Source organism: Schistocerca serialis, chromosome 3, assembly GCF_023864345.2.
Source record: "Schistocerca serialis cubense isolate TAMUIC-IGC-003099 chromosome 3, iqSchSeri2.2, whole genome shotgun sequence".
In the NCBI taxonomy this organism is placed as follows: Eukaryota; Metazoa; Arthropoda; class Insecta; order Orthoptera; family Acrididae; genus Schistocerca; species Schistocerca serialis.
Window position 1 is genome coordinate 56,645,317 of NC_064640.1, and position 576,716 is coordinate 57,222,032.

Consider the following 576,716-nt stretch of genomic DNA (forward strand, 5'->3'; position numbering starts at 1 on the left):
GACATGCCCACTGTGCTGGCCTATCAATGCCTCCAGCTGCCCTCTAAAGCCAGCAGTGCAGCAGATCTGCACGATTTCTCTGCACTACTATACTGATCTCTCTACACATTGTTGTCATGGTTCCGAATTCTCTACGTCTTGATCTCAGTTTACTTGCTGGACTTTTTATTCTGCAACGCTGTCTCCATTGTTTGTCATCCTCTCATTATTGCTGTCCATCTGTTTCCTCTCAGGCATCTTGCTGTGATGCCCTTGGGTGGTCGGCATGTCCTACTGGTTCTCGAGTCATTCCCATCTTCTCTGATTCTGGTCACTATACCAAGGACTACAAAGTGGGACAGTGTGAATCTCAAATGCCTGCCACTATAGGTGTGCTACACAGTCACCATTGATAACATACAGCAGACAGCAGCATTACGACTCTTATATCAGATGTAAACATTCCACCTCACAATTCAGTGTAACATTACAACTGCAATGGCGCAAAGTTTAAAGACAGTGTTTGTGCCACCTTTTTTTGGTGCTAAAACTAAGTGTTAAATGTAGAAACATCTTCACACATTTTCATGCCCCCCTTGGAAAGATGGTTCCATAAATATTCTGATTTTGATAGATGATACTAAATAATAAATGTTACAAAATTTCTATAATGTCATAAAGATATACCAGAATACAGGTCATTTAATTATACTAGCATTGGTTTCTCTTAGTTGTAATTTACTTACACAATGACATATTACCATAAAACAATCAGTTTTAGTTTACCAAGACATTAACATTGCAAATTTGGAGAGTATCCTCACATTGTTGAGCATAGGATATAACGACATCTGACAAAAAATTAGTCAACCCTTAGGATACATCACCATAATGCCATGTAACACCACCTCTTGCTTTGATAATGGCCTCAGTTCGATGAGAAAAGGAGTCCACAAGTTTCTTCAGGTATGCTGAAGACACTCATTCGTAATTAGATCACTTAGATCTACTAAATTGCGGACGTGTTCATTGCTAGAATCACTCATTTTTTGAAAGAGTCCCTCACATTTTCCATGAGATTAAGAGCACGTCATTTAGCTGTGCAACTGAGAGGCAATAGAGTACCTGAGTTTTTACCAAATCAAGAAAGTACGTGATGCAAGATGCATCCAAGCAGATGCAGTGTTGTCATCTTGGAAAACATGAGTGTCCATGACATGTCCACCAAGAAAGTGTAGAAGAAATAACAACACTTGGTCATGACGAGCGTTTAAATAAACATCCTAGTCAATGTTCACTATAACCTGAATGAATTGGTCCAAGTCATAGTAACAAAAACACCCCAAAAATATCACAGAATCACGTCTGGCCTCAACTAAACCATCCACACAGAGCACAAGTTAAAAACGTCTTTGTGCCAGTAGTGCACTTGAAGCCTTGTCTCATTTGAAAAGCCGGCCGATGTGGCCGAGCGGTTCTAGGCGCTACAGTCTGGAACCGCGCGACCGCTATGGTCGCAGGTTCGAATCCTGCCTCGGGCATGGATGTGTGTGATGTCCTTAGGTTCGTTAGGTTTAAGTAGTTCCAAGTTCTAGGGGACTGATGACCTCAGATGTTGAGTCCCATAGTGTTCAGAGCCATCTGAACCATCTCATTTGAAAAGATGCAAAACCCCGACTAGTCAGACCACACTGCATGCCTCCATTTTTTGTGTTTTTATTTAGCACATGGAAATGAACAAATATCTCTTGCAGTGTAATCGATTCCAAATGTCCACTGCATGGGATCGATAGACCTCTTGGCTGATCCTGCGGTGAGGGCTCAACAAGAGGAATGTTTATGGTAAGTAATCCACAGAGACAGCACTTCAGAGCAATTTTCGAATTAAAAGCCTGCACTGGAGCATTGAAGTTGTATTATTTAATTGTGTAGCATTTTACTATACAATTTAGGATTTAGTGAATGGAGGAGGTAAAAACGCGAATAGAACTAAAACCATGAAAGTAGCCAATTTTTAACATCGCCAGGAACATCTAGATCAGGAGGGGCTAAAATTGCACATTTTTGGTTCTACTAATTTTTTTAGCTTACTGCAATATTACATTAGTTATGCATGCAAAACCTAGTTCGACAGGGGGCACTGTGTAAATGTTTCATTGTAACCCAATTATTACTAGAGGAGTAAGAAAAGTTTTCCTAAATATAATTTTGTGTACTCTTACCTATTGCTGTGGAGTAAGAGTACTCCAACTGAAGAAAACGCAAAGAATTGCAAATAAATACGCTGCATGTAAAAACAAATTGGTACTTCTTTATTTTTGAAAAGTCACATGACCGTATAGCAACAGCCTTTTATGTATTACAGTTATACAAACTACAAGTAGTTGACTAGCAAGGGCTAATGGGTCTAACTTTGAATATTGACACAAGGACAGCGAAACAAAATAAAACTTGCCCTAATATAACAATGGAAATGAACAGGAAAGAGTCATTTTGAAATAAAGTTACTTGAACACCATTAAATAAAAATGAGGAAGATGGAAAGAACAGAGGTTACCTATCCAAACATACTTTTTAACGATAGTTATAGTAAATTGATAAGCTGGACAAATATTCTGAGAAGCTAATACTCTGAAGAGCCAAACAAACTGGTACACCTGCATAATATCGTGTAGGGCCCTCACGAGCATGCATAAGTGCCGCAACACATGTGGCATGCACTCAACTAATGTCTGGAGTAGCGCTGGAGGGAATTGACAGCATGAATCATGCACAGTTGTCCACAAATCCGTAAGAGTATGAGGGGGTGGAGATCTCTTCTGAGCAGCACATTGCAAGGCATCCCACATATGCTCAATAATGTTCATGTCTGGGGAGTTTGGTGGCCAGCAGAAGTGTTTAAACTCAGAAGAGTGTTGCTGGAACCACCCTGTAGCAATTCTGGACGTGTGGTGCGGTGTAACGACGTATTTAGGTTTCGTTTGATATATGTATGACCATGTGCAGACTTCGTCACCTACGTCAGTTACAACCCACTTCAAAAATGATTCATATTCTTTTTAAATTTTCATAGAATGGTTCTTGAACGAAACTGTAAAACATCCGTTGAGTCGTATGCAAAGAATTACATCACTTGGGCCAATTGGTTTTCGTAACTTTTTCCCAATTTAAATTTCGTTTGTTTTTCCTCAGAAAATTATATCGACACACGTTATCTTGATCTAATCGATATCAGAATCACACATTAAATAAACTTTTTAGATTCAAAGTTTCGGCCAACGCTGTCTGAATCAATAATCTTGTCAAATATATTATTAATCCGTTCACATAACTCTTCATAAATAAATCTTCACGACACGTGTTTCAACTTTAGTAGCATACACTATTTTTATTAGCTTACTACACATACAGATGTGAACTTGAGCGTTGACAGACAGTGACTAACATTTCAATAAGACTAAGCTCATTATGACGTCATTGTTGTACAAAAAAGAGTATAAAAATTCATTTTTAATTTTTAGAAACACGACGCAACAACTCGGTTCCAGGATCTTCTGTTGCTCCTTGGCTGTCGACCCGCGACGTATAGCGGCCAGCAATTTCCTCTCTGGTCGCGGCAACGAAGATGCTGTCCCCGTTCGTTGCGCCGATCTCTCCGTACATGAAACACATAAAAAAATACAAAACTTTTAGATAATTCGCATTTATTACAAATAATAAGAAAACACATAAACAAAAACTAAATTAAACTTATAGTCACCTGCAAACTGGGCTGACTTGGTGGATGGGTGACGTTTAATTTCGTCCCACTACATACCCCACCCACAAGCTCAGTTTGTCAGGTTTTAACCGAAATTAAAACTGTTCAATATACAATATTTAACTGTTAATACATTTTCCTCACATTTTACGTAACCTAGAGTCCTTGCTATTAGAGAGATTTAATCCTTTTAATACGATATCGTTGTGACTATTTGTCATTTACTCTTAATTGTGCTTTTATGGTAATTCGTAACCGAATATAGGGAGATTGCTCCTCTTCAGTTAATAGTTGCTAATAAATACTAATTTAGTACGTTCTTTAACGTTGTACCTTAGGACAGAGCGTTCAAATTGTGATAGATTAGTTTCAGCTTCATTTATTTACTAGAGTTATTCTTTTCAAGAATGTATATTACTAATACGTTTCTCACAATAACTAATAGTACTATTTACTTTACGTCATTCTCTTCCCTAATGCCTTATTTATGCCTGAGGTCAAGAAGAAATCAAGCAAAACTCTCTTTAGAATCTCGGCACGGCTTTCTTTACCTTCGGACACCTTGTTGGGTAATGGCCATTTATTTATGAGAAACAAGCGAGAGAGCCCCGTTTGGTGTGTTCTATATTAACACTATTGCAAACCTCTATTAAAGGCACTCTGCTATGTTCTCGTGAGCCATATAGCTCTGGACGCCCATGGTCCCTAAAACTATTAACCATCCCCTTTGGTTCCTACTATCCGAGTAAATTTAAAATATGCAAAATTCCTTTTGACCTAAGAGCAAAGTTTCTTCCATATAAATCCCCCTTTGGGTTATCTTTCTCTTTTTGAAGTACCAGTAGATTATTGTAGAACACATGTTTAAGCTTTCTGTCATTTATTTAAAATAACACGTAACTATCACGAAAAACTTCACATGAATAAACTATGAACGCTCTTCCGTGTATAACATATACTAAATATTAACTTATTTAGGAATGAAGGGTTTCATTTGATCAACACTATATAATCCTTTAATTACACCTGATGAAGGTTCCATAAGAAGTAATGCTTTGGGATGTACAATCTTATGTACAACATATGGACCTTCAAAGATAAAGAAGAATTTTCTACATTCCTTATCGATCTTAGAACTTTTAGGATGAGATCGTACTAGCACAAGATCTCCTACCTGAAATGAGGGTTCTACAGCCTGTTGATTATAACTTTTAATTCTCCGTTCGGCATTTTTTACAATCTGTTCGCAAACTTTTTCGTCTGGAATATCTTGTTGTATCTCATTTACTGGTGGCCAAGGTAAAGCAGCTAGTAAAGGCTCACCTATAATTCGTTTGCCTAAAATTTCTATAGGTGATAATCCCGTCGTTAGGTGAGGCAATTCATTTAATATCTTTTCGAATTCAGGCATTAGTTTGGCCCACCGAGTATGTTTATGTGCACAATAAGTTCTACATAATCGTCCTAATTCTTTCATGACTCTTTCTACTAAATTACTTTGAGGGTGATATTTCGAAATTAAGATATGTTTGATTCCATATTGTCTTATCATGTCTTGAAATCTTTGACTAATAAAGGCACTACCGTTGTCAGACATAAGTCGTTTAGGAATGCCCCAGTTAACAAAGTAATTTCGGGTGAGGCAGCGTATAACGCTTGCTGTATTCGCTCGTTTCAAAGTATATAGTTTCACATGTTTGGACCAACATTCCATTACAACAAACACATAAGTTAATCCTCCTGAACTCCGAGGCAGAGGGCCGAAAAAATCTAATGACATTAGATCCCACAAACCTCGAGGAATTACAGCATATAATTTATAACGCTTGGATTTGTTATTAACTTTAACCTTTTGACAGGTTTCACAAGCCCTAATAATACTTCTCACAATACGGGACATATTTTTGAAATAATAATACTTCATTAGATGTTTAATACATTTATGAATTCCGAAATGCCCGTAACCTTCATGAATATAAGTAATTAACTCGTCCACAACAGTTTTCGGAATGCAGATTTTCCATCTCTGGTGTTCCCTCTGTGCTTTCCAATACAACAAGTCGTTAAAATATAACCACACACCCCGGGTGTTAACTGTTTCGTCCCCATTATTAAGGTTTTGTATAAGGTCCCTATATTGATCGTCATTTCTTTGATTGCATCTAACAGCAGTTACTATCCGTTTAACCTTACGTTCATTCTCCTTAGTTAAAAGGAAATAAACATGGTAATTTGTTCCTGGTTCTTCTGCAATATTAATATTCTCCATTCCTACGGGAAGCCTTGACAAAGCATCTGAAACTACATTCTGAGATCCTTTTATATACCTAATTTCGTACTGAAATTCTTGCAAGTATAATACCCAACGTAATAGCCTACGGTGAAGTAACCGGCAATTGTTCAAAAAGATTAAAGCCTGATGATCAGTATATACAATTGTTTTTCTTCCCATTAATAATCCTCTAAATCGTTGAAAACCCCATACCACTGCGAGAGCTTCCTTCTCGGATACAAAATAATTTCTTTCATGTTTATTTAAAGTTCGACTAGCGAATCCAATAGGCCGATATAATCCCTCTTCATTGGTCAGATCACCTTGGAATATTACACAAGACACACCATAATCAGAGGCATCCGTACACATACAAAAGTCCTGATTGAAATCTGGGTGGTATAACATTTTGGCTTTGGTTAACGCTCCTTTTATCTTATTAAAAACTTCCTCTTCCTTTTGTCCCCAGAGCCATACTGACTTCTCTTTCAATAAATCTAGTAATGTAGGATTAACAATATCCTGCCCTGGAAGAAATCTTCTCAGAAATCCTACCATTCCTAAGAATGATTTCAATTGTTTCCGATTTCTAGGACTCGGGCATCGAGCAATAGCTTCAATACGTGCTGGGTCTGGCCTAATACCTTTACTGTCCACTATATGCCCCAAAAATCTCACTTCCTCCTTTCCGAAGTAAGACTTAGATAATTTTAAGGTAATTCCTCTGTCAATTAAACGGTTAAACAATTCCCGTAATATCGTTACGTGTTCTTCCCACGTTTTAGTAGCTACCAAAATATCATCTACATATAAAATAATCTTTTGTAACAATTGCTGACCCAAAGCAGAATCTAATGCCCTAATGAAAGTTGACACTGATATATTAAGTCCAAAAGGTAAAACTTGGAACTGATATGATCTGCCTTCAAAAAGAAAAGCCGTATATTGCCGTGAATCCGGGTGTAATGTTACTTGATGGTAGCCGGCGGTTAAATCCATTGTACTCATATAACGAGAACCAGCAATCTTAAGAAGTACGTCCTCCATAGGAATAGGTCTGTCTCTTTCCATCTCTATAATTTTATTTAATTCACGGGCATCCAGAACTAGTCGTACCCCACCAGTGGCTTTCTTAACTACCCACAACGGACTGTTAAAAGCGCTACATGATCGTTCGATAATGTTTTGCTCTAGCATCTTATTTATTTCTCTACTAGCCGCTTCTTTGAATTGTACTGGAATAGGATAAGGTTTCTTAAAGAATGGTTTCTTATCTTTAATCTTAAGTTTACAAACGTAATCTTTAATTCTCCCCGGTTCATCTGAGAAGACGGCTCTAAATTCTAACATCAAAGATTCCAACTCTTCCTTTTCTTGCTCGGATAGACAATTCGTAGATAAACATTTTTCTTTCACTTCGGTTTCGATACTATTACTAGCCTGACATTGGTATACTGCATACCCAAGATCACTAAAATCTGTTAATAGATTCATGGTCGGTGCGTACTTAATCTGTAAGGACTCGTAGCAATTTTCAGGTACTTGACTGTTAGAGAACCTCACCTTAAAAGTACATGCCTCCTTATGGGTGGCTAAGGAAGAATCTTTAAAATCTAATATAGCTTTATATTTACACAGCCAATCTATACCTAAAATTATGGCCACATTTAAGTTGGCTACGACGAGTACAGAGTGAGCAATTAATTGTTTAGCAATTTCAAAAGTTACATAAACTTCCTCAGTAATATTTTGACTTCTTTTACCAGTAACTCCTATAATTTTCACCCCAGTTACAGGTAAAGTCGGGAAATTCCAATATTTCCTTTTAAGCTGAAATAATTCTTTGAATAAAATACTCACTTCACTACCCGAATCAACTATAATATTTACTTCGGTATCTTTAATATAACCTTTAATAACGGGTTTATATGTTACATTCTCCCTTATCTGATTGTCTTCCTGAAGTAAATCTTGTTGCCAGTCATCGTCCTTTTGGCAGCTTAATGATAAATTGCAATTGGGTCTTGGATAATCTTGACCAATAGTTCCCTTTAGTTGACCCGTACTAAAGGACTTTACTAGTTTTCCGAACGTTCTATGATGACGTCACCTACCACTTGACCTTCATTAATTACTTGAGGATGCTTTATCTCATGATCGTTACTGTGTAATTTCCGCACTTTAGGGTTATTACCACGATTTTGTTGGCTCTCTTTATCTTTCGATTGACGTTTTATATAACAGAACCGGCTATGATTGTTGTTATTAGCTTTTCGTGGTTCTGAATTATTATTATTATTATTACGAGGATTGTCATTTCTACCAAATCTAAACTTCTCGTCTTCCCTTTCTCTATTAAGTATATCTAACTGCTCTAAATATCCTAACAATTCGCACGGCTGTGACCATTCTCTTTCTATCATTCTTTCCTTTACGTAATACGGTAACCTACTAATTAGTACTCGTATTAAATGACTTTCAATAATTGGTTCTTCAATTAATTTAGCACGGTTTAAATGCCATTCAAAATAATTCCTATAACCTCCCCACCGTTTAGAATATGGAGGAGGGTCTAACAACTCTAAAGTTAAGTGTTGTTGTTTTCCTCTTGACCAATAATTTTGTTTAAATTGCTTAACAAAATCATCCCAATCCCTGAATTCATTTCTATGCAGTACTGCCCATTCCGCAGCTTCTGCTTCTAAATGTCCTATTACAAATTGAATGCGTTTTTCATTACTCCATTTAGGAGATAATGATGTTTCAAAAGCTTTTATAAAGATTATAGGGTGCAGTTCGCCTCCTGGTTTGAATACAGGAAATCGACTTGCTACATTTGAATTTGTTGTTATGTCATCCAGACATTCTGCGAGAGAAATAGTCGGATTTTGTTTAGCTGGCAGAGATGGAGTTGCATCGGATTGGCTTGCCGTGACTGCCTTATTCATATTGTTGTCGTCCGAGCTAGCAAATTCGATGCGACTGTTGTCTCTGATTATGTTATTACCTCTGCTACCTGAAAGGTTCTCGTTATTATCTAATTCCGATAACCGTTTAGTAATTTCCTGTATCCGCAGTTCTGTATTGGATACGCGATTAGCTAATATCGATTCTTCACTGTGTTCACGATGTGAACGCTCTGTACCTTCATCAATGTTATTATCTTTGGCAGTCTCAAGGTTACTGCATATCTCAGTAATTAAAGATTTCATGTTTTCGATTTCGGTATGGTCCTTTTCTACTTGATGAGTTAATGTTTCTAATTCTACATTATCTATTGAAGAAATCTCTACAGGTTTGGTAGAGACCTCTTTAATAGATTTCAATAATTCTCTGCGAACAGTTTCTGTTTGCATAGAAAATTCATCTCGTAACATATCGTTATTTTTCTGTATTTCATTTACAACTAAGATATTGACACTATCTAGTCTCTCGGATAAGTCAGTAATATCGTTTCGCATGCGAGCTTTTTCCTCGCGCGATTCCTGGATATGTTCTTCTAACCTTTTACAATTATCAGCAATCTTATTACTAAGTCCTACTAGTTTTTCCTGCATTTCAACTTTAGAAGACTCTATTTTATCACTTAATTCTCGACTGGTTTCATTAAGATGTTCCTGTAACCTGTCTGTCGATTTTGTTAGCTCCCCTTTAAGTCTAGCAGTAGATTCCTCGTTAGACTGTTTTAATCTAGCCATAGATTCTTCGTTAGACTGTTTTAATTCCTCTTTTAATCTAGCAGTAGATTCCTCATTAGACTGTTTTAATCTAGCCATAGATTCTTCGTTAGACTGTTTTAATTCCTGTTTTAGTTCCTCTTTTAATCTAGCAGTAGATTCCTCGTTAGATTGTTTTAATTTAGCGATCGCCCTAAAAAGGGCTCTCATGCTCCTATCGGACATAGATTGCTCTTCGTCTGACATTTCACTTCCCGACATTATTGTAAGATATTAACTATTTACACACGCAGACTTGTAATCAACAATCCTGTAAAAGCACACTCCCTATGTACAACACTCCACTTCCAACTTGAAACAAACTCACCGGACACTAATATTGTAATTTGTAGTTCTCGATGATCAGTGTGCTGCTATGGGCTGCAGATGTAACAGCTGTCGATGCAGCCGCTGAGATGCTGCGACCCCGCTTCCGCACCCGGCAGGACGCTGAGTCGAACACCGGAAACGTCGCTGGCTGCAACCACGCCCGGCACCGCCGTAGACAGGCGAAGCCCTCAGCAACACCTCTAATACCAGCCGGAGGAACGCCCCGCAGCTGACGTACTGGGCCTACTAGTTTAGGGAGAAAAAAGGTTGTCGGGGTTTGCAGCGTTCAGCTGCTGCCCAACAGACGCGCCTTCTCGTGGAACAACTGCGTGACCGTACTGCTTGGCTGCGCTCCGTCAGATGCCCACACCCGCGAAGTCGCCGCTGGCTGGTGAAGGCTCCACGAAAACTCGCGTTGACTTCCGAAGGACTCTTGATGTTTTGTTTCGTACCTGTGTGCCTTAGTTGCACACAAGTCCTGTTTCTAAGGTCGCCACGGTGCGGTGTAACGACGTATTTAGGTTTCGTTTGATATATGTATGACCATGTGCAGACTTCGTCACCTACGTCAGTTACAACCCACTTCAAAAATGATTCATATTCTTTTTAAATTTTCATAGAATGGTTCTTGAACGAAACTGTAAAACATCCGTTGAGTCGTATGCAAAGAATTACATCACTTGGGCCAATTGGTTTTCGTAACTTTTTCCCAATTTAAATTTCGTTTGTTTTTCCTCAGAAAATTATATCGACACACGTTATCTTGATCTAATCGATATCAGAATCACACATTAAATAAACTTTTTAGATTCAAAGTTTCGGCCAACGCTGTCTGAATCAATAATCTTGTCAAATATATTATTAATCCGTTCACATAACTCTTCATAAATAAATCTTCACGACACGTGTTTCAACTTTAGTAGCATACACTATTTTTATTAGCTTACTACACATACAGATGTGAACTTGAGCGTTGACAGACAGTGACTAACATTTCAATAAGACTAAGCTCATTATGACGTCATTGTTGTACAAAAAAGAGTATAAAAATTCATTTTTAATTTTTAGAAACACGACGCAACAACTCGGTTCCAGGATCTTCTGTTGCTCCTTGGCTGTCGACCCGCGACGTATAGCGGCCAGCAATTTCCTCTCTGGTCGCGGCAACGAAGATGCTGTCCCCGTTCGTTGCGCCGATCTCTCCGTACATGAAACACATAAAAAAATACAAAACTTTTAGATAATTCGCATTTATTACAAATAATAAGAAAACACATAAACAAAAACTAAATTAAACTTATAGTCACCTGCAAACTGGGCTGACTTGGTGGATGGGTGACGTTTAATTTCGTCCCACTACAGTGGGGTGTCACATTATCCTGCTGGAATGGCCCAAGTCTGTCAGAATGCACAATGAACCTGAATGGATGCAGGTGATCAGACAGGATGCTTATGTACATGTCACCTGTCAGAGTCATATCAAGACGAATCAGGAGTCTCATATCACTCCAACCACACATCACTCACACCATTGCTGAGCCTCCACCAGTTTGAACAGTCCCCTGCTAACATGCAGGGTCCATGAATTCATGAGGTTGTCTCCATACCTGTAGAAGCCCATCCGCTCAATACAATTTGAAATGATACTCGTCTGACCAGGCAACATGTTCCCAATCATCAACAGTCCAATGTCAGTGTTGATGGGCCCAAGCGAGGGAAGCATAAAACTTTGTGTGGCGCAGTCATCAAGGGTACACGAGTGGGCATTTGGTTCAAAAAGCCCATATTGATGATGTTTCATTGAACAGCTCACACACTGCCACTTGTTGATTGTTGATGGCCCAACACTGAAATCTACAGCAACTTGCAGAAGGGTTGCACTTCTGTCATGTTCAACGATTCTTTTCAATCTACATCTACATCTACATCTACATTTATACTCCGCAAGCCACCCAACGGTGTGTGGCGGAGGGCACTTTATGTGCCACTGTCATTACCTCCCTTTCCTGTTCCAGTCGCGTATGGTTCGCGGGAAGAACGACTGTCTGAAAGCCTCCGTGCGCGCTCTAATCTCTCTAATTTTACATTCGTGATCTCCTCGGGAGGTATAAGTAGGGGGAAGCAATATATTCGATACCTCATCCAGAAACGCACCCTCTCGAAACCTGGCGAGCAAGCTACACCGCGATGCAGAGCGCCTCTCTTGCAGAGTCTGCCACTTGAGTTTATTAAACATCTCCGTAACGCTATCACGGTTACCAAATAACCCTGTGACGAAACGCGCCGCTCTTCTTTGGATCTTCTCTATCTCCTCCGTCAAACCGATCTGGTACGGATCCCACACTGATGAGCAATACTCAAGTATAGGTCGAATGAGTGTTTTGTAAGCCACCTCCTTTGTTGATGGACTACATTTTCTAAGCACTCTCCCAATGAATCTCAACCTGGTACCCGCCTTACCAACAATTAATTTTATATGATCATTCCACTTCAAATCGTTCTGCACGCATACTCCCAGATATTTTACAGAAGTAACTGCTACCAGTGTTTGTTCCGCTATCATATAATCATACAATAAAGGATCCTTCATCGTTGGGCCCATTCTTGCAGGCCGCAGCGATGTCAGAGATTTGATGTTTTACCGGATTCCTGGTATTCATGGTACACTCGTGGAATGGACGTGTGGGGCAATACCCACTTCATCGTTACCTCAGAGATGATGTGTCCCATCGATCGTGCGCTGACTATAACACCACGTTCACAACTCACTTAAATCTTGATAACCTGCCATTGTAGCAGCAGTAACCGCTCTAACAACTGTTCCAGACACTTGTTGTCTTATATAGGCATTGCCGACCACAGTGCCGTATCCTGCCTGGTTACGTCTCTCTGCATTTGAATATGCATGCCTATACCAGTTTCTTTGGCGCTTGTGTAGTACTGACAAACCATTTAGAGGATCTGTAAATTTAATTTGATAATTTTTTAAGAGGTCTTTATTTTAGATGTAACCTTCCTCATTTTTCCTGAAATTTCGAAGTTTCTGGGAGATGCTTGTAAAAGTCTTCATCTTAGCCTAGATAGAATGAATGAACCACTTCAAACAGGTTAGTGGAAGTAGCTGAATTGACCTATTTTCCCGCCAAACTTTGAACTACCCTCTATGACATCACTGCAGTGTTGCTACATCTATCGTCATCATCTATGATCCGACATCTTGACGAAATTTGGTAACAATGCAGAGTGGGGCCATGTCCTTGTTGCCCTACTACTTACTGCTTCCTGAAAAACCAAGTATATTAACGACACTTTATTAGAAATACACTCTGTGATACCTCTCATGCTGTTAATTTTAACTTAGCAACGCCAAACATAATAAGTATTGATTCACTGACAATGCTGCTGTCGATGGCAGCAATATGAGGACAGGACGATCTGTAATTAGCATCAGCTGCCCTTTGACATACACTCTAAGACAAAGAAAATGACGCACCACGAAGGAATTATTCGAATGTGGCGGAATTCGGCAGATGTGATGTACATATACAGACAAATAGATGATTGCAATTTCATAAAAATTGAATGATCTGTTCAACAGAAATTGGGTCACAAATTTAGTAAATCAAGACACCTTTGGTCCACCCCTGGCCCTTATTCAAGCAGTTATTCGGCTTGGCACTGATTGACAGAGCTGCTAGATGTCCTGAGAGGTATCGTATAAATTCAGTCCATCTGGCATGTTACATCGCCAGAATCCCGAGCTGTTCGGAGGGCCCTGCTCATAATACTTCAAACGTTTTCTGTTGGGGAGAGATCAGGCGACCTTGCAGGATAAAGCAAAGTTTGGCACACACAAAGACAAGTTGTAGAGACTCTAGCCGTATGTGGGCGGACATTATTTTTCTGAAATATAAGCCCAGGATGGCTTGTCATGGAGGGCAACAGAAAGGGGCATAGAATATTGTCGACATACCGCTGTGGTGTAATGATGCCGCAGATGTCACCCCAGACTATCACCCCGGATTGTCTGGACATATGGCAAGCGACAATCGGGTTGGTATCCCACCGCTGTCCAGGGCGTCCCCAGACACGTCTTCGCTGGTCACTGGGGCTCAATTGGAAGCAGGACTCATCACTGAAGACAATTATACTCCAGTTAATAAGATTTCAAGCCGAATGTTGTTGACACCACTGAAAATTGGCTTATTGGTGTACAGAGGTCAATTTTAGTCAGTGCAATGGGTGCCATGAGCTCAACCCTCTAGCTGCCTATTAATGGTCCTTGTGGTGGCTGAAGCACTAGTTGCACATTGGATCCTTGATAATGATGAATCTAGGACTCTGAGTGCCTCTGTGACAACTGCTCAGTCCTTACGTTTTGTAGTCTCTCTAGGTCTATTACTGCCTTCTTGATGCTGTGTTTGGCCATGGATCACCCATTCCTGCCATTATTGTCAAAGAGTGACATAGCTGTTATTCTCATATCGAGCAATTCGCCAATTACTCCAACCAGCTACTTTGAACCCAACAACACATCTTTTCTCAAATGCTGACATCTGTCTATATTGTTCACATGTCTGTCTGTGACGTATAGTTACTGTCCAGCTGAGTACACAGGCTCAAATTCCAAAGACTCATGCCCTGATATTGATATGACCCCTGCTTACTATCCTTGTGAGCTGCATGGTGAAACTCCACTGCAGCATCACACATTCATTCTTGAGCCGTCAAAGTTTACAGTTTTACACTTTCTGTCGATACTTGTATTAATATCAATTTGTGACCAATTTGCGAAGGTCCTTCGTGGTGCATCATTTACTATTTGTCTTAGAGTTTATGTCAGTTTGCCACACAACTTCTCCAACTGCATTTAAACAAGCCTCAGCTTCATACCTTACCATACATTCTCAGTTTCCACTATAACTTTGAGGTCATTGTCAGTTACTACCCCAACACTAACCCACATAGACCTTTTGGTGGCTAAATGATATGTACAGGTGAACCATAAAATCAGTTCATTAGCTCAATACTATCACTGTCTACCAATCATGTGAGTCCACATCTGTTCACATTACATGACTGATCAATGGCGCAAACATACCAGTGGGTGCTGCGAGGGTGTTACAGGTTGTTATACTCCATTCGAATATGTAAAGGAAAAAAAGCACTACAGAGGACAAAGTATTTCTCTGAAACACATAAGGGTGTATTAAGCTATGTATGGAGGTATAGAGACAATCAGTTTTTACTCGATCAGTGCGTGAGAGTGGAATGGAAGCATAATCGATAGTACTGGTGTGGCATACCATCCACCACGCACTGTACAGCAGCTCGTTTTTGATGTAGGATGTTTGCAGGTGATAGACCTGTCTACAAGCTAGCAGGAAGTACTGTCGTGGGCTGGTAGTTGATCTGAACGTAAGTAAACCTGTTGCATGTTAATAGGGCTATAAATCTTCTACACTGTCACTGGAAGCATTATCTGCAGTAAAATGCCTAGCAGTAAGCATCTGGAGCGAGTTGAAGAAGAATGCTTATGTCGGGCTCAGATTCATTTGCTGCAAGTGTAGAGTAGTAAGCCAAACACTGAGACATGACTCTTCGACTTACGAGTGGCAAGCAAGCAGCCGCAAATCCCATCCAGATGTCACCTACGGACTCTAACATTACAACTTGGACCGTCGTGCGGGCACTGGTCGGTTTGTATCTAAAAGAAAAAAATAAGTACAACTACACATATGCACGCTGGGCACTGCTGTAGCCGGAATACGATACTATGATCAGTCCACTGTCGAATATCAGTTGCATGGAAAAAATGAACAATGGTATGATTAAACCGTAAATATTTCCCTATTCTTAGAGTAGCTCTCAATTATGCGTGGTTGTAACTGATCTGTGTAGCAGTAGCATCAATGTAAATTATTCAATGGCTAGTGTGCGTTGAAAACTCTTTGACACTTTCAGCAACAAATTATGTCGGTATATCTCATTTGAAGAAACACAATGTGTTTCTCAGGAAACGCTATGCTGCCGCCATCGTATAGCTAGCTTAATGATCATAGGAATACGATAAACGAGTCTGGTCTGGGACACATACAGGGACATATTTATAGACAATTATTTCATACCCTCGAACTGCGGGCGTTGTGCATGAGATCCTTCAGTATACGATCCTTGTATACTGAAGGTGCTGCAGTAAGGCTTCTTTGGCAGCTGCAATTGAGGACTATTCCTCTACATCCTTTCCACTGAAAACCTGTATCTGACGTAAAAATCACAGAAGAGATTAGCATATGTACGGAGGCGTATAGACAGTTATTTTACTCCATCGTTACCTGTGTGAGTGGAATAGAAACGAAAAAACCGATGATACTTTTATGACATAGCCCACACTACGCTCTGTACAGGGGTATGAAGAATATGAGTTTAGATGTAGGCTCTTATCTATAGCACTGCAACAGAGTCGGCTACAGTAATTTGCAGAGAACTGACGATTAGTGGAAGTTGGATCTGAATGTAGATAAATCTAACTATTGAATCTAAAATTGCCAGAGACCTGCTGCTGTTCTATTGTACCACTGACTACAAATTTCTAGAAACAGCACAAGTTGTATGGCATCTGGATGTAAGCGACTGCATCACTGTGAATTTCTTACTGTATGTTATCGTGCTATCTTTCCCCACTGTGATAGCTCTCCACGTAGCCAGTGATGTGTAGAGGCCAGAACAGCCTGATAACTAATGGTCAGTGCTGTCCCAGTGTGATTGGGTTTTGAGAGAATTAGTGGGACTGTGTGACTTGGTTGGGGAAATCTAGAGCTAGCCTTACTTGTCCAAATCAGGCAGATACAAATGCCATATAGCGAAGATTGGAAGATTCGTGAATGGTGAAAATATGGGAGGCTGAGATGTGGTCTCTTCACCGGTTCTTGTAAGTGTCATGAGCTAACATATTATTCCCTCCTACATAGTCTCAGGAAGTGGCTGTATCGAGACAATATGGGCTACTACGAAGGTTTTAACTGAGAAACATTCAGTAGCTGAAGTTCTGTCTGTTGTTTTCTCAATTAACATATTAGGGAGGGAAAAGAAAGAAAGAAAGGCGATATTACTACTGCGATGTGCATCTATATATCGATGGTTGAAGGTTTAGTGGAGGAATTGTTAAAGACAAGAATATGGAAGGGAAGGTGGTGTTGTCCACGAAGGAGCAGCCATCGTACACTCCTGGAAATTGAAATAAGAACACCGTGAATTCATTGTCCCAGGAAGGGGAAACTTTATTGACACATTCCTGGGGTCAGATACATCACATGATCACACTGACAGAACCACAGGCACATAGACACAGGCAACAGAGCATGCACAATGTCGGCACTAGTACAGTGTATATCCACCTTTCGCAGCAATGCAGGCTGCTATTCTCCCATGGAGACGATCGTAGAGATGCTGGATGTAGTCCTGTGGAACGGCTTGCCATGCCATTTCCACCTGGCGCCTCAGTTGGACCAGCGTTCGTGCTGGACGTGCAGACCGCGTGAGACGACGCTTCATCCAGTCCCAAACATGCTCAATGGGGGACAGATCCGGAGATCTTGCTGGCCAGGGTAGTTGACGTACACCTTCTAGAGCACGTTGGGTGGCACGGGATACATGCGGACGTGCATTGTCCTGTTGGAACAGCAAGTTCCCTTGCCGGTCTAGGAATGGTAGAACGATGGGTTCGATGACGGTTTGGATGTACCGTGCACTATTCAGTGTCCCCTCGACGATCACCAGTGGTGTACGGCCAGTGTAGGAGATCGCTCCCCACACCGTGATGCCGGGTGTTGGCCCTGTGTGCCTCGGTCGTATGCAGTCCTGATTGTGGCGCTCACCTGCACGGCGCCAAACACGCTTACGACCATCATTGGCACCAAGGCAGAAGCGACTCTCATCGCTGAAGACGACACGTCTCCATTCGTCCCTCCATTCACGCCTGTCGCGACACCACTGGAGGCGGGCTGCACGATGTTGGGGCGTGAGCGGAAGACGGCCTAACGGTGTGCGGGACCGTAGCCCAGCTTCATGGAGACGGTTGCGAATGGTCCTCGCCGATACCCCAGGAGCAACAGTGTCCCTAATTTGCTGGGAAGTGGCGGTGCGGTCCCCTACGGCACTGCGTAGGATCCTACGGTCTTGGCGTGCATCCGTGCGTCGCTGCGGTCCGGTCCCAGGTCGACGGGCACGTGCACCTTCCGCCGACCACTGGCGACAACATCGATGTACTGTGGAGACCTCACGCCCCACGTGTTGAGCAATTCGGCGGTACGTCCACCCGGCCTCCCGCATGCCCACTATATGCCCTCGCTCAAAGTCCGTCAACTGCACATACGGTTCACGTCCACGCTGTCGCGGCATGCTACCAGTGTTAAAGACTGCGATGGAGCTCCGTATGCCACGGCAAACTGGCTGACACTGACGGCGGCGGTGCACAAATGCTGCGCAGCTAGCGCCATTCGACGGCCAACACCGCGGTTCCTGGTGTGTCCGCTGTGCCGTGCGTGTGATCATTGCTTGTACAGCCCTCTCGCAGTGTCCGGAGCAAGTATGGTGGGTCTGACACACCGGTGTCAATGTGTTCTTTTTTCCATTTCCAGGAGTGTATATTGAGGATGGTCGGTGGTCCACCTCCTATCAAACTACACTGTGAAGGAATCGAATAAAAAATAAATGTTCTTTTAATATATCTTTATTTTATTTTTCATAAAAATTTACGACTGATTTAGTACAACCTGGTTGTAATGAAGGGGCCACTCCCTTTTCTCTCCATTTCCAAGTACATTACTTACTGTGCTAAAGCAGCTGCACATCTGTAGGTCCTGAGAATAAGGTGGTAATCGTGCAGCAAGGGACAACATTCTTCTGTGAGTTTTGTATGTCTATAAATGGATGGACTGATAGCTTAATGGGCAAAGTTAATCTACATTGTTGACTCATAGATGATACACAGTGAATAAGATTATGGAATTAGTCTGCAGCTCAAAACGTTTGGCTGACGTTCTTTCCACATGTCATTCACGAATGGTACTATCTGTTGACGATACACTGTACATACACTGTATATCTGACCTCTACAACAGTGAAACTTAAAACAAAGCCTGTTGGATTGGGAGCCTCAGTTCATGTGTGTTCCAGTCATCAACGATCATTCGATCAGAATGATGGGAAAAATTACTAGAATTGTCAAACAGTAAACGAACATGAATTTCAGTAAAATAGAGTCACATACCTCTGGAAATATACAGCGTGTTACAAAAAGGTACGGCCAAACTTTCAGGAAACATTCCTCACACATAATAAAGAAAAGATGTTATGTGGACATGTGTCCGGAAACGCTTAATTTCCATGTTAGAGCTCATTATAGTTTCATCAGTATGTACTGTACTTCCTCGATTCACCGCCAGTTGACTTCGGTGCTTGTGTTGACATGTGACTGAACGTTTGGGCAGGCATTGTTGGTGATGTCTTGATTGGGCCCCATGTTCTTCCACCTACGCTCAACGGAGCACGTTATCATGAATTCATACGGGATACTCTACCTGTGCTGCTAGAACATGTGCCTTTACAAGTACGACACAACATGTGGTTCATGCACGATGGAGCTCCTGCACATTTCAGTCGAAGTGTTCGTACGCTTCTCAACAACAGATTCGGTGACCGATGGATTGGTAGAGGCGGACCAATTCCATGGCCTCCACGCTCTCCTGACCTCAACCCTCTTGACTTTCATTTATGGGGGCATTTGAAAGCTCTTGTCTGCGTAACCACGGTACCAAATGTAGAGATTCTTCGTGCTCGTATTGTGGACGGCTGTGATACAATACGCCATTCTCCAAGGCTGCATCAGTTCATCAGGGATTCCATGCGACGGAGAGTGGATGCATGTATCCTCGCTAACGGAGGACATTTTGAACATTTCCTGTAACAAAGTGTTTGAAGTCACGCTGGTACGTTCTGTTGCTGTGTGTTTCCATTCCATGATTAATGTGATTTGAAGAGAAGTAATAAAATGAGCTCTAACATGGAAAGTAAGCGTTTCCGGACGCATGTCCACATAACATATTTTCTTTCTTTGTGTGTGAGGAATGTTTCCTGAAAGTCTGGCTGTACCTTTTTGTAACAACCTGTATACAAGTTTTGTGTCACGTAGAACTGATGTTTCATTCAGCATAAATGGTACAGCAACATGCTGTTAAGATGTATGCTGTGCACTGCTACAATGATATTGGCAGTACAGACGACTTAACAAATCCTACTATGTCTTGATATGGAGAAAAAACGTGTCAGTGTGATGAGGTATTCATAAAGTCTCACATTAAATTAAAAAAAGTTCCTAGGGAGTGTGCGAGTATTGAAGACTGAAGGCTGTGGTTGGCTGATCGGCCGTGCTGTGCAGCAGTATACCAGCGACCCACAGGAGTAGAGGTGGGCGGGGTGTACGATGGGGCAGCGACACATTCACGTGCTGAACCTGCAGACGCATGGCAGAAGGTTCCGGTTTTTTTTTTTTAATCATACTACAAGCGGCTAGGAGGGATGCAACTTCGTGCATGTGATCTGCTTCAGTACACAGAGCTGTCACTGTTAAATCATTTTTGATAATCGAGATACGTATTGACAGATGTCCCCCATAGAGGCTGGTTGCAGGGCAGGATGGACGCTGCATTGTCGCATTCACATATCTCCCCCTGGGTGGTGGGCAAGTGAGTGGCATGGGGGAGGGATGGGGCACAGAACCCAGCTGCGGCTCAAGACAACTCGAACTCCGTTCTCTTCCTGTTCTGTTTACCAACGCGCGCTAGTACTGGCGGCATAGCATGCGGGCTTCAACAAGCACTACAGCGTCAGCACTCCAGTCGGCGGCCGTAGTGGTAGCGTGCGGAGGGACCGGGACAGGTCATGCCACACTGTGTGGAGTACATACCATTCACTGTAGAAACCTTCCAGCTGTTACTTTTTACATGTCCATAAAATCGTATAGTGTTAGGGGTGCTGATGGTTACGTGACACACTAAAAGTGCAGTTGATAAGTTCGTTTTAATCAAAATGTAGGCCTGCTGTGTATTTCTTGTTGTGGTGTGCCTTCCTGAAAGAAAGTGGATATTTGCGGACCAAATGGGCATAATTTTGATGTTGTTGTTGTTGTTGTGGTCTTCAGTTCTGAGACTGGTTTGATGCCGCTCTCCATGCTACTCTATCCTGTGCAAGCTTCTTCATCTCCCAGTACCTACTGCAAACTACATCCTTCTGAATCTAATTAGTGTATTCATCTCTTGGTCTCCCTCTACGATTTTTACCATCCACGCTGCCCTCCAATACTAAATTGGTGATCCCTCGATGACTCAGAATATGTCCTACCAACCGATCCCTTCTTCTAGTCAAGTTGTGCCACAAGCTCCTCTTCTCCCCAATTCTATTCAATATTTCCTCATTAGTTATGTGATCTACCCATCTAATCTTCATCATTCTTCTGTAGCACCACCTTTCGGAAGCTCCTATTCTCTTCTTGTCTAAACTATTTATCGTCCACGTTTCACTTCCATACACTCCATACAAAAACTTTCAGAAACGACTTCCTGACATTTAAATCTATACTCGATGTTAAAAAAATTTTCTTCTTCAGAAACGCTTTCCTTGCCATTGCCAGTCTACATTTTATATCCCCCCTACTTCGACCATCATCAGTTATTTTGCTCCCCAAATAGCAAAACTCCTTTACTACTTTAAGTGTCTCATTTCCTAATGTAATTCTCTCAGCGTTTTTTCCTTAATGTGGGGAAATCAGAAAATGGCAATGAAACGTGTGTCTTCTTAAAAAAATCTGTAAAAATTAGCCACGAAACCGTAACTATCGTCGTATGCTGCGGAAAATACTGTGTATGCCGAACATTCACAAACACTAGGACAATACCACTGGGTGTTGTACTATGCAGGAAATTTGCAACATCACTTGACTTTAATGCCACTGCTGTTGTTGGTTGAGTAAGATCCAGATGAAGACTGACAGTCTGAAGATGCTTGTCACTCTAAGAAACGATGGGGATATTGGTGAAGTCATGGCCAATAGGAGCACAGTAATGGTGGGGGTGATGATGGGCAGAAGGGCCAATAGGAGCACAGTGTGGAAGGCGCCATTTTATTGGGTCCTAAATTACAATCATTAAAATGAAAGTTATCACTTTCCGCTATAAGCATTCACATACCTGGTTAAACATGAACCCTAGTCCCCTACTAGGTTGCTATTTAGATTATAAATAGATTATAAATTACGACAATTATCAAGGCAATTACTGATCATAATTGCTATTATCAGTACAATGATTAGCCCGCCGGGGTGGCCGAGCGGTTCTAGGCGCTACAGTCTGGAACCGCGCGACCGCTATGGTCGCGGGTTCGAATCCTGCCTCGGGCATGGATGTGTGTGATGTCCTTAGGTCAGTTAGGTTTAGTTAGTTTTAAGTTCCAGGGGGCTGATGACCTCAGAAGTTAATTCCCATAGTGCTGAGAGCCATTTGAACCATTTTTTGAACTACAATGATTGACCATATTTGGATTCACAGCTGTAGAAAGCTACTGGTTCAGATATAAGGATGCTAGCCTACGTTTAATGTGCATTTTGGTCCTAAAAGCTTTCTTGATGGTTGTACGGTATGGAGCGAGAACCATAAACTTTTGAGGGCGCAAGAATAAGTGCAGTAGGGATTGCTTTCCAGCCAGGCTTCTGGGTAGGTTCACTGGTGAAATCAGAACAGTGCAGTAGGCGTTGTTGTCCAGTAGCACCACTTGATGCAGTTTCCTCGATCATTTTTCTTACTATATGACGATCGCAGTGCATCTCAGTTGTTAGCAATAGATGATAACTGTGACGGACACACAGACAGGATGCAGTTCGTAAAACCATCTGTGTGCCACCAGATGCAATAAATTACATTTTATGGACTTACATTGCCCTTTTGATTGAGATATACGTTTGTCAGGGCCAGACAGAATTTTTTTTGTGAAGTTAACCACGGTAGATCAACTCCTCGTTTACCCCTCATAATTTAAGGTTTCTTTATTTCTTTAAATCGATTAAAGCAAATGTTGGGCTATTTCCTCTGTAAGGGCGCAGTCGATTACCTGCCAAATCCTTCCCAATGCTGACTTCTGGTTCGTCTCGAATGACCTCGACGTCTAATCAATGCTTAAACCCTAATCATCCTTTGTTCCTTTTGCCCCCACCATTGCCCACCGAATGCATGTGTCTCACGAAAGTTAAATGGTTGCGATTCATTACATACGCCAGTAGTCGGGTAGACCGTAGTGATAAACCATAATAATGCCGTTCATCAAAGCCAGTTTGTTTTCTTTAAAGTGTAAACGATCGCACTTGAAAGGGGAACACTAATCTCTATCGTAATTTCTTCGATGCACTTACTCCATATACGGTGCAAATATTTCCAGCTGCCACCATCACATTTTACTTTTTAATACATCCAAAGAGAACAGAACTTCTCAAATGTTGGACCTTTTTTCGATCATGCTCCGTTTCCTAACGTATTAACAAAGATTCCTCAGAACCTTCAACTATGTCACATTCAGTAATTCACTAAAAGAATGTTTCTAGAAACTCAAATTGAAAATGACGATCGAAAAATGTACTTGTAGCAACCTGCGTGATAAAACATCAAACAAAATTCCCATCTACTTACACAGAGGGGCCACTATGAGTTCTGCGGACAACACTGCAGATTGTGAGCTTCATTGAAAGTCTGTGAGCAAGACTAGTCTTTCCAGCCTTCTCTTCAAGTCGATGGAATATGCATATGACCTCAGAGCAAAGATGACAGGTATTATTTGTTCCAGCACGCTGCACAACCTGCAATTGGTTGCACCCTGTTCCTTCAGTGGGTGCCAAACAACCTCTTGCTCAAGTTGAATGTGACTTCCAGGCATACAGATTGAGTGCACAGCATGTTTCTTCCGACCCCTTGCTGAGATTTCGCTAGAGGGTAGTATTATATATCTTACATTTGCACTATCAACGATTAACAGACTCTCTCTACTTGAAAACTTCTCCCCTAAGAATTTTTCCTGATTCTTCATTAAAAAAGTAAACTGTGGATAGCTAAGAGAATTAAAATCTCATGTAAGGGGAAGAGGGAAGTTTATATAAAGACCAGAATAAGTCAAGATCCATTATTACTTCCACACTACAAAACGTACTGCAACATTTGAAGGAAAGTCATTAAAATTCAAGATGTATCTACATCCAAACAGAAATTACTAATGTGAATAATAAGATTAAAACTATAGGGGATACTGTCAGATGGAAGATGGGACAGTCAGTCAGTTCACAACATGCCATAACAATTCAACTACACTCCTGGAAATGGAAAAAAGAACACATTGACACCGGTGTGTCAGACCCACCATACTTGCTCCGGACACTGCGAGAGGGCTGTACAAGCAATGATCACACGCACGGCACAGCGGACACACCAGGAACCGCGGTGTTGGCCGTCGAAGGGCGCTAGCTGCGCAGCATTTGTGCACCGCCGCCGCATACGACCGAGGCAAACAGGGCCAACACCCGGCATCATGGTGTGGGGAGCGATCTCCTACACTGGCCGTACACCACTGGTGATCGTCGAGGGGACACTGAATAGTGCACGGTACATCCAAACCGTCATCGAACCCATCGTTCTACCATTCCTAGACCGGCAAGGGAACTTGCTGTTCCAACAGGACAATGCACGTCCGCATGTATCCCGTGCCACCCAACGTGCTCTAGAAGGTGTACGTCAACTACCCTGGCCAGCAAGATCTCCGGATCTGTCCCCCATTGAGCATGTTTGGGACTGGATGAAGCGTCGTCTCACGCGGTCTGCACGTCCAGCACGAACGCTGGTCCAACTGAGGCGCCAGGTGGAAATGGCATGGCAAGGCGTTCCACAGGACTACATCCAGCATCTCTACGATCGTCTCCATGGGAGAATAGCAGCCTGCATTGCTGCGAAAGGTGGATATACATTGTACTAGTGCCGACATTGTGCATGCTCTGTTGCCTGTGTCTATGTGCCTGTGGTTCTGTCAGTGTGATCATGTGATGTATCTGACCCCAGGAATGTGTCAATAAAGTTTCCCCTTCCTGGGACAATGAATTCACGGTGTTCTTATTTCAATTTCCAGGAGTGTAAATGACGACATTGTAACTGATCATTCACAAGTTGTGAGTACTTTTAGCAATCACTTTCTAAATTTATCACAAAAAATACAATGAAATGGTTTAATTAAAGAAGCAGGAGAAAATATTAAAAATGTCATTCTGCAAAACTTAAAGCAATTAGAAGTAGCTCCAGCATTCCTCATTGAAATTAATAGAATCCTAAAAATTCTAAAAAACGAAAGATCATATGATGTTGATGGAATTTCAAACAGAAGTCTGAAAAATTGTCCCTCCTTAATAAGTCATGCCATTAGCAGTATATGTAATGTTGCCACAAGCACTTTTTCCAGACCTGTTAAATTATGCAATTGTTAAACCTCTTCATAAGAAAGATGACAAGAAAAACTTAAATATTTATCATCCAGTTTCCTTACTGACATATTATTCAAAAATATTCGAAAAAGTAATGAACTCAAGAGTAGTCTCTTACATAAGCAGAAACAATTCACTAAGCAAATTAAATTTGATAACATTTTTCTGGGTTTGTGACTGCATTGTCAATATATGTAAAACTAACGACGTTTTGGTCCCTGTTGCAAGCGACCTTCTTCAGGGTGTTTCTGTCAAAACATGGTCGCTTGGAACAGGGACTGTAACGTCGATAGTTTTATATACAGGGTGAAGCGAAATTCATGCACTCGGGCTTCGCGGTGTGACTCCTCACATGCCAGCGATAAAAAAGTGTCTGTCACAAAATTTCGTCCGGCGGGTACACCTAGCAGAAAAAGGTCGTTAAAGAGTGGCATCTGGCAACACTATAACCACATGTATGGTAACTACCTCTGCAAGCACTTTTTACCTGTGCTGTGGAGTTAGTGCAGTGGATACAGTTACGTGTATGCATGCAGGAAGTCGAGGGTTCGATACTGGGTTGGTGCGTTTGTCTTTTTTTTTTTATTTGCCAATTTCATTCTGACATTTCATACTGTAATATCACCGTTTCTTACGTCTCATGTGTCCTAAATTTACAACATTTTGTAATGCTGAACATAACAAATACGTAGTTAGACAAAGAAGAAATAGGCAGCTGAAACAAATGATCTGTCATAGGACAGAATAACTACAAAAACAATATCAATTTCGAGATGGTAAGGATGATAGCACAGTACAATAACACAACATCTACTTGTCATTTATGCTACATGTAATATAAGCGCTCAGATGACGCACATTATCAACCAGTGCCAATAATGTGGTATCGATAGTTCCGATGCCACAGCGTAGGTGCACGCTCTTAGGTTGGCACTACGAGAGCGGACGAACTACACCGACCACAACGCCCTCTAGCCGACGCTGTGGAGCTCAACGAGCGCAGCTATGCTCTCTGCTATTTTCATCAAGAGCAGACGGCCTGGAAACATCACTTCGACTACCAAGAAGACTACGGCTTCACACCTACGTGCTCATGATCGCAAAGTTACGTAACCATTTATTAACTTGTTTTTGCCTATAGTAAACATCTTTAAATTTACACGCAGTACCGAAGTGCTTTACGTCTCCTGCTCCTACTCACTTCCTTCATTCGGCCTATTTTGCCGGTCACAGGAGCAGACCCACGCGCCGCCTTCCAGGCGGCATACAAAAAATAATAATGTCCATATTAATGACTGAATGACCTTCACAACAGAATACACTGTCCTCAGAACACCAGACGCTTAAAGCGACCTCCCTGCACATCCAAACATTGTGCAACCCACCGAATCATACAGCTCTGTACCCTTCGCAGCAAAGCTGCGTCCACAGTAACAAGAGCAGCGTGAACATGCGCTACCAATTCTTCCGCATTTGTCGGAGGAGTATAGTACATGTGCTCCTTCAGTTGTCCCCACAGGAAGAAATCCAAGGGATTTAGGTCAGGTGAATGCAGTGACCATACAACTGGACCTCCACATCCGAGCCATTTCCCTGGAAATGTTCTGTCCAAATACTGTCACACATTAATTCCAGAGTGTGGAGGTGCACCATCATGTTGGAACCATATCCTCTGCCAAACATGTAGTTGAACTTTTCCAACGCATCAGGCAGATAGTTTGAGAGGAATGCTTGATACCTTTGTGCAGTCAATCGGTCAGCCAACATATAAGGGCTCAAGCACCTGTCACCCAATATTCTGGTCCAGACAGTGACACGAAAGCAAACTTGATATCCACAGTCGCGGGTGACGTGCGGGTTAACCTCACACCAATGGTGGACATTGTGCATATTGAAGATACGGTCACAAGTGAATGCTGCTTCACCTGACTGTATTATGGTGTTCATTAAGTCATCCTTGGATTCCTGTTGTTGTTGGAACCATTCACAGAATTGTATCTGCTGATGGCGACCTGCAAAATACAGATGTTGCATGAAAGCATTATGATAGGGATGCAGCCCATGCTCGTGCAGCACGTTAGCGACTGTGCATTCTTGGATGCGCAGCTGTCTTGGTATGCTACGTGTACTTCGCTGAGGTTCTTGGTGTATGACCTCCAGAATAGCTTTCTCAGTAGCTGGAGTACAGCGAGTCTGTAGACGACCTCTGTCACGCAATGGTGGAAAGAGAGAACCTGATTCTCAAAGGCGCAGCTCCAGATGACGAAATACATTTTTATCTGGATGGCGTTGACAAGGATATCAAGCAGCATATTCACAAATGGCAACACCAGATGCACCAAGGACCAGAAGCATATCCACATTTTCATCGTTTCTGTATGCCATACGCCTGCAACACTGGTTTAGAGATTTAAATGAGAAAATACATGTCCGCATGTACATTGGAATCTATTACGGGCGCGTTACTCCATTTGCAACTAACCCCTGTCTGGTGGACAGCACATACAGTATAAACATGCTGTCACTCCTGCGCACTGTTCCACCTAATGCGCATTACCACTCTGACAGATATAGTTCTGCATGATTCATCCCAACACCGTTTATTGTGAGATGTTCAGTTAAAAATTACACTGTTTCCCTAATGGTAACAGACGTGATATTTCTAAAATCCCATCGATAGAATAATAATATTAATAATGCATTGAGATACATACTAAACAGTATGCGGTTACTGGACTCAGTGTTGAAAGGCATAATTAGTGGGACCGTGGTGATAACACATACAAATAGTAACCAAGTTTGGACATTATTTGCAAAGCATGTTGCTAGTTCTACTGGAAACATAAGGCCCTAATGAAATGTAATAGACCTGAACGAGGCAAGAATAATAGTTGATACTAATCTATGGGACCATTGGAGAAAGGTACAAGGAAAACAGGTTTTGCATCTAGTAGACGAGATGATATGAATGAATTCTCGCCCACGACGTGGAAAGGGCTTCTTTCAAAGCTGACCAATCTTCCATTTCTACGATTGTAGTACGTAAGTGCAAATGTTTTCTAGAGGGCCCACTGCAATCGTTGTTCACGATTAAGATGCTAGATAATATATATATATATATATATATATATATATATATATATATATATATATATATATATAATCTTTTACTTAATAGTCAAAAAACAGAATTAGTACTTGAATGAAGTTTTCACTCTGCAGTGGAGTATGCATGTATGTGAAACTTTCTGACAGATTAAAACTGTGGGCTGGACTGAGACTCGAAATTGAGAACTTTGCCTTTCTCAAGCATGTGCCCTACCGACTGAGCTACTCAAGCATGATTCCCAAGCCGTCCTCACAGCTGTTCTTCCACCAGTAGCTCGTCTCCTGCCTTCCAAACTTCACAAGAGCTCTCCTGAAGAATTTGCAAGCACGACTCACGCCCCGTCCTCACAGCTTTACTTCTGCCAGTAGCTCGTCTCCTACCTCCCAAGCCGGCCGCGGTGGTCTAGCGGTTCTAGGTGCTCAGTCCGGAGCCGCGCGACCGCTACGGTCGCAGGTTCGAATCCTGCCTCGGGCATGGATGTGTGTCATGTCCTTAGGTTAGTTAGGTTTAAGTAGTTCTAAGTTCTACGGGACTGATGACCACAGATGTTAAGTCCCATAGTGCTCAGAGCCATTTGAACCATTTGAACCTGCCTCCCAAAATTTACAGAAGCTCTTCTGCGAACTTTGCAGAACTAGCACTCCTGAAAGAAATGCTATTGCTGAGACATGGTTTAGCCACAGCCATGGGGTATGTTCCCAGAATGTAATTTTCGCTCTGTAGCAGAGTGTGTGCTAATGTGAAACTTCCTGGTAGGAGAAATTCTGTAAGGTTTGGAAGGTAGGAGACGAGATACTGGCGGAAGTGAAGCTGTGAGGATAGGTTGTGAGTCATATTTGGGTAGCTCAGTCAGCAGAGCACTTGGCCATGAAAGGCAAAGGACTCGAGTTCGAGTCTCAGTCCTGAACACAGTTTTAATTTGCCAGGAAGTTTCAGGATTAGTACTTTTTGCAGACAATACTAGTGTTATACTAAACCTCATCAGAGAGAAAGCAATGGAAGAAATTATTAATCATGTTTTCAAAGAATTATCAAGTGATTTTCTGAAAAAATACTCCTCTGTAATTCTGAGAAAACTCACTATACACAGTTCTGTACAAAAACAGTCGTACCAACAACTGATGTGGCACTTGAATAGGAGTCCATAAATAGAGTAGAATGCCCCAAATTTTCGGGTGTACATATTGATGAAAATTCGAACTGAAAGAAGAGTATTATTCAGTTTCTCAAACAATTAAGTTCAGCTACTTTTGCTTTTCGTATAACTGCTAATCTTGGAAACAAACGTATCAACCTCCTGGCATATTCCGAATATTTCCATTCAATAATGTCGTATGGAATAATTTTTTCGTGTAAGTCACTAGTTAGGAAGAAAATAATGAGTGCACAAAAGCAGACAGCAAGAATAATATGTGGTATTCGCCTACAGATATCATGTAGGTACCTCCTCAAGAAACTAGGCATTTTAACTGTGCTGTCACAATACATACATTTATTAATGAAATTCGTCATAAATAATCCATCACAATTTAAGAAGAACAGTGAGGTCCAAACCTGCAACAGCAGAGGGGAAAATGCCCTTTATTGTGTATTATTAAAGCTGACAGTGACTCAGAAAAGAGTTCAATATGCATCAACAAAACCCTTTGATTTTTTGCCCAATGACAAAATGTCTGACAGGTAGCAAAGCAAATTTTAAATTTAATTTAGAATTATTTCTCCTGGACAACTCCTTCCAATTCATGGACGAATTTCCATTAAACAACTGGTAGCCTGTAAAAAAAGAGTAAGTGGTGTAGCACAAGTAGGCTTACGCATTGTATTCTCATTAATATTAACATGATTCATGTATAAATATTCTGTAAAATGACTCATTGTTCCACATCATTTTGATAAAAGATCGTTCAAATAAAGCGGCTTTGTGGCAAGTTGTTGACTTGTCAAGCTGCACAGGTTGCTTTGCACAGCCAGAGATACCTCTGCCCCACCACCACCTCCATCGCCAAACGTTCTCAACTTATAGCTGCACTCAAATATCATTAGCGACATTACAATCTTTTGTTTGCTTTTAATGGATTCAAGAAATTAAAGTAACAACCTATTTTTTGAAGCTATAAAATGAAAACAACATTTAGCATCGATCGTTACTTTTCTACTGTGTCTCTACACTGAAGCGCCAAAGAAACTGGTATAGGCATGCGTATTCAAATACAGAGATATGTAAACAGGTAGAACGTGGAGCTGCGGTCTTAAATGCCTATGTAAGACAACAAGTGTCTGGTGCAGTTGTTAGGTCGGTTACTGCTGCTACAATGGCAGGTTATCAAGATTTAAGTGAGTCTGAACGTGGTGTTATATTCGGCTCACGAGCGGTGGGACACAGCATCTCCGAGGTAGCGATGAAGTGGAGATTTTCCTATACGACCATTTCACGCGTGTACCGTGAATATCAGGAATCTGGTAAAACATCAAATCTCCGAAATAGCTGCGGCCAGAGAAATATCCTGCAAGAACGGGACCAACGACGACTGAAGAGAATCGTTCGACGTGACTGAAGTGCAACACTCCCGCAAATTGCTGCAGATTTCAATGTCGGACCATCAACAAGTGTCAGAGTGTGAACCATTCCACGAAAAATTATCGATATGCGCTTTCGGAGCTAAGCTCCACTTGTGCACCCTTGATCACTGCACGACACAAAACTTTATACCTAACCTGAGACCGTCACCACTGACATTGAACTGTTGATGACTGTAGACATGCTGCCTGGTCAGAGGAGTCTCGTTTCAAATTGTATCGAGCAGATGGACGTGTACGAGTATGGAGACAACCTCATGAATCCATGGACCCTGCATGTCAGCAAGGGAATGTTCAAGCTGGTGGAGGCTCTGTTATAGTGTGGGGCGTGTGCAGTTGGAGTGATATGGAATCCTTGATACGTCTAGATACGACTTGGGCAGGTTACATATACATAAGCATCCTGTCTGAGCACCTGCATCCATTCATGTCCATTGTGCATTTCGAAGATCTAGGGCAATTCCAGCAGAACAGTGCGACGCCCCACAAGTCCAGAATTGCTACAGAGTGGCTTCAGGACCGCTCTCCTGAGTTTAAACACTTCTGCGGCCAATAAAATTCCCCAGACATGAACATTATTGAACATATCTGGGACACCTTGCAACGTGATGTTCAGAAGAGAGCTCCGCCTCCTGGTACTCTTATGGATTTATGGACAGCGGTGCACGATTCATGATGTCAGTTCCTTCCAGCACTACTTCAAATATTAGTTAAATCCATGCCATGTCGTGCTGTGGCACTTCTGCGGCTCGTGGGGGTCCTACATGATATTCGGTAGGTGTACCAGTTTCTTTGGCTCTTCAGTGTACATTAGTAAAGTAAAAATACAATACACTGAAACTGTCATTGTCTTGTTAGCAGGTGAGATACAACCTAGAAACGATTGCTTGCCTTAACCTGAACCTCGAACCTACTGATGTAGATTTATTACTGTAATTGTAAACAGATTATCTAACAGAGAATATGAGGAATTCCTCTGTAAACGTGAGTATTTTAGAGCTGACAAAAAATCGTATTCAGTAACTTTAATATACATTTTCTGAAATTCTCAAATTACAGAGATTGCCCACAAAAAATCTTCTTATTACTCCCCACAGTAGATACGCCAGCAAGAAACCCTAGGGATAGTAAAACTACATTAGACCAGATTTTTATTCAAAAAAATATAGTCAATAAATTTTTTCTAGGTTTGTGACCACATTGTCAATATGTAAAATTACCGATGTTTCGGTTACTGTTGCAAGTTACTTTCTTCAGAGTAAACAAAAACACCCTGAAGAAGGTCACTTGCAACAGTGACTGAAACATAGTTTTACATATTGACAACACAGTCACAAACCAAGAAAATTTTTATTGACTGTGACAATGGCCATGGAAATCCACATTTATACAAAAAATATTCTCCCTATACAACACTAAGATACTTAATATAGGGTGTAGTGAGCACAGCACTCTTCTGCTAACAGCAGGACCATGTTCAGAAAAAGTCTACTGGCCAAAAACAGTGAGTGCAGGGACCTCAGTGATGGCAATCTTACAAACGTATACTATCTACTAAGCTGGTATACTTGGGATGGAGTGTTCACTAAGACATATATAAATAGCACCTTCAATAACTGTCATGAAATGTATAAATCTTATTTTGATTAGCCTTCCGATTTACGCAATGTGGATTAAAGCCAGCTGGAAATAAAAGTTGGTTTTCAAATGGCATAAAAATCTCTAGTGCAAAGAAAATATTTCTGCATTCATATAAAAAAACTGTATACTGTGTCAATACAAATACAGAATAATAGCAGGCAATACAATACAACAAAATTAAAGATGAAAAAAAGTGGCAATGATGAATACATCTCCAAATGAAAAGACAAGGCATATGCCACATGGATTACCATCTCATCAGAAATACACACAAAACCAATGGCAAAAAGTATTAGTCTAAACCTGGAAAATGCAAGTATCTCATACCAACCCCATAGGTACTATTTTTTAAGAATGCTTTGGAAAAATAACAAATGACTTTGTCCTAATACCTACAGAATGCGTAATATACATCATTCTGGAAACGGCAACCCCTCAGACGGCCATTTCTCAAGCAGATCACACCAGATAATCTAATATTGACAATGATCTCATTAAAGAAGTTTTCGTATAGTTATTACATAGTTCCGCATTGTATCATATAATCTTCACTAATTTAGATTGTAGAAACTCTAAAACATATAGGCCTGTGGCAGAACTTATTGGATTCTCAAATAAATTCGTAAGACTATTTTTATAATAGATTGCAATGGTCTATAAGCTAAAAGAACTATTGTTATCAAATAATTTGCGCAGCTCGAGTCACTCTAGATCCAGAACCATAGATGGAAAGGAAATGACTATCAGGATATTTTGATGTTATAGATCATGGTAACCAACTAAATAAAATGGATAAAATGGAATTAGTCACGTTATAAATGAATTAATTATATAATATATTGCTAACTGGCTATAAATCATTATTCAGAAACAAGACATAAGCACTGAAAATATAAGATTAACATCACATTCCAAAATCAAATATCATCTACCACAAAGTTCCATACTAAATCCATTCTTCTGTCTCTTATATAAAGAATGATCCGCAGAATTACGTCATATTACCTTAAAATAATGTGTTAATGCTGTCATTCATATTTAATTTTAATTGTACGTCATAAAGTGCATTTTTTTTTTTTTTTTTTTTTTTTTTTTTTTTTTTTTTTTTTTTTTGCTGTGTGGATACATGACTGTGTTGGTAAATGACCAGTGCCGTTTTATTTATTTATTTAGCGCCCATTGTATCGCATTCATGATATTGGACTTTTCAAAGTATAAAACAGTATAAAATTTTACATTTATGTAGAAAATAGAGTCATATATAACTAGTAATATTTTATCAAGGCTATGTGCTTTCTTATCAACACATCTTCACGACAGTAGTAATATAAACAGTTTTCTACTTAACTAGACATAAGAAAATAAAATTTTGTTCATACCCATAGAGAAAATAGACATATTGCTGAAAAGTTACTGTAACATCTTGGTTGAATTAACTAAAGTATTAAATATTGTAGTTACATAGGCATAATAGCACGCAGAATTTCCTATCTGCATATATGGCACAAAAGGTAGTACATAATTAGACATATGATTACATTAGTGAATGGAGTTAAGTTTTACCTAGGGATACCTAGATAATAATGAATTTTTATTTCGAGAGAGTATGAGGCAAAACCTACAGATATTCCAGATATTCACGAATACTGTAGAAGCTGCTGTTTATTAGTATTGGTTTTTTTATTTTTTAAAAAATGTATTAATGTTTGGTATGATTGATGTTATCTGGAAATACACTGAGGAGGATTTTTGGTTGGAAAATTACATTGTCCTCACGTATTGATTTCCTGTGTACATCTCTATGACAGTCTTTCCTATTCTTTGTTTCATAATTGTGGATCTCACTGTTCAACCCTGGAAAGTATCTATAGCTCTCAAAGAAGCCAATATTTTCAAATATAAATATAGATGGAAGGGTAATGATTTTTAATTCCTTAAAAATACGTCTACTTGTGGCTCTGTAAGCGACATCCTTGATTAAGCTAACAGCTTTCTTTTGAAGTTTAAAGGACTGCTTTGCAAAAGTGGTTTTTCCCCGAATAATATGCTATACCTTAGCAAACTATACATGTAGGTGTAATAAGCACTTAGCACTGTTTCAGCATTGCAACAATCTTTAAGCATTCTTAATGCTGTGTAACAGTACTTGCTTAATCTTTGTTAAGCATTTCTACGTATCTGTCACATCTTAGATGTCCATTCACCCATAATCCTAAAAATTGTATGTGATTCTTCTGCTTAATTTGGCCATCCCCTAATGTAAACTTTACATTGGTCCTGTTTTCGTTTTCTTCTATGGTTGACGTTAATCCATACAGTTTTCTTGTCATTAACAACTAGAAATGAAAGAGGAAGCCGCCTGGTAGAATTTTGCACAGAGCACAACATAATCATAACTAACACTTGGTTTAAGAATCATGAAAGAAGGTTGTATACCTGGAAGAACCCTGGAGATACTAAAAGGTATCAGATAGATTATATAATGGTAAGACAGAGATTTAGGAACCAGGTTTTAAATTGTAAGACATTTCCAGGGGCAGATGTGGACTCTGACCACAATCTATTGGTTATGACCTGCAGATTAAAACTGAAGAAACTGCAAAAAGGTGGGAATTTAAGGAAATGGGACCTGGATAAACTAAAAGAACCAGAGGTTGTACAGAGATTCAGGGAGAGCATAAGGGAGCAATTGACAGGAATGGGGGAAATAAATACAGTAGAAGAAGAATGGGTAGCTTTGAGGGATGAAGTAGTGAAGGCAGCAGAGGATCAAGTAGGTAAAAAGACGAGGGCTAGTAGAAATCCTTAGGTAACAGAAGAAATATTGAATTTAATTGATGAAAGGAGAAAATATAAAAATGCAGTAAGTGAAACAGGCAAAAAGGAATACAAACGTCTCAAAAATGAGATCGGCAGGAAGTGCAAAATGGCTAAGCAGGGATGGCTAGAGGACAAATGTAAGGATGTAGAGGCCTATCTCACTAGGGGTAAGATAGATACCGCCTACAGGAAAATTAAAGAGACCTTTGGAGATAAGAGAACGACTTGTATGAATATCAAGAGCTCAGATGGAAATCCAGTTCTAAGCAAAGAAGGGAAAGCAGAAAGGTGGAAGGAGTATATAGAGGGTCTATACAAGGGCGATGTACTTGAGGACAATATTATGGAAATGGAAGAGGATGTAGATGAAGATGAAATGGGAGATACGATACTGCGTGAAGAGTTTGACAGAGCAATGAAAGACCTGAGTCGAAACAAGGCCCCCGGAGTAGACAATATTCCATTGGAACTACTGACGGCCGTGGGAGAGCCAGTCCTGACAAAACTCTACCATCTGGTGAGCAAGATGTATGAAACAGGCGAAATACCCTCAGACTTCAAGAAGAATATAATAATTCCAATCCCAAAGAAAGCAGGTGTTGACAGATGTGAAAATTACCGACCTATCAGCTTAATAAGTCACAGCTGCAAAATACTAACACGAATTCTTTACAGACGAATGGAAAAACTAGTAGAAGCCAACCTTGGGGAAGATCAGTTTGGATTCCGTAGAAACACTGGAACACGTGAGGCAATACTGACCTTACGACTTATCTTAGAAGAAAGATTAAGGAAAGGCAAACCTACGTTTCTAGCATTTGTAGACTTAGAGAAAGCTTTTGACAATGTTGACTGGAACACTCTCTTTCAAATTCTAAAGGTGGCAGGGGTAAAATACAGGGAGCGAAAGGCTATTTACAATTTGTACAGAAACCAGATGGCAGTTATAAGAGTCGAGGGACATGAAAGGGAAGCAGTGGTTGGGAAGGGAGTAAGACAGGGTTGTAGCCTCTCCCTGATGTTGTTCAATCTGTAAATTGAGCAAGCAGTAAAGGAAACAAAAGAAAAATTCGGAGTAGGTATTAAAATTCATGGAGAAGAAATAAAAACTTTGAGGTTCGCCGATGACATTGTAATTCTGTCAGAGACAGCAAAGGACTTGGAAGAGCAGTTGAACGGAATGGACAGTGTCTTGAAAGGAGGATATAAGATGAAGATCAACAAAAGCAAAACAAGGATAATGGAATGTAGCCTAATTAAGTCGGGTGATGCTGAGGGAATTAGATTAGGAAATGAGGCACTTAAAGTAGTAAAGGAGTTTTGCTATTTGGGGAGCAAAATAACTGATGATGGTCGAAGTAGAGAGGATATAAAATGTAGGCTGGCAATGGCAAGGAAAGCGTTTCTGAAGAAGAGAAATTTGTTAACATCCAGTATTGATTTAAGTGTCAGGAAGTCATTTCTGAAAGTATTCGTATGGAGTGTAGCCATGTATGGAAGTGAAACATGGACGATAAATAGTTTGGACAAGAAGAGAATAGAAGCTTTCGAAATGTGGTGCTACAGAAGAATGCTGAAGATTAGATGGGTAGATCACATAACTAATGAGGAAGTGTTGAATAGGATTGGGGAGAAGAGAAGTTTGTGGCACAACTTGAGCAGAAGAAGGGATCGGTTGGTAGGACATGTTCTGAGGCATCAAGGGATCACCAATTTAGTATTGGAGGGCAGCGTGGAGGGTAAAAATCGTAGAGGGAGACCAAGAGATGAATACACTAAGCAGATTCAGAAGGATGTAGGTTGCAGTAGGTACTGGGAGATGAAAAAGCTTGCACAGGATAGAGTAGCATGGAGAGCTGCATCAAACCAGTCTCAGGACTGAAGACCACAACAACAACAACAACAACTAGACAGTTACCTTTAAACCATTTTCCCGCAACTTCATATGTTCTGTCAATTTTCTGCTCCGGTTCATACTCGTTCTCTCCTTTTATAAAAGAGTTGTGATCATCAGCAAATAATATAGTACCGACTGTTGAAAACTGTTGCGGTAGGTCACCAGTAAAAACCAAGAACAAGAAGCCCAGTACCAACCCAATTCATCTATTGTGTTCCATATAAATGACCACAAACCATATATACGAAAATTGAGAGTCCGAAGTACATGTGCAGGCTACCAATGTGACAGTGCCACATGTGGATTACTATGAAGTCATTTCTTCCGATATGTGGACAGTGACAGCACTGTGACGCGTCAGTGATTTTAATACACAGAAGTGCTTCACGGGCATGCGCACGAGTTGCCCATATGTGGCGACAGTATGATGTGATGGCTATGGTTTGTGAAGCGAACTTTATGAGTGACTTCGTACAATGTCACTTTTCTCTGTTTAATTATAATTAATCGTCTGTGAGTTACGTTCGTATTAAATAATTCCGTTAGATGAAAGCAAACGCTTGTTGATCGCTATTGATTTTTTGTCCGGTTCTCGCAGCAGTACCTGCAGTATTTCGTCCTTAACGCCACTGATTAAATAGTTACAGTATTGTTGAAACTATAAAGTGACATCGATTTTATTATAGCCTGTGATGTTTTGTAAATACGAAAGATTATGGCTCGAACTGTCAAACGCAATTCAACGGTAAGATGACATCGGATCATCTCTGTAATTTCCAGCGAATAAGCAGTTTGTTATGATGCTCACCGGCTGTAGGAAATGTGCGTTGTGTTTGTATTTGGGAGATTGCACAAAGAGACTTCCGCACGGTTGGGGCTATGCACCTTATTTAGAAGGGCTCTTAACGTTATTTTTACTTTGATGTGAATGTAATTTAGAACGTAGTGTAAGTATTTCCGCAAAATTTAGGCAGTTCTTGTTGTATTGCCCCAGAAGCTGTCACTGAACTGAGGAACAGAAAATAACAAGTCCAGACGAATTTTTGGATTAGACCGGAACAGATAAAAGGTTATGAAAAATGAAATAGTAATGCCAGCATCCCCCACGAAAATTATGCCAGAATGTTGCTTGAGAATGACTCAGTTGAAGCTTGTAGCAGCAGTAGCTTTCACGCGTTATATTATATGGAATTTCAATCACGACGCACCGGACGCCGGAACTGCTGAGGGACTTTGTGGTGAGTGTGTAAGTTTCAGTTTTTTGGTAGAAATGTCAGCACAGTAGGGCTATTAGCAAAGACATGAGAACCGGGAGAAAAATTTAGTATGTGCACGGTCAAAATTGACCAGTTTGCGAGTATTATGAAATGTGGTCACCGAATTCTAGTATAGAGCCCGAACAATTTCGTAACTTGTAACTAGAGCTACCGCACAAGTAGTAATGCTTATGTATCATTAGCTTCAGCAGCTGTTTACACCATTCTTCACAACTAGTGTTCATCAGTGTAGTTATCATAAGAACCGTGCAATGTTTGTTCCCTATCAATTCATAAAATGAGACATGGAGCATTTCACATGGAAAAAGGTATCTCCGATCATTATTCATAACTAAGGCGATTCCTTTGTAAGGAATTAGAACTTATGCCTCTAACCTGCGATCTTTGAGAGGCAAGCTTGTTTTATGTAGTGGATCATGTGCTCTTCCCCCCCCCCCCCCCTTTTTTTTTTTTCTTTCTTTGTAACGACTTTTGTAATTTGTTCTGAATCAACCGACTTGGTAATGGATTATTGTGCTCCTTGCCTGATTGAGCGGATTTGAATCCTCCAACGCAGACATGTATACAAGAATTTTCGCTTTTATAATGTCACAACTGAGGCCTTTGTCAGTTGTAAACTGTCTATGGTATATGAAACTGCAACCTCGTTGTTTTAACTGAGAGTTTATGTGTTTCATTTTCGTATATGACTCTGGACTGCAATCCTTGAAGTGAATTTACTTCGTGTTGTAATTAATAGGAAGTCTTGGATGGATTGTGCACAGTGAGAGGACAGGCTAATAAGCACTTCTTGGTTAGGCTTTGAATGTCTTGTTGCTCTTCAGAGTATTACATTATATATATGCAGTTTTTTGTTGTTGGATATTTCTGTCATGTAAGCAAGTGATCAGAATAGTACATGACATTAATTGACACAGGTTTATGCCAAATTTCGTGGAAAGTGAAATGTTGTCACAGAGAGTGTATTCCAGTGTGGTATATCTCAATTCAACGAACTTGCATGAAAGACTGAGCAATATAGTATAAATAAAAATTAGAAAAGTGCATGTAACTATCTGCATTTGTATTATATTTTCTTAGCTTCAGGGTACAAAACACTAAACTAACCCTTGGTCTCCATTTTAAGTGCTGGTAAGCTTCCAAGAAAAAGTCAAAGCAGCAGATGACAAACACGAGCTATTCTGATATGACTCGAGTGTGTTCCACAGCTCATACTCCTATAAGAGCTGGAGTGAATTAGTTCTTTCTGTCACTATAATTTATTACAGTAATGACTTGTATTCTGTATTATCTCCACTAGTTTTTTCTCTAGGCAACTGTAACACATCTTAATATAATATGTTTGAATTAGGGCCTATGGCGAATAAAAATTAAATTACAATTATGTGGTTGACAACATCAGAGATTGCAGTGCACAGGTCTGTTTTGCTAGATTTTTGGTAAATTTATAATCTCTTCATAGTATTGTTTATAATAAGGGCAGTTAACATGTATTTTTGTGTTGGAATGGAAAGTACAGTCTGACAGCCATGTTCTTGCTCTTTGGCAGGACTTCTCTATGCACCAGTGCCAGACATATTTCCCTAACTTTTCTTTAATTCTGTTTTCCATAAAATAAAAATTATTAATAGTAACAGATTTTCTGTAGCTTATCTTAAATGTTTAATACAATTCATTTCAAAGACTATGATCCATTTCTTTTCTTATCCTTGTGCAATCTGAACAGACTAATGACCCTTGTCTGTGATGAGGCATTAAACCCAGCCTCCCTTATTTTCTAAAAGTAGTGCACTTTTCTTTTTGTGTTACAATAAATTTCAAATTCTGTAAGAACAGTGCTCTCAGCTTTGGGTCGACAGAAGCGTCCGATCCAACGTGTCGGCTTTGACCCGTGACGTAAGGGTGTTGTGTGTGACGTCATGACGGCATGGAGTTTGGTTTGAGTGTGGCTGTCTCCAGTTCTGTTTTATCTTATTTTATTTACTTTTCTGATCTGTTCGTTCTATCTCGTGAGATTTTTTTTTTTTAATTTAAAAACACTTATTACTTATTTTAATTATCTGTTTCCTCGAATTTCTGTTTTAGTTTATTATATTTATCTTTCTGACCTGTTCGTTCTACCCCGTGAGATTTTTTTTTTAAAAACACTAATCAGCTACTGAAGCATCTTTATCTTCTATGGGTTGCAGGGGTTACGACCCCTGGGGAGGTGGGTGGGTATTCACGCATGGCTGTCTTCACTTACACGTTGTAGCTACGCAAGGCGTCTAAATTTGTTTATATTTAGTTTGCCCCCCACCCAAAACACCTCATTTCCCGCGCTTGTCCCGTTAGTGTCATTAGACTTCTTGTGGAAAGTGTGTGTGTGTGTTTTTGTTTCTGCCATATTTGTGACGTCATGGGTCAAAGCAGACGGGTGGGATCGGACGCTTCCGTATTTCCTCAGCTTTAATTACTTGCACTACTTGGTTGACAGTTGACAGTTGACAGACACATGAATTTTGTGAAGTGATACACATGGGGAAGAAATAATGAGACGTGTATGTATGACTAAATGCCGTACAAAAGGAATTTTTTAGTTGAAGTGGTTGTTCTCCATATTGTGTAAATGCTGCTGTGAGGATCTTCGGTTTTACTCTCAATTCACAGGACAAAGCAGACATGGGGTTTCAGTAAGTTAAATTAATTCCACTTCCCCTCTCAATAATTGTCCTTGACAGATGAAAAGCTTTGTGTTTGTAATCAACGTTAAGACTTTGAATCACTTATAAAATGCAGCACTGCTTAAAAATACTTTACAAATAGCATACTGAACCTGGGAACAGATAGAGGTCTGTCATGTAGTGTTTTCTCACTTGCAAATGAAATAATGACAAGGGAATGGGGATGGGTTTACACCGTAGTACTAATAGCAATAATAATAATAATAATGTGTGGAATAAATTGTATGTAATTTGTGGTAAGAGTTGGAGCCGAAAGCATTACTATAACATTTGTTATAGTTGCAATCATAAAAAGGCACAATAACAAATACAAAATGTGAAATTAAATTAAGTGAAACCCCTAAAGCTTTTTGAGATCAAACCAGGTGTGAGACAAGGAGATGGATTGTCCCCATTACTGTCAAATAGAGTTAAAAAAAAAGTCGTGGACTGGAAGAAAAGCACAATAATTTATTTATTTTTCAGCCTTGGATCATTTTTGGTAGTGATATTGGACACATCAAGATATACACAGGTGTGTTACAAAGTATTTGGTATTTACATAAAAGCACAGACATATAAAACTGTTTGATATTTGTAAGAGAGATTAGGAGTTTACACCATACCAAATAAAATTACACATATCGGACTGAGTTAAAAAGAATATATACAATTATGCATACATACAGTGAAAGGACACTGCCTCTATATATTTTTTACTCGGAGTTTGAAGATGAATCTCTAAGTTAAGAATTTTGTATACTTGCATCTAAGAAACTCATTGACACTGTTAAACTTGCCTCTAAGAACTCCTTTATACTGTAACAACAAGCTGAGACCAGGTGTGACTTTAGTTTTTGCTTGAAAGCCGACAGTGTTTTTAAGTTCTTGATACTGCTTGGAAGTTTGTTATATAATATACATCCAGCTATTTTAAGTCTACTTGAACACATGTGACAGTTATCCTTACACCTAGTGCCATATTTATGTATACTTTCGTTCGTCAAAGCTGTACAGTTTATTTTTAGGTACATAATTGCTTCATATACATACAGAGCAGGCACTGTCGATATTTGCAGTTTATTTCTACATGACTGTCTTGGAGACAGATTTCCAGTGCACCTAATCACTTTGTTTTGGAGTTTAAGTGGTATACATATGTCTGTATTAGCTGCACTACCCCACAGAGGTATACAATAACTGATATGTGGTTAAGTTAGACCATAATACATGAATTAAAAAAAAAAAAAATCATAATTGGAAGAAAAGGGGTAAGCTGAGAATTGTTGGCTTGGCTTTTGCAGTCGGTCTTGTCATCTTAAGTTGAATCTGTAGACGATACAACAATAAAGATAAATCTCACAGGATACAGCTTCAAAAGCAGGCGTATATGCATCTTTTGAGAGAAAAAAGAAAAGAATATTGCGACACGAAGGAGGCACTGAAATATATGGAAATTAGTTATAGAAGTATAGAAAAGGCTACAATATTTAAATGATTAGGCCAAATAAAACAACAAACAACTTAGACAAGTAAGCTAACGTGGTAAGGACAAGGACAGTGAAAGTTGATTTTCTATTAACAAAAACCTTTTACAATAAGAAATCTTTATCAGTAACAAAACTCCAGGACTAAAACACTGTCATTAGATCAGAACGCTATTTGTTAAATGCAGCCGATTACTTAGCTGATACAGAAAATAAAAAAAGGGAAATAGTCAGGAAAATCTTTGGACAATAACACTACAATGTGAAATGAGAATTTATAAGTAATAAATAAGTTAATGAAAGAATAGATCAAATATTAGACTCAATGTGGAAGAGATGAGTTGTATTCAATGCGCACCTAAAAAGGTTACATAAAGTAACAACAAAAAGATTGACTTTTTGACAGGAACCTAAAACATGAATTGTGTAGGTCTCAGAAATTAATGCAGACATAAGCAAAATGAAATTAATGGAGGAAGAAATAGAAAAAAGAGAGAAATTCATAGCAATTATTTTTTTTCTTCAAAGTTTCCAGGAGCAAACGAAGAAAATACAGGTGTAAATCAAACAATGGAAGATCCAGGGTGGCTTGTAACAATACCAGAGAGAGAAAGTTGCTAGCGGAGATGCTGAGTCGTGATAGGCACAATAAAAAACTTCACACACTCATAGCTTTCGGCCATTAAGGCCTTTGTCAGCAGTACACACACACACACACACACACACACACACCAGTGCATGATGAGATTGGCAACTGGGTGGGGGTAAGGAGGAGGCTGGGGCAAGGAGGGGGAGGGATAGTATGGTGGGAGTGGCAGACAGTGAAGTGTTGCAGTTTAGACAGAGGGCAGGAGAGAAGGGGGAGGGGGTAAGTAGCGTAAAGGAGAGAATTAAAAATAAGAAGACTGGCTGTGGCACTGAAATGACGGCTGTGTAGTGCTGGAATGGGAACAGGGAGGGACTGGATTGGTGAGGACAGTGACTAACGAAGGTTGAGGCCAGGAGGGTTACGGGAATGTAGGATGTATTGCAGGGAAAGTTCCCATCTGTGCAATTCGGAAAAGCTGGTGTTGGTGGGAAGGATCCATATGGCACAGGCTGTGAAGCAGTCGTTGAGATGAGGGGTATCTTGTTTGGCAGCGTGTTCAGCAACAGGATGGCCCACTTGTTTATTGGCCACAGTGGCCGTTCATGCGGTCAGAGAGCTTGTTGGTTGTCATGCCTGCATAGAATGCAGCACAGTGGTTGCAGCTTAGCTTGTAAATCACATGACTGCTTTCACAGGTAGCCCTGCCTTTCATGGGATAGGTGGTGATAGTGACCGGACTGGAGTAGGTGGTGGTAGGAGGATGTATGGAACAGGTCTTGCATCTAGGTCTATTACAAGGGTATGAGCCTTGAGGTAATGGATTGGGAGCAGGAGTTGTGTAAGGATGGACGGGTATATTGTGTAGGTTTGGTGGATGGCAGAATACCACGGTAGGAGGGGTGGGAAGGATAGTGGGTGGGACATTTCTCATTTCAGGGTACGACGACAGGTAATAGAAACCCTTGCGGAGAATATAATTCAGTTGCTCCAGTCCCGGATGGTACTGAGTTATGAGGGGAATGCTCCTGTGTGGCCAGACTGTGGGACTTTGGGAGGTGGTGGGAGACTGGAAAGATAAGACACGGGAGATTTGTTTTTGTACAAGGATGGGAGGATAATTATGATCAGTGAAGGCTTCAGTGAGACCATAGGTGTATTTAGAGAAGGACTGCTCGTCACTGCAGATGCAACGACCACGGGTGTCTAGGCTGTACGGAAGGGACTTTTTGGTATGGAATGGGTGGCAGCTGTCGAAGTGGAGGTATTGCTGGTGGTTAGTAGGTTTGATATGGACGGAGGTGCTGATGTAGCCATCTCTGAGGTGGAGGACAACATCTAAGAAGGTGGTTTGTTGGGTTGAGTAGGACCAGACGAAGCAAATGGAGGAAAAGTTGTTGAGGTTCTGGAGGATGTGAATAAGGTCTCGTCACCTTCAATCCGGATAGCAAAGATGTCATCAATGAATCTGAACCAGGTGTAGTATAGAAAGAGGAAATAAAAGAACAACATATGGAAAGAATGGACAGACTACTGGAAAGAAGACACTAATTATTTCATGTGACCCTCAATAGGCCAAACCAATAAGACTAATGTTGCCATTATCCCATTACAGCAACAGACAATGTCAGACATTATTAATTAAATTAATAAATACAAATATGCAAAGGTTTAGTTATCAGAAATTACTTCATTATATTAAAATAAGTGAATCCATTCATCTCACTGACTGGGTGACAAACCAGTCATGCTATAAGACGACAATAAAAATTTGAGTTTAAAAATGCTGTAGAAAATTAACCCCTGCCCAGAATGGTATCAAATTTGGACATATTATTGACGGAGGAGAAAACATTATGGAAACAAAAAATTTGTTCACTAGATGGCACAGTGTCATAATGTAAATATGTTTGGCTACAAATGATGGATGAATTGTGATATGACGGCTATGGTGAGAGTTGCACATAAAATAATTGGTACTGTGCAATTGCACAGTACCAATTATTTTATGTGCAACTCACACCACATCCATCATAATTCTGAAGGTGGCAGGGGTAAAATACAGGGAGCAAAAGGCTATTTACAATTTGTACAGAAACCAGATGGCAGTTGTAAGACACGAGGGACATGAAAGGGAAGCAGTGGTTGGGAAGGGAGTGAGACAGGGTTGTAGCCTCTCCCCGGTGTTACTCAGTCTGTATATTGAGCAAGCAGTGAAGGAAACAAAAGAAAAATTTGGAGTAGGTATCAAAATCCATGGAGAAGAAATAAAAACTTTGAGGTTCGCCGATGACATTGTAATTCTGTCAGTGACAGCAAAGGACTTAGAAGAGCAGTTGAATGCAATGGATAGTGTCTTGAAAGGAGGATATAAGATGAACATCGTTGTTGTTGTTGTGGTCGTCAGTCCTGAGACTGGTTTGATGCAGCTCTCCATGCTACTCTATCCTGTGCAAGCTCCTTCATCTCCCAGTACCTGCTGCAACCTACATCCTTCTGAATCTGCTTAGTGTATTCACCTCTTGGTCTCCCTCTATGATTCTTACCCTCCACGCTGCCCTCCAATGCTAAATTTGTGATCCCTTGATGCCTAAGGACATGTCCTACCAACCGATCCCTTCTTCTAGTCAAGTTGTGCCACAAACTTCTCTTTTCCCCAATTCTATTCAATACCTCCTCATTAGTTACGTGATCTACCCACCTAATCTTCAACATTCTTCTGTAGCACCACATTTTGAAAGCTTGAAAGATGAACATCAACAAAAGCAAAACGAGGATAATGGAATGTAGTCGAATTAAGTCTGGTGATGCTGAAGGAATTAGATTAGGAAATGAGACTCTTACAGTAGTAAAGGAGTTTTGCTATTTGGGGAGCAAAATAACTGATGATGGTCGAAGTAGAGAGGGTATAAAATGTAGACTGGCAATGGCAAGGAAAGCGTTTTTGAAGAAGAGAAATTTGTTAGCATCGAGTATAGATTTAAGTGTCAGAGAGTCGTTTCTGAAAGTATTTGTATGGAGTGTAGCCATGTATGGAAGTGAAACATGGAAGATAACTAGTTTGGACAAGAAGAGAATAGAAGCTTTCGAAATGTGGTGCTACAGAAGAATGCTGAAGATTAGATGGGTAGATCGTATAACTAATGAGGAGGTATTGAATAGGATTGGGGAGAAGAGAAGTTTGTGGCACAACTTGACTAGAAGAAGGGATCGGTTCGTAGGACATGTTCAGAGGCGTCAAGGGATCACCAGTTTGGTATTGGAGGGCAGCGTGGAGGGTAAAAATCGTAGAAGGAGACAAAGAGATGAATACACTAAACAGATACAGAAGGATGTAGGTTGCAGTAGGTACTGGGAGATGAAGAAGCTTGCACAGGATAGAGTGGCATGGAGAGCTGCATCAAACCAGTCTCAGGACTGAAGACCACAACAACAACAACAACTACTACTGTGCAATGTGGCACTGTTAGTTAGGCAGGTCCAGCCACCACAGCAAGGTCGTACCACATTGGTTGGAAGAAGTATGTTTTTAATTGTCCTGGGGCCAAAAACCATATAACAAGAAACATGACATAATTTTTAATTGCCTTGCGCCAAAAATGCATAAAAAGCAAATTGATGCCAGTTTCTAATTGCCATGAGACTGGAGCAAGACATGCTCAATATACTGTCAATCATTTTCTGGCTCAAGCTGAATTCGAGAAACAGCACATCCTACAGCAGATCGGAGACATGTTCAGAATATGTTGCACAGTGTGTGCCTTCAATTCTGCTTCTTTTGTAATTGGAGCACTGAACACAGCATCTTTCAGAGGACCTCACAGCCAGAAGTCTCCAGATTAAGATCAGGTGATTTTCACAGCCAGGCTGTAGGGAAATGATGGCTGCTAAGTCTAGTATTTCCAGAATGCTCCTGCATCAGCTGCTCCACTGGCTGTACAATGTGTGGAGGAGCACTATCTTGCATAAAATGATCCTACCCACACATCCACGCTGTTGAAGGATTGGAATGATGTTGGTGAGCAAAAGACTATAATAGCGTTTACCAGTGACTGTACGGGTCACAGGACCCATCTCCTCGAGGGGGGGGGGGGGTGATGACGACTTGTATTCAACATATTAACTCATTTGTGAAGTAATCGGGTGTTTGAAGTTGTTTTATACATGGGAGTTTGAGTCTTTAAAGAATTTGGGATTTACTGGTGTCATTTTATTCATTCATTTACAAGCAAACCATATTCTCCAGATTTTGTGGGGACAGGGGTTGTGGGGGGGGGGGGGGGGGGAGAGAGGGAGAGAGAGAGAGAGAGAGAGAGAGAGAGAGAGTGTGTGTGTGTGTCTGCCTGCCTGCCTGCCTGCCTGCCTGCCTGTCTGTCTGTCTGTCTGTCTGTCTGTCTTACAGTGACCATCTTCATACACTGGGACGGCAGGAGGGTCATAGTGGAAGAGTGAGTCAAGTTTGAGCAGCCGTGTCCAAGCTACCTTGTGGATAACATGCCAAGGAGGCTCCAAGAATATTACAGCATGTGGGAATAGGCAGCACATATTGAATGTTACACAGCAGCAAATTTTGATTTGTGACAAGTGTGTATTTTCAAACATACTGTTTTTATTTTTGTTATTGTTTAATTTTTATTTCACAATAAAATTGTTTTAATTTATTCTTTTCCTCCCTTTCCTTTTCTAGTTTTTCTACAGAATCACCATGGTTATATGGGTTTTTGACAATGTTAGTGACAAGTGGTGGCAGGGTTCCCTCCCAGACACCACCACTCCCCCCCACCCCCCACCATTGGGACAGAATCTGTGTACCCATGTGTCGGCGTCCAGATAAGATCTCATGTTGAGGTTTATGTTTCCTACATATTTGTGATGTGAGTATCTGAGGCGGGGTTGGTTTTAATTTCATAAGTGTTATTCTTTCATTACCTGTTCCTCTTTAATCAAAGACGTAGGTGGTGCAAAACGTTTTGACCTATTTATTTTCACTTCTCACTGTCCCTCAAAGTTGAGCCACTGTACACTCTGGCTTTATAATTTTAGCAAAGAGTCAAATATCCACTTCCACATGAAGAGAGGATTTTTAATATGACATTGTGAAGTCTGATTTCTGTTTTTCTCTCTGTGTGTGTCAGGCTTGGAACTTGTGAAACATGTCTATCTAAATATATAAAGCTTTTTACCTCCTTTATAATTTTATTCTTCAGTGCAGTTTTTACTCTTGAAAGACTTTCTGGTTGCAGAATCGCCTTTGTTACAGTTGTTGAAATTTTCGTATTATACTTTGTGAGAACGTTTTATAGTATATATGCAAATCTTTGTAAATCCTCTTTTCCATCAGCCATAAGTATCTGGTCATCTGTGAGTACTAACATTAATAACTTGATGTTTTTGTCAGTTTTTACACATGTGGATTAATCTTGATAATCTTATTCCGCATACTTGGTTCTTGTTAATATTAACAAGAACCACACAGCTGTGTTAAGGTGCAGTCATTATGTCATTACCATTTTTCTTCAGTGAACATCATCAGGTGGCACTGCCAATCGTCGACATAACAAATTCCCACAGAATTGTGCTGATATCATGATTCGAGGGGTCTAATAGTCTTTTGTAATATTGAAGGAACATTTTGGAAAACGACTGACACAGACACTAGTGTAGTTTGCATACCACGTTATCTTCCCTGCACACATTGTTCATTGTGCTAGTCCCAGGAAGTTCGTGGGGTGTTTGTGTGCTTGTCACATCCCACAATATGCCATCAATATTATGTAAGACGATGAGACGTGAGAATTTGTTGTAAAGACTGTTGACAGTGTCACCTAATGATGATTGTTGCATGAAACCAGTTGTCATATAATAAGTCTACTGTAATACATATGTGGTGATTTGTATTGATATTTCCGTACTCTGTTTCGCCCATCTGAATAGTAAATGATAGTAGTGATAGACTACATCCTTACCTTAGTCCCTAATTTCTATGGTTCCTGTATATTTTTCATGGTTGTAAAAACTTTTTTTGGATTGTCTAAACTATTTGGGACTTTGTTGTTTTCTCATATTTGCTACAACATAAGTATTTTGACTTCGTCATAATTTGTTTCGAGAGCTAAAAATAGTATCTTTTGGGATGGTTAAATTTCTTTATCTACGCTACTAATTGTGTAACCATAAATGTGGGATCTATGCTACAGTGTTACTTTCTAATTCTGCAGGACTTTTCATTGAGCTTCCATTCCACTATATTTTGCTTGCTCTTGTCTGTGAGAGTCCCTCTGATATTTGCAGATAGTCGTCTCCATTTTTCTGTGTAGTTTTCTAGTCATTGGATATTGTTCCATCAGCCCAACTAACATTAAAATAGTTGAACTAATCCAAGATGTAATCATTGTCTTATATTTCCATAACTCCATCAGTACTACACCAGCATTTTCGTTTTTCATGTTCTTTAATTTCGCCATAACCTGATACACTGTGATGACATTGTATTGCTTGTCTACTTTGTGTAATAACAATAATAGGTTGTAATTGTGAAGCTTGTCTTGATCATGTTTGTGTAATATTTTTTCAGCTAACAGAGCTGCGTGTTGATAGTCATTGAAGGTGATGTCCTGTACTTTGTTGATGCTTTTGTTGTAGATATAGTAAATGTACAGGGTGTTACAAAAAGGTACGGCCAAACTTTCAGGAAACATTCCTCACACACAAATAAATAAAAGATGTTAGGTGGACATGTGTCCGGAAACGCTTAATTTCTATGTTAGAGCTCATTTTAGTTTCATCAGTATGTTCTTCCACCTACGCTCAATGGAGCACATTATCATGATTTCATAGGGGATAGTCTAACCTGTGCTGCTAGAACATGTGCCTTTACAAGTACGACACAACATGTGGTTCATGCACGATGGAGCTCCTGCACATTTCAGTCGAAGAGTTCGTACGCTTCTCAACAACAGAGTCGGTGACCGATGGATTGGTAGAGGCGGATCAGTTCCATGGCCTCCACGCTATCCTGACCTCAACCCTCTTGACTTTCATTTATGGGGGCATTTGAAAGCCCTTGTCTACGCAACCACGGTACCAAATGTAGAGACTCTTCGTGATCTTATTGTGGACGGCTGTGATAAAATACGCCATTCTCCAGGGCTGCATCAGCGCATAAGGGATTCCGTGTGACGGAGGGTGGGTGCATGTATCCTCGCTAACGGAGGACATTTTGAACATTTCCGGTAACAAAGTGTTTGAAGTCACGCTTGTACGTTCTGTTGCTGTGTGTTTCCATTCCATGATTAATGTGATTTGAAGAGAAGTAATAAAATGAGCTCTATCATGGGAAGTAAGCATTTCCGGACACATGTCCACATAACATAATTTTCTTTCTTTGTGTGTGAGGAATGTTTCCTGAAAGTTTGGCTCTACCTTTTTGTAACACCCTGTAGATTGACTAGTGGTACTGACATTTTGACTTCTGTCAAAGTTTGTTTGGAATCCATTAAATCATGAATCGCTGTCTACTCACCTTCATAATTTATGAAAGAGAAAGCTTACAAAATCTTCGCTGTACTGATAAAGGAGCAAATGCCTTCAACCTGGGACCAGGTAGGATCGATAGACTGAACAGAGAAGAGCGGCATCTATTGTCATGAGTTGGTTTAGTATATGCAAGTGTCTCAGGAAGATGCATATGGAACTCCAGAGGAAGACACTACAAGAGAGGTATTGTTCCTCACAGTCTGATTTATTGTAAGAATTCCATTTATAAAAGTGTTAGCCAACATTTTACCACCTCCTACATATATATTGCAAAAAGGTCTTGAAGGGAAAACTACAGAGATTTGAGTTCACATTGAGGTGTACCACCAGTCATTCTTTTTGCAAACCATTTCTGACTGAAACAGGAAAGGTGGGAAGTTACTGTGTTAAATAAATTACCATCCTCCATTCACTGTAATGTCACTCACAAAGTGTAGGTACAGATGTAAATGTAATTAAGCCGAGATAACTTTGTGGAAATTGTGACTTCAGGGAAGCAGTTTGACCATGGTTACAGAATAAATTTTCATCTTAAGAACTTGTCCAAGAACACTGTGTTCCCTCAGGGGGTTCACAACTCTTTTGTGAATATGTGCTCAGCTACCATGGGTCCCCAGCCTTTGCAGCATTACTATCTTTCTTTACTGCAAGCTGATACTTCCACTAACCCTTACCTCCTCTGCCTCTCCATCAGATGGTCTGCTTCATGCAGATACTGTTTGGACGTGGTTTATGATTGGGACTCAAATTTCCATGTCCAGTGTATTCTAAGACTTTTCATTAAATAAACATATGGTCCCCATTGATGAACCCGACATGCTACCAATTTTCAAAATCCTCCAGAAGTGCAGATTGTGCAGGGAAGGTCGCCCAGTGTGATGTATGCTCTGTCTTTGTGACTTCCCATCTTTACACCTTTCCTTTCAATAAACAAATATACCCAAATTGCAGCACGGTAGCCATCACATTGTAGGGCAGGGTTGTCAAGCACCCGCATGATGCTAACCTCTGGGCCACCAGCACAACGCAGGGGTCACACTGTTGGTGCCTGAGCTGAAAACTCCTCATGCATGCCAAGAAGTATGTGCTCGTTGTGACTGGGGCATGGGGACTCTGAGCAATGGATTACTGGCCAGGTAGCTGTTGCTGAGGCAGGGTGGTGCCCATGGGGAGGGCCCACATTTAGAGTGGATGGCACAATGGCAGACGAGCCACAAATGAAGTGGATGAAGTTATCTTCTGTTAGTGGCTATACGACCCCAGCCGTCTGTATGAAAGGACAGTACTCCTTTAATGCAGAGAGATACAACCCTAAAATGTTCTCTTCCCTGCCTATGTCGTGGGAGGAACATAGGGCTGAGTAGCACGCAGAGCAATACTCCCCACAGTACTTGGTTTGTACAAAGACTGATGGCGATTCCTTCTTGGCCACAAAGTCTTATTCTCTGTAGAGAACTAAGAAGATAAACTTTGGGAAGTGGTAGCCATCTCTGAAATGAAAAGTAGGTCAATTTTGATCAAAACAGCATCCCCTGCCCAGTCACTGGCTCGTGTGTAACAAGCTGAGTGGCGTACCAGTGACTGTCACTCCCCATAATAGTTGAAATTTTGTTCAGGGCATCATTTTCCTTGGAGACCTGCTGTTAGTCTGATAATGAGATACACGTGAACTCTTAGTGTCAGGTTGTACACTTTGTCTATCATGTACATAGTGGGCCAAAGGGTAATAGGGTTGCTACAGGTGCCTTCATGTTGGCCTTTGAGAGCGATTCATTGCCTGGAAAGGTCAAGGTGACGGAATACAGGGTGTACATAAAGTTTGGGAACACTTTCAATTATTTACTGCAGAATAACCAAACATTATACAGATGTCATACATATGTCATTTTGAAGAGAAACCCTGAATGGGTTTTTTCATGTATACTGCCACAGCGTAGTATGGTAATTTGCTGATAGTCAGTGCTAGTCACAAACATTGAGAGTTCAGGTGCGGAGCGAGCTTTCTGTGTGTTGGAGTTCAACAAAAACAAGTGTGCTACAGCTGTTCAACAGATGTTTAGAACCAAGTACAGTAAGAAGCCACCAACAAGGAAGGCCATTTACCACTGGCACAACAAATTCATTACGATGGGTTGCTTGTGTGCAGTAAAGAGAAGCGGACATCCCGGTGTGGGTGAAATGAATGTGGAGCACGTATGAGAGACATTAATAAGGAGTCCAAAGAAATTGGTGTGTCGTGCATCCCGTGAACTCGAAATGGCTCCAGTGAAGCTGTCTATGAAACCATTCTAATTGAAGTTAGTAAAGAAGCTCAATGATGACAACAAAGACAGGCATTTCGATTTTTGTTCACAGTTGCAACACTTGAATGAGGATGGGGATGGCATTGTTGATCGCTTAATTTTTAGCAACAAAGCCACTTTTCACACTAATGGGAAAGTGAAGAGGCATAATTGTCGACTCTGGGGTACAAAGCATCCACACGAATGCATTGAATTTGAGCATGATTCCCCAAAGGTAAATGTTTTGTGTGCATTGTCATGTCGAAAACTGTATGGGCCATTCTTCTTTGCAGAGAACACTGTCACTGGATATTCCTACTTGGACATGTTGCAGCAATGGCTGATGCCTCAAATGTAGTTGGACACTCCATTCATCTTTCAGCAGGATGGGGCTCCACCCCATTTTCATGGTCAAGTGCTTGGGTACCTGAACATGGAGCTGCCACATCGATGGATCAGCCATGCCAGAGAAGGGGACAGCTGTTTCATGAAATGACCTCCCAGATCACCAGATCTCACTCTGTGTGACTTTTTTCTATGGGGACACATTAAAGATCTCATGTGTGTACCGCCTCTACCAGCCGTAGTCGACAATGCCATGCTGGGACGGGTATGGCAAGAATTCAATTACCGTATTGATGTCTGCCGGGCCGCTCATGGTTTGCATATCAAATGTTTGGAAAAAAAAAACCCTTTCAGGGTTTCTCTTCAAAATTCAATATGTATGACATATGTACAATGTTTAGTTCTTTTGCAATAAATAATTGAGTGTTCCCGGAGTTCATGTACACCCTGTACTGATGCGATGTGAAACTGTATGTCCCCTCCCCCCCCACATGTGGTGCTTAAAGTGTCTGAAATTTGGGCACATGACTTCATGTTGCAACACTAGCCCCATATGCAGAGATTGCAGATGACAGCTGCATGCGAATGCTCCTTGTGCCCCTTCTTCCGTCTGTGTCAACCGAGGAAAGCACTATTCTCCCTGGTCACCAGATTGCACTGTTTTCCATAGAGCAGAAAATACAAGAGTGTAAGACTGTGGATTTATCAAGAGGCCAAGAAAAGTACGAGCACCCAGCATGTAAAACAATGTCATATGTCACAGCTATGATGATGTTGCCCTTTTTGGTGACTGTACACCTGGCCGTTGCACCCCCTGCAGTAGGCCCTCAGAGCTGCTTAACCATGCCTGCCCCCTGATGGTTGAGGGCTCCCCTCTTGCTGCTTCCCCCACACTTACTTTGGGATCAATGGCTTCCCACCCACCAGGGACATTGGTCCCCTCCTCCCAGTCAGAGACAAATCACCTTCCTCCGGCTTCTCCCACAAGGAAGTGGTCTCTCAGGACACTTGCCTCCAAGATTTCTGCTGGTCTACAGACACCAGCCAGTGGCTGGAGGAGCTATAGGCTGCTGGTCGCAGGGCTTCACGATCCTCATCTTTACCTGAAACTGATTTAGGGAAGCACTCCAAATTATTTAAAGAGAGAAAATTGAGGAAAAGTCCTTTCAGAAGGAGGACAGTCAGGTGGCCCCCCACACCACCAGATCTAGCCTGTTCCACTTCTGTGGCTGAGGCAGAGATTCTGGCAGCACCACACAATGGAATCCAAAACCTATGTATATTGATGCCACAACACCTCAGCCAGTGGAAACAAGTGATCGTAAGGCATAACCTGCCTCCTTGGGCTGTTGATGGCCTTACTGTACATCGGCAGCATTATTCTCCAGTGGAATTGGAGCACCTTTTTTTTGTCATCTGACTGAGCTACGACATCTTTTAAGCACTTCCCCTGCCTTCTGCACTGTTCTTCAGCAGGCATGGTTTCCAGCTACATTGGCCCCGGCCCTCTGCAGATACCGGGGATATTGTAAGAATCATGCTACCAATGACAAGGTGTCATATAGAGTTTGGATATACGTTCTATATGCACTCTATGTAGTGAGCTTCTGCCTCTTACTACACCTTTGGAGGCTGCAGCTGTTTGGGTAATGGCATTTCAGGATATTGCGATCTGCAATGTTTACCACCCTCCTGATGGTGAACTGTCTCAGAACATATTATTTGCATTGGTTTCTCAGCTCCCCCCACCTTTCCTGACCTTAGGTGCTTTCGATGCCCATAACCATTTGTGGAGTAGAATCATGATCACTGGCTGGGGTAAAGCAGTTGAATTTTTACTAGCACAACTTGACCTTTGCCTCTTGAATACTGGTACCCCCACATACTTCATTGTTGTGCGCAGAACTATCTCAGTCTTTGACCTTTCCATTTGCAGTCCTTGTCTTCTCCCCCCCCCCCTGTGGGGTAGTGATCACCTCTCAATCTTCCTGTCCCTCCCTCAGCATCACTCCCCTCGTCACCTCCCCAGATGGGCTCTCAACAGTGCTGAATGGGGTTCTTTCGCCTATGCTGTCAGCCTTGGCTCTCTCTCCCTCCCCCCTGCGGGTCCGGGGTAAGAATAGGCCCGAGGTATTCCTGCCTGTCGTACGAGGCGACTAAAAGGAGTTTCAACTGTTTCGGCCCTCCATGTCATGGTCCCCCTTGGGGTTTGACCTCCATTTTTCAAAATTCTACAGAAGTACGAGCCTTTTGGGGAAGGACACCTTACATGGTGTACCACTGGTCCTAAGTGCACTAAGACCTTGGCACTCAGCATTGCACTGGCGTTGTAACCATACCCACTATTCCTCAAATTGGGCCTAAACGCCTGATGGGTCGTCCCAGTTACGCCCATAGTGCATCTCCATCTGCACCAGCGATCATGATGGACTTTCCATGGCACCAGAAATCCAGCACGGTAGCCAGCCCGTTGTGGTGGGGTCGTCATGTACCCTCTAGGTTGTAGCCCCCTGACAACACAGGGATCGTACTGCTGATACCTGAGCTGCACCCTCCCCACGTCGGCCAAGGAGTAGATGCCCGTCTCCTTGGGGCATCAGGACTCCCGGCAATGGTCATCCTGCTAGGTGGCCCTTGCTGCGGCTGGGTGGCACCCGTGGGGAGAGCCCCTGGTCGGAGTGGGTGGTATCGGGGCGGACGTTTCGCAGATGAAACGTCAACATGTATCAGGTCGCCCTGCGGCCAAGTCTTTCAAAAGAAAAGGTACCGTTTCTAGTTCTGGTTCTCCTGCCCTTTCTCCCTTGGCCACTCCATGGGAGGAGGGACAGGCCCGCCGGCTTGGGGCGAAGTACTTCCCCCGCTATTTGGTCTGTTCTCGAACCGATGGGGGGACGTTCGCCACCTCCAAGCCCATGTTTTTTGTTCATCACATTGAGGACGTCTTCGGGGAAATTGAGGCTCTCAGCAAGATGCGTTCAGGGTCCGTTCTTATCAAGACCACCTCCGCCACACAGTCGGTGGCGCTCCAGGCGTGCGACCGCCTAGGGGACATCCCAGTATCCATTGTCCCACATCTGGCACTAAATAGGACGCAGGGGGTCATATTTCATCGTGACCTCCTGCTACAATCTGATGAGGAGCTCAGGGCCAACCTGGAGCGCCAAGGCGTGCATTTCGTCCGGCGAGTCCAGCGCGGCCCCAAAAACCGTCGCGTCGACACCGGGGCCTTTATCCTCGCCTTCGAGGGGGACGTTCTCCCGGAGAAGGTAAAGGTGATGTGCTACCGGTGTGACGTGCGACCTTACGTCCCGCCTCCTATGCGCTGTTTTAGGTGTTTGCGCTTTGGGCACATGTCGTCACGGTGTGAGGCTGAGCCCCTTTGTGGCGATTGCGGACGTCCTCTTCGTGAGGAACATACATGCACCCCACCACCTCGGTGCGTTAATTGTCCTGGCGTCCATTCGCCTAGATCCTCAGACTGCCCCGCATATCAGAAGGAGAAGAAGATACAAGAAATCAAAACTTTGGATCGGCTCTCTTATTCTGAGGCCCGGAAGAAGTACGACCGCCTCCATCCCGTGCCATTGACCACTTCGTTTGCCTCCGTTGTGTCCACTCCTTCCGCGGTATCCTCACCCCTATCCTGTCCCCCCTCCGCCTATCAGGGGGCTCTGCCTATGCCTCCCAAATCCCTCCCTTCCAAATCCTCCTCCCCCGTGGCCCCCACCCCCTCTGCCCCAGGGACCACCCTTCCTCCTCCTCCTCCTCCCCCCACGCCGCCTGAGAAGCGATCCTCTTCTCAGGCGTCCATCGGGGAAACGTTCCGGACCCCAGCTTCTGAGGTCCGGCGTTCCAAAACGGACCCTGCGCGTGAGGACCTTCTTCGGGTCCAGCCCACCATCCCTGTGCCTCTTCGGTCTTCCAAGAAGGCCTCCAAGAAGAAGTCTCTATCCCCCTCTCCACCCCGGCGCGTTTCGTCTGACGCTCCATCCGCAAGTCGCTGCTCCCGGCCGTCCTCAGTTTCGCCGGGACACTCTGCTGCCAGGCGCTCCGCCGGCCTTTCGTCGGCAAACAATGCGGCCCCTCCTACACAACCAGGGACAGCGGCCGCGGCTGGCGACGAGTTGATGGAACCGGATCCGCCTCCCGTCGGTTGTAGCGTTGTTCCCTCGCAACCTGGCCCTCCGCGGCCGTCGAGGTGACCAGCTCTTCCCCTGTCTCGTTCCCCCAACCTTTTGACTAGCGATGGCGTTGTTTCATTGGAACATAAGAGGTATTCGATCTAATCGGGAGGAATTACAACTGCTCCTCCGCCTGCACTGTCCGCTCGTCCTTGGTCTCCAGGAAACCAAGTTGCGCCCGACTGACCGTATTGCCTTTACCCACTATACCTCGGAGCGGTATGACCTCACCCCTGTGGACGGTATCCCAGCTCATGGTGGGGTCATGTTGCTCGTTCGGGACGATGTTTATTACCATCCCATCCCATTGACCACCCCACTCCAAGCAATAGCTGTCCGCATTATTCTTTCTGCTTTTACTTTTTCAGTTTGTACCATCTACACTCCACCGTCTTATGCTGTCAGTCGGGCTGACATGATGCACCTGATCGTTCAGCTTCCCCCGCCATTCTTATTGTTTGGCGACTTCAATGCCCATCATCCCCTTTGGGGCTCTCCTGCATCCTGTCCAAGAGGCTCACTCTTGGCGGATGTCTTCAACCATCTCAATCTTGTCTGCCTCAATACCGGCGCCCCGGCTTTCCTCTCGGACTCTACTCATACCTACTCCCACTTGGACCTCTCGATCTGTTCTCCCACTCTTGCCCGTCGGTTCGAGTGGTATGTCCTTTCTGACACCTATTCGAGCAACCACTTCCCTTGTGTCGTTCGTCTCCTGCACTACACCCCATCCCCATGTCCTTCGAGCTGGAACATACTGAAAGCTGACTGGGGACTTTACTCCTCCCTGGCGACCTTTCCGGACCACGATTTTCCCAGTTGTGACAGTCAGGTCGAATACCTCACGGCTGTTATCATCAATGCTGCCGAACGTTCCATTCCTCGTACTACTTCTTCTTCACGTCGCGTTTCCGTCCCCTGGTGGAACGAGGCTTGTAGGGACGCTATCCGTGCTCGACGACGCGCTTTACGCACCTTTCGCCGCCATCCTACGTTGGCGAATTGTATTGAATACAAACGACTCCGAGCGCAATGCCGTAGAGTCATCAAAGACAGCAAAAAAACTTGTTGGGCCTCTTTCACCAGCTCCTTTAACAGTTTTACTCCCTCTCCCGTCGTTTGGGGTAGCCTGCGCCGGCTGTCGAGCATTAAGACCCACTCCTCAGTACCTGGCCTGAAGTCAGGTAATGCGGTCCTTGTTGATCCTGTGGCTGTCTCCAACGCCTTTGGCCGCTTTTTCGCGGAGGTTTCAAGCTCAGCCCATTACCATCCTGCCTTCCTTCCCAGGAAAGAGGCAGAAGAGGCTCGGCGACCTTCCTTCCACTCGCTGAATCTGGAAACTTATAATGCCCCCTTTACTATGCGGGAACTCGAACGTGCGCTTGCACTGTCCCGGTCCTCTGCTCCGGGGCCAGATGTACCTACAATCGCGTCTGGATCGAAGGTCAAGTCCCCATGCGTTGGCGTGACGCCGTTGTTGTTCCTATACCCAAACCCGGGAAGGATAGACACCTTCCTTCTAGTTACCGCCCCATTTCTCTTACAAGCTGTGTCTGTAAGGTGATGGAGCGCATGGTTAATGCTCGGTTAGTCTGGATTCTTGAATCTCGACGACTACTTACTAATGTCCAATGCGGCTTTCGTCGCCGCCGCTCTGCTGTTGACCACCTTGTGACCTTGTCGACATTCATCATGAACAACTTTTTGCGAAGGCGCCAAACGGTAGCCGTGTTCTTCGACTTGGAGAAGGCTTATGATACCTGTTGGAGAGGAGGTATCCTCCGCACTATGCACAGGTGGGGCCTACGCGGTCGCCTGCCCCTTTTTATTGATTCCTTTTTAACGGATCGAAAGTTTAGGGTACGTGTGGGTTCCGTATTGTCCGACGTCTTCCTCCAGGAGAACGGAGTGCCTCAGGGCTCCGTCTTGAGCGTAGCCCTTTTTGCCATCGCGATCAATCCAATTATGGATTGCATTCCACCTAATGTCTCAGGCTCTCTCTTTGTCAATGACTTCGCGATCTACTGCAGTGCCCAGAGAACATGCCTCCTGGAGCGCTGCCTTCAGCGTTGTCTAGACAGCCTCTACTCCTGGAGCGTGGCAAATGGCTTCCGGTTCTCTGAAGAGAAGACGGTTTGTATCAACTTTTGGCGATATAAAGCGTTCCTTCCGTCATCCTTACATCTCGGTCCCGTTGTTCTCCCATTCGTGGACACAACTAAGTTTCTAGGGCTCACGTTGGACAGGAAACTGTGTTGGTCTCCACATGTCTCTTATTTGGCGGCCCGTTGTACACGTTCCCTTAATGTCCTCAGAGTTCTTAGCGGTTCATCTTGGGGAGCGGATCGCACTGTCCTGCTTCGTTTGTATCGGTCCATAGTCCGATCGAAGCTGGATTATGGGAGCTTCGTCTACTCGTCCGCTCGGCCATCCCTCTTACGCCGGCTCAACTCCATCCACCATCGGGGGATACGTCTTGCGACCGGAGCCTTCTACACTAGTCCTGTCGAGAGTCTTTATGCTGAAGCTGCCGAGTTACCATTGACCTACCGGCGCGACGTTCTGCTGTGTCGGTATGCCTGCCGGCTGTTGTCTATGCCCGACCACCCCTCTTACTAGTCCTTCTTCGCCGATTCTCTCGACCGTCAGTACGGGTTGTATGTGTCTGCCCTGCTGCCCCCCGGAGTCCGCTTCCGTCGCCTGCTTCGACAATTGGATTTTGCCCTCCCTACCACCTTCAGAGAGGGTGAGAGCCCGACACCACCTTGGCTCCAGGCTCCGGTTCCTATTTATCTCGACCTCAGCTCACTCCTGAAGGAGGGTACTCCGGCTGCAGTGTATTGCTCACGGTTTGTCGAACTTCGTGCTCGACTTGCCGGTCACACCTTTATTTACACCGATGGCTCCAAAACTGACGACGGTGTCGGCTGTGCCTTTGTCGTCGGGGCCGCCACCTTTAAATACCGGCTCCTCGACCAATGTTCCAGCGTTTACGGCCGAGCTTTTTGCTCTCCATCAGGCCGTTCAGTATGCCCGCCGCCACCGCCATTCATCGTATGTACTCTGCTCTGACTCACTCAGTGCTCTTCAGAGCCTTGGAGCTCCCTATCCGGTCCATCCCTTGATTCAACGGATACAGCAGTCCCTCCATTCTTTCGCTGATAATGGTGGTTCTGTCAGCTTTCTGTGGGTTCCCGGACATGTAGGAGTGCCTGGGAATGAGGCTGCGGATGCTGCAGCCAAGGCTGCAGTCCTCCTGCCTCGGCCAGCCTCCCATTGTGTCCCGTCGTCTGACGTTCGTGGGGATGTATGTAAGAGGCTTGTGTCATTGTGGTGGGATGCTTGGTCATCCCTCCAAGGAAACAAGCTCCGGGCAGTAAAACCGCTCCCAACTGCTTGGACAACATCCTCCCGACCATCTTGGCGCGAGGAGGTCCTTCTGACCAGGTTGCGGATTGGGCATTGCCGGTTTAGCCACCGCTACCTGCTCTCCGGTGACCCAGCCCCGCAGTGCCCTTGTGGTCAGGCATTCACAGTGCGCCATGTTTTATTGTCGTGTCCCCGTTTTAGTCAATTTCGTGTTATCCTGTCCCTGCCATCTACTTTACCGGATGTTTTAGCTGATGACGCTCGAGCGGCTGCTTGTGTTCTGCGTTTTATAGCTTTGACTGGCTTGTCCAAAGACATTTAACCTTTTTACTTATTTTATCTGCATCTTTGTCAGGTCCTTCTGATGTCCCCCCATCCCCTTGAGTTTTAGCAGATTCCATGTGCTCTAACACCAGTGACTGGGCGCTAATGACCTCAGCAGTTGAGCGCCCTTAAACCCTACAAAAAAAAAAGAGCCTTGGCCCTCCGCTGCTTGGAGATATCAATGAGGCAGTCCAGAAAAAAAACAAATGTTCTTTCCACGGCTGATTTAGCTATCCCTTTTTCCTCGGGCCCACCCCGATGGAAGACAATACCTTGGTGGTCATCAGAAATTGTAGAGTCCATTAGAGTTCATAGGTGGTCTCTCCAACACCATAAGTGGCACCCATCAATGGAGCACCTCATTGGCTTTAAGTGGCTCTGTGCCCAGGCCGACCACCTAATAAAAGGACAGTAGCAAGAATGCTGGGAATGGAACATTTCAACCATCGGACCACAAACCTCTCCTTCACAGGTTTGGGCTAAGATCAGGTGTCTGCAGATACCAGACACTTGCATGTGTACCTCGCATTATCCTGAATGGCACTGTCTACACTGACCCAGACGACGTTGCTAAACATTTTGCTCTGCATTATGGTCGAGCCTAGGCATCTGGGAATTATCTACCTGCCTTTTGTGTTCTGTAACAGTGGGCAGAGCAAAAGTAATTATCTTTTACTACACACCACCTGAAGCCATATAATGGTCCATTCTGTAAGTGGGAATTCATCAGTGTCTTAGACCACTGACCTGATGTAGCCCCAGGTCCGGACTGCATCCGCAACCAAATGATCAAGCACTTACCAGTGGATTGTGAGCATAATTTCCTTGCCATCTTTAACCACGTCTGGAGTGAGGGCAAGTTCCCTTGCAGTGACAAGAAAGCATTATTGTCCCAGTACTGAAACCAGGTGAGCACCCTCTATAGATTGACAGTTATCACCTAATAAGTCTCACGAATGTTCTCTGTAAATTTCTTGAACACGTGGCAAGCCAGTGGCTGTGTTGGCTCCATGAGTCTCAGGGTCTTCTGGCTCTGTCCCAAGATGGTTTTGGCCAAGGCCATTTCATTGCTGATAATCTGGTTACCTGCAGTTTGCCATCTGAACAGCTCTTGCCCGATGCCAACACCTTATAGGCATTACCTTTGAACTGCAAAAAGCTTACGGCACCACATCCTTGCTCCCTTACATGAGTGGGGTCCCTCAACACCTTATAGCCATCACCTTTGAACTGCAAAAAGCTTATGGCACCACATCCTTGCTACCTTACATGAGTGGGGTCCCTGGGGTCTGCTCCCAATTCTCATCCACAACTTCCTTTTGCACCATATGTCTTGGGTTTGAGTTGTTTCCCATTGTACCCCCTCATATCAAAGAGGATTGTGTCTGTCAGGGCTCTGTACTGATAGCCCTCTCTTTCTAGTAGCCATCAGTGGTGCAGCAGCAGCAGCAGCTGTCTTCAGTGTCACCCTTGTTGCATGCTTAGTTTTGCCTCTGCTATAGCTCCTCTATTATGGATGTCACTGAATGTTGACCGCGAGGTGCCATATGAAAGGCACAGGCATGGGCCCTCTCCCATGACTTTCCGTTTCCAGCCACAAGGACTCAAGTCATGCACTTCTGTTGACAGCATACTGTTCATCCACAACCAGAATTTCACCTTGATGACCAACTTCTCATTGTGTTGGAGACTTTTTGGACTGGTCTTTGGTTCTCGGTTGATGTGGATTCCCCATCACTGCCAGTTTAATACACTTGGCTGCATGAGTAATACCAGCTGGAGTGCAGATCGCACTACCCTTCTGCAACTTTACAAACCTCTGATACAATGCTGTCTTGATGATGGGAGTCACGCATACGGTTTGGCATCACCCTCAGCATTCAGATACTGGATCTGATACACCACTGTGGGATTTGACGTGTGACAGGTGCCTTTTGAACTAACTCTGTGAACAGCATATTAGTGGAGGCTGGGGTTCCTCCATTGTGGATCAGGGGCCAACAACAGCTTGTCAATTTTGCTACCCATGTCCGCAGCTCTCATAAGCATCCGAACTACCATCTCCTCTTCCCACACACAGTAATCCATATCCCACAATGGCAGCCCAAATAAGAGATTACGATCACAGTCCGCGTCTAGTCTATCCCCTCTGAACTTCAGTTGTTTCCTCTTCCACTTCTCTTCTGGACCCTCTCATGTACATCTCCATGGTACATCCTTCGGCCACAGCTTTGTCTTGGCCTATCACAAGGTTCGAAGAACTCGTGAAGCCTTCAGTTGTGAATTATTCTCAATCCTTGGTGCACCCTGTGGTTCAGAAGTAATCTGGTGGCTGGTCATGTAAGCTTTGCTTATACTCACACAGGACTTACTGAACTGTGCTCCTTGCCTGATGGCTGTAGTTTTTTCACTGCAGAGTTGGTAGCCATCTCTTGTGCTTTTGAGCATATCTGTTCCTGCACCAGTGAGTCCTTTATCATCTGCAGCAACTCCTTGAGCAGTTTGCAAGTTCTCAACCTGTGTTACCCTTGCCATCCCTTGATCATTGCTATCCAGGATCCCCTGTATGCCCTGAACAGTATGGGTGTTCAGTGACCTTCGTCTGGATCCTGGGCCATGTCAGAATCCTGGGAACGAACTCGCTGATAGCCTGGCCACACTGGCTGTCTGTAGGCTGACTCTTGAGATTGGTATTCTGGATACAAACCTCCAGCCAGTATTGCAATGTCAAGTTTTGGAGATCTAGAATACAGAATGGCTCACTCCGACTTCGCCAAACTAAATATGGGTGATAAAGAAGACTATCAATCTGTGGAGGTCCTCTGAGCAGGCCTCTCACAAGGACTCTGTATGTGCCATATTTGGTTGACTCATGGTCATCTACCCATGGTGAGGACCCACCCCACTGTCATTGTGGCTCCTGTTTGACGGTAGTCCAGTTTTTGTTGGACTGTCCCAACTGAGCCATCCTGTGGTGGACTATTACTCTCCCTGATTCACCACCCCACTGTCATTGTGGCTCCTGTTTGACGGTAGTCCAGTTTTTGTTGGACTGTCCCAACTGAGCCATCCTGTGGTGGACTATTACTCTCCCTGACTCACTACTGCTGGTGTTAGGAGACAATGCCTCAGCGGCTGACTTAGTTTTAGGTTTTATTTGTTAAGGGGCTTTTACCACTCTTTAAGGATAGGCCACTTAACTTTATCGGCCTGTTAAGGAACTGACAGAACAATCTGTTGCCTCCTCTGTTCAGAGTGGACTGCAGCTGTCTGGACTTGGTGGTCCACCCCATCCCTCACCCTACCTGCTCGTTTACTCTTCCTCCCCCGTGGTCTGTACTACTTCGTCTTTTGTGTATCTAAGCTTCTCTTGCCTTGTCTGAGTTGCTAGTCATTCCTAAGCAATTTCTCAGAGGGGTATCTGTGGGAAGTGGCAGAGAGTGGGGTATGTATGTCTCCTCATAGCAGTGACTTCAGGCTGCTCCCTAGACAGTGCCCCTCATCTGCCTTTCATCCTGTTTCCCCTTCTCTTTTGTCTCATATCAAGCCTTCAGTGCCCTTTGCTAGACCTTGGAGTTTTCATCCACAATGCTTTGTGCATTAGACCATCTCTGATTTACAGTCATGTAGACTTGTCTGTTCGAGGGAAAAAGGGATTGCTGTCCTAGTAGTTTGGCCTCTTTAATCATCGAACCAACCAACTAAGAAGGCTGTACTAAAGTACTAGATTAAATTCCAGGTTGGTAGAATTAGGAGGAAGGCTATCAGACATTTTTGGTAGTGATGTATTGATTGGAAATTTTGGTTTCAGTGGTGACTTCAGTACTTTTATAGAGCAGTCAACTGCATACCAGCAAGATTTTTAAACTTCTTTTTTATTCAATACTTCTCCGTACACACAAAAAACATTGGACAGTCACTTGTCACAAACATACCCATATTACCTTCATGCAAGTGACACATTGTCTACAGGACACAGAAATTCACCATCTCCACTGAGACCTTACCAAGGAGCCTGTTTTGAATTTTACATTGCTTCTAGCACTATCCTTACTTTGAAAAATGTTCACCATCTATTTTAGTTAGTAATGTAGTTGTTACTGATTGATGATGATTGTGTGTTTAAAGGGACTAAACTGCTGGGTCATCAGTCCCTCCATTTCATGAGAGAAACATGTAAAAAGGTAAAAAGTGGGCACTTGGATGCTCCAGCTACATTAAGCAAAAGCATGGTAGTTGTTGTAACACAGTAGGTAAAAGAAAATTGAAATAAGCCAGACAGGCTTATGCACAAAAGGGTCTAAAGGCACAAGAAGGTGAGGGGGAAGGAAGTAAACTGCACTCACATGGGGCATATCCACCACAGGGGGAGGCCCCCCCCCCACACACACACACTCAAAAACCACCTCTAACACTGGAAGCTGGGATGTGTTACAGTCTAGTGTAAAATCCGCTCCCTCTCAGGAAATGAAAAACTTTGGTAGAGCCTGTCTTGTTATCCACAAGCATCTGAGGTAGTAAAGTAAGCAAACTGAGTGTGCTGCAGATCGGCCAGTAGGCCACGCTCCACAAAAAGAACTGCTATCATCAGTTGACTACCGCAGCTGCAGTGTGGAGAATCTTCCTGACACAGAAGGAACACATGAGTGAGTCTCCTGTGGCCAATGCATAGTCAGCACAACACAGTGACTTCTTTCCGAGAGGCCTGGAAAGATGTATGCCACACCTTAGTGGACTCCTTAATTGCTCTTAGCTTATTCTGGGTCATAGCAGCCTGCCATTGTAATTTCTAGAGCCTCAAAGTATTGCATCGAAGTTGCAATCTTCAGTCTGTGCCCAGTATTCCATCATCAAGATGATCTCCTATAGCAGTGTCATTGGCTAGACAGTTGGCGGGTTCATTTCCTGGAATGCCTATGTGGCTCTGTGTCCAGATGAAGGTCACAGACTTTCCAGAGCTGTATCTGTCAACCAGTAGGTCCTGGATGTTTGTGACAAAAATATTTTTGGGATAACACAAGGATATGTCTTTTAAGCAACTCAGGGAATTGCCACAGATCAGAAAGTTTGCCATGGTCAGGGTTTTGACATACTGCAAAGCCTGAGATACGGCAACAAACTCTGCAGTGTATACACTACAGGCACCTGGCAGAATGTGCTTCTCATGTCTCCTTGCATGTGCAAAGGCAGAACTAGCCCTGTCACTGCCTTTCAATCCATCCATGTAGATGCATACAGAATTAGAATAATTATGATGAATCGAACGAAACAGGATTCAGAGAAGGGCCATATCAGCATCCTCCTTGCCACAAAAGAGGTCCATCTGTATCTCAGGATAGGGTGCAGACAAGGAGGGGGGGGGGGGGGGCGGCGGTCGAGGGGAAGTCCTAGGAACACAGACTAATGGAGGCTATTGGAGGTCCTCCAGAAGAATATATATAGTCGAATCCCAGCTGGTCTACCCAGTTTTGGGCAATGCGATAGTCTGAACTGTTGGTTATAGAACAGAGTGAAGTGACATGGGTGAGTAGGCATCTGACAGGTTGCGACCATGTAATTAGCCAGAAGCTGCTGTCGTCTAACCCACAGCAGTGGGACACTGGCTTCCTCCAGGAGGCTGTCAACGGGGCTCATAAGGAAGGCCCCCATAGCTAACCACATGCCCGTGTGCTCAACAGGGTCCAGCAAGCTCAGTATGGATGGTGCTGCCGACCTATAAGTAACATATTGATAATCCAAACAGCCTAACACCAGTGCTTTGTAAAATCTCAGAACAACTATACAGACTCCACCCTATGTGGAATTACTAAGAAAACGGAGAGCATTTAGCTTCTTCAGGCAAATTGCCTTGAGCCAGCAGACATGTGGCAGCCAAGTTACCTTGCTGTCAGATAAAATACCTAAGAATTGAAAAGTTGCAACTACTTCAAGTGCATATCCTGAGATAAATTTCTGGGGGCAGGTGCACAGTCCGAAGTTGGCAAAAATGCACAAATCATGGTTTTGCAGGAGAAAATTGATAGCCATGATTCAGGGCCCAGTCATGTACTCTCCAGACAGCCCTCTGAAGTTGGTACTCAATGGTTCGCAGTGATGTGGAGGCATAGTACAGGCAAAGATCATCCACATACAGCAACACAGAGACTGGGACCCACTGCATTTATGATACCATTGATGACGATAGCGAAAAACATTACGCTCAGAACCAATCCCTGATGGACTCCTGTTTCCTGTATATATTGGTTGCTGAGAGTCGAATCCATCTGGATCCAGAAAAGACAGGGAGATAGGAAATTCTAGATAAAAATGGATAAACTACCCCAGAAACCCCACTTGTGCATTGTAAATAGTATGTGATGTCGCCTGGTGGTATTGTATGCCTTCTGTAGGTCAAAGAACACAGCAATCAGAAGATGACAATGCGCAAAAGCATCACACACTGGAGATTCCAGACAAACCGGATGATCTGTGACGGACTGAAAAGCCTGAAAGCCACTTTGGAATCATGATATATACCCTTCGGCTGCAAGGCACCAACAAAGACAGGTTGACCGTACATTTTGAATAGCTTACACAGTCCATTTGTCAGAGATTGGCTGGTAGTTAGTGAAAATATGTGGGTTCTTTCCCAGTTTCAGGACAGGAATAAAATAGCTTCCCACCATCAAGAGGAAAACTCTGGTTCCTCTCAAATAAGATTAAAAAGCCCGAGGATATGTTTCATACTGTCGGCAAGGAGATGTTTCAGCATTTGGTTGTGGATTTTGTTGGGTCTGGGGGCCGTGTTTTGACACACTGCCAAAGCGCTGTGAAACTATCATCCGCTAAAAGAGACACTGTGTGGCAGATAACCATGTGCGTGGAATGATAGTGGGCGGCATTTGGTGAGGTGTTTCTGTGTCAGGAAATGAGAATGGTAATTACTGCAAGTGAACACTTTAGTGAAGAGTGTTGCAAAACAATCAGCAAGTACCATGGGACCGATGCATATGTTCCCATTGACAAGGATGCCAGGAACTGAAGTGGGTGGTGGATATGCTACAAATGTGGCAGAGTTTAGTTCATACTTGGGATTATGGTGTGTGGGATCGAATAGATGATACATATTGCTCCCAAGACTCATACTTCCTTATCTTTATTAAAAACCGTGTTGCTGGGAGTTTCTTGAATGAATGCTAGTAGATTATCCATAGAGGGATGACACTTGTTTTGTTGAAGTGCCCTGTGACATTGCCTGATAGCTTTGACTATATCGTCAGACCACCATGGCATCATTGGTCGTCTGAGTGAGCTGGAGGAATAGGGTATTGTTGCTGTGGCAGCAGGAATAATAGTGTCAGTACTATCCTGTACCATGTTGTTTACATCTATCGCATGAATGGCTGTGAAAGTGGCTGTGGAGGAGAAAGCCTGCCGGTCAGTTTCCCGAAGTGTCCTAAGTGGAACATATTTAAGATGTCTGAGTGGAGGAGGAGGGAACACTAGGCAGATGGCCACTGTCACAAAGATTGCCATCTGTGTGCCACTGAATCAGGGGTAGGATACTTGGGCTGGAAACTGTGAGACCAGTAGTTGAGAATTTTCTGCAGGCTGCACTGAAATGTGTTGCAACTCTAGTGTTGAATAGGCAGACATCCAGTTCTGGAAGGTGGTTTTCTAGTACCTAGCCCCTGTGAGAGATAGTGTCACCACCCCACAGAGAATTATGGGCTTTAAAGGCCCCCTGTAAGAGGATGGGGCAGGGGGGAGGGGGGAGAAGTAGCTGTTCCACTAACAGCTCTTGATAATGGAAAGGTCCATCTGGGGGTAAATAAACATTACGTATTGTCACCTAAATTGACAGGTAGACACTAATGGCCACGGCTTCTAGTGCAGAGGTAAGGGCCACCTGCTCACTGAAAATATCCCCACAGTATGCTCTCTCAAACAAAGCGATTGGTACAGTAGGATTTGTAGTTTTTCAGAGCAGGGAGATACACTGCACTAAATCGTGTTTCATGAAGTGCTATGCCAATTATGGAATAAGTAGCCAGTAAATGATGAAGTTCGGTCAGATGACGATAGTAGCCATTACAGTTCTATTAAAGGAATGTTGTAGTCAGGTCTGAGAAAGTGGCAAATGGAAAAGATTGGTGTGATTATTTCACTACCAGGTCACAGTCTGCCTGATTGTGTGATACATTGTCCCTTTGTGTGGGTGGGGAGTGGAACATCTGAAGCCTCAGAAAGTAGTTTATCTTTCTGATTATAGTTCTTATCCTGGTGAGACTGATTTCTGTCAAGATTTCCAAATTTTATCATCTGCAAGCAAAGAGGACCGTACTTTTCTTCAGCCTGTGGCTGCTGGCCATTGTCTTGATAGGGAGGCATCTTAACAGGTGTCCTTGCCCCAGTGACACCAAAGGATGACCAGACATCTCAGGTGTGGAAACCAGTGGTGCTACAGGGGTAAGGGGTGAGGGAGCTGGCATTTCGTTCCCGTGGAGCAGGCTCTGGAATACGACCAGGGCCAGGGGGTGTTGTGAGAGATCTTGTCATTGTGAGGTATGGACTGTGACACAACAGTTGCAAAATTTGAGACCATACCAGTTGGCTAAAGTCTTTCAAACATTTTCTTTGCCTCTTGATAAGACAGTTGGTGAAGTGTTGTATACTCTTGAATTTTTTTCTCCCACTTAAACACCGAGCATTGTGGTGACTGAGGAGGATGCGGTTCCGGATAGTTGGCACATTGAGGTGGTTGGTCACAAGGCTTGCCCTCATGGGATGCCTGTCCATGTGTCCAAATCTCTGGTACTTAAAATATCTTATCGGGGGAGGAAAATGAGGCCTGACATCACACCAATAAACCATTACCTTAACCTTCTCAGGCAAAATGTTGATGTCAAAGGCCAGGATAAAAGCTCCAGTGTCAACTCTTATCTTTGGGTCACTTCTGGACACGGCCACACCATATCAGTACTCTTCTTCACTTTGTAGCTTTAGGTCCCAATGGAAGGTAACACCTTAAACTCTACTGAGCTTGTTATGAGGAGAAGTGGTGACTGGTATATCTCCTATTTGTACACAGGCCTGAAGTGCTCGTGAGTGGTTGGCGTACAATGTTTTGGTCAGCAAAGATTGATTCCTCACCTATTATAATGCTGCAACCTCCCCAAACCCGTCTTCAATATTTTCAATGAAAAACAGTGGCTTTGTTGTTGCGAAAGATCTACCATCAGTTGAAAGAAATCAAAAACTCACGAAACTGTCCACTTCCATTTCTCCTTATCCTGGCTCTAGTCTTGGGGTATAGTCAAAGATGGAAATGCCATAGGATTGTAAACCTGTGCGTTAAAATTGCTGTTCCTGACTGTTGGCATGGCCACCATTAAGTTTGATGTATTTCATTACAGACCATCTGCCCTGATGCCACCCACTCCGATCTGGGTCTCTCTCTGTGGGTGCCACCCCACCAAGGCAAAGGCCACCTAGCACAGTAACCATTGTCTGGACTTCCAGTACCCCAAAGTTGAAAGGCATCTACTCCTTGGCAGATATGTGGATTTTATGGCTTGTACATTCGCATTGTGATTCCTCCTTCATCAGGGGGCTACCACCGAAAGGGTAGAGAACAAACCCATCATGATGGACTGGCTACTGTGCTGGATTTTGGGTGCAGAGGTAGAGCCACTTGATTGGTAGGTACAAAAGATAACAGCACTCAGTGGAGAGTTAATGTATCACAGTAAGATGTCCTCCCCCTAATGACCCGCACTTCTGTAAAATATGGGAAGTGGGGGTCAAATCCAAAATGGGGATCATAATTTACAAAGCCCAAAAAGGTGAGGGAAATGGCATAAAAAATGAAAAGAGTGAAAATCTTCAGAAGTCCAGAGTATAGTCAAAATACCAAGGTGAAAATGTGGCCAAACAAAAAGAGTCATATTAGTCATCTCTTACAACATGCAAGGAAGGTCCACAGTTCTATTGTAGGCCCCGACACTGCAGGAGGGGTGTAGTTGTTACTGTCAAATGACCAATTTTGGACTTGAAACTTAAACACTTCTGAAACTAATAAAATTAATATAAAAGTTCATTTATAGCATGGGTTATTCAGCTGTAGTAATAAAAATTGTCTTTATGAACTTTTGCTCTAACAGATTATAATTTTTCTAAAAAGCTGCATTTTTGTTATGTAATAATTGTCAATTTTTTATGATACTAGAATGACTTTAATTTTTCTGAAACTTTTTCAGAGCAACATGCAAAGTAAGTTTAAGGACAAATAATGTGGTCACATATTTGATTCATGAAATTCCAAGTAAACACACACCCATCTTCTTTAGCACTAAAAACTGGCTGATCACCTCGTGTTTTACCATGATGACCACAAACCCTGTTTATCAGAGATCCTTTAGAAATTTTATACCCTTGGCTAACCCCAATATTGCTTATTTTTCCATTTAAAATTTCTTTGATAGACACTTCCAAAACATCCATACTATATTTCTTCAATTCAAGTGATTTAGTACATTGGTGTACACATGGAGTTTTCACACTGACAACTCTTTCGATCTCAACTGTATGTTGCAATAAACTGAATTGCAACCTACATGACATATTCATAAGTTAACATACAGACACTTGCAACAATGATTTACTCACTCCACCACCAGACTGTTAGACAATTATTGCTGCACCCACTGTGTCACATTGTTGCTGCACTCATTAGGTCACATTGTTGCTGTATTTATGAATGTATGTTCATAAATGAGCCACTCGAGAAAATGTGTCAACTTCACTCTGATTCCATCAAGAATTTGCCAAGTTTTATTTGTGTATCTATAAACAGGTAACTTTAATAGATTAACTTACGTTACTGCTCTAGTTGTCATTGTGGAGAGTCAATGCATGGCATAAATAAGACCTAGACACATGGGTTGTTTTATGCTAGTCACATGAGCAAAAATTATACTCATTAAAAAAGTAAAAAAATCAGTTCATCTGAAAAAGATTCAGGTAGAGGTTTGGAGTTATGTGCATTTAGCCATTGCCACAAATTAAGAACTTTCAAACAGTAAATATAATAGCTAAAATAAAAGAATTTTCAACATCAACATATAATTATTTAACATAAAATGTTTTTTGAACTTTATGGTCAACTTCATACCAGCAGTTGACATCACCTCTGGCAATACTTAAGTTGGGGAGTCAGGATGATGTGCTATAAGCTCATGTATGTAATCATTGTCGAAACCTTAATTGACTTAGGGTAAGTTTTGGTAAAGATAATTTGTGCACAATGTGGGCATCAGCGAAGAAAACAAAGCCCTATGGAGCACAATTTCTTGCATTTTATGAATGCAGTGGCCAGTATTTAGGTATAGTCGTCAGGATTGCTGCAGTATTCTCATTTCATTAAACTGAACTCATCAGATAACCACTGAACCAAATTTGAATTCTGCCCTAAATACATTGCCAAGTTTTGTCTTAATAAGAGAAAGTAATAGATGATCTTAGTCATTTTTGTTGGATCAGGTAGTGTATACAATCCAAATGGTGTGATGTACCTGACCTTTAAAGTGTATTACCATTACATTCAGGGACTTTCATTAGGCATCCACAGTAGTTTTACTTTTTTTGGAAATATGTACGAAGACTTAAAATAATGTAGTATCTGGGGAGGGGGCCTTCTGTTGTGATGTAACACAGCTAGACATATTGACTACTCCATTTCTATACATTACTGAAGTACATGACCAATATGATCAGTCTAGGATCAAGTTTCTGGAGGGATGTTGAAAACCCTTCTAACAGTGTTTTTGCTTTCAGTAAGACTTAGGAACAGGTGGTCAGTTTTTAATAGATCAGCAGTCATCTGAACCACAAATAAAGAAAGCCAAAGAGTGGTACTTTCTGTGGAAAGAGTTGTGCACTAAATGGCATAATCAGCACTAGGAGTATAATTTATTGTTTATGGTGCATTATCAGCTGTACTTCTGGCTGTAATCTTTGCAAACTGAATTCTCTCTGTGCCTCATCAGACTGACTTACCAGTTCCATACCACTTTGAAGAGAGCCATAACATGTGATGAATATTGACTAGTTGTAAATGTACCTAAAGCCATTAGAACTGTTTCGTCATTGACCATGGAACCAACATGAGTTGTGTTGCCTCCTCCACCACCGCACTCAGATCATGGGAAGACTCTGGTTAAGTTACTGAAACATTCTGCATTTAAAATAGATCCACAAACCAGATGGACTCAAGACAAATCTTCTGAAATAGTGTTACTTAGAGAGACTTCCATATTAGTCCATAATCGACTCTGTATGTACTGTTACTTGATTTAGCAACTCTATTTAAGGTGATATTTTAGTAAGTATCTACATTACTTCCTGTTACATTAAATACATTAGCTTGCATATGTTGGTTGATTTTATGCTGAAAGAATCACTGCAGGACATTTTTGGTGTTCTGATCACACTCTTGTAATGATCTTTATATTTCCTAAAATATGAACAAAAATCATGAGTGTTGTCAAAGTTCGCACTGCTGATTATCTGCAGTTATCTATCTTGATCTATCGACCGTCTTGAAAGAAATTCTTTGGTCAAGCAGTTTTGGAACGTTGTAAATGAATGAGGGTTTGGTTTTCGACACATGATAAAATACTTCCAGCAGATACAGCCTGTTTGAAATAGTCATCAGTACATTAAAAATAAAACTGGATTTTTCATAAGATTCACCAAGAAAGTGGCTTTTTAAGAGCCATACTTTTTTAACACTCTATTATTGTCCCTGTGTGTATTTCAATAGGAAGAAATGAAAGTTCACTCAAAGTGTATATTTAAAATATGGCAGTTTAACAAGTGCCTTGGTATTGTTTACATTTAGAATTTGCAGGGTATGCCAGTGAAATATCATTTTGGCACCCTGCTTCTCATTCACGGGAAGTACCTACACAAACATAGCAAATAATGAGACCTTCCTGTGCATAACCAGATAATGGCTAAGCAGTGTAACTTTTGAAGATTTATGTTATTATGTAAGATATCATGGCTATTGTACTAGCATATTCTGGTACTAGTCTGGAGCTGTGCCACACCTGAATGCTGAAGCAGAAATACTTCACAGGGTAGTATGAATGCTGCAAAGCCTAATGGTGCCCATGGCCAAATGCAATGAGAAACTAGGTTCACACAGGCCAGTACACAGTCATTGTTGTGGACAGGCACTTTGTGTATTGTGACTGAACTTTTCCTGTTCGTGCACTGGCAGTGAATTTATATTTTTTATGTGCTGCAGTACTGAACAGTCACTGTGATTGTGGGGCTTCTGATGCACATGATGACGAAAGAGTGGAGTGGACTGACATTAAAATTCTTCATCATCATCATCATCATCATCATCATCCTCCTGCTACTTTGAGGGCTCCCAGGCTTGGAGCTGGTCATTGCTACAAGTTCTCTATAACCATAAACTATGAATTTTGGCAACCACTATTAATCATGCAACCTCAAGGTTAGCTGATTGCAAATGATGTGGGTAACTGTTGAGGCAAGAAGAGTCATTAGTGGGCAACTTCTGAGACATCTTATGCACTTCTGTGTATTAGGCTTGTTGAGATATGTAAGGGCTCTGCATGGATCAACATGCATGTGTACTGTCTAAAAAGAATTTTTTTAGTGGAATATTAATGCGACACAGTTTTTTTGACTTGACTGTCCTTACACTACCCCAAGTTACTATCAATCGATCAACTCAGTGACAGTGGGTGTGTAATTTTCTGTGGATGTGGCAATGTGCTCCATAAGAAAATTTAAACTATTGCTTGTCTCAAGATGAGACTCTTAACTCAAATTCCATGCATTGCTAGAACTCTATGAAGTTCATATCATTCAAATTGCATGTCAAGGCATAGTAACTCACAAAAAATATGGATCTACTCAGCCAGAGACACCTAGCTCTGCCTTACCAATTTTATCAAGTTCTTTGACCACAACCTGCTATGGAATAAAGCTGTCCACACCAATAAAACCATTACATTCTTCAAACTCAATTTTATTATTAGCTAAACTTTTTACAGTTGCTAGCCAGCTATTGAAAATGTATGTTCCTGAATAATGGACTTCGTGGACCAAAGTAAGTCACCTTACATTTTTATGAACATTATTCTAGTACTGATTTCATGAACTGTGTTGTTGGTTTGAAAGAGAGGTAAAGTGTGTGTGGAAAATTTCATTACAAAATAAATATCAGCCTATTGGGCTCCAGGTGTTACTACCCCTAGTTTCTTGAACAGGCCTATGCAGGGCATTGTAGAGTGCACATCATAAATAAGTTATGTTACATCCTTTCGGACTCTGATAACTTAAGTTTGGCTCAGACGAGTTTCACAAAAAATGTTCCATGTATGATGTTGAATAAAAGAGTAATGTATGCTAGCTTTTTTTTTTATATCTTCTATGTTGGACAAATCCACATTGTTAATGAAGATTTGTTCAGGTGCTCACCGCAGTTGAGTTTATTATTAAATTGTAATCCTAATCTCCTGCATACTATCCAATCACAGCACATACTATCAAACACAGGATCCACACCTGATTGAAAAGCAATAGGGCTTTGCAGATTTGAGTTTCAAAGCTTCTACCTCATCTTGAATTGTAATGTGTTCAAGGCACTGGAAAAGTTTTGTCACGGCGATTGTATTCAAAAACATGCTCCTGCTTGGGTATCCTGTACTATTCACATAAAAACAAGAATTATTCTGTTTTCATTGAACCAAGAAAGGTGGGGTGACTAACAGTAATGTGATGAATATCATACTAGTGCTAAGAGAGCAACACACACTGTGACCCATTACTTTAAAAATTTGTCTTACCTCCGCATAAGAGCTGATAGTTCCTTATCTTAGTTCATCAGCTTGGAGGCTGCAGAGTCTGACATAGAAAATACCAGTGTAGTTATCAAACAGAAGCTTTAGTTGCATAGTTGCACATTGATTTATTGCTGCAGTTCTGACATAACTATTTGTCATCAGATTTAGTGAAAGCTGTACTTTTAATAAATCTCTTCAGAATTACTGACCTCCTACAATACATATTTTTAAAGATATAATGACATCAGTGACCCTATTCTGCAACATACAAACTAAAGTTAAAATTTTTCATGGAACCTGATGATTAATGATTATTCAAAAACAGTTTGTGACAAGAAATAAGGTTGATTTGAAGCTGCTGTTTATTTAGTATGTAATTCTAAAGTTACAAAAAAATCCTTGTCTCATAGTAATCGCAAACAAAGCAGTTACAATGATATTGTCCAGAGGCAAACACAACTCTGATAAGAGGATTGCTCATTTGAATGAATTTCCTCATACCTATGAAAAGCTTAATTACCTTGCGATACTGCTGCCTGAAACTTGTCACGTGTGCTGTATAGTATAGAGACCATCCTCAAACAATGGTCAGTATTCCCAATCTGTGCAAATGTTCACTTACTGTTGTTCATCTGGCGGCACACTGCACCAAATGGAGCGTTCTCTTTGTAGTAATATGGTGTTCTCAGAAACACGGAAATACACTGGTCAGCAAGGGGCAGGCGAGGGCAGCTGCCCGCCCCTACACCCTACGCTGCTAGAAAAAAAAAAAAAAATCTTTCCAAACCAAACTCAACCTTTACATACGCGCGCGTCTACACATGGTCCAAGGAATAATGTTCCTGTAACATCTGATGAGCCTGCAGCAGCTGGAAAATTACTGGTGAAATAAATTTCATCAAATTCAAAGATTTACTAGTTGCATACAGCCTACATAAACCGCCAATTTAAATCCGTCAGAGCTCGTACAATGAACTCTGTATCTTTGAAGAAAGCCTCAACATACTGACAAGTAGCATATGTATCCAGAGCCATTTGTCATGAAATCTCAAAACTCTTGTCATTCACCGCGTTGCTAATGTGAGTTCCCCTCCTCCCCCATAGTCCTTTTCGACGCAGTGACACACTCAGAAATGGATGTGAAGAGTTAGTTTCTGCTGCCATCTAGGTGGATATAATTTACTGCAGTCCGTATACAAACTCATCTGTTCTCGCTAACGTCTAAAAGGCAACACCGTCTGCATCAACAGCTAACCTTCATTAGATGATGATGATGATGATGATGATGATGATGATGATTTATAGTGGAGGGTGTCCTCCATTAGAGAACACAGCCAACCTCAGGGAGAGGATGACTATTACCTATAGAACCAACGGAAGTCACGCCATAAGCGTCCATGCTGAGCTACACACACTCAAGAGTTTTGTAGACATCCTGATGCACCTCGACAAGAGAGGCGGGAGTAATTCGCCAGGAAAGGGCGACGAAAAGATGAGATGAGAGGAGTTTTGCTACAGCTCTATCTATTGGAAGTAAAAAATTACTCCTGTCCAGTAAGGAGTAAATGCGAGCTCTTCAATTTTTTCCGAGGGAGGTAGTTCTCGATGAGACTTGGGTACAATAAGCGTCTGCAACTGGAAAACGCTTCTCAGCTCCCAGATGCAACCTGCAACAGAGCACTGCTGTGTTGCCGTCAATTATGGCCATTATTTTAGTGAATGTAGCCTCTGCTTGATGTCATGCTCAAGTCGGCCTTCACAGACGAATAGGGGCAGTGCGAGCCTTTGGTAACTGCGGTGGTAATTCATATACCTGAAGGTTCCGCCGCCGGGGCGACCACCCACTTACACCAATGACAAGTTTTATGTTTCACACTCGACACCATATTCAGTTATCATAACACGTTTATAACTTTGTTTTAAATAGTGTAACGAGGCAGATAAGACGAGGAGGATAAGTGCAGGCCGGCCGGTGTGGCCGTGCGGTTCTAGGCGCTTCAGTCTGGAACTGCGTGACTGCTACGGTCGCAGGTTCGAATCCTGCCTCGGGCATGGATGTGTGTGATGTCCTTAGGTTAGTTAGGTTTAAGTAGTTCTAAGTTCTAGGGGACTGATGGCCACATATGTTAAGTCCCATAGTGCTCAGAGCCATTTGAACCATTTTTTGATAATAAGTGCAGTCATTCATCAACAAGGTATCAAGTATTCTGCTAACACCTGTTAATATTAAAGATAAGCAGAGAGTACATCCGATTTGAAAAAAAAAAGTATCTGTCGAAAGGCATTTGCGTTGTCATCTGGCAGCAGTGCATTCGGAACCTAAGTACGAGCATACTCTCATAAACGATTATGAAAATGTAAACCCAGTACCGCAAAGCATTTATATAGACAAATCTATAGTACACCAGCATTATGGAATACATTTCAACAAATATTCATGATCAGCTCGCCGAGTATTTGAGAAAGATGCGCTATCAGGTATCTTTCAATAACGTTTTCAAGAAATATTACAGAAACACGGTGGCCATATCAAAATGACAGACAACATGAAATGTTGTGTGTCTTAATAGACCCTTCTTGACGTCAGAAAGGTCCCAGCACAATCTGAAAATGCTATTTGTGAAGCTAAAAACCCATGAGTGCCTGTGACAACCCAGTATTGAATGACATTGTATCTTAGAGGTCGCCAGCACAACATAATGAATGGTATACCAAAAGACAAAGTGAAAAGGCATAACAGTGGTCTTCGATTATCAGTTCTGAGATTGTTCGTATTTTTCCACTATGTTTATGTACAAATTTCTTTACCCTATTAGTTCAGTTACTGCAGTGAGTGAGGTGGGACAGTGATTAAGCACAGGACTCATATAAAGGAGGTTTGGAGTTCAACCCCACCTCTCTCTCCCCCCCCCCCCCCCCAGATCCATTTAGATTTGTGTATATATTATTTTCTTAAATCACGTATCAAAAATCATTGATGGGGTAGCTGCTCCGAAAAGGCCGTGGCCATTATTCTTCCCCGAAAAACACAGTCGTGTGAAAACCAGCTCGCGCTATTCGTCCACGAGAGTCAGAGGGCCATAGACACTAGAGATGGGGGATCCGCTCCTGAACTGATTCATAGAGTTGAATCTTTAAAGGAGTGAACAATCAGTGATTCAGAAAAAAAGAACGGTAGCTCCAAACGTTTCCCACAGCAGAGAGAGAGAGAGAGAGAGAGAGAGAGAGAGAGAGAGAGAGAGGGAGAGAGGAGCATATCAGCGGGGCCTCTGCTGGTCGGAGCACACTACACTCCACACAACACAGCCAGCGCCGGCCTCTGCCCTGCTTCTGCCTTGGCTGCCTGCATTGTGCAGTGCCCCATTGGATTTTGTGTTTCACATATGCCGTGCCGTCTCTGTGCTTCCTCTGCCGCGTGCAGTGTCTGGCGCAGCTTAACTTAGCATCGCACTACGTCGGCGATCGTTTCAGTCGCACGTCCTGCCCTCTGGGCAGCTGATGCGAGCAACAGGACAGAGAGCCTCGTAGCGGAGAACATAAGAACTACTTGCAACAACCTGCTCGCAAGAGAACGGACGATTTGTCTCGGAGCGAGTGACTGATTGCCGTTCGCCGCTCCCCCCACCCTCGGAACTCGCCCGCTCAACTCTCATCCCACCGTTCTCGACTCTAGCCAGAGCGTTGAGCAAAGCAACTCAGGTGTCACTCTGGTCTCTGCGGTCTTAGCTCACGCAGTAATACAGTTCGCGGCTCGACCTGCTTGACTCAGCGCCTCTGCATCGGAGTTCGTCTCTACTGGATATTGTTCTTCGTAGTAATACCGCTATGTATATTACATTATTATGTTATGTATACATCATTTGTTTTTATTTTATTTTTATTTGTTTAAACTGATCAGATTAGGTTCCTGACGACTCCTCTTACTATAGGATTTTTACTATGGACACTCGAGTTTACACTTTAATTACGAGCGAACCGATAAACGTATCGCAAAATGCGATACACCAATATTTTCCTTGTTTTATTCTGCGTAAGGCTATATGCAGCAATTTAGTCTTACAGTCAAATTTATATATTTTTTTTTCTTATTCTGGTATGGATTTTGCGATTTTAGGCGTCTTCGGAAGGAAACGTTCACTTTAAAAATATACGGCTTGCGATGTATTTAGACGAGGTTAATGAAATTTTAATACATTACAGCCAAATATATTGTTAATGTAAATCTCAAGTTACAACATTTTCCGATCACCCAAAAAACCACGATAGTGCAAAATAAATCAATAATCAAAAACTTTGTCATATTGTGGAAATTTCAATAAACAATACAAAATTCTTACTCATTATCTGTGTTACTTCAAAATAGGATCAAATAAGATCAAAATACAGGTATAGTACTGGAATAAACCAAGTTTAAAGGGCAATGTGCCTTCCATTTATTTTCTATTGTGAATGAGTGGTGAGTCATGAAAAAGATCTAGTTCATTTCAGGGAGTGAACAGTTCTGAACCGATCTCTGAAAAGAACAGTTTTGCCCATCTCTAATAGACATGGGTTCACAGGTAGATGCCGTGTTTCTTGACTTCCGCAAGGCGTTCAATACAGTTCCCCACAGTCGTTTGATGAACAAAGTAAGAGCATATGGACTATCAGACCAATTGTCCGATTGGATTGAAGAGTTCCTAGATAACAGAACGCAGCATGTCTTTCTCAATGGAGAGAAGTCTTCCGAAGTAAGGTGTGCCGCAGGGGAGTGTCGTAGGACCGTTGCTATTCACAATATACATAAATGACCTTGTGGATGACATCAGAAGTTCACTGAGGCTTTTTGCGGATGATGCTGTGGTATACCGAGAGGTTGTAACAATGGAAAATTGTACTGAAATGCAGGAGGATCTGCAGCGAATTAACGCATGGTACAGGGAATGGCAATTGAATCTCAGTGTAGACAAGTGTAATGTGCTGCGAATACATAGAAAGAAAGATCCTTTATCATTTAGCTACAAAATAGCAGGTCAGCAACTGAAAGCAGTTAATTCCATAAATTATCTGTGAGTACGTATTAGGAGTGATTTAAAATGGAATAATCATAAAAAGTTGATAGTTGGTAAAGCAGATGCCAGACTGAGATTCATTGGAAGAATCCTAAGGAAATGCAATCCGAAAACAAAGGAAGTAGGTTACAGTACGCTTGTTTGCCCACTGCTTGAATACTGCTCAGCAGTGTGGGATCCGTACCAGATAGGGTTGATAGAAGAGATAGAGAAGATCCAACAGAGAGCAGTGCGCTTCGTTACAGGAACATTTAGTAATCGCAAAAGCGTTACGGAGATGATAGATAAACTCCAGTGGAGGGCTCTGCAGGAGAGACGCTCAGTAGCTCGGTACGGGGTTTTGTTAAAGTTTCGAGAACATACCTTCACCGAAGAGTCAAGCAGTATATTGCTCCCTCCTACGTATATCTCGCGAAGAGACCATGAGGATAAAATCAGAGAGATTAGAGCCCACACAGAAGCATACTGACAATCCTTCTTTCCACGAACAATACGAGACTGGAATAGAAGGGAGAACCGATAGAGGTATTCAATGTACCCTCCGCCACACACAGTCAGGTGGCTTGCGGAGTATGGATGTAGATGTAGATCCTCGTCCAGTCCGTGCTAAACCCAGTGTCTGATGACTTCGTCATTGTCGGGATAGTAAATCGTGAACTTTATTTTTTTAAAAAAATCTTTTTACAGACGACCTTCATTTGTAACCAGAACTAATACTTCAGTTTGGAACGCAGTGCATGCTGAACTGAAAATTCTACTGCACCAGGCAGAAATGTGAACGCAGACCCTTGCCTTGCATGTGTAACACGATTATCAAATCAGGTGCGCAGATCCAACTTACAGTATATTCAAATAGATATGCTGTGCAGATTTAGGCGTGATTTTCTGGTGTGCAGCCGTCATTGACGGCATAATTGATGAGTCATGGGACTTCCCCACCTCATTTGACGAGGTCAATTGCCCTATGTAGCCTATAAAATGGCGGGAAATTAAAATTTTGGCAGGAAATTCAAAAAGTAGCCCAATAGCACTAGTGTGTTTCATATTGAAGGAGGATTGTTGACGTTAGCATAAATTGGGAGAAATAAAAATTGCAAGATGGCGACCAGTGCGTACTAGGCAAAGCTCCATAACGTCAAAATCCAGCCAGACTTGTTCGGCTATTCATAACAGTGTAGATGACTGGTATACTCCCACAGAGCTGGAATATTGGCCCTCGCCCCATGACTTCACAATCGTAGACTGAATACTGGTTCAGCTTTAGTATGACGTCAGGATCCTAGACTTGGACTATTGGATCAGGCTCTTTGACGTCACAATCCAGTTCATACCGGTTACGCTATTTATAGGAGTGTAGATTTCTGGTATACTGCTTCAGAACAGGAATACTGGCACTGGCGCTATGACGTCACAATCCAGCTCAGACCTGTCGGGCTCTTTATAACTGTGTAGAATTCTGACACACTGGCCCAAATTCGAGTCATACTATAACGTAAGCATTTAAGCGATTCTGATAGTAAGTAAGTTTGGAATGTTACACAGCATAGTCCTGTCTGCTGACCTACTTGACATTCACCCCTCTACAGCAGCTGACATAATTTCAAAATGTTGAGAAAATCCACGTACTCCCAGTTTAAAATGATGGGAAGTCTGCGGACTCTCACATTCAAGAGCGCTCGTCCTAACTTTAAAACTGATTATCCCAGTGATGCAGCCTATATGGTAATGCTTGCACAGCGTACGGTGTACCGCTACAGACAAGAGCAGCAGGCACCAAGTCATACAGTGAGGAATTGCGAGAGAGAGAGAGAGAGAGAGAGAGAGAGAGAGAGAGAGAGAGAGAGAGAGCGCCTCTGGCTCCTGTAGACTTGTCACTCGGAGCTCGCTCTCAATGCCATCATAATTCCCGTGTAAACATCCCGTATTTGTCTCATGTTGTAACATCTCCGAATTGTATTTAACACTTTGAAATCAGCTAATATACTACAATACCAATTTTCCACGTAAATCTGAGAACTGCTGCTTAAAATCTGACTCCCCCTACTGTTGACATCAAGGAATCAATGTATTACTCGCCCAGGAAATGACATGACAGGAACAACGTAAAAATTTTCATATCTAAGAGCCCATTTCCCTGTTTTGCAGTGTATTCTTAACATCAGACGTCTCCATAAGATTTCTAAATGGCGACAGGTGGCATACATACAGCAAGTCACTGAATTTTGATGACAATTAACGGTGAAATCAACGAATAACGTATCGAAATAGATTATATGTCCAGCTAAAGAAGATGCAGTCTTACGCTTTTACAACAAATTTGATATCGACAACACTGAATTTTACGTTGAAAACGGTAAATATCCATTGAATTACATTGTAAGATGTACGTGTGGGAGAGGACAAAGAATTGTGGTACAGATGTGTTTGGTGTTTTGTTTCGAAGCATGCTGCATGTACTGGAGAAGAAATTCTCGAAGACTATGTTTATGGTGACTCAATTCAAAAGTGTGTGGCCGTTCATTTTGTGAAACGTTGTGGAACAACTTTGCAGAACCTACAGCTGAGGCAGACAACAGAACGATCCACATCTCGCGTAAGGATCTTGCTAACAGTTCTGAACAATGCTGTCTTTCAGCAATCATAAGTTGCAGCTGAGAATAACACAGCCAACCGGTTGCAAATAATTTTTCAATACATTCACCTAGGTTTCGACACCTTTACAGGTGTCTTCATCAGAATGAAAATTTAAAAGCCCTATAATACACATATAAAAATAAGTTTAAGAGAAACATTAACTAAGATGGAAAAATTCGTAACATAGAAAGGTTACTTATGTAAAGTTGCAGTGCAGTACGCAATAGTCAAAGTTTAGAGTAGTCACGCTCAAGTCAAAAATTTAAAACGTTCACGCCTTCGGTACATACGCCTTGCCATAAATAACTAAGAGCTACCTTTACTGAAATGCCCATTACGTAAAGTATAGAGTATTGGGTAATAATTACACAAACTGCTGCACAATCGAAAAACGTCTGCATGAAGGAAACTTTAGTAGTGTACGTCGATATGTGATTGATTCCTCAAACAAAGTGTTTTGCGTTGTACATCAGACATATGTCTTCAGAAGATGTAGCATCCAGGGTTACTACCCACGAAGAGTGGAGTCTCTGCTATGAATGTCTAGCATATTAGAAACATCTGACATTCCAACACAGTAAACCACTGAGCTAGGTAATGCTATTTCAGTGATGTCATCCTGCAGGTACTACCTATTCCCACCACTCATACACAGGATTACTAATTATCAGGCGAACACACCACAAGCGCTTTGTAATCCATTGTGGAAGGCCAATCATCATCGTGATGAAGCCTCATCAAACATACCTTCTCTAGACGCAGTTCAATAGCTCCCTGTTGCAGGCAAAGCAGTTCATGATGCATTTGATGAGAAGCAGCAGCAGTAGAATATATCAAGCCAGAATGCAGACATGCTCCCTGATGCAGCTCCCAACATGTTGGAGTGGAAATCAAGTTCATTTGAGCAGAAGCAGAAATCATGTCTGCATGCACACTAGCTCCCTGATGCAGATCCCAACGCGCTGAAGTGGAAATAGTCAGCATGACGAACTGTTTCCAGTCTTTGAGTTTCCACTGTATCCATCACCGACACCACTAAGTCAGCATGCAGACAAGCTCTCTGATGCAGTGCCTAATGTATCGGAGCAGGGCACCAAACTGGTTCCAGACTCCTATGCCTGTGCCACTCACCAAGGCTAGCTAAGTCATTACAGAGTGCCGTTGTTCAACACTACTTATGAATTGAACACCAACAAATCGAAGTGTGTTGATGTTGCTTTACAATGTGACACAGACTTCGGAGTTATAGTGGAAACAGATAATGTCCGGTGGGGTTCAAAAGGGTGTAGTTCAGTGATAAGAGTCGGATAAAGTGTGCAGCAAGCTGAAATACATCGAGGATTGCGTGACAACCTAGTACAAAACATTCACCTAACATATCAATAACTTTATCAGCACCAACAACATGGCTATCAACAACCTGTTTCGGAGTAATATTACAAAGTTAACATCTCAAGGACCAGCACATTGTGTATATTTAATGTGCTCAAGTGTCACAGTCCTGTTTGGCCTGTAAGATGCAAAATTAGATCACAGAGATACTCAGTCTATGGCGAAGGTACGTTAAACCACTCTATGATGATATTGCCAAGTATCTATTAAAGCATTAAGTGCACATTGGGGATGAGGCGTTAAGCATGTGTATAGGCGCACGCACTGTCTGCTCGTATTACTCATATAAACAGAAATTCCACACCAGCAGAGTTTACAGATGTCTTACCTTAGTCTACTAGTGCTGCAATTGATTTGTGTGAAATGCATGCTGAACATCAAGCATATAAAAAACAATTATTTCGAAACTACTGCAGAATGGTGAATAGGGTTGGTGTAGAAAAAAGAAAATGACTTTTTTTAAAAAACTGTGGTTATTTATTCTCCACAGTTCACAAAGTATGAAGCGTACACTGATCAGCCAGAACATTATGACCATCTATCTAATAGCTCGTATGTCCACATTTGACACAGATGACAGCAGTGATGTGTCATGGCATGGAAGCAATGAGGCCTTCGTAGGTCGCTGAATGGACACACACACAAACATACACACACACACGCGCGCGGGCGCGGGAAAGGTGTCGAAGAACTCTGACGCCACATTCAGTCATGTCCCAGATGTGTTCGATCAGGTTTAGATCCTGTGAGTGGGCGGTCAGCACATGAGTTATAACTCGCCACCGTATTGCTTGAACGAGTCCATCACATTCCTAGCTTTGTGACACAGCACTTTATCTTGTTGAAAAATGCCACTGCCATCGGAAAATATGATCATGAAGGGGTACATTGTCTGCAAGCAGTGTACAATACTTCTTGGCCATCATGGTGCCTTACACAAACTCCACTGGACCCATGGGTGCCCATGTGAATGTTCCCCAGACCACAATGGAGCCACCACCATCCTGTCTCTGTCCCACAGTACACATGTCAAGGAGCTGTTTGCCTGGAAGACGATGGATTCATGCTCTCGCATCAGCATGGCGAGGAAGATATCTGGATTCATCAGATCATGCACCACTTTGCCACGACACCAACGTCCAGTGCCGATGGTCATGTATCTATTTCAGTGGTAGTTGCCAATGTAATGGTGTTAAAATTGGCACATGAATGGGTTGTCAGCTGTGAAGAGTGTTTGGTGCACTGTGTGTTCAGGCGCAATTGTCCTATGCCTAGCATTAAAGTCTGACGTTAGTTTTGCCACAGTTTGCTCCTTGTCCTGTATTACTAATTTGTCCAGCCTACAAAAACCGACATTTGTAATGAGGGGTTGCCGCCCAACCCAGCGATGTCTGGATGTGGTTTCACCACGTATTGAAGACAATCACCACAGAACTCCTTGAACACCCAAGTCTTGCAGCTACCAAAATGCTCGTGCCAAGCATCCAGATAATTACAATCTGCTGTTGGACAAACTTAGATGGATGGCACGCCTTCGCCATTCTACATATGGAGAGCACACTCACTGATACTACATGCATAGTGTGTGTGTGTGTGTGTGTGTGTGTGTGTGTGTGTGTGTGTGTGTGTGTGTGTGTGTGTGTGTGTGTGTGTGTGACTAGGAAACATTTCTTGCCAGGTGATGCTGCTATTGGGTGGATGGGTATATACTGATTGTAGGTCAGTTGTCATAGGCTGACCTGTGTGTATTAACAGTGTATAAAAGTATTGTATAATAAATAATATTTTTATAAGTTGTATTATTTTTTATTTCATCAAACTGAAAGGCCTAAGAGTTATATTTTCTGGTTCAGCTTCTCACAGTTTCCTCCATGTGACCATTACCAAATATCTTCCTACCACATTCCTACAGCAGTGGGAAGAGTCTCTGATGCACTAAACTGTCAGGGGGGTAGATTTCCTTTTAGGTGATGAATAGATGTTTGAAATTCTAAGGAAATGAGCATAGCCCACAGGAAAAATAATTTGAATAGAACAAGTAGAAGAACCTATTGGAATGTAAGTTCAAGACTGAGATGGTTGGGTAAGACAAACGTATAGTTGATCTTGTACACTGAAGAAGAATTGACAGCTGCTGCGGTATTCCGGGCAGTTGTTCTGTCAGAGCACCAATTTTAACGTCTGCCAACCCCACCTTACAGGGTTTGCTCATAGTCTTTTAGATGCTTTCTTGCTTATTTTACCCAGTATTCCTCCTGCTATCACGTTGTCATCCCCATGTAGTAGATGTGGTTTTCTCAGCCTTGACAGAGATGAACTCGAGAAACTGTTCAAAGTGCAACACTTTTTTTGATAGTGTTCGTCATTTGGACTCATCATCTTACCAAGATGTTGAAGTATACATGACGAATCACAGATCTACTAGTGTCCCAAATTAAAGCAACAAACTGATAATTTGCAAGGTAGCGTTTATTTAGCACAGAACAGTATAAAGGTGATAGTAAAGTAGAAACAATGTAAAGAATACAGAATGTAATAAACTGCAACATGCATAACGTTAGAAAAAATGTTCTTCCTTTTTTTTCCTTCAACTTAGCGGATTTGCACACACATTTTGACAACTGGTTAATGTACTCAGTATGGGGTGTGACCAACTCTGGCATCAATACAGGCCTGACAGTGACAGGACATGCTGTGAATATCATCAATCTCATGTTGAGGCAATAACGCCCATTCTTCATGTAGAGCTGTTCACAAGTCTTGGAGGGTGGTTGGTGGATGCTGATTTGATGCAACTCATCTCCCTAGTGCATCCCAGACATACTCTATAGGATTCAAATTGGGAGAGCGAGCAGGCCACACCATGCATGCAACATCTTCCATTTCCAAAAAAGCGTCAACCACCTGTGCTCTATGAGGTCGAGTATTATCATCCATCAATACGAAGTCTAGGCCCACAGCATCTCGCAACAACCTCCCACGAGATCCCAGGACCTCATCATGGTACGTGACAGCAATTAAATCTTGCTGATTTACCCATACAATTTCATGAAGTGATGTTCGCGTGGTCAACATAATCCCTGCCCACACAATTAGGGATCCTGCTCGATATCAATCTCTTTCCACGATGTTATGTTTGGGTCCCAAAATCGTGTTCCACGTGCCCCCACCCCCTTTGAGAATCACTCTCCAGACCAAATCAGGACTCATCTTTGAGAAGAACATTGGCCCACCGTTCGACCGCCCAGGTGGCATGTTGATGGCTCCACTCTAGACGTTCCCTTCTGTGAAGACACGCAATAGGTAAGCAGACAGCACGTCTCCAACAACGAAGGTCACTCTGCTGAACCCAGCTGTACACCGTTTACCTCGCTACGACACGTCCAGGTAATGCTACGACGTAGATGCCAGCTACAGAGCAGTAGTAACGCAGTACTGCCGTGCCCTTACAGCCAAATAACGGTCCACTCCTTCTGACGTCACACGTGGTCGGCCGTGACCTGGTCTCTGGGATACAGTTTCTGTCTCTATTAACTGTTGCCTCATCCAAGAAACAACAGAACGATTAACATTAAACCATAGGGCCGCAGTAGTTTGCTACTCACCTACTACCATTCTTCCTATGGCCCTCCACAGCAGAATGTCTGTAGGCGTCTTCTCTGTGCCTTACTGCACTGTCTGTACTGTGTACATAGCGATTGTGGATGTGGGCTACCCTGCAAACACTACCGCAATTGATAGGCGCCCTGACGTCATTTCTGGCGTGGTTGTCCATTGATAGGAATGCTATCTTCCATGCAGAACACAGTCGTAATGACATCTGTTGACAGTTTGTATGATTATATCGTGAATTAGACAGAGGACGAGGAAATAGCTGTTTGTTGCTTTAATTTTGGATGGCAGTGTATGTATATGTATTGAAAAAGTGGACCACAAGATGTTTGTCAGAGGAGCAGACTGCCTCTCGCAAGTGTCGTCCCTACTTTTGTGTGGTAAACCACAGTACCCGGGCGTGGTTTTGGATAGGGCAATACAGTGCATTAGGCAGACGGTATAATATGGTGTTGTATGCGAATGCGGTTTTGGCTGTGATAGTTGAGCGCATTTGGCAGATGGTATAATATGGCACTGTACTTATACACTGTTTTGGACAGGGTGGTGCAGCACATCAGCCCATAGCTGTAGTGTAGCACTGTACCTGAACACGGTTATCGGATTATGTGGCCCTGGATAGAGTGACACTTTCGAGGGACAGTCTCCCCAGTCACAAACACCTTGTGTGGTTCACCTGTTCAGTACGTGTTTGTGATTTGTCATATGTGCTTCAGCTTCTTGGTAGGATGATGAGTCTGACAAACATTTTCAAATTATGTGTGGTAGTTGTAACACTTTCTCAGGTTCATCTCTGTCAAGGCTGAAAAGCTGTATCTTGTACATAGGGATGAAAATGTGATAACAGTAGGAATACTGGGCAAAATCAGCAAGAAAGCATCTAAAAGACCTGTGAACAAACTGTATAAGTTGCGGTTGGCTGATGTTAAAATTGGTGCTCTGATAGAACAACTGTAAGTTTTTCTATGGTGTTTTGTCTTGCTCATTGTCAATCCAACCATCCTGCTCTTGAACTTACATTCCAATAGGTTCTTCTACATGTTGTTTTATAGCAATTCTTTGTCCTGCAACTTATAGTTTTTTTTCTTAGAATTTCAAACGTATAGTAACCACTTCAAAGGAAATATACCTTCCTGACAGTTGAATCTGTTACAGACTCTTCCCACTGTTGTAGGAGTGTGAAAGGAAGATCCTTGATAATGGTCATATGTTGGAAGAAACTGTGAATGGCTGTGCCAGAAAATATAGCTCTCAGACCTTTCAGGGTAAAAACCACATCTAATGTTGAATGTGCTAAGTCTGTGGAACACCAACATCGACTGGACTGGACTGGACTGACTCTCTCTGACATTGCAACTTTATGAAATACTAAAGTTCTCTCTTAAACCTCTGACCTGTTAAGTCTCATGGAATGTATTATGATGGAATAAATCACCGTGCAACTTGTAAAAATACTACTTAAAACTTTTTATGTAGAATTTTTATATACTGTTAATGCACATTATGTACTCCGTGAACTGTGGAAAATAAATAACTGTTGTTAAAAAATATTGTCATTCTCTTTTTTTCTACATCATCCCTATTCATCACTCTGCAATACTTTCCAAATAACTCTTTTTATATATTTTAAGGGGACATTGTACGTGAAATTCGTTGAAATTTGACATTTTCTGTTTTCTACCCCATAATGTATTTTGGACTTCGTGAACATTTTGGTATATAATACATTAAAATCAGACAATTGTGAGACCTTTTTTAATGTTGACGTGTAACTGTCAAATTTCGGGGCTATGCGTATACTGCCACAGTTGAGCAGTCATATCTCGGGAACTACACAGTTTAGAAGGCTGTGAATTGCCTTGTTTTGTGCCTACTGCTTCGTCCCAGAAGTTGACATTACGAATAAACAAATCAGTCCTTTGTTTCTGATTCTAATTTCCGTTGAAACTAGTGTGATTATAGGCTATTTTTGTAGTAAGGTAACTTCTATTGCTTTTCTTACGTAAATAATGACTAAGCCTAAAAGTAACTTCAAGAAACAGATATGTGAAACCTGCATTTTCTTCTGAAGTACTACATGTGTGCTAGCAGTGGAGGAAATCACGATAATGTTTCTGAAGTGACCACGCCCCCTAGTCCACCGAATAGAAAGTAACTTCAGAAATGGGTGACAGTGGTGAAAGTAATGATATTATGGACAACGTTATTATTGATCTGCAAATACTTGCACAAGTTCTTACTGAAACTGTCTCTTGCTGTCTTTGTGGTGGTGAAGTTAAACTTTATGAGGATATTGGAACTAGAATAGGTGTTGTGTCCAAATTAATTATTAAATGTCAGAAGCGCAAAATCGAAAAAGCATTTCCTACTTCATCAAAGTGTTCAGGTAATGAACTGTATGAAACTAATATGAGATAGTTCTATGGCCTTAGAGGCATTGGTAAAGGTGCAAGGGCTGGTAATATTCTCTGCACTGCGTTGAATGTGCCAAAACAACCTTCTAGGTATACGAAATATGTAACAGCAATTGGGAACACTGTAAATGTTGTCGCTGCAGATTCAATGGTTGCTGCTACATCAGAAGCTGCTGAACAAAATGAGTGTGACAGACATCAGCATTGCTGTAGATGAGTCCTGGCAAAGCGTGGGTTTAGTTCTAAAATGGTTTTACAGCTGCAATAAGTATTGACACTGGAAAAGTTGTGGATTTTGAAGTTTCCAGTAAGTACTGTCAAAGTTAAGAACAGATTACTTCGTAAGCAGCAGTGTATAAAAAATTATGATGGCACAAGGGGTGGAATGGAGGTAAAAGGAGTAGTTAACATTTTCCAGCATTCGCAGATGGAGAGAGGTGTCAGATACGTAAATTACTTAGGTGATGGAGACAGCAAGACTTTCATTGCAGTACAAAACAGTGTCACATAATGTTCCTATACAAAAACTGGAGTGTGTAGAATATGTCAAGAAAAGGATGGGAACACGTCTGTGTAACCTAAAAACCAAGCTGGGTAACACAAAACTGTCTGATGGCAAGACAATAAAATGTACTGGAAGACTAACAGACAAAGTAATTGATGAATTACAGGAATATTATGGGAAGTCCATTAGAGATAACTGTGACAATTTAGATGAGATGAAAAGAGCTATGTAGAGCACTTTCTTTCATTGAATATCAACTGATGAAAAGCCATGTCATGCTTTGTGTCCACCTCCACCAAACACTTGATGTAAATATAGGCAAGCTGAATTTTCTGGCACTCTGCATGAATTTACACAAAAACATTCTCTTCCTTCGGCAGTAATGGATGCAATCAAACCTATTTACAGTAATTTGGCGAATCCTGGGCTATTAAAGAAGTCTTTACATGGGAAGACCCAGAATGTGAACAAGTCTTTCAATAATGTTGTGTGGTGCCGTGTGCCTAAAAATGTATTAGCTGGCCTTACGTGCCCAAAAATTTAGCAGCGTCTGATGCTGTAATAACTTTTAATGGTGGGAGCTATGAAAGACTTAAGGTTCTGGAGAAGGTACGGGCAAGATTTGGATGGAACACAGCTAAAGGACTGCGGGAACTGGATGAGCTTCATGTACATGAAGCAGAGTTAGCTGCTCAGCAAATGACAAAAGAAGCAAGAAAGAAAAGGAGGCGGCAAGCACTGGGCTGTTGTGACACTGAAGAAGACAGAGACTATGAGCCTGGGCAATTCTAGTGCATAAAACATGCAGAAATGTAAGTCTGTATAAGAATTTGTAATAAAAAAGTTTTAAATCTCAATCTATCTGAACTACATTTTTTGCAATAAATGATCCATTTTCTAAAAAAGTACTGAGAGTAGAGACACGAAATTTTCGCAGCATGCCAAGTGTGAGAGTCAACACATATGGAACTAGAATAATTAATATATCCCAAGTTGTTTTGTTTTATGTTCATTTATTTACAAAATTCTGTCAAAAAATGGAGTGTTAGAAAAAAAGATAACATGTCCTGCAATACAACTTTAGTAATAATTCTAGTTCAGTGTATTCAGAAAGGTGCATTCAATAATTATGGAAAATTAAAGTTGGTGTCTTAAAAAGTTTCCAAGATAATGGGTCACAAAATTCGTTAATTTAACATTGGCTTCATAGGACATACAATGTCCCATTAAACTCATCATGTATTTCATGCAAACCAACTGGACCACTAATAGACTTAGGAGTACCGTCTGTAAACTCGACTGGTATGGAATGTCTGTTTATAGGAATAATACTAGCAGACTTGGTTATAGTGTGCAATCCCCCCCACACACACACGCAACTCCTCATCCTCTTTGTGAACTTCATGTCCCAATAGATAGCCGAAAATATCATTGAAGAGTCATTTAACATATCTTTTCCCTGTTATCCAGTTTTGTGTCATACAGGCCACACAGATTTATGACACTTGGACATATTAAATATACCCATTTTGTTGGTCTTCAGAAGTTAACTTCATCTTAAATTGAATCACCCCCAAACATGTTGTCATTGGACGCATTGTTGCTGCCAGATGTAGTGATGTGTCATGTCAATGGTTTGCACTTAGTTGTCATGCAATACTCGATGTATTTCAACTTCCTGCACAGTTTATCCCACTCTTTATCACTGAACTGTACCTTTGTACCCTGCTCGACATTATTTATTTCCACCATAACTTCGAAGTCTGTGTTAGGTGCTAAAAGAACATCAACACACTTTGATCCATCGGGGTTCAGTTGATAAGTAGTGTTGAGCAACAGCACTCTGTAGCGACTTAACTGAGGCTTGATGAATGGTGCAGGCACTGAAAACAGTGGGAAGTCAGCCAGTGCTTGGAAACAGTTCTGTGTCCTGCTCTGATAGATTGGGTGTTGCATAAGTTAGTTTGCCTGCATGCTGCCCTAGTGGCACTGGTGATGCTTCATCATGGTGATTACTGGCCTTTCACTATGAGGTACAGAGCGCATGTGGGGGGTTCACTGAGGGATAGTAAGCCCATGCTAATGATTAGTGGCAGGGGTAGACGACTGCAGCGCCGCGGAAAAGGGAACAACTATTTGGAAGTGTGTTCATATCTCTGAGTCAGCCATCTTGGATTCTGATGTCATCAAAGACGTTATGGATCGACACCTTGGATTCTAAACTTAGAACCATGCAGGTTAGTACTGGCAGGATGACAACATTGAAATAACGTTACCGTGTTCAGTGGTATACTATGTTGGAATGTCAGCTGTGAATAATACGCTAGAAATTCATAGAAGAGACTTCATTCTTCACGTGTAGTAAGCCTGGGCGCCACAGGTGAGTAGAGAATAGAAATCTATTGAATGTTCTATGTGCAACATAAAATAGTTACAATTTTTGTAAGGAATCACTTATAACTGCTGTGCCACTCTGGAAAGTAGATCACATGCTGTTTATAGGGAGGATAGTTGGAGTTTAACATTTCGTATACGTCGATATCAAATTGCCATCTCACTAAGGTGTGTCTACAGCGAAAATCGGTGTTAGTTACAAAGTTATACTGCCATACATCAAAATAGTGTGCGTGTCACTGTGGTACAGTTTTCTGAGAATCCCACAGTTAGTCGGGAACCTACTGCAATCTGAATTCGCTGTGGGGCCTACTGTTCGAATCTACTGAATGTTTTAGTATTACTGCTAGCACTAGTATGGTACTATACAGACTGAGCCAAAGTGACACCACACGTCTATATGAACTATTATGACACATTTTCCTGTGTAAGCATCCGTACAATTTATCAGAAATGAGAAGTGTGTTTTGTGTGTGGTGTTAAGAATTTGGTGCTGTTTCTCCTAAACCTAAAGCCTTAGAAAGACGAATATGTATATTCTGCAATCTCGCGCACAGCACATTGTGTGGAAAATATCTTATGTCACTGCTAGTCAGTTCCTTTTGCTGTTGCCGGCCGAAGTGGCCGTGCGGTTAAAGGCGCTGCAGTCTGGAACCGCAAGACCGCTACGGTCGCAGGTTCGAATCCTGCCTCGGGCATGGATGTTTGTGATGTCCTTAGGTTAGTTAGGTTTAACTAGTTCTAAGTTCTAGGGGACTAATGACCTCAGCAGTTGAATCCCATAGTGCTCAGAGCCTTTTGCTGTTTCGTGGGAATATGGAGCAATGGGAGAACGAGTATGTGCCTTTGTCAAGTAACTTCAAGCACTCAATTGCGAACCTGTGCGACCTCTACTCTGTAATATGGATCACTATGGAGAGACCCAATCAACAGTTGATATATCTTAAACTGCTATTCGATTATGTTGTCCAGTGTGTGTTGGAATATAAAGTTAAGGTTCCTGTCTTCTGGTCGGTGTTAACTACACTACTGGCCATTAAAATTGCTACACCTAGAAGAAATGCAGATGATAAACGGGTATTCATTGGACAAATATATTATACTAGAACGGACATGTGATTACATTTTCACGCAATTTGGGTGCATAGATCTTGAGAAATCAGTACCCAGAACAACCACCTCTGGCCGTGATAACGGCCTTGATACGCCTGGGCATTGAGTCAAACAGAGCTTGGATGGCGTGTACAGGTACAGCTACCCATGCAGCTTCAACACGATACCACAGTTTATCAAGAGTAGTGACTGGCGTATTGTGACGAGCCAGTTGCTCGGCCACCATTGACCAGACGTTTTCAGTTGGTGAGAGATCTGGAGAATGTGCTGGCCAGGGCAGCAGTCGAACCATTTTCTGTATCCAGAAAGGCCCGTACAGGACCTGCAACATGCGGTCGTGCATTATCCTACTGGAATGTAGGTTTTCGCAGGACTTGAATGGAGGGTAGAGCCACGGGTCGTAACACATCTGAAATGTAACGTCCATTGTTCTAAGTGCTGTCAATGCGAACAAGAAGTGACCGAGACGTGTAACCAATGGCACCCCATACCATCACGCCGGGTGATACGCCAGTATGGCGATGACGAATACACGCTTCCAATGTGCGTTCACTGCGATGTCGCCAAACACAGATGCGACCCTCATGATGCTGTAAACACAACCTGGATTCATCCGAAAAAATAACGTTTTGCCATTCGTGCACCCAGTTTCGTCGTGAGTACACCATCGCAGGCGCTCCTGTCGTATGCAGCGTCAAGGGTAACCGCAGTCATGGTCTCCGAGCTGATAGTCCATTCTGCTGCAAACGTCGTCGATAAGAAAAGCTTGTTCCCAAGAAATAAGTGGGATTCTTAACCACATATGTAATAGCTCTCTGAAGCAGGGCATTTTCCCAGGTAGACTGAAGTATGCCATTGTTAAACCACTGCTTAAAAAAGGGGATACGAGTGATGTCAACAACTACCGCCCAATCTCTCTTCTGACTGCCTTATCCAAAATTCTTGAAAAAGTAATGTATTGTAGAGTAGCGTCACACCTTTGTAAAAATAAAGTTTTAACAAAATGTCAGTTTGGTTTCTAGAAGGATTTCTCAACGGAAAATGCTATATATACTTTCACTAATGAAATATTAAATGCTCTGAGTAACTGGATGTCACCCGTTGGGATTTTTTGTGATCTATCAAAGGCTTTTGATTGTGTAAATCATGGAATACTTCGAGATAAGCTCAAGTACTGTGTTATGAATGGGACAGTGCTCAAATTGTTTAAATCATACCTAACTGGAAGAGTGCAGAAAGTTGAAATAAACAGCTCACATAATATGCAAAAAACTGGTGATTTCTCAAACTGGGGAACAATCAAGAATGGGGTGCCACAAGGTTCTGTCTTGGGTCCTCTGCTGTTCTTAACATATATTAATGACTTGCCATTCTATATTCACAAAGATGCAAAGCTGGTACTTTTTGCCGATGTTACAAGTATAGCTATCACACCCGATAGACAAGAATTAACTGGTGAAACTGTAAACGATGTTTTTCAGAAAATCATTAAGTGGTTCTCTGCAAATGGGCTCTCATTAAACTTTGACAAAACACAGTAGGCCTATATACAGTTCCATACAGTAAATGGAATGACCCCATTAATAAATATAGACTACGATCAGAAATCGGTAGCTAAGGTAGAATATTCAAAATTTCTAGGTGTATGCATTGATGAGGGGTTGAAGTGGAAAAAACAGACTGAGGATCTGCTGAAACGTTTGAGTTCAGCTACTTATGCTATTAGGGTGATTGCAAATTTTGGCGATATACATCTGAGTAAATTAGCTTACCACGCCTATTTTCATTCTCTGCTTTCGTATGGAATCATATTCTGGGGTAAATCATAATTGAGTTCATTGCACAAAAGCGTGTAATCAGAATAATTGCTGGAGCTCATCCAAGATCATCCCGCCGACAGTTATTTAAAGAGCTAGAAATCTTCACTGTAGCCTCACAATATATATATTCACTTATGAAATTTGTCATTAACAATCCGAACGAATTCAAAAGTAATAGCAATGTACATGTCTACAACACTAGGAGAAAGGATGATCTTCACTACTCAAGGTTAAATCTAACTTTGGCTCAGAAGGGAGTAAATTATGCTGCCACAAAAGTCTTTGGTCACTTACCTAATAGCATCAAAAGTCTGACAGATAGCCATATAGCATTTAAAAGGAAATTAAAAGAATTTCTTAATGGCAACTCCTTCTACTCATTAGATGAATTTTTGGATATAGTAAGTGATTAATTTCCCAACCCCCCCCCCCCAAAAAAAATAAAAATAAAAAAATTAAAAATATTGAGTGTCATGTAATATTTTGTCTAATGTAATATCTTGTATAGACACCTTTTATTAACCTGAGACGTTCCACATCATTACGAAGTGTCGTATTCATGATCTATGGAACAAGTACTAATCTAATCTAATCTGTTCGTACAGATGGTTGTTGTCTTGCAAACGTCCCTATCTGTTGACTCAGGGATCAAGACGTGGCTGCACGATCCGTTACAGCCATGCGGATAAGATGCCTGTCATCCCGACTGCTAGTGATACGCGGCCGTTGGGATCCAGCACGGCGTTCCGTATTACCCTCCTGAACCCACCGACTCCATATTCTGCTAACAGTCATTGGATCTCGATCAACGCGAGCAGCAATGTCGCGATACGATAAACCGCAATCGCGAAAGGCTACAATCCGACCTTTATCAAAGTCGGAAACGTGATGGTACGCATTTCTCCTCCTTACACGAGGCATCACAACAACGTTTCACCAGGCAACGCCGGTCGACTGCTGTTTGTGTATGAGAAATCGGCTGGAAACTTTCCTCATGTCAGCACGTTGTAGGTGTCGCCACCGGCGACAACCTTATGTGAATGCTCTGAAAACCTAATCATTTGCATATCACAGCATCTTGTTCCTGTCGGTTAAATTTCGCGTCTGTAGCACGTCATCTTCGTGGTGTAGCAATTTTAATGGCCAGTAGTGTAAATACGTATGTGTGCTGAAGTCTTGTGTCTGACAAAGGCTGAGACAGATAGCAGAACGATGCACATCTCACATGAGCACCTCACAAAAGTATCGTTGCTCATTGATGGGGATGATGATGATGTGGTTACTGAGCGCCAAACACAATGCTCCCAAACTGTAAGAGAATGAAACTGCTTCTTTTTACATCAAATAAAACATCGATTCTGTCTGACGAACCATTTATACGTTTCTGGAGGTGTATTAGATCAACTGTTAACGAAATTGATCGTTGTGCTGCCTGTAAGTCCTGCAAAGCTGTGCCATGATGTTTTACAATATGAAAGTCCACACATCTTTGAATTGAGTCACCATCAACATAGTCTTGGGGAATTTCGTGTCCAGTACATGCAGCGTGATTCGAAACAGAACACTAAACACACCTGTACCTCAATTCCTTGTCATCCCCTACAGGTACATCTTACATTGTAATTCAATGGATATTTACCGTTTTCAACGTAAAATTCAGTATTGTCGATACAATATTCGTTTTAAAAGCATGAGACTACATATTCTTTACGTGTTAATTTAATCTATTTCGATGTCTTATTCTTTGATTTCGCCGTCAAAATTCATTGTCTAGCTGTCGCCATTTAGGAGTCTTGTGCAGTTGAGTGATGTTAAGAATGCATTGTAAAGCACATAGTGAGATGGACTCTTAAGTGTAAAATTCTGTTAAGTTTTTGCTGTCGTATATCATATCCTGAGTGAGTAATAACATTTGACTCTTTGATTCAAACGTCCAACCATAGTGCGGAGATAGATTGGACCCAGAAATTCTCAGATTTACGTGGAAAATTGGTAGTTTTGTAGCATATTCGCTGATTTTAAGGTGCTAAATACAGTTCTGCAGTGTTACAACATCAGCAAAATACAGAATATTTACACGGGAATTATGACTGAACTGACGAGTTCCCAGCAGTGGATATTCCCCGTTTTTTACGCAAAATTAAGTCTTTGAACCGTATGATGGGCTGTCAGATGGTCTAGACTCGCCGCATCTACACTCCTGGAAATGGAAAAAAGAACACATTGACACCGGTGTGTCAGACCCACCATACTTGCTCCGGACACTGCGAGAGGGCTGTACAAGCAATGATCACACGCACGGCACAGCGGACACACCAGGAACCGCGGTGTTGGCCGTCGAATGGCGCTAGCTGCGCAGCATTTGTGCACCGCCGCCGTCAGTGTCAGCCAGTTTGCCGTAGCATACGGAGCTCCATCGCAGTCTTTAACACTGGTAGCATGCCGCGACAGCGTGGACGTGAACCGTATGTGCAGCTGGCGGACTTTGAGCGAGGGCGTATAGTGGGCATGCGGGAGGCCGGCTGGACGTACCGCCGAATTGCTCAACACGTGGGGCGTGAGGTCTCCACAGTACATCGATGTTGTCGCCAGTGGTCGGCGGAAGGTGCACGTGCCCGTCGACCTGGGACCGGACCGCAGCGACGCACGGATGCACGCCAAGACCGTAGGATCCTACGCAGTGCCGTAGGGGACCGCACCGCCACTTCCCAGCAAATTAGGGACACTGTTGCTCCTGGGGTATCGGCGAGGACCATTCGCAACCGTCTCCATGAAGCTGGGCTACGGTCCCGCACACCGTTAGGCCGTCTTCCGCTCACGCCCCAACATCGTGCAGCCCGCCTCCAGTGGTGTTGCGACAGGCGTGAATGGAGGGACGAATGGAGACGTGTCGTCTTCAGCGATGAGAGTCGCTTCTGCCTTGGTGCCAATGATGGTCGTATGCGTGTTTGGCGCCGTGCAGGTGAGCGCCACAATCAGGACTGCATACGACCGAGGCACACAGGGCCAACACCCGGCATCATGGTGTGGGGAGCGGTCTCCTACACTGGCCGTACACCACTGGTGATCGTCAAGGGGACACTGAATAGTGCACGGTACATCCAAACTGTCATCGAACCCATCGTTCTACCATTCCTAGACCGGCAAGGGAACTTGCTGTTCCAACAGGACAATGCACGTCCGCATGTATCCCGTGCCACCCAACGTGCTCTAGAAGGTGTACGTCAACTACCCTGGCCAGCAAGATCTCCGGATCTGTCCCCCATTGAGCATGTTTGGGACTGGATGAAGCGTCGTCTCACGCGGTCTGCACGTCCAGCACGAACGCTGGTCCAACTGAGGCGCCAGGTGGAAATGGCATGGCAAGCCGTTCCACAGGACTACATCCAGCATCTCTACGATCGTCTCCATGGGAGAATAGCAGCCTGCATTGCTGCGAAAGGTGGATATACACTGTACTAGTGCCGACATTGTGCATGCTCTGTTGCCTGTGTCTATGTGCCTGTGGTTCTGTCAGTGTGATCATGTGATGTATCTGACCCCAGGAATGTGTCAATAAAGTTTCCCCTTCCTGGGACAATGAATTCACGGTGTTCTTATTTCAATTTCCAGGAGTGTAGATGAAAATGGGCGCATGATGGTTTGTTGCGTACGTGGAACCGTGTGACGTGACGCAGAGAACGGCGAACTCGGAGTGAGCAGTCTGCATGACCATGTAGGGGAGGGAGATGCTCTCTTGCATTCCTCACTGCATGACGTGGTGCCTACTCTGCTCTATACTTGTAAGTGTAAGTTGGTAAGACTGTATTGTATACCATACAACATTCGGTGTCAGGTTTCTCAACTGTTTGAAGGTGTTTATAAGTGAATTTTCTCAACTTGTTGAACTTACGGTAGCTGCTGTGGATGGATGGAACTCAAGTAGGTCAGCAGACAAGCCTATGCAATGTGACATTCAAAATTTAAACTTACGATGACAATTTTTTAAATTCTTACGTTATAGTAGAACTGAGCCAGTATACTGAGTCTGGGCCAGTATGCCAGAATTCCCCACAGCTATGAATAGCCCGAGAGGTCTGAACTGGATTGTGACGTCAAAGAACCTGTCCCAGTATTCTAAGTCTTGGATTCTGACATTATACTATGGCCGCGCCAGTATTCAGTCTCGTATTGTGACGTCATTGGGAGAGGGCCTGTATTCCAGCTCTGCGGGGGTGTACCAGAATTCTACTCTATTTTGATGGCAGCTCAAGTTAGGAGCGAGCTGTTTCATGAAATGGCTTTCCCGATCACCAATCTCACTCCGTATGACTTTTTTCTGTGGGAACACATTAAAAACTGGTGTATGTACCGCCTCTACCACGTGATGTAGCAGAGCTCCGGGAGAGAATACGGGAAGCGACTGCCGCAGTCGATGATGCCATGCTGGGGCGGGTATGGCAAGAATTTGATTACTGTATTGACGTCTGCCGGGGAACTCGTGGTTTTCATATCGAATGTTTGTAAAAAAACTTTCAGAGTTTCTCTTCAAAATGCAATATGTATGACATCTGTGCAATGTTTAGTTGTTGTGCAACAAATAATTGGAAGTGTTCCCGGGCTTTATGTACACCCTGTATATTTAGGGAAAAGCTGTCCCAGACCACAATGCTTTACCCTAAAGGGATGAGACAACTCCAACATCCCAGTACAGTGTACAAACTGCAATCATTTCCAGCAGCTTGATCTCACATAAAATTTCAGTGGAAGCTACATAACTGACATCTGTTTCTATGATCACATTGTTTCATACAGAGAAATATCTTGATCATATATTCAAATCTTATGTTCCTTCCTCGTGATTTACTGCCTGGAGATAGGATTAACAACTGCATGGTTTATGAAACTTCCTGGCAGAATAAAACTGTGTGCCGGATCGAGACTCGAACTCGGGACCTTTGCCTTTCGCGGGCAAGTGCTCTATCAACTGAGCTACCCAAGCACAACTCACGCCCCGTCCTCACAGCTTTACTTCTGCCAGCACCTCGCCTCCTACCTTCCAAACTTTACAGAAGCTCTCCTGCGAACCTTGCAGAACTAGCACTCCTGAAAGAAAGGATATTGCGGAGACATGGCTTAGCCACAGCCTGGGGGATGTTTCCAGAATGGGATTTTCAGCGCACACTCCACTGCAGGGTGAAAATCCCATTCTGAAAACATCCCCCAGGCTGTGGCTAAGCCATGTCTCCGCAATATCCTTTCTTTCAGGAGTGCTACTTCTGCAAGGTTCGCAGGAGAGCTTCTGTAAAGTTTGGAAGGTAGGAGGCGAGGTACTGGCAGAAGTAAAGCTGTGAGGACGGGGTGTGATTCGTGCTTGGGTAGCTCAGTTGGTAGAACACTTGCCCGCGAAAGGCAAAGGTCCCGAGTTCGAGTCTCGGTCCGGCACACAGTTTTAATCTGCCAGGAAGTTTCATATCAGCGCACACTCCGCTGCAGAGTGAAAATCCCATTCTGCATGGTTTATGTTACCAGACTTGCAGCAAGCTACCAGTAGATTATTTTTACTCAAATTTCTGCATTACAGTGGCTGGCTCTGAACACAATGGGACATAACATCTGAGGTCATCAGTCCCCTGGAACTTAGAAGTACTTAAACCTAACTAACCTAAGGACATCACACACATCCATGCCCGAGGCAGGATTCGAACCTGCGACCGTAGCGGTCTCGCGGTTCCAGACTGAAGCGCCTAGAATCGCACGGCCACAACGGCCGGCCCTGCATTACAGTCACTTACTTACCCTTTCCACATAGCACATTTTGACACTGTGTAGAGCTTTTCTGGCATTTCCGACAGTGGGCTAACTGAAAACATATTACTCAGTCGAATGGTTGTTGTTTGTACATTATTGTATCCCGTGCAAGCCTCATCATGTCTACATAACTGCTGCAACATTCATCTGTTTGAGTTTGCTTACTGTATATTGTTTACGTGGCTAGTATAACAACCAATGCCATCATCTAGAAATATTCCTCCATCATTATGTTATAAAATTTCAGTTCTTACAAGTCCATCGTCAGGTGTAATTTGATTCTTACGTTATTTCTCATGCTTTTTAGCATAACGAGTCAAAGGAATTGAAATAAAAAAACACTAAAAATGGAAAGTGTCAGGACCCTACCAGAGGAACAGGGGGAACATTTCCTGACGTTATACTGTCATTTAATATTGGCAACTGTACTTCATAGTATCACACCATGTGCTCACCAAAATAGCTCGCAAATGATGCATTTTCTTCCCGGAATTATTCACTACGATGCACTATACTTCATCTGGGCACACGCCAGACATCTTGCGGTGAGCCGTCGAATACTGACATCATGTAGTCACGTCACAATTTATTAGTGTGCTGTATGCATTTCGGGCATTTTTGATGATCGTAATTGCAAAAGCGCTCATAATGCCAGAGGGCAGTGACTGCAATGGCGGAAATGCGAAACTCAGCTATGTGTCAGGTTACCACTCACTGTGCCTTTGGGACATTCTACAGGGTGAAGATAGCTGCCGCACTTGGAGGTTGGCATGTGATTCCTCATCCAGATTCAAGACCAAAGTTTATCTAGCAAAACCAGACTGGGTGGATTTTGAAAACACATCTTTGAGAATGAGGAACTGGCAACACTCTCACATTCTGCAGTGTATTGGAATGTGCAACGGAATATGTATTACCCCACACAACAGTACTAGCTCATTGAAAAGACTGCCTAGACATCAAACTCTCATCCACCAAGGAGCTATGGTTTGAATCCTTCTCAGGTTCCTTTTTAATTTTTTAGACGTCATTTCACTAGTTCTCGTCATTTATAAGCAGGACATCATTTTCTCACATGACAGTGGTAGCCCCTAGTTCTCGTCATTTATAAGCAGGACATCATTTTCTCACATGACAGTGGTAGCCACTGAATGTATGTATCTACTAACTGTGCAGTGCACAATCATAACTGGTCCTGTCAAGTTCATTTACGACAGCTTCACGATGGAGTAAACAAATGATCAATTATCAGTGTGCTTTGAGTGCTGGGTACATGCGATAACAAAGCTGCTGTGCTTGCTGCTGCTGCTGCTGCTCATGCACATGCACATGCTGCATGTTACTATCAGAGGCGGTATCCCAATAAGAATATTTTTAATCGCCTGAAGCAATGCCTTCAGGAAATTGGTAATTTTCATCCACAAGTAATGGACAGAGGTCGTCCAAGTACTAGATGGACTCCTCAAATAGAGGTCACGATTCTTGAAACCGTTCACCAGTCATCTCGGTGAAGTACTTGTGATGCTGCAAGGCAGTTCCAGTTATCTCAAAGAGTGGTTGTAGAAATGTCGCACGATGAAGAACTGCATCCATAGCATCACATGTTAACTCAACACCAGGGGCCAGAAGATTTCATTCGATGAGTGCAGTTTTGTGAATGGCTTTTGCACCAACTGGAAGGAAACGAACATTCTGTAGATAACGTGATATTGACTGACGAATCTACCTTCCCTCATGGAGGTATTTTCGACATTCACAAGAGCTGTTATTGGTTGGAACACAAACCACATGCAACCTGTGAGTGTGGCTTTCATGCACGCTTTGGCATAAACCTGTGAAAAGTGTGGACTTGAATCGTGGGGGCAGGGGGAATGCTTTTGGGTCTTGACCTATAGCTGGAAAAGTGAATTGCGACCCTGAATCGGACGTTTCTTTTCAATACTTTGCCTGACCCATTAGAAAACTTTCCACTTGGTGTTTGGACGTAGCTATGGTTTCAATATGATGGTGCACCACCACAATTTGGAGTAAATGTGTGTAACTGTTTAAATGAAGCACCTCCAGTGTAATGGACTGGTCGTGGATGTCCGATGCCCTGGCCTCCATGTTCGCCGAACCTTAATCCACAAGATTTTTATTTGTGGGGACACTTAAAGGAACATGTTTATAGCGCTCCACCCGTGGATGTACACGACCTAATAGCTCACAGACATGCCGTTTCGGCAATTGTGGATGCAGGTGTGTTTGTGTTGGGTCAAGCAAAGTATGATCCAGTGAGTTGCGAGGTGTTTGCAAATGGAAGGTGGTCGCTTTGAATATCTTTTCTGAAGTGAACATCGTTCGTACATGGACGTACCGGCTCCTTGAAAATAAGGTTGGACATCAAATGTACAGAATGGAATATCTGTGTGTATCATAATGTGCAATCTAATGTACCCTGCTTGTTGTGTTTCTCGTACCTCACTAGATACAGACAGGCTATGTTATTGTATCCACTATTATTTTCTTTGAGCATTACTGGTGTCATGGACAAAACAAAGTGGGCGTTTTCATCTGTAACATGAACGTTACGCCTTAATATTTAAATAAAGGTAACAGTAATAGAAAGAAATACTTATGATACTACATTGTGGAGGTGTTAACTGGATATAATTTGATGCTTTATCTGAAAGAAAAAAATTAGTGCGAACGAGACTCGAACGTCAGCAATTCTGGATATTTGTTCTTGATGGCATTGCCTCGTCTCACTGAGCTAGTGGGACAGCTCCAGCGCAGCATAGAGTTCATATTATCTGTTCTTGGCCACGCTGCATGCCGTTACAGTGTTACCAGATCCTTGTTCTTTAAATCGCATCTCTGTTAAATCTACTGGCGAGACTAGGGTTTGCTAGATACACTTTTCTCTTGAACTGGGATGAGGAGGGATTGCGCCAAGTGAGACTGCTGTTTTCTTCACCCTGTATGTCGTCTTCTCTGAGATCTATTTATGTAAATAATCAGATTCCTTACATTATCATACTAACAGATGCTCTTTTGGTTGACTGCTGCATTCTTAGTAGTGGATGATTTACTGAAAGGCCAGTCCAGGTCCAGGGTTTTGGGCGTGAGATTCTGCTGTGGCCACCGACGGCCACCGTGTTAAAAAACTTTTTCACCATGTGCGTCTCTGCAGACTGTTTCGATAATTTAATCCCAAAAATAAATACTAACCAAAAGTGTTGTTTTGTTGTACTCCATTGAATCCCCCATGGATTGTAGTGCTCAAAATGGCTGACTTCGTCAGCTGCAAAAGGGTATTTCAGCGTTGGTGTTCTATGCGACATTCTTTTGTGTGGTCTTACCAATACAAGCCATACCACACTGGCAAGATATTTTATATACTCCAGCCTTTAACAATAATAAATCGTCCTTTAGCGATCCAAGGTTGTGGACAAAACAGTCCATAACTTGGAGCTTTCTATCTTGAACGAGACATTGCCAACATATGGAAGAAAATCTGTAGGCAGTATTCTTGTCTTTTTTTTTTTTTTAGCTTATGCCCTGTTGATCTGCCAGGTGGTCCATTTTTCGTGACGTTGCCCTTAGATCGGTGAGCTATTTAGGCGTCAGGCAAACTCTCAGAATCGGAAACTGTGTGTGCTCTATGTGCAGATGTCGGAAGCACACTCATAGTTTGTGATGGATGATGACAACTCAAAGACTTAAGTACAAATCCATGTAAATGGGCTTGTAGTAAACTGAGTGATGCAAGAGTGCTATTAATCTTTCATCTAACCAGAACATCCAAGAATGGAGGCAACCTGTTGTTCTTTCTCCACAGAGAACTAGGTCTTAGTGTGATTGGTGTTGAGATGGTGTAGAAACTCCATGCGGCTACTCTATGGAAAGTGTCATCAGCACATGGTGCCACTGCATGTTTCTCCAGAAAATTCCTGGTTAATTATAAAACAGAATTAGGAAATAGTATATTGAAATGATGACACATCCGCTTCAAATTGGCTGCCGATCAGTGCCCAAGACTACTGTGAATGAGACCATTGTAAAAAGTGGGACGACATCAAAACTAAGTGATCTGATTTGTTTAGACAAAGTACTCCAAGTCGGTTGATGAAATCTACTCAGACTGTAATCGTAACTGTACTTTGCTGGCCCATAAATCATTTGCAATACAAGAGGTACCATGTGATATAGGACAAATTCGCTGTGATAGTATGGTTTATGCAAGATGATATGATATGAAAAGTATTGTGGATTAATGCACTGATTTTGTAAAGCCATAACTACGGGAAAAAAGTCATAACACATTATAATGCAGACGCAATTACAGAAATAATTCAAGAAGATACATCCCCAGTTTGATAATAAAATTCGTGTGAAGAGTGAATATTTTTCTACAAATGTTCTCAATAAGTGAGAAAGATCTTTAGCTAAATCAAATGTAGGAGCATCACTGCCCCTGTCAGCCATAAAGGTAAACTCCCTTTATGAATGTTCCAGACAGACTGTATGACTTTCCAAAAAATTATGTTAGACCAGTCTTAAAAAAAATAGCTTTCCTGTATCAACGCCAACGACAGAATTCTCAGCACTGAAATGTTTACATGTAGTCTTACATTGCAAAAACTAGACTGTGGGCTTCCCTGTATCAAAAATTTTCATAAATTGCAGATTTTCTCACTTTCAGAAATAAAACTTTATTTCTCAAACTAACAGTAACTCAACCCGTTTTATTTCTGGATCTAACAATACCTAAACCTTTACTGTGCATGTGTGCTGTGAAACCTAATTCACGCAGGATACATACTCAAATAAAATAAAGAAGTAAATATTGTGGGAGGTTACTAATTCAGTCAGGGCAGTGCTATAGTCGTGACCATAGAAGAGAGTTATGTGGGCCATTGCTTCGACCAGCACTGGAGATGGAGCTTGAAATGCGCTAACACTGCCTGTTGCTAGTCTGTTCATGCCCTACACAGGCTGTCTAGTGTCTGCTAATATTGAAACACACTGCATGTTATTGTTGATTTATGTTTATCATACTAGGACTAAATGCCGTTCTTTATATAAGGTTTGTGTGCTGTGTCCCCAAACTTATACTGGAGATAGCTTTGGAACTTTAATATTTCTCACTCGCAAAGACCTTATTCTGCTTTATCAGTCTAATTAATATATGTCTGTGTCCCTTATTTTCGTAACTGTGAAAAAATGTTTTTTAATATGGCCCCAAAGCTTCTGTAAACTCGTTGAATGATGACGTCTTGCTTTTAGCTGTTAGATTTTATTTCACGGTTGCAGTTTTGGCATTGAGACATTTTCAAGCATCTAAAAAACATAATACAGTATAATGAAGACAGTGTAAGGTGGGATTAACAATAAGTGTAACCAGTTAGGCCTATGTACTTTGTTGATATTCATATACTTACACGATTTAGACACTGGTTTACGCTAGGCAGAGATAACAACGTAATATGCACATCAAACAACAACTAGCTTGTGATTCTAGGTAATATTCTACTTTTATAAATCAAACGTGGTGAATGTGAAAATTTGTTTGTGTAGCAAACAGGTAGATGTTTCGCCACCAGATTCATACAGCACAAAAACACAAATGTGAACAGTAAATCTTCATTTAATGCACATCTACGAAACTACAGTCATAACACCAACAGCATCGAGGAATCTTCAAAGGTATTACATAGAGTAAATTAACGCAGATTAACGGACGCTCTAAAAGAAATTGAAATTTATAGCGCCTTGAAAGAACAACCACAACACACACTAAATGAACAAGCAGACCTCATAAATAAAAAATTTCATGGTTGTTTTAGACATTTACTCTAATGTATTGTAATTGCACACCTTTAGGTGAGTTAAGTATACAATCCATTCAAAATTGCAGTACATAAAATGGAATATTAACTAGTGTCACTGATTAGTTATTCTTTGAAGCTGATATTACATTGTTATCGCTGCCTAACGTTAACCTAAATGTTAAAATCCTGTAAGTATGTGAATATGAACAAACTACAAAATTGGTTAAATGTACTGTTAATCCCACTTTGCATTGTCCTTGTTACGTTGTATTATGTTTTTTAGATGTTTGAAAAAGGCTTAATGCCAAAACTGCAATCGTACAATAGCCAGCAGCTACGTTTTTGGAGCAGCAAGAGGAACGACATCAGCAGCAGCCACAATGGATTAACATGTAAGTATACATCAAAGCACCATTTCTGGTGCTACACCAAAGCACCAAAATCTCAGTTTAGCGTGGTGCGACATCATTAACGGCGTCCGGAATGGAGGCCAGAAAAAACTGATTCCACTTAGGTGTAAATGTAATGATGCAGCCCATGTATAATGATTAATACCTCCACGTTGTGACTGTGGTGGACTATTCAGTGCAAACTGGCTGCCGTGTAATCTTGTGTGAATCGCACTATTTTGAGGTGGTATGGAGGGCCATCGGGTCAGCACATCACTTTCCTGGCTATAACAGTATAATGAATATTGTTCCCCATCAATATTATGTCAATATCTTATGTCATTATGGTGTTGCAGTTATAGTGACAAACTATGTAAATTTGCACAGGTAAAAAGTTAATTTTATACTGAATTACCTGTAATAACTGGCAGTGGGTTACATTCATATTGCGTTAGTAACAAATTCAACTGAGAAATATGTCTTGTCCTAAAATCAAGTTGCTTTTTATCAAAACTGACATTCACTTTGTAATGTGTGCTCTGACTTGAAGGATTCAGGCTCGCAATACGAGTCCCAGACAACGTTATTGCTGACAAAAAGAAAGTTCTGTAATGAAGGGGTGTAACAAGATATTGGCACGGTTGTCTATATGGCTCCATATGAACTCTAATTTCTCGTATCTTATCTTCATGGTCCTCGTGGGCAATGCACGTTGGAGGCAACATAATCATCCAGCAGTCAGCTTCAAATGACGGTTCTCTAAATTTTCTCAGTAGTGTTCCTCGAAAAGAATGGCGCCTTCCCTCCAGGGATTCCCATTTGATTTTCCGAAGCATCTCCATAACACTTACCTTCCAACAAAAAATCTAGCATCCCGCCTCCGAATTACTTCGATGTCTTCCTTTAACCCGACTTCGTTCCTTTAATCTGATTTGGTGCGGATCGTATAAACTTGAACAGTTCTCAACAATGCGTTGCACTAGTGTTCTATATACAGTCTCCTTTACAGATGAACCACACTTAACGTAAAATTCTCCCAGTGAGACAAAGATGACCATTCGCCGTCCCTCCACAATCTTTACAAGCTCATTCCATTTCATTCTGCTTTAACACGTTACGCCTATATATTTAATCGACATAACTGTATACATTTTTCTACGTGTAGAGGTAGCTGCCATTCATGACACCATCTAGAAATTTTATTTAAGCCATCTTGTATCCTCTTACAGTCAATCAACGACGGCACCTTCCCATACTCCACAGCATCATCAGCAAACAGCTGCAGACTGCTGCTGCAGATTGAAGTAAGGGAAAACCCAAGGCCTAGTAGGAATCGTTGTATAACATACTTTTATTGAATTAAACTGAAGAAAGCAGGAGAAGTAAAATGGAGCAGAAAAACTGAATACTGATGGTTAAAAAATTACATTGACAGAAAGTTCAAAATGGCAAAGCAGGAATGTGTAGAGAAGAAATGCAAAGCTGTTGAGGCATGCATGACTACAGGTAAGACACATGTCACATATAGGAAAATTGAAGATATTTGCAAAAAAAAAAAGGAGTAGCACCTGTATGAATGTTAAGTGCTCAGATGACATGGCTGTACTAAACAAAAATGGAAAAGTTGAGAAGAGTATGTGGAAAGTCTTTACAGCAGAAATGAACTTTAAAAAAATGTTGTGGAATTGGAAGAGGAAGAAGATGATATGGGAAGTATGATACTGTGAGAAGAATTTGACAGAACATTGAAAGATGTTAGTTGAAACAAAACCCCTGAAGTTGACGAAATTCCCACAGAACTTCCGATATCCTTGGGAGAGCCAGCCATGACAAAACTTTTCCACGTGGTGTGCAAGTTATATGAGATGAGCGAAATGCCATCAAACATCAAGAATAATGTAATAATTCTGACCCCAATGAGATAGGTACTGACAACAGTATTGCTGAACCATCATTTTTGAAGTCATGGTTCAAAATGCTTACCCAAATTATTTAAAGAAGAGTGGAAAAACTCGCCGTCATGGAACATCTGTTTCTGTAACATTTGAAGCAAAATTGATGCTACAACTTACCTTGGAAAATAGGTTGAAGAAAGGGAAATCTATGTTTCCAAGCATTTGTAGATTAAGTGAACACTTTTGACAGCGTTGATTGGAATATTTACTTTGATATTCTGAAGGTAGCGAAGGTAAAATACAGGGAGGGAAATGTTAATCACAACATTTACAGAAAACCGACGGCAGTTCTGATAATTGTACATCATCATAGGGAAGAATTAGTTGAGAAGGAAGTGAGCCATGGTTGTAGCATAACCTCCAATGTCATTCAATCTGTGTATTGAGCAAGCTGTGAAGGAAAACAAAGAGAAATTAGGAAAGGGAGTTGAAGTTCTGGGAGAAATAAAATTTTTTAGGTTTGCTGATAAATCGTAATTCTATCAGATGGCAAAGGACTTCGGTTATCAGTTGAATGGAATGGATAGGTTCTTGAAAAGAAGTTGCAAAATGAACTTTAACAAAAGTAAAACAAGCCTAATTAGTCCTTTCTCATGAAGTGTATTTAAGAACTGAGACACTAAAAGTTGTAGATGAGTTTTTTTTTTTAATTTAGGCAGAAAAAGTATCTGGAAATGGCTGAAATGTAAGGGGTATAAAACGTAGCTTGATAGTAGTGAGAAAAACATTTATGCAAAAGAGAAATTTGTTAACATTGAAGCATGAAGAAATCGTCAGTTTTGTCCGCAGCTCGTGGTCGTGCCGTAGCGTTCTCGCTTCCCGCGCCCGGGTTCCCGGGTTCGATTCCCGGCGGGATCAGGGATTTTCTCTGCCTCGTGATGACTGGGTGTTGTGTGCTGTCCTTAGGTTAGTTCGGTTTAAGTAGTTCTAAGTTCTAGGGGACTGATGACAATAGATGTTAAGTCCCATAGTGCTCAGAGCCATTTGAAGCCAAATCGTCAGTTTTGTAATGGAGAGAAGTCTGAAGGGTAAAAACAGAAGATGGAGACCAATGTTTTTGATTTCAGTAAGCAAGTTCAAATGCATGTAGGTTCGAGTAGCTATGAAGAGGCTTACACGGGATAGACCAGTGTGGGGAACCGCATCAAACCAGTCTTCGGACTGAAGATCGTAACAATAACAACCACCCCCTCGATTATCGTAATTCATTTTCAATATTACCCGTTGACGATTATTCCAGTCTTAAACGTCCACTGTGTGGACAAGGTAAGTAAGTAATAAGTGATGCAGATATTTCAGTAGAAGTAAGACGCTGGTAGCATGCTGAATGCATTGAGGTTCTTGGCCAGCTCTCATTTAGATTTTTCTTCATTGCCTGAGTAACAACAGTCAAATGTCGGACTGGTCCCTTAAATGTAGTTGCAGATAATTTATTCGTGCGTTCTTGTTAAAATAAATCTATAATCGTAACACCGAGAAAAGAACTAAATGTCAGAAGGTATTAAACCAGACAGAATTCAGTCGAAACACGTCATTTTAAAAGCAGATTTGACCACAGCAGCCAGCTACATATGAGTATTATGATGTTTGCACAGAGATACCACATATACTATGATGTTACACAGAGATACCACATGATGAATAGAGAACTCTCTCCCTTCATATACCATGCTTATACTCAAAGTACGAAGTCGTATTTTCCTTTTTGGAGCACCTGAACTATGTGAGCAGTAGCACCACACCTGTGTACATTTTTGTAGGTGACAATATTGAGGACTGGTCCATGCTGTTTGGGTTCTGATTTTACTGAGAGATGAAAGTATAAGCTACTGTTCAGCAATGTTTATGTATATTTTAAGTGTCAATGAACATAACCTTCTTTGGAAATTTGCACAAAACCATTAACTTGGCTTTGATAAATGATAAGAGTACCAAATTTGTAGTAAAATTGCTAGCCAGCCATAGCTGTGAATGCATAATAAACCATATTTTTCAGTATTGGTTCTATATAAAGTAGCTGAATCAGTAACATGGCTCATGAATTGATATCAGGCATGTAGCAGCTCAACAATGAATTCGACCAATAGATAGTCTACAAAACAACTGTCAGTAATGTGTGTGTGTAATCGATTTCCACGTTAAAGAATTAAAATTATAGGCATACAGTGCTTAGTTTTATAAACCATTATCGATCGTGGTCGCTTTTTTAAAGTAGAATGTCGAGGTATAGGATAGTGACATTACCGAATATTCCATTAAAACTAGTCTTCCATAATATTTACACATCCATCTAAAATATAACACTTACATATTCTAATTTTAGGAGTCATGAAAGGGAAAGATCACATTATCAACATACAATGAGGCGCCAAATAAACTGGTATAGGCATGTGTATTCAAATGCAGAGATATGTAAACAGGCAGAATACGGCGCTGCGATTGACAATGCCTATATAAGACAACAAGTGTCCGGCGCAGTTATGAGATCGGTTACTAATGCTACGATGGCAGGTTACCAAGATGTGAGTTTGAACGTGGTGTTATAGTCGGCGATCGAGCGATGGGTCACAGCATCTCCGTGGTAGCTATGATGAAGTGGGGATTTTCCCATACGACCATTTCACGAGTGTACCGTCAATGTAAGGAAGCCGGTAAAACGTCAAATCTCCGACATCGCTGCAGCCGGAAAAAGATCCTGCAAGAATGGGACCAATGACGACTGAAGAGAATCGTTGACCGTGACAAAAGTGCAACCCTTATGAAAATTGTTGCAGGTTTCAATTCTGAGCCATCAACAAGAGTCAGCGTGCGAACCATTCAACGATACATCATCGATATGGGCTATCGGAGCCGAAGGCCCACTAGTGTACCCTTAATGTGTAATGGTCTAAGTCTGCTTGACACATTTCCCTTTACGCCTCGCCTAGGCCCGTGAACACCGACATTGGACTGTTGATGACTAGAAACATGCTGCCTAGTCAGACGAGTCTCGTTTCAAATTGTATCGAACAGGTGGATGTGCACGGGTGTGTAGACATCCACATGAATCCATGGACCTTGCATGTCAGCAGGAGGGATTGTTCAAGCTCCGGGCTTTGTATTGGTGTGGGCGTGTGCAGTTGCAGTGATGTGGGTCCCCTGATACGTCTAGATGCGACTCTGACAGGTGACATGTACGTAAGCACCCTGCCTGATCACCTGCATCCTTTCATGTCGATTGTGCGTTCCGACGGACATGGGCAATTCCTGCAGGACAATGCGACACCCTACACGCCCAGAATTTCTACAGAGTGGCTCGAGGAACACTCTTCTGAGTTTAGACACTTCCGCTGGCCACCAAACTTCCCAGACATGAACATTATTGAGCATACCTGGGACACCTTGCAACGTGCTGTTCAAAAGAGATCTCCACCTCCTCGTACTCCGACAGATTTGTGGACACCCCTGCAGGATTCATGGTGTCAGTGCGCTCCAGCACTACTTCAGACATTAGTCGAGTCCATGCCACGTCATGTTGCAGCAGTTCTTCGTGTTCGTGATGGCCCTACACGATAATAGGCAGGTGTACCAGTTTCTTTGGCTCTTCAGTGTATAGGCTCGTCTTCCTTGCCAGTAGACAAAATTGCAGAGCGACTTTAGGACGACATATAAGAAAATTTTAATGTGTAATGGTCTAAGTCTGCTTGACACATTTCCCTTTTTATTTTCCCATGTATTAGGAAGGTATAATTCGTTCTACATCTTTGCCAGCAAGACAATCAGGTACTCTGGACCTATATAGCTGTTCTTTGCATTCTCTGAGTAACTATTGCTATAAGTGCCCATATTTGTAACACTAGCAAGAAACCTCAGGGGAGGCATTGTATCCCATAGTGATTTTGAAATGTTATTTATTTACAACCAATAGACGTCATCGAGATGTACAATATAGAATACCACCAAGATGTAGTCTACGGTAAAAGTGTTAGCATCACTGGTTGGTGGTTCATGTTGTCGAATTCCGGTTTAAATAATTAAAACTAGAGGCGTACGGAGCATAGTTTTACAACCAATTATCGGTTCTAATAACCTGGAATGTGTGTACATCCACACAAGTCAACAGTAATTGCTTTACTTCCCCGGAAGGTGCTTGTTGAGATCCTGTTTCAATCTGTCAGTTTTCGCAAATCTGTGGGACAAACAGTGGAATATGTTTTAGACCAGCAGTATGTTCAGAATTACTACAAATAGCCGATGATGCTTATTCGTATTAGCCATGACAACACTTCCAATCATGTGATCTGGTCATACTTTCTAAACGTGTTTGGACTTGCAATCCAATTACACTGTTTTGCATGTGCTGCAACGTGGATGACCCGTGGCCATATGGTGGGGCTTGGGTCCAGCAACGACAAGCAACATGTATGTGTTTTGTTTGTATGCATAGTGCTACTTTGCACACCAAAAACGCATACATAGTAGTACACATTTATTAAAGTATCGGCCCTGTTGTCTCATGATAATGTTACCCTTTTGCATTAAACCCCCACCTGTCAAACACTGTCGTGTCGGTAGCAAAAAGCTATGATTAATGACTCAAGGTGGCAGCACTTTCGGTCATACCCTCTGAGTGTGGATGTAATTACACTGTTTTATGTCCGTGCTGCAACATAGACTCCAAGGGCCAGGGGTAGGGTGGATGTGATTTTTTCTGTTTACAGATAGTGCTTATCACGCCAATGTAGGAAATTCATTTTGAAATTACCCAGGCCCACTTTATCGCAAGTATATAATTGCTTATTTAAATAATAATAGTGTATGATGGTAAAATGTTATACATTAAAGCCATAGGATGGTGACGGCAGGTCGTAGGCTGGCAGATAGAGCTATCGGGCGACACTTGCAATTCAATTGCGAGGAACGAAATGTTCTGTGGAATATGAAGCGCCAGTTAAGATGGCAGCATCTCCGGACTCCTCTCTCCCCAGTATGTGTTAATCTCCCCAAACCAGACGATTTTATAAGTTTTGAAATTACTGTACATCCCAGAATTGATACTGCTAGAGAGAAAAATCGAAAAAAATTGTTAAGAGCAAGTTTAGTGGTTAAAAAATTAGACAAACGGCGAGCAATAGTATTAGGGCATAATGTCAGTCATGTAGATAAAATTGATGCTGTCCATGCTGCGAACAGAACCCTTTTATCTTCTATCAGCAAACTACTTGTGATTTCATCTGTCAGTATGTGATCCATATGTATCGCTTTTCACTGCACCCAAATACTTTTACGATTCCAAATACTTTTACAGTTCCAAATACATATGACTTGCAATTCGCATGTATTGGGAGAGAATACCACAGTATTCAGGAAAACAACACACAGTTAGCGTAAATTTACGTGTGTGTGTGTGTGTGTGTGTGTGTGTGTGTGTGTGTGTGTGTTTTAGCGTTGTCTGTGGCACTTATGCTATGTATTGCATTTGGAAGAAGCATAGTGTGTAGATACTGGGGCTGGGTTGGAACTCTGTATCACAATTGGATGGTAAAAATTGTAACTCACACCTGGAAATATAAATAAAAAGAACATATACAGGTATACACTTGTACATATACATATAGAATATAGAAAAAAGTAGTCGAATTTTTTTGTGACATAAGCGATAGATCAAAGTTTCCAGGGAACTCTGTGACTTTCCTATAAAGAAAGCTACAGGTCTGCATCAAAGGAGAAAACTATTAGAATCACAGCACCATCTGCTACCAAAATAACTAAAAGATCTACACTAAAAGTTGAGAGAGCTCGCAGACACCTTGGAAAAAATATATCGAGTTTATGTAAAACATCTCGGTTTTTTGCCGCGTCAATTCGGGATAAAATCTCAAGCTTTCGACGTTAGCTTCCATCGTCATCGCCAGTTGCTCCTGACGAAAGCTTGAGATTTTATCCCGAATTGATGCGGCAAGAAAACCAACAATGTTTTACATATAAGTGCCGTCGCGAAAGATTTCGTTCTTATATCGAGTTTGTTATTTATACGGAGGGAGAGAGAGACATGGAATCACACGTGCACATAGAAATAAAAAAGCATTATACAGATGGAGTAATCGAGAGAGAAGGGCTGTAGATCCTTAATGTAACGACGCCACATATGCTTTAATTGTGGAAAGACGGTGCATTCTAGAGAGACATAGTTCTGTGTGAATGAGGCAACGGTATTTTTTTTTATTTTTTTCGGAATGCTGTGGTATTCTCTTCCAATAGATGCAAGTTGCAAAACATATAGATACTGACATTGCTACAGATGAAATCACAAGAAGTGTGTTGATAGAAGATAAAAGAGCTCTGTGCACAACATGGATAGCATCAATTTTATGTACATGACTAATATTACCTCCTAATACTATTGCTTGCCTGTTTGTCTAATTTTTTAAACAATTAATCTTGCTTTTAATAATTTTTTCGATCTTTCTCTCTAGCATTATCAATTCTGGGATATATACAAGGGCAGTTCAATAAGTAATGCAACACATTTTTTTTCTGAAACAGGGGTTGTTTTATTCAGCATTGAAATACACCAGGTTATTCCCCAATCTTTTAGCTACACAACACTATTTTTCAACGTAATCTCCATTCAATGCTACGGCCTTACGCCACCTTGAAATGAGGGCCTGTATGCCTGCACGGTACCATTCCACTGGTCGATGTCGGAGCCAACGTCGTACTGCATCAATAACTTCTTCATCATCCGCGTAGTGCCTCCCACGGATTGTGTCCTTCATTGGGCCAAACATATGGAAATTCGACGGTGCGAGATCGGGGCTGTAGGGTGCATGAGGAAGAACAGTCCACTGAAGTTTTGTGAGCTCCTCTCAGGTGCGAAGACTTGTGTGAGGTCTTGCGTTGTCATGAAGAAGGAGAAGTTCGTTCAGATTTTTGTGCCTACGAACACGCTGAAGTCGTTTCTTCAATTTCTGAAGAGTAGCACAATACACTTCAGAGTTGATCGTTTGACCATGGGGAAGGACATCGAACAGAATAACCCCTTCAGCGTCCCAGAAGACTGTAACCATGACTTTACCGGCTGAGGGTATGGCTTTAAACTTTTTCTTGGTAGGGGAGTGGGTGTGGCGCCACTCCATTGATTGCCGTTTTGTTTCAGGTTCGAAGTGATGAACCCATGTTTCATCGCCTGTAACAATCTTTGACAAGAAATTGTCACCCTCAGCCACATGACGAGCAAGCAATTCCGCACAGATGGTTCTCCTTTGCTCTTTATGGTGTTCGGTTAGACAACGAGGGACCCAGCGGGAACAAACCTTTGAATATCCCAACTGGTGAACAATTGTGACAGCACTACCAACAGAGATGTCAAGTTGCGCACTAAGTTGTTTGATGGTGATCCGTCGATCATCTCGAACGAGTGTGTTCGCATGCTCCGCCATTGCAGGAGTCACAGCTGTGCACGGCCGGCTCGCACGCGGGAGATCAGACAGTCTTGCATGACCTTGCGGCGATGATGACACACGCTTTGCCCAACGACTCACCGTGCTTTTGTCCACTGCCAGATCACCTTAGACATTCTGCAAGCGCCTATGAATATCTGAGATGCCCTGGTTTTCCGCCAAAAGAAACTCGATCACTGCCTGTTGTTTGCAACGCACATCCGTTACAGACGCCATTTTAACAGCTCCGTACAGCGCTGCCACCTGTCGGAAGTCAATGAAACTATACGAGACGAAGCGTGAATGTTTGAAAATATTCCACAAGAAATTTCCGGTTTTTTCAACCAAAATTGGCCGAGAAAAAAAATGTGTTGCATTACTTATTGAACTGCCCTCGTACTTATTTTGACACTTATAAAATCGTCTGTTTTGGAGAGAATAAACGCACAGTGGAGAGAGAGGAGCCCAGAAATGGAGTGAGCTCGATTGATGTTTCATATCTCACCGTTACGGTGCAGTACGTTACGTCTTTCACAGCGGAATTGCCAGCGTCGCCTGCCAGACTGCAACCTACTGTCGCCATCCTTTGATTTCAATATTTAAGATTTTACCGTTATACATTGCTATTATTATTATTAGTATTATTATCTAAATAAATAATAACACTCTTGCTGTAAAATGGATCTGGGTGACTTCTAAGTCAATGTTCTTCATTAGTATGCATTTCGGTTTGTTGAGCAGCACCATGCATACAGAAAGAAAAATCACCTCCACCCTTCCCTGGCCCTGAGGTATCCACATTGCAGTACACCCACACTTAGAGAGTATGACCGAAAGTGCTGCCATCTTGGGTCTTTAATCATCGGGTTTTGCTGCCGATACAATCAACTGAACTATAATGGGCAGATGAGGTCTAATGTAAAATATTATCTGTGTGTGTACAAGATTAATTATTTATCGTGGAAATCGATTACACAGACTTGTGCTCTTGGTGTACACGTATAAAATAATGTATTCTGAGACGTTTACTACTACTACTGCTGCTACTACTACTACCACCACCACTACTACTACTGTTACTACTGCAGAGAGCGCATAAGCACAGGTTTAAGTGAGGAATGAGTATCAAAAGCTATTTCATCAAAAAAATACACATCTTAGTTCTACTTAAAACGGTCAAAGTCATCCATAAATTATGACGACCCTCTGCGCAAGGGTAACATTATCACACTCTCCCGTACGGTTGTCGGGCTTGGGAGTGACATGTCGCATTTTGTATAGACATTGAGGCGGAGACTTTGATATATACACACCGGCAAGTATGCGTTTTTAGTGTGTAGAGTGGAATTATGCACATAAACAAAACATATGCATGTTGTCTGACGTTGCTGGACCCTCACCTACTGCCCTGGGATATCCTCGTCGCAGCACACACAAAATAGTGTAGTTGTATTGAAAGTCCAGTCATATTTGGAAGGTATGGCCAGACGATCACATGAGTGAAAGCGTTGTCATCATGACCTTTACCCAAAGGTTTTTGTTACTAGTATGAATAATCATTACTTCTTAAGTAACAGAACCCAATATGTTATCCTCGATGTTCAGCGTTCGTCGACAGGGTGAGCAGCAATTTACGGGTTTGCTGATGACGCCAAACTCCCAGCAATACGGAGCTTACCCTCAGTGGCTATCAGGGCTATGTTAAGAATCGCACTGACTGTGAAACAGGGTCGGGCAGTTTTTGTATGTATGTTGTGGACACTGTCTACAGCAAACACATGCCGCTTGTTACGTCTTTGGACTGTGGTTGCTCATGCGAGGATGTTTCTGGAATTTACCATCTGTAATGTTATCTTCCTTGCAACAATGAAGTTACTAAACACAGCCTTCCGAAATGGCTTCACAAAAGAAGACGAAGTAAATATTTCAGAATTCCAATCGAAAACAGCTGCCAACATGAGTAACGTAGAAGTAACTATCCACGGAGTAGTGAAGCAACTTAAATCACTTAATAAAAGCAAGTCTTCTAGTCCAGACTGTATATCAATTAGGTTCCTTTCGGAGTATGCTGATGCATTAGCTCCATACGTAACAATCACATACAACCGTTAGCTCGACGAAAGAACCGTACCCAAAGACTGGAAAGTTGCACATGTCACAGCGATACTCAAGAAAGGTAGTTGGAGTAATCCACTAAATCACAGGCCCATATCGTTAACGTCGATATGCAGCAGGTTTTTGGAACATATATTGTGTTCGAACATTATGAATTACCTCGAAGAAAACGGTATATTGACACACAGTCAACATGGGTTTAGAAAACATCGTTCCTGTCAAACACAACTGGCTCTTTATTCACATGAAATGTTGAGTGCTATTGACAAGGGATTTCAGATCGATTCCGTATTTCTGGATATCCGGAAGGCTTTTGACACTGTACCACACAAGCGGCTCAGAATGAAATTGCGTGCTTATGGAATATCGTCTTAGTTATGTGACTGGTTTTGTGATTTCCCGTCAGAGAGGTCACAGTTCGTACTCACAAGCTGCGACATTGCCCCGAGAAAACAGTGACCTGTATATGTAATAAGTTTCCTTTAATTTACGTCTATGGTCACAAACTTTTTGTTAACAGAGTACCGGTTTCGGTCTTTAATGACCATCATCAGATCTGCAGCAAAAATGGGAAAAACATAAATACATTCGCAAACTGTCTCCAATTTAAGAACAATACATAGACCATAATGAAAAGTAGTAATGACAAAATTTACATTTGTGCGCCTTACATATGAAGAGACATACCTGTGCCATAAAAACAAAGTCCTAATGTAATTATGGAAAATTAGTGTATGCCGACATTAGCGACATCTGGTGAACTTACAACACAAACATCTTGTGGCTACTGTACGGCAGCTTGTTTTAAACAGTAGTACTACTGACAACATGGTTCATGCATGTGATGTTATTCATATGGATTTGACGATGCTTCTGCTGATTCCTCATTTTACATTTGACGATGCCACTATGGCTGCAGTACATTAGCACTTTGTTTTTATGAAACAGGTATGCCTGTTCATATTTAAAGCACACAAATGTAAATTTTCTCAGTACTACTTTTCATTATGATCTATGTATTGTTCTTAAGCTGGAGACAGTTTGCGAGTGTATTTATGTTTTTCCTTTTTTTGCTGCAGATCTGATGATGGTCATTAAAGACCAAAACTGGTAATCTGTTAACAAAAAGTTTGTGACCATAGACGTAAATTAAAGGAAACTTATTACAGTTCGTATTAATTGACGGAAAGTCATCGAGTAAAACGGAAGTGATTTCTGGCGTTCCCCAAGGTAGTGTTATAGGCCCTTTGCTGTTCCTTATCTATATAATTGATTTGGGAGATAATCTGAGCAGTCGTCTTAGGTTGTTTGCAGATGACGCTGTCGTTTATCGACTAATAAAGTCATCAGAAGATCAAAACAAATTGCAAAACGATTTACAAAAGATATCTTAATGGTGTGAAAATTGGCAGTTGATCCTAAATAACGAAAAGTGTGAGGTCATCCACACGAGTGCTAAAAGGAATTCGTTAAACTACGGTTACACGATAAATCAGTCTTATCTAAAAGCCGTAAGTTCAACTAAATACCTAGGTATTACAATTACGAACAACTTAAATTGGCAGGAACACATAGAAAACGTTGTGGGGAAGGCTGACCAAAGACTGCGTTTTATTGGCAGGACACTTAAAAAATGTAACAGATCTACTAAGGAGACTGCCTACACAACGCTTGTCCGTCCACTTTTAGAATACTGCTGCGCGGTGTGGGATCCTTACCGGATAGGACTGACGTAGTACATCGAAAACGTTCAAAGAAAGGCAGCACGTTTTGTATTATCGCGAAATATGGGAGAGAGTTTCACAGATATGATACAGGATTTGGGCTGGACATCATTAAAAGAAAGGCGTTTTTCGTTGCGACTGACTCTTCTTACGAAATTCTAATCACCAACTGTGTCCTCCGAATGCGAAAATAGTTTTTGGCGCCGAACTACATAGGGAGAAACGATCACCACGATAAAATAACGGAAGTCAGAGCTCGTACGGAAAGATATAGGTGTTCGTTCTTTACGCGCGCTATACGAGAATGGAATAATAGAGAATTGTGACGGTAGTTCGATGAACCCTCTGCCAGGCACTTAAATGTGATTTGCAGCGTATCGATGTAGATGTAGATGCAGATGTAGAAGTGTCCCAGAATGCGTTGTCAGCACTATTTTCGTTGTCAGTACTATTTTCTAAGTTCCGCCAACACCCTAAATTGGATGACATCAATGCCCATAACCCTTCGTGGGGTGGAACTACGACCACTCGCCGCAGTAAAGCTGTCGAAAACTTGCTCACAGAGCTCGATCTTTGTCTCTTGATTACTGGTGTTCTCATACGTACAGGTCTTATTCGACAGTTGATCTTTTCAGTTGCAGCCCATCATTGGAGAGTCCATGACAACCTGTATGACAATGAACATTTTTCTGATTGTTTTGATCCTTCCTTGGCATCACTCTCCTGGATTTCCACATAGATCGGCTCTGAACAAAGCTGACTGGAATGCCTTCGCCTCTGCCATCGCCCTTTGTACCCATCTACTACAGCCCAGATATCCGCTATTCCTCTGGACCTCCCAATGGGAACAGTACTTTGGTTGACATCCAAAATCATCAAAGCCATTAGAGATCGCAGACAGGCTCTCCATCGCGATAAGCAACATCTGTCAATGGAGCACCTAACTGTCTTTAAAAAGCTCTGGGCCCGGGTCTGCCACCTCATAAAACGACAGAAACGAGAATGCTGGGAACGGTATGTATTACTAGAGACCGGATTATAAGCATCATAAAAAACCTTGAAATGTGCATGCAAATATGCATGAAAAATGCTTAAAATGCATGAAAAGTGTCGAAATATGCAAGATCAAATAATAAAAAACATGGTAGTTACTGTGTGCATTGTATGTCAAAGTGCATATCAGTTACGAGGAAGAGCGCCGGCCACGCGAAAAATCGGCACATTTTGAACGCTATCATTTTCTAAATACTTTCTGGTAGAGGTTAGGAAAGGGCTTTTCTGATATTCTTGTATAAAAGTTTGCAAAATGGGGCCGGCCGGTGTTGCCGAGCGGTTCTAGGCGCTTCAGTTTGGAACCGCGCGACCGCTACGGTCGCAGGTTCGAATCCTGCCTCGGGCATGGATGTGTGTGATGTCCTTAGGTTAGTTAGGTTTAAGTAGTTCTAAGTTCTAGGGGACTGATGACCTTAGATGTTGAGTCCCATAGTGCTCAGAGCCATTTTTTTGCAAAATGGAGACGCATACTGTGTTTCAAGAATTGCTCCTTCTTTGATATTGTTGTCGGTAACAAGAGGATGCAATGCAAGTGAGTCGCTGTGAAACAATCGATATGTAGGGGATCGACTTCTAGATATATCGCACGCAGAGGGGCATGCTCAAAAACTCAGTAATATTTTATTTAAAAAACAACATAAAATCATGAATTTTTTTAATAGCACTTACTTTCAATTAATACTATTGGACCAAAGCATCATTTACAATTTCTTTTACATTTTTCTACTATTGTAAACATAAACGACCAAGTACTGTTCCAAATGTTTGGTAGTAAGATTGTGTCTTCGATCACTCAAAACATTTTTATAAGCAGTAAAAGACCGTTCTACATCAACTGAGGTAACTGGCACTATTCGAATTTGGGTGCTACGTCGGCACTTATTGTTTCTAATAAAAGTTAACACGTCTCATTAATAAAACTTTCAATTTGGCGCAAGGGTTCAAAGCCTGGGTTCTTGTTTAAAATGTTTTCAAACTTTTCTTTAAGCTTTCTTAGGGATACCTCCGGCAATGAGGAGTTCACTAGAATAATTTTATTCGTTAACTGAATAGATTCATTCAACGCCAAACCTTGAGTTTCAAACTTTTTAATACTTGTAGGTATATGGGAAAAATGAGTGCTAATAACAGCAATCTCTTTTTTAATACCGGAATCATTAAAAGCTCCCTTGCACTGGCAAACTGTCGAAACCTCTCCCACTATCGAAGTCGTTTACTACTCCTCTAAAATGGTTCAAATGGCTCTGAGCACTATGGGACTTAACATCTATGGTCATCAGTCCCCTAGAACTTAGAACTACTTAAACCTAACTAACCTTAGGACATCACACAACACCCAGTCATCACGAGGCAGAGAAAATCCCTGACCCCGCCGGGAATCGAACCCGGGAACCCGGTCGTGGGAAGCGAGAACGCTACCGCACGACCACGAGCTGCGGACTACTACTCCTCTAATGGCCACTAAATGTTCATTGTAAAACAACACAGCTTCGACCCACGTACGCCAACGAGTTATCACTGGTTTTGGAGGTAACGGCACATTTGGTAGTTTTTCTTTGTAGCCTTTAGAAACACTTTCTTTGTGGATGAAATCAGTTTATTTACATTCGCAAACGTGGAACGTTCTTCTTCAGCAAGGCGATGTACCCCATGACCAAAGCACGTCACATAAATAAAATTTGTGTCAAAGACTCGGAGGGCTTTTCCTGCTTTGATCATGTGTGGAGCAGCCTCTGCAATAAACACAAACACCCTTTCATCTGCAGAAGGTCCTGGAAATATTTTTCTAGTGCCATCATTCATAAATTTGACTATCGTAGAATGATTTACTTTTTTAAGTTCTTTGTAGGCCGCTAAATAGGAAGAAGGCACTTGTTAGTACCAACAATTAAATTTGCAATGTAACGGCCTCAATTGTCCGTAGTTTCGTCAACTGAAATCCATATAATGGTGTACTTGAGTTCATTGCGTATCTCTTCCAGAACATTTACGTTAATTGTCGGCATGTAATTTTTACGCAATGTTGATTCATCTGGTATATTGTGATTTAAGCAGTATTTGCGCAGGAGGCCTTTGGGGGGTAGGGTTTGTAAGTTTGTGAAAATGAATATTGCTTGCAATGAATGCTTCACATAGATCCATGTTAAACCGACTTTTTTGGTTACCTTTGGACAAATCCCTGCTACTGCCACTTGCTGTTGTCAGAAGTTGTTGTCGTGGTCCTTTCTTCTTCACTCCTGCGATATGAAGACTTGTCTCGACATGTTGGTCTATTTTTTACTTTTTTTTGCACTAAACGTTTGTCTCGCAAATTCGACAATATAAAATAAGTCCGTCATATGTAAATGTTCCAGGATGATCAGCTATCCGCAAAACAACGTTTCTTCTTTAGGGCGGCATGGCGCACAACACGTTACACGCTACACCTCGTAAACACGTTCAACTGTGTACAAGTAAATAGAAAACTAAACTGAAACAATGGACGTTCGACTAAAAGATTGCGCAGTTTAATTTTTGCCGACGCGTGCGGTATGACAGCGTAGGGGATTAACCAGGGGCGCGGGCGCAGGAGCATTGAGTCTGTCTGCCTGTTCCTTCTCTGTAATGATTTCCCTAGGCAGTGGCAGTGACCTGTCGGTTAGCGAATGCACGCAGTTCTAGGTCGCGGTCAATCTTTGAGACATCAAAAGTAGATCGAGCTAGAGACCGCCCATCTAAATTTTTAAAATATTGTAAACATAGAGCGAAAACATGCATCGTCAATAGTTTTTAGTTAAAATATGCAATAACTGGTGAAAAGGAACCAAATATGTAAATGCATATGCATCATGCAAATGCACATAATCCGGTCTCTAGTTATTACAGTTGGACTGTGTACCCCTCACCTGCAGGCTTGGGCAAAAATTCAATGCCCCTATGGACATCAGTCCACCACTGGTGTACTTGGTATCTCTCTCAGTGGTGTTGTCTACACTGACACTGTATGCTGACGATTTCTACATTTACTATTGCTCGTCAACTGCATGGTGCCCTATGCGAAGTGGAGTCCTAGGTTGTCATCCATGGGCGTTTTGCTCTTCTGTCAGTGTCGTACTGTCCATCCATACCCAAAGGTCTACCAAGTCTGATCTCTTTTTGGAACTGGTCTTTGATGCCCGATTGACGTGGCTTCCCCGACTGGGGTGCAAACCACTCTGTACTCTTGCAGTTCTGCAAAGTTCTGTTTTTGTCCTGACTCGATTATGGGCGTGCGGCATATGGCTTGGCATCACCATCAGCATTGCGATGCACCATTGTGGGGCCAGACTTGCAACATGTGCCTTTCAGACCAAACCTGTGAACAGCCTACTAATGAAGACTGGGTCCCCCCTCTACAGATCAGATACCAACAACTGCTGCTGACGCATGCTTTACACCTTCGCTGCTCTCCTGAGCATCCACTACTACCTTGTCCTTTTTCCTGGTAGAGAGATCCAATTCCTAATACAGAAGATCAGGGCTGGAATAGCGATCACAGCACAGAGGACAAGGGCTGGAATAGTGATCATAGCTTGCATTCAGAGTGTCTGCTCTGAACTGCAACTATCCCCAGTGTCACCTTTTAGTAGAGAGCAGTTGTGTATGCCTCCATGGTATGTATTCCATCCTCGGATCTGTCTCGATCTGTACCGAAAGACTGTTGATCCCATGTTTTTCGGCACCTGCTCCTGGCCATCCTTGATGCATTTCCAGGTTCAGAAATGGTATAAACTGAAGGCTGTATGGTCGACAGACGAACCGGTTTTGCCTACATACATACAGGGTGCAGTGAACTGCACAGCTGCTAAATAGATACAATGTATTCACTGCAGAATTGGTGACCATCACTCGAGCCCACAGCCACGTTCGTTCTTGCAGCAGCGAGACGTTTTTAATCGGCAGTAACTTTCTTAGAAATAGTTCACAGGTGAACGGCAAGATGTTGGTATCCAATAGGAACTGTATTTCTGCAAACGACCGCGTCGCCATTATCAGGTGCGCTGATGAACTGACTGATGGGCGGCTGGCGCTGCGCTTTTAACTGCTCCCCCTCCCCCTCTCCCTCTGATCGGTCGCTCCATCGGCCGTCTACGCTCAGCATCCCTAACCCTGCTATTCCCGCCGACCCAGTGTTCCGTTCTAGGTTTGCGCCCAGGCGCGATAGACCATGCCAATGTGGTAAGACTTAACATCTGTCAGACGGTGCGTACTGTCAAATATCGTCGCTGATAACACCAACGCCATACCAGATTGCAGCCGTCTAACAAGTCGGCAGTTAAGCCATCGGCACACGGACCGTGCATCCGAACGTTGAGCGTTGAGCGTGCGGAGTTTCTGACGTCATAGTGCGGAACAGCACGTTCGGGAGTCTTTCCGAACGTGCAGAGCATTATCTAGCACGTCAGATATTCTCAGCGTGCCACTGAGCGTTGACCAATCAGACGGCACAAGGCCACCTACGTCACACGCACGCCATGTCCCTCCAACACAGAGCTGTGAGGCGCCATATTGGCATTCAGTTCAAGCCTATACGTATATATTATGCCGTTTCTGAGCACCAGCAAATTGAGAATCACAAGGAAACGCATTGTTAATTGTATGATTCGTTACAATAAAATAATGAGAAGTCATATTCGTGGCAAAAGAATTATTTTAACTTGCGTATTATGAGAGTATGTCATTGGAAGGTAGAGACACACTAAGGATCCACCAAAAATCCATTGTTCTTGGTACAATTTATTATAATTAAATTACAGATAGTAACATAGCTCCGATTAAAGCATTTAGCATGTGGTAACGGGTTAGATTTGGTCATTAATGAACTGTTATCACATTAACAATAAATAAATAAATAAATAAATAAATAAAGCGTAGTGAGTAGCGTCAATGATCCACGACCAGCTGGGTGGTAAAACTATGCTTCGTGTCTCGCGAAGTCTCAAAATTTTTTTTCCGAACATTCGCGTATTTAATAGGTTCTGATGCTTTATTAGTAGTTTAATGTAGGTATATACTACATATTTGATGTTACGTAAATATAAGTTCACTTTTTTATGAGGAGTGAGTTTATTCGATTGGCTTAATCTACAGGACAGCTTGCGCAACTTGAATAAAGATATTTTGTTCCTTTTTCCTTTGAGTTTTGCCGGCGGTTCTAGGCGCTACAGTCTGGAAACGCGCGACCGCTACGGTCGCAGGTTCGAATCCTGCCTCAGGCATGGATGTGTGTGATGTCCTTAGGTTAGTTAGGTTTAAGTAGTTCTAAGTTCTAGGGGACTGATGACCTCAGAAGTTAAGTCCCATAGTGCTCAGAGCCATTTTTGAACCTTTGAGTTTCGTAATTCACGTCTTTTAAAGATTCTGCTACTGGGTAGGAACAGTGATCAAGTAAGAATGACCTTAGGGTTTTTTTTTACCAAAGTGTGGGAAAGATCAAATAACGTTTATCTTATGTGGAGAACTATTGCAAATTTGTGTCACACTGTTTGTAATGGAACTTTTATAAGCCTATGTCCTTGTTGATTGTACATGGTACTTCCCTTTCTGTCTTTAAACATGTACATCGATATTGAAGTTTTTGTGTATATTACGTAGAGAACAACGCGACTAGGATATGGAAAATCGAGGAAACGTGCGTTTTAATAGGGCTAACATGGGTATTTTACGCGCGCCCGTTGAGTAAACAGTGTGATTTATGAACAGTAACATCCCACAACTGCCGCTGGAGTGCGTCGCGATCGCGTGTACCACGTTGGGGGCCCACGTACCGTATGCACAAGTCGCATCGTTCCTGAGCGTTCAGCAGCGCGTTGAACTTGGCACGCTCAACGTTGACGTTCGACAGCACGGTCCGTGTGCCGACGGCTTTACAGAACATTGCCTCACTGAATTGCATGAAATGGACAGTAACCACACCAAGGTTCGGACACAGACGTCCACATTCTGGGATTGTGCCATTAAGGAATCTTTTGAGATTCGAGTGAGGGAACTGCTGATAAATCCCGATAGCAGGTACGTACTTAGTAAGGGATGGGGCACCACTATTAGAATGGTCAAGAAGATGAATGGAGGGGCAGGTGGAGGAACGGCAGAGGTGCCGCCAGCGCGTGTACCTGGCGCGAACCTAGGACGGAACACTGTGTAGGCGGGAGCAGTTGCGCTAGGGATGCTGAGCGCAGGCGGCTGATGGAGCAGCCGACCATAGGGCGAGGTGGAGGAGATAAAAACGCGGCACCAGCTTTCAGCACTCAGTTCATCAGCACACCAGATGCTGCAACACAGTCGTTTACCGAAACATTGTGCCTGTTGGACACCGACATGTGGCAGTTCACGCGTGAACTGTTTCAACATGTAGTATGCCAGGAGATGCTGCAGAATCACATCTTCTTTAGAAGTTCTCATGCTATCGACCAATGCAAAGGAGAGGTCTGACTGACTGCTGACGAGATATGGAACAAATTATGCCATCCTGATATGTGAAGGATGCAATGTGTAAAGCATATTTAGACCATTACCTAGTAAAATTTTCGTATGTGTAGTCCTAATGTCGTTCTGCAATTTTGTCTACTGGGAAATGATATGAGCTTATGAAACTTCCTGGCAGATTAAAACTGTGTGCCGGACCGAGACTCGAACTCGGGACCTTTGGAAAGTAGGAGACGAGGTACTGGCAGAAGTAAAGCTGTGAGGACGGGGTGTGAGTGGTGCTTGGGTAGCTCAGTTGATAGAGCACTTGCCCGCGAAAGGCAAAGGTCCCGAGTTCGAGTCTCGGTCCGGCACACAGTTTTAATCTGCCAAGAAGTTTCATATCAGCGCACACTCCGCTGCAGAGTGAAAATCTCATTCTGGAAATATGAGCTTATGCTGATCATGTGATCATGACGTATTTCCTGTTATGGCAACCAAAATTAGAATACGTAAGTATTTTATTTTAGGTGGATGTGTAGGTGTTATAGAAGACTGTATTTTTAATGGAGTATTCAGTAATGATGCAATACCATACCTCGATATTCTACTCAAAAAAAGACGACCAGGGCTGATATGGATTATAAAACTGTGCACTGTATGCCCATAATTTTAATAATTTAACGTGGAAATCGCTTATAAAAACAGCGTACTGACAGACTACCTTTTATTGGAATTTAATGGATGACGGAAATCAGTTTGTCAGCCATGTTACTGGAGTCAGCTACTTCATATGGAGCCAAGACTGAGAAACATGCTTTATGAGGCACTTGCAACTGTAGCTGGCAGAGACAGTTTCTCACATGTACTGCTAACCTAATGCTTTAACGCTACAAGTAGCTGCGTATGTGATAATGTGTTATTACAGGACCACGCAGCGCTAATGTAGTTATGGTCTCATAAATAAATACCTTCGATTACCCATTGAACCTAAAATTAGCTATCACATGACAAACATGTTTAGGATATTAATGGTGTTACGAAAAATATGGGATTTGCTCATTTAGTCTGAAACACCAGATTGGATTAATAAATGTGGGCTACTATTATCACGAGAACTGTACTGTAGCTCTTCCACAGAAGTCTGTTTTACTGCCAGTCCAGTGTTTACATACATATATATATATATATATATATATATATATATATATATATATATATATATATATATATATCCGAATAAATATTAGACAAACGCTTGTGCACAAATTCATCGCGTTATTAGTTCTTGTTCGAACTCCAGGGCGTCTATTGCTTCTAAGAGAATCACACGGTCATGACATCTCTTTCTAAATTTTTTTAGAACACACACATCCTCCGTACCTTTTGCCACTCTCAAAAATGGAGCTAGATAGGAAATCGTCTGTCTGTTCAGTGTCCTAATTTCTCTTATGTTACACAAAATGTATGGTAGCTGCCAATGTCAGTTCTCAATAGTGTTTTCACGAAAAAGCGTTCTCCAGTTTGAGTTCACGTAATACTAGCGTGTTTATCGAACCTACTGATAACAGTTCCAACATTTCGTTATAGGTTTTGGGAAAAGTCTTCTACTTAGTGAGGGGCATGTTACAGCATTTCTGCAACTACGAAGTGCGTCCAGCAACCTTATAAACCATACGGATTGACTGCAAGCTTTTTTATTTCGATCTTCAGCATCTTGCCATGCTGCATTATGTGGGCACTCCTTGGCTCCCGTTTCGTTCACCGGTCTCTGAGTGACCTCTTTCTTCTGGACATTTGCGGGAAGGGGCATGGTAGGGAAAGAAATTTGTTGACCGTTACCCCTAGTGACATACAGGCAAGTGATTCCCCGCCTTTTATCAATTTTGCATTGGACGTTCTCTGGCAGTTACCGTCAACTCATGTCCACGTGTTGAGGCTGTAGCAATTCTTGCCCAGAGCTAATCGTTGCAGAGGTGTTGGTAGCTCACCGTCAGTATTCCCAGAGCTGGCTGAGGCTCACAGCGCCGGAGGCACTGACGTCGGGGTGGCGGCGACACGAGGGCGACATCGGAGATGGCACAAGAGGCAGGTGGCAGCTGTGTCTGCCGTGCCAACGGTAACTCCTGTGGAGATCCGCAGCACCTTATCTTTAATTATTCAAAGGCTTATCAATAAACAGCAAATGAATGCTGCAGCTCTCTACGACATCATTTTATCATATAGCACCAGAGGCGTCATGACCTTTGTGAGTTCATCTACATCTACATTTATACTCCGCAAGCCACCCAACGGTGTGTGGCGGAGGGCACTTTACGTGCCACTGTCATTACCTCCCTTTCCTGTTCCGGTCGCGTATGGTTCGCGGGAAGACCGACTGCCGGAAAGCCTCCGTGCGCGCTCGAATCTCTCTAATTTTACATTCGTGATCTCCTCGGGAGGTATAGGTAGGGGGAAGCAATATATTCGATACCTCATCCAGAAACGCACCCTCTCGAAACCTGGACAGCAAGCTACACCGCGTTGCAGAGCGCCTTTCTTGCAGAGTCTGCCACTTGAGTTTGCTAAACATCTCTGTAACGCTATCACGCTTACCAAATAACCCTGTGATGAAACGCGCCGCTCTTCTTTGGATCTTCTCTATCTCCTCCGTCAACCCGACCTAGTACGGATCCCACACTGATGAGCAATACTCAAGTATAGGTCGAACGAGAGTTTTGTAAGCCACCTCCTTTGTTGATGGACTACATTTTCTAAGGACTCTCCCAATGAATCTCAACCTGGTACCCGCCTTACCAACAATTAATTTTATATGATCATTCCACTTCAAATCGTTCCGCACGCATACTCGCAGATATTTTAGAGAAGTAACTGCTACCAGTGTTTGTTCCGCTATCATATAATCATACAATAAAGGATTCTTCTTTCTACGTATTCGCAATACATTACATTTGTCTATGTTAAGGGTCAGTTGCCACTCCCTGCGCCAAGTGCCTATCCGCTGCAGATCTTCCTGCATTTCGCTGCAATTTTCTAATGCTGCAGCTTCTCTGTATACTGCAGCATCAACCGCGAAAAGCCGCATGGAAGTTCCGACACTGTCTACTAGGTCATTTATATATATTGTGACTTGGTAAGTAGAAATAGTTTATGTTTTTGTTGCACCATATTACAGCAGAGTCCTGCTAATCCGAACCCCGGTAATCCGAACGTTCAGTTATCCAGACATGAAAAATGTTCGTCTAAGTATGGAAAACTGTGTGGTAAACTGCTGTACATACACGGTATTTTAATTTACACAGTATAGTAAACATGTATTAGAAGAAAAATGGTTCAAATGGCTCTGAGCACTATGGGACTTTCACTTCTGAGGTCATCAGTCCCCTAGAACTTAGAACTACTTAATCCTAACTAACCTAAGGACATCACACACATCCATGCCCGAGTCAGGATTCGAACCTGCGACCGTAGCGGTCATGTATTAGAAGAAATGACAAGAAAACATTAGGTTTAAACAATGCATAACAATGAAAGAAAAGCTGTCAAACTTACTAAAGTACAGCAGACATTTATCCCTACTTTTTAGATGACAAAAACTCAGTCATTGTTTTTTAGCGTAATGAAGACAGTCTGTTATAACACATAGTTGCGCCATCGTCTCATACACATCAAATCAGCAGGTGGAGCAGTGGACTGTTGCTCCAAATAACGTAGCGCGAGGTCAAGGGCTTCTGCTGCGTCACAGTGTGGCACCAACTCTCCTTTGTCGCTTTCAGACCCATCGTCACTTCCGTCACAACAGTCCACTACTTCCCGGTCTTGAGTCACAGCAGCAACTAAATCGGCGTCGGTAAGGTTCTCCACACACGCCCCATGCGCTACCATCTACTCATCTACGTCTCCATCACTAGCTTCTTCACGTCCAAGAATTGTCTGTATCATTTGTAGTAGATTTTCCTCTTCAATTTTTAACTAGGTTGTCCTGAAATTCAAGAGATGTCCACAGTTTTCTCCACGATTTTCTCAGAGTATTTTCTGAAATATTCTGCCATGCCTCAGCGGCCCAATAAACAACATCCTTCACAATGGTCTTTTTATTTTGTCCACTAAAGGAATGCTGTCATCTTGGATCAGCATTCTTAAAAAATGTTTTCTGTAAATCAGTTTTAATGTTTGCAATGCACCCTGGTCCATTGGCTGTAGAAGTGGTGTAACGTTCGGCGGCAAAAACTTCGCCAAAGTTCTCCATCACATAATTCCTCAGCGCTGGGGTGAGATGGCGCGTTATCAATCAAAAGGATTGCTCGGGGAGACAAATGATTTTCCTTAGAAAAACGTCGAACAGAGGGAACAAACTGGCCGTGAAACCATTCTTTGAACAGCTTGCCATCCATCCATGCTTTTTTCTGGTTGCGATAATATACGGGCAGGGACTTAATGTTGCAGTTTTTAAAAGCTCTGGGCAAGCAGATTTGCCGATCAGCATCAAAGGCAACTTGTGATAACCAGCAGCGTTGCTGCACGCTAATAAAGTCACACGATATTTTCACATATTAAAAATATTAGCATGGTATTCTGCATTTGATGCCAGGATTTTTGTTGGCAATGCCCTAAAATTAAGGCCAGTCTCGTCAGCGTTATAAATTTGTTTGGGATAATACTTTCCCTCTCTTATCATTTTTTCAAGCTCACCCAAGTATTCCTTCGCTGCATCACGGTCAGAAGAAAGCTTCTATCCAGTAATTGTTAGCTGGCAGATTCCATGACGTTTCTTGAATCTGTCCAACCAACCCGTACTCGCACTAAAAGACTCATCACCATTCATTAACATGTTCAGGTAAACAGCCTTCTCCTGAACCAGCGCTGCACTCAAGGGAGTTCCTCTTTCTCTTTCCTGCGTAAACCAAAGGAAAAGAGCTTCATCCACTTTATCGCACTGGGACTATTTCAAAGTCTGCCGAATTTCGAATGTTTTCCCCGAAGACGTTGCACAGGACTGTTCAAGCTTCACTCGGTTCTTCTTCCAATCACAAATGGTTGCTTTACCAACACCCAGTTCCGTTGCCAGTTTAGATACATTCTCACCATTGTTTATCCGCTTCAAAGCAATCAGTTTTTCTTTGAGAGTTAGCGTTGTATGTTTCCGTTTACTCATGAGGAAAATACGTACAACACTACACCTGAACAAATACAATACAACTGTTACGGATGCCAGCGATCGATAACTAGCATAACCAAGCGTTTTGCGGGCCAACTGGCTGTGCACCGACCTCAGACACTACAAAGGCCTCAACAGTGCACAACAACAAGGGCAGGGAGTGAGAGTGAGCTATTGTTCCCACACTTGTTCGCATTTGTTACCGTGCTGTACCTACTTATCTGCTTGGTATAGCCCGCATCTCGTCGTCGTGCGGTAGCGTTCTCGCTTCCCACGCCCGGGTTCCCGGGTTCGATTCCCGGCGGGGTCAGGGATTTTCTCTGCCTCGTGATGGCTGGGTGTTGTGTGCTGTCCTTAGGTTAGTTAGGTTTAAGTAGTTCTAAGTTCTAGGGGACTGATAACCATAGATGTTAAGTCCCATAGTGCTCAGAGCCATTTGAACCATTTTTTTGCTTGGTATACTTCATTCTAGAAACTCGTCGCCGTAATTCCGGCTAATCCGAACAAATCGGTAATCCGGACAAGGTCCGGTCCCAATTAGTTCGGATTAACGGGACTCTACTGTTTTTTTTAAGTCTTACAGTGGCATCGGACATTCATATTACAAGAGTTTCTTTGGTGTTACATGTCTATTTAGTCCGCCTGGAAGCACAGGCAGGTCTCAAACACCATCATTGTGCTTGCAGGATTGTATTTGTCGCTAAATATTTCTTGATTAATGCAGTATGTCCCATTTGTAGGGATGAATATAGCAGTTTCGTCCCACTGTGCCACTCCTGGCTGCATTGGAAGGCCCGCATCTTGTGGTCGTGCGGTAGCGTTCTCGCTTCCCACGCCCGGGTACCCGGGTTCGATTCCCGGCGGGGTCAGGGATTTTCTCTGCCTCGTGATGGCTGGGTGTTGTGTGCTGTCCTTAGGTTAGTTAGGTTTAAGTAGTTCTAAGTTCTAGGGGACTGATGACCATCGATGTTAAGTCCCATAGTGCTCAGAGCCATTTGAACCATTTTTTGCATTGGAAGGGAACTCCAGACCAATCTTATCAATGAAATGCACGCACCAGGATTGGTAACTCTCCTGTTCGAATTTTTGTGTCTCTCCTAGCAACGTCACACACCAACTAATATCAATGCATTAGTTTATATCGTGTTACATGGGTATTTGTTCTGTCTGGGAGCTCTGGCTGGCTGAGACTGACGCCATCCGCACATAAGGGCTAGTTTTGAAAGTTGATGGTTTGGTGGCTTGATTATGATTGGTTCAGAGAGAGAAAGGAGGAAGAGTGCCCCCCCTCCCCACGCACACACACGCGCGCTCTAATAACGTTCTGATGACTTAGCAATGATAAATAATTGGGACACTTTTAGGCAGATGCTGTATTGTGATCTCTGAGAGCACCTTGACGTCAACACAACATTGATGTTATGTCAAGATCAGTGGCACGTAACATGCATGTTTGGATAATATATGTTAAAAATTTTGAAAAATTGTAAAAATGCGGAAAATGTGTAAAATTGCGGAAAAGATAGAAAAATACCAAGAATTATAATAAATGGGAAAAAATACATAAAGTTGTGAAAAATGTGGAGAAATGAGAGTACTTACATATCTGTGTGGGTGTAGAGTCTGTTGGTACCTCGAATGACTGAAATCACGTAATATTAAATTTAATTTGTTATTAACATTCGGAACTTGAGTGATGTGACTTAAAATAATTACAATACCCTTAATTTATTATTAACAAATAGACCCACCCTGATACTCTTATCTATGGTGCACAACTCCAGAGTGAACCATCCTAATCAAGTTTTTATTTGTATAAGATGAGGGAGAGGGTTTCTTGACCCTTATTGGTCCAGGTGGGGAGGGGAGATGGTGAGGGGAGGGGTGGGGGTGATCTTGATCACTTTCTGGCAGCCCCCCAGTGGCAGACGAATGGAGAATGACCGTGAACGTAAGTCGCCAAAGTGTGTAACTTGACAGCGAAAGTGACCGTGAGAGAAGACTGTTATCTGAGCTCATTCACTCCTTGATAACCTGCTTCCACAATTTCGTCCATTCCCTGTAATTAACAGACTGCCTGACACAAATCCGCCAGTGTCCACAGCAGAGTACCACTGATACTCACGCCTGGCTCGTTACTATGCATGCGGCAGTCAATGTAACCTGTTTGTGATTTGCCCAAGAACCACAAGACAACTATTATGGAGAATGACTGTGGCAATTCATGCTGGCCTTACCCTATGAACGAACATGTGGTAGTTGTTTAGTTGGGTCTGGAGAGGCACATGCGAGGGGATGGGGGTCGTTAGTTACTGATCAGGAACTCCAGTGTCAGTATGAAAGCACTGTTGTCGAGATACTGGAGTGGTGCTCAAGTTTTTGTGGTCGAGCGTCATTTATGATCGGTTGGAGTAAACAAGATTTTAAAGAAAACTAACTTAGTGGTGTTAAAGATAGAACAGGGCATACGTGATATAACCTGGGTGTTAATGCATTTAATTTACAAGCTCTTTCTATCTAGAAACTCGGAATTGGCTGTTATGACTACAGCAGTCCATGAAAGAGCTAATCTCACCAAAACTACAGTAAAACAAACAACTAAATTGGATCATCTCGTGCAGGAATATGTATGGGCAATACCTAGCGACATGATGATAATTTTGTGTGGCTCAAGGGATGAGTGCAGATCTTTCAATTTAATGCCACTTCTATGACTTGCATGTCCCTAATACACCTTAGTTATCCAGCCATCGAAAGGAGACCTAAGTCTAACGTGAAATCCAAAGCATCTGTGATTCTTGCCTCCTCATATCATTGACAAGTGAAGTATAGATAAAAGTAAGCTGAAAATTTACGTGGTCTGGCTGGGATTCGATCCAGTGACCTCTCGGTATCCAGACACATCACTAGACCACCATGCCCAACAGCCTAGCGAGATAGAGCATTTTTTCATTAACTTTCCAAACAAGAATAAGTATTGGCATGTTTCTTTTCGATTGTGTCTGAAGGCAGGTTCCTGGAATATTTACGAGTGAATTTTTTCGTGATGCGGAACGCGTTTATTGCATTGTTTCCCATTTTATTTTATTTAATTAATTTATTTTGGATTTGTGTGAGGTTGCTATACTAGCTACACAAACCCAAGAAGAATAGGTCAGTGTTCTTTGAAACTTTTCTTCCTTATCTGGAGAAACTCCGCTGGTGTCCAAAATTAAGGACGAAAGTAAATTTCCCATGATGTGTCACAGCCAAGTAACGAAGCTTGATGAAACTTGGACCACACATACAAAGAACTTCTACGTACAAAGGATAACTGAAAGAAATACGCGATGAGACGAATGGAAATGACACTTTTATTCGAAAACAATAGTTATACCAAAGTCAGCACGACTTATGATGGTACACTGGGCATTACAACTGGCGAGATATGATTCTGAATAGGGCGTGAGAGCAACACGGCTGGTAATGCATGCTCTGCAACGTGCTTCCATGCTGGCCACATATTTGGTATTGATTTCTTGTAGGGTGTACCATTCCTTCACCAGCGAGTGTGACAACTGCTGGATGGTCGTTGCTGCATGTGCACGTACTGCAATACGTCTTCCCAACGCATCCCACATGTGCTTCATGCGATTTAAGTCGGGAAAACGGGCAGGCCAGTCCATTCGCCAGATGTCCTCTCGTTCCAAGAGCACCTCCACCTGCAATATTCGATGCGGTCGCCCATTGTCAGCCATAAAAATGAAGTCAGGGCTGACTGCAACCTCGAAATTCACGCACACAGAGAAAGGGTACAGTACAATAACGTTGGCCAGTAAGTGTACCATGTTCAAATTGTTTGGAGGTCATTACTGTCAAAAGGTGTTCAAATGGTTCAAATGGCTCTGAGCACTATGGGACTTAACTTCTGTGGTCATCAGTCCCATAGAACTTAGAACTACTTAAACCTAACTAACCTAAGGACATCACACACATCCATGCCCGAGGCAGGATTCGAACCTGCGACCGTAGCGGTCGCGCGGTTCCAGACTGTAGCGCCTAGAACCGCTCGGCCACTCCGGCCGTCGTCAAAAGGTGTCAAAATATCTAACGTTTTGTAGAGATCTCTTCAGGATATTCTAGGAAAACACCAGATGTATTTTTCGCAACCTGCAGATGATGCTGTCATTTACCGTCTTGTAAAGTTATCAGATGATCAAAACGACTTGCAAAATGATTTAGATAAGATGTCTGTATGGTGCGAAAAGTGACAATTGACCCTGAATAAAGAAAAGTGCGTAGTTATTCACATGACTACTGAAAGAAATCAGCTAAATTTCGATTACGCGGCCGGCCGGAGTGGCCGAGCGGTTCTAGGCGCTACAGTCTGGAACCGCGCGACCGCTACGGTCGCAGGTTCGAATCCTGCCTCGGGCATAGATGTATGTGCTGTCTTTAGGTTAATTAGGTTTAAATAGTTCTAAGTTATAGGGGACTGATGACCTCAGATGTTAAGTCCCATAGTGCTCAGAGCCATTTGAACCATTTTTGACTTAAAGATTACAATTACAAATAACCTAAATCGGAACGATCACATAGATAATACTGTGGGTAGAGCAAACCAAAGACTACGATTCATTGGCAGAACATTTAGAAGGTGCAACAGGTCTACCAAAGAGACTGCTTACACTACGCTTGTCCGCCCTATTCTGGAGTACTGCTGTGCGGTGTGGGATCCGCACCAGGTGGGACTGACAGATGACATCGAAAAAGTGCAAAGAAGGGCAGCTCGTTTTGTATTATCGCGAAATAGGGGAGACAGTGTCACAGACATGATACGTGCATTGGAGTGGCAATCATTAAAACAAAGGCGTTTTTCGTTGCGACGGGATCTTCTCATGAAATTTCAATCACCAGTTTTCTCCTCCGATTGCGAAAACATTCTGTTGGCGCCCATCTACATAGGGAGAAATGATCATCACGATAAAATAAGAGAAATCAGGGCTCGCACGGAAAAATTTAATCCTCGTTTTTCCCGCGTGCCGTTTGAGAATGGAACGGTAGAGAGACAGCATGAAGGTGGTTCATTGAACCCTCTGCCAGGCACTTTATTGTGAATAGCAGAGTAATTATTTAAATGTATATGTAATCTATAAATGTTATCTCTATAAGTCGAGTTACCAAAAACAAATTGTCTAATTGACGGACGAATGGAAATATCCAGTATGAACTAAGCTGCTCTTTAATTGCTTATAGCTGTAGTCGTACTTACTGCAAATATGGATGAACTACAGTGCTTTATTAAGTCTAGGAAATGAGTTTAAGAACAAAGGACGCAAGAAACCAGCCTGTGATGGACCGACTGCTATGTGTAAGTTGCTCTGTGTATTTGGTGTCTTAATTGTTTCTGATTGGGTTTTTGAGGTGGAGCCCAGCATAAGGCTAGACAGTTGTGGGAAATACCACATTCGTACGAATGCCGATCTGCTAGACCAGCGCTGGTTAATCCGGCACTGGATTCGAAAGAAGGAAAGAAGACTCGGATTTCACGACCCGTCGATGACTAAACCATTAAAGGCGTTGCAGCACGTCACATTGGGGAGGATAGAGAAAGAAATTGGACTTCTCATTTTCAAAGGAAACATTAAGAGACACGATCACGCTTGTTCTGAATAAAACGAAGGAAGATTACGCTTTAACGTTCCAAGATGAGGCCACTGGAGACGATTGTGCTGAACGTGAGCGACGAAAGGCTGTGTGCGTGTGTTGTGCTCTGTTGTTTTACCTCCCTTGAAGAAGAATGTATCCATAAAAGGTAACTTTTTATTTGTAATGAATATGGTGTGAGCGATGAAAATTTATTTTCGCTCGTGAATTTCGTGCTTATCGTGAGACCACTCGAAATCAACTCGCACTTTTATCGTCACTGATGTTTCCAACCATGTTTTCAAAACACACTGATTTTCAGCTCTGGCACAAATTTTTAGTGGTCACGAAATAATCATTATATTGCAGGCTCAGCATATCTGATCGATTTGTACTGATGCAGCTTCATGTTTACACGTTTTCATCGATCGATTCATTTCACTTCAGTCCATTTAATTTACTTCACACATGTTATTTTCCTTTCCTGTTTTTAAGTCCCTTGTTAAACTTTTAAATTGTTTAGCTAAGTCCGAATAATCAGCCGAAGATGGTAAGTTACTCAGAATAACACTCAGTACTAGTGAAATAAATATACAGTTAACTTGTGAAGACGAGAAACTTCTTCAGTCTTTAATGACGAAGTCCTCCAGCCGTTATGCAGAGAAGGCACGCAATATCTAAATCGAGATGAAAGGCGCGGTATTTCAGGGAATCGGCCGTGACCTTGTTGGAGCCGTCGTGGCGGGATTCGACTCAAGTTATTTAAGGAAACCACGCAAAACCTACATAACGATTATTGGACGGGCATCCCCGCTGCACTGGAAGCCTGGTTCAGTATCCTGACTGCGCCATCTCGTTCGATAGAAGGTAGAGGGGAACTGCAAAGCCGGCCGGTGTGGCCGTGCGGTTAAAGGCGCTGCAGTCTGGAACCGCAAGACCGCTACGGTCGCAGGTTCGAATCCTGCCTCGGGCATGGATGTTTGTGATGTCCTTAGGTTAGTTAGGTTTAACTAGTTCTAAGTTCTAGGGGACTAATGACCTCAGCAGTTGAGTCCCATAGTGCTCAGAGCCATTTGAACCATTTGGAACTGCAAATCTTTTGGGATAGCAACCACTTCGACAAGGAATATAGCAAAAAAATAGTTAAGAGAGATATCGTAAGACCTGCTTGGTGAACAGACACGTATCCAGGAATGGATACTGTGTGTGGGGGGGAGGGGGAGGGCACAATTTTTTATTTTCTCCTCCTCTATGCATAATTTGCTCTCACTCCAGTTTTAACGTACCGTAGTTGCCTAGGAGGTAATAATAATAACGATATACTATATAAAATGTTTTAATGCAATATAATAATTTGCTCTCGTTAATGTTCAGTATATCGCTTTAGCACAACTTACAAGAATAATAATTTATGGGACATAGAATCGAAGTGTACGCTCAGCATCATCAGTATTTCACGTAGCACTACGATCGTGAGTACTAATCTCCAGACTATGGATATGCGGGCGTGTAAATGACAGAAATGCTCTTCCTTTCTGTCGTTCCCGACTGCGCCAGCATAGTTCTTTCGTTATTTTTATTCCTTGTGGAGGGTCTCACCCTCTCAGTCTAGCATTGCTAAACTTCCTGTTCTTTTTCGGTTCTACCTGTAGTCTCACGAACCGTGTCAGATTTGTTATTGATAGCGGGTATGGCCAGTAAGTGTACGGGCACCTTTAACTGACTAGAATTTTCCCTGTAGGCGGTCAGGACACAATGCGGGTAGTCCTCAAGGGAGCGACTGAAAAGTATCCTGTGTTAAACATACCTTGTAATTTGCTACAATTCCTTCCTACTTTTAGACTGTTTCCATGCTACTTTGTTTTCTGATAATTGTCTAGGGAAAACCGAGGTTGATATATGCATACGGGGCGGTCAAATGAAAACGAGACACATGGAAAAAAGTACGTAAACTCTTTGTTGTTTCAAAAGTTCAAATGGCTCTGAGCACTATGGGACTTAACATCTATGGTCATCAGTCCCCTAGAACTTAGAACTACTTAAACCTAACTAACCTAAGGACATCACACAACACCTAGTCATCACGAGGCAGAGAAAATCCCTGACCCCGCCGGGAATCGAACCCGGGAACCCGGGCGTGGGAAGCGAGAGCGCTACCGCACGACCACGAGCTGTGGACATTTCAAAAGTAACCGCCATAACTGTTAATACATTTATTCCACTGTGAGACAAGATGGCCAGCGCTTTCATGGAAAATTGTTTGCGGTTGCCTACAGAACCATGATTGTACCCATGCGTGCACATCTTTGTCCAAAGTAAATCGACGGTCGTGGATGTCTTTCTCCAGGGCTCCAAAAATATGGAAATCACATTGGGAAAGATTCGACCTGTGTGTAAGATTTGCAAGGGCTTCCCAGCTATACTTCTCCAGTGTACTCGAGACAAACTTGGCACATGTGGGTTTGCCCACATGCTTAGACTACGCTGCAGAAGTTTCGCTGGGAAGCCCCTACACATACTACATCTACATGGATACTCTGGAAATCACATTTAAGTGCCTGGCAGAGGGTTCATCGAACCACCTTTAGAATTCTCTATTATTCCAATCTCGTATAGCGCGTGGAAAGAATGAACACCTATATCTTTCCGTATGCGCTCTGATTTCCCTCATTTTATCGTGGTGATCGTTTCTCCCTATGTAGGTCAGTGTCAACAAAATATTTTCGCATTCGGAGGAGAAAGTTGGTGATTGGAATTTCGTGAGAAGATTCCGTCGCAACGAAAAACGCCTTTCTTTTAATGATGTCCAGCCCAAATCCTGTATCATTTCTGTGACACTCTCTCCCATATTACCCGATAATACAAAACGTGCTGCACTTCTTTGAACTTTTTCGATGTACTCCGTCAGTCCTATCTGGTAAGGATCCCACACCTTGCAGCAGTATTTTAAAAGCGGACGGACAAGCGTAGTGTAGGCAGTCTCTTTAGTAGATCGGTTACATTTTCTAAGTGTCCTACCAATAAAACGCAGTCTTTGGTTAACCTTACCCAAAACGTTTTCTATGTGTTCCTTCCAATTTAAGTTGTTCGTAATTGTAATACCTAGGTATTTAGTTGAATTTACGGCTTTTAGTTTAGACTGATTTATCGTGTTACCAAAGTTTAATGAGTTCCTTTTAGCACTCATGTGGATGACCTCACACTTTTCGTTATTTAGGGTCAACTGCCAATTTTCTCACCATTAAGATATCTTTTCTGAATCGTTTTGCAATTTGTTTTGATCTTCTGATGACTTTATTGGTCGATAAACGGCAGCGTCATCTGAAAACAACCTAAGAGGACTGCTCAGATTGTCTCCCAAATCGTTTATATAGATAAGGAACAGCAAACGGCCTATAACACTACCTTGGGGAACGCCAGAAATCACTTCTGTTGTACTCGATGACTTTCCATCAGTTACTACGAACTGTGACCTCTCTGGGAAATCACAAATCCAGTCACATAACTGAGACGATATTCCATAAGCACGCAATTTCACTACAAGCCGCTTGTGTGGCTATATAAATGACCTAGTAGATAGTGTCGGAAGTTCCATGCGGCTTTTCGCGGATGATGCTGTAGTATACAGAGAAGTTGCAGCATTAGAAAATTGTAGCGAAATGCAGGAAGATCTGCAGCGGATAGGCACTTGGTGCAGGGAGTGGCAACTGTCCCTTAACATAGACAAATGTAATGTATTGCGAATACATAGAAAGAAGGATCCTTTATTGTATGATTATATGATAGCGGAACAAACACTGGTAGCAGTTACTTCTGTAAAATACCTGGGAGTATGCGTGCGGAACGATTTGAAGTGGAATGATCATATAAAATTAATTGTTGGTAAGGCGGGTACCAGGTTGAGATTCATTGGGAGAGTGCTTAGAAAATGTAGTCCATCAACAAAGGAGGTGGCTTACAAAACTCTCGTTCGACCTATACTTGAGTATTGCTCATCAGTGTGGGATCCGTACCAGATCGGTTTGACGGAGGAGATAGAGAAGATCCAAAGAAGAGCGGCGCGTTTCGTCACAGGGTTATTTGGTAACCGTGATAGCGTTACGGAGATGTTTAATAAACTCAAGTGGCAGACTCTGCAAGAGAGGCGCTCTGCATCGCGGTGTAGATTGCTCGCCAGGTTTCCGGAGGGTGCGTTTCTGGATGAGGTATCGAATATATTGCTTCACCCTACTTATACCTCCCGAGGAGATCACGAATGTAAAATTAGAGAGATTAGAGCGCGCACGGAGGCTTTCAGACAGTCGTTCTTCCCGCGAACCATACGCGACTGGAACAGGAAAGGGAGGTAATGACAGTGGCACGTAAAATGCCCTCCGCCACACACATTTGGGTGGCTTCCGGAGTATAAATGTAGATGTAGATGTAGATGTACAGTGTCAATAGCCTTCCGGAAATCCAAAAATACGGAATCGATCTGAAATCCCTTGTCAATAGCACTTAACACTTCATGTGAATAAAGAGCTAGTTGTGTTTCACAGGAACGCTGTTTTCTAAACCCATGTTGACTGTGTGTCAATAGACCGTTTTCTTCGATCTAATTCATAATGTTCGAACACAATATATGCTCCAAAATCCTGTTGCATATCGACGTTAACAATATGGGCATGTATTTTAGTGGATTACTCCTACTACCTTTCTTGAATATTGGTGTGACATGTGCGACTTTCCAGTCTTTGGGTACGGTTCTTTCGTCGATCGAACGGTTGTATGTGATTGTTACGTATGGAGCTAAGGCATCAGCTTACTCCGAAAGGAACCTAATTGGTATACAGTCTGGACCAGAAGACTTGCCATTATTAAGTGGCTTAAGTTGCTTCACTACTACGTGGATATTTACTTCTACGTTACTCATGCTGGCAGCTGTACTCGATTCGAATTCTGGAATATTTACTACGAGAGTCTTTCCGAAAGTTATGCCTCCTCTTGTTTTGTGGTGACTTCGAATGTCTGCGACAGATGTCGGTGGTGTAGTGTAATGTTTGAACTTCCTCTTTCATTTTCAAGTGGTTCCGTTGTTCTGTGGTAGTTGGCGTCAGCAGAAGAGTGTTCCAAAATGGAGTCTGATGTGGACGCGCTTATAGAACAGCGATGTGTGATGTGGCTTATAGAACAGCGATGTGGCCGGCCGGAGTGGCCGAGCGGTTCTAGGCGCTTCAGTCTGGAACCGCGCGACCGCTACGGCCGCAGGTTCGAATCCTGCGTCGAGCATGGATGTGTGTGACGTCCTTAAATTAGTTAGGTTTAAGTAGTTCTAAGTTCTAGAGGACTGATGACCTCAGAAGTTAAGTCCCATAGTGCTCAGAGCCATTTGAACAATTTTTTTGTGATTCAATTCCTCATTGCTGAAGCAAAGGTGTATGGAGACGATGCAATATACGTGAGCAATGTGAGGCGATGGGTACAACATTTTCAAGGTGGTGAAAAGGGTGTGCATGACAAGCCACGGGCTGGTCGACCGTGCACAGCTTTTATCCTTCTCATTGAAGAGCGTCTTGATCAACTCATCAGTGATAGGCGGATAACGAACAGAGAATTGTGTACAAAGCTGAATGTCGGCTGTAATGCCTTGGAAACAATATTGGAACATCTCGGTTATCGCAAAGCCTGTGCGACATGGGTCCTGCTCGGTTATCGCAAAGCCTGTGCGACATGGGTCCCGCAGATGTTTACAGAAGAAGTTTGTCGGGACCTGTTGGACCAATATGAAGCTGAAGGTGATAATTTTCTAAATAGCATTGTCACTGGAGATGAGACGTGACGTCGCCACTACGAGACGGTATCCCCAAAGACAACCCATGGAATGGCGACATGCGAATTCTCCGCCAAAGAAGAAATTCAAGACACAGCCGTTTGCAGGCAAAGTGACGTGCACAGTATTTTGGGATAGCCAGGGCGTGGTTCTTTTGGATGTCCTGGAGCCTGGTGAAACTGTCAATCCAGCACGCTACAAGACGACACTGACTAAGCTGAAAATCCGAATTTTTAGGGTATGGCCAGAGATAAACACCAACTTTCGCCTGCAACATGATAACAACTGGCTCCACACCAGTTTTGCGACCACGCAACTCACTGCAAAATTCTGCCGACTGTTTTACCATATCCACCTTACAGTCCCGATTTAGCGTCTTCAGACTTCCATCTGTTTGTGCCTCTGAAAGAGGGACTACGTGGCGAACATTTTCAAGACTCGGATGCTGTTGTCAAAGCTGTAAGGAAGTGATTATTCTCAGCTGGTTCCGATTTTTACAAGCGAGGCACACAGGCTGTGGTTCATCGTTGGCAAAAGTGCATGGAAAAATGACAGTCTCTAGTTGAAATATTGCTCTGTTTAGCTGTGGTGTTGTGGTTTATGTTTCTCCTGTAGTTTCCGTGAATAAAAATAGGAGGAATTACTTTCGTAACGACCCTCGTACATATAGCCCCGATCTTTCTACATGCGATTTCCATATTTTTGGAGCCCTGAAGAAAGACATTCGTGACCAACTGCAAACATTTTTTCATGAAGGCAATGACCATCTTGTCTCACAGAGACGTTAATGTACTGGCAGTTACGACGATTACTTTTTTCTATGTGTCTCTTTTTCGTTTGACTGCCCCTTGTATGTAGAAACATAAACGCTTTTAGTAAAATGTTGTTTCGCGGAGAGGGGGAGGGGCGGGGGGGGGGGGGGTTCAGATCTGTGCCTGTTAGTGAGTTCGAAGCGAAAATGAAATGAGGGAAGAAACGAGATACCAGCACTGCAACGGCGAGAGGCACTAAATAAAAGTGTGAAATGTGCAGAAACGTGTCGGCGACAAGCTGCAACCGTGCATCAGCAGTGCATTCCCAGCCGGCGTTGCTCCCCTCGGTGACATCACGAAGCGGCGACTAGGACGAGTAACGGTCTCCCGGGGGTCACGGCGAGTAGCGATCATCCGCAAGCGCGCTACCTAAAGGAAACGGAGATTAGAATTTACCGTATCGTCGACGACATCCCAAGACCACGACTAAAAAAGTAAGGGTAACTGAGCAACAACTCTTGGGTAAAGAAGTGGTTTAGGCCACTGAGCTGTTACTCAGGAGAAGTGGAGTACAGATTGCCCGTCCCCAATTTCTGTTCCCTGCAGGCCTCTAACTCCCTTCAGGAGAATGCCGGCATGGTGCTTCTGCACTGCGGGTACCACTTTATATCCTAATATTTTTCCGTATGAGTTAGTGCTCTGTCTTGAACGAACGGAATGTTGACGAGACTCTAACCGCCGTTCATCCGTCCGCTGCTCACCGACTGTATCTCAGTAAACTCCGAAAAATTTGTATCTTCAATTATATACGTACTAAAACTCCTTCGACAGTTATTTTAGGGTCTTACTTACACGGAACAACTGGTTTTCGCGGCAGTACTCGATAATCATATAGTAATTACGTAAGGTATATAAAATTCGTCTATACAACTACTAAGAATTTCTGTTTCTTACCATACATCTTTCGTTTTGCTGAAGTAAAACGTCGTCAGTAGCCTGGAATCAAATATATTTACAATTTTGATTTAGTATTAGATCTAAACACAGTTCTTTTCATAAGCTACTGAAGTGTGATTTTTTACTTAAGTATGGACAGATTTGAAATACCTTAGTAATTATACAACAGCTATGGACGCCGTGGTCACACAAATGAAGAACCAGATAGTAACTTGTCTGTAATTCAATTGCATGCCCCTGGAGGGAGTCCTACTTTGGCTCCAACGGCACTGACTCTGACCTCTGGGCTGCCCTGAATCTAGTTTGAATGTGTCTTGGTGTAACTTTTGGAGTATGAAGAACACCTTTTTGGTCAAGTGGACTGGCGTTTCCCGCATACTCCAAGCTCTACAACAGAGGGTATATATGGCGAGGACCAAGACAGGGCCCGCCTCCTCTCTAATCCCTACCCCCATCCCACCCATACTCCAGGGAAAAATCTTGGAAAAGTGAACTTGCATCCTGTTTCCGCCAAATAGACAGACATATCAAATTCAGTATCGATATGAAGAAAGCCAGAATGTGCAGTGAATGCTTATTAGTAACGAGTGTACATAGAGACATTTGCCATGAAATCTCAAAACTATTTCGTTATTCACCGTGAAACTAACACGAGTTGCGGTAAATCGATCTCGGAAGGAGACACATCAAAAGTGACGAAGGGGTTGGAAACTTTGATACGTCTCAGCAAGGAACGGAAGGATATGGCTCATACTCTTCCACAAAACGTTGGAATGATTGAAGTGCATAAGGTACCGGTATGTTCATGTGTATATATTAAGCAACGTAATGTAAAGAAACTAATTAACCAGAAAGCTGCTCTAGTATATGATAGAAGTTTAAGATCTTCTTCGTCTTATTCATTCAGTTTCAAAAAAGAGTTTCGTATGTGCTGAAAAATGTGACTCAGAGGCTGAAAAAAAAATCCAAAAAAGTCGTGGAAAGTTTGAAGGTCGTCGATTAACTCTTTAAACACACACTGCTTGAGAAATCAGAAAAACGCGATGACAATTTCAGTAGAAAAGGTTTCCAAACGCATCAAGGGTGTTTTGTACTCAGTACTTGCAGAAGCCGGATATCATCAAACTTGCTATGCTAAACTAGTGTCGAGCCCCTCTTCCTTTCGAAAACGAGACCGCCCTCATATCAACTTTGATGCTGTTTTCCAAGAAGTATGCAGCTTTGTAGATTCTTCAGAGGAATGTCAAGTTTCACTGCTCGATTTATTGCAGAATACCAATGAACGTCTTGAAGAAGGAGATATAGTGACCAAAAAAACTTTCAAAAACAAACTGACTGAGCACTACGGCAATGGGGTCCTGTTTGCTGCCAAAAAAAAAAAAAAAAAAAAATCGTTATTTGTGGCCCACAAACCATCATAAATCGCGGTGACTCCAGTGTAATTATTGTCTGTGAATAAAAGTGTATGTCTGTTAGTCTCTTTGCGTATTTTTTTCAGTTGCCTTCTTTACTATATTGTAGCAATTTTTTCTATGTATGATCCAAATTTCGCCATGCTATATTGCAGCAGGTAGGCTAGGACAATTCGGGACCAAAGGATTCGGGACCTCTTCCCAATATACGACTTCGTAAATGACATCATGTGCTGTTGCCGAACTTCTCCCAGTAGCCCAGATTACCCTATGTGCAAAATAGTGGGCAATTCAAAAGTCGGTGGGAAATTAAAAATAGCTTGATTATGCTTGTGGGGTTCCCCCCCCCCCCCCCCCCCCCTCCATACTCATATGATATCAATGTAGAAGTGGGGCTGTTGCCTTAAGTATAAGTTGGTGAAAAATCCAAGATGGTGCATTGCCATATTGATTGAAGTGCTATGAACGACTTCAGGTCCGATTTACAACTGGTGGAAGTAACTCACTTGTGGTAAGTATAGAATTCAAGATGGCCTCTGTGTCCCCCCCCCCCCTCCCCCTCTGATGTCATACACACTGCTTCTCGTGAGCTAAAGTCCAGTTACCCTAATTTTGGATATGTTCATTTGTGCTACGCTTGGGAAGGATAGGGTTGTTTGTGTATTTATTTTAAACAAATACCACACTGGGAAGAGCCCTCTTCTCTGCTCGTGCTGTTCTGCACCGTTGCCGGAGAAAGCAGGCCGGACCACAGCCACTGCAGCATCAGCTGCAGTCGCCAGCTTGGGCGCAGAGCTAGCGCTAGATCACGGTGTCTGACTGACACTTTTAATGAAGCGTAAATGGTCCCTCCTTATAGAAAGGCTACGTGCAATCCAGATGTGTGCCTGCCTACTGTAAAATTGAATTTAAATATTCTTATAGAAAAAGACGTGTGCAGTACAGATGTAACAGCATGTTGTAAATAGTTATGTATATGGCACGGTAGAATGAAAGAAAACGAATGATTACACTTTATCAAACTATATTTACTTGTTTTATCTTTTTTTCGTCCAAATATATTTCAGATACTATGTTTTCTTAAAAAAATATGTATGTCTGGCATCTTGGATCATACATAATATTTTAAACAGAAAAAAAACAAGGTGCAAAAAGCAGTCTATACAATATTTTTAAAAAATAATAATTTAACAATGTACAGTATATATACAACAAATGTCTCACAGGTTAATATGTTTTTGATGCACTTTTGTGTTTTTATTCTTCCAACAGCTTAGGACAGCAGTAGCATAGTGTATAATGTTTTAGTACAGATGACAGGCTTATTCATTTATTTTGAGTTGATAAGCTTTAACTACATTGCACATTTTGTACACTCTCCCTGTGAGACATAACATTAAACTAAATACGATCTCTTCTGGTATTGCTAGCAACAGTGAAACTTAACCTACTACGCAGGCAATATATACAAGAAAAGACATGCAAGATGTGACATACTGAAAATATTATAGACAGGGTGTAACGGCTACAAATGCAGATATTTTTATAAGTGGGGCCTTGATACGTACACACATCAGTGTGTTGATTGTCTTTCCTCTGCATCGAACAGTCTTCCCACAAAAATGTCACAAACTACGCCTACACCTGTGCATAAAGACTAACCATTTTGCGTCCACATGTCCACGTTTTAACACCTGATCTTCCGCCCGGGGGAAAAACATTAATGGCATGCTCTTGCCATTTCTACAAACATTTATTTTTGTTAACTGTACGTATGATGGGTTCCTTTTTGTTTTGGAATAATGTAAATACGTAATGTTTAAGTGTTAATACAAAGAAATGTGCTGAAGTGATAAATGGATGTTTCGTTATGTTTCCTAATAACTGTATTGCGTCACGCCTAATTCAACTCCTCAAGCAGAAGTGAGTTAAACATCTGAATTGAAGTTGTCGTAGAACGGAAACGGACGTTTCCGGACATGGATTTCTATTCAAAATATTATTTACTGATTCCCCTCTACAAGTCCTAGAAAATTATAACGGGAATTTCCGAACACTTTGTATATCGTGAACAGTAATGGCCCGCAACACTCACTTGGAAACAGAGTACTCCTGAAGTTACTGTAAACCTGACGGGCACTGTCTGATAGACATCAACGAAAACCAGAGTAACTTCACAGTAAGGGGGGAGGTACATTCACACAACACAAGAAATAAACATTACATTGTCAGGCCCAGGTAAGGCTAAAGAAAACCCAAAACTGCCATAATTACATGGGGATTAAGCTATTCAACAAACTGCCTATAACACTGAGGGAAATGCCAGTACAGCAACTAGGGAAGAAACTAAAAAATTGGCTGATTCTGAATACAACCTACAACATTCTGGAATTCGAAGAAAACTTGAGACGCCTCCAGAATGAATGATGATTATAGCATGTAGTGAAAATATAGGCGGTATCATATTCTGTGACAAATTTGATCCAATGAGATGTATAAGTGTAAATACTTTTCTTTTCTGTATATTTTTTAAAAACTAGTTGTTACCTTGAAAAAACCTGTATGTATGTATTGTATTGTGTTTTGGTACCTTTCCTTGTATTTTTTGACGCTGTCTATTTCAACACTAAGTTGTTTAACGACAATAAAATTTAATTTGATTTGATTTTATTCCACTTCGCTCAGAACGACATATTGAGTTCTATGAGTTAAGAAGTCCTGCACCCAATCACAAAACTGGTCCGATATTCCGTAAATTCACATTTTTCTCACTAGACGACTGTGAAGAACTTCTGGAATTTCTTCAAGGAGTCAAGAAACGCGGCATCCAACAGAGATTTCGTATCCTAAATGATAAAATAGGTCTTTCTCAGATAACTAGTCGATGTCTCGCTGTCGACCAATGGTAAATGTTGAATAATGATAATAATAATAATAATGACAAAGAAATGCGCACTCTGAGTATTCCTGCAGGTACGTTTGCTCACTTATTGAGGACCTGACGCGTCGTCACACTCCGTCGCATCTATGGAAAAAACCTGCATGTGTTATCGCTGTTGGTGCCATTATTACTGATGGGACGACAGAATGACCCTAGCGGGCACGGATGCGGTCGCAACAGTTGCTCCCACCACGCTTCTTGCTTGGCGACCGCGGCTGCAGTCAGGTAACGGGAACGCGTTGCTCTCGCTAGTTGGAGCAGACCAGTCTTCGCAGAGATTGCGGCGCGCTCTCTTTCCGTTTCATCCGAGAAGTCGATTCGAATGGAAATGCGTCCAGAGGTAAGGCAGTTTACAGTAATCCGATGAAATTGTGACAGTTCTTCTGTATCTTCGGGCTTATCAGGCGCGTTGCTGCGACTCATTCACGTTTGTGGCGCATTATGAAGTCCCATTAGCAAAGCCGGACGGATGATCGACATTTAGGTAAGATGGAATGTGAGAGCCCTGTTGCGCTTACTTTGTGCCGGTAATAATAGTACTGACGCTGCTGTAAATTGCATCAAATAGAATCGATATCGGTACTTAACAATCGTCAATACAAATGAAGCATTTGCCTCCACGTCTGAAAGAAAGAACGCTATTGACGATTAAATACTAAAAAATGTAATTCGCTGACTGCGAATTTATTGACATCAGCTGTATTAGGTATAGATTCGCTACCCAACTCTGACATGTAAACATTTGTGTCGGATCGGCATTCGAACACGGATTTCCCGCTTTCCCGCCTTAAATACTTGGGCTATTCATGCCGACCCAATACGTCCATGTGTCACACTGTCTACGTCCTTATGTCATAGTTCCCTAAATTCATCACCTAATGCTCGCAACAGTACTTGGATTGTCGCAATAGGCAGAATGAAGCAAGGAAATCGAGATCAATGTTGCTATTGTTGTGTGCCAGCCCAGGCTTGTAATATATACATCTGAAAGAAAAGACAGTGTTGATGATCCACAGCTATATGATATACTTGGAAATTAATTCGCAGATTACGAATGTCTTGATACCAGCCGTATTAGGTATAGATCTGCTACCCAATAGTGGCGTGTGAAAATTTGTGACAAACAGGGACTTGAACCCAGATTTTCTGGTTTTCGCAAGCGGTCACCTTAACCACTTCGATCATTCGTGTAAGTTCCTCGGACTGACCCACGGATAGCTGGAACGGTTCAGGCGACCGCTCGCAATAAGAAGGAACCCCGAGTTCGAGTCCCGGTTCAGCACAAGTTTTCATATATATATATATATATATGTCAAGAAATTCGCAGTCAGTTAATTAATTTTGAACAAATGAAGCAATAAACCAGCAAGGATTTTAATTTCAACACGAAGTTCACAAGTTCATCTCCGTCATTTGCTCTTAGAAAGTGTGGTGTGTTACAGGCCCTGACAACTAAGACTAACAAATATGAAATTAAATAAAAAAGGTAAATCAGAAAGTTCTTCTGATCAGAAAAATATCATTCCACACCTCACAGAAGGTCTCCTGTGCACCCTGCGTTTCCTAGCACTCCTGGAAAAAGGATATCACAGGTCAATGGCACAGTCACAGCCTTGAGGGATGTTTCCAGAATTAGTCCTTTGCTCAGTGCACATTCTGCTGCAGATTGAAAGATTTATTTTACATATTATGTGATATTTATTTGTAACCCTCACATAATTTTTATGTTTTCTAAATTCTTTGGTTCCTTTTCTTTATAATTTTTCTCATTATCATTCTGTAATTGGATACTGACATTCTGTGACCAAGAAAGCTTTGCGCCGCATGGTCTCATGAAACCAAATACACAAATAAAATAAAACATAAATAACTATATTTTGCTTATGAAATTATGCTCTCATGTAACTACTTATATGAGAGAGAGAGAGAGAGAGAGAGAGAGAGAGAGAGAGAGAGAGAGAGAGAGAGAGATTATTTTAGTGAATTGTTCTGAAAGTGACTGTATATCATCACCACCATCATCAGTCATCATCATCTTTGTGGGTTTGACATTCATACTTCTGGATAAAGTCCTCCTTTAGACTTTTTAGCTATATACATCTGTGCTGCTGCTGCTCGCTAACCCACCTTCTGTTAAATGATGTTTCAACTTTTTCTTATCTCTAGCAATCCAACGAAGATCTTCAATGGCCCATCTGCCATGTGTTTACCTGAATAGATTCCCTGCACACTTCCATGTCATTTTTATTATATCTTTCCCTCCAACTTGTTCGCTGATCCATTTGTTTGTGTTCACATCTTTCCTAATAATTCGTAACATGTACTTTTCTATTGGTTGTTAAGCAACCTTCATTTTTTAATGATCTTTGCATTAAAATTATGTATATTAATACCACAAGTTAAACCTGAGAGTACACTCTAATTTTAAACTTTAGTTTTCAATTGCATAGCAAGTTTACTTTTGAAAATCTTGTCAGTTAACCAAAACCATTCCAAACCATTTTCAGTTTTCTTTTTATGCTGCTCATCTTGTTTTTTGTCTTCAGCTGTCCTACTGATTCTGTGACTTCATTGTTAATTTGAACATTTTGTTTTCTATGTGTTAATTATGCATTATTTTAGTCTTATTGTAAATAATTATAGGTGTAGGCTTACTTTCAAAATTGCCGTATCCAGTTCATCCTCTTGTTCATATTTTTCTACACTAGAAGCAAACAGTGCAATGTCATCAACAAAAGGTTGATCTGATATAGTCCATTAACACATATTTCTCCATCACCCTCACAGTTTAAACATACTAAAATTTCCTGTAGGGCTGCAGGGAATAGTTTCGTAGACATGATATCTCCTTGCCTGGCTCCTCCTTCATTTCATTCCTGAATTTCTCACTACCTGGATGAAGTGTAATGGAAGCAGTAGCATTGTTATATACAGGGTGTTTCACAGTTCCTATTACAGGCTTCTGGTGGTTGTAGAGGGGGCTTAGTAAATAAAGCTTTCCTAAGGAACCCACATCTGGAAATGTACCATTTGGATGTAAAATAAGTTTGAAGAGTGGTTCAAACTTGAGAGTCTGGTGCATCCATCAAGAATCACACTCAACCCTTTTATTTATGAATGTACCAGGTTCTCACAGCCATTGTTGTAGCTGGACGACAGCACTATTTAATGTTATAATTATGACAGAGACTGATGTCAACATCTCCATCTCAGTTTGTGTGCATACCGTGAAGCAGGCCATTTGAAAGTGTCTGATTTTCAGACTTATTTGATACCCAAATAAATCTGTGAATCCCAGGACAAGTGATATTAATACTCGTAGCCCATTTTGTGACTTTCTTCATGACGTTGTTTAGTATCTACTTCTTAAGCCAGCTTGTTTATTCCATGAATAGGATTAATGTTTTTCTACGCAGTTGTTAATAAATTTAACTATTTTTAAAAAAATCTGAGTTGAATGCCAAACAGCCATAATGAATATATTGTGCATTACAGAGAGGAATCTAAGAAATCTATAGTCTTGTCAGTTCCTTTGGTTGTGAAATAGAGTACTTACAGTGTGATTCCAGTTTTTGGGTCTTGTCTTCTTCTAGAGGCATCCTGTAAACAGTTTTGTGAGCTTCTTTTCTATTGCTTTGGCTCTAGCTTTAACAAAGTCTATTCAGACATGATCATCTCCAGGTAGCTTTCTTACCTTCATATCTAGGATGGCTCAGTATACACACCATCTGACATTACTTCTGAAACATCATTATTTTTAAATTAAATATCTGTATTTCTTATACATTTCTTGAATTGTTTAAATATTTAAAGAAACCTTGGGATGCTTGTACTATTTTCTGCCTGTTATTAGCTACCATGTCATCTGTCATATTTACTGATGGAATGTGGCATCCACCTAACAAATGTTTCTGGTTTCTGTTCTTTTTACTCTTATTGTTATTAATAAATAATTCAGGAGTAAAGGTAATAAGTCACCAAATAGTGCCCCCCCTCCCCAACCCTACACACACACACACACACACACACACACACACACACACACACACACACACACACACACACACACACACACACTTGTTCAGTTACATTATGCCAACTGAATAAACAATGCCTAAGACTGTGGTTTTGCCAGGGTTGTGTCAGATGGAGAGGGAAAGGACAGCAAAAAGGTTGGAGGAATGGAGAAGAATGGTTGATGGTTTGACAGGGGCGAATACTGATGAGTTCGTACGTCGCACAATGACGATGACATGGGGGGTGGATTGGGAATGGGTGACATAACAGAGGAAAGGTGGACTCCCATACCGTCTGGCCACTCATGGATGGTGCATCTGCAGTGATGAGAATTCCTTTGTTCAGTATGCTTAAGATCTCACTAAGGCCTTCACAGACAGGCACTGTCTCCCAAACCTAGTCTGCAGACAGAATTCCCCTGCCATATCCTCACACACCCCTAATCCTCACATGACCCCCAAGAACCATTTTCAAAGAATCAAACATCTCAAACTGGAACAATTGAACCATGTTCTTCGCCAAGACTCTGACTATCGTCTGCCCCGAAATGCGGATCATTGTACACATAATCCCTCCCACCCCTTCTACAGCCGTATTCTGCCATCCACTCAATCTACACAGTATCCTAATCCACCCTATACAATACTCACTTCCAGCCCTTTCCACATGGGTCATATCCCTCTGGAAGAACCAGACGCAAGATATGGCCCAGCACAGCCTACTCTGTTCCGTCACAGGCTTACCCTATCCTATCAGAGGCAGAGCCACCTGTGAAAGCATTTGTGTCATATAACAGTTCTCTTGTAATTTCTGTACAGAATTTTATGTGGACATGACCACAAACCAATTGTCCACCTGAACAAATAGCCACCACCAAACTGTGGACAAGGCCAGAGTTGACAACCCAGTGGCAGAACATGCAACTTAGCACAAAATGCTCTATTTTAATGGCTGCTTCACAAACTGTGCTATCTGTAGCCTTCCTTCCAGCATCAGCTCTTCTGAACTACATTGATGGGAGATATCCTTACAGGGCATCCTTTGTTCCTATAATCCTCCTGGCCTCAATCTCTAGTAACACTTTATCACACACCCACCTCCACCTTGCCTCAGGACACTAATTTCATTTATCTTTCACCCACAGATCCTTCTCAATGGTTTCTCTTCCTCTGTTCTGTTAGTCCCATTCAATCCACTCTCTTGTGTCATCTTCATTTTGCACTTCATGAACTTACTGGTGCAGGTGCCTGTGTGTCAAATTCCTATTTCATGCACCTGCTGCCTACCCTTCCTGCATTCCTATCCTGTACATCTGCTGCCTCCTTCTGAGCCATCAGCCATCCTTCCCTAATCCTCTCTCCTGCTCCCTGCTTCCTTTTTCCTCAAACCCACTACACCTGACACAACAGTCCAACAAAATGAGATAGAGTCATACCAAATTTTCATTGCATCTTCTTCCCACACCTTCTCGAAGACACTTCTTCAGTTTTATTTAATACAGCATGTTGTATCATGTTCCTATTATTATATGCTCGATATTCTCATCCATTCTTTAATAGCTGTGTTTTACCATTTGAGATTTTCTTTTCTAACTTTGGTTTCTGCCACTTTTTCTGTCTGCATAAATACCTATACTGAATAATTGCTATATGCATCTAAACCTTTACATACTTCTTTTTTTTATGATACTGAACTTGTCACTTAATATAGCCTGGTATCCCTCCTGAAATTTTAGTACATTCTCATAATCTATATTTTTGAGTTCCTGTCTGAGTCTGTTTCTTTCTGTTTTTTTTTTTTTTATCTACTTTTATTCTGGACTTATGAGTTTATCACTTGCAATCTGAAAGTGGCGTAGAACTGCTACATCCTATACAATTTCTTTCTTCTTGGGTAACATATTGTCAATTCAGTTTCAACTTGGGTCATTGGTGATATTAAATCTGAATTTTTCCAATGAGAAATTCTTCTTTCATTTTTGCCCTAATTTCACATGATTTTATATATTATAGTGATAAATGACTGGTAGTGTGTTTTCTAAGGTTACTGTGAGATTTAAATAGGCTCAATAAACATCCTGCAGCTTTAACTTTCATTGCAGGGTACACATATGTAGTTTTAGGTATTCTGTTGCGTTATGGAGTTTTGGCACACAGTTTTGTTGTTGGAAATTATTTACCTACCATTCTTCTCCCCTTGCCAATGAAGTACTGATGATGGAAATTTTCATCCCCTTCTAGAATTAGCCATAGCTGCTTTTGAGTTGATCACACATTAATAACTTCAGGTACAGAGGCAGATTCATTGACCTCTGACTCACACACTGCTTTAATTTATTTCCAAAATGAGTGTTTTCTGTAGTGATAGCTCATATTTGTGGCCTAATTGATAACATCCCTAAAGATCTTACAACCTTTCTTGCTCGTGTGGCTTAATTGTAGTAAAAGTTTGAGTACATGTCTAACTTGTATTTGTGTTGTTCTGGCTTTCCCAAATGTTGCTATCTTTCACCAGTGCAGCTGCACTTTTTGTTTCTTTGAAAGTAGCTCCCAATTAAAATATGAAAAATCAACCAAAAAATTGTATGTTTACACCGTGTAAACAAGTGTAAATTTTATGTGTACACCATGTAAGCCAGTGTATATTAAATGAAAACCTCTGACACTAATGAAACAAAGTACTTTTACAAGAAAACTAACATGTCTCCATCAGTCCATGAATGTGGACTGCTTCTCTCAGTTTTGTTGAAGTTATGATTGTACTGGAGAGAATTAAACAAGACTGAAGTGTTAATAGAGATAAATAAAGACATCTACTGTTCAAGGCTGCTGGTCCTGAATGTTTAAGGTTTGTCACTAATAGCCTTTTAACATTACGACATAAAACTGAAATTTATCTTTCAGAATACAGAGTGGTATTTGACCAACAGATAAAATTGTGTTGTCAACCTTGAAATAATTTCTTTTCTCATGTATTTACAGAATGACTGCAGGGTTACTTTAAAAAACCACTAGATGTTATTAACAACCAACACAATTAGAGAGTGACTGTATCCTGAGTGTACAACAAGAATTCTTTCTGTAGTTATTCATTATGCCTTTGACTTAAATTACTGACTTATGGGCTCGTTCACCATTTTTTCTATTGTCTTGCACAGTTCATGTTTCAGTGTAAATGTCTATCATTGTTAATGCCTGTATCTCATGAAATAGCAACCCACTGGTAACACATTTCACAGAGTGCCTATCAGCTGAGGAAAAACCTGTGAAAATGTTATATGTAATATGCAGCTGCTTACGTGCAAGTGAAATGGGTGACTGATAGAAATAAAGTTAAATGGAAAAAGAGGAAGTTGTCCAGTATAGCCGGCCACTGTAGCCGAGCGGTTCTAGGTGCTTCAGTCCGGTACCACACTGCCACTACAGTCGCAGGTTCAGCACCTGGCACCTCTGTTGTTCCATATCTGTTGTTCCCCAGATCCAGCTTGGACTCTACGCAAATGTGTGTGCCCACATCAAGGCATCCACACAGAATGGTGTGGCTGTATCTGCTTTGTGCTTTAGGGGTAGTTATAGGTCCAGAGGCATCTGGTGAGAGTGCTGATGAAGAAGTTCCACTCTACTTTGATCCTGACAGATATGTACCTGTAAGAATCTAGGAAGGAGTTTGTCACTGGAGCCAAGTTATCAGACCACAAAGCTTTCTGAATTTGCACCTTAAAACTTCATATGGACTGTTCTGCCAGCCTATTTGAGGCAGGAGGGAAATGTGGTATGCTTAGATGTATAGTAACACTGCCAGTGCAAAACCTTTTGAAGTCACCTGCATTTCGAGGATCCCACCATGACTGCTATTGTTGTCAGCTGGAGGCAGACAGCACCCAGGAAGTGGGAGGAGGAGTCCATGATGGTTAACCTCATAGACCCCAGAAAAGTGCTTACAAAATTCGCATGAACTTGGTCCTATGGCTATGTTGGTGCAGGTGAGAATGACTGGAGTGAGGCTTGTTCATGTGCCCAGCAAATGGTACGCTGTCACACCACCCATGTAACATTGTCATCCATATAAGGCCAGTAGACATAGCGACATGCTGATTGCCTCATCCTAAAAATCCCCCAGTGGGATTGATGAATGAGCTGAAACACCCAGTGCCACAGAGACGATGGTACCACTGCATGGCACTGTTTTTCATCTTCTGCTGAACCTGAAGTTGTTGCTGCCCATGAAAAAAAAAAAAACAATGAAATATGGTGGATTTGCACTGGAGAGCTAGGGAGGCCAATCTGATCAGACATACTGCAGGATTCATAGCAATGTCCCAGGAATTTATAGAGAAGTCATCAAGCTATTGCTCTAGATGACTGTCTACCTGTAAACAAACTATTTCCCTGCAAGTCTTTAATGAATTTAGGCACAGGTATATTCTGAATAGCCAGTACATATTTTGCAGTAGACCAAAGACTGAGGATATAATCTAAATAAGGGACAGATGGTTCGAAGAAGGTACATCTGGAAAAGTTACACTTCAGGCCTTTCTGTACAAACGCCACAAAAACCAGATGTAGGCTGTGCAAAGGTTGTCTGCTGTACAGCCAGTAACCAGAATATCATCAAGGTAATTTATGCAAAAGATAAATTAAAACAATTATCTGTATCAGTCGTTTTTATTTTCTCTCATAATGCTTTTCAGGGGTTTACATCCTCATCTTCAGGTGGCTCAGTGGATCACAAAATGTTTTTGTTCACTGGATATAGCAAGTTGTCTGCCTGAACATAATTTCAATAAAAATAAGGTAGAAATTGTTATCATAATATGGCACTGGAATTATAAATTTTAAATGTTGTAAACAGTTGCAGTTTCTGAACCACAGTCCAACATGAGTGACAAGGTAATTCACACAATGTAATTCTTGCAATAGTCTTTTCAAGAAACCTTTGGAATGTATCAGGGGCATTAGCCATGCTGAAAGGTAGCCTGTTATATAGATATAGTCCAAATGCCATGTTCATGATTGAACTCTTCTGTGGGTGTTCATCGAGAGGCAACTGAAAATATGGCTCTGCAAGATCTGTTTTAGAGAATAATATACCTCCTGGAATTTACTTAAGTCTCCACACACCAAAGGAAGCCCCCATTTTCTCTGACTGTCACTGATGGCAAAGCCCACACCCTGTAGGACACAGGGGATAAAACTTGTTGTTCTTTAGTTAATATTTTTAAATCTTAACCTAATCCTTAATGGTAAATGGAATTGAGTGAGCTTTGCAAAATCTGAGGCTTACTGTCAGCTTTAAGGCAATGAGTGCCTGAAAGTCGACTGATTTCCCTAAACCAAGTTCAAACAGTGGCACAAATTGCATACAAAGCATTTTAATGGAAACACACAGTACTGACAAGCTGAAGGAGTATACAGCGGAATATAATGAAACTCCAAAAGAGTGATATGTGTCAAGGTCAAATATATTCTTGACTGACAGATTTGTCACAGCCAAAAATTACTAGTCTGCAACACCTGATTATAGGTGACCATCAGTTGCACACAACCAAGCGGAACCTCACATTGAGCTTACACTCCTAACTTTGACTGCACTTCATTTAGTGAGGGAGTGCCTACACTAAAATATGTGTATTAGTTCATAACTGAGAATGATTCACTGCTACCAAAAGGAAAAGTCATCAGAATGTCTTGCAGTGTTGCCTGTAACAAAATTTTACACCTTGCCAGTACTTGACCACTATCTGAAATAGCAATAATTTGCATCAGAAGGGGCAGGTACCTGGTGCTTGTTGAACTGTGATGTACTTCAACAGTGTGACCTTTATGTAAAGGTACAACATACATATTTTGGAAAAAAGCTCAGACAATAAAGAGAATATGTTAGAGAATTGCTCCACTGATGCTTGGAACAACAGGGTTAATTTTTGAACCAAGGAATATAACCCAGTAATAGCAGACAGCAAAAAGGCCCATTGGCAATCGAGGAATTTAACCTTGCATTCCTGAAAATACAATGCAAGCCATATTTGATATACAACAGCTGTTCAAAAAGTATCCAACTTTTATTTATAAAATCAATCTTTATTCAGATACCATTGTTTGATGCCAATCACCTTCAGGGTAGTCCCCTTCAGCCTCTACACACCTCTCCCAATGCTGCTGCCACTGCTGGAAGCATCACTGGATAGCCTAATTTGATATGGTGTGTAGCTACCCCATTGAATTCTGCATAATGTCTTCCTTGTTCTGAAGTCTGGTCCCTTTCAGAGTCTTTTCAGTTTAGAGAAAAGCCAGAAGAGACTTAGTGCTGGGTCAGAGGAATACGGAGGGTGACAAACCACATCCAATTTGTGTTTGGCAAACAACTCAGGATCAATTGAGAATGTTGAATTGGTGTGTTATCATTATGAAGGTGCCAACTGCTCGCTGCCCAAAAATCTGGCCATTTGCATCTCACTGCTTTACAAAGGCAACACAGACCCTCTTGGTGGTACTCCTTCTACACATTAGTACCTTCTGGGGCATACTTGTGATGGACCATGACATTGTAGTAAAAAAAGATGGTCAGCAGGACTACCACGTTGCTGTGGACCTGTCTTGTTATTTTGGGTGTTGGGGATGAGGGATGCTTCCATTGCCATGACTGGAACTTTGTTTCTCAGTTGTACCCAGAAACCCAGGACTCATGGCCAGTGATCACTGTGTTAAGAAACTTGGGATTACTGTTCATCCTGCATTTCCTGCACCATCTTCAAATGAATTTGCTTCGCTCAATTGTTAGCAACTGTGGCACAAATTTTGCTGAGATTCTCGTGAGGTCCAAATGTTTCCTTAAAATGGTATGAATGAATCCTATACTAATTTTAATCTTGTCTGCAAGTTCTCCAATTGTGATTCATTTACCCTGCATCACCAGGCTCTTACATGACCAAAAACAATCTCATTTGCAGATATTGAAGGCCTGCATGAACATACTTCACTCTTCACTGATGAGTGCTTATCTTTGAAGCAGTTGTACTACTCATTTATCTATGTGATACCCATTACTTCATCCCCAAACACTTGTCAAATCTTGCAGATTGTTTCAACTTGCGAATCGCCAAGCGTAAAACAAAATTTGATGCAATAACGTTGTTTCACTTTTTCTATCATTTTGCCCACAACACAAAATCCAATGACTATGATTTATGCATGTTCATATGTAAATGGGTAACAAGCAACTGGTTGTTTCCACGGCTGTGAAAACAGTAAGACATATGCACTATATATGCCTACAAACATAGTGAATGTGCATGGCCTAATACCATTCTTGGTTTCTACCATCAAAAATAAGGTCAGATACTTTTTGAACAGTGCTTGTGCTTCCCAGCTAATTGTTTGTTTATTTATCGATTCATTCATCCGGCCATCCAATAAATCTTTCCATATTTTGGGACACAGAACAAACATGAGACAAAACATTAACACAACACAATAAAAATACACCATTATTTCAGTAGATACATAAATTTTAGCTTTATCCACAAAAGAGCTTGCACTATTTGGAGTAATTGCACTGTCTTGTGTCAAGTCTCCTGTACCTCAAATGTTCTAAGAATTCTGCTACTGAATAGAAGAAATGATCTAATAAGAATGTCCTTAGGGCTTTACAAAAGAGTGTGGATGATGATAAGATTTTTACCTTATGTGGAAGACTATTGGAAATTTGTATACCACTGTTTATTGTGAAAGTTTTGTACCCTGATTTCCTTACTGACTGGACATTAAATTTTTCCTTTTGTGTTGTATCATGCTAGTGGATATTAAAAGTTTCTTTTTTTTTTTCAAATTCATTGTAACATACATACAGATTTCTAGTATGTACATACAGAGAAATGGAAGGATCTATGACTTTTAAAGAGGGGTTTGCAAGAACCTGTCTGTCAGGCATGTTGCATTGCTCTTATAGTTCTTTGTTAGGTTAAGAAAATGAGTGAACTAGGTGCTGTATTACCCAGAATATAATTCAATACAATACGATGCTGTGAAATCGAACTAAGAAGGTAGTTTCGACAGTGCTAGAACTTACTTCACCAGAGAGTAATCATAGACTATAACATTTTTATTCAATGTTCCATTTATTTTGTTTATATGTGCATGCCGTTTGATCTTATTTTGAAGCTAAATGCCTAAATGCTTTTTATAGAGAAGATGAAATTTTGTTGAAGTTTATCATCACAATGGTGTTGCATGCATCACCTTTTCAACAGAAATTTAGGAATGTTGATTTCTCAGTGGTTGTCAGTAGTTTATTCCCCTCAAATCATCTGTTTAGCTGTGCTGTAGTTTTATTTATAGCTGCTTGTAGCTGACTTGGGGTATTTCCTGTAATAAGTTTGTTTGTGACTCAATATTTAGGTATAAATTGTTTATATACAGGAGAAAGAGGATTGGGCCAAGAAGGGATTCCTGGGGGACTCTATTCTTCTTCTTCTTCTTCTTCTTCTTCTTTTTTTTTTTTAAAAAAAAAAAATAATAATTTCACTGAAGAGCCAAAGAAACTGGTACACCTGCCTAATATCGTGTAGGGCCCCTGCGAGCATGCGGAAGTGCCACAACATTATGTGGCATGGCCACAACTAATGTCTGTAGTAGTGCTAGAAGGAATTGACACCATGAATCTTGCAGGTCTGTCCATAAATCCATAAGGATATGAGGGGTTGGAGATCTCTTTTGAACAGCATGTTTCAAGGCATCCTAGATATGCTCAATAATGTTCATGCCTAGTGAGTTTGGTGGCCAGCGGAAGTGTTTAAATTCAGAAGAAGGTTCTTGAAGCCACTCTGTAGCAATTCTAGATATGTGGGTTGTTGCATTGTCCTGCTGGAATTGCCCAAGTCTGACAGAAAGCACAATGGACATGAATGGATGCAGTTGACGAGACAGGATGCTTACATACGTGTCACCTGTCAGAGTCGTATCTACACACATTATTGGTCCCATATCACTCCAACTGCACATGCCCCACACCATTAAAGAGCCTCCACCAGCTTGAACAGTCCTCTGCTGACATGCAGGGTCCATGGATTCATGAGGTTGTCTCCATACCCGTACACGTCTATCCGCTCGATTCAATTTGGAATGAGACTCGTCCAACCAGGCAATGTGTTTCCAGTCATTAACAGTCCAATGTCAGTGATGACTGGCCCAGGAAAGGTGTAAAGCTTTGTGTCATGCAGTCATCAATGGTACTTGAGTGGGCCTTTGGCTCCAAAAGGCAATATCGATGATGTTTCGTTGAATGGTTCGCACACTGACACTTGTTGATGGCCCAGCATTGAAATCTACAGCAATTTGCAGAAGAGTTGCACTTCTGTCATGTTGAACAATTCTCTTCAGTCATCATTGGTCCTGTTCTTGCAGAATCTTTCTCCGGCCGCAGCGATGTCGGAGGTTTGATGTTTTATTGGATTCCTGATATCCACAGTACACTTGTGAAATGGTTGTATGGGAAAATCCCCATTTTCACTACCTCAGAGATGCTGTGTCCCATTGCTCATGTGCCAACTATAACACCATGTTCAAACTCACTTAAATCTTGATAACTTGCCATTGCAGTAACCGATCTAACAACTGTGCCAGACACTTGTTGTCTTATATAGGCACTGCCGACCTCTTGTGCCAGGTTCTTCCTTTTTATATACACTATGTGATCAAAAGTATTCAGACACCTGGCTGAAAATGACTTACAAGTTTGTGGCACCCTCCCACCGGTAATGCTGGAACTCAATATGTTGTTGGCCCACCCTTACCCTTGATGACAGCTTCCACTCTCGCAGGCATATGTTCAGTGAAGTGCTGGAAGGTTTCTTGGGGAATGGTGGTCCATTCTTCACAGAGTCCTGCACTGAGGAGAGGTATAGATGTTGCTCAGTGAGGCCTGGCATGAAGTCGGCTTTCCAAAACATCCCAGAGGTGTTCTATAGGATTCTGGTGAGGACTCTGTGCAGGCCAGTCCATGACAGGGCTGTTACTGTCGTGTAACCACTCCACCATAGACCGTGCATTATGAACAGGTGCTCGATCATGTTGAAAGATGCAATTGCCATCCTGAAATTGCTCTTCAACAGTGGGAAGTGGGAATCAAGAAGGTGCTCAATGTAGGCCTGTGCTGTGATAGTGCCATGCAAAACAACAAGGGGTGCCAGAGCCCTCCATGAAAAACACGACCACACCATAACACCACCGCCTCCGAATTTTACTGTTGGCACTACACAAACTGGCAGATTATGTTCACCGTGCATTCGCCATACCCATACCCTGCCATCAGATCGTCACATTCTGTACCTGATTCGTCACTCCACACAATGTTTTTCCACTGCTGAGTTGTCCAATGTTTAAGCTCTTTACACCAAGTGAGGTGTCGTTTGGCATTTACCGGCAAGCATTAAAAATGCATGTTCTTGGGTGTGTTCGGATACTTTTGATCACATAGTATATCTCTGTGTTTGAATATGTATGCCTATACCAGCTTCTTTGGTGTTTCAGTGTAATTTCCTATAGTTCATGTTTTATTTGTATTTTCTGTTTCCTGTTTGTCAAGCAGGTCACAAAAACTGACAATGGCTGGGAGAGCAGTGTGCTGATCACATGCCCCTCTGTATCCACATCCGGTGATGCCTAAGGGCTGAGGATGATATGGTGGCTGGTCAGTACTGTTGGGCCTTCAAGGTCTGTTCGAACAGTGTTTGTTTGTTTGTTTGTTTGTCAAGTATGATGTGAACCATTTTAGCACAGTGCCTCCAATGCCATATACTTGGAGCTTGTCCAGCAATATGTTGTGGTCCACTATGGGAAAGGCTTTATTAAGTCTAAAAAGATGCCTGTGTTTGATTTTTGTCCATTGTTTGAAGGGAATTGTGTATAAAATCATAGATAGCACTAGTTGTTGTTTATTTTCCTGAATCCATGCTGAGTATCAGTGAGAATTTTGGTTTTCTCAAAAAATTTCATTAACCTATTATGCATTACTTTTTCTATGATTTCACTAAAGCATGATAATGAGGCTGTTATTACATAGTTTTCTGTATTTGATTTGTCTCCTTTCTTGTAAACAGGGACCAATTTTGCAATTTTTAAACAGCCTGGGATTGTCCCTGACAGAAAAGATGTATTGGCTATATCTGCATGAGGCAGTGAAGTGTTTCTAACACATTGCTTTATGATGCAGTCAGGAATACCATTAATTCCTGATGACATTTTCTTAAGAGTTAACGCAACATGGATGATCTCATCTGGAGAGGAACATGACTGCACTTTGTTTTTCTCTTTCTTTCTAGTATATGTTTTGTCACTGACTATTAAATTATTTGTGATATCTGCATAGTAACACCTGAAATTTTTTTCGATGTGTTGCAGATCAGCTACACTCATGTTCTCATGGTTCAGAGTGAGATTTTCCATTTTAGGGGAAACTTAATTTGTTTCCTTCTTTATTATTTTCCATAGTGCTTGGCTTTTATTTGCTGATTGTTATTAACTTATCATTGGTCAGTTTTTTGCCTCACTTATCAATTTTATGTAGATTTGAATGTATTTCTGAATATAGCTGTTCAGCAGTGGGGGGTATGTTACTGTTTTTCCTATATCTGAGTATTTGTCTTTTCCTCACATTTGAGGTTCTGATACCTGTTGTTATACGTCTCTTTGCTTTTGAAGTTGTGACTCTTATTACTTGTGTTTTGAAAGGGAATGATTTTAAAGCAATCACTGAAGATGATAGAGAATTTCTCGAACCTGTTGTTGTTTTCAAGAGCAATCCGTCATTTGCAGCACTTATCACTTTGTTAACACATGATCATGGAGATTGGTCATATTGGTGTGGAATAGTCATTTGTAAAATTTCTTCCTGCCTTTCTCCTGATAATAGGGAATTGAATGTTCCTGTATTATGTGTATTGAAACTTCTTGCTGTTACAGTTCTTTTGTAGTTCTGGGAAGGCAGCAAGTTGCTTTCGAAGGTAACAGCTTGAGCTTATACATTTTGCAGTATAGTTTGTATTCACGAATATCTGATGCAGGGCAGTGGCAGTAGTTTTTATGATTCTTGTTTGGATTGTTTTAAGTTGAAAGTATATCTGACATTGAGTGGTAGCTCTTTCTTTTGCTGGTTCCAAGAAAATCAGTGTTGAAGTCCCCCGACAGCACTATTGATTTCTTGTATATATGAAGCCTGTTTAGTACATATTCAAGCTTATTTAGTAATGACCAAAAATTTCCATTTGGGAGCAATATATGCAGGCTAAAACTGTATTTGCCTCATTGACTTCAATAAGTGCCAGCTGAAAATCCTTTTCCACACTGAGATGCTGAAACTTATTAATAGATTTATATTTTAAACCTAGCTTTATGAAAATTACAGTACCTCCATTTTTATAACTGTTTCTACAGAAATAATTTGTATTATGTACTGCAGTGTAGAAAAGGAGACAATTTGGTCAACATTTAGCCAGTACCCTGTAGTGCACAAAACACTGATAGAGCGGACTTCCGTATTTAGTAAAATCTCTAAATCTAAAATTTTGTTTGTTGTTGACTGAATGTTTTGATGACAAACAGAAAGACCTATGCTACTGCAATTTATTTGATTACCAGTACTGATTTTTACATTAACATTAAGTTCCCTAAGGGCATTTTTATTAACCCACTAACCTCATTCTTGCTTGGTAAGAATTTGTCCATAAAAAAATCATGTGTGTGGGAGCGTGAAGTCTTTTTCTGAGTTGTTGGAGTCCAAATCTTTTCTTACAATGAACTGTGGATCACTTGTGCATAAGAGGGAGATGATTGATGTTTTGATGAATGGAGAAGATGTGAAGATGGATCTGTTTTCTTTGATACTATATGTCTTATCTCCGATTTCTTGACAATACATCTGCTTATTTTTTCCACCACAAGCTAATTCTCTAGCCCCTTTAAGTGTAGTCCATGTGTAGTGTGGAATCTATGTCCTGTAGCACTGAGATCAACAGCTTCTATGTTTTCATACTGTGTGCATACTTTCGAGAGCAATCCATTGTTTGCAGCACTCATTACTTTGTTAACACATGATCATGGAGAGTGGTCATATTGGTGTGGAATGGTCATTAATTGGACATTTGTGTGACAAAGTGTCCTAAACATTTTTTTTTTAGTTTGGCACTGGCTTAGAGGTTTCATGTTTCATTTTTAAATACATCATTTGCTCCTTCAAACAGCACAACAAAGTCATTATCAGTTAAATTGCTGATGTCAGGCAAGTGGATGAGTTTTCCAGTTTCAGACGTGGGAGCACCAGGCTTAAAAATGCTATTGCTTTTCTAACTATTGTCTCATTGATCCAAGTAGCAATAATACGACCAAGACTGTGTGCAAGAAAAAATAAACTTTCTGTTTCTTTTTCGTATTCTGACATGCTGGGGCTGTACAACGTTATGATTTTCACTGTGAATCTTCATTAAAAATTGGAGAACTGCATTTTTGTATGTCTTTTTTGTGTTATTTTTGAAGCTTAATAAGTTTTGTAGCACTGGTTAAGACCTCCTGTTTTCTTTTTCCTCATTGCTGTATGTCTGACTTGTTGGTCTTATTGGAGCTACTTTCAAGATTAGTAATGGTAAGGTTCATCTGTTGAAATTACACTACAGTTTGTTGTGCTTTCCTGGTGAATAGTGTGCATTTTGGACAGTTGCAACTTTTTGTATTTGTCTTTACACATTTGTGCATCTTTAGTTAGTACAGAAATGATTTCTTCTTTGCTTCTTTCTTGTAGGTTTAATTTTGGGATGGAAAACTTCGAACACAGCCACATTTTTCCTTTGGGTCTGCTATTGTTCAGCTACTGTGAAACACTGTTTTACATTTTACATGCAATTCCTTTGATAGTTGACATTTTGCAGTAACATTCATTTGTGTCTCTCCATACTTTGAACATTTTCTGTAGATGACATTGGGGGTATACTTTTGCACACTCTGACTCTCTTATCTGTCTTATATTTTTCAGTCAGTTCAGTAATGGTATAACACAAAATGCATTTTTGATTGTCATACACAGTCCTAGTTTTACAAATCTGACACATCTCTGTACTGTTATTAGTAAAATTTCTAGAACCAAGAATCTCACTGTTCGCATTCAGTTTAGACCACATGGTTATTGTGTTCCATAAATGTGTCCCATCCTCCTGCAGTTGATAAATTCTTGTACTGAGACTATGATTGAGCTGAAATGCTGGGGTGACTGACAATGCCTGTAACTGCTACATTGGGGAATCAGTTAAGTGCTTGATCAAGTCTTGATACTGTAGATGCCTCTGCTGCTGCTGTTGTTCATGTGAACAGGTTAAATGCTTGATCAAGACCTTAACTGTTGCTGCTGCTGTGACAGCTGTTGCTGTCAAAGATTAAGAAATGTGGCATCCATGGTAGCACTAGGTGAAGCAAAACCACAACCTCCTTGTCACCAAGGGTGTACCCCTTATTTCAGGCCACAGTGTTTATAGAGCATAAATAGCTTCTGTAACAACAACGTGAACTGCCAGCTAGTCCATGAACCAAACAGTAATAGTCATTGGCAAAGTATTCACTTAAGCCACAAATAGAATTCATTATGAAGTCATTTGTGAGTAGCAGAATGAAGTCAAAGTATGACTTAACTGGATAACATTTACCTCATAATCAAAGTTTTATATAGCCTAGAGGTGGTGGATACCACAAGTTTAGGATTCATAACACCATACACACAGTAAAAAATCATTGCATTGTGGAGTCCACAGGCATAGGTGGGACAAATAAGAGTAACTGAGGCAGAGACTACTTTATATTTGGCTTTATCAGTTTTCATGTGACCAGCCTATGATACTGGCCTGCGATATCAGCCTTTGTTCCTGCTGCAGGCACCATCACTGGACATGTGCACCATTAGACATATCAATAAGTCTTGGTCGCCCATCTGCCTGTCTGGCAAGGTTAGTAAACAACACATTCCAAAGACTGATATTGTCACACAAATATCATTAGTATCTTTTTCTGACTGTTGTTGGCTCAATTAAGATGTCATTTTATTTTGTAGTTCCCACTTGTGTGTAGTTTTGGCTGCATAGCCATTTTAGGTGAGTGTAGTATTACCCATCAAATGGATGTACTTATATCACAATCTAAATGTTTCTCTAGTCATACATTTATAAAATGTAGGTGTTGCTTTAATATAATGTATCCATTCTCAAGACCATCTACAAAATCACCTCTCCCTTGAGCAGTTCTCGGGAACAGTTGAGCAACTCTGGGTAAATTCATACACTAATCAGCTGCTGAAAACCTCACAGCCTTTTGGGTAGAATAGATTAGATTAGGTTTACTTTCATTCCAATTGATCCAGGATGTGGAACATGTCAGAAAAACAACAATACGTGACAAATATTTACAACTCAAACAAATAAGCTAATGTACAATTCCTCAGGTCCCAAGTGGAATGATCATCATTTTTTAATGAACACTATATGAAAGAATCATTTTACAAATGCTAATGCACTGAATTTAAAATAAAATTTTTTTTATTTAGTTATAAGGTAATAAATGTGTAATACAACTACTATAATACTTATTTACAATGAGCACATTACTGCACTGAAATGGTGCAGAAGTTATATATACACACACACACACACACACAAATCAGTTGGTTCTACTGAGAAATTCATCAATGGAGTAGAAGGAGTTGGCCACCAATAAATCCTTTGGGCTTCTCTTAAACTGAATTTCATTGGTTGTTAAGCTTTTTATGGCTGCTGGCAAGTTATTGAAAATGTGTTTTCCTGAATAATGCACACCTTTTTGTACAAGACTAAGTGACTTCAAATCCTTCTGAAGATTATTCTTATATCTAGTCTTGATTCCATGAATTGAGCTGTTGGTTTGAAAAAGTGATATATTTTTAATGACAAATTTCATTAAAGAATAAATATATTGGGAAGCAGTAGTTAGTATCCCTAGTTCCCTAAACAGGCTTCTGCAGGATGTTCTTGAGTTCACACCACATATAACACTTACTGCACATTTTTGTGCCCAGAAAACTTTAGCTTGGCTTGATGAATTACCCCAAAAAATAATCTCATATCACATTATGGAATGAAAGTAAGCATAGTATGCCAGCTTTTTCATTTTTATATCCCCCATGTCTGACACAATTCGCATTGCAAATAGAGATTTGTTAAGACGCTTCAGCAGTTCTGTGGTGTGCTTTTCCCAGTTGAATTTATTATCAAGCTGTAATCCCAGGAATTTAACACTGTCCGCTTCTTCTGTCTGCTTGTCATCATATGTTAGGCATATACTCGTGGGACACCCCTTCCAAGTTCTGAACTGCATGTAGCGCGTTTTATCAAAGTTTAGTGACAAGGAATTGGCTAGGAACCAGTGATTAATGTCCAAAAATATTTTATTAGCTGATCTTTCTAAGACTACACTTGATTTGCTATTTATTGCAATGTTTGTATCATCGGCAAACAAAACGAACCTGGCATCTGGTAATGTTACTGATGAAAGGTCATTGATATACACAAGAAAAAGTAAGGGCCCTAAAATGGAACCTTGTGGGACCTCACATGTAATTAGTTCCCAGTTGGATGATGCCTGATAACTTGATACATGTCTCTTTCCTAATAACACCCTTTGTTTCCTGCCAGAGATATGAGATTTGAACCATTTTGCAGCATTTCCTGTTACACTACAATATTCTAATTTACTTAAAAGGATATTGTGATTTACACAGTCAAATGCCTTTGACAGATCACAAAGTATACCAGTTGCCTGCAATTTTTTATCTAATGAATTAAGCACATTTTCACTGTAAGTGTAGATAGCCTTCTCAATATCACAACCCTTTAGAAATCCGAACTGTGACTTTGACAGTATGTTATTCGAGATAAGATGGTTATAAAGCCGATTGTACATTACTTTTTCTAAAATTTTTGAGAATGCTGGCAAAAGTGAAATTGGATAGAAATTTGATGCTATTTCTTTATCTCCCTTCTTAAACAGTGGCTTAACTTCAGCATATTTTAACCATTCAGGAAATATTCCACTGATAAACGACTGGTTACACAGATAGCTTAATATGTTACTTAACTCAGAATCACATTCTTTAATTAGCTTTGTTGGTATTTCATCATACCTACTAGATGTTTTTGATTTTAAAGATTTTATGATGGACACTATTTCTGCTGGGGTAGTGAGGGTCAAATTCATATTATGGAAGTTACTTGAAATGTCTGGTCTGAGGTATTCCATAGCAGCATCTACAGAACCTGACAACTCCATCTTTTCAGTAACAGTTATGAAATGTTTGTTAAAAAGTTCTGCAACACTATACACACCCGTCACCAATGTATCATTTACTCTTAATGCTATTTGTCCCTCTTCATGTCTGGTTCTACTGGTCTGCTCCTTCACTATATCCCATATTGTCTTTATTTTGTTATCTGATATGACTATCTTTTCCTTGTAATATATTTGGTTTGATGTCCGTATTACAGTCTTTAATATTTTGCAGTATTTCTTGTAATGTGCTATAGTATCAACATCAGAACTGTTTTGGATTGACAGATACAGTTTTCTTTTTGTTTTACAAGATACCAAGTCATTATAAAAAGTAAAGGGATATCATGGAGTGTACCTGTTTCAAAACCTGGAAAAGACTGACCTAGACCATGTGGTTATCATAGTCTGTTCTTCACAAGCTGCATAGCAAAGACCTTAGAATGTATTATGAAATACCATTTCGCCTGGATTCTGAATCCAGACAGTTCCTTATTCACCTCCAAAGTGGGCCACAGGACATATTCTACTACTGCTAGTTTGGGCATGCTGGATGTTGAGGCCCTGTGATACCACTTAGAAATATAATGTCCATGAACACTTTTGTCAGTGGGGGTTCTGAGAACAGCTCCTAACTTTATACAGTACTTTGTTTCTTGGCAATAGAGGAAGTCTTATGAGGCATCTTTGAGCAAGAGGATAATGTCTTTGAGCATTACCATGATTTTCATCTCAAGTGACAATATAATGAGCATGATAAGGGGACCAGTTAATGATCCATATACAGTGATGATTTTATGATATTTTACTGCTCCACAAAGCCTGCAACAGCATTACACCAATTGAAACTGAAGACCTGCAGACTGTAGAAGTGAAAAAATGCACAGGTGTCAAGTTTTCTGCAGATGAAACCCTGTACATTCATTTTCATCACTCACATGGCATTTATCACCCATTTGTATTGAAAATTACAAACAAAATTGTGAGTGTTAAATTTTTTTTATTTCTCAGCCTAACCTGTTGATGGAAGACGCTCTTTGTTGACAACCACAATAGGCTAAAGACTAGGTTCCTCCAGGCAGTTAACATCATTAAGTGTCTTGCCTCAGCTCTGGGGAGCACACCAGCTCCAGTATTATAAAGAATCTGTGCAGTTCTTAATCAACTATGGATGCCAGTTGCATGTATATGCAAATCTCATGTGTGTCTAAAAATTCTGGACACTGTCACTCTGAGAGGATTTGGCTAGGCGTAGAAGTGCTATTGCCAGCTCTTCTGCTAAGCTTCCATACTCTACTACCTGAGGACCCCTTTCCTTTGTGAAGACAGCTTGAGTCCTTTATGAGAAGCTCCATCACCCATTCATACATGTAGAGGAAATCAGTAAATCTGAAACTAATATGATCACAGAAACAGTGCTCTCTCTCTCTCTCTCTCTCTCTCTCTCTCTCTCTCTCTCTCTCTCTCTCTCTCTCTCACACACACACACACACACACACACACACACACACACACATTGAGAGAGAGAGAGAGAGAGAGAGAGAGAGAGAGAGAGATTTGATGGGAGGATTTGAAACTGCTATGAACAAAGTCACACAATAATTAATGCAAAAGTAAATCATTGGACTACAGTGAATTTACCAACGAAGAACTGTGACTGCACAGAGAAATCCCAGTAGAAGGGTGAAATCTAGCTCTCTGATGAGATACATGCTGGAAACATTCAACTTTCAAGTAAAGTGTACTATCTAAAATAAAAAAAATCTAGCCATGCTATGAACAAATAAACAAAATTAAACAGAACTCACAGTTACTCTAAATTTGATAAGCAATTGTGCAAATGAAATTAAGAAACACTAGACTGATGTTGAAAAGGATGAAAATATTTATTTATTGATTATCTTCTTTTGTACTCTCTGTGCTTTCCTCACTCAATTTCAGGCAAATTATATAATTTTGAAGACCAGAAATGTCTGTTGGGGGCATTTTTGTTGTTGTTGAGATATTAGTGTTAGAGTATTACTAGAAATACATTATTAGTGTTACCATTATAATTGTTGTTGTTCATTTGAGTAGCAGTAGTAGTAGTAGTAGTAGTAGTGGTGGTGGTAGGAACAGCAGCAGCCCTGGCTTCAGATGTTACATGACTACATTTTGACATATGAGGTCTCGACAGTAATTCCATTGCACTGTTGCCGGTTACGTGAATGATACATGATCAGACAAATCATGAAACTGGGGAAGAAGAGGAAGTGGGGTAACATGGATTATTCAGTTCTCACATAATTTCATCAGGAAATTATGCAAGCTTCATAAAGTATAGCCTTGACAAGTTTATGTTGAATTCTATCTGATGACATTGCCATATAGAAATGTGATGATTTCAGAATTATAGGGTGACCCAGAAGTCCATTAAAATTTGAAAATTAAATACTTCACAGAATAATGTAGGTAGAGAGCTACAAGTTAACCCACTTGCTTGAAATGACATGGAGTTCTATTGAAAGCAAAAAAAGAGGACAAAATTACCAGCAGATGGTGCTTCATATGATACAAAAGCAATAATTAGCTTGCAAATTGATTTTTATCACAGACAATGTTCTTTATAACAAATGCTCAGCACATTGGCTGTCATTCATCAACAATACCAGTAGTTGAGGGACAATATTGTGAACAGCACTTTACAGCATATCAGTAGGTATGGTGGGAAATTGTCATCAGATGTTGTCTTTTAGCGTCCCTAGTGAGGTCAGAGGATCATGGCAAACTTGTGACTTCAGGTAACCCCACAACTAAAAATGAGATGAACTGAGGTTCAGGGACCTGGGAGGCCAGGCATGACAGAATTGGCTGCTCAGGCATATGAACCTCATGAAACCATGTGCACAAGAGATGTTTCACACATGTAGCAATATGAGGTGGAGTGCCATCCTGCATAAAAGTCGTACGTTCCAGCAGGTGTTTGTCAGCCAGGCTAGAGATGATGTAATTCTGTAACATTTCGTGTACCTCGCACCCATCACACTGACTGTTTGAAAAGCAGCACACCACTGTCCAGTGCCATTTTTTGGCTGCATTTTACTCTCATTTTTGGTTTTAATAAACCCCCACATTATTTCAGGCATTTGTGAACACACACACACACACACACACACACACACACACACACACACACAAACACATACACACATAAATCATAATATTATAGAACTTTCAGCATTTAAGGAGAACTGCACAAAAATATGTTAAAGGAACCTTATATATTTTTAAAAAGATTTTGTTTGTAATGAGAAAACTATCTGTTTATTTTTCAGAATTTCATGTACCACTTTTATTCTACAATAAGTAATGATGAAGACTAAGCCACTAGATGAACCACTGCAGCTGAACTTGTATAATTTTGATGATAATTCTGCCAGAAACTGTCCCTACGTACTGACCAGCCCACGCTCACTGGAAGCGTGCCGCAAAGCTGGCTGTAAGGTAATTTTTGTGTGTAAACCCACATTTAGATAATGGATCTCATTGTGAAAACTGTGAATTGTATCTGGAAAAGAAAGATTATTTATGTACAACATTAACTGAAAATCATTCCATAAATTTTTAAAATTTTGTCTACTAAAATCTGTGTTGAAAACAATATTATGATTAGCAATTGCTGATTAAATTATGATATATTGATAGAGTTCTACGATATCTTAGGAATATTTCCACAAAAAGAGTAATGGTATGATGCATAAAAGATATTAGAGGGCAATCTTATTTGTACGGGGTACATAGTGCCCTCTAAATGATCACTTTAAATGACTGTAAAGGGCAGTTGTGAATTATTGTCTGTTTAAGTGATGATCTATGAGTGATTACTGTATCATCAATGCCTAGGGTGCTATATATTCAAGTTATGAAGTTTGAATACAGTTGACTGTTTGGATTTATTGTTTGACATATCATGAGCATGCAGACTACAAGAAAGTAGCGACACTATCACAATGATGTGTGGGGAAGGGAGCATGGGTGTGCGTGTGTGCATATGCATGTAGTATTTGGGCTGAAGAGAAACATATGAGTTTTAAATGTGATAGTGGACTACAAAATGTGCCATCAGGATGGAGAAACAGACCTTCAGCCACATAATGTTTGACCATCGATGTACGTGAGTCATTACCTGACAGTTTGCCAGCATGTCATCCATATCTGCATTCCTTTCAGCATTATACTCTTATTAAAATATGCATCTAGCTACTGTTGACCTATAAATATAAGCAGTTGCATGTTATTTATACTAATCAACCTTCCCAATGGGTGAACATTGTTTCCCTGAGTGCAGAGACTGATGCCATTCTGGATGAAAGTCTGATATGATAGTCCAAGTCACCATTGGGTATGGTCTCTGTTATTCTGAATTGTAGGTTTTCTCAACAAGGTCTGCTACATAAGGGAAGTTGAAGAATCATAAGTGACACTCTTCCTTCAGCACCTTCCTGTAGCTGCATACAATAGGACAAGGCTTATCCACATACTGGATGAACCATTCAAGACAGCTTCTCTTCAGAACCACATACTACAGCTTCTTCCTTGGCTTCCCCATTCACTTGACTTAATGCAAGTTGGTCACACCTAGGATTCATTAGTTTGTGTGTGATGCTCATCCAATACCCCATACAGTTGAAATCAGGATTTGGACAGAAGTCATGTGGAAAGATCTTCCTTTGAGAAATTTTTCTGTGCATTAATAATTTATTTGTATGATTATATATCATACACAGGTTAATTTTTTATAAATCCTTCATGGCCATACAGTTTTCACAAGCATTAGCATACATTTAACTCAGTCAACAAAGACCAAAAAAGGTTGATGTGGGAAAAATGTTCATGTAGTCACAAACTTTTGGACAGTGTTACGGGGAGTCTCATGAACAACATACTAAAAATCCTGACTGGTGGTGTATGTGCATATGTAAGAGTGGTGTTTAATAGTCACTGTTTTATATTTTTCATGGAAATCTAAAAAACAATGGCTTCTACCAAAAATGTTTCCCAGTACAAAATTAAACTGCAGTAAATTTTCTGCAAAAGAGGTACCATTCATTTTTTCACTACAACTAATATTTTCTGTTGCAGGGGATGGAAAAATTTCAGATTATTAAGAATAGTGTTTTAATGGTATAAAATTTATGTTTATTGTTTAATGAAATTGGTTAAGAAGAAATATTAAATGTCTGTACCACATCCAAATGCAGGATAACTGCATTAAGAGATAAATTGTGTTCTGGTGGTGTAACAAGGTGAGTGGGGGGTGAGGGTTGAGGTTAAAAGCATGAAGGAAGAAAGGTTGCAGGATTGTGGTGCACTTCCCTCCTTCATAGGTCTGCAAATTGAAGGGTGAGAAGCCAATTCCCGTTCTCTCTTCTCCACTACATCACAGAAAGAAACCACAGGGTGTTTCACAAAAGTTATACTGACCCTTGCTCAGCTTGCCCCATGAATGACTGGTGAAACAGTGTGCACACATGTCTGGGGTAGTTTGTTTTCCACACAGTGCATTAACACAACATGGACTACAGATATGAATTGCTAATAATACTAGTACAAGAAATGTGTAAGGGTAGAATCTATGTAAATCTCTACACTCTGTTCTACACTGCTAGAGGGGGAAATTGATCCTTAGTTATCCTGTATAGCAGTGGCAGCATTCTTCCAGAAAAGGCAACTTCCTCCATCACAAGTACTGCTTGCTTTTCAGTCTACAGACAAACTGTACCTTCCCAGCATTTCCTGTCAAACAGTTCTCAATGTAGGTAGATAAAATAACTTTCTTGAGCTCTTGTTTATATAGTCAAGTTATTTTCAGTTTATTAAGTAAGTACTTATTTGAATTGTTGTGTGAGCTTTCATGTAAAGTAAGTGTGATATTATCAGCCACCTATGTAGTTTTGATGGGGAAGTGATTCTGTTGGTAAATGTGACATCTTGCTTCTGTCTGTTACTCACTGTATGTTAATAAAGCTCTGTAACTGTGTTGTGGTCACTTGGTGGTGAATTAATTAATGATCAGAATGTTACTACACTTCTCTCACAATTAATTGTGTTATTGATGTTGTTGTTGTTGTTGTGGTCTTCAGTCCTGAGGCTGGTTTGATGCAGCTCTCCATGCTACTCTATCCTGTGCAAGCTCCTTCATCTCCCAGTACCTACTGCATCCTACATCCTTCTGAATCTGCTTAGTGTATTCATCTCTTGGTCTCCCTCTATGATTTTTACCCTCCACGCTGCCCTCCAATGCTAAATTTGTGATCCCTTGATGCCTCAGAACATGTCCTACCAACCGATCCCTTCTTCTAGTCAACTTGTGCCACAAACTTCTCTTCTCCCTAATCCTATTGAATACCTCCTCATTAGTTATGTGATCTACCCACCTAATCTTCAACATTCTTCTGTAGCACCACATTTCGAAAGCTTCTATTCTCTTCTTGTCCAAACTATTTATCATCCATGTTTCACTTCCATACATGGCTACTCTCCATACAAATACTTTCAGAAACGACTTCCTGACACTTAAATCTATACTCGATGTTAACAAATTTCTCTTCTTCAGAAACACTTTCCTTGCCATTGCCAGTCTACATTTTATATCCTCTCTACTTCGACCATCATCAGTTATTTTGGTCCCCAAATAGCAAAACTCCTTTACTACTTTAAGTGTCTCATTTCCTAATCTAATTCCCTCAACATCACCTGACTTAATTCGACTACATTCCATTATCCCCATTTTGCTTTTGTTGATGTTCATCTTATATCCTCCTTTCAAGACACTGTCCATTCCGTTCAACTGCTCTTCCAAGTGCTTTGCTGTCTCTGACAGAAATACAATGTCATCGGCGAACCTCAAAGTTTTTATTTCTTCTCCATGGATTTTAATACCTACTCTTTTGTTTCCTTTACTGCTTGCTCAATATACAGATTGAATAACATCGGGGAGAGGCTACAACCCTGTCTCACTCCCTTCCCAACCACTGCTTCCCTTTCATGCCCCTCGACCCTTATAACTGCCATCTGGTTTCTGTACAAATTGTAAATAGCCTTTCGCTCCTTGTATTTTACCCCTGCCACCTTTAGAATTTGAAAGAGAGTATTCCAGTCAACATTGTCAAAAGCTTTCTCTAAATCTACAAATGCTAGAAATGTAGGTTTGCCTTTCCTTAATCTTTCTTCTAAGATAAGTCGTAAGGTCAGTATTGCCTCACGTGTTCCAACATTTCTATGGAATCCAAACTGAACTTCCCCCGAGGTCGGCTTCTACCAGTTTTTCCATTTGTCTGTAAAGAATTTGTGTTAGTATTTTGCTGCTGTGACTTATTAAACTGATAGTTCGGTAATTTTCACATCTGCCAACACCTGCTTTCTTTGGGATTGGAATTATTATATTCTTCTTGAAGTCTGAGGGTATTTCGCCTGTCTTGTATATCTTGCTCACCAGATGGTAGAGTTTTGTCAGGGCTGGCTCTTCCAAGGCCGTCAGTAGTTCTAATGGAATGTTGTCTACTTCCGGGGCCTTGTTTCGACTCAGGTCTTTCAGTGCTCTGTCAAACATATTATGTAAAAAAGTTCTACAGCTGGAGCTATCAACTGTCTGCCATGCCAAAGAGCCTGTCCTATGTGTAACATGCTGGTGAAATGTATTTGACAATGTTTATTTCATTGTCTCCACTATCAATGGTTGGAATACTTTTCCCAGCATGAGGGGTACTGAATGTATCACCCCAGCCTCACTCTCCTAACATCTGAAGAGGTCCAGAGGCTTCAGTTGGCTCCCTCTGTAATAAAATGAGGTCAACACAAACCCCATGAAGTCTACTCATAGGAGAGAACTGGACTGGAAATGGTGGGAATGTATAGTCTGTAAACTGAAAAGGAGCAGTAATTGTGGTGCCCCCACCTGATTCTGCTGCGATAGTTCTATAGTCATTAGAAAAAAGCCTACAGTCAGTAGCATGTACATACCCAGATCATGCAATGCTAGTTGGAGGTGCCTTTAATGTACTGTATTTTATGGACTATAAGACGCACTTTTTTCTTATAAAAATTGCCTCCAAATTTCAGGTGTATCTTATACTCAAAATTAATATAAAAATGTCCAGTGTTTGATTTAAAATTCCTGCCAGTCTTAAAAATGGCCATATATTCGATGCCATAGGAAGCCTATTTCTATCTGGCAACACTGAATTCAACTGGCAGCATCAGTGCACTGATGCAACAAACATGAGTTGCGGGCATTCACAAGCTTGCACTGTCTCCCTCCTGTCCCACCATCCCAAATCCAGAACACTGTCTAGCCTATGATGTGTCATTGCAGTCTACAGTGCTAGTAAAGCTGAATTTAAAGTGATTTGTGCTATCAGTAACAGTTCAATATCTTTGTTTGTAGCTAGTTTTGTAATGGAAAAAAGTAAAAGGTATTCATATGACATGGGCTGTAAATTGAAAGTCATAGCATATACAGAAGAACATGGAAACAGAGCAGCTGAGCAGCATTTTGGCCCTCCACCAACAGAAAGAAAAGCATTTATGATTGGTGGGCTAGTAAAGAGCTGAAAAAAAAAGAGAAAGACTAAATGTGCAAATAGAGGACTGATTGCATAATGGCCAAAACTAGAAGATGACATATTGAAATGGATTCAAGGACACCATCAAAACGGCATTGGAATTAATACAAAAATGATTCAAATACACGCTTGTAGCAGACTTTAAGGGTGGACCAAGCGAGATGGCACAGTGGTTTGCACACTGGACTCGCATTCGGGAGGACAACAGTTCAAACCTGTGTCCAGCCATCCTGATTTAAGTTCTTTTCTGATTTCTCTAAATTGCTTCAGGCAAATGCCAGAATGGTTCCTTTGAAAGGGCATGGCTTTCCATCATTTTATTATTCAACATTGAAACAAAATCAGTGTGGAACTAAGTCAAATAGCAAATATGGACGAACTCCTCTGACATTTGATATGCTGAGTAACAGAACTGTTGCCATTAGAGGTGCTAAAACTGTAACTACACTCCTGGAAATGGAAAAAAGAACACATTGACACCGGTGTGTCAGACCCACCATACTTGCTCCGGACACTGCGAGAGGGCTGTACAAGCAATGATCACACGCACGGCACAGCGGACACACCAGGAACCGCGGTGTTGGCCGTCGAATGGCGCTAGCTGCGCAGCATTTGTGCACCGCCGCCGTCAGTGTCAGCCAGTTTGCCGTGGCATACGGAGCTCCATCGCAGTCTTTAACACTGGTAGCATGCCGCGACAGCGTGGACGTGAACCGTATGTGCAGTTGACGGACTTTGAGCGAGGGCGTATAGTGGGCATGCGGGAGGCCGGGTGGACGTACCGCCGAATTACTCAACACGTGGGGCGTGACGTCTCCACAGTACATCGATGTTGTCGCCAGTGGTCGGCGGAAGGTGCACGTGCCCGTTGACCTGGGACCGGACCGCAGCGACGCACGGATGCACGCCAAGACCGTAGGATCCTACGGAGTGCCGTAGGGGACCGCACCGCCACTTCCCAGCAAATTAGGGACACTGTTGCTCCTGGGGTATCGGCGAGGACTATTCGCAACCGTCTCCATGAAGCTGGGCTACGGTCCCGCACACTGTTAGGCCGTCTTCCGCTCACGCCCCAACATCGTGCAGCCCGCCTCCAGTGGTGTCGCGACAGGCGTGAATGGAGGGACGAATGGAGACGTGTCATCTTCAGCGATGAGAGTCGCTTCTGCCTTGGTGCCAATGATGGTCGTATGCGTGTTTGGCGCCGTGCAGGTGAGCGCCACAATCAGGACTGCATACGACCGAGGCACACAGGGCCAACACCCGGCATCATGGTGTGGGGAGCGATCTCCTACACTGGCCATACACCACTGGTGATCGTCGAGGGGACACTGAATAGTGCACGGTACATCCAAACCGTCCTCGAACCCATCGTTCTACCATTCCTAGACCGGCAAGGGAACTTGCTGTTCCAACAGGACAATGCACGTCCGCATGTATCCCGTGCCACCCAACGTGCTCTAGAAGGTGTAAGTCAACTACCCTGGCCAGCAAGATCTCCGGATCTGTCCCCCATTGAGCATGTTTGGGACTGGATGAAGCGTCGTCTCACGCGGTCTGCACGTCCAGCACGAACGCTGGTCCAACTGAGGCGCCAGGTGGAAATGGCATGGCAAACCGTTCCACAGGACTACATCCAGCATCTCTACGATCGTCTCCATGGGAGAATAGCAGCCTGCATTGCTGCGAAAGGTGGATATACACTGTACTAGTGCCGACATTGTGCATGCTCTGTTGCCTGTGTCTATGTGCCTGTGGTTCTGTCAGTGTGATCATGTGATGTATCTGACCCCAGGAATGTGTCAATAAAGTTTCCCCTTCCTGGGACAATGAATTCACGGTGTTCTTATTTCAATTTCCAGGAGTGTATAAAAACAAGTGGACATGAAAAAATGTGCTACACTGTTGTCCTTTCATGTTGTGCTGATGGTACTAAACTTAATCCAGTGCACATTTTCAAGCACAAAATAATGACAAAACCTTCTGAAACACCACCAGATGTTGTTGTTCACATACATGACAAGGGTTGGGTGGACGATGCTGGTATAAAATTGTGAATTAACAGATTGTGGAAGAGAAGGAAAGGTGCTTTATTGAAGAAGGGGTCTCTTATTGTGCTTGCTCAGATTTCCAGAAAGTGTTTGACATGGTGCCCCATTGCAGGCTGTTAAAGAAGGAATGAATATATGCAATAAGTTCACAGATATGTGAGTGGCTCAAAGACTGCTTAAGTTATAGAACCCAGTGTGTTGTCATCAACGGTAAGTATTCATCAGAGATAAGGGTATGATCAGTAATGCCCCAGGAAAGTGTGATAAGGCTGCTATTATTTTCTGTATACGTAAATGATTTGGCAGATAGGGTGGACAGCAATCTGTGTTTGTTTGCTGATGATGCTGTGGTGAATGGTAAGGTGTCAGGGTTGAGCAACTATAGGAGGATACAAGACGACTTAGAAAAAATTTCTAGTTGCTGTGATGAATGACAGTTGGCTCTAAATGTAGGGAAATGTAAGTTAATGTGGATGAGTAGCAGAAAAAAAACCTGTAAAGTTCAGATATAGCATTAACAGTGTTGTGCAGTCATGTCATTTAAATATCTGGCCATAATGTTGCAAAGCAGTATGAAATGGAACAAGCATGTGAGGATTATGATAGGGAAGGCAAATTGTCACGTGCAGTTTATTGGGAGAATTCTAGGAAAGTGTGGTTCATTTGTCAAGGAGACAACATGTAGGGTGCTAGTATGACTTATTCTTGAGCACTGCTCAAGTGTTTGGGATCCACACTAGGTCAGATTGAAGGAAGACGTCAAAGCAATTCAGAGGCAGGCTACTAAATCTGTTACTGGTAGGTTTGAACAGCACACAAGTGTTACGGACATGCTTCAGGAACTCAGGTGGGAATCCCTGGAGGATAGGCAACTTTCTTTCCGAAGTATGCTTTTGAGAAAATTTAGGGAACTTGCACTTGAAGCTGTCTACAGAACAATTCTACTGCAGCCAATGTACATTGTGCATAAGGACCATGTGGACAAGAGATAAGAAATTAAGGCTCATACAGAGGCATACAGTCAGTCATTTTCTCCTTTCCCTACCTGCAAGTTTAACAGGAGAGGAAGTGACTAGTAGTGGTATGGGCTTCCCTCTGCCACTCACAGTGCAGTGGATTATGGAGTATCTATGTAGAAGTAGATGTAGATGGGGGAAGTAGCCTTTTCCAGAAGAACACTGCAGTTGCTGTACAGGATGACTACGAATCAATTTCGCCTCTAGCAGCATAGAACAGTTGAAATTTATGTAGATCATGTTGATATGTATTTCTTGTATTAGTATTATTAGTAATTTGTATCCATATTCTATGTACTGTTAATGCGCTTGTCGAAAAAGAATACCCCTAGGCATGTCTGCACACCGCATCACCAGTAAGGCAAACTATGGAATGGTCTCCATACCTTAAACCTTGTAGTTGCTTTTTGTGATGTAGTGGAGTTGATAGAATGGGGAATCGACTGCTCTATAATCTGCAGACCTATGAAAGAGAGAAGTGCATGACCAAAATTCACCTATCTTCGTTCACACTTCTAACCTCTGCCCCCTTCTTTTCACCTTGTTACACCCCAAGACCATAATTTATCCCTTAGTATGTTTATCCTGCACTTAGGGACAGTAAAGACATTTTATATTAGTTTTTAACCCACTTTATTTAACAATAAACATCACTTTCATACCATTAAAAACTATTTTCAATAATCTGTGATTTTTCCATCCCCTGCAGTGTGGAAGCTATTAGTTGCAGAAAAAATGAATGTGCCTTTTTTTGGTAGGAAATTTAATGCAGTTTAATTTTGTACTGGCAAACCTTTTCGCTAGAAGCTGTCGTTTTTGGTATGTTGGTCATTTCATTCCCAATTACCGCTGTACAAAAATTTGCGACTACACGAATTTTTCCCCCGATTTTCTTTTGTTGACTGGACTGATTTTTTGGTTTTGAAGTGTGATGATTTCATACCATAAATGTGAATGACCAATACAACAATAATTGTCATTTTAAAATTTCAGCTTTAGTCCTTATTCTCCTGAATTAAAAAAAAAAGAAAATTTACCATGATGTCTCTTCATATAATATCAAATTAAGGTATGCAAGTTGTTCAGGGGCCGTTTTCTCTTTATTCATCTTAGGACGATTTTAGTAAATAGTTGTAGGTGAGTCTTAAATGGGGTTAAAGATTTGGATGAGTGTTTGTATTGGAAGGTTTGTATGTATTGCCACAGTCAGTAGCACATAAAAGAAAATACCATTTACCTGAATGAAACATGATAATTTTCTGCAGTTGTCTGTGATTGTATCCTTAGCACTTTGAGTTAAGTTATTGGCATAAATCCATGATTTCAATTCTTCCTTCACACTGAGTTGATAAGTTTTATCCAATGTAGATAATGACTATAAAATGTCTATAAAACTTTTAGTCATCATTAATATAATGACTTTTAGTTCAATTTAATGTCTTGCAAGCAAGATTCTTTTACTACAAGGCATAATAGTAATTTTGTTCATAGCATTTCATAAGCTACATATGGATCCTGGGTGTCACTAAATGCCGAGCACCTCAGGGAGTTTGGATTTGGCATACCTGTGACTACTGAGCTGAACACTGCTCATTAGCAGCATCAGGAGTAGTGACAAGAGACCCTAAATTAATTAAAAGGCTTTGTAATTACACTTTTATAATTGAAATGTCAAGCAGTAAGTAGAATTCTGATTGAAATTTCAAAGAGCTGAATTAATATATATTGTCCTTCAGTCAATAGAACTGTAGAATTGTAGAAGGAATGGGTGTTATAGAGGTGTGAAATGTAATGAAAATATGGAATGGCGAGCTGCCCAACTTTTTTTTGTATTGCAGTATCAGTATGTCAGTGCAGGCTTCCTTTGTCTTAAAATGTGGTCATATATTCCAAATCCCATGTGCTATTGTAAATTACACTGTTTTGGCCACACCACTATGATGTCTAAAGAAGTGGCAAGAAGTGGATATGTCATTCAAGAACCAGGGCTTACATGCTCTTTGTAGCCATACTGCATGAATTTCCAAAATCATGGTGATCCAGGGAGTTGTGGATGCCCTGTATTTCTTGAACAAAACAGATTAGGACGGAATATTTATTCACCTTTAAACATATTTTTATGCAGACAGTGTCATCGTATAAAGTTTATATACATTTACAGTTATAAAATTACCGTATTCTAACATGGCTCCTTGCCTAATTTAATTATATTTACATTATGACAAGGCATTTACCTCAGTTACTACTTTATTAATGCACATTGTTATGCAAGCTGACCTTTGTTTGCAAATTTAGCATAGTACACCAAAATGAACCAACATATCACATTAATCACTTCTTTAAATATTGCAGTTTATAATTTTGTATTCTCCAGAGATAGAACTCCAAGTCATCTACTGTACATTCTGTAGATTCCTTCACTGTATACTGTGATTTACTTTTTACCCATTTTGTTATGTTTTTGAATTTATTCAAAGACACTAGTGGTCATTTTTAGATAGTTTGTGAAAACATGTGAGACCAGGATATTTATGACTGTTATGGATATTCACTTGTCAGGCATATAGCTTGTCAATTGCATTTCCATTTTTTACATTATGGTGATGTATTAACACTGTGAAGTCAAAGTTATTCAGATTTTCTTTGGCATATACTAGGCAGCTATAAACATTCAAGTTAGTGACTGTCATAATATTCATTCTCATGAAGTAGAGTGTGCCTTATTCTCATGGTGTTAATCCTGGGGGGGGGGGGGGGGGGGGGGGGGTAGGACTGTCTCTCAACTTATGTTGTAGACAAACCACACTTGAGAGTCCAGTGCACAATTTATCAGTTTGTATATACGTGCTAAGACTTTGGTCAGTATGAAAGCCAAGAAGTTTCGCTGATTTAATTTCCTGCTTGAGGGTGCTTAAGTGAAATACAGTGTTACCTGTTTTGCCTTTATTTGTGTGTAATGCGTTAGTCTGAAAACAGGAAGTACACCTATCTGTTGGTACTGCTACATTCTCTTTTAGCTCATGTAGGATGGTATTCTGAGCAATTAGGATGTTGTCTGCATACAGTACTGACTCACAGGGCAATATGGAGGGCAAATTATATATATAGAAAGGGTCTAAGAACAGAGGCCTAGCAGCACCCCTTTTTTTAACAGTTAAAGAATCTAATGTATAATTATTTACTCACTCTAACTGTTTCTCTGACTGATTTTGACAAGTCCTGTATAATGAATGTGATAAAATGGGCATCAGATAAAATAAATAAATAGGTATGTCTGCAATGGAGGAGGGCATTCTTCCCTGTTCTGTTGCACTTATAGCTTTCTTACAAGTACACTGTGTCAAAGGCTTTCCTTAGATCCTGTAGCACTGCACAGGTTGTTGACTTATTCTCAAAGCAGTCATATACTTCTGTTGTAGTGCTGTCAACTACTTTCACAGTAGAGAGGGTAGACCTATAATCGTACTGTTCAGAACAGATTAGGTTATTATATTCAAAATATTGGTTCCTCTGTTGCTTTAGAAATTATTGTGACAAGAGAAGTTGGTCAGTAACTGTCTTATAGAAAAGCTTGATTATGGATAGTTTAGGTGTTCTAGATAGACAGCACCATTCACATATTTTGTTTATTTTTTGTTAAAGTTGTTATTATATATTTTTGAAGTGTTTATTAACAAAATTAGAAAAGCCATAGTGACGTTCTGTTTGGGAATTACTGAGCTTGACTATTGTTTCACTGACTTTTCTACAAGTTACATGATTCCATCTAAAACTGTTAGTTACTTTATTATGTAATGGCAGCATTAGTGCATCTGTCTTGCTCACATCATCCTCAATGTTAGTTTCTGAGATAGGATTGGCAAAGTATGTATTTAACACGTCAGGAGGAATTGTAATGCAGCAGTCTTTCTTTTGACGATTTATCCAAGAGATGAAGGTGACAAAATGTATTGCATAGAAAGCTTACAAAGTGTTACAACCAGTCATGTTTGTGTCAGATTGACAGTACAAATACAATTAACAAAACTGCTCTTTCCACTCAGATACCAGAAAATGAGTCCAATATGTATACTTGTGCCTGAAAATGCACTTGCTGAAAGGCCCACAATAAAAGATGTGGAGAATGTTGACATAGTAATGAAAAGAGTACCAAAGAAGGAAACAAGTAGTGAGCAAAGAGCATCACTAACCTTACTAGCAAAAGGCAAATGTTTAACATAAAATCAAAGGGAAAAGACAAAAGCTCCAAATCCATCAGAAAATTGGACAGTGATCATGTCTGAATAGTCTGAGAAGAAAGGCCTGTGAAATTTTCAGTACACCAAAGTTCTCAGTCCTTATCACACCAATCCCTTCTGCCATTGGAGTGGCATTTTAAGGTACCAGAGGAAATAAAACATGCTACTCATCCAATATTTAAAGCTAAACTAAAGGCATTTCTAATAAAGCATTGTTTCTATTCTGCCAGAGAATTTCTGAATATGTAACAAAATGAATTGTAATAGGTACCTATTTTTATTTGCCTACTATTTTGCGAATACTATGTATTATTCTAATTTATCTTTGACCTGTCCAATATCAATTGTACAATTTGTGCTGTATGATAAAACTGGACCAATGAAAAATCAAATCAAAGAATTGTTAGTGAGCAACAAATTCTTTAGGGATATGCGCAAAATTTCATGCTGCAAGTACCAATGTTATACATTATGGTTAGTGCAGAAGACTACCTTGGGTCATGAGGATACCCATAATAATTTTATATCTCATTATTTTTAAAAACAAAACACCCTTATTACAGTTTTTAAATCGTTATTTTATAGCATATTAAATAAGTCTTTCCGTTTTTTGGCAGTATATGCTGATGGGTCAAAGCCAGGCACCAGCCTTGGCTGATCTGTAGTTTTACCTGGCTTTGCCATTAGGATTCACTTACCAGTAACATTCACACTACACAGTATGAAACTGTATACATTCATGAGTCACTGGAGCAGATGGAGTGTGAGTGAGAGGAATTTATGGTCTGCTCAAATTCACTATATACCTTTGAAGAAGCTCAGTGGAAGTACCTATTAGAAAAAAAATATTCAGCTGAAATGAGACTCCTGTCTACTGCCACAAGCACAAGGGAAGGTGTCAGGTCCTGCTGGGAATCAGAGAAATAAGCATTCAGACATAGCAGCCACAACAACTTGTCACAGAAAAGTTTTATATTTTTAGTTGGGTCTCTAGTTTGTAGTGCATGCAGATGATTAATGATTCCACAGATTGTTTGACAATGTACATATATTGCAGCCTCACCACAGAAAAGTAAAGTTCCACATAAGACAGTAATAACAGATATGATAAATTCAAAATCAAGGGCAAAGCAGTGTCAGTCCAGTAATCACTGTAACACAACTACACCATAGCACTGGGCTCCAGGAAGAGTGCTAGTGGCAGATGGGCAGCATAGCAGAGCAATGCAGCATGGTGCAGAGTTGGCTGAAGCTACAACAAATGGGATGCCTTTGGTGACCGACACAGGTGGCTTGAAGCAGAGCTGTGATTGCAACTGGCTGCTGGAGGTTGCACCATGGCTTAAGTATAGTGTGGCAGAGGAATATATGCAGCTCCTGTTGACCTCGTGACCCGCAGGTACAAACTAGTCACCCGCAGCAGCACCGCCGTTGTCGCTGAACACGCAGCCTATGAGCACTGGTGGTGACCCCTGGTGGTGCCTGTGAACACAATGTTTACAATCAGCAACAAATCCAAAAATGTAATGTACTGATGAGGCACATAAACTGTCTCCAAAGGAGCACCTGTGAGCCAGGGGCCAGCGACCTACCAGACACAGACATCATGCTGGAAACAGGAGTGACCAACTATGCAGGGGTGCATCTGCATAGCACAGGGATAAAAATATCTGAGGACCTGCAGTGATCCATGATCATTCAACATCTACCCACAACACACAGATATTGGGTGATTTTTTAAGGCATGTGGGAATCTTCCTGTTTGTGGTTGATTGACTGATTGATTCATTCATTCATTATAGATCCCAACAAGAAGGAGAACCTACAAGTGATGTGGAATGAGTCAAAATATACATTAACATTAGACAAAGACGCCCTAGAAACTTAATCTGTATACTGCATAGCCGGCCGCTGTGGTCTAGCGGTTCTAGGCACGCAGTCCGGAACTGCGCGACTGCTACGGTCGCAGGTTCGACTCCTGCCTCGGGCATGGATGTGTGTGCTGTCCTTAGGTTAGTTAGGTTTAAGTAGTTCTAAGTTCTAGGGGACTGATGACCACAGTAGTTAAGACCCATAGTGCTCAGAGCCATTTGAACCATTTTTTGTATACTGCATAAACAATAAACTATCACTATATTGCTTATATATGATGCCATCTAAATTTAATATGCAAATTAGTGAGGAAGCTGCTACTTTGAAAACAACTGCTGAATCCTCAGTTTTACTATATAGCTGCTGAGTATTTGCTGCTAGTAGCTCAATATTTACTTGATTACAATGGTATTTTTCAAAGAGAATATTTTATACAGCCATAAATGCTGAGTATTATTTATGGTACGCAACAGACTTTGAAGTCAGGCCGCCACAGCCTGGATATATCGTTTTGAAAAGATAAGACCACTTTAGCGTAAAGTTCTTTACTTATGGGCATGACCAGTTTTGCATCATTTTAGTTGCATCATCAGGTGCAATAAAATTAAGTCATGTTTAGGTTGGAAATAGAGAATGGAATGACCCAGTGTTCATAGTCAGCAAATTGTCACGAAGTAGAGAATGTTATGTTATTTTATTTTTGATGCCCACTACTTAGCAAACATTTGCTGACTATGAATGCTGGGTCATCTCATTCTCTTTTTCCATTGTGAGCATGACTTGATTTTATTGCACCTGATGATGTTGTTAAAATGCTGTGAAATCTGTCAAGCCTATAAACAAAGGACTTGCAGCTGAATTGGTCTTATCTTTTCAGAAAACTGTTTGTAACATATTTCTTGCAGCTTTGTATCAAACATTGTTACTTCCCATGTGGCTAACAGAACATTTCAGACCTCAAATCTAGGTATATGGATAATTTGTTGAAAGAGTAGGTAATTAGGTATGTTTTTAATTTGCTGTAGAATTGGTATGGATTCCCAGTTTCATACTTAATGTTAACAGGAGCTTACTGAGTATGTTACCAGCAAAATACATAACTCCATTCTAAACCCTGAACAAGAAGGCAAAATCTACATGAAAATTATTTTTATATTTTATACTGCGACTGTTCATTGAAACTGATTTTCATTATCAGCAATAAAAACCATTAAGCAGTAAATATATTGGGAAGGGAGTGTGAGAATTCCTAGAGCCTTAAGAAGATTTCTGCAATATGTACAGTTATGTATGTTACACAATATTCTTACTGCTTGTTTCTGCTGGACTAACACTGCAATTGCTGTAAGTGTACTGCCCCAGAAGATAATTCCATGAAACAACAGGGAGTGGGGGGAAAAACCACGCTCTTGTCTTTAGGTCAACACAGTTAGAAATGTTTCCAAGGGCATAACATGCTGAATTTAGCTTCTTGATTAGTTTACCCATGTATTGACTCTATTTTAACTCGTTATCAGCTGAATCACAAGGAATGTTTCTCACTGTGCTTCATTCAGTGTATGATCATTCATGTCTCTTGTTTGAAACTGCATAATATGAGCCATTGTGAGATTACTACTTAAACTGTTAGATGTGAGCCACTTGTAGACCTGTTCACCTGTCATCTGAACTGTGTCTGCCACAGTTGAATTTGGACCCTGGATTATTATGCTTGTCTGGTGTGATTGAGTTTGGTCATGTGATTCAGAACTGACAAAATAGTATTATGGATGGCCAAAAAGTTTCCATTTGATGGCATTGCTGCAATGTATATGCAACATAGCACAACTTCTATGTGGATATGTAAGGACTGACATGTAGGCAAGGGATTAGTGTGGCATTTGTGTCTTTCCGACATGTGTGTGGTAAATGTGGAAATGTGAACTATGGCAACATTATTACCAAATGCATCCAAACAGGACCAACATATTGTTATTCTTTTCTTGGCTGTTGCATGACAAACACCAGTAGATATCCACCAGAGAATGAAGAATTTTTATGGGGCGGCATGTCTGAAGGCAAAATGTCTGGGAAAGCTGCAACAAGATGTGCATGATAATGCACGTCCCCATACTGTAAATGTCGTAACCCAAAACTTACGCCAACTCAAGTGGGAAACACTCAAGCACCTGTCTGTAGTCCTCATGTCACCCAATGTGATTATCGTGCCTTGGTCTCTTGAAAAAGGCCTTGAAGTGTCGATGATTCCTGTTGGATGAGGATGTGCAGCAGGCAGTTACATACAACAGGAGAAAGTGTTTTACCAGTCAGGTATCTTCAATGTGGAGCATCAGTGGGATGATTACCACCATGGTCATGACAATTTTGTCTGATAGACATAGTGATTCTGGACTGTAAAGCCTTACACAGTGTTTTTCTGGACTTTAAGATCTCCAGCAGAATGTTGGAGATGTACTCCATCTGTCAGCAGCTCCCTGTATGATTTATTTGCCAGGAATGAAGGCAGATATATCATTCATTCTGTTTCATCCTACATACACATTTCATCCCTTGTGAGAACACCAGCATCATTCTGAAATGTATCTCACTGGAAAGAGGGATCCATCATCACATGTGCTTTTTAATACATTAATATAAATATGTGCTATATATTATCAGTTGAGATGCCTTGCATCCATACTGTGAGAATCCAGTGACTTTCCTCCTGCACCACTTTTAATGTCTCAGACAGCAGAGGTAGTTGTATGGGATGGAGGTTTCTGTGACAAAGCAAAGATGGAGTTTTCTGGGTGGCAACAGACAATAGACAGGTGATTCATTACACTGTTCCCCACTGATCATCTTTTATCATCCAAATTAGCTAATGACAGCTCTTGTCATTAACACATTTTTGACCAAAGCAGTTGAACCTGGTGTCAGTAGATTTGGCCAATTAGAGACATTCAAAATCAATCATTGAAATAGTGATCCATGAAAAGTACAGTTCCTGCAAAATGTACAACTTGAAAATCTACCTCTAATTCAATTGCTCATTAGTGTATTTTAATTTATAGTTATATCTAAAAACAAAGATGATGTGACTTACCAAACAAAAGTGCTGGCAGGTCAATAGACACACAAACAAGCTTGAATTTTGTGTGTATGTTTGTGTTTGTTTGTGTGTCTATCGACCTGCCAGCACTTTCATTTGGTAAGTCACGTCATCTTTGTTTTTAGATATATTTTTCCCACATGGAATGTTTCCCTCTATTATATTAATTTATAGTTATCTGGACTCTGCATTTTACATCAGTAGAATACTCTGTTTTATTGCTTCTTCAGTCTGAAAACTAGTTTAATGCAGCTCACCATGCTAGTCTATCCTGTGCAAGCCTCTTCATCTCTGTGTTATCACTACAAACTACATCCATTTCAGCCTGCTTACTATATTCCAGCCTTGGTCTCCCTCTCTAATTTTTACCCCCCACACTTCCCTGTGTTACTCAACTAATGGTTCCTTAATGCATAAGGATGTATCCTGTCAACCAGTCCTTCGTGTTAGTCAAGTTGTGCCATAACTTTCTTTTTTCCTGAATTTGATTCATTATGTCCTTGTTAGTTACTTGACCTATCCATCCAATCCTAAGCATTCTTCTCTAGGCCTGCAATTCAAAAGCATCTGTTCTGTTCTTGTTTGAACTGTTTATTGCCCATGTTTCACTTCCACATAAGGCTACATTCCAGATAAATACCTTCAGAGCAGATTTCCTAACACTTAAATTTATATTTAATGCTAGTAAATTTATCATTTTCAGAAATACTTTTCTTGTTATTGACACTCTGCATTTTATGTATCTCCTGCGGTGGCTGATGAGTAAACACTGTGGGTGTTAACAAATGTTTAGATTCAGAGTGTGAAATTAATAGCATCTGCTGTATAACAGTTATGCTTATCAACAAGTTTATACAACTGCAGCCACTGCCAATAATAACAACATTATTATTATTTTTATTATTATAAAAATAATAAGATGCATAACTTATCTGAAAAAAGAAAGAAATGTTTTTGTGGAATTTTGTTGTTTTGTACATAAATAAATACAATTTAGGGCAATAATGAAATAATGTGTAAGCTTTTGCAGCTCTCGGGTTTCGCATTTTTGTGTAAATGTGAGTTTTCGTGGTTTTCCATTTTTTCAGACAAATGTACAAGATCCCTAACAGATTTATTAGTTCATGAATTTACTTCTGGGTTGAAAATAATATATTCTTACTCTGCACTCACACAACAACTTATGCTAACTGTACACTTCCTTGTTAAATGTTCACTTATAGTCATGTTTATTTGATTTTGTCAGTCACTCAATCTGTTCTTGAAGATCCTAGTTCCTTTGCACCTAACTTTTCATGGTAATTTACTTTTCTGTTCCCACAATGAGATTTTCATTCTGTAGCGGAGTGTGCACTGATATGAAACTTCCTGGCAGATTAAAGCTGTGTGCCAGGCCGAGACTAGAACTTGCTTTTTGCGGGCAAGTGCTCTACAGACTGAGCTACCCAAGCATGAGTCATGACCCGTTCTCCCAGATTTACTTTTCTGTTAGCATTTAAAATAGATTCAACATAGTTCATGTTTACACTGCACATGAAAGCCGATTCCCACACAGTAAGCAACCAACTCCAAACACAAACTGCCATTTGTGGAAATGATTAAACTCTTGTAGTAATGTCTACTAACATGGTCACTTGACTAGGATACAAATGAGGCACTGAAAGGGCCGAAAGCACACTGCCATTGAGTGAATACCAGAGAAGCCAGTGATACAGATTTTCATGAATTTCCAAATATAGAATATGGGCCTACAGCACAGATAAACCCGACTCGCCATAAGACAAATAGATTTCAGAAGCATGAACAAATGCTACAATCTCACAATAGACAGTGATGTGCTTCAGGCTCTTATGATTCTCAGCACCTCAAATGGATTACTGTATGATAAAATGCATAACTCAATATACTGTAACTAATTCAGAAATGCACAAAATAGGTTTACTGTCATTATGTCTTAACATATACTGAATGTCTGATCTAATTTTAGTATGTAGTGAGTGAATTAGCATATCTGAGCAGTATGCTATCATATAGCAGGATTTATGCCAAGTGAAAGGGGATAAAAGTCTGCCGCAGTGTGCTACCATCTGGTGGAACTGACGTAAACTTCTAGTTGAGTGGCAAGAGCCACCTGTGCTTATTGTGAACGTGCACATTGTTCATCAAATCCATGCATATTTAGCCTGTAAGGCAGTTACATCACGTGAGTTTTAAATGCGCGAAAGCTCCTTAAAACATGCACAACTGAAGGTGTGCTCACGACCCTGTTGGCAAGTTTCACGGAGTCTAGAGGAGTAGTAGCATGGTAGATAACATGCCATATCTGTCAGATTGCAGCATCTATGTTACGTTTAACAACATTCAAAGGAAAATAACCAATAAATCTGTCAGGTGTAATTTCCTCATAAGCACCTGGTTTAATTAGGCAATACTCCGTGACCATTGTTTTATTTTTGTTGATATTTATGTAATAACTTCTTTTCAAAACACTAAGAATTTCTTTCAACTCCTCATCCATATTCTTTGCACCTCTGACACAATTATGTCATTAATAAAGTTTTAGTTTCATGTTCCTGAATTTTTATTCACTTTCCAAATTTTTACTTGGTTCCCTATACTGCTTGCTCAGTGTAGATATTTAAAGTCATCAGAGATTGGCTACAACTCTGTTTCACTGCCTTCTCAACTGCTGTTGCAAATGTAATCTGCTTTGCGTACAAGCTGCAGATAACTTACTGCTGCCTGTATCATATCCTCACTTCCTTCAGAACTTCAGAGTGTATTCCAGTCAGCAGTGTGAAAAGCTTTCTCCAAATCTGCAAATACTATTTTTTGTGTCCATGGCCAAAGGGTGCTATTGGCTACCAGTGAACGTGCAAGTGCCACAGCAACTGTTTATTATCACTGTAGGAAACGGAACTCGAATACCATGTGTATGGATGATTGTCCACACTATTAAGTACAAACAGAAATGTCATTCCTAAACATTGCATGGGATGTGTCTACATGACAAGTTCATAAGATGTTGCAGGCAGCAGTGGAGAATGGTGCCTAAGATGAGGCTTCCAGGATGTTGGGCGTCAGTGGATGTCAGAGTTGCTGCCCAGATGATGATGCTTCTGGGACGTCGGGCTTCAGCAGATGTCAAAACCAATGGCTCGATGATGGTGTCCACTGTTTGGATGACATATAGTGAGGTGTGGCACCTGGGAGCAGCACACTGCAGTCCTGCATAGTGTCAGTGGCTGGTGCTCAAGGTGAGGGTAATGTGGGCTGCTGGTGCAGCCAGCATGAAGCCCAGAGTGTGTACTGGCTGCAGCATGTTCTGGCAGAGGCCTAAATGCTCTCTAGTGGAAGGATACCAGTCTGGCATTGACTTGGTAAAAGAAAGTTCTGCTCTGACTGCAGTACTCTCTAACCTGATAGGCATTCTGTCTATAGATGAGGTGGGCACCGCCAGATGCGGTGGAGACTGTGTGAAGCTACAACATAAACAACCTGAGCTGTATGAGGCTAAACATGTAAACAGCTTGGTGAGTTATGTTCATGTGAGCTGTTTAGTCGCATCCTATAGGAGAAGCAAAAGCCTACAACACATGCCTGGTCTACAGAGCAGAAATTGTATTCCCCCCCCCCCCCCCCCCCCACATTCCTTAAAAGAGGTTATGGTGCCATCTCAAAGGTGAAGTGCCTGCTGCCAGGAGGACATGCCTCAGAAATGGAGACCCAGCAACAGCATTAGCAGGTGATGGTGGCTGATGAGAGCGATGCTTGATCTGCGGCAGCCATTTGGTTTGGAAGGCGTTGATGCTGACAGGCCGGTGAGGCATCTGATGCAGCCAACAAAAGGCCACCCTGACTGGGGTCCTGAAAAACCTTAGACAGACAGAGTCAACATAGTGAAAGACCATCTGATTGCTGGAAGTGGGGCAGGGGGGTAGGGTAGTGCCTGGCATCGTCTGAGGTTTGCAGCAAAATTTCACAGACACTAAAACTAGAGTGCAGTGACTGACTGGAGCAATGCACAGCCATTACAAGCAAAGGAGGGAGCAGAAAAAAATGGAGGGAAGACCCTGGAGAGTGTGTGCACAGAGGTCCCAAGAGGCACAGGAAACAAGGTGTGGGATGAAACTGAAGGTGCCCGAGGAATGGGATGACAAGACAGGTTGCCTGGCTGGCTGTGGTGGAATTGGCTGCGGTGGCAGGATTGGTTGCAGGGCCTGAGGCAGTGGGAATGATGGCAGCCAAACAGGTGGTGATGGTGGCAGTAAGGCCAGCCATGATAGGGCTGGCAGTGACCAGGCCAACGCTGGGAGATCTGCCACCAGTGGTGACAGGGCTGGTCAGAACAGGGCCAGCACCAACGGGATTGATGATAAGAGGGCCAGTGGTGCAGGAGGCAGGTGGAAAGGTGTTGACACCTGTGGCCATTGTCGGGGGCAGCAGAGGAGAAGGGATCTCCACAATCGCCCAGGCTGACTTTAGTATATTGACATGTGTCAGAGTCTGTGTGATGGGTCCTGGGCTGACAGATAATGCCAAGGGTCCTGGAAATGAAACTGACAAAGTGCAGCATAGTAGGCTGTAAGCTGGTCCCACAGATGCTCTTAGGAAACCCCAGGGATTGACCCTAGAATTAAGAGATTGAAGGACACTGTATGCTGAATCTCTGGACCATAAGAGGAGAAGTGATGGATGATGAGAGCCTTTATGGAACATGGAGGCCTTGAAATATTGTTCCAACCAGACAAGGGAAGCCATTCATGGCTGTACGTCATTGCTGAAGGCCCGTAGTGGCAGGTGATTGTGTGGGCACAGCCGGAGTGGGGCAGAGGTTGGACAAAGGAGCCACTGCAGAGAGAAACTTGGCGGTGTTCTGCATTGACTGTAACAGTGGCAACTATAAAAGCAATGCACAAAAATTTGTGACACCCTATCATCAGACACATGGTTACTGAAACCGTGTAAAAAACAAAAGAAAATAAACTCTGCTCCAACAAACAAACAACTACTATCAGCCCATGCAATGAACAGTCATGACATGGGACAGTAACAGTAGACATTTTGTCTTTAAATGCACTTTAACACACATGAGAAACAGACTCATCACAAGTTTTGTGTCCGTGGCCGAGGGGTGCTTTGGACAACCAATCATATTTACAAGTACCACAACTACTTATTATTGCTATAAGAAACAGAACTCTAGTACAGTGTCCATGTATGGATGTCCATACTATTAAGTACAAACAGAAATGTCATTCTTAGATGTTGCCTAGGAGGTGCCCACACAACAGAGTCCATGAGTCATTGTAGGTGTCAGAGAGAAACGGTGCAGGGGATGGTCAACCATAGGATCCAGCCTGGCATGTGAGATCCTGCCCTTGAGAACAATGATACGTTCAGGATGTCAGGCATTGGTGAATGTTAGAGGTAGTGACTTGATGACAAAAGCTGCTAGAGGGATTATCATGCTTTTGGGATATTGGGAGTTGGTGAAGGTAGGAAACAATGGCTCAACAATGGCAGCTGTTGGTGGAATGATGTGTGGTGAGGCATGACACCTGGGAGTGGTGAATGGTGTCCTGCTTAGGGCTCATCATAGGTGCCACGGTGAGGGCAATGTCTCTGATTGATGGGTTGCTGGTGCGGCCAACATGAAGCTCAGAGTGTGTACTGGCCACAGCATGGTTTGGTGGTCGCCGTTATTCTCTTCAGTAGAGCGATACCAGTGTGTTGTTGAGTGGACATGTGATGTGACACAGGAAAGTGGTGCCCTGACTACAATGCTCTCTACTGTGATAGGCACCCTGACTATCGACAAGGTAGGTGCTGCCAGGTGCCATGGAGACTTTGTGAAGCTATGATGTAAGCAGCCCAAGCTGTGTGAGGCTAGGCTTGTAAACAGCTTGGCGAGTTATGTTGATGTGAGCTGTTATTCGCATCCTCCAGGGGAGGGGCAGCCCATAATAAATGCCTGGTATGTGGAGCATTATAGTCCCAGGTGGATACTATAGTGATAAACATAGATTTGCCTTTGTTTAACTGTACAGCATATTATTTTATGAATTTTATACTTCAGTCAACTCAATGAAATGTCACCTATGCTCCTTTATAAAAGTACCATTCTGAGATCTGAAATGGAATCAATGTAAACTCACATTGAGATTCTTGATATTTTTAATTGCATACATAATCTGTTGAGTGTACACCCAGCTCTACCTCCTTCATTTGTTCAATTGTTAACTGGAGGTGTGTAAATGATATTTACAAAGACTGCTATTACTGCACAAGATTTTGATCACACGTGTGAGTACTACATATTTTGTGTTTGCGAGTGTTGTAGATGCAGGCCACAGGTATGGCAAAATATTTGTTGAAGAGGTGAAAGGCTGAGGCTGTTGATGTACAAGTATTATAGTAGAGCAAATCAATGTGGCTAAAAAGGGAGACAATTATTCACACTGATGTTTAGTACAGAGAATTAAAAGTATTTGGCTACTGTATTTGTGATTGGAATTGTTGTTGTTGTGGTCTTCAGTCCTGAGACTGGTTTGATGCAGCTCTCCATGCTACTCTATCCCGTGCAAGCTTCTTCATCTCCCAGTACCTACCGCAAGCTACATCCTTCTGAATCTGCTTAGTGTATTCATCTCTTGGTCTCCCTCTACGATTTTTACCCTCCACGCCACCCTCCAATGCTAAATTTGTGATCCCTTGATGCCTCAGAACTTCTAGTCAAGTTGTGCCACAAACTTCTCTTCTCCCTAATCCTATTGAATACCTCCTCATTAGTTATGTGATCTACCCACCTAATCTTCAACATTCTTCTGTAGCACCACATTTCAAAAGCTTCTATTCTCTTCTTGTCCAAACTATTTATCGTCCATGTTTCACTTCCATACATGACTACTCTCCATACAAATACTTTCAAAAATGATTTCCTGACACTTAAATCTATACTCGATGTTAACAAATTTCTCTTCTTCAGAAACGCTTTCCTTGCCATTGCCAGTCTACATTTTATATCCTCCCTACTTCGACCATCATCAGTTATTTTGGTCCCCAAATAGCTAAACTCCTTTACTACTTTAAGTGTCGCATTTCCTAATCTAATTCCCTCAGCATCACCCGATTTAATTCGACTACATTCCATTATCCTCGATTTGCTTTTGTTGATGTTCATCTTATATCCTCCTTTCAAGACATTATCCATTCCGTTCAACTGCTCTTCCAAGTCCTTTGCTGTCTCTGACAGAATTACAATGTCATCGGCGAACCTCAAAGTTTTTATTTCTTCTCCATGGATTTTAATACCTACTCCAAATTTTTCTTTTGGTACCTTCACTGCTTGCTCAATATACAGATTGAATAAAATCGGGGAGAGACTACAACCCTATCTCACTCCCTTCCCAACCACTGCTTCCCTTTCATGCCCCTCGACTCTTATAACTGCCATCTGCTTTCTATACAAATTGTAAATAGCCTTTCGCTCCCTGTATTTTACCACTGCCACCTTCAGAATTTGAAAGAGAGTATTCCAGTCAACATTTTCAAAAGCTTTCTTAAGTCTAAAAATACTAGAAATGTAGGTTTGCCTTTCCTTAATCTAGCTTCTAAGATAAGTCATAGGGTAAGTATTGCCTCACGTGTTCCAACATTTCTATGGAATCCAAACTGATCTTCCCCGAGGTTGGCTTCTAGTAGTTTTCCCATTCGTCTGTAAAGAATTCGCATTAGTATTTTGCAGCTGTGACTTATTAAACTGATAGTTCGGTAATTTTCACATCTGTCAATGCCCGCTTTCTGCGGGATTGGAATTATTATATTCTTCTTAAAGTCTGAGGGTATTTCACCTGTCTCATATATCTTGCTCACCAGATGGTAGAGTTTTGTCAGGACTGGCTGTCCCAAGGCCGTCAGTAGTTCTAATGGAATGTTGTCTACTCCGGGGGCCTTGTTTCGATTCAGGTCTTTCAGTGCTCTGTCAAACTCTTCATGCAGTATCTTATCTCCCATTTCATCTTCATCTACATCCTCTTCCATTTCCATAATATTGTCCTCAAGTACATCGCCCTTGTATAGACCCTCTATATACTCCTTCCACCTTTCTGCTTTCCCTTCTTTGCTTAGAACTGGGTTTCCATCTGAGCTCTTGACGTTCATGCAAGAGGTTCTCTTATCTCCAAAGGTCTCTTTAATTTTCCTGTAGGCAGTATCTATCTTACCCCTAGTGATACTCGCTTCTACATCCTTACATTTGTCCTCTAGCCATCCCTGCTTAGCCATTTTGCACTTCCTGTTGATCTCATTTTTGAGACGTTTGTATTCCTTTTTGCCTGCTTCATTTACTGCATTTTTATATTTTCTCCTTTCATCAATTAAATTCAATATTTCTTCTATTACCCAAGGATTTCTACTAGCCCTCATCTTTTTACCTATTTGATCCTCTGCTGCCTTCACTATTTCTTCTTCTACTGTATTTCTTTCCCCCATTCCTGTCAACTGTTCACTTATGCTCTCCCTGAATCTCTGTACAACCTCTGGTTTAGTCAGTTTATCGAGGTCCCATCTCCTTAAATTCCCACCTTTTTGCAGTTTCTTCAGTTTTAATCGACAGATCATAACCAATAGATTGTGGTCAGAGTCCACGTCTGCTCCTGGAAATGTCTTACAATTTAAAACCTGGTTCCTAAATCTCTGTCTTACCATTATATAACCTATCTGATACCTTTTAGTATCTCCAGGATTCTTCCATGTATACAACCTTCTTTTGTGATTCTTGAACCAAGTGTTAGCTGTGATTAACTTATGCTCTGTGCAAAATTCTACAAGGCGGCTTCCTCTTTCATTTCTTAGCCCCAATCCATATTCACCTACTACATTTCCTTCTCTCCCTTTTCCTACTACCGAATTCCAGTCACCCATGACTATTAAATTTTCGTCACCCTTCACTATCTGAATAATTTCTTTTATTTCATCATACATTTCTTCAATTTCTTCATCATCTGCAGAGCTAGTTGGCATATAAACTTGCACTACTGTGGTAGGCATGGGCTTTGTATCTATCTTTGCCACAATAATGCATTCAGTATGCTGTTTGTAGTAGCTTACCCGCATTCCTATTTTCCTATTCATTATTAAACCTACTCCTGCATTACCCCTATTTGATTTTGTGTTTATAACCCTGTAGTCACCTGACCAGAAGTCTTGTTCCTCCTGCCACCGAACTTCACTAATTCCCACTATATCTAACTTTAACCTATCCATTTCCCTTTTTAAAGTTTCTAACCTACCTGCCTGATTAAGGGATCTGACATTCCACGCTCCGATCCATAGAACGCCAGTTTTCTTTCTCCTGATAACGACATCCTCTTGAGTAGTCCCCGCCCGGAGATCCGAATGGGGGACTTTTTTACCTCCGGAATATTTTACTGAAGAGGACGCCATCATCATTTAACCATACAGTAAAGCTGCATGCCCTCGGGAAAAATTATGGCTGTAGTTTCCCCTTGCTTTCAGCTGTTCGCAGTACCAGCATAGCAAGGCCATTTTGGTTAGTGTTACAAGGCCAGATCACTCAATCATCCAGACTGTTGCCCTGGCAACTACTGAAAAGGCTGCTGCCCCTCTTCAGGAACCACACTTCTGTCTGGCCTCTCAACAGATACCCCTCCATTGTGGTTGCACCTACGGTACGGCTATCTGTATCGCTGAGGCACGCAAGCCTCCCCACCAACGGCAAGGTCCATGGTTCATGGGGGGGATTGGAGTTAATGCCAGTGAAATCTCTGGCCTAGGTAAGGCCTCAAGCATTTGTCAGCTGCAGTCCTAAACATTTAGCTTCCCTGGTCATGATGATGGTGAAGACTCATTTTACTATATGAACCTTATGTAAACATAAAAAATAAGTCATAATATGGATTGTAATTCATAGTGAACTGCGGTGATGGTGTGGTCTTTGGGAAAGACTTGGTTTACTTATGAAAAGGAAATCTTGCTAAAGACTTTGAAGTATATTGTTGGTGAAGTAGGTTCTTATTCTGATTCTTCTGATTCTGTGGGACCTTTGGCCCATGCTGGATTGAGATAAGTGTTTGGTGTGAAAAGTTGTTTAAAATTATCATTCTGAGGGACTGGTGTGGACTAGGAGTGAATCAAGAGATTTAGGGTACTATCTTACACATAAATTCAGTTTGAGGAGAGCAAGCTGGGTGTGGTAATCATCTGTGAGTTTAAGTAATTATTAGTTATCAAATTTTCTCAGGGATTATTGAGGAATTAAAATACTTATGTATATTTTAGTAAAAGTAAGTCTTAAAGTTTGTACTTTTTGTATTTATGTTGGGTTATAAAAAGTTTTGGTATTACCATTGGAAGGAAATGCTCAGGTCTAGTGTGTGTATACTTTCAGAGTCTTTCTGAAAATTTTATAGTAGAGATGTGTAAACTGAATTACTAGAACATTCTTGTTAATCTGCCCTACATCACATTCACATGTTTATAAGCTCATCAGACAACACTCTCTTAACAGAGTGCACTGGTTGCTTTGGAGCACTGTAGGTGGTGCACAACTAGTTCCAGGCACTCCTATGATACTCCACAACTAATATAAGTCATGACAGTGAAGTGTAGTGCATATGCCAGTTGTATGGAATCATGACATGGAAACATGACAAATGGCAGAAAGGAGCTATCAAATCTGATTGTCCATCATCATATTGTGAATGAAGTTGTCTGATTTATTGGTGTATCAACACAGACTGTCCAACATGTCCACAAGGAACGGTATACCACTCGCAAATCCTGTAATATGGTCTAAGAACACTGGACATAAAAAGATCCTGTTGAGAGTGATCAGAGGCAAGTGTACACCTTGTCAATGGTAATCTGTCTCAAACCTGACAGGAACTGCTTCTTCAGTGGATGCAGTTCCAACTCAATCAATTTCTGAGTGAACATTCTGGAATGAATTGCATGCAGTGGTCAGTTGGGGACAGGAACTTAGCAAAATGCCATTGCTTACAGTAACAAATAAAACTGGACACATTCAGTGGACCAGACAACACAGGGACTGGACAATAACTGGCTATAGGCACATAGTGTAGTTTGATGAGTCATGATTTTGCCTCTTTTCAAATGTGAGGTGTCGAATGCACTGATGGCTGAATGAAGCATTTAACTCACAGTGTGTAGAGTGTATAATTTAGGCCAGAGTTGGTTCTGTGACACGTTTGTGAAGTTTTTCATCACTTGTTTGATGTCCATGCATGATGACAGTGCTATGCCAACAAAGGACATAGAACCAATGGTGCTGGTAGCCAGCAAACTGGTTATGGTGGCTGCTGACAGGGCACACCAACACCTTGTATATTGGAAAAAGCCTCTGGTTTCTGAGATGCAAAGTTAAGGTGGCTGCTGACTGAAGTCAGTCGTGTGTTTTGCTAGCTTAGAAGCCTGGCCTGCTGATATTCTACCACACTTAGATGTTTGCTTGTTATGGGATATCTCTTTCTCAGTTTGCTTTCTTGGCATATTAAGTGTGCTCTTGATGTTCCTGGCTTTTATACAGTTTTGAATGGTTTAGCTCTTCAGACATTAGAACTCTCACTGTTGACAACTTGGTTTGGCTTGGACACAATGCAATCTGGTGCCTGGAGTTAAATCAGTGCCAAATGTGAGTTAATGAGTTGCACACAGAATGGATACTGAATTTATAAGATTTGTCTTTGGATTGTAAGTTTCATTGTAGTGAGCGTGCCATATCTTATACATACTCGATTATCTTTAATGTAATTATTTGAGTAGCTCCAGGTAAGTCATTTCAAGCAAAGGTGTTAGAGTCATCTGACCCATCTCGAGCTGATGTGGCACAGTTAGTATGGTTGTATTAGCTGTCTGCAGTGTCCCAGGAAGGCTTTGTTGATGAGTGTCACATAGTGGAAGAGGGTTGTGGTTTTTCCTGTAATATGTCGTCAGATAACACAAAAGGATCCTGTTTCCTAGGGTCCGATGTGCCTGGGTTACTCTTAGTTGTTAAAAAGCAGTCTTTTCACTGCTCTGTTAAACAGATTAATAAGACAGATACCAGGAATCAGTTTCCATTGCCATTGGACTGGCTTTCACACAAACGGCACTGTGGTCCTCGCAATTTCTGATATGGTATGGCAAACAGTAATGGCTGTCCTCCCTTGGAATCGTTTAGTTCCTTAGATTACAGGACTTTTGCTAGTTGTCATAATCAGTGTAAGTGTCAGAAACGTCCATATGTAAATAAAGTTTGTTTGAAGTACAACCGCAGGAGCCACATCACTGCTGTCTGTGCTAAGCTGTCTGTTAACCTGCTTTCTGCACCGAGCTCACATATTTGACAAACAGCTCACCAGTGTGTGCTGCAGCTATCTATTTTGGGATGCACAATTGAGTTTTGGCTTGACATTGTGGCTTTGGACTTGTTGATCAATTTGGCTATGTATCATGAACTGGGTAGCCCTCTGTACAAGCAGTTACCAAAACAGTGGTTCTCCTTAGTCCTCAACAAATTACATTGCGGGGTCAACTGGTTTCGTAAGCAAAATATAAGAATGTAGAGCCCCAAGTAACAGTATTAGTGGTCGATTGCACCTTGTCACTGAATATTTTTTGGTTGGATGCTTTTACCACATTTGATTTCCAAGTTGTTGATCACATTAATGTAGTGTCTCCAGTCATTTCTTTTCGTGACCTTGAGTCACTTTTGCAGTCCCATAAATGGTTTAGGAGCCAATGTTGGGTAATGCAAGGGATTATCTGTCTCACATTCAACTTAAGCTGTCTGTGACAAGTTTCATAGTGCTTGTCCTTTGCCATTTGCTACAAGAGCTATAGTTACATCTGTATTAGACAGACTTCAGGAATACTGGTTATTTTACCTTAGCATCAAGTTAGTGGGCAATGATGTTGGGAGGGGGGGGGATAAAAGCTCAATGGGACAATTTGGCTCTATGACAATTTTAAATCCACAGTGAGATGGAAGTTTACCCAATCCCTCACACAAAAAAGTTATTGGTGCAGTTTGCTGGTGGACACTATTTATTGAAGATTGATTTGCAAGATGGTCATCAAGCAGAGAGTTCATCATTTTCTGAAGTGTGCAAGTTACCTGGATCATTTAATTGTCACAGTTGCCACCCGGAAAGAATATTTGCGTGACTTACAGGCAGTCTCTCAGATACTGGAGGACAGTGGTCTACATTGTAATCTGGAAAAAGTGTAGTTTTTTTTGCATCCAGTGTCAAGTATTTAGGGCATGTCTTAAGTATGGAGGGCATTAAACCACTCAATGACCACATCACAGCAATTGATAAGTTGCCTGTCCCTTAGAAATTGGAGATGCAGTCATTCCTTCGCACAGTAAACTACACTAATGGAAAAAACTGTAACACCAAAAAATAATTAATGTAGTGTAATGGAATTTTGGGAATACATTTGTCTATGCAATATATTTAAGTGATTAACATTGCAAGATCACAGGTTTATGTAAGTGGGAGGTAAACCATTGAAACGTGAAAAGCTGGTATGTTAATAAACTGTTTACCTGCCAGAATTTTGAATGCAAGCATGCAAAAGTGCATGCACTGTGTTGTACAGGTGCCTGATGTCAGTTTGTGGGATGGAGTTCCATGACTGTTGCACTTAGTTGATCCATACAGGGATGATTAACGCTTTTTGTGGATTATGGTGGAATTGTTATTCGATGATGTCCCACATGTGCTCGATTGGAGACACATCTGGTGATCAAGCAGGCCAAGGCAACATGTCGACACTCTGTAGAGCATGTTGAGTTACAACAGAGGTATGTGGGTGAGCGTTGTCCTTCTGGAAAACACTTCCTGGAATGCTGTTCATGAATGGCAGCTCAACAGGTTGAATCACCAGATCGACGTATAGATTTGCAGTCAGGGTGCATGAGATAATCACAAAAGTGCTCCAGCTGTCATACGAAGCCATACCCCAGACTTCTGCTCCAGGTGTAGGTCTAGTGTGTCTAGCACACAGACATGTTGGTTGCAGGCCTTGAACTGGGGCCTCCTTCTAACCAACACATGACCATCACCGGCATTCAGGGAGAACCAGCTTTCATCAGAAAACACAACACAACTCCACCCTGCCCTCCAGTGAACTCACATGTGACACCACTGAAGTTGTACGTGGCAGTGGTTTGGGGTTAGTGGAATGCATGCTACAGGGCTTTGGAACTGTCCTTGAAGTAACCAATTTGTAACAATTTTTTGTGTCATTGTGGTGTCATCTGCTGCTTAAGTTGTTGCTACAGCTGCAGTATAATACCCAAGAGCCATACACTAAATATGATGGTCTTCCCTCTTGGTAGTGTCCTATGGCCATCAAGAGACCAGTGTTCTTGAGACAGTACATTCTTATGACCACCACTGCCAGAAATCGTGTACAGTGGCCACATTCCTGCAAGTCTTTCTGCAGTATCCAGATGGATTAGAACTATTGATTGCTTTCTTACCTAAGACCCTCTCACCCATTGCATGCCTAGAATAATTACTCCCAGATAGAGAAAGAGGTGCTGGTCTGTGGTGTTAAAAAGTTTCACGATTTCCTGTATGGCTCCAAATTTCACTTAATCCAGGATCACAAACAGTTGGTGTTATTATGTAATCACAGGACCAGATTTCCTGACAAGACAGCTCAGAGATTACAGCACTGGGCGTTATTTCTTAGCAATTATTTGTATGATATCCATTTTCATCCCACCACACAGTATGCAAACGCTGATGCATTGTCTAGGTTGCCCATGATTCCCAACATGGAGTTTGATAAGGGAGGAGACAGTCTGTTTTGCAACTGATGATGTGTTAGATACAATGCTACTAGACCTTCTCATCACAGCCAAAGAAGTAGCAGTAGCAACAAGTCATGACCAAGAGTTGCAGTGTTGTTGCAGTGTTTCAATTGTGATGGCCTGTGCACCTTCCTAAGGATGCCCATGCTGATTTTCGACCTTACTTTGTATGAAAGAGTGGCTCAGTGTACATCAGGGAGTGTTGGTGCTTACAAAATATGATGACAAGTGTCACATTGTAGTTCCATCTTCATTCCATCCACTCGGCCTACAGTTGCTGCATTACTCTCACTATGGGCTGCCTCAGATCAAAGCGTTTGCCTCAATTGGCTCAGCTGTGGTATAGAGTACACACAGATTGTTCTGGCTCTTTTCTTGGGGAAATGTAGTTGATATTGATGGATGCTCTGCCCAACTTCCCCTATATAGCACAGATGCCCACCGCAACAGCAAGATACACTTCAGGGCACTATTATTATATTTGCAATAGAGGGTGCACCAGCCAGGACGGTCTTTGAAAATATCCCCCAGTTTACGGGGTCAGAATTTCAGGTGTTCTGTCACCGCAATGGTATCCAGAACCTGACCACTGCTCCCTTCCATCCCACATCCAACCCTAAGCTGGAGAAAATGATCAGGAGATTTAAGACCCAAATGAGGAAGGTGGTGCAAACTACACTAGTATATGAGGCTTTTTCACACTTTCTAGCCACATACTGCACCACACTGGTAAATAGGCATAGTCTGCTGGAGCTTCTGTTTGAATGACAGCCCCAAACATTGTTGTATTTCTTGCACCCTATCCCCGACCCTCAGCAGTCACGTTTTACACCCTGTTTCTGGTAGGGTGTTTTGGTTTGTATCTACACGTTCAGGCATTGATCGGGGTGGGCAGAAGGGGTATTAGTCCAGCACAGAGGTCGACAACTTTTTGAGGTCGCAATTGGGGACAGTAGGTGCACAAGACACAGAAACCAATTAACGCCACAATATGTGCATAGCCAACTGCCATCTCAGGAGCCAACTCCAGAGCCTTTAACCCATATGGATGACGCCAGTATTTCCCATCTGCATATAAGGCAATGGGACTCACCACCCCTAACCACAATTATTACTTAATATTATGGGGATGTTCATCTTCTCATATGTACAATGTGGGGAGAGCAACCAATGGAGGTGAGCTGCTCCCTCCAACTGCACCTCAGCAGCTTGTTGAACCTGGCAAAGAAGAGTTGCCATACTTTGAGCTGCCCTTGGCTTCTGCAGCCACACTTAAGGATACTGACATACAGATGAAACCACTGGCTGGGTGTCTGGCATCTTTCTCTTCCCTCCCTAGATGTTTCAGATGTAAACTTGGGCACTTTTGACCTTAAGTGACCATTAAAGTGGGGAGGTATTTGGTATCTACCCCTGTCAAAAATGCCATGGAAACAAAGGCTGCAGAACTAATAGTGCTGGCAGGCAGAAAACTGGTTATGGTGGCTGCTGACAGGGCATACCTGTGCTGTGTGCACTGAAGTGAGCCTCTGGTGAGGTGCGAAGTTAAGGCAGCCACCAACTCAAGTCATATGTGTGTTTTGCTAGCTTAGAAGCCTGACCTGCTGATTTTCTGCCACACTTAGGTGTTTTCTTGTTCTGGGATATCTCTTTCTCTGTTTTCTTTCTTGTTACATTAACTGAACTGTAGATGTTTCTGGCTGTGAAAAGTGTTGATTGGTTTAGCCCTTCAGATGTTAGAACTCTCACACTTGGCAAGTTGGTTTGGTTTGAACACAGTGTGGTTTTTTCCTCACAGTTGGTGAATGCATCCTTTTCAACTCATACCCCAGGAATGAGTTGCTAAAACTTGACTCATTTATTCAGGTTACTATGATCATGAACTAGTATGTTTATTACAGCATCATTGGTGATCTTTCTTCTACAAGTTGATGATGAGTATGCTGTGGACACTCCTGTCTTCTAAGGCGAATGAACACAGCGATACAGGGCCGCATGCTTGCAGTATTAGTAGCGAATGGAAAAATAATAAGTGGATCATGTACGTTAAAGAGATAAACAATTTTAATATGTACAGCACTCAACATTTCCAGTATTCTTTTTCTAAGACATGGGACAGAAGGAACCCAAGGTAAATGATTTGATGCAAATTCAAATGACTGCCATTTCTAGCAACACTTGTACAAACTAATCTACTGTTGTTAACAAACTTAAGGACCCTTCCAGACCAATTCAACTGAGAATGATGCCAGTGCATCCTAAAACTATAAGTACCTACTAACTAATATTATCAGGTGCAACTACAGCAACAACAATCACATCAAATGCCATGTACTTCCTACTGCTCTTCTTCTCAGAGGCAAAAATTTGTAGAGAAAAGTGAAAATAAAGATAAGGAATTGGAATGACAATACAAAAACAACTCAAGTCTACATGAATATACCCACAGTATGATATTACAGCTACTGCTGCACAATAGTAAAGCTTTATCTAGACATATAGATATAGGGAAGTGGGAGAGATTGTTCTTAAAAAGCTGGATAATTTATCACAAGTTTATTTAGTCCAAGTGAGAATGCCACAGAGAGAGGATGGAAAATGAAGGCTTAACATCCCATTGGCAATGATGTCATTAGAGGTGGGAGAATGCTATAGTTATGCCTCATGATCACCAGAGGAAAATGTTAAATAATTGTGCATTGTGCGAAGGATAGCAGTCAGAAAGCCAAGATTTCACTTTCTGAGGATAATCAAGGAACAAGTGTATTATTAAATTCAAGAAATATATCATGTGGTTCACTTACGAGTGAAATAAAGTGGGGGAATAATGATTCTCCCACATTTTGTACCCTCCACCACATTGTGTTCATAGTCTTGCAGGGTGTAGATGAAGAAATATTTGAATCAAGAGATTGTGACACTGATAGCTCAGAGAGAAGGTAGTGGCCTGTCCAAGACTGTCATACACTGTATTTGGAGTTAGCTTAATGCATTATGAATAGTAGCTATATACATAGATAGTTGGGACTTTACACTTAGACCAATTTTGGCTTGAACAACTGACTATTAATTTTAAGGAAGGCCTACATTGGCTTTGCACATGTTGCTATTGCTATTATGTGGGAGCACACAAAGTGTGACAAACACTTGAATAGGAGCAGGTGAGACAGGTTAGGAAAATTCATACCAGAAACAAAGGATAGCCACAGCCAAATATGGAAAAACTCATGTTGTTACTGGGATCAGAGGTGTACTTTTCTAGGTTACATTTTTCATTAAGACAGGCAGTACTGAACAAGGTCAAGTGAAATAAACTTAAAAGAAACTGAAAACAGACAACCTGAAAAATAAATCATGCTTAATATATCAGAATGTTACATATTTAAAAGTGTAAGTACATATATTCTTTATATTTGCTTGAATGAAATAGCAAGTTGCAAGTCAGATTGTGTGCAACAGATTAAATACAAATTTAACAGGTAGGCTACTCCCAGATAATATGTTGCCATTGGTCAGTCTCTCCTGATGTCACTGGGGAGACATCAGCATCATTGACTTCAATTCGCACTTGCACTAAGCAGTAACCGTGATGTTTCTGGATTATTTCTTGTACCAATAATAAACAATTATATTTTTTGCTGTGGTACATTTTAAGACAACTACTTTTCTAACAAGTCAAGCTGAATGTGAGTTACTGATGTTTACAATTAAAATAATTATCATATCATTATAAATATGTTTTTCACTATAATAGTATATGTTATGGGGGGAAAAACCACATTGGTATTACATGAAATGACATTAGCCCACAATGTTTAATAAATGACTATTACAAAAACACACAATCTAAAGCTAGTTTCTTCTTTTGCATTCTTCTTGATAGCCACCCCTTTAACCTACCTGTTTAGATGTCTTACCTGTTTTATACACAACATTCTGAGCTTTGCAAGCAATATCATTACAATGAGCAATGGCACAATATTACACCTATTCTTATTTATGAGGTGCTATCCAAAATACTCAAGAATTTCACTTTACTGGTCAAAACAGTAGCAGCACAACGTTCTGGCACTAGATGTCTTGAGGTACACGTTTTAGCTACTGTGGCACCAAGCTACATCAACTTTAGTGCGTGTAATTGTGATTATAGTGGTGTTTGTCAGGATGTGTTTCAGATATTCTGTGAATTTTGAAGTCAATAACATGAAAGAGCAATGAATTTGCATCAAATTCTGTTTCAAGTTGAAGAAAACTGGAGCAGAAACCAGTGGCGAATACAGAAAAACCTTAAGGAGGGGCACTAAAGATATCTTGAGCTACCTTCACTTTTACCGTAATAAAAAATAATTAAGGCACTTGCAAAGTTTAAGAAAGTTTTATTAAAACTCATTATACACATATACAAGACAATGCTATCTTATGATTTAAAAATGTTGCAATTGTGATTCTCTTCCTTAAATGATGAATTCTATGTGCCTATTCTTCCTGGAAAATTGGTTAATCAATGTCAGGGTGAGTGTTCAACAGAGTTAAGCCATTAAGTCGATCCTTCTTCATTGTCAACCTCAGCCATGTCTTTGTACTTTTTTACTGTCACAAACAGTCTTGATCACAAATTATTTATTCCAGTGACCAGTTTCGACCACAACTGTGGTCATCTACAGACCAATGAGTAAGAACCTCCTTCTGGTGGTAAATAACTAGTAGTGATTTACCACCAGAAGAAGGTTCTTACTCATTGGTCTGAAGATGACCACAGTTGTGGTCAAAACCGGTCACTGGAATAAATAATTTGTGATCAAGGCTGTTTTTGATAGTAAATATTTGTAACAACATTGATCACTGTTCACTCCCACAATGTATTCAAAAGTAATTAATGTCTTTGTACGCTGCAATGTTGAAAAACTACACTAGTATACTTAACATTAAAACACACATGGTCACACTCCACGTATTTCTAATATCACTAAGCACAACACTGACTGAAATCCATGATAATAGCCAATAATCACAGTTGTTCACTTTTTACACTTTGAAGTTATCGGGACGATTGTAACTTTCAAACTGGCTACCTGGCAGCGACTCTCTTCCCTTATATATATATGGCTTGGTTGTTTTGAGAACATTCGCTGCCAGAATATTCGCTTCCAGACTTTTATGGAGTGTGAACAAATGCCTACTGTGAAGGCGACAAACCAATATGTACCTTACAACACATAATATTAGGGCATGTTTCCAATGCTGATGTCAACCAGCAGTTTATGTGTGTGGAACTTTCATTGTCGATTCCATTCCTTTCTAGTGCGTTTAAGAGGGCCTATATAGTAACAATGCATTTTCAGGAATCTTCTCGATAGTCACTATTACCGGAGATATATGCATCAATAGTTTCCCATACCTAACTTGTATTACGTTATTAGTAAAAATATTGCTTTACTGAGAAATTACTATGTATTACAATCAACTGATCATTCTCACTCTTGACTAATCTTCACACTTGCACTTGCTATAACTAGGACTTTTTACTTATTCATTCTTCAGTATTAATATTTCTGCTTCTGAATGTAAACTAGCTTCCTATTCAGTGAATAGTCCATATCTATAATGCTATGTATCGAAGGTTCTCTGTACAAGAAAACAGTAGAATATTTGCGACTTTTCTCGAACAAATACCAGACACAATAATGTATTGAGATTACGAGAATAGTCGCGACTTTTCTCATAGGTATGTGTTAGATATCTATGTGCCAGACAGAAATGTATAAAATATGACGATGTGGATGTGTGTGCTAAGTAGGAAAGTACAACTACTCAATAACTCGATGCAGAAATTTATAAAATATGACGATGTGGATGTGTGTGCTAAGTAGGAAAGTACAACTACTCAATAACTCGATGCAGTCAAATCGACTGATGAAAGAAATGAATGAATAGTGTGCGAGCTGACTGACGGGGGTGGCATGAGTGGCATTGTGAGCAGTTCCGCAGGGGGGGGGGGGGTGCATGCCCTGCGCAACCCCCATATATATCTGCCACTGGCTGAAACACCCTGCATGCTGACAGAGGCATTTGGTGAGAGTCCACTGAATTAAGCAAGAACATTTGAATGGTTCAAGTGTTTCAAGGAAGGTCAAAAATTTGTGAAAGATGATGAACATTCTGGTTGAACTGAACATGAACAACACTGGAAATGATTATGTATGTGCGTGAAGTGATTCACAAAGACCGAAGACAGACAAATCTCGATCTTTGTAACAGACTTGTGATGTTGTATGGTACGCGTCAATGGGATCTGACCAATTAATTGAACATGAGACAAATTGCAGCAAAGTTTGTGCCTCACCTTCTCAGCATTGACCAATGAAACCTCAGAATTCAGACATGCATTGAGCTGCAAGAAAACGTTCAGGGAGTGTCCAAAATTCTTATTGAGTGCCATAATAGCTGATGAATCTCGGGTATATGTATATAACCCTGAAATGAAGAAGCAATCATCACAATGGAAAACACCATCTTCTTCAAGGCTAACAAATGCTTGACAAGTTTGCAGCAACATGAAGTCAATGCTGATTTTTTTTTATATATATATATATATATATATATATATATATATATATATATATATATATATATATATATATATATATATATATATTTTCTCCAGCATTTGGGGAATAGTGCATAAGGAGTTTGTTACATCTGGTCAGACTGTCAATGGGCAGTTTTACTGTAAAATTTTGAGGCAACTGAGGGGAAATGTTTGGCCAGAGTTGTAGAGACTGTTTGGTGCACGATGACAACACACCCATGAACACCTCGCTCATTGTGAAGGAATTCTGGGGCAAAAACAACATAGCAACAGTCCCCCAATCTTGCCACACGAAGCCCTGTGTGATTTCTGCCTGTTCCCAAAGATGAAAATCATGTTGAAAGGGTGACATTTTGACTTGATTAAAGACATCCAAGTGGAATTGTAATGTGTCCTGAACACCCTTCACCCTGCAGACTTCCAGGAGTGCTTCTAAAAATGAGAACAACACTGGGATCATTTTAAACATGCCCAGGGTAACTATTTTGAAGGTGATAGAGGACATGAGGATGTAAGTATAGTTTTCCCATTTTTACATTGAAATTCTCAGACATTTTGGGTAGCACCTCATATTACTTTGAGAGATCAGTATGGAAAGATAGGAATCACAATACGAATCACTACAATACCAAAACACAAACCAATACTACTTGGAGAATGCAACTAGCACTCATGACCAGTTTACCAATGTGTCTCCACAGTGACGTAGCTGCAGGTAGCTCTGGATGACAGAGCTTTGCATGGAAATCCAGAATATAACCCCACTCCCCTGGCACCACCACCCTGCCATGCAATCTGAACAGCCTTGAAAGACATGAATACAACTATTAAATTTAATAACATAGTTTATCAGTTTGCGTTTGTGGAGATTATGTAGAGAAGAAAAACCTTTCACATCTTTGTGAAAAGGAAGGAGGATTAGAGTGTAATTTCCATCAGTGACATGTGAAAAAGTTCAAAATTGTAGGTATAATTAAATATTGTTTATAAAAAAATATGTAGAAACTTGTGGTTCACATGAACTGATACTTATTAGCAGTATACTCCTAATGAATAATCCTTAATAATCCAGCAAATATTTATGGATCATTTTTAAGGAAAATAAATAATTTGTTTACCAACTAAATACTCCAGAACATCTACACTTTTGTGCTTTTCATTTATAACCATAAAGTTGTTGTATTAAATAGTTATAGAAGAATGAATCAATATGCCGGAACTTGGCTAATAGTGGTCTCATTACTAATCTTTTGATAGATCAAGAGCTAAACATGGTGTAAATATTACACAAAACACATAATTTGACATTAATTGCAGAATTTATCATTGGAATTGTACTTCATAGTAATACCTTAGTTTATATCATTTTTATGTGTCATGACAATGAAATTACATCTATTAAATTATAAAACAACTGTTTGTTTAGCCTTAATGGACTACTTGACATATACACTTTATTATTTATTTATTTACTTGTTTGATATTTACAAGGAGAATATTGAAAAAGAGATTACAACATAAAATACATAATTTTAGATTTTACACAATAGAATTGCTTTGGCCATGAGTTTAAGTATGTCTCCAGGTTCATCACAAAAGCCATGCACAGTGCTCTTGATCAGGTGGTGCATCCATTGATTGAGTCTACACTTGTACTGAGGGTCATTTGAGAGGCCCCATGCAGTCATCATTTCCCTGCGTCATGTTCTGATGCCTATCCTCACATGGTTCAGCGTAGTCCAGACTCTTCTTGTAAGATTATATGCCTCTATTGGTATGTTTGGATCAGCAACCAGGCTTCTATTCTTGACCTTGCTTCTACTCCACAATCGTTTCCATTCCTTTGCTGGATCACAGGAAATCCTATTTGCCATAGGGGTGACCTAGATTTCAAGTGGTTTTTTGGTGTCACATCCTGATGTATAGGAAGATTTGGGTTCAACAGTAACTATGTACACTTAAGCACTAACAAAGAAAACCATTTGTCTCAATAGATTTCTTTAAGGGAACCTTGCAGAGCTGACTAGCTTGATATTTCAGACATCAGTTCCAAATTTGATACATTTCTGCATAAATATTCGTCTGTGTATGATGGCTACACTGCAAAGAACAAGAAATGAATAAAATGTGACACCAGTGCAAAACTAAAGAAATCATTGATCACAAAATGGTTGGAATATAGTATAGAAAGGAAGGGAACTGTGCAAAATGGTCTGGAATAAGAAAAGTTGAATAATGAACTTCATATTATTTATATTACTAAGTGACTCCAAGAATTTGGTACCAGTTGCAAGTTGCCTTGCTAATGGCTTCCAGAGGCAACAAAAATTTAATTTTCAGTATTTCTTGTAATTATTTAAAATGTTGTCATAATCAACATATGTTAAAACTTTAACTCCTTAATACCAGTATTACAGTTAGAAACTGTGTGCTTGTCTTGAGGCAGCTTAACTGATATTTGCATAAATACCCAGACTTAATTCATTCATTGTTTTATAATGATGGCACTTAGTGACTTCCAACAAACTTTAGAGATACTTTCAAACATTATCTAATTTTTTTCTAGCCTTCATGCTTAAAGTGAAATATTTCACACATTAACTCATTTATAAAGTAATAAGATGTTAGTTAGTTAGTTGCGTTTTCCACTGATCAGTTGCATGGTACGGAAGCTGCTATGATATATATATATATATATATATAATGGGGGAAACATTCCACGTGGGAAAAATATATCTAAAAACAAAGATGATGTGACTTACCGAACGAAAGCGCTGGCAGGTCGATAGACACACAAACAAACACAAACACACACACAAAATTCAAGCTTTCGCAACAAACTGTTGCCTCATCACATCCTTTCGTCTTTCCCTCTCCTTCCCTCTTTCCTGATGAGGCAACAGTTTGTTGCGAAAGCTTGAATTTTGTGTGTGTGTTTGTGTTTGTTTGTGTGTCTATCGACCTGCCAGCGCTTTCGTTCGGTAAGTCAGATCATCTTTGTTTTTTATATATATATATATATATATATATATATATATATATATATATATATATATATATATATATATATATATTACAATGTAAAAGGTTAATATTTCTATTATTTACCCCATTCCCTTAAATGGCACAACATGCCTATACTATATTAATCTATCCATATCTGAATCCTGCTCCAGCTACTGCCGGGTCTGGGTGCTGATGAGTCATCTCCATTTGGCTCCGTCCTCCCACCATTTTTCTTCCTTCACTTGCTGCCAAGTCACACATCTCCTTTCTACAGATATTCTCACCCCCATTTTCCACCGCGTTCTTGGGTGCCCTCTAGGTCTTTTCCCATCCATCTTTAGTTCTTCCATAATTTTGGGGAGTCTCTGCCCATGCATCCTCTTAACATGCCCATACCATCTTAACCTCCTTCTTTCAATTCAACTATATTAATAGATTTATTTATTCCTATTCAAGAATTCATCTATGGTATAGAAGGAGTTGTCAAGGAGATATGATTTCGATTTATTTTTGAAGCTATTACTACTGTCTGTCAGACATTTTATTTCATCTGGTAATTTGTCAAAAATTTTTATAGCCGCATATTTTACACCTTTCTGTGTCAAAGATAAGTTAAGTATTATAATCATGGTATTATAATCATGAATGTCACTGTTGTTTTTAAACTGGTCGGTGTTGTTGTGAACAAATTTCATTAGTGAGTAAATGTACTGCGAGACTATTGTAAGAATTCCAAATCTTTTAAAAAGATGCCTACAAGATGTGTGATTAAGACCCCCCACAAATTATTCTAACCAATTTCTTTTGAGCAGTGAATACTTTTTGTCTAAGTGTTGAGTTACCCCATAATATTGTTCCTTATGACATCAGAGAGTAAAAGTATGCAAAGTATGTTAGCTTAATAATTTCTATATCCTCAAAATTGGAAATTATTTTGATTGCAAAAGTTTCTGAATCTAGTCGCTTTAGAAGATCCAAAATATGAATTTTCCAATTAAGATTCTCATCTATATGTACACCCAAAAACTTAGTATGCTCTACCCTGTCTACTGACTTCTGTTGATGTGTTATATTTATTGAAGAAACTGTACTTTTTGCAGCAGAAAATTGGATGTACTGTGTTATTTTGAAGTTTAGAGCAAGCCCATTCACAGAAAACCAATTAATACTTTTCCAAAGACCTTATTTGTATTATTTTCAATTGGAGTTTCTTTTACTAGATTAATAATGATGCTTGTATCATCAGCAAACAGTGTCAGTTCAGCTTGTTGTTTCAGATAAGAAGGAAGGCCACTCATATATGTCAAGCATAGAAGGGGACCCATGATTGAACCCTGTGGAACACCTAATGTTATTTCACACCAATTAGATACAGTGGCAAACTTTTTTACATCACTTGAACCATATAAAGAAACTTTTTGTTTCCTGTTCTGTAGGTATAACTTAAACCACTCATGTGCTATCCAATTTATACCAAAGAATTGTAATTTCTGTAACATAATGTCATGGTTCACACAATCAAATGCTTTGGACAAGTCACAGAAAATTCCTATTGGTGACATTTTACTAATTAAAGACTCTTTTATGTGGACAGTGAAATTGTATATTGCTGTCTCACTGGAACAACATTTTTCTAAATCTGAACTATGATTTTTCAAGTATCCCATTACTGTTGAGATGGCTAACCATTCTTGAGTACATTATTTTCTCGAAGATTTTTGAAAATGCTGTAAGCAAGGATACTGTCCAATAATTATTGACATAGCCAGCCGGAGTGGCCGTGCGGTTCTAGGCGCTACAGTCTGGAACCAAGCGACCGCTACGGTCGCAGGGTCGAATCCTGCCTCGGGCATGGATGTGTGTGATGTCCTTAGTTTAGTTAGGTTTAGTTAGTCCTAAGTTCTAGGCGACTGATGTCCTCAGAAGTTAAGTCGCATAGTGCCCAGAGCCAGAGCCAATTATTGACATCTGTGGTGTCCTCCTTTTTGTAGAGAGGCCTGACAATGGCATATTTTAACCTGTCTGGGAAAATACCTTGAGTTAGTGATGCATTTCATATGTGACTCAGAACATCAGCTGTAATCACTCCACAGTGTTTTAATATCTTATTAGAGATGTCATCTACTCCAACAGAACATTTATTTTTCAAAGATTTAATAATTTTACTTATCTCACAAGAGGTTGTTAGATGAAACTTAATATGACTAAAATTTTTCAAAACTGGCTCTTCCATGTACTGCCTGGCCTTTTTCTTTTGAACTATTCTCACCAATTTTTTCTCCTACATGTAAGAAATGGTTGTTATTACATTAGCTACTTGTGTACTGTTGGTTAGGATGGTCTCATTCTCTTTAATAGTAATACTACCTACCCCAGTGGTTACTTTTCCTGTCTCCCTTCTAACAACATTCCATATTGATTTGATTTTATTGCCGGAGTTGTTAATTTCTTCTCTAACATACATATTTCTTGATTTCCTTACAACTTTTCTCAGTAAGTTACAATAATTTTTATAGTGAAAAACTACTTCTGGATGTTTACTAGGTCTTGCTGTCTCATACAGTTTTCTTTTTCTTTCTGAAGACACATTAATACCTGTAGTAATCCAAGGTTTCTTTGAAAAGTGTGTGGTGTTACATTTAGTAATTTTCTTTTGGAAACAATGTTTGAAATATGTTGCATCTATCATTAGCATTTGGCTCATTATATACATCTCCTCAATTAACATTTCTTAAACTTTCTCTGTAGTGCTCTATAGATACCAGGTTGAGCAACCTCACACTTTTATTTAATGGTTTCTGAACTGTACACCCTGTTAGGTTTTGTAAGTGAATCAGTTGTGCATCATGGTCTGACAATCCATTTACCACAGGGAAAGCATGTGTTTGTTTTACATCCTCTTTCTGTACAAATACTTTATCTATTGGAGTGCTACTGTCATGAGCTATACATGTAGGGACATTGACCACTGATTTTAAGTTATATGTTGTTAATAACATTTCTAGTTCACTTTTTCTATCAGAATTACTTAGAAAGCTTACACTGAAATCACCACAGATTAATAACTTCTTCTTTTTGTCTGACAGACAGCATAATAGGGAATCAAACTTTTTTATGAATAGCTCCCAGTCTCCTAATGGGGACCTGTACACTGTTGCTAATATCAGTACTACATTATCTAACTGAAGTTCACATGCACAAACCTCAAAGTGCTTATCAACACAAAATTTGCTTACTTCTACAGTTTTGTATTTATACCCTTGTTTTATGAAAATGTTAGCTCCTCCTATATCCATCCTAGCTCTACAAGTGTAAGATGCGAAATTATACCCATTTATACTGACACTATCCATCCCCGCAGTTACATGGTGTTCAGACAGACAGAGTATATCAATCTCATTTTTACTTTTGAGATCACCTAAACACACTAATAGCTCATCTACTTTATTTTTTTTTTATTCCCCTCATATTTTGATGGACTAAGTTGATACTACCTTTAGCTTTGCCCCAATTTACTGTACATGAAGTGTCTTTTATTCTATTTATCTTGATTTCTGTCTGTCTGGACTTTGGCTTTAACCTAAAAAACCTGTCTGCCTGGACCCATTAACCACTGGGATCACCCTTTGTGTGACTGTGCGCCCCCCTCCCCCCTTACAGTTTCTGCTACTGGAGAAATTAACTTATTTTTCCCCTTCCTATTCAGGTACAGGCTGTGTGTAGTGTATCCCCACCTACCAATAGCATTAACTGGAACAACACTTATGTGAGATTTTGCCAGTGTCTGGAGCATCCTGTTCAGCTCGGTGTTAACATGCCTTACTGCAGTGTTTACCGAGGGCTGTTCATGGCTCTGAAAGACCTCCACAAACCTCACATTTGTGTGCCCAGTTTCTGCTCCTATTTTGCCCAGGTCACTCTTAATACTGTATCTTGGATTCATAGCCGGGCTGTTTCCTGCTCCCCCAGATATAATCACCTGATCTTCCTTCTCAAAGTCCCTGCATAGCTGACTTAAGTTTTCTGTCACCTAATTTCTCCTGAAGCTGCTGGCCCACACCCCTCCCATGACTGCTGCCTATAAGCAGAATTCTTCTTCTCCTATTCTGGTTTGATCCTGCCCTGTCTTTTTTTCTCTAAGCTAATATTCTGCTTCAACCTACTTTCAACTACATCTGGATGAGGCCCTTCCTCCACTTCAGATAGCAAGCCAAACTGATTTACTATTTGAATTTCTGAAGTTTTTGCAAGTGTTTCCCTTTTTCGCCGCTTTGCTTGCTACCTTTCCCAGTTCTCCGTCTCTTTTTCCTCCATTAACCTACATAATTCCAAGTTTCCATTAGCTAATTCAGCCTTAAGGATACAAATTTTTGCCTCCTGTTCAGAAATTTTTCTGTCCTTTCTACATAACCTACACTGCCATGGAAAATTCTCATTTTCTACCCTTGCTTCCTCACCGCTACATTCGTCCCAATGAAACCATAATTTACAGTCTACACAGAACACCCCCTCTTTCAAATTTCTATAGCAGCCACCACATTTGTCACACATGGTTTGACAGACAAACTTAACACAAAAGCAGAGAATAAGTTGGTACAAAACCACAGTAGTTTCATAACCTGTACTAATCCGTAAATAAACACTAATGTAAACAAACTTTTAAACTTACTTCTGAAAGTTTTAACTCCCTAAACTCTGTATGACAGACATGAATTAATTTGACTTTGAAGCGATAACTCTAGTCAAAAACGAAAATGTACACTCGTGTGAAATTTACACCTGAAAACGTAAACAAAACTAGTGACTACCAGCCTTTACGAAATACTTCCTTTTCGGTCTAAATACGGTCATGAAAGCGAAACCTTCAATAGATAGCCTAGAGAAGAAGTAAATACTCTAGGCTAAAATTTAACATTAACTAAATTAGCTCTTATTTCAATATTAATCACTTAACTTCGTATACGCGCGTCTGCCTAGCTGCAGGGGTGCCAACCAATCTGCTCTTTTATACAAGAGTTTTATTCTTTAAGGAATTGGGGGCTTACTGGTAGTAATTAATGTCCTATGTAAAGAAGTATTATTAAAAACTCTCAGTTGACTGTTATGTCTGAAGCTCTTATTTAAATAATTATGTCAAATCAGCATGGGATAGCCTGAAGAAAAACTGGCAGATCAGTCAAGGAACAGAAGGGTTCAGCTATGATGGAAAATAATCATGTGATAAGTGGCAATACACAAACATCAAACATTTTTAAATAATCTGAACCTAAAAACTATAGTAACATAGATATGGAAAGCTTATGGTAACTTTTTCTGAAGGAATCAAAAAGAGAATTAACTCCCTAGCATCAAAATCTGCTGTGGGGCTGGTAATAGTTTACCTATAGCATTAAAAACTTACTAACCCAAGTAAATATTGTACTCAAGCATATATTAGGCATTGGCATTTATGTAAATGATTAAGTGTTCAATTTTTTTTCACTCTCCTATTACTATTACATTACTCGTTGGTCCCTGTTTTCCTGTCACACTGCAATTTTTTTCCACATGTCTTGTTAGTTACATACAATCTGTCAATCTGTTTCAATTACTTCACACAATTTCATAGATAACTTTTTTCTAAATATATTGGTATTGAGCAACCAGAACTTTAGTTCTCTCTGCATTGATGTTCCTACATAAAATTTTCAACGGACTCTATATCTACAATTAGGGTGTACTATGTTTATTCCATTCTTTCATACCTTACTGCCAGTGTTTTTTCTCCATAAGAGAATCAATCCTTCTCTACACTGATGTGTTTCCACGCAGTGCAGTTGCTTAAGTGCTCCTTTTTTCACACAGGGGAATCACTTGATCTGAAAACATATAAAAATACATTTATCAGCTCCAAAATGCTGCACCTAGAATAGAATGTTTGATAAGGGCACCCATTTGTTTGGTGGCATACAAATGTAAGAATGTCTTAATATTGTGTCTAAATGTTGGATGTGGTACAATGGATAGAGTCCCTACTCAGTAACAGTAAGCAGTGAGGAATATAGTGTATGCTGCACAATATTGGCTCTTACTGGTTGGTGCAGTAGTCCTCCTCACACGTCATTCAACATTTCAGTGGTAATTTTCGGTAATTGTTAGTATGGAACAAGAAAAGTTTCTTTGACCAATATGTGAGTTGTGATATGTCAGTGCATGGAGTTGCTTTATTTCTACTAAATGTGGTAATGCATAAGGGCATAGACGTAGACTTATGGTTGTGACAAACAATTTATGTCAGCTGACAGGTTACTCTGTGGTGTTGTGGATGAATCTCAATGATCTGCTGTCATATCACACATGTCATTTCATAATTTTGGCTGTATTTTTTAATATTAAGATTGGTGTTTCAACTGAATGATCCGTTCTCACACAATATAACTGTTTAGCCCGTAGAACTCCTCCGTAAGAGTGTTGAAGAATACAGAGAAGAACTGGGCCTCTCATCAGATGAAGTCTATAAATTATATATTGTGCAAGAGAGGGAAAGATTAAGTGAGTAATACTCTGTTATCTGTTTATTAATACTTCTGTATCATTTTGTCAGCAATGGAAACTATTTTACACAAGAGCTAATTCTTTGTGAATACTGTGTCATATTTGTACCAACTCTTCAATGAAATTAAAGTATTATCCTTTATACGTTGTTGATGATTTTGATTTTGAGTGGGGTTCTAAAAAACAAAATGTATTATTCATTGCATTTGTGTCTTTTCCTCTCTTTCTTCTGCTGAGGATATCAATTAGTATGTCATTATTAAAATATTAATAGTATTCAAAAAACATGCAGAAGTAACTATTACCGTAAGTAGGAACAAGGGTCATGATTTTCAAAGTGAAATAATAACTATTATAAATAATTAATAAGTTTGTTACATAGAGATTCTAAATAAGACTTGCAAAGTCACAAGGAAGATGTGGGGGCAGAAAAGTATTGTGAAAAGACAACATATAGTGTAAGAGTAAGGGAAGAACACCAGATGAAAATCAGTGTATGGAACTCAATTGAAGAAAAGTCTTAAAGATATATCAGTCTACTGAATATCAATCTTGAATTTTACAAGTGTTTTACATATTTAGAATAATTTTCATGTATCTGCAAAATTATCAAATTTGGTCCAAAGGAAGCTTTAAAAAATTATTTAAAAGAAACTTTCACTGAGAAGTGAGCAAGAAGATAGTATGCTGTAGCAAGTTTGGGGAAAAAGCTCTCTGATGTGGGAGATTAAATTTGACCTTATGTATCAAAGAGAAACCACAGAAAACAATATGTTTTTCAGGATTGATTTTTATTGTCCTATTTAAAAAACATGATTAGTGAGACGGGATGATCTTCATACATGGAGATGAATAGGACTGCTGAAGAGAGGAAGCTGTGGCTGCAGAGACAAGGCTTAGCCTTTTGAAAAAAGAAGAAGAGAAAGAAGAGCAAAGAAGTTAATAGTATTGGAAATTTTAAAGACATGTAAAAGATAGAATGAAAAGATGAACTGAAAATTAAGTTTAAAAAATGTCTAGTAGAAGTAGAGAACTTAAACTGGGGTTTCCAAATTAACATGTACTATGGAGCTCAGAGCAAATTTCAAATATTCCGCATTGAACGGAGGAGATGAAGCTATTTTGGGAGAGAAAATACTCATACTAGTTTTATAAAACTGAGTGAGGTGGTGCAGTGGTTAGCACACTGGACTTGCAGTTGGGTGGACAACAGTTCAAATGTACGTCTGGACACCCTGATTTAGGTTTTCCATGATTTCTCTAAATCCCTTCAAAATTTCTGCAGACTCTCTGAAAATCAAAATGTGATGAATAACTTGAAAACCCACCTTTTTCTCCACTCCACAGAAGTATCTACATTGTAGGTCTGTATTGTCATACTTGAAAGTTAAAGGATAAAATATGGAAGAAAATTGCACGACCTTCATTAGAGAAGCATGTGCATTGTGCATGTTTAAATGGTATAATTATAGCTAAATGTTAAAAATATATTTGAGTATTGTCATATATCATGTTTAACACTGAAAATGATTGAAATATTCAGTCATTATTATATAACCTTCAGAACAGAAAACTTCATTATTGAGTGATGTAATCACACTTGAAATGCAAACCTGAATCACAAACAAGCCGTTGTCAAATTTTTAAGGCTGTTCTCTTATTCCGTGCAAGTATATGTACCTTCCTTGTTGCATAGGTGAATAAAATATGCCCCTCAACTTTTGATTTACAGATAAGCTGGAGATATGCAGAGCAATTCGAAACTCATTGTTAATGTGTTCCAATAGGGGCCAAATGAAAGAGAACTATCCTCCTTTTGATGTATCGTCTGACATCTCAAGGATTCCAGAAGGATCTCCGAAGGAAGTGCAGCTGAACAAAGAAACCAATTCAAAAGCAAGAAAACAAGGTACCTATTTTTAATCCTGTGAAATCACATTCATAAGCTTGATGTCTTTATTTCACTGTAGCTCAGTACAGTTTCTTCTTTTTCTCTGACTGGAGGTAAGTGGAAATTTTCCATATCATCATTCAAGGAAAGGAATGAACAATAAACTCATTGTAGGTTGGATTATTCAACAAAAACAAAAAAGTAACATGAATGGTATGAATGTGGCAAATCTGCAGACATTGTACAGGATGAGGGAGCATTGTCCACATCTTAGAAAAATTATTGCATTACATTTGACATTCTGAATGGAGTTTAAACATCCATCACTGAAGGTGGTAAGTTTGAGTGTGCTTGTAGCATTACTTGAGCAGCTTACGTTGCCAGATAAAGATGGCTGTAAACCCATTTGAAAACTGTACCAGGAAAGTTGGAAGAATCCTAACAAATCTGTGATGTTTGCTGGTGATGCAAGATATTTTCCAACAAATATTTACGGTGTATGGCTATGTTATTAGTGTTGACCTTCCTTTTTCATTTCCTGTACCTTATCAGTAACCAAAGCACTGAAATGTGTAGCATTCAAAGCATTACATCTTGTCTGTTCACTGATTTTGCTGTTAGACTCAACTATTAACTATTTTCCATATGGTTTGCATCTTATTTTCAAATGGAAGAATTATTGCATCATTCTTCCATAAATATAGTTTCTTTTCAGGCCTGGCTGAAACTATTTTTCACCTATGAACATTTTCTTTGTTACATTAGAGCCTGTACGTCTATGCCAATCATAATACTCTTTTAATCTTCAGTACATTTTCATCATACACCTTATAAAATCCATTTGTATTTTTTCACTAATTTTTTTAGGGGGAAGGACATAGTAACAATTCTGGAGAGAGTGACTAGAAGAATATTAACTTTCTTGCAGAATACTTCTTGGAAAATCAGCTGAGTAGTATCTTCATTCCAAAATGACATTTCAACTCGTTTCTTATATTTCATCTTCAGGCATCACTCCAAAATGAAGATATTACTTGGCTAATTTCCTGAGAAGAATTCATCTTTATAATTTGCTAAGAAACTTGCATTCACAAATATGAATTTTCTTATCTATGGAATTTTCTCCACCATATTTTTAACCAGTTACCACTATCTAAAGGAAACTTAAATGTGTTCAGGGTCTGCTCATTTACCACATGAATATTTCCCTTGACAAATATATTGCGTTAGTATTACTATTTCTTGTAATACTAGTTCTAACAATACCTCTATTTTGGCATCTGCCACCTATTCCGCACCAAGAAGTTCCTTCCATACACCTTAGCGACTCATGGTTGTTGCATCTGCAGTGATGACAGATCCCGTTCCAAATATGCCAAGGGTCTCACTAAGGCCTTCACAGACTGAAATTACACCCCACACCTTGAACAGGGACAGGTCTCCCCTGTCACCTCCCTACCAACCCTCAAATAATCACTGAGAAATATCCTCTCCACCTCTTCTACAGCAGTATTTTGCTGCCCACCCAACATCGACAGTATTATTATCTGCCTCTATTCAACACTAGCTCCTAACCCTTTGCCCTATGGCTCATATCCCTGTGAAATTCCTACATGAAAGACCTGTACTGTATTGTCCCACTGGCACCTACTCCAGTCCTGTCACAATTATTTCCTATCCTATCAATGGCAAGCCACCTGTGCAAGTAGCTATGTGGTCTACTAACTTAGCTGCAACCACTATGTGGCATTTTATGTGGGACTGACCAATAACAAGCTGTCTGTCAACTTGAATGGCCACCATCAAACTGTAGTCAAGAGATAGCTGGACCACCCATTTGCTGAGCATCCTGCACTATACGATGTGTTCCACTCTAACTAGTGCTACTCAGCCTGTGTCTTCTGGATTCTTCCTACCAACTTCTGTATCCAGAAAGGCCGGTACAGGACCTGCAACATGCGATCGTGCATTATCCTCCTGAAATGTAGGGTTTCCCAGGGGTCGAATGAAGGGTAGAGCCACAGGTCGTAACACATCTGAAAGGTAACATCCACTGTTCAAAGTGCCATCAATGTGAACAAGAGGTGACCGAGATGTGTAACCAGTGGCACCCCGTACCATCACGCCGGGTGATACGACAGTATGGCAATGATGAATACACACTTCCAATGTGCGTTCACCGTGATGTCGCCAAACATGGATGCAACCATGCTTTAAACAGAACCTGGATTCATCCGAAAAAATGACGTTTTGTCATTCGTGCACCCAGGTTCGTCATTGAGTACACTATCGCAGGCGCTCCTGTCAGTGATGCAGCGTCAACAGTAACTGCAGCCATGGTCTCCGAGCTGATAGTCCATGCTGCTGCAAACATCATCAAACGGTTCGTGCAGATGGTTGTTGTCATGCAAACGTCCCCATCTGTTGACTCAGGGATCGAGACATCGCTGCACGATCAGAAAAAAATAAAATGCAAAATCCTCAGAAACGTTTCTGGAGCAATACACAGGGATAGTAAATGGATGAAGAAATCAAAGAATTATACAAACACACTGTCACACTCACAAACATGATAATAAAATGCTGACTAACATGCTATGGGTACACGAACAGCAACAGAATACCAATTGGCCTCAAGAAGTAGAAGATGACCTAAAACAAGCAGTAATCAGTAGGGGAATGATGAGTGAAAGAGACAAATTCAGAAACAAAATTATGAACACCAAATTTGAAGTAAAAGAAAGGAAGGAAGAAAATAGGGAAAATATGGACAGACCAAAAACACAGCCAAAGAATGAAATGATTTTGGAAAGAGAAAAAAAAGAAGGAAACACAAAAGAGTGAATAATAATGTAACATTAAAAGTTGCAAACATAGCATTGAGGGCAAAAATGTGTGATAATAATAACAAAAATAACATATAAAACATTGTCTTTTAGTTGAAAAAAGTTACCTTATTGTGATGTTTCAACCTTGTATATTGACTATGATGTCTCAGTTGCTTCAGAATGCTTTTCCAAGAAAGTGTCTGCTCTCATATCAGGCTTTGCAAGATTAGTTCGCAAAAGCTATTGCCAACAAAACTTATTATGTCACTGCAAATAAGAGGTGGTGCTGACTTCCAATAAACATTATTAATGCGAGTTATAATTCAAACTGGGAAACCAAATGCAACAACCTGAATCAAGAAGACAGCTGATAAAGTCAATTTAGTAGAAAGATTGATATGGAAAGAGGTGGAGAATTTAAGCAATTTTATGTTTTAGCCAAAAGTGTCTGAATCAAACTATATTACACAAAAATTTAGGGCATGGTGTACATAGAGCATTTATTCTTAAGCAGTCAGTTTTATTTGAGTTCTTGCAATTGATTTTTGATTTGCAAAAAACAGCAGATGGTTCAGTAGAGTTATACTGCGATGTTATAACTTATAAGCATGATAAAGCAGGGTTGTCAGTGAAGTACAGCACTTAGCACTGAAAGCACATTTAGTATTTACACAAATGTGCAGACAGAAAAGAAATGCCTCTTGGATGAAGAGTGTTGCTATTTATGCAAACATCAAATATTCCAGAATATACAAGCAATACAAACATAAGAAATATTAAAAACCTCCCAGAAATGATAAATATTAAATAAAAAATATTTGCTGGTAATTGGATTTGAACTGGCAACTCACAGCAGATCGGCGAGCAATACTAACCACTACTACACACTTCATGCAGCACAGATAGTAGCATTTCTTCCTCTCCTGTGCCATTTCAGATGTTCTCATTGAAGCCAGTTACAGCATCCGAGGTCTACATCTTGTCAGTGGTGCACTTAGGGCAGTGCTGGAGGATTTTCCCATTTGAGTCATGTTGTCACGTTATCTTCGCTGTGATGAGCAATGAAGTTAGTCCTTTCCATGAAAGCTTTACGTTCATTGAGCAGGCCTTCAGTTTCCTTTAACAAGAAGCCCCAATCATCAATTTGTTTCACAAAATTGTAGGAGAACTTCATACAGAGGACATGGATGATGTATCTGTACTTTTGTCTCCTCGATGAAGAGCCGTAACCCTTAATTTCGTATATGATGTCCGAAAAGCAATGAAGGATACAATAATGATGATGTCTCTGTGCTTTTGACTCCTTGATGAAAGGTCCTAACCCTTAATTTCATATATAATGTCACAAGAGTGACGAAGGATACAATAAGGCCCAAAGTCACGTTTCAGTAAGTTTACCAATAGTCCCACTTCCCACACGGGCATAAAAATCCATAGAAAGTCTCCTGGGCTCTACCTCACTTGCCAGTGCTCGGTGGTACGGCACTCTCAATCCTTCTCCTGGATGTCAGGGACCATATAGAAGCCAGCTGTCTTGCTTCATCAGTCCTGGTAGTGAGGTGTTTCATGTAGTCATCATATCATCTGGCTGGAAAAGGAATGTCGTATCCATTGTCATTCTGGCCTCACAATCTTGGGAAAAAAAATAACAGTCTGAAACCTGTAGTGCCCTGCTTCACTGTGTTATTTGGCAATGCCACAATGGCACTATTGTATCTCAATCTCACTGTTCAACATCAATGTGCATCGAGAGCATATCCACCAACATCTTACTGAAGCATTCTGGGATGCCATTCATCTGAGGGTGGTAGAGTGTTGTCACCTTGGGGTGATGTCACAATGTGAAATTACCTCTGATACTAGTTGCAACTGGAAAACACTGATATTAGTCGCAACTAGAAAACTCTTCCACTATTAGAGACCATCACATGGGTTGCTCTTTGCTTCAAAATGATGTCTTCTTCAAGGGACCTTACAACTTCTGGAGCTTTGGCAATCAGATCAGCACTGATGACAGCGTAGCTGTTGAGGTAGCCAGAGCAAACAGTTATCCATTGATTACTATTTGTTGATTTTGGGAACCTCCACAAGAGGTAAATTCCAATCCAGTGGAATGGCACTGTTGCAGTCGGAATTGGTGTCAGATGCCCCAGAGGTAATGACAACATGTACTTTGTCATTGGCATTCATTATAGTGGCTCACATAGTGCCTAGCAGATTGGTAGAGACTTGGGCAGTGATACCTGTGTCTAATATTTTGAAGAATCAGCCTCAGTTGCACAAATTTTCTGGTCTTTACCAGGTTTTGGCTAAATTAACCTAGCCTTCTTTAGAAGCATAAAATTACTATAACATGCCAGAGTAAAGCACAGTCAACATTAAAACTAAAACCTATAGTACCGTGGTACCACGTCGAATTAAAGCTACTTAACTGAAGTCCAGCCCTGGTATCTCTTCACCACGAGGTCAGTTGGCAGCGGCAACTATGTTGGCACTGACCGTTGCACATGGAATTGCACTGAGCACATCATTGCATCTAATTTTCATAAAAATTGGATCATACCTCTGTGTATGCAATTTTCTCTTTGTTAATTAGGACTTGCCTTTGGTTGGTTCCTCTATTCTATGGTTTGCAGCAATGTTAGATCTTCCCTCAATTCAGCAGTAATGATATTTAATGCAGTGATGACTGAGATTTTGTCCATGTTTCTGACTCCTGCCAGAGGATTTCTTGAAAAGCAATTGACATCCTTGTGTTTGTATCCATTTTTGGGTACCACTGTGATGATGTATTCTTGGTCCCACAGTATCCATCTCACCAGTCAAACTGATGGATCCTTCAGGCTAGCCAGCCAGCGGAATGGTAGTCCATCACAATGGTGAATGGTTTGCCAAATAAATATGGCCAGAACTTGTTGATGGGCCAGACAACTGCAAGGCACTGTTTCTCAGTTGCAGAGTAGTTCATGACAGACTTGGACGCTACTCTGGAAGCTTTTTCAGCACCTTCCTGAGTTTGTTCTAGAACTGCACCTATCCAGTGACAAGTGGTGTGGGTACAAAGTTCTGCCTCAACATTCTCTTCATACAATGCTAAGACTGGAGAATATATTAGTGCCTTCTTAAAGAAAAGGAAATATCTTTCTTGCATTTTATTCCAGGAACATTTGTCATCTTCTGCAGTAGTTCTTGCATGGGATGTACTTTGATACAGAAGTCCTTTATGAATCGCTGGTTGTGAGAACACATTCTGAGAAGACTTTTCACATCACGAGTGTGCTCAGGAGTCAAACAATCTGTCATTGCTTTTATTTTCTAAGTATTGAGGTGGATTCCATAGCTATTAACTAGGTACCCCAAAGTTTTTATTTCGTGGGCAGCAAAAAGGCACGTTTTCATATTCAGTGGAGGCCTGCACTCTGAACACACTTCAACATGATGATCAGGTGGCTTAGATGTTCTTCAAATTTTTTTAAGAAGATGTTATCCAGATAGAAAAGACATGTTGTCAATTTGAGGTGCTGAAGCAGCTTCACTATCATATGCTGAAAGGTAGCTTGAGCATTACATAGTTCAAATGGTGTAACTTTGAGCTGGTAGAAGCTGTCAGGTGTTGTGAAGACAGTGTTTTCCTAATTTCAACCTCATTTCCCAGTAACCTGTCTGCATGTCCATAATTGCAAATTACTTCACTCCTGTCAAGCAGTCTACGGTGTTATCAATGCCCGGCAGTGGGTAGACATCTTTTTTTGTGATTTTGTCAATGTGAAGCTCTGATCTTTCACAGTCTATGACTGCTTGTAATGCCTGCAGGACATCCCATCAAAGAACAACATTATGACTATATTCTGATAAAATGCTACATTTGAAGGGCTGTTGTTAATAGTTATTCTTTCAATAAATATTCCTGCCACTTGGACATATTTCCCTTTTCCAAAGTACAGCACAATCACTTTCATTATCACGGAAGATAGTCTTCTCTAGTTGGCAATGACAGGTATTCAACATTAGTGAAAAAGCAGTCCCTGACCCAGCTAGCTCTGACACAGGTTGACTGTTAATGATGATGTCAATGAGATTTCTTGATACATTGTTCATTTTTCCCATGAAGGATTTGCATATGTGACAGCCACATCTTCATAGATGGTCATCTCACATACATTTCCTGAATTCAGTGGCTAGCCAAAAGGCAGGTACCTCTGTGCAACAATGAGAAGTGGCTGTGGCATGATGAGGAGTGACCTGATCCAGTGTATGGCAATGGCTTCATACCACAGCTAGACCTTAATCATTTGCAGTTGATTAGCAAGGACAGGAATTTAGTGACGGTTGATGTCTTGCGGGGTTACAGTCGATGAACACTCATTACCATTCTGTGGAATAGCATTCAGTGTATCCTGGATGTCCACAATGGAAATATAGTGGTGTGTTGTCATCTGCTCTCCAAATGGATGTTCATTTCCAGCGCTTTATACATAGCAGGGGAGTTGATTGTAGAAGGCCTATTTGGAAAGTAAGGTCCAATCAGCCACAAAATGGAAACCACCGTGAAAATCAAAAATGTTTTTTTTGCAACAGTTACCTACTTCTTCCAGCTACTTCTCTACATAGTTGCTGCTCCGATTTAGACATTTGTGTAGTGTTGTATCAACTTTTTATAGAAGGCAGCCACCTGTGCTTCCTGCCAATTCTCTCTGCTGGCCTACAGCTTGTTGTCTGTGCCAGAACATTGTCTTCATAGCCAGTGGTTAATGTCAGCAGAGATGAAACTCAGGAAGAGTCAATTATTGGCTCCATTGTGGGTGATCAAACAGTTCCCATCGAAAACACCCCAGGAGGATCTTCACTGCCCTTGCAGAGTGCGGCCAAGAATTGTCGTGAAGAAGGAAATGCCTGACAGCTATGTTATGTGGGCTGCATCACATCAGGTGAAATCTCACACCAGGCCCTCATACTTGGCAGGAGACACTGTTGTTATAAGCATCTTTACATGCTCACCAAGTGCTCAGAACTGAAATGAGCGAAGTGACGTGATTGACAGGCATACTAGAGGCACTGCCCAATGCATCTGTGAAAAGATCAGATTTTCACTGTGGTTTCCACTTTGCATCAGAACAGACCTTACTTTCCGAATAACCCTCATACCTGCATTGGTCAGATGCTGTGTTATTGTTTGGCAACTGTAGCATAAGTCCAACTTGGCCGAGTCTATTCTTCTGGCACATTCAACTAGTAGTGGGAATTGGTGCTAAAGAAACATTCTTTGTTACCTTCTGATGTATGGGGTCGACATTGGTGATTTATATCTCTTGTGTACTTGGACTGACAGTTCTGGTGGTCATAAACTTCTGTACTGTTGTCTTACTACCTGGTGTATGAGAGGTATTTCTTCTCTTAGTACCTGACGTATGAGAGAGAAAATGTCATTGTGGTCTTCCACAACTGCCATAGGGACTACATTCAGGAGTCGGTCATACCTCTTTCTTCTGACTCTCCTTTGTTGCATTTCCTTGAAGTGCTGGCACTAGTTCATGAATTCCTCAGTTGTGACTTTCCTTACCTTTCATCAAGTGTGAGATTTTGTTGGCTTCTGTCATATTTGATTGCACAGTGTGGCCTAGAGCCAAAGTATTCTGTATGTAAGACTTTGTCATTTCCTCATGACATTGGGTGCTGTTCTTCAGTTAGTCTTCCACTAAGCAGACTTGTTGCCAATAGTCGCCAAATGTTTTCTTTAATTTAGAGTTTGCCCCAACTATCAACTTTCCCTTCATCATTACTGAACCACTGCTGAACTGTGCCATCCAACTAAAATTACATCTTTGCCAATGACATCATGTTGTCCCACCTATCGTATCTGGCAACTCCATCAAATCCATCCAGAATTTTCGTTAGCTGCTGACAAGCATCTCTGGAAAACACTGATGGATGTCTAATGTTTAGCTGACTTACTGCTGTTTTGGAATCCACTGGTCTCTCTAATATACAGAACTGGGGATGGTGTACTACTTGTATGGCTTTTGTGTTGCCTACTTGGAGCCACAGTGATGTAGATGTTTTAAGTACCTGGCGTCTTCACCAAACAATGTCATGTCATACCCATCAAATCTGAAAGCAGAATTGTCAGTGAAGTACAACATTCGGCATTGAAAGCACGTTTAGGATGGATGCCAGCCTAGAGAGAGAACAGACCTGCATCCTAGATGTGAGTGCTGCTATTTATACAAACATTGAGTATGCCAGAATGTGCAAACATTATAAGAATAAAATATTTCAGGCGTAATTGATAAATGATAAATGCTAAAAAACAAATACTTGCTGGTGATTTGATTTGAACTGGTGACTGGCAGCACACCACCTTGTGATACTAACTACTATGCCTCACTGTATGCATCACAGCTCACAGCAGTATCATGCAATCAATTAATGTAGATGATCCATCTGTGATCTGTAGAGGCCAACTACTATTAAGCTGCTCTTGATTGTCTTTATTGTTATTACTATTGATTCAAAGGCCATCTCCATAGCTTTGTTTTATTATATTCTTTTCATTTCAAATGTTATTTGTAAAATAAATGGCTACATGAACAACCTCATATATTTTGTGCAAAACTTAGAACTACAAGTTTCTTCAATCTTGCATCAAAGTTGATTCACACTACATAAGCACAGGGCATAGTCTTGCAGAAATGCACCAGTTCGTTCGGTTCACTTGGCAACATACTGAATATTCTGGAACCACCTGTAGTGATACTGTCAACATTCATACCTTCATGTATGCTGTAGGCTGATTTGCAGTAAAAAAAGGGGGGGGGACTGCAATCTCAATGGCAAAAAGCCATTTTGTTAGAGAAGACTATTCAGTTAAATATTTTCTTTCTTTACTTTATTTAACTTTCTCACAAGAAATGCATACCCTTGTAGTTGAAATGTAATCCATGTTTCATTTGCAGACTTAAATCAGCTTGCCAGTTGGCATTTTATATAATCTGCAACAAATATTTTAAGCTTTGCATTTGTTTTTCTTTTTTTTGTTAATAGATAAACTGTTAATTAAACTGGGTTGATGAGTAATGGTAACAATAATAATATTTTTCAATTTTTTTAGTTCTAAAAACTTTGTGAAATCTCAAAACAAACATCAGCTTTGTTATGTGCCTCAATATCTGCAACATTTGCACAGACAATGAAATAAATTTCATACAACATTTTGCCTTCTAAATCTAGATTTTTCATGATTTTTTGTTATTGCTCTGGGCTTTACAATGCTGCTAACTTGGCTATTATAGTTTATCAAGTAACATTCTTATGTGGCTGTCTTCAAGCAAGCATATGTTGCACTTTGTTGTTGTAGATTTTCAAATGCAGTTGTCATTCTATGCATGATTTTTGTATTTCATTGTTGATATTGATGCACTCAAGAGACATTCTATTACTGTCCATCTTAAGGTCCAGAGGTAGCAGTTGTTAAGGTAATTGTTATAAATATTTTAGCAGGCAACCAATAATATTAGTAACATAGTCCACAACAATGTGTTTTGGGAGTCAAGCTCCCATCATCTGGCTATCTAAGCTAATCCTACACATAACGCACTTCAAAAGCACTCAGAGTCAAAATATAAAAACAAATACAGTTATTTGGACATGGAGCAAGACCACACCAATGGTTGTCTGTGCCAAATGATTCACATTTACTGTACTAATAAGGCATTACCATTCTTGCCTGTTTGTTTATTAAGTGAATTATCAAGCTTAACTCAGTGGATTGCTATTTCAAGTTCCTCAGACAGATTGAGTTTCTTTACTTCCTTATATACATGTGCCATCTCTAAGACACTTGTGCTTTTAGGGGATGACTAGTTTCATGTGTATGCTAGGCAACCACCTGTCCGTTACAGTTGCCCAGTCTGAAAACATCTACATGTTACCTATATCCTGTCAAATACCACATTAACATATTTAAGACAAATTTCACAGAACCTGTCAAACATTTTTTGGCCATACAACATCCAGTTGCCATTCATAGCAAAAAATTTAATGAGATATAATTTAAAGTATGAAGTTGGCAACAGGATGAGTAAATTTGAACAGGCAGGTGTTTATAAAATACAAAGCATATCATGTGAAGCAAAATTGATAGGACAAAAAGGTAGGAATTTTTTGACAATGTATAGGGAGCATGCAGACTAGTCACTCTCTGGAAGGCATAGAAGTGGACCTAGAGTTTAAACGTGTAGATAAGAAAGGAAAGAAACTCGACCTGCTTGAGCAACTTGAAATAGTAAGACACTGTGTTAAGTTTAGTAATGTGCTTGATAAACAAACTGGCAAGAATGGTAGTGCCTTCTTCAATGGTTTTTTAGACCTTTTTTAAGGTTGGTGTTGGTACAAAAAGTATGAGTCACTTGGCACAGACAGCCATTGGCCTGGTCCTCCCCATGCCCTTTGTAACATTTTTGGAAACTTATGGAATGACTGAGAGCTCAGTACTGTCTGTCGGAGCTGAACACATGTTTACAAACTAGCAGTGCACAGAGTGGCAGCTGATGTGACCAGTGTTTACTGCCTTGTGGTAGGAACGCTTTGGTGGGTGTGCAGTAACACGGATAAGCAGAGCATAGAAACTGTTATTATTTTTAAAGTAAAACGAGAAATTCATGCCCAAATAGTTGTATCTGTTTTTATATTTTGACCTTGAGTGCTTCTGAAGTGCATTTTATGTAGGATTAGCTTAGACAGCAATATGATGGGAGCTTGACTCCCAAAATGCGCTGCTGTGGATTATATTCCTAATATTACTGGTTGTTGCTAAAATATTTCCTTAGTAACCATTGACACTTACAGTGGAATGGGTTTGATCATTAAATATGCATATTGCATTTTGGCTTTTGTCTTGGGACCTTCAGCCAATATTTGTTTATTGATTTTCCTGACTTTTTTTCCGGCATGAGTGGCTGACATTGTCAAAGGTTCAACCACCATTGCTGTTGGCAGGGTTGGACTCCAAGACAGAAGCCAACAGCCAATATATCAATTAGTAGCCATGAAAGCCTTAACAATTTTGCATTAAATATGTGATTGATAAAATGGTTACTTTCACAGAAAAATCTTAAAATTTAGTTCTACTACTTTACCAATATACTTAAAAGCTGCCCCTGACATTGTTGATTTAAAAAGGTCTGTTACCTGGATGTTCCAATAAACAGTCATAAAACTTAAATTGTTATATTACAAGAACCAAGCAGAATTTAGGTTTATTAAGAAATTTAATGTTTGTTGTTTTGTGTGAGTTTTTGGTCTTTGTCAGTCTGTCTCAGTATGTAAAAGTCCAGCTTGCCTTTAGTGTTGAGACTGTGTATTTTTTTCGCTGGTGTTAAACCCACTTTAGCTACTTTTGACATAATGCTGTATAAATATATAGGTTTATAAGTGTCAGTGTCTCTGGCTTTATAAAGAAGAAATGGCAGTGTTCCTTAGTGTTCACTTTGCTCATTAGGCTGAGTACCCATATTATTATTATTATCTCCTTCACTTTCTCAGACGTTAAGTCCGGTTAAAAATGGAGTGACGCGGACCATGATCAAGTGTCACTTCCTTTTAACTGTACGGTATATGTTATATTGCATTTAGGAACTTTCAGGTAATTGAACATGTATCAATAATTACGGATTTCTGTAGTTGTATATATATGTTTGGATGTAGCTGTATTGCATTGATGTACTGGTGGATATTGTGTGGTATGACTCCTGTAGTTGATAGTATAATTGGTATGATGTCAACTTTATCCTGATGCCACATGTCTTTGACTTCCTCAGCCAGTTGGATGTATTTTTCAATTTTTTCTCCTGTTTTCTTTTGTATATTTGTTGTGTTGGGTATGGATATTTCGATTAGTTGTGTTAATTTCTTCTTTTTATTGGTGAGTATGATGTCAGGTTTGTTATGTGGCGTTGTTTTATCTGTTATAATGGTTCTGTTCCAGTATAATTTGTATTCATCATTCTCCAGTACATTTTGTGGTGTATACTTGTATGTAGGAACGTGTTGTTTTAAAAGTTTATGTTGTAAGGCAAGCTGTTGATGTATTATTTTTGCGACATTGTCATGTCTTCTGGGGTATTCTGTATTTGCTAGTATTGTACATCCGCTTGTGATGTGATCTACTGTTTCTATTTGTTGTTTACAAAGTCTGCATTTATCCATTGTGGTATTGGGATCTTTAATAATATGCTTGCTGTAATACCTGGTGTTTATTGTTTGATCCTGTATTGCAATCATGAATCCTTCTGTCTCACTGTATATATTGCCTTTTCTTAGCCATGTGTTGGATGCGTCTTGATCGATGTGTGGCCGTGTTAGATGATACGGGTGCTTGCCATGAAGTGTTTTCTTTTTCCAATTTACTTTCTTCGTATCTGTTGATGTTATGTGATCTAAAGGGTTGTAGAAGTGGTTATGAAATTGCAGTGGTATAGCCGATGTATTTATATGAGTGATTGCCTTGTGTATTTTGCTAGTTTCTGCTCGTTCTAGAAAGAATTTTCTTAAATTGTCTACCTGTCCATAATGTAGGTTTTTTATGTCGATAAATCCCCTTCCTCCTTCCTTTCTGCTTAATGTGAATCTTTCTGTTGCTGAATGTATATGATGTATTCTATATTTGTGGCATTGTGATCGTGTAAGTGTATTGAGTGCTTCTAGGTCTGTGTTACTCCATTTCACTACTCCAAATGAGTAGGTCAATATTGGTATGGCATAAGTATTTATAGCTTTTGTCTTGTTTCTTGCTGTCAGTTCTGTTTTCAGTATTTTTGTTAGTCTTTGTCTATATTTTTCTTTTAGTTCTTCTTTAATATTTGTATTATCTATTCCTATTTTTTGTCTGTATCCTAGATATTTATAGGCATCCGTTTTTTCCATCGCTTCTATGCAGTCGCTGTGGTTATCCAATATGTAATCTTCTTGTTTAGTGTGTTTTCCCTTGACTATGCTATTTTTCTTACATTTGTCTGTTCCAAAAGCCATACTTATATCATTGCTGAATCCTTCTGTTATCTTTAGTAATTGGTTGAGTTGTTGATTTGTTGCTGCCAGTAGTTTTAGATCATCCATGTATAGCAAATGTGTGATTTTGTGTGGGTATGTTCCAGTAATATTGTATCCATAATTTGTATTATTTAGCATGTTGGATAGTGGGTTCAGAGCAAGGCAGAACCAGAAAGGACTTAATGAGTCTCCTTGGTATATTCCACGCTTAATCTGTATTGGCTGTGATGTGATATTATTTGAATTTGTTTGGATATTAAGTGTGGTTTTCCAATTTTTCATTACTATGTTTAGGAACTGTATCAATTTAGGATCTACTTTGTATATTTCCAATATTTGTAGTAACCACGAGTGGGGTACACTACGACCTTTGTTTAGTTTTAGCTTGATATGTCACCTCTGCATCTATTATCAGTTGCTCTTTACATCCTCGTGCTCCTTTGCAACAGCCTTTTTGTTCTTTATTTATAATTTTGTTCTGTGTTGTATGTGTCATTAATTTCTGTTTAATGACTGAAGTTAATATTTTGTATATTGTTGGTAGGCATGTTATGGGGCGATATTTAGCTGGGTTCGCTGTGTCTGCTTGATCTTTAGGTTTCAGATATGTTATTCTGTGTGTAAGTGTATCAGGGAATGTGTATGGGTCTGCAATGTAACTGTTAAATAATTTAGTTAGATGTGAATGTGTTGAGGTGAACTTCTTTAACCAGAAATTTGCTATTTTATCATTTCCAGGGGCTTTCCAATTGTGAGTAGAATTAATTGCTTGGGTGACTTCATGTTGCAAAATTATCACTTCAGGCATTTGTGGTATCATCTTGTATGTGTCTGTTTCTGCTTGTACCCACCGTGCATGCCTGTTATGTTGTACCGGGTTTGACCATATGTTGCTCCAAAAGTGTTCCATGTCTGTTATGTTTGGTGGATTGTTTATTTTAATGTGTGTGTTATCTATTGTCTGGTAAAATTTCTTTTGGTTTGTGTTGAATGTTTGGTTTTGTTTCCTTCTATTTTCACTTTTTTTGTATCTTCTGAGTCGTTTGGCTAATGCTTGTAATTTCTGCTTCTTTTCGTCTAATTGCTCTGTCGCTTCTTGTTGTGAGATTTTACCTAACCTTTTTCGTTTTTTTTCCGAGATTTCATTTCTTATAAATTGTGTTAGCTGTCCGATGTCTTTTCTCAGTTTTTCTATTTTGATCTGTAGCCTGTGTTGCCATGCTGGTTTTGTGGGTTTCTTCTGTGTGTTGGTTGGTTCTGATCTCTGCCTAGTGTGTATATTTAGTGTAGTGAGTGCTCCTATATAAACCAGTAGTTGTAACTCTTCCATAGTTGTGTTTTCATTTATTTTGTTGTGTATGATTGTGTTGATAGTTTTTATTGTTGTTTCGACTTGTGGGTTATTTGGTGGTCTATGCAAGAATGGTCTAATGTCTGTATTTGTGTCTTTGTATTCTATATATGTTATCTGAAATTTTTCTTCTATATCTAACATGTTGTCACTTCGTGTTCTATTTGTGCTTGTTCTGGTGGCTGTCTTAAGATTTCGTTTTCCTCTGATTGTTTAATTGGTGCGTGTTGTTCTTTGTTTGTTTGCTCTGGGATGTTTGAGTCCATTACTGTATTTTCTTCTTCTTCTGATTGCGCATTATTTTGTTCCAATATTTGTTGTACTTGTTGTTTGATGTTTTCTAATTCTGACTGGAGTATCCTGTTATTTTTTATTATTACACGGATCTGATAAGCTAGTCGTTGTTCTGTTAAAAATTTTAATTCTGGGCATCTGGTAATAAATGTTGTGTATAATTGTGATCTGTATCCAGTTGTGTTGGTTCCTAGGTTTGTTGCTTGGTAATAACAGAACATGAGGTGTCGATTAACTTCATCTGACCATCTCATCCTCTGTCTTTGTTTTCCTTCTAGGGTGGTTGCAGGAAGCATATCCTGCAAAACACCTCTATTTGGATTTAAATCATTTTCCAGTTGGCTAGCAGTGTCGTTACCATTGTGGGCGGGCATAGGGTTCAAGCGTCGTCCCCGACCATGACGGCGCTTGTCCGAGGCTTCTTTAGTTCTGTCCTGAACCAACTAATCACACTAAAAGGGGGGGTTAGCCCTATTAGTGGTTTGTTCTTTTCGTCGCCTTTTACGACTGGCAGAACATTATTATTATTATTATTATTATTATAATTATTTTCAGAATTTCGCAGATATAATAGGAATGACCCCTATCAGTATGCAGTAGTAAATGTGTGGCTCTAAAAGACCAGACTACACAATTCAGATACTAATTATTGACTCCATCTGTCAGTTTCCACCTGAGATGGTGCAGTTGAGCTGTTTTCTTGCAGACATAGACAATATGGTGCTCCCAGCTTAAGTTGGAGTCAGTGTGAAATCCTAACAGTTTAACTGATTTATGTTGTACATCATTAGTTAATCATAAAATTTGTTCCTGTATTTTATCAAGATGATATGGCTAAAGCAGGGATTACTACTGGAGCAGGTAGCAAAGAAAAAAAAATCTTCTTGAACTAAGAAGGTTACAGGTATTCAGTGTTGACACATCATGGAGGAAGATGGGAATGCAGGAGTGCCACAGCATGATGTGGCATGGACTCAACTAATGCCTGAAGTAGTGCTGGAGGGAACTGACACCATAAGTCCTGCAGGGCTGTCCATAGTTCCATAAGAGTGTGAGGGAGTGGAGATCTCTTCTGAACAGCAGGTTGCAAGGCATCCCAGATATGCTCAATAATGTTCATGCATGGGGAGTTCGGTGGCCAGCAGAAATATTTAAACTCAGAAGAGTGTTCCTTGAGCTACTCTGTAGTGATTCTGGACGTGTGAGGTGTTGCATTGTCCTGTTGAAATTGCCCAAGTCCGTCGGAACGCACAGTGGACATGAATGGCTGCAGGTGATCAGACAGGATGCTGACAAATGTGCCATCTGCCAGAGTCATATCTAAACATATCAGGGGTCCATTGATTTATGAGGTTGCCTACATACCTGTACACATCCATCTGCTCGATACAGTTTGAAATGAGACTCGCCCAACCAGGCAACATTTTTCCAGTCATCATCAGTCCAATGTTGGTGTTGACAGACCCAGGCAATGCTTGAAGCTTTGTGTTGTGTAGTCATCAAGGGTACACGAGTGGGCCTTTGGCTCCAAAAGCCCATGTCAATGATGTTTTGTTGAATGGTTCACATGCTGACATTTGTTGGTGGCCCAGCATTGAAATTTGCAGCAATCTGTGGAAGGCTTGCACTTCTGCCACATTGAATGATACTCTTCATTCGTCGTCGTTCCTGTTCTTGCAAGATCTCTTTCCGGCCACACCCTGACATTCACAGTACACTCGTGAAATGGTCATATCGGAAAATTCCCACTTCATCACTACCTCAGAGATGCTGTGTCCCATCACTCATGTGCCGACTATAACACTACGCTCAAACTCACTTAAATCTTGATAACCTGTCATTGTAGCAGCAGTAACCAATCTAACAACTGTGCCAGACACTTGTTGTCTTATATAGGCATTGCCAACCGCAGTGCCGTATTCTGCCTGTTTACATATCTCTGTATTTCAATAAGCATGCCTATATCAGTTTCTTTGGTGCTTCAGTGTATAAGGCAGCTAACTGAAATGACACTGCCAGCAGTAGATGCTGCTAGTCCCAGGGGACTGAGAGGGGCAAGTGATCAATCATGCCAGCTGCCCCCTGAGATACTGGAAACCATAACACAAAGATATAGAGCCTTCCAAGAATGGCACTTAATGAGACACCCCACCACAAAACACCACCTCAGTCAACTGGAGTGTGAGATAAAGGTGGCAGTGGAAAACCACAGAAATAAGGATTGGGCAGGCAAGGTAGCCACACTTCACATTAACAATGACACTGTCTGGAGAACTATAAAGCAATTCCTTAGGAAAGAGCAATGGATTCCTCTCCTGCAAGTTGGCAGAGAAGTTGTCTGTGAACCTGATCCCAAGGCTAGCATCTTGGCTGACACATTTGCAGACAGCTTCAAGCCGACACAGTCATATTGTGTGGCACAGATTAGCTCTATTTCTCATGGATGAGGCGGCAGGTAATACCACAAATGCTATTTCTGAGGAGGAAGTGGGAATCCAACTTTGTAATCTAAACCTGAGGAAGGGTGGAGGCTGTGACTTAGTGGAATTTGCTGTGCTTAAGTAGGTGGCATCTGGCACCCTCCATCCCATCACTGAACTTTTCAATCATATCTTAAGGACTGTTGACTACTCTACTACCTGAAAACATACAGAGGTAGTTGCCATTCCTAAACATGGAAATGATGTTAGACTCCTGCAAAACTAGCAACCTATAATACTACTTCTCACCGTTTCAGAAGCCTTTGAGTATCTATATGTTCAAAGGAGCACATTAGTAGCAAGATGTTTATACCACCTGAAAAGTTTTGGTTTCTGGTGGTCACAGTGCACAGCAACAACTTCTGCATCTTGTTGATGACACGATGGGAGCCTTGGTGCGTCCAGCGTACTCTGGGGCAGTACTTCTCAACATCTCCAAGGCCTTTGACTGTGTGTGACATGAGGGCTTCCTCTAAAAACTCTTTGTATTGAGGGTACCAATGCCACACATTAGGCTCATAATGTCGTACCTGCATAATCACATATTCAGTGTCCACTTCAGAAGTGGCATCTTCACAGTGAGGCCTGTGCTAGTGGGAATGCACCAGATGTCTGTCCTTGACCCCCAAATGTACTCTCTGTGTGCTTCAGACATCCCAAATATGGATAGTGTGTCACTGGCATGTTTCACAGATGATACCACACACTATACTTGGTGCCTAAAAGTTGATGTCTTGCATCATTGTTCCCAGGCAGTATGCTATGTGCTAGGTGCCTGGGCCACTACGTGGCATTTGAAATTCAATGCTGTGAAAAGCAAGCCCATAACAATTATATGGTGCAGACAGCCATTGGACTTTCAGCCAGTGCGTGTTATGGGAGGCCTTGTCTCATGGTCTTGCCGAGCAAAGTATCTGGGGGTGACCCTGGACAGGCACCTCATCTTAGGGCTGCATGTTGGAGAGGTTAGGAGGAGGGCACTTGGCTGTCTACAAGTGGTTTACCCTCTGAGTCAGTACTGCTAGCACACTGCAAATTATGTTATATCTAACACTGATCTGACCAGTAATAGAACACGTGACCATAGTGTGGGGTAATGCAGCTGGCAGCAATCTCCATCAGCTGTAAGGCCTGTGAGGCAGAACCGTAAGGCTTGCTGTGCACATTCCATCGGATTTCCTGACAAACGAACTGCACAAGTTTACTGGTACCCAATGTTGTGAGACTGGTTCAAACTGACTGCTCGACAGTTTTATGAAACATCATAGCAGTTAGGAAATTGGGCTGTTGTGAACTTGGGCAACCAGCAGTATAGGAGGGGACCACGCACTGGCCTGACCTGCTTCAGCAGTAAATCAACTGTAAAAGCAAATCTGCATCAAACAGTTCATGTAAACTGCTTCAGAACATATAGGCCAAACACCAAAAGATAGGAAAACAAACATGAAAATTAATTAGGAAAATGAGGAATAGTGATATTACTTAGACTGCACTGTGAAGTGACGTTTATGAATGTTTTATGTCTGTAGTGTTTGTGTATTTCAGAATATTTGATGTTTGTATAAATAGTGGTACTCTGTTCAGGAAGTCAGTTCTTTTCTGTTATAACTGCACATTGGTGTTCGTAATAAACACGCTTGCAGTGCTAAGTGCTATACTTCATTGATGGCCTTGCTTTCGGATTCAGACTTAGTTCTGTTTCCAACATGATAATATTGGAAGAATGGATGGGTTAACAGGAAGTGTACTAAAGGATTCACAAGTACTTACCTTGGCACTGGAAGAAGCAGCAGAAGGAGGAGAAATGTAGAAGCAGTGAATGATATGTAACACAAATTATGAATTTGAAATTGAATATTTCTTTGTCATGTCAATGCAGTAAGAGGTATTGGGTTTCTTGCAGTGTCTGTTCATGAATTAGGTAGTTGACACAATAAGAAATACAAGAAGATTTTATTACAAATTATGGAGGTTGTTTGATGTTGTAAGTAAGCAGAAACAAAAAGGTTGGCTCAAGCTAGGAACAAATGGAGAAAAACACAGACTCTTGCAGAGCAATGTACTTTTGCTAGAAAATGTAATAATTACAGTTTTTAATGATTGGCAGCAGGTATACTATTTATAAGCCACATGCATATTAGAGCACTCCCTTGTATTTAGTGTCATTGTCTCAAATGAAAAGCATTTTATTGTCTTCAGAGACTAAGATAATACATATTGTGTTATATATTTGGCACTGGGATCAATAAGATTGTAGTCAGACAGGAAAATATAATTATTCTTATATGAATAGACTTGAAGCAATCTACCCTAAATGAGAGTCAACCCATGTGGTTACAATTGGACAATTTTGCATTTATTATTCAATTTACAGTTGTCACCCCAACAGTATTTCAGAATATGCTGTGTTTGAATTTGTACTTTTTGTGCAGAAGGGTTTCCCAGTTATAATCACAATAATGCTCTTAACTCTTCTACAAAACTATTGTCTTATTCTCTGTTATTTTCACTTCATTTGAAAATGTTTTACAGGTGGGCCTAAGGAATCTATGAATTATCCAATTATAGGCATGGAGTAAACCCAGTACTGCAATGGCTAATATATAGCTATTTCTGTAACAAGATTTCAGGAGTAGTAATTTTGTTTTTTTTTCCCCTACCTGTGATGACACTTACTTACTAGTACAAAAGTAATAGTGAAAAAACTGTATTTTGTTTGTGTGCCATGATCTGTATCAATGCATTGAAATTGGTTTGTGAAATTAAAATCTGAAATTTTGTTTGGAGAGTTTTAGTTATAACAATTTACCTCAACTTTTATTATTTTTTGCAGCTTCAGAAGTACGACACAACAAGAAACAGAGTAACAAAATTAAGAGTGTGCAGTCAAAAACTCACAGTTATCAGAATCATATTAAACATAGAGTTTCTCATGGAGTAACAACTTCTGCAGAAGATAGATATGGAAGCTCAGCTGCAACATCAACTGCACCTTCACCAACTGTATCTGTAAGAAAGAGGCATACTTACTTGACTGCTGGCGGCCTTTGTGGCAATCATTTGTCCAGATATGTAGTGACAAATGACAGGTCAGTTGGAAGCTTTCAAGAAGCTCTGGTGTATATTGTAATGGCTATTAGAAATGCACACAGTGAAAGGAGCAAGACTTCCTTTTATTATTAATTAATCTGTAAAAGTCTTGTATTTCAAGTCTTTCAAGATATTAACCTGCAATGTGATGTTCATCATTATTATGTAACACTTTGATGTAATAATGTCAGAGCTTACATATGGAAGGGGTTGCTTCAAAACATCTGCATATTTATGGAAAAAAGGGGGGGAGGCATTGCATGAGCCAACAGGAAAAATCACTGAATAAATAGAGAGTAATGGTGCATCTTGGGGGCTATAATTAGTGAAACCAAAGTAATAGAGAACATGTTACAGATTTACAGATACAAGAAATAAAGCATTACCTATTACTAATTGATTGATAAGAACTGAGATGATAGATCTGTCATATGAAAAAAGTAGAAGGGACTTTAAAGCTTGTTAGTGTCTTATAGTCAACATAAATGGCCACCTTTGTTGAGTTTAATGAAAGTCACACAAGTCATGTCATTTTTTAGTCAGCCACCTCTCGTGTCATACGAACAAGAAATCTCCCTGGGTACAAAATCTAGATACTCCAAAATGCAAGTAGAATGGCTACAACTTGGTTTATAGTTGATTTATTTATTTCATTTGTAAGGAATTCTTCAAAATCAGTGCTGGGAAAAGAGTGAAACAAATTAAAGTGAAGTAGTGGCTGGTGTTCAACAAGTAAGTGACTAAATAAAATGACAGAACAAAATATTTATGTAATATATGTGTTTATATTTACCAGCCACACAAAAAATAACCTGCTTCAGTTGGTGTGTCAGTGCTTGAATAAGTGGTTTGTGACTTAATACCTACTTTGTAAGTTGTATTACTGAAATAATATTTGATCCCTTGTTATACAATGTGTAATTGTTATTTTAGAGGAAGATAAAAAATCATGTACATAAAATTAGTGGCTTCTTGAAAACAGTGGACTGTTTTCATAATTCCATGAGATGTGAGTTCTGTGACTTGAGACAAGCAGTGAACTTACTTTCTTCTGTAGAAGACTTTTTAAATATCTGTGCTTATAAGTGATGATAAACGTACAAATGTATGGGGGAAGGGGGGAGGGGAAGGTGGACAAAAATATGGACACACCATAAACGTGACACATTACCATCCTTAATACAATGTAAGAAAACTGGCATTCAAAACAGCTTCTGGGTGTAGGAAAACGGGCATCCTAAACAGCTTCCAGTCATCTCTGAATAGATAAATACAGGGTGTTACAAAAAGGTACGGCCAAACTTTCAGGAAACATTCCTCACACACAAAGAAAGAAAATATGTTATGTGGACATGTGTCTGGAAATGCTTACTTTCCATGTTACAGCTCATTTTATTACTTCTCTTCAAATCACATTAATCATGGAATGGAAACACACAGCAACAGAATGTACCAGCATGACTTCAAACACTTTGTTAGAGGAAATGTTCAAAATGTCCTCCGTTAGCGAGGATACATGCATCCACCCTCCGTCGCATGGAATCCCTGATGCGCTGATGCAACTCTGGTGAATGGCGTATTGTATCACAGCCGTCCACAATACGAGCACTATGAGTCTCTACATTTGGGAGGAGGAGGAGATTAGTGTTTAACGTCCCATCGACAACGAGGTCATTAGAGACAGAGCGCAAGCTCGGGTGAGGGAAGGATGGGGAAGGAAATCGGCCGTGCCCTTTCAAAGGAACCATCCCGGCATTTACCTGAAGCGATTTAGGGAAATCACGGAAAACCTAAATCAGGATGGCCGGAGACGGGATTGAACCGTCGTCCTCCCGAATGCGAGGCCAGTGTGCTAACCACTGCGCCACTTCGCTCGGTCTACATTTGGTACCGGGGTTGCGTAGACAAGAGCTTTCAAATGCCCCCATAAATGAAAGTCAAGAGGGTTGAGGTCAGGAGAATGTGGAGGCCATGGAATTGGTCCGCCTCTACCAATCCATCGGTGACCGAATCTGTTGTTGAGAAGCGTATGAACACTTCGACTGAAATGTGCAGGAGCTCCATTGTGCATGAACCACATGTTGTGTCGTACTTATAAAGACACATGTTCTAGCAGCACAGGTAGAGTATCCCGTATGAAATCATGATAACATGCTCCATTGAGCGTAGGTGGAAGAACATGGGGCCCAATCAAGACATCACCAACAATGCCTGCCCAAACGTTCACAGAAAATCTGTGTTGATGACGTGATTGCACAATTGCGTGCGGATTCTCTTCAGCCCACACATGTTCATTGTGAAAATTTACAATTTGATCACTTTGGAATGAAGCCTCATCTGTAAAGAGAACATTTGCACTGAAATGAGGATTGACACATTGTTGGATGAACCATTCGCAGAAGTGTACCCGTGGAGGCCAATCAGCTGCTGATAGTGCCTGCACACGCTGTACATGGTACGGAAACAACTGGTTCTCCCTTAGCACTCTCCATACAGTGACATGGTCAACGTTACCTTGTACAGCAGCAACTTCTCTGACGCTGACATTAGGGTTATCATCAACTGCACGAGGAATTGCCTCATCCATTGCAGGTGTCCTTTTTGTTCTAGGTCTTCCCCAGCCGCGAGTCATAGGCTGGAATGTTCCGTGCTCCCTAAGACGTCGATCAATTGCTTTGAACATCTTCCTGTCGGGACACCTTCGTTCGCGAAATCTGTCTCGATACAAACATACCGCGCCACGGCTATTGCCCCGTGCTAATCCTTACATCAAATGGGCATCTGCCAACTCCGCATTTGTAAACATTGCACTGACTGCAAAACCATGTTCGTGATGAACACTAACCTGTTGATGCTACGTACTGATGTGCTTGATGCTAGTACTGTAGAGCAATGAGTCGCATGTCAACACAAGCACCGAAGTCAACATTACATTCCTTCAATTGGGCCAACTGGCAGCGAATCGAGGAAGTACAGTACATACTGACGAAACTAAAATGAGCTCTAACATGGAAATTAAGCATTTCCAGACACTTGTCCACATAACATCTTTTCTTTCTTTGTGTGTGAGGAATGTTTCCTGAAAGTTTGGCCGTACCTTTTTGTAACACCCTGTATAGGTCCCATATGACTTTTAAGGGAATCTCATACCATTCTTCCTGCAAAATAGTGGCAAGTTCAGGTAATGATGTTGAAGGTGGATAATGATCATGCACCCTTCTCTCCACAGTAGACCACAAAGACTCAGTATTGAGATATGGTGATTGTGGTGGCCAGGAGAGATGCAACAGTTCATCCTGGTGCTCAAAAAACCAATCCTGGCGGCGTGTGTAGATATCCGCGATTTTACTCCAAAAATAAGTTACAGTGAAGCCGTTAAAAATTCGTGTGTAAGGTGCAAAAGTGAATTATTAAAGTATAATGAGCGTTTTACAATGTGTAATCAGCAGTCTAAGAATAGAAATCGACAGCCTGAAGTCCAAAAATATGGAACTGAAGTCGAAGCGAAACATGGATCCATTGCTTCAAGACAGACAGAAGGACATAAACTTTCGCCAGAACATGGCTACATTGGTGCAAAATGACGCTGATAAATCATCAGAATGGAAGGTAGTACACAACAAGCGTCAAACAATCGGCACTAAAACTTCGTCTACAGCAAATGTTTCGAGGTTCAAGAATGTAAACAATTTTGATGTACTTTGTTCTAGTAATAGTCTCACAGAAAGTGAAAACCATTGTAAGAAGAGTGTACCAATAAACTATCGGAAAAAGGTTAGGTTTGATATTCCAAAGCCACAACGTTCAGTTAACAGCAATGAAAGTGGCAGTGGTGTGATCCAGTCTGCTGTGAGAGAAACATCAACAAATCGTTTTCACAACATTCCAGAGAGACATGACTTAATTCCACAGTCCTGTGTAAATGAGGCTATCTCACAAACGAACTCTAAGTTAGCAAAGTTGTGTAAGCGTTTTAAAAATACTTGTGTTGTAGATATAAGCAGTTTTGGACGAGAATTATTTACAAGACATGGTATGCACTTGAACAGATCAGGAAAAAAAGCATTAGGTACCCTCTTAAAAACAAAAATATTGGAAGAAGTCCACAAATGTACCCCAAAGTTGGAACCAATCTCACTTAAATGGCTCCAGCCATCAAGTCAGACTTGGCTTCAAACTCAAATGTTTCAGGAAATTGTTAGTAATGAACGTACTGTGTCTGTAGCTACAGATAATTTTTTAGGCAAAAGTTTACATCTGTCTCTAATTCCAAAGAAATGGCGATTTTTCACCAAAATGTGGGAGGATTTGGTAATAAAGTAAATGACATTACTGTTCTGTTAGAGGAACCACAAGGAATAAAAGATACTTATGTATTATGTTTTAGTGAACATCATGTGAAAGATATTGAAAGGTTACAGCTAAGTGGTTACTGTCAGGCAGCGCATTACTCTAGAACCATCATGGAAAAAGGTGGAGTGGTAATTTATGTAGAAAACAACATATCTTACAATGCATTAGATTTAAAGAGCCATTGTATAGAGCAACAAATTGAAGTATGTGGTGTTGAGATTACTGTAAATGACTTCACGGCTGTAGTGTTAGCACTGTATAGATCTCCCTCAGGGAATTTGAATGTATTTCTTAAGCACTTAGATTCTTTATTATCCATACTGTACTCAAAGTCCAAGGACTTGATAATTACTAGTGACTTTTATGTTGATTTCCTAAATGAGAGCAATAGTAAAGCTGATTTTGTACATTTAATGGAGTCTTATAATCTACATCTACATTTATACTCCGCAAGCCACCCAATGGTGTGTGGTGGAGGGCACTTTACGTGCCACTGTCATTACCTCCCTTTCCTGTTCCAGTCGCGTATGGTTCGCGGGAAGAACGACTGTCTGAAAGCCTCCGTGCGCGCTCTAATCTCTCTAATTTTACATTCGTGATCTCCTCGGGAGGTATAAGTAGGGGGAAGCAATATATTCGATACCTCATCCAGAAACGCACCCTCTCGAAACCTGGCGAGCAATCTACACCGCGATGCAGAGCGCCTCTCTTGCAGAGTATGCCACTTGAGTTTATTAAACATCTCCGTAACGCTATCACGGTTACCAAATAACCCTGTGACGAAACGTGCCGCTCTTCTTTGGATCTTCTCTATCTCCTCCGTCAAACCGATCTGGTACGGATCCCACACTGATGAGTAGTACTCAAGTATAGGCCGAACGAGTGTTTTGTAAGCCACCTCCTTTGTTGATGGACTACATTTTCTAAGCACTCTCCCAATGAATCTCAACCTGGTACCCATCTTACCAACAATTAATTTTATATGATCATTCCACTTCAAATCGTTCCACACGCATACTCCCAGATATTTTACAGAAGTAACTGCTACCAGTGTTTGTTCCGCTATCATATAATCATACAATAAAGGATCCTTCTTTCTATGTATTGGCAATACATTACATTTGTCTATGTTAAGGGACAGTTGCCACTCCCTGCACCAAGTGCCTATCCGCTGCAGATCTTCCTGCATTTCACTACAATTTTCTAATGCTGCAACTTCTCTGTATACTACAGCATCATCCGCAAAAAGCCGCATGGAACTTCCGACACTATCTACTAGGTCATTTATATATATTGTGAAAAGCAATGGTCCCATAACACTCCCCTGTGGCACGCCAGAGGTTACTTTAACGTCTGTAGACGTCCCTCCATTGATAACAACATGCTGTGTTCTGTTTGCTAAAAACTCTTCAATCCAGCCACACAGCTGGTCTGATATTCCGTAGGCTCTTACTTTGTTTATCAGGTGACAGTGCGGAACTGTATCGAACGCCTTCCGGAAGTCAAGAAAAATAGCATCTACTTGGGAGCCTGTATCTAATATTTTCTGGGTCTCATGAACAAATAAAGCGAGTTGGGTCTCACACGATCGCTGTTTCCGGAATCCATGTTGATTCCTACATAGTAGATTCTGGGTTTCCAAAAATGACATGATACGCGAGCAAAAAACATGTTCTAAAATTCTACAACAGATCGACGTCAGAGATATAGGTCTATAGTTTTGCGCATCTGCTCCACGACCCTTCTTGAAGACTGGGACTACCTGTGCTCTTTTCCAATCATTTGGAACCCTCCGTTCCTCTAGAGACTTGCGGTACACGGCTGTTAGAAGGGGGGCAAGTTCTTTGGCGTACTCTGTGTAGAATCGAATTGGTATCCCGTCAGGTCTAGTGGACTGTCCTCTATTGAGTGATTCCAGTTGCTTTTCTATTCCTTGGACACTTATTTCGATGTCAGCCATTTTTTCGTTTGTGCGAGGATTTAGAGAGGAAACTGCAGTGCGGTCTTCCTCTGTGAAACAGCTTTGGAAAAAGGTGTTTAGTATTTCAGCTTTACGTGTGTCATCCTCTGTTTTAATACCATCATCATCCCGGAGTGTCTGGATATGCTGTTTCAAGCCACTTACTGATTTAACGTAAGACCAGAACTTCCTAGGATTTCCTGTCAAGTCGGTACATAGAATTTTACTTTCGAATTCACTGAACGCTTTTGCATAGCCCTCCTTACGCTAACTTTGACATCGTTTAGCTTCTGTTTATCTGAGAGGTTTTGGCTGCGTTTAAACTTGGAGTGAAGCTCTCTTTGCTTTCGCAGTAGTTTCCTAACTTTGTTGTTGTACCACGGTGGGTTTTTCCCGTTCCTCACAGTTTTACTCGGCACGTACCTGTCTAAAACGCATTTTACGATTGCCTTGAACTTTTTCCATAAACACTCAACATTGTCAGTGTCAGAACAGAAATTTTCATTTTGATCTGTTAGGTAGTCTGAAATCTGCCTTCTATTACTCTTGCTAAACAGATAAACCTTCCTCCCTTTTTTTTATATTCCTATTACCTTCCATATTCAGGGATGCTGCAACGGCCTTATGATCACTGATTCCCTGTTCTGCATTTAAAGATTCGAAAAGTTCGGGTCTGTTTGTTATCAGTAGGTCCAAGATGTTGTCTCCACGAGTCGGTTCTCTGTTTAATTGCTCGAGGTAATTTTCGGATAGTGCACTTACTATAATGTCACTCGATGCTCTGTCCCTACCACCCGTCCTAAACATCTGAGTGTCCCAGTCTATATCTGGTAAATTGAAATCTGCACCTAAGACTATAACATGCTGAGAAAATTTATGTGAAATGTATTCCAAATTTTCTCTCAGTTGTTCTGCCACTAATGCTGCTGAGTCGGGAGGTCGGTAAAAGGAGCCAATTATTAACCTAGCTCGGTTTTTGAGTGTAACCTCCACCCATAATAATTCACAGGAACTATCCACTTCTACTTCACTACAGGATAAACTACTACTAACAACGACGAACACTCCACCACCGTTTGCATGCAATCTATCCTTTCTAAACACTGTCTGTACCTTTGTAAAAATTTCGGCAGAATTTATCTCTGGCTTAAGCCAGCTTTCTGTACCTATAACGATTTCAGCTTCGGTGCTTTCTATCAGCGCTTAAAGTTCTGGTACTTTACCAACGCAGCTTCAACAGTTGACAATTACAATACTGATTGCTGCTTGGTCCCCGCATGTCCTGACTTTGCCCCGCAAAGTAGATGGCAATAGTAGATTTCCCAACTAGGGTTACTGTTAACAGTAAAAGTCTGATAGATAATATATTTATAGATAAGTCTAAATGCAATGAGATCACTGTGCATCCAATCCTTGGCCTTTCTGATCATGGTGGTCAATTGCTTAGGCTCAATTACATCAGTGTGTGCAACAGTTCCGAGGATTCTTGGAAATCTTTTAGGATAATAAATAAACAGGGCCTTAAAAAATTCAATGATAGCCTATAGGGAAACAGATGTAAACAAAAAGTACAATTCATTTTTAAATGAATTCATGTCTGTATTTGAGTCCATCTTTCTCAAAAAAGTAGTTAGAAATAGTCATATAGGCAATGCCAAGAAGTCTTGGATCACTACAGGGATAATAACATCTTGTAGAACAAAGAGGATGTTATACAGTTCTCTCAGGACTTGTAATGATCCAAAGAAATGACAACACTACAAACTTTACTGTAGCATTCTCAAGAAGGTTATAAATAAATCTAAAAGTATGTGCATAAAATCAGAAATTGAAAGCTCAGAAAATAAAATTAAAACTATATGGAATGTAATAAAGAGGGAAACTGGCAGGACAACAGGGAACATGTCTCAGGTAGAGATTAAAACTGGGGACAGTATCATAAAGAAACCTGAGTTGGTTGCAGAAATATTTAATAACCACTTTTTGAGAGCAGCAGAGAAGACAGGCTGTAATGGTTCTATGGAAGAATCATTGTGCCTCCTACAGAAAGCTATTAGCAACAGAATCCCACAGTTATCCTTACCTCCAGTTACTGTTAGCGAAGTCATAAGAGTAATTAGATCATTAAAAAATAAAAATTCTGCTGGTGTGGACAATATTTCTAGTAAAATACTGAAACACTGTTATAAATTTGTTAGTCCCGTCTTATGCAATATATACAATGCATCCCTACAAGATGGGATTGTCCCTGACAGACTTAAGTTGGCTGTAGTGATTCCTCTCTTTAAAAAAGGTGATAGAAGCATTGTTACAAATTATCGCCCAATACCCCTATTAACTATCTCCTCAAAAATTCTAGAAAAACTCATGCACAGGAGGATTGTAGACCATCTCAACTTCCACAGAATCTTAAGCAAAAATCAGTTTGGTTTTCGTGCCGGTCTTTGTACTGAACAGGCAATATTCTCTTTCAGCAACCAAGTTTTGGAAGCCATTAACAAAAAAATGTCTCCAGTGGGTATTTTTTGTGATCTTACGAAGGCCTTTGACTGTGTAAACCACCAAATTCTTTGGAAAAAGGCAGAATACTGTAGTTTAAGTGGTACTGTTGGCTTGTGGTTACAATCATATCTACAGGATCGGAAGCAGACTGTAATGCTAAATGGCTCTTCTGGAGAACCTGCCTCGTCTGAATGGGGCACGATAACATGTGGTAGGCCTCAAGGCTCCATTTTGGGCCCACTGCTTTTCCTCATCTTTATTAATGATCTTCCTCTTTGTTCTGAGACAAACAGCAAATTTACCCTGTTTGCCGATGATACCACAATTCTAATTGACGATTTGATTGATCATGATCTTGAACAAACTACAAATACTGTTTTTAATGACATCTTAAATTGGTTCTCCTCAAATGGTCTCTCACTCAATGCAGTTAAAACTCATTATATGAGATTCCATACATCACAAAGTAATCCCGATGAAATTGACATAAAATGTAGAGATCAACCAATACAGAAAGTTGAAGATACAAAATTCCTGGGTGCTTACATAGACAGTAAATGTAATTGGTCAGTTCACATTCTTCATCTATGTAAAAAACTTAGCTCGGCAACATTTGCATTACGAGTAATTTCTTCAGTGGCTGAAGTTGACACTATTAAGGTTGCCTACTTTGGCTACTTCCACTCATTGATGTCATATGCTATCATATTCTGGGGGAACCAACCACTTGCAAAAAAAGTTTTCACCATCCAAAAAAAAGCAATCAGAATAATGTGTGGGGTCCATCAAAGACACTCTTGCAGGCACTTGTTTCGGAAGATAGGTATCCTAACAACTGCCTCACAGTATATTTTTTCCTTGCCGACCTTTGTGTGCAAAAATTATTCTATCTACCAGGACAACAGTAAATTCCATGGTTATAACACCAGAAACAAAGACAATCTACATTTCGAAAAGAAACGTCTCACTCTGGTACAAAAAGGAGTTTACTACTCCAGCATTAAGCTGTTCAATGCTCTACCACTACATATCAAATGTGTTCACACAGAACTGCCAAAATTTAAACAAGTTCTCAAAGATTACCTGACAGAGAAATCTTATTATACTGTGGATGAATATCTAAAAGAAAATGTATACCATCACTAAACTTATTGTGTCTGGAAGTAGTTCAATTGATTTTATTGTGCATTTGGGCATTAGCACACTTTTTGTAACAGCAGATTGGCTGTACATGTATTTACTCTTGTAGGCCTAATATCTGATTAACTTTGTGCTCTTATATTTAACCTTTATTTGAAACTCCTTTTTCTGTTAAATGGTTGTTATGTTATCTAGCTGACATTGTATCTGTTACTGTATTTATAGTATGTCTTACTTAAAATATGTACAATTTGCCATTGAATTGCCCTTGTATTTATTGTAAGTTTAAATTGAAACCTGTACAATTTGACACGTTCCATATCCTTGTGATTGACTCACTAACTGGATCTATGGAACAAGAAATAAATTAATAAATAAATGCAAGATGTGGAACATGGCATCACCATTGGGTGACGAACATTGTACCATGGGGTGGACTTACTCAGCCAAAATGGTCACGTAATCCTTGGCAGCAATGCAACATTGCAGAGTAACAATGGAGCCCAAGGAAGATCACGATATAGCTGGATAAATCATATCTGAACCCCCATGACATTTCACTCTTGGCTGCAAGCTGTCTGCATTGTAGTCTTGGCATTTCAGAAGCTGGAAACAGTATGAAACAAGACTCATCTGACAACTAACTTTCTTCCATTGCTCCATAACCCAGGGTTATGGCTTTGGTCCCTTTTATGGGTATTTGCATCACTGATGTGTGGTTTTGGAATTCCAGCTTCCCCTGCAATTCCAAGATTATGCACCACCCTTCATGTTGTTTTGGTGCTGACAGGGTTTGTGAGTGCAAAGTTCAGTTCCGTAGTGACTTTGTCAGCTGTTGTCCCCTTACTTTTTGTCGCAATTCACATCAATGACCATCTGTCATGATCACTGAACACACTCTTTTGTCTGCATTATGACTCAGTGAAAAGAATAGTTTGGAGTAGGTATTAAAATCCATGGAGAAGAAATAAAAACTTTGAGGTTCACCGATGACATTGTAATTCTATCAGAGACAGCAAAGGACTTGGAAGAGCAGTTGAGCGGAATGGACAGTGTCTTGAAAGGAGGGTATAAGATGAACATCAACAAAAGCAAAATGAGGATAATGGAATGTAGTCGAATTAAGTCGGGTGATGCTGAGGGAATTAGATTAGGAAATGAGACACTTAAAGTAGTAAAGGAGTTTTGCTATTTGGGGTGCAAAATAACTGATGATGGTCAAAGTAGAGAGGATATAAAATGTAGAGTGGCAATGGCAAGGAAAGCGTTTCTGGAGAAGAGAAATTTGTTAACATCAAGTATAGATTTAAGTGTCAGGAAGTCGTTTCTGAAAGTATTTGTATGGAAGTGAAACATGGACGATAAATAGTTTAGACAAGAAGAGAATAGAAGCTTTTGAAATGTGGTGCTACAGAAGAATGCTGAAGATTAGACGGGTAGACCACATAACTAATGAGGAAGTATTAAATAGAATTGGGGAGAAGAGAAATTTGTGGCACAACTTGACTTGAAGAAGGGATCAGTTGGTAGGACATGTTCTGAGGCATCAAGGGATCACCAATTTAGTACTGGAGGGCAGCGTGGAGGGTAAAAATCGTAGAGGGAGACCAAGAGATGAATACACTAAGCAGATTCAGAAGGATGTAGGCTGCAGTAGGTACTCGGAGATGAAGAAGCTTGCACAGGATAGAGTAGCATGGAGAGCTGCATCAAACCAGTCTCAGGACTGAAGACCACAACAACAACAACAACATGACTCAGTGGATGATGTTTTTCCATTTTCCCTTCATGTGGTCTAAATCTTTGATACAGTGCCTCTTGAAACACCAAACATTTCAGCTACCTTGGCTACTGAAGCACCAACAATTTTCTGATGTTTGAATTCTCTTAAGCCGGCCACTATGGCCAAGTGGTTCTAGGTGCTTCAGTTTAAGTAGTTCTAAGTCTAGGGGACTGATGACCTCAGATTTTAAGCCCCATAGTGCTTAGAGAAATTTGATTTGAATTCTCTTATCTCCAACATAATGCACTCTCAACTACACAGAACACTGTTCTGACCATAACTGACACTTGTAACATATTGAGGGCATTGCACAAGTGCCGTTCATAGACAAATACAACAGCACCACCTACAGGCTTAACTTACATTTGCATTTATGTTCAAGCACGCACTTCTGGTGGTGTTTCAATACTCTTGTCCTACCCCTGTATCTACTACATGTAGGAACAAACCAGAGAAAAAGATTTTGCTATAAGAAATAAATAGCACAGACCACAGTTGTTTCATTTTAAATGGTGCGGAAAGAAGTAGTATACAAATTAAATCCACAGTATTTGTTAGTAAGTACATTTGTATGCAGTAGACAACTTAAGATCATTCTTGCCTTGAAAGTCCAGCAGATTATATGAGATAAATTGCAAGTGGTTAAAATAACGATTTTGTGCATTTGTCATTGGTAGACACTCATAGTATACATTACTAGTGGAAGTATAGATGTGACTTCAGTTCAAACAAAAATAATTAGAATGTTTTAATATACTACAGAAGTAAATATAATGTAATATTAAATATGTCTTTGCTATTTACAAAGTCTGTCACTCTTTAAAATTTTTAATATTTAGGTCAGGGCCAGAAATATACCAGCCTTCTTCAACTGAAACTTCAGCATCTTCCATATCTAGTGGAGATTCACCAACGGTTTCTGGGAAAAGAACAAAACATTGTGGGAGTAATAGACATAGAAGTCCATGTGGAAAGACGAAACAGAAATTATGCTGGCCTGTACCATCTCCTTATTCTGATAAAGAACAAACAAAATCCTTATCTCAGATATGGAATTCTGAGGATAAAAACCAAGGTCTGTGCTGTAAACTTAGATCCAGCTATGATTCCAACAACAACAGTAGTGGAGACACAAACATTTCAACATTAGCGTGCTACTCTAACCCATGGAAGATTGATAGTTTCAGGTAAATTGTAAGTTAAAAAATTACATGCATGTTGGTACTCTCATAATAATGAAGTGACAAACTCTACAAAATACATTTACATTGAATGTATCATAAACCACTTATAAGTCTTTTCTTTCTTCAGCTCTGAAAATCTTCACATACCTGAACACGATCGACGGATCCTGATGTCAATGGCATTCAAGAAAGAAATGGAACGTGCGAGCGATCAATTTGCTCACCAAGCACATTTGCTGTGGGAACGTGATCGAGAAGAAAGAGAGCAGGTAGAGAATTTGTGGTCCACTTTCAAAACTAAGACTTTTTTAAGCTGCGACAAAAGTGTCTTGAGTTCAAGAAACTCATTAAATTTGTACCAGTTTTTGTTTTCATTGTCTGGATCCTAAAGATTATTTTATTATGACTGGCTTCAGTTCTCTTCAAGAAGCATCATCACATCTTGTAGCCCACGTTTCATGTAAAGTTAAACTCTACCCACCTCCATAGCTGACATCACTAATGCATACCTGGGGCACACATGGGAGGTGGTGTACAACTCAGAGGTAGCCAGTTTGAATACTGAGGATGGAAGAAATTTATTTGACCAGCAAGGAGAGGAGGCATAAAGTTCCTCATTGTCAATGTTCTGGATTAAATTCCAAACCTCTCCACAGTGTCTTATGGAGTGAGTGCATGTGACACTGCTGGATGTAATTTGATAGGATTACTAAGCTCAGTGGCCCACTTGATACTAATTGAAATGAGTAGGCTGTGTCCTAACCTTGTGGGTCTCCCACCCAACCTTGCTATGTGATAATCTATCAAAAGTTTTATTAAAGGACAAAAACAAAGTTACTTTACTAGTTAAACTCTACAGTTAAACTGTTATACCTAAAAGTGGCTGCTATGTCTAACATACAGCAGTGACTGTGTGGACATTCGTATGTAGCAGCACAATGATAGTTAATGCTTCTCACATGTTATATTTTAAAGTAACAAGCATACACTCTCAGATAACTCAATATCAGAAAGTATCCTGCCCTGGTAACTATAGTGTCTTAAAATGGTGTTACCACAGTTGAAAATGCTCCTATAGTTGCTGTGTCATAGGGCAGAGTCCACTTACACATGAAGTATCCAATTGAAAATTTATGTTATCATACACACACATCTATACTTCCGAGCAATTGTTTATCGTTTCAATTGGAAGGGAATTGTTAGTACTTTAGTAACTTTTTTTTAATGTATGCCCCACTGTAGTGTCATCTATCCTAATTTTGAGGAATTTAGTGTTTTAGTGGTTACCACTTGGTTTATAGGCATGTTTTCAAATCTGGTATCATCTGACCTTAATGTAAGTGAAAATTTATGTACTGGTGTATTCTGTAACAGTTTGTTCCTGTTTAATGAATTTTCCAGTTGGAGTTTGTATTAGAAACTGTGTTTTGGAGTTAATTAACATAGTGATATGAATACAGTATATTGGTGTCATCAGCTAACATTACTGGTAGACCTTTCTGAATGCACTGGGGCAGATCATTGATAAATATAATAAATGGAAGTGGACCAAGTGTGGAGTTTGGCCTCTTGCAGCTAATGATGTCATGCATTCTGTGTAAAATACACATGTGTAAAGACACTACTACCCACTGGAGCTGAATAAGTATAGCCTTATCATCTCTCTCTCTCTCTCTCTCTCTCTCTCTCTCTCTCTCTCTCTCTCTCTCTCTCTTGCTCTTTCTCTCTCTCTCTCTCTCTCTCTCTCTCTCTCTCTCCTGGTGGAAGAGTTTCCCCAGAAGGTTAGTCCACAGTCAAGAAATCAATTCATAATGTGAATCACTGCTGATGTGCTTCACTGTGAATTAGACATAAATAGGATAAAAAGCTTTTGAAAGCTTTGTTTGAAGAGCTTTCACATGACAATTCTATTTTAAGTTGCTTTGTAGCCACATTCCTTGGACTTTAATTTCACAAACTGACTGTAATGCTCATCCAAGACTTGGTACTGTGTGAAATCTTGTAAAAGTGGGGAGAAGTGGAACAAAATTCATGAACCCAGTTTGTGTTATTTATTATTATCCTGTTACACTGAAACAGTGAGAGACAATGATGTATCTACTGATGTTTAAAAGATGGCTCCTTTTTTTACATTTTCATGTATGTAAATAATATAATTAATAAAAAAATATCTTTCTGACTGATTGCAGCTATGTTTAGAGGTGACATATAGGCAAATCTTCATGATTCGTTGGCAATCAACTATCTTTTAAACCATTCAGTCATGCCTTGTAATCCAACTGAAAGATTCAGTTTTCCAGATACTCTCATTTGCTACACCAAAGTTCACAGGAAATGTATTCTGTTTGACTTATGCCCTAACTACATGCTCAGTATGTGTGGGTAAATATAAGATATTGGCTTCTTGCAACTGATAATGTAATACATTGTGTGCAAGTGTGGAAAGACGAATCCACCTTCTTCAGTGCAGATGCACAATCTCTAAGTAGCAAGCATGGAGGACACGGAAAGGGACTGTTGAGAGGTGGTGCTAGGTGGGGGTGTGGGTCAGTGGAGAGGTGTACCAAGGTAGTCTATGCAACTGTGATAAATGCTATGTCTGGGTGGTGCAGTGGTTAATGCAACTATCTAGTAAGCAGGAGATCCCGGGTTCGAGTCCCGGTCTAGCACACATTATCACTTATCATTGTTGATTCCACATAATGTCCCAATGCAACTAATATCAATATTTCCTTTTCTTTCCTTTCCTTTCTCCCTCCTCCCCCTCCCATCTTTAATTTACATATGATGTGTCACAGCTGCGGATTTTGCATTGTGTCTGTTCTTGTGGATATGTCCAAAAGAACAGATGCCTTGAATTCATATAATCGATTTCCTTCAATGGGCAATGAATCCACCTTCTTCAGTGAGGATGCACATTTACATCTGACATCCTGAGGGAATCCTTAAGTAGCAAGTTAGGAGGACATGGGCAGGTACTGCTTGATGTGAGTGTGGGACAGCCAAGTGGCATACCAAGATAGTTGGTGCTGTTACAATAAACACCATGTCTGTGTGGCACAGTGGTTAATGCAACTGCCTAGTAAGCAGGAGATCCTGGGTTCGAGTCCTGATCCGGTACACATTTTCACTCATCACCACTGATTCTGCATAACTTCCTGATGGAGCTGACATCAGTAGTCCATTTCCTTTCCTTTCTCCCCCCTCCACCTTCAATTTACATGTCATATGGAAAGGATAGATTACTACTCACCACATAGAGCAGGAACTGAGTTGTAGGCAGGCACAATGAAAAGAGTGCTAAACATTACAGCTTTCAGATAAAAAAGTTCTCCTTCCAAAATAGAATGTGCACACACACACACACACACACACACACACCCGCATCTACCTCGGTGTGCATGCACAGCTACTGTCTCTGGCCATTGGTCGGGCCCCAGTAGTCAGGGACATTAGCCATGTGTGTTGGGTTGTGATTGTGTGTGTTTGTGTTTTCTATTTTGAAGGAATGGCTTTTTTGTCTGAGAACCTAAATGTTTAGCAGTTTCTTCATTGTGCCTGTCTGCAGCTCAACACCTCCTCTATATGGTGAGTAGCAACCTGTCCTTTTCGTATAGTTATTATTCTATCCTGGACTTTCCATTATTTGATTTTCCACAAAGACATAGTGTCATTTAAGATGAATGTTGTCTATGCAGTCTTAGAAGATAAGCTCTACTGATCATTATTTTCTTTGAAGAGCCAACTCTGTCATTGAAAGAATTGTGTAAAAATGTTGAAAATTGACTAATACCAAAATTGAATGAAGTGAAGATCATGATAATGTTTAAAAAGATGTCATTTTGTCTCACCATCACAAACATCTGAGAGAGATTGTTGATCAGAATGTGCACAGGACCAGAATATATGTTAAGGTGGTTGCCACTTCTGTGATATCATACCACTATAGTGTTGGTTGAATTTGCTAATGGGTGTGGGGTAAAATGAATTATGTAATAGAAGTTTATGTTTGTGTGTGTGTGTGTGTGTGTGTGTGTGTGTGTGTGTGTGTGTGTGTGTGAGCGCACACTCACATGTGCTTGTGCCTGTGTGTGTATGGGGAGGGGGGGAAGGAGGGGGATAGAGAGAGACAGAGAGAGAGAGAGGGAGGGAGGGGGGGGGGGGCTTTTGTGAACCTAGAATTACTCTACTAAAGTGCTTACTATAGCTTCTTGTACTACAATTTATACTGTAATATATGTTTATTATATCAGAAGCATTTAAATGTGTAATTTTAATATCAAATAGGACAGGCTGCTACTCACCACATAGAAGAGGCAGTCAGGCACCTAGAAAGGTAGACTGTTAGATATTGTAGGGGCAGGGGCAGAGGAGAGAAGCAGATATGGGAAAATGACTATGCAGATGTGCTGGAGGTGTTGGTGGAAGGGGGTGGGGGGTGCAGAAGGTAGGTATAGGGCTGGAATGGGAGCAGGGAAGGGGATAGAAGTAGCTAGAGGAAAGGATATTACAGATTGAGACCAGGCACATTACGGAATGAAGTAACATGTTGGAGGGAGGGTTACCACCTGTGCAATTCAAGAAAGCTGCTGGTGGTGGGAAGAATCCAGATGGCATCGTCTTTGAAGCAGTCATTGAAGTCAAACACAACATGTTGGATGAGATGCTCAGCAACTAGATGGTTCAGCTATCATTTGGCCACAGTTTGGCAGTGACCAGTCATGTAGACAGACATCTTGTCAATGATCATAGTCACATAGAATGGCGTACAGTGGTTTCAGGTAAGTTGGTAGACCACATGGCTGTTTTCACAGGTGGCCTGCCTTTGATAGGGAAAGACACACCTGTGAAAAGAGTGGAGCAGATGGTACCAGGAATATGTATGGGGTAGGTTTTGCATATAGGTCTATTGCAGAGATGTGAACCATGGGAGCAAGGGGTTGAGAGAGGTGGGGAGGATATTTCTCATTTTGGAGTGTGGTGAGAGGTAGTCAAAACTCTGTTGGAGAACATGATTCAGTTGCTGGGTGGTAACAAGTCATGAGTGGGGTGATGCTTTCCAGACAGTCAGTGGATATGTAGAGTATGGTACATAACTGGTGACGGGGGAAACAAGGCATTAGAGATCTGCTGCTGGACAAGATGAGGAGGGTAATTTTGGACTGTGAAGGCCTCAGCAAGACCCTCAGTATATTTGGAAAGGGACTACTCATCACTGCTGATGCAATGACTGCATGTGGCTACACTTATGGAAGGGATTTCTTGGTGTGGAATGGGTGGCAGTTGTCAAAATGGATATATTGTCGGTGGTTTGTAGGTTACATATGGATGGAGGCATAAGGTGATGCCATGCAGGTGCCCATGGCTGTACCACAGATTTATTTATAGGTGATGCCATAAAAGGAGAAGTAATTTTGGGTGAGGATATCATTGATTGTGGTGATCTGAAAATAGATTGTAGGTTTGGAGTCAGTTGGGCACAGTGAAAGGTAGGATTCAGTGGCAGTAAGGTCATGGACACCAATCTCTATTCCCATCCTAGCACGCATTCCAGCCTCATGCATGCCTTCTGTACCCCACCTCCCTCAGTGCACCTACATAGTCCTCCCCCTTCTCTGCTTCTCTCCTCTCCCTCCCTCCCCCCTGCCTCCCTCCCTCCATCCAACTCCCACCCCCCATCCAACTCCCACCCCCCTTCCCCCTACCAATAGCTGTTAATATCTATCTAACAGTCTACTTTCAATGTGCCTGTCTGACACTTGCCTCCTCTATGTAGTGAGTAGCAATTTATCCTTTTTCATATTGCTGTTATTTAATCCCAGATTTTCCAATGAATGTGTAATATATTTTTCATTATAGCATTACCGAACTTCTGGACTAAAAGTCAATATTTACACTGTCCAGTCACATTAATATGGCCACCTGTCAAAAGCCCGGACAACCACCTTTTGCAGTCCGAGCCACTGCGAGACATGCAGGAAGAGAATCAGTGACATTCTGAAAGGTACCAACAGGGATATGGAGCCATGTCAACTCCAGTGCCACAGTCAGCTGTGCTAGGTTCCTTGGTCGAGGATTCATGGCACGAACAGCCCAGTTGATGGGGTCCCACAGATTCTTGATTGAGTTCGGTGGCCAGAGGAGTACAGTAAACTCATCCAGGTGCTCTTCGTCCCACACATATGCACTAGGAGCTGTGCAACACATTGCATTGTCCTGCTGGTAGCTGCCATTGTGCTGAGGAAAAACAAACAACATGTAGAGGTATACATAGTCCCTAAAGATATATGCAAACTCATGTTGATCCATTGTGTCTCCCAGAATGACAAGATCACCCAGGGAATTCCATGAAAACATACCCCTGACCATAATGTACCCTCGATTGTTGCAGGGTGTCTGCTTCCAAACATTTCATGCTGTACATGTCAACATCCATCTGTCTGGTGGAGCATAAAATGTGTTTCATCTGAAAAGGCTACCTGTTGCCACTCAGTGGATGTCCAGTTGTGTTATTGGCATGCAAATTCCAACCTTCATTGCTGACGAACAGCAGTCAGCATGAGTGCACAAACCAGACAACCTTCTGTGGAGGGCGGTACGCAGCAATATTCACTGAATAGTCATTGAGGGGAGAATGTTGGTAGCTCCTCGATTCATCTGCGTCGTCACTTGCTCAACAGTTGCACTTCTATTTGCCCATTGTCTCTGCAGCCACTATTTGCTCCTGTCATCTGTGACCTATGGTGCACCACAGTGCTGGTTTGGATAGTGCCATTTTGCAATGCACAGTATACTTTAACCACAGCAGCAGGTGAACAGTTTACAAACTGAGCTGTTTCAGAAATATGTATACCCTTGGTCCAAAAGCCAATGATCATGCCCTTTTAGAAATCACTCTGTTTCCACATTATGACCACTACTGCACTGTTTTCCACATCTGCATCCCTGCCATTGGCCATCCCATCTGTGAGTGGTTTTTGCAAGTTGATGTTGAACATAAGCAGTAGTCACATTAATATGATTGGACATGTGTAATAGCTTATCAGATATAATCAGATAAAGTTATCTGCCCTGTTGATGCTCTATGATAGTTATCTATGATACATCCAGGAGCTCTTTAGGCAGCCCTGACTGGGGTCCCATATTGTGGTGATGGATATGGTGCCAATGACGATACAGGAGGATGACATTGGGACAAAGTAATTCATCAGTTCTTCAGCAGTGAAGAAGTTGTAGGTGAACATTGTACAGGTTTCATCACATTTAGTTCTTACACTTAAGCCAGTATTTTTATGTTTAACTCACTCAAGATCATCACTTACTGTGCAGCACTGAACACAACACTAAGCATCTCATTAAGTTATGCTTTCTGTCATAGTTACTCAAAACTATAAATAGAATACTGTAACTTTATAGAGCTCCATGTCTCTGACAGTGTGGTGCAAATTACAGGTAAGAGAAATATTCTGTGCCATGATCACCTACCTATGGTAGCTGAACACAGTTTTCTTTGTGGTTGCCCTACCCCTGCACTCATACATATCACTTTATCTCGTGTTTATATGATGTGGGTGTTTATAAGACCTGTACTCTGCTGCAAAATGAACAATGGTGTGACAGTGGCTAATATACTTTTTGCTAAGGTACTCTCTAACTTTGAGGAAGTTTGAGTCCTGAAGTTTGTATTCCATTTACCACAATTTTTCACTCCTTCTTTCCTTATTCTGTTTGGTGTGAATGTTCTTATATTTTCTAAATTGGATGTTCACAACCAGTGTGATACTTCAAGATATCTGAGATAGCTACCGTGTGATTCTTCAAAATCCCAGAAGAGCCTCTACTGGAGTCACACTCGGAAACTCCAGTCACCCAGATGAGCACCCCGTATCATATTCACCAAAAGGTCACACTGTACTATTCATAAGAAAGTTGTAAAGCCAGTGATGAAGATAAAGGTATCACCATGATAGGCCTCCATAGCATTCAGGCCAATTTATATTCTGAGTAACATGCATGTGTATTGCTTTGTGTGTCACTTTTATGTGTGCTGTGGCAAATGCACATTTTTGCCTAGATGTATACCTAATAATCTGTCAATGTAGCTTCATCTCTTTCTCCTCCCCCCCCCCCCCCCCCCCACCCTACCCCTAGGTTGAATTTTATGTTCTGTACACCTTGCGACTGGATGTGCAGAAGACACCACATAATCTGGCCTCCATTGTAGCTCTGGAGTCTGCAGCTACAACTTGTAGATCATCTGCATGGCTCACAAACCCTTCCCACACCCTAACCATTTCCACTTGTACTAGAAGAGGCTTCAACACAGTGTTACAAAATACATGCCCACATGTCAACAGCAGAGGGTGTACGTTGGCAGTCTTCTTAATTACCATATAATTCTGAAATCAAACTTCCTGGCAGATTAGAACTGTGTGCTGGGCCGAGACTTGAACTTGGGATATTTGCCTATTGTTGGCACGTGCTATATCAGCTGAGCTACCCAAGCACAACTCAGAACCTGTCCTCACAGCAGCTTTACTTCCTCCAGTACCTCATCTTCTACCTTCCCAACTTCCCAACATTCTGGATACGAGTTACAGTTATTCAAGACCCATTGGTGTGATCTTCAGGTGTATCTTCACCAAATGAGTTACGTTGTTCTGGTTTATGCTTTACATTTTATTTTTTACTTGTTTTGCATATGTTCCAAAGACATGTACAGTGAAAAGCTCACAATGAATGTGTGATCTTGTAGTCCCACTAGACATATTCATGAATCAATCAATATAATTAAGTATACTTCCAGTGAGAACACCAGGCTAGAGTCAAGTAATACATCTGCCAGCACCAGGTCATGTGGGTAAACAAAATCCGCAGATTAATGACTGCAATGAACTGTCTTGGCCTTACTTGTCTCAGCCTCCTGATGTGTACTATAAACCTATAAGAACTTTGGGAGATTTAAGATTTTGAACAAAAGAAAATTTGCATTTTAGATAACTACAGCCAGAGGAGAGCACTAGTACTGAGGTGAATTATGTGATCAGCATCATAAATCCAATAGCTTAAAAGTCATTAACTGAAACGATTTCAGATATCAAGATTTGTGCCTGACAAGAAAATGCAAAGGGGAATTCAATGTGTAGAAATAAAATCCGTACTTAAAGTCCAGATAAAATGTGCAAAAGGTTGTAGAGTGTGTTATCAGAAACCTCTTAGCATAATGATGTAAATAACACAATGTTGTGTGAAAGTCGTAATAAAAGATGCAAAAATTAATATAGGATATATTAACAGAAAAAACAGAAAGCTTTTCAACATGACAAAGCAAATTAAAGATGACTTCTGGTAAAATATATTTAAAGAAACAATAATCGTTTTATTAAAAGTCACATGCTGTATCAACTGAGCTACACAAGCACAACTTTTTTGTGCAAACTAAAACATAGTATGTGTAAAAATTATCTTTTGTTCACAAAACAATGGTTTACAGTGTTAAGATACTTTTTGGATACACAATCCATAAGACACCTTAACATACAAATTACTCTTGAAAGCTTACCACTAATATATTGTACATGTTGACTCCAAGATAACTTATCATCTAAATATGCCACCAAAAATGTAACATAACTAGGATCATCTGACAGAAACTTGCCTTTCAGACTAAAAACCATGTGCTGTGTTTTATTGTCATTCAATAAAAAGCCATTTGCTTTAAACCAGTTGGAAGCTTGGTGCATTGTCTTTGCAACACAACTTTGAAGGCTACTGAGGTCATTACTACAATGAAGAAAGATTGTATCATCTGCATATAGAACTGTACTAGACTTTATAAATGATGGTAGACCATTGATCATTATTAGGAACAAGAAAAGGCCCAATACAGATCCTTGTTCTATTTTTGACATTTCCTTGCCAACACAGACAATTTGTCTATGGTTCTGTAGATGCAATTTTACACTGAATAGCCAAAGAAACTGGTACACCTGCCTAATAACATTTAGGACCCCCAGAAGCACACAGAAGTGCCACAACACGATATGGCATGTACTCAACCAATGTCGGAAGTAGTGCTGGAGGGTAATGACAGCATGAATCCTGCAGGGCTGTCCATAAATCTGTAAGAGTATGAGGGGATGGAGATCTCTTCTGAACAGCATGTTGCAAGGCATCCCAGACATACTGAATAATGTTTGTTTCTGGGGAGTCTGGTGACCAACAGAAGCGTTTAAACTCAGAAGAATGTTCCTGGAGCCACACTGTAGCAATTCTGGTTGTGAGGTGTCACATTGTCCTGCTGGCATTTCCCAAGTCCATCGGAATGCACAATTGATATGAATGGATGCAGGTGATGATTCGGGATGTTTACATACATGTTACCTGTCAGAGCTGTATCTAGACATATCAGGAGTCCCATGTCACTCCAATGGCACATCCCCACACCATTATAGAGCCTCCACCAGCTTGAAAAGTCCCCTGCTGACTTGCAGGGTCCGTAGATTCATGAGGTTGTCTCCATATCTGTACACGTCCATCTGCTTGATACAATTTGAAATGAGACTCGTCTGACCAGGCAACATGTTTCCAGTTATCACCAGTCTAATGTCAGTGTTGATGGACCCAGGTAAGGTGTAAAGTTTTGTGTCATGCAGTCATCAAGGGCATACGAGTGGGCCTTCAGCTCCAAAAGCCCATCTTGATGATGTTTCATTGAATGGTTCACACACTGACACTTGCTGATGACCCAGCATTGAAATCTGCAGCAATGTGTGAAAGGGTTGCGCTTCTGTCATGTTGAATGATTCTCTTCAGTTGTCATTGGTCTTGTTCTTGCAGGATCTTTTTCCAGCCACAGCAATGTCAGAGGTTTGATTCTACTGGATTCGTAATACCTGTGATACACTTGCGAAATGGTCGTCCAGGAAAATCCCCACTTCATCGCTACTTCAGAGATGCTGCATCCCATCGCACATGCACTGACTATAACACCATGTTCAAATTCACTTAAATCTTGATAACCTGCCATTGTAGCAGTAGTAACTGATCTAACAACTGCACCAGACACTTGTTGTCTCATATAGGTTTTGCTGACCGCAGCACTATATTCTGTCTGTTTACATATCTCTGTATTTGAATACGCATGCCTATACCAGTTTCTTTGGTGCTTCAGTATAATAATTTAAGGCTGTTACCTTCAGTGCCATATAATTCTATTTTTTCCAGAAGTGGTGTGTGCTCTACACAGTCAAAAGCCTTACTTAGATTGCAAAATGTGGCTTGAGGAAAGCCTTTATCCTCAAACTCTTGATGTATACATTTTACTACAAAGTCTATAGCATCAACCGTTGACAAATGTTTCCTATAACCATACTGTGATTCACTAATTATTCCTAGATTTTCAAAGTAAACATATAATTGTTGGTAAATTACACATTACAGTACTTTAGAAAAAGCCAGGACTATAGAAATTGGCTTCTAGCTCATTAGGAAAATATCCCTCAGGTATGCATTTGTTTATACAATTAGTTAAGGGATACACAGTACAATCTATTATTTTATTTAGTATGTTAGAAGATATGCCATGTACATCTACACTGTCTGATGGTTCCAGCTGTTTTGCTATTCTTAGTACGAGAATAGGAGGACCTCGGAGAAGGTAGACATGCATGTATTAGCTGGTGGTTTACAAACATTTTTTGAAAGGTTCTCTGATGAACTAATATCAGGTTTGATAACAGAATTTCCTACTTCCTCAACTGATTTAATAAAGTAATCATTGAATTTTTGGGACATATATTAATTTTCTTGTTTCTTTCATTTTTAGCAATAATATTTATTAGATTCCATGTGGCTTTGCACTTGTTAGTGAAATACTCAATATTTCTGCAGTTGTGTGCTTTTTTGCTTCCACAATGGCTTTTTTGTAATAATTCCTATATTTAAGATAGTCTGATCTGGCATGGTCAGCCTTCAGACTTTTATGTACATTGTGCAACAGCATAACTTGATTTTTCAGATTTGTTAATTCCTCACTATACCATGGATTTTGTTTATGTGTGGCCTTGCTTTTGAAGCCTTTGTCAATTATTTTGCACTTCTTTATGGGAATGCTATCATTAAATTGTGTCAAAGAGCCTTTCAAATGTTAGCTTTGCTGACAAATCCTTACACAACGTATAATGTGTGTCACCATAACACTGGCCAAACCAGTCTCTGTCTGGAAGGGACTTATGAAACCAGACAGCTTTATCATTTGTGACATGTCTCATGATTACGACTTTTGGGAAGGCCTTCCAATATTACTCTTGTCAGCAGAGAACCTAATTTTACAATTTAAGGATACAGAATCATGATCTGAGAATGGAAATACTGTCACATCACATGATTCTTCTGTAGCTTCAAAATTGACAAAAATGTTGTCAAGATATGCTTCATCTCTTGTGGATATATTATTGATAAAGTGTAAACTGCACTGTCATAGAAGATTTTTCAGCTCAATGGCACTACATTTGTGTGTCATTACATCAAAATCTGAATTCAGATCTCCACTTATTACAATGTCATAATGCAACCATTTTGACTCTCCAAATATATGTAACAGCATGTCCAGTTTTTCTAGAAATACACTGGTGACCTTAGGTGATCTGTACAAGGATAATATTATTAATTTAAAACTATTAGTGACTATATCAGCAGCTTCAAAACTTTGTTCGTCAGGCAAATACTCTAGATCCAACCTATTAAAGGAGCAACTGAGTGACTGGTTAATATAGATTGCTACAGAACTTCTTCTATGCACTTTACTGCAGTAACTATAAGGGGCATTCAAATGAAACCCAGTCAGTAGTGTAAAGTAACGGTAATAATTTTACTAACTCAAAAATGTAATTATACGCAGTACACATACTCAAAAATAGTCACCAAAACTGTTGACCCGTTTCTCCCATTGCGACCGTAGCCAGTCTATTCCATCCTTAAAGAAGCTAGTAGGCTGCTGTCAGATCCAGGCGTGGACGGGGGTGGAGACCCACACTGATATCCACTAACTGATGGATCTCGTCCACAGTGATTCTGCGGTTGTCCAAGACTAAAGCATTCTCTTCCGCAACAATTTCCTGTGTGATGAAACAATGAGCCTGTCCCGGACGAGCATTGTCTTTCAGTGACTCGTGCCCCTCAAGGAATCATTTGCATCATTCCACAACGCTTGAATGACTTGGACTGTACTCACCATTCACATCCTTCATCTGTCGATACATTTCATGGCCTCCAACTCCCTCTGCCGCCAAAAATCGAATCACTTCTCGTTGTTTCTGCTTACTTGCCTGCATGTTCAGTAGTGGACGCTAACTTGTGTGACCACCCTCTCTTCAGCGCGAAGCCACACTGACACTATGCAACATCAAACAGTGTGCCCACAACAGTCTCTCTACCAATAGATGGTGCCACCATACCCGCAGTTATGTGGCGCCACCTTGTGTGTAAGGCAAAGGTAGATGCACAGACCAGTTTTCATTTGAATGAACCTCATATTTGCTATATTATAGTTGTCAAGTATCACAACTGTAAGTTCACCATCAGTACCCCAGTATTCACTCAATCAAAAAGTATGAAATTTATTATCTATGCCAAAAGTATTCACAAAAAATTCTTTACGTTTTATTCCTTGAATGTTCAGGTGGAAAATTTTAATATCAGAATTGTTATTCCCTTCAGACTGAACCTTTTGGTGAGAAGCTATAGTATCTTTTACACTCCTTACCTTATGGGCTTCTTCATCTTACTGCATTCCACTAAAAAGTCATTTAGACTGGGGTATGATAGTAACATAGTCACAAACCTGAACAACAAAATTAAAAGAAAATTAAAAGCAGAAAGTAAAAAACCATTAACAACATTACAACAGAACCAAAGACAATCACAATCACTCAGTACCATAACTACTACATTGGAAATGTGGTACAAATCACTCCACATTTGCAGAACACATAAGAGAACATAATCTAAACCAACTACTAGAGAAGAAGACATGAAAATAATTAGGAAACCAAAGCACAAAAGAAAACGATGTTGAATGATCAAATACATATACCAAACAACTCATTGTTTACACTAATAGATAAAATAATAGAATAACACAACAATAGAGTACTGTTATCATAATAATAATAATAATAGCACCTAACCCCCTTTCCACACACTTGTCCGTGAATCTCTCCACTAAATATTTAAACCAAAACTCAAATGGAAAAAAAAATCCATGCACACACACACACACACACACACACACACACACACACACACACACACACAAAGGCGCGTGCGTGCAAGATAGAAACATAACAGAAATAAACAGACATTAGTTTTCAGCATATACTTCGTTAGGTTGGCGACATGTATGTGTAGGTAAACAAACCAAACAGGATGAGATACACAATGAACTAAAAGTAATTATGTGTATATTGGTGTTATGTCTATATTAGTGACAGATGACTGGTAGTGCGTCACAATAAGAAAGATAAACAAAATGAAAAGTGGGAAGAAAACTGTTCAAAACACAAAAACATGCTTATGTTTCGTAAATAGAGCAGTAGTGCAACCTCCATGTGACCAGATGAGAGATAACACTACTGCCGACTGAAAACAGGAAGAACTGTAAGTAATCACTTATTTGCATAAAAAGCAAGAAGTGAACTGTTTTATAATCTACAAATAATACATATCAAAACAAATGTGCATCATTATAGATCCCACTGATGATGCCTTAAAGTGAAAAAAAGGCGAAATGTGTCTGGGAAAATAAAATACAGTGCAACAAGAAAAGCTGTGTTTGCTGTGGAGCATGGCCACACAAACAAACTCATTACCTACAGCGAGGCTACAAGATGGATCCAGCTGGAGGCTGCTCTGAATGTACTATTGGCTGTCAAGGCTTTTAATTAAATATTAATTTCTTTAACTATATTTTCACAGGAGATCATGCTTAATTTGCTTTGTCATGCTGAAAGGTTTTTTTTATTAACCAATCCTGTATTACTTTTTACATCTTTCATTCTGACTTTTATGCATCATTGTGTTATTTACATTGTTATGTTAAAAACAATTAATAGACTCGTTGTTACATTTAAAAAATTTTATTCAGATTTTAAGTATGGACGTTATTTCTGCACATTGTATTTTGTTTTAAGTTTTATTCTCAGGCACACATTTTGCCATATGAAATTGTTTTAGTTGTGAGTATGCAAAAATTTAGCTAATGAGTTCATGATGCTGATCATTTATGTACCTCAGCACTAGAGCCCTCTACTGACTATAGTTGCATTCATATAAGTACTGGACAACCACAGGCTGTCACCAGTACTTGCTATGTACCTATGTGTACAGACTGTTACATGATGATACTTGTATCAGGACACTTTTAATATTATACATTAGCTATTCAACCCATACCACATGGTTCTTCCTTACCTGACCCTGTTCTTCCAGACGTGTGGTCATTGCAAGTTGAAACCAAGGTCGAATCTAGTACAGATGTGGAGAATGCAAGCTCTGATTTCAATTATGAAGAAATGATGCCACATTTTCTGACACAAAATGATCTGAATAACTCATTAGGAACCTGAATCTTTCTTAGGCAAATAGCTGAACTTTTGGGTTTGCGTCTGAAACAGTGCAATTTGCTAGATGAGGATGCTAAGGTTTGTTTCTTCTGGCATCATCAGGCTGCCTTTACATTGCCCTTTAACATGGAAGACTCACTCTGTTACTGCAATGATGTGAATGGTCTGTTTAATGCTATGGGAGTGAAACATGTATGAGCAGAATTGTGACCATTTGTTGATGGCTCCAAAACTAGCATCAAAGTGATGTTCCTTCACAACAGCAACATACATCCTCCTGTTCCCAGCAATATGGAAGTTTTGTTGAATAAAATTCAGTGTAACAGCCACTAGTGGCAAATCCACATAGACTTCAAAGTAATTGGGATACTTGCAGGATTACAGTCTGGGTATACAAAGCATTGCTGTTTTCTTTGTGAATGAGATAGCTGTGATTGGAAGAGTCATTATAACAGACAGATATGGCCTACCCATACACAAATAGAACATGGTTGGAAGAATGTAGAAAACGTTCCATTGGTGAATTTGTCACCACCACTTCACATAAAACTTGGACTTATGAAGTCATTTGTTGTTGCAATCGACAAAGGTGGACCTGGTTTTATATGCGTATGTCAGAAATTCCCTGCATTGTGTGAAGCCAAAGTGAAAGCACAGTGTTTGTTGGCCCTCAAATTAGACAACTTGTTCATGATCTTGATTTTATCACAGATTTTAGCCATCTTGAAATGGACTGCTGGAATTCTTTCAAAAAACTGTGTTCTGATTTCTTTGGAAACAAGAGAGCAGACAATAGTGACATGCTAGTCAATGAACCACTACAGTTTTGCTGCAATCTCAGTTGCAACATGTCATTAAAACTGCATATTCTTCACACTTTGACTCTTTTCCTGCTGGTGCTCTTGGACAAGTCTCTGACGAACGTGGGGAAAGATTTCATTGGACCTTATATACATTGGAGCAACACTATCAGGGGCAATGTGCAACAAATATGATGACTGACTACTGTTGGGTACTACTGCTGTATAGTAGTGACATACATAAGAGGCACAGCAAACATCCAAAAATAATTCAGGAATGTATGAAAACATATTTCATTAGCATTTCATGCTCTCTGTGTCGATAAATTATGCAAGTCTCACAGTTTGATAAATTGAGCACAGAGCTGCACCGATGTCAACAGTGGCCATTTCCAGCACTTTCTGTGACGTTTGTCAACAAGAGACAATCCTGCGTCAGTATCACTGTAAATATTTTCTGGGCCAGTTTCATTTTGCCCACCCTGTGTTATGCATACACAGTGACATCTTTGTGTACAGGAAATCAAATGATGTACAGATAACACCAAAAGGTATCAAAAAATTACATATCATTTTTCAAGCAAACCAGTATGTACAGAAGTATTGCTACTTTTCTGTAGATCACAACTAAAAAGTTGAAAGAATGTAATACTAACCAATTCACATGTCAAATAATCACATTATTATGATTTCATGGAGCTACTTCATCTAAACAAAGCTACTAATAACAAAATGCACAAAGTATTTCAGTAGTGAACTGAGCAAAAGAGAGGACCAATTTTGGAAATGCCATATTTCATTCGTGCTGAGCTAGAGGCTGCTCTTGCCAAATATCAGTGAGTGATAATGACATACTTGAGGGAGGGATACTTGTTAGTCTTTCTATCCTTGCCCTTCACCCTGTTATTTTAACCATGCAGAAATAGCAGTCATCTACGTGATTGGCAGTTTCCCTCCAGAGCATCAGAATAGCAAAAGGCATTGCAACTTTACCTTTTTATTCACCCAACCTTTAAGATGAGGTGAACAGTTCGCACGAACAATATGTGGTGCCAATTTTTGCTCCTGATCACCTAAATTGCACCCAAAATAAAGATCGTACAATTTCTTTGCTATGGGTGTCACATGTCATCTGCATGATTTAATAGTGTACCACCCACAGATGTAGCAAACATTATTTGGGTGATTTAAAGATACACATGACATTGTACAAATGCGGACAGAAAATGCACCACTAAAACAAAACAAAATATTCAGCACAAGGTATATTTATACTGCACTATTCACACATGTGAATTCACAGCCAAACAAAGGAAGGATGTCCTCATGACTCATAAGAACATGGTCTTCAGGAGCAACAGACCGTGAGTCACATGCACTTTTGACATGTTGTAAAAGATTAATTATAAGAAAAGTTTCTGGTAGTCGCGTCAAGAGCGTGGCAATAATAGGTTTCATTTCTTAAGAAATCTATTTATTTGATTTTTATAATCAGTCTTGTGTAATTAAGTATTTTTAAAACTGAGGGTGCTACAAAAACAAAATAACATATTATATATATGAATACTGTAATTGTTCTTGAAAGAACAGATACTGTTGATGACCTTGCAGCTTTTACCTGAAAAAAAATGATGACTAACAGAAACCCTCAGCTGCCGTCAGGTGTTGTTGATATACATCGATGTGGACAGCAGAAAATGTGTGTCCCGACCGGGACTCGAACCCGGGATCTCCTGCTTACATGGCAGATGCTCTATCCATCTGAGCCACTGAGGACACAGATGAATAGCGCGACTGCAGGGACTTATCCCTTGCACGCTTCCCGTGAGACTCACATTCACAACTGTCCACAATTTTACGTATGTAAAGTACCTTATAGACATTTGCCCATCCACTCATTACTCGCGCACACTTTGGCGTAAGAGTTTGGGCAACCTGTGCGCATTCGCACAGACGAAGGTCAATGGCTGGGTAGCCTTTAACTATATATATGAAGACAGTAACTGTTCTTGAAAGAACAGATACTGTTGATGACCGTGCAGCTTTTTCCTGAAATAAATGATAGAGCGTCTGCCATGTAAGCAGGAGATCCCGGGTTCGAGTCCCGGTCGGGGCACACATTTTCAGCTGTCCACATCGAGGTATATCAACAACACCTGTCGGCAGCTGAGGGTTTCAGTTAGTCATCAAATAACATATTCATGATCCGTGTGTGTGTGTGTGGGGGGGGGGGGGGGGGGTGACGGTCAAAATGTGTAAGAAACATATCCATTTCCGTTACTGAAAAATTTTTTGTTAATCAGTGTTATTTGAGTACACCTGGCTGTTTTGCCTCACAGGTAAAAATCACAAGGAGAGAAGTGAAGTAGTTGAGGTGGCTAGGAGATTGCACTGCCTCTGCTGATTGTCCTGTCCTCATTGAACAACTTTTGGCCTTGTGACAAGGTTGTTGAGGCAGCGCTCTTGCTCCATTCTGCTGAAAACAACCATAAAGTCATTCAACTTCTGTGAGTTGTTTGTCATGGGGATAAAACGTTTTCTGAACATACCAATTAGCATTAACAGTTTGGTAAAAAAAAAAATCATTTTGTGACATGGACACAGACATGTTGCACCAAACACTAACTTTGAGATTGTGCAATGGCTCTTCAGAGTACTGACGAGGATTTTCTGGTGCATAATGGTGCATGTTCTGTCAGTTCAGTACCCTAACAAGATGAACCAGGCACCACAATAAGAAATGAAAAACTGAGGATTCAGAAGTTCTGATGCCACTTCACTCAAAATCCATCAGTAGAACTCAAGATGCAAAAGTTGCCTGGATACGTTAACTTGTGTACAACTGTAGGTTTGTAAGGATATAGATGCAGGTCCTTTTTGACAATATTTCAACATGATGATTTCTTAATTCCAACTTGCACAGAAAAATGGCATTGAGATTTCATCAGATTTTGTTGCATGGTTTCCTCCATTCGAGTAATGTTTTCAGCTATTTGATCTCTTTTCAGATGGTAATGGTTTTTATTCACTACAGAGCCCACTTCACATTATTTTGACACATGTTTTGCACTGCAGACTTTACTGGAGATTTTTACAAAACATTTTCAGTCTTAAACTCTTGTACAAACAGTTCCGCACATCTATTCCCCCCCCCCCCCCCCCTTCCCCCACAAATTGTGGCTCACATAAAACTCAACAATGTACATGTGTTTTTTGATCATGAGCACCATTTTGTATTGCATTCAACAAGCACTACACACGTCTGCTCCGCTCACTCACTCAAACATAATGACACACCAAAGTACTTGCGACAGAGCGTGCAGGAGATACACATGCATAGACATGTGGCAGCAACCGACTGTTGCATAAAAAATTTTCTGTGAGGTGAAGTTCACCTATTCATTAACAAGGGTCATGCCCTTATTAGTATTTAAATATTTTATGGGCAGAAAGTGGCCATTCCCACAGGTAGTCATGCACAGGCATCATCAGTTGCAACAAATGATACAGTAGCAGACTGTAGTGGAGTAAGGGCTACTTTTCCTCATCATAAGAGCTGTTGGAGCTAGTAGTAAGGTGGTGGAATTAGCTTGCAGTTTGAACAGCAGAAGGAAAAACCAAATTGAGCAAAAGGATAAATCATCTTAGAAATTTCCTTTATTAATTCTGCTTTTAATTACCTTAAAAGTAAAACTTTTGTGAAACAAATTCAGGTGTGTTGCCTAGTCAGAAGCAGCTGAAGTTGATATGAAGGTTGTCAAAAATCTAATACTGAAATTTAATGTGCTAAGAAGTCAGTCCTGGTGTGGGTTTCATGCGGGACACTTTGTGTCACCTATGATCAACTTATGAGCACACTTTGAGTAAAGATACTATGTAATTATGCCACATTACAAGGGAATTTCATATCACATATGTAACTGAAGTGATGATCAGTATAGATGAAGGAAAGAGAGTTTAGTACAAATTTTTCAGTGCAGGAGGACAGCACAATTAGCTGCCTTGAAAAATATCAGTCAGTGAAATCTCTTTTTATTATTCAGGATGATAACGGCATAACCCATTAGTTACCTATATGCTAAGAATGTTATTTTCATCCAATAAGTGGAACATCTACAAGGGACGTGGAGTAAGAAATTGAGTGCTATGTATGTCACTAAAAGCAGACCAATGTCAGCACAAGGGATAGTACAAGTAAGTACTTTATTCAAATAGCAGTTCCTTGTGTGACATATCTGCCAGAGCAATTCTCAGGTGGCATCAATACAACCTATTGATGAAATGTCAGGGGAAATTTATGACCAATCACAGAGGTAGTTCACAAGTTTCCCTGTAAAATAGTTTCCTAGGACTTGATGGAGTGTACACAAAAAAATAGACTGCCTTAAAAGTATGTATAAAGCAAAAACAGCCAAGTTCATCTTGACAGACTGAAGTATGTGATGTTTGAAGTGTATTTTAAATGAAGACCCAGAACCTTAATAAAAGTTTGTAATTGCTGGTAACTTTTATGTCACCACAAACTCCTTTGAATCTTCATGGCTAAACCAAAACTGAATGAAACTGGTTTTTCTTAGGTTGTCAGAAAGGGAGTATAGCTTTGGGTAGATTTCTTGCACAAGCAACATTTTTAATAACCTCATTGATTGTTTTTATAGAAGATACCAGTACATTGTTAACATTATTGTTACTATGTTGTTTTCTGTTGTTACTGTGACCTTTGCATGTGGCAATGCTTCACAAATATAAAAAATTCAAGTTTCATCATACTTCAGTCACTGTGTTGAAGTGTAGATCTTGCCTATAACGATTTGTCAGATTGGAGGAGGTGAAGGATTTACCGGTTCCATTAGGACTGTGCTTAACAAAGAAGCATGGAGTACCAACCAAGCTTTGTGGTGATGACAGCTTTAATTTTTTATGTGAATAATCTTTTAGGGGGAAAACACAGGTTTGTGTGCTCAAAAATAAATGAATTTTAAATGTTACATGAATAAATTGGGAGGTATGAAATGTAAATTTTAAGAATATATCTTTTTGATTGGTGTAAAAGTGATCTAAATCCTAAGAATATTGATGTAAAATCCACAAAAATGTATAAAGCTTGAGCTGAATGAAATAATTTTTTTTCTTCCATATAAAATCATCAGTATTAGCTGCACAGTAATGCTTTTTGCTGTAGGTATTCTTTAAGATGTGTTACTATTGTTTCAGTATACAAATGAGCAAGCTCAGTTCCAGAAAGAGTTATTGGCTGAAAAACGGCGCATTGAAAGTGCTGAAAATGCTAGAAAGTTGGAAGAAACAAAGCTCAGTCTTCGCAAATCACAATTACGGCTTGAGAGGAGCATTATGGAAAAAGAGGAGAGGGCAGCCATGCGAAAGAAAATCGCTGAAGAAAGAAAGGTATTCTACTAAATGTGATGGGTTCATTTTGCAACTATTTGTCCTATTTGTGTATTCAGTTCATGCACAGTGCAGTTACTGGACTGTTTATATCTCAGTTCACAGAAATATGTGTCCAGATACTCTGGACAGTAACCATCTAATTACTATGTATGCTGATGATACATTTTGTACCTTCTCGGCAGACAGTGCTGCTAGTTTAAGTAGATATGTACAGAATTTTGTTGACAACATAAATACCCATTTTGAGAACAATAATTTAAGAATTAATACAGACAGAAAAAATGTAATTCCCATGAAGTCATGAGCATAAAATAAAATTCATTTTATCAATCAGGATGTTCTTGTAAAAGCATACTTTGTAAGTCAGTTTTTAAGTATATACTATTTCACACTAAAAAAGTGACTTTGTTTGCATTTCTATTGAACTGTTTGTCATGGTGTGTTAGCATTTAACTGTCCTTGTGCTGTAATATGTTAATCAAGTCAGTGGCAGTGAATTAGCAGTTTGCAACAAATATTTCATTTTGCTCCACTGGAAAATTTTGTGTATGGGGACTTACTCATAAGAAATGAGAGTAAAGCTTCTGATTTATGTACTTACCAAATACATAAAATTAAAGGTGGTCACCCTCAAACCAGGAACCATCTGAGTCCACAAACATCTGCATTTGTTTCTTTTGCTGTTCTAACCATTTCTGAATGTTGTTTTAAGAGAACAACTGTAGTGTGCCGCTACACAGCATACCATGTGGCCAGTGCATTGCCACGACATGAGCACCACTTGTGAGTGGTTGCAGAGTGCTGGCCCTGGAGAGGTTGAGGCAGTCAGTCAGTGTGAGCCTGTAAACAATTACTGGCTTGAGAAAACAGTTACTGCCACCTGTGGTTGGCTAGTTTGTCCAACAGATAGCTGAAGTGGTGGACTCAGAATCTGAGATGAAATCTACTGGGTGTTCTGTTTCATGGTGGCATTGGAATTTGGATTTATGACCAGCTTGAATGGATTGCATTTGCTGACAGCACAAGTGAGCCTGTAAACAATTACTGGCTTGAGAAAACAGTTACTGCCACCTGTGGTTGGCTAGTTTGTCCAACAGATAGCTGAAGTGGTGGACTCAGAATCTGAGATGAAATCTACTGGGTGTTCTGTTTCATGGTGGCATTGGAATTTGGATTTATGACCAGCTTGAATGGATTGCATTTACTGACAGCACAAGGGAAACTAAAGAGAAAAGTTGTTTCTGCAACATGTGAGTGGCACTTGGATGGCATATGGTAATATGGTTCCTCTGAGGGGTGTATAGATGGCACCTTTTCATTGGTAAGCTTAGTGCCCATTGCATTTGCTGTTTGAGTATTCTGGCCTGTACTTGTGGTCAGGGACAGTACTGTAAGTGGTTATACATTACTCTAATGCCATAGGTTGTAGTACAGTTTTACTTCCATGAGTTTTTTTGGCCTGTCAATGTTTTGTAATATTGCTGGATTCATTGGATGCCTAGTGTGAAACTGAATAATTGCATAAGAATAGTTTTTGCAGTTATTAATTCAATTAGTTGCCTTAAATTTCTTAGTTAAGTGATTTTAAATTAAGTGCTGAGCTCTAAACTGAGTTTTGTTATGAAGAGTATGCACCATTGTGTAAAGAGTACCTTGTGTAATAAGGTTGTCATTTATTTAAGGTAATTGGGGCATGTACATTCAGGTTTACCTAAGAGTCCTACTTTGGGTCACCATACAGCAAGGAAGTGTTCATTTCAGTGAATTGGTTTGAGGCTGTGTAATTTGCCATGTTCGTAAAGGCTAATATTGTTCTATTTTTCAGATAAGCAGAATGTACTGATATATAACTTGTATTTATTGGCCAATCTGAAACTAAAGTGATATTCTGTGGTTGCAACTGCATCACTCCAAACCATTGTTTATACATTTACTAAGTTACCTAGTGGAAATTGTCTGTGACATCTTGTCAGCAAATCAGCCACTCACCTATGATAAGAAATTTTCTTTAAATGTATGGATGTCTAATTTAACTTAATAATTGATTGCAAGTAATCATTCAGATGAATAGGTAGAAGAATGTTATGAGACAACGGAAAACTTAACAGAGAGAGAGGAAAGAAATGCAGGTATTGTTATGATGGGTGATTGGAATTCGGTAGTTGGCGAAGGACCACAAGGAAAAGCTCTGAGAAAATTTGGACTGAGAGAAAGAAATGAGAGAGGGCAAAGATTGTTGGAATACTGCAATGAAAATTTCATGGTAGTTGGAAATACTCTATTTGATAACCACAAAAGACGACAGTATACTTGGATATCTCGAGTTGACAACAAAAGGTATCAAATTGATTACATAATGATACAACAAAGATACCAAAACTGCCCAAAGAGTGTCAAAAGCTATCCAGGGGCAGGTATTTATTTAGATCATCTATTAGTAATAGCTGAGGTTCTAGTTAAATTGAAAAGAACCTGGAAAGGACAGAAGAGAGAGCACATTAACTTTGAAAAACTGAAAGACAAAGGATTGTGAAAAACTGGAGAATGCATATTGTGAAATCATGATGCAAGGAGGAAATGGAATGCACAGAAGGAAGATGGGATCATTTTAAAAATGGGATCAAAAAGGCAGCTTGGAGTCAAGGAGAGAAAAAAGTAAAGAAAGAATGGGTAACACCAGATATGATAATGACAGGGTGTATACGACCCAGGACAACTAGGAGATCCAGGAAAAACCCGGGAATTTTTTCATCTGGGAGAAAACCGGGAAAAATTCCGGAATTTTTTAGTATTCAGGGAATTTTTCATTGTTTTAGTTTTCAGTTAATTTTGTAATTTTGACTGGTAAGAACCGATACTCTAACAAAGGATATTACTGTATCCCACTACTGCAGAATAATACTGCAGCAATAAAACATGAACTAGAGGGAAAAAAAAGAAATAAAACTTGAATTACAAAGGAAATGCGCCATATACAACAACAAAACACAGTGCTTATACAAACGTCTGCCAACAGCAAAATGTGTAAAAGACTTTAGAGAGAGTATGCAATGCTTCATAACAACAAATTGCCTCCCATGAGCATGACGTCACAACTGTTTACATTTAGATTCGTTTTAAATGTTATGAGTGGGCTCATGCGCATGCGCAGTTGAGTCGATGAGTAGTACTTTCTCCCACTTCTGGCTACAGAAATGTGGTTGTTGGCTGTTGGCAGTCGCAGCAAGCAGCTAGATGCAACTGGGAACAATTTTACTCCTGCTCCCAACCTGACAGATTCATGCATGTGCATCAGGTCCGGATGTAGGTGGTGAGGTGAGGAGGGGGGGCAGGGGGGGACAATTCATATTCTTGAGGAAGAAACCCCTGTTTCACAAAGCACCTAACATCCATCGCACTTTGGTACTCATATGATTTTGAAACGCATCCCTGTTGGTTTTTGAACAAATACTAAGCTGATTTCTGAATGAATCATAACTTGATTTTTGAATGCGTGTGCATAGTATAGGTGATGTCTATGTCAAAAGCGTTGTTATAACTGCTTGCGAAATCCATAGGTTCACACTACTGGAGTGGAAATAAGCGACTAACAGGAATAACAGGTAATAAAGATTACGTATTATCTCCTCGGTGTATCTAAGAAAATGAAATTTTGACAGAAAATTTTTGGTCAAATCGCTACACTAGGAAGGGCTAGTTGCACAGTCCCCGGTTAGCAGTCGCTCAAGTTCTATTCTGGAAGTAGTTTGGAAGATGCATTGTAAGAACATGTGAAAATACCTAACTGGAGAATAATCGCATGATTCTGGCAGGGTTAGTGAAGTTAACAGGCGAATAAGTTTTGACAGTGGCAGGAATAGTTCCGGAATTAGTGATGACATTATTGTTTGTTAGAATGAGGAAGGAGAAGAAACAGGGATATCACACAAATTATGGATGAATATAACAATTCCAAATTTATATAAAAAATTTAGTTTTACTGCTACGTTTCAATCTCATGCTTGAGAAACTGGGGCGTATGAATGAAATGTGAAACTAACATAAAGCTTTTTTGCTTGTAGTAGGCCTAATAGGCATTTGATATTGGTACTTCATGAATTATATTCCGTCGTGTTATAAAAATGACCATTTGTGCCAAAAGAGCCTGGTTCATTTGATGTGTGTTACAATTGCTGCAATATTAGAAAGCCTATTTTGTTTTATCTAGCAGACAGTGACAAAATAGACGTAATCAGTTCGAGAAACCACACCAGTCTTGGGTAGTATTTGTATTAAGAATTTTGCAGTATTAGACTACGACATTTCGATTTTTCATGTAGCAAAACGTTTGACGAACTGAAACTTCCTGGCAGATTAAAACTGTGTGCCGGACCGAGACTCGAACTCGGGACCTTTGCCTTTCGCGGGCAAGTGCTCTACCACTTGCACTTGCCCGCTCTACCACTTGCACTTGCCCGCGAAATGCAAAGGTCCTGAGTTCGAGTCTTGGTCCAGCACAGTTTTAATCTGCCAGGAAGTTTCATATCAGCGCACACTCCGCTGCAGAGTGAAAATCTCATTCTGGAAACATCCCCCAGGCTGTGGCTAAGCCATGTCTCCGCAATATCCTTTCTTTCAGGAGTGCTAGTTCTGCAGGGTTCGCAGGAGAGCTTCTGTAAAGTTTGGAAGGTAGGAGTCGAGATACTGGCAGAAGTAAAGCTGTGAGGACGGGGCGTGAGTCGTGCTTGGGTAGCTCAGTGGTAGAGCACTTGCCCACGAAAGGCAAAGGTCCCGAGGTTGGGTCTCGGTTTGGCGCACAGTTTTAATCTGCCAGGAAGTTTCATATCAGCGCACACTCCGCTACAGAGTGAAAATCTCATTCTGGTTTGACGAACTGTGTTAAGGTAATAAATTCTTTCACAGAAAGGAAAGCACGCCATGTAAAGCTGTAGCAAGATTAGAGAGAAAAAATGCTAGGAGCTAAGGATTGAAGGAAAGTGTACCGTCTTGCTTGTGTCTTGTACTTACTGATTTTATGTATCCTCCATCTAGTTTTATGTCAAGCAAAAGAGGAAGTTATTGCCTAATAGTCAATAAAGAGCTCTTATTCTACAGATTACAAATAATGCCATCAACTAAGGATGTCAAACCGGCCGACTGAGAGCAGGAGATGCACCACAGGACATTTTAATTTCCACTGTCCTGAATATAGTTTGATGGCATCCATTACAAAATATACGCGTTTAAATTCCACAGGGCGAAATACAGTGACGTGCGATAGAAGAATGCTGTGTGAAGAGGCAGGGAACTGCACTTTGGCACACTGAAGACCAAGTAACATGCCTTACATTTCCTCGAGCACATATGTTCTATGTATCAGACTTCAGAAAGATGTGCACTACAAATGAACAAATTTTTGAAAATTCGATTTTTTTCTTTTAATTTTTGACATCTTATCTCAAACTCTCGATGGAGGAGGGCGGGGGGATGGGCACCACTATCTAGTATTGCCCAGGTGCAGAAATATCGTAGATCTGGAGCTGATGCACAGAACAGTCTGAATTATAGTGGGGAAGTGTGTAGTCTCCACATGACCCGTGTTTACATTTAGTGATTTTGCTGTTTCTTCTTTGTTTACTGCTCTCTCGTCAAATGAAAACAAAGCGGATTTCTGTGGCCGGGATCTGTCGAGTGAATTAAAATACATTACATAATTACGGAAGACTAAAATATGTTATTAGTTTCAGATTTTATTTTATTTCCATTTTTCTGACAGTCAAGCATTAATCACGTTGGAGAACAATGAAGTTATTTTTGTTGGTTTGCTAAAGAAATTTGGCTTTCATTAATCTTTCCCGCTGAGGCACTCAATGTATTTGAAACGAAGTGTTTAATTCCACACTATTGGCTTGTTTTAACTGCATACTGCATTTCAGGTGCTCGTTTTCATCTTCTAGCACGTATGGCATTATGCCATAATAAAGAACCAAACAGGAGACAATACAGTACTGGTACTCCCAGAAAATTTACATCCCGAAAACCACACTGAAAAGCTTAATATCAGGTCAAGACCTACTTCATTGAGAATCTGGACATACGAATGTGCACTTTAAGTATGCAATTTAAATGTGCACATTTTAGAATGGTTCACGAAATTCCAATGCATTTGGAGTATGCTCTGATGTCTTATTTCTTTTATGACATAATGTAAGATCTTTTAATGTTTGACACGTACGAAAATATGGGCTTCCTGCATCATCGTAGCTGAGCAAGCACGGTGGCACCTGTTATCTAGCGCTCTCTGACAACTACTGGAATGAACCTGTTCCTAACATGTCGCAGGAAAATATTGCGAATGGTGGTTTGAAAAGCGTTACTTTAAAAATAAATTTCCTTTTACGCAAGTTGGACTATATGCAAAAATGTACAAAAAAATTTCTTAAATCACAGAGCGTTTGATTCTCATTTAAAAATCAACTCTTTGATGACGAGCCATTTAGAGGAATTTCGAACCCATAAGATCAGACATCTATGTCGTTATTATGAGCAAATTGATGTAGTACTATGGGATGCCCTATTTCCTTTCTGGTAACTAATTTATTTGTGGAAAATTTCGAGGACAAGTCACTGGACTCGGCTAAAAATTTTGCTGGAATATTTATGTGATGTATCCTAAAGTGTAACAAGCGCAAAAAAGATCAACAGTATACATTATATATGAAAGATTTGCTTTTCTAGTAGCAACAGTACGTATATTAATTTAAAACATTAACTTTCCTGTTCGTGTATTCGCGCTACTTAACAGTGATGTTGCTATTGGCTGAGAACATCGCGTGATCTATGGTTTGAATGTCCACTGTCATCAGCTGGTGAAATCACGTGACTTGAGCTGTGACTGGCTTACAGAAGCGCATTGCCATCTTGTTTTCAATGATTTGGAAAGTAACATGCGGTGTTTGGTGGAATTTGAATCAAAGATCTTTCCAAAACATGTTTTTCCCTGTGTTTCATTTTCTAACGTGCTGGGAAATTCTACGCCCATGTATAAAAACACAATCATACAAGGGATTGGTAAGTTTTACAATTCCTAAGGAAAATCTACTGTCATTTAACATGGAAAAAGTGTGTTTTCACCCGGGAGAAACTGTATTTTTAACCGGGGAAAATCCGGGAATTTTTTTTCTTGTCTGTGTATACACCCTGTAATGAAGATGGATGATTGCAGGAAATGGAAAACTGTAAAGGGAAGCACAATTACAGGAGGTTAAATAATGAATTAAGGAGGGAGACAGAAAAAGCAAAGTAGAAATGGATGACAGAAAAGTGTGACAAGACAGAGAAATTAGAGAAAGAAGGAAAATATGATTTGATGTACAAAGAAGCAATGGATTTGACATTCATGGAAAAAGAAACAACAATGGACTAAAGGAAGCAGAGGCAGCAGACAGTAAAATGGTGAATGAACCCCAAGAAATAATGAGAAGATGGGAAGAATATATAGAATGGCTATACGCTGCAGACAGCCGAGCAAGTGAAGGAGACCTTGGGACTGAAGAAGAAGATAAAGTTGCAGATGATGACAAAGGAAATACCATACTAACTAGTGAGATTGAAGAATCTATGAAGGAGATGAAAAATGGAAAGGCAATGGGGATTGATGAGATTCCTACGAAACTGTTAAAGTCATTGGAGAAAGAAGGGAAAAGGGAGTTGATTGAATCGTGAAAGTTGCAGATGATGACAAAGGAAATACAATACTAACTAGTGAGATTGAAGAATCTATGAAGGAGATGAAAAATGGAAAGGCAATGGGGATTGATGAGATTCCTACGAAATTGTTAAAGTCATTGGAGAAAGAAGGGAAAAGGGAGTTGATTGAATCGTGTAATGAAATATACATGACAGGAAAATGGCCAAAGGACTTTACAGAAAGTATCTTAATACATATAGAAAAGAAAAAGAACAGCAAAAAGTGTGAGGAACATAGAACAGTGAGCCTGATATCGCATGCAGCCAAAGTCTTGCTGAGGATGCTCAGCAGAAGGCTATATGGAAAGCCGAATTGCGTAATACGAGATGAACAATTTGGTTTCAGGCGAGGAGTGGGAACTAGAGATGCCATTGGACTACTGAGAGTGATAGGGGAGAGATATATGGAGAAGGAAAGGAAGGTGTGTCTTGTGTTCATTGATCTTGAGAAGCCTTTTGACTGTGTCAGATGGGACAAACTGATGAAAATCCTAAGGAAACAGGGAGTTGACTGGAGGGACAGACGGCTAATTAGAAATTAATATTTGAACCAGAGAGCAAGAGTAAGGATAGGAGATGTGATGAGTGAAGAAATGGAACTAGGAAGAGGTGTAAGACAAGGTTGTTGTTTATCACCAATACTGTTCAATATATATCTGGAGAAAATTATTAGTGAAAGTATTGATGGAAGGAGAGGAGTTTGTATAGGGGTCGGAGAGAGGAGTGTATAAGATTTGCAGATGACATGGTTGTGATGGCAGAGAGTGCATAAGAGATGGAACAAATGTTAGATGGTCTAAACACAAAATTAGAATAATATGGAATGAAGATTAACAAGAAGAAAACGAAAAGCATCGTTATTGGAGGAAGGGGAGAAAATGCCATACAAAAATAGGGGGAGAGGAAAAAAAGCAAATGAATAACCTCTATTTCTTGGGAAGTATAATAATGGATGATATGTATTGCTCAACAGAAATTAGGAAAAGAATTGCAATGGCTAAAGAAGGATTCAAGGGGAAACAGAAATTACTTTGTGGACCACTAAACAAAGATCTGAGGAAAAGACTTGCCAAATGTTACATCTGGTGCATTGCACTATATGGTGCAGAGACCTGGACATTGAGGAAGGAAGATGACAGAAGATTGGAGGCACTAGAGATGTGGATATGGAAAAAGTGAAATTTGAAGACCGAGTAAGGAATGAAGAAGTATTAAGAGTTGGAGAAGAAAGAAACATGCTGAAAGTCATCAGAAAGAGAAAACGGAACTGGATTGGACATTGTTTGAGGAGGGACTGTATATTGAAGGAAGGAATAGAAGGAATGGTGGAGGGAAAAAGGGGAAGAGGAAAAAGAAGATATCAAATGCTGGACAATATCAAAGGAGACAAATATTCAGAAATGAAAAGACTGGCTATGGACAGACAAAAGTGGAAGAGGCTTAACCCATGACAAGACCTGCCATAAGGCAGAATACCATACTACTACTAATTGATTTCATGCTTAAAAGTATCGTTTCACAATTTCACCTTTTTTGTCTGTTGTATAAATGTAATTAATAAATGTTTGAAAGTGTGACCCTGCACTCTTTTATCCCAGAACTCACTCCACACCACCCTGCAGTACAGTAGCAAACTGCTCATCTATTATGACTGTATTGCTCGGTTCTGATTGAACTTTCCACAGTGTAATGATGTATTTCAAGGTACTCTATGTCAAAGGAGCAAATTTTTACAATCCTATATAAAATTAAACCCCCTGTGGTGTTGGGGACTAGAATAGGCCTACAGCCATTCCTTGCCTGTCGTAAGATGTGACTAATGGAGGTATTTTGATTATTCTTTGGACTTTTGAAGGTTTTTGCTCTTTTTGCATTGTTAAAATTTTTTTCCTCACCTTTTTTGGCTTTTTAAATTCTAGTCCTCATTTTGAGTTTGACCTCCACTTTTCAGATTTTACAGAAGTGCAAGCTGTTTTGGGATGGACACCTTACTGTGGTGCATTAACTTTCCACTGTGCACTGTTATCTTTTGCACCTATCAATCAAGTGGATATATCTTTGCACCTGAAATGCAGCGCAGTACCTGATCTATCATGATGGGGTTGTAGTGTACCCTCTCAATGGTAGCCTCCTGACAACACAGAGATCGCACTGCCGATACCTGAGCTGTAGCCCCCTGTCAGCCAAGGAGCACCAGGACTCCAGGCAATGGTTACTATGCCAGGTGGCCTTTGCCTTAGTGGAGTGATGCCCACAGGGAGTGATGGGCATTGGAGCAGATGATCTACAATGAAACGGATCAAACATAATGGTCTTCGTGTCAACATGGCTGTCTCAGCAGTCAGGAACAGTGATTTTAATGCAGAGGTTTACAATCCTATGGCATTTCTATCTCTGACCATGCATCAAGATGAGAGCCAGGTAAGGAGAAATGGAAGTGGACAGTTTGCCAAATTCTTGGTTTGTTCCCAAACCGATGGCAGATCTTTCACTACAATGAAGCCACTATTTTTTGTTGGAAATATTGAAAATTGGTTTGTGAAGGTTGCTGCAACAGAGAAGCTGAGAACTGCATCTTTGCTGATAGAAACATCACATGTCAATCAATCGTGGGCACTTCAGGCCATGTCAAGAAGGGAGACATACCAGTCACCATTTCTCCTCATAACAAGCTCAGTATAATTTGAGCTGTTATCTTCGATTGGGACCTAATGCTGCAAACTGATGAAGAGCTGTGTACTAATCTGTCATGGAGTCCATTTTGTTCACCACAACCAAAGGGGACTCAAGCATAATAGAGTGGACACTCTGGTAATGAAATAATCACACCAATCTTTTCCATTTGCCACTTTCTCAGACCTGCCTCGAACTCTCCTTTAATGGAACTGTAACAGCTTCTATTGCCATCTGACCAAACTCCATCATTTAATGGCTACTTCCTCCATAATTGGCATAGCACTTCAGGAAACACAGTTTACAGCAACACACCTCCCTGCCGTGAAAAACTACAAACCCCACTGTACCAATCACATTAATGTTGAGAGAATGTCTGGTGGGATCTATACACTCATACACTCTGATACTTCCAGTGAACACGTGCCCCTTACCCCTGCACTAGAAGCCATGGCCATTAGTGTCTACCTGTCAGTCCAGATGACAATGAGTAATGTTTATCTGCCCACAGATGGACCTTTCCTTTATCATGAACTGTTAGTTATTGGAGGACTTTAATGCCCATTATCCTCAGTGGGGGCGGTAACACTATATCTCACAGAGGCCGAGTACTAGAACATCTCCTTTCAGAATTGGACGTCTCCCTACTCAGCACTGAGGCTGCAAGACATTTCATTGCAGCCCACAGAACATACTCAGCTATTGATCTCACAGTTCACACCCCTGATTCAGTGGCAAGTTCATGGCGATCTTTGTGACAGCAACCATTCTCCTATCATTCTCTTCCTCTTCACTCATAGATATCTGGAACATGTTCCACATTGGTTGCTTCAGAAAGCTGAGTGGGAAGCATTCTCCTCTGCAGCCAGTCATGTGGTGAATATTGAAAAAGTGTTACAGGATGCTATTGATACTATTATTCATGCTGCAGCAGCAACAATACCCTACTCCTCTGGCTCATCCTGGTGACTGCTGGTGCCACGGTGGTCTGAAGATATAACCACAGTTATCAGAGAATGCTGCAGGCTGCTTTAACAGTCCAAGCACTTCCCCTCTATGGATAATTTAATAACATTCGAGGTACTCCAGGTGAAAACATGCTTTTTAATAAAGAAGGGGAACTAGGAGTGTTGGGAACAATATGTATCATCTATGCAATCCCACATCCTGTTGTGCCAAGTATGGACTAAACTCCGCTGCATTTTTGCCATCTGCCATCCGTGGCAGTTCTTGGCGCCCTTGTGAATGGTAACATCTGCACTGATCCTGTGGTATTTGCTGAATGTTTTGTGGCACACTTCGCTGAAATGTCTGCTTGCAGTAATTATCATCCTCATTTCCTGACCCAGAAACTTCTTGCCAAGCACTACCTGCTATTTTTCCATGCACACGGTTCTCTGCCATACAGTGTCTCTTTTAGTGAATGGGAGTTTCGCAGCACTTTGAATGTGTGTCGAGATACGATGTCTGGACCCGACAAAATCCACAACCAAATGTTGAAACATCTTCTTGCCAACAGCATGAAACATATCCTTGAGATTTGTAATTGCATTTGATGGGAAGGAGAGTTTCCCTCTCAATGGCAGGAAGGTATTATTATTATTATCTTCACTTTCTCAGACGTTAAGTCCGGTTAAAAATGGAGTGACGCGGACCTTGATCAAGCGTCACTTCCTTTTAACTGTACAGTATGTGTTATATTGCATTTAGGAACTTTCGGGTAATTGAACATGTATCAATAATTACGGATTTCTGTAGTTTATATATATGTTTGGATGTAGCTGTATTGCATTGATGTACTGGTGGATATTGTGTGGTATGACTCCTGTAGTTGATAGTATAATTGGTATAATGTCAACTTTATCCTGATGCCACATGTCTTTGACTTCCTCAGCCAGTTGGATGTATTTTTCAATTTTTTCTCCTGTTTTCTTTTGTATATTTGTTGTATTGGGTATGGATATTTCGATTAGTTGTGTTAATTTCTTCTTTTTATTGGTGAGTATGATGTCAGGTTTGTTATGTGGCGTTGTTTTATCTGTTATAATGGTTCTGTTCCAGTATAATTTGTATTCATCATTCTCCAGTACATTTTGTGGTGTATACTTGTATGTAGGAACGTGTTGTTTCAAAAGTTTATGTTGTAAGGCAAGCTGTTGATGTATTATTTTTGCGACATTGTCATGTCTTCTGGGGTAGTCTGTATTTGCTAGTATTGTACATCCGCTTGTGATGTGATCTACTGTTTCTATTTGTTATTTACAAAGTCTGCATTTATCCGTTGTGGTATTGGGATCTTTAATAATATGCTTGCTGTAATACCCGGTGTTTATTGTTTGATCCTGTATTGCAATCATGAATCCTTCTGTCTCACTGTATATATTGCCTTTTCTTAGCCATGTGTTGGATGCGTCTTGATCGATGTGTGGCTGTGTTAGATGATACGGGTGCTTGCCATGAAGTGTTTTCTTTTTCCAATTTACTTTCTTCGTATCTGTTGATGTTATGTGATCTAAAGGGTTGTAGAAGTGGTTATGAAATTGCAGTGGTGTAGCTGATGTATTTATATGAGTGATTGCCTTGTGTATTTTGCTAGCTTCTGCTCGTTCTAGAAAGAATTTTCTTAAATTGTCTACCTGTCCATAATGTAGGTTTTTTATGTCGATAAATCTCCTTCCTCCTTCCTTTCTGCTTAATGTGAATCTTTCTGTTGCTGAATGTATGTGATGTATTCTATATTTGTGGCATTGTGATCGTGTAAGTGTATTGAGTGCTTGTAGGTCTGTGTTACTCCATTTCACTACTCCAAATGAGTAGGTCAATATTGGTATGGCATAAGTATTTATAGCTTTTGTCTTGTTTCTTGCTGTCAATTCTGTTTTCAGTATTTTTGTTAGTCTTTGTCTATATCTTTCTTTTAGTTCTTCTTTAATATTTGTATTATCTATTCCTATTTTTTGTCTGTATCCTAGATATTTATAGGCATCCGTTTTTTCCATCGCTTCTATGCAGTCGCTGTGGTTATCCAATATGTAATCTTTTTGTTTAGTGTGTTTTCCCTTGACTATGCTATTTTTCTTACATTTGTCTGTTCCAAAAGCCATACTTATATCATTGCTGAATCCTTCTGTTATCTTTAGTAATTGGTTGAGTTGTTGATTTGTTGCTGCCAGTAGTTTTAGATCATCCATGTATAGCAAATGTGTGATTTTGTGTGGGTATGTTCCAGTAATATTGTATCCATAATTTGTATTATTTAGCATGTTGGATAGTGGGTTCAGAGCAAGGCAGAACCAGAAAGGACTTAACGAGTCTCCTTGGTATAGTCCACGCTTAACCATTATTACCATTATTATTATTATTATTATTATTACTATTATTATTCCTGGGAAAGGATACTCACATCTCCTGTATTTGTTGGTGCCTTGAACCTGAAGGGCATATATCATGAATTGGGAAATTTGTGGTAAGGTCTTATGGGACCGAACTGCTGAGGTCATCGGTCTCTAAGCCGACACACTACTTAATCTAACTTTAACTTATGCTATGGGCAACACACACACCCATACCCGAGGGAGGACTCGAATCTCCAATGGGGGCAGCCACACAGACCATGACAAGGTGCCGCAGACCGCGCGGCTACTCCACGCAGCATTCCAAAGCAGCTTTTGGGCTTTCTAGTCAACCACATATCATCTGGTTTGTCTGAAATCTGCAGTGCGCAATGCTTTTGCACATTTTCAACATCTGATTGCTGTGTTCTTTGAACTACAGAAGGCATACAACACCACCTGGTAACATCACATACTACTTGTATCTATACTGCATGAGTGGGATTTCTGGGGCAGTTTACCCATTTTTATCCAGAATTTCCTATCTCTCAGACTTTTTTGGGTCCAGATAGGTTTGGATCTCAGCAAGAAATATATATGGGAAACTGGAGACCCTCAGGGATCAGTTCTGAGGATAATGTTGTTTGCTATTACCATCAATGGTAACGTAAATGCAGTGAGCCCCAGTCTCTGCATCGCAGTATGCGGATGATCTTTGCCTGTACTATGCCTCTGCATCATTGTGCACTCTGATTGCCAACTTGTGCCAACTCCAGAGGACTGTCTGGAGAGTACATGACTGGGCCCTGAATCAAGGCTATCAATTTTCTCCTGCAAAATCATGAGTTCTACATTTTTGCGGACTCTGGGCTGTGCACCTATCTCCAGAAATTTGTCTTGGTGATAGGTACTTGAAGTCGTTGAAACTTTTCAGTTCTTAGGTATTTTATTTGACAATAAGGTAACTTGGCTGCCACATGTCCACTGGCTCAAGGCAACTTGCATGAAGAAGCTAAATGCTCTCCATTTTCTGAGTAAGTCCTCATGGGGCATGGACCGCATAGTTCTTGTGAGGATTTACAAAGCGCTAATTTTATCCCATTTGGACTACCAACGTGTTGTTTATAGGTCGGTAACACAATTTGTACTGAGCTTGCTGGCCCCTGTTCACCACACTGACGTGCAGTTGGCAATGGGGGCTTTCTGTACGAGCTCTGTTGACAGCTTCCTTGTGGAAACCAGTGTCCCACCACTGCAGGTTGGATGTCAGCAGCTTCTGGCAAATTATGCAGTCACAATCTGTCAGATGCCTACTCACCCATGTCACTCAAACTCTGTTCCACAACTAACAGTCAGATTGTTTGCGCATCACCCAAAATTGGGTAGACGAGATGGGATCTGACTCGATACTCTACTGGAGGACCTCGAACAGCCTCCTTTAATCTGTGTTCCTAGAGCTCCCTCTCAACACTGCGTATGGTCTGTACCATCTGCTGTGATACAGATGGATCTCTTTTGTGCCCCCAAGAAGGATGCTGATCCTACCCTTCTCTGACACCTGTTTTGTTTGATCCTCCACCATTATTCTAATTCGGTGTGTATCTACATGAATGGATCAAAAGTCAATAACAGAGTTTGTTATGCTTTTGCACATGCAAGGGGGACATGCGACCCACTCTCTGCCAATTGCCTGCAGTGTTGGCTGCCATATCTCAGGCTTTGAGGTATGTCATATCCCTGGCCACAACAAACTTTCTGATCTGTAGTGATTTCATGACTTGCTTAAGAGGCATATCTCTGTTCTGTCCCAAAAATCGTTTGGTTGCCAACATCCAGGACCTACTTGTGGATCTTTACAGCTCTGGCAAGAAAATGACCTACATCTGGACACTGAGCCACATAGGCATTCCAGGAAACGAACTTGCTGACCATCTAGCTAAAGATGCAAGTACAGTTGATCAACTTGATGTCAGAATACCGGGCACTGACTTACAGTAACAATTGCAACAAAATATTTTGAGACTCTGGGAATTGGAATGGCAGGCTACTACAATCAAAAACAAGTTGAGAGCTATTAAAGGGTCTGCTGATGTGTGGCATAACTACCAAAGTGTTGCATTTCCTTAGGAAGGGTGGATTTTACACTAATAATACCCCTCCACTTTCAGTATGAGGGGTGGTGTGGGGAGAAGAACCTCCACCTGCGGCAGGTACCCCCCATACGACTGCAGGTTACTTTCTCCCCCTGACCTTGTTGTGCCTTTAGACCCTCTTGTGCTAGATGCTGCATGGGTTATCTCTATTTTCTTTTACTTATCATTCTACAACTACTGCCATGCCCTTTTTGAAACTCTTTGATTTCCTTATATAATTATAGTTGGAGCAGCCAAGTCCCCCCCCCCCCCCCCACCCCCGCCCCCACCCCTTTTTCACTTTTTACCTTTTTAAGTGTTTCCCTCATGAAATGGTGGGACTGATGACCCAGTACAGGGTTATTGTAAATGATGGACCCGTTTTCAAAAATTCATATGTATTCAAGTACAAATACAATGGGAGGAAGCTTTATACCAATGAAAAGAAGAAGTTTCAAAGTTTTTGGTGGGCGGCGGCAGGCGGGCAGGCAGTGATGGTTTCAGAAGCGGCTGGTGGAGTTCACGCAACAATAAGTCTGTCATTCCATTTCACTGTCATTTGTGAGTGAGATGGTGGCTGTTGAGCACAAGGTTTTCTGCATAATTGAGTTCGCAAAAAATGAGTTGCAAATTGCAGTGCAGCGGGCATTTCATACCCAATTTGGTATTCAACCACCAACTGGCAAAAGCATTAGCCATTGGTTTAAACAATTTAAACAGACTGAGAGTGTGTGCAAAGAAAAAAGAACAGGCTGACCGCGTGTGTCAGAGGATGATGTCCAACAGATTCAAGAAAGTTTTGTGCGCATTCCCAATAAGTCTACCAATAGAGCCAGTCAAGAACTTGGAATACCCCAACCAACTGTATGCAATGTTCTGAGATGGTGTTTGCTGTACAAGCCATACAAATTACAAATTGTGCAGGCTCTCAACCCCAAAGACAAAGAGAAGCATCTTACATCGTGTGGTTATGTGTTAGCAAAGATGGAAGATGGCCCATTTCTACAGTATGTAATTTTTAGTGATGAAGCTATGTTCCACCTTAGTGGAAAAGTCAACAGACACAATGTTTGCATATGGAGTTTGGAAAATCCATATTCACCATTGCAACGTGAAAGAGACTCACCAAAGATCAACATGTTCTGAGCCATATCCTGTACAAAGGTTTATGGACCATTTTTCTTTGTGGAAAGAACTGTAACGGGAATCATGTACCTGGACATGTTGGAACAATCGCTGTTCCCTCAAGTTATGGAAGATTCCCAGGACTTCATTTTCTGAAAGAATGGAGCCCTGCCCCATTGGCACCATGATGTATGAGAATTTTTGAATGACTCCCCTCCTCAGCACTGGATCGGTCTCCAGGGACTCAAGGACCTAGCTCTGCACTTCTGGCCATTGAGATCTCCTGATCTCACACCCTGTGACTATTTCTTAAGGGATTATGTGAAGGAAGCTGTTTACATCCTGCCTCTACCAACCACTCTGAATGATATGTGGAACCGGATCACTGCTACCGTGTACTCAGTAACAGCAGATATGCTTTCATGTGTGTGGGGCGAGTTTGGCTATGATGTTTGCCGTACAGTGGCCACATTGAACATTTATAACATTTATCCTTATTAAATAATTATTAAAAACTAATTAATTACAAATTATTAAATTTATTAAATTGATACCAAACATTATGAAAAAAACTTTGAAACTTCCTCTTTTCATTGGTACAAAGATTGTTCATTTTGGATTTGTACTTGAATAAATACAAAATTTTGAAAATGGGTCCATCATTTAGAATAACTCTGTGGTTTAGTCCTGTACACATAATCATCATCATCATAATCTAACATTAACTGATAATGTTTACTAGCAAAACTTTTCAAAAGCAGCTTAAGCAGTGGCTTATGATGACATGGCCATTACCTTAGAACTGTCATGAAGAGAAACTCCAACTAATTCTCTAAATGTTATGAGTATGTTTTACAAGCACAAAAGAATAAAGAGTGTCTACAATGTAAATGAAAATTGTCATGAAAATTTATTAAATTATGTAAATCAACACAAAACAACTGTTTGGATACAAAACTAATGTGTATTTGTTTGTGTTTAAAGATGAGTGGAATAAGTGAAAGAAGTTTAAGTGCTGCAAGACACCGTTCTGAGATTGAGGCTGCACATCGACAGATGGAAACTGAAATGCTCATTTGGCAGCAAACACTTGACCAGAAACAGAAGGAAAGGTTGCAGAAAGCTGAAGACACTAGGCTGCATCATCGTGAGACTTATCGTAGGGTATGTTCCACCATTTGGTTCTACCATTAAAGAAAATGATCTGAATATATGTAAGCTGATGTAAGTAGCTAGGAGGGTAAATATTAACTGCTCATTCAGGTATGGATTATTTTATCCCATCAGAACTATACTGTTTCTGATAGGCATCAATTCCAGTCTGTAAACTGATGATAAATTTATTAAATCTGCTGTACCTAAAATACACAGTAATTTTTGTGATAATGCAGTGTCCTTTTAGGAATGACAGAGAAGAAAAAACTAACAAAATAACTAACCTGTATCCAGAAAAGTTCAGGGCCCATAATTAGATGTCAAAATAGTTGGAGCAGCCAGTAGCTAGTAACAATATTCGTCACTCAATAACTAGCAAAATAGGTAACTGTGTTTAGATAATTACAATGGAAGGGTAGTAAAAATGAGCAGCACCAGGTGCATCAACCAATGTTCTGATGTTAAGGTAATAACCGTATGTTACTCTACATTGTGGAATTAGCACTATCATACAATATGAGAAGTGAAGTGGACTACAGTCTTGACGACTTAATGACAAGATATTTGTATATAGATGAGTTTATGGAAGAAATAAGGAAGTTGAAATGTTGAGGAAACACAATCATCCCTGTAGAAACTTGCTTCTGCAGTTGAGGTTACACATCAGTGTGACAGCACATTACTTGATGACAGCTGATTCAAATCATGGTGGTCAAAGACATTTCTGTTACCAGCTTTAGGATGGTGATGGGAGGGAGACTGGTGACACATGGTTTCTTATCACCAGACTTTGTGCCAATGCTGTGGATGAAATTCTGATCCTCTCTGCATTGTGTCATGTAATGAGTGACTTTGACAATGCAGATAATGTTGTATTTATAGGATGGCAATGCTAACTTTGGCAGCCCCCTTGGTTCTATATGAGAGGAGTATGCTATATGCTACCACCTGCACACACACATTTCACATTCAACACACTGCTCTGAAGGAAATCAAATGATCTTAGTATCAGTGTGTCACATAGTTAGCAATAAAAATGTATCATTGTGCTTGGGTTTAAACTGATGACTGACCATCCATATGGGCTATACCCAAAGTGTACCAAATTTTGCTAGACTTCATTAATATTTCTGAGAAACCTAGAAATTGCATCTCCAATGCCTTGAAAGAAGAGCAAGAGATAGGGAAGGGGTCACGAGTGTGCAGAAATAGCACTTGAATGAGTGGATGACAGCTGCCAACATGCACCTGATCATTTGCATGTGAAATGGATGTGCCCAACTGAATTGTAAGAAAAGCAGAAACACCTCAACAGTCCACAGGGTGTCTATATCATACCTTAAATCCAGCTGGCTTTGGGCCAGATGTTATACAAAGTCAGTGTTTGACACACAAATACATTGCACAATCTCAATTTCATACCTGCTTCTATAGAGATGAGGCACTTGACAATTGCAACAGTTGCAGAGGAACTGATTTATTTTATTTATTTATTTATTTATTGTTCCATGGGACCAAATTAAGGAGAAGTCTCCATGGTCATGGAATGAGTCAATACATGAAATTATAACACGATATTAGAAACAGGTAAAATGAAATATAAAAAAAACATATTCAGGTGACAAGTCGTAAGTTTAAATAAAGAAAATCAACAATGTAACACTGGAATTTGCTTAATTTTTTAGCTGTTCCAGGAGCTCCTTGACAGAATAGAAGGAGTGAGGCATGAGAAAACTCTTCAGTTTAGACTTAAAAGAGTTTGGGCTACTGCTAAGATTTTTGAGTTCTTGTGGTAGCTTATTGAAAATGGATGCAGCAGAATACTGCACTCCTTTCTGCACAAGAGTCAAGGAAGTGCATTCCACATGCAGATTGGATTTCTGCCTAGTATTAACTGAGTGAAAGCTGCTAACTCTTGGGAATAGGCTAATATTGCTAACAACAAATGACATTAAAGAAAATATATACTGTGAGGGCAATGTCAGAATTCCCAGACTATTGAATAGGGATTGACAAGAGGTTCTCGAACTTACACCACATATAGCTCGAACAGCCCGTTTTTGAGCCAAAAATACCCTTTTTGAATAAGAAGAATTAGCCCCAAAAATAATACCATACGACATAAGCGTATGAAAATATGTGAAGTAGACTACTTTTCGTGTTGAAGTGTCACTTATTTCAGATACTGTTCTAATGGTAAATAAAGCAGCATTTAGTTTCTGAACAAGATCCTGGACATGGGCTTTCCACAACAGCTTACTATCTATCCGAACACCTAGGAACTTGAACTGTTCCATCTCGCTTATAATATGACCATTCTGTCTGATCAAAATATCGGTTCTTGTTGAATTGTGAGTTAGAAACTGTAAAAACTGAGTCTTACTGTGATTTAGCATCAAATTATTTTCCACAAGCCACAAACTTATTTCATGAACTACATTATTTGATACTGTTTCAATGGCACAGTTGTGAGGATTCATCAGTGGAGGTTTGCTGTAGCTAAATGGGCAGATCAATTAACAGGAAAGGTGTAACCTGAATTTGTGAATGACATGAATTCTGAGTTATAGGGAGGTGGTTCCTTTCCTGTTTATTGACACATGTTGGTTCCACAAAGAGAGCTTCTCCTCAATTTGTACATGATGCTCATATTTTCTGGACTCATCATAAAAACAGAACAAGAGGAGAACGTTCTATTCTTTGACCAGTGTTTTTACCTCTGTATCTTCATTTGATTTACACTGAGGTAACAAAAGTCATGGGATAGTGATAGGCACATATACAGATGGTGGTAGTGTCATGTACACAAGCTATAACAGGGCAGTGCATTGGCAGAGCTGTCATTTGAACTCAGGTGATACATGTGAAAAAGGTTTCCAATGTGATTATGGTCATATGACAAGAATTAACAGACACTGAATGTGGAACGATAGGTGGAGCTAGATGCATGGGACACTCCATTTCAGAAATTGTTAGGAAATCAGTATTCTGTGATCCACAGTGTCAAGTGTTTGCTGAGAATACCAAATTTCAGGCATTATCTCTCACCACAGACAACGCAGTGTCTGATGACCTTACTTGACGACTGCGAGGAACAGCGTTTGCATAGAGTTGTCAGTGCTAATAGACAAGCAACACTGTCTGAAATAACCCTAGAAATCAATGTGGTATGTACAACAAACATATCTATTTGGACAGTGTGGCAAAATTTTGTGTTAATGGGCTATGGCAGCAGATGACCAATGCAAGTTCCTTTGCCAACAGCATGACATCGTCTGCAGCACCTCTCCTGGGCTCATGACCATATTGGTTGGATCCTAGGTGACTTGAACACCGTGACCTGGTCAGTTGAGTACTGATTTCAGGTGGTAAGAGCTGATGGTAGGGTTGGATTGCGATGCATATTGTGCAAAGCAATGGACCCAAGTTGTCAACAAGGCACTGGGCAACCTGGTCGCGCCTCCATGATCTTGTAGGCTGTGTTTACATAGACTGGACTGGGTCCTCTGGTTCAACTGAACCAATCATTGACTGGAAATGGTTATGTTTGGCTACTTGGAGACCATTTGCAGCCATTCATCAACTTAATGTTCCCAAACAATGATGGAATTTTTATGGATGACGATTCACCAAGTCACTTGGCCACAGTTGTTTGCAATTGGTTTCAAAGAACATTCTAGACAATTTGAGCAAGTGGTTTGGTCACACAGATCACCCGACATGAATCCCATTGAACATTTATTGGACATAGTCAAGAGGTCAGTTTGTGCACAAAATCCTGCACCAACAACACTTATGCAATTATGGATGGCTATAGAGGCAGCATGGCTCAGTATTTCTGCAAGCGACTTGCAACAACTTGTCCATGCCATGTCGAGTTGCTGCACTACATCAGATAAAAAGAAGTCCAACTTGATATTGGGAGGTATCTCATGCCTTTGTCATCTCAGTATAATCTTCTATATGGGAAGTATCTTGTCTATGAGACACATACATACTTGCAAAGAGCGGTTGCTTTTGATGTTGTTCATGTAAACCCAGCATGGTTGGAACATATAACAGAACTTATTACTGTCATGCCTGCACTTGAACTAGAGTTAGTGAGGCAAGGTCAAGTGGAATAGGAGGCAGCTAATTTGAACACTTACTGTAAGTGCATTCTGGCTGTTGAAAACTATTTTGGCTAACAGATTTTGACTGGAATATTTGTAGATAAGGTTTCGGTATCTGATAATGTACTGTAACTTTTGTAGTTATTCATCACACCTGAAGGTTTGTTTCATAACCATGGTAACTCTGTGCCAATAATTTATTATTCACTTAGTAAAGATTTACTTTGTGTGTGTGTGTGTTTTTTTTTTTTTTTTAAGTTCCTGAAGTTCCGTCAGCTTCCCATTCATCCCTACCACTTTTTCACTATGTATAAAATAATACTCAATCCCACTTTACCTATATCTAATTTGATAGTGACATGGAGGCAGATTATTTTTTGTACTTCATCTGTTTTTTTAAAACTTGGTTAAATACCCAGCGAACAATGAAAAACCTAATTTGTGATGTGCTCCACCAATTGGGGCACTTTCTGCTACCACCACAGTTGTATTCAGCAGTAATTTATCATTCCATTCCTTGATTAAAATTCAACTGTTTCATATCATATAGTTGTGTACATATTCATGACACTGCTTTTGCCTTACCACATACACTGAAGAGCCAAAGAAACTGGTACACTTGCCCAATATCGTGTAAGGCCCCTGCAAGCACGCAGAAGTGCCACAACACAACATGGCATGGATTCGACTAATGTCTGGAATACTGTTGGAAGGAAATGACACCACGAATCCTGCAGGGCTGTCCATAAATCTGTAAGAGTATGAGGAGGTGGAGATCTCTCCTGAACATCACGTTGCAAAGCATCCCAGATAGTCCCAATAAAGTTCATGTCTGCGAAGTGTAGTGGCCAGCAAAAGTGTTTAAACTCAGAAGAGTGTTCCTGGAACCTCTCTGTAGCAATTCTGGATGTGTAGGGTGTCGCATTGTCCTGCTGGAGTGTCCCAAGTCCATCAGAATGCGCAATGGACATGAATGGATGCTGATGATGAGACAGGATGCTTACATACATGTGCCCTATCAGAGTCACATCTACAGGTATCAGGGGTCCCATATGACTCCAATTGCACACACCCCTCACCCTTACAGAGCCTCCACCAGCTTGAAAAGTCCCCTGCTTACATGCAGGGTCCATGGATTCATGAGGTTGTCTCCATACCCTTACACATCCCTCTCCTCGATACAATTTGAAGTTCTGTTGAATGGTTTGCATGCTGACACTTGTTGATGGCCAAGCATTGAAATCTGCAGCAATTTTCAGAAGGGTTGCACTTCTGTCACATTGAATGATTCTCTTCAGCCATCGTTGGTCCTGTTCTAGCAGGATCCTTTTCTGGCCACAGCGATGTCGGAGATTTGATGTTTTACCGGATTCCTGATACTCATGGTATACTCATGAAATGGTCATATGGAAAAATCCCCACTTCGGCACAACCTCGGAGATGCTGTGTCCCATCACTTGTGGGCCAACTATAAGGCCACGTTCAAACTCACTTAAATCTTGATAACCTGCCATTGTAGCAGCAGTAACTGATGTAACAACTGCACCAGACACTTGTTGTCTTATATAGGTTTTGCTGACCGCAGCACTGTATTCTGCCTGTGTACACATCTCTGTTTTTTTTTTTTTTTTTAAATACCTGGGACCAAACTGCTGAGGTCATTGGTCCCACTCTGTATTTGAATATACATGCCTATACCAGTTTCTTTGCCACTTCAGTGTACAGAAAGCATGTAGTAGAATACATGTGCAGACTGTAGCTATCAAAGCACCTAAAGATTGATTGCATGATATTTGTGCCATTTGACTGTACAACTTCTTTATTTCATATTACTATCATGGCTATGGCCTTAAGCCTTAAATGATTATGGCCTTAACCCTTGAGTGAATAAATAGAAGAGTTGAAAAGATTATCACCTATAGACTGTTACTTGTGTTCCACAAACTTATTATGTGATAGAAAATGAAATTATTTGTAACTGAATGCAAAATTTGTGTGTCTTTTCAATTTAAAAAATGAAAGAAAAATAAACACTTGTTTTAGAATATGTTTTTAAATCTCTCTTTGTGTGTCTAGAGAGTGGCAAGTGCAAATAGAGTTGAGGAACTGCGGCACCAGGAGAGGTGGCAACAAGTGCGTGAAGAAACAGAAGCTGCTTTGAGAGAATTACGCCAGCACTGTCGTGCACGTGAACAGAGAGCTCAAGAGAAATATGATAAGATGTTACAAGAAAGAGATCGTCAGATAAAGGGACAAAGGTATGAAACTTTTTTTTTTCTTTCTTTCTTTCATCATGAATTATGTATTTTAAGATGAAAACTGAATATATACTTAAAGCTGCATCTCTTAGAGTGATTATCTTACCATTCCCCACTCAATATTACTTTCATATAGTGCATGTGATATTGCTTATTGATGGTTCTATGCAGATGCTAACTGCCATAGGAAAGAGGATTTGTTTTAAGCATACAAAGTAAGCTGTGCCATTAGCATATAGCCTTTCAAAATGTGGTTTAATGGTAGGCCTCTCTGTGGTAGCCACATTTTGCATGTTACACATCTCCTTTGCACAGAGGCAAATGCCAAGTTGTCTGACAGATTATCAACATTAGCTGCCTTTAGATATGAGAAGCTTGATATTTCACTCTGGCAGGTAGTTAGTGTCACTAATCTTCTAATTAGTCCCAGTGTGTCTTTAAGCCAAACCACTTGGTTGAACAGGAAATAATGCTTTCATTTCTAGCATTACACAACATATTTTGTGCATGTCAGGGAAATCAGCTGGACTTGCTGCGAGTTCACTATTACCATAAACTGTGGTTAAGTTCATTGACAGAGAAATTGTATGTGTTGTATGAGGGTGATGATGGTGATTGAGCCCTGCATCAAGAAAGATGGATCAGGTCCCACCAATACTAATATGTACAATTATCCTGCCTCATTTATTTTTAGTAAAAGACTTCTGCTACTGTGTTTTTTACTTCTTTGTTGATTTTCTACACTTTATTTTATTGTTATAACATTTACCAGAAACATTACTACTCACATAATAAATCTAAATTACAATAAAAATTGCAAGTTCTATATTTTTGCCATAGTTCTTATTTCACAAATTTCTGAATTTAATTGGTGGGTTCTTCACGGATGCAGTTGGGACAAAGGAAGGTCGCATGCTCAGAGAGACAGAAGCACTGACTGCAGGCTTTGCATTGAGAGTTGATCTCTTTGTCTTTTTTGTGGCCACATGCCTCACACTTTGGACTCTTCTTCACTTTTTTACCAGAGGAAGAATCACATCTTGGCTGCAGAACTAGGAACAAAGACCTTGAGGGACTGCTGCAGAAGAAACTTGGATGCCTCCTGCCACTTGTGGAGTTAACATTTAATAAGGTTAAGGGCAAGGATTTTTAGGAATTGTGGATGTGTCAAGGCTACCCCATGCAAGTTACAGAACTAGATCATTTGTGCATTGATTTCAGCTATGTTGAGGAGCCTTAAGAAGATCCAGAGTCACCCTCTTCTGCAGGTTCAGCTCACATCAAAAGTGCAACACAGCTGATGGATAGTGTCGACACCACACCACCTTTGGTCTTACTGTAGTGGGTAATTACCTCAGGCTCCTTCTTGTCCCTAGTCAATTTGTTAATATGATCATCACAGAGAAAGTTGGAGAGAAGAATCACAACCATCTTCTTTTTGGAATGTAGGACACGTGGATAATCCTGTTACTGAACGCAAAGATGCTGCTGCAGACTGGGTAGCCAGTGGTCTCAGTGAATTCCTTAGATAGGTCCTTTTTGTTTCTCCAGATTGCTCCAACCAGGATAATACTGTGCTTGTGTAGGAGTGCAATCACCAGTGGCATGCTGGTGTAATAGTTGCCTGTTGTTAGGTGTCATCCTGATATGAAAATCTTGGTTATGAGCCATTCAACCACATTAGCTGGGGAGTTCCTTCTGGAAAGCAATCTCAGGTTCCTTCCCGATGTACTGATGTACACCTCCATACTGGAGGTGTATATGCTCCAGTAGAAGTGAAGACACAAGTAAAAATGTGTTTTTCCAGCCCCTGGTGTATAGGCTGTCCTCCACAACAGGCATGTTGTGTGGGACAATATTAGCCTGCCAAATAAGCTTGCTTTGCTGGGCAGCCTACACATCAGTGGCAAGAAATGGTTTTCCAGGCCCCACATGTAGGTTGCTGTTTATGACAGATGTGCTGTGTTGGAGTAGTGTCTGCCTGCTTTATCAACTGGCTTTGCATGGCGACCTTTACATCAGGGGAAAATCAATGATTTTCAAACCCTTGAGGTGTAGTCTGCCATGCATGACAGTCTTGTTATGGGAATTGTATCATCCTGCTTTATTGAATTGTACTGCAGGAGCCACAAGTGCCAATGATCATGGCTGGGGACAGGTTGACATTGAGAGAGCAGGGAATGGACAGAGGGAGGAAGTGAACAGAAAGAGGGGAGGAGGGGGAGATGCATGAGGCAGATGGAAGAAGTAAAAGGGTGGTGGACAGATGGAAAAGGAAGAGGAGGTGGTGGAAATGGAAAGGCTGAGGGGGAGGAGAATATGGTCAGAGGGAGGAAATGGATAAAGAGAGGCAAGGAGGAGATGAAGAGACAGAGAGAGTGGGAAGAAGGTTATAGACAGATAGAGATTGGGGGGGGGGGGGGGGGAGGGGTGGTGATGTGGACAGATGGGAAGATCAAGAGGAAGAGGTGGACACAGATAGGGAGATGTGGTTTTTCACTGCTGCTATGCCAGTCATGAGTGACAGATGCTTTTTATACCTGTACTACTCTTACCATTATATATTATTACAATTTCACATGTAAATAACAGTTGTTTTATACCTGGGCTACTGTTGTGTGTGTGTGTGTGTGTGTGTGTGTGTGTGTGTGTGTGTGTGTGTGTGTGTGTGTGTGCGCGTGTGTGCGCGTGTGTGCGTGCGCGTCTGTGTGCATGTCTGTGTGTGCGAGCGCGCACGTGCACGCGCTTGTGTATGTGCGTGCCTGTGTGTCTGTCATCAGTTTTCGAACATGCCTGTGAGAACAGTGCATAAAATTCTACAAAACATGTTGCATTGATATCCACACAAAGGTACCCCTACTATGGAGTTGCTTCATGCTGACCTGCCAGTAAGCCAAACATTTGCTCTGGAGTTTCTTGCTCACACGGAAATAGACAGTGAATGGCCATGGGATTTTCTGTGGACAGACAATGCCCATTTCTGTCCCCAAGAACATGATAATACACAGAATATGGGCAACAGAAAATCCGCTAGCTCATCAACTAGTACCGTTTCACTCTGGTGTGGGTTAACAGTATTGTTTATTGTAGGGCCATATTTTTTTGAGGAAATGGGTACTGTGGGTCCTGTTATCTGTACCATCACTGGAAAATGCTGCGAGAGTCTTTTTCAGACAAGCATCATTTCAATCCTTCAACAGTGTGGATGTGTGGGTAAGATAATTTTTATGCGAGATGGCGGTCCCCTGTGCATTGCACAACCAGTGAAGCAGCTGCTGCAAAGGTATTTTTGAAATGGTAGAATTATTAGCTTTCATTTCCCCATGGCCTGGCCATACAGATCACCTGATATTAAACTGTGTGACTTCTGACTGTGGCATTTTATGAAAGATGCTGTGTTCAGGGCTCCGATTACAAACGTAACTAAATTGAATGCATGAAATGCACAAAGCATACTGAACGTGACCCCTGAGAAAGTCTGATCTGTTGTGGAATATGCCGCTTCTCGATTTCAACATGTGGCAGAAAACAGTGGATGGCATACTGAATATGTCTTGTGTCAATCTCATGAAAATTAAAAATCAGTTTAACTGCTGCTTTTTATGTGGTTTTTGGCCTCAGGACAACTGCAAACCAATTTTTCCCATCTGATCTTGTATGACCTTGCAGTGGTGGATGTGGTAAACTATCTAACAGTGCCACAAATTTGTTCAGTCATGTACATTGCACAGTACAAGTGGTTTAATGTGCAACCCACACCATACCCATCCTATTGCTATTAATCTGTCATTTGTAGCCGAACTTATTTAAGTTATGATGCATGCAGTGCCATCTAATGGGAAAATTTCTGTTAAATTCTTGTTTTCCGCAATGTTTCCTGCTTCTTCAATAATATTCCATTCAAATTGGATGTCATTCTGTGGAGCAGTTCCTTTTTTACAGTGTTTTGAAACTGGAACTTTAATTATAATCACCCTTATATGAGTCAGGCCAGTACATAAGTCAGAGCAGATGAGAGAGGTATCCCAGGGTTCATCTGTTGCGAGAGAAATCCCACACACATCAGACCCTTGTCAATCCAGTTAAGGGCAAAGAGAGTTACAGCGTAAAGAATGCCTTCTAGCCAGGATATTTGTTATCATAAAAGTAAGACGGCTAAAAAATGTAATGGATACAAGTTGGATTGGCAATAATAAAATAAGGTTAGAGAACCTACAATCTGTTATAGTCAAACTGTTAAAGAGGGCAACAGTACCCACTATTTGCCAGAGTGGTAACCCTAAAATAGAAAATAGGGTGCAGCAGAAAAATGGGCTAACAACATCTAATCACATTTAAAACTGATTAAAAGAGAAATGACCAAGTCAGGTGGCAAAATAAGTAGGGTCGGGGATCCCCCCAGACCCAGCATGCAGTAGGAAATGCCCCAGTGCCAACCACATTGCCCCTTCCCTGGAAGTGCTTTAAAACATTATAGCTGAGAATGCAAACAACTTTCATGGAGAAAACTGAGAACAATTCACCAAATGATTTGGAGCCCTTTCTTCCACAAATTTATTATTATTATTATTATTATTATTATTATTATTTCTTTCTTTTCTCAGACGTTATGTCTGGTCAAAAATGGAAAGTGACGCGGACCTTGATCAAGCGTGACTTCCTTTTAACTGTACGGTATATGTTATATTGCATTTAGGAACTTTCGGGTAATTGAACATGTATCAATAATTATGGATTTCTGTAGTTGTATATATAAGTTTGGATGTAGCTGTATTGCATTCATGTACTGGTGGATATTGTGTGGTATAATTGGTATAATGTCAACTTTACCCTGAATTATTATTATTATTATTTTCATTTTGAGACAAAAAATTCAGCAGATCTCCAAAATCTAGAACGGAATCTTATCTTTTATTGTGGTATATGACTTACTTTCTAGCAATATATTACAACTGTACTTCCAGGAAAATGCATTAAACTGTTATGCAACACACTTCTTATATTGTTACAACATTAACTGCTTTGGAAACTACATGTAATCATCACAACTTACAAGACAAGTTGTTACAAACTTTTCTTTGTCAAGTGACTGGTGAACTTGCTAACTGTGATCACACACACTGCAAGTATTGACTAGGCATCAGATTGTTGCTGTGTATTTAATCTCTCGTGTAATAACAGAGATATTATACCCTGTGCTAGCATCTGTACTGTCTTCTTGATCACATGTGGTATGAACTATCTGTAGTGTTTTACATACAGTGTTATTGTACCATATACTGTGTACATATTATAACAATTTCTAATTTGTCCCGCATCATGTTAAGGTTTATGCATTAAAATAAATTAGTTAGCAGACTTAAAAAAATGAAAATAATGGAATAAATCAACATTTTATGATCATTTTTGTTCCTCTGATTATCTTTAAGAATTGCAAAATGAAAATAGTCTTTTTCTTTTACAGTTTAGAAAGAGCTATAAAATTCCAACAAGTTCGTCAGTTGCACGATGACTTGGAACGTGGATTTGAAAAGTGGCAGAAACAAGTGAAGACACTGCAGTGTGAAGCAACTCAAAAGGCTGAACACAGGGCAACAAGACAAGTTGAGAGCAAGAGACAGCGGGTTGAAACAGAGAATCGTGCTAGGCAGCGCCATCACACACGACTCATGGAAAGGTACCAATTGACTGAAAGAATAGATGAATATGTTATATAATTACTATTTAAATATTACACAAAAAAAGACACACACAGATTTTAGTTACTGTCATTTCTTTAGTTCAGGAATTTGTTGAGAGGCTGCTGTTTCTTGTTATTACCAAGTGAAGAGGTGTAATGGTTCAGATTAACCACTAGCTTCACATTTGAGAGGAGCCGTGTTCAAATCTCCATCTGACCAGATGTAGGTTTTCTGTGGTTGCCTACAATTAATTTTGGCAATTTCTTCCCACACCCTTGCACAATCTGAGTTTCTGCTCTGTCTCTATGACCTTCTTGTCAGTGGGACATTTAACTCTACTTGTGCTTTACTTTTTGTTTTGTGTTATTAATTTTAGAACACTCATATTTTTTTCTGGATTTGATGTTCCTGTAGGTGAATATATTTTGGACTTAACATACATCTGTTCCTCTCATTAGCATTGAGAAAAGAGGATGGTGTTAATTTTATTAAACATCTAAATAGACCAAGTCTTTTGTTATTACCACACACATATTTTATACTAGTGCTATATGAAATTAAGTAATTGATAAGAAATCAAATTATTATTATTGTTGTTATTATTGAAAATCTTTGCTGTGCTTTGTCCTGCCTCTCCCATTATGTGTCTGAAGCTGTATTAAAACCAAAGGCTGGGACTGCAAGCAATACTGGCTGTGCTTAGTCAGAATTCACATGCAAAAAATAAAACTAGATAAGATCATATTGAACATAACTGTATTAAGTTCCCTGGATTTGGAATTTGACCATTTATGACTGAAATCCATTTAACTTTTATTCCTATGGCTTTTTAACACAGCTCCATCATTTGCTATTTCTTATAGCTACATTAGAGTTCCTATTCTCAAAAACCATAGCTTCAAACTTTGATTAAAATGATTAATTTATTTATTGCCTTGTTCTACTGATAATGTCATTTATCTACAGTCGTATTATTATTTTTATTATTATTTTACAGAATTAACCGTGAGGATGAAGCAAGAATACAGTACATACGTGAAGTAATAGCCCGAAAGGAAGCAAAAATGAAACAGATGGCTGAGGAACGTGATCTGGCTATCAGAGAATCCAGGCGTCAGGCTCAGGCTACAGCAGATTTAAGGGAGCATTTACGGTAACTGTGTCCCAATATTCAATTTGAATGACTTTATATAATGTGTTTTGCCATGCAAGGTACACAAGAAATGGTGCTCTAATACCTTTAAAAGGATACTCATATCACTGTGCAGTACTTGCAGTATACACTTTCTGATTGAAAGTATCTAGACACTTTAATGTAATTCAGAACTGACCACCATAGTTGAGTCAGAGGAGAAAGATCCTTGACAGTTCCAATGGGCTGGGAGTGGCCGTTTTGTAGGCCTGCATCAACCAGGGATGTAACACAATTTTGTAAATGTCTCTCTTTTAATGCATCATTACTGCCGGAGCTCTGTAGACAGCTATTGTTTTTGCATGCAGCCATTTGCAGTTTACAACAGAAAGCTGGCAACAGTGCTGCCAGCTGTCAGCAATTGTCTTCTTAGGCAATCTTAGGTGGATCCACCAGTACAATGGAATAACTGGTCAGTCAGGAAAGCTCAGTGACTTTGAATGTGGACTAGTCATTGGATTCACCTGAGTAACATATCCATTAGGGGCATTTGAACCCTTGTAAATCTGCATAAATTAAGTGTTGGTGATAAGATTGTTAAGTGACACTCTTCCACTCTCTCGCCCATTGTTAACAGTTATTCTTCTTCTTCTTCTTCTTCTACCTCTTTTTTGTTTAGTGTGTTTGGACAGGGTAAAAAAATTGAAACATATTTTCTTCTTCACTTCCCTTATGCTATCAAGCATTGGTGTAGCCTTGCTCTATACATTTCAGCCATTCCACTTTATTCTCATACTATCTCTTCATTTCCATAATTGTTTTTCCACACCTTTGTTCCAGTTTCTCAACCCTGTCCTCCCACATGATGCAGTGGTCATCTTCCTTATCCAGCTCCTCCCTGTATACGTATTTCAAGTACTTGTTTAGCTTTTCCATCCTTTTGCATTCTCATAACATGCCCATACCATCTCAACTGATGCTCCTCAACCACCACACTAATTACTTTTTTCTGCCCAGCCTTTTCTCATATTTTTTTCATTTATAACTCTGTCTTTTCCATTCTTCCCTACTGCTTTCCTTATGAACTTAATTTCTGTATCAGTAATCCTACTTAGGTGTTTCTCTTGTAGTGCCAAACTCTCCATACCATATGCTGCAATTGGCACCATAATTGCTTTGTAAGTTTGCATTTTAGTTTTCATACCTATCTGTTTGTTCCATAATTTGTGTTAGTCATCCGATAGTACACTGAGAGACTGCTTTCTTAGTTCTGTTTAGCACTTCTTGTTCTATTCTTTTATCACTACTTAGTAAATACTGGGCTATGACATAATATTTCCCCCTACAGGAGCGTGCAGTAAGAATATTACATAAAGTTGATTACTGAATGCCTTGCAGAGGACTCTTGAGATACTTAGTGGCTCTTACGTTTACACTCCAATACATATACTTCACAATGGTATTTATTGTTAATAACAGGATAAAATTTATAATTAACACCCATAATACTAGATGGATTGTAAATAGGACTCAGTATTTACAGTTGTGAATAACTGTTTTCTTTGAAAAACTACCACTGCAAGTAAATACTAAACTACCAATAGAAGATAAGCAGTAGCACTTTATTATAATTGAGGAAGCATAAGCTTTTTCCAATGTAGCCACTTTCTTTCTTCTACAAATTTTCTTTCTACACTTTGATTGTCTTTTATTAAAGTGCCTCTTTACTTATTCCACAAAACAAAAGGTTCTGTGTGATGGGACCTATGGAGGAGAGTGAATGTATCAGGGTTGATCAAAAAGTTTCTATTCAAAGGCCATACATTCCAAAATTAGCATGCCAGTCAGATAAAGACAGCGTGAGCCAATAGTGCGGCCGACACACCAGGTTGAAGATACTCATTTGGTAAAACACTGTGTCCTATTGCATGAAGAAGTCCATAAATGCCTGCTGTGCATCCTCATCCAACAGAAATCATCAAACCTTCTAGGCTTTATTTGAGGGACCAAAGGTGTGATAATCACGTGGGGAGAGATCAGGTCTATAATGCAGGTGATGAAGTTTCTCCCACTTGAGTTGGCATAACTTCTGTATTGTGATATTTGCGATATGCATTATCATGAAGCAGCAGCACCCATTTTCAAAGTTTTCCTGGATGTTTCACCTTATTTTGCATGCCATACTCTCCAGTATTGCACAGTACCATTCCCCACTGATGGAGACGCCAGATTCCTTGAAATCAATAAGCAGTGGGCCCTGATAATTAAAGAACAGAGTGAGTATCACTTTTACAGCAGATGGCTAGCTCTTGAATTTCTTGGGACAAGGCAACAATGGATAACACCAATGCTTTGTCGATGCTTTCCACTCCAGTTCCCAGTAGTGGCACCACTGCAACAATGGACTCAAGAAATGTGCCTTAAACATTGAAATGCCTCAGATGCTTCAGGCAAACAGCCATCTATTTGGTTTTTGTCAGGCATTCAACACTCAGGGTCTCCACTGGATGCAGACCTTATGGTAGCTTAACTCTTGCTGGATAATGTGTTGACACTACCAAAGCTGATGTTGAGATTCTTTGCACTGCACCGAATGGTTATGCACTGGTCTGCCCCAGTCCCATCATCAACCACATGCTTGTTGTTGTCTGTAACAGGTGAGGCTTGTCTCCCCCCCCCCCCCTCCCCCTCAGATATTGACTGGTGTCTTGTGTCAAACTGCAACGAGCATGGAACTTGGTACACCATTCCACAGTGGTGGTTTTTGACAGACATGCTGCCCCATACACGGTCTTCATTATCCAGTGAATGCCTATCGATGTTTGTCCTTTGACACCCAAGAAAAGAATAACAGCAGGCTGGTTCTGTTTGGACACATTTGGTAATAATGTCACCATATTTCATGTTTCTGTATTTACTGCATGCACACCAGAAATATACAAAAGCCACACTAATCCCTGCCCTACTTGTTGGCGCTATATACCTGTATCACAGTTGCGCTACATTGCACATATGCTGCAGCAACCCTCTCAAATAGAAACGTTTTTATTGCCCCTCACATTGTAAGTTAAATAAACTGGCAATATTGGAAATAATAATTATAAGGCAATTATTGATGTGCTAAAATAAGATAGACACCTAGAAATTAAGCAGTAATGTTGAAATACACTACTTGACAAAAAAGAAGCACCCAGAAATTGAGGAGGAAATGAAATGAAACTTCACGGGTTGAGAGGGTATGTATGGTTATTTCAGTGATCACAATATCGAGTTAAAAGCTTTGCAGTATGACCCAACTTATGATAACATTGCTCCCACTCTGGCCTGGACACTTGCACTGATTCAGTTGGGAAATGTGTCATCAAGCCATTGTATTATCTCCTGAGGCAAGCTGGCTCACAACTGTTGTGACTGGTCCTTGATTTCCTGGATACTGGCAGTGAGACGGAGTTGCAATCTGAACTGGTCCCATAGATGTTCTATTGGAGACAGATCTGGGCATCTTGCTGGCCGCAGGAGTACCTCAGCATCATGCAGACAGTTTGTAGAGACACATGACATATGTGGATGAGCATTATCCTGTTGGAAAATGACACCATGATATTGTCGTATGAGAGGTAGATATAAGGACACAGATTGGGCTTCCCAGTAATAGCACCACTCCAAACACAGCCATTTGTGTAGTGACATAGACGGCAGTCTACACATGGGATGGTAATTCTCTAGTCTAGCTGCTGCTGGTCTCTGACCGATGGTGAGAGATGACATAGAATGTTGCAGGGAGTCCATTATTTGTTCTCAGACACCAGACACAGATCTGAAGTGGTTACTATGTGCCCAATGCACAATACTGTGATCCTCCCATATGGTAGTCAAATGTGGTGAACCAGAATCTTGACAATGAGTACGCCTGCCCTCATGTTCCATGCAGGCTAACACTGGGCCACTGCCACATCTGAATGCCCCAAAAATCTGAGTATTGCACAATTTGACCAGCTGGCTAAACTCTGTCAGTTGTTGATAACTCACACTCACTTGACACACTGTACCTCCATGTCCTTCAGAGTGATAATTCAATGTTTGCACTCCTTATATACTCACACCCCTTATATACTCTACCAAGCTTGGTAACAACACTAAACATGAGAAGCACTAATTCTACCTGTCACAGAGAATTGCAACTCTTTGCATAATTGCCATTGGTGTCTATGCATATCAAGTTATATTGGCATATGCCCATGTGTTCTGGGTGCATCAAAGAGAGAAGAGGAATAATATTCAGTATTCTGTGGTTTCTATATCTATCTCATTTAGCAGTTTGTAGATCTCTGTGTAAATTTGAGTTGGTGGTTGTTGTAACTTGCCGATCTTTCAAAGAGCCGCCGCGCAGTTACCTGCATCCTTTACATGCGGCACTGTCTGCCAGCCATGCAGCAGCAGCGCCACCTAAGCGGCCAGCCAGCCAGTGGCCACTAGACTCGGACTCAGATATGATTTGACTGTTAAAGTGAACACACGTCTTACTCTGTTTACTTGATCTGTGACTTTCATGTATTGCGTCTTCCTCAAAATTTATTTGTTCAACTTGAAGTTATAACAATTGGCGACGAGGATGGGAGTTTTCTTTTCCATCATTGACCCACATGTTTCCATGGCTACTTTAGAGCAACTATTGCAAGGTCTCATAGAACAGAAAATGCTTCTCACAAATGTGATTTGTGATTTCGTCGCAGCATCAAACACGGGGCGTCTCTCGTCTTTGTCTCTACCTACTTTTACTCCTTACGACGAGACGATGGAAGACTGGTCTGATTACGAAAAATATCTTCGACAGCACTTCTTGGCATTTCATGTCGCGGTCGAACAAACATGTAAGTCTCTGTTCCTTTCATGGATTTCACCTCAAATGTATCGGTTGTTGTCGCAATTAGCTCCTTTGAAAGATCCTGCATCTTTGTCCTTTGCTGAAATGTGCTCACTTTTGTCCGTCTATTTTCAAAAGCAAACACATGTGGTAGCCTCTCATGTTGCCTTTTATCATTGTCAAAAACAACTGAATCAATCCTATCGCACTTAGACTGCTGAACTTCACGGCCTCAATAGAAAGTGTCAATTTGTTACTGAAGTTCACAAAAAATCCTACATCGATTCCATGGTACGGGATGCTATTATCCGATCGGCGCCCGACAAAGAAGTTAGGCAACATGCCCTTCAGTTGGCAAATCCGACTCTAGATGAAGTCCTATCCATTGCTCAGTCTTTTGAAATTTCTCGCGCCGCTGGAGCGCAAATAGAGACATGCGGTGACGTCGGGCAAATACAACCTCTGTACGATGTTGAGGAAGCATGTGGCGTGTCCCCGCTGGCCGACGTGGCCGCAGTACGCTCCCAAGTGCAGCCTCGGCCTAACCATAAACAAACCTCTATGAAACTGCAGCAAAACCCACAACAACTTCCTTCAGGTCCGCGGTGTTTTATGAAACATTCACGAGAAGATTGTCCACAACGTTGGGTCGTGTGTCACAAATGCAAAAAAAAGGGTCATGTGTCATCCATTTGCAAATCCAACCGCATACATGATGTTCATGAACATGACGCTGATTGTGATTCTGTGTTGTCTGTCAATTGTACTTCTTCCCTTTCAGGGAAGTTATTCCTCACTGTCCAAATACTTGGTCGAGATGTTCGCATGCAGGTGGACACTGGTTCTGCTGCCACTATCATCAATTCTCAGACGTATCTTCAGTTGGGTTCTCCAATCCTGCCACATGTCACTAAGCAATTACGGACTTACAATAAGCAGAAGATTTCTCTATTGGGACAATTTGATGCTGAGGTATCTTACAAATCTGTCGTTCGCACTGTTCCCATATTTGTGGTCGACCATAGTAATGCGGAGAATCTTTTTGGTTTCGATGCCTTTCGTGTTTTTGGGCTCTCCATAGATGACTCTGTCAATATCGTCTCTGATGCTATTCCTTATGCTCAATTGGATTCCTTGTCGATGACATTTTCATCCCTTTTTTTCTCCTGGGTTAGGCCATGCAAACGACTTTGAAGCTCGTATCATGCTCAAACCCACTGCTCGGCCTAAGTTTATTCAGGCTTGGCCCGTTCCTGTGGCCCTTCGTGATCAGGTCAAACAGGAGCTGGATCGTCTCACTGCTTCAGGGGTCTTGCTTCCTGTCACTTCCAGTGAGTGGTCCTCTTCTGTCGTTATTGTTGCTAAGCCAAATGGTGATATTCGTCTCTGTGGTGATTTCAAAGCCACTGTAAATGCTCAATGCCTTATCAACACTTACCCTATGCCTCAACCTGAAGAATTGTTCGCTAAACTTGCTGGAGGCCAGTATTTTTCTCAACTGACCTGTCAGAAGCTTATCATCAACTTCCTCTCGACACTGCTTCCCGGCAGTTTCTGGTCCTTAACACGCCTTTTGGCCTCTATCAATACCAATGATTGCCATTCGGGGTTGCCAGCACCCCTCCTCTCTTTCAGCCATTCTTGGAACAATTATTGCTCACTGTCCCTGGGTGTATAAATTACCAGGACGACATTGTTGTCACTGGCTCCACCTCTGACAAACATCTTCAAAATCTCCGCACACTTTTTCATGTCTTACAGACTGCCGGTCTTAAGTGTAATCTTCAGAAATCAACATTTTTTCAGGCATCTATCACGTACTTGGGGTTTCAACTCTCCCTGGGTCACATGGGATTAGCCGAGCGGTCTTAGGTGCTGCAGTCATGGATTGTGCGGCTGGTCCCGTCGGAGGTTCGAGTCCTCCCTCGGGCATGGGTGTGTGTGTTTGTGCTTAGGATAATTTAGGTTAAGTAGTGTGTAAGCTTAGGGACTGATGACCTTAGCAGTTAAGTCCCATAAGATTTCACACACATTTAACTCTCCCCGGATGGTATTCATCTGCTTCAGCAAACTGTCGCTGTGATCGGTGCCCTTCCTCACCCTACATCTGTTAAGGAACTGCAGGCCTTCTTGGGGAAAATAGCATACTATCACAAGTTTTTACTGTCTGCTGCTTTGGTGGCTCAGCCGTTGCATCGCCTAATGCATAAAAACGTGCCTTTTCACTGGTCCGCGTCATGCGATGCTGCTTTCAAGAAATTGAAGACTATGCTGAAACAGGCCCTGTGCCTGGCTCCTTATCGACCTGGCCAACATCTTGTTCTTGCCACGGATGCCTCTCAATAAGGGGTCGGTGCAGTCCTTGCGCACCGTTTTTCTGATGGTTCTGAACAACCCATTGCTTATGCCTCCGAAATGCTCACGGATGCCCAACAAAAGTATTCTCAAATTGAAAAAGAAGCTTTGGCCATTATTTATGCTCTTCATAAGTTTGGTGTTTTTCTCTATGGATCCAAATTTCATCTTGTTATGGATCACAAAGCACTTGTTTCCTTGTTTCATCCATCAACATCACTTCCCGACAAAGCTGCACACCGCCTCCAGCTTTGGGCTCTTTACTTGTCTCGTTTCAATTATGAGATTCATTTCCGGCCGACGGCTCAACATGCGAATGCTGATGCACTGTCTTGCCTTCCCATGGGTCCTGATCTGGCATTCGATAGGTACGAACTTTTGTGTTTCCACCTGGATGTTGCTGAGCACCGGGTTGTGGACGGGTTCCCCATCACAGGGGACTGGCTGGCGGCTGCTACGGGTTCTGACCCTACCCTCTTCCAGGATTTATGCTGTATTCAGAAGGATTGGCCAGATCGTCTGTCTGCTAAGACTTCTGATCCGTTGCGGAACTACTACGCTTTGCATTACCGCCTCACGGCTAGGGATGGTGTTATCCTACTTTCCACCAAAAATGCTTCGCTGCGTGTTGTGGTACCTGCGTCTTTGCATGCTTCGGTCTTGCGCCTCCTTCACCAAGGGCACTGGGGTGTCTCTCGCACAAAATCTCTGGCGCGCCGTCATGTGTACTGGCCCGGCATCGACTCTGAAATCGCACACATGGTCGCTGCCTGCGGCCCTTGTGCGTCACAGACCGCCACCCCGAAGTCATCTTTGTCACCGTGGCCTTCGCCTGAGCAGCCCTGGGAGCGTATTCATGCTGACTTCGCGGGACCTTTTTTAGGTACTTATTGGCTTCTCGTTATTGACACTTACTCTGAATTTCCTTTCATTGTCCACCACGGCAACCACCAATGCTCTAGCTCGCATTTTCTCTTTGGAAGGCCTTCCCTCTACTCTTATTACTGATAATGGTCCACAATTTGCCTCTTCTGATTTTGGGGATTTTTGTGCCTGTCACGGCGTCTTGCATGTCACAGCCCCTCCGTTCCATCCACAGTCAAACGGTGAGGCTGAACGACCGGTCCGTACATTTAAGGCTCAGATGAGGAAACTCCTGACTTCTTCTGCTGCTGATGATGATGCGGTTCTCCAATTTCTGGCTTACCGTTTCACCCCCATGGACGACCACAGCCCGGCTGAGTTCTTACATGGCCGACAGCCCCGCACGCTACTTCATCTTCTGCGGCCTTCCACCTCACGGCCGTAAATGCCTTCGCTTGGCCGGTTCACTGACGCCGACCTTGTATGGGTACGGGGATATGGCAGGTGGCCAAAATGGAGTCCTGGCCGCATCTTACGACACCATGGCCAAAGCCTGTATGAAATCCAGATGGACACGGGTGTTGCAGTGCGTCATTCGGACCAGCTTCAGCCTCGTGTGCCAGTAACGCCTGTTCTGGATGCCACTACACCACCTTCGGCTCTACCTGACACTCGGGATACTGGAATCTCTCATTACTCACAATGCAGTCCTCTCACCATCATATCAGTGCCAGCACAAGAACATTCACCACGAGGAGACGTTCCCATGCAGGAACCAGATGACCATCATCTGTCGGAGCAAATCTACTCGCCTCCTTCTCCTACAGATGCAGACACATCGCCCATGTCTCCTGTTATAACAACCGGACTTGCTGCAATGGGCAGATTGGTGCACGGGGCCCTAGCAGATTCGACCCCCACGTCTCCTGTCATCTCGACCCGTTATCATTGGGGACACTTCCGTCCTTATGGGAAGCCTCCTCCTCGAGACTTTACGGCCAGTCAAACAAAACCTATGGACGTTAGTAATCTACAGGCCACCTCCATCAAGACCTGTGCAAAAACTTCAAAGGGGGGAAAAGTGTCGTGACTCGCCGATCTTTCAAAGTGCCACCGCGCAGTTACCCATGTCCTTCACATGCAGCGCTGTCTGCCAGCCATGCAGCAGCAGCACCACCTAAGCGGCCAGCCAGCCAGCGGCTGCTAGACTCGGACTCAGTTATGATTTGACTGTTTAAGTGTACACACGTCTTAGTCTGCTTACTTGATCTGTGGCTTTCATGTATTGCGTCTTCCTTGAAATATAACAGTGGTCATGATGGAAACTTGGCTCTTTACCCACTGTTGAATAGGTCACTAAAATAATTATTCACTTTGCAGTTCAGAAGTGAATTATTAACATGTTTTGGGCTCTGCACATCCTCAGAAATATCTGCCAAGGAATGATGAAGTCATAACCTCAATTGTAAGTGAATTAATTTAGAAAAGGTGTCACATAAAGTACAGGAGTAGACACGTCAAAATAAGAACAAAATCTTCATACAGAGTATGGGAGTCATATGTGTCAGCCATCAGTACCAGAACTCAGCTGATGGGAGAATGGCATTACAAAGCTTAACTGATAACATTTTACACCAGGTGGCATGCTGGTATAGGACAGTGGTACTCTACTGTGACCATGGAAATAGTTGAACCACCTTATATTAAAACTAAAAATAATAAAAGAAAAAATTTAATTGTAAATGTAAAAATACGATAAGATCATAATGTATATAACAATGCATACAGTATACAATAAACAGATTTACAAAAAACAGCTGACAGAAGCTGTCACCAGGTGGTAAGACCGAGCTGAGAAATATAATTTGTGTAAAACCCTTGTCAAAGCCCTTACACTGTGGCAGGTTTTCTGATATGGCCCGTGCAGCTTTAGCTCATAAATTTATATATCTACTTTGACCCTACAACATGAGGATTTGTAAATAAAAATAGTAATGCCCATTGTCCACAGATTTCTCTATTCTGTTTTAAGGTAGCTAAGTTTGTTTTACTATATTTTATATATGTAAATTTCTTTTCACACACTCCAATTCACTGAAGTCTCTGTAATAAGGAACAGTATTGCATTTATATTTGAACTAACTGAGGTGTGTATTTATTCCAATTCTATTAGTCCATCTCCTCCTTCCCCCTTACCCTGTCCATCTCATCCATCCCCTCTCCATCCATATCCTTCTCTCCTCTCTGTCTAACTCCTCCATCTCCCAATCGCTGTCCATCTCCTCCTGCCCCTCTTTCTGTCCATCTGCTGCTCCCCTCAGTCCATCTCTTCCTGCTTCCTCTATCTCCACCTCAGCCCCTTTATCGCATCCTACACCTCTCTCTGTTCATCAAATCCTCCCCTTCTCTCTGTCCATCTACTCCGCCCTTTCTCTGTCCATTTCCCCCTCCCCATCTCTCTGTCCATCTCCTCCTTCCCCCTTTCTGTCTGTCAATATCTTGCTCTCCCCTTCTCTCTCCACATTATCACCACCACCCACTAATAGGAGTTTACTGCTTCCTACGCCCACAGTGTTTCATTCTAGATAGTAAGTCGCGTGTGTACCAAATTTAGTTGAAATTGATCCAGGGGTTTAGGAGTTCTTTACCTGTGGCTTTTCCCGCATATGCATATGTTTCACTTCACATATATTTGTACACATGTTTCACCTGTATCTCTAGCGAAGTTTGCCATGCAGTTTTGTTTTCACACAACTCAATATTTATGATATATTTCTTGAATTATGTGTAGGTACATTCATTAGCATATTTGGATACTTTCTGCGAAATGTGTTGAGAATATAGTTAGTCGCAAAGAAGTAATAAATTTAAAAATAGTTTCTGATGTGGCAGTTTTTCACATATCTCAGTGTTTATGACATCATGTCTTCTGAACTAGGATTTGTACAATGAGATAATTTTGCAGGCACTTTCAGTGCAGTATGTGAAAACGGTCTACAAAATATGTCATGAATACATAATAAATTAAAATGTCATGCCTGGTGCAGCAGTTTCACTGAATGAACAGCAAAAACATAGTAAGTGATAAACTTTTTTTTTGTGTGGTGGGGGGTGTGGACAGTGAGAAAAGGTTTAGTATAGGTTTGAAATTATGTGTAAAGTTTGTTGCCAATCACTAAGTGCTCCATTCTCAAATATTGCATGAATAAAATTTGGGTCTTTTGTCTTTCACACCCAAACCCACCCCTTTGATAGGAAAGTGATTCTTACCACCACAGTGATTCTTTCCTGACAGTAAGTGATATGTGTACACAGTTTGTTTGGAATCAGTCAGGTGGTTTAGGAGGAGATGTGGAACATACATACATACATGCATACATACACTACGTGATCAAAAGCATCCGGACACCCACAAAAACATACGTTTTTCATATTAGGTGCATTGTGCTGCCACCTGCTGCCAGGTCTCCATATCAGCGACCTTAGTAGTCATTAGACATCGTGAGAGAGCAGAACTGGGTGCTCCATGGAACTCATGGACTTTGAACGTGGTCAGGTGATTGGGTACCACTTGTGTCGTTTCCACTCTTCTAAACATCCCTAGGTCCACTGTTTCCAATGTGAGAGTGAAGTGGAAATGTGAAGGGACACATACAGCACAAAAGTGTACTGGCTGACCTCGACTGTTGACTGACAGAGACTGCCGACAGTTGAAGAGGGTCATAATGTGTAATAGGCAGACATCTATTCAGACCATCACACAGTAATTGCATATTGTATCAGGATCCACTGCAGATACTATGACACTTAGGTGGGAGGTGAGAAAACTTAAATTTCATGGTCAAGCGGCTGCTCACAAGCCACACATCATGGCGGTCAGTGCCAAACAACGCCTCGCTTGGTGTAAGGAGCGTAAACATTGGACAATTGAACAGTGGAAAAACGTTGTGTGTAGTGATGAATCATGGTACACAATGTGGCGATCCGATGGCAGGGTGTGGGTATGGCGAATGCCCGGTGAACATCATCTGCCAGTGTGTGTAGTGCCAACAGTAAAATTCGGAGGCAGTGGTGTTATGGTGTGGTCGTGTTTTTCATGGAGGGGGCTTGCACCCCTTGTTGTTTTGCATGGTACTATCATAGCACAGGCCTACATTGATGTTATAAGCACCTTCTTCCTCCCTACTGTTGACGAGCAATTCTGGGATAGCGATTGCAACTTTCTACACGGTCAAGCACCTGTTCATAATGCACGGCCTGTGGTGGAGTGGTTACATGACAATACCATCCCTGCAATGGACACCTGCAGAGAGTCCTGACCTGACTCCTATAGAACACCTTTGGGATGTTTTGGAACGCCGACTTCATGCCAGGCCTCACTGGCCAACATCAATACCTCTCCTCAGTACAGCACTCTGTGAAGAATGGGCTGCCATTCCCCAAGAAACCTTCCAGCACTTGATTGAATGTATGCCTGTGAGAGTGGAAGCTTTCATCAAGGCTAAGGGAGGGCCAACACCATATTGAATTCCAGCATTACTGATGGAGGGTACCATGAACTTGTAAGTCATTTTCAGCCAGGTGTCCAGATACTTTTGATCACATAGTGTACATACCCTCCCCCCATGAACCATAGACCTTGCCGTTGGTGGGGAGGCTTGCGTGCCTCAGCGATACAGATAGCCGTACCGTAGGTGCAATCACAATGGAGGGGTATCTGTTGAGAGGCCAGGCAAATTTAAAACAGGAAATGGATAGGTTAAAGTTGGATGTAGTGGGAATTAATGAAGTTCAGTGGCAGGAGGAACAAGACTTTTGGTCAGTGAATACAGGGTTATAAATACAAAATCAAATAGGAGTAATGCAGGAGTAGGTTTAATAATGAATAAAACAATAGGAATGTGGGTAAGCTACTACAAACAGCACAGCGACTGCATTGTTGTGGCCAAGACAGACACCAAGCCCACGTCTATGACAGTAGTACAAGTCTATATGCCAACTAGCTCTGCAGATGACGAAGAAATTGAAGAAATGTATGATGAGATAAAAGAAATTATTCAGATAGTGAAGGGAGACGAAAATTTAATAGTTATGGGTGACTGGAATTCGATAGTAGGAAAAGGAAGAGAAGGAAATGTAGTAGGTGAATATGGATTGGGGGTAAGAAATGAAAGAGGAAGCCGCCTTGTAGAATTTTGCACAGAGCATAAGTTAATCATAGCTAACTCTTGGTTCAAGAATCATAAAAGAAGGTTGTATACATGGAAGAATCCTGGAGATACTAAAAGGTATGAGATAGATTATATAATGATAAGACAGAGATTTAGGAACCAGGTTTTAAACTGTAAGACATTTCCAGGGGCAGATGTGGACTCTGACCACAATCTATTGGTTATGAACTGTAGATTAAAACTGAAGAAACTGCAAAAAGGTGGGAATTTAAGGAGATGGGACCTGGATAAACTGACTAAACCAGAGGTTGTACAGAGTTTCAGGGACAGCATAAGGGAACAATTGACAAGCTTGGGGGAAAGAAATACAGTAGAAGAAGAATGGGTAGCTTTGAGGGATGAAGTAGTGAAGGCAGCAGAGGTTCAAGTAGGTAAAAAGACGAGGGCTAGTAGAAATCCTTGGGTAACAGAAGAAATATTGAATTTAATTGATGAAAGGAGAAAATATAAAAATGCAGTAAATGAAGCAGGCAGAAAGGAATACAAACGTCTCAAAAATGAGATCGACAGAAAGTGCAAAATGGCTAAGCAGGCATGGCTAGAGAACAAATGTAAGGATGTAGAGGCTTATCTCACTAGGGGTAAGATAGATACTGCCTACAGGGAAATTAAGGAGACCTTTGGAGAAAAGAGAACCACTTGTATGAATATCAAGAGATCAGATGGAAACCCAGTTCTAAGCAAAGAAGGGAAAGCAGAAAGGTGGAAGGAGTATATAGAGGTTCTATACAAGGGCGATGTACTTGAGGACAATATTATGGAAATGGAAGAAGATGTAGATGAAGATGAAATGGGAGATATGATACTGCGTGAAGAGTTTGATAGAGCACTGAAAGACCTAAGTCAAAACAAGGCCCATAGACATCATTCCAGTAGAACTACTGACAGCCTTGGGAGAGCCAGTCCTGACAAAACTCTACCATCTGGTGAGCAAAATGTATGATACAGGTGAAATACCCTCAGACTTCAAGAAGAATATAATAATTCCAATCCCAAAGAAAGCAGATGTTGACAGATGTGAAAATTACCGAACTATCAGTTTAATAAGTCACGGCTGCAAAATACTAACGCAAATTCTTTATAGACGAATGGAAAATCTGGTAGAAGCCGACCTCGGGTAAGGTCAGTTTGGATTCCGTAGAAATATGGAAACACGTGAGGAAATAGTGACCCTACGACTTATTTAGAAGCTAGATTAAGAGACTTAGAGAAAGCTTTTGACAATGCTGACTGGAATACTCTCTTCCAAATTCTGAAGGTGGCAGTGGTAAAATACAGGGAACGAAAGGCTAATTACAATTTGTACAGAAACCATGTGGCAGTTATAAGATTCGAGGGACATGAAAGGGAAGCAATGGTTGGGAAGGGAGTGAAACAGGGTTGTAGCCTCTCCCCGGTGTTGTTCAATCTGTATATTGAGCAAGCAGTAAAGGAAACGAAAGAAAAATTTGGAGTAGGTATTAAAATCCATGGAGAAGAAATAAAAACTTTTAGGTTAGCCGATGACATTGTAATTCTGTCAGAGACAGCAAAGGACTTCGAAGAGCAGTTGAACGGAATGTACAGTGTCTTGAAAGGAGGATATAAGAAGAACATCAACAAAAGCAAAATGAGAATAATGGAATGTAGTCGAATTAAGTCAGGTGATGCTGAGGGAATTAGATTAGGAAATGAGACACTTAAAGTAGTAAAGGAGTTTTGCTATTTGGGGAGCAAAATAACAGATGATGGTCAAAGTAGAGAAGATATAAAATGTGGACTGGCAATGGCAAGGAAAGCGTTTCTGAAGAAGAGAAATTTGTTAACATCGAGTATAGATTTAAGTGTCAGGAAATCATTTCTGAAAGTATTTGTATGGAGTGTAGCCATGTATGGAAGTGAAACATGGATGATAAATAGTTTGGACAAGAAGAGAATAGAAGCTTTCGAAATGTGGTGCTACAGAAGAATGCTGAAGATTAGATGGGTAGATCACATAACTAATGAGGAGGTACTGAATAGGATTGGGGAGAAGTGGAGTTTGTGGCACAACTTGACTAGAAGAAGGGATTGGTTGGTAGGACATGTTCTGAGGCATCAAGGGATCACCAATTTAGTATTGGAGGACAGTGTGGAGGGTAAAAATCATAGAGGGAGACCAAGAGATTATATTTATGCCAGGAAGATGGGGGGGGGCAGCAAGTTACCTCAGGTTTAGGCCAGGAAGGTTATGGAAGTGAAGGATGTGCTGTAAGAGCTCTCCCATATGTGCAGCTCATAAAAGCTGGTGGTGGTTGGGAGGATCCAGATGGCATGGGTTGTGAAGTCTTCAAGGTTGTGCTCTGCTGCATGTCATGCCACTGAGTGTTCCTCCTTGGTTTTGGCAACAGTTTGGCAGTGGCCATTCATTCAAGTTGACAGCTGGTTGGTTGTTATACCAATGTAAAACACAGTGCAGTGGTTACAGCAGAGCTGTTATATAACATGTCTGCCTTCATAGGTGGCATGGCCCTTGATGAGGTAGAGGATAAGCCTGTGATGAGACTAGAGTAGTTGGTGCTGGGTGGGTGGATAGGGCAAATCTTGCATCTGTGTCTTCCACAGGGGTATGATCCTGTAGCAGGGGATTGGACGTGGGAGTGGCCTAGGGATGGGCTAGGATACTGTGGAGGTTGGTAGATGGCAGAAGGGAGTAGTATCTTGGGTAGGATGTCCCTCATTTGAGGACATGATGATAGATAATGAAAGCCCTGCCAGAGGATGCAGTTCTGTCATCCAGTTCAGATGGTATTGGATGACAAGTGGGCACTTCTTTGTGATTGATTCTTGGGATGTATGTGAGGATCAGGTGTGTGTGAAGATCAGCATGGGAGATCTCTTTATGAATCAGGTCTGCCTGTCAGTTAAGGCCTTTGTGAATCTTTCAGCATATTGCAGGAGGGAGTTGTCATCACTGCAAATGCATCTGCCCGGCATGGCCAGGCTATATGGAAGGGATTTTTTGGTGTGGAAGAGGTGGCAGCTGTCAAAGTGCAGGTATGATGTGGACTGAGGTGTGGACAGAGCCATCTGAGAGGAGATCAACATTTAGGAAGGTGGTACGATGAGTGGAGGAGGGCCAGGTGAAGTCGATGGGAGAGAAGGTGCTCAGGTTGTGGAGGAATGAGGAGAAGGTATCTGGACCTTGGGTCCAGATTATAAAGATGTCATCAATAAACCTGAACCAGGCCAAGGGTTTGGGGTTTTGATTGGTTGGTTGGTTGATTTGGGGGGAGGGGACCAAACAGCAAGGTCATTGGTCCCATCTGACTTGGGAGGGATGGAGAAAGAAGTCAGCCATGCACTTTTGAAGGAACCATCCCAGCATTTGCCTGAAGAAACTTATCTAAATCACAGAAAACCTAAATCAGGATTGCCTGATGCAAGTTTGAACTTTCGTCCTCCCAAAAGTGAGTACAGCATGCTAACCAGTGCATCACTTTGCTCGGTGGGGTTTTGTGAAACTAGGAATGTTTCCTGTAGGAGCCCCATGAAGAAGTTAGCATAGGAGGGTGCCCATGGCTGTGCCATGAATTTGTTTGTATACCTTCCCCTCAAAGTTGAAGTAGTTATGGGTTAGTATGTAGCTGGTTAGGTGTATTGGCATGAAGTGCTGGGTCTGGAATCTGCAGGGCAATGGGAAAGATAGTGTTCAATCCCAGAAATGCTATGGACATGAGGGATATTGGCGTATAGGTAGGTTGCATCAACAAGTGACAAGTAGGGATCTGGGAGGTAAGGGTGTTGGGGATGGTGGAGAACCAGTGCAGGAAGTGTTTGGTATCTTTAATGTGGGAGGCTAGGTTTTGTCCAAAGTGCAGAAAGTGGTTGGTATCTTTAATGTGGGAGGCTATGTTTTGTTCAAAATGTACCCTCCCACATTAAAGATACCAATCACTTTCTGCACTGGCCATCCCAACAACCTTACCTCCTGGATCCCTAATCGTCACTGTTGATGAAACCTTCCTATACACCAGCATCCCTCATGCCCATGGCCTTGCCTTGATTGAACACCACCTACCCCATCACTGCAGATTCCTGACCCACTACATCATTCCTTGTACATGTAACCAACTACATCCTAGCCCATAACTACTCCACCTTTGAAGGGAAGCATACAAACAAATTCATTGTACAGCCATGGGCACCCGCATGACACCTCCTATGCCAACCTCTACATGGGCCTCCTACAGGAAACATTCCTAGCTTCCCAAAACCCAAACCCCTGGTCTGGTTCAGGTTTATGGATGACATCTTTATAATCTGGACCCAAGGCCTGGATACCTTATCCTCATTCCTCCAGTACCTCAACACCTTCTTTCTCATTCACTCCACCTGGTCCTCCTCCACCCATTGTGCCATTTTCCTAAATGTTGATCTTCTCCTCTCAGATGACATTGTCCACACCTTGGTTCACATCATTCCCACCAATCACCAAGAGTACCTGCACTTTGACAGCTGCCACCCCTTCCACACTAAAAAATCCCTTTCATGCAGCCTGGCCACTCCTGGTAGATGAATCTGCAGTGATGAGAACTCACAAACACAGTAGGCTGAAGGTTTCAAAAAGGCCTTAACAGACATGCAATACCCTCCAGTTCTGATTCAAAACATATCTCCCACACCATATCCTCACACACACCTGATCCTCACATACATCCCAAGAATCAATTGCAAAGAAGTGCTCCCTTGTCATCCATTACTACCCCGGACTCGAATGACTGAACCACATCGTCTGTCAGGACTTTCATAATCTATCATTATGCCCTGAAATGAGGGACATCCTACCCAAGACACTTCCAATCCCTCCCAAAGTGGTGTTCTGCCATCCACCCAATCTCCACAATATCTTAGTCCATCCCTATGCTACTCCCACCCCAAATCCCCTGCCACAGCGATCACATCCCTGTGGAAGACTCAGATGCAAGATTTGCCCAATCCACCCACCCAGCACCAACTACTCTAGTCCCCTCACAAGCTCATCATACCCAATCAGGGACCTGGCCCCCCTGTGAAAGCAGACATGTTATATACCAGCTGTGCTGCAACAATTGCACTGTGTTTCAGATTGGTATGACCACCAACCAGCTGTCAACTTGAATAAATGGCTACACCGCCAAACTGTTGCCAAAAACAAGGTGGACCACCCAGTGGCACGACGTGCAGCAGAGCACAACATTGGAGATTTCATTGGGTGCTTCACAACCCATGCCATCTGGATCCTCCCAACCACCATGAGCTTATGGGAGCTATCACCCTTACAGCACATCCTTTGCTCCCATAACCTTCCTGGCCTAAACCTGAGGTAACTTGCTGCCCCCATCCCCCCACCTAATAGTGTGTGTGTGTGTGTGTGTGTGTGTGTGTGTGTGTGTGTGTTTTTGTACACCATCCCCTGCCCCAGGAGCCCCGTCCAATATGTCTCTCGCATCAGCTAGTTGTGTGCTCGTATCTCGTAGCCTACTCTAAAAATCCCGTGCCCGACTGTCTGCCACCTGCCCCCATACCTGCACCCACTCTCCCACAAGCCACTTTCCCCCAACCGCCCCCCTTGCCTCCTGCCGCCTGCCTCTCTCCATCCCTCACCCCACACCCCCATCTCACCCCCCTTAATGTCTGTAAAGAATCACTATGGTGGTAAGCATCACCTTCCTATCAAAGCGGTGGTTGTGGGTGTGAAAAAGAAGTGTATTGCAACAAACTTTAGACATAATTACAAATCTATATGAAACCTTTTCTCGCTGACAACCCCCCCACCCCTCCCTCCCCGCCCACAAAAAAGTTAACAACTTACGACATTCTCGCCGTTCATGCAGTGAAACTGCTGCATATGATATGATGTTTTAATTTAGTACTTCTTTACTACTAAGTGTATTCATGACATATTTTGTAGACAGTTTTCACATATAGCACTGAAAGTACCAGCAAAATTGTCATTGTAGGAAACATAGTTCAGAAGACACCAGCCCTGCCCAGGACCCTTGCCCAGTTTGTGTTCCCACATCAGCTAGTTGTGTGCTGTTATGTCATACCCTAGTCTACGAAATCGTGTGCCCTGCCACCTGCAACCTGACTTCTCTATCTGCACCCCTAACTAGCCCACAGACAGCTCCCCACTGTCCCACGAGCAGGTACACACTTGCCCCCAACCCCCTCCCTGCCTTCTGCCTCTCTCTGTCCTTCACCACACAGCCCCATCTCAACCCATTACACTCGCCATGGGCCAGAAAAGAGCTGGCAGTCAACTGAGCATAATGTAGGGAGACGTGTGTGTGTGTGTGTGTGTGTGTGTGTGTGTGTGTGTGTGTGTGTGTGTGTGTGTGTGTGTGTGCGCGCGCGCGCGTGCGCATGAGTATGTTTTTCGTACACGTTTGAAAATTGAAATGCATTCCAAAAGCTAGTCGAGCTCTGTACCTTGTGTTTGTGTACCTATCAATGACGCAGTGCTTCTTCATTTCAATGAATCATCTCCTTTACTCCTAAATAATTTGTAATACATACTTTTTTGTAACATGTATGGATTCACCATGTGGCTGTCTTTAACAAGCACATGTTCAATAATTTTCCTCATACAGTATGTGACGTCAGACAGTGATACAAACGTTTATCTATGTATAATGAATATTTTAAGTCCTAAATATCTATGCTTTTTTGATACGTTATCTACTTCGTTCAGCTGAACCAGCTCTCAGTTTAAGCTCGCACTTTTTTACGTAGAGGGCCTATTTTACTTAACCGATGTTTATTTAAGAAAACGGCAGGTTCTGTCCTTTCCATTGTAGCCGTATTCTTCTCATAAAGGTGCGTTTCTTTTTCAAGATGGTAGTAATTTATAAAGAGTAAAAATGAAAAAGTCATCTTCAGAAATATTCTTCACTCATTGTTTAACTATGTTAGCTGTACTCTTACCACTGTACTACTGCTTGGTTGTAACACATACCAAGTGTGCCTGCAAGTCCTAGTGCCCTTACATGGGACAAAACATTGTATTTTTTGTGCACTCTTTCCCACTTTTTTGGTAACTTCTAACCCTTGGTTTTCCTTGAGAATGTTTTAATACTATCAGCCCTTTGTTAGATTTCCTGTCATTGCTTTATACATTGTACTTTTACCCCCCCCCCCCCCCCTCCCCCCCGAACTACTCATTCATTCAGATTAACTGTTGTTTTTATGTGAACAATGCATTGCAAATAGTTTGTATTTTACCATCTACTACTAATGTTGCACAAATTCCATTTCTCAACTGAATCTTGCCATCTGGCGACAGGCTCCATCAGCTATTTTTTCTGAAGCTGTTTATTGTAACCTGAACACTGGACGCACCGTGGTGTATATTCTTTTCTTATCATATTTTTAGGTTTACATTTAAATTTTTCTTTTATTATTTATATTTTAGAATAAGTCTGTTCAACTGTTTCCATTGTCTCAATAAAGTGATACTGTCCTCTGATGGCAAATGTTATCAGTTAAGCTTTGTAACATGACTCTGCTATCAGATAAGTTCTGGTAGTGACGAGTGATGCACATAGTTCCACACTCTACACAGAGGCTTTGTTCATGTTTTGGTATGTCTGTTCCTGCATTTTATGTAACACCTTTTGTAAAATTTATTCCGAGTGATATGCTGTTAATTATACAGGGTGATTATAGTTAAAGTTAAACTTTCAAACCGCTGTGGAAATAACACCACTTGTCAGAATGACGTCAAATTGCAATGGAATGTTACTGGAGTAGGGGGAAAATGTACGGCAGAAGAAAAATAAATAGTTACAAAATGTAGCAATAGATGGCGCTGTAAGCATCATAATTTAATAGTGGTCGACTACAGATGACAAATGAATCGTAAAACAATGCCTAATGTGTACGTTTGATGTTAAACAAACTGTACTACTCAGTGTGCACGGGTGTACACGTGTGATACTGTTAGTTACATAAGCCCATTCACCACAGAAAGGTCATATCACATTGAGTGGGAAAAATTGGTTTTTAATTGTCCTGAGGCCAAAAACCACATAAAAAGCATAACTCACATCAGTTTTTAACTGTCCTGAAGCCAAAAACCGCATAAAAATCATCAATCAAAAGCAAATCGGATTATTAATTTCTATGTGACTGACACAAAATATGTTCAATATGCTGTCCACCGTTTTCTGCAGCAAGTTGTAATCGAGAAACAGCATGTTCCACAACTGATCGAAGTGTTTCCAGGGTCACATTCAGAATGTGTTGTGTAATGCATGCTTTCAATGCAGCTAAGTTTGCAATCAGAACACTGAACACAATACCTTCCAGTCATGCGGATTAAGATCAGGTAATCAGGATGGCCAGGCTGTAAGGAAATGGTGGCTGATAATTCTCGTATTTCTGGAATGGCACTTCAGCAGCCGCTTAACTGGATTTGCAATGTGCGTAGGTACGCTATCTTATCTTGCATAAAAATTATCCCATCCACATATCCACTCTGTTGGAAAGCTGGAATGATGTGGTTATGCAAAAGACACTTGTAGCGCTTACCAGTGACGGTACAAGTGACAGGACCGGAAGCATCTGTCTCTTCGAAAAAATATGGCCCAATGATAAATGATACCGTAAACCCGCACCACACAGTGACTTTTTCAGGATGAAGTGGTACTGGTTGATTTGCATGTGGATTTTCCGTTGCCTACATTTGACAGTTCTGTGTATTGGCATATCCTGTCGGATGGAAGTGGGCTTTGTCTGTCCACAAAATCTTCCACGGCCAATCGTTGTTCACTTTCATGGGAGCACGAAAGTCTAAAGCAAAGGTCTCTCTTGCTGGCAGGTCAACAGGAAGCAACTTGTGCACATGGGTAATTTTGAATGGATAGCAAAGAAGGATGTTTCCTAGGATTTTATGCACCGTGCTCACAGGTATGTCCAATGTTTGGGCAATTCTCTGTGCATTACAATTTTCCACAGCACCACTCGTCTCCTCCTGCACTGCTGTGGCCATTGCTTCCACTGACGTCAAATCAATTCGTTTCCTCCCTCTACCAGGTTGCTCACCAAAAGAGCCTGTCGTTTTGAATTTCTGAATCATTTTCTCCAGACCCACAGCAGTCATAGGACTAACACCTTTTTTCAAACCCTTCCATGTCCAGAACTTCTGTAGAATGATGTGCACACTTTCATCATTCTTGTAATACAGCTTTACAAGCAGAGCGTGATCCTTCATGGAGACAGTCATGGCAAACATCGCAGACGTGAAAGGAAGAAAAGCCATGAACCCGGTGCGTTTATAACAACTTCAATGAGTTGTGTTGTGTGGCGGCGGGTGGAAATTAAGTTATTATAAATGTAGCATGTAATGTAGAAACACTGCATTTCCCGGCCAATGCACCATATGTGGGGCGGCTGGTGGAAATTTAATGTTGTATAAATGTTCCTATTATTTACGCTGTTGTTTTGCCATTCTCAACACTGGCTCTCTAACTACAATTTTGGCAACCAGAAAGTGATTAGCAAAACATGAAGCCTGTAATTAGAATTCCTAGTGCCCACTTCATCTGAAAAATACTCTTATAGCTACAGCTTAAAGCTCTGAGGAGTTAGGAGATTGTCTGGGATTCATAATCAAAAACAATCGTGGAAAAAACTTTCTCTATATTCTGAAAGTCACAGATCAAAAAAAAAAAAAAAAAAATCCACACAATCTGACTAACAGAGCAGTTCAGAGTCTAATGCGCTGATGCAACTATAACTGTCCAAATTAAATGTTTAAGTGAATGCTCGCCATAATTTGATGATAATGTTCATCAAACGCCACGCTAAATAATGGTAGAATGTCCGTTCCGCGACGGCACGTGAAAATACGACATACGCAAACTGAAGATAGATAATTAAAGTCATCCCATAATTAACATTTTACTCGAAAATGATTTCATGGTTACACGATCCCGAGTAACTTAATACGGCATCCGAGGCTGTTTATAGCAATGATACCGACGCAACGTGACTCCCGACACAGATGGTGTGCTATTCAGCGTCTGGAGAGAACTGGGGCCTTACTTTCTCCGTACCGTGTGACTCACGTGCAATTCCCTGCATGATTTAAAGCAGGTTAAGCAGGTCAACTGCTGTTCCTGCGTCTTGGAATCTCTAGATAGATGTGGTCCTCACTTTGTTGTAGGTCTTCTCGTATTCACAAATGTTGGTCGTCCTCTCTGGCTGCATGGAATTATTCCAGCAACCGGTCTGGCCATCTGGTCGCTGGACTCCAGTGGAGTTGGTTTCCCAGTCCACTGACCAGCGGGTTCCTGGATGTCCTCGCTGACTCGTAGAAGTTCCGTGCGAGCGCGCGGAAACAGCGCTTCAGCATCGGAACTCCCGCGATGTCGTGAAGCATACGGGTGTCGTAGTCCCTTGGTAGGTGGAGCGCCAGCCGAAGGGCTTTGTTCTGCACCCGTTGCAGCGTCTGGACGTGTGTGTCGGCGGCATTTCCCCACACCACGGCCGCGTACTCCAGCACTGGCCTGATTAGTGCTAGGTAGAGCGTGAGGCCGCAGTGGAGGAGCAGTGTCGTCGTGGGGTTGAGGAGGGGGTAGAGCGAGCGCATCCGTCCAAGCGCCCGGCCCCTCAGCTTCCTGATGTGTGGACCCAGGTCAGGCGTCGATCCAAAGTGACGCCGAGGTACTTTCCAGTACGCGACCACGGGATGGGGCGTCCCACGATCCGCACTTGCGGCAGCGCGTCGGGTATGCGGCGGCGAGTAAACACCACCGCCTGGCTCTTCCCGGCGTTGAACTTGAGCCGCCATTTGGTGGCCCAGGCTCCAATCTCATTGCAGGCGAGCTGCAGGCGGCGGCGCATCAGTTGCGCGCTCATGCTGCGCGTGTACAGCGCGGTGTCATCGGCGTAGAGCGCCAGATGAACCCTCGGCGTCGTCTTCGGGACGTCGGCAGTGAAGAGGGAGTACAGCAGGGGGCCAAGGACGGACCCCTGCGGCACTCCGGCACGTATGTGGCGCGCCGTTGACATGCCGCCGTCTGCACGCACATGGAACGTGCGCCCTCGCAGGTAGGACTGGAGAAGGCGGACGTACGACACGGGTACCCCCTGTACCAGCAGCTTATACAGGAGGCCATCGTGCCACACGCTATCAAAGGCCTTGGAGACGTCGAGGAGTACCGCCCCAAGGTACTCGCGACACTCCAGGGCCCCCATCTCCTGCTCCACCAGTCGCAGTAGTTGGTGCTGCGTCGAATGCCCACTGCAAAAGCCAAACTGCTCGTCAGGAAGCAGGCCTTCTTCTCTGACGTGACGCTGTAGCCGTTTGGCGAGTATCCTCTCGAAGGTATTCGAGAGGGAGGGCAATAGGCCTATCGGGCGATAGTTCTGCGCCAGCCTGGGGTCCTTGCCAGCCTTCGGAATGGCGACCACCTCTGCGTGTTTTCACGCGTCGGGGTATGTGCCGGTGCGGAGGATGGCGTTGAAGATCGCTGTGACGATACGCACTGCTTCCGGTGGCAGCTTCTTCAGCAGTGCGTTGTCGATCTTGTCGCAACCCCCCGCCTTCCTGGGCTGTAGGAAGTCGAGGTGGTGTTGCACTTCCTCTGCAGTGGTTGGCTCGATGACGTCGTCCGCCTCCTGATGGGTCAGGTACAGCGGAAGGCGCTCTTGCACCTCCAGGATGGTCTCTTCGTCGACCACATCGTCCACAGTGGAGAAGTTCTCGGTGAAGGTGTCCGCGAGCACGCTGGCCTTCATGTCCGGCTCTGCGGCGACTTCGCGGCCAACTTGAAGCGGCGGGATGCGCTGCCCCTTGCGCAGAAAGCTCCTGGTCACGGCCCAGGCACTTCCGTCATCGATCCTGAGCGTGGCTATTTTGCCAGCCCAGACCCGATTACGGTGGTGGCCGACGGCCGCCGAAATCTCCCGCCGCAAGCGGTTTAGCAGCCGCTTGGTGGCGGGGTTTCTCGTGATCTGCCACTCACGAAAAACCCGGTTCTTCTCCCTGATCAACGCCAAGATATCCGGCGGAAGCTGTTTGGAGTTGTCCTTCGGCTTCCGCGGTCCTCACGGCGCTGCTGCATCTGCCGCCGCAAGTGTGTAGTGGGTGAATGCTGCTAGTGCTGCATACACCCCTCCTCGTCAGGATCAGGTGTGGCTGCGACCGTCTCCGCCAGGTGCTGCTGGAAGTGCACCCAGTCGGTGTTGAGGCGGGCGCTGCGGTGCTCAGGAGGCGCCATACCGTCTGTGTCCAGGTCGAAGATCACTGGCAGGTGATCGGAAGATAGGGCACAGCGAGTGCTCGCGATCGCGTTGTGTGCTCCCCCTTTCACAATCGCGATGTCGAGCACGTCGGCACGGCCGCGCGTCGGGTAGTGCGTCAGGTCGAAGGGACCCAGCACCACGGCGTCGTGGTCATTAACGACCCGGAGAAGCCGTCTGCCGCTGATGGTGGTGACCCTGGAGTTCCACTCCGGGTCGTTCTTATATATAAAGCCGCGGTGCGGACGGCGAAGGGAACGCCTGATCAAATCGGCTCTCCCAACTAGCCGCTGGGCTAGTAAAGCACCACTTCAGGTTCCGAATAAATCATAGCTTCTTTTGCTGATGGCAGGTGAAGCTCTCAGTTTAAATGCGCAATCAGCACACAGGTAAGTAATCATAATAAAAGTCTGACGTGGCTAAGTCAAATATTTTGGGCGAGAGAATTAATTTAATTACACTACACGCAGTAGACGAGCTCTGAACTTGCCCTTTGGAGATACGCTATCGCTATAGTTTTATAGTTATTCAATTGAAACTTCTCACATCTTTATGATTATAGCGGATCTCCATTCTACTTAAATTTAAACATCCTAGCCTTATTTATTCTCCTACTTAATCTATCTTGCTTCCTTAAGTTTTAAGACAAAAACCAGAAAATCATGAATTTTCACTAAAATTTTAATTTGTGAAATCCAAAGTACTGTTTCTATTAAATTATTATGAAAAAGGAATCTAAATACAAATTTTTAAGTCTCTAGCTCTTTTCTGTTGCGCCAATAATTTTTACAGAAAAACGTCCAAATTTCGAAAATGGTTAAAGTTATCGAACTGATATTCAACACATATTAATTTAGTATTACTCCTGACATGCTAGAACCGTTTCATGTTATTTGCTTGATTTTAAAAGTATTGCGCAACATTTATGACGTCAGAGCTAGTTACATCGGACTAGGCTGGCACACAATGCAAAGACTGATGTGAATTCATTACGGCGTGAGTAGGCTGCTTCCCTTCAGTGTGCATGACAGGTGTTTTCGTTTATGTATTCTGACACATACAGTGCCTTATATTGATCAGTTTTCACACTATTTTTTTCTTCTGCCATATGTTTTCTCCCGTCTTCGATAATATTACTTTGCAATTTGATGTCATTATGACCAGTGGTATTTTATCTACAGCGTTTTGAAAGTTTAACTTTAATTATAATCATCATATAGTTGGGGTTATGACTTTCCATTCTTCCTCAATAGGTATTTCTGATGATGAGCACAGCCCAAAACATTTCAATAGATCACTTCTGAGCAGCAAAGTGAATACTTATTTTAGTGACCTATTCAGCAGTGGCTAACGATTCATGTTTACATAATGTTCTCATGGCTCCTACTCGACTTCATGTTGCATCTTACGTAAACGTGATGCAAACATCAGCTGTATTCAGTATCTTAATGGGACATGCATTCCAAAGTACTATTTACTATAGAGCGAACATTGTATTTGGTACTATTGACTGATCAACATGCTTGTGTATGTTGCAGGTGTACATTGTCTCCAGAAACATTTGACAGGAAAGTAGCTCGAGTAACACTGGAAGCTCGTGTGACTGCCAGACCACCAACAGCTAGTCCACCTCTCACACGCTCACATATATTCCTTGGATGATATTTGTTGTGTAGTTTTATTGATCTGTTGTCAAATTGCAACCAGAGCTTTTTACATGCTGTATGCAAATGGCTTAATTAAAATGTGCTACATTTACATGAAATATGCATGTATGTGTTGTAAGTGCAGAAGTTTAATATTATATCTATACGTACATCAGAAGAAGAAATCTGATTTTCATCTACTGCTACAAATATTGCTCCAGACATAAAAATTGTATGTACAAGTATCTTCCACTGTCTCATTAACAAAACTGGTATATTACTGTTTCTTAGCTTAACAAAAGATTACTAAGTGTATACAAGACGATAATATAAGTAGTCCATGCAGGTGTTTCACAATTGTCAAAAAATTATGGTTGCTTAACAGGTTTATTCTAACAGTAAGCTTTTTATCCTGCCTTGCAGGATATGTTTATTGAGAGTTGACAAAAAACTTCATGCCACTACACAGGATCTATCTTAAGGAAAGCATCACTTATATTAAATCTGTTCAAAAGTGCTTTTATTTTATTAGAAACAAGACTCTTCAGTTATTAATATTTTCTGGGAGTTTATCGATTCATACTTGAATTCTTTCAATACTTTTGCCTGATGGTTTTGCATCACAATTTGATGCATTGACTATTTCCATTTTTTAATTCAGGACACCAATTAGGATGAAAGAGTGCCAATGACAGGACAGGAGACAGAATCAATAAATGATTTTTAATTTGTAAAGCAATGTGAGAGAAATCCTGATCGACACCTTGATATTTACAAAATTTGGAACAAATACTGTAATCTATATACTTTGGTTCGGCTCCAGAAGAGGCACAAATGCTTCATAAGGACCTTCATCAAACAATGTGACAAGAAAAATACAAAATATAACAAACTGCATTATCTTCTCATGGTTCATGGTCATAATTCAAGTTCATCACAAACATTCTCAAACAATCAATACATTTTGCTGTTCACCTTGCATTTTGGATAGCCTTTTGGAGCACAGAAATATAGCCCACAAGATAGTGTTCCAACAAGAGACATCAAATCTAATTTCCTCAGAAACACTTGTGAGCATATTTGATGCTTGGAAGATAAGTACAAGAGGTCTTTTTTGCAAAAACTTTCCAAATAAAACAAACACACATCTAAAATTGATCACCAAGCTCTTTTTTCCTTTTCTTTTTTTTTTCACTACATGCCAGTGTGGGACAGTGTCAAAAGCCATAATCCATGATAATCTTGAGAGAGATTTCGGTTCTCCAAAAATGTCATAATATGTAAGCATAAAACAGGTTCCATAATTCTATAACAGATTGACAGCAGTAATATAGGCTTATAATTATATGCAGCTTTCCTATGACCCTTCTTGAAAATGAATGACCTAAATTTTTTCCAGTCACTAGGTATCCTTCATTGCTCCAGCAACTTGTAATAGACTGTTGCTAGTAGAGGAGCAAGTTTTTTCTCATAATCTCCTTAGAATCTTACAGGTACCTCACCTCGTCCTGATGCCTTTCCAATACTAAGTAATTATAGTTGCGTTTCTATCCCATGATCACTTACCTCAGTATCTGCCATTTCAATGTTTTTACAGTGACATATTCAGTCAAAATGTTTTTCAAGGGTTAAGGGTACCGTTTCCATTTATCCTCCCTGAGATCAGATTTCACACAGCTCATTTTTGTATGGAATGTAACCAAACTGGAAGCTAGTCTAAGAAAAACTGCCATGATGAGTATGTTATGATTAGTTCTGTTATCAAAGATGACAACTGCCATGTTCACAGGGCTTCACACATACATTTCTGGTTTGACCAAAAGACAATGTAAAGACAAATGTCCCATCTACATTGTAGACTGGTCCACAAACTCTCAACAGAAATGCAACAGCTGTCAAAGCTAGACAGTGATGGTGGAGGAGGGGGAGAGGGGGAGGGGTGGGTGAGAGGGGGGGGGGGAGAGATAGGGGGGGAGGGGTGGGTGAGAGGGGGGGGAGAGAGATAGGGGTGGGGGAGGGGGGCAGGAAGCAGACATTCTTCAGTCAAGAGGATAAAAGAAATATGGTAAGCTGCAAGAGAAAAGTATCATCAGGCCATTGCACTTGCCTACAACTATGCTTAGGCAATGCAAAAGTGAGCTTTCTAAGTGTGAATTGTTGGAACAGCCACCCTGTTTGAAAGATTTTTAACTTTACCTTGATTTCCATCTGTTCTCATATTTAAACAAATTTATGACTGGAAAACATTTTATGTCTAGTGAATAGGTAATGGCAAGCATAGATGAATATTTTGAATACCTTTCAGAATTGCTCTTCAAAGATGGAATCTACTCATTGGGAAAAAATGTTGGGCAAAAAAGAGACACTAAAATGTAAACTTTCACGGCCGGAAATATCATGTCCATTATAATTATCCGGGCTGTTATGCCGTGGTCGGTTGATGAATTCTGTGGTGATTCCCAATGTTTCGTCTCCGACTGCGGGAGACATCTTCAAGGGGGTCCGTAGCTTGATGGAAGGTCCAACACACACACTGGCTCGCTACTGACTGCCGCTAAATTCCGTGTCCGCGCGCCCCCGCGCCGCGGCGTGACGTCACGTGTTTTGAAAACGTCAGTGCAACTGGCCGCTGTCCGTCGCCGTCGATCGCCGTTGCCATCACCCAGTAGTGGACGAGTGGTACACATCTTCTTTAACACCGGCATCCATATACCGTTTAATTTGACGCCCTCCTCCTTTCGGTTGAAATTATTTGGGTGTTCAGCGATTTCGATTGCCTCCCTGTAGAGCCTTTCGTAGTATCCGCTCGTGGCCGCTAGTACTTGCGTCTCCTCGAAACGAATATTGTGGTTCCCTGGCTGGAAAGCATGCTCCGCAACAGCTGATCGTTCCGTTTCTCCTCTTCTACAATTTCCCTTGTGCTCTTCCAAGCGTTTAGAAACAGTTCTTTTGGTGGTACCCACATAAACATCACCACAGCTGCATGGGATCCTATACACTCCAGATTTTTCCAATGGTTCGCGAGCGTCCCTGGCAGGCTTAAGGTATTCCTGTATCTTCCTGGTGGGCTTGTAAATCACGGTAATATTCCGCTTCGTCAAGATCCTCCCTATTCTTTCCGTTACATTTTTAACAAACGGCAGGAAAACCTTAGATTTTGCTGTAGCCTGTACGTCAGTATGATATCTGCGTGGCTGCCTCAACGCACGTTTTATTTCGGCGGACGAATATCCGTTCTTCGTTAGTGCATTCTCTCACCCACCGTTATCAATTTGTCCAAACGTTCGTTATCTGACGATGGGACATCTGTGCTTGCCAAGGGAGGAAATTTTGCTGTTAGTCCGCGTTTTGTGCCCACGGAAGAAATTATAGCCAATGTAGAAGCAGGAATTCGCAGTGTAGATTCTGTAGCAGCTGAAGAAATCCGTATAGAAACAGTGAGAATATTAGCCAATGCAAAACCGCCGAAAAGTAATATAACTGTGGGTGAGAGAAGAGCTTTAAAACTCCTGAATGACGACGATAGTATTTTGGTTCTCCCAGCTGACAAAGGAAGCGCAACGGTGGTTATGGATGTGGCCGACTATCAGAGAAAAATTACGGATCTACTGGATCCGCAAGCATATAGGAAGCTGAATAAGGACCCCACTAACAACGTTCTCAGAACTGTGTCGCGGTTAATAAAAAAGTCCTCCATTGAAGATAGTGTACAGAAAGGTCTCTGCAGTTCGGTTGCGCTACCACCGAGGCTTTATGGATTGCCCAAAATTCATAAAGAAAATGTTCCGTTAAGACTGATATTAAGTGCCATTGGTTCGCCCACCTACTCGTTAGCCAAGTTTTTGACTACGCTGTTAAAACCACATGTGGGCCGTTCGGACTCGTGTATAAAGAATTCGACACATTTCATCAGCAGATTGAATGGCATAGTGGTCCAGCCGGAGGACATATTCCACTTAATGATGTATTGGAACAGCTGGATCGAATTTTTCCTGCCGATATTTTAGAGCTGTTTAAGTGTTGTTTGACGACCACATACTTCAAGTGGAATGAACAGTTTTATGAGCAAACGGATGGCGTGGCTATGGGAAGCCCCCTAAGTCCCGTAATTGCAAACTTCTTTATGGAGAAATTCGAAGAACAGGCCTTAGGTACTGCCAGCAAGAAACCAAATGTATGGTTCCGATACGCGGACGACACGTTTGTGTTGTGGAGACATGGTAGGGAGGAACTAAGCCGGTTCCACGAACATCTGAACAGTATGAACTCAGGAATTCAGTTTACAATGGAGGAGGAGGTAGACGGCAAACTACATTTCCTCGATGTGCATGTGTTTAGAAACGAAAATGGTAGTTTGGGCCACTCAGTGTACCGCAAACCCACGCACACGGACCGTTATTTGCACCGGGATTCGAACCACCACCCACAACAGAAGCTGGGTGTTATCAAGACGTTAGCGGACAGAGCTAGAAATATTTGTGAACCTGAGTTGCTCGACGCTGAGATGGAACATCTCCACAATGCACTAACGAAGAACGGATATTCGTCCGCCGAAATAAAACGTGCGTTGAGGCAGCCACGCAGATATCATACTGACGTACAGGCTACAGCAAAATCTAAGGTTTTCCTGCCGTTTGTTAAAAATGTAACGGAAAGAATAGGGAGGATCTTGACGAAGCGGAATATTACCGTAATTTACAAGCCCACCAGGAAGATACAGGAATACCTTAGGCCTGCCAAGGACGCTCGCAAACCATTGGAAAAATCTGGAGTGTATAGGATCCCATGCAGCTGTGGTGATGTTTATGTGGGTACCACCAAAAGAACTGTTTCTAAACGCTTGGAAGAGCACAAGGGAAATTGTAGAAGAGGAGAAACGGAACGATCAGCTGTTGCGGAGCATGCTTTCCAGCCAGGGAACCACAATATTCGTTTCGAGGAGACGCAAGTACTAGCGGCCACGAGCGGATACTACGAAAGGCTCTACAGGGAGGCAATCGAAATCGCTGAACACCCAAATAATTTCAACCGAAAGGAGGAGGGCGTCAAATTAAACGGTATATGGATGCCGGTGTTAAAGAAGATGTGTACCACTCGTCCACTACTGGGTGATGGCAACGGCGATCGACGGCGACGGACAGCGGCCAATTGCACTGACGTTTTTAAAACACGTGACGTCACGCCGCGGCGCGGGGGCGCGCGGACACGGAATTTAGCGGCAGTCAGTAGCGAGCCAGTGTGTGTGTTGGACCTTCCATCAAGCTACGGACCCCCTTGAAGATGTCTCCCGCAGTCGGAGACGAAACGTTGGGAATCACCACAGAATTCATCAACCGACCACGGCATAACAGCCCGGATAATTATAATGGACAAAAAAGAGACAGCATCAAAATGCATTTTAACCTTAGAAACACAGTCTTTCACTAACATGCCAAGGACTTTTCATCACCCCCCCCCCCCGCCCCCCCCCTCCCCCACACACGAAATGTCATCACATTTGCACAGATTTTGCTTTAACATGAGAGGTAGTTTGGCAGTCTCAGAACTGACCATAGCATTTGGTATAACGTATTTTCTCTTTTCGATCTGAGAAAGGGATACTCAGGGATGCTAGTTAAGATGAGTGCCACTTTGGCTTCCTTGAACATTTTTTTTTTTTTTTTTAACATGGCCTTATTCAGGATTAGAGGGATAAATCGTGTGGTCATAAATGTTTGCACAGTTAGAGGAGTGCATGTTCTGAACAACATGCTAAAAATACTGCCTGGTGGGGTATGAACATTGGGGTGGAGGCATTTGGATGTCAATTTTTTATGTTTTTCGTCTCAAATAACGCAAAAATTGCAGGCTCCTATCAAAAATGTTTCACAGTACAAAATTAAACGAAATTAAATTTCCTACAAAAAAGGTCCCATTAATTTTTGTCTCTGACTAATTGTTTCCACATTGCAGGGTATGAAAATGTCACAGATTATAAAAAATATTATCCTAATGGTTTAAAATTAACATTAATCTTTAAATGAAGTGGACAAAAAATGAATATTAAATGTGTGTACCACATCTAAGTCAGAACCTATGGCAGTAGAGTTGTATTAAGGGATAAATTGCGTTCCAGGGTTGGGGAAGGAAGGATATGTGTTGATAGAAGTTCACGGGAAAGTAGGTTGCCAGATTACGTTCGTGCACTTCCCTCCTCCATAGGTCTGCAAACTGAAGGCCAAACAGGTGATTCCCACTATCTACCCCACTACATCACAAGAAGCAGCTATATGGCGTTTCACAAAGTTATACCTATTGTCCACAGCTCACCTTAGGAATCACTAGTGATGCAGTGCACATACAAGCCCAGGACTGTTATTTTTCATAAAATGCATAAATGCTATGAGGAAAGCAAGTACGAGTTACTACTAACACTAGCACATGAAATGCATGTGAACAGAATCTACATTAATATCTGCACACTATTCTATACTGCAAGAGGGGAAATTGATTCTTAGTCATCCTGTATAGCAGTGGCAGCATTCTTCCAGAAAAGGCAACTTCCCCACCACGAATGCTGCTCACATTTCAGTTTACAGACTGACTATACCTTCCAAACATTTCCAGTTGAGCAGTTCTGTTATGTAAACAGACAAAATAACTTCACTGAGATCATGTTTATGTAGGGGAGTTATTTTCAGTTTATTGAGTACTTCTTTGCAGTTCTTAATTGAGCTCTTATGTAAAAAAGTTCAACAATTGGAGCTGTCAACTGTCTACCACACTGAAGAGCCTTTTCCATGTGTAATGTGCTGTCAATTTGTATTTAAAAATGTCGATTTCATTGTCTGCACTATCACTGTCTGGAATAGTTTCCACAGCATGAGGGGTATCAAACGCATCACCGCAGCCTCAGCTCTCCCAAAATCTGAAGAGGCTTGGAGACATAAATTGTCTCCATCTCTAACATAAGTAGGTCACCTAGGTGTTTTGGATCTTCAGATTTTTCAACACTAGTCAAGCAATACATTACAGCAGATTAATGTTCTAGACTTGGACATGAGCAGTTCAATTCCATCAGACGTATTCACACCCACCTTGGAAGATATACTGTGGTTGTGTGGTAAGTGATCCCACTTAATTCAGCCCACTCCACAAGTGCCCCAGCAACTGCTGAATGGAAGAGATTTATGTTGTCTACCAGTAACACAATTAATGGCGTGAGAAGTGCAGTCTTTTTGTTTTGTCATTCTTTGATTCACCACCAAGTGACTAAAACATAACTACGTCGCTTTACGATACTCCGATAGTAGGAAGGTGCCACATTTACCAATCCAATCCCCTTCCCACGAACACTACAGGTTACTGACATCATCACACAAAAACACGGGAACATATTTTATATAAAAGTTTACTTCACAACTGCAAATAAGTAGCCACTCAATTAAATGAAAATAATTCCACCGTATAAGCACATGCTCAATGACGTTATTCTGTCTATTCGTGTAAGAGAACTGGGCAGGAAGTTCTGGGGATGCCTAGTCCTTCTGAAAACTGGAAATCAAGCAGCACTAATTGTTGGGGAAGATGCCTTTCCTGAAAGATTACTACGGCTGCCATAAAGGATGATTAAGAATCAATTTCCCTTCTAGTAGTATAAAATAATGTATAGAGATTAGCTCACATTCTGTCCTTGTGTGTTTCTTGCGTTAGTGTTATTAGTAACTCATATCTGTTCTACCTGTAGCAGTAATGCATTTTGTGGAAAACAAATAGTCCCTGGGCATATATGTGCAATGCAACACAAGTGATTCGTAAGGTATGCTGTAGAGGTCAGGTATAACTTTGTGAAACACCGTAAGTTGCTTCTTGTGATGTAGTGGGATAGATAGAGTGGGTAATTGCCTGAATCTTCAGTTTGAAGACCTATGAAGGAGGGAAGTACATGAAAACAATGCAGTGACCTACCTTCCCTCACACTTCTATCCCACACATCTCCTCCCTCCGCCCTGTTACACCCCCCAGAACAAAATTTATTCCTTAATATGACTCTACTGGCATATATTCTGACTTAGATCTGGTATACACATTTCATATTTGTTTTTAATCCACATCATTGTGACATAAACATTAATTTTATACAGTTAGAATAATAGTTTTAATAATTTGCAATTTTTCATCACCTGTAATGCAAAAAATATTAGTCCTACAGAAAAAATGAATAGCAAACTTTTTTTGTACGAAATTGAATGTAGTTCAGCTTTGTGCTGGGAAACATTTTCACGAAATGCTGCAGTTTCCAAGTTATTTGAGGAAAACAAACAAGTGAACTTTAAATGCCCCACTACACCAACACTCACACCCCACCAGTCAGAAATTTTAGAATGTTGTTCAGGATACAGCCACCTATCACTGTACAAAAATTTGTGACTACATGATTTTTTCCCCCCTAACAGACCTGATTTGCTTTTCGTTGGCTGGGCTAACTAACATTACTAAGTCCATCAATGCAGGACAGCCTACAGAACTCATTCCAGTTAAATGTATGCAAGAGTTATTTTCTACTTTCCAACTGTAGTCAGTGAGACATAATGAAGGAGGTGGCAACTTTTTTTGGTGAAAGTAACTTTCAGTTATAAGAGAGTTCTCTTTGAACTGTAAACAATTAGTATTGTAGTTGAGTCATTGATTCACACGGTCTGTCATAACACAAAAGTGAAAAAAATTTTATACCCAGCTTTCATTATTTGATTATGGTCAATATAAATCTTGTCTTATAATTCCAAGCCTAGATCTTTGTGTGTTTGCAATAAGGTGCATCCAGCAGCCTTGTCTTTCTGTAATAGGTAGGATGGCTTATGCCCAAACAACCCCATTCTAGTATCCCACCACACCAGCAATATGGAGATAGACTCAGAGAGTGATGACACTATTACTTGTGTGGCAAGTACAAGAGTTGGGCAAAAATGTGAAAACACCACCAGAAATGCATGCTTGAACATAAATGTAGATGCTTGCCAAGCCTGCAGGTTGTGCTGCTGTATTTGACCATGAATGGCACCTCTGCAATGTCCTCAATACGTTGGTCAGAACACTGTTCTGTGTAGCTAAGAGTGCACTCTGTCGAAGCTCAGTGAATTCAAATGCAGGCAAATTGTTTGGGCTCATATGGTGGGTGCTCCTATAAGCAAAGTTGCCTAAGTGTTTGCACCTTAAAATTGCTACTCTAATCACATCACACAGAGGACAGGTCCCCAATTTCAATTTGCCACTGCTTTCTTTTCAGAATATAAAATGCATAATGATTAAATGTTGCAAATGGTGATTCATAGGTCACAGGTACCACAGACTGGGAACAGTGGAAGGGTCCTCACACCAGGATATCAAACTATGGGCCATGTACAATTCAGACTTCATCCCTTCAGTTAGATTAGGATCAGATATGCCATCACTAGTTTTGGTTTCACTGATAGCACCCATTATTGTCCCTCACTGACGAACCACTCCTCCCTCTATTGTTACATGGCTTTTTAGCTAAGTAAGGAAATGGCAGCCTGCAGGGAAATGGCAAACTTTTTTTTCCACACAGGGATCCCTGCAGCCTCCTGGGCTGCTATATCTGGTATGCCATTTCCTTGAATACCTATATACCCCATGACCCAGTGAATCATGCATGATTCTTCTCTTGTGGTGCAAGAAGGGAGTCATATATGTTCCATATTATATCCTCTACTGGGTACATTATTAGTAGTGCTTGTAGAACAGTGAAGACAAACTAAGCAGATGAGAGAACTCCTCCCTTGAAGTCTCATCTGTTCCAGTGGCCTTCAGGAGTAGTGCATACAGCACAGCAATTAACACTGTAAACTTGTTGGGAAGATGAAACTGAGCAGTCCAGGGCATCCTACTGTTTCATGCTATTTATATGAACTTAAATAAAATTGTAATGCTTATTTAAAATATAAAACAGACTTCAAATAATCCTCGGTCTCTCTAAGAAGTCAAGGCGTGTTTTTACTCCACTCTTAGCATAAAATATTAATCACATATTCCAAAATGACTCATCGCTTGCTGATGCTTACTAAAGATTTGTTAGAAAGATTAGGGAGCAGTGGAGTGGTATGCAGGTGAATGGGGATAGAGTGCATTTTCTGTAATTTGTTTGATTGGTTAGTTTGACAGTTAAAGGGAGCGAACTATGAGCTCATTGGTCCCCATTTTCTGTAAGTCTGCAGCCTTTTGTAGCCATCTTCACTGAAAGTAAAATGCTTCTAGGCTGTTAGGTGGCATCATTTTCTTCTTCAGTTTCTCGTTAAACAATCAATGTGTTGATCCTTCTGCTAGTATCTGCTTCAGAATCTTCTGTTTCCTGAACACTGTCAAGAAAGTGACAATTTTCAAAGCTGCATTCTTTTCTTTATAATATTGAAATCCCATTCTGACAACTAGCCTATGTTCTGTTGTTCATACTTCAACAGATCTTTAAAGTATTTTCTTTCAGAACTGGTTACGCGAGTCCTCTTATTAGGTTGGGCGTTGATACAGCAAGTGGTACACCCATCCCTTAGGAGTTGAAGAGTTTTAAGGTTTTATTTTAGTCCCACTCAGACAGATCTTCACTTGACTGAGTAACCCTTACACAACTTGGATGTGGCAGCTGCCTCACATTCCCCCCCCCCCCCCCCCCCCCCCCCCCCCCCCCAATTACTGTTTTGTCTCAACAGCCATTCACCAAAACAGCTTACTTTTTTTTTAGCTAATCCAAGAGCCCTGCTCCTTGCGACACACGACAAACATGTTCCACCACCGTGCTGCAGATTGGTCACTGAATAACGAACAGGACAGGGTTCTCATCAGTCTCTCACTTGTACCCATCCAAAAACCCGAGTTCCCCCAAGATGAATGTATCCCTGAACTTGTTTCGAAATATTATTCTTCATGGTTCATATCTGTTAAATATTTTTGATGTACTGCCTTTTCTGACGCAAATACCAATCAAACAAAGCTTTTAGACTCACATTGTGAAAAATATTGTAAAATTACTTCTGTGATCACAAAGATGTTTTAGGACTGTGGGGAAAGAGATATAAATGATGTATTTAATGAACCTAAAGAGGAAACTACATAGTTAAATCTGCTTAAAGAAGTTTTACAAAACTACGTCTCAATTTGCAGCATGGAATAGCACACACATATCTTGGAGTTCATGGGTTATGAAGATCCAAAAAAACATTTATGGTGATAATATGATGGGACCACATAGAATTATGTAACACATGACAATGGCACAATACTACTTGGTGGGTTTGCTATAGTCCGTATGGGCAGAAGTCTTTAGTACATCATTCAGGCTATGTTAAGTCACGAGGAAAGGGGACGGTGCAGCAAATGCATTTTAGTGACATTAAGAGATGGAAAATTTGAATCCAGTCACCGTCAGTGTATGATGAATGTCTTCTTCATTTCATACCTGTAAAGAAGTTTCCAGGACAGAGGAAACATTCAGTAGCAGTACAGATAAGGGTTGAACATTTACAAAAATATAGCCCTGAGTGCCCAAAGATGTCCCATCACAACATTCGTGTCAGCATCTAGGTTACACATATCTTGTCAGACAGTATCATCAGCTTCCACGAGGCTGCTATACATATGCTTGCAGATCCACAAGAAGCATTACCCTCACAATGTTGCAACTGCATGGTTCAGTCATATGGTGTCCTTCCATTGTGAATAGACCCACAAAATGTGGTATTTTCCCATTTGTGAACGAGTGGTGATGTTGCCTGCAGAGTAATTGTTGCTACATGTTCATTTTGCGTATGCTCATGACATATTAGAACCCTGTTAATATTGTGGAAAGGGACAGATATGACAGATGGTTGGAGGGGACTGCCGTTTAGGTGCGCATACGTCACTGTAAACATTTCCTGAAGTACTGAGATGGCAGGGGCATGTAGGGATAAAATCCTGCAACTCTTAAGTTCACAGTTTTGATGGTGAATTTACCTGATGGATGATGGTACATGACCAAACAGGATGAACCTGATTGACGAACATGGGATCTCGTGGTTCTTGACTGGCCAGCTAACACTCAAGACTTAAATCCAATCTTTCTTAAATAGTACAGTCTAGGTTGAAGGTTTACAGCTGTAAAACCACCACCATAGGCTATTAACAACCTTCACAGAGCAGTTTTCCAGCAAAGGGAGGCATTTCCCCAAGCCTTACCTGGACAGCCTTATCCAATATATGGGAAGCTTGTTACAAATTCTGCATTGTCATACAAAGCTATCACACCTTGTACTGACACACTGCATGCCATTAAATGAAGTTATACATAATAAGCACCTACAAAGGCAGTTTTTACAAAATTCCTTGTATTTACACTGTCCAGTCACATTAATGTGACCACCTGTCAAAAGCCTGAATAACCACCTTTTGCAGTATGAGATAAGCAGGAAGAGAGTCAATGAGGATGTCAAACACCTTTCAGCCATCTAGTTTCCAAACTTATTTTATTTGTCTACTAGTTTCAGTGATTTACTACACCATCTACATGCCTCTGACCGAAGTCTTGGAAGATTTCACCTCTGTTCTGGTCAAAACAGGGGCCAGCATTCGAAGACTGGTATCTAGATTTCTGTTGGTTATACCGATCGCTTCAGCCATGAGATGATGGTTGATGTGATTGGTATAGCAAGCAGAAATCTACAGATACCAGTATTCGAATACTGACCCCGTTTTGACCAGAACAAAGGTGAAATCTTCCTACACGTTGGTCAAAGGCCTGCAGATGGCATAATAAATCACCGAAACTGGTAGACAAATAAAGTAAGTTTGGAAACTGGATGGCTGAAAGGAGTTTGATTTGACATCTTATATCGAACAGCTGAGTCCCGCAACCATCTCTGAAAAGATGGACATACAGAGAGAGTCAATGAGGTCCTGGAAGGTACTGGCAGGGATTTGGAGCTGTGCTGACTCCAGCTGTGCTAGATTTCTCACTTGAGGACCTATGGTACATACAGCCCGATTGAGGTGGTCCCACAGATTCTCCACTGGGTTTAAATGCGAGAAGTTTGGTGGCCATTGGAGTACTGGAAACTCATAATGGTGCTCTTCGAACCATGCACATACAGTGCGAGCTGTGTGACACGTTGCATTGTCCTGCAGGTAGATGCCATAATGCTGACAAGGGAACCTCCCCATCGCACCCCCCTCAGATTTAGTTATAAGTTGGCACAGTGGATAGGCCTTGAAAAACTGAACACAGATGAATCGAGAAAACAGGAAGAAGTTGTGTGGAACTATGAAAAAAATGAGCAAAATATACGAACTGAGTAGTCCATGTGCAACATATGTAACTTCCAAGGGTAACGTACTGTTGGGAGCGCCGTGGTCTTGTGGTTAGCGTGAGCAGCTGTGGAGTGAGAGGTCCTTGGTTCAAGTCTTCCCTCGACTGAATATTTTAATTTTTTGTGTCCAGACAATTATTATCTGTCCGTCTGTCCGTCCGATGTGATCACTTTTTTGGGAGTGATAATCACATCCACAAGAAAACCTAAATCGGGCAAGGTAGAAGAATCTTTTTACCCATTCGCCAAGTGTACAAGTTAGGTGGGTCGACAACATATTACTGTCATGTGACGCACATGCCGTCAACAGTATAGTATAGAATATATCAGATGTGTTTTCCTGTGGAGGAATCGGTTGACCTATGACCTTGCGATGAAATTTTTTCAGTTTCCATTGGAGAGGCACGTCCTTTCGTCTACTAATCGCACGGTTTTGCGGTGTGGTCGCAAAACACAGACACTAAAATTATTACAGTGAACAGAGACGTCAATGAACGAACGGACAGATCATAACTTTGCGAAAATAAAGAAAGTAAAATTTTCACTCGGAGGAGGACTTTAACCATGGACCTCTCATTCCGCAGCTGCTCACGCAAACCACAGGACCACGGCGCTTCTGGCTGCACATCACCCTTGAAGTTGCATATGTTGCACGTGGACTACTCAGTTCGTATATTTTGCTAATTTTTTTCATAGTTCCACACAACTTCTTCCTGTTTTCTCGATTGATCTGTGTTCAGTTTTTCAAGGCCTATCCACTGTTCCAACTTATAGCTAAATCAGAGGGGGGTGCGATGGGGAGGTTCCCTTGTGAGGAAAAACAAACTGCATGTAGTGGTTGACACAAACCCCAACGGACAGATACCTAATTGTGTTGATTCACTGTGCCTTCCACAGTGATGAGATCATCCAAGGTTTGCCATGAAAACGCCCCCCAGACCACAACACTCCTTACTGGTAGCAGGATGTTTGTTTCCAGACATATCACACTGTATACACCAACATCCACCTATTCAATAGAGCATAAAACATTATTCATTTGAAAAGGTCGCCTGTTGCCACTCTAGACATCCAGCTGTGGTACTGGCATGCTAATTCCAACCTTCATTGCTGATGAACAGCAGTCAGCACGAGTGCCTAAACCAGGTGCCTGCTGTGGATGTCCATATGCAGTAATGTTTTGTGAATAGTAGTTGAGGAGGCACTGTTGGTAGCCTTGCTGTTCATCTGGGCACTCAGTTAAACCTTTATTCACACATACACATCTCTCCAGCTGTCAATCATCCCTGTGTCAGCTATGGCCCGTGGCGCACCACACTTGCCTGGGTGCCAATTTTGGATGGCACCATTTTGCCATGCACGATATGCTCCAACCGTGGTTGCACGCAAACGGTTTACGAACTTACCTGTTTTGGAAATGCTCCTGTCCTTGGTCCAAAAGCCCATAATCATACCTGTTTGGAAGTCCGATAAATCTGTTTCTGCATTATGGCAATGACTGCACTGTTTTTCGCACCCCTCCTACGCTGTTTATATACCCTCCACTGCTAGTGCTGCTGCCTGCCTTCTGAATGGGTGACTGGGCCACATATGTTATTGCACCATGTTCCACAATGTTACCAAAGCATTTATTTTCACACACATTAAAATCACGTGGTCTTCTTAAAATCCCTTAACTGTATATGTGAGTATACAGTTGAGGAGTACTGACACACACACACACACACACACACACACACACACACACACACACACACACACACACACACTTTTTTTATTGGTAAATGCTACACAGTTTACATCTAAACAATCTAAACTGTCAGCAGAGGAGGAGAAAAAAAAAATTGATAACTTTTGAAAGTTATATATTTCATTGTGCACAACATATATCATGTGTTCATTATAACTTTTGCAATAAAAGAAAAGTGATGCCCATATCGGTATTAAAATCCCTTTACATGGAAAGGTACATTTTCACAACATACTGATAAAGACCAAGGTGAAAAAGTCAACATTCAAATCATATAATAATGAAATAGATTCTACATGCAGTTTTTGTCAACACAAACACTTCAATTTAAGTAGCTGCTTTGAAGTAAGAAATCCTCATGTCGTTTACCTAATAGTGAATGCGGTGGAAAACTACCTTGGTAACTGTTTGCTTTCCTTTGGTTACCACCCCTGATTTTTTTCCTAGACTAATGCATGGAACAACAAGAAAGCCTAAAGCAGGAGGGCCATATAAGGATTTCACTTACATATTTACTGAGAGCACAGCAGTTTTTTCGCACATATCATTTTAACTGATCTGGAAATAAACTCAGGAAACGAAGTGTATCTGGAAACTAAAAAGATACATCCTGTACCAAGAGTACATGTTTAATGCATGTAATGGTCACTACTGACTTTTCATCTTTACCACTTCCCTTTCTTTTTGCTTAATTGAGCAGTGATCTGTCATCTGTTTCACCAGTGAAATATGTCAGAAATTTGTAAATCCTGTCTGTAAGCCTCTAGGTGTGTGTGTGTGTGTGTGTGTGTGTGTGTGTGTGTGTGTGTGTGTGTGTGTGTGTGTGGGGGGGGGGGGGGGGGGGGTCAAAAATTTACACGTTTATTTGAAAAATGTAACTAACATATGCGATGAATAAATTAATTATATGGCTCTGGAATCTTAACATATCTTTGTTGTGTAACTTGTCTACACACATGTGCAATTTGATACATTTCTATTACAGAGTGGCATATCATCATTCACAACTCATCTAGTATTGGGGTTCAAGAAACCTACAACTCAAAACTTAAACAGATAAAAAAATTGAGTATGCAATGACTACATATAGTATTAGTGGAGAAATACAAAACAAAGCAAATGGATTTCAAATGTTATTTTTATATATGCCATGCAGAAAGTGTTTAATTTTTCACGTTTCTGTAATGGGAGATTAAATTTAGGATGAAACCACTCATCACTTCATATACACTACAGAAGTAAAAATTAAAAACAAAGAAAAAAAAGTCAGTTTCTGACCTGAACACACCATTTCTTATGGTTCCTGACATTGCTTCTGTGTATTTTAAGACAACCTCTAAATAATTTCTGAATTAGCCCATAGATAGTCTGCTGAATAAAAATGTGAAATAATACTGAGTAACACTTAGTCTGGTTCGAGACAATACTCACATCCACAGAAACTTGTTGAGAATGTTTGGTTGAATGATAAAATGGTTGCTCTCTGTTCTTAAAGCATTTAATTTTTAAAAAACCTCCTTCCTTTTAGCAGTACAATATCATGCTCTACATTTTGTGAACAATGACTCATAAGAATCAGTCTTAATTTTCTGGTTTTTATATTCACTTGGTCTAGCATCCCATATTGCAAGAAATGATTTGTACATTTCAATGCACTCTAACATGAATGATCTGTCTTCTTGTTTTGAACTCCTTTTAGTAGATAAACACAACAGCGAAGACTAAGAAGTTCAACAAAGCATGTGATACTGTTAATATTACCTGCAGACAGCACAAAGTTTCTCACATAGTGCAACGTTTTGATCTGCTCAATATTACTGCACAACTCTTAACTTGAACAACACACATTTAATAGTACTGCACAAATATTGAGCAATAATATAATAGGACCATTTTGTAATCCTTGAGAAACAGAGGTGGTAAAAATAATGACAATGTACTGGTAATGTACCTGCAAATGAGATTTTCTTCAGGGAAACACTATGTTGAAGAGTATTGGGTATTATAGCCTGATAGAAAGCTTTAAAATCTCCTCACGGTAACCACTCTTGCTCCCATTAGCGACTGAACATCACACTAAAACTACAGACTGGATTGAATGTTACCAAGTGCTGCGAACAATGTGGTACAAACTCGTACAACTCTCTAATTTCACAATAATCCCTTGTCATGTATTATTTCAGAGTATTATCATGACATCATGGACTTAGATGAGCCTGAAGACTTAATATAGCTCCAGCAACTGATAAAGATCAGATTTTTAAAGTTTTTGTACTTCCACTGACGAGTGTTTGCAGTTAATAAGCTACTTAAGAAACTTACCATACTTAACAACTGGTACCAAAAACGCATGCATATGCTCAACACTACTACCATACAACCATTTAGGCTTACTTCTGTGGCGACAGGAAGGGCATCCAGCCAACCTCTGACACTAACATCGCCAACTCCATAGTAACAAGGCCAACTCTGTGTTGCAGTGGGACAAAGACCCAAAGGAAATGATGATTTAGGCTTACTTCTCATAACCAACAAATTGCTTTGCCCAATTTTGACAGACTACCTTTTCACAGAAGTCTGATTAAAGGTCCTGCCAGACTTTTGTGCTTCACAGCTACCACATTTCCCACGAACAGTCTACAGAATACCAACCAGACCCAATTCTCTCTCTTTCCAACCCACACTCCTGTAATCCCATAGTTACATCCAAAATCATACCAAAATAAACAGTTGGCTACCACCACAACTTCTAAATACTTTGTTCTGAAAGTAGCAACACACGATTGTCCTATGTTTCTTCAGTTAGTAGCTTTTCTTGTAGCATTTTACCTGTGGTGACAATCTGAACAGCTCTTAACACGAAATATGTACCATGAATTTGATGCGAGATGCTCACACTTGGGTCACATGCCCAAAAAAATCTAAGGGAATTATGTTAGCCTTTAGGCAATTATTCCCTATGCAAACTCTACTGTCCAGCATACTTGACAAGTATGTGGAAGCATCAGACTTACGATCATCACAATGGAAATACTCCATTTGCCAGTGATAGACCCCATCCTGGATATTAATATGTAATTTTTAAACATTAGCACCGAGTAAATTTATGTGAGCACCACTATGTTCCACTAACTGAACAAAGCATGTGACCCCAAGATTTTTACACAATTCTTTGCATAGGTTACTCAGAGATAGTTGTTTTACTAAACAAAAATATCAATGAAGGAACAGAGGAAAATTTTTAAATCATATCAATAGTTTTATTTAAAAAAATATATTCATATCAAGTGCAAATTATATAAACAGTAATGTGAAATACTGAACACATTAATAAATAGTCTCCAGAAGACTAATTATACTGCTCTGCTAATGGATATCAGCTGCAACTTATGCCATCTTATGAGTAGCTGCCATTTTATATGCATTTCAGCCATCACAATGAAACCAATACCGAAAGACTGTTTTACTGTTTTTAATAACTGAATAATATAGTCATATTTTATAATAATTTTCACTGGTCTCATACACCACACAATTCCATATGCTGTAGCATTTTATAATCATTAGTCCTTGACAAGGATACATTTAACACATACAGTGACTGTACATGAGAAACTGATCTCTACTTCACAAATGAAATCTATACAACTCCAGTAGCTTCCTGTTACAATCATTTCACAACCAAAACTGGCTTCACCAAAAACAGTAATTTAACAAAAAACCTCCATTTTCTGTGGAAGTATCAGAATATGATTGCAAAAATTTATTACTACCATAAAATTTCATTTGGTTATAATACACAGTTTAAATTAAATGTTCATGTTTTACAGCCATATATCACAAAACGTAGACTTTCACATTCTTCTGTTCTAATAACACAGTAATATTTTATATTCAGTTCAGTACAATAAACACTCAATTACATAAAAAACATGGACACACATGAACAAATTCGCACAAGCATGTGTGCGCAGGTGTACACACACACACACACACACACACACACACACACACAAGGAGGGGGGAGACAACAAATCCAATTCTTGGTCTTGTGGTACACCCACATAGCACTGATACAATGCCTGATAGGGTTTCACTTTGTAAGCTGTACTCCACAGGCACAAGCACTGCACTGATCGTTTTAATTAAAGGTTTCAGATTTGCAATCCAGTTCTGTGATGAATATTGTTATAACAGTGCATTCAATTACATTGCATACTTTGTATCATTTGGAGCTCCAGTCCTTTCACTGCATCTAATTACGAAAGCACAGCCATGCACACTCCTGAAATCAAAGAAGCATAATTCTGTAAGTAATGCACAAAGACTGGAGTATGTACATCAAAATCTCACCTTATTTTGTAATGAGCATCCACTAACAGTCACAGGGGAAGTGATGCTATGGGAGGCGAAGGAAAAAGAGGAAATAGGAGTCTGGAAGGGAGGGGGGGGGGGTGTACTTAAAATGACAATTCTGCTTCTACATGTTCATTACAGACAAGCAACCATTGCTGTCAAATGATAAAATGGATATAAACTTCCAACAACAATACCCCATATATTTTAATCTACTAGATCCAGCTTTCTAAAAATGAAAGACGTGACAATATGTACTTCTAAGCATAATATGCCTTAACGAACAATAAGAGGAGGTTGAGCTGGACAAATGGTTGATGCATAGCACCTGGATAAAAATTATATTACTTACATATATATGGTGTTTGTTCTTTCAGACATGTGCGAAAGAACAGACCCGACATATAAATAAATAAGGCGAGGATGGCCAAAAATTTCTTCTGAGCAGGTGCACACCAGGCTCAGACTTTTACGGGAATTGGTGAACTGCCATGAGTAAAGAGGATAATGGTCAAAGGGCACTACATCAGAAGTGTGTAAATTAATTGAAAATTTGGGTCTGATGGGAGGGGTGCTGGGTAGTCCATGTATCTGGGATGAACACTGTGTCCAGATGGCACACTGGTCAGTGCATTTGCCTAGTGAGCAGGAGACCTAGGTACGAATCTCGGTCCAGCACAAATTTTCAACTTTCCCCATCAATTTAAATCAGCGTCAGCTCTCAGCCAATTTCTGTAATTCCTTTGTGTCTAAATTATGCTACTGTTTCATTACAATTCTGCAGTCTTTGCTAGTAATTAGTTTGAACTGAAGTTGACTTTACGGCAATGTGTCAGTCTCAAACAGTCATTTGCTGTAATGTGTGAAATGGTGGTTAAGTTTTGAATGCTGTTAGTAAGCTGGTAAAAGTTTTACCTTTCAGAGTATACAATATTAATTACAATATTAATTACAATCTTGTAAGTATCTGAGATGAGCTTCTCAAATTAAATAGAAGGCACACTGTCTGCCTGACACACATATTTAACTTTTTTATTTTACACAACTGATCTGCACAGAGTACAGGGTTATTACAAATGATTGAAGCGATTTCACAGCTCTACAATAACTTTATTATTTGAGATATTTTCACAATACTTTGCACACACATACAAAAACTCAATAAGTTTTTTTAGGCATTCACAAATGTTCGATATGTGCCCCTTTAGTGATTCGGCAGACATCAAGCCGATAATCAAGTTCCTCACACACTCGGCGCAGCATGTCCCCATCAATGAGTTCGAAAGCATCGTTGATGCGAGCTCGCAGTTCTGGCAAGTTTCTTGGTAGAGGAGGTTTAAACACTGAATCTTTCGCATAACCCCACAGAAAGAAATTGGATGGGGTTAAGTCAGGAGAGCGTGGAGGCCATGACATGAATCGCTGATCATGATATCCACCACGACCAATCCATCGGTTTTCCAATCTCCTGTTCAAGAAATGCCAAACATCATGATGGAAGTGCGGTGGAGCACCATCCTGTGGTACGTTTAGCTCCCTGCTTGCTTTATTCGTCGACTTCCGCGGGCTACGCGTGAAACTTATCCGCACGCGTTCAACCGTTTCTTCGCTCACTGCAGGCCGACCCGTTGATTTCCCCTTACAGAGGCATCCAGAAGCTTTAAACTGCGCATACCATCGCCGAATGGAGTTAGCAGTTGGTGGATCTATGTTGAACTTCGTCCTGAAGTGTCGTTGCACTGTTATGACTGACTGATGTGAGTGCATTTCAAGCACGACATACGCATTCTCGGCTCCTGTCGCCATTTTGTCTCGCTGCGCTCTTGAGCGCTCTGGCGGCAGAAACCTGAAGTGCGGCTTCAGCCGAACAAAACTTTATGAGTTTTTCTACGTATCTGTAGTGTGTCGTGACCATATGTCAATGAATGGAGCTACAGTGAATTTATGAAATCACTTCAATCATTTGTAATAGCCCTGTATAAGGTAACTACCTCATCTACGCTGCCAACTCTTATCACCTCAGCACGAACATTTTTGCCAGAGGACAGTCTGACAAACAGGTAGCGAATAATATACAAGTAGGATTTGAACTATACCAAGAACAGTTTTTGCGAAGTATGGTTCTGCTGTGGCTCAGGTGTTAAGAACAACTAGCAAATGTTATCTGTCAGTCTAGAAGAAATGAAACTAGTCCACTTGTATAAAAATGAGAAATTGCAAAAGTAATTTTATGTCTAACACTTTATGATTGACACTAATTATATATTAAGCACTGATTTTACATACCACATTATTGATGGGGTTAATCAGCAGCAGTAGTAGCAGAAGCAGCAACAGCAGCGGGAGCAGTTACTGTACCATTGCCAACTAAATTCTGGTTTTTTGAGCCAACCTGACTGTCATGATCCATGTCTTCAGACAGGCTGTCATCACTAGATGAACTTCGAATGTCACCCTCCATCTGTGGCAACATTAAGACATATACAGTGATAATACCTTTGTGCAACAGAACTGTATCTCCGTGTGTGTGTGTGTTTTCATGCTTTTCTTACCTGACCAGCTTGTAAAGACTTAAATGCTATCTTCAATATGAAATAAGTCCATATGCAATGTAGACCCAGAAGCAAAATCAGCAATGAATTGAATATATAATAGGCTGGGAACAAAGCAACTATAACTGGAGCATCATGGGTGATGCTGAAAAGACAGACAATGATTTAAGGTGATTTGTTTACATATCTACACACAAAATAGAATCACTATGTTTATAGTTTTACAATATTTCTTCACCTATTATGGTGACATGTTGTTACTATCAACACCACCAAAATAATGAAATATAAGAGTCAGAACATGTTAAAAAGTAAAAAAAAAAAATTAACAGTAATCTGTTAAATAACGAAAGTTTTCTGCTTGTGACAAGCAAGATGTGTGCAGTATGAAATAAAATTTCATATTAACATTTCATGGAACATCATCCAAAGTGCACTTTTAAAAAGGTAGACTTACCTCCTTATTACCCAAAATGGATATACACCCAAGCGTGAAACAATCCAAGTAATTGTAAAAATAATGAAGAGGCCATCACAAAGTTTCTGGTAGTTTGCATATTTAGCCAATTTTGCAGCCTAGAGCAGGAAGACACACAAAGATAATTACTCAGTCACCAGGGGAAAACAAGTCATATACACTTTTAACAACATAAAAATTTTATCTATTGCTTAGACAGAACTGGTATTATATAAAACTATTACTTATTTTGTTCTGTGAATATTCTGTACTACAACAATTGCGGGTAGCAGCAACCGAAATCCCAACTTCAATACATAAGAACATATGTTTGTGTCAGAAGGTATTTTACCATGTATGAGGATGCACAAGGTATAAAAAATTCTCATGAAGGTGCAGACTTGGAAAAATTAAAACGAAAACTGGAGGTTTATCAGAAAACAGCTTCTGATGAAGTACCATTTCACCCACACACTGTGGCCCACCTTAGTAGATTTTACTGTCAGTCTCTCAGCATAAAGTGTGTCCTTTGGCCTATCAAGTACCTCCTAATATTAGAAAGGCTAAATACCGCAACAGATGAGAAATACTGGAACTTTTGACTAGCACAGTAAAACCTATTACTCCAGATCTGATACAAATTGAGGTAATGGGAAATACAGATTTTTAAATCTGAAAACAGTTCCCTGATGTACAAAATAGTTTGAAAATAAGCTGCAGATCCAAAAAGAGCTAAGCAATTGGCAGGAGATACTGCCCTGAAAAAGGGTACTCTGAAGAAAATTTATAGAGGCAATGTATTTCATGTCCAAATGTGGAATATTAGATTCTGAAGTGTGGACCAGCCACCAGTAAACCGGAACTGAACATTGGCAAAGCTGAGGTTTTCATAAACAGAACAATTCAAAGACAGCAGACTTTTTTTAACAAGCAAATATACATATGTATATTCAAACAACTACTACTACTACTACTACTACTACCTCTAGGATGGCACGAGACTGAATAATGTAGTTGTTTGCACACTAATTAGACAAATTATTTCCCATCAGTATTACTGCATTCCATTCACTGAAATGCTAAAAGATACTGGCTGAAAATTGGGTTCTGTACAAGAACATCCCATTTCAAATTGTAACATACAGATTTTCACATACAATGAAAATCAATATTTCTTATCTCAGACATGAAAAACCTGAACAAAGTACTTATCTTACAGTAAGTACACACCTTCACTAGTTTCAAAATTTTTATTCACTTTAATATTTTTGGTCCATGCTTCTGAGAACTCAAAAATACTACTTCTGGGTATCTTCATAGGAGCTGCACAATGGTTCCAAGGCATCAAAATAGTGAGTTTATGATTCCTGCCATATTACCCTTAGCAGCTGCCTACATGTGGACTGCTACCGCTGTTTAACAGACCAGTAATTTCAAACCAATTTTGAAATACTTCAGATTTGATTTTCACACTCAACTGCAATTTTTCAGATGCAGTTCCGTAATAGAATACTAAAACCTATCGGAAACAGTTCGTGCTAACCTAATGGCCATCAAACATTCATCTCTTATTGCATGCCCAGTTCGAGGAGTTTGCTTCACCTTTTTAAATAAAATTCATTTTTCTTAGTTGTACCTCTTCCATATAGCTTGTGCTGAACATGTTTAAAAAACAAACAAAAATTAGCGAAGTATCCCTACATAGTAAATATTGTGCACATACCAAGGACATAACTGCAATCAGTACCTAAAGCACTCTACTACATCTGATTTTTTTATTAATTATAAATGAAAAGCACAGTATTGTGTATGTTCTACAAACTAACTGTAAGTCTGACAGTGGCCTTTTAAGCTGAAAATTAGTTAACTTAATAAATTAATACTGCTGAACATACACAATTACTATGCTTTTCATTAATAATTATGAAGTTGTTCTTTCAAGAACCAACTGATGAATCAGTTAACATACATATTTATTACTTAATGATACAGCCTAATCTCCATTATGCATTTAAGAAATGTGAAAGTGTTTCATCTGGAACATTTTTCACTGTTAACAACACTACAAAGTATTTGAAGCAATTGTACAAAGATGTGTACCAACTCAAATGTGTGTACTTTTCTTTTTTTCCAGTTTAACATCATACTAAATGAGGTCGTATGATAGACAGGATGACCAAAAAACATTTTTACATACATTTGGGGTCAGGGTCCTTAACCACATAAGAAAAAGGTTCATATGAACATATAAGCAAACATTATTCATTAAACGTTACAATCACAAATCAGTTACATATTGTCAGCCTGAAAGTGTTATGAACTCTGAGACTAGTAATGAATGTTCCAATATCCTCCTCTTGCTCCCACACAAGCATGAATGCACTTGTCGAATAGGGGACTGCAATGCACTTTCAAACAACTCCAAATGTCTCAAATCGTTTCACAGGCTTCCACAAGATGCTGATGAGTTTCTGTATCAGTGTTGTCTGAAGCATAGACCAATTGTTTAAGGTGACTCTCCTCTCCCCCTCCCCCCCCCCCCCCCCAAAAAAAGAGTCAACTTATCAATCTGTCATAGCAGATACCAGCCAGTGCATTTCTAACAGTGAGACTAAAATGTGGTAGAGCCCCAAAACACACAAACCACATGTTTCTTCTTTGTTTGTTGGGAAGTGTTTCTAATAAATCTTAAGGAAGATTCCGAATAAAATCAGTCTAGACAGCGTCTGTTGTACCATGACTTCCCTTAGTCCAGCTGAAGAGTCTCGTTGCCAACTTAGCAGAAAAATGTCACGGCAGGGTGTCTGGAGAGTGTGCAGGGACAGGGGCCAGTATGTGCTCTTGCACAAGAAGCCAGACTCAGACTATGCTGATATTACAAAAGTAGCCAACCAAGTCTCCTGAAAAGTAAAGTAACTACAGTGTCATGGCACAGCCAGTGCTGTGATTCCACTGACACTACAGAAAGAGTGACATTGAGGCAACAATGTCATGATTGCCCAACATCCACACCTTACACCTCGGGTCTTCTGTGAGGTATGGGAGGGAAAGTGTTGCAGTTTCAGAAATAGTGGAAGGCAAAGATCATGTAAACTTTGCCCATTTTACACAAGCAGTATTAGTCACCACCATAAGCCAGCTGCAAGAAGTCCATGCCTGTCAACGTCCGAAAATGGATCACCACTAGCTGTGGGTAAACCAGCCATACCTAAGTCCAAATGCTATTGACTTGGTGCCTTCCAGCCAGAGGACCAACTGCCGGCTAACTTCCACCAGCTGCTGGTCCTGAACCTTTGAGTCCTTGGTTTATGCCTGAGTCTGCTTAGTTACCTTGTGCGGACAGATTTCACTGGTGCTCATTGAATTGTGTGAGCACACTCCTCAGCTGCCAGGACTAACACAGCCGCCCATACTATGGTCCATGGTTCAACTCTCTGTGCTTTGGCAGATCTAGCACAGAGTCTGCACACATGACATGACCAGCTTTGTGCAGTCTGCCATAACAGTGCACCAACTGACTGCCTGCTGGGTGAAACGAGGCCACATGCTGGTGGTGACAGCATGCTGCTTGCTGATCTAAGCACATTTCAGCAACTGAGAGCAGTCTGAGTCTTCGGTGCAATGTGTGCCTTCTGTCAACACTACGACAACTGTATCTTTTGCTCTGGATAATTGTATCTATGTAATTACTGTTTTTATGGCTGGATGTGCGATATCCTTCTGGTATCTACCCATCATCTTGCTGCAATCACACTCAAGGGCTCAGACTGGAGAGCTCAATGTCATCTGTTCACTTGACGTACTGTTCTGCCACCCACCCTGGAGATCATTCACCACCCCACCCCACCCCACCCCACCCCGACCTCCACATCTGGTATCAGGAATGGTCACTGCAACATCAACAACCACTGTTCATGGATTAAGAAGCAGTAGACGTACATTTGGCACCAGTAATTCTGCTGTGTCTACACTGGGTCACATTAGCAGTTTCTTCCACCTCTACAGTTACGTTGAGGGCATTGGCAGCCGAAACATGCAAATATCATCATCACCACAGCAGGGTCAGTGCAGAGTTTTTTTGTTTGGTTTTTGCTTGCAAGTGTTAGGATGAATGGGTTGGTCTTCTACCAGATGTTTAATTCTGTTTTTATATTTGAGTTGGGGCATTAGGTTCAAACAATGTTCCGAGGGTATGTAAAAATGTGTTTCTTGTGCCAGTGAGTATGGGCAATGTAACTTCAGCCACTCTTGTGGAGAAGTACAGTTACAGCAAGACATGTTACAATACTGTTACATTTAAGTGTCCTTTTTGACATCCTATTTTGTTCTACTGTCTAGTTTATTGTGTGTTACATGAGAGTTTCACAGTGTCAGTGTTAGAAACACAGAGCTGTAGTGGTTCAATTAGCTCAGTTTGGACCAAGTAATTCAGGTATGAATAAGCAATTTCAGCCTATAAGAGGGGACAGGGCCTTTCCAATTTATTGGCTCCTGCAATAGGTTCAACTACTGTTGGCCTAGTTAAGACTGTTGATTGTTGTACAGAGAGGAGGCAGAAAAGAAACAAAGAGAGGTCAACAAGATGCACAAGCAGCCTGTTGATCCGTGGATAAATTACTGCAGGCATACGGAGATGGAAAAATAAGAAAAGGGATAGTATTTCTGCACAAGCAGACAGTTGCAAGAAAGGAGTTAATATTAACTGTTAATATTAACAGTTTAATTGCTGTGGAAGGTAGTAAGATTGTGGAAGTTAGAGACAATGTAGGATTAGTAGTTATAATACCTTGCAAGAACTCAGGTTCTGAAGTGGTTGTAGTGACAGTAGTTTAGGTAGTGACAGTAATTTAGGTGCAGTGGTATCTACTCCACTGGAGGTAGATTTATGTTATACAGGGTGCCACATTCTTTTTCACTAAAATTGAAGTAGGTGATATCAGTTTCACGACTTTTCATATTGAGATAGGGAACCAATGGTCAGAAATGCATATTTACTGTGTCGTGGACATACACTCAGTACACTGCATACCAACAACATAGCTCATAGTAATTGTTCAAAGTGAAGACTGCCAGTCTCAATGCATTTACTGCAAGGGCACATGCAGTTCTGCTGCACTCTTGCAAAGATCCCGGTATCTGTTGTACAGCGAGTGACGAACAATGTACATCTCTGACCATCAGACAGACATACTGTACACAACTTAGCTCATAGCACATGTGTCATGTGACAACTGCATGCATTATACTGGTACATTACCCAGTGACACACACACTTCACTATCCCTGGTGTCAGTTGCCTACCACAACAGACAGCTTGTCATTATGGGTCTATGGTAAGATGTGTTACTGCATATAGTGCATGACGTGTAGTCAAAGCTGGAATGTTACTCATCACAAAGAGTTGGCAGACATGCATTTCATGTACAGTGCAACAGGATGTAGGGCCTGGAAAGCAGCATGAATGTACAGAGAATGCTTTCCCAACAGGCACCATCCTAAATGGAAGAAGTTTATCTCCATGGATACCAACTTACGAGAGACGGCATCCTTCATGGGAGAGAGAGCCAGCCAAGGTTCCTGCCAAAGACGTGTCAGAACACCAAACTAAACTCTGAGGAGATGGACTGTCTGGCCAACCACCCAGCAATAAGCACCCATCAACCTGCCTGTGAATCACACACTTCGAAGGATACAATGGGAGGGGTTGGGGGGGGGGGGGGGGGGGAGGAGGTGGTTACTGGTGGAACACGTATTATACCCCTATCATAAGGAATGCGTGCAAGCACTCGGACCAACAGATTTTGAGCCCCGCATTCGCTTCTGTCAATGGATTATCCACCACAGTGCTGTAGTGCTGAACTTTTGTAGTTTTTTTGTTCATAGACGAGGCCTTATTCACCCATGATGGTGTTTCCAACAGCCACAACAGCAATGTCTCTGGATTGAGGACAATCCCCACACCACCTACATCAGTAGCCACAAGCAACGTTCTCTGTGAACGTATGGGTGGTCACCTAATAGCAACTTATTTGCTGCCTCCTCACTAGACTTGTCCATATTACCTGGTGTTCCTGCAAGATGTACTGCCACATTTCTTTGAGACCGTGAAAGGACGTGGTTTCAACATGACAGTACACTGGCCCACTTTGATGTTAATGTCAGTGAGCACCTGAACAACATGTACCCTCATCAATGGACTGGACCAACTATCACCTGTTTCAATTTTACCCATAAGGTTTGAGACACACTGTATACAGGCTGTAGCACATGAGTGAGGTGTAACCCTGTATACAGGCCTTGGTGCCTGGGTGAGGTGTATTTCTGGATGGGAACATACAGGGATGTGCATATGCCAATGATTTTTGTGTCACACAGGGTGTAGCTGCAGATGGCAATTTTATTGTAGACACTGCAAATAATGCACTGGAAGCTATTGGTGATGTTAATTATGTTGCAAATGTAGTCAATAATAGGTGGTACAGACATTATTTCTAGAGGATACGGATTTGTTGCCACCAGTGACAGCACCACTCCTTAAGACAAGGAGGGCGAGGGGGGGTAAGAGAAGAAAGGGGGAAAATGCTTGTAATGCTAGTGACTAAGCAGACAAGGCTAAATCATTTCAGGAATGGTGGTACCTGAAGACTGGGACATTAAGGAGATTGACAGTAATTGCAGAGTGATGTTTTCTGGGATAAGGATAAGCATTATGCAAAATTTGATCTTTGACAATGCACAGTGGAACTCAGCAGGGCATTCTTCCAACAGGGGGAACCTGTTGCCAGTAACACACTGTTGCAAGGGTCGTCTGCCATCAAAGACAGGCCAATTAAACTGTGCACAAAGTCACTGAGGCCAAATTCTCCTGATGTGGTGCCACTAGGTACAAGGAAGCATAACACTGTAGGAAGGAGTCAATCTGTAATTAGCACTGAAGTATGGGAATTGAGTAAGACTATTGTAGTGGGTACTGGTAGTATTGTAAATGGGTTATATGACAGTATAGTTTTAGGGATACACTTCCTGGAAAAAGATAGGGCAAACTTTTGCTACAAAGACAGAGCACCACAGGATGCAGAAGATGCACCTAAACAGCAAGTTAAGAAACCACTGGATCAAGAGGAAGAAATCCGAAGCATAAGAGATCAATTGAGTATGACTATTCTTCTGTTACAAGCTGATTTGTTAACGGAATTTGTTAAGAGAAAAGAATTTTTCAATATTAATTTTAGTTTGTTCTGTATCTTTGTTACCTAATAATTCAATGAGGGAAGTTCAGTGAGTTAATAGCAACTCAGAATAGATGCTTTAGTGCACAGCAAATGTTCCAGCACATAAAATAGTATCATAGTAGCTGACACCATAGAGTCGTCATAATGAGTGTGTCAATTTTGGGTACCACTCTAGTCCGACTACTTTGTACAGACTGATCTATCTGAAGCAAAAAACAACCCATCCACTTGAGCTCCCTTAAAACCAGTTACCTGTCAACTGGATCAGTCTTAAGAAGTAAAAGTTAGTTACCTGCTCAGCCAATGAACATTGTGGTTCAAGCTGAATTTCAAAGGGGAAAATCCAAATATGGCATACGTATATGTTAGGTGTAAGATGTGTGCTAGGACCTCTCCCAGAAACATGGACAGTCTGTGATCTGATGGACCGAATATTTCCAAGAGGGGATGCGGGTTGCGCCATGGCTTCACTTAACCCAGCAGAATAATCACATAGCTGACTTAGCAGAAAAACACCATGGCAGGGTGTCTTAAGAAACTGCAGGGGTTGGAGCCAGTACGTGTTCCTGCACAAGCAGCTGTACTGACTATGCTGATATTGCAGAATTCACCATTCAGGTCTCCTGGAAAACAAAGTTGTTCATTGGCATGGCACAGCCATGACTGATACTACTGACATAGACAAAAAAAATTGTGACACTGAGGCAATGATGTCAATGACTGCCCAACAACCATGCCTCGCACCTTGGCTCTCCTGTGGCTTGCAGGAGGGAAAGTGGTGCAGTTTCAGAAATTGTGGCAGATCAAGCTAACACAAATAATGCTCATTTCATACACAGTTACTGCCAGGAGCTATGAGGGGAAGACTATGTTGGTCAATGTTCCGAAATGGGCCATCAAGCTGCTGCAGCTAGATGCTGCTGTGGCTAGATGGTGCCTTTGCTAGCTGCATGTATATCAGCCACACCCAAATCTGAATGCTGCTGACTGGTGCCTTCCAGCAAGAGGTCTGATGGTCAGCTTGCTTACACCAGCTGCAGGTCTCAAAATTGGGGCTCCCAGATTCATGTCCGTCCCTGTCCAGCTGTATTAGTTGCCTTGTGCAGGCAAACTCTACTGCTGCTCATTGCCCTGTGCAAGTACACGCCTTGGACGCCAGCACTGATGCGGCCATCCGGACCAGGATCCACGGTTAGATTTCGCTGCCGTATCGTCACCAGCAAAAAATGACTTAGTCTGCTTCATTGCGGGTCATCCGCCCTGATGCCACCCACTCCAATCAGGGGCTCTCCCCATGGGCACCACCCAGCCACAGCAAAGGCCAACTGGCACAATGGCTGTTGCAGGAAGTCCTGATGCCCCAAGAAGACAGTACGTGTCTTGGCATATGTGGGGAGTTTATAGCTCAGGCATCAGCAGTGTGATCCCTGTGTTGTCAGGTGGCTACCACCAAATGGGTACACGATGGCCCCACCACAATGGACTGGCTACCGAGCCGCATATTGGGCACAGATAAATCAAATATTGTCATGGGGGCGAAAGAAGAGAGGAGACAACAGAAGAAGACGACATACCCCGGAAAGTGTCCTTGCCCAAATAGTTTAATCACAAGTGCAGATGCAAAGCCATGACGAGAGATTCAGGAGATCGAATCTAAGGGCACTATGGATAACCCGTGCGCCACGTAAGGCATCCTTCCCCATATGGCCCACACTTCTATAGAATTTTGAAAGTGGCTGATCAGACCATAGAATGGGACCTGAACTCATAGGGCCAAAAAGTGAGACACACCTTTTAGTCGTCTCGAACGACAGGCAGGAATACCTCGAGCCTATTCTAACCCCCCGGACCCATAGGGGGATTACGAAGAGGGAATGCTGGCAGACAGTGGTCTGACACTGAGGCCTGAGCAAAATGCTCAGTGACAAGAGTCTGGACTGGTGTGGTACCACCAGTCAGGAAAATTCCCAAAACACCTATAAGCTGCCAAAAGGAAGGCGTTAGTCAAACTCTGTACAGACTCACCACTGCCATCATGAGGAGAAATGGGTGAGATGGCGGCTGAGGAAAAGACATACCAATCTGCATTAGTAACCTGGGAGGACATCACGGTGAGTGGTGCTGGAGGAAAGGTAAGGTGATCGGAAAACGATTGCTGCCACATGAATCGTCATGAGCTCCCCACTGAACAGAGGGGAAGAATCCAGGGCTACAGATTGAAATATCAATGGCCAAGAAATTGCTGCATGCCACACTGTGTGTGGGGCTCTATTGTTGAAGAGGCAGAGATCAAGCAAGACCTGCCAGCAGGTCTTCACCAATCCTGTCCTGGTCAGTGGTCACAGTACCATCCCAGACAGGGTTATGGGCATCAAAAACCCCAAGCAGAAGGAATGGGGAACCGGGCTGCCCAAGGAAGGCAAGAAGAACAGGAAGCGTAGGAGGCCAGTCTGGAAGGAGAAAAAGATTGTGTGTCATTATTGCAGAGTCTCAACGGATCCAAACGGCCACTGCTTCCAGCGCAGTATGAAGAGGGACCCAACAACTAACCATGTCCATGTGGACCAATGCACAGACACCACCGGAGTCTCGTTACGGGCTGACCCAGTTCTGGCAGAGGGCTTGGAAACCATGAAGAGTCAGCGAACAAGCATCAACAAAAGGAGATTCCTGTAATACAGAACAAGCTGCGGAGTACAGAGGAAGAAGGGGTTACAATTCCAGAAGATGATGATAGTAATCACCACAATTCCATTGGAGAACAACAATGCAAGAGGCCGGATGGATGTCGAACGGGTCAGAATCGGTCATAGCGCTGGGTCAGTGTCTGTCACTAGCAAGGATGGAGTGACATCCACGAATGTATGGTCAGACCCTGACTGAGAAGGAGGGTGTGACGTGCCCACCGATGTTGGAGGGACTTATGCATCCCCTCCTCCTCCTCCTCCTCCTCCTCTGGAGGGCAACAGGAGGTGTAGTCGTGAAGAGAGTAAGACATAGCGATATCAGGATCTGAAAGCAAATTAGTGGCCTTGAGGCCCATAGAGCACGGGACTCACATCCGACTAAGTAACTGGCTTCTTGTCCTGGAGGCACCAGGGAAAAGTGTTCCTGGAGGATGCCCCATCCCCGGCAGATGCCAGAGAAGAGTGTTTCTTCTCTGGCTGAGGAGGAGGAGTGATTCTCTGCAAGGAGGGGATGGGAACTGCCATGGAGGAGGAAATGGAAGGGGGACAGGGCAGAAGTAAGGACGAGGTGGTGGGGGAGGTGGGGGGGGGGGGAGGCAGGGGGAGGAGGAAAGAAGCAAAGGTACAAGTCAGAGATGTCGGGTGGAGGTGGTCGAATTTCTGTTGGGCCTCAGAGTGGGATAGTCATGAGGTTTTAATTCCTGAATCTTCCTTTTCTCTTTATAGATCGTCACTCTATTGGCACAGACAATGTGGGCTAGAACAGTTGATGCATTTGGGCGGTGGGGTGTAAGAACTCCCCGCATGGAGAGGGCAGCCTCAGTCACTGAAAATAGGACTCACCTCACATCGTTAAGACGTTTGATCAAAATGGAGACACTGGAAACAGAGCATGGGAGGTGCAATTTAGGGCTTCATATCACAATGACTTTTTCAGGGATGGTTTCCCCCTCAAAAGCCAGGATGAAAGCACTGGTATCAACACAATTGTCCATAGGGCCTCTCTGGACTTGCCAGATGAAATTAATGAACAAACCAAGTAACATGGAAAGTGTTTCTCTCCAAGCCGTCGTACCTGGGTCTTATCCTAGGGAGAGGAAGGGCGTGGAAGCAAAAGTAGGAGGAGAGAGGGAACTGTTTCTGTCTGAAGAGACAGCCATGGAAAAGCAGGCAGAAGCATGGAGCTTAGCACACTTCATGTGCAGAACATCTGCCCCCAATCGAGGGCTCACTTTGTGGGCACAACCCAGTCACAGCAAGAGCGCTGCTCTGATAACTGGTAGCTATATAAGTGACATTTCTGGTAAGACAGCATCAGTCGTCGAGCAGCCGCATGTGCAACACAGACTATTTATACCACGTTATTTTAGGAGGAGAAGACGTTCGCACCTTACTGTGTATAAAGCTACTGATAAAATATCTATTACTACAAAGAGCAGAGTAGGTGCGCAAGTTATTCTTCATCTCAGCCAGATGCATACATAACAGCTCCACTGACTGGCCACATGTGCTGGTGATCTTGGTGTGGGGTGTACAGTGGGGGAAGGAGGAACTCACACTGGAGATGCTAGGGAGGAAGATCTTTCCAAAATAGCTCACACTTAAGAAACGGAATTTAGAAAGGGAGGTCAAACTCCAAGAGGGACCATAAGAAGCCAGGAAGAGTAGAAACACAAGATACAAGATCGAAAAGGAATAGTGTTACAAGGAGCGGATATGAGGAAGGGAATGCAGCCAGAGACAGAAGAAAGGCAGCAATAGCGTGGAGCCTACGTGTGCCACTCGCATACCCTTCAAAGAGCTGTGGCGGACCTGGGGTAGAGAGGGTGGCTGGGTGGGTGGGTGGGTGCGTGAAGGAAGTGGTGGTGATTCCACAGGTATGTGAGCAATGAGAAAAGAGATTAGGAGTTAGTGTGCTGTAAGGATGAACAAAGATATTGCGTAAACTGGGTGGGCAGTGGAATTCCACTTTGGGAGAGGGTGGGAAATATTATGGTTAGACGTTCATTTGTGGACACAATGAAAAATAGCCGAAACCCTGGGAAAGGATATGGTTATGTTGTTCCAGAACATGATGATACTGATTGATTGGGAGGGAATGGGGTGCTCCTTTACAACTGGTTCTTGGAGAGGGTGGAAATTTAAAGGGATTGTGAGGATAAGGCACAATAAATTGTCTGTGGACTATGTCTGGGGGTTAGTGCATGTGCTTTTTTTGTGTAGTAGCTATCAGAATGAATGTACTGTTGATCGTCAGTGTGCTTGGTATGGATGGAGCCACCAGAGAGGTGCAGATCAATGTCCAATAACATGGCACATTGAGCTGACAAGAGCCATCTGAAGCACTAGGTCCATTAACTTTAACAACACAAAGGGTTACAGGTGACTAGGGTGGTTTCCTGTAAATGGCTCATACACCAGATGGCATAAGAGGGTGCCACGAAGGCACCCATGGTTATGGCACAGATTTGTTTGAATGTTTCCCTCTGAAAGGAGAAGTAGTTATGTGTGAAGATTTAATTAGTTTTAATGTATCAGGAATGAGATGGCGAGGTTGGAGTCACAAGGATGTTGGTGTATAAGGGTATGGCATCAATAAAGACTGGTAGTGAGGGATCCAGTCCTAACTGTTCTTGCTGTAAGTGTTCAGATTTGTTTATTATATTATTTTTGTGATGAAGCAAATGTGGCACTGGTAATCAGAAACTATTAGTTATTGTGTGGTGTATGCTGGAAAGCAATCTTAATACTCACAGGGACCAGTTGCTTCAATGAAAATCAGTTTATCTTGATATTACAAAGCAGTTTCAGTATTTTTAAGTTAAATGCTTCAGCTAGAAAATAAACAAGAACAACTTAAATCTCCCATCCTAATGAACTCATTAGAAATGGATTACCTTCACTCAAATGTAATGATGCTACTTTGATGGAATCCACCATTTCCCACAATCTAACACACTGACATGTGGAAAAGCAATGATTACACTTAAATCAGAAATATAAAGCTATGAAATGATTTTGTTTGTGGCACAGGCAAGGAAAACATGTCTCTGGTAGGAGTATGGAAGTAATCTTTCCTTTACAGCCTTATGATTAGTCTTGTGTTAACACTCTTCTGCATCACACATCACTGTTGCATTTTGCTATGCAAACCTCTATTTTTTCCAGCTATAATATGACAATTACTTTACAAAAAAGACTTACCTCTAGCAGGTTATCAGCACAGTCGTGTACCAATAATACCAAAGTACCAATACGGTGCAAGTTACACATCCATGAGAAAGACATCAGACTTATAGTAGCAATGTGATGGATGAACATTTGCCAAAAGTCTTTACGCTTTATGTCAAAGAACTGTGATACAGCCAATGACCAATAAAATGCCAGTGAAGACATGTAATACCACCAACAATCAGTCGTCACCTTCTGGAAAGAAGGGCATTTATTAATAAATATTCTGCACTTAATCTTATCGGCAACAACAACTTTATATAGCAAAATAATACTAGGAATAAAATGTTGGATGCTCTAAAGCTACCGCTCTCCTTTACGAATATGCGAAGCTCTAAGCTCATTCCCATGTGCAAGGTAAAATAAACAACACATTGTTTTGCAAATTAGTTGCCTCATTTTTTAATTGATTATCTGATCTCTTAACAATCTTAGAAGTCTATAACTGTTCTGTGTTTTTAAAAATTTTGGAGGTCACACAAATACAGAGTAATCTCTTGCAATACAGTCAAACCGCAATTTCTGTAGGCCAAGTAGAATACATTACAGGACAAACAACACTACATGAACAACATTGCATTTATTATCACATTTTCCATGCAGATAACATAAATAATGTTTGGAATTTACCAAAATTTATCATCTGCAGCCACACTTTCTCTTACTAGGACTACTACTGAACAGCAAAGGAGTGGAATAGGATTGCAGCATGTATATGATCTTGGGATTTTTCAAGCACAAAAGGAGTGTGTTTTGACTTTGGGCATATGCAAGATGGATAAACAGCATTTGCAGGTGATAGAGATGTGTGAAACTCGTACATATGAAAACTCACACAGCAAGACCCTTTGTTCGACATACTAACATGAGCAATGTTGTTATGACTGTGGAAGACTGCACGCTCCACATTTTATGATGAATGTTATTGTGTGTATAGTGTGTGCTTACTGGTATGCTAATAATTAAATGAGTCATGTTTTTCTTTATTCACACTATTGTCTAGCATCAGACTTTGAATGAAGGGCCAGAACATTAAATCCATCAGTAAATGTGTTCTTTCTGATAAAATGGTAGGATGTCTTGACCCATAAGCACAGAAGGGAAAAGGGAACAGAACAAGACGAAAACTATAAGAAGAAATTTTCATGTGCATAACGCCATCTGCTGTGGTGTAGCTGCTACAGTCTCTGTCTGGCAGCGTTGGTCATTCGTTAATTCCTGCCATCTGCAATTATTTATCATTTGACATTTGTGATTTCTAGGAGGTTCTGGAATTTCTTTATTTATGGAATACAGTACTTTATAGAACATTCTACGTACAGAAGCGTACACTGCAGAGAGAGGCAGTTCAGACCCACCTACACTCTCTCGTGTGTTTAATGAATGTGCTTCCAGTGCAAAGTAATAATTTTTACTGATTACTCTAACTTCATAACTCATACTTAATTTCGTATTTCCATATCCTACACAACACTGTTTGGGGGGGATGCTGGCTATTTGGACATCACCACTGCAGTTGCTCCAATAAGGCTACACAAAAGTAATCGCCTTCACAGACAGGAATTAGAAAAACAAACAATACAGTCTTCTTATGGCCTCAGTCATGAAAGTATCAACCAAAAGAAAATAATCTATCATGAGTCTGGCATCCAGCAGTGTTTCTGGGAGATACTGGATAGGATCCAACAAGATGTCTAAATAGATTCAACCATGTTGCTAATTACAACAGGTGGGATGGCAAGTGATGTTTCTTGCCAATGTATATATTTACTTTGATGGTACAACTTGCTAGTGGTTTGAGAACAATGAGGAAAAGCTGAAGAAGTGGGATACACTCCAGACATATAAAATAACTACCAACAGCAGGTCAATATAGCCAAGGCACAACTGAAGAACAGAACCCAATGCCAGAGTATTATACAGTGCTTTTTGGCACTGAGTCACATAGTTAACCCGAATATTTTGGAAGCCAGCAATATTCCACAGTTAATGAAGGGCACGGCAGACGATTTGCATCAATCACTTCTTTTGAACGGTGCTACCACAACAGATGATTACTTCAAGTGGTGTCAGCACCTGCAGGCAATGCATCAGAGAATAATATGCCGAAATACATTAGACAGACTTCCAACTGTAGTGCCAATGGCAATCGTGGAATACCATCAGCACCTCTGATCACTTAAACAGAAAACGGAGAGATAAGAGGTGTTACAACATCTGTTAATGTCAAACCCCGACAATCAGGTGTAGCAGTGTTGACTGTCAAACCAAGTATGATGAGGCATCATCATTAACTAAAAATGGCACCAACCTCTAAAAGATAAATCTGAAGGGAGGAATGGAGTCAGAAACCCAATGCTTTTGGTGCAACCATCAGGCAATATCCGAGATTCTCGATTAGACAGAAATAACCCACCAATTCAATCGCTGCACAGAAAAATGGTCACTGCGAATGGAGGGAAAACAGAGCTATGTGTTTCTTTGGTGACACCCTGGGTACACAGTACACCGATATAGAGGAAAGGTGAGTGTTTGACATCTATTACACCACAAGATATCAAAACTGGGCTATTCTATACACACTAGGCAACTGAAAATGACTACAGCTGATCTGCGGGATGAAGCTCATCGCAGTATCCTTGTATCTCAAATGTTTCTCAGGCTTTCCGTCAACATGCAAAGGTCCCAACTGCTCTTCCAGCCTACAAAAATCATGGAAACTAAATTATGTTACCATTTGTGGATGTGAACCTACCACTGTGAAATCTTCCATGAACAACCTTTGCTAAGATGCCAAGAAATCACATCAGCGAGCTACCTAAACACTCTGCAGTGTTTATTTCCATGATATCAGATGCTCATCAATGGCAGTTGAGGATTATGTTCTGAATTTCAAATACCATTTTGGTGAAGGTTGCAAATAGGAAATATGTCCAGGCAAAAGGAATCTGTTTCACGAGAATAGCTTTCTATTACAGAACACAGCCCATGAAATTTGTAGTTTGATCAGAATGCACTCATAATGTTATCCTTGGCTAACTTCTTCCAAGCATCACAAGCAATCCAACTAGAAGACTGGAAGTACAAATAGAGGACACTGGTCCAACATGTTTACACAACGACTGCTATGGACATCTGTTTACTGCTGGGGATACTCTTACCCCACTGTGATCAACAAGATAAGTTTTACTTAACAGTTTTGTTGCTCAGTTAAACTGTGAAACTCTAGCTGAATACAGAAAGTCACTCAGCCTCAGAAAAGAAATCTGTATGTTAGTGCCAATCAAAACCAACGCAAGTCGATATGGAGTTCTCAGGGTCACCAATTGCCATGAAGAGCTGCAATTCATTCCTCAGAGTGTGCGTACAGGGATAGCCAAACTAGTTCGGGAGGGTCAGCTTGATAATGTTGATAGACAACCACGTTACATTACCATTCCGAACAAGCGAGTGGAGGAACATAGTACCTAGCCACCAACAGCTATTGGCTTGATGAAGATACATTGTTGAGAAGTGTTACCTACTCCACACCAATTTTTGGGAATGTTAAAGCCAGGAGCAAAGTCAAATCTGAGCAAATGAACCAATGCAAAAACCATATCAACAAAGGGAACATCTTCCAATCAGTCGGCACTCATATAGGCCACTTTCAGCTGCATTAAAGATCATTCAGCTGTAAACGTCCATGGGCCTCCCGTGAGGTCCTCCTGAATAAGAATGACGACACACGACAGTCAATTACCGGCAGCTGAATTAAATCATCAAAACGGATGTATACCCATAGCCACAAATTTATGGCACCTTTGACTGTCTAACACCAGCGACATACATCTCCACTATGGATGTGCAGATTGACTAATGATAGATCGAGGTTGATTAGATTGAGTGGGGGAAAAAACTACTTACATAACACCTCTGTGAGTTCCAAGCAATGCAGTTTAGTCTGTGCAACAGATGAATACATTAAGTGCAACTTGCTTCGACATCTTGAGTGGACAACTTCTCTTTGCTACTTGGATAATGACGTATTCTCAAATACAACTGAAGATCATCTAAGCCACTTGACAACTGTGCTGAAGTGTTTTCATGAAACAGGTATTCTCTTCACTTTCCAAGAAATAAAATCTTGAGGGTGCACTGTTTCTGTTAACTGAGTTCTCTTGGTAAAAAAAAAAAAAAAAAGAAGTTGGAGCCACAACAAATATTCCAACTCCTTGGAATATTTGTGTTGTGAGATGTTGCCAAAGAATGTGCTCTTACTACACACGATTCATAAAGGATTTAAATAGCAAGGCACTACCACTACAAAAACTGCTGTACAGGACACAAAATTTCCTTGGAACAATGAGCAAGAAATGTCTTTTAAATCCTTAAGGAGGCCCTGATACCTTCAGCAGCTCTGGCAGTTTTTGACCAGAAGGCCGAGATGGAACTACACCTGATGCAAGCGATTACAAAACAGGTGCAGTTACAGAGCAACTCTATGAGGGTGTTAAAAATGTCTGCACAGTACTTTGCTTGCTGCACAGTTTTTTGAGCAGTAGACCATTCACTGTTATGATTGGCCACCATTCTTTATGCTGGTTGACAAACTTTGAAGGCCAAACAGGATTACTGGTAAGATGGGTGCTGGAGTCTCAGGAATACATCATCACAGTAGAACAGAAAAATGAAAACTGCCTTTCACAGAATCCATGGCAAGATGATTACAGAGTTGTTGATATCGCACACATTGCTACACTAACAAAAGCTGCAACCAAAGATCAAGCATTACTGCCACTGAAGGCCGTGGAGATTTTACAGAAGGAAAAAAAACTGTTAAATGAGAGTTCAGACTAATAGATGGATCATTATGTCATTATGATCCAATGGGACAGAAATGGTTGCTAGTCATTTCAGCTCATTTATGGTCAAGCCCAACTTCACGTCATCTGTAATTTGTGAAGACCTTTGACACAATCACAACCACGTACCACTGTCCTTGTATCTTCTAATCTTATAGACATTATGTAAGCTATTGTAGGGAATGCAAATGATAGAAACATGTACCTCAGTTATCTCTAGGGCACTTCATGCAAATTCCTCCTGCAGCTGCTTCATTTCGCCAGACTGGAATTGATGTTTCAGGGAGATTTCCAAAGTCGACAAAAGTTGATATATTGATGATTGTAGTAGTATGTAATGATTACTGTCATATCAACCAGGACTGTCACTTAGTATGTAAAAAGTGCTGAAGGTCCAGAAATTGCCAGGTTTCTTTTAGAAGACTTTTTGGAGCACGGTGCATGATCACGGAAAAGTTTTTTGTGCAGACTAGTGTCAGAAGTTATTTCACATTGCAACATCATCGACAGACACCCCCACAGAATGTTTAAGTAAGACACTGGTGAATTTACTTTCTCTTAATATTGATGTCAACAGAGGTACTGACATTCCCTTCTTTCCCCCTAAGGTAAGTCTTTCCGCTCCCGGGATTGGAATGACTCCTTACCCTCTCCCTTAAAACCCACATCCTTTCGTCTTTCCCTCTCCTTCCCTCTTTCCTGATGAAGCAACCGTTTGTTGCGAAAGCTTGAATTTTGTGTGTATGTTTGTGTGTATCGACCTGCCAGCGCTTTTGTTTGGTAAGTCTATATATATAATGACGTCCATATATGCTCAGAGAAGTACTGTTTTACACCCTACAGATTATGCAAACTGATTGAAATATCTGTTGTGAAAGTGTACTATTCACAGTCCTTGGATGAATAATTCCACAAGCTGAAAGTTACAATATAGGTTGGCCCTTAAATATAAAACACTACAAGAGACTAAGATTTTAAGATTGCAGAACTTTAATATCTAAATCGCTACAAGAGTTTTTTTAAAAAAATATGTATACATACAGTGTTGCGGTATCTGTACTGAATTAAGCAAAAGTCATAAAATATAAATGACTTCTTTGCATAAAAATCTGACATTACTGAATTAAATGGATTAAATGGATTTCATATGTATTGTTGAGGAATCACCAGAAAAATAATGCTGCTTGCAAATTTATATTCTGTCTTCTACTCACATGGAAGCGGTGAACTAAAAGACACACAGAGCAACAAAAACTGGTACAGTACTGTAGTCACTCAAGAGTTTTAATTCTGTTGCCTGTAAAAATAACTGTCAGTACATTCCACCTGGCAACATATAAAAACGATAATCATCGCATTAACATTAGGAATTTCACAGAAATTTGAGTAATTGCACTACTACAGTGTAACAGCAACAGTGAAAGTTATTTTATGGTGAAAATCAGTGCACGATTCAGGTATAAATAAGAAAAACTGTCAGCTCCACTCTGTGCGTGTAATAACAGAAATTCTGAAGGAAGTAAGATTGGGTTAACATCCAGTCTATACAGACATCATGAGAGAGCGAGCCCAAGCTTGGATTGTGTCAAGGATGAGGAAGGAAATCAGATGTGCCCTTTCAAGGGAACCATCCCGACAACTGGCTGGAGCGATTTAGGGAAATCTCGGAAAACCTAAATCCGGATGGTCGGATGTGGGTTTGAGCCATCGTTCTCACAAATGCGAGTCCAGTGTGCTAACCCCACTGCACCATCTCGCTTGGTACAGAAATTCTGCTTACTGGCCCAAATCACATGACTTGGGTACTACTCATAGATTCAAACCTCAACACTACAGAGATACAGGCGACCACGGCCTATATTGTTTATAATCTATGCATGCAACTTAAGTGCAGTCACGGTTCGTCACGTACTGCAGTGGCACCGTGAGCTACTGTTCACACAGAACGCTACAAATTCTACCGAGTAGCAAAGTTCTCAATATTATGTCAAATGATGATTCAGGAGGGTACCTGTATTGATATTATAGTCTAGGTTATGGCATTAGAACTGAGGCAAGAGTTACATACAAGAAAAAGAAAACCCAAATGTTGGGTCTGCTGGGTTGGTTTGCTTGGAGGAGGAGGAGGAGGAGGAGGAGGAGGAGGAGGAGGAGGAGGAGGAGGAGGAGGAGGGCGGGGGGAGGGGGGAGGGGAGCAAACTGCTAGGTCATCAGCCCCTCATTCTGATGAAAATAATTCCACGAGGGTGGGAATAAAATAATCGAGGCACACAAAAAACAGCTGGAAAAAGGAAAAAACCACAAGAATGACAGAAGGGCAACAAACACTAAAATGGACAAAATCGGATGAGAAAACCACAGACAGATGCAAGGAACACGAAGAAGAGATCAAAACAAGAGAGCAAAATACCATGGCTGGCTGACCATGAGAATAGAACTCTGCAACACATTAAAACTTCCATCCTAAAAGTAATGGCATGGAGGACACAGAGGAACAAAGGACATGCGCTAAAACTTAGATCAAATGATAAGACACGCTCTCATGAATAAAACAAACTAAAACTGCTTTTGAGGCATTGTCGCCCAACACCGAAGGTAGCGTGCTGGTAAAGTTAAAAGTGCGCAGGAAAGTTAAAAGTCCACTGCAGAGTGGCTGAAAGTGGGCAGTCCAGCAGGTGGATGACCGTCATTTGTGGGCCACAGTGACGTCAGGTGGGTCCTTGCGACGGAGGAGGTAACCATACGTTAGCCACATATGGCCATTGTGGAGCTGGCAGACGACAACTGATTCCCTGCAAGAGGACCACATGGAAGACTTCCACACATTCGTAACCTCCTTAATGACACACAGTTTGTTGTACATACTGTTATGCCATTCCATCTCCCAAAGCAGAAAAACACTGTGGCATAAAAATGCAGGTTAGTTTTGGAGATACATATCTCTCCCAATACTCTTGTTTCTGTCATTTGATAAGCCGGCGAACATTGGCACGGAGCCGTTTAAAGGCTATGATGTGCTACATGGAAGGGCGCCGCTTATATCACTGTAGAGCTCGCCGACATTCCTTAATTGCTTCAGCGACTTCTAGCGACTGCCAAGGGACTGCCTTTCACTGGGGGCACCCTAACGAATGAGGGATCACATTTTCTGCCTCAAAAACGATCACTGCAGTGACCTGCTCAACGACAATATGGATGGCACCATGTGGGGGAGGTTCAGCAGTGACAGCAGAGGTGAAGGCTCCCAGGATGCCTTGCTTAAAGCCCATCTGGGTACACGTCCATGAGCATGACACTGGGGGAGTGACAGGAAGATGGGAAAGTGGTCACTACCACACACATCGTCATGTGCTCTCCAGTGGATAGATGGGAGAAGGCCAAGATTGCAAAATGAGATATCAACGTCTGAAAATGTGCCACGTGCCACACTGAAATGCGTGGGGCCACCTATATTTAAGAGGCAGACGTCGAGTTGTGACAGTAAATCTTCGACATCACTGCCTCAGGGATACTGCACCATGTGCAGGAAGATATATTTTGCACACAGTTATTTCCTGCGTCGTCCATATCCTGACAGCCATTGGTTCAAGAAGGGTTTGAAGGGGCACAGGTTCACAGCATACTGAGTTCAGGACAGACACAAACTCCACCTGACACACTATAATAGTCACCACAGTTCTTGTAATATCCCCTACAGCTGTGGAGGGCAGGGGTTCACATTTCCGAGAACTAGGTTTTCTGAAGGGCAATGCAGAAACCAGGTGTAAAGCTTAAGAGTTGCCGTAGCTCAGCCAGGTGGTGGAAAAAATTGCCGCAATTCCACTGGAGGATGACGCTATCGTGAGGCTGGGAATGCATGAAGTGCACAAGGAGGCAGGTTATGCCTCAGGGTCGTCAGCTGCTGCCACTGATCGAGTCTTTGTAGCCATTTCTATGGTGGATGAGGCATCAGTGTGATCCAGGTATGCAGGGGATGCTAAGATCTCCACCACATCCTCAGATGCAGAATTGATAGGGAGTGGTGGTGTCGTGGCCACTAGAGGATCCTGTTTCTTAGCAGACTACTACTTAGTTTGCTTGCTCTCCCGCTACTCTTTAGCGGCTTGATGGGAAGATTTCCCTAAAGCAGCTTTAGGCGTGGAGGAAGACCGTGAAGCTCTTTGTCCAGCAGCTTTTGGCTCCTTGAGCCACTGGCAAGTGTCCGCCATGGCATTAGTGGAGACCTTGGGAGAGAGGACCCCAAGGGACCACTTCCACACGAGACGAGCCAGAGGAGGCTGTTGCTTCTCCGGCAGGGGGGAGGGGACAATGTCCCCTTCATTTGGGGGGGCCTCGCTCCCGAACTAGGTGCTTTGGGAGCAATGGAGGAAGATTTGACCCCGACCACCAACAGGGCAGATGTATCCTGGTAGACCAGAGGGCCCACTGTTCGTGGCACAAAGTGAGGAACCACTGGCACTTGGGTCGGCGATGCTGACGTAGCAGCAGCATGTTGACATCAACTGAATGGGGTGTAATCTTTCGAATTTACATTTAGCCTCTGTGTAAGTCAACCAGTCCAGAGTCTTGTACTGCACGGTTTTCCGCTCCTTTTGGAGTACTGGGCAGTCTGGCGAGCAGGGGGAGTGGTACTCTCCACAGTTGATGCAAGTGGGAAGTGGCGCACATGGGGTATCTGGGTGCAGTGGACGTCCACTGTCTTGACATGTGGTGCTGGAAGTGCAGCGGGAAGACATGTGCCCAAACTTCCAGCACTTAAACACCGCATAGGGGGAGGGACGTACGGTTTAATGTCACAGCGGTAAGCCATTACTGAACTCATAGGGCCAAAAAGTGTGAGACTCCTTTTAGTCACATCTTACGACAGGCAGGAATACCTCGGGCCTATTCTAACTCCCAGAATCGTAGTGGGAGACTACCGAGGGCCTGTCTTTCGCCGGGGGCACCATAAAGAATGAGGGAACGCGTTTTTTGCCTCTGAATCTATTGTTGTTGTGACCTGCTCAACGACAACATCGATGGCACCGTGTGGGGGAGATTAAGCGGTGACAGCAGAGGTGAAGGCTTTCCAGTCTGCCTTGTTTAAAGCCCATCTGGGTAGACGTCCATGAGCATTACGCCGTGGGAGTGACAGGAAGATGGGGAAGTGGTCACTAACACATAAGTCGTCATGTGCTCTCCAGTGGATGGATAGGAGATGACCAGGACTGTAAACCGAGAGATCAATGGCCGAATATGTGCCATGTGCCACACTGAAATGTGTGGGGGCACCTGCATTTACGGGGCAGAGGTCGAGTTTTGACAGATGCAAACTCAACCTGACACTTTTATAGTCGCTACAGTTCCTGTTATATCCCTTATAGCTGCGGTGGAGGGCAGGGGTCCGCACTGCCGGGAACCAAGTTTCCTGGAGGGCAATGCAGAAAGCAGTTGTAAAGCGTAAAAGTTGCAGTAGCTCAGCCAGGTGGTGGAAAAAACCGACGCAATTCCACTGAAAGATTACGTGATCATGAGACTGGGAAGGCGTGAGACACACAACGAGACAGTCTACACCTCAAGGTCACCTGGTGTCATCGTGCGATCAACATCCATTGTGTCTGAGGGCTCAGCGAGCTCTAAGTCCTCAGCGGACGCCAGAATCTCCGTCTCATCTTCAGACACAGAGCTTGTAGGTAGTCATTGTGTGGTTGCCACCACAGTGCCTTGGTTCTTTGGCGTCTTTTCTTTTTAGGTTTTTCTCGCTGCTCCTTAGCTTGGTCCAGCTGGGAGGGCTTCACTGATTCAGTCTCAGGGAATGAGAATGACCGTGAAGCCCTACAACCAGCAACCTGTGGTTGCTTCAGCCACTGGCAGGTGTCAGCTTTGCCACTGGTAGGAACCTGGGAAGGGAGTGACCCAATGGATCCCTTTGTGGGCTGAGGAGCCAAAGAAGACTTACGCTTCTCCGGCTGAGAAGTGGGGACTGATGTCCCCGACGGTTGGGGAGGGGGGGGGGGGGTGTTGCTCCTGAGTAGGTTGTGTACGACCAACAGGGAAGGAAGTGCCTCCCACCATCAAGGGAGCAGCTGGAGTCTGACGGCTCAGAGCCAACTGTATGCAGCAGAACGGAAGATGGTAGGATCGTTGTCATAGTGGCGGCGTAGGTTGACGTCATATGCACAAGACATAGTGTCTCATTTTCTCTTAGCCTCAATGTAGCCTCAGTCCAGTGTCTTGTATTCCATTATTTGTCTTTCTTTCTGGAGAATCCTGCAGTCTGGCGAGAAAGGTGAATGGTGCTCTCCACAGTTGATACAGATAAGAGGCAGGACACAGGGAGTATTGGGATGTGAAGGACATCCACAATCCCGAAATGTGAAGCTGGAAGTACAGCGAGAAGACATATGTCCAAACTTCCAGTACTCAAAGCACTGCATTGGGGGGCGGGGGATGATGATGATTGTTTTGTGGGGCGCTCAACTGCGCGGTTATCAGCACCCATACAAATTCCCAACCTTCACTCAGTCCAATCCGCATTGTGGGAGGAATATATGACTGTAGGTCACAGTGGTAGATCATCACCTTGACCTTCTTGGGTAATGTGTCACCCTTTAAGTTAAAGATGAAGGCACCGGTGGCAACCTGATTATCCCTTGGATGCTGGTGGACGCGCCGGACGAAATGGACACCTTGCCGCTCTAAATCGGCGTGCAGCTCATCGTCAGACTGCAAAAGAAGGTCACTGTGAAATATGATACCCTGGACCATATTTAAGCTCTTCTGGGGCGTCATGGAAACAGAAAGGTCACCTAGTTTGTCACAGGCGGGTAGTGCCCGTGACTGGGCAGAGGATGCCATTTTGATCAAGACCGACCCTAATCCCATTTTGGACAAGCCCTCCACCTCCCCAAACTTGTCCTCCAGATGCTACACAAAAAATGAGGTTTCACTGACAAGAAATATTCCCCATCAACTCTTGTATGTATGAGGTACTGGGGGCCATTTGTGGTCGTATTTCTTGGCATTAAAGTTAGATCGTAACTGCTTAGAGACTGCTGGTGTTTGACCGCCAGCATGAGATGATGTACTACGCTTCATGGCATGTCATCAGCCTTGATGCCACCCACTCCCACCAGGGGCCCTCCCCACGGGCGCCACCCAGCCGCAGCAAAGGCTACATGACAGGATGGCCATTGCTGGGAGTCCCGATGCCCCAGGGTGACGGCCATCTACTCCTTGACACACGTGGGGAGTTAATGGCGCAGGCATCAGCAGAGTGATCCCTGTGTGGTCAGGGCGCTACAACCAACAGGGTACATGGCGGCCCCACCACAATGGACTGGCTACCGTGCTGGATATGAAGTGCAAACGAGCTAAGAAGTTCATCATCGTTGACAGTGCAGAAAGAGATACTGCACAGAGGATGGAGGAAAACGCACCCAGGAGGGTGACCTTGCCGAACAGCTGGAGAATGATCCGAAGTGCAGATCCACGTCGACGAAGGATGCCAGAGGTCTCAGCGCATGATGGACACTATGCGACATGTAAGGCGTCCTTCCCCAATTGGCTCGCTCTTCGCGAAAATTTTCAGAAATGGAGGTCAAACCCTACAGGGGAACATCACATAAAGGCCGAAACGTGAGAGACTCCTTTTAGTCTCCTCTTACGATAGGCAGGAATACCTTGGGCCTATTCTAACTCCCGGACTCGCAGGGGGCGTTGGATCCGAAAATTGATTTCGCGCAGGAATAAAATGGAGACAATAAATGTACTCATAAAAGAAATAACACTCAAAAGACGAAAATGCTGTCTGCTGTGGCAAACAAACCAAAATCTGGCTCGTAAATGTCTTGTGCAGACACACCACTCTTCTGAGATTTTAGAACTTTATTTTAAACGATAATGCAAGCAATTCGAACGCTTCTAATTTTTACTTTCACAAATGTCACATCATACTCTGGCTATTTGCCACATACAATCCACAAGCCCTCGTGTTTAATGTTGAATTTAGTTGCAATTCCGCGCGCACATTTAAAAAGACCATTTTATTCGGATGCATTTACCACTGCGTATGTCACGTGTTCAACAAATGGTAATGTGAACCAGAGTCTGGGACGAAATTATCTCCAGGAAGACGATTTTGAGGTCGTTGGCACTTCGCGTAACCAAGCACTCTTGTGCCAACAACTTACAGCTACCTGCAAGCTATTTAGTGAGTGCCCCTAAAAAGCAGCTAACTGTGAAGCGGAGAGATTGTGGCGAAAGCAGCGAGCGGGACGAAAGACAGTGCAGCCAACGACTTAAATGAGAACGTACAAACCTGGTAAGGGTAGGTGTACCAGCACTCGTTTATGTCCCACAGCCATGGCTTATCCCACAGGCAGTAGATTCCATAGATAAAGGAATATGTATAGTACAGCCAGCGCCAACTAGAAAAAAAAAGAGAACTTTAGTTACTTCCACTCTTACACACAACAAACACTGAGTCTTCTATGATCAAGCACTGCGCACCGAATTCAATGTAAGATCTTCAGCAGAAAATACCAGAGATGTGAAACTAATCTAGGACTGGACATTAGACAGGGACGCAGAGAAGGGGAGGGGAAGGGGGCCACGAAGGGCCGCCAGAATTTCACGGTGGAATCTGTGGTCCAATTTAGATGCTTTGCCCACAAGAATCTTACTGTCCCGTGTACATCAACGTTGAAGTACGCTTCCAGCTGCCACGCCACTGGAATCGCACACTGTGATGCACCTGTTCATCTGTACTGCAGCAGCTCTGTGTCTGCAGGGAACCGGGAATTTGTTCTCTCTTGTGACTATTCGCCAGTATTGTTGCGCAATGGTCTTAGCGTGAGGCTACATCTGTAACTTATTTTCTGAAGTTCTTATGTACATTAAACATGGCCACATAAGATGTCGCACACCTTGTATCTTGCGAATCAGCGAGTCCAGCCAGTTATAGGCTAACTTTAGTTTTAACGAGAAGTGTTTGGTATTGCGCTTCAGCTACGACGAAGTTTTGCCATATGGAAAATCATGTATAGAATCATCAACACACATGACTGAGCTGGGAATAAATTAGCCCCTTGGATTACTAACATGACGACTGACAACGCTACACTTTTACTAATCTCAAGACCACAGAGAGAGCATTTGCTTCTTTTTGAAATCAATTACTCAACACACACAGTAAATACCGCACCACCCTCGTGATCAATCCACAACCCGTTACAATTTTTTTTCCGTTTTGCGTTTCTGGCAAAAATATAACTACAACGAAACGTGAGGTCTGTATGGTAGTTCTGCTTACGTAAGTCTCGCACTATTCCCTGGATATGGTCACTTGGTCGGTAGAGTACGCTTGATATTTACCAAAGTTTTTTTAAAAAAATATTTAAATGTGATGAAAAATGCTCATAAATGAAACCTCCCGTCTGAAAAAACAAACTTTACATCAAATTTGGGCAGCGAGAATACCAAAATAATCGTAGTTAAGGATCAGGAGTCAAGTCCCAAAAGGCACCTCCACCAGGAATGCAGTCACCCTCACGAAATACTAGAAACCATCACGATAGCTAGTTGAAACCCAAGATGGAACGAGTGATAACTTTCCGCGACACGTGGAACGTGTATCAGAAAGTACAATCGGATTCACCAAGACGTGCAAGTAGAATCATTACGAGGGGCGAGAGGTTAACTGGAATTTGTTGATATATTAATAACTTATTTCCAAAAAATTACAAAATATGAAGTTATTTCAGTTTGTCTAGTATCGACTAGAACTACTAAGCACACGATGCCGAGCAAAATACACTAACATTTGGGAAAATTTTAACAGCAAAGAAAGATGGCCCGAATGATTATTATATGAGCTATTTATTGCTCACGCTTCAATTCCGTACAAGGTTAAGGCTACATTACAGGCGCACACTTTTAGGGCTTCGCAACACTTACATTTATATTAGATGCTATCAAATTCCTCTGTTTCTGAAATGATTTTCTTCTTATTGCTAAGTCTACATTTTATATCCTCTGTACTTCGACCATCGTCAGTCATTTTGCTATGCAAACAGAAAAACTCGTGTACTACTTTTAGTGGCATTTCCTGATTCCTGGAGCATCACCTGGTTTAATTTTACTATATTACACACCCTTTATTTTACTTTTGTTAATGGTCATCTCAAACACTTTTCAAGACACTACCCATTCCATTCAACTGCTCTCCCAAGTCCTTTGCCGCCTCTGACAGAATCAGAGTGTCATCGGCAAAAGCTCAACATTTTAGTTAATACTCTTTCCATACTTCTCGTTGGGTTTCCTTCAATGCTTACACAATGTACAAATTAACGTGGGGACAGATTACAACACGGTCAGTCCCTTCTCAACAACTGCTTCTCTTTCATGTCCTTCGACTCTTAACTGCAATTTGATATCTGTACAAGTTGTAGGTAACCTTCACCTCTGCTACACTCAAAATTTCGACGGGTGTACTCCAGTCGAGATTGTCGTACGGTGTGTGAAATGATATATACAAAGAGCCACATTTGAAACCTCCATCCATGGCCAAGGCGAGATTAACACACGAGCTGGCCGCACGGCGAGTCATTTTCCCAAGATACCAGTTGTTCCTCTACATCTGTTGAAAATAAACTTTTGAAACGCCCTTGTAGGAAGAGCATTTTGCAGGGGTTATTAGAGCGAGAGGAAAATTGCCAACGAAACTGCCTGGGTGCCACGGATGTTAAATTCGGAGAATGTTTTATGGGAGCTCGCGAAATAGGAAGTCAGCAGCCCTCGTGGAGTTAAAGTGACAACTCGAGGACTGTGTAGGGCGGAATTGCTGTTTTAAAGTGTAACTGAAGCCAGGATAGTAGTGATCCTGCGTGATACACAAAGTTACTTTTCAAGTACGGAAAGACCACAAGAATCTGAAGTGCGTTCCCGTGGGTGGGCGAGGAATTCTGTTTAATCTTTTTCCGGTTTTCTTGGTGAGACAAGATCGCAGGGCCAAGTACTGGATTGGTAGAGATCGAAGTTACGAACAAAAAGCTTTGCTAGAGCACCGCGACCGACAGATGTGGTTAGAAGGAACTAATATGCATTTTCACACATTGTGGAAGATAGGAGCTTCACGATGATCTTTCACATTTAATGGAAAGGCTTCAATATCAAGCCGTATTCTATCCGAAAGAACGAAGCACATAGAAGCCATGGGAGCGGCATTACAAATGTTGAAACAGACAATTAAAATAGCATATCGCAACAAAATATGAAAATAAAACAGCGTCAAAGGAGGAGCGAAGTGTTTGATCTTTGGCTGTGAGGGAGTTTTACAAGTGTTTGGTACTCAGTGAAGTGCGACTCAGAGTCAATGCAAGCGACATTCCAACAATTCTCGGGAGAAGAGTGACACACAGTATGTGGAATACCGAAAGGGTTTAAACAACCTTAACTAGGTGCGAAACTACACCGCCTTATGCTAGTTAAACCTGCATTTACATCTATATAAATACCACGCAATCCACCGTACGACGCGTGGCAGGGGGTACCCGTACCACTACCAGTCAATTTCTTTCCTGTTACATTCGCAAACACACCGAGGGATAAACTATCTATATGACTCGGTATAAGCGCTAGTTTCTCGTATCTTATCTTCGTGGTCCTTATGCGCAAGGTATGTTGGAGGCAGTAGAATCGTTCTCTAAATTTTCTCTATAGTGTTCCTCAAAAAGAACAACGTCGCCTTCCCTTCAGCGATTCCCAATTGAGTTCCCGAAGCAAGCCCGTAACACTTGCGTGTTGTTCTCACCTAACAAATTTAGCAGCCCACCTCTGAATTGCTTCGATACGTCCCTTCAATCCAACCTGGTACGGATCCCACACACATTACTACGACTTACGAATACGTCGCACTAGCGTCCTATACGCGGTCTCTTTTACAGATGAACCACACTTCCCTGAAATTTTTCCAATAAAGCGAAGTCGATCATTCGCCTTCCTACCACAGTCCTCCCATGCTCAAAAATGGCTCTGAGCACTATGGGATTTAACATCTGATGTCAACAGTCCCCAGAACTTAGAACTACTTAAACCTAACTAACCTAAGGACATAACACACATCCATGCCCGAGGCAGGATTCGAACCTGCGACCGTAGCGGTCGCGCGGTTCCAGACTGAAGCGCCTAGAACCGCTCGGCCACACTGGCCCGCCTCCCATGCTCGTTCCATTTCATATCGCTTTGCAACGTTACGCCCATATATTTAAGCGACGTGATACTGCAATGCAGGAAACTACTAATATACTGTACCCGAACATTACCGGTTTGCCTCTCCTACTCATCTGCATTAACTTCAGTACGGGTCCAAGTGGCGGGTAGTAAAAGATGGATCCTGTGATGGAGAGAGACGTGATCCAATGATGGAAACGTACCGTTCACAGGATTTTTGCTTTCGTCGTTTTATGAGGTAGCGGACGTGGGCGCGGAGCCATCTAAAGGAATTGACGTGCACCACTGAAGGGTGCCGCTTATGGTGTTGGAGAGCCCACTTCTGATCTCTAATGGCCGCAGTGATATCTGGGCTCCACCAGGGAACCGTTTTCTGAAGGGGGAATCCCGAGGAAGAGGGGATGGCTTCGCTGGCTGCCAAAGAATGGCTGCCGCTATATGCTGTACAGCTGCACAGATACTGCCCTCGCCTTATGCAGTGGAAGTGGACCGATCAATGGAAGTCATTAATTGCTTCGAGTTCCTTTTCTGTTGTCACTCTCCTTGCTCAATCTCTCACAGATCTGAAGGCACAAAGTTTTTTCTGTAGATCTATACAGTTTGCCGAGCAACATTCGTCATTCGACCAAGGACAGGCTGCTGTCTGAGGTGGTTGCCACACTAAGGAATGGAATCTGTAGGAGCTCACTGGATATCACAGTGATATGGTCCATCATGTGGGCACAATCCTGTCGTTCGAAAATGGCCTGCTGACTATATTGCAGTCAATTTCCCTTTGAACAATTCATCTTCACAGTCTCCTGTCAACCACCGTCTGAGTTAGCAGATGAATCCACACGAGAAACTGGTGACTGGAATACAAATCTATGACCATTTCCCTCTGAATTAAGTCTGCAGTAGCTGGGGAGCAAAAACAAAGGTCAACGGCTGAAGATGACCCTGCAGCCGCGGAGAAGAGTGACATCTGACCAGAATTTGAAGTGTCCCCCCCCCCCCCCTCCTCTTCGAGGAGGGAGAGTTCCGTCAGTGTATCTGCATCCAACGGATCATGAGGTAGAAGATATAAAGAACAAACGGTGGGTTTAACTGGTATGAACTTCCACTGCAACTGCTTGTATAAGCGAGGTAAGAGGGACAGGAAAGGAATGGCATCTGTAATTGACGGAAACAGGCACTCCACTCTTAGCCCTGTCTTCAATAACATCATCCTTCCTGTAGGAGTGGTAGCCTCTTAATGCAGTTCTGGCGGCGGCTTTGAAATGAGTTTCTTTGTAGCAGGTGCATAATGGTCTCTTCTTGGTCAGGAGCTGCAATTCTTCCAAATGCGATCGGTATCCATTTAATTCCAATCCTACACAGTAATCCCTGAGGGAACCATTAATTAGTGGTGGTGGTCCTTCTTGTTCATCCTTGGTAGCAGTGATTTACCTGAGAGGTCAGAGGGGACGTTAGACGGTGCCCAGCTTTCCAGTTTTTCCATGTGGATATCAATATACTCGACAATAAAACCACCATCTTGAAAAGGAGAGCGCTCGCCGAGCGGAAGGTTTAGCTGCCACTTTCTTCGATTTTAAGACACTTTTTGTGAATCGTTCTTCCCTACTTATGGGAGGAGCTGCTTGCGTACGTAGAGAGGGCGGCTTTTAGTGGGCATTTGATGGTGTGCATCAGTATGTGGCTGAGGTTTCAAGTACCTCGTCAATGGCTTCAAAATGATTTCGTGTTTAAATGTAGCCCCCCCACCCACAAGTATACTGACAAGCGCACGTAGTCTTACTTGACTCTGTTGTCTGGGTTTATGTGGCAGCATTACACATGGCGACTGGCTTCTTAAACGCCAATGTAGAAAAAGTAGTCAACACTGGAGGTTGCATAAACTTCAAAACTTTTTAACTTCACCATCTCTTAGCTTTCAGTTCCTGAATTTTCCTTTCCTCATTATAAACTCCACACTTCCTGTTGCATACTGCGTAATCCCCAGAGCAGTTTATACACTTCACAGGAAGTGTACAAGATCAACTGATTCATGAGCTGAGACTCTACGATTTCCACACACTACCCTCCTGTTACATGCCATAGTAGTACCTCCAAATATTTTGACATCTGAAGTATCGTATTGGATTGGGAACAAACAGTCGAACTTTACGACAGATATAGCCTGCAAGAATATGTTTAGGTAGCTCCGGAGAGTTTAAAGTTCGAATAAATGCTTCAGTTTTTCTCAATGTGCCATTGACTCACCTCCTATAGTTATTTAGTTCCGTGACACCCACAATTTTCAGTTTTTCACGTAACTTCTCAGGGTCCATCTCCATTTTATACATCTGGTGGCGGCCAGTGCTCCAGAGGTTGCGTACTAGAGACTATTTTACCTCAACAGCCATTCACTTCGTCAGCTCGTAGCACACCTTGAGATTAAGATTGTTTTTTTTTTTTTATTGTAGAGGCGTGTATGGTCTGTCGGTAAACTGAAGAGCGAGCTAGCGAGTTCCCACTCTGCCTACCCTGCTACATCACAGGGCGCTTCTACAGGCTGTTTCACAACGTAGTACCGGCCATGCCGCGGCGCGCACTTGAAATCTGTGGCGACGCCGTGTACAGATACGTCCCGGCTGCTGCGTCTATTTTTAGACAAATGCGTTAAAACCATAATGAATACAAAAGACGATAGCTTCTTCGGAAAAAAAACATTATAGAGTAAATAATATTAACATAAGAACGGAAGTCAGGATTCTACTACAAACATAGAACCGAATGCCTATTCATGTTAATGTATGTTCCTCTAGTCATAAGACGAACCAGATATAGTGCAATCAATCTGTAGAATTTGAGGCTTGTTCTTACTTTGTGTGTCTATTAAAAGGTAGAAGTTTTCTTTCAAGGGCTGCATTGAAACTTGCACCACGAAGAGTGTTTAAAAAGTAACCAGAAATTTATAATTTCATGTGTTGTATTAGTTCGATTTGCACTACCTTTTTGTCACTGTCTTCGTAAACATGTCTGAAAAGTATCTGTACAATGTTATGCATACTGGGTATTTACACTGCTGTCAGCTGTCAAAAAGGTTACATCAGTTTTGGTAGCATCAACTATTATTTGTTTGTATAAAAATAGATTAGAGAATTTGTACTAAATTTTGTTATAAGAATGGAATAAAGTATCAAATTTTAAGAAATGTTAAATATTTCTTTAGGTGCGTCTCTTATGAGTAAACCAAGAGCATACAAGTGGTATAAATATTTCAAAGCAGGCCGTAAAGGACGGCGGTTTCACAAGAATGGACGAGATTAAAAATGCACAGTTAAGAGACCTCTGAACTATCCAGAGGAAACAGTTTCTAAAGTGTTTCGGGCATTGGAAAAAGCACTGGCATGAGTGCATAGCATGTAATGGGAAATATTTTTAAGAGGATAACATTGTTGTAGATGAACAAGTAAAGTTCTTACCAAAAAATAAAAATTAATATTTGAACGCACCTCGAATGTCAAGCTTTTTACATAGAAGTCCAGAATCGGTATACATGTTTGGAAAGGAATTTCAGCAGTGTTTAGAATAGCTATTGGACGCATGTTTTGAGCAATATGTCTTAGAATCATGTGAATAGTAACCGAGATAGAGTTTTAGTGACAGAATACATTCTAATGTTGCTGTTCTATAAGCACCAAAGGTTTTACGTGATTGAATCACGTTCTACTAGCGAAAAGTTAATTGATTTTACCATGAAGTTCTCAAGTTATTCCTGATTTTGTACAACTAGTGATAAAGATGTTTATTGCTTTGGACCACATTTGTATTTATCTTCGAAAACTGTTTAACACTTCTACTACCATGTAGTACATTTCTACCAAAAGAAACTTTATAGTGTATGAGCAGAGTCAGGCTAGTTTTCCTTCGCGGCGATTCCAGTAAACCATGCGTCCTATTGTGGCGAGGCTGGCGTTTGCATAAGCTGTAGCCCTTTGATTGGGGCTGGAAATATTAGCCAACAGTCCTTTTTGTGTCGCCTCCTTAACACACGCTGTAATAACGTTAGAGACGATCGAACGCTCGTTACTCCGCAAGTACCTCCCCTCCTTCGTATTCTGCACCTTTTTCTTGCAATGCAGGGCGACTATCCATCACTTCCGGATATTGAAGTATATCAGTGAGTACACAAAGTCAACTGACTGACACTGGCAACTAAGATGCCACGAACAGACACGACGTATATCACTGCACGCCGATCTACACTGCTAGACAAGTAACGGGCAACAAATTTTGGGTGCCCCTGTAGGCCGGTGGCAGGGTTCTTCCGCGAAAGGGCACTTCCCCCACCAGAAGCGCTGCTCGCTCTTGAGTTTACAGACAGGCTATACCTTCCTCACTGTCCAGACAGTGAAGCCAAGGTCCTATTTCTCGGAAACACGCAATGTTCCACTACCGCACATAACGATGGTCTCTGAAGTATGCCCAGAGTTTACGGTGAAAGAGGTCCGTTCGCACTGGCTGGTCCCCGGCTTGGGAAACCCGGGGTAGACGTACCAGTACTCCTCCACTGTTGGCAGTGCTCCCTGGGAAAAACCACAGCCCTTCCTTCCCTAGTCTGTGGGACGCACTTCTTCACGCTCCTCTATTGAGGCCTGTCTGGCTTAGGCGAGCCTGCCAATAGCTGTACTACTGCTGGCATAACTCTCAGCGTCATCAAGGCACAAATACCGTTCCTCCTGGCACTAAAGGTTACTACAATAACGAGGTGTCCCCAGGAACAGGGCGATTAGGAACTTCGGAAGCCTGGCATACATAAAATTCCACGTCAATCTGGGAAGGCTTATATCGGACTTTCGATTCACACGGTTCAGCACAGGAGCGCAGAATGTGGCCGTCGCAATGGGGCTGTAACAGCATGGAAACCTGGCGGTAGCTAGACATTGTTTAAACTGGGGACACGAGACGAAATTTGACGAGACCCTAGTACTTGCCAGTCTCCCAGTATTTGGAACAGTGTTTATAAAGGAGCCAGTGAAATTAGGTTGGCCGGCAAACGATTAATAAAGACAACGGTTTTCAACTTAGTAGTACATGAAACACTGTATTATATTCCATTAAAACACAACATTCATTAGCACGTCCTGCCTGAGTGTTTGAAGATCGTCTTTGAGCGCGCCGTTCTACCAAGAGCGGCGCCACCAAACCCAGCCTTTGCGCCAGCAACAGTTATGGGCGGCGCATGTGGCATGTACGGTACGGGGACAGGATGACGAATTGCAACTTTGGCATCAATTTTTAGCAGCAGCTGCAGCAACCGCCGCCACCTCTCTCCTGAAGAATGCGGACAGATGGATCACCAAAATATTAACTCTTTTGATTTTAGGATCCGGCAGTAAACCAGATGATACTACTAGGAAATGGTGGACTTTGTTGATCTCTAGTCCATAACTAATACACACTATGGCAACAGAAGTCATCGGATACCTCCTGATATCGTGTCGGACCTCCTTTTACCTGGCGCAGTGCAGCAACTCGACGTCGCATGGACTCCAGTCACTGGCAATCCGTTGCAGAAATACTGAGCCATGCTGCGTCTATAGCATTACATATTTGCAAAAGTGTTGCCAGTGCAGGATATCGTGCAAGAACTGACCTCTCGATCATGTTGTATAAATGTTCCATGGGATTCACGACGGGTGGTCTTTGTGGCCAAATCATTCGCTCGAATTGTCCAGAATGTTCTTGAAAACAATCGTGAATAACTGTGGTGAAACGGCGCACTGTCATCCATAAAAATTCCATCGCTGTTTGGGAACATGAAGTCCATGAATGGCTGCAAATAGTATAAAAGTAGCCGAACGTAACCATTTAGTTTAAAGTCAATGATTGGCTCAGTTGAGCCAGAGGACCCAGTCCATTCCATGTAAACACAGCCCACACCGTTATGGAGCCACCACCAGCCTGCACAGTGCCTTTGACAACTTGGGTCTATGGCTTCGTGAAGTATACGCCGTACTCAAACCCTACCAACAGCTTTTACCAACTGAAGGCGGGACTCATCCGACTGGGCCACGGCTTTCCAGTCGTCTAGAGTCCAACTGATAAGGTTACGAGTCGTGATGTTAACAAAGGCACTCTGCTGCCATGGTCCATTAACGCCAAATTTCGCCGCATTATCCTAACGGATCGTTCGTCGCAGGTCCCACATTGATTTCTGTGGTTATTTTACGCAAGTAGCTTGTCCTTTAGCAATGTCCACTCTACGCAGGTGCTGCTGCTCTCGGTCGTTCAGTGTTGGCCGTCGGCCACTGCGTTGTTGTGGTGAGAGGTAATGGCTAAAATTTGGTATTCTCGGCACACACTTGGTACTGTAGATCTAAGAATATTGAATTCCGTAACGATATCCGAAATGGAATGTCCCATGCGTCTAGCTCTAACGACCATTCTGCGTCCAGAGTGTTTATTCTCGTCGTGCGGCCATAATAATGTTGGTAACGTATTCACATGAATTACCCGAGTACACATGACAGCTCCACCAATACAATGCCCTTTTATACCTCGTGTATGCTATTCTACCGCCATTGTAGATGTGCGTACACCAAGTGTACGAGTTCATATCTTTCCTACAAACGTTTATCCACTCCAGACGAAATGTACTACGATTTTGCTATAGCTTACGATTTTGCTATAGCAGGCAGTGGAACAGTCAATTTTGCACGAATATTGCCATAATAATGAAATGTCAGGGCTAATGAAATGGAGGGAGTAACAGAGGGGTAGGGAGGAGGACGAGAAACTAATTTCTTAGCGTTACTTCGAAATTAAAAGTAGAACATGCTTCAGATGATAAGCCAAAACGCTTGTGTCCACTACCATCATGAACAGTCTATATTAGTCAATATTTCCTAGACCAAATGACATACTAGGTTGTGTGAAGTTTTTACAACGATTTTCCTCTTCCAGCAGTTTCAGGCAGCGCACAGGAGTCTGCCACAGAGAACTTTGAATAAAATCCGTTTTGTATCTCTGCTTGCCCTCCCCCGTACCTATCCTTTTACTACAGGCAATCTAGAGTCACTGCAATATCGAAGAAAGGAAGGACGATGAGGATTTAACGTCAATGACAAGGCTATTAGAGATTGAGCACATGCTCGTATTGAGAACTTGTCCTTTCAAAGAAACTATCCTGGCATTCGTGTTAAGTGATTTAGCAAAAGCACAGATAGCCTAAACCTGGGTAGAGGCCGGGGACGCGAACCGCTGCCCAAACCAAGTATTCGCGTGGCCCACTGTTATCGGTCGTATTTTATAACAATCATCTAGCTATCAACGGCCGAATTCAAAAACGTTAACTAATGTCACGGCCTTCTTAACAGTATAGTTTTCCCGCTCATTAACAAACAACAATACCTATATACACAGTGATATTTTAAGCTGTGTTTAATTGTAACTTTGTAATTGACATTGGTGAATTTGGCCGTGCGCTAAGTAAATTCGGCCACTTACCTGAGGGGCAGAGGGTTAAGTAGTCGGGTTAGAGGATGTGAGCGGAGGAATGTTTTACTGTTTTGTCTTCCAGTACTGACAGCTCAAGGCCGCTGGCGACTCGCACCGATGAGTTCGCTGCGGTAACACATTCTAAGACGGAAATAGCGTGGATTCGTGAATGTGCATTAGAGAGGCGGTCATCGTCAAATGCGGTACATACTTGTGCCAAGCAATATGAAATTAAGGCCCCTGTAATAGAATGCAATCAGCAGAAGAAAAACGACATTCAAAACATTTAGTACATCTGCTACCGCGACATATTGTATAATACATTTAAATGGAAGTACAATTACTGTTGCTAATCTTCCGCTCTCACAGGCAACACAACAACACTTTGTCAGGCAGTTAGTGTCGTAACTTCGGGCTCGCTGAGGATGGCAGCAATCTGAAGCGGTGAGGTGAACTTTCACAATTAGTACTTGAAGGGCTGTCTGCCAACTCATCGTGCCCTTAACACAGCTAGTTTATTGGGGGGGGGGGGGTCATAACATACTAATTTATGTACGTTATCAATTAATAGTAAGATCGATACATATCCGGCCAGAGGCGCCGTTCCGCAATGTGCCTGTAAGTATTGGCTCTTTGATGAGAATTGCTTTACAACAATAATGTAGCTGATCTAAATAATGTTTGTTTATACGTTCTACGGTGCAAACAGTGCAGCAGCAGTCACAGATGACACAAAACACGCAAATAAGTTCACCTTTTGTACGATAATTAGAGCCTCTATGTTAAGTTCGAGTGAAAGAGTTGCGACTATGATTCAGTGCTACATCAGTCTAATGTTTAACAGGAACACTGCTCACAGAGATGATATAATGAAGAAATCTAATTATTGTTGCAAAGTATGCGACTTTGTACTGTGCATTTACAACGTTTTGAATTTTGTCATAGACGAAGTATTATTGAAATGTGCACCCTTTTTTCACTGTAAAATAATGATGATATGAAAAAACGGAATAAGCAGGCCAACCAGAGGAGACGAATAAATCTATGTCATAAAATCGTGCTAAGAATATAAAAAAATTGAAATATTCGGCAAACGATGAAGCGATAAGAGGCATACACTGATTTGAGCAGCGACATTTTTCTATCATCTGTAGAAAAATCTGCACCAAACTATAAATCCCCATTTAACTATTTTTATTAATTTATATTATTTGACGCTCTTAAGCCTCCAAGATGCAAGGTAGGAGTAGGCAAAATGCAACAGGGAATAACAATATTAATGTGCTAATAGTAAACTGCAGGAGCGTCTATAGAAAGCTCCCAGAACTGCTCTCATCAATAAACGGTCACAATGCCCACATAGTACTAGGGACAGAAAGTTGACTGAAACCAGACGTAAACAATAATGAAATTCTAAACTCAGATTTGAATGTATACCGCAGAGAGAGGCTGGACAGTGAAGGGGGAGGCGTGTTTATAGCGATAAGAAGTGCAATAGTATTGAAGGAAATTGACGGAGATCCGAAATGTGAAATAATTTGGGTGAATGTCACGGTTAAAGCAGGCTCAGACAGGGTAATTGGATGTCTCTATAGGCCCCTGGCTCAGCAGCTGTTATGGCTGAGCACCTCAAGGATAATTTGGAAAATATTTCGAGTAGATTTCCCCACCATGTTATAGTTCTGGGTGGAGATTTTGATTTGTCGGATATAGACTGGGAGACTCAAACGTTCATAACGGGTGGCAGGGACAAAGAATCCAGTGAAAATTTTTTAAGTGCTTTATCTGAAAACTACATTGAGCAGTTAAACAGAGAACCGACACGTGGCGATAACATATGAGACCTTCTGATGACAAACAGACCCGAACTATTCGAAACAGTTCAAATGGTTCGAATGGCTCTGAGCACTATGGGACTTAACATCTATGGTCATCAGTCCCCTAAAACTTAGAACTACTTAAACCTAACTAACCTAAGGACATCACACAACAACCAGTCATCACGAGCCAGAGAAAATCTCTGACCCCGCCGGGAATCGAACCCGGGAACCCGGGCGTGGGAAGCGAGAACGCTACCGCACGACCACGAGCTGCGGACTTTAAACAGTTAACGCAGAACAGGGAATCAGCGATCATAAAGCGGTTACTAAATCGATGATTTCAGCCGTAAATAGAAATATTAAAAAAGGTAGGAAGATTTTTCTGTTTAGCAAAAGTGACAAAAAGCAGATTTCAGAGTACCTGACGACTCAACACAAAAGTTTTGTTTTAAGTACAGATAGTGTTGAGGATCAGTGGACGAAGTTCAAAACCATCGTACAATATGCGTTAGATGAGTATGTGCCAAGCAAGATCGTAAGAAATGGGAAAGAGCCACCGTGGTACAACAATCGAGTTAGGAAACTGCTGCGGAAGCAAAGGGAACTTCACAACAAACATAAACATAGCCAACGTCTTGCAGACAAACAAAAATTACGCGAAGCGAAATGTAATGTGAGGAGGGCCATGCGACAGGCGTTCAATGAATTCGAAAGTAAAGTTCTATGTACTGACTTGGCAGAAAATCCTAAGAAATTTTGGTCTTATGTCAAAGCGGTAGGTGGGTCAAAACAAAATGTCCAGACACTCTGTGACCAAAATGGTACTGAAACAGAGGATGACAGACTAAAGGTAGAAATACTAAATGTCTTTTTCCAAAGCTGTTTCACAGAGGAAGACTGCACTGTAGTTCCTTCTCTAGATTGTCGCACAGATGACAAAATGGTAGATATCGAAATAGACGGCAGAGGGATAGAGAAACAATTAAAATCGCTCAAAAGAGGAAAGGTTGCTGGACCTGATGGGATACCAGTTCGATTTTATACAGAGTACGCGAAGGAACTTGCCCCCCTTCTTGCAGCGGTGTACCGTAGGTCTCTAGAAGAGCGTAGCGTTCCAAAGGATTGGAAAAGGGCACAGGTCATCCCCGTTTTCAAGAAGGGACGTCGAGCAGATGTGCAGAACTATAGACCTATATCTCTAACGTCGATCAGTTGTAGAATTTTGGAACACTTATTATGTTCGAGTATAAGGACTTTTCTGGAAACTAGAAATCTACTCTGTAGGAATTAGCATGGGTTTCGAAAAAGACGATCGTGTGAAACCCACGAGACTCAGAGGGCCATAGACACGGGTTCCCAGGCAGATGCCGTGTTTCTTGACTTCCGCAAGGCGTTCGATACAGTTCCCCACACTCGTTTAATGAACAAAATAAGAGCATATGGACTATCAGACCAATTGTGTGATTGGATTGAAGAGTTCCTAGATAACAGAACGCAGCATGTCGTTCTCAGTGGAGAGAAGTCTTTCGAAGTAAGAGTGATTTCAGGTGTGCCGCAGGGGAGTGTCATAGGACCGTTGCTATTCACAATATACATAAATGACCTTGTGGATGACATCGGAAGTTCACTGAGGCTTTTTGCGGATGATGCTGTGGTGTATCGAGAGGTTGTAACAATGGAAAATTGTACTGAAATGCAGGAGGATCTGCAGCGAATTGACGCATGGTGCAGGGAATGTCAATTGAATCTCAATGTAGACAAGTGTAATGTGCTGCGAATACATAGAAAGATAGATCCCTTATCATTTAGCTACAATATAGCAGGTCAGCAACTGGAAGCAGTTAACTCCATAAATTATCTGGGAACGCATTAGGAGTGATTTAAAATGGAATGATCATATAATGTTGATCGTCGGTAAAGCAGATGCCAGACAGATTCATTGGAAGAATCCTAAGGAAAAGCAATCCGAAAACAAAGGAAGTAGGTTACAGTACGCTTGTTCGCCCACTGCTTGAATACTGCTCAGCAGTGTGGGATCCGTACCAGATACGGTTGATAGAAGAAATAGAGAAGATCCAACGGAGCGCAGCGCGCTTCGTTTCAGGATCATTTAGTTATCGCGAATGCGTTACGGAGATGATAGATAAACCCCAGTGGAAGACTCTGCAGGAGAGACGCTCAGTAGCTCGGTACGGGCTTTTGTTGAAGTTTCGAGAACATACCTTCACCGAGGAGTCAAGCAGTATATTGGTCCCTCATACGTATATCTCGCGAAGAGACCATGGGGATAAAATCAGAGAGATTAGAGCCCACACAGAGGCATACCGATAATCTTTCTCTCCACGAACAATACGAGACTGGAATAAAAGGGAGAACCGATAGAGGTACTCAAGGTACCCTCCGCCACACACCGTCAGGTGGCTTGCGGAGTATGGCTGTAGATGTAGAAATCATCTGCCACCACAGCCAGTAGGTTGTCTTCTCAACAGACGATTTCTACCTGAACATTACAGCAGAGAATTTCTTATGCGTTTAATCATTCTGTACTTAATATTCTAGAGAGCTTTCATACAACATACTGGAGTACTAGGGAAGTTATCAATTTACATTCAAAGTTACAATTCCCATTCAAACAGGGATACTTACAGAAACGTTTACAGCAGATAAAAAAAAGAAAACCATCAGTAAGAAGTTAATACTGAAATGATACGGGCATGAAACTAAATCCATACCGAAACAATCTGTACTTTCTTAATTGTTTAGAGCAGAAAGGAAGTGTGGTTGGTTTAACGTCCAGTCCATGAGTAGTCATTAGAGCGTGAGTACAAGCTCGGATTGCCCAAATGATAAGGATCGACCGTGCCCTTTTCAAACAAACAATTCCAGCATTCGTCTTAAGTGCTTTTCTGAAGCCAGGAAAAGATAAATCTGGATAGTCTCACTGAGGAATTGATCCTCGCTCTCCCGAATGCGAATTCCGTTAACTACCGCGTCACCTCGATACGTCAGAAATAAGGGAATGATGGTAATATCGATCCAAATTCAGAACACAGGTTTACATTCAGCCTTGTACTATTACATTTCACTTCATATAAATTGGAGTCGTTCGCAATGCGCAAGCCCACAGATATCCTCGTAGCCTGCTCATGCGGCAATTATAGGCAGTCGTGTAACACACACTGTTACAATATACTGTTGTTTTACGCGCTACAAGCTAGTAAATAAATATTGTTTAACTGACTATTAGCTGCCAGTAAGAAAATTTTTACGCTCAAGTTTAACTCTGGTTTTTATACTGTACCGTACTACTAGATAAAATGTAGTGGCGTAACTAGGGTAACTGGCGTCCAGAGCATACTTCCACTTTGTTTAATCTTCTCAGCTGGTTGACCTGTTTATTCCATTTTTTTCGTATCGACACGATTTTACAATGAAGTAGAGGATGCACATTTTAATAATACCTCGTTTATGACAAAATTCAAAACGTGCTAAATGCACAATACAAAGTCGTATCATTTGCAACAATAATGCGATTCCTTCATTATATCACTGCAAATCAAATGCAAAGCCATAACAAACAAACCAACAAAAAATACACTCTTTTACATGTCGGTTACGTTTGCTCGTTTGTTTTGGCGAGCTCAACACACTCCAATCCGAATCTCTCCACAATTTCCTTTCATTCCATCAGATTATACATATCCTGCCCCTGCCGCTCTACGGTCTTATCAGCGTTTGGTGACCACCAATCCCATCCCTACTCTTACTGCCTCCTACTTTGTTGTCCCTGTTCCCCTTTCTTCTTGTCTAAATTCATTTTTTCCCATGTCACAGAAATGCGTGCACACGAAATAGCGCCAAGTGCACGCCATATACTAGTAACGCTACTGGTAAAAGATTAAAGATTTTGATAGCACCGTTGTTTACCTCATTTCGAACTAATGCGAATTTCAATAAGATCAATGAATGACATTTCTTCTTCTGGTTTACATTCCTTTTTTCAACGAAGTGTGTGGCCAAGTTTTCAGAATGCCTATAACATTCCTGAAATAAGTATTATTTCCATGTCACCAGCACATTTTATTATTAACTGAACCGGGTAATTTTATTTTCCAGTAGTAAAGAGCTGCACACAAAATAAAGCAATAATTGCTTTGTGACCAATGTAGGCATTGTAAAACCTTAATTTTCAATGTACGGTCGTCAATGGTGCTTTATCGTTAAGTGTTTACTAATGCCAGATCTAACACTTTTAAAAATGATAAATTCATCTGTTAGCACAAATATATGGATTGAAGGCTACCATGTCAATATACAGAAACAAAATATTTGCATAAGTGAAATGTCCCACAGGGTACAGTCATAGATGCTGCACCGTTCCATTGCTATACGTGCCTCATTTCTTGTTACATCAGAACTAACAAGTGAACCACGAGGCAACATGAAATTCGTAATTTTTCATATTTGTGGTGTCTGAAGTTTAGAACTCAAATATCGTACCCTAAGCTGTAAGATGCAACTCTCAAATTCACGAGGAGACAGAGTTTGAATTTCTCCGAGCAGCTTTACACTGAGGTGACAAAAGTCGTGGGCTAGCGATATGCGTATATACGGATGGCGGTAGTGTAGCGTACACAAGGTATAAAAAGGCAGTGCATTGGCGGAGCTGTCATTTGTGCTCACGTGAATCATGTGGAAAGGTTTCCGCCGTGATTACGGCTGCACGACGGGAATTAGCAGACTCTGAACGCGGATGGTTGTTGGAGCTAGACACGTGAGACATTCCCTTTCGGATATAGTTAGGTTTGTTTTGTTAGGTTTGATTTTAGGGCGCAATAAACTGGGGTCATATGCGCGCAAGTCAAAACTAGAGAACACGAACACAGAGACGAGGGAAACGACTGTGTGTCAGTGCCAATTGAGAGAATAGGAGACAGCTAAACAAGGCACGTGGAAAAAGGGCTAAAAAGAACATCATATAAAAATAGAGGTCCAAAACTAAAAATTAAATGGCCTTCGCCATATTGCTTCGGCGGATAAAAATTAAAACGCGGTCGACAGCCTGCGCGTCATTCGCTAAAACGGCTGATAAATCAGATGGCAAACCCAAGCTGGAACTTAAATTGGTAAAAAAAGGGCATTCCAGCAGGAAGTGGCGGACAGTTAAAATTTGGGCGCAATGTGTACAAACTAGTGGGGCAGTTACTTCGCAAGTGACAATGGCTAAACAGGCAGTGCCCAATACGCAGCCGAGTTAAAAGAATCTCCTCCTGGCGGGAGGGCCGAGAGGATGTCGTCCAAGCGGCCGGGAGAGGCTTAATAAGCCAAAGCTTATTCCCATGAAGGGAGGACCATTGGCGATGCCAAAGGGACAACACTTCCTGATAGACGGGAACGCAGACATCATCGGAGGGAATAGAAGTACTCGCGGGCTGAGTTACGAGGACTGCAGCCTTGGCAGCAGCGTCAGCAGCCTCGTTTCCTGGCAGACCGACATGACCAGGGACCCAGAGAAACATCACACTGGCTCCACCAAGAGTGAGCAAGTGACAGTTTTCCTGGACCCGCTACACTAAGGGATGAGCAGTGTACAGCGCACAGAGACTTTGGAGGGCGCTCAGTGAGTCTACGCAGAGGACACAATTGGGAAGGCTGTGTCGCCGGATGTAATCCTCTCTTCTAACCCAGTTTACCCAATTTGCGTAAATTATTTCTGCCTTATACCTTGGACCTGTTCCTGCTGTTTTTGCCAGATTAAGTGATGTGTAATTTCATTGTTCTTATCAACAGTACTATTGCTACTTTTAAAGCACGTAATAATAGTCTGTAGGTATATTTTAATTTCATTTCTCTTACTCATGTTACCAAACGTCTTTCTATCATTAAATGTTAGCAGTATTTACGATGAACACCTAGCTGGACATAACAGGATTTAGCAGCAAATACGATGCCATAGAAAATACATGCATAATTTACTGCTTGAATGAAATACATTGCTCAAAAGAATTAGAGGAACATGAATTTGGGCGTGTACCATACTCCACTGAGCAATAATTGAGGAATGGGTATGTTACCAAATTATACCTTTATATTTCATTAATTAAGTACACAACAAAACGTAACTGCAGCCTCGATTGCCTAAAAAAAAAAAAAAAAAAAAAAAAAAGAAGAAGAAGAAGAAGAAAAGAGAGAAATGTCCGACAGGTGTCGAAAACAAAGTGGAAGCAATCATTCACATCATCCTAGGTGCTTTTCATTGGAGTATGAGAGCTTTAATAACAGGCATGCTCTCTGCAAAGGTTTGTCATTGCTGACACCTACGTAGTGCGCCCCATATAAGTCTATGGAGGTCACCCTGTGGTACCCATTCCCGCTCTTTAATGAGAGCCCACAAGAGTTCTTTGAGAGTCTGTGGTAAACCAAGACAATCACGAACATGTCTGTCAAGCATGTCCCCCATATGCATGATGGGATTTAGGTTGGGACTCCCCACCTGCTATTCCATAACTTCCACTTCGCAAGACATCCCTGCTGACGCCCGCCACATAGGCCCTGGCATTAGAAGGAATTCTGGGCCACCATCATATGAAGCAGCCAACATATGGTCCAACAGGATCTGTTTGATGTAATGCCTGGCAGTGTAAAGTGACCATGGACAACGACAAGATCCATACGGCTATCAACACTGAAGCCTTTCCACATCATTACAGAACCTTAACATTTGAGAGGTAGAGGTCTCCACACTCGAACACAGCCATCACCTTGTGTCAGAAGATATCTGGCCTTATCTGTAAATAACATGTTTCACCAGTTACGAGATTGCCCATTAACATGGGAATGGCAGAACTGTAAGATGATGTGTCAAGTGGGGTACTCTAACAGGACATCTGTGTCTTTAATGTCCTTTGTCATAATCTGTTCATTAAAGTCCAACTGGACACAACAGCTTCAGGGGCCATTCTGATATCCTCTTACAGTTCTCTGGCGGTATCCGTACGCTGCTGCAATGCAGAGATGGGGTTGAAATGCGTTGGCGACCTTGCACAATACACATTGTGTAATGACCAGTCTCCCTGTGCCGTGTCCACATCCTATTGACAATATGAGAGCCATTAGTATCTGCAGCAAAACGACCAAAAGTCCACCATTTTTGGATCAAACAGAGTGCCTTTGCAATTTAAGCTGAATGTGCTTGGTTGAATACAACGTCCACAAACGCCATCTGTGCACGTCACTAAGAAACACCAGTATTCACTTCCTTCTGAGGGGGTAGCCTGACACTGTAATGCATTACTCCTTTACTTCTGAGGGGTAACCTTGCATTGTAATGTGTAACAGTCACTAGATGGCAAATAAATAATTGCTGCCTACACTGAAAGCGAAGATCTCACATCATCCAGTATGACCACAGGTATCACCTGTATCATAACAGATATAACATATCGGACATTGATACACATGTTCCTGTAATTCTCTTGAACAGTATATAGTCTATTACAAAATTCGTCTACAAATGAGCAGCAGTAAGACAGTACTGCTTTCAAGGAGTACTTGGAACAACCTTTTTTATTTACTGTATAAGGAATCTTAATATATACCATGGAACATCAAAGACTTTTATGGCTGCTTTGTTAATTCTGTGACACAGCTTAAGCAGAGGGTGATTGCCAAGTTTTCCACTACAGATGTTTTTCACGAGTTATGTTATTAAACTTCAATATGGAATAGCTGTATTCTCATACTGATATCACAATATCTAATCACAAATGAGTGTAAGTCTGGTCAGTAATGCTCAAAATTATCCCTACATATTTTTGTGCAGAGTCCCGTGTAGAGAAATGTGCCACAACACTGATTGACGGAAAAAAAGTGTTTTGGGACATATCCATATTTTCATCATTCAAATGACAATCTTACATAGGATAAATATTAACTTTGGTAAGTCTGAGAAATTTTACCTTCTGTTCAAAATATTGTACATATTCAAAATATTGCAAATGTGCATTTTCAAAACATCAAAACACTTTCTTTTATTATTTGTAGCAGACACTGTGGTCTACATTAATTTCAACTTTTTCTTCTTGCTTCCATTCTGCTCCACACTTCTTTCATCCACGGTGTTGCTCTCTTCTTTCTTCATTCCAGCTTGTACAAGTCTTGTTTTCGGAAACTTGCACAATTTTCTAACTTTCATGATGCATGTACTTGGCCGTAATTGAGTTCTCCCGTGACCTTCCTCATTTCTTTGATTCACGAGTTAGCCAATTTCAATTTTGCAAAATAATTAGTTAAATTTATTGTGAGTCTGTTGAGTTCATTCTTTGAATATGATCATAAAACCATAAATACTATATAATGAAGTGAACATAAAAGAAAGGAACAAAAAGCTTAAAAAGTGATCAAGCTAATTTCGAAGTCAGTGGGCAGATTTTTTTTTTTGTGGGGTGGGTGGGTGTCAAGGATAAAACAACAAAGTCATCAGTCACTTCATCCAGAAGCAGAAACGTCCACCAATAACGTTTTCTGATCTAATCAGGAGACTGTTTGGAGTGAAAGGGACTAAACTTCAAAGTCATCACTCCCTTCATCCATTAAGTAGCAAACCAGGAGCGGTCATGAAAGGAAGGTGGTGAAAGGCAAATCCTGAAAAGCCTAAGTGTAACTAACACAATAAAAAAAAAAAAAGAGAAGTAAAACCCCAGAAAAAAGACAGCACACACAAGTCATTAAAACACAAGTCAACACAAGGCATTAAAACCGAAAAATGAAAAAGAATAAAGAGGCCAAAAGGTTGGAAGGGTAGAGGCCAGAATGGCCCAATGGGCAAGGGGGCCGTCAAGAAACCCCTGGGGTGGAGGGGGGGGGGGGGGGGGAGTAGGACGGAGGTACCCCACCAACCCCTCAGGTGGTCAATGAATCCAAAAAGCCCTACCTTATGGGGACGAACGGATATCACCTTCGTGGGCAAAACTTAACACCAGGTCGGTCGCTTTGGTGTTGTCTCCTAGCACAAGAGGTAGCATGTCAGGAAGATCAAGACGCCACCTCAAAGCAGCCAAATTAGGGCAGTCTTTAGTAAGTGGTCCACCATGAGGCAGGCTCCGCATTGGGATGGGGACAGTGCAAGAATGAAAGTGGCTAATAGCTAATTTAATGGCCATCAATTCAGCAGTGAAGACACTGCAGTGGTTTGGCAGAGAGTGGAGTTCACTGCATTGTGCATGTGTGTATGCAAAGCCTGTTTGTCCATCGACTGTTGAGCCATCGGTGAATACCACTTCAGAACTTGGATATGTCGCAAGGCAGGCCAAGAACAGATGGTGAAAAATCGTGGGGGTCAATGGAATCTTTTGGACCAAAGGAAACTTTGTGACAAATCCAAAGTAGAGGTACAAGCCATGGGGGCAGATTCAGTATCTACCTTCGCTGTTGTGGGAGTTGGAGCTCCCTTCCAGGGAAAAGAACACAGTGAGGACGTTCAGGGAAACTAAGGATGCATATAATGTAATTCAGCAGCTGTTGTTGGCACCTGATATGTAATGGAGGGACTCCAGCCTCAACTAGTTGGCTGCTCACAGGGCTAATTCAGGAGGCTTCTGTCGCAAGCTGGACCCCACGACGACAAATGGCGTCCAGTTCCCACAATGCTGAGGATGATGCTGAACCATATGCAAGACTCCCAAAACAAAGACGAGACACAATCAGGGCTTCGTAAAGCTGCAGAAAGGTAGATCGAACTGCATCCCGGCTAGTGTTACTGTGGCAGCGAATTGTACTGATGTGTTGCCAGCACTTGAACTTAAGTTGACGAAAGTGGAGAAGCCACATAAGCTGGGAATCTAAGACCAGTCCCAAAAAGTGGCGAGTCTCAACTACAAGAAGTAATTGATTGTCTAGTTAAAGCACTGGGTGTGGGTGGGCAGTACGACAGCAACAGAAGTGCATGACATGAGTTTTGGCTGCTAAAAGCCAAGAGCCATGGATAAGAGCCCACCCAAACTAGAGGAGCAACAATAAAAGCGAAAGTCGTTGACATATAAAGAGGGCGACACTAAAGACCACAAAGCCTCTGCTAGACCATTGATGGCCACCAGAAAGAAGGGCACGCTCAGTACAGAGCCCTGTGGGACCCTGTCCTCTTGGATGTGGGGGATATTGAGTGTAGCACCCACTTGAACCTAGAACATAAGGTGTGACAGGAAGTTCTTGACAGAAACAGAGTGGACCCTAGAGACCCCATTCATGTAATAAGGATGTGGTGACGCTATGTCATGTCTTAAGCCTTCTGTAGGTCGAAAGAGACAGTCATGAGGTGATAACAACGTACAAAGGCTGTCCAGTTGTTGGACTCCAGGTGAACCACATTATCAGCAGTGGAGCGACCTTTGCGAAAACCGCCCTATGATGCAGCTTAAAAGGCCCCGAGACTCAAAGAACCAGCACAGCCACTTGCTCACCATGCTTTCGAGCAATTTACAGAGAACATCAGTAAGGCTGAGTGTGTGATAACTTTCCATCTCTAGGGGGTTCTCACCAGGTTTCACTACCAGAACTATCACACTTTCTCACCACTGAGATCTGAGATGGTAATTCACTCTCGGGCCAGGGCAGATTAAAGAGGGCGACGATGTGATGATTAGATTAGATTAAATTAGTTTTTCGTTCCATAGATCCATGCTGAAGAGATCCTCGTGGATGTGGAACATGTCAATTTCTTTAAGCTGAAATAACAGCACTAATAGTATGAGTGTATGCAATACATCATTTGTTTCTATTAAAAAATTCGTCAATGGAGTAGAAGGAGTTGGTCACTAGTAAGTATTTCAGGCTCCTTTTAAACTGATCTTTATTTGTAACTAAGTTTTTTGTGTTTGCTGGCAAATTGTCAAAGATGAATGTTCTGAGTAGTGGACCCCTTTTTGAACTAAAGTAAGTGCTTTTAAGTCCTTGCATTTTTGTTCCTGGTATTGTGTGTATGAACTGAGCTGTTTGTTGGAAAACGAGATATTATTTAGGACAAATTTCATTAAGGAGTAAATATACTGGGAGGCAGTACTTAGTATACCCAGTTCTTTGAAGAGGTTTCTACAGGACGTCTGTGAATTTACTCCACAAATAATACATATTACATGCTTTTGGACTGAAAACTTTTGTTTGGCTTGAAGAGTTACCCCAAAATATTATACCATATGACATTATGGAATGAAAGTAGGCAAAGTATGCAAGCTTTTTAATTTTTATGTCGACTATGTCTGCTAACACTCGAATTGCAATACAGATTTGTTAAGGTGTTTCTGCAGTTCTGTGGTGTGCTCCTCCCAACTGAATTTATTATCAAGTTGTAATCCCAGAAATTTAAGACTGTCAAACTCTTCTACCTGCTCTTCTTCATATTTTATGCATATGCTGGGTGGAAACCTCTTACAGGTTCTGAATTGCATATAGTGAATCTTTTCGAAGTTTAATGTCAGTGAGTTGGCTTTAAACCATTTATTAATATCCATGAAAATATCATTAACAGATCTTTCTAGAGCTACACTCGACATACTATTTATTGCAATACTTGTGTCATCTGCAAACAAAACGAACTCTGCTTCTGGCAGTGTAACTGATGAGAGATCATTAATGTACACAAGAAAAAGCAATGGCCCTAAGATGGATCCTCGTGGGACACCACATGTTATTTCTTCCCATTCTGATGATGACTGATGACGTAATTCACTAGTCCCTTGCACTGGCACCCTTTGTTTCCTGTTAGCGAGGTATGACTTTAACCATTTTGAAGCACTGCCCGTGACACCATATAATTCTAATTTATTTAAAAGGATGTTGTTGTTCACACAATCAAAAGCTTTCAACAAATCACAGAAAATAGCTGCTGCTTGTAATTTGTTATTTAATGAATTAAGTACATTTTCACTGTAGGTGTAAATAGCATTCTCGGTATCAGAACCCTTCAGAAATCCAAACTGTGTTCTTGACAATGTGTTATTTGTGGTCAGATGGTTGAGAAGCTGTCTGTACATTACTTCTTCTAACATTTTTTAAAATGCTGGCAAAAGTGAAATCGGTCTGTAGTTTGATGGTATCTCTTTATCCCCTTTCTTGAATAGAGGCTTAACATCTGCATATTTTAACCAGTCAGGAAATGTCCCAGTTATAATTGACTGGTTACATAAGTAACTTAGAATTGTACTAAACTCACAAGAACATGCCTTAATTAACTTTGTTGATGTTAAAGATTTTATTATGGAAGTTATTTCTTTCGGTGAAGTGAGTGACATATTCATGTACCTGAAGCTATTTGTAAAGGCTAGTTTCAGATATTCAAGGGCATTATTTACTGATCCTGACAATTCCATTCTATCAGTAACGGATATAAAGTACTTGTTAAATAGATTTGCAACACTATGCCCATCGGTTACTAATGTGTCATCTACCCTTAACACTATTTGCTACTGTTCCTTTCTGGTTCTACCAGTCTCCTCCTTCACTATATCCCATATTGTTTTTATTTTGTTCCCTGACATTGCTATCTTCTCCTAGTGCATTTGTTTGGATGTCTGAATTACTTTTTTTAATATTTTACAGTATTCCTTGTATTTAGCTAAATCATCAGCACTGGAGATATTCTTGGTCGACAGATACGTTTTCCTTTTTGTCTTACAGGAAATCTTTATTCCTTGTGTAATCCATGGTTTTATTATAGACTTCTGTTTAATTTGAGTAACTCTTAGAGGAAAACAGTTTTCAAACATGGTACTGACATGGCACTGACATTGTTCATGAACATATTATATTTTTCATTCATGTCATGAGCACTATAAACATCTTTCCAGTTCATATCTTTGAGCAGTTTTCTAAAACACACAATTTTTGGTTCTTGAGGATTTAGTGATCCTAGTTGGATAGTTTACAGTGTCGTTTTGATTGAAAGACAACATTACTAACTGCAGTAAATGTTTACGGGAAGATTGCATTAGAAACTCTGTATTAAAGTCACCATCAATCAAAATTTCTTTGTTTCTTCCTGTTAAATAACCCAAATGAGCTTCTAGATGATTTATGAATAGATTATAATTTCCTGCATGTGCTCGGTAAATAGTTACTATTATACAGTATCTGTTATGGAACTCTACTTCTGTTGCACATGCTTCTAGATGCTGCTCTAAACAGAATTTATTAATGTCAATGTTCTTGAATTTATGGCAGTTTTTAATAAATGTGGCAACTCCAACTCCTCCATCCATATCTACTTTGCAGAATTAGGAAGCTAGCTTAAATCCTGACATGTCTAACATATCTATACCAGTGGTCACTTTATGTTCAGAGAGGCAGATTATGTCCATTTGGTTAGATGAATTGATTTCATCAATACAAATGAGTAGTTCATCAACTTTATTTCTGAGTCCTGGAATGTTCTGGCGTAATAAAGATAACTGATACTGCATACTCATGGGATTATAACTGCTTTGGCGAAGATTAACTGGCAGTTTCTGATTACTTTCTGTTAAAAATTGTTTAAATGGAGGCTGTAAGCTAAAATCTGACTTGTTCATCTGTTTTCTCAAACTGAGTGTCTGTCAATCTCTCTTAAAACTCGTTTTCTTTCCCCCTTCCCTATCCTAAAAAAGGCATCCCTCTGACACCTGTGACCAATGGTATTTTACCACTTGTGACAGTGTCTCCTCCTCCCCCCCCCCCCCCCCCTTAAGTTTTCTGCAATCAACCCAGACAGTTGTCCCTTCCCTTTCCTACTGAGGTGAAAGCCATGCCTAGTGCAGTCCCACCTATCGATAGCATCTACATTTACATTTATACTCCACAAGCCACTCAACGGTGTGTGGCGGAGGGGACTTTATGTGCCACTGCCATTACCTCCCTTTCCTGTTCCAGTCGTGTATGGTTCGCGGGAAGAACGACTGCCGGAAAGCCTCCGTGCGCGATCGACTCTCTTTAATTTTACATTCGTGATCTCCTCGGGAGGTATAAGTAGGGGGAAGCAATATATTCGATACCTCATCCAGAAACGCACCCTCTCGAAACCTGGACAGCAAGCTACACCGCGATGCAGGGCGCCTCTCTTGCAGTCTGCCACTTGAATTTGCTAAACATCTCTGTAACACTATCACGCTTACCAAATAACCCTGTGACGAAACGCGCCCCCTCAACCCGATCTGGTACGGATTCCACACTGATAAGCAATACTCAAGTATAGGTCGAACGAGTGTTTTGTAAGCCACCTCCTTTGTCGATCGACTACATTTTCTAAGGACTCTCCCAATGTACAACCAAAACGCCCTGATGCTGGCCTCACCTTACTACTTGCAGCACAGGCACCAACAGTGCAACCCCAGCATGGTCAAAGGGCTATCACCGTGAAGTACTTAAACTCACCCCCCCTCCCTCATGGGATAGCTACCGTGCTGGGTTTTAAGCATCTACAACAAGAGGAAGAAAGTGTGCAAGGGCACAGAAGCAAAGCATACACCACCATGGGCGACCTTCCCAGCATGACACTCACTTCTGTAGGATTTGGAAAAGAAGGCAGGTAAAACCCAATAATGGGGACCATAAAATCGTTAATGGAAGGTGAAGATAGCACCGGGATTTAAACTGGTAATCAAGACCAAAGTTGTCAACCAAGTCCAAGTAGGGTCTGCACCAAAGCGACCATCCGACGGAAATTCAAAGTTGGCAAGAGATAGACGATGTGTAAGTTTGCAGCACAGAAAGAGGAAGTAGTGCTGCAAGGGCTGGGGACCCATGGTAGCAAAGTAAGTACTCGCTAAAGAGTGGTGAGCCCCATGGAGGGAGTCGGTAGATTCGTAACAGTAAAAGCGAGAAGGCTAAAAACCTAATGGATGTCTTTTGTACTGTAAATAGTACAAGCAACATGAAGGAAATAAGGAAGTCAGCAGGTGGGTATCCCCAGGGCTCTGTACGTGACAGGACCGAAGTCGGATGAAAGGAAAGAAGTTAACGTATGAGTGGATGAATGACAACATGGTTACGGGACAATATCTGTTCAACTGTGACAATTTCACTTTACGGCAGCTTTCCACAAAGATGTACTGATACTGTTGGTGACTATAAAAAAAAAAATCTCTTCAGTTTAGTGACCTACAACAGTTGCTGATCTTTATATCAACAGTGTTGGAATTATGTAGATAGGCATTTGTTTCTAATCCATATCCCAAGACTGACTCTCATCCATTTTCTAACACGTGCTTCAAAATTATCTCTACCTCCTCTGCATGATTTTCGCAGTTGAATAGTTATTATTTTACGGTCTTTGTGGTTCTTTGAAAAATGAACTCGCACGGCGCGAGGAAAGTTTTATTGGAGGCAGGGGAGGAGAGATTGGGAAAGATTGCGAAAATGCCTTTCTTGACTAAATAGATCCAAACACTACTTGAGCTTTCATTAGCCGACGGGTATTCCCCATTTTCTGGGTATATACTGTATCAGTTGGTGAGGGACACTTTATAATTCCAGTCCCTGGATTCAATGTCTGATCTTTGTGGAGTTTTGTGCACACCACTTCTCAGTAATAAATACTTTCCAGCATTTTTGCCAATTTTTTTGAACGTCACATGATTGTTCCCAGGCACAACTCCGGCTGTAGCGTTGGCAGCAATAAGTTAGGCCAAAGGTAGTGTTCATTCCCTTCCTCTGCAGATTAAATCTTTTCTCTTCGATGTTTAAGAGCTTTACACCATATAAAACAAGGTACACGAGACTGTAAGCTCAACGAATCTCTCTTTAGTGTTATAGCAGACGTTTCTTTCTTGCTGCTCCTCCTCCCCCCTCCCCTCCCTGCCCCCCTCCCCCCAATTCCTCGTAAATTTTAGATGCTTTCAAGCTATAACAATGTTCAAAAACACTAATTACTGTTGTTCAGAAAAGCTTACAGGCAATCTACGGTTTGTCATAATATATTAATTTGAAGATATGGGCCACGTCCTTCACTTTTTCTGGTACTTTCTAAACAGTCTTTTATGAGAACGCAAGCTTTCTCGGAGAATTTCACTGATGACGACTTCTCGGGTTATCAGCGGATGATGCCGTTACTAGGCAGATAACCACGTAGGATTACATCAGTCTCGGCCTTTAACATCCTTGTATGTAGGCCAGGCAAAGAGTTTCCCTTTGTAGTACCGAGTTATAAGTTACCTGATTCAGGCAAACTATACGATCGAGCAACTTCATTAGATTTATGTTACCCAGACGGGCGCTGATGGTATTAGATCGCTGAACTGCATGGTTGATAGCGCCTTACAAGAAGAATCACTGTCTAAGTCGCAATTATTTATTTTCAATATCTCCTTATAACAAGTTTTGGCATTGCTGCTGTTAGATCAGACAATAATTAGCAACTATTTTCGCCCAATCCACAGCCAATGGCAATGCCAATACTATGTCCCAATGTTTTCTCAGGCTAGGAAAACGTGTGCGCTGGTTTAAAAGAACAAGTGCGAAGGCGCTAAATTAGTAACTGCAAGGACAAGTCGCCAACTATTTAACTATCAGAAATACTTTTGTACCAATTTGAAGTCAGCACTACAGGAAAGTGGTAAACACTGCATTTCTCTGTAGCTGCGTGACAACCTGCGCGTGGTGATTATTTGGAAGTATGTAACACGATAGACTCGGCAAAGGCAAAATTACGTTCATAAAATGTGTAGATTTAGAGAAAGTGATGGTGTTGATACGAACTGTAAAACTCTGAAGGTAACAGGAATGCAGTAACGGCAGCGAAACATTGTCTACAACGTGTACGGAAACTAGACTGCAGTTATAGTAATCAGTAATCTAAAGACGTGAAAGGAAAGAAATACATGAGAATGGACTGATACAGTGTTGTTCAATATTTTCATTATGCAAGCTGTGAAATTTGCGTAGGAAATTAATGTTCATGGAAGACAAAATCTTTCTAATTAAGGATGACATCGTAATTCTGTTAGCAACGGCAAAGGACTTTGAAGATCAGCAGAACGAATGGGCAGTCTTGAAAGATTTTTTTTTTTTTTTTTTGTGGTTTTAGGGCGCACAACTTCAATGGTCATTAGCGCCCAGACTACGTTAGGAATGCACCGCGAAGCACAAGTTTAAAACAGCAACTAAAAGGGAAAACACGACAAAAGACAGACTGACAGGCATAGGATTAAAAAAAACAGCATAATCAAATGTCCTTAGAGAGGTTGATTAAGTTGATAAAACGAAGAACGCGAGCAGCTGCTCGTGGGTCATCCGCTAAAATGGCATCTAGAGTACATGGCAGGCCAAGATCAAGACGCAGTGTGTTAAAATCCGGACAGGACGTTAAAATGTGGCGGACCGTCAGCAATTGCCCACATGGGCAGAACGGCGCCTGCGCAGCCGTCAGCAGATGGCGATGGCTGAACCGGCAGTGTCCAATTCGTAACCGGGCCAAAACGACCTCCTCCCGCCGAGAAGGGCGGGAGGAGGACGTCCAAGCCGCGGGAAGAGGTTTCAAGGCCCGAAGCTTCTTGTCCGTAAGTGCAGCCCAATCGGCATGCCACAGCGATAAAATGCGCCGACAAATGACCCTGCTACAATCTGACGAAGGGACACAACAAGAAGCTGTCCGAGGCTGGAGGACCGCAGCCTTGGCCGCGGCATCTGCAGCTTCGTTCCCAGGGATACCGACATGGCCAGGAACCCACATAAAGCTAACCGGAGAACCGCCGTCCACCAGCTGCTGAAGAGAGCGGTGGATCCGGTGCACGAAAGGGTGAACCGGATACGGATCACTGAGGCTCTGGATGGCGCTCAGGGAATCGGAGCAGACGACATAAGCAGAATGTCGGTGGCGGCAGATGTAAAGAACAGCCTGGTAGAGGGCAAAGAGCTCAGCTGTGAAGACCGAACAATGGCCATGGAGCCGGTATTTGAAACTTTGTGCCCCGACAATAAAAGAACACCCGACCCCGTCATTGGTCTTAGAGCCATCTGTATAAATGAAGGTCATATTAATGAACTTCGAACGAAGTTCGACAAAACGGGAGTGGTAGACCGAACCGGGGGTGTTGAAGGAGGCGACGAAAGCGAACTCCAGGGGGTAGCAGGGCAGAGACATACAACCCGTATTGACGGTCGAGAGAGTCGTCAAAAAAGGAACGATAAGACGGGTGGTCGGGCATTGACAGTAGCCGACAGGCATACCGACAAAGCAGTATATCGCGCCGGTAGGTGAGTGGCAATTCACCAGCGTCAGCATGAAGACTCTCGACGGGACTAGTATAAAACGCTCCGATCGCAAGACGTAAACTCCGATGTTGTATGGAGTTGAGGCGGCGTAAGATGGATGGCCGTGCAGAGGAGTATACGAAGCTCCCATAATCCAGCTTGGAGCGGACGATCGACCGATATAGACGAAGTAGGACGGTTCGATCCGCTCCCCACAACATACCACTGAGAACACGGAGGACATTTAGAGAACGGGTACAACGGGCAGCCAAATATGACATGTGGAGACCAGCTAAGTTTCCTGTCAAATGTAAGACCTAAAAATTTTGTTGTCTCCACGAATGGGAGAGCAACGGGACCGAGTCGTAAGGACGGTGGGAGAAACTCTTTGTAGCGCCAGAAGTTAATACAGACCGTCTTCTCGGCAGAAAAACGGAAGCCATTGGCGACACTCCAGGAGTAAAGACGGTCAAGAGAACGCTGAAGACAGCGCTCCAGGAAACATGTACGCTGCGCGCTCAATAGATGGTAAAATCGTCCACGAAAAGGGAGCCTGATACATCAGCTGGGAGGCAATCCATTATTGGATTGATCGCTCAAAACTGAGCCCTGTGGCACCCCATTCTCCTGGCGAAAGGTGTCTGACAGGACAGAACCCACACGTACCCTGAACTGTCGATCCATTAAAAAGGAACGAATAAAAAGAGGGAGGCGACCGCGAAGGCCCCATGTATGCATGGTGCGGAGAACGCCCGCCCTCCAACAGGTGTCGTAAGCCTTCTCCAAATCAAAGAACACAGCTGCGGTCGGGCGCTTCCGCAAGAAGTTATTCATAATGAAGGTCGACAAGGTAACCAGATGGTCAACAGCAGAGCGGCGCCTACGAAATCCACATTGTACATTGGTAAGTAGGCGTCGAGACTCGAGCAGCCAAACCAAACGAGAGTTAACCATTCGCTCCATCACTTTACAGACACAGCTGGTAAGCGAGATGGGTCGATAACTGAAAGGCAAGTGCTTGTCCTTCCCCGGCTTAGGAATCGGGACAACAATAGACTCGCGCCAGCATGCGGGAACATGTCCCTCAATCCAGATACGATTGTAAGTACGAAGAAGGAAACCTTTACCCGCAGGAGAAAGGTTCTTCAGCATCTGAATATGAATAGAATCAGGCCCTGGAGCGGAGGACCGTGACCGGGCAAGTGCGTTTTCGAGTTCCCGCATGGTGAATGGGGCATTATAACTTTCACGATTTGAGGAGCGGAAGTTAGGTGGCCTAGCCTCCTCTGCCTGTTTTCGGGGGAGGAAGGCAGGGTGGTAATGAGCGGAGCTCGAAACCTCTGCGAAAAAGCGGCCGAAGGCATTGGAGACATCCTCAGGGGCCACAAGGACGTCATTCGCGACCGTCAAGCCAGAAACTGGTGAGTGGACCTTAGTGCCAGATAGCCGGCGCAGGCTACCCCAGACAACAGAAGGAGTAAAACTGTTGAAGGTGCTTGTGAAAGCAGCCCAGCTGGCTTTCTTGCTTTCTTTAATAATACGACGACACTGTGCACGTAATCGTTTATAACTGATACAATTCGCCACTGTAGGGTGGCGTTTAAAGGTGCGTAAAGCACGTCGACGAGCACGTAAAGCGTCTCTACATGCTGCGGTCCACCAGGGGACCGGTACGCGACGTGGAGAAGAAGTAGGGTGAGGGATGGAATATTCAGCAGCAGTGAGAATGACTTCCGTGAGGTGTGCGACCTGACGATCGCAGCTTGTGAAGGTTTGATCCTGAAAGGTCGCCCTGGAAGAGAAGAGCCCCCAGTCTGCTTTGGAGATGTTCCAACTAGATGAGCACGGAGAGGGGGTATGCTGCAGGAGATGGATAACACACGGGAAGTGGTCGCTCGAATATGTATCAGAAAGCGCATACCACTCAAACCGGCGTGCAAGTTGGGTAGTACATATAGAGAGGTCTAAATGGGAATAGGTGTGAGATGTGTCCGAAAGAAAAGTAGGGGCGCCAGTATTGGGGCAGACAAGATTGAGCTGGTTGAAAAGGTCTGCTAACAGGGAGCCCCTCGGGCAGGATGCTGGAGAGCCCCAAAGGGGGTGGTGGGCATTGAAGTCTCCAGTTAACAAAAATGGTGCAAGGTAGCTGAGCAATAATTTGCATCATGTCTGCCCTGGTAACGGCAGACGACGATGGAGTGTAAACGGTACAAATGGAAATTGTAAAAGTGGGGAGAGTAATTCAGATGGCAACTGCCTGCAGGCCGGTGTGCAATTTGATGGGATCGTAGTAAATATCATCCCGGACCAGCAACATAACCCCTCCATGAGCCGGGGTACCTACCACAGCGGGTAGGTCAAAACGCACAGAGGTGTAGTGTGCCAAGGCAATTTGATCGCATGGGCGTAGCTTTGTTTCCTGGAGGGCTACGACGAGCGGACGGTGCAAGCGGAGCAGCAACTTCAAGTCCTCTCGGTTGGAGCGAATGCTGCGAATATTCCAGTGAATAAGTGCCATCGTAAGAAGAAAAGGAATATGAAAGAAGGGGGTCACCTCGAAGGCCGCTGAGGGCCTGGCTTCGAGCGAGCACTGCCGCCGCTATCAGTAGGCGGACAGTCATCGTCCATTGGTTCTATAGGTTCATCGGCCATCTTGGTAAGATGGCCGGGAGGGGGAGCTTCCTCCGCTGGTGAACGGCCAGATGTTCGGCTACCAGCGGTGCGGCCTGGCGAAACGGATAACGGCCTGGGGCGGCAACCGCTGGGTGGCGCAGGAGAAGAAATGCGCCGTGGCGGAGAAGGAGAACTGTGCTTCCTATGAGCCTTCTTGGAAGGTCGTTTGGTGGAAGTACTGGTCGATGGCTGGGAGGTCGAGGTACGTAGGAAGTCTGCACGGGACGGTTCCTTCTTGAAGGCCCGTGCATCTGACTTCTGGGTCTTCGTCTTAGCAGAAGCTGATGAAGGGGCTTGTGTCTGTGGGGTGATGGGAGGAAGAGGAGACGTCGACCGCGCGATCTTAGCACTGGCCGAACGGACGACCGTGGTGCTGAAGGTCAGATCGCATGTCTGGGTTGCCACCTCCCTGGTAGTCCGAGGGGAGGCGACGACAGTACTGTATTTACCCGCTGGGAGCAGCGTGGGCTTCCTACTAGCAAATAGCTTGCGAGCAGCCGAGGTGGACACTTTCTCTTTGACCCGAATTTCTTGGATACAGCGTTCTTCCTTACAGATGGGGCAGTCGCGGGAGGACGCTACATGGTCACCCTGACAGTTCACACAACGAGGAGACGGAGGTGGACAGTCACCCTCATGGGCATCCCTGCCACAAGTGACACATTTAGCCGCATTGGAACAAGACTGGCGAGTGTGATTAAAACGCTGACACTGGTAGCAGCGCGTAGGTGTCGGGACATAGGGGCGAACAGAAATAACCTCGTAGCCCGCTTTGATGCGCGATGGCAGTTGAACACTATCAAAGGTCAAGAAAAGTGTCCGGGTCGGTACAAGGTCATTGTTGACCTTTTTCATGACCCTATGGACAGCCGTCACGCCCTGCTCAGCGAGGAAAGACAATCTCCTCGTCAGTCAATCCGTCGAGAGATCTAGTATAGACCACACCACGAGACGAATTCAAAGTTCGGTGAGCCTCCACCCGGACAGGGAACGTGTACAGGAGTGTGGCTCGAAGCAGTTTCTGTGCCTGAAAGGCGCTCTCAGTTTCTAGTAGCAAGGTACCATTACGCAACCTTGTGCAAGACTTAACAGTACCGGCTATGGCATCTACGCCCTTCTGGATAACGAAAGGGTTGACAGAGGAAAAATCCTTTCCGTCCTCAGATCGAGAAACGACGAGGAACTGTGGGGCAGGCGGTAGTACTTTTGTCACTGGTGGCTGGTCATGTTTCCGTTTGTGGGCAGAAGTCGAGAGAGAAGAAGAGAAATCTATTGCGGAGGAATCCCCCATGATTGCCAGCGTCTCCGATGGCTCGCTCCTTCCTTATGGGGACCCTCTCAGAGGGCACTCCCGCCTTAGGTGAATGTTTACACCTCTGGTCACACCTCCCGAGAAACAGACGGAGGGACCAATCGGCATGGTCAGAAGGTATCAGCTCAGGCAATCGCCCCTCCCTGGGCCTGGCCTTTACCAGGGGGTACGTGCGAGCCTTACTTGTCTACCCAGGGCGGGGAATTACGCGTTACCCCGTCACCGGCTACGCGTGCGAACGCGTGGGTCGGCCTTCAGGCGCGCACAGGGAGGAAGGAAGAAGAGGAAAAGGAAGAGAGAGAGGACAGACTGTCTCAAACGCCGAGGCGGAGACCAGAGAAGGCAAGGAGAAGGAGGCAAGGAGGAGGAGGCAAGGAGGAGGAGGCAAGGAGGAGGAGGCAAGGAGGAGGAGCCAAGGAGGAGGAGGCAAGGAGGAGGAGGCAAGGAGGAGGAGGCAAGGAGGAGGAGGCAAGGAGGAGGAGGCAAGGAGGAGGAGGCAAGGAGAAGGAGGCAAGGAGAAGGAGGCAAGGAGAAGGAGGCAAGGAGAAGGAGGCAAGGAGAAGGAGGCAAGGGAAAGAGTAAGGAAGACAGTGAGATGGAGAAGAACAAAGAAAGGAACCAACCAAAGGAAGGAAGAAACGAGAAGTGAAAAACCAAAAAGACCACAAATATAGGTCGTGGAACCGTCCGTCTCCGGACGCAGGCGCTAACTACCCCCTTGAGGGGGAGGACTCCTTTTAGTCGCCTCTTACGACAGGCAGGAATACCTCGGGCCTATTCTAACCCCCGGACCTGCAGGGGGGAGTCTTGAAAGAGGCGTCATAAGAAGAACACCAGCAAAAGTTAAATCAAGGGTAAGGAAACGTAATTCATTCAAATTAGGCGACGCACGGGGAATTAGAATATGAAATGAAACGCTAAAAATACACCAGTTTTGCTTCTTGGGCAGAGAAGTGACTGACAATGACCGGAGTAGAGAAGATATGAAGTTCAGACTGGCCATAGCAAACAAGGTGTTTCTGAAAAATGTGTTGTTAGATATGAATGTCTCTCCTGAACCTATTTATCTTGTGTCTAGCTTTCTATGGAAGTGGAACGTGGACAGTAAGTAATTCAAATAATACGAGAAAAGCTTTTGAAATGTGCTACAGAAGAATGCTGAAGATCAGATCGGATAACCAATGATGAAGTACTGGATTGGGAAAAAGAGAAATTTGTGTTAAAATCTGACAAAAAGAAGGAATTGGTTAACAAAACACATTTGGTAGCATCATCAGTTTGGTAATGGAGGGATTGGGGTGGAGGTTACAAAAACTGTATAGGGAGACAGGATTGACTATAGCACGCAGGTTCAAATGGATGTAAGTTATAGTAGTTATACAAAGATGAAGAGGCTTGCACAGACTAGACGAGCGTGGAGATCTGGAACAAACCAGTCTTCGCACTGTAGACCACTACAACAGGACTCTCGTTTATTTCCCTGAAGAAAAATATTAAGATGCTCTTACACAATTACAGTTTAGTTAATAACCACGTTGTTCAAAATGTCAAATGTCTCTGAGCACTATGGGACTTAACTTCTGAGGTCATCAGTCCCCTAGAACTTAGAACTACTTAAACCTAACTAACCTAAGGACATCACACACATCCATGCCCGAGGCAGGATTCGAACCTGCGACCGTAGCAGTCGCGCGGCTCCGGACTGAGCGCCTAGAACAGCTAGACCACCGCGGCCGGCGGACTATACAAAGAATATTTCCTAAAAAAAGGAAGGGAATATAGGGTCTTAACGTCTCGTCCCAACAGAAAATGACAATGTTACGGACAAGAAAAAGAATTTGCAGCATTTGACTTTATGGAATCAAGCGAATTCGACTGCAATATCTGAAGAGAAACTGCCGAGTACGGCAGTTCCTGTCAACTGTGCCATCTCGATCGGCGTATGTCTCAGAAATGCAGAAGCTTTTCAAATTTTTAAGCAGGCGTGAAACGCTATGGCCAAACTGTAAAGTAGCCCAGCGCTGCTGCACGAAAGTCGAAAGCTACACGCAGAGAAAGTTTTACTACGCTGATACACTACATAGTTATTAGAAACTAGTACCACACAAAAAACTGAAAAAAAACAGTTATAAAGAAAGAGAGAATCTTTATTCCTTTATTTTGTCTCTAGGAATATGCCCCACACGGAAATCAATCGTAAGAGTAAAAAAGTCAACATAGAAACCTTAACTCAAAGAAAAAGCTTTGGGGATAACCAATATACTAAGGGGATTATAATTACGTACAAGAAAATCGATGGCAAAGTTCGCAGTGAGATATTACACGACTGAAATTAAGAGACGCTGAAATTCAGATGGATATTCCAGAGTTTCTTTCATGAATTCTTGAGAACGCACTGATTACGACAAACAAATCAAGTACAAGAAAATGATGTCTCAACTTTACTTTACGGCCAACATGGTAATGTTTTATTGCGTTAATAGCACAAAATGTAGAGAAACGCGAGGTTGAATCAGATGAAGTCTTTATATAAAAAAAAGTATTTATTGTGCATACGTGGCAGAAATTCATATCAGTTTCACAAACTCATTCTCATGGTCAATGCAAATTCTCCAGCGCTACCAGAATGCCTACATTAATGTAGAAAATAATTCGTTTGGGGCTCTGCGCAAACATTAGTGCTTTGTGTGGCGTGCCTCTCTATCAGAACCACACTTTTGCTCCGCCAAAGCTCCTTGAGAAAGTCTCGTATGCCAGAAGCGGAAGACGTTACCATCAGGTCTCTGTCAACTGTTGCACAAGCCGTATGCGATTGGCCATTTTCATATTTGAACAAGAAAAACTTGAAGACCGCAAACCACGTAGTCTTGATTTATATAGAGGGTGAGTTAGGAGAAACGCCAACATTAAAATGACCAGGGCGATGAGAGTGACAAAAATATTTTCTATGCGAGTTTTAATAATCCTTTAAACAGTGAAGTACAGATATCGGAAATGAAGGCACACAGTCCAACATACGAACAAAATAACTGAAACTGACACTTGGTCCGTTGTGCCCCAGGTCTGGGACAGATAGGAACTGCTTTCGTAACAATACAGTGTAAGAGTTCTTAGTAATTTACGGTTCCTTACAAGTTTGTTTTCAAAGTCTGCTCATATTTCCTAAAATCTACAGAAACACAATAAGCATATAAATTTACAGGTTGCAGAATGTTAATGACACTCGGCACGAAACTCACAGATGAGTTCTTTCACAGTCTTCCCTCAATTCCTAAACAAGAGTTGCGTGCCCATTTATGCACTTTCAATCCACCTTTAATATAAATAATTACAGTGAAGGCACCCAGCGTCAATTCCATCTATTCAATTTTCGAGATGTGTTTTATTACCCTCAAATTTTTCACGTTCGGTTCTTTTTGCTGTTTTATTCCTGCTCCTGTCTCGTTTACCTGGAACTTCCAACAGCTGCCTGAAATTCATTCTCGTAAGAAGAACACTGTTTCTTTCTATTTGCACCTCTCCTTATTTTCGCATCAACTTTGGGACTGGCTGCCACATGTGTAGAACGGTGCTGAAATGCTGTGACATTTTAAGGGGAGGCTATTTCTTCAACAGGTCTACTTCTGTCTTCTGGTACAGTCTGATGAGACGAATTGTCAGAGACATAAATTCGCCAGTGTCAAATGAAGTTGATGTGTTTGCCTTTTTTTTCTCTCCAAGAAGCCGATCAGCTGGTGCTGATGGTAAGAGTGCGTCAATGTAGACACTTATGCTGATAGGCCAAATCTCTGTAGCCTCAAGACCTTTGACTGCAGATCTCATTGTCGTTGCATTTTAGAAACGCTAAGCCAAAATGAGTTGCAACTTGGCATAGAATGTCACTTTTCCAGAATGTGTTCCGAGTCAATTTGGAGTTTCTTGCTCATAGTATGAAATAAAGGGCTTCATTAGAGACGCATAAAGGGGCTACAGCCTACGAAAATATTGGAGAGGAAAACATAACGACACCATGTTCTCTTTCGATGTCAAAGACATGGGCATTTTTTGTGCCATTTGATTGATCATCGAAAATCAACAGCACATTTTCTTTGGTTGACCTATAAGACACCAGTTTCTGTGACCACTTAGTAAAACTCTACGGGATCGCCTAGCCCGATTCACAGCATTCTGCCCTACCACCCACAGGAACACACAACTCTAATTCCTTCTGCATTCTTTTCCTGGTGAAAGACGATAAATATATAAGGCATTTGGGTACAGCAACTGAAACGCACATTACCGTTGTTACGGTTTCTCCCATCTCTGAAGATTTACGAATGTCTACTTGACACGTTCCCAGAGAGCAATTACCTTCGAATGCCCTTTTAGTTTTACATACATCCAAGTCTCAGCGCAATTATAAATGCGATCTGTACGCACATTATATCTGTCAACAATTCCTACCACATACCCGAAAAATTTTGAAATGTTTGTACACCTGAAGCCCACTGCACAAGCACCAGCAGTAGTCTCCGGCTTTCTAATACTCAAGTTTGGATGTCTATAAGAAACAGTCATCCAGTCGTCACCTGCTATTTTCAGTTGTTTACTGAACGAGTGATTCAGCTTGTTTTTCTTTGATACCTGAATCAAGAACCCTGAAGGCTTCATTGTCAATTGAAACAATATGTCTTCTATATCTTTTAAATAATCGACAAGTTAAAACTCTTCCTCGTTTGAAGAACCAGCCCAAAATTTCCCCATTAACTTGCAAATTTGAAATTCTCATCTTGTAGCATTTTCTGATTTGCTTCCTGAAGAGAAGTTTCGGGTACATCTAACTGAATACTGGCTCTCCTAAGTCCCACTTCATTTTTAACAACAGCTGTGACAGCCCATTCCATTTTCTCTGTAGACAAACTTTGGCGTTAAGTTTGTCGTTTGTGTCTTATAAGCATGAATGAAAGAAAGGAAGAATTGTCACTAGCAACAATATGTAAAATCTAATCGCATATCTGTTATGTATTATCACTATTGTGGCTTAATTGGAACCGTTAATTGTGAAACTTTTCTACTGAAAATATGTTTCTTAGGAGAGTTAGAATCTTTGAATATCAAAAATTAAACGCTAGGAAAGAATGATCCGGTACCTGGGGCAGAACAGAACCTCACTCCGTCCTGCCCTGACTTAGATTAGATATACAGGGTGTACATAAACTCCGGGAACACTTTCAATTAATTATTGCACAAGAACCAAACACTGTGTATGGATGGATGTCGTGTGACGAGAGCCTCCGGTCAGGTAGACCGTTTGCCTGGTGCAAGTCTAGATTTGACGCCACTTCGGCGACTTGCGCGTCGATGGGGATGAAATGATGATAATTAGGACAACACAACACCCAATCCCTGAGCGGAGAAAATCTCCGACCAGTCGGGAATCGAACCCGGGCCCTTAGGATTGACATTCCGTCGAGCTGACCACTCAGCTACCGGGGGCGGACACCAAACATTGTGAAAATATCATACATATGTCATTTTGAAGAGAAAACCTGAAAGTTTATATTCATATATACCGCCACAGCGTAGTTTGGTAATTTGCCGATAGTCAGCGCTAGTCGCAAACATGGCGAGTTCAGGTACGGAGCGAGCTTTCAGTGTATTTCTGCTTTCGATCACCAGATCTCACTCCATGTGACTTTTTTCTGTGGGGACACATTAAAGATCTGGTGTATGTACCGCCTCTACCACGTGATGTAGCAGAGCTCCGGGAAAGGATACAGGAAACGATTGCCACAGTCGACGATGCCATGCTGGGACGGATATGGCAAGAAATCGATTGCCGTATTTATGTCTGCCGGGTGACTCATGATTCGCATCTCTAATGTTTATAAAAAAAACTTTCAGAGTTTCTCTTCAAAATGCAATATGTATGACATCTGTACAATGTTTAGTTCTTGTTCAATAAATAATTTAAAGTGTTCCCGGACTTTGTGTACACCCTGTATATCACGACCTGCAAAGCCCTGACATCGTCTAAATGCACTAAAATGTAGGCCCTAGCACGAATTTCGATATTTTATGAGAGAGAAAATTAGCAAGTAAGTATTTTCGCTTACCATACAAATAAAAAGTTATTACTACTGCAATATGTGCGCTAGAAACGAGCACGAATAAGTTATTGGCACAACCCTGAAAGAAACCCTTCTAAAATGGCTTCTTACCATGCTTGTTGCTTGAATAATGTTCATGAAACTGACTGCACACTCGCGCCCCTTATTTTAGGATGTCCAAGCATGTGCAGTAGTGATAGCCGTCCCTAGCGACGTTAGTACACCAAGATGATGCACTTTTCGTCTCAAAAGGGGGCCAGCATGACTTTCTCTTCTGATGATTATATTCGTAAACTACTTTGGTTTAGGTGATGAGTGGGACGATTCCTTACTCATACTTGCTCTTTACTTCTGGCCATTGACAGTAGACCCGGACTGCGTCTAGGGAGACGATCCTTATGAGAAACGAGTCGCTTTTTTAGTTCAGGAGTCAACTCCCGTGTTTGTGAAACTGCTGCTGCCTCCTGAATAACCGGCACACACTTAGGAACATGCTGTACCTACTAACAAGCTATGAGTGGCCATATAACCTATAACACTTTGTGGTTTTAATACACTCCTACAATAGTTTTGTGAATTAGCTCATATCATATCAGGTATTGGGCAAGTAAGCAAGAAAGGACAAGTAAGATGGGGTTCGGTTTGTGGGGCGCTCAACTATGCAGTCATCAACGCCTATACAAAGTTCCAATTTCTACATAGTCCAATTTTTACACAGTCCAATCTAGCCACTGTCACGAATGATGATGATGATGATCAGGAGGAGGAGGACACAAACACCCAGTTCCTAGGCAGAGGAAATCCCTAACCCGGGACCCCGTGATCCAGAGGCAGCAATGCTAGAAACTAGACCACGAGCTCCGGACAAGCACAAGTAAGAACAATGGAACGGGATTACCAACAGACTAACATCTGCATTACGAAATATAATAAAATGCTACAGCAATTGAAACAGAAAGCCTTAGCGGAACAAAAACATTCTCCATGAAACCAGGCCAAGTGAGAGAAACAAAGAAGGATGAACATTCACAGAAAACAGTGAATCAATGTGTAAACAAGACACTGAATGAGTGCTCGTGCCAAAAGCATGATTACAGAAGAGAATGAACTGCACAAGTTTTGTAATAACCAAGAATAGTATCAACGAAAAAGTAGAAGAAAGTTACTTGGAAAAGGAAAAGCTTATAGACTAGGCGAAGGTAAAATGCATGGTAGATTATGGGTGATCCTAGTATAGATAAAAAAGGAAACGAGAAGTCTGCAACAAACTTCCACAGAACTCGAGGCCTTATTAACAGGTATGAACTACATTCTAGTCAATTCTACTCGCTTGAAAAGTGCAGTAGATGCGTAGAAAAAAACCAAACGACACAAATAATTCTTACTGTTTAGTCAGATGAGAGGCTATCATTATTTTAAACATGCTTCTAAAATCACGTACGCAGTACGAGAAAAAGTGCGCAAAAAGTGCTGAAGCACAAATCTATTGCAGGTGCGCAATCTCCCAACTCATATTCATGGACTAAGTTGGCATTTCATGCCGGAACACCCTGGTTTAATTCCGGATCAAACATTCCCGAAAAAAACTGTCCTGATATACGAACTTTTTCCTTTCCTCTTTCCTTTTTTCTTTCTATTTATTTCTTTATTGTTTTTCAACAGTTCTGGTTGATATTGCATGACATCGCTCAAATTCCATGAATAAAAACTTCATACAGTGTTTTATGACAGAGGGCGTCTAGTTCCCCCGACAGAACACGCAGAGCTACCGTCCCGGCATATCAGAAACCACACGCCCCTGAAAACGGATCCAAAAGAGGTTAACATTTTCCCTGTAAGTTACCACTCCTACTTACTACGAAGAACTGCCTGGACAAACTGAGTATGCAAAGTAAGAAGCGACGCATTTACAGTTTCTGCGCAAAATACCTAAACAAAACGTATAGCTATTAATTGTGAACGTGCAGTTGACATCTTCAGCTGAAGGTTATGCTGCCGAAGGCCGCAAACTTCGATGCAAAGACACAAAGGCAAGATTTGTAGAATACCGATAATTAGTGTGAGGGTACTATCTCTAGTTGAGAGATAAGTCACTCCATGCTTTCAAAGCCATTGGAGAAAAAAACACTTTTTCGTTGTTAAAAAATACCGTTATTTATTATGCGTAATAAATGGTGGAAAAATCCAAACTAATGAAAAAAAGAAAGAAACCACACTGTTTCCAGATGATAACTTGCACATGTTCGGTATCGGAACACAATCAGCTTTGAACAGCTGTTTCGATTACGCAAGTCGAGGCCACCTGAAGTTGAATTTGTGCGCGATGGAACGGATGCCGTGATTTAATCTAGAATACCGAGAAATCAGATTGTTATCTAGCTCTAAGTGGGTAATCAGTTTCTTACGAGAAATATAGCTTGTACAATCGAGGTCACTGTGATACGGTCAATCTGTGCTGCGTAGATATGAAGCTATCTGCCGACTTAAACACCATTTAAAAGTTTTAAAGTCTAACACCGTTTACGATATTCGATAAAATTCTTACCTGGAAAGAACGCTAGTGATGCAGGAAACTTGTAAGGGCCAATACACTAATCCTTCCATGTTTCCTTCCTATCATCTTCAACGCCTCTTGCTTATACGCAGTTCCAAAATAAATTTTACTGCTCTACAACCCCTTGTCGTAAAATATCAGATTTCAAATTAACTTACAACGTAATGCTGTCTTACAACAGCGTGGAAACATTGCAGACACTGAGAATCTACCACGACGGATGCCACACTGACAACCTTTTGCCTTAAACGTTTACACTTTTTGTGTGACACAACAAGACCATTGAGTACTTCGAGAGGACAGAAAAGGAAGACTAGGTTTACGTGCCGTCGGCGTCACTAGACACGAAGCAATCCGTGCCCATTTCAAAGCAGTCATCTCGACATTTGCCTTAAGGGGACCATCCTCCGAAAAATTCAGAAAGTCTATTTTGGGTCCTTCCTCTTGGTGCACTACATACAAGGAGCGTCCTATGTGGACACAAAAATGTTTTCTAACAGCGAAAGTGTAAGGAATAAGACTACATGCTTGCCTTGTGGCCGAGCGGTTCTAGGCGCTTCAGTCCGGAACCGCACTGCTGCTACGGTCGCAGGTTCGAATCCTGCCTCGGGCATGGATGTGTGTGATGTCCTTAGGTTAGTTAGGTTTACGTAGTTCTAAGTCTAGGGGAATGATGACCTCAGATGTTAAGTTTCATAGTGCTCAGAGCCATTTGAATAAAATTACATCTCCAGACTTAGTATTACTTTTCATTTTACCTAAAAAAAAATTTAAAAAATCACGAAAATTTTCGTGCACCCCGTTTAGTGATCTAGGCAAATTACGGAAAGCCTACGGCTGGACGGCCAGATGAGAATTTGTACCGCCCCACAATGGGCCAACTCGCTTCAAAACCTTGACATACAAAAGTAGATATATAATACCTGCAAAACCGTTTTTTAGATTCTTTGAGTCGCTAATTAGGAATCCCATGACGGAATTACGAAATTCAAAATAGTGGATCCAATATGGCGGAACAACAATTATAAATTTAGCGGATTCGAGTAAAACTTCGGGTGTCAGCACTTTGAGGTCGCTGATAACGAGTCAGAAATCGAAATTGCTATATTGAAAAGCTATATTCGATATTTTACATTTTTCAATCGAAATATCTCACATTCGTCGCTTGTATCATTATTGCTTTGAGATGGCTCGCTGTCGTGTGGTCCACTGGTAGATGGTTCGAAAAGCAGATCTTTTACCTCAGGTGGCATCTGTTTATTCTCTTCAATTGCCATTTTCTGGACTCTAGAGATGAATGCAGGCGAAGATGCCAGAAGCCGATGGAATACTATATGCATCGTTTTCTTACGGGAACATTTTCGTGTAAAATCTTCTCGGAAACGCTCAGTTTCCTGCGAATATTCAGCTCGCCGACCAATCGTCAACGGAGCAGTTTCAATTATGGTATATACAAGCACCAAAACTGTGAGGTCGTACGTCAGCATCGGGCATTATTGTAGATAGTGTGACCGGTGAAACTGGCACCCAAGTTTCGAGAAATATCCTTTTTTCACAGTTCTTGGTAGACATTTTAGATCTAGAATTTATGTACAAAATTTGAATTCTTCCGCAGTATTTCGTGAAAAAAAATATTATTCGAGAAAATTTTACTCTTGTAAAAAATTATTTGCCAATTTCCAAACAAAATTATGATCACAATACTGAATAGCTGCCTAAGAATTCTACAGAAAACCTTTTTGTGTAAATAGTAGTTTATGAGAGAACTGCAATAATGAGGCGCCCATTACTACCGTGTAGTAGCGCCACACGGTAGGAAATGACCAGCCAATAAAAACGTGCTAGTATGTCTACGCAAATAAACCTGAATCTGTTAACTATACTATTAAGGCAGTAGGAGAGCCGAATACAAACGTGGAGCCACGCAGTGGCAATTTTATAGCCAACGATTTCGGATGTCAGTAGTAGTTTAGTTTTAAGTCTATACACATCATTACACCGATTAAAAATGTCAAACATCCCGTCTGGAGCGCTGCCTACATTATTTTACTGTCACAACAAGGCGTGATTGCTGTCAAATATTAAATAAGCCACACAAATAATATCTGAAAAATTGAATCGTCGTCCGATTCACCGTTTACCTTCAACTGTCACGGCACGTACTGTATTGACAACGCAGCACTGGGCAAGTGTGCACCAGTACAATATACACAAGATTTTGCATGACTAAAGTCGGAACGCACACTTTTTTTCCTATTCCGTCCAGATTTTGAAGCGAATTTGTCTACCGTGCGCCGTCCTCCCGAGTGTGAATCCAGTGTCTTGCCACTGTGCCACTTCTCTTGCTCTCAAGAATTTGTGCCTGAATACTTCTACATTTGAACTTTAATATTTGTATTAAAGAGTGGAAGTGAATATCTTAACCTCAAACGAGATACACTCGGAACTACGCATTTACGTATGTTATCTTAGCTTTTGGGAGAGTACCCAAATTCTTTTTCTTAATTTGATCTCTTTCGTAAGTGGAACGGACTATACTCTTGTCTTCCACCACCTCTACGAGAAATTAAAGTACAAAGATTACACTCAGTTGAGTTTTAGATTGGTTCTGAGTACGTACGCAATCAGATAACACATCTGGTATTCTAGAAAAACTTTGTATCACTGTTCGATATACTCTAAGTAATTAAAAATAACGTTTCTCTCGACAGCAGCAAACGTAGACCCGCTATTTCCCAATTCTGGTTTGGCCCAGAGTAAAGTTCACCTCTCAGTTGCCTCGCCTGGATGACGCGACAAGATAATGCACAAGGCCCCACTTCAACAGTGCCGTCCCATCACGAAGTCGCTGTAATACGCGATGACATATGGGCCAGCAATACACTAGAGCAGGGATCTCCAAAATACGAAAGTCTTATTAAAACAGTGAGCGGTTCTTCCCACTTCTGACACTCTAGAGAGAGTTAGGTGCATTGCCTTCACTTCTTCATAAATAGCAGAGATGTCTTCATGAGAGCTCTACCTGCAGCTGACTGACTTCTTGGGTGATTTTTCTCTCTTTCGAATACGTGTGCACTGTACGAAGAAACTAAAGAGACAAAAGGCGCCAGTGGAAGTATATCTTCAACATAACATGGGCAGTTTAAGACACGAAACCAGTGTGTGCTATCTGTAACGAAGTAGTAGTTCTTAAGGAATATAATATTCGTCGCCATTACGAAATAAATCACGGTGCACAGTTTGATAAATTCAAGGGAATAATGCATGAACAAACTCAGACACTGGAACGTTGGCTGTGTTTTCAACAAAACATTTTTAGGAAACGTGTTCAGGAAAGTGAAGACATTACGAGCGCAAGTTTACGAACTGCCAATGAAATCGCCAAACAAGGCATCCCATTCACTGACGGTTACTACATAAAGAGGTAAATTTTAATTACAGCTGAAGAACTGTTTCCTGTCAAAACCGTACAATGTTTAGCGTTATTCTCTCAGGAACTGCAACTGCCCGTCGAGTTGAAGATACTGCTCGTAGCTTAAGAAATCTTTTACAAGAAAAGGTATATAAGTTTGCTTGGAACTCAATAGCAATTGACGAATCTACATACATCTCTGATATTGCTGCAGCCCTTTTATTCTTAGAGGTTTTGACAAAGTCTTTGAAATTACTGAAGAACTATGAGATCTGATTTCCTTGGATGGTGTAACAATAGGTGAAAGTATCTTTCATGAGGTAAAGTTAACATTAGCTGGCAAGTACAACATTCCTCTTCCTGGGCTGTTTTGTGTTATAAGAAAAAGTTCAAATGTGTGTGAAATCTTATGGGACTTAACTGCTAAGGTCATCAGTCCCTAAGCTTACACACTACTAAACCTAACACACACACACACACGAGAGAGGGCTCGAACCTCCGCCGGGACCAGCCGCACACTCTATGACTGCAGCGCCCATAGACCGCTCGGCTAATCCCGCGCGGCTGTGTTATAACAGATGGCAGAATAAGAGGTGTGGCAAATCTGCAGGTTTTGTTGGAGGACTAAACTCAAAGTCAGTGGAATTACCAGACCCCTGACAATACACTGCATTCTTTATCAGGAAGCACTCTGTCCTGTGCGGCCTGTAACTTCCGTTGTCAATTTCATTGGACTCAAACACCAATTCAGGTCTTTCCTAAAATGGATTTAATTTTTGTGAAGTAATCTTCCATATCACTGTCAGTAAGGCGGTTAACCTGTAGTAAATGTTTGTCAAGGTTCTTTACCTAGATAACGGATATTGGAAAGATTTCTGAATGTGAAAAATAATCCTTTGGAAGTTCTTTCGGAAAAAGAATGCCTAAGGAAACTAGTTCTCAGCTGATGTTGATCTCCATTTCAATGAACTGAATAACGAATTTGACGGGAGAACGACTTTATTTGTGACCTTTACAAACGTGTTAAAGGTTTCAAACACAAATTTATTTTTTTAGCGCATTGTCAAACATGAAATTTTTGCACACTTCCTCAATCGCCAGCCACTGAATGGTGAGCATGGTTCAAGTCCTCCATTCCAATTTGCAATGGAATTCCATGATGACCTGATGGAAATGTTGTCTTCCAGGTTCTCGGATTTAGATGCTCATTCCAATGAGATCCAATTTTTTTTAGAACCCCTTTACCTGTGAAGCGGAAATGCTCATGCAGGTCTGCAAATAGAAATCATTGATTTGCAAGCTGATGAGACCACGAAGGACAAGTTTAAAAATGGAAGCATTATTCAGTTTTACGAGCTGCTTCCAGAAGAAAACTACCCAAAGACCAAAGACTGCACGAGATTTATTATCTGGATTTGGCACTATCTAGATGTGTGACCAAAAATTTTCTTTCCGAAAATTCACAAAACTTAAATACAGAAGCAACCTGAGCGACAAACATTCACAAGATATTTTATTCATCCAACAGACTTTGAGCCACAGTCAGGGAATTTTGGATTCAAAAGACAAATTTCATATCTATCACTAAGTGTACTAACGGGTTATAAAGTGTACCTGAGGTTCTGTGTGTGTGTGTGTGTGTGTGTGTGTGTGTGTGTGTGTTTTCTGAATAACGAAGCTTTATATCTTAACTTTCTTCTTCGCAGCAGACAAACTGTATGAACAGTCTTCATCATTACAGGAAGGTCTTTTCCGAACGCCGATCCTTTGAACGTTTAGCATTTACGTTGCAGAGTTATAAACTGGACGTGAAACGTGCTGGCAACGTGTTGTTGTTGTGGTCTTCAGTCCTGAGACTGGTTTGATGCAGCTCTCCATGCTGCCCTACCCTATGCAAGCTTCTTCATCTCCCAGTACCTACCGCAACCTACATCCTTCTGAATCTGCTTAGTGTATTATCTCTTCGTCTCCCTCTACGATTTTTACCCTCCACGCTGCCCTCCAATGCTAAATTTGTGATCCCTTGACGCCTCTGAACATGTCCTACCAACCGATCCCTTCTTCTAGTCAAGTTGTGCCACAAACTTCTCTTCTCCCCAATCCTATTCAATACCTCCTCATTAGTTATATGATCTACCCATCTAATCTTCAGCATTCTTCTGTAGGACTACATTCCGAAAGCTTCTATTCTCTTCTTGTCCAAACTATTTATCGTCCATGTTTCACTTCCATACATGGCTACACTCCATACAAATACTTTCAGAAACGACTTCCTGACACTTAAATCTATATTCGATGTTAACAAATTTCTCTTTTTCAAAAACGCTTTCCTTGCCATTGCCAGTCTACATTTTATATCTTCTCTACTTTGACCATCATCAGTTATTTTGCTCCCCAAACAGCAAAACTCCTTTACTGCTTTAAGTGTCTCATTTCCTAATCTAATTCCCTCAGCATCACCCTATTCAATTCGACTACATTCCATTATCCTCGTTTTGCTTTTGTTGATGTTCATCTTATATCCTCCTTTCAAGACACCGTCCATTCCGTTCAACTGCTCTTCCAAGTCCTTTGCTGTCTCTGATAGAATTACAATGTCATCGGCGAACCTCAAAGTTTTTATTTCTTCTCCAACTGCCCAATAACCGCTAATTTAACAGGTACATGTGTATGCTGAATCGTGCATAGTGACGGGGGAGGAAATTCACACATCATTCTTACTCTTCATTCGCGTGATTGGCAAATTCGGCATAAGGCGGGATAAAAGTGTTCAGAGTCCTTTACCCGGGATCCTGGACAGTAGTGTACATTACGGGACAATTCCACCGAGAACAGGACCGGTGGCAACCCTACTCCTGTCACCTAGAAGTAAGCATATTTTCACAATTATATCGTCCCTAGGGCATCACAGAGTCGCCTCCCTGTACCTTTGGGAGGATTTGTCAGATCTAAGATGCAATTGACGCCTCATTTTTCATTTACGTGCAGAATAATCATTCATCTAACTAGAGACTTTTTTCACAATCTTCAATGGCCAAATATAACTGCGCAACTTTGTCGACAGGAGCGAACACAGTTCTCTTGCGTATAAATACTCCAAACGCCAACACGATGAAATTTCATCCACAATACTGGGTCGGAAACACGTCGGGATGTATCAGCGTTCACGTAGGCCATTGCTTTGTGTCCGTATGGGTGTTTTAGTCACGATTCATAAGGCACGTCTGCTGCCCCTGTAAGTCACGCATGCCCGTCTCTCGGCTGCAATTGCAACCGTGGACGCCAGGATTACGGCTTCCGGCTGCAACGCAATCGCGGACGCCTGAATTAGTCGTGCACGGTGCGGGTTTCCGCCTACGTCTCGCCCCCCTGGCCGGTAAGAGCCACGGGACCACAGGGCAGTCCGCTACGCTGTATGCTCTACTCACTGTTTTCGCCGCTCCAGCTCATCTACTGTACTTCCGCCGTGACTTCTGCAACGTCCCAAAACATACGGCAAAACAGTGACACTCTGAAATTGTCTACTACGTAATTCCTGCTACGTGCTCTCGCATTGTGGATATTAGCGATCCCATCTTACAAGAATGCAATGCTTAATTCCGTCAATGTATGTTTCATTTATGGTTGTAGGAAATTACGAAGTATAATAAGAAAAGTCCATCTGAAGCAAAGGTATTCTGTACTTGGATGGAACTAAAAAAAGAACAAATTATTCTACACTGCGGCTAAGCATGCACGCTCGAACATTCACCGACTCTGCTGCCCACCTCTCCCGTACATTTAATCGAGGAGGGTAAGTACAGGACGTTTCAGATTGAGGCAGAACGTAACGCGGCAGAGGTCACAGGCTGGCCAGATGACCCGGCAATTAGCTTCAGCGTGAAACCCGGCGGGCTGCTCGGCGGGTTACGCTCAGCCGTCTAGTCGGACGAGCCAGTCTGCCTTACGGCCCAGGTCGCGAGACCTGAGCTAAAACCTAAAGCGTGCATCACCCTAGCCTGGATGTCTACTACTACTACTACTACTACTACTACTAGGGTTATTCTAAATGATGGACCCATTTTCAAAACTTCGTACTTATTCAAGTACAAACCCAAAATGAACAAGCTTTATACCAATGAAAAAAGGAAGTTTCGAAGTCTTTTTTTCATAATGTGTGACATCAATTTAATAAATTTAATAGTTTGTGATTCGTTAGTTTTTAATAATTATTTAATAATTAGCAATATGATAAATGTTATAAATGTTCAATGTGGCCACCACTGGCTGCACGGCAAACATCGACGCGCTTGCCAAACTCGTCCCACACGCGTGAAAGCGTATCTGCTGTTACTGAGTGCATGGCAGCAGTGACCCGGTTCCGCAGATCGTTCAGAGTGGTTGGCAGAGGCGGGACGTAAACAGCTTTCTTCACATAACCCCATAAGAAATAGAAGTAGGGAGTGAGATCAGGAGCTCTCTGTTGCCAGAAGTGCCGAGCCACGTCCTCACGTCCCCTGCGACCGATCCAGCACTGGGGAAGGGAGTCATTCAAAAAGTCTCGTACATCACGGTGCCAACGGGGAGGAACTCCATCCTGTTGGAAAATGAAGTCATGGGACTTTTTCATAACTTGAGGGAACAGCCATTGTTACAACATGTCCAGGTACGTGATTTCCGTCACAGTTCCTACCGCAAAGAAAAATGGCCCATAAACCTTTGTACGGGATACGGCACGGAACATGTAGATGTTCAGTGAGTCTTTCGTATTGCAATGGTGACTGTGGATTTTCCAAATCCCATATGCAAACATTGTGTCTGTTGACTTTTCCACTAAGGTGAAATGAAGATTCATCACTATAATTTACAAGCTGTAGAAATGCGTCATCCTCCATCTTTGTTAGCAATAACCACACGATGCAAGACACTTCCATTTGCCATTGGGGTTGAGAGCCTCCACAAGCCGTAATCGGTAGGCCTTGTACAGCAAACGACGTCTCAGAACTTTCCATACAGTTGGTTGGGGAATTCAAAGTTCTCGACTGGCTGTGTTGGTAGACTTACTGGGTCTGCGCACAAAACTTTCTTGAATCAGAGATCAACCTGTGACACACGCGGTCGGCCTGTGCTTTTTCCTTTGTACACACTCCCAGTCTGTTTAAATTCCTTAAACTAACGGCTAACGATTTTGCGAGTGGGGGGTTGAATACCGAATTTGGTACGAAATGCCCGCTGCACTGCAATTTGTGACTAACTTTTCGCGAACTCAAGAACGCAGGAAACCTTGAGCTCCAGTCACCATGTCACTCAAGACTGACAGTGAAACGGAATGAAGGCCCTATTGCCACGCGAACTATGCCGGCCGCTTCTGAAACCATCACCGCCGCCGGCCGCCAAAAACTTTGAAACTACTTCTTTTCATTGGTATAAAGCTTGTTCATTTTGTATTTGCACTTTAATATATATGAATTTTCGAAAATTAGTCCACCATTTAGAATAACCCTGTACTACTACCACTACTAGTAGTAAATTCATACAGCACTATGCAGAGACAAGCTCACAAATATCCACCTCTTCCTTCTGAGAACTATCCTTGCTATCACTCTTCTGTCAAATGGCTCTGAGCACTATGGGACTTAACCGCTAAGGTCATCAGTCCCCTAGAACTTAGAACTACTTAAACCTAACTAACCTAAGGACACCACACACATCCATGCCCGAGGCAGGATTCGAACCTGCGACCGTAGTCACTCTTCTGTCACTCCGTTAGGACTGCCTTGCGGCTACACTGCGACCAAGGGGGAGTGGGGGGGGGGGGGGGGGGGCCTACAACCTATATGGATACCACGAACAATACACTACACATACCAAGCATCTGCCTATTTTTGTGTAGTGTGCGTATTGTGTATACTGTCAACAGCAGAAGACACAATCTAATCAACAGTGTGCAATATCACAAACTGAACACTCCATTTTCGTAATATCAAACCAGCGGGATCTACTGTGGGGATGCAGAATAAGGGAAATAAAGGAGGCCGTACTTAAACGATTCGTGAACATCTTAGTCATTATACAACGATGGGGAAGAAAATCTACTTTGTTTAGGGAATCATACAGAGATTTGCACCAAATGATTTACGGACTGCGGTAGAGACACGAAGGAATAGATGAATGATAGACAAGAAGTGGGACCAAAGGTGAGAAATGACTGCTACAAATTTTACCACAGGTTGCGGTTATCTGATGAAAAAAAAAGTCACCGACTGACTGCAGATACACAGCAGGAAGAATAATGGGCAGTACTGCGACAGTACAACACCAACAAAATGTGGACAAAATTGTGCATATACACTTAAGCACAAAAGAAGTGGTATAGGCATGTGCGCGTACGCGCGCGTTGCTACAATGGCAGGTTATCGAGAGCTGAGTGAGTTTGGACGTGGTGTTAACAGTCGGCGCACGAGCTATGGGACACAGCTTCTCGAAGGTAGTGAAGAAGTGGAGATTCTCCCGTACGACCATTCCACGAGTGTCCGTGAATATCAGGAATCCCGTAAAACATCAAATCTCCGACATCGCTGCTGCCGAAAAAAGATCCTGCAAAAACGAGACCAACGACGACTGAAGAGAATCGTTCAAAGTGACAGAAGTGCAACCCTCCCGCAAATTACTGCAGTTTTCAATGCTGGGCCGTCAACAAGTTTCAGCGTGCGAACCGTTCGACGAAACATCGATATGGGCTTTCCGAGCCGAACGCCCACTCGTGTACCCTTTATGGCTCCACGACACAAAGCTTTACACCTCGCCTGGGTCCGTCAACACATTGGGCTGTTGTTGACTGGTAACATGCTGCCCGGTCGGACGAGTCTCGTTTCAAATTGTATGGAGCAGATGGACGTGCTGGGGTATGTACACACAACCTCATGAATCCATGGACACTGTTTGTCAGCAGAGGGCTGTCTAGGCTGGTGGAGGCTTTGTAATGGTGTGCGGCGCGTGCAATTGGAGTGATATGGGACCCCTGATACGTCTAGATACAACTGACAAATACGTAAGCATCCTGTCTGATCACCTGCATCCATTTATGTCAATTGTGCATTCCAACAGAATTGGGCAATTCCAGGAGGACAACGCGACAACCCACACATCCGTAATTGCTACAGAGTGGCTCCAGGAACACTCTTCTGAGTTTAAACACTTCCGCTGGCCACCAAACTCCCCAGACATGAACATTATTGAGCATATCTAGGATGCCTTGCAAAGTGCTGTTCAAAAGAGATCTCCACCCCCTCGTATTCTTACGGATTTACGGCCAGCCCTGCAGGATTCATGGTGTCAGTTCCCTCCAGCACTACTTCAGACATTAGTCGAGCTCATGCCACGTCGTGTTGCGGCACTTCTGCGTGCTCTCGGGGGCCCTACTCGATACTGGACAGGTGTACCAGTTTCTTTGGCTCTTCAGTGCACGACAAAAGGCGTTTCTGAGGGAAGGAGAGCTGGTGCATGTGTTAGTGGTGGCAAAGTGTAAAGGCGTACACACCACGTCAACGAAGGACAACGAACTAGGGCGAGCGGATTCAGCCGCACGTTCGTCGCAAACGCATTAGCCTCTCATCCTCACTAAACCAATGGGTTGGGGCCAAGGGATTCGCCCATGTGGAATCGTAGTTGACTGTCAACTGGTCGAGGTTTTCCCTTTTGTTATTGTTAAAAAGTAGCCTTTTAATTACAATTTCATCGGCCGATATTATGAACACGTTACCAAGTCAACCAGTTTATCCGTATCGTACACTGTTTTTAACACTGCACGTACGAGTTTCAGCCCGCGGTTGTAAATTTACAAAAGAGTAAAAATCTTATTTCTGGTCTTCCATGTCAAGTTGTTCTGTGATGTCAAGTGTCATCTGGCGGACTGAAATTTAAACTGAGCATAAACTAGGAGAGAGAACAGCAGGTTGGCAACACTTCTGTCGTTGCACGGCGATTTGATTTTCAAGCTTCACTCCTCTACGAGTAGCGTACCGCGTATAGAGTCGACCGTGGTCGTCGGGTCGCCACTGGTGTTAGCTGTTGTGTGTCGAGAACGATGCTAATAACTCTAAAGACAGCTGTAAGTGCAAATTCATACTATAAAGATCTCTCTTGTTCTCAATGATATAACATAAAATCCAAGAAAGAGTTACTTACGAAGGCTCGAGGAAGCACGAAAGACACTTTTGTAAAAATGTAACCCATTGTGGTGCACAAGTTTGTATGTAATACTTCCCAGTTTTTTCATCTTCAAATAGACCCTAATTGTATGAGAAGTAAAGGATTTAGAAGTTGTCGCACGTGCAGCATTTACTTTACTGCAAGAAGCTGATCATCAGAAAAAGAAGAAGAAATGACAGGTTGGCGACCTCTCTCAAAAAGTAGGGAGCAGTGGTGCGACAAAATGCCTGACCTTAAAGCTGAATTGGAATATCTATTTTTTTCATATTTTTCCGAGAGAAAGCTAAAAATTTCAGTACAAACTCCATTTCCTTTTTCCACATTATGCACATTACTTTCCAACAGGTCACTTAGTTCCCCCCAACCGTTTAATCTTTTCAGTTTATTTTTATAATCACAGTTCGTAAGTTACCGTAAACATTCCCGCCCACGATAAAACTATCAGCTTTAATGCTGTCTCCGTGTCCCACTCCATATTCTAGTGTTTTGAAACACGATAAATACTCAGTCGTTCAACAGGCACAGGAAATCGCTATTGAACTAACGAACATTCGACCCGGCGTCCACATTAGATGAGGGGTTCCAAAGCCAGCCTATCGCCAACGCCTGGATGTTACCGCTGGTACTCTGAATCGCAACCAAGGCGAACAGTTTCGTTGGTTCAGATTTGTCGCCCGTCCACACTAAACAAATCTCGGCCAACGAAGCAGTTGGTCTAGTGTGTACGCGCCTTTAAGACTACGATCGCGCCGACATCGGACGACGACGACAGACCCAGTTCGAAGACTGCTGAGTCTTTTCGAAGCAGTCAGTAGCACGCAGAAAGACCGCAATAGATCAGTAGACTTTCCAGCAGTGGACTAATCTGCAGAATCCAGATCTGTTTATTTTATTCGTCCGATTGGGGCAACATTCCCTTGCATTAGCTAACGAACTGAGAAAACTTGCTGCCGTAAAAAAAAAAAGATAACTGATGCCTATTTCTGGAGTGCTTTTACAAATGCCGTAGTTTTCGCGCGAAAAAAGAAAATTACTTATATTTCACTTCCTGTAATATTTGTTGCACATCGTCATAAGTATTCCCTTGAAAAATCTTAATTTTTTACATGTCCTAGGGCACCACTTTATCATTGTAAATAATTACTTACTGTCAATGTGACATCTCGCCATTAGTCTAACGCATACTTGATTCACTAACTTTGAACTGAAAATAATAATCATTCGTATTTTATGTTCCTTAAGTTTAAGAAGATTTATTATAACATATAAAATTTTGCAGAAGACACGTTAAAGTTTTAGAATTTTTAATTACAATGAATCTACCTGTGTTCATGATGAAGTGCATGTGATGTGAAAGCGTTAACACTGGACGCAAATGAGGTACGTTATAGAACGTGTCCTGCTTCATTGTGTTCGCAAGAGTAGTCCTATTTGAGTAACTCAGGTAATTACGTACGTTTATAGATAACTAAATTTGATTTATATGATTTTTTGCCTTTTTAGTGAAATACTGCCTAACCTAACTACAGACATACTGAGGAGTTCATTCTGACGACTGACCAATACGACCACTTTACGCAGTGTGACTGACGAAGGGACCACGCCTACTCGTCATCACCGATGTCGTCCAAATTTATCGTATATGTAGGGCTTCACAAGAAAAAGCGACAGAAGTGGGAGCGACAGATAGCCAAGCAGTTAGAGAAAAATAGTATTTTTGTTGTGGATCGGACAGACAGCAGTTGGCGCAGTGGAAAGAGTACATAGTCGTAATCCCAAGGTCGTGGGGTAGAGTTCCTATGCAGAATTCTTTTCGTTTTTATTTTCAGTTTTACGTTGCATATAAACTGAAAAAACGCTCAGTATATTGTATTTATTAATATTTTCATAAAATGCACGGAAAGAAAAGGCAAAAGAAAATTTAGGTCCGCAAATAAATTTCCAGAGATGGATTATACACTCCTGGAAATTGAAATAAGAACACCGTGAATTCATTGTCCCAGGAAGGGGAAACTTTATCGACACATTCCTGGGGTCAGATACATCACATGATCACACTGACAGAACCACAGGCACATAGACACAGGCAACAGAGCATGCACAATGTCGGCACTAGTACAGTGTATATCCACCTTTCGCAGCAATGCAGGCTGCTATTCTCCCATGGAGACGATCGTAGAGATGCTGGATGTAGTCCTGTGGAACGGCTTGCCATGCCATTTCCACCTGGCGCCTCAGTTGGACCAGCGTTCGTGCTGGACGTGCAGACCGCGTGAGACGACGTTTCATCCAGTCCCAAACATGCTCAATGGGGGACAGATCCGGGGATCTTGCTGGCCAGGGTAGTTGACTTACACCTTCTAGAGCACGTTGGGTGGCACGGGATACATGCGGACGTGCATTGTCCTGTTGGAACACCAAGTTCCCTTGCCGGTCTAGGAATGGTAGAACGATGGGTTCGATGACGGTTTGGATGTACCGTGCACTATTCAGTGTCCCCTCGACGATCACCAGTGGTGTACGGCCAGTGTAGGAGATCGCTCCCCACACCATGATGCCGGGTGTTGGCCCTGTGTGCCTCGGTCGTATGCAGTCCTGATTGTGGCGCTCACCTGCACGGCGCCAAACAAGCATACGACAATCATTGGCACCAAGGCAGAAGCGACTCTCATCGCTGAAGACGACACGTCTCCATTCGTCCCTCCACTCACGCCTGTCGCGACACCACTAGAGGCGGGCTGCACGATGTTGGGGCGTGAGCGGAAGACGGCCTAACGGTGTGCGGGACCGTAGCCCAGCTTCACGGAGACGGTTGCGAATGGTCCTCGCCGATACCCCAGGAGCAACAGTGTCCCTAATTTGCTGGGAAGTGGCGGTGCGGTCCCCTACGGCACTGCGTATGATCCTACGGTCTTGGCGTGCATCCGTGCGTCGTTGCGGTCCGGTCCCAGGTCGACGGGCACGTGCACCTTCCGCCGACCACTGGCGACAACATCGATGTACTGTGGAGACCTCACGCCTCACGTGTTGAGCAATTCGGCGGTACGTCCACCCGGCCTCCCGCATGCCCACTATACGCCCTCGCTCAAAGTCCGTCAACTGCACATACGGTTCACGTCCACGCTGTCGCGGCATGCTACCAGTGTTAAAGCCTGCAATGGAGCTCCGTATGCCACGGCAAACTGGCTGACACTGACGGCGGCGGTGCACAAATGCTGCGCAGCTAGCGCCATTCGACGGCCAACACCGCGGTTCCTGGTGCGTCCGCTGTGCCGTGCGTGTGATCATTGCTTGTACAGCCCTCTCGCAGTGTCCGGAGCAAGTATGGTGGGTCTGACACACAGGTGTCAATGTGTTCTTTTTTCCATTTCCAGGAGTGTACTTGCAGCGCCCACGAGGGCAAAAAAAAAAATGGCTCTGTGCACTATGGGACTTAACATCTATGGTCATCAGTCCCCTAGAACTTAGAACTATTTAAACCTAACTAACCCAAGGACAGCACACAACACCCAGTCATCACGAGGCAGAGAAAATCCCTGACCCCGCCGGGAATCGAACCCGGGAACCCGGGCGCGGGAAGTGAGAACGCTACCGCACGACCCCACGAGGACATCGCAAATATTTTTCTTGGAAAGTACTGTAATTCAAGTGTACAGAACTCTTACCTGTGGTTTACTGCCAAACTGTCCGATAAGAGACAACCTTTTATGAATGTAAACCAAGTTTGTTTTTCTATACAAACTTTAAAAAAGCCATGTAATTGTACAAATGCGGCGTTTATAATGTGTGTCGAGAAAATTACTGCATCCCCTGTTTTTACGATGACTATCTCCCCAGGACGTGTAAATGAAACTGTAATATAATAAAAGTTTCTAATTTTTATATGGAAGCTCTCGTGTATATCTTACAATCCTTCCCTGGAAATTTATTTGCAAATCCCAAATTTTCCTTTGCCTTTCCTGTTCATGCCTTCTATGAAAACACGACGTGCATTCAATAAGAAATGCAACATTTTATTTCTGAAAGCAGGTTGATTTTATTCATAATTCCAATACAACATGCCATTCCCCACCCTCTTGCCTACAAAACATTAGTTTTCAACAATCTCTGCTCAATGCGACCGCCTTACGCCACCACACTAGGAGGCCTATACGCCCATTCTACTGGTCAACGTCGGAGCCAGTCTTGCTGAATCAATAGCTTCCCCACCAACCACGTACTGCTTCCCGCGGAGTGCATCGGCCAAACAGGTGGAAGTCGGAAGGTGAAAGATCCGTGCTGTAGGTTGTACGAGGAAGAACAGTCCAACGATATTCTGTGAGCTGCTCTCGGGTGCGCAGACTTACGAGCTACCTTGCGTTGTCATGGAGAAGTTCGTTTGCATTTTTATGGCGACGAACACGCTGAAGGCGTTTCTTCATTTTCCTGAGGGTAGCAAACTAAACACTAGAGTTGATCGTTGCACCAATACGGAGGACATCAAACAAATAACCCCTTCAGAATCCCATAAGACGTCGCTATGACTTAACGCCTGAGGCTGCGGCTTTGAAATTTTTTCGGAGGGGAGATGGTGTGATGCCACTCCATGGATTGCCGTTTTGTTTCCGATTAGAAGTGATGAACCCATATTTCATCGCCTGTGACGATGTTCGACAAAAAATTGTCACACTCAGCCTCGTAACGCGCAAGCGATTCCACAGAGCTGGCCCTTCGTTGCTCTTTATGGTCTTCCGTTAGCCGGCGAGGAACCCAGCGGACCTTCGTGGACACCATCGTGTGAATCAACAGACGTCCAGTTCAGCAGCGAGGTGAGAGTTTGCGATCCGTCCATCACCTCGAATGGGTGTGTCCGCACGTTCCAACATTACAGGAGTCCACAGCTTTGTGCTGCCGGCCGGCACGCGGGCAATCGGGCAAGTTTGACCTTGCCATGACGACACAAGCCTCACCCTACGACTCACCGTGCTTCTGTTCACTGTCAGGCCTGCGTAGACATTCTGCAAGCGCCTATGAATATCTGCGATGCTCTGGTTTTCCGCCAAAAGAAACTAAATTACAGCGTTCTGTTTCGTACGCTTCTCCTTTTTACAGACGCTATTTTGAAGGTTACATATAGCGCAACCACCTATCGCAACTTCAATAAATACAGGGGCTGAAGCAGGAATATTCCAGGAGGTCCCACAACGAATTCCGAACTTTTTCGACCGTAATTGGCCGAAGAAGAAATGTGTTTCATTACTTCTTATTACTAATACAGTAATCGAGTATTATTTCAGTTGATTTGGAGTGCAAGCAATGTAAAAATTTAAAATAACAAAACAAAAGTTTACGCATACAGTGTCAACCGCCCGATCCTCCGATTACTGTTCAGTGCTGTTTCCGCTGCGCCAACTGCTGTCTGGAAACTATGGTCACATAAATAGCTAATGCCACGACCGACCTGTGCCAATAATGGCGTGGCCATCTGGAGCTTAAACGTTCGTCGGTCATTTTTGGCCATGCCCTGCATATATCATAAATTTGGACGAAATCCAACGACGACAAATAGGAGCAGTCCCCTTGTGAGCTACCGGTCGATAAATGGCGATGGAGTCTGAGGAACAAAGCTCAACTCCACGTATCCGTAGACTGATAGCTGACGAGATGTACTAAACCCTAAACATGGGCAGTCCTTGTTACTGAAACTTACACCAATCTGAACAAGCACTACGTCCGTTATCGTGGAGACAGTCTGGAAAAAACGAAACATTACTGGGAAATATTTTAGCTATTACATTAGTGGAGAAACACTGACAAATGAAGGAATGAATGGGACAGAGGATGCAACAGACACTATCACTTCGTCAGTACCTTGCACTGACACTGTGAGGTGGTAATGTGCTCCCAGTCACCTCTACATCAGTGTGTTGAGAGAGTCTACAGAAACTGCAGTCTACTGTCAACACTTCTTAATTCAATTAAAGTGCGCTACACTCATTACTGACGCTTTTCTTTAACAATTTAGTCGTACTATCTCTGCATAGCTCTCACATTTATTAAGCCCCCTCCCAATCGTACTTGCAAATACGAGGTGGCTGATGATAGCCCAACATCTCCAAAGAGGTATGGCCTCATCTTTCTAAGCAAGTGGAACTAATTAAAGCTTTCAAGCTTCCAGTAGAGAGCTTTATATTATCTCCACACAGGTGGTTCCAAGTGTCCTAATTTCTTGAAGTGTTCTAGTCGCAGCTGTACTTGTAGCTGAACAATGATGAATATCCACAAAGCATTAGGCATTAACTGATACTACCCTCTCACTCCATCCACTGAATTCACCCAACATCTTCAGATCATCGTTTTGTCCCAATATACTGGTAATTTTAAGAAAAATGATCCAGCTTAGAAAGACAATTTTGATTTGCTCCTAAATTTGGACCAGTGTACACTTACCTAACGGTGACTGGCAAACTGTGTCAGGGTTGTGAATCACTGGGAGGGAAAGTGAAAGTTTGTACTGCCCGCACAGTTGTCCCCTTACATCTTTTGGTGTGAGGCATTATTGCTTGCTATTGACAGTGCACCTGAGCCAGCACGAGATACCTTGCCTGTTGGGCCTGCGGTTGATCTTCCTGAGAGACCAGGACGGGCACAGAGGGTGGAACTGCTTCTCACTGGGAGCTCCAACGTTAGGCAGATGACGGAGCCCCTCATGAAAATAGTGGACAGGCCACAAAAGCAGGAAAGAAGGCCAGTATCCACACTGCCAGCCGGTGGTGGTGGTGGTGGTGGTGGTGGTGGTGGGGGGGGGGAATTTGATCCGAAATGTGGAGTAGGCTCTGCCGACAATACTGAGTGCACAGGGTGCACTTGCCTGCAAATTGTGGCTCATGTAGACACAAATGATGCCTGCCGCCTACGTTCAGATGTCATCCTAGGTTCCCATAGGTCGCTGGCTAATTTGGTGAAGACAGCTAGCCTCGCCCCCAGCATAGAAGCAGAGCCATCATTTTGCAGCATTGTTCCCAAAGTCGACTATGGTCCTCTGATTTGGAGCCGAGTGGAAAGTCTAAACCAGAAGCTCAGATGATCCTGCGATGATATCAGATGCAAATTTCTTGATCTCTATCAAGTGGAGAATAGTAGCATACCCCTAACAGGTCAGGCGTGCACTACAGGCAGGAAGTGGCTACTAGTGTAGTGGAGTAAGTGTGGCATACACATGCAGGTTTTTTAGGATTGAGAAATCCCTCCATAGACCCGATAAGATGGTTTCAGAGTCCAGATGGTAGCATTCATAGCAGATTGGAGAAAGAAAATGTTAATATGTTATTAGTGAACTGCTGCAGCATCTGTGGAAAGGTCCCAGAACTAGTCTCACTTATAAATGGTAACAATACACATATAGTACTAGGGAAATTAAGCTGGATGAAACCAGATGCCAAAAACAAAAATTCTAAATTTCGATTCGAATGTATATCACAAAAATAAGTCAAATGCTGGTAGTGTAGGCGTGTTTACAGACACAAAACATACATTATCTAGTGAGATTAGTACAGATACCCAATGCAAAATAATTTAGGTGAAAAGTGTTAAAGGTTGATCAAACACGGTGACCTGATGTTTCTACAGATCTCCTGCCTCAGGAGCAGTAATGGTGGAACAGTTGAGAGGGGACTTTGAGAACATTTCACGTAAACTTCCTGGCCATGTTACAGTTTTAGGTGGAGATTTTAACCTACCAGCTATTGACTGGAAGATTCAGGTGATACAGACAGGTAGTAGGGACAGAGAACTGTGGGAAACTGTTTGAAGTGCTTTATCCAAAAATTACTTTGAGCAATTAATCAGAGAATCACACAAACAACAAAATGGCTGATATTGAAACAAGTGACTTGGGATAGAAAAGCAACTGGAATTGCTCAACAGAGGGAGGCCCACTGGACGTAACGGAATACCAATTCGATTCTACATAGAGTACACGAAACAATTTGCCCCTCTTCTAGCAGGAGTGTAGTATAGGTCTTTGGAGGAGCGAAGTGTTCCTGATGATTGGAAAAAAGCACAGGTCATTCCTGTTTTTAGAAGGGTCGTCGAACAGCTGCATTAACCTATAGGCCTGTAACTGACGTCATTCAGTTGTCGAATTTTGTAATGTTTTATGCTCTTTTATCATGATGCCTCTGGAGGCTAAAAATCTACTCTGCAGGAACCACTATGGATTCTGGAAACAACAATCGTATGAAACTCAGCTTGCTCTTTTCGTCCAAGAGATCCAAAAATCAGTAGATTCAAAGCCCAGGCATATGCCGTGTTCCTCAACTTCCAGAAGGCATTTGATACAGTTTCGCACTGTCACCTAATGAACAAAATATGACTGTATGGAATGTCAGACTAACTATGTGCCTGGATTAAAGAGTTTTGAGTAAACAGAACACAGCATATAATTCTGACTGGAGACATCTTCAGGCATAAAAGCAGCTTCAGGCATGTCCCAGGGGAGTATTACATGACCATTACATCTCACAATATATATTAATGACTTAGCAGATAACGTCTGAAGTTTTGTGAGGCTCTTCGTGGATGATGGTGCCGTATACAGAGAAACTGAGACGCTAGAAATGCAGGAAGACCTGCAGAGGATTGATATTTGGTGCAGCAAATGTAGCGTATTGCACATACATAGACAGACAGACCCTTTATTGTATGATTACAGAATTTCACAACAATTACTGAAAGCAGTTACTTCGACAAAATATTTAGAAGTAGGCATACGGAGCGACTCGAAATGGGATGATAACATAAAATTCATTGGGAGTAAGGCAGATGGTTTGTGGTCTCCTCTGCATTTTACAAACTAGGCAGCTCCTTTGTCACTTTCAGTGTGAATTCTTAAGAAAATACAGCACATCTACTTTTAAGTGTGTTTTAATATGAGAACAATAATCTGAAATTTATAGATTCAGTGAAGTTTCTGATATTCGTGTTCAATAATTGTCCTAACTGGCATATCTAATAGATCTCTCCGAGGAAAGGAGATAGGGAAGCACTTCACCCAGATCATAGCAAGCTATGATAAAGAAGGCTGTCTCCAATTTTAAACAGTATTTGTGGGATTCTGGTTTCAAATGCATAGCTATGGATCAATAAGGCTTACATACTACATCACACATTCAGTTTATCAGAACAGTTTGACAAACAAGTTGGGTAATGCCACCCATATAAATAGTTCCTGTACTAAAAATGACTAACCAACATTGCTATCCAATGGCTGATGCTAGTTTTGCATGAAGGTTTCTGTTTAGTGACCAACACAGTTATTTATAATTTTTCAAAGGGGATGTTTCAGACCTTGAAAAAGATTGAGCCTAATTCATTGTCTGGGTACCAACCAAGGGCAGAAGGGGGTACAGTAAATCACTGGGAGCATACTGATCATTTGGATGACTGGGAAATTTTCAGATGGTGGTTGCATAAGCATCATAAGCTGGTACCATCAGTACTGAAGTGATAAAATACCCAATACAGGGCTAATCTGCAGGACTGGGTGCAAGAGTTTCAAAGCTGAAGGTGCTGCTGGGCCATAAATATGGCAACCACGGTCCAATAGAGCTAAGAAAAGGAAACAAATACAGAGTAGAGTCGTACATTCTGTACCCCGAGAGATGTGGGCAACGAAGAGGATAGTGTTAAGATTTCACACGCAGCTGATCTTTAGTTGACAAATGTTGGGCAAGCATGTCAGCTTTTTATCAGAGGAGCCCCAAAACTTGAGACTGTGCAACAATGTCCAAGTACTGGGTACACAAAAAAAGAGTTCTGGGTCAGGATAGACCACGGTACGACATCAAATGCACAACTTCGAGAGAGAGAACTGGAAGCCATGAAAACGGTTAAAGCGGACACCCTTCAGTTGGCATCTTTCGGCTGGCATTTAGCTGAGGCTACAGATTGGAGTTATACCAGATGAAAAAGTATAAACAGATAGCAGATGTTAGCAATGTTTTGACGGAGGTAACTAGACCATCGATAGCAACAGGGAAGAGCAACAATCAGCACAGAGCCATGCAGGACACAGTCCTCTTGGATCCCTGTGAAGCTTAGTGACGCACCAACTCTAACCTGAAACAACTGAACAAAAATTGCTATGGAGCCTCTAAACTCCATCACGGTGGGTAAGTAAAACGTGATAGCACCTAGCATGTCAATATGTCTTATGTAGGACAAAAGATCTCATCATTCAAGAACCGGGCATAATTGTCAGGCTATGCACCATCCTTTCAATCAGTGTGCAGGGGACATTGGTGAGACTAGTTGTCAGGTAGCTGTCAATGGACATTGGGTTTTTGCACTGTTGAAGGATTGGCAGGGTGATACTATCTCGTCAAAGCGAATGAAAAAAACCTTTTAGCCAACTAAAATTGAAGATCCTGAGTACATGGAATCACTGATTAATATTCAGATGTTGGATCATCTGGTTACAACTAATCTGGACCTGGGACCACAAAATGTAACAAATTGAAAGTCTGAAGCAATGCCTGTTAGTGAAAAGTTCATTGTGTAATTTGGCTTGCCAAGGGGTGAAAAATACGGAGATCAACTTTTCTTTTATGCATTCGAAAGGACGGTTGGCTTAAAGAGAGAGAAGGGTCCAAACTACGAGGTCAACGGTCCCTTGTTCCTAATAAAACAATGCTACGAGTGTGAGAATAAAATGGACAAAACATATAACACAAAACGGAAAGAAAGGAAAAGCCACAAGAATGAAGGGAAGGCAACCAACACTAAAAGGAACAAAAGAGGACAAGAAAACAACAGAGAGACACTAGAAACAGATGAGAGAAAAACATGAAAGCACATTACAGTGACTGGCCAACCACGAGAATACAAAGGGCAAGCCAGCCACTCAGCAACACATTAAAACCTCCACCCTAAAAGCACTAGGGTGGAGGACACACAGGGACAAAGGACATGCGCTAAACCTACATAAAAGTATAAAACCCACTCTCACGGATAAAACGTAAAACTAAAGCTGCTGTGGAGGCATTGTTGCCCAACACCGAAGGCAGGGTGCTGGGGAAGCTAAAGTCTGCCACACGGTGGCTAAAAGTGAGCAGTCCAGCAAGAGGTGGGTGACTGTCATTTGGGAGCCACAGTGTCACTGAGGCGGGTCCTCGCGACTGAGTAGGGAACCAAGCATTAGCCACGTATGGCGAATGCGGAGCCGGCAGAGGACAACTGATTCCATGCGAGAGGCCAGCATGGAATACTTCCACACATTCGTAGTCTCCTTAATGACACACAGTTAGTTGTGCGTGCTGTTATGCCATTCCATCTCCCAAAGTCAGAAAACCAAGCGGTTTAAGACAGAACGCAGGTCAGCTTCGGACATGCCTATCTCCAGAAGCTGTTTCCGTGTCGCCTGTTTGGCCAGCCTGTTGGCAAGTTCGTTGCCAGGGATTCCGACATGTTCTGGGGTCCACACAAACACCAGGGAACAGCGGGACTGTTCCAGGGCATAGAAGGACTCCTGAATGGACACTACCAGAGGGTGGTGAGAGTAGCATTGGTCAATAGCTTGTAGGCTGCTCAATGAGTCAGTACACTGGAGAAATGACTCCAGGGCATGAGCGCATGTACTCAAGAGCAGAAGATATGGCTGCCAGGTCTGCAGTGAAAACACTGCAGCCAACTGGCAATGAGTGCTGCTCAATATGTCCTGCGTGAACATCAACCATTGAGCCATCAGTGTAAACCACATCAGAGCCCCGGAACACGTCAAGATTCGAGAGGAAGTGACAGCGGAGAGCGGCAGTGTTAACGGAGTCCTTAGGGCCATGGAAAAGGTCCAGGTGAAGCTGCGGTCGAGGCATACGCCATGGAGGCATACGTGAAACGACCGCAAGTAGAGGTGGTAAAGGGATGGACTCCAGTTTGGAGAGAAGGGACTGCATGCGAACCGCAATCGTTAGCCCCGATCTGGGCCGCCGATGCGGGAGATGGACTGCCGTGGGTGGGAAAAGGAGACTGTAATTCAGATGCTCATGGCAACTATGAATGTGTGCTGCATAACTGGCGAGAAATTGTGCACATCTGATCTGCAGTGGAGGGACACCAGCCTCCACCAGTACGCTGGTCACTGGACTTGCCCTAAAAGTTCCTATCGCTAATCGAACCCCACAGTGATGCACACGGTTGAGTAAATACAATGCACAAGGTGCTGCCGAACCATAAGGCCGCGTTCACACTGCCGGCCGGGCCGCCGCCCGCTTCGATATCAAACACATGGTTTTGAATTGCGGTGTTCACACTGGCGGCCGGGCCGCGCCGACACGGCGTGAGCCTCCCGGAGCCGAGCCGGCGACATCCCGAGTGTTTAATATTGCCGGCGCGAGCCGACCGCAGGCGCGAGCCTGTGGAGCAGCACTACAGCTTCTGCAGTACACGCATCACACGTCTCCCTTCTGCTTTCATCACAAGTGTGACTTCACACGTCTTTTATTTTAAGATGTTACCTCACATTTCACAATCAGTGAGGAAAAATTACGTTTATTATAATGATACATGCGAAATTATTTTTATTTCATTTATTTAATCTACCGTATTTACATGCATTTACAACAATAGCTTGCCAGCGATCGCGGCATTGCCGCCACTGAATAGTTCGCATTTACTTGCAAACGGAGACAGATATGAGTGTCACTGAGGGACGGAAATGTGTCCCTACCAGATGATAATGCATTGTAAAGTCATGCTGTGGCAGCTCCTTATCAGTGGAAATAGAACCACTGAGTCAAAGGGCATTATCTCAAAACTCTTCGCCTATCAATCTGTCTATCTTACAAGGTAATGAAAAGAATTCTGTGAGGTCATCAGTGGCTCCACATGATGAACCATCACCACTGCCAAGGGCTGCATCATGAAGAAAAAAGAAGAAAAAAGTTGGAAAATTCTGAAGGAGTATTTCTGCGATTCTTTGTTGAAGGCACAGCAAGACATTACCCAAAATGACGAAGCTAATTACTTCCTAATGATTCTCAGGAGTCCCATAAACTCTCTTCCCCTCAGAGGTAAGCGTTTGTGAAATTTAAAATACAAAAGCATGGCTACAATTAATTGGATGTAGTGAATGCTGTACAAAGTTCTACTGCAAACCAAAAAGTGTGTACTAACGAATCTTACCTTATCATTATACACAATTTTTCATCTGCTGTTATACTTCTGCGAAAATTTCTGTTCTGTTTAGAAATTTTGTCATGAATGTTCTGCAGCATATACTGAAATGTATTATGATTCATTCTGTAATTTGAATAAAATTTTTCAGGATAGTTTTTAAGTTCTTCATATAAAGAAAAAAACTCTCCTAAATGTCTGTCGCTATTTATGGGATGAACCCATAACCTCCTAGTTCTTCTGTACTTCAAAACTCGACGAGTTACTGCAGAGTCAAAACAATACCAATAAAAGAGTGAAGACATTGTTCTACACGACAGCACAGACTAGCTAAAGGCGAGCAACTGTTGACTGCAGCTGCGTTTTCTACTGACTTGCTTGTCAGCTGTCTAAGGGTGGGGATCTTTTTAAATTTATTTATTTGGCCTCCGGCCAGCCATTTAGCCAAAGAGTGGGGATTACCTTGACAGTGCAGCGCAGCCCGCCAAGGAAGGAAAAAAAAACTATGAAGAACAATGAAACGCACATCTGTGCCGATCTACAGTAGTTTCATTAACTCTCCATTATTTTTTCCGTCAAAGTAGACAACGAGACTACAGAACTGCGCTTCAGTTATCTTTTAGTTCGAAATACGAAATGTACATCATACTAATTGTAGGATGTTGATGACAATTGTTTGTCTTTTCTGATGCGACGTGTGGCCAATTATAAAAGCATAGCAGATGATTGTCCAGTAGCCGAGGGAAAAATTCTTATACATTTGGATTTATCTAGAGAATGAGACCATTAAAATAATAAGAGGGACCGGCACTAGGTCTGCGCCGATCACTAGTAATTCGTTTTTTTCTGTCCTGCATTATATGACTACACTAAACCAAGCTGTAACCGCGCGAACTCCGTGGCTTGAGGACGCGGCACTGACGCCACTGAATAGCTCGCATTACTTGAGACCAGAGACAGATATCAGTATCATTATCATTTCAAAAACTTTTTGGTACTTTTAGCTACATTTCATTCCCAACAATGTATGGTCTAAAACGGATCTAACAGTAAGCTACCCGCTACATAACTTTTTCACTACAAGATTTGTAAATCAAGTGCACAACGTTGACAAATAGCATCATTTCACAATGACTGTTAAGAAATATGGAAAGATAAATGATTCAATACGAAGCTAAGATGTTGCACTACCACGTGTACAAAAATCAGACTTTTTAGCCGCATACTTTCTTCAAAATCGGTTGGGAAGCGTTACGAAACTAAGAAATCACGCGAAACGAAAAGTAGACTTTTTCTTATTTCACGACGTAAGTAAAGCTTTTAAGGAAAAAATAAGTTCATAAAACGATGTGGCGAAGTCTTATATACCGCTAAGAATTTTTAAAACATGAAAATCGGAGAAGTGGATTTTCCCCCATTTCGCCGTCCCGGCTCGGCGCGGCGCGCAATGTGAATGCACTACTCGTCGGCCTGAGCTGGCTAGGCAAGAGCCGAGCCAGTATGCGTCAGCCCGGCCCGGCCGGCAGTGTGAACGCAGCCTAAACCACACTCCCATAGTCAATTCGGGATTGGACAAGGGCTCTGTAGAGCTGCAGCAGCCTACAGCGATCTGCACCCCAATTGGTGTTGCTCAGGCATTGAGATGTTGCCAGCACTTCTGCTTAAGCTGATGAAGATGAGGGACCCAAGTCAATCGAGCGTCGAAAACCAGTCCTAGGAATTGATATGTCTCCACTACAGTGAGTGGATCGTCATTAAGGTAAAGTGTGGGTTCCAGATGAATGGTATGATGCCGACAGAAGTGCATGACACACGACTTTGCAGCTGAAAACTGAAAGCCGTGGGCTAGAACCCATGACTGCACCTTGTGGATGGCTCCCTGGAGGCGCCGCTCAGCAACAACAGTACTGGAGCAGCAGTACGAAATGCAGAAGCCGTCTGCTTACAGAGAAGGTGAGACAGAGGGCCTGACAGCCGCTGCTATTAATGGCCAGTAAAAATAGAGACACACTCAACACGGAGCCCTGCGGGACTCCATTCTCCTGGAAATGGATGGAACTATGGGAGTCACCAACTTGGACATGGAAAGTATGAAGCGACAGGAAGTTTTTGATAAAAATCGGGAGACCACACTCATACAATGTGACAAGGATACGACGATGCCAAGTCGTGTCATATGCTTCACATAAGTAAAAAAAGACGGCAATCAGGTGTTGCCGTCTAGAAAAGGCTGTTCGGATGGCAGACTCGATGTACACAAGATTATCAGTGGTAGAATGACCCTGGCAGAAGCCGCCTTGACATGGAACCAGCAAGCCACGCGGCTCCAGGACCCAATCCAACCGCCGACATACCATACATTCCAGCAGCTTGCAAAAAACGTTGGTGAGGCTGATGGGCCGATAGCTATCCACATCAGGCATGCTTTTACCAGGTTTGAGCACCGGAATGATGGTGCTCTCCCGCCATTACGATGGAAAGACGCCATTGCACCAGATCCAGTTGAAGATGACGAGAAGATGTTGCTTGTAGTCAGATGAGATGTGCAAGGCCACTGAGGAGCTCCCACTCTGTAAATGGGCCGTTATGTGATTCTCTGCAGCATGTAGTTAATGAGAGGAAGTTCCTTTCCTGGCGCTGTCTGAGCGTGCGAAAGGCTGAGGGAGGGGGGGGAGGGGGTAATTCTCCGACGCAGAGGCTCGAGCAAAGTGCTTGGCAATCTTGTTCGCGTCGCTACATAACTCGCCATTTATGTTAACACCAGGGACAGCTGTTGGGGCCTGGTATCCGAAAAGATGTTTGATCTTTGCCCAGACTTGGGAAGGTGACGTGTGGCACCCAAAGGTGGAGACCTCTCTCTCCCAACACTCCTCCTTCTGTTGTTTGATAAGGTAATGAACATGGGCACGGAGCCGTTTAAAGGCTATGAGGTGTTCCAGGGAAGGGTGCCGCTTATGCCGCTGTAGACCTCGCCGACGCTCCTTAATTGCTTGAGTGACTCCCAACGACCACCAAGGGACTGCCTTAAACTCGGGCACCCTAAAGAGCGAGGGATCACATTTTTTGCTGCAGAAACAATTGTGCTAGTCACCTGCTCAACCATCACATCGATGTTACTGTGTGGGAGAAATTTAGTGGTGACAGCAGAGGTGAAATTTCCCCAGTCTGCCTTGTTCAAAGCCCATCTGGTCTAGCGTCCACGTGCCTGATCCTGGGGCAGTAACAGGAAGATGGGGAAGTGGTCACTACTACACAGGTCGTCATGTGCTCTCCAGTGAATAGATGGGAGAAGGCCAGGGCTGTAAACCGAGAGATCAATGGCCGAATATGTGCCGTGTGTCACATTGAAAAGTGTTGGGCCACCTGTATTTAAGAGGCATACATCGAGTTGTGACAGTAAATCTTCGACATCTCTGTCTCAGCCAGTAAGCACGGTGCCACCCAACAAGGGGTTATGCGTGTTAAAATCTCCCAAAAGTAGGAAAGGTTTAGGGAGTTGCTCAATCAGTGCATCCAATGTGTTCAGGGTTACTGCACCATCTGGAGGAAGATATATGTTGCACACAGTATTTCCTGCGTCGTACTTGACAGCCACAGCTTCAGCTTCAGGAGGGGTTTGAAGGGTCACGGGTTCGCTGCATACTGAGTTCAGGACAGAGACAAACTCCACCTGACACAGTATAATAGTCACTACGGTTCTTGTAATACCCCCTATAGCCGTAGAGGACAGGGGTCTGCATTTCCAGGAACCAGGTTTCCTAAAGGACAATGCAGAAAGCAGGCGCAAAGCTTAAGAGCTGCCGTAGCTCAGCCAGGTGGTGGAAAAAATTCCCGCAATTCCACTGGAGGATAACGTTATCATGAGGCTGGTAAGGCACGAAGCAAGCAAGGAGGCAAGTTATGCCTCACCGTCACTTGCTGCCACCAATAGAGCATTTGTAGCCATTTCTATGGTGGATGAGGCATCAGTGAGATCCAGGTCTGCAAGGGATGCTAAGATCTTCACTGCATCCTCAGATGCAGAACTGATAGATAGTGGTGGTGTTGGGGCCACCAGGGGGTCCTGTTTCTATGCAGACTACTACTTAGTTTGCTTGCTCTCGCACTTCTCTTTAGGGGCTTGATGGGAAGATTTCTCCAAAGCAGCTTCAGGCGTGGAGGAGACCGTGAAGCTCTTCATTCAGCAGCTTCTGGCACCTTGAGCCACTGGCAAGTGTCCGCCATGGCATTAGTGGAGACCTTGGGGGAGAGGTTCCCAAGGGACCCCTTCCACATGAGAGGAGCCGGAGGAGGCTGTTGCTTCTCCGGCAGGGGGAAGGGGACCAATGTCCAATGAAGATGCTTTGGTAACAACGGAGGGAGGTTTGCCTCCCACCATCAACGGGGTGGATATATTCTGGTGGCCAGGAGGGGCCACTGTTTGCGGCACAGAGTGAGGAACCACTGGCACTTGGGACGGCGATGGTGACATAGATGCAGCATATGTCTATGTCAACCGAACGGGGTGTCATCTTTCAAATTTACATTTAGCCTCTGTGTAAGTCAACCGGTCCAGGGTCTTGTACTCCATGATTTCCCCCTCCTTTTGGAGTACTGGGCAGTGTGGTGAGCAGGAAGAGTGGTGCTCTCCACAGCTGATGCAAGTGGGAGGTGGCGTACATGGGGTATGTGGGTGCAGTGGATGTCCACAGTCTCAACATGCTGCACTGGAAGTGATGCAGGAAGACATGAGACCGAACTTCCAGCACTTAAGCACCGGTATGGCTATGGCTATAAACCATCACCTTGACCTTTTCAGGCAATGAATCACCTTATAAGGCAAAGGTGAAGGCACTGGTAGCAACCCTGTTGTCTTTGGGTATCCTGTAAACGCGCCGGATGAAATGAACACCCCACCGTTCTAAATTGGCGCGAAGCTCATCGTCAGACTGCAAGAGGAGACTGCGATGGAAAATGATCACCTGGACCATGTTGAGGCTTTTATGGGGAGTGACGGAAACAGGAATATCACCCAGATTGTCACAGGTGAGTAACGCTCGGGACTGGGTGGGGATGCTGTCTGTATCAAGACTGTGCCATTTTGCATCTTTGACAGCACTGTCACTTCTCCAAACTTATCCTCAAGGTGTTCAACAATAATTGATGCTTCGTAGGTAGAAAGGAGTCCCCATTAGTTCTGCTACAGACTAAAAACCGAGGCAAATATGACTCGCTCTGTTCTGTAGCCCTACGTTCCGCCCATGGTGTAGCGAGAGAGGGAAACAATTTAGGGTCATACCTGTCAGCATTGTATTCAATCTTGCCCTTCTTAGAGACTGCTGGTGCCATATGGCCACAGCAAGAGATGACTTAGTCCACTTCATTGCGTGTCAACCTCCCTGATGCCACCCACTCCAATCAGGGGCTCTCCCCACGGGAGCCACCCAGCCACAGCAAAGGCCAACTGGTATGACGGCCGTTGCCGGGTATCCTGATGCCCCAGGAAGACAGGCATCTACTCCTTGTTCGATTACATTTAGACCTGTTACACACAACCAGATAACTTCACTGTCACGCTCAAATTTGACCTCGGGGAGACAATATTTTTGGCAACTGTAATTAACACACCCTCTTTTGGTGTCCAATCTGAGTATTCGATATACATAGACTTTGGGTTTCAGCCATCTCCTGGTACCAAGAATAATGGGAGTGCGAAAAGTTTTATGGAATGCCGTAAATTCGGGAACTTTGCTAGGAATACTTCAACAGTTTGCTGATAACATTTTGACAGTCAAAGTGTCTTTACTTTCAACACTATCTGTGGGTTATCCGCCTAACTAAAAAAATGCGTCTTCCCCAAGTACTGTGGTACCTAAGCAGCTGCTTCCTTTGGGTTCTGCACCCTTGACTTATGAAGGCGATTCCTATGATTCCCCACCCAATAATGCAGGTCCAGAAACCTGCAGCCAAGACCAGTCACATAATTGACAAAGCCTTTTGTCGAGACCCTCCACTGGGCTCCAAACCAAAGGAACCTACTGACTCTGGGAACATGGGAACAGTGCTGCACACTGCAAGCTCTGCTTGAACCCTGCGCACAAAAGCAGCAGCCTTCACAACCTTCACTAGCCGCCCATATGAACTGAGGATGGCTTCAAAATCCAAGCCACAGGCGTCATCAATGCTGGCGTGAGCCACAACTTTCAGACTACTGCAGAATGCACACTCAATAGCCACCTCCACATCTCTGATGAGACCCCCCAGCAGATATACCGAGTGCACATTGTCTTTCTTCATCCCCTGAATGCTACCTGACAAAGGGGCTCCATAATGCACCTAACATTGGAGCTCCCAATAACTAGTAAACCCCTCCCCCCTTGTGTCTGCTCAGACACTGCTGAAGAAGCGGCCACCTGTCATTCACAGGGTGAATGGGCAAAGATTGCCTAACAACACTTTGCAATTACAAAAATGCACAGTTACATATCTTAAATAGAAATGATATGCACAAAATTCAAGAAATATACTACTAAGAAAACACATGCCGCAGGTTGTGTGCATTTGCATGGTGCGAGATAATGTTGACCACCACCAGAACAAGGCTGTTAGGCGTGAAGAGTTACGATGCATGCTGATGGCAAGGTACAAGTGTATCAAACACCGCATGAGGCATCAGCTACCACTTGCCTGGCAGGACATCAATTAGAAAAATGGTTGTGAGATTCTTGTATTGGAGGTGCTAACATGGAATTAAATGGGGCCCTGTATACACTTGCTATTGTCTCTCACTGATTAACAACACAAGAACCTACTTATTGGTCATGTGCATGCATTTGTTCACCTACAGCATCCCACTGATACTGCACTACACCACTGCTACACTCTTGCACGACAATGGTTTTAAGGACACTCCAGGGTCATAATGATGACCGTGAGGTCCTCCAAATTACCTAACCTTAGAGACAGGAGAAGCTAGTGGACACTTGTCCACCCTGCACCTGACTTCAACAAATATCCTGCAAGTTTTGGTCAGTGATTGAGCACTCAAGGATCAATTACAGCTGTCCAACGCTTTTCCTGTCTCACTGAGTCTGTACAAGGATGTCTTACTATAATGACCATGATGAGATGGGATGTCACATGCTGCTAGTTAGGAGTATAATCCCACAACACCTACTTGCAAGTGGAGAAAAGTAAACTAAACCCAATGACACATCAACTGGCTTGATAAGTCAATGACAACAATAGCAAATGCCTCTTCAAATCACCCTGTCTTGCCTCAGGCATATTTTACGGCCTCATTGTAACTTGATATTTATGTAACCCTGTGTACAATTTACATGACACCCTAGTGCACATAAAATAATCATTCAGCACTAGTTAAATGTGATGCACTATCTGCATGCAAAATTAACATCAGAAAGAGTTGATAACACACAACAAAACTGTACCTTCAAGCTAATTACTTATGTCCAGGTCAAATAAAAACAGAGCAAGTCACCTATGCCAGCAAAGTCCCCTGAAGACTACCCAGCCAACACAAAAACCATGCTGTCAGTAGGATAGGTGTACTTCACATTGCACCCATATTTTAAATGATAATTGATAAATCATGGAACTGTTTCAAAGAACTAGGCCTTGGGCCAAGAGATTAGTAATGTGGGGGAAAAGTTTCTTAGCGACAATTTCTTCAATGAAAGTTTTAACGTCAACTGATCAGACAACTTATTGCAGGCAAAAACCCTTACACAGGACATGTAGTAGGGAGAGGGTTGTTCCATGGAAAGTCTTGCAAACCAGGAAATCATATTTTATGTTGCACTGCTGTTGCAAAATTATTGCAGTAACTACATTGTTCTGACTCTTCCTGTGGCATGAACAAATAATCTGGGCCAAGTGAAACTACCCATAGACTTCCAGGAAATACGACAATATTTTAGCCAACCGCAGAAGAAAATTAATAAATGTATATATTTCATCATAAAACACAAGTGTGAAGTTCCAAACTATCAGAGGTTACAATTTATTATTCCACTGAAAGGCTGATGCTATGCAAACAATACTAGTTTCTGACATTTTCTTTTGCCTATAACTTAACAGGGAGTCCTTAATTATGTAACTTCTTTCAACCTAAATTCAAGCCTGACATCAAACAGAAATGAGTGATGAGATCATAACCATACCAAATTAAAAGGGCACTACATCAATATCTACTCACCTTGATTCACAAAACTTGACTAGCGTGGAAGGCTTATCCTGTGCATGCCTGTGACGCCACCATCTCTCAACTTGTCTTTCTGACCAATCTAACTGCTTTGCCAAGGCTACCAACTGCAACAAGAAAAATGACATTTGTATATACTAAGGTACATAAATGTCTATATGTCATAACGTATTACTACTTATTTGTAACATGAGTGTATTATGATGTTTTCAACATCAAAAAATTGCTGTATAGGAAAGCAGTTTCAAACAGACTTGTGTAAAACAATGATATTATTCCAAAACATCTCACGCTGATGTATTTTACACAATATTTACATTTTTCACATACACTATCAATTCCACACTGTCAAGAGAGCGAAAATTTCACAATACACAGTAGTTACAATGCAAGCTATATCTATAAAAGTTTTAAATCACCTCCAAGGATGCTTTTAGAGGAATACCCCAAAAAACTATTAACACCATCAAACTAGATCAGTCACTATTCCTTATACTATAACCATCTGCAATGTGAAGTACATCACCATAAAGAATGCTAATAATTGTAACATTTGGGAATTGCCTAAGAGATTTACTGTGGGGAAAAAACTGTTCCATTATTAAAATTACCAGTCACTACCTTTTTCAAAACTGGCAAAAATGCATGCTCTAGTTGAAAAAACGAGCCTGTCTCCAATATAAATTGTTGAGTTATAGGGGAGAGATCAACATTCTATTGTCTTCAGCATAAGAGCATCAAAATTCTTATGTATATGGCTCCCCTCAGGTTTTACATTATATTTCACTTACAATTACTTTGTGATTGATAGATTGCAATGGTGATAGAGGGTGGGGGGGGGGGGGGGGCAGGCAATGTTGCCAGCATGCAGCCACCCACATTAAACAATGTCCTGCCCATATCTACAAAACAGGGAACGCAGCAAGCTTACAGCACTCCAGAAGGAAGTACAATTAGCTGGCGGTTCACCCTTGCCACTCAACTCAACTCAACTCAACTGAAACATCACTCACTAGGTAATTTTAACTGAACTGTAGGGCAGAATTAACTTTGTATCAAGTATTTCAGGTCTTCCACTTCAGAAAAACAATTCACACATATCTAATACATCATTTTTAGTGGAAAGTTAGAGTCAATTTACAACCAAAAGGTAGTGCTCCCCAATTGTCAGAGACACAAAAGGCTTTGCAGTAACTAGTGACTAGCTGCTATCAATCACTTTCTTGTTCATCAATAACAGCATGGTCTTCCACCAGTCCAATGATAAACTTGCTGTTACACTTCAGTACATATAATCAAAAATCTTCTTAGTGGTCTAGGAAGAAGATCAGGTATCCTAAAATTTTAAGCCAATTACATTTATCTCAAAGTCAAGTATAACTTCAGACAATGGTAACTGGACAAATGTACTCTTCTTGTAACATAAAAGTTCAGTTAAAATTTGAGGTATTGAAACTTTCACACAACAAGCATAGAACACTGGTTAAATTAACAACAAAGTAGGAATCTACATATTCAGACAGCATCCTTTCAACACTTTTTCCGTATCATCTTCAAATTACTACTTCAAACAGAACGTTCATGGCCTGCTCCAAATGCACCACTCGCCTGTACAGCAACACATGCTTTTGGAGAGGACCATGATATTTCCATTCTATGGCAAACATCTGACACATTTTATACATTGCTTGACCCTTCCCCAAGTTCCAGCATTACATAGCTCTCAGTTCCATAAGAAATATACGAAGAGGGTCTAATATACAGGGCCACAGCATGGAGGAGGAAAAACCATGCTTTAATGCACTCTTAGAACACAAGTAGGTTGAACTTTCAAGTAAAAGCTGATATGTTGTATAGTTCATTATTTCTTTCTTTCATTGTACTCTTCATGTCAAGGACACCACCTTATTATTTCCACAAACACTATCATTGCACATTATATCACATTTACTGCAATTAAAAATATTATGCAGCTCTGTCATGACAGGACAGCCTCATGATTCTGAACAATTGGGAATCAGGAGATTGCATGGTATCAGGAGAAAGTTGTTGTTCAGTGTGAAAGAGCAGCATCTGTTTATAAGGCCTAGCCATCTTCGATCTTTACAATTAGTCATGCGTAACGGCCGATAATACTTTTTTTTCTAAAGCTACCAACTTGTCTCATTTATACAGCGTATACCAAAATAGAGCAAATGATCCAAGGTCCTTGGAATGTCTGCAACACATGTTCCAAGCGAATACTAACCACATTTAATAAGATTTGATTACACGAGCATTTGAGGCACACTATTCACTTGCTGATTTTTCATTCCACCGAACTTCTGTTTCGACGTTTCTACTGTAGGTTTATACACAGGATTGTTTCTGCTGTTGCATATGTAGCAATTTGATGAAGCCAGTCTAGGGGTAAAGAGAGAGAGAGAGAGAGAGAGAGAGAGAGAGAGAGAGAGAGAGAGAGAGTTTTCCCCCCTCTTTCTTCTTTCTTTATGAGGCAAGAACCCTGACTACAACATTATGACCCAATAGTAAGACAATCAAATGAGTAATCACCTGTCATCTCCAATCAAGAAGAAATTCAAGCCATAAAAACATCCAGTGAGAAATTCATCTTTACTATTTTTGGATTTCAAAGGCCATATATTGATGCACTTCCATAAGAAGGGATAAACTGTGACTACTGCTAGTTATGATAGTTTGGCAAGGCAGCTGAAACAAGAAATACTGTCACAAAGCACTGAGAACACATACTGAGGATACTACACTGAGGTGACAAAAGTCATGGGATTGTGAAATGCACATATACAAATGGCGATAGTACACAAGGTATAAAAGGGAAGTGCATTGGCGGAGCTGTCATCTGTACTCAGATGATTCATGTGAAAAGTTTTAAAACGCATGACAGAAATTAACAGACTTTTAATGAGGAATGTGTGACAGTCCATTTCGGAAATCGTTAGAGCATTCAAAACATTTCAAGCTCCATGGTCGAGAGTGTGCTGAGGATATCAAATTTCAGACATTACTTCTCACTACAGACAATGTAGTGGCTGATGGCCTTCACTTAATGACCGAAAGTAGTGGTGTTTGCTAGCAGACAACCAACACTGCATAAAATAACTGCAGAAACCAATGTGTGACGTATGACGAATGTATCCGTTAGGAGAATGTGGTGAAATCTGGCATTAATGGGTTATGGCAGCAGATGACTGACATGAGTGTCTTTGCTAACAGCAACTCCTGGGATAGTGAGCATATTGGTTGGACCCTAGGTGATTGGAAAATCAAGGCCTGGTCAGATGAGTCCAGATTTCAGGTGGTAACAACTGACAATAGGGTTTGAGTGTGGTGCAGACCCCATAACACCATGGACCTAGGTTGTCAACAAGGCACTGTGCAAGCTGGTATTGGCTCCTTAATGATGTGGGCTATGTTTATATGGTATTGACTGGGTAGTCAGCCCAACCAATCTGGTCATTGACTGGAAATGCCTATGTTCAGCTACTTGCAGACCATTTGCAGCCATTTGTGGATGGAATTTTTATGGATGACAATGAGCAACTTCACTGGGTCACAATTGTTCGCAATTGGTTTGATGAACATTCTGGACAATAAGATAGAATGATTTGGCCAACCAGATCATCTGAAAAGAATCCTATTTAACATTTATGGGGCATAATCAAGAGGTCATTTTGTGCACAAAATCTGGCACTAGCAACATTTTCATAGTTCTGGACAGCTATAGAGGCATCATGGCTCAATATTTCTGCAGGGGACTTCCAGCTACATGTCAAGTCCATGCCACGTCGGGTTGCTGCACTACCCCACGTGAAAGGTTGTGCAACACGATATTAGGTGATATCACATGACTTTTGTTGCCTTAGTATATATCAGGGTTGCGCGTGTGAGGTGCCTGCGGGCACTGTGGGCATGTGTATCGCTGCGCGGGGAAGATTCGCGTGCATCTTGCATTCTCACATTTGCAAACAGGACTGAGGATTGCCGATAATACATGATTAACAGCTGACGTTGGGGTTTGTAGTCACATTAGAATTCTTTGCATGGTCATATTTATTACAGTGTTACGATGCAATGAGCACTTACCACACAATATAACATGCGTGTAGTATTTGCGAAGTGAAGCCTTACAGACCGAACTTGTTTTACACAAAAGTGAAATTGAATGAAAAATTAAAAATAGTTAGCTTATAACAATTCTGTCCTGAAGAATAGCAAACAAATTTATGCTAGTGTGCATACCTTTATGTGGCCACTTGTTATATAAGGCTTTGCATGTTAGTTATTAGGCTGTAAAAAAAGGTCGTGTTGGTTTTCTGTTATTCACTGAGTGATATTTTTTTAACAAATTCTCCATCGCTGAAGGGATGCGCTGTTTTGGTTACTTTAAGAGCTATGTGACAGCTGACAATCAGTCATCATTGTCGATTACATGATTCTCTTCCCGTAAATATGTTACAACGAAGAGGTAAAAACTAACTTAACACTTTATAAATAACAGTAACATTTTGAAGAAGTGACATACATATACATGAACTTACTTTATTCTCTCTTTCCTGTCCTGTTTTAACTTGAGAAATTTGGCCTTCCTTTCCCCAGTATTCAAAGTGATTACGAATTTCTCATGAAGGAGTTTAAAATGTGTCTTCACATTGTATTTCTTCCATATGAATAAAATAGCATTACAAAACAGATACCGAGGGCCGGTTTATGTTCCAGCTAAAAAAAAAAATAATCTTCTTCCCACCGTTGCGTTGATGCATGACCGATTTTTGTTTGTACAATCTTAAGTCGTCCTCAGCCATTTTCCTCGCAATAATTTTATCCTACGACGAATGCCAAAGACACTTCGATACCGGCAACCCTAACCACACAAAATTAAAATGCCCATCTTGCCACACGCATACTGGTAACGAATGAAAGATATTCGCACAGAGACTGAGTGAGAACTCTTGTCTGACAGTGCCCATGGGCACGTAGTGTGGGCACTCAACCGGTGTCCACAAAGAGCATATTTGGCCCCTGCCCCCCCCCCCCCCCTCTACACAATCTGAAATCTTAGGTGTGCTAACATCCACTGCTTGGGTTAATCAGTTTTTCTATTTGTTTAGATGTTTAAAAGAACATTTACTACAAGGGTAGGAGATTGCTGGTGAGTAGTAGGTCACGGAGGCAGTATACAGATGATTACAAGCCAAGCCAAAAAAATTTTTTTACACCCCCCCCCCCCCCCCCCCCAATGGTACCCAAAGTCTTGCAGACAGATGAAACAAATGTGTTACACACAGAATGATCATGGCATTACCAAAGTAAGTTCAAAAGGACAAAATGTTAGTTAACCCCTTGAGAAAACTGGTCACTTTGGAGAAATATAGATGGTGTAAACTGGGACCAAGTCATACGACTCTTCACCACTGGTGTAACTCATGACAGTAAAGTAGTTTGGTATGTCAGTCTGTTGTATGGAACCAGTACAGTAAGAGGCCACAACTGTGTAATTTTACAGATTGGCTAAAAGGAGCTCCCATGCTTGGACATGCCAACAACCATATCAAGGATGAAGTTGCCCAATCTGTTGGTGTATCAACATGGGCTGCCCAAAACGTCTATATAGAAGTATAGCACTCGCAGCTATGAAATACAGCAAAGGAACAGTGGTCGTGGAAACTTCCATCTTCCAAGCTGACAACAGCTTTGTTCACAGGGCTATGAAGGCATTTCTGGCCTGGCAGCGAACACTTAGGCACCATATGCACCTCAACTAGTCCAATAAATGACCCAATCTTAATCCCATGTCGAACTATTTCGAACAGTGAGTAAAAAGTAGCAATCAACATCCCATCAATGTGTTAAGTCTGTGGGAACTAAGCATCAATGACTTAACAGAGGTACGTGTATACGGAATAGGCTCCCAGACATGTGACTGGTTTGAAGACTTCTTAAGTAGTAGAACCCAGTATATTTTCCTTGACAGCAAGTGTTCATCGGAGATGGGTGTAACATCTGGAGTGCCCCAGCGCAGTGTGATAAGAGTATTGCTATTTTCTTTACACATAAACGATCTGGCAGACAGACTGGGCAGCAATCTGCGGTCGTTTGCTGATGATGCTGTGGCCTACAGGAAGGTGTTGAAGCTAAGTGACTGCAGGTTGACACAAGACCACACAGACAAAATTTTTATTTGGTGTGATTAATGGGAGCTGGCTTTTAATGTAGGGAAAACAAACCCTTAATGTTCGGATACAGCTTTAGTAGTGTCCTGCTTAGCACAGTCACACTGTTAAATATCTGGGCATAACATAGCAAAAAAAGATATAAAATGGCATGAGCCTGTGAGGATTGTGGTAGGGAAGACAAATGGTTGACTTCGGTTCACTTGGAGAATTTCATGAAAGTGTAGTTCTTCTGTAAAGGAGTCCACATATAGGACACAAAAGTGACCTATTCTTGAGTACTGCCCCAGTGTTTGGGATCCACACCAGGCCAGACTGAAAGAAGACATAGAAGCAATTCTGAGGCAAGCTGCTAGATTTGTCACTGGTACGTTCGATCGGCATGCAAGTGTTACAGATATGCTTCAGGAGCTCAAGTGGGAATCCCTGGAGGTAATGACATTCATTTCAAATAACACTGCTGAGAAAGTTTAGAGAGACAGCATTTGAAGCTGACTGCAGAACGATCCTACTGCTGCCAACATACATTATGCATAGAAAACACAAAAATGAAATACGACATATTAAGGTTCATACAGAGGCATATAGACAGTTGTTTCTCCATCACTTTACCTGCAAGTGGAACAGGAAAGGAAATGACTAGTTGTGTTAAAGGGTACCCCTTGCCATGCTTGCAGAGTATGTATGTAGATGTAGAATGAATAACTTAAGCTGGATATGGCATACCTGAAGGATTTGGTACACCCATGTCCTCGTCGAAATCAGGCCATTATCAAGGCTAGAGGTAGTGTTACAGGGTACTAGCATGATGTGTGCTGTGGGTGAATTTTAGCCCAATGTGCTTTTATAATGCACAGAAAGCAATGAGATTACTAGCCTTGAGCTACACATTTTATTGTAAAAGTATACATAGAGAAATGGCTATTAGCTAGTAATGTATCTGCAATGTTTCATGAATTTATGCATTAAATGTCAATCAGCTGCCAGTGAGCGGTTGTTTCTCCAACCCTCTGTAAACAGTGAGCAACAGTTGAAGAATTTCTGCTGTGCTTCAAAGTTCAGTCTGTATTTTACTCAAATATACACTCTGCAGTAGGACAGTAGGAAATGGTGTGTGAAAGAAGACTTATTTTCCCACATTTTATGTTCCCAGTGGTCTGAAATCAATTTGTGTGTGTGTGTGTGTGTGTGTGTGTGTGTGTGTGTGTGTGTGTGTGTGTGTGTGTGTGCGCGCGCCCCCGCCCCCCCCCCCCCCAACACACACACACACACACACACACACACACACACACACACACACACACACACACACACTCTCTCTCTTTACATAACTGAAAATACTTTTACACATAAATCTGGTTTATACCAGTTTCATACATCTCGATACAAACTTTGATGTGTATTAATGTAAATTCTGTGAGGATCTATATGACTCTTAATGCTCTTATCCTGACAGTGGCTATTAAGCTGCTGCATCTTTTTTTCATGTTTTCTTTGATACGAAGTTTTCTAGTTATACATTAGGTTCATGGTAATGGCTTCCTTGTAAGAATTATTACATATCCATATCTTCTCCGGTTTCCGTCTATAAGTTTAGTTTATCTATAATTGTCATTACAGAGGAAGTTTCCTATAAATGATGTATGCTGCCATATCAAAAATGTCTTTGGCAAGAAGCAAAATGTCTTTGGCAACAATCTGCCTCTACAGTTTACGTTTATATGATTTGCTGCAGTCAATTCATAGTGATAGTGCCATCTCCTCGCCCCTCCACAAAAAATCTTTGTTTTGGCAATAGACTGAACTGTAGTGCAGACCGATGTCTACATTCACGCCCTATTTAATCCACTCTTCTTTCTGGAAACAAACTGCAAAGTAAGTTCAGAATATCCGTACCCACATAATACATAAATTTCAGTGTGTATTACGTACATAAACTTTATGGAATGTATTGTGTCACTGCACTGTTCTATTCCAACACACTGTGAAAAATTTTAACCATCCTCATTGGATGACTTGGCTGGTCTACAAATCCACTGGACTCAGTTTTGAATAGTCAAGGAGCAACATGTGTGAAACATGACAATCTGGCACACTACATTTACCTATATTGTTTCATACTCCAACTGCCCAACTTAAATCTAATCAATGAGTCATCAAGTGTCATATACTAGTGAATCACGTGGCTTTATCTAAGTGAACAATAGCCTCAAATAGAGATGACTCCCGGGATTGAGAAATACCCAAGTTATGAGTCACATCTCTAGTTTGGTATCAGGTTGCTAGTTTCAAAGATAATGACAGTAGCATGCCAGACAGTTATCACTTTTCATATGTATGTTCACCACTGAGAACTATGCCTTGAAACTTGGACTTATTCTGTCCTCTAAGTCACTTGTTTAACATCGTTCTAGTTAAGAATTATATCTTCCCTGATATGTTAACATTTCAAAGCTGCAACATGTGAATGACAAGACCTTTTGCATTAATGCTGTTCAATTTAAATCAAGCCAAAAGTCAGTTCCTTGCCTTTTTCTCAATAGCTTACTTTAGCATCTGAACTAGCAATATGCAAATCAGCGTCTATTTCTTAATAAGAATAATTAGCATATTTTATGGTATTTCTTAAATTACTAGCCATAAAGGTGGAAGAAACCTCTTTTCAAAATTATATTGGAACAAAATAATTAGAATATTAATATTTTATAAATAACTCAGAAGTTGCATGTGTAAAAGAAACAAATAGGGGGTACTAGAACTGTATAATCAGATTAATACCGCTTTGATCATGCCATGAAAACTTTATCCAAGTGGATACTTTGAATAGACAAAAAAATTTCCACAACTTTCTATGAAAAGCAGTAACCAATTTCTGCTATTTAATCATGGTACAAGAAAATAAATATAAAACTACAGCTGACAAACCAAACTGACAGCCAAAAGGGATTGCCCTCCAACTCTCACAAAACTACTGTTACATTCTGAGTAGCTGAATTATTTGTCCTCCTCGTGGTAATTCACTTTTAGAGAAACATTTTCAGACACCGATACATCACAATCTTTCACTAACACATCCTCAAACATAAAACTTCACAAATTTATTAGGCAGTTATCTTGTTACAACAGCATTTCAGAAACCTGTTTTCTATTGCTCACATGTTGGACAGGGTTCTTTTTTTTATACAAACTTGAGAAGCAGTTCATTTCACGGAACCAATTCAATTATGGTACAAGCCAACAATCCTGGGAGTCTCACGTCCTCTCGATACTGGTAACAGGTATTTTCAGCACTGAAGACTATTAACCAATGATGGTTTATTACTCTCTAGTAACAGTTATCTGCAAGTCACTAAGTACACACTTTTACTTGCATATCATACACTGCTGTCAGCTAAGGACCTTACAGTGATGCACATAGCTACAACACTAGAAAAAAAGGATGATTTTCACTATTCCAGGTTAAATCTGACAGAAAGAAAACTTATGTCAAAGTGACACAATCCACATCATTACGAAATATCGTATTCATGATCTATGGAACAAGCATGTATGTATGTATGTATGTATAGTCTTTACCCCCATGTTTACAACAACACTACCCACGTATTGGAAAACACAACTTTCACAGCAAATTTAATGCGCACTGGTGCAAGCATATTAACACCTTATGGCAATAGTAGTAGTTGTTGTGGTGGTCTTCAGTCCAGAGACTGGTTTGATGCAGCTCTCCATGCTACCCTATCCTGTGCAAGCTTCTTCATCTCCCAGTACCTACTGCAACCTACATCCTTCTGAATCTGTTTAGTGTATTCATCTCTTGGTCTCCCTCTACGATTTTTACCCTCCACGCTGCCCTCCAATATTAAATTGGTGATCCCTTGATGACTCAGAATATGCCCTACCAACCGATTCCTTATTCTAGTCAAGTTGTGACACAAATTTCTCTTCTCTCCAATTCTAATTCAATACCTCCCCATTAGTTATGTGATCTACCCATCTAATCTTCAGCATTCTTCTGTAGCACCACATTTCGAAAGCTTCTATTCTCTTCTTGTCTAAACAATTTATCGTCCACGTTTCACTTCCGTACATGGCTACACTCCATACAATTACCTTCAGAAACGACTTCCCGACACCTAAATCTATACTCGATGTTAACAAATTTCTCTTCTTCAGATGGCAATAGTTACGAAGGTATAAAATAAACATATAGCAACCGTCCTCTGTTGTCATTTAAGTGACCGGCTTCTAATTTAACTCCGATTACGATACAAGTCTTTAAACGTTCTTGGTTGAGACAAGCTTTATTAGTTCTTAAACATACCTCCCGGTGCTTCAGTTTTTTCTTTCCTGCGTAAGCAGCCTCAAGCTTTGCATTTGGCACAGCTTTCGTCCGCTTCGTATTTTTTATTCCTAGTGTTATGCCAACAGGAGCGAACCAGTACCTGTAATATTTTGAAAATAGAGAACAACAGTATCCACACCGAAGGAGAAGTAATCTATGAAGCTGAACACGACATTTGCTTACCTTTCGCAGATATATCTGACGCAGAGAAAGACTGCGGCAAGTGGAATAGGAAGAAGCAAATCCTTAGGGTTTGCATATCCTTTCTGGGGGTCTATGTCACTCCACTTCACATTTGGAGGGAGCCAGAATGATGCACTCCAAAATATATCAGAGAGGTACTGCAATGTCGAAGAACCTAACATGTTGCTAGTTGTTTAAAGTCAGTCAGGCACGTGACGTACAGGCGTAATGTAAATAAACTATTCTTCCAAACAGCCTATAACACGTATCAAAGCAAAGCACTCACACTGAGCTTTAAGCCTTTAACAGTCTTTGAAAACCACTGTCAGTCCTCAACCATCAGACCTCACAACCGCAAAATAATCTACTCCACTACTCATCAAACTACACCTTATCCACACCCACACTGCCCCACTACACATCCGCTACCAGTACAACACAAAGAACTCACGCGAAGATAAAAAACCAAGCCCCCGTCAAATCGCCAAACGCATGACAAATGACTGTCTCTTGAGACGGAACAATGTAACTTCTCGGATAGCATACATAACTACACAGAAAATGCCAAGCTTGCATTCTTGGAGAACTTCATATGTTCTCATAGGGATTTGCAAAGTGGTTAGAGTATAAACAGTTTAACAGTCGATTCACACTGAACGTCACGGAACGAAAGCCAAAATGTTCCACAATGCATTTCAAACGGAGCCATTCACACATACTTCAACGGAACGGAACAGAACGGGACGACACGTAAACACCAATGATTTTCGGCCGTGAAACGATACTAAATGGTCTTCTCTGAATGCAACCTCGAACACATGGTTCAGAACCCCAGCCACGGTGGAGATATATTAGGTCTAATGGCAACAAACAGACCCGACCTCTTCGAGGAAGTCCTCATCGAAACTGGTATCAGTGACCATGAGGCAGTTATAGGAGAGATGAATTTCAAAACACAAAAAACAACTAAAATAAGAAGAAAGATTTATATGTCCAGTATACTAGGAAGAGAAACAATAGTGCCATACCTCAATAAGGAACTTGAAACTTTTAGCCGAGGACAGAAGCATGCAGAAGAACTATCGCTCATGTTTAAAAGAATAGTTAACCATGCACTGGACAGATATGTACCCAACAGGACAGTTCATAATGAGAGAGATCCTCCCTGGCACACAGTCACTGTAAAGCAACTTCTAAAATAACAGAGACTGCTGCATAATAGGTGTAAACCAAACCATAGTGCTTTAGATATAGAGATGCTAAATGGAACGCGTTTGGCTGTCAAGAGAGCAATACATGAGCTCTTCAGTGACAACCATAGCAGAATATTATCAAATGGTCTTGCACAAAACCCAAAGAAATTCTTGTCATACGTAAAGGCTGTTAGTGACACCACAGTGTCCAGTCACTTGTGGACGAGACTGGAACTGAAGTTGAGAGTAGCAAAATAAAAGCAGTAACGCTTAACTCTGTTTTCAAATGTTCCTTAACAAAGGAAAACCCAGGTGTATTACCCCAATTTAATTCTCGTATCACTGAAAAGATGAAATAGATATTAGTGTCAGTGGCACTGAGGAACAGCTGAAATCCTGAAAACTGAACAACGCCTATGGAATCCCGAAATGATTTTATAGCTATTTCGCAGCTGAGTTAGCCTCTCTGTTAACTATAATACATTGTAGATTCCTTGAACAAAAAACTGCCCAGTAGGTGAGAAAAGGACAGGCACACATATCTACAAGAATGGTAGCAAAAGTGATCCACAAAACTACCGCCCAATGACTCTGATAGTCATTTGTTGTAGAACCGTAGAACATATTATGAGGTCAAACTAAATGAGGTCTCTCGAACACAACGATCTACTCCATGCCAACCGGCATGGATTTCGAAAACATAGATCATGTGAAACCGAACTCATACGTTTTTCACATTACATCCTGAAAGCCATGGGTTATAAACAACTGTATCATAGCACCTGAAAGGGCAGGTTATGCTTCAAAGTGTATAAACAATACAGTATTTCTCGATTTCCGAAAAGCATTTGACTCAGTACCTTGTTATCAAAAGTACGATCGTATAGAGTACAAGACGAAATATGTGACTGAATTGAGAATCTATTGGTAGGGAGGGCACAGCATGTTATCTTGAATGGAGATCATTGACAGATGTAGAAGTAACTACGGGTGTACCATAGGAAGCATGTTGGATCACTTGCTGTTTATGTATTCAGTATCTATTGGTAAGATTGCAAAGTGGTGCAACGATTGGCAGCTTGCTTTAACGGTTCAAAGATGTAAAATTATGCACTTCACAAAACGAAAAAAATATAGTATTCTATGAATATAATGTTAGTGAGTCAAAGTTGGAATCTGTAAACTCATACAAATATTTGGGTGAACACTTAGTAGGGGCACTAAGTCGAACGATCACAGACGCTCAGTCGTGGCTAACGCAGGTAGCAGATTTTGATTTCTTGGTAGAATACTAGGGAAATGCAATCAGTCTACAAAGGAGACTGCTTAAAAATCGCTAGTGTACTCATCCTAGAATATTGATTACTAAGATGGAGGATGTGTAAAATGTGAGTGTGGTTTGCTGTTCAAGTATTTGTAAACTGTGTGAAAGACATACGTTGTCTGCGAAAATTTGCCGTTTATTGTGACGTAAAGTGTGATCTGCTACAGTACTGAAATAGGGGAGAAAATGAGTTCAAGAACGATAAATTACCTAACGTTAACAATGCCACATGGTGCATGTAGCAGTGTAGTGCTACATAATGAGTATATAGCGAGTAAACAAGCCATGCTGTTGCAACAAATTGGCAGGGATAAGTGTAAAATTTGCAACTTACGTGTGCAACTGAGTGTGACGATCAAGAACGTGAAATCAATATAAAAACTTGTACTCATACGGGTGAAAACCTAATGGAAGAGATTATAGCAGCATGAAGTGAACTAAAGAATATGGAAACAGTTATAAGTGCGTTTACTAATGAATTACAGAGACGTGAAATATTATATAACACATGGAATAGACTCTAGTTGGGCAGCGAACAGTGTCATAAAAAACTGTATCATAACACCTGAAACGACAGGTGTATAAACAATGCAACGCAGCCAAATACAGTGAATACCACAGACAGGTGCAATACGTCTCATAAGCAAAAACAGTCAGTGAGTACCACAATCAAGGCTGTACAGACAACCAGAAACGCTGGTAGACAGGGTATGTTGTGCAAACCTAAAGTATGTATTTTATCAGACAATCATGGTGGAAATTGTGTAGCTAACATCCAGCACTTAAGTGGAAATAAGTACGAAATCCAGGGAAAGGTACTACCAGGAGCCCATATGGCTACAGTGCTGCAGAACTGCAACGATGTGCATAAACTAACAAAGGACGATTATGCTATTATTTGGACTGGTGCAAACGATGTCGCAAAAATGAAGCCAGCACTGATCTTCAATTATTAAAAAAATATGTTGATGTGACAAAAAATATGAACTTCCTTGTTGTGGAAATACCACATAGGCATGATTTAGAGGACTGGTCATGTATAAACCAAAAATTTAGACATACAAGTAAGAAGCAAGCAAATAAGGAGCATTATAATGTGGGCTACGCTGATGTTCCTGAAGACGGAGAAGAATACGGGCTTCATCTGAGAAAGGCAAAGAAGAAATGGTCAAAATAATCATGGAATATGTGGCAGTGAAAGGCAAAGTACAGAGAACCATTGCACCAGAGCAGCTAGAATGAAAAGATGAATAAAGTGAAGCTGCAACTTCAGCAGTAGGTACACCATCTACATCAAGAGAATCTTAACTGACAGACTCGATGTTATCAGTTCTGTCACCATCTAGAACGACAACTAAATAAATGTTTATATGCAGGAGTTCAGTGCAAAGGAAGACTTCACATAGAAACTAACAACTTCAGCTCCAGGTACACCACCAACACCAACATATTCATAAGAAACTGGTTCACTGTCAATAAACACATCAGCAACTAGAACAGCAACAAAACTACAATGACAAGAGGAACATCTGCCTCAGTCCCAACAAAAACAGCTGAGCAGCCATCAGCATCAGAAGCATCAGTGCAATCATGAACACTAATTACAAAAGCTATAGCTTTAGCATTGCCTACAGCTATACCAGCAGAAGAAGAGAAGACACTCAAAGTACAAGAAACAGGCTCAGATATTGTGTGCAGGAAGAAAATAGTGCCACCTACCAGGCTGAATGATTTTTAATTGGAAGCAGAAGAAAAGGGAAGTACACAAGATAAGCAGTATTTGTGAAAATAATACATTAAGTAATGAAAGTAGTAATTTAGACACTGGTATAAGGGCGCCATCCCTGTGTTACAAAATATTACACAATCATTCTTCAGTAAAGAGATATTCAATGTAGTTGACAGTAAAATAGCTGATAAGGGTTCTAGCAAGGAACCCCTTGAATGTGGAGTAGCAAGTGCAGTCTTTAGTGAGGCTCATTTAAAAATATTTGTGTTTACAATTATGATAGGAAAATTATTAGCTGCCAATGACTCACCAGGTGGATCAGGGCGCCGACAGAAAATGAATGTCCAGGAGGTGCAGGGATCAATCTTCTATTAATGTCCAGGAGGTGCAGAGATCAAACTTCTATAGGATTCTATACCACACTTCACAAAATGGATCTCGTTGAGATTCAAAAAATGTTCAAATAACAAACTATTGCCTTGCACCATGAACACCAAATAAAAAATAGCACCCCACAGTGATCACAAATGTTCACATCATCAAGAGCGAAGGCGAACTCCTTGGAAGTTAAAAACCATGCAAAACGCTCGACTAGGTATCGTATCTTAAAGAATGCATGTAGAATTGTATTGGTGTAATGGGCTGATGAGAACTGATGGAGTGTGATGGCATGCAACCGAATGCAAAACGGTCTGTCTTGGAGCTTATCATGAAACTGGCTATCCTTTAAGGTGTAGCTGCAGACAGTGTGATAATGTGTTTTATAGTCACAGGAAAACAGACCTCTATAGGCTGCATTTGTCCATTGGTTCCAGGTGGTATGAACTGCAATCTCACACTTTTCAGCAGGGATAATTTGCTCTAAAGGAGTATTTTTACAAACGCACGAGGAATCAAGAAACAGCAGGTTATTTTGAAGAGCTATTGACCAAAAGCAGTGCTCATACCATAGTTGTAGTCCACTTATGGTCATTTTACCACTCTTTCTTGCTGTGACACAAATAAGAAAAACTTGGCAGCCTACAGCCAGGCGACGGCGCGAGTTTTGGTGTTCTCGTAAAGATAAGTCATTTTAGATTATAAAACATATAGTTTACTACTGATTACGTCGTAAATAGGTGTATTAGTGTGCCTTTTAAGTGTGCCATTAAAGGTTTCATTTTTCTTTACGTAATATAGCAGAAAACGCGAAAAGATCGTACAGTCGGATTTTCTATTTACATTTTGCCGCAGTAAATCTATAGAATTTCGTTTAGTTGTTCTTTGCTCTCTCCCGCAATTTAACTGTAGCGTACCTCTTCATTATTTAACTAGCATTTCCGTAAAGTAGCGTAGAGTTTAAGTTGTTGTTTCAGAAACTTTGCACTGTTGTTTTTGTTTACACACACTTGCGTATAGGCCAAATTTGTGGAACCATATTTTCGTGTTTATCTGTAATTTAACTGACTTATTCTTAATAAACTATTACGTTTATCATGAGTGAAAAGTGCTTGACTTGCGGTAGAATTGTTAGATCGGGGCTTTGGTGTGATGGGTGCTGTAGTTTCTTCCATGTGGGTGACTGTAGTGGCGTGGGAATAGGCGAAGTAAATGAGACTTATCAGTGGTTTTGTAGGATTTGTAGTAGAGATAGGAAGATACTAGAACAAGAGGGGAAAATTGCCGCCCTTCAGGCTGAGTTAGACAAGGCCAGGGGAGATCTTGACAGGTTAAGGATGGAGAAGGGTAAAGAGAGGTGGGAAGTGGCAACAGGCAACAGGAGGAATAGGCCTAGAATTTTATCCGACAGCTTTGTGGTGAATGTGGAAAATAGATTTGACCTGTTGCAAAAGTTAGGAACTGGTGAGCCTCAAGCAGTTGCAGGTGTAGACAGGGCACAACAAACTTTCAGTAGCAAATTGAAAAGTAAGCAAGTAGGGAAATCAGTAAAGAGAAAGTAAGTGTTGTTGTTGGGTAGTTCCCATGGAAGAGGTGTTGGCAAACTTTTGCAGGATGAACTAGGATCAGAATACCAGGTCATCAATTTTTTTTGAACCTAGTGCTGGTCTGAAGCAGGTGACAGAGGATTTAGGATCACTTTGCAAAGATTTCACTAAGGAAGACAACATGGTTATAGTGGGTGGGGCAGGTAATAGTACTGACAGAGATCCTGAGTACAGTATAGAGTGTGACCTGGCAAAGATTGCATTAGCATCGAAGCATACTAGTGTTGAGATTGTTTCTGTTCTTGGGCGCTATGACTGACCTCATTTGAACACTTCTGTCAAGAGAGTTAATTTGGAGTTGAAACGGTTGCTTATGTCGGGTGCAGGGTCACACATTGGTGTGCTTCCTGTTGATTCTCTCAATAGGTGGGATTACACTAGGCATCGCCTTAACCTCAACAGGAAGCGGAAGGGTAAACTGGCTGGGAAAATAGCAGGAAAGTTAAAGGGGGGAGGCACTGTCATGAGTGATAAAATACCAGTGGTTATAGGGTTCAGAAAAGACCCTTTTTTAAGGTAGTGAGGACAGAAAGAAACCAAATTTTAAGAGAGGTTAGGACTGAGACAAATCTTCAGTTCAAGAAAGAAACCAAAAAACATAATTCTAGCTTATTACATCAGCATAAACAGCCATTGGTTAAGAATTTTCAACAGTCAGCAGCTATTTTAACTCTACCCAATTTTAACTCAGTCATTGTGAAATGTCAGCTATCTTTGTTGCATCAAAATATTCGAGGACTGAGAAATAAAATTAATGAATTAATTATCTGCATAGATGAATTAGAGTCTTCAAACCCAGCTGACATAATCTGCCTCTCTGAACATCATGTGACCACTGGTACAGAACTTAAGTGTTACAGGGTTTAGGTTAGCATCTCACTTTTGTAAATCAGAAATGGAGAAAGGAGGAGTTGCCACATTCATCAGGAACTGTCATAAATTTAAGAACGTAGACATTCATGAATTTTGCCTAGAACAGCATTTGGAAGCATGTGCAACAGCAGTAGATTGGTTGGTTGGTTTGGGGAAAGAGACCAGACAGCGAGGTCATCGGTCTCATCGGATTAGGGAAGGACGGGGAAGGAAGTCGGCCGTGCCCTTTGAAAGGAACCATCCCGGCATTTGCTTGGAGCGATTTAGGGAAATCACGGAAAACCTAAATCAGGGTGGCCGGACGCGGGATTGAACCGTCGTCCTCCCGAATGCGAGTCCAGTGTCTAACCACTGCGCCACCTCGCTCGGTCAACAGCAGTAGAATTTCACAAAAAATCCTTCATAATATTAAGTGTATATTGAGCACTTGCAGGTAACTTTAATCTGTTTGTAAACCACCTTGAATCTGTACTGGCCCATTTAACAACCAAAAACAAAGAAATAGTGCTTGCTGGTGATCTCAATGTAGATTTCCTTAAAGACTCTCCCAATAATAACTCATTTGAGTTAGTAACACTATCATTCAACTTAATTCCCACTGTTAAGTTCCCCAGTAGGTTAGCCAATTGCTCACAAGTAGCCATTGATAATATCTTTATAAAAAAGTCCAATGAACAAAATTATATTACAAAACCAATAGTCAATGGCCTCTCAGATCATGACATGCAGTTCCTTCTGTTAAATGTTAACACTGAACAAGATATAAAATCTCTTAAATCTGAGCTCAAGAGGGTAATCAATAAGCCAAAAATTGATTATTTTAGGACATTCCTCAGGGACATTCACTGGACTGATGATTACACAGCTCATGGCATGAATGAAAAATATAAAATTCTTGCTAATAAAGTGCTTAGCTTATTCGAACACTGTTTTCCCCAAAAACTTACCAAGGTTAGAGCAAAGTCTACAAAGAAGCCTTGGATTACTCAAGGAATAGGGGTATCTTATAAAACAAAAAGAAAACTGTATCTGTCAATCCGAAACAGTTACAAAAAGGTATGGCCAAACTTTCAGAAAACATTCCTCACACACAAATAAAGAAAAGATGTTATGTGGACATGAGAAAACGCTTAATTTCCATGTTAGAGCTCATTTTAGTTTCGTCAGTATGTACTGTACTTTCTCGATCAAATTGTAAATTTTCGCAATCAACATGTGTGGGCTGACAAGAATCCGCACGCAATTGTGCAATCACGTCATCAACACAGATTTTCTGTGAACGTTTGGGCAGGCATTGTTTGTGATGTCTTGATTGGGCCCCATGTTCTTCCACCTACGCTCAATGGAGCACGTTCTCATGATTTCATATGGGATACTCTACCTGTGCTGCTATAACATGTGCCTTTACATGTACGACACAACATGTGGTTCATGCACGATGGAGCTCCTGCACATTTCAGTCAAAGTGTTCGTACGCCTCTCAACAACAGATTCGGTGACCGATGGATTGGTAGAGGTGGACCATTTCCATGGCCTCCACGCTCTCCTGACCTCAACCCTCTTGACTTTCATTTATGGGGGCATTTGAAAGCTCTTGTCTACGCAACCCCGGTGCCAAATGTAGAGACTCTTCGTGCTCGTATTGTGGACAGCTGTGATACAATGTGCCATTCTCCAGGGTTGCATCAGTGCATCAGGGATTCCATGCGATGGAGGGTGGACGCATGTATCCTCGCTAATGGAGGATGTTTTGAACATTTCCTGTAACAAAGTGTTTGAAGTCACGCTGGTACGTTCTGTTGCTGTGTGTTTCCATTCCATGATTAATGTGATTTGAAGAGAAGTAATAAAATGAACGCTAACATGGAAAGTAAGCATTTACGGACACATGTCCACATAACATATTTTCTTTCTTTGTGTGTGAGGAATGTTTCCTGAAAGTTTGGCTGTACCTTTTTGTAACACCCTGTATTTATTCTTTAATGATATTTGTCATTAAAAATATATCACTTTTTCAAACCCACAGCTCAGTTCATGGAATCAATACTAGAAATAAGAATAATCTTCACAATGATTTAAAGTCACTTAGTCTTGTACAAAAAGGTGTGCATTATTCAGGAACACACATTTTCAATAACTTACCAGCAGCCATAAAAAGCTTAACAACCAATGAAATTCAGTTTAAGAGAAACCTAAAGGATTTATTGGTGGCCAACTCCTTCTACTCCATTGATGAATTTCTCAGTAGAACCAACTGATTTGTGTGTATATATATATATAAGTGCAATATAACTTCTGCACAATTTCAGTGCAGTAATGTGATCATTGTAAATAAGTGTGTCTGTGTGTGTGTGTGTGTGTGTGTGTGTGTGTGTAAGTACAATCTAACTTCTGCACCATTTCAGTGCAGTAATGTGTTCATTGTAAATAAGTATTATAGTAGCTGTATTACACGTTTATTACCTTATAAATAAATAAATAAAACTTTTTTTATTTTAAATTCAATGCATTAGTATTTGTAAAATGATTCTTTCATATAGTGTTCATTAAAAAATGACGATTATCTACTTGGGACCTGTGGAATGGTACATTAGCTTATTTGTTTGAGTTGTAAATATTTGTCATGTATTGTTGTTTATCTGACATATTCTACATCCTGGAGAACCTCCTCACTACGGATCAATTGGAATGAAGGTAAATCTAATCTAATCTATTCCCTACTGCCCATGCAAGGTCATGCACACGAGAAAGTATTATAGAGGACAGAGAACCTCCAATTTCTTGCAGCATAACAAATAGCTTTCTAGCCTATTTAGCATCCAGATTACCAGTTGGCATAATTGTATACAAGTGCATTAAGGCAATGATGCTAACTGATCTTGATACAACTCCCTTGGTAGCCTTAATTCCCAGAGTTCCTTTCACATACATTTCCTCTTCAAATCCCAATTGGACAGAGTTGAAAACAAATTTCTTTCTGAATGGTTGGATAAGCTTGTTTATCTCGTCTACAAATTTTCGAACTGGTTCTGCATTGTGCTGTGCATTGTCAAGTTGATGCTTTGTTCGAAATTTTGTTATCTTACGTCTTCCAATTTTGTATCACTGTTTGAAGTTGCGCAACCATCCACTGCTTCTCTTGAAATAACTGTAATCTGTGTTGTGCACAATTTGATGTACATAACGTTGTAGCTCACTATCATACACAGTCTGTAAAACATATAGAGCATCCTTGAAACGCGCAAACACCAGATTAACAGTTGCCATAATTGTATACAAATGCATTAAGGCAATGATGCTAGTTGATCTTGATACAACTCTCTTGGCAGCTCTAATTCCCAGAGTTTCTGCTTTGAAACATCCATAGATTTTCTTATGCACTGTACTGTCGTATTGCTGTGGATTTCTTTGAAATCTGTTCATAATTATTTTTACTATGCTGTGGATGATCTTCCATGTATGTAAATACATTTAGTACTTACTCTGTGAACAACGAATGTCCATTACTACGTTTCACCAGAGATATGATTAGTGGCTACCTGTCCGACAAAGATTATGAAACACATGGCTTGACAGTTGTTTCAGTATCACTTTCACTCGTTAAGCACATTTCGTCATCATTGCACTTTTCATGTCCATTCTCCACACAGTCGAGTGTATATGACACCACCCCACACATTCCACTGATTCATTTTCCAGAAAAGTTGCTATTTCATCGTCCACTTCTTTCTCACTCCACGAAATTTCTTGGGTAATTTTCTGATGAAATGTCAAATTTCGCAACTGTTTTTGTAGATGTAATGCAAAGTTTGCTTTGTTTATCGTTGCCATTGCTCTGCTTTGTATCAACACCACAAGCACGTTAGCACAGTTGAGACTTACTCGTAGACTAAGCTGTTTAACTATGCTCCATACTGTCATGCCATGCTCACCATTGGGTACCTCCAGTCCTACCCCATGTTGCCATTGGTAGCCAATATTGTGATTGCATGGTAGATAATAAGTGGAGCATCGTATGCCATAAACATCACTAGCCGTTTGCAACCTTGCACTCAAGAGGTTCCTTGTAAAATTAAATTACTTTGCCAAAATGTGGAATATGCTTCCAATAAATTAAATGAAAGTGATGCATTAGTAGCAAATGAGATGCCAAATGTTTTTATTATGACAGACCATGAGCTAAAGAAAAATGAAATAATGGTGTATAATCTAAAATGATTTAAAATACGGCAAATTATTGTAGAAGTAAACACAAAGATGATGGTGCAACTCTGCATGTTGATAATAACGTAACTGACAGAACTGCATAACACATGCCTAAATCTGCAGAACTAGCAATTGAATTGGTGGCAATTCAAATACAGCTGTTAGGAAAAAGGTGTCTTGTGCTGGGTATACACTATATACCGTTCGCCAAGCTCAACAGTGGATAGTTTCTTTTTAGAATTTGAGATATTACTAGGCAGACTTATCAGAGAATTCACTTCTTTAATGATAGCAGTTCATTTTAACATTAACACAGGGAGGGAAAGATGTTTCTACAAAAAGCTTCCTTGATATCTTAAGCTCATTAAACCTGAAGACATACATAATGAGTCCAACAAGGTGTACAAATACAATACACTATCATAGACCATGTAATGACAAACATACCTGAGAGCAGTTTGGATGTAAAAATTGTAAAGATAGTAACTGCTGACCATTATGGCCAATCAATTGAAGTGTGTGATGATGTCATGATCAATGAAGATACAGTGATGGAACTAAGACAGAGCAAACCAGGACACCCAAATATCTTCGAAGTTTTACTGAAAACAGAAAACTGGGGCGGGCTTCAGCGTAAAAAATGTACACAAGAGATGGGAAATTTTCTGATTAACTATAAATTACTATATAAAAATTAAATGTCCAGAGGTAGCTCGGAAAGTACATAAAAAGCTCAGTAAAAACTGGAACGAAGTAAAAATTGTTCAGAATAGGACGAATTAAAAGAAATTGGGGTTGGGTTGTTTTGGGGGAGGAGACCAAACAGTGAGGTCATCGGTCGCATTGGATTAGGGACAGATGTGGAAGGAAGTCGGCCGTGTTCTTTTCAAAGGAACCATCCTGGCATTTGCCTGAAGAGATTTAGGGAAATCACAGAAAACCTAAATCAGGATGACCGGACGCAGGATTGAACTGTCGTCCCCCTGAATGCGAGTCCAGTGTGCTAACCACTGCACCACTTTGCTCGGTATTAAAAGAAGTATTTAAATATTATCAGAATGGCAAATGTTTAATAAAGGGGAAGGTCTATATAGACACGCAGAAAGCCTGCAACATGTTGATAAGGGAGACAAAAGCCAGCTATTACAGGGCGAAAATTATTGATCTATAAGAAAAGAAAGTAATTTAGTTACCAACTACAATATTCATATACTTTATTCAACATGTAAAAGTCACTGCAGATATTCTAATTTAGGTTATGACATGTTCAATAGACCTGCCATCAATGGTATTCTAAAAAGAAATTCCATATGACCCAGTAAAGTGTTGGAACAACGATGCTGTTGATGACCTCCTGAATGGCTGTTTTCAGCTCAGCAATGGTTTTGGGTTATTGCTGCAGCCCTTGTCTTTATATAGCCCCACAAAAAGGAGCCGCATGTGTTCAGATCCAGGGAATATGGTGGCCAATCAAGGCCCATGCCAGTGGCCTCTGGGTGCCCCAGAGTCACAATGCGGTCCCCAGAATGCTTCTCCAGGACGTCAGACACTCACCTGCTTCGATGGGGCCTAGTTTCGTCTTGCATGAACCACATCTGGTCGAAGTCAGTGTCACTTTGGATAATTGGGATGAAAACATCTTCCAAAACCTTCGGGTACGATTCGGTAGCCACTGTATCATCAAGGAATATCGCACCAATTATTCTGTGAATGGACATTGCACACCACACAGTCATCTTTTCAGTGTGAAGAGACGTCACGATAGCGAAATGTGGATTCTCAGGCTACCAAATGCGCCAACTTTGCTTATTGATTAATCCATCCAAATGAAAGTGGGCTTTGTCGCAAAACCAAACTACTAATTCCTATCATGCCCCATGGCCAGCTGTGCAATTTGAACGTTCTAACGCAAATCATTCAGAAGTTATGATGCTTTTATTTCACATATATCAATAATTGTCAACCTGTCTAAACATAAAATTGTGTCTTCCTCATATGTATCCAAAACTGTGTGGGTACATACAAACACAAGCTGGAAAGAAACACAAGTACCAGATCATGCTAACCTCACACTTACAAAGGAAGGAACACAACTAAATGATCCGTATGAAGTATGTGGAATTTTCAGTCAGTACTAAATGTATTTAATCTATGGGATGGTCAAAAATCATTACATTCAAATAGTAAATAACATACAAGGCTACAAAAAGGTAACATATCGTATATTCCTATCACCTAAAGATGAGTCAGAAGTCATAAATATGATTAAATCTTTAAAAAACGCGAAGTCGGAGGGATTGGATGGCATGCCTCCTGAAATAATTAAGCATGTTTATAAATACCAAAGGAAACTTTCTACATTCCTTATAAATCAAATACTGCAGGAAGGGGCATTTCCAAACTATCTAAAGAAAAGAAAAGTAATCCACATATTTAAAGGGGGAGACAAAGGGAATCCTGGCAACTACAGATCTATTACTATCACATCTGTACTGTCTAAAATTGTAGAAATAGTCATAAAGGATAGAACAGCAAATTACATAGCGAACCATAACAAATAGGTCACAGCATGGTTTCAGCAAAGGTCGATCTACAAAGACAGCAGTTACAAATTTTGCAGCATATGCAGTCATGATGCGGGAAATCGACCAGCAAGACTACCCAACATAACATCTCCAACTATCGAGCAGCACTGAGTAGACACTACCTGCCAGTTTAGTCTGAACACAACCTGTATTCTGTCAGGATGTTCAGTCTGCAACTGTATTCATACATAATATAAACAATGTAGTGATCTCTAATGTATGGTTCCATGTTGTATCTTGTCACACCCATCAATACCCGAGTTCTTACAATGGTATTGAAAAAACAGGAACAGGTTTTTAGTCTATTCCTGGACCCATCAAAGGCTTTTGACTGTGTATGTCACAGAGAGTTGTTAGCAAAATTACACCAGTATGGTATAAAAGGCACAGCAAACAACATTCTCAAGAGATTTATTAAAAATAGGCAACAATATGAATAAAAGAGGAACAGATTCGAACATTTACTTTCAACATTCAAAGAGGTAAATCATGGTGCACCGAAAGGCTGGGTATTGGCGCCTTTACTGTTTGTTCTTTATGTAAATGACAATTCAGAAGCTTAAGACTACTGTCTGCTTTCAAACAAAAACTAAGATGTCATCTGGTCTCAGCCTTTTGCTACTGTGTAAAAGAGTTCTTAGATGCACATAAAATGGTGCAGAGGAGTTTTTAGATGCAACTATACAAAATTCTTAAATAAGAGATTCTTCTGCGAACTCCATCTAAATAATGTAAAGACATTATGCTGGCTAGTGTATGTATGCAAAACTATATATATATATATATATATATATATATATATATATATATTGTTGACTCTGCCTGATAATACTTTGTGTGGGTATGTGTGTGGTCTTATTTAAATGGTGTAAACTCTTAATCTCTAATACAAATGTCTGAAAAATATGTATATCTATGTTTTTTGTGTACATACCTTGTAACACATCCAACTACATCCTGACATATCGAATATCACTACCAAAAGTGATTAAAAAAATAATAAATTGCTCAAGTGTGTTGGATCCACAGCAAACAGGGATTAGCAGAGTATACTGAACGATACAGAGAAGGGTATCACGAAACGATTACAGATTGGTTTGATCCATGGGAGAATGTCACTGAGATGTTGAAAGACCTGAACTAGCAGACTTTTGAAGATAGACGGAAATTATCCCAAGAAGGTCTACTACAAATTTTCGAGAACCGGCTTTAAGTGATGACTCTAGGAATATACTACAACCCCGTACACATTTCTCAGATAGGGATCGTGAGGATAAGATGAAATTAATTACAGCATGCGTAGAGGCATTTAAACAATCCTTTTTCTCGCGCTCCATACGTGAATGGAACGAGAAAAAGCCCTCGTAACCGGTAGAGTGGGAAGTACTCTCTTTCATGGACTTCACAGTGGTTCGCAGAATGTAAATGTAGAAGAGAGCGTTGGAGGTGGTGTTGGGAAGAGTGGCATCGTCTGCCAGCATCTGAAGTTAATCTATTCTCACTGTTTTCAGTTACTGTAGTGGCCTTTGTGCTTTTGTGCCTTCTAAATCTTTTTCTTTTTTTTTTTTTTTCGTAGCGCTTCGGGGTATTGTATGAGGACTTAGATATTTTTTCCTATAGATGGAGTAGGTCTGAGAAAAAAAAATTAACTTTCTGATACTCACTATGCTAAGTGGTCATCGCAAGGTTCAAACCGTAATCATCCACACACACTACGCACATTAAACGAAAATCTCAGACTCGCAACTAAACAAATAGACGATAGAATTGTACAGGCTGATACGCAGGGCGAAAATTCCCGACAGCGAATCAAAGACGTAATTTTGCGAGTAGATGCACTAATTGCACTTGTTAATTACAGTTTTAAGGCACTAAAAGAACAGCTAAATTATATGAGTGTAACACAGTGCGTCCATTTGTCCTTATATACAAAAAAGTAGGCCAAATTTGGAAGAGAAGAAAACACTAAACAACGACACTGCTTAATGTTCCGATAAATCTTATACATTAGACGCCACAGTAAACGTAAATATAGTCCAAACACGAATGGGATCAGCAAGGAATGACACCAGGAATCACTGTATTGCAGCTGTGCAAGAAACTAACGTTCTCATCAGAACTCACTAAAATAGCAGAAGCTGTGCATGCATTTCAAATGAATTAGCACAAGATATGCTCATTTTAACGCCCTTGTTAAACCAGATGCGCTGTTTAATGAAGTTATTAGAAATGTTCATAACACAATTAAAAGACTGGGAAAAGAATATGAACTAATATCGTCTGCTGGACCAAATGACAGTAGAAACTGGAAATAGACCTGTATGTTCAGATACGATGTAAATGAGGTAATCAGAAACACAGTACACACAATGGTGATACTTTGTACAATTCTATATGAGCAGGACAGAGTGCAGGCAAATGATATCATATATAGCTGAATAAGCACCTTCTGTAAGCAGGTGAAAGATATAACCAGGTCACAGTAGCTGATGTAAACAGATTGTTGTGAAGGTGGGATAGTGTAAATCAAGAAAAATTTAGAAAATTATAGCACAAATAGCAGTTTTCATACCCATAGTACAAGAACAAGTCACTGTCTTCACCTAGACGGGAAGAACCAGGTGAAGCAGCGATAAATGTAATATATACACCATCACACACAACAACAAAAAAGAATATGAAGTACATCAAAGTACGAAACAGCAACGGTCACCGACTTCAAAAGTTGCACAAACAGTAAGGAAACCAAAGTGAATTCGAAAGAGAAAATGAGCAGCTCCCCACTACTTACCAAAAGAGTTTTTATTCCACAGGCAATGAGGGACAAAGTAAATAATAATGAATACAATGTGATCACATGTCAGTCTCCACCTAGAACAGATATTCAACAACTTAAGAGTCATCAAAAAGTGAATAACACTAAAGTCTTTCATCAAAACATTCAATATCTAGGCTACAAAAAAATAGAAGTAGAAGTGCTCCTTAGTAAAACACAACCAGATGTATTACGCTTTAGTTAGCATGGCCCAAATGCCACAGAACTTTGCAATCTACTAGTAGGAGAGAATGATCTCATTAATTTTTTATGTAGATCAAAAGACAAAGGTGGAGGTGCTGCTATGTACAAGCAGCAAATTCATAGTAGGCTACAAAATACTGAACACAGTAAATGTATAAACCTTTCAGAATGCATTGAAAAAGATTTTGAAATTACTGGCATAATGAGTGAAGAACTATGAATTTTCTGTGTGTACAGAACTCCAAGTTGTTATATTGCAACATTTTGAAAAAAAAGAAAACCAGCAAAATTATCACTGAAGTTTAAATGAAGGATGTTATAATACTTGCAGACTACAACATAGATGTGGGTAAAGAATCAAAACCAAAAAAGAAATAAATGAAACACTACTACTGTGTAATATGAACATAATTGTAAATATACTTACAAGACTGACTCATTAGAGTCAGGCCATCATTGATATCATTGTCACTAATATTGAAAATCGTGAATGTGTAGCAAAAGTTCTGCAAACACCACTCTCTGATCTCATAGGTTAATGTTTTGTATCATCCTGAGATCATATAACGAGGCTTTCAAAGTATGTTGACAAAACAATATCTGTACTACATATCTGAATGTTCACTCCAGCGATTTTCCTACTCTATCTATAGTTCTTCCTTTAAATTTTCCTACAAACGACAAAATGAGAGATAGCAAAATAAGTGTGCACTGATGTGAAACTTCCTGACAGACTAAAACTGTGTGCCAGACCAAGACTGGAAGTTGGGACGTTTGCCTTTCACAGGCAAGTACTCAACCAATTGAGCTACCCAAGCATGACTCATGAACCACCCAAGCATGACTCATGACCTGTCCTCACAGCTTTACTTCCGCCACTACCTCGTCTCCTAGCGTCTTAACTACACAGAAGTTCTCCTGCGAACTTTGGAAGACTAGCACTGCTGGAAAAAAGGATACTGCAGAGACATGGCTTAGCCACAGACCGAGGGATGTTTGCAGAATGCCGGCCGGTGTGGCCGTGCGGTTCTAGGCGCTTCAGTCTGGAACCGCATGACCGCTTCGGTCGCAGGTTCGAATCCTGCCTCGGGCATGGATGTGTGTGATGTCCTTAGGTTAGTTAGGTTTAAGTAGTTCTAAGTTCTAGGGGACTGATGACCACAGAAGTTAAGTCCCATAGTGCTCAGAGCCATTTGAACCATTTTTTTGTTTGCAGAATGAATTTTCCACTCTGCAGCTCAGTGTGCACTGACGTGAAACTTCCTGGTAGATTAAAGCTGGGTGCTGGACTGTGCCTCGAACTCAAGACCTTTGTCTTTCTCAGGCAAGTGTTATATCCTTTCTTCCAGGAATGCTAGTCTTGCAAGGCTGGCTAGCTCAATCAGTAGGCAGCTTTCCTCTCATTTATTCACTGACATAGCCATAGTCGACAATGGTAGCTCTTTGAGAAATACTGATAATTATGACTGCAGTCTTCAGTTTTATAACATGTACATTATTGTTCTTGAGTCATATCACAGTGATGTACTAAGAATTGATCTAAACGATTTATTGTTATCATTATTATATTAAATGGACTGTTGCTATTACACACATCAAAAAAGTTTTGCATCACCTCAGTTCGAAGAGTTCCGGAACCTGTACAGCAAATTGGAATAGATATCAACATAAACATCATTCCCGCCTTTTTTATTGCTCATGAAATACCACACATTGTATGTTGTGCCACCATACAGTGAGACCTTCTGAAGTGGTGGTCCAGATTGCTGTACAACCAGCACCTCTAATACCCAGTAGCAAGTCCTCTTGCATTAATGCATGCCTGTATTCATCATGGCATACTATCCAAAAGTTCATCAAAGAACTGTTGGCACCTCTAATACCCAGTAGCTCATGCCTGTATTCGTCGTGGCATTCTATCCACAAGGTCATCAAGGCACTGTTGGTCCAGATTGCCCCACTCCTCAACGGCAATTCGACGTGGATCCCTCAGAGTGGTTGCTGGGTCACGTCATGCATAAAAAGCTCTTTTCAATTTATCCCAGGCATATTCGATAGGGTTCATGTCTGGAGAACTTGCAGGCCACCCTAGTCGAGCGATGTCGTTATCTTGAAGAAAGTCATTCATAAGATGTTCACGATGGATTCCCGAAATGTCGACCATGAAGACGGATGCCACGCCAATATGCTGCCAATATGGTTGCACTATCGGTCAGAGGATGGTATTAACATGTCGTACAGCTGTTATGCCACCTTCCATGCCCATACATCGGCCCCACATACTGCCACTCCAAAACAACCTTGCTGCACTCGGTGGACAGTGTGTCTAAGGCGTTCAGCCTGATTGGGTTGCCTCCAAACACGTCTCCGACGATTGTCTGGTTAAAGGCATATGCAACACTCATCGGTGAAGAGAACATGACGCCAGTCCTCAGCGGTCTATTCGGCAAGTTGTTGAGCACAGCTGTACCGCTCAGTATGGTGGTTACAAAGATGGACCTCGCCATGGACGTCACGAGTAAAGCTGCTCATCATGCAGCCCACTGTGTACAGTTTGAGTCGTATCACGACGTCCTGTGGCAGAACGAAAAGCATTATTCAACAAGGTGGAATTGCTGTCAGGGTTCTTCGAGCCATAGTCCGTAGATAGCGGTCATCCAATGCAGTAGTAGCCTTTGGGCGGCCTGATCGAGGCATGTCATCGACAGTTCCTATCTCTCTGGAACTCCTCCATGTCTGAACAACTTCGCTTTGGTTCACTCCGAAGCGCCTGGACACTTCCCTTGTTGAGAGCCCATCCTGGCACAAAGTAACAATGCGGAGGCGATCGAACGGCGGTATTGACCATCTAGGCATGATTGAACTACAGATAACACGAGCTGTGTACCTCCTTCCTGGTGGAATGACTGGAACCGATTGGCTGTCGGATCCCCTCCATCTAATAGGCGCTGCTCATGCACGGTTGTTTACAATTTTAGGTGGGTTTAGTGACATCACTGAACAGTTAAAGGGACTGTGTCTGTGATATAATATCCACAGTCAACGTCTATCTTCAGGAGTTCTGGGAACTGGGGTGATGCAAAACTTTTTTTGATGTGTGTATTTTTAAATGGCAGTGGCAGAACAACTGAGAGAAAATCTGGAATACATTTCACATAAATTTTCTCAGCTTGTTATAGTCTTAGATGGAGATTTCAATTTACCAGATATAGACTGGGACACTCAGATGTGTAGGGCAGGTGGTACGGACAGAGCATCAAGTGACATTATACTGAGTGCACTATCCGAAAATTACATCGAGCAATTAAACAGAGAACCGACTCGTGGGGATAACATCTTGGACCTACTGATAACAAACAGACCCGAACTTTTCGACTCTGTAAGTGCAGAACATGGAATCAGTGATCATAAGGCCGTTGCAGCATTCCTGAATATGGAAGTAAATAGGAATATAAAAAAAGGGAGGAAGGTTTATCTGTTTAGCAAGAGTAATAGAAGGCAGATTTCAGACTACCTAACAGATCAAAACAAAAATTTCTGTTCCGACACTGACAATGTTGAGTGTTCATGGAAAAAGTTCAAGGCAATTGTAAAATGCGTTTTAGACAGGTACGTGCCGAGTAAAACTGTGAGGGACGGGAAAAACCCACCGTGGTTCAACAACAAAGTTAGGAAACTACTGTGAAAGCAAAGAGTGCTTCACTGCAAGTTTAAACTCAGCCAAAGCCTCTCAGATAAACATAAGCTAAACGACGTCAAAGTTAGCGTAAGGAGGGCTATGCGTGAAGCGTTCAGTGAATTCGAAGGTACAATTCTATGTACCGACTTGACAGTAAATCTTAGGAAGTTCTGGTCTTACGTTAACTCAGGAAGTGGCTCGAAACAGCATATCCGGACACTCTGGGACGATGATGCCATTGAAACTGAGGATGACACGCGTAAAGCTGAAATACTTAACACCTTTTTCCAAAGCTGTTTCACAGAGGAAGACCGCACTGCAGTTCCTTCTCTAAATCCTCGCACAAACGAAAAAATGGCTGACATCGAAATGAGTGTCCAAGGAATAGAGAAGCAACTGAAATCACTCAACAGAGGAAAGTTCACTGGACCTAACGGGATACCAATTCGATTCTACACAGAGTACGCGAAAGAACTTGCCCCCCTTCTAACAGCCGTGTACCGCAAGTCTCTAGAGGAACGGAAGGTTCCTAATGATTGGAAAAGAGCACAGGTAGTCCCAGTCTTCAAGAAGGGTCGTCGAGCAGATGCGCAAAACTATAGACCTATATCTCTGACGTCGATCTCTTGTAGAATTTTAGAACATGTTTTTTGCTCGCGTATCATGTCATTTCTGGAAACCCAGAATCTACTATGTAGGAATCAACATGGATTCCGGAAACAGCGATCGTGTGAGACCCAACTCGCTTTATTAGTTCGTGAGACCCAGAAAATATTAGATACAGGCTCCCAGGTAGATGCTATTTTCCTTGACTTCCGGAAGGCGTTCGATACAGTTTCGGACTGTCGACTGATAAACAAAGTAAGAGCCTACGGAATATCAGACCAGCTGTGTGGCTGGATTAAGAGTTTTTAGCAAACAGAACACAGCATGTTGTTCTCAATGGAGAGATGTCTACAGACGTTAAAGTAACCTCTGGCGTGCCACAGGGGAGTGTTATGGGACCATTGCTTTTCACAATATATAGAAATGACCTAGTAGATAGTGTCGGAAGTTCTATGCGGCTTTTCACGGATGATGCTGTAGAATACAGAGAAGCTGCAGCATTAGAAAATTGCAGCGACATGCAGGAAGAATTGCAGTGGATAGGCACTTGGTGCAGGGAGTGGCAATTGACTCTTAACATAAACAAATGTAATGTATTGCGAATACATAGAAAGAAGGATCCTTTAGTGCATGATTATATGATAGCGGAACAAACGCTGGTAGCAGTTACTTCTGTAAAATATCTGGTAGTATACCTGGTTAACCATTTGAAGTGGAATGATCATATAAAATTAATTGTTGGTAAGGTTGAGATTCTGTGGGAGAGTCCTTAGGAAATGTAGTCCATCAACAAAGGAGGTGGCTTACAAAACACTCGTTTGACCTATACTTGAGTATTGCTCGTCAGTGTGGGATCCGTACTAGGTCGGGTTGACAGAGGAGATAGAAAAGATGAGCGGCGCGTTTCGTCACAGTGTTATTTGGTAAGCGTGACAGCGTTACGGAGATGTTTAGCAAACTCAAGTGGCAGACTCTGCAAGAGAGGCGCTCTGCATCGCGATGTAGCTTGCTGTCCAGGTTTCGAGAGGGTGCGTTTCTGGATGAGGTATCGAATATATTGCTTCCCCCTACTTATACCTCCCGAGGAGATCACGAATGTAAAATTAGAGAGATTCGAGCGCGCACGGAGACTTTGTGGCAGTCGTTCTTTCCGCTAACCATTCGCGACTGGAACAGGAAAGGGAAGTAATGACAGTGGCACGTAAAGTGCCCTCCGCCACACACCGTTGGGTGGCTTGCGGAGTATAAATGTAAATATAGATGTAGAAATCCTAGGCGACTCTGGTACCATTAAAAGTCGAAGTAATGGCAAATTATAAGATTCGTGCCTCTGGACATTCACTACTTGTCTTACAATTGTTTTTCGCCTGATATTTACTTTCTGGACAGTATTTGAAAGTAAAACTATAAACGCACAGTCACGTGGGGCCAAGTTTAACACTTTTAATGCAAGTTCGCGTCAAAGAGAACGAGCTATTGCAATCTAGCGTTACCCTCTGGGAGGATTTTTGTGGTTTGACCGTGTGTTAACCTAATGGGTAGAGGGTATCGAACAGTATTTTCGTTTCTATGGCAAGTAATAGAAAGACTAACAGATAGAGTTTTGGATATACTGAAAGTAATAAAATGTATACAAATGAAATAATCGACGGTCGCCAGCCTAATTACGCATAATATTTTGGAACATTAAGTTTAAAGAAAAATGAACATGGATTGCTGAAGTGACTTTCGTTAACACTCATTGTAAATAGTGCAATGGATACACACAACTAATCAACCAACTACATAGTGGTTATCAGTAGATAGCTTTTACACAAACCAGCAAACATAGAGAACTAAATACTTCACTCACAGTAATAAAAGTTAATATGTCAATTATTAATTGATTCAGTACTAATTCAACATTAAGATGTTACTAAAGACACACTGGACTGGATTTTGGCATGGAAAGAGTTCTCATTTTAGCTAACACATACATACCACAAATGAAATTAAGTAATACTACATCTATACCTATTATGCCTTTATTATTAGTGGTGTAACAGATTTCTTTTAATAGCAACGAAAACCCCAATTATCTGTCCACCCCCTGAAAGTTGAGTGGTCAACGCGACAGAATGTCAATCCTAAAGGCCCGGGTTCGATTCCCAGCCGGGTTGGAGATTTTCTCCGCTCAGGGATTAGGTATTGTGTTGTCTTAATCATCATCATTTGATCCCCATAGACGCACTAGTCGCCGAAGTGGCGTCACATCGAAAGACTTGCACCCAGTGAATGGTCTACCCGACGGGAGGCCCTAGTCACATGACATTGAAATTAATCCATTTATATTTAATCATTTGAGAATAGATTGCTGTTGTTGTTGTTGTGGTCTTCAGTCCTGAGGCTGGTTTGATGCAGCTCTCCATGCTACTCTATCCTGTGCAAGCTTCTTCATCTCCCAGTACTGACTGCAACCTACATCCTTCTGAATCTGCTTAGTGTATTCATCTCTTGGTCTCCCTCTACGATTTTTACCCTCCACGCTGCCCTCCAATGCTAAATTTGTGATTCCTTGATGCCTCAGAACATGTCCTACCAACCGGTTCCTTCTTCTTGTCCAGTTGTGCCACAAAATCCTCTACTCTCCAATTCTGTTCAATACCTCCTCATTAGTTACGTGATCTACCCATCTAACCTTCAGCATTCTTCTCCAGCACCACATTTCTAAAGCTTCTATTCTCTTCTTGTCCAAACTAGTTATCGTCCATATTTCACTTCCATACATGGCTACACTCCATACAAATACTTTCGGAAACGACTTCCTGACACTTAAATCTATACTCGATGTTAACAAATTTCTCTTATTCAGAAACGCTTTCCTTGCCATTGCCAGTCTACATTTTATATCCTCTCTACTTCGACCATAATCAGTTATTTTGCTCCCCAAATAGCAAAACTCCTTTACTACTTTAAGTGTCTCATTTCCTAACCTAATTCCTTCAGCATCACTCGACTCAATTCGACTGCATTCCATTACCCTCGTTTTGCTTTTGTTGATGTTCATCTGATATCCTCCGTTCAACTACTCTTCCAAGTCCTTTGCTGTCTCTGACAGAATTACAATGTCATCGGCGAACCTGAAAGTTATTATTTCTCCTCCATGGATTTTAGTACCTACTCCAAAGTTTTCTTTTGTATTCTTTACTGCTTGCTCAATATACAGATTGAATAACATCGGGGACAGGCTACGACCCTGTCTCACTTCCTTCCCAACCACTGCTTCCCTTTCATGCCCCTCGACTCTTATAACTGCCATCTGGTTTCTGTACAAATTGTAAATAGCCTTTCGCTCCCTGTATTTTACCCCTGCCACCTTTAGAATTTGAAAGAGAGTATTCCAGACAACATTGTCAAAAGCTTTCTCTCTTAATCTTTCTTCTAAGATAAATCATAAGGTCAATATTGCCTCACGTGTTCCAACATTTCTACAGAATCCACACTAATCTTCCCCGAGGTCGGCTTCTACCAGTTTTTCCATTCGTCGATAAAGAATTCGCGTTATTATTTTGCAGCTGTGACTTTTTAAATTGATAGTTCGGTAATTTTCACATCTGTCAACACCTGCTTTCTTTGGAATTGGAATTGTTATATTCTACTTGAAGTCTGAGGGTATTTCGCCTGTCTCATACATCTTGCTCACCAGATGGTATAGTTTTGTCAGGACTGGCTCTCCCAAGGCCGTCAGTAGTTCCAATGGAATGTTGTCTACTCCCGGGGCCTTGTTTCGACTCAGGTCTTTCAGTGCTCTGTCAAACTCTTCACGCAGTATCATATCTCCCATTTCATATTCATCTACATCCTCTTCCATTTCCATAATATTGTCCTCAAGTACACCGCCCTTGTATAGACCCTCTATATACTCATTCCACCTTTCTGCTTTCCCTTCTTTGCTTAGAACTGGGTTTCCATCTGAGCTCTTGATATTCATACAAGTGGTTCTCTTTTCGACAAAGGTCTCTTTAATTTTCCTGTAGGCAGTATCTATATTACCTCTAGTGAGATAAGCCTCTAAATCCTTACATTTGTCCTCTAGCCATCCCTGCTTAGCCATTTTGCACTTCCTGTCGATCTCATTTTTGAGACGTTTGTATTCCTTTTTGCCTGATTCATTTACTTCATTTTTATATTTTCTCCTTTCATCAATTAAATTCAATATTTCTTCTTTACCCAAGGATTTCTACTAGCCCTCGTCTTTTTACCTACTTGAGCTCCTCTGCTGCCTTCACTACTTCATCCCTCATAGCTACCCATTCTTCTTCTACTGTATTTCTTTCCCCCATTCCTGTCAATTGTTCCCTTATGCTCTCCCTCAAACTCTCTACAACCTGTGGTTTAGTCAGTTTACCCATGTCCCATCTCCTTAAATTCCTACCTTTTTGCAATTTCTTCAGTTTTAATCTACAGTTCATAGCCAATAGATTGTGGTCAGAGTCCACATCTGCCCTTGGAAATGTCTTACAATTTAAAACCTGGTTCCTAAATCTCTGTCTTACCATTATACAATTTATCTGATACCTTCTAGTATCTCTAGGATTCTTCCTCGTATACATCCTTCCATTATGGTTTTCGAACCAAGTGTTAGCTATGATTAAGTTATGCTCTGTGTAAAATTCTACCAGACGGCTTCCTCTTTCATTTCTTTCCCCCAATCCATATTCACCAACTATGTTTCCTTCTTTCCCTTTTCCTACTCTCGAATTCCAGTCACCCATAACTATTAAATTTTCGTCTCCCTTCACTACCTTAATAATTTCTTTTATCTCATCATACATTTCATCAATTTCTTCATTATCTGCAGAGCTAGTTGGCATATAAACTTGTACTGCTGTAGTAAGCATGGGCTTCGTGTCTATCTTGGCCACAATAATGCGTTCACTATTCTGCTTGTAGCAGCTTATCCTCACTCCTATTTCTTATTCATTATTAAACCTACTCCTGCATTACCCCTATTTGATTTTGTATTTATAAACCTGTATTCACCTGACCAAAAGTCTTGTTCGTCCTGCCACCGAACTTCATTAATTCCCACTATATCTAACTTAAACCTATCCATTTCCCTTTTGAAATGTTCTAACCTACCTGCCCTATTAAAGGATCTGACATTCCATGATCATATCTGTAGAACGCCGGCTTTCTGTCTCCTGATAATGACGTGCTCTTGAGTAGTCCCCACCCGGAGATCCGAATGGGGGACTATTTTATCTCCGGAATATTTTACCTAAGAGGACGCCATCATCATTTAACCATACAGTAATGCTGCATGCCCTCAGGAAACATTATGGCTGTATTTTCCCCTTGCTTTCAGCCGTTCGCAGTACCACAACAGCAAGGCCGTTTTGGTTAGTGTTACAAGGCCAGATCAGTCAATCATCCAGACTGTTGCCCCTGCAACTACTGAAAAGGCTGCTGCCCTTCTTCAGGAACCACACGTTTGTCTGGCCTCTCAACAGATACCCCTCCATTGTGGTTGCAACTATGGTACGGCCATCTGTATCGCTGAGGTACGCAAGCCTCCCCACCACCGGCAATGTCCATGGTTCATGGGGGAGTTGATTACTGTGAGGACCCATAAACTGTTACTTTCGCTATATGCAAACTCTGTAATTATTTCGGACACCAATTGCAATTTAATAACATTAACTTTTTAGCCCCACTTGCGATAGTTTATGTTTTAATCCGTTAACACAAGTTAGTCAAATGTTAAGCTCAACCAGTTTCAGAAAATAGTTCATAATACTAATCGATGCAAGTTACTTTTCACCATAGTCCAATATACATGCCTTTCTCACCACCTGTAAAGCAGGTAGCTTTGATAATAACATTCAAATATTTTAGCACTGAACTTTAGCACCTTTAGTGCAACAACAAACCATTATAGTTTGGGAAACAGGATGCTTGGTTATCTGTGCATTAAGAACATGATCCTGCATTGCTTTGTTCAAATGGCTCTAAGCAGTATTGGACTAAACATCTGAGGTTATCAGTCCCCTAGACTTAGAGGTACTTAAAGCTAACTAACCTAAGGAGATCACACACATTCATGCCCAAGGCAGAATTCGAACCTGCGACCATAGCAGCCGCGTGGTTCCAGACTAAAGCGCCTAGAACGGATCGGCCACTGCGGACGGCCATTGGTTTGTGATTAGAAACACAATTTTATGTCACTGGGATTATTATTGAAAAAAAACATCAATATACTGGTCCATACAGTGATATATATCTGAATTCCTGCAGTTGGTGGAGCAGTGGCGCTATCTATAGTGGTGGGAAGCATGTGGCGGCTAAGTGGTTCCATGCTCTTGGAGTTGAATGCTCTTTATAAATTCTTCTTGGCGACGTATTTCCTTCATTTCAGAACCATTCCATGATAACAAGAGCACCATACGCCAGCCAAAACCACATCCAAGGCAATTTCAAAATAAATTGGCTTCCAAATGCCTCACTTGGCACGTACAGTGTTGACTGTACAACTGCTGGCCACTGACTGTATAATGTGCTCTCTCTCTTGTCGCCCAGTTTGACCACCAGATCCACCTTTTCCCATGCGCCAAGCACTTTCCACAGCGGAGGGGGTTCCCTAAACCTTTTCCTTTATATAATACAACTTCCCTAAGTATGAACCAGTATTCAAAATACAATTTCTCTTTTATGAGCATTCATATTTTATAGAGTTTCATTATTTTTAAACATTATCAAAACTTTTCAAGCTTTTATATTATATATATTACACACATCAATTGTCCTTTCACAACTCAATAAACTTAATCAGTAAAGAACAACTACTTCATAGTTACATACACATAATTACATTGTATAAACTAGTTACAATCGATAGTGGTGTTACATGGTCAAATGGGGATCAGTGTTGGGGCCATATATATAAATGGTATGCCATATAGTGTTACGGGTAACTCTAAAATATTTGTGTTTGCTTGGTGGTAAAGGACGTTGTGTGCAACATTGGCTCGGTTTCAAATAGTGCAGTTCATGACATAAGTTCACGGGTTGTAGAAAATAAACTAACGCTAGATCAGAGTAAGACTCAGTTTTTACAGTTTCTAACACGCAATTGAACAAAGCCTGACGCTCTAATTTCACAGAATGGGCATATGATTAGAGAAATTTAACAGTTCAAATTTCTTGGTCTTCAGATAGATAGTAAACTGTTGTAGAAACCCCACCTTTAGGATCTTGTTCAAAGACTTAATGCTGCCATTTTTACTATTCGAATGGTATCTGAAGTAAGTGAAAGTTTGACACGAGAAATAGTCTAGTTTGCTTATTTTCATTTGCTTTTGTCGTATGGTATTATATTTTCGGGCAACTCTTCCCATTCTAAAAGGATATTTTTGGCACAGAAACGGGCAGTTCGGGCAATAAGTGGTGTAAGTTCGTGAACCTCTTGTTGACACTTGTTCACTAGTCTGGCTATTTTGACATTGCCCTCTCAATATATATATATATTGTTCACTGTCGTTTCTTGTTAACAATATCAGCTTATTCCCAAGAATTATCAGCTTTCACTCAGTTAATACTCGGCAGAAACGCAATCTGCATTTGGACCGCACCTCCTTAACTCTTGTACAGAAAGGTGTGCAGTATACTGCTGCATCCATTTTCAATAAACTACCACGAGAATTAAAGAATCTTAGCAGTAGTCCACGTGCTTTCAAATCGAAACTGAAGAGTTTCCTCATGGATAACTCCTTCTATTCTGTTGAGAAGTTCCTTGAAAAATTAAGCTGATTCTTATGTTATATTGTTGATTGCATTTACTTAAACTTATTACTTGACTTTTTTTGAGTTCATAAACATTTTGTTTTATTTGTTATTAATTTTATGTTGTAATTTCATGTACTGACACATTCCATGATCTTGGAGATTTGTTCCTCAATTTGGTCCTACAGAATTAGATGCGTAAATAAATATATAAATAAACAAATTCTGGGGTAGTTCCTTTGAAAAGGCATGGCTCAAATCCTTCCCCATCCTTCCCTAATCGTATGGAACCGATGACCTCGCTGTTTGGTTCCCTCCCACAAATCAACCAACCAACCAACCTACAGTCCCATCTTCGTCCTATCCGATTTTCGTCTGTTTCCAAACCTTAAGGAACACTTTTAAGAACATCACTTTGATAGAGATGAAACAGTAGCTAGCAGAAGTGAGGTTGTGGCTCTATCAACAAAATCAAACATTCTACATTAGCAATATCAACAAAGTGGTCTCTTGTTGGGAGAAACTTGTTTGTCCAAGGGTGACTATGATGGGAAATAAATATTTAGAGATGAAGAAGAGAGTTGCAGAATGTAAATATCAAGAATAAAGATGTAGCATGTCAATAACGTTTCTTATATTGAAAAGTTTAAGAGTTTTCACATTAAAAAATCAGAGACATTATTTTGCACCACACCCTCAGTAGCGAGATAATGACGGTTCTGAGCCATTTTGTATGTCCAGGTTGCATACATCAGAGGCAAGCATACATCCAGGGCAAACCTATTGTTCTGGTAATTGATTTATTACGTCCTGGGGATAATCTGTCCTGAGAAACCTACCATCCCTCCTCCTCACCCTCCCCTTAACCTGTTGTTATGCTAATTGATTTATGACTCCCTGGGGATAATCCATCCTTCTGAGAAGCCCCCCTCCCCATTACCACCCTCCCCTTCCTCCTCCTCTCCCTCTGGGAAATTCCCAACCACACCCACAGCTCCTTGCCTCACCGATACGCTTTTGATATTAAATTAATAGACTAATTAATTAGATCGATAAATTAGCCAATGCCTCCCCCTCTGAAAGATGTCCCAGCCCTCCCCTTTGGTCCACCACAACCCCCTCCCCTCCCCCAACTGGAAGCTGGTGGGAAAAAGACTCGTTCTGTGCTGGAGAGGAAGGATCTCATGACACAAAATTCAAATCAATGTCGACAATAATAACATACTGATTCATATTCTTTATTAAATCAGTTTGCAGGAGACAGGATTCCCCCTCTAGGGTAGACCTCACATCTGCCCCCCCCCCCCCCACTTCCCATGAAGTAATAACAGTAAACACCAACGAATGGAATGAAGTGTGGCATATTAGCCACTGTTTGCGCTCACCCAGACATCTATCTGTCATCTGGGCACCTCGAGCATGCATCTGCTCACTAGAGAGGTTGGGTCCTTACTGAGGCTCCAGTTCCATGTGCCACTGCCAGGTGGCAGCAGTGTTCTAGTTGGTTCCCATCCCTAAATTGCTCAGTCTGTGTAGAAATGGCAGACAGGAAGTGTTCACTATGGAGCATTTGTGTGATGAAAAAGTCTGGAACAATGTTACTGCAGTGTAGTGTCCTCTGAAGGTACTGTCATAATGTGTTCAATTGTGGAGATGTTGGTATCAGACAGAGAGGAGTTTAATAAATGTATTACCTGTGAGCACACCAATGAGGACTGCATCGATAGCCTTCTAAACAAGGAATAGAAGCAGGTGATAATGAATGAATGTGAGTGAATATGTTTCAGCAAATAACGGCTCTGATTCGGTATGGGCTAAAGATGCATCTCATAGAGACTATTCCCTGTGCTGGAGCAGTTCATGTTTTTTGAAATGGCCTGTCAGTTCACATTGCTGGAGACAAATTTTGTACTATTCCATTACCCCAGAAGAAATAAGCAGAAGTATTCATCTTGGTGTATGGTACTCGTCTGAGCTAGTTCACAAAACTGCCACAGAGGGCACACGAAATGGACATTTTCTCTCCCACAATTTCCCTCAGGAACCAATAGGAACACAGCATTCACCCCATCCCCCACCTGAATATTCGTTGGGGTGAATAGGAAGGTGGGAACAGGGAACACCACATCCAGTCATGTGGTTGTGACATTGAGCATATGTGACGGACATGCTCTCAGTTGCAGTTAGTCAGTGAAAGAACTGTGAATCGTCAACAGCAGCCAAAATCTTCATCTTCCTCCATATCAAAGAAAAAGTATGAATGTAAATATTCCTTACATGTCTGCAGCTCTCTGTCAGGTTCATTTCTTTGCTCAACTTCATGTCTTTGTCTGTGGATGCTTATTGTTTCTTCTTTTTCTTAGTTCAGTGGCCTTAAGTGTGTCTGGACCAGCAACAACCTCCAGCATGTCTGGACCAGCAGGAGCCACTATCAGCTTGTTGGAACATGCAGCAACCACTGATGGTATTCTGTGTTGCACTTTACCAGTATGTTTGAGCAGGACGAGCTGCTGTTATCCTGTCTGCTCATTGATTTGTGTAATGAAGAAACACAGCCAGTGCCCAACTCTTAGAAGAACTGTGCTGGGGGTCCTAAACCACACAGTGCTGGTTAGTAGTGGTCTCTGACATATGCACCATCCCATAACATTCCAGTGTTACTGCAAGGTATTGCAGGGTATTGCTGTGGTTCGTGAGAAGCTGTTGATTCCTCCCAGTGCTCTACTGCTTGTCACTTCAACTTATAATTTAACAGCTAGCGGTTCAAAGCTCTTAAATATTGGTATAGAAGCATCAGTGGATGGTGACTGGCATTTTGTGTTAAGATTGTAAATGCATCAAGAAGTGTACAGTTTATGGAGTTGGAATGGGATGAACTGTGTAATGTAGAACCCTGCATCAACCAACAGATGACCACTGAGTATTCTCCATCACCTGACATTTACTGTGCTGGTTTGATGCTAGCTATGATGTCATTGTGCAATGGCATCGCACTTAGGGTGTGATCTGGTCTGCATTTATCTGCAACACTCCACCTTTACAAATTCATCCTGCGTAAGGATCGCGTCAACCCTTGTGCTGGAAAGACTGAACCGCGGACTGTAGTGTGTTCAGACTGTTATAAAGACATTGAAAACTATCTCTATATGTATAGCGTGCATGCAGATGATTAAGAACACTGCATCAATAAAATGTCAAAAGAATACGCTAAAGGAACATCCATCAGTCTGAGAGAAATACATGCAGAATCCTATGCATACAATGAACCTTTATTTGAAAAATACTGTACGGTTGTGAAGATTGAACCAGTGAATTCTTACTGATGTATACCACTGCTGATGTGTAAATAAAAAAATATAATCGCAAATCCTTGTCGTTTTTTTTATTTAACTATCCCATTGTTATATAATATATGGTGTAGCCATTGAAGCTCAGTCAGTAAGATGATTGTGCTATAGTGGCTACAAATTTTCGTATTTTATTGTTATTGACAGTGTTCATTTTTCTATAAAAGCACATTGCACACCAAAGCCTGATGTAGTCGGTATCATGGCAGAGTGGGGGAAGCATGAGGACTTTGTTGTAAGTGACTATAGCCCACTTCATGCAGGATGGCGCTTCCGCACACAGAGGCAGAGCGACAGCGAAGTGTGGACGGGGTGAGGTTTGCGCATGCATGGCGGCAGAGAGCGGGCAAACGAAGTCCATGTTGCCGAACTGTGTTGCTGCGGACAACAGTCAGGTTCATTTGCCTTCGGTATATCGTATTATACGTTCAAATCTATGAGGGAATAGTACATTTTAAACCGATTTCGATCATTCGTCTACATGAGAGAAATCTTATTTGTGAGTCTTGAGGTTGTGTCCACTGCTCCACAGCAATTCTCTGTGTGACGTCGGAAGGCGAGAACAGCTGATACAGCTTTGTGAAGATGTCAAGTAAAATTTTTCTCAAAACGACGATTATCTGACGACAAGATCATCGAAACCAGGTGCTATAATTGCCATTGATTGCGATTTGGACTATAAGTAAAAATGTAATACATAACAAAATAAACTTCAAACTCAAACCGAAATCATTATATTTGTTTGACAACTGTTTCTACTCCATTCCTTTTTTAAAATGTGTGTAATGCGCGTACACGGGTGTCTTTCACTGCAGTTCAGTGTAAATTACTATGCACAAAAAAGGATTACGGGTAGCAAATACTAGTGCAAAAGACCATCGTAAAAGTTGTCAGTATGTTATCATATTTTTCGGTGTCAACAGGCGTTATGAGTTTAAACTAAGTCGTTCGACATTACCGTGTTAGAATGCATTTATGACCCATTGAACTAGCTAACAATTAACCATCTTCTGTGAATAACTCGACTGAATGCTGACCAATAACGTCGAAAGCCACAGATATCTCGCCGGCCAAAGTGGCCAAGCGGTTCTAGGCGCTACTGTCTGGAATCGCGCGTCCACTACGGTCGCAGGTTCGAATCCTGCCTCGGGCATGGATGTGTGTGACGTCCTTAGGTTAGTTAGGTTTAAGTAGTTCTAAGTTCTAGGGGACTGATGTTAAGTCCCATAGTACTCAGAGCCATTTGAACCACTTGAACAGATATCTCGACAGGTAACCCTCCCTTTGATTTTAAGGCATTTTCTAATTCGAGTCACCGAGCGAGGTGGCGCAGTGGTTAGCACACTGGACTCGCATTCGGGAGGACGACGGTTCAATCCCGTCTCCGGCCATCCTGATTTAGGTTTTCCGTGATTTCCCTAAATCGTTTCAGGCAAATGCCGGGATAGTTCCTTTGAAAGGGCACGGCCGATTTCCTTCCCAATCCTTCCCTAACCAGAGCTTGCGCTCCGTCTCTAATGATCTCGTTGTCGACGGGACGTTAAACACTAACCACCACCACCATCTAATTCGAGTCATGAAAATGACAGGGGTTTACATGTCGAAATACTGTAGTTTTCGACGAATTTATGCAGCCGCATTCTCGCGAGTGATAGGCTCAGAAAAGCTTAACTTCTCCTTGGGAAATGTGTTGAACATTGTAGTCTGAATTCTTCGCAGGCTGCATATTTCTAATCAATAAAAGCTCGGAAGTTTTCGTGTACAGCGTATGCAGTTGATATGTTGACAAATAAGTATTTAAACCATGAGTCTTTAAAACCAAGAACGATCATTTCTTTACTTTGTTTCAAAGTCTACATCGAAATACCATCTGCCGTCTGAGTCCATGTCCGAACCATCTGATTATAAATTTAGGATGATACGTTCAAGGCTTTTATCCATCTTCATCTCCCTGTGGAAGTCTTATTTACGAAAATTTTCAGTGTCACATACACAGTGTGCCCACGCTGAAGGGGTGATGGTGTCTATTGCTTCATGCACAAGCCTTTTAGTGTCTGTTATCTTTAACGTTTTGTATTTTTTTTTTTTTTTTTTTTTTTTTTTTTTTTTTTTTTTTTTTTTTTTTTTTTTTTTTTGTCCCACATAGCTCGTAACTTGTGCGCAAATTAAGTCTATCGGATTATACTGCCAGTAATATGTGGGTAAACGCAAAACTGTGTGACTACATTCACAAGCAAAAAAGTCAAATTTGTACATTCTGTCGCGTGACTTTTATAAATTAACCTGCTGCAGGAGTTCAACACGAGTCTGGCTTATCTTGTCCGGAATATTTTTATTTTTCAGCCAGAGCACAATATCCACTTTCATGGTGTTCGTACTTGGTCATTTCCCTGTAACAGCTGAATAATAACTGGCATGGTAATTACACTGACCGACTTCGAAGCTAGGTATGGCAAGAATTGTTCAGTGAATCACTTCTTGAAAGTGACAGCGTTCATTTCCGAATGGTAGTTACTACTGTTTTTCTTACACCTAAATAAAAGTTTACTCTCAGGAACCATATCATAAGAAGAGCCAGCACGCAGAATAAGTATCCGTGAACCTTTCCGTAAGGGAACTTTAAAACCACCAGTATCATCACTCATTTTCCAGCAGGTATTCATGGAATGATTCCGATTCACTCATGTTTTCCCAAGGTAACACACGGTAGAACTACCTCCTCCTCTTGTATCGTTCATCTTTATAACGGACGTGGTTCGTGCTGCTTCTATGCCACTTCTTTCAATTAAAAACTCTCTTTTTAACATATTTGAAACCAATGTATTTTAAAATTATTTGCCTTGACGAAGCGTTGTCTTTGAAGTCAGGTTGCTCAGCCATAATTGTAACAAGTTTTTGTGATGTTGAGTATCCCCTTCTTATTTGCATTTCAAATACGGAGCGTTTTAAAACATCGTTGTCAAAACCATCTATTTGTCTTACAGTTTCCTTTCAGGCGACACGAAAACAAATTTCCCTGAGGTTTCTACAACTCCGGCACTTCTGTTTACTATTCTCTGTACAGTTCTCTGCCGACACGTGATTCTGTAGTTGGTTTTTGAGTTTTCGAAATGTCAAAAATAGACATATCGCTGCTAGATTCACATTTGAAGAAGTTATAAATGCGGGACATAAACCTCCTCGACTACTTGTGAAGCATCTACATTACATCTGCATCTACGTGATTACTCAGCAATTCACAATGAAGTGCCTGCCAGAGCGTTCATAGAAGCACCTTCTAGCTATTTCTCTACCGTTCCTCTCTCTAAGAGCGCTCGGAAATACGAACGTGTTAATATTTCCGTACGAGCACTAATTTCTCTTATTTTATTATGGTGATCAATCCTCCCTATGTAGGTGGGCTTCAACAAACTATTTTCACATCCTGAAGAGAAAGTTGGCGACTGAAATGTCATGAGAAAATCCTACCACCACGAAAAACGCCTTTGTTTTGATGATTGCCAACCCAATTCGCGTATCATATCGTGGCAGTCTTCCCCTGTTTCGCGAAAAATACAAAATCAGCTGCCCTTCTTTGAACTTTTTCGATCAATCCTATCTGCTGTGGGTCCCACACCTGACATAAATACTCCAGAAGAGGGCGGAAAAGCATAGTCTAAGTAGTCTCCTTAGTAGACCTGTTTTCTACTAATAAATCGTAGTCTTTGGTCTGCTTTCTACACAACGTTATCCATGTGACAGGTGCATTTTAATTTATTCGTAATTGTAATCCCTTTATTTATTTATTTATTTATTGTTCCGTGGGACCAAATTAAGGAGAAGTCTCCATGATCATGGAACGAGTCAATACATGAAATTATAACACGATATTAGAAACAGATAAAATGAAATATAAAAAAAAACATATTCAGGTGACAAGTCGTAAGTTTAAATGAAGAAAATCAACAATGTAACACTGGAATTTGCTTAATTTTTTAGCTCTTCCAGGAGCTCCTCGACAGAATAGAAGGAGTGAGCCATGACGAAACTCTTCAGTTTAGACTTAAAAGTGTTTGGGCTACTGCTAAGATTTTTGAGTTCTTGTGGTAGCTTATTGAAAATGGATGCAGCAGAATACTGCACTCCTTTCTGCACAAGAGTCAAGGAAGTGCATTCTACATGCAGATTTGATTTCTGCCTAGTATTAACTGAGTGAAAGCGGCTAACTCTTGGGAATAGGCTAATATTGCTAACAACAAACGACATTAAAGAAAATATATACTGTGAGGGCAATTTCAGAATTCCCAGATTTTTGAATAGGGGTCGACAAGACTTTCTCGAACTTACACCACATATAGCTCGAACAGCCCGTTTTTGAGCCAAAAATATCCTTTATGAATCAGAAGAATTACCCCAAAAAATAATACCATACGCCATAAGCGTATGAAAACATGCGAAGTAGATTACTTTTCGTGTTGAACTGTCACTTATTTCAGATACTGTTCTAATGGTAAATAAAGCAGCATTTAGCTTCTGAACAAGATCCTGGACATGGGCTTTCCACAACAGCTTACTATCTCTCCGAACGCCTAGGAACTTGAACTGTTCCGCCTCGCTTATAATATGCCTATTCTGTCTGATCAAAATATCGGTTCTTGTTGAATTGTGAGTTAGAAACTGTAAAAACTGAGTCTTACTGTGATTTAGCATCAAATTATTTCCCACAAGCCACTAACTTATTTCATGAACTACATTATTTGTTACTGTTTCAATATTACACACAAGATCCTTCACTATCAAGCTGGTGTCATCAGCAAACAGAATATTTAGTTAAATTTATAGCCTTTAGAATCGTGTGATTTATCCTGTAAACCGAATTTAGCAGATTCCTTTTAGTACTCATGTGGATGACTTGAGACTTTTCATCGTTTAGAGTAAATTGCCACTTTTCTCACCACACAGATATCTTTTATGAGTCGTTTTCTAATTTGTTTTAATCTCTGATGACTTTATAAACGCAGAATCATCTGCAAACAGTCTAAGAGGGCTGTTCAGATTGCTTCCTACATCGTTTATTAAATTAGGAACAGAGGACCCCCTATAACACGTCCTCGCAAACGCCATATATCACTTCTGTTTTACTCGATTTTCCGTCGATTACTAAATTCAGTGATATCTTTCTGACAGGAAGTAATGAATCCAGTCGCACAACTGGATTGTCGCAAAATATGGCAACAGCGCAACATGTGTGAGAGAGATTCTCACAGTCTAGTTTGTAACTCGCGGCTACCCTCTGGGAAAGAGAATGAATCTTGTTGGCTGCTAGCAGTTAATGTGGAAGATACGCAGAACGGATGAAAATAGGGCCGCCTTCCAACACGACGGAAACTTTAGTCCTGTGATGATGCGTAAGAAGACCGGAAGAAGAAGAAGAAGAAGAACAAGAAGGAGAAGAAGAAGAGGAATGGGATATTCCTACCGAATAATATACGAACGATAACTGTAGGTCCATCCAACTGCGAGAAGACAAATGTTATCATGTCACTACTAAAACACATGGATGGAGTCCACTTTGAGTATTTATGTGTATTTTTAAAAACGCTCTTTCAACCCAAGTACCAGCTGCTGCATAAGATGCTGCAGGTTGTTGATAGTGTAACACATACGACATTCAGTCAAAGCAATCTAATGCCCCCCACCAGAAAAAGTAAAGCCAAACTCAGTGTTCGTATTTGACGATGTTGCTGTGGAAAACAAGAATCAAATTCTAAGATATTACTGTTTTGGCCGTCATATGGGTGTTGACGTATTTCATTTGGGTCAGGCATATTCTAGAATCCCGAAACAGTTGGTGAGGAATAATGCAAATATTATTATAGTTTTCAAACAAGACAATTTGAACTTAAAACACATTTACCAAATGCATGTAGGAACTGATATATCATTCAATGACTTTGTCAATTCCTGGAATCACACACAAGCCAGGTTTCTTGTTATTGATAAGACGCAAAAACTGAATGATAGTAGGTATAGACGGAACTCCCAGGAGTTTCTACATATAGAGCTATGAAAAGAGTGATGAGCATGGAGAAGATACGTGTGCATAGACAGAGAATGCGTCTGTCGAACGTAAAGTTGAAGTGCTAGAGACACATGCTCACACTATTCTGAGACTGATCAATGAATTAGATGCCAGGACTAAGGAACTAGAGATGTACACCCTGATCATTCTGAGAAATAAAGTAGATGACTTAGCTGTAAAGGTTGATGGAATAGAAAAGAAAGTGCATGACTTAACTGTAAAGGCTGAGCGAAATGTATATAAGATACAGTCTGTGAGGCAGTTCGCTTAGTATACAACAAGATTTTGACTAAGCATAAGGACATCGCTGCATGGAAAGCCGTTCGAGAGAAGCTATAGCTGCTAAGGTTAAGACATTTGGATCGAGAGCAGGCACTGAGAGAAACTTTTAAACCAATTACTGAATCTCTCGATGAACTCTCAGAGAATTCGGTGTCAGTGGTGAAAAATCACAAATGTTTGGCATGCAGCCTATAAGTTTAAATGAAAAAACAATGCAGAGAGAGGATAGGGAATTTCACAGAATACCAGGTCTATGAATCTCATCTTCCTAAAAACCCTCAAAAACACTAAAATTTTCACCCAAAGGTCCGGAGATGAAAGATGAGATACTACAATTGACCGCTGTACACAGGAAAACAGGAAACCAACGATTTGCGAAATACAGACACATTTTCAAACCAGTATTATTAGATGATCAGTATAGTAGTGGTGATAGTATTGACATCCAGCATATAAGAGAGTCAGCAATCAGCCTACTCAGTATATATACTATGACGACCCAAATGAGGTAACAGGCTATGACTGCTCATAGTATCAGCTGCTGTGGGCAATACCACTCATTCGAATGAGGTTGTCTCAGTAATTTGAGAGATTAGAGAGAGAGGTATAATCGAATAAGTATGAAGACAGTAGTTTGAGAACTGCACAAACTAGCATCCACAACATACGCACTTTGGCACGTTGTGATTAGAGGTTTGGATGACTTATGGCAGGCTGATCTTGTACATATGAGAGAATTCTCACACGAGAATAATGGATTCAAATATGTTTAATGGTTATTGATACGTACTCCAAATTTGCCTGGGCATTACCTGTTAAAACAAAAATGGGGAGAGGTGAGATCAGCAGAAGGCCTGCTGTGTACCTTTGATGCAATGAAGTCAATGACACTCTTTCCAGAGTTTCTCTGCACACTTTGGCTTGAGTCAACCCTTTTCCCAAACTATACCTCTCAGTCATTCTGACATATTACAACTCCTGAGCTTGGGGGGCTGTAACAGTTGTCATTAGTTGTAGGATGGAGCCTCCTCGTGGAACTACACTCCTGGAAATTGAAATAAGAACACCGTGAATTCATTGTTCCAGGAAGGGGAAACTTTATTGACACATTCCTGGGGTCAGATACATCACATGATCACACTGACAGAACCACAGGCACATAGACACAGGCAACAGAGCATGCACAATGTCGGCACTAGTACAGTGTATATCCACCTTTCGCAGCAATGCAGGCTGCTATTCTCCCATGGAGACGATCGTAGAGATGCTGGATGTAGTCCTGTGGAACGGCTTGCCATGCCATTTCCACCTGGTGCCTCAGTTGGACCAGCGTTCGTGCTGGACGTGCAGACCGCGTGAGACGGCGCTTCATCCAGTCCCAAACATGCTCAATGGGGGACAGATCCGGAGATCTTGCTGGCCAGGGTAGTTGACTTACACCTTCTAGAGCACGTTGGGTGGCACGGGATACATGCGGACGTGCATTGTCCTGTTGGAACAGCAAGTTCCCTTGCCGGTCTAGGAATGGTAGAACGATGGGTTCGATGACGGTTTGGATGTACCGTGCACTATTCAGTGTCCCCTCGACGATCACCAGTGGTGTACGGCCAGTGTAGGAGATCGCTCCCCACACCATGACGCCAGGTGTTGGCCCTGTGTGCCTCGGTCGTATGCAGTCCTGATTGTGGCGCTCACCTGCACGGCGCCAAACACGCATACGACCATCATTGGCACCAAGGCAGAAGCGACTCTCATCGCTGAAGACGACACGTCTCCATTCGTCCCTCCATTCACGCCTGTCGCGACACCACTGGAGGCGGGCTGCACGATGTTGGGGCGTGAGCGGAAGACGGCCTAACGGTGTGTGGGACCGTAGCCCAGCTTCATGGAGACGGTTGCGAATGGTCCTCGCCGATACCCCAGGAGCAACAGTGTCCCTAATTTGCTGGGAAGTGGCGGTGCGGTCCCCTACGGCACTGCGTAGGATCCTACGGTCTTGGCGTGCATCCGTGCGTCGCTGCGGTCCGGTCCCAGGTCGACGGGCACGTGCACCTTCCGCCGACCACTGGCGACAACATCGATGTACTGTGGAGACCTCACGCCCCACGTGTTGAGCAATTCGGCGGTACGTCCACCCGGCCTCCCGCATGCCCACTATACGCCCTCGCTCAAAGTCCGTCAACTGCACATACGGTTCACGTCCACGGTGTCGCGGCATGCTACCAGTGTTAAAGACTGCGATGGAGCTCCGTATGCCACGGCAAACTGGCTGACACTGACGGCGGCGGTGCACAAATGCTGCGCAGCTAGCGCCATTCGACGGCCAACACCGCGGTTCCTGGTGTGTCCGCTGTGCCGTGCGTGTGATCATTGCTTGTACAGCCCTCTCGCAGTGTCCGGAGCAAGTATGGTGGGTCTGACACACCGGTGTCAATGTGTTCTTTTTTCCATTTCCAGGAGTGTAGTTGCTCCAGACACAGTGGCAAATCGGAGTGCGCTTCATGCAAACTAATATAGTATGTGAGATCTGCTTGTTTTTTTTTTTTTTTTTTTTTGCTTTTTTTAAAATCTTATGGGACTTAACTGCTAAGGTCATCAGTCCCCAAGCTTACACACTACTTAACATAAATTATCCTAAGGACAAACACACACACCCATGCCCGAGGGAGGACTCGAACCTCTGCCGGGACCAGCCGCACAGTCCAGGACTGCAGCGCCCGAGACCACTCTGCTAATCCCACGCAGCATGTGAGATCTGCCTCCACCACATACCCCACATGAGAATCAGCCACCACAACCCAAGTTTTTCGACCTAATCTCTTGCATTCAGGTTTAGACACCCATAAAAACTCCCCAATCGGCACTGACTGTTGCATGGCGTATCCATACAAGTTGTTAACATCCAAGTGCATGATGTAACTCGAATCAAGGGATGCATTGAACATCTCACCCATAAGAAGGTTATTTGCCTTAGCATACCTATGAAAACAATGACCAAGTCCATCACAGATCCCTCATTCAATGAAAAGAAGTATACCAGCATCGGTCAATAGCTCGATTCTGCACTTTGTTTTCTTGAGCATAGCGTCCCAGGACAACCCAGATGGCATGTAATACAAGGCAGGATCCAGACAAGATGAGGTCATGCATAGACTCCGGAATTTCTCAAAAACATTCGCAACCAAGTGCACAACTCTGTCCATGCAAAGCTGTTCATACTCTCCTAAAGTGGAGATGTTGAATTTCCAAAAGACATTCACAGCATGCTCATACTCTGCATCCATTATGACATCATCAGTAAGGTTGCGGGAGAATGCAGTTATGTCAGGTAGCCTGGTTTCGTTGAGTTTTCCCATACTATCCAGATAATCATATGGGAAAACACACTTCCTAGTCACAAGGTGAAACTTTTCCTTATTGGGAAATGCAACTCGAGTGATATGCATATCCTCCATAGGTAGAGGTTCCACGAGTTTCTGGTGTCTGTTGTCTCTAGGAATCCTGTATTCTCGGTTCGCTAGACAAACAAACAACTCATATTGATGAGTTTTATTATAACAGGACAAATACAAATACTTAACTTTGATCTGAGAAATCTTGTAGTCCTTTATACATGATCATCCACAAGTGCAATTACACAGATATGTCGCAAGCAAAGGGCGACATACAAAAAATCACTCTTCTTCAGAATAGATGAACAAAAGTAACACTTCCGGTGATAGCGACCATTAATAACAAAAGTCTGTCAAATGTACTGCATTGACTGCTGTCCTCTAGCTGTGGTACGTAGAGATTGCTATTGAAGGGCTACGGTGTGTCAGTTAACGAAGTGGATAACGTTGAAGCTGCTATCGAAGAGGCCTGGGTGTGCCACCAGTCGGGCGCGGGCTTATGTCGTCTTCATCTAGGGGCTGCTGCAGTCGCGTTGTCATCCTGGAGGGTGGTCGGTTAGTGTGCAATTGGCTGACCTCTTGTTACAACCTTCTTTTCTCTGCTGTTCCCGACTGGCGTACCGGCGCTGACTTTACGATGTAACATTCCTTCCCCCTCCCACCCCCCACCCCCCACCGAAGCAATGGACCGTCATCTTATATGGAGCAGGGCCGCAAAGGGGGGGAGGGGGGGGGGAAGGAACGTGGACGATCTTATGGACCTATAGCTGTGCCTACAGGGGACGTGAGACTTCCAGTTGTACCCCACAATCCAGCCTTTGCTCTGGTGGAAACGTCCCCCGGAAAACGCCCAGAAGGGTATGTGTCCACCTCCTGAGGCCCATACCAAGATGTAGAAGGCGTCGGCCGCTGCGGCGTGGGCGGGTCCAGTTTATACGGTAGGACGGTAGGACAAGGGGAGGCGGAGGAGGCGAAGGCTCCGTCTCCATGGGGTTGTCCCGCAGTGTTGTGATGACACCCTCTGGCGGCTGCTGTGGTCGAGCTGTGCTCGGCATCCGTGAATCTGGGGGAAGAAATACAGAAGGATCACGGTGCACCTGACAGTGGCGAATTTGATTGTGAGGTCGGCGCTGCAATCTGTCTGGGTCTGAGATGAGATACATGGTTCAAAATGGTTCAAATGGCTCTGAGCACTATAGGACTTAACATCTGAGGTCATCAGTGCCCTAGAACTAAGAACTACTTAAACCTAACTAACCTAAGGACATCACACACATCCAAGCCCGAGGTAGGATTCGAACTTGAGACCGTAGCGGTAGCGCGGTTCCAGACTGAAGCGCCTAGAACCGCTCGGCCACAACGGCCGGCTGAGATACATGCATGCGCCAAGTCGGCGAAGGTTCTCACCTCGCGCCCACCGTTTGTTGCTGCTAAAAACCCTGAAAAAAAAACACACAGTATTATGCCGCGCGAAGCGATACTTGGGGCCTTCCTTCAGCGCCGGACGCAGAGGAGGGTAGAGGAGGTGGAGCAGTGTTCGTTGGCGGCGGTCGTGAAGGTGTTCCGCCAGCGATGGTCCATCTCGTGGATGCGAACGATAAGAGGTGAGAAACAGTTGCAGTGCTTGGTCCCTGGTGTGTGCGGTGCGAAGATTGGCTACCTGCTGCTTGAATGTTCTGACAAAGCGTTCTTCATCGCCGTCTGACTGTGGATGGAACGGTGCGCTAGTTAGATGCTGTATGCCATTGCGTTCACAGATTGTTTCAAATTCATTTGACGTGAACTGAGGGCCGTTGTCCGACACTATGACTTCAGGCAAACCTTCGAGGCAAAAAATAGAGGGCAACGTCTGAACTTTGCTACGTGACATTGTCCAGTTCATTGGCACAACGAAAGGAAACTTGCTATAAGAGTCTGCCACAATCAACCAACGAATGTTCCAAAAAGGTCCCACAAAGTCTATGTGCACACGTTACCATGGTGATTGCGACTTAGGCCAAGCAGAGAATTTTTGTGGCGGAGCGGACTGATTTTCCGCACATGCGTGACACTGTGACGTCATCTGTTCTATTTGGGTGTCCAAACCCTTCCAAGTACAGTGTCAACGCGCTAACTGTTTTGTACGAACAATCTTCCAGTGTCCTTGGTGAAGTAACTGCAACACTTGTTTTTGCAAAGCTTTGGGGATCAACACACGTGACGAGGATGTACACCTTGACTGTTTATGACATGACCAAGATAGTGCAATTCAGGTTTAAGAAAAATCACGCTTGTAAAGTCTACATTTTAGTCCTGCATCAGATAACACACGAAACAAAGCACACAAATTTGCAATGTGTTCTTAAGGTGTGCGACCTTCCATGACGATATCTTCCATATAGTTTGTTCAAAATGTTCAAATGTGTGTGAAATCTTACGGGACTTAACTCCTAGTCCCTAAGCTTACATACTACTTAACTTAAATTATCCTAAGGACAAACACACACACACACCCATGCCCGAAGGAGGACTCGAATCTCCGCCTGGACCAGCCGCACGGTTCATGACTGCAGCGCCAAATAGTTTGAACAATTTGGTACTTTAGCAGTCAGCTGTATCAAAATTCTCTTTTTCGATCCTAATCAAGACTTTAATAAAAATGGTTAAGGTAATGTTACTCAGAACACTGGGAGAAGTTGTGGCCTAAATAACAACAGATTTATTCATTCTTAAAATCACAAGAAAAAAAATGGCTAAAGAAACGTCACACAAACATTTTTATTTGACAAACGCTTTCACTAATATGTAGTCTATGGTGAACAAAATGATCAGGTGGGGATCATCACACGACACTAACCAGAACTAATCGCTTTACCTGACTTCATTCATGTGAATCCGCGGTATGGCCCAAAAACTACGCTACTATCAAGCCTCTATATTCTACTGTTCCATAAAGAAAAATATGGTTACAAAGAATAGGGTGCTGAGAAGCAAATATTGGAGCCGTACGCCGTAGCAGCCAATACTTTACGCTCCTGCTGATCAGGGCGAGACACCACGATACGCTCGGCGACTGGAGTCAAGGAAGGCAGCAATCTGTTATTAATAGCGCGCGCCCGAAAAATGCAAGTAAGCGGTCTCTCGTTCGGCTAATTCGGAACACAGGTACTTCCCTATGAGCCTCTGAAACCCCGGTGGATTCCAGTGTGCAGGTGAACCGTTTGCTGGTCTACCAGACCAGTTTGACTCCGTGCCGCGACTATGCGTGACGGAGTATGTCAAATGTTTAGACGGCCGACTCAAAACAAATACGTACAACCACACATCACTCGTTGTGTGCGTGATGCTAGAAGCAGTACCTTTGATGGTTCAGATGGTGAGTGGCACAGGCTCTAAGTGGCACACTAGCAAAGGACACAAGTCTCACTGTTTAGGGAAAGACCTGCAGTTCTTTACTAGCGAAGTAGAAGCACAAGAGTGTCCTCTGCTCTTTCTCTCAGCTCGGGAACCTAGCACGTTTACATCTTACACTACTCCCACTTTAGCCCAAGCCAATCACGAACTGGACCGTGGCACTCGAAGCTGGGAGACCGCCCCTTGCTCTGCACACACAGATTTGACCAATCAGCGACTTTAAAAATTAATTGGGAGAAAATGGAAAAAAAGATTCAGCTTTGCGGCCTCTTTCCCACGTGTTTAAGCCGTGTCTTTTGATGACAGCATGACCTGGATGGAACCACAGCCCTCCATAAGAAGATCGTTATCTCCCCTGTTGCGCCCATTTCGAACTTTCCAAAGAACAGCCATAAACTCCCTAAAAGCCTCGTGCCTTCACAAATATGTTTTGTAGCAGAATCTGGACGTGTGGGCGCCAATGAGCTGTCCCATGGAAATTCGCAGAAACACACAGTCGTCTCACTGGCTTCCTGCCTAACAAGGGCCCATCCTCTGCTTTATTGCCAGGCATCAATGCTCTGTCCATAGCGGCGGCGACTCTTTGGCGCTAGTCAGCCTACCTGGTCGCGGCTGCTGACAGACCGGCACCATCCAACGTGTCTGCACAATGAGACGACAGTCCGCAAATGTTTCCATCCAAGTTCCGCCGAAAAAACGCTCCCCTCGGCCCTCAGCCGCCATACGCTTTTACTGCAGTTGTTTAAATTGTCACCCTCTTTCTTTGAATATAGGTAAAGCTTACCGCTATTCCTTCACTAGAGCACACAAGCAAGAGCGTTAACTTGTGCCAACCATTTCATCATATGAATGAAGTCTGATCGTATCAAGATATAGCAACCAAGTAATAAAGATCAACTTCCCTAAGAGCATTGCACAGCATAACACCATATCAGAAGTGAGAGTGCCCTACAATCTTTCACTGTTCCAAATGCTGTTGGAAAATGGTGGGTGTCGAACCACTGCCAGAAGGCAAAAGCAAATATTTAAACAAGCCCAAATGAGTGTCCACAACACAAACGGTTTGAGATTCTTGATAGAGTGGCATTTGAAGATACGTCTCGTGCAAATCAATTTTTGAAAAGTGGCGACCAGTGCCTAATCTGTCCATGAGATCGTCTGGGAGTGGCAATGGATAAGTATCAATCACAGTTTGTGTGTTGACTGTAGACATAAAGTCTACACAGAGGTGAATGCAGTCTGAAGGTCCTACATCTACATCTACATGGTTACTCTGCAACTCACACATAAGTGCCTGACAGAGGGTTCATCGAACCATTTTCATACTACTTCTCTACCATTCCACTCTCGAATGGCGCGTGGGAAAAAGGAACACCTAAATATTTCAGTTCAAGCTCTGATTTCTCTTATTTTATTATGATGATCATTTCTCCCTACGTAGGTGGGTGCCAACAAAATATTTTCACATTCGGAAGAGAAAGTTGGTGATTGAAATTTCGTAAATAGATCTGACCACAAAGAAAACCGCCTATGTTTCAGTGACTGCCACCCCAACTCGCGTATCATATTAGTGACACTCTCACCCCTATTGCGTGACAACACGAAATGAGCTGCCCTTCTTTGCACTTTTTCGATGTCCTCCGTCAGTCCTACCTGGTAAGGATGCTACACCGTGCAGCAATATTCCAGCAGAGGACGGACAAGTGTAATGTAGGCTGTCTCTTAAGTGGGTTTGTCGCATCTTACAAGTATTTCTGCCAACAAAGCACAGTCTTTGATTCGCCTTCCCCACAATATTATCTATGTGGTCTTTCCAATTTAAGTTGCTCGTAATTGTAATTTCTAGGTATTTAGTCGAATTGACAGCCCTTAAATTTGTGCGATTTATCGTATACCCAAAATTTATCGAATTTGTTGTAGTACCCATGTGGATGGCCTTGCACTTTTCTTTGTTTAACGCTGATTGCCACTTTACGCACCATACAGAAATTCTCTCTAGATCATTTTGTAATTGGAATTGATCGTCTGATGATTTTACTAGACGGTAAATTACAGCGTCATCTGCAAACAATCTAAGGGGGCTGCTCAGATTACCACCTAGATCATTTATGTAAATCAGGAACAGCAGAGGGCCTATGACACTACCTTGCGGAACGCCAGATATCACTTCTGTTCTGTTCGATGATTTACCGTCTATCACTACTAACTGTGACCTCTCTGAGAGGAAATCACGAATTCAGTCACAGAACTGAGACGATACTCCATATGCACACAATTTGATTAATAGTCGCTTGTGAGGAACGGTATCAAAAGCCTTCTGAAAACCTAGGAATATGGAATCGATCTGAGATCTATTGTTTACAGCACGCATTACTTCATGGGAATAAAGAGCTAGCTGTGTTGTACAAGAACGATATTTTCTGAATCCGTGTTGGTTATGTATCAATAAGTCATTTTCTTCAAGGTGATTCATAATGTTCGAGTACAGTATGTGCTTCAAAATCGTGCTGCAAATTGAGGTCAGTGATATGGGTCTGTAATTCAATGGGTTACTCCTATTTCCTTTCGTGAATTTTGGTGTGACATGTGCTACTTTCCAGTCTTTAGGAACAGACTTTTCGTCAAGTGAGCGGTTTTATATGATTGCTAAGAAAGGCGCTGTTGTGTCTGCATACTCTGAAAGGAACCTGATTGGTATACCATCTGGACCGGAAGACTTGCCTTTCTTAAGTGATTAGAGTTGTTTTGCAACACCTAAGATATCTACTTTTATGTCACTCATGCTAACAGCTGTTCTGGTTTCGAATTCTGGAATACTTATTTCATCTTCTTTCGTGAAGAAATTACGGAAAACTGTATTTAGTAACTCCGCTTTAGTGGCGCCATCATCGCTAACATTTCCATCGCTATCGCGCAGTGACCATATTGACTGTTTTTTGCCACTGGTGTACTTTACATACGACCAGAATCTCTTTGGGTTTTCTACCGCATTTTGAGAGAATGTTTCATTGTTGTTGTTGTTGTTGTGGTCTTCAGTCCTGAGCCTGGATTGATGCAGCTCTCCATGCTACTCTATCCTGTGCAAGCTTCTTCATCTCCCAGTACTTACTGCAACCTACATCCTTCTGAATCTGCTTAGTGTATTCATATAATGGTCTCCCTCCACGATTTTTACCCTCCACGCTGCCCTCCAATGCTAAATTTGTGATCCCTTGATGCCTCAGAACATGCCCTACCAACCGGTCCCATCTTCTTGTCCAGTTGTGCCACAAAATCCTCTTCTCTCCAATTCTGTTCAATACCTCCTCATTAGTTACGTGATCTACCCATCTAATCTTCAGCATTCTTCTGTAGCACCACATTTCGAAAGCTTCTATTCTCTTCTTGTCCAAAATATTTATCGTCCATGTTTCACTTCCATACATGGCCACACTCCATGCAAATACTTTCAGAAACGACTTCCTGACACTTAAATCTATACTCGATGTTAACAAATTCCTCTTCTTCAGAAGCGCTTTCCTTGCCATTGCTAGTCTACATTTTATATCCTCTCTACTTCGGCCATCATCAGTTATTTTGCTCCCCAAACAGCAAAACTCCTTTACTACTTTACGTGTCTCATTTCCTAATCTAATTCCCGTAGCATCACCTGACTTAATTCGACTACATTCCATTATTCTCGTTTTGCTTTTGTTGATGTTCATTTTATATCCTCCTTTCAAGACACTGTCCATTCCATTCAACTGCTCTTCCAAGTCCTTTGCTGTCTCTGACAGAATTACAATGTCATCGGTGAACCTCAAAGTTTTTATTTCTTCTCCATGGATTTTAATACCTACTCCGAATTTTTCTTTTGTTTCCTTTACTGCTTGCTCAATATACAGATTGAATAACATCGGGGAGAGTCTACAGCCCTGTCTCACTCCCTTCCCCACCACTGCTTCCCTTTCATGCCCCTCGACTCTTATAACTGCCATCTGGTTTCTGTACAAATTGTAAATAGCCTTTCGCTCACTGTATTTTATCCCTGCCACCTTTAGAATTTGAAAGAGAGTATTCCAGTCAACATTGTCAAAAGCTTTCTCTAAGTCTACAAATGCTAGAAACGTAGGTTTGCCTTTCCTTAATCTTTCTTCTAAGATAAATCGTAAGGTCAGTATTGCCTCACGTGTTCAAACATTTCTATGGAATCCAAACTGATCTTCCCCGAGGTCGGCTTCTAGCAGTTTTTCCATTTGTCTGTAAAGATTTCGCGTTATTATTTTGCAGCTACATCCTTACATTTGTCCTCTAGCCATCCCTGCTTAGCCATTTTGCACTTCCTGTCGATCTCATTTTTGAGACGTTTGTATTCCTTTTTGCCTGCTTCATTTACTGCATTTTTATATTTTCTCCTTTCATCAAATAAATTCAATAGTTCTTCTGTTACCCAAGGATTTCTACTAGCCCTCGTCTTTTTACCTACTTGAGATCCTCTGCTGGCTTCACTACTTCATCCCTCGTAGCTACCCATTCTTCTTCTACTGTTTTTCTTTTCCCCATTCCTGTCAATTGTTCCCTTATGCTCTCCCTCAAACTCTCTACAACCTCTGGCTTAGCCAGTTTATCAAGGTCCCATCTCCTTGATTTCTCACCTTTTTGCAATTTCTTCAGTTTTAATCTACAGTTCATAGCCAATAGATTGTGGTCAGAGTCCACATCTGCCCCTGGAAATGTCTTACAATTTAAAAGATTGTTCCCAAATCTCTGTCTTACCATTATATAATCTATCTGATGCCTTTTAGTATCTCCAGGGTTCTTCCATGTATACAACCTTCTTTCATGATTCTTGAACCAAGTCTTAGCTATGATTAATTTATGGTCTGTGCAAACTTCTACCAGACGGCTTCCTCTTTCATTTCTTACCCCCAATCCATATTCACCTACTATGTTTCCTTCTCTCCCTTTTCCTAATCTCTAATTCCAGTATCAATGACTATTAAATTTTCGTCTCCCTTCACTACCTTAATAATTTCTTTTATCTCATCATACATTTCATCAATTTCTTCATCATCTGCAGAGCTAGTTGGCATATAAACTTGTACTACTGTAGTAGGCGTGGGCTTCATGTCTATCTTGGCCACAATAATGCGTTCACTATGCTGTTTGTATTCGTGTCTATCTTGGCCACAATAATGCGTTCACTATGCTGTTTGTAGTAGCTTACCCACACTCTCATTTTTTAATTCATTATTAAACCTACTCCTGCATTACCCCTATTTGATTTTGTATTTATAACCCTGTATTCACCTGACCAAAAGTCTTGTTCCTCCTGCCAGCTGACTTCACTAATTCCCACTATATCTAACTTTAACCTATCCATTTCCCTTTTTAAATTTTCTAACCTACCTGCCCGATTAAGGGATCTGACATTTCACACTCCGATGGGTAGAATGCCAGTTTTCTTTCTCCTGATAACGATGACCTCCTGAGTAGTCCCCGCCCGGAGATCCGAGTGAGGGACTATTTTACCTCCGGAATATTTTACCCAAGAGGACGCAATCATCATTTAACCACACAGTAAAGCTACATGCCCTCGGGAAAAATTATGGCTGTAGTTTCCCCTTGCTTTCAGCCGTTCGCAGTACCAGCACAGCAAGACCGTTTTGGTTAGTGTTACAAGGCCAGATCAGTCAATCATCCAGACTGTTGCCCCTGCAACTACTGAAAAGGCTGCTGCCCCTCTTCAGGAACCACACGTTTGTCTGGCCTTTCAACAGATACCCATCCGCTGTTGTTGCACCTACGGTACGGCCACCTGTATCATCTCGCATTGATGTCCGCACTAAATTTCGAGCTTCCGTGAAACTTAGCCAGTCTTGGGGATTTTGCATTCTTCTGAATGTGGCATGCTTTTTTCGTTGCTTCTGCAACAGTGTTCTGACGTGTTTTGTGTACCTTGGTGGATCAGCCCCGTCTCTTATTAACTTATGCGGCATGAATCTATGTATTGCTGTCGATACTGTATCTTTGAATTTGAGCCATATTTGGTCTACACTTACATAATTAGCTTGGAAGGAATGGAGACTCTCTGTTAGGAAGGCATCAAGAGAATTTTTATCTGCTGTTTGAACTAGATATATTTTGCGTTTATGTTTAGTGGTTTTGGTTGATATGGTTTTGAGCCTCGCTACAATGACCTTGTGTTCACTAATACGTGTATCCGTCATGACGCTCTGTATTAGATCAGGATTATTTGTGGCTAAGAGGTCAAGTGTGTTTTCGCAACCATTTACAATTCGTGTGGGCTCATGAACTAATTGTTCAAAGTAATTCTCGGAGAAAGCATCTAGTACAATTTCGGGAGATGTTTTCTGTCTACCACCGGCTTTGAACATGTATTTTCGCCAACGAATAGAGGGTAGATTGAAGTCTCCATCAATTATAACTGTATGAGTGGGGTACTTATTTGTAATGAGATTCAAGTTTTCTTTGAACCGTTCAGCTATTATATCATCTGAGTCGGGGGGTCGGTAGAAGGAGCCAATTATTGTTTTGGTACGGCTGTTGAGTATAACCTCTACCTATAGTAATTCGCAGGAGCTATCTATTTCAACTTCACTACAAGACAAAGTACTGCCAACAGACACAAACACACCACCATCTACTTTATTTAATCTATCCTTTCTGAACACGGTTTGCACCTCTGTTAAAATTTCGACAGAATTTATCTCAGGCTTTAGGCTGATTTCTGTTCCTATAACGATTTCAGTTTCATTGCTTTCTATCAGCGCTTGAAGCTCTGCTACTTTTCCAACACAGCTACAACAATTTACAACTACAATGCCGACTGTTGCTTGGCCGATTCTCGTCGTTTCTTTGCCCTGCACCCTTTGAGACTGGAGCCCTTTTTGATCTTTCCAGACTGTCTAACCTAAAAGACCACTCAGTCCACGCCACACAGCCTCCGCTACCGGTGTAGCCGCCTCCTGTGTGTAGTGGAGACCTGACCTATTTAGCGGAACCCGAAACCCATCACCAAATGGCGCAAGTCGAGGAATCTGCAGCTTGCTGCAGATGGTGAGCTCAGCCTTCATCTCTCTAGCAAGACTGGCAGTCTTCACCAACTCAGATAGCCGCCAGAACCCAGAGAGAATCTCTTCCGATCCATAGCGACACACGTCATTAGTGCCGACATGAGCCACCACCTGCAGTTAGCTGCACCCTGTACCCTTCATGGCATCCGGAAGGACCCTCTGCACATCTTGGATGACTGCCCCCGGTATGTACGTGGAGTGCACATTGGCTTTCTTTCCGTCCTTAGCTGCCATATCCCTAAGGGGCTCCATCATCCGCCTAACACTGGAGCGCCCAAAGACAAGCAATCCCACCCGCTGCGCTTGTCCGGACCTCTCAGGAAGGCCGGCCACTACCGCAAAAGGCGAGGCCGCCCTTGCTGGCTCAGAAGTACTTTCAGCAGTGGGTAGTACCTAAAACCTGTTACGGAGGCGTAAGGGTACAGCCTTGCGACTAGCACCAACTTTCACCTTCCGCCCAGGGATTCGCGACCCCGCCACGGTTAGCCAGTCACCGTTAAGCTTGCAGTTAGATTGTCGACATATTTATAACACTGCGATCATAGTGCATAATTTACGATTACGATTACTCAACTTTTCCTATATGAATGGGAGTCACGGAGTATTCTCGCATTCTTACGATAGAGTTGGAGATTGAAAAATCTCCTGGCATTCTCTCTGACCAACCCTGCCTACAACACTGTCGCCAATTTAATTTGCAGCTGGCCAGAAGTAGGAGGGTACTATACCCACTACGTTCCATGTCTCGTGAAGGAACAGAGCAAGCTGAGTCTGTAACTGCTGTTCAGTGAAGACTGTTCTTCACCAGGCTTACTCATGACACCCATTCAAGCGCACAAGACCACTTCAGATGTGCACTAATTGAGGTTAGCATTACTTATCGGTGTATAGAAGACATGAGAGTGTTGTGATGATATAGCAGACGGCTGAGAAGAAACATGTCGTTTATGCGTGACGAAGCTCCAGGTGGATAGAGTTTGAAGCATTTTACATAAATCAGCTTTGTTATCAATTATAAAGTAATGTTCTAGTGTCTGGGTCAGTACCAAGAAGTTATCAGTAGGAGAGAAATGAATGTAGAACATAAACACACGCACTCCTTAAGCTACACGGTTCTGCACTTAAAGACACTATAATGTTAAAGCAATGTGTTTTCCAAAATCTTGGTCACACAGAGTGCAACGCCCTTAATTTTCTAATGCAGGACACATATGTCCAACAACTAACATACATCCAGCCTGCGAGTTTTCTATCCTACTCACTGCGGTGACAAACCTTAAGATGTTAAAACTACTTCCTTCAACACCAAAGAAAAGAACGTAAATTCTTTGTGATACATGCACAACACAGCTATAAAGAGATGTATAGCACCCATTGTTCACGTCCGATTATGGTTCAGTATACTATTCTCTTATCAGTCCCATAAAATGCTCATCAGCAACGGAGAATGCCTCTTGTGAGGAAACAGACAAACGCATAGCAGCAGTGTTTGGCATGTGAAATTACACGCCATGCTGCCACTAACTCCGTAAAAAGGACATCTGTCAAGCAGATGTGTACCCCAGGGATTGCAGTACCTAACAAACACAGTACAGGCGATGGAACTTGACACTGATCTGTGCAACTGACTTCGATCATTGGCCACCTACTCCAATGGGCCAATACACGCATATTTAATGGAATCTCCACATATGGTCAATGTCAACACGCCGACGGTATTTGTTTCCCGACATATTTGAAGAGAGAGATATGATAAAATCTTATCAAGTTAGTAGAGTTTTTATAGTTCGTAGTTTCTCTCTGTTGGATGGTACAAAATAACAAGGGTAGAGCGAATCTTTGGGTGTTAAGTCCGGTATAGATACTGATATTTCCAGAGCCGCAGTCGTCAGGAGGAGGTATTTCTGATACTTCGCTCGTTATGAAATGTCGCAATGCTGGCGTTACAATCCTAACATTTAATTGTAATGACACTGAGCCCATATGTGGCTGCTTTCCTTGGACGATTCTGCCCAGTGAGCAGGTGTGTGGCGGAGGCAGCCGATGGCTGGAATGAAATGCCGTTTCCAGCTTAAGGTATGAGCCGTCGCTGAGTCGCTCAAACTGGACAGGCTACGGTACAAATGTGCAGCTGATCTAACCAGGTCGCCGTCTAGGCGAATGAATAGCGAACTAATACGCAGTATGTGTTGGGTAACCTTCGTGATCGAGTGTGTTGCATTCTTCGTGGAAATTTATGGCGAGTCTTTGCGCTGGACAATTATCCCCTCGCATGTAAATTGATTGGTTCACTACTTGTACTGCCATTCTGCACAGTTCCCGTCTTTATTTGGTTGAGAGAGCATCGATTGTGATACGTGTTGTTTGCATCTAGACGGTGAAAAACAGGTGGAAGAGACATTTGCTGGATCTCTAGACATGAGAAACACATATGATTATATGTTTCAAAACCTTAGTTGACTTTGTAAAGTAAAAGGATGATTTGGAGTCTGTTTATCATTAACATCGGTATTCGTTAAAAAATACGTGTGGAACTACCAGTTCCTCTATTTTTCGAGTAGAGATCTTCGCAGACGAGATAAGTTTCTAGTTACTCAGTGGTTTCCAGCAAGTCCTCCATAAAGACTTCGCTAAAGTTTCGGATTTCTAGAGATATGATTTCCACTCTTTATCTTCGGAATTATACTGCGTAGCGATCGGTAGCATACTGCGGATATCGAGAACTATCGCGTAAATGGTATAATATTCTTGCAAATCATGTGAAAATACATACGTTCTGGTAATCCCAGTATCTAGAGATGATCAGAACTAGTTGTAGAAACCGCGGCAGCAAGCAGGCCGGATTGGAAACAAAACTGTTACAGTTCAATTCTTTTATCTTGGCGGCTCGCGCATGCCCGCCCAGACGCTGGAGATAGCTGCGTTGCCAGTTGCACACGACGCACGCGCCAATAGAAGCAGCGCCATAGTATAGCACAGATCGCAAGCTTACGTGTAGGGGGGAGCGCACAGTTCATGAAGTAAGGCCACCACGGCCGCATTAACCCTTTCGCTGCTACTAAGACGTGCTCCCTGCATTCCGCGCTGTGGGCGAATTTGTCACTGCACTGCTCGCCTGTGCAGACACATTGTGTTCCGACTGCTTTGACACTCTTTATCATTCGATTCCACAAAAACTATTTGGCTCAAAAATTAGATTTTTACCTATCTTCTTGACTGATACCTTCCCCACATAAATGACTTAATTTTGTTTCGATGTTCAACGCAGTTATTATGCAGCATTAAATATAGTAAATCATTGCACGAAATTTTGAAGAGTTTGCAGAGGTAAAAATCCATAGAGTATACTTTCCGTATGGTCGATTTTAGTTGCCACAATGTTGAGAATGGAATGTGGACAAGATACCTATATATTTCATTTAATTTAAGTACCACATAAGTGTCGTATGTAATATTGAGAAATATTCCACCTTTCGCGACTGTAACAACAGTTTTACTTACACTGGGCACGTTTGGCTTTATTTTAAAGCACTTCAATCAATCAAAAGGAAGTAGACAAAATACATTAAAGAAAACTGTAGACTTACAAAAACATTAGGACTTGAATATACCGTCTGTCAGTGAAGTGCTCAGAGCTATGTCAAATATAATTTTGTGTATGGCACACACAAACAGCATTTATTTGCTAAAACACTGATGAGCCAACACAAGCGTTGAATATTGTGCTACCGCAGCACAAAACTACGAAAGGTGACTTGGCAATGGAGGACACAAAATACAGTCCTCTTATGATGCTTCAAAAGAGAGAAACGCGTATGGTCTAAATAAGTCGCTTATTACAGTTGCAGAAGAGGGATATATTTCAATACCATTGGTAAAACTGCGACTGTGGAACAAAAACAAGAAATAGAACATGAATACCATTGTGTATGTGTCATACCTTTCACCGATGGAAGTGCTTTAAAATAAAGCCAAACGCGCCGTGTGTATATAAAACTTTTATTACAGTCGCGAAAGACGGAATATTTCTCAATATTACATATGACACCTATGTGGTACTTAAATTAAATGAGATATGGTTATACAGTAAATATTATATTAAATTTAGGTATCTTGTCCACATTTCATTCTCAACATTGTGGCAACTAAAATCGACCATACGGAAAGTATAGCTATGGACTTTTACCTCTGCAAACTCTTCAAAATTTCGTGCAATGGTTTACTACATTTAATGTTGCACATCAAAACAAAATTAAGTCATTTATGGGGGGAAGGTATAAGGATAAGTGTGTCAAAGCAGTGGGAACACCATGGGTCTGCACAGGCGAGACGTGCAGTGATGACAAAATCGCGCACAGCGCGGAATGCGGGGAGCACGTGTCTGCAGCAGCGAAAATGTTAATGAAGAGGCAAAGCACTAGAAATTTCATTCAAACGAATAAAATTCGTGAAGTAAGGCACTCCAATATTGTTTTTAAATAAAGAAAATATCAAGCACCGCAGAAGGTTTGAACTCTTTACCTTTCACTTGGCAGCCCAACACCTTAACCGTTCCACTACCTCAGCTCATCAAAGAGTGTAACTCCATAAGGACTGTAACACCTCACGCAACTACTTATAAACACTGTTGGTATGACTATGAATTACTCACGCTTCGTCGAAGTACAATAGGAAATAAACAATTACCGCTGTTCTTTATGGCGAAAAAGCAGTTCGTGAGATTGAAACAAACACCTTTCCTTGCTATCGCCTGAATTAGGAGTCTTATTGGTTGTTTGGTTTAATTAATTAATAGAATATGAAGCAATTGGTATTATGAATGCTTTTTCCAAACTTTCTGTAAAAGAAAGTCTGCTATCAAGACATTGCTTTTTTTCTATTACTTTATTTATGACTGAACGTTTCTAAAACTGAAGACACTCGTCCGTGCTCTGCACTGCTGTCGAGATCTGGCAACGTCGTTCTCTGTTCATTGGCTGACTGTGTTTTGTGACGTCAGATGCGCAGAACGAACCTAAACTCGGCCGCCAAGATCTATGACTCGCACTGTAGTGGACGCCTTTGTGCCGCGGTAACCAACGCAGCGTTTGTGCACTAGTTCGAAGAGTGGCCACTGTCCGTGGAGGGCGCTCTGATCGTGCATCAGGCCAGGCTCTCTAGCATCAGGCTAGCGTGAGCGGGGACAGTTGCCTTGTGACCATTGGCTGCAGTGGGAAATATCTGGTGCTGCAGCTATACAGGGTGTTACAAAAAGGTACAGCCGAACTTCCAGGAAACATTCCTCACACACAAATAAAGAAAAGATATTATGTGGACATGTGTCCGGAAACGCTTAATTTCCATGTTACAGCTCATTTTAGTTTCGTCAGTATGTACACTACTTCCTCGATTCACCGCCAGTTGGCCCAATTGAAGGAAGGTAATGTTGACCTCGGTGCTTGTGTTGACATGTGACTCATTGCTCTACAGTACTAGCATCGAGCACATCAGTACGTAGCATCAACAGCTTAGTGTTCATCACGAACGTGGTTTTGCAGCCAATGCAATGGTTACAAATGCGGAGTTGGCAGATGCCCATTTGATGTATGGATTAGCACGGGGCAATAGCCGTGGCGCCGTACGTTTGTATCGAGACAGATTTCCAGAACGAAGGTGTCCCGACAGGAAGACGTTGGAAGCAGTTGATCGGCGTCTTAGGGAGCACGGAACATTCCAGCCTATGACTCGCGACTGGGGAAGACCTAGAACGACGAGGACACCTGCAATGGACGAGGCAGTTCTTCGTACAGTTGACGATAACCCTAATGTCAGCGTCAGAGAAGTTGCTGCTGTACAAGGTAATGTTGACCACGTCACTGTATGGAGAGTGCTACGGGAGAACCAGTTGTTTCCGTACCATGTACAGCGTGTGCAGGCGCTATCAGCAGCTGATTGGCCTCCACGGGTACACTTCTGCGAATGGTTCATCCAACAATGTGTCAATCCGCATTTCAGTGCAAATGTTCTCTTTACGGATGAGGCTTCATTTCAACGTGATCAAATTGTAAATTTTCACAATCAACATATGTGGGCTGACGAGAATCCGCACGCAATTGTGCAATCACGTCATCAACACAGATTTTCTGTGAACCTTTGGGCAGGCATTGTTGGTGATGTCTTGATTGGGCCCCGTGTTCTTCCACCTACGCTCAATGGAGCACGTTATCATGATTTCATACGGCATACTCTACCTGTGCTGGTAGAACATGTGCCTTTACAAGTACGACACATGTGGTTCATGCACGATGGAGCTCCTGCACATTTCAGTAGAAGTGTTTCTCAACAACAGATTCAGTGACCGATGGATTGGTAGAGGCGGACCAATTCCATGGCCTCCACGCTCTCCTGACCTCAACCCTCTTGACTTTCATTTATGGGGGCATTTGAAAGCTCTTGTCTACGCAACCCCGGTACCAAATGTAGAGACTCTTCGCGCTCGTATTGTGGACGGCTGTGATACAATACGCCATTCTCCAGGGCTGCATCAGGGATTCCATGCGTCGGAGGCTGGATGCATGTATCGTCGCTAACGGAGGACATTTTGAACATTTCTTGTAACGAAGTGTTTGAAGTCACGCTGGTACGTTCTGTTGCTGTGTGTTTCCATTCCATGATTAATGTTATTTGAAGAGAAGTAATAAAATGAGCTCTAACATGGAAAGTAAGCGTTTCCGGACACATGTCCACATAACATATTTTCATTCTTTGTGTGTGAGGAATGTTTCCTGAAACTTTGGCCGTACCTTTTTGTAACACCCTGTATATGGTGCATGTGCTTATGTTTTTTGGGTTCCGTCTGTATTCGCAGTATATGTACGACTGTCTGGTGCTCGATAGCTATATACCGGATGCAGAAGTGGTGATTTTGTATGGTGCAGGATACGAACTGTGTTTGGCACATCGATATGGTATGGTGATACAGTTGTTTGTGGTGAAAGAACCTGACTGGAGATCAGTTTCACGCAAAAAAAAAAAGTTTTCCTCGACATCAGCGGTAGTTCAGGAAGTGCCTTTGGCGATAGTTTCCGTATTTCATGATCTGTAGACTACTTTGTCAGTGCAATATGACTGCTGTATATTTTTAGATCTGTACAAAATATTTTGCCATTGAAATTCTTGTAATTTTTATGTCTGCAGAAAGTTGTGGACAGTGCTCCCACACCAGCAGCAGCGATTTGGCGGGTAAATTCGGTGAGAACCAATCAGAATACTCCATTCACAGGAAGATCCCTGACGTCAGAGAGTCACAAGATATCCTTCGTGCAGGGCGTAGGAGCCTTGTTCGAACAAGACAGGGGCAATGTAAAGTTCCATGACACCTGAGAGTCACATGATGTCTTCTTTGTTCGAGTGTTCAGAGACAAATCTAAGTAGACCAGTCTCCTTTGGTTCGGAGAGGCGGGATACTGTCCTCCACCTGTCATTGTGGCTTTAGAGCATCTCCAGACCAACAGTTGTAGGACTTCGAAAATTCACCGAGAATTCCATCCAATGTTCTTGTCTTTAGAATTCTGAATGTATTTTTTTCACGATCTGTAATGGGATTCGAAATATGTCATGAACTTTTAGATGTGTAATTGTTCTGATTTTCCCGCCTGTGCTTAGATACCAGTGTGCTTCGAGAACTGAGGAAAACAAAAATTAAGAGCCTTAACGTCCCTGACTCCAGCAGCAAATATAAACCAAGCCCACTCAGCGTTTCAGTAAAGTGATGAACACCACAGCAGCTGTAGGACTCAGACGTTTCTTGTCTCTCTGGCATTTACAACACAAGAAGTGGTGGACGTCCTATTGAGAGTTCTAGAGATATTTATTTCGACTTCCAAATATTGTCGTTTTGGCGTGTAAAATCGGATAATACAGCTGATATCGGTTTCAGGATCGGTAAATGAATTCACGACCGACGAATCATTTCTCATTGACATAGCTTAGAAAGTAAGTACTCATGTAATTCCAGAATCTGGAGATGGTCGCTGCCCCACCTACAGCTCTCACAGTGCTTTGTGTGCAAGTGTGTTTCAAGTAGTAATTTTGTGATACATATTCAGTTTGTGACGCAAATTGTTCAATTAATATTTCCTATGCCACATCTTCTGAAGCAGCAGCATTTCCAGAGTTTTGTGACATCTTCAAGATATGTGTATGACAATACTCCGAAATTGCTTAAATACCAGGTTTAATAACTCCTGAAGCAGCTCATGTTCAACGACAAGGGGTATCCATGTGCCACAAAGAATGAAAGTGCATCAGGGATGAGGAGGAGGGCTGAGGTATTTACAGCGCAAAAGGTAGTGCTTAGGGCAGGTTTGCAGTTGCTGGTGGCCAGTGCGGAGCAGTCCAGCGCATGACTTCTTCCAGCAGCAGTGACTCTGGTGCACGGAGGGCGTGTGAGAACGTTTTTCAGAAATGGTTAGCACGATCTGTAACAGCGTAATTACGTGGGTCCTTTCGTTACTGGTATAAAAAAAAGTACCGCAATTGTTTAACGTCGTCTAAATAGTTTAAACACTGGCATCAGTTTCGAGGTGTATTGCTATTTCAGAAATAAATATATGCTATTCTTAAATAAATCGTTTAAACGATGCTTTATGCACGGTATATTAGCCTACCGCTGTGAGCTCCTTCCCGGGCCAACAACTTGGATTACATCATGGGATGGGAAGGGAGTTAGTGGGAGGGCCAACACTGCCTTCTAGTGGTGGTGTTGTGAACTACGTCTCTTGGTCTCTGGACATCACGATGAAAACACTGGATGGAGCTATTTCTAGTGCTCAATCAATGGCAACTGAAATTGTTTAAACAAATGATATACTGCACTGCATAGAAAATAAAGACTTGTGTTGGTGCTATCTGGCTGCCCAGCATAGATTGAGTCCTTTTCCTGCCAATGAGACATTGCCACACCTATGGCCGTCATCTTTGATCCGCTGTCTTAAATACATTTGACAACAATGCAGAGTGGGTCGACGCTGGGTTTGCCCCCTGCTCGCAATTGACTTCACATGCGACGCTGTAAATCGTGAGCCGTGCTTCCATCTCGCCTGCTGTACTAGCTGTCTTCACTCATCCAGCCATCTGCCCAGAGGAATCGAGAATGGCCTCAGAACCTAGGACCGAGCGAGGTGGCGCAGTGGTTAAGACACTGGACTCGCATTCGGGAGGACGACGGTTCAATCCCGCGTCCGGCCATCCTGATTTAGGTTTTCCGTGGTTTCCCTAAATCACTCCAGGCAAATGCCGGGATGGTTCCTCTGAAAGGGCACGGCCGACTTCCTTCCCTAACCCGATGAGACCGATGACCTCGCTGCCTGGTCTCCTTCGCCACACAACCCAACCCAACCCCTCAGAACCTAGGTAGCAAACGCTACTTGTGCTGATATGAACTGCGATATGCACACACCTCTTTTGTTTCATGAATGGTTTAAGCTGTCAAAAAGAGATCTGTGGCAAATAACGATGTGTAGAGAGCACGTAATATTGTTTCGTGTTTAATCCGCTTGATTCTTGCATCAACCGAGATATTGAAGCAAGTGTGGTTTTCTTACATGAAATGCTAAATTTTTCTTAATGGCATTTGAGAAATGTGCTAAAAGTGGAAGACAATAAGCTGTATGTGTATCGTTCAATTTGCAGTAATCGTAGCTGACATTGTGTCAATCTCGTTCAAAGTAGAACAAACAGGAAATTTGTTTTTTATCTTAGTACCATAGGATTATCTTCTTGCTGCTAGTAATCACGGAGTCTGGACAGTGACATCCACTTGGCAGCGTTTAAACCGCAATAGACGATTCTGGCCATCTTGACGTTCAATTTTAGTTCATTTTCCGAATACTGTTGCAAGAATTTGCAGTGCCAACATTAACAAGCGTTATATTACCATGCTCATCTTCTCAAGAGCTTCCGTATGCGGTTAAAAAATATATCGTTGCACTGAGAAAATTCTTGCTCCAGTATCTCAGTTCATAGAAAAGTTACGAAGATAAGTAATGCAACAAAATTACGTATCCCTCTGCATACTATTATTTGTTGAAAACCTTGTTTCGGTATTGTAATACCTCCGCCAGTGGCCACTTTCGCCAACTCCCTCTGCCAGTGGCTCAAGACGAGGGGAACGTCGAACCTCATAGAGCGAGTCACAGAGAGGCAGACATGGGGGCATTCTGCAGCCATGCAGGGGATATAACGGCAGATGCCCTTGGCTTGCTTAAGAATGGACACATTGTGAAGGGCCTGGCGGGCAATGAGAAATGTACCAATACTTCATGGACCCTGCAAGCACTGAGATGGAGTGTAGACACAAAGCGCCAACAGTTTACAAAGGAAAGTGGATAAAGATATGGAACTCTGAAAGAAGTCAGCCTCCTTAAAAAAAAGTTTGCAGGACAGTACGAAGGTTGCTTATAAATCGTGAACCCTAGCAGATTCTTAGATGAAGCACAAATATAAGACTGTCCAGGCCTTACGCAGAGATAGCCGTTACAAGGAAGTGTTGTGTGGCTCTTTTCACAACAGCTAAGGAATGCAGAAAAACGTCGGAGCAGTATGTTGGACACACAGTGGGAACAACCTCGACAGTGAGCATATGAGAAGACGCCAGTTCTGAAGTCATACACTGTAAGTAGACTGTTTAGGTTTTTATATTGGTAACGCCACGTAGCGCTCTGTATGAAAATCACTGGCTGTGCTGTGTGCAGTCTGTGGCTGGTTGGCATTCTTGAAATATTCTCTATTGTAGCGTTGGGCAGTTGGCTGTTAACAGCGCGTAGCGTTGCGCAGTTGGCGGTGAGCCGCCAGCAGTAATGGATGTGGGGAGAGAGATGGCGGAGTTTTGAGAGCGGATGATCTGGACGTGTGTATATCAGAGACAGTAAATTTGTAAGACTGGATGTCATGAATTGATATATATATATATAATGACTTTTGAACACTATTAAGGTAAATACATTGTTTGTTCTTTATCAAAATCTTTCATTTGCTAACTATGCCTATCAGTAGTTAGAATCTTTTATTTAGCTGGCAGTAGTGGCGCTCGCTGTATTGCAGTAGTTCGAGTAACTAAGATTTTTGTGAGGTAAGTGATTCATGAAAGGTATAGGTTATTGTTAGTCAGGGCCATTCTTTTGTAGGGATTTTTCAAAGTCAGATTGCGTTGCGGTAAAAATATTGTGTGTCAGTTTAGTGTTGATCAGAATAGGTAAAGAGCGAAATGTCTGAGTACGTTCAGTTCTGCTCAGCTGTTTGACAATCAAATAATGTAAGAGGTTTATCAGCACAGTAGTTCTCTCACCACTAGCCCACGCAATGCAGAAAATTTCCACCCCGTACCGGGAGGTGTGGTCACGAAATAGCGATCAGTCATTGGATAGCACTGCAAATACCAGTGACAATGCCAGGAGAAGGAAAAATAAGAGGAGGCTGGAAGCTAAGGAAAGTGACAGGAAGTGCAGCGAGTTGGTGAGACAGTGTGAAAGCAAGAGGACATGGAGGGCCTTCCACCCATCGGTTACTTTGTCTGCTGACTTTGATTCTGATCCTTACTCCCATCCAACTGTTCATCGCCACTTTGTGACTTATTCTTTTCCTGTTCCATGTTAAATGGACAAATCATTATGGTCCAGTACTTGGGAATGAAGCACTCGACTGAGCATTGTAATATCCTTGCCTGTCATCCGCTTTCCGACACCATGATAATGCTGCTTCGGCTATGAAACCCACAGAGACCCTCCAAGGCGGAAACCATTCTGGGGCCTCGCTGCAAAGCCGCGGGACACCGATGAGAGCTGCTGACTCCACCTCACAGCCACGAGACCACGCGTCGTGCCGACACATTGCCTGTAGTCGACATCACTACATAAAAAACGAATACGAAAAATTATGAGATGATTCATTCCCCCTTCTTCTCCTTAGTAACAGAGTCGTGTCCACACACGGTAAAACTGGCTCCAAGGTTTGTAATTTTGTGAAAAAGATACTGCAATAAAAGCAAACATTTCATGTTTTAATACTCTAATTAAGCGGTTCTCAAACTTCTCGATTACGCAGACCAACTATTTGTTCAGAAAGTGATCTGCGGACCCCCCCTGCAATGCTATCTAAAATTTCATATGGTATTAAAAAATGTGCTAATTAGAATTACCACTGAGGGAAATATCAAACGGTTCAAATGGCTCTGAGCACTATGGGACTTAACATCTGAGGTTATCAGTCCCATAGAACTTAGAACTACTTCAACCTAACTAACCTAAGGACATCACACACATCCATGGTGCCGGCCGCTGTGGCCGTGCGGTTCTAGGCGCTTCAGTCTGGAACCGCGTGACCGCTACGGTCGCAGGTTCGAATCCTGCCTCGGGCATGGATGTGTGTGATGTCCTTAGGTTAGTTAGGTTTAATTAGTTCTAAGCTCTAGGCGACTGATGACCTCAGAAGTTAAGTCGCATAGTGCTCAGAGCCAACACATCCATGCCCGAGGCAGGCAACCGCTCGGCCACACCGGCCGGCGAGGAAAATACCAAGAAAAATAATGCGATATGTAATTTATTCTTAAGATACATGATTGCTGCCTAGAGAACGAACTTTCAATTGAAATTGCAGTAACAGCATAGTAATACAGAAAATACAGTTATACAGTACAGTAATTGGAAATCAACGTCTTTTTCTTTTTAAGAAATTCACTTGAAGAATAATGTTCTGAAATGTGGGGTCACTAATGTGAGCGACAAAATTATTTGTATTACTTCATAATCCCATTGAAATATGGAATAAGTTTTGTTACCATCAATATTAGGTCTGATTCCACATTAAGACGATTTCTCTTTAAGGTTTTAATACTGCAAAGAGCAGGAAAGGCCTGCTCACGTAACTAAATGGTACGGAAAGGCACCAAATGTCGCAGTGGCTCTTTAGACAACTCTTCATGCTCACAACGGACACGCAGCCAATAAAGTTACGAAGTTCATTTTCCTTGAAAACATTTTACATGAAGTTTTGCAGGATAGTTCCAATAGCTGTTCTTGTCCTGTGTGAGAGAGATTTCGCCATTAGTGACAAGATCTTCAATCTAACACTTACCACGTATTCTCCAAAACATACAGTTAATGCTATCAAGAATCTTACAAGTGTTCTGCACTTCAGGAAATGGTTCAAGTGGCTCTGAGCACTATGGGACTGAACTACAGTGGCCGTCAGTACCCTAGAGCTTAGAACTACTTAAACCTAACTAATCTAAGGACATCACACACAACCATGCCCGAGGCAGGATTCGAACCTGCGACCGTAGCGGTCGCGCGGTTCCAGACTGTAGCGCCTAGAACCGCTCGGCCACCCCGGCAGGCGCACTTCAGCAGAAAGGTTTTCACCCGAAGGATCAGTGAAGTCCGTCAGAACTGGAAATGATGAATCGTTATTGTTCTGCACTCGTATTGCCCACAGCTGCAGTTAGGTAATTGTAGCTTCAACTTTTCTCTCAACCTGCACGATATTAACTTTTCTGCCTTTCAGGCCAAAGTTAAATTCGTTAAGAACAAAGAAAATATTCACCAAATAGGCCATTTTTACAACCAATAAAAATCACACAATTTCTCGCTTGAAAAATAATGTTGTTTGTCTAAAATAAACAAGCACACTTCACCACGCAGCCCAAAGAAACGGCATTGAACATTCCCTCTTGACAAACAACGCACTTCAGTAGGTACGAAAAGTTGAGTGTGTTCACTACAAATTTCTGCACATAAGACTTGAAAAGATGGGAATTTAGAGAACGTGATTTAATGAAATTAACAAGTTTTGCAACTTCATCCAGAACACATTCAAATGCTCAGGCATTTTTCTCGCTGCTAAAGCTTCTCTGTGTATGAAGCAATGAGTACACTACTTCTGACGTCAAAGGTTTCACTCGATCCATTAGGCCTGTCTTCCAACCAGTAAAAGTGTCCTAACAAAGAAAGAATTTCTCTCGCTTGAAGTAATCCTATATAACGGTTGATCAATTTCAGGTCAGAAATTTAGTAAAGGAAAAACTTAAATTTACAAACGTAAGTATAATTTCTAATTGCTTTCTTTTTAATAGCTAAAAAAATACTTCCTGCATAACAGCTGTGAGTTACATTATATTACAGCACATTTCCCACTTTGAGAAACATTGCTCTAATTAACCTGTTCCATTCGCATATCAGTCCCTTAATCACGTTCTTTTTCTGTTTGATTTCACGGCAAGGTCGTAGTGTTTACTTAATTATTGGCTCCCAGTTTGGGGCGATCGCATTGTAATCTGCAAATCATTGCATGTCAGAGACGAGAATTTTGAGGTCACTAGAATATCTTGAACGGTTGACGAAGTAAATGTCTTACGCGGTTCACCATGTATACAGTATGTTTTCTGTTAAGGCTTCTGGGGCTGGAGACTGTACTTAGTAGACAACGTTTTGATAAGTGACCCACGTCTGGAAAGGTATCATTTGGATGTAAAATAGGTTTGAAGAACAGATCACTCTCTAACCTTCTGTTACAATAGTACGCACACGGTGGAGGCAATAAGTTCTGACGTGTGTGCTCCACAGAAGCCCTTGACCAAGAAAATTATTTGAGTACGCGTCGTCAGGTTCTCTTTTATGTGATGAAGGATGTCCTCTTCAAAATTGGGAGTGCGGCGCGTCCGTGGAACACCATAGTCAACCGTCCTATTAACGAAAATCCATGTTTCTCGCAGCCGTTGTTGTGGTCGGTCGAAAATAACGCGTGACGGTATAATTGGAACAGGGACTCAAAACGGGACTCTTTTCTCAGTTTGTGTGCGGAAGTTTTGAAAGTGATCAGATCATCGGGACGAGGTTCCAGGTATTTTGCCGCCCCGTGTGAAAATTTCTAGTGTCGCTTATCTGCCCCCCTCTTCTCCTGGCATTTTAAGACATAGTCAACCTTTTTCACAATGTCATTCGTACATAACGTCTTTTTAACATACCATTCTTACTCATACGTCTTTTTGACGCAAATACGTCTTTAAGACCAAAGTCGGTGAAACAGAAGTGAAACGTTTACAGTGTAATGCATTTCGAGTTATAACTCCAAAAGTAAATTATGTCACTAGCAGAGCATATAACTAAAATACGTTTCATTTCTCTCGTTTCCTGAGGAGCGGGCAGTGTGAACTGCAATGGGAAAAGCACAATGACTACTGCTGGGTGAGTATTATAGCTGTTGATAAAATATTGATATATCGTTTCTTCGAAGATATCGATAAATGTCGCCGATAGTCTCATCCTCTGTATATCGATATATAGATATCGAAATGGCAATATCGAGGGCCGAAATACGTGCTTTATGTTATACTGTTTTCGCAATTTTTGGCAAGTACTTGAAATTTCTCTTTTCAAATTCAGGCAGAACATAATGTTACTGTCATTGTATGAAGGAATGTTAATACGTTTTGAGCCTTCATCATGTCCAGTTTTCCTCTTTGACTGTGTAAAACAAGTACACGTGGCACAGGGAAGAAATCCAAATGAACGTGGGGGTGGCGGTGAATGGAATAACAAGATTCCCCATATGAAGAAATAGCACAACAGTGCGTTAAAAATCGTTTTTTAACGTAACTAGTGCGCTATTTCTTCACGTTAGCATTCTTCAGAAAAGGGTGGCTGAAAATGACAAGCAAAAATCTAAATGACACGTGCAACGTTTAACCTCAGCACGCTATTTTGACACTACAGCTGCTAAGTCACTGGCGTTGGCATAAAAAAAAAACAGGGAAGCCGACATGAAGTGTTCTGGACAAATGCCATGTGTGACGAAACCGAACGACAGATGCCTTTTATTGTACCACATACATGCAGTTGGGTTAGTTAGATTTAAGTAGTTCTAAGTTCTAGAGGACTGATGACCTCAGATGTTAAGTCCCATAGTGCTCAGAGCCATTTTTTTTTAACCCGATGCTTTTAAAAATATCAACAGTCCTAGTGAGAAACAAGCGGGGAGTAGAGGCGAGCAGAGTCTCGTAGCACTTCTTATGGTCATGATGTGCACATTGTACCGATTGCTTGCTCTGCTGAATATGACGCGCAACAAAGGCAGGTTTCGTGAAAGTGAGTATTTGCATAGACGTTTATCGCCACGTGAGGTACTTACTCACAGCACACAACGAAGATAAAGAACCAATCGCACACCTTTTCACTGGGCACTGAACGACTGTTCACTGCAGCACTGAATAGTACTAAATCACATAAGTTGGCGGAAGTTATAAAAGGCACGAAACTTTCCTAATTTAGACGATGAATTCCCAGCAGAACTAAGAGTCTCAGGAAACGAGGAAGAGTAAATAGTAAAACGTAAAATAGAACCTCTAACAATGCGTTTGCACAGGCGGGCAACATTTAGCAACCAGTTTGGCAGTTAAACAAAACAAATGTGGGCCTACCCTACAACAAATCTTTATTACGTAAATGAATGAAAAAGCACAACGTACGTAAATAAATCCAAACTAAAATCAATGATAAACAAGGTTTACGAACTTACCTTCTATTGCAGATACTTGCCGGCCGGCGTGGCCGAGCGGTTCTAGGCGCTACAGTCTGGAACCGCGCCACCGCTTCGGTTACAGGTTCGAATCCTACGTCGGGCATGGATGTGTGTGATGTTCTTAGGTTAGTTAGGTTTAAGTAGTTCTAAGTTCTAGGGGACTGATGACCTCAGAAGTTACGTCCCATAGTGCTCAGAGCCATTTTTTACACCATAGCAAACTACTGTACTGGATAGAAGTTCGCTGTTCTTCTCCTCAGTTCATTTGCTGGCCCAATGTTTATTGCTAGTGTGAAGCGTGCGACTTTTGATTCATCATGCGTAAATCAAAGCATGCTTTGCTTAGAACAGCTTTCTTCATTATTGTGGAGTTGCGATACTTTGCTGATGTCAGCTATGCTGCAACAGCGTTTCCAGTAAAACTGTCAGCTGTTTATTCTTCGAGATAATACATTTATTCTTGTGTATGCTTATTCTTCTGAGCCCTGAATGCGCATCCCACAGCTTTAATATGCTTTGTTGTGTTTTTTTATTCAATCTAGCAATACATTTTCATGGGATATCAGTGCGCGTTTTGAAATCTTAGATCAGTCGAAATCATTTTTATTTAATAAACATGAATTCTAATGTCAAGAAGAAGAAAGCCATAAAAACGCCAAATGCGGAAAAAGCCGTACTTCCAGCTAGATGGTATTGGAGAGAACCCAAAGTTAGCTCTACAAATTCTAATTTGGCAACACTGCTGCCATCTGCCGGCTACTGACAACCAGGAGAGGAAAGTTCGCAATACCGCAGTTCGCAATACCGCCGTGAAGACAGAGTGTCAGTAGCGAAAAAACAATTGCGGTGCGAGACCTGTGGCAAGCATCACAGCTGAGCACTGCGTTGTCGGTGGTATCGTTGGCGCTTCTGCTGCATAAAGCGGAAGGTCATATGACAATGAATGACTTACATATAAACTCTTTGCTTGTTGTAAAAAATGAATAAATAGCCATTACCTATTTATCGTGTCTGTAGTACACAACAGGAAAGCGGCTATGGTCGCATATTAAGAAGGCGTGGTTTTTGATGTGCCATGGCCACGATTTATGGTTCAAAACAACCAATTCTGAAAGCAATTTCATTTTTTGTCGCGAAAAGTAACAGTTGAGTCCCACATAAACTTGTCGGAACGCGAACAGTTTGAAATATGACGAAAGTGAATAAACAGGTTGCACAGTGCAGTTTAGTTGCTTCAGCTCCAAAATAAGGTTTGATAGGGTTTTTTCAGTACGATCTTAATATTAATATCAACTGATTATGACTTCAACACCGATAAAGAAAAGGAAATTAGGGAAAACATAAAAGGAGTTACAGACAAAGCGAAAGAAATTGATTTGGAGAAGCTTGAAAAGAAGAAGACTGGTATTAATGGCAGATCCTAGTGGAAGGGAGTGTTGGGGGAAGGGTGCCATGCATCATTCGGCATCCAAAAGCCGCTTAATCATAATGTCTGGCTTCAAAACATTATAGGTTGTATGGGCAGTTCATACACTCCTGGAAATGGAAAAAAGAACACATTGACACCGGTGTGTCAGACCCACCATACTTGCTCCGGACACTGCGAGAGGGCTGTACAAGCAATGATCACACGCACGGCACAGCGGTCACACCAGGAACCGCGGTGTTGGCCGTCGAATGGCGCTAGCTGCGCAGCATTTGTGCACCGCCGCCGTCAGTGTCAGCCAGTTTGCCGTGGCATACGGAGCTCCATCGCAGTCTTTAACACTGGTAGCATGAAGCGACAGCGTGGACGTGAACCGTATGTGCAGTTGACGGACTTTGAGCGAGGGCGTATAGTGGGCATGCGGGAGGCCGGGTGGACGTACCGCCGAATTGCTCAACACGTGGGGCGTGAGGTCTCCACAGTACATCGATGTTGTCGCCAGTGGTCGGCGGAAGGTGCACGTGCCCGTCGACCTGGGACCGGACCGCAGCGACGCACGGATGCACGCCAAGACCGTAGGATCCTACGCAGTGCCGTAGGGGACCGCACCGCCACTTCCCAGCAAATTAGGGACACTGTTGCTCCTGGGGTATCGGCGAGGACCATTCGCAACCGTCTCCATGAAGCTGGGCTACGGTCCCGCACACCGTTAGGCTGTCTTCCGCTCACGCCCCAACATCGTGCAGCCCGCCTCCAGTGGTGTCGCGACAGGCGTGAATGGAGGGACGAATGGAGACGTGTCGTCTTCAGCGATGAGAGTCGCTTCTGCCTTGGTGCCAATGATGGTCGTATGCGTGTTTGGCGCCGTGCAGGTGAGCGCCACAATCAGGACTGCATACGACCGAGGCACACAGGGCCAACACCCGGCATCATGGTGTGGGGAGCGATCTCCTACACTGGCCGTACACCACTGGTGATCGTCGAGGGGACACTGAATAGTGCACGGTACATCCAAACCGTCATCGAACCCATCGTTCTACCATTCCTACACCGGCAAGGGAACTTGCTGTTCCAACAGGACAATGCACGTCCGCATGTATCCCATGCCACCCAACGTGCTCTAGAAGGTGTAAGTCAACTACCCTGGCCAGCAAGATCTCCGGATCTGTCCCCCATTGAGCATGTTTGGGACTGGATGAAGCGTCGTCTCACGCGGTCTGCACGTCCAGCACGAACGCTGGTCCAACTGAGGCGCCAGGTGGAAATGGCATGGCAAGCCGTTCCACAGGACTACATCCAGCATCTCTACGATCGTCTCCATGGGAGAATAGCAGCCTGCTTTGCTGCGAAAGGTGGATATACACTGTACTAGTGCCGACATTGTGCATGCTCTGTTGCCTGTGTCTATGTGCCTGTGGTTCTGTCAGTGTGATCATGTGATGTATCTGACCCCAGGAATGTGTCAATAAAGTTTCCCCTTCCTGGGACAATGAATTCACGGTGTTCTTATTTCAATTTCCAGGAGTGTATTTTAATTATTTTTTATTTATTTGTTTCAAAGTGTTTTTCTCAGAGGTACTGCTGTAGATGCTTAAGGTGGCTGTGTAAGAACTGTTACACTCTCGTATGCTGACTTTTATCTTTACTTCTTTATTATAAAGCCTTTAGCTTCTGTAGGGCCTTCAGAAATAATCAAATGGCTCTGAGCACTATGGGACTTAACTTCTGAGGTCATCAGTCCCCTAGAACTTAGTACTACTTAAACCTAACTAACCTAAGGACATCACACACATCCATGCCCGAGGCAGGATTCGAACCTGCGACGGTAGCGGTCGCGCGGTTCCAGACTGTAGCGCCTAGAACCGCCCGGCCACTCCTGCCGGCTAGGGCTTTCAAGCTGATGCAGGTACATTTCAGGTGTTGTGTAAGTGCATGGTAGAAACTGAATCGGTAACACTGCAACTAGTAAGCTTCGCTGGATGGGAGACACCCAAGGCGCGCAGCTCCAGGCTTCACTTGTCATCTATTCACGATACCGTAGATGATTTCCCGTAAGACACTAGATTTTATGAATGATTTGTATTTCCAACTTATTCTGACACTTCTCTCTATTTATATAAGACTTTTATTTCCTTGTTTAATTAATTTTTTTGGAGCCATATTAAAATTTAAGATTTTGCTGTCCCCAAAAACCTGCCACTCTGGGAGGTGACACGGTTGCCCCTCCCACCCCTCCTCCCCCTGCCACCAACCCAGCCGTACCCACCAGCCCTAGAGCCAGCCCTGCCGATCATCAAACTTATTCTCTATCCAAACGGTACATTTCCTTTTCAAAACTTTCTGTAGTCAGTCCCCTCTTCAGCCCCTAGAAACCTGTAATAGGAATTGTGAAATGCCTAGTAGGTGTGTGTATGTGTGTGTGATGGTAAAATTGTTATATTAGTGTATAAACCCAATAGCGCCATGCGTTGCCATACGGCAATGTTTGTAACACTTTTTTAAAATCGTTAATTCCACGACATCAACGAAGCGAGAGTGTTGGCAGCACTGGATTCCTTTCCGCAAGACTGTAAAGATCACTACAATGCAACAGTTTTAACAATACATTTAAATTCTGCGGCGTAAGCAGTGTTGGAAGTCGTCATTTGCTGAATGACGAAGAAAAATGGAATATAAGTTCGAGTAAGTATGTTTTACACAGTAACTTACGATATATAATTTGGTTTTTTAGTATGGTTGTGCTTTAAATACTCAAATATATGTTCTTTGGAGGTTACTGCTTGCTGTGAAATAAATTACGTTCATTTAGGCCGTTTGAACGTCGGTGTTGCCATATGGCAACGCTAGTCGCTTGTACTCACAAGGGAACCTCCCCATCCCCACTCAGATTTAGTTATAAGTTGGCACAGTGGATAGGCCTTGAAAAACTGAACACATATCAATCGAGAAAATAGGAAGAAGTTGTGTGGAACAATGAAAAAATTAGTAAAATATACAAACTGAGTAGTCCATGCACAACATATGCAACATCAAGGAGAAGCTGAGGTCAGGAGCGCCGTGGTTCCGTAGTTAGCGTGAGTAGCTGCAGAATGAGAGGTCCTTGGTTCAAGTCTTCCCTCGACTGAAAATTTTACTATCTTTATTTTCCCAAAGTTATGATCTGTCCGTTCGTTCACTGACGTCTCTGTTCACTGCAATAAGTTTAGTGTCTGTGTTTTGCGACCGCACCGCAAAACCATGCGATTAGCAGACGAAAGGGCGTGCCTCTCCAATGGGAACCGAAAACATTTGATCGCAAGGTCATAGGTCAACCGATTCCTCCACGGGAAAACACGTCTGATATATTCTATACGACACTGGTGACGGCATGTGCGTCACATGACAGGAATATGTTGACGACCCACCTAACTTGTACACTTGGCGAATGGGTAAAAAGATTCTTCTACCTCGCCCGATTTAGGTTTTCTTGTGGATGTGATAATCACTCCCAAAAAAGTGATGAAAACATAAGAGTTTGTCACATAAACTGAAAATAAAAAATTAAAATTTTCAGTTAAGGGAAGTCTTGAACGTAGAACCTCTCGTTCCATAGCTACTCTCGCTAACCACGGGACCACGGCGGTTCCTGACTGCCAGTGTCCTTGATGTTGCTTATCTTCGCATGGACTACTCAGTTTGTATATTTTACTAATTTTTTTCATAGTTCCACAAAACTTCTTCCTGTTTTCTCGATTGATCTGTGTTCAGTTTTTCAAGGCCTATCCACTGTGCCAACTTATAACTAAATCTGAGGGGGGTGCGATGGGGAGGTTCCCTTGTCAGTAAGAGGACGAATTTTCTCTTTTTTGTTTTAGAAGAGGTTTCTCGCTTGCTGAGGCGCTGGAGATTCTTTATAATGACGATATTGAAGGTGATGTGTTTGTTGAGCCCCCAGATCCGAATAGAGAAGAATGATGGATTATTGTATGTGCGGTGGCTGGATTACTCAGTTGTCACTATGATCTCTTCTTCATGTGATGCACAAGAAGTTGGCCAAGTGAAGAGATTCTCGCAACTAAAATAGCGAAATATAATGATTTCCAGACCAAAACTGGTAGCCAAATATAATACATATATGGGAGGTACTGATCAGATGGATCAGAATCTAGCATGCTATCGCATTGCAATAAGAAGCAAGAAATGGTACTGGTGTCTCTTTAAATGGATGTTAGATGTCGCCAGTTGGATTCTGTATAACATAGCAAGAAACCAAACTATTTATTAGCTTGATTTCAAGAGAGAAGTAGCAACAGTGTACTTGCAAAGACACCAAGCTTTACCAAAAGGAGCCGGGAGACCATCTGCATCAAGGGCATGTTCCAACAGCCGCATATCAGATTCAATTAGGTTTGATAAGACTGGCCACCTCGTCCAGCACACAGAAGGAAAGAAGAAGAAAAGGTGTGCACACAAGGACTGTAAAGCTATTGTGAGAACAATATGTTCAAAGTGTAATGCGGGATTGTGTCTTGACTGTTTGTTCCATTTCATGTAAAATAATGCTGAGTTCAAGGTTTGATTTTTGATTGTTAATTGTACTGTGTTAAAAAGCATTAATTGTATGATGAAGACTGAATAATAAATTTGCACAAAACTTGTACATGTAATAAGAAATTTCAATAACCTACTTATTTTAGTTGAAGTTGTAATCCATATAAAAATAGGTAGTGAAAGCGCCTAGCGTTGCCATATGGCAACGTCAAATATCTCGTTAATGGCGGTAATGACTTTCGTCGAACCAACTCTGTTGTGTAATTTATGACTTTTACAGACATAATAACGCAATTTAAAAAAAAATTACGAAAAAATTAATTCCGGCGCTAATGGGTTAAGTACATTTTTGTTCTCATATCATGGAAACAAAGAGCAGTTTAAGTTATGTAAACAATGGGAAAAGGGGACAGTGGCCTTGTAACGGGAAGAGTAAGTGACGCAGCAATGAATGAACGTCTGGCGGCGAGTAGCGCCGTGAGGACTATTAGTGGCAGGGAAAGCCATTGACAAAGTGACGTAAATAGGTCATTCGGGCGCCAACAGGTCATTTGCCCGAGGCGAGTAAGGTGTTCATTATGCTTCTCGTAACCTCACCTTATACAATGCGCAATTTGTGAACTGCGGACAGCCCTATCTTAATTATGTGAACTGCGTAAAGGGGTAAATTGGGAACATGTGAACTGCGAACAGAGGATTAGTCAGCCAGTTAGCTTTACGAGGAGTTTAGCTGATTGTCTCCCATATCACTACCGACATTACAGCTAAAACATCAGTCAACAAACACATCAAGCCGGCCAGGGTGGCCGAGCGGTTCTAGGCGCTACAGTCTGGAACCGCGCGACAACTACGGTCGCAGGTTCGAATCCTGCCTTGGGCATGGATGTGTGTGATGTCCTTAGGTTAGTTAGGTTTAAGTAGTTCAAGTTCTAGGGGACTGATGACCTCAGAAGTTAAGTCCCATAGTGCTCAGAGCCATTTGAACCATTTTTGAACAAACACATCACACACAAACATCAAAGACCGTCAAAAATAGGTCATCCGATTTCTTCTTCTTCAGTGCTTGGGGCAGAAACTTGAAGTTATCTCTTTTAGCGGAACCGATCGATGACTCCTTTCCTCACGTCTTTCCACTCCTGATTTTCACGTATATTCCTGCTTGCAGCTCAAGCAGAATCTCCGCAAGACTAGCTCCCATCCTGATCTGCTCGCAGGAAACTACAGACGCAACAGATAGACGGAAGAATGGGCAGAACTATCAGAGCTATTGATGGTGCAGTTACAGGAGGATTAGAGTTCGGCCCAGATAGTTGGCGGAAACAAGGCTTCGACGGATGTATACGTGTGGAAACTATGGTCGGTAAACTTTACTATGGCAAGGTTATGTTACATCACATAGTCCCCGTCTTTCCACACCAAATCACCAGGGATAACAGCCATGGAATAATCAGTGAAGTACTCCATCACCTCGTCTGGACTCAAAAAACGCACCCCGAAGAAGTTTTTCAAGTAATAACTCTCTGGGGTGTTGGGAATTGTCTTATACACTTTCGGCTGGCATAGCTCCTGTATCCTCCGTCACCAAGACTGAGCAAGGTGAAGCCGACAGTCTCTGGCTGAATCGATTACTTCCTTTGTGGTATTGATGGGCATTTTTCATAATGAAACACCTACAAGAATAGTGAGTAAATAAAAGTGAATAAAACTGAGTGGATGAGAGGAACGAAGTGTTTCTCGAACGTGAGTAAATGACTGTCCATGGTTCACAATTTTCGACAGCGAGAGTCGAGGGGCGATTATCAAAAATGGTTCAAATGGCTCTGAGCACTATGGGACTTAACTTCTGAGGTCATCAGTCTCCTAGAACTTAGAACTACTTAAACCTAACTAACCTAAGGACATCACACACATACATACCCGAGGCAGGATTCGAACCTGCGACCGTAGCGGTCACGCGGTTCCAGACTGTAGCGCCTAGATCCGCTAGGCCACCCTGGCCGGCGGGCGATTATCGTATTAGTTAATAAGCCGGTAAGCCGGCTCAGTTCGTAGTTCACATGACAACATAATGAGGTAAAACCCAGAGAACCGAGTTCACATGCAACTGTACAATGAAGGTGGGGCGACAAGTAATAAAAAAAATATTAATTAACTACGTCCAAGGTGATTAGTGTTCCAAAGTATGTAATGGAGCTACCGTTTGGAATGTTTAAGATGCGAGGTCTGTTAAAAAGAATTTCGGAACTTTATAATTTCCCGCCAATGGTTTATTGGAGCAAAATGCGGTTGGCATCCCTGCACAAGCGTGTGTTTAATGTGTAACTGCCGAAGTTTCATTCTTGTATGTCTGTTAGTTATTGTTCAGTGCTGTATTGAGTAGAATGTTATGTCGCACAGTTTGCGAATTTCGAGATGGCAGAGTCAGAGAAGCAACACATCTGCATTAAATTTTGCGTGAAACTCAAGGAAACCTTTACAGAGGCACACCAAATGATGCAGGATGCCAACGGTGATGAGTGCTTAAGCTGTACTCGGTGTTACGAATGGTTCACGCGGTTTAAAAATGGTTCAAATGGCTCTAAGCACTATGGGACTTAACATCTGAGGCCATCAGTCCCCTAGACCTAGAACTACTTAAACCTAACTAACCTAAGGACATCACACACATCCATGCTCAAGGCAGGATTCGAACCTGCGACCGTAGCAGCAGCGCGGTTCCGGACTGAATCGCCGGCGTTAAAAATGATCGGACGGAAGTAAAAGATGACCTTCGTTCAGGACGCCCTTCGACGCTACCGACGACGCTCATGCCTGAAACGTCAACGAAATTCTATGTGCCAATCGAAGACTGACTGTCCTAAAGACTGCAGAAGAATGTAACATTTCAGTTGGATAGTGTCATGAAATCCTGATACAGCATCTTGGAATGATTCATGTCGCTGCCAAGTTCGTCCTACGGCTCATGAGTCAAGAACAGAAAGACCTATACCTCGCAATCTGAGAAGAGCTTTTGGATCGCGCAAATGAGAACGAGATGTTCCTTAAAAAGAATCATAACGGCTGATGAGACGCGGATCCACGGTTGTGATGTTGAGACCAAGTTTCAATCTTTACAATGGGTCTGATGATGATGATGTTTGGTTTGTGGGGCGCTCAACTGAGCGGTTATCAGCGCCCGTACATATTCCCAACCTTTGCTCAGTCCAATCTCGCCACTTTCATGAATGATGATGAAATGATGAGGACAACACAAACACCCAGTCATCTCGAGGACAATGGGTCTGGAAAGGCTCTCCAAGATCAAAGAAAGCTCGTCAGGTCAGGTCAAATGTCAAAGCCATGCTGATAGTTTTCTTTTGCGACACCTGCGAGGAAATGTGAGAAGGAAACGGCTTGAAATATGACGAGACAATTCATAGCTCTTGCATCACGATAACGCACCTTGACATTCATCCCTGTAGTGCGTGACTATTGCACAAAAAAAGAAATCACTGTGCTGCCTCATTATGCGTACTCCCCAGACCTGGCCCCTGCGGACATTTTTTGTTTCCAAAGTTGAAAACCTCGTTGAAAGGACGAAGATTTGCAACGATAGACGAGATAAAAGAAAGTACACAGACGGCACTTCGTGCGATCCAGCAAAGGCAGCCCAGACTGCCTCCGGAAGCGTAAACGGCGTTGGGAGCGGTTTATCAATTATGGAGGGCAGTATTTCGAAGGAGACCATGCACAATAAGTAAACGGTAAGCGTAGAAAAATTTTGTGGACCAAGTTCCGAAATTTTTTGAAAAGACCTCGTATGTTTTTCGAATACCTTTGGTGAACGTTTCGTTGTGTTATGGCATTTTTCGTGATTTGGATTTTTGATGTGTCTACCTAGTTTTTTGTGTAACTAAATTTACCTGATGTCTTGCAAATGTGCCATTGTTTTTCTTGTATTGTATATTTAATAACAGCCAGCCGGTGTGGCCGAGCGGTTCTAGGCGCTACAGTCTGGAACCGCGCGACCGCTACGGTCACAGGTTCGAATCCTGCCTCGGGCATGGATGTGTGGGATGTCCTTAGGTTAGTTAGGTTTAAGTAGTTCTAAGTTGTGGGGGACTGATGACCTCAGAAGTTAAGTCCCATAGTGCTCAGAGCCATTGAACCCATATTTAATAACAACAATATTTATGTTCAGTATGTAGCTATATTTACAAATTAATTTGCGATGTGAATGTAAAATTACTCATTCCACATCATTATGACTACCGTGCCAATGATCCATTGAACATGAAACTAACTATCATAACAGTAGACAAGAGGTCTGATACGCAATAGCACAGTGTGTCTCAGAGTGACTGCAACAGCACATGCCTGAATACAGTCACTGGGCAGATTAGGTGAGGCATGAACTCCAGGAGCGGACACAACTCTCCAAACACCAGTATATCATCAATGTATTTCACTGAAATACTTAGACCTCACCATATTGACAGACAGGGAACTGCTATTACTTGGACAAGGGAGCAATACCACGTACACTAAATGTGCGAACTGTTGGGTTAAACCGCTTAAAATACGAGGTGCGCGTGTTACTTTCAATCCTAACAGAGTATTTTCTTACCTGAGTACCAAGAGAGAATAGAGGAGCGACAGCAAACCTATGGTCTTTATGTTACTAAACACTGCTTCAATAGCTAGCCAATGCCAGTTATCCACAAAGTGCAGCAGTCGCAGAAAAACTGAAAGTGCTTACTCTTAGGTGATACTACTGTTACCCCAACTTTGCTTACATACCGTATATAGGTAAATTTATACCATCTTTACAACCTGGAAGACCCCCTTACTCTATAACACACACAGCTTTTTCCTGTTACATCCAACAGTAGTCTCTGATGCACGCCCAGAGCTTATGGATACAGACTAGTGCCACTGACTAGCCCCCAGATTGGGAACTTTTTGTTATTCAAACATTAAATCAACCACATCGTTGAGGTGCTGTGTTTCAAAAGGCGCTGTTCATACTGCCCACCCACTGTTCTGTATTTCTGATCATTTAATTACATGCTCTGCTTAAAATGGACAGTAAGTCTCATGCTACCTTCATATCTTGCTGTTTTTGCAAAGAGAAGGGTGTTGGTATGTTGCTGTCCTTTGTTGCTAGTTTGAAGTGTACAATTATCATGAATTAATATGCTTGAATTGTACAGGGTGTATAAACGATGAGAGCGAGTATAAGACAATGAAACAAGAAACTAATCCTCATAAACATAGCTCCAGAAACTAATGGTTTCCCTGATACGGCATTTGCACAAGTCTAGTCATATCAATGTTACAAAACCGTTATCGTCTAAGGCTACCTTTATGCAGCAGCTTTGCTTTAGATAATTCATGCTAAGTATTCTCGAAGAGCCACATGAAAGTATGCTCGTGCACCATCACGCATGTACCATACATACATCCCTTCACCATAATGAACATATGCCAGTGCACCATCATGCAAGTTTGACCGATACAGGTACTCAAAGTACCCTCCGCCACACACCGTCAGGTGGCTTGCGGAGTGTAGATGTAGATGTAAGACATATGCAACCCTTCACCATAAGGAAACTCCTTATGGTGAAAGGATGCATATGTGGCACACACTCGATGGTGCATCATTATTTTTCCATGTCACAGTTTGGGAATACATAGCACGAATCTTTGAAAACAAGTATACTAATGGCGACTCGCCAATATCGTGACCTCCTAGGTCCTCCAACTACAACCTGTCGGATTTTTGTGTGTGGAGATATTTAAAAGCTTTGGTGTATTAGTATTCTGTCGCTGTTGATAGTATTGATGAACTCTGGATATGCATTGTGGATGGTTATCAGTGCACTCGGAACATATTTACAATTTTTTAATGTGTACGATCATTGATAAGGAGACCTATTGAAGCATGCCTTCACAAGAGCGGTGGCCATATGAAACACGTGTTGTAATGTGTACGTCCTCAGCTACATATCTGTAGTTTGGATCCCAGGGGACTTTGTTATAAGGTGTTCACGCTCTCAGTCGTAATAGTCGTATTAGGGAAACCATTGGTTTATGGACCTGTCTTTATTAGGACTATTTACTTGTTTTATTTGTCCTCTACTCGCCCCTATCATTTGTACAAGTAATAGTGAAACAGTCTGTATACTGTGTGCCTCTCCAAGAGTTGTGAAGTGCCTTCCATGTTGCGTTTCTGACTGTATATGTATATGGCATTAACTTGGATAAAGACTGATCATTACTAGAATTTTTGCAGCGCTCAGTTCCTATTCATACACAGCCCATGCCACGCAAAGAGGGCTGAACAGAAAAACACAAAGCTGTATCATGACAAAAAAGAAATAATTCTTTAAAATTTTGAACAAATTCTGTAGATTTAGCTGCTTATATCCTAGTTTAATTATCTACCTTTTTATCTTACTGGTTCCGTGCAGTGAGTCACTAAAAGTAAGCCAAGACGCAATATGCTGACACAAAGATCAAGAAAAAACAACACAACGCAGCCCACAACACTGATTGCAGTCAGTTGTTCGCCACGTAATATACCAACACAGCCGTTACTTACACAAGAGTACTGTTTTGTGCAACTAAGCCAGATCTTCACAATACTAAGTGGCCGTACCATCCGCCTCTCCTTGATACGTGATGCTGGGGGCATCAGTATGGAGATGAAATTCCTTTATTCTCGGTGGAGTACACACACTTTGTGTGCCAGTTTTCGGAAACCTGCCTATCACTGTCAGTGCCATGGCAGTTGAGCAACCAAAGTATTCCTGACGGACCAACCCAAAGCTTCGATGTGCCTCTAGCTCCACTCTGACTCTTCTCACAAAATTCTATCTCACTTAACAACCCTGATAATATGGTCAGGAACGTATAGAGGGTGTGGCGAGGTAGGCCCCTAACAAGGGCACAGATACCAAGAGAGCGCTGATCAGAAGAAAAGAAAGAAAGGTGGTTCAAGAATTAACTGGGAGAGGCATGTGGGTTTCCCGTCGTGTTCCAATCTTCTGTCTGCGAAAAGAAGCCTTTCCTTCGGTCCGCGACCGTTATCACAGTGTCATTTCGTCCGCGTAACGTAAGTAACGGTTACTACCGAACAGAAGTCTGTGGCGAACTTGGTTTTACGTGGCAACAGCGCTCTCGGTTCGCTCAGCTGTCGCTACACAACTTTGTCATGTTCAACAATCGAGCTCTTGCTGCACTGCAGGACTTCGAAGATCGGCGAACGGGTGTTTAAGCAAACAGTACCCGAAGGCTTCTTTCTATTTTTGCCAAGACTGTTGAAACTAGAGTCCCTCAAACTATTTAATAGAACAAAAAGTAAAATAAAAGCAGACCTCAAATCTATCACACCATTTCGTCTGGGTTCAGTTACATGTCAGGAAACTCCTTAATGATAGCTCTGTATACTATCGTGCAAAATGTGCAGCTGATTTTGGGTTCAAATATGGCACAGATATTGATATAGCGAAGCTAGTTAACGAAGCTTTTGCATTTAAGTTCGAGGTGAAGGAGCTGATGAAGAGCATTGACATGATTATCTACTCGGATATTTTGAAGGTTTATTTCAAAGTATTAGTTAAGATATGCTTAATCAAACGTTAAAATAGCTTTACAGATATTGAAGACAATGCCACTTAATGCAGATTATTGTCAACGCAGTTTCAGCAAATTAAAGATGATAAAAAACTACTACAGGTCGAGTATGGGTGAAAGTGGACTGTCAGATTTAGCTGTCTTGTTGACAGAAGACAACACTGCTGCTAAACTCGAATACAACCATATGATAATAAGTTTTCTTCACTCAGAGCAAAGAAATGCAACGTGAAATTAAATGAAAGCTTTGTTCCTATAGCCTTTTTTTACTACCAATTAGTAACTTATGCATTATTAAAAGTTTATGGAGAACAAATGAAACTTGTTCTTTATTATGGATTGTAATAAAAACAATTAACAATAGCTGCCATAAAGGATAAGATACAGATTTTGTTTTGCCGTCAGTTTTCGAAAGTTTACACAACTTTTAATTTATTCAAAAAAATGGTTCAAATGACTCTGAGCACTATGGAACTTAACATCTGAGGTCATCAGTCCCCTAGAACCTAGAACTACTTAAACCTAACCAACCTAAGGACATCACACACATCCATGCCCGAGGCAGGATTCGGACCTGCGACCGTAGAAGTCGCGCGGTTCCAAACTGAAGTGCCTAGAATCGCTCGGTCACACTGGCCGGCTAATTTATTCAGTACAGTTTAATTTTCAATGTGCAATAGTTTATACCAGTGTTCAATACATACTTCATTTATCCAATATTTTTCAGTAATGGCTCAATTTTATTGAACCTTTTTGCAACGTTATACAATTTACTAAATCTGCGTAGAAAAAACTGCACAAAGGTAGTTTACGGCTGGGAATCGCTTGATCACCTCGGTACGGCTCTGGATGTGGTTAAGTCAAAACTTCGTTTCTTCAAGGAGGTTACGGCTTGTTTCCTTACCAATCCATGTCCAGTTATCCTTGTCTTCCACTATCATTTGCTTAACGATTACGAGGAGTTGAGCTGTAACGCATCTTCTTTCTACAAACAATTCCTTCTACCCATTCTTTTGCGGGAAATGATCCCACAAAATCCTCGAAGAGCGTATGTGCAGTCTGGATGAAAAGATCAGCCAATGGCTACGAAAAGCTTTCATTCCTCGTGTGAAGTATGCCCGAGTGGCTCAACGAAACAAAACACTAACTGGGAGAAACAGATTTCCAGGTTAGAATGTTACTCACAAGGGAACCTCCCCATCGCACCCACCTCAGATTTAGTTATAAGTTGGCACAGTGGATAGGCCTTGATAAACTGAACACAGATCAATTGAGAAAACAGGAAGAAGTTGTGTGGAACTGTGAAAAAATAAGCAAAATATACAAATTGAGTAGTCCATGGGCCACATAAGCAACATCATGGACAAAATGTGTTTAGAAGCGCCGTGGTCCCGTGAGCAGCTGCTGAACGAAAGATCCTTGGTTCAAGTCTTCCCTCGACTGTAAATTTTACTTTCTTTATTTTTGCATAGTTATTATCTGTCCGTTCGTTCATTGACATCTCTGTTCACTGTAATAAGTTTAGTGTCTGTGTTTTGCGACCGCACTGCAAAACCGTGCGATTAGTAGACGAAAGGACGTGCCTCTCCAATGGGAACAGAAAACATTTGATCGTAAGGTCATAGGTCAACCGATTCCTCCACAGGAAAACACATCTGATATATTCTATACGACACTGGTGACGGCATGTGCGTCACATGACAGGAATATGTTGTCGACCCACCCAACTTGTACACTTGGCGAATGGGTAAAAAGATTCTTCTACCTTGCCCGATTTAGGTTTTCTTGTGGATGTGATAATCACTCCCAAAAAAGTGATGAAAACGTAAGAGTTTGTCACATAAACTGAAAATAAAAAATTAAAATTTTCACTTGATGGACCTTTCGTTCCGCAGCTGCCCACGTTACCACGAGACCACGGCACTCCTGAGTTTCTGTCGTCCTTATTGTTGCTTATCTTCCCTTGAACTACTCAGTTTGTATATTTTGCTTATTTTTTCACAGTTCTACACAACTTCTTCCTGTTTTCTCAATTGATCTGTGGTCAGTTTTTCAAGGCCTATCCACTGTGCCAACTTATAACTAAATCTGAGGGGGGTGCGATGGGGAGGTTCCCTTGTTAGAAAAACAGTTTCAGTGCGTCACTAATGATGGACTTTAACATGATATAATGCTGCGGAGAACATCTGAAAAAAAACCTGTTATGTTGTTGGAAACTGGGAGACTTCTTGAGATATTTCAACAATAATTGGGAAATATTTCTCATTCACTTATGTTGACACCTTTCCACCGATGAGATCTCCACTGCCTAAAAAATTCTCACTGTAGCGGACTGTGTGTGTAATGTAGTGTTGTATTTGCGTTATAATGGTAAAAGATAAAAGAGGGGAGAGGGTGAAACACTAAATCGGCATATAGCTGGCTGGTCTCGGCTGGGAAGAAGACGACATCTGTCTTATGTCCTCACATCGAACGAGGTCGCGTGGTGGTTAGGATGCTGTACTCACATTCGGGAGGACAACAGTTCAAACCCTCGTGCAATCATCCAGATATACGTTTTCTGTGGTTCCACTAAATCACTTACAGCAAATGCAGGGACGGCTTATGCTAGCACGGCGGTTTCCTTCCCTCATCCCAGCTTCTGCTCTGTCTCTAACGACCCCGTTGTCGACAGGACGTTATATCAAATGTGCTTCCTTTCTTTCCTTTATGTCCTTACCTAACCGATGAGTCACTACTAAAAATTTCACAGCGTGATTAACTGCAGTACAGCTTGGGATTTAATCCAGGGCATTGGCCATATCTGTGATCCAGATCTCCAGGACGCCAGTTTTGGGGATATATGTTTTTCCACCGCCAGAATTCGAACTGACAACACCCGGCATGAGCGCTGCCGCGTTACGAAGTTCAGTAGCGGATAGTACTGTGTTGCCACAGCGGCTCTGCAGTCCCCTACCTGAATATGACGTCACCACGCCACTCAGTGTAATTACCCCGTCGGTTATCACGGCTCTGTGAACTCCCGGAATACGTTGCCTGGCCCGTGGCAGCGCGTGGAAATTTTCGTGTAACACGCGAAATTCTTTACACGTGACAGCAGACGCTAACCGACTTCCTTGAATAACAAATCCCAAACTTGTTTGCCCTTGTTTCTGAATATTAATACAACAGGCACTGTCTAAACTGGCCACATCCTGTGCGTGCTGACGCTAAATTAAGAAACGAACATTTCCGAAATTAGTGTTATGAAGTGCATCTGAATCACACTGCCTCTAACGTTACTGTTAAACAGTAATGACTAGCCACGTCATACTTGTTGTAACCTCAATCTCTCACAAATAAGGCAGTTATCGACAACGAAAGGCTATTTGAAGGAAACTGAAAAGGCGGATCAGATCTTGGCTCCTTAATTTATAATAAAGGCTGGCAGTTCATTCTAAATGCACAAAAAATAGCCATTGGCTACTTACAATTTGAATCAACTACTTGTGCAATCTCCTGAAAGGATATGGATTGAAACAATAAGCAAATTTCGTTTGCATGGTGTCAGGGACGGTTCGAGAACATTTTTCCACAGTAGAGTCTTATCATTTGGCGCCCCCACCGCCTCGTACACTTTCGCTACTCCTTGTGATATGCACTGAATACAAACCTTGCACTTGTTTCCCCTAGTGCTCACTTCAGCTTGGCGCCCCAAACGGCCTCTACTAAATGTGATAACGTCACGTATATAAATGTTACAGCTGTAGCGTCCCAGCCGCCCCTCTAAGCTTGGCAGCCGAGCAGCGGCTTGTGCTTCGTGGGCCTTAAACCGGCGCTGTATGGAGTTCAATCAATCAATCAATCAATATCTTTATTCATCCGTTAACAATATACATTGTACGAATGTAGTCAATTACAATATAGTTTCTTATCTTTAATATGTTTCAAAAACTTGGATAATAAATACAAATATTTTATATCAGTATATACAGGGTGTTACAAAAAGGTACGGCCAAACTTTCAAGAGACATTCCTCACACACAAAGAAAGAAAATATGTTATGTGGACATGTGTCCGGAAACGCTTACTTTCCGTGCTAGAGCTCATTTTATTACTTCTCTTCAAATCATATTAATCATGGAATGAAAACACACAGCAACAGAACGTACCAGCGTGACTTCAAACACTTTGTTACAGGAAATGTTCAAAATGTCCTCCGTTAGCGAGGATACATGCATCCACCCTCCATCGCATGGAATCCCTGATGCGCTGATGCAGCCCTGGAGAATGGCGTATTGTATCATAGCCGTCCACAATACGAGCACGAAGAGTCTCTACATTTGGCACCGTGGTTGCGTAGACAAGAGCTTTCAAATGCCCCCATAAATGAAAGTCAAAATGGTTCAAATGGCTCTGAGCACTATGGGACTTAACATCTGTGGTCATCAGTCCCCTAGAACTTAGAACTACTTAAACCTAACTAACCTAAGGACGTCACACACATCCATGCCCCAGGCAGGATTCGAACCTGCGACCGTAGCAGTCGCGCGTTTCCGAATGAAAGTCAAGAGGGTTGAGGTCAGGAGAGCGTGGAGCTCATGGAATTGGTCCGCCTCTACCAATCCATCGCTCACCGAATCTGTTGTTGAGAAACACTTCTACTGAAATGTGCAGGAGCTCCATCGTGCATGAACCACATGTGTCGTACTTGTAAAGGCACATGTTCTACCAGCACAGGTAGAGTATCCCGTATGAAATCATGATAACGTGCTCCATTGAGCGTAGGTGGAAGAACACGGGGCCCAATCAAGACATCACCAACAATGCCTGCCCAAAGGTTCACAGAAAATCTGTGTTGATGACGTGATTGCAGAATTGCGTGTGGATTCTCGTCAGCCCACACAAGTTGATTGTGAAAATGTACAATTTGATCACGTTGGAATGAAGCCTCATCCGTGAAGAGAACATTTGCACTGAAATGAGGATTGACACATTGTTGGATGAACCATTCGCAGAAGTGTACCCGTGGAGGCCAATCAGCTGCTGATAGTGCCTGCACATGCTGTACATGGTATGGAAACAACTGGTTCTCCCGTAGCACTCTCCATACAGTGATGTGGTCAACGTTACCTTGTACAGCAGCAACTTCTCTGACGCTGACATTAGGGTTATCGTCAACCGCACGAAGAATTGCCTCGTCCATTGCAGATGTCCTCGTCGTTCTAGGTCTTCCCCAGTCGCGAGTCATAGGCTGGAATGTTCCGTGCTCCCTAAGACGCCGACCAATTGCTCCGAACGTCTTCCTGTCGGGACACCTTCGTTCTGGAAATCAGTCTCGATACAAACGTACCGCGCCACGGATATTGCCCCGTGCTAATCCATACATCAAATGGGCATCTACCAACTCCGCATTTGTAAACATTGCACTGACTGCAAAACCACGTTCGTGATGAACACTAACTTGTTGATGCTACGTACTGATGTGCTTGATGCTAGTACTGTAGAGCAATGAGTCGCATATCAACACAAGCACCGAAGTCAACATTACCTTCCTTCAATTGAGCCAACTAGCGGTGAATCGAGGAAGTACAGTACATACTGACAAAACTAAAATGAGCTGTAACATGGAAATTAAGCGTTTCCGGACACATGTGCACATAACATCTTTTCTTTATTTGTGTGTTAGGAATGTTTCCTGAAAGTTTGGCCGTACCTTTTTGTAACACCCTGTATAAATAATATTACTTTTCCATATTCAGATATTCTTCAATGCTATAAAAACTATGTGTTAGTAAAAATTGTTTAAGATCTACCTTGAACTTATGAAATCCTTTAATTAAAATATTATTCTGTACCGACGAAAGAACTAGCTTACAGGAGATACTAAATTTACAACACTACTAGTTATGCGTATGTTCGTCAAGCTTAATAATCTTGATGTTGGGATGATGTATATAGAAGTGCGCAGATGGTTTGTATGATGACAAATTTGAATAGGCGCAAGCTCAAAGAAAAAGAATTAGGTCACGGAATTATACTTGAAAAACATGGGACTTATGGGAAAGTCCTAGCATCTCTAGCGAAGATGACACAGAATTAATCGTAACACACGGGGGCTTTATCTAGATTGTTCTTATTCCTAGTATTGATACTGTGTATTGAGCTATTGGTTGGAAATAGAGATATATTACTCGCAACAAATTTCATTAAGGAATAAATATACTTAGAAGCAGTGGTTAGAATACAAAGTTCCAAGAAAAGGTTTCTACATGACATTCTTGAATTTACACCACAAATGATTCTCATTACACGCTTTTAGACGCTAAAAACTTTTGCTCGGTTTGATGAGTTACCCCGGAATATGATTCTGCATGACACAATAGAATGAAAGTAAGCAAAGTATGCAAGTTTTTTTTATATTTATATCTCCTATATCTGACATCATTTCACTGCAAATACGGACTTGTTTATGAGCTTTAGCAGTTCTGTGGTATGCCCTCCCCAACTTAATTTGTTAATAAGTTGTAAACCCCGAAATTTAACACTGTCAACCTCTTAGATCTGCATGTCTTCATTGCATGTGGGCTGCCGAACTAGCAGCCCAAAACAATTTTCAGAAAATGTGTTCAAAAGTATTTCGCATGACTGTCTGTCTGTACCTCCCGCAATGAATCCATAGACATCCCAGTCTATACTCAGCAGGTTAAAGTCACCTCCAACTAGTATTGTATGATCTGGGTATTTACGTGCTATTGACTGTAGACTTTCTCTGAATGACTCTACAATTGTCACAACAGAATCGGGTGGCCAGTAAAAACATCCAACAATTAACTTAGTTTCACCTACAGCTGTTGTACACGACCAGATGACTTCATTGTCACACTCAACTTCGACCTCAATAGAGACAATATTTTTGTCAATTGCAATGAACAGTGCCCCTCTTATGGCCTCTAATCTGTCTTTCCGATATATGTTCCATGACTCGCTAAATAACTCAGAGCTTTCCACTTTTGATTTCAGCCAGCTCTTTGTTGCAACAATAATTTCAGCATTAGGCAGTACATTCGGGAACTTTATTAACAATACTTCGACAGTTTACTGATAAAATTGTGACAGTGAAAGTGTCTTTATTCTGAATGCCGTTTGATTTCCCTCGCTGTGAATCAGTTGGCGAGTCGAGTCTTTATCAGAGCGCCTTAAACTACCGCCTAGCCTAAAAAACCCTCGTGTGCATTCCACAAGTACTCTGCCCCCCGAGTAGCTGCTTCCTTTGTGTAGTGCACCCCTAACCTATCAGGGTGAGTCCTACAAATCCCTACACAAAATGCAGGTCTAGATATCTGCAGCCAAGACCATCACAGAATCGATTAAGCCACTGGCTGAGACCCTCCACTTAGTTCCAAACCAAAGGACCTGGGTCAACTCTGGGAACGATGCTGCAAATTGCAAGCTCTGCTTGCACCCCACGCGTAAGGCCAGCAGTCTTCCGTACCTCTGCCAGCCACCTCTATGAACTGTGGATTGCCTCAGAACCCACTCGACAGGTGTTGTCAGTGCCGACGTGAGCCACAACCTGCAGACAATTGCACCCTGCACACTCAATAGCCACAAGCAAGGCCACCATCTCATCTCGGATGAGGCCCATTGGCGGGCACACCAAGTGCATATTGGCTTTTTTTCCATCCACGAACGCTATCTGCCTAAGGGGCTCCATAACGCACCTAACATCGGAGCTCCTAATGACCAGTAAACCCCTTCCTCTGTGTGCCTGCTCGGAGCTTGCCAAATGAGAGGACATCTGTCCACTCACAGGGTGAACGAGTGAGGTCAGGCTCTCCACATCGTCTCTACTCCTCGAGCAACGCAAACACATTACCACCCGCCACTCAACCTCCTGTGAGGGCAGATCCACTGCATTAGGTGCACTAAAAGGTGCCACGGAAGCAGAGCATGTGGGCAAAATAACTGACAGCTAAGGTGTCCCACGAGATGTGTCAGATTCTCAGCCACAACTACACCCCGAGGCAGCAGCCTGAAGGTGACTGACCATAGCCACAAGCACATTCAGCTGTTTGCGAATTGCGGCCAGTTCCTCCTGCATCCTGATGGTGTTGGTACCACGAATGTAACAAATTTGGGAATGGAATTGCAAGTTTCTGTCCAATGACAATAGCAGTTGTATGGGACCTGGCGGACAATACGGTACACGACCGCTGAGCCACACCTCCAGCGGCTCTGGACTACGAACGCCCTCTGCTGCCATGATACAGGACGGCCAGCGGCAGCCAGACAACCCATTGCACTTGGAGCCTCATCGTTATGACATCATCGTTCCTGTTTAGTACAGCGAGCCTCCTCCTAGTGCTATTGTATGAGCTCAACTCAAATTCTTGCTGCATTATTTGTAAAGAGTCTTCGTGCACTTGCAGAAATACAAGTCAAGTAAATCTTCTGTTTGTGCTTGTTGTGTTAACTTGTTCACTAATCATTTCTGCTCCTCTCCAGCTTTCCTATGATGACTTGTTGCGCCACTCTGTAGCACACCTCTCCTTACTGTAATGTACAAATTCGTTCACAACCGTAGGAAGAGGAGGAGAAGGAAAAACAGGAGAATGTGGACTGGGGAAAAGAAATGAAAGAGAAAGCCATCGGGTGAATTTTTCACAGAGAATAATTTAATCATCACTAATAATCGGTTTACGAATGATTAAAGAAGGTTGTACGTGTGGAACAGACCTGAAAATAATGGAAGATTTCAGATTGATTATACAAGGGATGCTCAAAAAGTTTCCATCCGAGGGCAGCTCTCAAGAAAGCTTTTGACAATGTTGACTAGAATGCACTCTTTAAATTACTGAAGGAAGCTGTGATAAAATACAGGGAGTGAAAGGTTATCTACATGTTGTGCAGAAACCAGACGGCAGTTATAAGAGCCAAAGAACATGAAAGGAAGAAGTGGTAGAGAAGGGAGTGAGACAGGGTTGTAGACTATCCCCAACGTTACTCAATCTGTACATTCAGCAAACTGCGCAGGAAAGCGAGGACAAATTTGGGAAGGGAATTTCAGTTCAGTGAGAAGAAACAAAAAGTTTGTGGTTTGCCAATGACATTGTAGCCCTGTCAGAGATAGCAATGGACTTTGAAGTGCAGCTGAACACAATGGACAGTGTCTGAAAGGAGGATGTAAGATTAACATTAACAAAAGCAAAAGAAGGGTAGTGGAATTTAATCAAATTAAATCATGTAATGCTGAGGGGCATTACACTACTGGCCATTAAAATTGATACAACACGAAGATGACGTGTTACAGACGCGAAATTTAACCGACAGGAAGAAGATGCTGTGATATGCAAATGATTAGCTTTCCAGAGCATTCACATAAGGTTGGCGCCGGTGGCGACACCTACAACGTGCTGACATGAGGAAAGTTTCCAACCAATTTCTCATACGCAAACAGCAGTTGACCGGCGTGGCCTGGTGAAACGTCGTTGTGATGCCTCGTGTAAAGAGGAGAAATGCGTACCATCACGTTTCAGACTTTGATAAAGGTCGGATTGTAGCCTATCGCGATTGCGATTTATCGTATAGCGACATTGCTGCTCGCGTTGGTCGAGATCCAATGACTGTTAGCAGAATATGGAATCGGTGGGTTCAGGAGGGTAATACGGAACGCCGTGCTGGATCCCAACGGCCTCGTATCACTAGCAGTCGAGATGACAGGCACCTTATCCGCATGGCTATAACGGATCGTGCAGCGACGTCTCGATCCCTGAGTCAACAGATGGGGACGTTTGCAAGACAACAACCATCTGCACGAACAGTTCAACGACGTTTGCAGCAGCATGAACTATCAGCTCTGAGACCACGGCTGCGGTTACCCTTGACACTGCATCACAGACAGGAACGCCTGCGATGGTGCACTCAACGACGAACCTGGGGACACGAATGGCAAAACGTTATTGTTTCGGATGAATCCAGGTTCTGTTTACAGCATCATGATGGTCGCATCCGTGTTTGGCGACATCGCTGTGAACGCACATTTGAAGCGTGTATTCGTCATCACCATACTGGCGTATCACCCGGCGTGATGGTATGGGGTGCCATTGGTTACACGTCTCGGTCACCTCTTGTCGCATTGACGGCACTTTGAACAGTGGACGTTACATTTCAGATGTTATACGACCCGTGGGCTCTACCCTTCATTCGATCCCTGCGAAACCCTACATTTCAGCAGGGTAATGCACGACTGCATGTTGCGGGTCCTGTGCGAGCCTTTCTGGATACAGAAAATGTTCGATTGCTGCCCTGGCCAGCACATTCTCCAGATCTCTCACCAATTCAAAACGTCTGGTCAATGGTGGCCGAGCAACTGGCTCGTCACAATACGCCAGTCACTACTCTTGATGAACTGTGGTATCGTGTTGAAGCTGCATGGGCAGCTGTACCTGTACACGCCAGCCAAGCTCTGTTTGACTCAGTGCGAGGTGGTTGTTCTGGGTCCTGATTTCTCAGTATCTATGCACCCAAATTGCATGAAAATGTAATCACATGTCAGTTCTAGTATAATACGAGGGTTATTCCAAAAGTAAGGTCCGATTGATTGCCAAATTGAGACCACAGTGAACATCAGAAATGTTTTACTTGTAACAATTAGCTACACCTTTCAGCTACTTCTCTACGTAGTCGCCGTTCTGACTTAGACTTTTGTCATAGCGTTGTACCAACTTTTCAATAGCCTCATCATAGAAGGCAGCCGCCAGTGCTTTCCGCCAATTCTCCACGCTGGCCTACACCTCGTTGTCTGTGTCAAAATGTTGTCTTCAAAGACAGCGGTTCATGTGACCAGAGATGAAACTCAGGAGGAGACAATTGCGGACTGTATTGTGGGTAATCTAACATTTCCATTTGAAAACGATGCAAGAGCATCTTCATTGCCCGTGCAGAATGCGGCTGAGAATTGTCGTGAAGACGAAACAGCACGACAGTTATGTAATGTTGGCTGCATAGCTTCAGGCGAAATTTCTCACCAGGCCCTCATACTTGGCAGCAGACACTATTTTCTAGACATCTTTACGCACTCACTGCGAGCTCAGAAATGAGAAGAGCGACGTGATGCTAACTGGGGTTATACTAGAGACACTACCCAACACATCTGTGCAAAGCTTTATCGGATTTTCATAGTCGTTTCCATTTCGCGACCGATCGGACCTTACTTTTGGAATAACCCTCGTATATTTGTCCAATGAATACCCGTATATCATCTGCATTTCTTCTTGGTGTAGCAATTTTAATGGCCAGTAGTGCAGATCAGGAAATGGGACACTAAAAATAGTATACGAGTTTTGTTATTTGGTCAGTAAGATAACTTATGATGGCTGAAGTAAAAGGATATAAATGTAGAATAACAATGGCAAGGAAAGAGTTTCTGAACAAGAGAATTTTTTTACATCAAATACAAATTTAAGTGTTAGGAAGTCTAAATAATAGTGCACTTCCAAACTATTGGCGCGTGTCTGAAGTGTAGCCTTGTACGGAAATGAAACGTGGATAATAGGCAATACAGTCAAGATGAGAATAGAAGCTTTTGAGATGTGGTGCTACCGAAGAAGTCTGAAGATTAGATGGGTAGACCATATAACCAATGAGGTACTGAAATAGAATTGGGGAGAAAAGAAATTTCTAGCATAACTTTACTAAAAGAAGAAATCAGTTGATAGGATGCATTCTGAGACATTAACGAATCAGCAATTTAGTATTGAAAGGAAGTGTGGGAAGTAAAAACAGCAGAGAGAGGCCAAGAGATGAGTACAGTGAACAGATTCAAATGGCTCTAGGTTGCAGTAGTTATTCAGAGATGAAGGAGCTTACACAGGACTGTAGCATGGAGAACTGTATCAAACCAGTCCTCAGAGACCACACAACAACAAAAACATAAATGGTCCAGTCGCGTTAATGAGACCACAGCCTGTGTTCAATGTCAACCTGCAACAACCACTCATATGTGACAGCACTAGCAGTGGATGGTATATACAGGGTGTATACGCGGTCAAGGAAAAAAAAATCCCGGATTTCCCAGTTAAAAATACACTTTCTCCCGGGTGAAAACACACTTTTTCTGTGTTAAGTGACAGTACATTTTCCCTCAGAAGTGCAAAAGTTATCAATCCTTTGAATGGTCATGGTTTCTTACACGGGCGAAGAATTTCCCAGTACTTTAGAAAACGAAACTCGGGGAAAAGACACGTTTTGGAAATATCTTTGATGTGCAGCAACATGTACGCTGCGTATTTTCGTATTACGAAAGTATACATTGGAATTCCATTAAACGCCACATGTTACTTTCCTAATCACTAAAATCGCGATTGCGATGCGCTTTTGTAACCCAGTCATAGCTCATGTCACGTGATCTCCCCAGCCGATGACAGCGGATATTCAGAGCATAGGACACGTGATGTAGTCAGCCAACAGCAACATCACTGTTAAGTAGCACGAACACACAAACAGGGAAAGTCAATAGTTTAAATTAATATACATAGTGCTGCTACAAGAGAAGCTAAGCTTTCGCAGATAATGGCGATTTTTTTGCGCGTGTTACACTTTATGATATATTACATAAATGTGCCAGTAAAATTTTTAATAATGACATAAATGTCTGATCTTCTTGTAAATGGCTCGTCATCAAAGAGTTGATTTTTAAATGAGAGTCAAACGCTATGAGATTTAAGAAATCCATGGTACATTCTCGCACATACTTCAACATACGTAAAATGTTATTTACTTTGAAAGTAGAGGCTTTTCAAACCACCATTCGCAATATTTTCCCGCGACCTGTTAGAAATACGCTCGTTTCTGCAGTTGCCGGAAAGCGCAGATAACAGGCGACACCGAGCTTGCGCAGCTACCATGACGTAGGAATCCCGTATGTACGTACGTGTAAAACATTTAAACATCATACATTATGTCATAAAAGAAAGAAGACATCAGAGGATACTCCAAGAGCATCGGAATTTCGTAAACCATACTAAAGCGTGCACATTTAAAGTGCACATTCGTATGTCCACATTTCCAATGAAGTAGACCTCGACTTTTCAGAGTGGTTATCGTTTATCGGGATGTAAATTTTCCTGGAGCATTAGTACTGTATTATATCATGTTTGGTTCTTTATTATGACATAATGCCATACATGCCAGAAGATGAAAAAGTGCACATCAAATGCAGCGAACAGTTGAAATTAGCCAGTACTGTGGAAGTAAACATTTCGTTTCAAATACATTGACTCCATCTGCGGAAAAAGTTAATAGAAGTCAAAGTTCTTTAGCAAACAGACAAAAATAACTTCATTGTTCTGCAAGGCGATTAATGCTTGACTGTCAGAAAGGTGGAAATAAAATAAAATCTGAAACTAAAAATATATGTTAGCCTTCTGTAATTATGTGAATGTATTTTAATTCACTTGATAGCTCCCGGCCACAGATATCCGTTTTGTTTTCATTTGATGTGAGAGTAAACGAAACAGCAAATTGACTAAATGTAAACACGGGTCACGCGGAGACTACCCACTATAACTCAGACTGCTACGCACATCAGCCCCGGATCTACGATATTTGCTAACCGGGTCAATACTTAAAAAAAAAAAAAAAAAAAAAAAAAAAAAAAAAAAAAAAAAAAAAAAAAAATCGAATTTTCAAAAATATGTTCATCTTGCAGCGCACATCTTTCTGGAAAGTCTGAAACATAAAACATATGTGTTCGAGGAAATGTAAGACATGTTGTTTGGTCTTAAGTGTGCCAAAATGCAGTGCCACGCCTCTTCATACAGCATTCTTCTATCGCACGTCACTGTATTTCGCTCTGTGGAATTGAAACGTGTACATTTTGTAATGGATGCCATCAAACTATATTTAGGACAGTGGAAATTGAAATGTCCTGTGGTGTCTCTCCTGCTTCCAGTCGGCCGGTTTGACAGCCTGCCCCTCCCTTTAAAAAAATCTCGCAGTTAATAGCGGATGGGATTATTTGTAATCTGAAGAACAAGAACTCTCCAGGAAATTTGCAATCTTTATTGCCTATAAATATAGGACACACAAAACCAATAAAGAGACAAGCAAGAAAGTACACATTTCTTCAATCCTTAGCTCCTAGCATTTTCTCTCTCTCTAATCTTGCTACAGCTTTACATGGCGTGCTTTACTTTCTGCGGAAGAATCTATTACCTATTATCAAAGTTCGTCAAACGTTTTGCTACATGAAAAAGCATAATGGCGTTATCTAATACTGAAAAAGCTGTTAATACAAATAATACTCAAGACTGGTGTGGTTTCTCGATCTGATTACGTCTATTTTGTCACTGTCTGCTAGATAAAACAAAATAGGCCTTTCTGATATTGCAGCAATTTTGTAACACACACCAAATAAACGAGACTGTTTTGGCACAGCTGTTCATTTTTATAACACGGCAGTCAATGTGCTAAGGGGGTAGCCACTGCCTCAATTCACATTGTTACACATTCCAATTTCAACAGTTTGTTTGATGATAAACCTGAAAAAACGTTCCCTGAGAATTCCCTGTGTGAGGAGGAAGATGGTGTCAAGGAGCTGCTGATGAGTTAATGGAAATTAATGGTGGCAGGGGGAGGGGTAGCATACCACAATCATGACTTTTCTTTCCTCTCAGCTGTGCTGCATACTAACTATAAAAGGTAGTTTAACCACAGTTTTTAAAAATAGATAATTTACATGGAACATAGTCATATCATTAACACACTTTCAAATATTAAGTTTTTCAAAATTTATTATTTATAAAATTTAATAAAATGCAATTTCATCATAGGTTAAAACTGCAGAACACACCGAGATTTTATGAAATTTCCCTGATTTTTCCAGCTAAAATTTATTTCCTGAGAAGTACAGGTTTTCCAGAAGAATCGCCATCCTGCAGTATGTAGATGCATGGGATAATATTTTTGTTTTATCAAACATATTTGTGTATTTTTTCATGAGGCTGTGCTCAGCAACAGCAGATTTGTCAGAATTGCAATATTTAATGTGTCCGTGTTCTGAAATCACTGTTATTGGCTGACCAATGTAACTGCTACCACATTCGCAAGGTATTTTATAAATTCCAGGAACACTGAGACCAAATCTGTCTTTTAGGCAATCAACATACAGAGATAATCAAAAGAAATTGAAATTACCAACAAATAACTAACTAGTTGGTGACACAGCTCCACACACACACAGGCTCCTCAAAAGTGATTAAATTAAGAGCACATGGCATTGGTGGCCGGGAGACCCCT

At 41.6% G+C, this 576,716-nt stretch overlaps 2 protein-coding genes across 9 annotated transcripts; one reads left to right on the forward strand and one right to left on the reverse strand.

The window, feature by feature from the left end:
* Positions 1 to 38,089: 38,089 nt before the first annotated feature.
* Positions 38,090 to 342,470, forward strand: LOC126469704 (coiled-coil domain-containing protein 177). Of its 7 annotated transcripts, none has more exons than XM_050096880.1 (14): positions 38,090 to 38,533; positions 38,658 to 38,901; positions 177,547 to 177,715; positions 225,972 to 226,077; positions 227,813 to 227,989; positions 248,804 to 249,059; positions 261,638 to 261,985; positions 262,110 to 262,251; positions 283,620 to 283,811; positions 301,789 to 301,968; positions 308,148 to 308,329; positions 313,794 to 314,006; positions 315,008 to 315,163; positions 342,244 to 342,470. In XM_050096880.1, exons 3-14 carry the CDS (start codon positions 177,581 to 177,583, stop codon positions 342,365 to 342,367), a joined length of 2,211 nt encoding a protein of 736 aa, XP_049952837.1. In that variant the 5' UTR covers positions 38,090 to 38,533; positions 38,658 to 38,901; positions 177,547 to 177,580; the 3' UTR covers positions 342,368 to 342,470. The 7 variants fall into 7 exon arrangements, with proteins under 7 accessions (XP_049952837.1, XP_049952838.1, XP_049952841.1 ...); XM_050096881.1 differs by having other exon boundaries at positions 38,090 to 38,408; XM_050096882.1 differs by lacking the exons at positions 38,090 to 38,533; positions 38,658 to 38,901 and adding an exon at positions 153,085 to 153,228.
* Positions 342,471 to 360,673: 18,203 nt separating this feature from the next.
* On the reverse strand, positions 360,674 to 479,246 carry LOC126469705 (ceramide synthase 6). 2 transcript variants are annotated; one of them, XM_050096888.1, is made up of 9 exons: positions 478,803 to 479,246; positions 478,599 to 478,719; positions 468,078 to 468,190; positions 391,094 to 391,202; positions 377,924 to 378,142; positions 364,801 to 364,919; positions 364,344 to 364,488; positions 364,078 to 364,252; positions 360,674 to 361,720 (listed from the first exon to the last, which is right to left on the reverse strand). In XM_050096888.1, exons 1-8 carry the CDS (start codon positions 478,982 to 478,984, stop codon positions 364,094 to 364,096), a joined length of 1,167 nt encoding a protein of 388 aa, XP_049952845.1. In that variant the 5' UTR covers positions 478,985 to 479,246; the 3' UTR covers positions 360,674 to 361,720; positions 364,078 to 364,093. The 2 variants fall into 2 exon arrangements, with proteins under 2 accessions (XP_049952845.1, XP_049952844.1); XM_050096887.1 differs by having other exon boundaries at positions 377,924 to 378,145; positions 478,803 to 479,245.
* Positions 479,247 to 576,716: the final 97,470 nt, after the last annotated feature.

Coding starts and splice junctions, on each gene's coding strand:
- LOC126469705 (XM_050096887.1), bottom strand. CDS start 478,984: ATGTTAGGTTCTTCGACATTGCAGTACCTCTCTGATATATTTTGGAGT. Junction 478,720..478,802: donor GTCAGATATATCTGCGAAAG/GTAAGCAAATGT, acceptor AAAATATTACAG/GTACTGGTTCGCTCCTGTTG. Junction 378,146..391,093: donor GGTACACCTACCCTTACCAG/GTTTGTACGTTC, acceptor CCTTCTTTCCAG/AAGGTGACGACTGATTGTTG.
- LOC126469704 (XM_050096880.1), top strand. CDS start 177,581: ATGATGAAGACTAAGCCACTAGATGAACCACTGCAGCTGAACTTGTAT. Junction 177,716..225,971: donor GCCGCAAAGCTGGCTGTAAG/GTAATTTTTGTG, acceptor ATAACTGTTTAG/CCCGTAGAACTCCTCCGTAA. Junction 301,969..308,147: donor ATCGTGAGACTTATCGTAGG/GTATGTTCCACC, acceptor TTGTGTGTCTAG/AGAGTGGCAAGTGCAAATAG.